Raw genomic sequence first — 448,220 nt, 5'->3', positions numbered from 1 at the left:
TGTGACTGGTCTACTCTGCTTTGATTGGTCAGACGGTTCAGTCTGTTGTGATTGGTCTACTCTGCTCTGATTGGTCAGATAGTTCAGTCTGTTGTGACTGGTCTACTCTGCTCTGACTGGTCAGACGGTTCAGTCTGTTGTGATTGGTCTACTCTGCTCTGATTGGTCAGATAGTTCAGTCTGTTGTGACTGGTCTACTCTGCTCTGATTGGTCAGACTGCTCAGTCTGTTGTGATTGATCTACTCTGCTCTGATTGGTCAGATGGATCAGTCTGTTGTGATTGGTCTACTCTGCTCTGATTGGTCAGATGGATCAGTCTGTTGTGATTGGTCTACTCTGCTCTGATTGGTCAGACTGCTCAGTCTGTTGTGATTGATCTACTCTGCTCTGATTGGTCAGATAGTTCAGTCTGTTGTGACTGGTCTACTCTGCTCTGACTGGTCAGACGGTTCAGTCTGTTGTGATTGGTCTACTCTGCTCTGATTGGTCAGATAGTTCAGTCTGTTGTGACTGGTCTACTCTGCTCTGATTGGTCAGACTGCTCAGTCTGTTGTGATTGATCTACTCTGCTCTGATTGGTCAGATGGATCAGTCTGTTGTGACTGGTCTACTCTGCTCTGATTGGTCAGATGGATCAGTCTGTTGTGATTGGTCTACTCTGCTCTGATTGGTCAGATGGATCAGTCTGTTGTGATTGGTCTACTCTGCTCTGCTTGGTCAGATGGTTCGGTTCAGTCTGTTGTGATTGGTCTACTCTGCTCTGATTGGTCAGACGGCTCTGTCTGTTGTGACCTGTCTACTCTGCTTAGGGCTGCAAGATTAATCGAAATTAAATCAGTAGTAAATGCTGCTCCATCTGAAAGTCAGAGGGCGCTCTCGAAGCAGAAACTCCAAATATTCCCCGCAGAAGTATGATAACGCACGTAGTTCCAGGAAATCCCTATGGGCATCATACTATCGCTGTAGCTGAATAAACAGAAGACTGAAAGGCTTTGCTTGATTAAACATGACTAATAAACATATGACAATATATGGTTTATCTGAGTTCTTCAAGCCTTTTTGGGTATTTTCATGATAATAAAGTATATTTATACTTCAATGCTAATCTTCATAGCCTTTATCACTGTATAGAATACTATGAAATAATATGCTATGTGCCTTATTCTGTGTAAGAACCACATCATCTCACAGAAGGATGTTTTTAAGCACTCAACTGACATTATGAAGTGAGTTAAATGTAGTCTTTTTGTAGTTTTTTGGACAAGAGGTTCATAAATGCTTCTCAAGTTTTGAAAGATGTTTGACACGTGTTACTTTTTCAAATGCACATCATAAGCGACTCAAACTCGCAGTGCTTTCAGATGGAGCAGCGTTTACTACTGATAACAGAGCCGTACATCACTGACAAGCTGCGCATATAAAATAATCGAAGCCTTTGTGATTTCATAAATTATGTCAAAATCACTAATATATCACATTTTCATGTGAACAGAATGTTTGCATTGAGCATAATTTCCAGTCATGCGGTCAAAGTTCAACAAAGCTGTAATTTCGTCAAATTATTTAAAAATCGTGGAAATATTTCACAAATCAAAGGAAATAAATAAATTACTTTCGTCACCTTTACAGAATTGTACTATAGCACTTCAAACATACTAGTTCGTAACTATTTTACATTTTTGCGCATCGGTGACAAATCATATAATATCGTACAATCTTATTTGTGTGTTTATCTGCTGACACCCCATGGTTAAGTTTAGGGGGTTGAGCTTCATGCTTATGTTTTTCTTTCTAAACATTGTATATGAAATTGGCACCTCATAAAATAGTAACATTTTCTTGTGAGATTGGGTTGGCACTTCACATAGGCTACTGTAGGTATTTTGTTTCTTAACTGTTAAAAATGATTATTTACTATTAAATTAGGGATTTTCTTTGCCAAGTCAGAAAATCATTAGATGGATTTATTTCCATATTAAGAAAGAATGTCAGTTCAGCATCTGTTATTATTATCATTTTTATAGCTTGGCTTCCAGGAATCCACATAAACTCTGACATATAAGTTGCTCTCGGAGCCACTTGAATTAATATATTAACATAAAGAATAAAGCTGCAAGTTAATGGCTGCCGGTGGGAGGGCAGTTTTATGATAAGTCATTCTGTCATATCCAGATGTTGCCCCATTTGTCCAACATCTGCATGACAGCAAATCAATATCCCCCTTTATACAAAGCGAGTAACAGATACACCCTAAATATGCCATTCATGTAATTTTTCACTGTAGTCTGGCTCTTAATGTCATATGCGGTATGACAGTAACTCCTTCCTTTGCTTTACTGAAAATTTATTACAAATCTATAAAAGGCCTCATAAACTTTGCAGCTGCCAGCACACTATCTTTGACTCTTTGTAGATTAGTACAAAATGTCTTAGTGGCTAAGTTTAACTAAGTGTTTAATTAATGGTCATGTAATGTTCCTATAGGGAGCTGTCCATTATAATTAAGTTAACTGATCAATTTCTGTACAATAATCAATCGGTTCACTGCAAATGGGACATCTATTGAATTCTAGGATACTAGAAGTAGCCTATATAGCCTATAAGTCTAAGCTTTATGCTCTTAGCATCAATACCTTAGACCTAAGTTGTAACACCATCGTTTTTTTAACCGATCAGAAATGAGATACAGAGAGTGAATCACTATCATATGAGCACCTAAGGTTCTTTATAGGTAGGTGAATATATATAGGCTATATATAGAGGATAAAATTGATGATTTGTAATAATGCTTAGGGATGTTAAATTACCTGCCAAAAAAGCTGAGTTACATAGCATTATATGAGTCCTATACCTGCTCATTATGTTTTGATGTGAGATATGGCTATGCATCTGATGATATTTTTATTGTTGCATTCCACTTTATTTTATTCTCAACCACAATAATTCGTGAAATATAACTGTTTTATTTTTTTTATTTTTTATATTACAGCAGGACTGAAATTATGTAAAATAACTTAACAATAGAACTATAATATGCCATTATGCTTTACATGGCACACCGTGAATGTGTATGACAGCAACTACAAATACTGGGAAATGTAGTTTTGTGGCGCTTTTGGACAGCGCGGCCGCGGCTGCTTAAAAACTACGCTTCCCACAATCCCCCACACAGTCAGCGTCTGCATCATCGACACGGAAGGTGAGTACATGTGTTCTGTGTGGACGCTGTGAGATGTCATTTCGGTGGTGTGATCACGGTCTCTTTAAATTCGTGCTTAATAACACGCATGTTGTGTTTATGTAAATGTATTGTGTTGATAGATGGTTTGTGTCACTCATTATGTCAGCACGTCTGGCGAATGTAAACATATTGCTCTTTATTTTGTGACAGCGTCATGCAAATCAGCCGCATGTGATGCTTGGAAAGTAGGCTATGTCCTGCTCAGCTCAATGCGAAGCAGCGGCTTTAATGAAAATCATCACATACATTCAGACATGTTAAGGCAAGAGTGAAAACCTGGGTCAAATGCTGAAATGTCATAATAAATGATGGCCTTGCTTATGTACTGTAGAAAAGCATAATGGTAGGCTATTAATAAAAACACCCCAGCAACTTATTTACTTTTTTTTGGGGTGTTTTGTTGGTCCCGTTATTCAAGCAATACCACAACAGCCTATTATGTTAATAATGTTAATACAGTATGCTCTGTATATTTTAATACAGTAACAAATAAATAACACTTTAGTTTATGGATATATTTTAAATATGTAGATTTAGCCTATATGTAGGCTAAATATTAGGACATGGTCCCGGAGGGATTTTGAAACATTTTTCCATTCAACTAAACAGATTTCAAGGTTATTGTGTTTAGTGTTTTCCCACACTTTTTAACCAGTGAATTTCCATGGTCCCCCTAGCCCCCCATCCAATTCTGGATATGGATGATTAAAATCATTCAAATTCAAACTAATCCACTAATGAATCATTTAGGGGCCGTTTACACAGCACCGTTTTTAACTAAAAACTGAAAATATTTTATGTGGTTTGGTCGTTCATTTACACCACAACAGCGTTTTGGGGGCCTGAAAATGCACATTTTTAAAAACGTGTTTCAAAGTGCAGGTTTTTGAAAACCATACTGATATTGTGAAAAGTACAAAAACGCAAATTTGTGAAAACGGTGACGTCATGCTCATCCGTATTACGTGTGAGTCTATAGACCTTATGTAGCTCCGCCCCTTTTCAGCGCTGCGCTCATTGTCTTTTGACCTCCGGTCTGTATTTTCACAGCGTTTTGCGTGTTTATTAATGAACGGCTCGTTTTAAAATCTTCCCGGTCGATTTACATTTGTTAAGTCATCTGCTTTAAACATTACAGTCCTCATGATAACTTTCGTTAACTTTACATTAAGTAAATCCACTTAAAAAGCTAATTACTCCTGGACAGAAATGCCATATAAATATACAGAGCGACCGCAAAACGGAAGTTAAAAGACAATTTTCCAAAGATGGCGGCGCCCTTGTTTCTCTGGTGCATAAGGTCTATAGGCTCGTAGTGTTTCTTTACAAAGTGACATCGCCACCTACTGGCCTGGCAGCAGAATACAGCGTTTTTAGTTGTTTTCGTGGAACCGTGCGAACGGGATCGTTTTGACAATGTTGTCATCAGTAGCTGAAAAAGGCGTTTTTTTGTTGTTGTTTTTTACATTGTTAACTTACCCTAAGACTGTTTGTGAGTCAAGCAAAGCAATCACCACAAATGCCTATTACGATAAACCTGTCGCACTCCTCCAGTCCTTCTGTGTCTGACTACAGTAATCAATTAAGAACACTTCAGTTTATATTCATGTTTTAAATATATAGGTTTATATATACTTGCCTTGATTTCCCCGATGAATCATTTAGCCTGATTTGTGAATAATTTTGACCAATTAATGTGCAAGAATAAAAACGTCTGACTCACCAATTAGAGACACTGTTGATTGTCAGCAAGTTTTACTCTGCATGAGGAAAAATTAGATGAGATTTATGAGAAAAACTGATTAATTGAGGACATTTCCATGAATTTTAAGCTTTTATTAATCATTCTCATTCAAATTGCAATAACTTTGCCAGGTTAAAAAAAAAAACATACTGTAATTCCTGGCTCATTAATATTATCAGGTTTTAAATCAGGTGATGTAGCATTCAGCTGCTAGTCTTTGAGTGTTGATGCGAACGGTTGGCAGATGTTTTGAATCATGATATATTGTGATGCGTGTTGTGTCATGGGGTAGTTAATGTTACCCAGTCCTACTTTATATGCAAAAAAAAAAAAAAAATCGCCTTATTTTGAGTGTAATTTTCTGGTAAATAGTGGCCAAAGTTGAGTGTATAAAGGTGTGAGAGTGGGAGCAGAAGGTGGAACCGGGTGTCCAGCTGCATTTTTCATTAGACTAACTTGATTAAATGTATTTTAATTACCTCTATCTCAGCGGTGCGGTTGAGAGACGTCACATGGCTCTTCCTTTTAATGTCTGCCATCTGTCTAGATGCCCTGAGAATATAAAGAGAAAAATGAGAAATCTCCCCAAAATCTCTCCCTCTCACCTCATCTAACACTCTCATGCCCATTCGAGTAGTTCCTCCAGAAACCGTTTTTCCAGTGTCAAGTTTTCTTGCCACAATATGAGCGGATCCAACTGATATCTTGACATCGATGGGAAAATCCAGCTATTTTCAATGCTGTGGTATCTGTGGCCTTCTTACTTAATGGCTAAACTGAAACCTTTAGAGATCCTTTTCAGCTGAAGATCAGTCTCCAAGTCTAGCTCATGCCAATGCAAATGAATAGATTAAGTGAATAATGTGGTGAAATGCGGCCTCAGTGCTCTTTGACTCCCTCTCGGAAGCTGTACGTGGAGATTTGCAGACAGATATGTATAATGCAGGAGAGCTGGCATCAATTATGCACCTTTCATTCATGCCACAGCAATACCTAATTGATTTGATTCTGTTTGCTTCATGTATAATTGAATAGGCACAGATCCTGTGTGTGGCTTTCAGCCATTGGATGTTCGTGATGGCAATGCCATGCGTTATGCAGCTTTGAGTTGGGACAGATCTCTTGTTCATCATGAATGTATTAGGTCTGTTTAACCCTGGCTGTAAAGTGGTCATTAATGAACACATTATAATATCGAGATCCAATATTTCAATCATGACAACTCTCAGAATATATTTAAACAGCATTTATTGATAAGAATGGAATGTACATAGGCTTAGACCTACGCTGCTACTGCATGAGTGAAGGCTACTGTCGAGACATGCACATAAATACAGCCAATAGAATGCGAGCTGCTGCTAGGAAAGTAGGGAGAAGCCCCTAGCAGATCTAGACAGGGTGGGGCATGAATCAAGCTCAAAACAAAACAAACATTGCTTTCAGAATGTCTGCTATATGTGTGGCACACCAAAAGCAAAGCGAATATTCACATCGCGTTACTCGCTCTCGCGGGATTACTTTTTGAGTGTCTCCACACACATCAACAAAAACAACAACAACATTTCTTCTTGCCATTTTTTTTCTGTGATCAACCATGTTGGAGAGAACTGCTATTGCTGTTGTGGCAAGGAACCAAATACGCCGTAAATTCAAACTTCCTCGCTTACTTTTCTCCAAGCTATCTCCTTTTTTCTCCGGTCTCTGTATGAATAAGAAGTTTCGGAGTGGCTAAAATAATGCTCTCCTCCATTTTCTGATACAACCGGACGTGTCAATAAGCTCTTCGCTGATTGGCTTGCGCGATAATGCGCCATGCAAATTTCAACTTGCGTGGAAGACAAGGCGATTGAGGCGAATATTGTGTGTTCGCAGCAATCGCGCTGCCCAATTCGCGTCATTTGCGTCGCTATTGCGTGTCTGTTCGCGTCTTTGCATTGACCTTGAATGTAATCTAGGCTACTCGCGCAAATAATTAAATTCGCTTTTGGTGTGCACACACCATTAGAGTTCGTCTGTAAAATTACAATATACTGTGTGAAAATGGTGTGATGAAGCCACATTTGAAAAATATATGAATTTCATTGCACTGTTATCTAATGTAAACAAATAATGTTAGAGATTTGCTCAGATCTTGCTTCACTTTTCTGTGCCATTATTTCCAATCTTTTTTAAATGGCACATTTATATTTCATAGTGTGTTGGGCTAAAAAAATCTGATACTCCCAGAAATGTAATGATATTTAAGAAGTAATGACATTTGTAATGAAACAACAACAACAACAACAAAAAAACTTTTTCAAATTTAAAAACTCTTGTATTCAAGGTATAAGGAAATATCATTACTTTTAATTTGGTTACACCACATGATATTTTGTTTAGTCGTTTTTTATATATATATTTAAAATGTTTTACAAAAACATTTGAAACCAACATGAATACAAACAATACATTTTCTAGGAACTTTCTTATTTGCCTTTGTAACTCCCCTAACTGGCTGTTTTTGACACTGACTGTTCACAGAAGTGCACCAAAACAGTTTCTTTCTTCTGTTTGCAGCGTTCCCTGAAGTCGCTGTCTTTCAGCCGCGTGTGCCCTTGATTTCATCTGATGGGGGTCTTCTATTCCATGACCTTTAAAGGTGAAAGGCCCTGCTCAGTCACTCTTTCCCTCTCGGTGGGAGATTCGAGTGCTTTGAGGAAAGCAAAAAGAAGAGTGTTTATTATCCGATGACAGAACATACACACACCCTTGAAGGTCTGATTCTGTCACCGTGTTCTCGTCAGGGTGGCTTGGGGGTCAAGAGCACTAGTCTGGATCAGAATGGCTAAGAGGTCAAAGGTCGGCCTTTCAGAGCAGCAGGGGAGGGCTGCCAGAACACATGCTGGAATATTAACTCCTCTGTGCTTCAAACTTTCCATAGATTTACATGAAGGCGCAGGACTTGGGGCCTATTTCTGCATTCCAGGTTCAGAGAGAGAGAGAGAGAGTGTGTGTGTGTGTGTGTGTGGGTTGGGGGGTAGAGGAGGGAGAGGAGGGAGAGGAGGGAGGGGATGGGGGGGAGATGGTAGAAGGAAAGATGGTGAATGCAGAACTTCATATTACTAATGAGTTTAGCCTCTTCTCCATAAAGTATCCAGTCATCTGGAACTGTTTTTTTATTCATTAGTTGTGTTTAGTATGGCACGAATCACTATTAATATTGCTCTTAATTAGGGTTCGGGATTTGGGTTAGACATTTGAAGTAGTAACATTACACACACACTATTCATGAAACCACATTTGGAGGTGGTCTGGGAGGGATTTTGACCACATTTAAAGAAAGAATGAATGCAAATGTGCTTTTGTTATCCACTTTCAACTATGTGTTTAATATTAAACAAGGTTCTGCTGCAAATAGTCATTTATGTCTCTTTGACGGTCATTAAAACATTGTGCAGCGAGTTGCTGCTTTGTCTTTTTCTTCTGCTCTCGCCATGTTAAAAAGACAATAGATGCCTGACTCTTGTGATCCGTTGATGTGATTTAATCAGCGATATTTGATTATTTAACATTCCACATATTTATTCATTCCACTGGATTCCACTTTTTCTCTTCATTTGTGCTTTAACTTTTTCTCCTCACTTATAATCTATTAACCCTGTTTGAGGGGTTTGTAACCAAATAAAACATGGTAACAATTTACAACAATGTTTTAGAACCAACAATAAAAAAAATATTTCTTAATCTTAGTTGATGTTTACCAACCTTTACTAATACATCATTAAAATCAAAAGTTGTATTTGTTAATGTTATTTAATGGACCTGAGACATAACTAACAATGAACAGTTAACAAAGATGAATAAATACTGAAATAAACGTGATGCTCGTTGTTAGTTCATGTTAGTGAATGCATTAACTAACGTTAACTAATGAGACCGCAAACAGTAGAAATGGAATAAAGCAATGTTGTAAAAAAATTGGTTAAAAGTCAGAAATGTTTCTTTTCGTTTAAAGGGGTCATCAGATGCAAAATTCACTTTTATATGGTGTTTGCATATAAATGTGTCTTTGCAGTGTGTGGACACAACCACCATACAATGAAAAAAATCCATTCACTCCTTTTTTTTTTTAATCCTCAAAAAGTCTAAACACTCTCAATAATCAATTTTGGATTTTCAGAGCAATATGATGTTGTATTGCTCATACTCCGCCCATGACCGCTGACGAACTGTCCCGTATTAGCATATTTCTGCCCTCAGCCATTTGTATGCTGTCCACCAAGGCAGGTTGCCAAAGCAGGACTCTGTGTGTCTTGTGTCGACACCCCCTATGGAAGAAAGGGGTGGGGTGAGCGGTTGCTCATTATCATTTAAAGAGACATGCCCCGAAATGGGTCGCTGTGAACAGAGCTGTTTTTGAGAGTTGTTTTACACAACCGTTGAGGAATTTTAACCGAAGTATGTTACAAACTTTACATGAAGACCCTAAAGAATCATACCAACTTGTGGAAAATGGGCATCCGATGACCCCTTTAATATGTAAATGGTATAGTAACAGGAATTTGGGAAAAAAGAGAATCACGATTTTTTTTTTTTGTTGGTCTCCCACGATTTTGAACAGACAACGAAACAAAATAACAATATACTAGAGGTTCTGACAAAATGTTTATTGCTGCAGTCTCTTTAACATTTTTTATTAATTAGAATTATTTTGAAATAAAAATCAGTTTGAATGAATGATTCAATGACTCGCTCAAAGACGCTACTTTACTGGAAGAATCAGCATTTTTTTAACGAATTTCTTGAATGAATGATTCATTCATTTTTTAGTAGTCACTTGTTGCCACCTACTGGTGTAACGTTGTAATTGATACAATTTTTATTTGACGTGTCAAGTTTATTTCAATAGGTGGCTTACTCTCTTACTCAATCTTCTAACAATTAATTGTGCAGCTCTAGTAAGTGGTGATTTGTAAATGTGACCAAAATGAGGACATTTGCTTATAATGGATAGAAAATGTTCAGATGCTGTTGTCTCAGGACACAAAAAGCATGTTATAGACCATAGACACTTGGGTTAGGGGTCTACGTTCTGGCAAGATGATGGCAAGTTGTACAGGGGCAAGCGCCACATTTTCCTTAGTAAAAAGCTTTTTATTTATTAGTGTTTCTTTTTCTTGAACTATTAACTACAAACTTAACAAATCCTCATTTAATAACCCCTTACAATAATAAACGGTGGAATATTATTAATAATCAGAAATTAATTGCATTTTTTTTCCTACCTGACAAAGCATTTGTCTTGTGCTAATTAGTTTCCTGAAGCAAAGGCTGAAATGTCAGTTATCAGAGTGATGCATTTTCGTTGCACCTTGAAATAAAATGAACTTTAACAAAAAAAAAACATTTCTTATTTTCATTTAGTTTAACTTGTACTAAAATAACTAAGACTGAATAAAAAAATAATAAATGCTAAATTGTAAGGGATCATCTAGATTTGTTTGATTAGGGTGGGTTTGTTACGTACGTATTTTAGTTGTGTCCTAGTTTTCAGTTCGTTTCTATGGTTTTTCATTGTTTGATTAATTTGCACACCTGTTATTAGTTTTATTGATTGGTTTGTTCTATTTAAGCTACATGCTTCTTTCAGTTCATGGTCTGTTCTCATCATTATTGTGTTTGGTGTTTCTGTTCCTGTTTTACTTGTGTTTTGGTTTGACTTTTATGAATAAATCTACGGTGGCCGAGAGAGCTCAACACGCTGAAGAAAACACCCGCAAATTAAGAAAACACCTTCATCAGTTTCACAACACATGTGTGGTCCAAATACTCACAACACAGCCAAATACAGAAACACGCTACAAATAAGACAGACCACCATGGAAATGTTGCCAGTGGACCCCAATAAGTGACGAACCCGGATGGGACGTGTTTTTTTTTTTTTTTTTTTTTTTATGTACGGTATAAAAATGTATATTAATTTTGAGATTTACTAAAGATTAACAGTGTTATTAATGACAGCAAAATCAATCTAAATGAAAAAAAATAGGCAGAAATAAGCATGCACAATTAAATATACAATTTATTAAAACATTTTTTTTTTTACAAGTAATCTTCAATGGTCGATATTGTATAACTTAGCCTATATGGTAGACATATTGTGCATTCCTAGATTATTTTTTATTTATTTATTAATAAAGTGCATTGACGTGTGCGTAAATACATCAGGAACATGTATGAAGTAAATAGGTCAGATCTGATTTCATGTTGTTTCCTTTAATGTACCATAGTGTGCTGATACTCACTATCTGTCAATAGCTCTTTGTGCTCATTGTTGTGATGCCAATCCCAGCATGAGGCTAAGTGGATGGCGGTGACAGTGGCAAAGCTACAAAGAACCAGCTCCATCTTTGTTGAAGTGTTCCTGTAGATCTCCTTTAATCCAGCTAAATACAAAGAGCTCCGTTTCCAAATCATGTCAACACATGGACAACTCCAGTTTCCTTAAGTCAATGGCAGATATATGTGTTCCTGGGCGTATGTTGAGAGAGAGAACAGCAGATGAATAGCATTGTCAATCTGATGGTCATGGTGAAAAGGATTACAGAGTCTTGAGGGACTAGTGGACTACTGGAAAATGATGGAAGTCCACAATCTTTGGTTGTCCTCCTGCCAGAGGACATGAAAGAATCAGCTAATCCTTTAAACCGGACACAACTCCAGTGTATTGTTATACAATGTCTGAAATATTGTTATCTCCAAATGTGAGACAACCGGGTTATATTTCTAGCGCTGTGACTTCCTGACCTCTTCCATTGTATCTCTTCATTGTATCATTTTTGTGTTGTCCCTTGAGTTGAGCCTGATCTTTGCGTTTCATCAGAATATTTCATTATTGTAGACATTTATATGACTCTGGGGGCTGGGCAGTTTTGTGCCACATTTATTCATTGGTTAGTCGGCATCCTCGCATAACTATTTTAGTCACTTGAAATGATTGCAGCAGATATGACCTTGGTTAGGGAACATAGATGAGATTTAGATTCTTAATGTTGATGAATTATGGGCTAATAGGAATCTTTACAAATAAAAATAAAAAAGTTGCAGGGAATGTATATAAACCCATGAATTTCTGCATGAGACTCAATGTAAAAAAAAAAAAAACAAGGGCCCATGATTAAGGTAGAAATCGATAACACTTTACAACCAGGTTGTTAGCATTTGTTAACTAGTTAACATGAACTAACAATTAAAAATAGTTTCTTATTTTCTGTTAATTTCATTATCCATCCATCTTCCTAGCATTATTCCTGCTAATTTTCAGGGTCCGCTTCACTCACACATTTGATTTGGCACAGGTTTTACACCGGATGCCCTTCCTGACACAACCTAGCACTGAGAGTGCTGGGACACATTCACACTCCTACGACAATTTGGCGTATCCAATCCACCTAACCTGGTCCCTGGTTCAAGTCCCGGTTCTGAGCCAGAAGTCTTTTCTGTGTGGAGTTTGCATGCCCTGTTCTCCCTGTGTCGGCTTGGGTTTTCCTCCGGGTGCTCCGGGTTCCCCCACAGTCCAAAGACATGCAGGTTAGGTGGATTGGATATGTCAAATTGGCCGTAGGAGTGTGTGTGAAAGTGAGTGCGTCAGCAAGGGCATCCGGGGTAAAACCTGTGCCAAATCCAGTGTGTGTGTTCACTAACATATCAGTTAATTTTTAGTTAACATATCAGTTAATTATATATATATATGTGTGTGTGTGTGTGTGTGTATGTATGTGTGTGTATATATATATATATATATATATATATATATATATATATATATATATATATATATATATATAATGTATATGTATATGTGTGTTTCATTTGTAAAAAAAAAAGGTTTTTAATTAGGTATTTTTTTCTTCATTCTCGTAATAAATTAGATTAAATTTATTATATATATTATATAATATATTATATTATATAATATTTTAATAAAAGTGTAAGTTGCAAGTTGCTGCAATTTGGGGAAGATGCTGTGCTGTTTTTTTTTTCATACATCATAAATGTCTTGCGCCTCAAAGCATACAAAAAGCAATAAATGCTGTTACGTTATCTTGGGTTCGGATGGCTGGTGTTTGTGAACGCAACCATGTGAGACAGACCTGAGAAGTAATAATACCAAATAATTTTGATGACTGACTTTGGCTCAGGGATTTCAGAATTACTAAACCAACATTTTAGATGCTATACAATGAAATTGGTCAATGTTTAGTCCATTTATTCAATCACATCCACTGCTAAGACAAATTATTATTATTATTATTATTATTGTTATTTATTTATTTTTGCTCATCAAGCGATTTATTCTGTAAATTGTATTATCGGATAAAAATTTGTCCGCCTCAATGCATTGGTCAATGTTTGATCTGACCTTCAAACACAGTTTGCTTAAACAAATAACAAACAAACAACAATGCAGTAGCTGTTCTTGTTGAATACAATGTGTAAATCATTCATAGTGCAGGATGGAAAAAGTATGTGAAGTATTTCATTACTGGTTGACCCTCCTTTGGCAGCAATGACTTCCTCAAAGGTTTCCTGTAATAGAGGATCGGATCTGAACATCAGTCAGGAGGGGTTTTGCAGCACAAGTTCAGCAATATTTTAGGAATGTCTGGTGTGAACCACCGTCGTGAAATCATGCTAAAGTATCATGCTAAAGTGAGGTCAGAACTGGTCACTTCCAGAAGGTGTATTTTCTTCTGGTAAAGCCATTCTGTATGATGTTCTCCTGTGCTTTGGGTCACTGTTCACCCAACTAATGCTGAACTTCAGAGATAACCTACTCGGTTACTTATGTAACCTCCGTTCCCTGAGATATGGGAACGAATACTGCGACGCTAGACGCTGTTGTGGGGAAATCTACTTTTTCTCCGAATTCTGAAGCCTTTTTAATCGCGCAGTGAAACTGCACAGCCATTGGTTCGTACAGAGTAATACAACAAACCAATGGCGAGGCAGCGGAGCTGCACGAGCCTATGGCAGAGATGGGCGTGGCATCTGGCTATAAAAGCAGGTGATCTGGCATAGGATACTCTGATTAAATTCGACTGAAGCGTTGAACTGAGAGTCGTGCAGCAATATAGCACGGCCTGAAACGCAGTACTCGTTCCTGTATCTCAGGGAACCGAAGCTACGTAAGTAACCAAGTACGTTCACTTTCGATACTTTACTCTTACTGGGTTGCTAGACGCTGTTATGGGGAACCAATACAATCACGCTGTGGCTGCAGAACAACTATAATGATATACTTGGCCTTAAGCCCTAGCAGAGCCTAGAGGAACCAAGACATAATAGGGAATACTATTATGACATATGATTTATGTAAGATAATACTAGACATATGATTTATGTAAGATACCACTGTCATGCTGTCCAATCGGAGCAAGACGTGGTGTCCCTTCAGGTCTGGTAGGAAAGTCTGAAAGGCTCAACAGACTGCCAGCATTTCCAGGCAGTTGATGTGTACTCCACCTCCGACTGGGCCAAAACGAGCCAGTCGTCAAGATGGTTCAGAATGCGGATTCCCATCTGTCTCAGAGGGGAGAGGGCCGCATCCATGCACTTCGTGAAAGTGCGAGGAGCCACGGACAGAACGAACGGGAGGACCGTATACTGATATGCCACTCCCTTGAAGGCAAATCTCAAGAATCGCCTGTGATGGGGGGGCTATCTGGATGTGAAAGTATGCGTCTTTCAGGTCCAGAGAGAAGAACCAGTCCCCTGGGCATATTTGCGAGAGGATCTGCTTCAAAGTAATCATCCTGACCATCCATTTCATAAGGGCGCGATTCAGGCACCTGAGGTCTAAGATGGGTCTGAGACCGCCATCTTTCTTGGGGACGAGGAAGTAACGGCTGTAAAAGCCTTACTCGTTCAGTGCTGGCGGGACCGTTTTTACAGCTCCTTTCGCCCGTAAATTCATCACCTCGTTGCGGAGGACAAGAGCTTCGTTGCTCCTTACCGAGGTGGGAACCTCGGCGCTGAGACGCGGGGTTTTGCGAGCAAATTGTAGTCAAGTCAAGTCAAGTCATTTTCATTTATATAGCGCTTTTAACAATGTAGATTGTCTCAAAGCAGCTTTACAGAGATAAATGTATAATTTAACGTAAGATTGTTTTGGCTTTATAGCGGTTCTTTAATAAAGTTATTTTCCAGCTAAAGTTAGTTTTGATTGATTCGCTTCCGTCGCAACGATCATTTGTTTTTAAATTAGGGCCGCCAAGACGACACCATTCTCTCTACACAGACTTTAAACGCGAACCTGTGAGAAACGCTGATGGCGTTCAGATGCGCATTAAGAACGGGTTCTATAGTTATGTGCGTTTGAATATATGTGTGCAGGTTTGGAATTCCCTGCAAACCAAGCCTAAACAAATTACTGGTGTTTCCTTATAGTTTTGATTCAGAATTTTATTTTATTTTATCAATTCGGGGTAGATACGCAAATTGAGTTTTCCCGACGACGCGTTATCTGTAGAGTGGGAAAGGGATCCTCCATAGGGAGAGACTAGTTGGCACTTCAGCACTGCGTTGACATCGGGTCCAGGCGAAGGTCCTTCATCAGATCTGGAAACGGCCAGGATCCGGCAGGCTGCAAGAAAACCTTGGGATAAACAAAGACACTAAAATTAACGTAGATGCCATTCTTCTCATGATGTAACAAGTACATCAGGATTTATGGGAAGTGTTCCCGGTTCCAGCTGACCTAATCTATGCAGCCTAATATTGAATTGTAGAAGTCTATAATGTATTATGTGAACGCTATGTCAAAGAGATGTGTCTTTAATCTAGATTTGAACTGACAGAGTGTGTCTGCTTCCCGGACAACGGTAGGAAGGCTGTTCCAAAGTTTTGGTGCTAAATAGGAAAAGGATCTACCGCCAGCAGTCGATTTAGATATTCTAGGTATTATCAACTGGCCGGAATTTTGAGATCGCAATAGACGTGAAGGAGTATAATGCGTTAAGAGCTCGCTCAAGTACTGCGGAGCTAAACCATTTAGTGCTTTGTAAGTAATCAGCAATATTTTAAAATTGATGCGATGTTTAATAGGGAGCCAGTGCAGTTTTGACAGAACCGGGCTAATATGGTCATACTTCCTGGTTCTGGTAAGAACTCGAGCTGCTGCGTTTTGAACTAGCTGTAGTTTGTTTATTAAGCGTGCAGGGCAACCACCCAGTAGAGCATTACAATAATCTAGCCTTGAGGTCATGAACGCATGGACTAATTGTTCCGCATTTGTCAATGAGAGCATATGGCGTAATTTAGATATATTTTTAAGATGGAAAAATGCGGTTTTACAGATACTAGACACGTGACTTTCAAATGAAAGATTAGTATCAAAGAGCACACCCAGGTTCCTAACCGACGACGAAGACTTAACAGAGCAGCCATCAAGTGTTAGACAGTATTCTAGGTTATTACGTGAGGAAGTTTTTTGTCCAATAATTAGAATCTCTGTTTTTTCAGAATTTAGAAGTAGGAAATTACGAGTCATCCAATTTTTTATATCAGCTATGCATTCTGTTAATTTAGTGAATTGGTAAGTTTCGTTAGGTTTTGAAGAAATATAGAGCTGAGTATCGTCGGCATAACAGTGGAAGCTAATTCCATGTTTCCTAATGATATCTCCTAATGGTAGCATGTACAGAGTGAACAGCAGCGGTCCTAGTACTGAGCCCTGTGGTACGCCATACTGAACTTGTGATCGATAAGACATCTCTTCATTTACTGCTACAAACTGATAACGGTCAGATAAGTATGATTTAAACCATGCTAGTGCAATTCCACTAATGCCAACATAGTTTTCTAGTCTATTTAAAAGAATGTTGTGGTCAATGGTGTCAAACGCAGCACTAAGATCGAGTAACACTAATAGAGAGACACAACCACGATCGGATGATAAGAGCAAATCATTTGTTACTCTAACGAGAGCAGTCTCAGTACTATGGTATGGTCTAAATCCGGACTGAAAATCCTCGCAGATATCATTTCTTTCTAGAAAGGAACATAGTTGTGAAGATACTGCCTTTTCTAGTATCTTTGACAGAAAAGGTAGATTCGAGATCGGCCTGTAATTGACTAATTCTGAAGGATCAAGTTGCATTTTTTTAACAAGCGGTTTAATCATAGCCAGCTTAAAGTTTTTTGGTACGTATCCTAGAGACAGAGATGAATTAATGATATTAAGAAGAGGATCTATGACCTCTGGAAGCATCTCTTTCATTAGCTTAGTCGGTATAGGGTCTAACATACATGTTGTAGATTTAGATGATTTAACGAGTTTAGTAAATTCTTCCTCTCCTATAGCAATGAATGAATAAAATTTTTCCTCAGGGAGACTACAATGCACTGCCTGATGCGATAATGTAGTAGACGGTTGCATAGTTATAATTTTATCCCTGATATTATCAATCTTATAAGTGAAGAAGTTCATAAAGTCATTACTGCTGTGCTGCTTGGAACCTTCTGTGTTTGAAGCTTTCTTTTTCGTTAGTTTAGCCACTGTTTCAAATAAATACCTAGGATTATGTTTATTTTCTTCTAATAGGTTTGAAAAATAAGCAGATCTAGCAGCTTTTAAAGCCTCTCTGTAAGCAATCGAGCTCTCTTTCCATGAAATGCGAAATACCTCTAATTTTGTTTTCTTCCAGTTGCGCTCCATTTTTCTGGCTGCTCTCTTAAGGGCCTGAGTGTGCTCGTTGTACCACGGCGTTGGATTATTTTCTTTAATCTTCTTTAAGCGCAAAGGAGCAACAGTGTCTAAAGTGCTGGAAAAGAGAGAGTTAAAAGTTTCTGTTGCAATATCAAGTTTTTCTAAGCTATCCGGGATGCTAAAATGATGAAACTGATCAGGAAGATTATTAATAAAGCAATCTTTAGTAGCAGAAGTGATAGGTCTAACATATTTGTAACACGGAGTCGGCTTTGCATCCTTGGCTAAACGTAATTTACACGAGACTAGATAATGATCTGAGATGTCATCGCTCTGCTGCAGAATTTCAACGGCATCAACATCTATTCCATGTGATAATATTAGATCTAGAGTATGATTACGACGATGAGTAGGTCCTGACACGTGTTGTCTAACTCCAATTGAGTTTACAATGTCTTTAAATGCCAAACCCAATGCATCTTTTTCATTATCGATGTGTATATTAAAATCACCAACAATTAGTACTTTATCTGCAGCCAATACTAACTCTGATAGAAAGTCCGCAAATTCTTTGATAAAGTCTGTATGGTGCCCTGGTGGCCTGTATACAGTAGCCAGCACAAATCTCAAACGTGATTTATCATTTATACTATATATTTTTACATTAAGCACTAACACTTCAAAAGAATTATATTCGAAACTTGATTTCTTAGTGGTTTTGAAAATATTACTATAAATTACAGCAACACCACCCCCTTTGCGTTTAAGACGAGGTTCATGTTTCTAACAGTAGTCTTGCGGGGTGGACTCATTTAAAGTAATGTAATCGCTTGGTTTTAGCCAGGTTTCTGTCAAACACAGCACATCTAGGTTATTATCTGAAATCATATCATTAACAATGAGTGCTTTTGAAGTAAGCGATCGAATATTCAGCAACCCAAGCTTTAGCATTTGCTCATCTGTATTATAGCTGTTTTTTATTTGTTGAACATCAATTAAATTTTTAACCTTAGATAGGTTTAAACATTTTTTGGATTTCCAAAATCGGGGAACAGACACAGTCTCTATATGATGATAGCTAGGTGAAAGAGGCTCTATGTGATGGGATTTATCTGACCTGGGTGACGCGAGGCCGCTAGCAGACGGTTGGTTTAGCCAGTCTGTCTGCTTCCTGACCTGGTGCCCAATTTGTCATGTTTGAGCTCTAAGACTATGAGCCATATTACTAGATAGAAGAGCAGCACCATCCCAGGAGGGATGAATACCATCTCTTTTCAACAGGTCAGGTTTGCCCCAAAAACTTTTCCAATTGTCTATGAATTCTATATTATTACACGGACACCACTCAGACAGCCAGCGATTCAGTGAACACAATCTACTAACTATCTCATCACTCCTGCGAACAGGAAGGGGGCCAGAGCAGATTACAGTGCCTGACATCGTACTTGCAAGTTCACACACCTCTTTAATATTAATTTTGGTGATCTCCGACTGGCGGAGTCGAACATCATTAGTGCCGACATGAATAATGATCTTAGAGAATTTACGATTAGCATTAGCCAGCACTTTTAAATTTGCTTTGATGTCAGGCGCTCTGGCTCCCGGCAAACATGTGACTATGTTCGCTGGTGTCTCTATTTTCACGTTCCGTGTGATCGAATCACCAATTACTAGGGCACAATCAACAGAATTCTCAGTGGGTGTTTCACTGAGCGGGGCAAATCGATTTGTTGTGGTAATCGGAACGGAAGAGTGGTTTTTTGATCCGCGACTAGAGCGATCCCTCACTGTCACCCATTTGCCCGGCTGCACAGGCTCTACTTCAGCTGGAACCGAATCATGTAAAGAGTTCACTATGCTATGCGCATCCAAAATAGTATCTAAAGCTCTAGCACTCTTACTATCCTCAATTAAAGTTTGGATGCGTGTCTCTAATTCTGAAATCTTCTCTGTCAGCCTAACTGTCTCCTTACATTTATCACATATAAATCCTACATTGCCAACAGAGAAGTCTATGCTAAACATGTGACATGAAGTGCAGGTGACAATAACAGGACAAGACATTACTCACCGTGTTTGTTGACTGATTATTACTTACCTGAGCTTTTATTAACTCAAAGGCGCGAGAGAAAAATAAATAAATAAAACAGCTGAGCGCACGGGTGGCGCGTTAACAGGCTAGCAGTAGCGAATTAGCGTGTTGTGCTAGTAGTAATGGAAGCTAGCGATGTCAATCTGAGATGTTGGGTAAGCTGTATTTAGTATAAACAACTACAAATTGTAGTAAATGATGGTTCAAAACAAATTGTAGAGAGTAACCTCGATTTATTATCCCCAAAACCCATTCTGACACTGGTTCTATTAGTTCGAGTGACAGACAGCTGTCTAGGGGTCTGGGGCTCATGGTAAGTGAAAGAGGAAAAGAGCTCTCTTTTTTGAGTATGTTTGTGTTTTATTTTGTTCGCTATAACAGTGTTTATTTGCATGGGAAAGTGAAACTGAATGGGCCCAGAGGCTGCAACAAACACACTGCCTCCTGCACCGAGAACTGAACTGGGTGCTAGGGGGCATAAATGAGGCTTTTTGGAGGGTGACATAGCCTCCTCCTCTTCCTTCCTGGCAGATCAGGATGACTTCTGAGGGCTGGGTCCAGCGTTATCTTAGGCCGGGGTCCCTGGCGCTTTGGGAAGGGCTGGCGTTTTGCAGAACATGAGCGCTGCCGAGGCTCAGGCTGTGGTGCAGGCTGAGCAGTCGAGGCTGCAGGCTTTACAGCATGCTGAGTCGGCGCAGTCCTGGGGCGACTCGGAGCATTATGGGAACTTGAACGCTTGGGGAGGAAGTGTCGCATAGCCTGGGACGACTTCTGTGTTCGGCTGGATCCGCTGCTTTGCTGGTCAACAGCGAGAAGGCTTGAATCGTGCAGCTCCGCTGCCTCGCCATTGGTTCATTTTATTACTCTGCACGAACCAATGGCCGTGCAGTTTCACTGCATGATTAAAAAGGTTTCAGAATTCTGATAAAAAGGAGTCTAGCGACGCAGTACGAGTAAAGTATCGAAAGGGAACCTTACATTCTCCTTTAAAATGTCCCGATACACTTGGGAATAAATTTTTGTATCGATGATACCTAATTTTCCAGCCCTTAAACCAAACACTGGAAAATCCAGGTGCTGACAGATATGTAAGCATGTTCTAGAGTTTTTAGTTGAGACTCCAGGATTCTTCTGTTCATTGAGCATTTCTGCTAAACTTTTATAATTTGTCTTTTTGTCAATTAATGAAGACTTTGTCTTTGAGATACTTTCGTTACCATTCCAACATTATGAAAGTCATTAATTCTTAGATGTCTAGAGACTTTTTATCGCGGCGTTGTTCATATTAGGCAATGCTTGTAGGCTATTGGAATTAAAATTGAAATGTATTATTATAATAATTATTTTACACACTGTATATTAAATAATGCTTGGTTAAAAATATCACATTTTAATTCAATGTTAAAATCTATATTTTCTAGATCAGTGCATGCTGTTTCTGAACTCACTGAAATGTCTTGAGTTTTCTTCGGGGAACGAACAAGTCACAATATTCCTCATTTCAATATTTCCTGCCCAAGGCATACGCAAAACAAAGGGCAAAGGCCTGGTTGAGTTGCGTTAGTACTGTGTAGAGTATCGCGGTAATGGTAAGGGGTGTGACCTTTCTGAAACCTGCTCGAAGAGATTGACCAATCACAACACACTGGTCCAGCTGACCAATCAGAGCACATCATGCTTTATGGAGGGAGGGGCTTCATAGAGACAGGAACTAAACAGGGGTCTGTTTCTACGAAACAATGATGTAACTCGCTGCTTAACTACCATAGTACGATGCATCATTGAAGAAATCAATTAGCTAGTCATGACTGTTTCCTGAAACTGTATTGTCGGAAATTTGTCGTTCAACCAAGTTGGTAATGATGTCACACAGGTGGTAGAGTAATAACTTATTTTAATGAATCTGTTTGAGATTGAGTTAATGCTAGATGTTTTGCTATAAATTACGGACATGGCATCTGAGAACTATTTCTCATTTGCCTCAGTTATTTTGTATTATTTTCAGATTCAATCATAGGCTCATTCTTAATAGAGCTCGTACGCACATGTGCACTCTTCAAAAACAGTGCTTTAAATCTCTTGACAAACTAAAAGATATAAATTACATTTGTATATATTCGAAATAAAATATATAGATTGTACTAAATGTCAGCTTGCTTATTTTGCTCAAGATAAGGATTTATTAAGCCCACATGTCATGTAAACAAGAAACTATGCTTCTAACCACAGGTCGAGAGCTGTCGTTCCAACCACAAAACTTTGTAATGCTGTTTGCGAATGTTCGTTGGAACGATGGTTTCGGGAAACACAGACTTGTTGAACTATGCTGATAACAACAGAACTTGCGACCATAGTTGGCTAACGATGCCTTCGGGTAACGCACCCTTAAGTGTTACTGGCAGACTGGGAAGAGAGGTGCTGCAACAAAAATAATGTTTTTTGAACATTCAAGCATGAAAACCTATTCTAGTAGACCCCAAACAAACAAAATCAAGACTTTGTACAAAAGCATAATATGGACTTTTAATATAGACTTTTACAGTTGCGTGTCTATTGACATTGAAATAAGAACTTGGAACGCTATTCCTCCAATCAGAATTTAGATTTGAAACTGCTATATATTTTTTTTGGAACACTTTAGTTTAGGGTCCAGTTATCACTATTAACTAGTTGCTCATTAGCATGCATATTACTAAACAGATATTGGCTATTTATTAGTACATATTAATTCCATATTAAACTGCTAAATATTAATAAGCAGTAATTAGGAGTTTGAGGCAAGTCGTAGTTATTAGTGAGAATTGGACCCTAATCTAAAGTGTGATCAATATTTTTTTTTTTTGTACTTAAGCTTTCCATTTCTCTATACAGTTCGTCCATATACAGTACAGAATAGTAGCAGACTGCTGCATTGTCATATTTGTGCATTATTCCTTGCAGCTGGTTCCAGTTTCATGCCACACTGAGCAATGACAGGAAGTACTGTATCAGCCCCAGTAAATGCCACTTTACTTTATCACATCAAGACTGCGAAACCGCAGGCAATAAATGCAGTGCTTCCGTAATTACATTTCCTTAACGTGAATTCATCACTTAATAATGGAAAAACATACTAATTATATTGATGATATATTAATTGAAATGTAATGCAAATATGATCTGACCAAATTAGGACATGCGGTTGAGTAAATACGGTTGCTCTTAGCTTTCTGCCTGAGCGATTGAATAACTCTTTTGGAGGGAACGTGGGCAGGGATTATGTTGTGCTGAGTGTTGATGCTGATGGGACGGGACTGCTCTCTCCATTAGAAGACCAGTATTCCCCCCGCCCCCAGAGGTGGACAAAGTACACAACTTCCTTACTTGTGTGAAAGTACAGATACTACTGGTCAAATATTACTCTGTTACAAGTAAAAGTTGTAAAGACCGATTTTTACTTAAGTAAAAGTACAGAAGTACTTATTTTTAAAAGTACTTGAGTATCAAAAGTAAAAAGTAAATGTCAATGCATTGTTTTATTATTGTTGCATTGTTGTATGTAATACTTACAGTACCTTATGCCTCTGAATCTTGCCTGCCTACCGACCCTAATATCAATATCAAATTTATTTCCAGAACACAGTTCCAGTAGTGGGATTGAATGTGAGACTGAATAAAAGCACTCAATAACGTCCACAATGGTTTCGGACACCCAAATGGCTGTTCCCACAAATAGTTCCCTATTTAAAGTTGTTTGGCTTTTAGTATGAATATGATAGCCTTACTGTTATCTATAAGCTAGTGTGCTACAAAACAACGACAAAATTTGCATTAAGAAGACCAAACCTTTCTACTCAAGGACCTTGACAGACTTATAGTGGAGTAAAAAAATTATGATATTTGTCTTTCAAATGTAGTGAAGTTCAAGTAAAAAGTTTCCAGAAAAAAAGAATACTCAAGTAAAGTACAGATACTCAAAAAGTGTACTTAAGTACAGTACTCAAGTAAATGTACTTTGTTTCTGTCCACCTCTGCCCCCATGTGCAGCTCCTGTCAGCTGCTAATATGTGTAGCTGTTTTGAAGTTTAGACAAGTTTGTGGTGCGTTTTTATTATTTGACCACACTGTAAAAGATTTTTTATGAAGTTGTAAGTAACAATTTTTTCAGTTTAGAGTGTGATTTAGATATGCAGACCTAGGATCTGGAAACCAATGTAAAATCTCATGGTACATAGTCTTTAGGTAGTAAACGTGTAAAAAATTAAGATGATGGATTTGGATAATTGGGATAGTTCGATAATACTTTTATGTCCGATCCTGATGATAACAATACTGCAATCTTGTGTATCTGCCAATGTCATTGTCAATCCGATACAGTACAGTTTTTTTCTTGATAATTTCAGAATATCTATACTTCACTAACTACACATTACCCAAGTCCCTTTAAGACAAGTCATTTCACTCGGCGGCCATCTTTGAAACGCCTCCTGGGCATGCAAGTGCAGCTCCTATCTCTTTGAATGGGGAAACATCAAATTCTCCTCAACTGTTCGCCAAGCTTACAATTAAATTTCACATTTGAAATCACCAATGAAATCTGACAACTCAGATTTGTCGAGATCTAAATTTTGTTTCTAAATGCTCGAATCGTGACAGAAAACAACATTTTTCAGGCTTATCTTATCCCGCCATATTTAGTGCTGAACTTTTCCCAATTCAAAACAATACGAGTGACTCATCTTGTGTTATTCTATAGTCTTTGACATTACTTCATTTACTCAGAAACACACACACACACACACACGTAGATCCGTGGCCAAAATTATTGGCAGTGAGATACATTTTGTTTGTGAGAGTATTGCATCTGTCCAACAATTCACTGAGCAATTTACAGAGTTTTAAATTGTAGTTACTGTGTGAATGATGAGTTTTATTTAGTTCTCTACTCCAGTGATCTCATTCAATAGCGACAACAAAACCATTCAGAATCACCAATAAACTCCAGCAAAATACAGCCATTATAAACAAAACCCAGACCATTATGTTCAGACTAATAGGAACATTGGAACATCACTGAGCAACGGTTTTACCGTGCTGACTGTCGTAACTGAACGCAACACGCGGTTTGAAAATGAAGAATGATATCTGACATTTTTTAATTTAACAACTTCATATACTGTCTGTTCCTCAAATAAAGCAATTTAATGGCTTCAGATTCCTTGAAATATAATGCACAAAACCTCCAGTGGTGCTTTTTTGTCCTTTTTTTGAGCTAACAACCATGGCCATGGGTAATGCACAGTATTCGGTTTAGACCGACTGATACCCGATCCGACAAAAAGGTTTGTATCGGACCAATACCGGTATGGAGTATCGGATCAGCGCATCCCTATTGGATAATAGTGTAGAACCTATTATATATTTGGTTTCAGTCTATATGGATATTGTCATCTGTTTGATATTTGAAACTGAATTGAGGCACGGTTGTTTTAATAATTAACTTTGCACACATTTTAAGACTCCCTTTAGAGCTGCCGTTTTATATCTAGATGGTATTTGGATATATTTTACTTGGATTGCATTTACGGTTCCACTTTATTTCGATAGTCCACTTTAGACATTCTACGAACTATAAGTAACTTTGCAAGTACATGTCAACTTATTCTACTAGCCCCAACACTAACCCTTACAGTCTAATAATCTAATGAGAGTTAGTTGACATGTAGCTGCAAAGTTACTTCTAGTTCGTAGAATGTCTAAAGTGGACAATCAAAATAAAATGTCACCACATTTACTCTTTTATTCCAGTGCTTCTCAGTCTATCAGATGTTTCTCTTAACTGTGCAAAATGTGTATTTCCATTTATGTATTACATAAGAGGTTGCATTTTAAAAATACTGACAAATAATTCAACATGCTTTCCAACATTTCTTGTCTCCTTTCTTTATAAACCCCTCAATAAATGATGTTAATAAGGTTTAGAAATGAATAAAATGATTATTTCAATTGTAATCCACTGGAAAAATAAATAAATAGATGGATAAATAATGGATTTTTTTTATAAATTGGGCAAACAAATCACAAGAACGCTGTGTCTGTTTCTTTTTCACGTTGTGAGATCAAGACTCCACAACACAATGAATGAAAGACTCAGTCCGTCAAAGCAGATTAAAGTATATAATTGTTAGTTGTTTGCGTAACCTCATTACGTTATGCAGATTATGTGAAACACGTTTACGTCAGAATCTGTCTCAGATCACCAGAACAATTCCAGGCTAATTTTGCCAATTACAATTCATTCTCATCTTTGAATGTAGCTATGGTCTTGAATGTTTTTTGGCTCCTGCTATTTTGTGCTCTTCCTCTTCCTCTGTTTGCTACTTTGGGTATTAGGAAGATTCTAACCAGACTTCTCGTAAACAGAGTTTTAAAATGACATGAGAGAGATTTAATGACATCCTGGCATCATGGGAAACCTTGTGGAGGAGTTTCCTCGATGTAATGTGATTAATGTTTATTAATTATTTGATATGAATTATTTATCTACACATGCCATTCTGAGGGTGCTGCGGTTTCCTCTTTATGGCTATCCATTCTTTGAGGAAAAAAAAAACGTTCATGGTTTATTTGGCCATATTTGGTTCTGTTTGTAGAATTTACTGTATAATACAGTACATTACTACCAGTCTGAAAAGTGTAATTTTGACATAATCGAGTGCAGAATCTTTGACCAGGAATCTAGCCCCAGTATATGGGCCAAGAAATAATTTGTAAAAAATCTGTTAATGTATTTTTAATAATAATAATAATAATCATTTTTAATAATAAAATATTTTAACAAAAGTGCTTCCTTCACTGCATATTTGTAATATATACACTGTGTTAATAAAAACACAACAATAAAATGGGCCCTTTCATCATTTATAATCTACCGTGAGCCAAAAACAAGCTTATGAAAAATACAATTACCTTTTCATAATGTGTTGCATGGATGTAAGGCTTTTTCTTTTTTAAATCTGACCAAGGTTTTATTGTCCAATGCTCGAAAGATGGCATGTAAAGAAACACAATTGCAATGCTACCATTTGATTAGCAGATTATAAAAGATCAAACGGATACATTTCATTTGTTTTGTAGCATGCCATGCACTTCGATCTCTGTTAAATCACGTTGAAAGTCTTTTCTTAAGGGGAATTCTGTTGTTCTAAACTGGGAATTTAGACTTTCTGATTTAAATGAAATGAAGGCATTACGGAATAGTTCACTTTAGTGTCGGGCCAAAGGGATTTCATTTAAATGCATTTCACTGTGCTGATTAGGTTTTAAGAATAGTTCAATACTTAACCCATAGTTTTACTAAGAATAATGTTCAAAATTCTTTATCTGTCAGATACTCTATCGTCTTTAATAACCGTAGCGGAGGCAGACTGTGTGGTAGCCAAAATCTCCACACTTCTTTAAGCTCAGAGTTATTCATGAAACCTTTTCTGTCATCCACTAAGTCCTCTCAATAGAACACAACTCATCTTATTCTGGCTGAAGTCTGATCAAGGTCAGTCGTCATCTTGTCGGAATGTTTTTGTTCTAATCCTTTCTTTTTAAGTTAGCCTCAACTGCACTGCTTTTTCACAAGCTTCTGATATGTGTGGTTGTGCCATTTATGAGGTCATCACTTTCTCTGTTCAATTTTATCTCAGTCTCTTATTCTCTGCTCAAATAAGCGACAGCTCTTAGTACATCCGGAAGCTTACAGTAGATAATGTATCTTGAAGCAGTGAAAGTATCAAATCTGAATTATGATTTAACCAACCAGTGGCCTGTGAGATTGCTGTCTTGAGTAAGCTCTTACTTTTTGTGGATATTACATTTTTTTAATAATTTAAAGGGGACTAAGTTTTTATTTTATTTTTCCTTACCTTTCCTTTAGTGCGTATTAGCTTATGGCTTTTCATGCATGCTATAAACAATCTGCAAAGTTACAGTGCACAAAGTCCATGTCAAAGGAATATGATCTCCCCAACAGAAAACACCTGCCTTAAATGCCTCATTTGTAGTCCTGCCATTGTTTCAGTAACACATTTGCGTAATGCCTCAAACAAAGGTAGTTCTAAAGCCTGGAAGAGTTTATCACTATGTCTAGAAAAAGCTGTGTTTTTTTTTACTCCGAGGGCAAAGCATCATTACATGGTCTTCCAAAGGAAGATTGAAGAATCAATGGCTCAAATTTATATTTAACACTATTCCTCGGCAAGACATATTGTTGCGTTCTCACCTTTTTTTTATTTTTTTTCTCAAATGACTTCTTTCTAAACTGTGGAGAACAGAACAGGTCAGTGTGCTAACTGAGAAACGACACAGTTGACATCACATCTGAAATGTTAAGGTATAAATTATACAACTGTGAAACGTGCTTGTGAAGGTGGTTCGGGTCGATCTGCTTGTTCTTATTGACTGTGTCTTGACTTGCCAGTTACGGTAAGGGGCATTACATTTCAGACACACGCTTTAAGCGGTTGACCAATCACAATAGACTGGGCCGGCTGACCAATAAGAGTAGATTGGGCTTTTTAGAAGGCTGTTTTTTTAAAACAAACAAATTTGTATTTGAACAGTAAGGGCCAGATTTACTTACAGCTTGCGCTGGGTGTATGATAGGGTGTTCCCAGACAAAAAAAATCTCGTTACGCTATTTTATCACTAAATATTGGATTCTATCTTTTTGTATACTTGGTTTCTTTCAGGTAAGACGGGTTTTGTATTTATTTTTGAAACTGATTGTTCGTAGGCCTTATTGATCTGAGCCTCAACGATTGAGAATAAAGTTAATTTCTGTGAAAAAGAAAGCCTGTAATACTCAGAATAGTTTGTTTGTTTGTGCACTTGAATGTGTGTGTATGTGCGCAGATGCACAAGTATGCATGTTTCCACACATGTGCAGGTCCGAAGCCTTTATTTTTGCAAGCCCACATGTTCATACGTGAACATGAACATGATGAACACACTCCTGAACACTAATTGTTTCTCTGATTTTCGACTGCCCCTTTAATTTTCAATGGACAGTCATTTTTGACCAATATAAGCTCAGATCAATGAGGCCTATGATCAATCAAGTTTAAAAAATAAATACAAAACCTGTCCTAATTTAAAGAAAACAAGTTGACAAAAAGATTGAATCCAATATTCGGTGATAAAATAACAGGACAGGACTATTTTTTTGTAGGCTGGTCATTTTTGAGTGATGAAAAATGATTCCCCCCCATATTTTATGGAAAATGTACAAAATTATCCACAAATAATGCTTTTTTTCACACACATAAAAGAGGTATGCAAGCTTAGATAAATAAGGCCTACGATCGATCAATTCCCAAAAGAAATATTAAACCTATCCTAACTGAAACAAAACAAGTTGATTAAAAGATTGAATCCAATATCTGGTGATGATGTAGCATTATAATGATAGAATTTTAAGCAATTTTTTGTAGGCCGGCCATTTTTGACCACATTTACAATGTGGGGACAATTTTTTATTTTTATTTTTAAATAAAAAGTATCAGCTTATTTGGGGAAGTTGTTAAACTCTGGGTGAGTAAAGTCAGTCAATTTTAGTCCAATGCAATTATACCAAATATATGCAAAAATAACATTAACTAGCATTTTCGGGTACGGGAAAATCCTCTCCGGGTCAAAATGACCCGAACACAACATAAGGGCTGTAACCGAATTATAAATTCAAGGATGTTTCAAAATTATTTTAAGTCAAAACTTACTTGAACTCAACTTCTATCAAGTCAAGGGAAGATGCTTTCCTCACAGTGTCACATCATATATTGATGATACTTGATGCCATTTTCCTTGCATCCCCAATTAGGCATGTTTTTTTTTTTTTACTTTGTGTTTAATGTATGTACATTTTAAAGCTCTTGGTTTTGGGAACTTTTTGATGGTTGCAGTTCAGTGTCCTCAAGCTAAATCAGGGCTAAATTAAAACCTTGTCAGCAAAGGAAAGAAATCAGAGCTGGGTTGTTTTTAGTTTAGTTTCTCTGGCACAGGAGCGGAGGTTACATGCATTTATTTTTTGAAGTTTAATAGCCTGTAGGCTTGGACTCCAAGATTACAAATACTCACAGCAGAATCAATAGTCCTCTACTATAGGGTGTTTGAAATTCTTACACAATAACATGTGTTCTTTTTTAAGAAGTAACCTTCTAAGAGCTCTTCAGCTGTTAGTGAAATCTGAGCACCTTATATTTTTCAAGTTCTTTTAAAGTTCTTTGCTCTTAAAGGAATTGTTTACCTAAAAAAATCTGAGGATTTTTCTTGTGTTCACAAGACATTTTTTTGAAGAATGTCTAATCTGCTCTTTTCTTTTACAATGAAAGTGAATGGTCACCAGGGGCTGTCAAGCTTCAAAAACTGACAAATCATTATTAAAATGGACCAAATGACTTGTTTGTTACTTGTTTGTCTTCTGAAGTCATACAAGAACATTATACGATAATCTGTCATTTTTGGATGACCATTCATTTCTGGTCACCATTCACTTGCATTATACGGAAAGAGCAGAGTGAACATCATGCCTTCAGTGAAAGTTTTCTAGTCTATGACATTAGTTTTTTAGAAAGTGAAAACGGTGTCTCGTCATTTCCACTAATGTGACAGTTTTCTTTTCCCGCTTCTTCAGAGAGTGAGTTATATATTGAGATTTCCACCACTGCTGTCTCTCCTGAACCTTGTTTTCCTCTCTGCGTGTCCTCTTTCCGTCAGTTTAATCAACGCTTTTAATTACTGACACTTTCAGTCGCCTTGTTCGTTCGGTTGTCACCTTCGGGAGATCCTGCCATGGAGGAAAAAAAGGAGACCAAAAAAAGGACCGTTTCTTCCCGCGGGTGTTGGAACAGGCTTGGTAATAACCAGCCACTGCCAGTCAGTCAGCTCTGTTTGCCAGCTTACGTCTCCGCATGGACCGCTGGGTTTTCCCAACATTGTCTTGATAAATGGATTTTTGCCTTGACTCGAATGTGTCCTCTTAAGATGGGTGGGACGAGGACGCTTGGGCTTACATTCCATCAAGCCTTAGTCACATCATCAGGGTCACACGAACATGTAGCCTAGTTTCTCTCAGATTTTCTAGCATTGCTATTGTAAGAGGTCTTTATCTGTAATTATTTTCACAATGAAGTAAACAAAAAAATTATATTTCAAGATATTTTTGGCCGTTGTTGTTTATGTGAGTGGTCTGAGCTGAATTGATTTCTAAACAGCCTCATCCATCCATCCATCCATCCATCCATCCATCCATCCATCCATCCATCCATCCATCCATCCATCCATCCATCCATCCATCCATCCATCCATCCATCCATCCATCCATCCATCCATCCATCCATCCATCCATCCATCCATCCATCCATCCATCCATCCATCCATCCATCCATCCATCCATCCATCCATCCATCCATCCATCCATCCATCCATCCATCCATCCATCCATCCATCCATCCATCCATCCATCCATCCATCCATCCCTCCCTCCCTCCCTCCCTCCCAGGGGGGTTTCTAGGTCCCTGGTACTTTACTATTATACTTTATTCTTTATATTTTTAACACCTAAAACAACTGGGAAATACATGTAGCATGATGTGCAAACAGCATTTTAGAGTACGATGCAGGGTTGATGACAAAAAGGTTGTGGAGATCTTTTGGGTTATATTCAACTACAGTCATTTATTCTGCACTTTTTTCATTTATTTCTTTTATTTATTGCTTGATTGATTGATTCGGAATTTTCAGAAACTTCTAAAGATGCACATGATGATGAATATTTAAATGATCAGGCTGAAAAAGTGCCCAAGCACACAATGCCTGTTTAAAGTGTTCATTTTTAAAACATAATGAATATTACATCCAGAAATGCATAGATTTTCTGAGAACCTACAAACCTCAAAGAATGTAAGAATTATTTTCAGGTAAATTACTTGCTGAATGGGACAAGGGCCTTTAAAAAAAACTGCAGTAGATGGTAAATATCAGTTGTACTCACTTTAACCTTCAGAAATGTATGCTGCTGAGTGCTACAGCTGTCAATGTTTTGCTCCTCATTTGTTTCATAGTGTTCTCCAAGTTGCCTGTGTAATAATACAAGACTCATTATAAGGCACAAGACACGTTTTACTGCCGTCTCTCTATTTGGATTTTTTTTTTCTCTGCACAAGGTCGACATTTCTCAGTCCTGTCATGTTGCATTTGGATGGCTCTCATGTTGCTTAGAGCGGAGAAAACATTAAGGTAGTCAACTCGTAAATATTTGATTTACCCAGCGCTGGAGATGGATTCAAATTTAATTGTTTAAGAAGCGGTGTTCTGCCCACATTCAAAAATTATAACGTTTAAAAATAACCAATGTTAATGGTCTGGGATGCGTAATTCATGATGATGCTTGAATGGACAATGGGTGTAATTATTGTGCATGGAAAACAAAACAGCTTTAATTTACCAGAATAATCAGACATGCAAAGCTATGAGAAAGTAGCTGCCAAGCATAAAAAGTGTGATGTTTCAGTATTTGTTAAAGTGTAAACACTGCATGTTTACTTGAATCTCTTTTAGAGTTCTACAGTATGTAGAGGTCATAGCCTGTTTCATCTTAAACTGAATATTTTGGATCAGCCATGTACAGAATGACCGATTGGTTTCATTAATAAGCTGTCATGGAGAACTATCTTTAAAAAATGAAGGTGGTGGAGGCTAGTGGTTGAAAAAAACTGAATTGGTAACTACATGGTAGATTTGAGCCCTGCAAAGTGAACTATAAGGTGCAAGATACCAGAATGTTTTGGGGGAACTGTCCGGGTAATAATTGTTCTTTAGATCCTATAAAAACACAAGGGCTGTCTTGTTTCTGAATGAATCAAAGTTGGGTCAATCTGTTGGGTCAATAATGCAATAACTCACACAATCACTTTTTGCCACCCATTGCCTTCACCATGTAACCTTGCAGAAAGAATTACTCTAGCACTAATGTACATAACGTGGGGATTGATTGGTTCCCTCATTCTATTTTAGTTAAATTGTTCCTACAACTGGGTAATATCTTCCCTTGTTTTAGGTAAATCGTGGACATGTTGTAGTAATTTGTTCCCTCATGTTAATTGAGAGAACAAAATAGTACAATGTGGCCATGATTTACCTAAAACGATACACAATAATAATAAATTCAGTAACAAGAATAATTAATTCTTAATTCATGGCCAGAGTATTTTAAAATATTTATCTTTTTTTTTTTTTTATTTTTTTTTTTGTGTGCATACTAATGGGTCATACTAATGCACAGTTTGGAATGTGAATAACAAAGCTTAAATCGTGTGATCAAAACAAAGAAAAATTCCAAGCTTTTGGACTAATTATCTGAACTCTATGTTGCTCAACCAATCAAATTTGAGGACTGGAACTAACAAATAAACAAATGCTGTTCAAAAGTTTGTCCACTACAATGCTGTCTAGAATGAGAATATCCTGATTCCTGCCGCTAACTAGCAATAACAAGTACAATTTGTTTTCTGTTTCTTGGATGAAAGTCATGTGACAAAAAAGGCTTTTAAAAAAAGGAAAAGTTAAACCCTTCAATTTCAATAGCGTCTTAACATAGTGTGTTTAAGCTAACTGACAAATTAGTAATTAGCAATTACTGGTAGTTAGCATTTTCTAGCTGGTTAACTAATTAATAGGCCTAACTCTCTTATTCCACAGCAGGACCCATTTGACTTTAGCTGTGCATAAAATATATTTCAAACTCTCTTTTATCCAGACACATTTCAAGTAAAGCAACATAACCACCCATCTGAATCTCCCTGTTGTCTCAATTAGCATCGGCTAACCTGAAGCACGCTGGGTTTTTTTAGGTTTCTAATGATGCCTTAATAATAAACACAGTTGTCCAGGTTTACCAGTAATGACACAGTGTTGTTTCATGTCTGTGTGTGTGTGTGTTTGTTTCAGGCTCTCTTCTCTCATTAATTACATGAGCTGGCGCTGAGGGAAAGTTCACACACTGAAGGTAAGTGTATTTATTGCATCGCTTTGACAATGAAATCAGCCAGGTTCATTGATTTTTCGTCTCTCTCGCACCGTTTTTTTTTATTTTATTTGGTGGACTTGTAAACAAGTTGATTACAGATAAAACAAGTAGGAGAACTGCTAGCGCACTTTAAATGAGCCCAGCAGATGTTGCTGGTTGTTGGCAGTGGTTGTAGCGCGCTCTGCTCATTGAGACTATGCTCATGCTATGCAGAAACGTATCAGCTCTTCAGAGAGCAGCACATGTGACACCAATCCCAGAAGACTCCAGAGATGAGGTAAAATGATAATGTGCTGCTTCCTTCTGTTGTTCTTTTGGGGTATACAAACACTGGCTGCATTCCATTTTTCTGTCCTTTTTTCTGAGTATGGTAGGCTCCCTTAAATAAAAGTATGGTAAAATGGGGCTGCATGTAAAAGTAAAAGGCCCTCTTGATTTAGATTTTTCCCAAATCTCTACATGCTCAGGTTTACTGCCAGTTCTAGTTTTCTAAAACTCTCCACTATGATGCTAATATGTGGTTGCTAAAGTGTTTTGAAAACATATTAGCAAATTAGTCAAAAGACCCCATCCCAAAGTCTCTTTTATATTCTGATATGGCTTATATAGGCTAATACTATACAAAAGTTTGGAGTCGTTTAGATGTTTAATGAATTTGAAAGAGGTCTCCTATGCTCACTAAGGCTCACCAAAGCAACTTTTGTTCATATTTTATTTTGTTCCCTCATTGTTTCTCTTGTTTTAATTGAGAAAACGAATTAGTACAACGTGGACACAATTTAGCCTACCTATTTTATTTGCTTTTGATCGAATGAATGCATCCTTAGAGAATACGCACACCCGCAAATCATTGCAGAATACGCACACCCATACATTTTCAGGACTCACAACTGCATTCTCGGAAAACTTGCGCTGTGTGAACGGAATCGGACTGGGGTGCGTTTTGCAAAAATCATCATTACCCAGATACTGTATGGTCGCAAGTTCCGTTGAATTGTGTTGGTAACAAATGAACTTGCGACCATAGTTGGCTTTGGGAAATGCAGCCCTGGACAGCTAATAAAAGTGTGCCATAAAGTGGAAGAGAGCCGGTATGCGCTGCACAAACTAGTGGCTACCGCATGTAGCAGGTTTTCATGTGTGGTTTCACTTTTGGTAACATCAGAGATATGAGCTGTGTGTCATCTGAAGGTTTTACATCCAGTCACTGTTCTCCGCCTTCAGTTTTGTGTTCTACGCGCGACTCAAATGCCCCGCTCTCCACCCAGATATAAAAGCTGCTGTCGGTAAATGAGGATTTGACAGAAGAACTCACGACTCGATTGGACTGTTGTCACGGTTACAGTGGTAAGAGAATAGTGTCTAGTGACTAGGGACTGTTACTTGACTCCCGTTGCATGTTCACATAGACATTTTTTGAGACGCTGCTGTAAGTTGCTGTTGGAACGGGACATTTTGAAACTCACACCTGTAAGTAAATGCGCTTGTCAAAACTGACAGAGTGAACGTAGCCTAAAAGTATAAATTTCTTTCAAAAAAAGAAATAAAATAAAGTTCTTACCCCAAACTTTTGAACAGTATATTTTGTTGCCCGCTAAGCGAAACGCAGAGGTGTGGTCGCTTGGCACGCTACACACATTTTTGCTCCGACTCTTGCCATGTTTTAGCCTGGTTAAAACCAGACCATTCTCAGTAGTAACTGAGTTATGGTCTGGCAAAGCTTCATTAATAACTCATTTCCAAAGGGGCGTCACCAACGGACGTCGCTCAAATGCCTCTGGGCGCAATTGGATAGACCTAAAACCAATCAGAGCGATCGTCATCGTGTAAAGCCATATGCTGCGTCCCAATTCGCCTAAGTTACACTACGCCATAAAAGTATGTACTCTTTTTGTGAGGAAAAGGTATTTACTTTTGAATGTGTAGCAAAAAAGTAGGCAAGCTTTGGGACATACTACTTCGTCATCTTTATCGGACGGATCTGTCACGTAAACTGCCCTGTCAATCATCTTGTCACAGTTAAAATCCTCTATTAAATCTAATTTAATTTCCTACCGTTTCGGAGAGAAATGTAGTAGCACGTTCATCTGCCAGTGGGTCTTTCATGGAGACTGTCCTCATGTGTTTGCAATTTGAATATAATAATGCATTTAAAAGTTGGTGCGCTTCACCAACGGACGTCGCTCAAATGCCTCTGGGCGCAATTGGATAGACCTAAAACCAATCAGAGCGATCGTCATCGTGTAAAGCCCGCCCCAACGTTTCTGATTGGTGCCGCGATTTCGACGGATTAGAAATGGGCTTGAATGAGCTCTTTGCCAGACTACTTGCAGAGCAAATCTAAATTTGCCGGAAGTTGTCTGGATTTCCCAGGCTAGCCATGTTTTCCAGGCAAGGCAAATTGACACTAGTTGCTGCTAGTCAGAGCTAGTCCAGATTTTCTGCATTCAAAGCTGACATATATTTCATTGAAAATTGTGTAGTGTGTAGTAGACTGATTTTTAAATAAATTCTTAGATCTTAATTCTATCTAGCCGAAGGATATCAGTAGTGCTGGGTGGATTACTGTGGCAAGCACTGCTGGGTCGAGAGCCGTGGGAGCTGATAATGTTCATAGTTCAGGGAAAGAGGAGGCAGGGACCGGCAAACAATAAACATTTAATGACCAAATAAACAAACAACAAAACGAAAGTAAGGCGGCAGCCCCTCATGGATGACTGCCACATTTAACATAATAAAACACAACATAAATGTCCCATGCCTGTGTCCTTCACTGTCGTGACTCCTCCTTTTATCCTTCTGGAGCTCCTCCGTGGGACTTGAAGTTGATTTTGAGTATTTTACAATGTAATATAATCTAATTACAAGTATTTAATTATATATGATAATTATATGATTTATGTTTAATATTTTGAGCCTACTTTAGAAGAACTCTCAAAGTGTATGATGCTCCACTGCTGAACGCCTTCGATTATTGCTTTAGAAAGTGCCATTTTCTCAGCGTATTTTCTAAAACACGCTTAACGTGGCTTAATGTACTAAAGCATTCGGGGACAACCAAATTTCTCTCACATTTCTCTTGTCATAAACGGTATCTATCTACTTCCTGGCTCTGTGATCCAACTGGAAAGACAATTTTATGTTAAGCATACTTTGCTGACCTTTCCGTTTGTCTCTCTCGTTCTCTCACGCACCTTTAGTGAAACTACATAGACACACGATATATACCGTATTGTAAATAGTTAACAGTACTTATGTAAAAAGTTAATAGTTATGATGCACAAACAGTGTGGGATGACTTAAATACTTGAAACCCTAAAATAGTCATGGGGTTGTTCAAATCCCAACCCCTTAAGTACATACAGTACTAATAATAGTAATACTTATTAAACTCCACATTCTCTTTCTATTCAACTTGACTTTGTGGCATTTGAAATGAGGTGTTTAGTAGAGCTGTAAACGCATGTCATAACAAATCCACAAATAAAAAACTCCCACTGCTAGTGCTGTACCAGTCTGACCACCCCACTGCTTATACTTTTCTTAGTTATGACAAGTTAATTTTCTCCCAGTGGGAATACGTATCCCAGGCAACAAGAACCGCCCCTGTGCTTTTCAGTTTGTTTGAATTACTTTAATTTGCTCCTTTTCACAGTGGCCTTGGTCTTGGTATCTACATTTGATTCTAGAGACTGCAGAATCAGGGTTAAATAGAAACGCATTCACAAAAAGCAAGACTAGTGCATGAGATTGCAAAATGTGCTGACTAATTTTGAATGACTAAAATGTGTAAACCCATTAAATTAATAACAAGTATATGGCATGTTAGGACAAGCAAACAGTAGGCGCGTTTCCATTACAGATTTGCGCAAAACGTTGCAAACAAATCTATTTTTTCTAAATGTCGACAAAAAACTATTGCGAAATGACGGCGTTTCCATTAACCGATGTTATGCGACTAAAACTTCTTCTCGCGATAAGTAAATCCAAAAACCATGGCAACGGACGTTGGTAGGTTTATGTACTATATCCCGGCCACTGCACTAGCCATTATTATTAATCAAAGGAGACGTATGTGTGTTTTCCAAGCATTAATGGAAGGAACGACCCTTTTTATACTTGTGAGTGGCACATATGAGGTGTTTCTGGGTGTTTCTCCCTCATATCTGCTTCCAGGTCTTGATTGTGGCATTTATTTGAGGTTTAGAATCCATTATTCCTGTAATTCTTTTGTCTTATATGAATTTAATAAAGAACTCTGTCTTGTATTCTGTCCAAACATACCGCGTCATCTACAACAGGTGACCTGTTACCATTGCAGTTTTACGAAATATTTCTTTTTCGAATTGCTTGAAAAACCACCTCATGCGAGCGTAAAAACTTTTTTGCGATAAATGTGAGTTTTTGCGAAATTGACGTGTTTCCATTGGGCGTATTTTCAATTTTCAATTTTCAATTTCAATTTGCGCAATTTTAAGGGTAATGGAAACGCGGCTATTTTCAACTTTGTGATCTGATATCAAGTTTTGATGTTCTGTTGTTCCATCTATTAATAGCCTGCTGACTCTGGAGGTTTAGACGAAAAAATTTAACTTGGAAGACAATAAAACTGGTGAAAAAAATGATCTCTTAGACTTACAATGAAGGAGGGACCTGAGCCATTTCTAGAGAGTTTGGGCGTAATATAAACTAATCACAATATATATAAACAATTATAATTACAATATTTTAACGTGTATTTCTATGTTTAGTTTCATTGTGTTTTGGTTCTGTTTTCCCTGTTCTGGTTTGTCTGTGTTTCCCTACTTAGTTTCCTTACTTGTTAATTAGTTCTACGCACCTGTTTTTGTTCAGTTGATCTCTCCTTGTATTTAAGCCCTCAGTTTCCTTTGTTTCAGGGTCCGGTATTGTTTATTTTTAGCGTGGTTATTTCCTGCGATTCTCCTACGTGTTCCTAGTGTAATTTACTATTAAAGACTCCTTTAGTTATCCATTGTGATCGTGTGCTTACTACAGCCTACACAGCACCTGACTATATATGAAGACTTCAGATGCAAAAGCCTGTAATGGTGTGTTCACACCAAACGCAAAGGTTATATTCGCATCGTGTTACTCGCTCTAGATTACTCGCGGGATGTTTCTTGTTTTTTGCATCACTCGCGCGTATAAAAACATTGTGCGAAATGTGTCTTCACGCACATCATCAACAACAACAACATTTCTAAGTGTCATGTGAATTTTCCGCTCCTGTTGAAATTGCGGAAGACGCGATTGAGGCGAATATCGAGCGTTCGCGGCAAACGCGTCGCCCAATTCTCATCATTCGCAGCGCTCGGTGCAAATTCTCGTCTATCCGCGTCTTTGCATTGACTTTGTACGTAATCTACTCGTGCAAATAATTAAATTCGCGTTTGGTGTGAACACGCCATAAGTCCGTCTAAAGTTTTTGTTTAATTTTAACATTTTTATCAGGCTCCTATGTATATGTTTCTACCCAAGTACCGGCATTTCTGAATGGGCTGAGGCAGGGATTTAGTGAGTTTTTTAATGTGAAAGTATTTGCTGAACGTATAGCATGTGCGGAGAGCATTCACTCAATAGTATTATCTCATTTTTGACATAGGTGGCTTTTAGAGGCTTTTGCATCGGGGGTCTTAATATACATATACTTAATATACAGTGTATACTTCATACATACATACATACATACATACATACATACATACATACATATATATATATATATATATATATATATATATATAATATATATATATATATATATATATATATATATATATATACATACACATATATATATATATATATATATATATATATATATATATATATAGCTTTAACGTTAACTTACATTGAGCATTCATTTGTTACAGCATTTATTCATCTTTGTTGACGTTATTTAATAAAAATAAAACTTTTCATAGTTGATTCACTCATCTTAGGTCCATTAAATAATATTAATAGCTATCCATTTATCCATTTATCAACAGTTATCCATAAATTTCTACGCACTGATTTGCAATGGGAAAAGGGAGAAGAATGAGGGCACGTTTACACAACAATGATGTATTAAAAACAGAAAAGTTTTCCCTTTATGTTTTTCGCAGACAGACGACAACGTTGCCAAATGTTTCCCATTTTTAGTTGAAAACTGTGTTCGAAAATAAGCGGATTCAAACTCGGGTCATTCGCGTCAAAAGTAATTTTGTGTGGCTTAATCAGACAATTGGTGGGGGGAGTTAGTGTAAATAGCATCTGGCAACAAGGCGGGCTGTTTGCACTTGGTTTTTATCTAGCATTTCCTTTGCATTTAAGGTTGTCAGTAATATCAGTAATTTCACAATTTAAGTTTCACAAACCTTTTTTGGTTTGCATTTTGAAACAGACATCTCTGCAAGTAATGAGAACTTATTGATGTTGATTCAGTATCTGCTTTGTCAGGTCAAAACTGTGTTTTGATTTTTGTTTTGAAGGTCATTATTTCAGTCCATTTTAGCATGCACTGATAATTCAGTTTTGAAAAATACTGTAGCATACTATACTATACTGTACTATACAGTGCTGAATGCCACTTTGAAATACCATATGCCAAAATCAAGTGTCAAATAAAATCTACTGTCTAAAAAACAGGCTTCATGAATCTGAATTTGATTTGACCCAAAAAAACAAAAACATATATAAAAGTAAGCCTGATAACCAAATGCTCAAATGCAATTGGCCACTGTGTGGTTATAAACATCTTGAAGCGACAGGAAGCAGAGTGGTTTGTTTGACCAGAACTGACTGTAGAATGGGGTTATGCAGGGTAATGATTGATATGATATGTCATACAGAAAGGACAGACAATAAGAAATGTACCGTTTAATTTATGTCCAACATTATGTTTAATTAGTTATGTATCATTGGTTTGAACTTACTAAGAATTTTCCCCCCAACATCAATGTGCAGGCCTGTGGAAGGTTTAGGGTTAGGTGTTAGGGTTGGTGTTAGAGTATTAAAGGGATAGTTCACTCAAAAGGGAAAATTCTGTCATGAATTACTCACCCTTACGTCGTTGCAAACCCATAAGACTTTCATTCATCTTCAAAACACAAATGAAGATCTTTTTGATTAAATCTGAGAGATTTCTGTTCCTCCATTGACAGCAACTACCACTTTGATGCTTCAAAAAGTTCATAAAAATATTGTTAAACTAATCCATATGAATTTGGTTTAGTCCAAATATTCTGAAGAGACTATCATTTTATATGATGAACAGATTTAATTTAGGCTTTTAATCACATATAAACATTGATCAGCAAACATAAACAGAAGCTCAACCGCTTGACGTCCGAGAACAAACCTCTTGCTGAAGCTCAAATGTGCTGCATGACAAACGAGTGAACCTCATTGGTTCTCATGCTTCAGCTTCAGTTTGCTACAACTGATGTGTGCGTTGATGAATGTTTATTATACGTGAATAAAAGCCTAAATTCAATCTGTTCATCTTATGAAGCGATCATCCCTCTTTAGAAAATTTTGGACTAAACCGCTCAATTCATATGGATTAGTTTTATGATCTCTTTATGAACTTTTTGAAGTGTCAACGTGGTAGTTGCATAGCTGTATATGGATGGACAGAAAGCTCTCAGCTTTTCATTTTTGGGTGAACTATCCCCTTAACATTCATCTTCGTTTACCTGAGCACTGCACCTGATCGCACAACATAGACATGCAAGCGAGATCCAAACTGAACCAATCTGTCAACCCACATTAGGGTCTTCTCTTAAAGTTAAATAACATTATAAAAGTCATGAACATTTCTATAGACAATAGCCTGTTCTTTGATGGCAGCGGCCTACAATATGGTTCATGGGGTGTCAGACAAGGTACTTCCTTGAAGAAGATCATATCTCTCAATGTATTTATGTCTTATTGGAGACATTTGGACATAATTACAGGAAAACTGGAAAATCCATGAACATTTATTTGAAATATAATGCGGTTACACTTTATTTTGATGGTTCAATTTAGAAATTCTACTAACTGTAAGTAACTTTGCAACTACATGTCAGCTAACTCTCATTAGAGTATTAGTAAACTGTTAGGGTTGGGGTTAGTAGAATAAGTTGACATGTACTTGCAAAGTTACTTCTAGTCAGTAGAATGTCTGTTGGGAGCATCAAAATAATGTGTTAGCAGATATTAAGCAGACAGTCTACTAATACTCTAATGAAAGTTGGTTAATACTGTATGTAGTTGCAAAGTTACTTATAGTAAGTGGAATGTCTAAAGTGGACCATCGAAATAGTGTCACCAAAATTTCTTCAAAATGTCACATTTAATTCAATGTGTTATGTTTTTCTTTGCCATTTCTGCATGTATTAATTGGTCCATGCTGCAGTCAAATTCAGATATTCAACACCCACTTTTCACAATCCAATCAACAACTGATGCATAAAATCAAGTTTCACACTAAAATGCGTCTGAAAATGTCACAATATAGCAGCAAATTTAGTTTCATGGCATCTTTAAGATTTTTGCTTTGTGACATAATGGTTTTGAAGTCATGAAAATATCCATGACACATTCTTTCTTGAGACGTGAGATTCACCCAAATACCAAGTGTAAATGGTGATGTGTCTCAGTCGACCATGTGATTGTATCACTCAAGACGGAAGTTAAAACTAGGTGTAAATAGATTGTCCTTCAACCTGCAATTCAAATGTGCAGCAGCCTCAATCAGGTCAATTCACAAATACAAGAAGACATCAGGAGTCCCTGCTAGAACACAATATCGACTCCATTTCAGCTCCATGAAGCGAAAAAGCTTCCTGCACAAAACGGATTAAAACAGCCCTGGGCTATTTAGCAGACAATTTTACATAATGCCACATACTTTTTCTTTTATTGTTCTCTCTTTGTTGGCCGATTTCCTTCTTTAATTTCCCATCTAATGGAAAAGTTCTGGCTGATTTTAAAGGCATTTTTCTCTTTTCATGGGCCAAGCATTACGTTTTAAAACCTTGACAGTTTTATGGAAAGTAATTTAACTCCCACTTGTGATTATTTAAGAAAGATCTACACTTCTTTTATCTTTCATTATTCATCCCTGATTCTTAAAAAACGTAGGCCTGTTCATAGAAAGAGGAGTCATTATGTCAAACTGGTGCATAGCGCTAGATAGGATATTAAAATTTCACTCTTTCGTGCAAGGAGATTATTTTCCATTTTCCTCTCTCGTTTTTAACAATAAAGTTAAACTGTGGATGATGTATTTTACCTACAGTTGCGGATGTAGTCGATAGCGCACCTTAATTTCTTACAGAAAAATCGTTCTTCAGGCTTGGTAAAATACTTTTTGCCCCTTGGAATAATTTAGCAGCTCAACTACAGGGTAAATGAGGTCAAATATAGACTTAAACCCATTTGGTATTTCTGACAGGAACGCATGCTTGGAATAAACATCGCTAATGGGCAAGAAGTAATTGATCTCCGACCCATTCTGAAGATAACAGCGCGACTGTCGGTGAATAGTTCACACAATTATGAGCGAAGATGAACTGCGTGTCCCTAATTACTCTCAGGTAGATGGCCTTCTTGATCTATGAATTTTCTGTCAGCACGTACAGAGGCTTTAACTATGATAGTGATGAAAGCATCACTGGCCATTGTTTGTCTGTTTTCGCTTTCTAAAAACTTTCTACCAACGTTTCTGTGGTAAATAATTGTATTGAGAATGTGAGTCTGCTGGTTTTATCTCCTTCTTTTGTCCATACTCCAGGTGGAGACCGTGTGTGTGTGTGTTTTGAAAGGAAAACCTTGAAGCAACGAGAGCACTGGGGCCCATCAGATTAATATGTTATTGGTCCTGTAAGTACTCTTAGCTTGCACATATGAATATTCATAGGCAGGGCTTGAAATTCACTTTTTTGCTCGACATGGGCTTGACATTCACATGTTATAGCTACTCAGCATTTTTTGGCATCGATACAATGGAGAAAAACGGCCATATAGATATTTTTTTAATATGATCTCAGAATTTGGCAGCAGGTTTATTAGGCTGCTGTCACTTTAAGACCTGACACACTGATCCATTATACTGTTACACATGCGTTTTCTTTCTCAACTGTTTACATTCACTTAAAACATAACTGACTGTGTTTACGTGAATACTCATCAAGACATTATTTTGTGTGTAGTTGAATGTTTAATCACTATGAGTAGCAAAAAAAAAAAAAAAAAACTCAATTTAGAGAGGCGGCTTTATGTGCGTGCACTTTGGTTGTGAACACAAAATCTGCGGTAATGTATCTGTTCTGTGGAAAATGAGCATTAGAAGCGTTTCAGACATATGGAAGCTTGTTTCCGCCACGGAGTAAAACAACTTAAAAGATAATTGCGAGTTTATATCTCGCAATTCTTACTTTTTAAATCAGAATTGTGATATAAACTCACAATTGCAAGTTCTAAAGTCCAATTGTGAGAAAAAAAAAGACTTTTTAACAAGTAATTCTGACTTTATAACTCACAATAAAAGATAAAAGTCAGAATTGACAACACTACATTGCTTTTAGTTTATTATTTCAGATGCCTTTTTAAAAGACTACAATTTAAAAATGCATATATTATATAAAATTCATTCCACTAAAGTGGGTAGTACTAGTGACTGCGTTCATGTCACTGCTGAAATCCACTCGTATTTGGCGGGTGTTAATGTGAAAGCCATGTTTTCAGTTATCTCTTTAAATCAAATTTGTTATTCAGGTAGCTAGTTATAAAATATGTAATTATTCATTTATCTGATCATTTTTGGAAATGTGTTTAGGAATGTCAGATCAGATTTAAAGTAGTTTCATCATTAATGCACAAACTGAATGTAATTTTAGTAATTTTGTTGTTTTTGTCACTTAAAAAAGTCTATATTGTTTTTTTTTTATTCATTTTTATTTCATTTTTAGTTATTAAAGTGCATCAGGTTAAACTAAATTAAAATGACAATGTTGCCTTAGCAACAAGCTGAAATGATAAATTATACATAAAAAAAAAAAATATATATATATATACATTTCAGTTAATGTCTTTTTTTTTTTTTTACTAAATTTTTGTTTAATTTTTAGGTTGTTAACTATAATAACTGTGGTTTACACTAATGTTCACTGTATCGTGCCCCTAATAGCAGGTACTTGCATTGTGCACTGAATTACATGCAAACACATTTCCAATGTAAAATCAAACAGCTGCATTCTCGTTTGTTTCAGAGCCTCCGGAGTGGTTAATTAGGGAGGGGCCAAATATTGCTTATTATCATCTCATTTGCATACCGCATATGTAAAATAATTCAGGACGGAATCCATTAATGCTATTTGAAGCTTTCGTCTCGTAGTATTGGGAGAGAGTTGGGAATATGTGCCCACATTCTCATCAAAAGCTGCGCTGCTGTTATAAATAGTCAAGAACCTCTTGAGCTTCTTAATATATGTCCCTGGAAGAAAGAAAAAATAATAAAATAATTGTTTCAACAGGACAAAAGCTGGGGGAAAAAAAAGTCAAGGTGCCCCTGTGCTTCGCCTAAACGCCTTCGTATGTTGACACACTTTCTACGGCTGTCCGATACTCCTATTCTTGGCGGTAAAAGGCTTCGCTTGTTCTCCAGGTTTGGAGATTGCTGCCATCAGTTAAGCAGTCCCTCCTGCCCTCTGCTCAGATCATTATCGCTGGGGCGCGGGCTGGCGAAACGCTTCTGTTACAGTGATCACGGAGGGTAATGGTCATGATCGTTGCGTTGAAGACACGGGCCTGTTCCGACATGGCTCAGTTTGAAGAAGTCCTCCCGAGTGCAATGCCTCGAAGAGGAAAAGACACTTAGACATCTCAAAGTGTCTTACATTAAGTACTTTTTCTTGTAGACACGTTCATCCTTCACAGAGAGGCAGAGAGCAAGGGAGCACATCACTGAAAACACACATGCTCAAAAATACATTTGTATTTCGCTTCAAGGAAGAAGAAAAACACCATTCGTATTCCTTACATGCATGGTGCATGCATTTTTGATGCTCGCCGGTGTCACGTTAAAATCCTCCCTCGTTACTCATAATCCATAATTGAAGATTACCTGTATAATTCCCTGTGATCTCGGCTTTTGAACCTTTTAATGATGGTTTGAATTCTGCGTTTCGAAAGAAATGAAGGTGGAGGAAATTTTTCTGATGTTTTTTTCTAACAATTTTGGACATTGAGCGGCGAAACCCCCGGCATTGGCGTTGTGGTAGAATGTCGGCTTGGAAATCTCAGCCGGCAAGGCAAAGATTGCAGCTTTGATCCCGAAACTGCCCAAAATAGGAAAGAGCCTATTTCCTATACTACAGGGCTATCACAACTGTGCCTTCAAGCATAACACTTAAAGGTGTTATAACGGTTGTGTAAAGCATTGCAAATGATGTATTGCCTACACTGAGGCTGTACGATATAGGTCTTAAAGTGACAGCAGCCTAATAAACCTAAATTGCCTAAATTGTGTCATTAATGTTAATCATACAACATAAGACAAAGAGAAAATCACTTTTGTAACTTTAATAAATATGAATTATTTATACAGCGAAGACTATGCAGTGTTATTTTACATTTGGTTATTCGATTTCTGTATCTGAATATTGTTAGACTTACCTGAAAAACATAAAGCACTGTTCAGTTTCATTTGTATCTTACCAAAAAACTCATAATAAGGAGATATGATAAACAAAACGTCCAAAATACATCTTAGGATTTGATGTTGTTTTGATATAATATTAAATGCTTATAACAGCACAAACCACAAATATGTTCTGTTTTACATGTGTGTGTAATTGTAGCCGGCCTTGATACTTCTATTAAATATTGGCTGGATTTGTGTTTATTAGTCCAGTCATTCTGAATGTTGGCTGAATTTGAAAATAACCATTCATTTAATATATTTTTGAAGCCCAAGCAAGAACATTAGTTCAACTTAGATATTTTTGCTTTTCCAACATTTCATTGGTTGGAATTTTTACAGTGATATTTTCTGAAAAACTACTAAAGCAATAAGATCCAAGATTACTGTTTTTACTGTATAATTGCAGCCTTGGTAAGCATAGAAACTTTTCAAAAACATATATTTTTTAGTGTTTCCAAACTTTTGACAGTTACTGCACTGATATGTATAAGTCATATACATATATTTATAAAACATCTGCTTCTGTTATGCAGATTTTAGAAATTTGCAATTTTGGAGTGTAAAATCTTAGTCTTAAAAGTGAAACCAGTTGAAAATCGATTTAAAAAAAAGGGTACATTTGTAGATCTTTTACTAATGTGATCATGCTTTCTGATGCTGATAAGAGTGTCATACCACATTATCACATTAAATATTGCCAATATTTACCATTTCCTTCAAGCATAACCCATAATCCCAGGTTGCTTACAGTCTCTGCAATTAGTGCGCTGCACTGAAAACGCATCTGCTAAATGACATCAGGTAACACATCCATGCATATTCGAATGCTTAGTTTTGACATCCTCCTCATCTGCCTGCAGTCTGTAAATCTCACATTATTGCTTATATTGTGACACGTCATTAATGCTACGTTAGAGAGATAATGTGAAGTCTCATCACCCGTCTTTTGTGACATGATTTAAATTAGATTTTGGTCTCACTACATTTCCTCTCCAATTCTCAAACGGCCTGTAAAATTTGCCCCTCTATTATCTCTTCCCAACCTGGTTGATTGTGAATGTCATGCTTCAGGTAGAAATACTGGATTTTAAAGGAGAAGTTCACCACAAACATAATTTACTCACCCTCATGCCGTTACAATTATTATTAATATATATATATATTTTTTTTGTGTAACACAAAAGAAGATATTTGAAGAATGATCCAGCTGTTTTTTTTTTTTTTTTTTTTTTAATTAAAAAAGTCACTGGTGTACAATGGGGGCATGAAAATGTGTATATAATAACTGAATTTTTATTTTCGTCTGAACTATTCCTTTAAGAGTGAAGGTAGAGTGGTGAATCATCTCATGCTGGGTTTATGCAATAGTTTTGTTCATGATAATCAAAAGTGATTCGTTCCAGACATCAAACGGTGAAATATACTGTCATTTTCCTCCTCTCTTGTCCTTAAGTGTCTTCTAAAACCGAATACTCATCCTCGTGAGCGTATTGTTTCTACTTTCCTTTTTTCCTGATATATTTTCCAAGCTCATTTCCTCTCTTTTTTCATCCCTCGTGCCTCAGTTGCTTTTTGCGATAATTTTTCTCTTTCTCTTTGTCCTTTTTCCTCTCTCTTTAATTCTCTCATCTCTGTACGACTGAAAACACTGATGCACAGCCGTCTTGGCTGAGAAACAGAAGCAAGTATCCCCTCTTGACTGTGGTTTAAGTTAAATCACTGCCCGCCTTTCATGAGCGGCCATATTGTTTCTTTCTTTGATGTGGGTCTGCTTTTGTGGCAGTGTTTTGCTCCCTACCTGGAAAGGCATCCAGATGGAGGGAAAGGAGAGAGGGGTAAGCTTGTGTCCGCTTGCCATCTGTCCTCTATTGGGCAAGATATTCTTCTCATGTAAGAACACACAAACACACACACACACTCTCTCTATTGCACCGTTGAGCAGCTCAGGGGCAAAGCAATGTTTATTGCGTGGTGTTTTGAGCCCGTTTCATGAACTCTAGTATGGCTGGATTTTGTCGCACTTGGTAAACGTATGGAGTTATTGGAATTTGTTGTTTACTAAAATACTTGAAGCCACAACTTCAGTGTCATCGATCACTCTGGATCTTCATACTGTAAAGAAAAAAAAAAAAGTGTGAAATTAACGGTAAATAAACAGTAGTGGTTGCCAGATTTAACTTAACACTTTCATGCTTAGAGGTCACAACAGTGGACAGCCATTCAAAAAGCATTTTATTGAGTATGCATGTGTTTTTATGGCATAGCTGTACATCAACCTCTACAGTGGACTCTAGTGCATAATCCTATACATTGCTACCAAGTGGCAAGCCGCTGTATGTGGATTATTTTTATTCTCCAAACCAAGATGCCCGACGGCCAGTCAGAAATGCCAAGTTGCTCTGGAATATCAATCATTGTATCCTAGGAGACTCTTCCAGGTAAAAAAGAAGAAAGTCTCTGGTAGGCAATTCTGTTTAATCATCTGTCCACTAAATTGGACATCATGCATCGGATATATTTCAGCCATGCATACTATTACTGTGGGTGTTGTTCTTGAAAATACTTCATCTGCAGTAACTTTTTTGGCTGTAAATAAATGCATTTGTGTTATTACAATGTAATTTGCAGTTACATAAAAAAAAAATCATGTGGTTACATAATCCACTCTGACGGGTTGAATTTTATATATAATATACACAATTCTCAATTGTAGTCTTTTATAAAGGCATCTGAAATGATAAACTAAGTGCAATAGTGTTGTCAAAAATATTGATTTTCTTTATATCAATACTGAAATATCTGAAACGCTTCAAATACTCATTTTCCGCAGAGTAGATACACGATCCCAGCTGCGCTTACACACAAACCCGACTCTCCTCACTCACTCATTTAATTTGCTCCGGATGAATATTGTTGCTGTTACAGGGCTTGAATTTCGGTGTGGGATTGCGTGTATTGCACATTATTTTACTCATTCCTGCAGATTTTGTGCTCACACGCACATAAAACTGCCTCAGTACTAACTGCTTTCACTGCTTATTGAGCTTAAACAGTCAAATCCACACAATATAATGTCAAAATGCCGGACTTGGCGAGTATTCATGTAAACACAGTCAGTTATGTTTTAAGTGAATGTAAAAGATGAGAAAGAAAACGCATGTGTAACAGTATAATGGATATGTGCGTCAGGTCTTAAAGTGACAGCAGCCTAATAAACCTGCTGCCAAATTATGAGATAATATTACAAATATTTAAATGGCAGTTTTTCCCCATGATATCAAGGTCAAAATTGTGGTCAGTGAAAATGCTGAGTGGCTAGTAACTTTGGAAAACCACTAGCAACAGTGGCTGCTGAGCAAAAAAGTTTATGTCAAGCCCTGCTTGTAATGCGTTTATTTGGCAAGATTTTGAAATGTTTTTGACAAAATCTCTAACCAAGGCTGCATTTATTTGATTCAAATATAGTAAAAATAATCAGCATTATTTAAAATTGAAAATAATTTTTTTGCACTTTTGTTCAATTGAATGTGTCCTTGCTGAATAAAAGTATTAATGTCTTAAAAAACAAAAAACAAAAAAAAACTCTTAGGGAATATTATTTAGGAAACCTGATTGGAACGCCATTAAAAAAGCATTCAGCATTTTGTCCAAGACTCCGCTTTGTCTGGGCTCTTGAAAATTATGAGATATCTGCTGACTAGCAGCGTAACACATGCCTTCATCCTCTTCCCCCTCTCATATTTCCGACACAATTCTGCTAATCCCTACTTTTTCCTGTTCCGGCGCCAAATTGAGCTAAAACTTGTTTTAACCGCTCTAATATTGATTCTCTGCTTTGTTCGGCATATTTTCTATCTGTTGCCTCAATTAGAGAGAAAAGGTAATTATACAGAGCGTAAAGAGAGTGTCCTTCTATTTCGGATGACGAACGCCCGTCCGCTTTAATCAATAACCTTTGTCTGACGATAATGTGTGTATTTAGTAACTTGACTCAGGAAATGGATTAAAAGCTCAGAGGGAACAGGCCAATGAACCACAGTCAATATAATGGGGAGGAAGTCGTAGCTTGATATCTGTAATGGATGTACTTGGAGGGATTCATAACTATGAAATTGTGGGTTTTTTCACGGCCGTGAGTGTCTAAAGGCTTTAGAAGAACTGGGTGATAAAATACAGATTTGATTATACATGATCAATTTATCTCAGAGTATATTCATTACAGTATCTGAGAATATAAAACACCTTGGATGAGAGAAAAGAAGAAAAAAACAACATAACATTCCAATGCATTTTCTTGAAAAAAAAAATCTCTACAGAAAATGTGTTTCCACCATAATGAAAATGAACTGACTGGAATGAAAGGCAAATTCAGTTAAAACATTTAATTAGGACCTCTGAACACAGAAACATTAATTCCTGAATAAATCCGTGTTCAATGACACTCTGTCGTGCATTTCCAGTTACATTTCTGACTCGGCTAAGAAAAGCCCCCCCCTTTAAAAAAAAAAATCTACAGCTTCTAATGAGGAATTCAATACCAAGGCTTTTATTTATTTCCCGTAAGTGACACTGAATATACCCTCTTAACACTTAATTAGTGAGCAGTCTTTCTTCAAGTAACTTATTAGACTTTGACAGGCTTAAAAAAGACAGCATTTTGTTTTGACCACCAATAGATTATCTCTGATAGTTACGCACCGCAGTGTCACTTCCACCATTAGCCGCGTTTCCACTGTCGGGCCAGGGCCGGGCCAGGGCTTTAAACGGGCCGTGCCGGGCTAATAGCCTCGGGCCAATAGCACCGGGCATGCGTTTCCACTGTCAGGCCAGAAGCTCCCCAGCGCTTCACTAAAACACGCCCGTAACACGCCTCTCTGGGACAACGTCACAGTAACCCATCATTTCACCAACAAATGGAAGTTTTATCAGAAAACTAATCAGAAATCACTGGAAACAGCGTTGAAAACAAACACGATAAAAGCGGCCGTTTGCTAGCTTTTTTTTTTGTTTGTTTGTTTAGCAGCTAACGTTACTTGAATATTTAAAACCCAAGCATCGATGTTTTACCACAGGTTTACAATAAAAAGTGATACATTGATCATAATGAATTAATTTATGTAAAAATTATGTAAAAATTGCACATTAGTCACGCATAAATAAATTACCGTTAGGTCTATTTCACAAAAGAAAGAGGACACACTTACTTTTTCAGTCGCGTCTGTTTCTTTATCTGGTAACTTAGTTACAGGACATATTTACATCACATTTAGAAAAAAATATAATTTCTACAAATATATGCCATACGACCTGAGGAGCTTTAGCACTCTCTCGACTCCCATACAGATATTTTCAGTCAGAGAAACAGCTAGGAAGCTCCCGAAAAAAAAAGTTACTTTATTTTTTGATAGTCCGGTTTAAAGAGACGAGACGTAGGCTATGACAGATAAAATAAAAACATGACTGTGATAGCCTTTAAGATTGGTCTGATTTCTTCAAGCGTTCGCTAAGTTGTTTTTTTTTACTATGCGTATCTTCAAGCGTTTACTATGTTTACTATGGTAACGGCTAGCGCGCATAGTCTTTTGCATCACAAACAGAAGGCATTCAAACATGAACGCGATTTAAATTATTTAATTTTTAAGTCTTTAATGCTGACAGAATCATCCGGCGCTGCCGTCTCCCAACGGTAAACTCCTCCTCTGTTGGTAACCACTCCTCTAGCCCGAGCTGGCCCGCTTTGGCCCAAGGTATTCGACGGGCCAGAAATCCTGGCCGTTGGCCCCGAGTAAGCCCCGATCAAGCCCCGGAAGTGACAGTGGAAACGCGACTGGCCCTGGCACGCACTAGCACTGCCCGGCCCTGGCCCGACAGTGGAAACGCGGCTAATGATTCTTTGAACGTTTCTGGAATAAAATGCCTGCTCTTCTCTTAAGGTTCATTTCATAACTAACATTTCATGAATCCTAAATTCCCACAGTTAAAAACTAGATTTCTCTTTACTTTTTGTCTATTTACAGGGCTTTTAGCTAAAAAATGTGCAGATTTGGAGAAATATTGAGATATTCTCGTAGGTTTACATCAGATTTCTATAGACAGGAATAATATTTATTGAATTTATACCCAAATGCGTCGATGTAATAATTACGAGCGCTGGATACTGATGTACTGTGTTTTCAATCCATACCAACAGCCTGAGGGCGATAATCATGTGACATTCCAGGAAGCCCCGAACACACACACAGCTAACAGAGATCGCTGTAACATGCAGATAAAGACGTTTTGAAGACAATAAACATGATTGCAATGATATTTGATTTGCCTGTGTTCTTCGAGCCATGTCAGGTATTTTCATAATAATAGATTAGATTTATAATGTAATGCTAATCTATATAGACTTTATCATCGTGCAGAATACTATAAAATGATATATTTTCTGTCTGATTGTTTTTTATCTGAAGCCAAATCAGATCACAGAAGATTATTTAAAACACTCGACTTGCGTTATAAACTAAGTTTGGAGCACAAACATGGTTTTAATCTCATAAATGGCCGTGTATTGATGGTGTGCTAAGCTAACATGCTAGCTCTGGGTGCACCTGCCACCTAGCAGTTATTCTTTTATGATTTTTTTCTCAATAGGAATGCTTACTGAAATGTTTCTTTATTCAAGAAGGGCATTTGATACAGTTTCAAATGTGAAGTGAGAACTTTGATAAAAGAAATTAGGGATTGAAACCCTATGAATAGCCTGTGAATAGCCAGTCGTTAGTAACTATAATGCAGACAAAAGAAATGCATATTTAGAGCCATAACCAGGTTGGAGAGGTGTGAATGTGTGCAGGGGGAGACTGAGACTGAATGGGGCTCGTTTGCACCACAAAACAATAGAGACAAAAGACTGAATGGATGACTTAGAAGATGACTAAACATCAGTAGCATTTTAGAGTCTAATCAAAATAAAGTCATATGACATGATCGTGAAAAACATTTAACTAAATACAGAGTTTTAGACTTACCATCTTCAGATTTTAAATATAACATGGTCAGACATGTGGCTTTAGCTGCAGTGCATTTCTAGATTGCAAGATGTTTCATAAAAATACATTTCTAATAACTTTACAATACTTTGAAGCTATTTATAAAAAAAAAATTCATGTCATTTGGGTATGTCATGTCATTTGGGTATGTCAATTTGGGTATGTCATTTCTGGGGATTTTTCAAAAGTGGGGTTGCAGCTTAACAGGTTAAGCTCTTCGCTGACACTGCTGTCTCATTGTGTAATGTTGGACAATTTGTATAAAAATGAATAGAAATCATTTTCACGTATTTAGTATTGATATAGTTTATGATCATTTAGATCGTCATAGCTTTTAAAATGTATAATTATTGAGATAATGAATGGCTATGTCTGGGACATGGACCAACGTAATCTCTACATACAAGCCAGTTTTTAAAGTAGGAAAATATATATAAATAGGCTAAATATGTGGTGTAAAAGGTTTTAATAGGAATTAATGACTGACTGAAAGAATGAATGAATGAATGAATAAATGTATAAATTAAAACGAAGAAATTAAAAATAAATAAATTTACCCGATTGTTTAAAAACAGCCAATGATTCCCCCGAGAAACTTTGCGTTCCCTTGCAAAACTTTTCCGTTCTCTCTCAAAGATATATGCGTTCCCTCGCAAAACTTGTTGTGAGGACGGACAAACTCTTCCAGTTTAATGTCCCGCTGGCAGTGTTTCAGATAGCTCTGTACGTTAACAATGGAGAAGTTCATAGTGTTTGAATATATTCACAGATTTGAATTCCCCGGATCAATAACTCGTGAGCTAAACGTTGTTAAAACACAAATGACACCTATTTATTATCATAGTAACAATGAGCTACAACCCAATATTCCTCAAAACAAGCTTTATAAATTGATCTCTATGAGCAGGCAGCTGAGAGACAAGTCCGAAGGGACCGCCCATCACAGGAAAATAAATACTTTAAAAAAATATATTTTCAAAAAGAAAACCGCTATTTTTAATTGTAAAAACATTTCATAATATTACTGCATTTTTAATCAAATAAAGATTCAAAAACAACAACAACAACACCCTTACTGACCCCAAACTTTTGAACAGTAGTGTAGGCTATATTATAGATTTTTAAATTATTATATATTTTGGTATATATTATTATTTCTATAACTATTTTTGGTCATTGAATGCCACACAACATTTGAATGAACAGTTTGAATATCATTATCATTAGCTTCCCAAAGAGCAAAACAAAACAACAACATGTGAATAGAAAATATGAGTGTTGAATAAACACTTTAGAAATTTGGCATTGAAACTTAACGTAGATTATCACTAACTGCAGCGAATCCGCAAACAAGAAGCGTTCATATACATTTTTTAAACGGAAAACAAGAGCAAGAAAAACAGAAAGCTAACAGAAAAACTGAAGTAAACAGTCATTGCTATGGAAATTGATACACGGTCGATTCTAGTCGCATTGGTATAAACTGGCAGGTTACACTGTCTACTACACGTCGCGCCAAAAGCTATCTATCTATCTATCTATCTATCTATCTATCTATCTATCTATCTATCTATCTATCTATCTATCTATCTATCTATCTATCTATCTATCTATCTATCTATCTATCTATCTATCTATCTATCTATCTATCTATCTATCTATCTATCTATCTATCTATCTATCTATCTATCTCTATCTATCTATCTGACATGCGCCATATCGCAGATAGTGAACGAATGCTACGTTCTATTTCTGACGCACTGGAGCCGCGCGCTTGCTCTACTGACAACAACACAAAAGCATTTGGAATGTTCGCTTCGTTGTATCGAAGGCCGCGCCGGTGTAGACAATGTTAGAATGTTGCAGACCAATGTTCTCCAAAGCCGCCATGACGCCAAACCCCCTCATGGAAAAAGAAAGCCGTTGTGTTTAAAACTGTGACTGTGCTTCTCAGAATCTACTTCACTCTGGATTTTCAAAAGTATGCCGGTCTGTTTCTGGACATCAACGAAGTGTGATCGGCTGCTTTACATGTCGGTCGGACGACCTCCTGGACGGCCCTCGGCACAGTGAAAGCCGCGCTGGAGTCCAGACATTCTTCCATCAGTTTGAAGGTCTGGCTACTCGAAATCCAATTGCATCATGGGATCAGAGATCCCTGTATCCATCAGTGAGCAACTCAGAAAGGGTGATTATTCTTCCAGCTTTAGCACTGTACTTTGTGTTGTTGTTTTTGAAGATGAAGCACTTTACTTTAAGAGAAACACTGAAAGCGCTGAACCAGCTCCCAGGTTGAGCTCATTCATAAGTGCCTAATGACAGAGACTACAGGTGAAATTCTGGGCAAATGTGTGTAGATGCTATAAAACAGTGAGTGAAGCGGTCTCAAAGATTGCCCGACTTACGGAAGATGTCTTTCCTCCGGTTTGTGCGCTCATACTTTCCGACAGTGGATTATTTATGGCCTTTACTGCCGTTGTGGTGAAAATAGGTTGGCTGCATTAAAGGGCCTAGTGTGTGTGTGTGTGTGTGTGGTTGAAGGGTCTAATCAGCCCAGGCAGGTGTCATTTTGGGCTCTCACTCTCTCCCAGAAGACATCCTGTATTATCACATAAATCACACTCTTAATGTGATGTGAGGAACCAGAATGTTCAAAAAGACACATCACACATGTTTGAATTATTATATTTTTTTACCCTCCCTTTGTCTCTCGGAGCATAAAATGTAATATCACACTTTGGAGATACTGTTAGGCTTGCGTTACCTTGAAAATGTACAATTAGCCTTGGCTGTATGAAATGATTCCACCTTTATAATCATTTCATCACTTGTGTAGTCTGCTGTGGTGTCGAACGTTTACAAATGAGCTGCAGCGATGCAGGAAGGATTTCATATTTTTGTCCTGATAGTTGTAGTGGCTTCTTTTAAATATTTTGAGTATGTTTTACGTATAAGCTGTTATCTGCTACCCACGCTAATTGTTTTGTCGTTTGGTCCAGATAAGTTGTTTTCAAGCTCATTTGCTCTGCCCATGAACACGGCTAATTGCGATGTTTTGGTTGCTGTGCACTTGACTTAATTATACAATTTAGCAAATGTCTATGCTTTGTTAGCTGTACAAAAAAAAAAAATATATATATGATTAGTGTTTTTCTTTGTAATTTATGTATTTATGTATTTATTTATTTATTCTTTTTTTTTTTTTAACAGCATTGTAACTTTTGAAACAATTAGGCATATGTGCTGGTGTCACGTAGTTCAGATGTGAACCGGTTAATTGTCTCCACTTCATAAGCTCAGATCCGTTCTGTCTTTAAGCGTCAGCAGAACTCCACTATACCATATGCTTCACAGGACGTATTGATGCTTGCGATGTTATACTGTATTATCTATCCACTAAACGTTTTTTTTTATGTCAGCCCTAAAAGTTCCAGCACAACAAGGAAGAGAGCAAGAACAATGCTAGTTGGTGTTATTTATGGTAGTTTTCACTTTAGAGCTTTTGGCAGGGATTCTGGTTCATTCAGTTGGCGTAAAAGCTGTTTCGTTAGAATGACGCATATGCATCTGTCTGAAACAGTGGTCTGTTGTATTAAGAAATTAGCTTTATTATTCACAGTATATTCACTATGATTTAATACAACATCTTTTCATTTAAAGAATGAAAACCATGAGTAGTTTGGTATATTTTATTATTCCTTAGAGGAATTTTTTAACAAAATCCCTTATTTATATATATATATATATATAAAATGTATATTATCAAAAATCATGTGGTGCAACTAACCCATAAAGCAGAACCTCAAGACATAAGTCCCCAAGAATTATTGTAATTCAGATACATATATATAATATTTTTTTTTTACTTTTTAACTATAAAACATAAATAACACCCAAACACCCAAAATAACATATATGTAAACACACACACACACACACACACATATATATATTACAGTTTACATGTATATATGATATATAAAATATATGTATGTATGTATTCTTTCGATCGTTCATTCATTCGACTGTTGTTTAAAAGTTTGGGGTTAGTAAGATTATTATTTTAATTTTTAAAAAATTGTTTTAGAAAGTAATATTTCTAATCAGCAAGGATATGTTAAATTAAGGACACGTTTTAAAAAAAGTGAAGACTTTAACATTGTTAGAAAAAATATATTTTTCAAACAAATACTGTTATTTGAAACTTTCTATTCGTTAGAATCCTGAGAAAATGTATAATTTATTTTATTAAATGAAATGAAATGTTTTCCACAATATTATTAAGCAACACAAATGTTTTCTTTCTTGATAATAATCATAAATGTTTCTTGAGCAGAAAATCATATTAGAATGATTTCTGAAGGATCATGTGACACTGAAGACTGGAGTAATGATGCTGAAAATTCAGCTTTGCATCACAGGAATAATTTACATTATATATAAATTATAATAATTCTTATTTTGCTGTATTTTTGATCAAATAAATGCAGCCTTGGTGAGCAGAAGATACTTTTTACCGACCCCAATCTTTTTCAGTAGTGAAGATTTTTAATTTGTTGTGAACATTGTGATTGACCCCAAACTAATTTTTGCATTGTGTGTACATGCCACCAATTTCGATCTAAAAATAGAAATGCTCTTTATACACTGACTTTAGTGAAGAGCAATCCTCTTGTCAAATGCAGCGTTCTGCGGTGCAGTTGAGATTTATTTCTGTGCTCTCTTTTAGCCCAGCGACCTTAGTCGACTCCATCAGTGGCCCTGCTGAGGTTTGAAATAGACCCAGATCGGTGACAGCGGGAGAATGACATATTGTCTCTTTCCACCTCTGTTTTTACGATCCTGTTACAGTTTGTTTGACTTTTTTTTATCATGACTGTTGGCGAGGCGTCCCACTGCGCCGTCCATTTAGAGGTTTTTACACATTTTTACACATTGTGCTTGTTTCAAAATGATGTCAGAACTGGTCACTTAGTTGTCAGGACATGTTTGTCACTTTTATTCTTGTCTGTTAACCGCTTTGTGTTGTTTATGGGTTTTACGGTGGAGCAAAGTTGTTGTCGCATTTGAATCAGCTCATCTTGATGGTGTGTTATTGCTCTGACTATCAACGAACTGCAGCAAGGTCACCGTCCCACATAAAGTAAGATTACAGCATGACTACAATCTGCGCGAATGTGGTGTGGAGCGAGTGGGTTAGCGACCTGTTTAACTACCCAATACTGAGATCCATAAAAACAGCACAGTCACCCCATCCCAATGAAATTTACCTCTGATCTGAGGTGACTTTCCGTGTTGTCACTAAAAGAAGGGACATTCTGCTACAAGGTTTATGGTGTTTCTCTTCGCAAATCATTATTTCATTGAATCGGCACGAGAGAATGATTTTAAAATGGTGGAATGCAAAAATATTAACCATATTTTTAAGTAGTTTTAATCAAATTCCAAGCAAATTGTGTTGGGGATTGAGAAAATAAAAATAAAATAGTGTTATTTTTTTGATCATTTTCACAATAATGGTGCTATTTAAATCCTGTTTAGCTGCTTTTCCTTCTAGTGAAAAACATTGTGGATCGTCGGGTCTCTCGCAGCATCATATAGAAATGAAAGAGTCATTTTCCTGATGAAACGGCACCTGTTATGAAAAATGCTTTATCAATAATCAAACCTGTTATGATTTTGTTGCTTGTATTTCTGGTTTGCTGGTATAATGTGAGAAATATCTCACATATGACGTTCTGAAAAAGAAATGAACCCCCCCCCCCCCCGATAAAGTTCTGAATATTTTCAACTGAGGTTGTTAGAACACGACAGATACTTTTTTTTTTTTTTTGGCAGATTTCTTGTTTTTATTTATTTATTGTACTGCAATTAGAACTGACTTTAAATAGCTTGATTTTTTTTTTTTTTTTTTTTGCTATCCTGAACCATACAATTCTAAAACAATAATCTAAAGAAGTAAAGTAAAGTAAAGTAAACAAACTTTTAACTTTCAAAACTTTTCAATATTTTTTGAAAATAATTATTTATTTATTTACCGCTCCCCCCTTTTGTTTTTTGTTTTGTTTTGTTTAGAAGTTATGACTGTTCCACAGTTTAATTTTTTTTTTTTTTTTTTTTTTTTTATAAGTGAATTTCTATCTGATTACAATAGTGTCAATGAAGAGCTTCATTGTGACGAGTGAAGAAAAGTACTATTTATATAGTATTATAATATGTATTAATATTTATAATAAGCTTTTATATTTTCTGTTTTAATTTTAATTTAAGTTAAGTTTAATTTTTGTTATGTGCTTCTTTATTTTTTCATAATATATATATAGATTTTTTATTTTATTTCAGCTTCATGTCAGTTAACAAAAATTGTTGTCATAGTTTTTGTTTTAGTTAACAATACCAAAACTGGTCACTTGTGAGAATATCTTGGCCAAATGTGCCCATGGTTGAAGAAAAACTCTTTTAATGATCTGAAACGCAAGTATCAAGCGTGAAACGCAAGTAACTTTGTGGGCGGATCTCGGGCACTGTTGCTATTATACTGGCGGGATAAATGACTCTTGCACCCGACGCAAATCTAAAATGGGTTGGTCTGAAGTAGCTTCATTACTCATAGGTGTGGTTTGGGCGTAACGTGAAATAAACCAATCAGAGCGACATCTCACATTACCTTTAAGAGCAGGCGTGCTTGTTCCATGGCGGATTGCTATTATAACGCCGGATTTGCCAGGCGCACGCCAGGAGCGGTTCACAGCCGAGGAGACCGACGTTCTCGTCAGGGCCGTAAAACACAGAGAAGTGACATTGTATGGGGATGGGAGAAACCCACCCAAATTAGCTTCGGTTAAACAGGCGTATAATAATTTGGGTAGATGTGTAAGCTAGATTTATGCCTATTTTTTCACATCTTCATGGACACCACAATGATTTCCCTCATGTGTTAATATTTTTTCCTTGTAATAATGTATGGTTTTCTAAAAATGATAACTGCTGCGTCAGTGTGTAGATGAGAATCAAAGTGTATGCGCGTTGTGCACACGCTACATTGGTTATGGCCAAGCATGTGCCCTTAAAATAGCATCTGAATAACATGCGCAACACGCCACGACTAGGTTTTTCCTGGTCAGTGGCCGAATTGTTTTCTAAACCTACAAAATAGCATCAGGGAACGTTTGCGCCGGAACACGCCTCCTCTTTGCGCTGAACCGCCCCCGGTAGCGCAAATGTATTTCCTAGTTTACCGACGTGCGTCTGTGGAGGGAAAAGTCCGCTGTGCACGGGTGCAAAATAGGAATGATACATGCGTCGGTGTACAAAGTCAATTGCGCTGGGTGCAAGATAGGGCCCATATACAGTTTCTCATTTTAGGATGGAGTGATTTTAGAGCAGAGTTGTGATTGTGGATGCCGTACCCTCAAGTTGTCGTACTGATGTTCTTGCTAATGTTTTAGCTGCTCTGCTTCATTTAATGTATTTGTTTTTCTTGTCGACTCAAATAAAAACTATCTGATGTAATCTAATGATTGTACAAACAACTTAATTGTCATTCTGTCCACCTAACCTTTATCTAAGAGTATTAAAGAGGACAGAAATGTCTTTACGTTTCTCTCAGATGAAAATGAAGCAGTCGTCTGTTGTTTTGCTGGTTGACTCACTGCAGTGAATGACAAAATGAGTAAATGTATGGAGGAAACAGAGATGATGAAAAGCCAGAAACAAAATGTGACAGTGAAGTGCATTGTGTGTGTGAAAGTTGAGAGAGATGTGTTTAGTGGATGGTGCTGTACGCTTAAGCAGGCGTGGAAAATCTAGACATCACTAATGAGAGAGAGAGTTGGAAAGAGACACTGTTCTGTTTTTTCTGGTCTTGGCTTCTCATCCCTATTTTTAAAAATATATATTTTATTTATTTATGTATTTGTAGCATATACCTGTGCTTAAATTTCTAGAGAGTAAATGTGTCTCTGTTTGAGGCCTTCAATGTTTTGCTCTCTCAGAATACCTCAGAAAACAGTCAAAATAAGTCCAGAAGTCCAGAACGTCCCAACACCCCCCTGTTCTGAAGGTCAGACATTCAACAGAAGCAGTGCACACACACACACACACACACACACACACACACACACACACACACACACACACACACACACACACACACACACACACACACACACACACACACACACACACACACACACACACACACACACACACACACACACACACACACTGCTCTCATACCGTTCAGGTCCAGCAGAGGGGGGAAGCTGATCTGGGTCAGGATATATCGCCAGACTCGCAGAGAGTTTGGGGTCTGAAACTGTTTGGGTTTTTCTATTGTAATACAACATTTTATATTGCATATCTATCTATCTATCTATCCCTCTATCCATCATCTATATATCCATCTGTCTGTCTGCCTGTCTAATAATTATCTATCAATCTATGTCTGTCTAATAATCTATCCTCTTTTGCCTGTCTACCTGTGTAAAAAATGTTTTATTTCTAGGTTTAAAAATATCCCGTTTTTTTTTTCTTTTTAGCCTCTACTGTACACTTGATATAATTTCAGTTAGATAACATGTTTTCTCTCCCACAGTTTAATTGCAGTCTTTGCTATAATCCGCAGAATTAGAATCAAATGCTTCATCTGAATTATTCCACCTGTATAATGATGCTTGTTAACCAAGTCATACGAGTTCATGTCTCACATTAAAATGATTTGTCAAAACTTAATTGATCTTGCAATCAAAACACATTTAACATACAGAAAAAAAATCACAGATGTGGTCAAATTAGAAAGCACATGCTGTCTATTTGTTCCATCCATCAAATACCATCCAGTTTCAGTTTGTTGTTTTTAGATATGTGAGTTACTTAAAAAATATATTTTCACTCAAGATCACATATGCAAAAAAGACAAAGTGCCCTATCTTGCACCCAGCACAATTGACTTTGTACACCGACGCATGTATCATTCCTGTTTTGCACCCGACGCACAGCGAACTTTTCTCTCCACAGACGCACGTCGGTAAATTAGGGAATGAACTTGCGCTCCCGGGGGCAGTTCAGCGAAAAGAGGAGGCGTGCAAACATTCCCTGGTGCTATTTTGCAGTTTCAGAAAACAATTCCGCCACAGACCAGGAAAAACCTAGTTTAAAGTCAGTGGTGCGTTATTCATATGCTATTTTAAGGGCGCATGCTTGGCCATAATGTAGCGTATACACAACATACACTTTGCTTCTCTCATCTACACAGACGCAGCAGTTCCCATTTTTACAAACCATACATAATTACAAGGAAAACTATTACCACATGAGGGAAATCATTGTGGTGTCCATGAAGATGTGAACAAATAGGCATAAATATAGCTTACACGTTTACCCAAATTATTATACGCCTGTTTAACCGAAGCTAATTTTGGTGGGTTTCTCCCATCCCCATACAATGTCACTTCTCTGTGTTTTACGGCCCTGACGAGAACGTCGGTCTCCTCGGCTGTGAACCGCTCCTGGCGTGCGCCTGGCAAATCCGGCGTTATAATAGCAATCTGCCATGGAACAAGCGCACCTGCTTTTAAAGGGAATGTGAGATGACGCTCTGATTGGTTTATTTCATGTTACGCCCAAACCACACCTATGAGTAATGAAGCTACTTCAGACCAACCCATTTTAGATTTGCGTCGAGATCCGCCCACAAAGTTACTTGCGTTTCGCATTTGATACTTGTGTTTCAGATTGTTAAAATAGGGCCCATTAGGTGTGTCCCAACTCGCATTCTTATTCACTATTCTATGCCATTTTGTAGTGTGTTCACACTGAAAATTCTAAAAAGAAAAAGTGCACTTTAAATACCCGGATGATGCACTTAATTAACAGAAAAAACAAAGTGTGAAATGTTGGACACTTCATGCACTCAACTGTCACAGCTTTATTTATTTATGAGCACCTAAACTCATAAAAAAAAAATTAAAAAAAAATTAAAAAAATTAAATTAAAACCTTTCCCTTAAAATCCCACTTATCATGCTTATGCTACTCTGAATAATGCATGAACTTCGTATTCTGAACACTTCTTGCGTTGTTGTTGTCTTTTGCCTCTTCATGATGACTCGCTTAATTTAGTCCTGATTTGTAAGTCGCTTTGGATAAAAGCGTCTGCTAAATGACTAAATGTAAAAAATTTACATAGCGGAGAGGGAGGAGCTATTAGACTCCGATGCTGAATGACAAAATAACCCTACACTACTGATCCATCTTTCATGAGCAAGTGCTTTGCGAATCCCACATTGAACTGTGAGATTTGAGAAGCAGTCGTCAATAAAATGACGTTTGAGGGCTGGTCAAGTTGTTCGCGGGCAGACAATGTACAACAATGGAGGGAATTATGCAAATGTAAATTCAAATTATACAAACGACTTGTTTAGGCAGCTTAGAGGCGATTATTTCTTTTGAGAGACAATAAATGTATTTATCGTTCACTTTCGACATTGCAACTTTGCAGAACTTTTACATTCACAAACAGTTTTATTACACACTGTATGAAAGGGAATATTCGAAAAACCATAATGAGGCACTTTAAATGTACAACTAAACAATGCTACCCGTAAAATAGCACTGGTGTTTGTTTTTTAATGAAAAGATAATGATACCTAAGGCCCTGTTTACACCTGGAATTAAGATGCATTTTGGTTGATTGGATCACAACACTAAATACACTAATAAACGGGGTCTAAAACGTTTTGAGCTTGTTCACTTTTGACTACTTCCAGAGGTAGTCGAAAATTCATTCAACCGGATTGCTTTCGTAGTGTAAACGCTCATGTGGTCGAATGTGGTCAAACAGCCACAAAAGACCGTCTACTCTTCTGACCTAATGCCTAAACATTATGGGAAGCGCGCTAGCTATACGGGACTTAAACTTGCGGCTGTGAGAGCAGAAAATGTGTTCATATGTAAATTGCGCAAGCTTAAATTGTCCATTTGATCGAAAGATCTAACAAACACTTACCTGCCCATAGACCCTCCCCTCAAATCAGGACAGAAGAGACTGATTAAACATGTGAACGGAAATGTGATCCGATCGACCAAAACACATCTTAATACCAGGTGTAAACAGGGCCTGAGTTTCCATGTTGTGAAATTTTCTTTAGTGGCTTCATTGTATCTGAGAGCTGTATGTGGTGCAGCACCCCCTGCTGCCCTGGAGAACGTCCATTGGCAAAAGCACTATATTTCTTTTGTTATACTTAAAATTGTAATCCTGTTAGTAATCCTAATTTATTCCAAATTCATCTGTAATCTGTTTCAGGTATTGTTGACATAAAACACTATTGGGGAAATGTGTTTGAAATGGTAAAATCCATCCAAAACGATTTAAACACCATTTTCCACTTATGTATTCAGCTTTTATGACATCATATTATGTGAGAGACCACGTGGAATATTAGTACTTAATTTGTCCCACAGAGACATTAAAATGAACTAGTGAAGTCACAAAAGTGATTAAAAGTTAAAAAAAAGTTTAAAAAAAGTTAAAAATCGATGACCTGCTAATCCACTTTTTGTGTAATTTTGAGTAATTTGAACCCGAACTACGCCCCAAGCCGCTTGTCTTATATTGTTTTGTTTATTAGCTTAGAAAACAATGGAAGCCAGACTGACAGTGAAGCTGGTAAGTCTGCAGCAGAAAGAAGTAGGCGTGCGGGCGAGGGTTTGAATATCAGCAGCTCTTTGTTTTACGAGCGTTTACGAGGCAGATACTGCGGCGACTTTAGCAGCCCTTGATGAGCCATTTAGCATGCTAATCATCTGACATCCTGCTCGTTAAAGAGGGAGAGAGAACGAGAAGAGGTAGAAAGAGTGGGTGAAAGCCAAGAAGAGTCTCTCTCGCTCCCTGTACGTCTGCTTTCCTTTGGGGAGGTTTGATAAAATGAATGCATTATTGCCTTTTCTCAGCCGCCCATAAATTAAAAGATAACAACAACATGTATACGGCATGAAGATTAGTTTTGTCGAAGTGTTTCTAATTATTTTCCACCCAACAAGCTGCGCCAGGCGCTCCAGTGTTGATGAATAACTTTACGACGGCCTTCAACAAGCCGAGGTTGTTTTGGGAAAGGGGGGGGGGTATGCGGTTATGTGCAGACATGTTCTCTCTAGAGCGGTATTAGTTGCTTGGTTTGGGTGCGAAGCAGAAAAAAAGTTTAATTAGCAAAGCAATAAAGTCAGAAAAAGACCAATGCACTGCCTCGTGAAGAAATTACATCTCCATTCCAATAGATCACCCATAGCTGCACTGCTGCTGGTGTCATTGTCCTCCTCAAATTCAATCCGGACACATTTTTAATTGCTGTAAACTCATGTATATTTATATCAAGTTTTTTTTTGTTAATTTATTTTTTTTTTGTTACGGAAGCCAGGTTGTAGCTCACTTCATTATCAGAACAGTGTGTGCGTGTCGAGCTCATTTCGGCAAACACACACACTTCATTCCCTCAAGTGCGTCAGCCTCATCTGTTCTAAATTCATATCAATAAATAATATCGCAGCATGTGCCCTCTCAAAATCACCCCGCCAAGCTGATAACACAGATCCACGATCCCTCGCAGGATTCTGCGGAATGTTCTGGAATCCTCCGTCACGTAGTGGCTCTCAGCTGTTTATCTTTTAAAATGTATTAAAATAGAAAAAGATTTGAAATTATAATAATATTTCAAAATATTACACTTTTTTACAGCTTTTTATTATCAAATAAATGTAGCCTTGGTGAAAAGCATTGGGGAAAGTTTATTTCAAAAGTAATGCATTTCAATATTGCGTATTGTGTTATTTAGTTACTTTTTTACGGAAAGTAATGTTACATTAGTCTTTTTTTTTTTCTTTTTTTTTTTTTTTCTTGGGTTGGGCTTGCCTGTTTTTTAATGGCAAAAAATAAAATAAAAAGAATAATAATAAAAAGAATATATATATATATATATATATATATATATATATATACAGTGCAATGCATAAGTGAATACACCCATGCTAAAGTTGACTAAAAAGAGGAATAAAAAATCATATTTTGGAAATTGAACTTAATGCCTTAATTTAAAAAATTAGGACAAATCCAACCTTTAAGGACACCAATTTTCTTTGTGAATGAATAATGTATCGTAAATAAATAATTGTTCTTCCTTAAAATACATGGTGCATAAGTGAGTACACCCCTATGTTAAATTCCCATAGAGGCAGGCAGATTTTTATTTTTAAGTATTTATTTTTTATTTTTTTTAGGATACTATGCATCCTGATAAAGTTCCCTTGGCCTTTGGAATTAAAATAGCCCCACATCATCACATAGCCTTCACCATACCTAGAGATTGGCATGATTTTATTTCAGTTAGCCTAAAAGCTAGTTTGATTTGCATTGAGAGATGATCTTATGGAAAGTACCCCATGCCAATCTCTAGGTATGGTGAAGGCTATGTGATGATGTGGGGCTATTTTAATTTCAAAGGCCAAGGGGACTTTATCAGGATGCATAGTATCCTAATTTTTTTTTTTTTTAAATACTTAAAAATAAAAATCTGCCTGCCTCTATGGGAATTTGTAAAGGTCCTTTCACACAAAGTGAAATTAATAAGCGTCAGGCTGAAGGAAATGCAAAATCACACCTGTACAGTAGAGGGTGGAGCTCAAACAAACCTTTCAGCTGTGCTGCCATTCTGAATAATGGAAGATTAGGATGCAGTCACACAGGAAAATAAACTCTTTCTTCAGCAAGACACAAATGTGATGTTTAACTAGTCATTTTTGCTGATTAGTATGGTTGAATTGGATCATCGAAGGTCAGCTGCAAAGACATTGTTTAATAGAGTGAGATTAAATACATAAAGTGTATTTGTGCAATTTATCATATTTAATTGTTGCAGGTTTGCATTTCACTGTTTTTATCCATTTTGAGGAATACTGTTATGCCAGTGAGATGAGTAAATGCATGCTCACATTTCTAAAATGAAAATGACCATGTTTACACAGCGCACACAACACCTTTACACATTACTTCTAATTTCTGTCAACAGCCAATAAATGGGAAAACAAAGTAACTTGCGTTACTTATTTAAATAAGAAACTCAGATATTTTGTTGTAAATTTAAAAGTAATGTACTACTTTACTAGTTACCTAAAAAAAGTAATCTGATTATGTATAATCCGTTACCCCCACAATCTGGCCAAACCCACAATTTTGAACAGTACACTCTCTTTGAAATAAAGGCTCTTTAATAGCATCTATGGTTCCACAAAGAACCTTTAAAATCCATGGAACCTGTTTTCCACGAAAGTTTCTTTACAGTGGAAAAAAGGTTTTTAAAATGTTCCATATGCTAAGCCTTTTAAGAGTGTACTGTATATTACCTTTAAACGTACCAATAAACATGTTAAACATTTAACAATAAATGCTTTTTTTTAGCATCTGTCCACATTTGCGTTCACTGTATAGAAAAGAGCAGAATTAATATTTGCTCAAGTTCCACAAAGTTCCACGAAAGAACTTGTTCAATTACAGAAGTTACACAAATTACACAACTGAACTTGTTCACAAAGATCTATGCCTCGCTTTTTCTATCCGCTTTACTTATTCCGATCTATGATTTTCCTATTCTATATACAGTATGATTCCTCTTTTTGTATTGCATCTTGAATCCATGTAACAGAAACGCATAAGCTAGCATCCGTGCTAAATCCGTATCAACATCGCAACATGTGCCTTCTCAAAGTCCCCCTACCAAGCTAATAACACAGATCCACGATCCTCACGGTATTCCGCGGAATGTTCTGGAATCCTCCGTCACGCGGCGGCTCTCAGCTGTTCATTTCGATGTAACCTTTAACGTGAGCCTTTCAAAATCCTTCCCAGATGGCCGACAGAACGGCTTCCGTTTCAAACGTGCTGACGGTATTCATTTTTGCCCTTGCAGACGCCCTTCAGTCACGACGACCTGCGCTCTCGCGGCTCCATTTGGCTTTTTTTACCTTTTATTACTGCTCACCCTCGCCTTGACATTTCATCAAACGGGCCACCGTCACTGATCTCGGGGTTTGTGTCAGAACAGGCCGCGCACACACCCGTACACATGCTACCTGACAGGCAAACAATCACACGGCTTGTTTACACAGGCTCAGGCTTGAACCCTTTATATAAAGAAAGTCACACGTGCTTGTCTACACACATGGCCAGCCTGACCCCCTCTCCATTTCTACTGGTAATAAACTTAAAAGCTCATCTGTGTTTCTGGTGTTTGTATTGATGGAATGGGTTTAAGTGCCCCTCGAGATGGTATTAAAGGCTTAGTTTAATGCCTCACTCGCCCTCATTTTTACCTAATTTCTGTTGTGGAGTAGAACGTGTAATTTGCACTTTTGCATACTCAGACTTTAACATTAAACCAGAGGGAAACCAATGATAAAATATCTTACATCATATCCTGGCACACCATATTTTAATATACAGTGTACATAACCATGAGTTAAGTTTGAGCACCACAGCGGAGACAGTGTTAACAATACAATATTTGTCTATTTGTCTTATGTTTTACTCTGACTGAGATTACATATATATTTTTTTTATTAATACTTAAATTCAGCAATGATGCATTCAACTGATCACAAGTTAGATCAGTCAATTTGAATTAAATGTTCTTTTGAAGTTTCTAGTAATTAAAGGTGCTGTATGTAAGTTTTTGACTGTACTAAAGCATAATACCGCTACATGTTTGCAGATATTAAGAGTTCACATACTTGTTTCTCTGAAAAACAATGCTACAGCCAGTTATTTTACTTTGAAATGTGTGTTCCATGTTGGAATCTCTCTTTTTGTTTTGGTCTGTGTGATACCGCACGTTGCCAATTTACCCAATAATATTTCGCCACCACAGGTTGTTAGTTGGCGGAAAACCCAGCAAATTGCAGCCATGGAAGCCAAAGAACAAACTGGGTCAGTTATCGCAGATTCTACCCAACCTAAAAAGCCTCCTCACCGATCTAAAAATCTCTATGAACGGGAGCATATTAAAACGCGATAATCAATTCATCATAAATCAACTCATCAACTAACAGTGTGTATTTCTCCTCGCCTTCCATTGTCACTTGTGCTCGTTCCTGTCGCGTGTCCTCAGTTTGGCAACTCCAGTGAGCTTCGAGTCTGAGGAGGACGGGGCGGGGGAAACAACTCTCTCCAATATTTAGAATTTGGTCTGCAGTACCCATTACAACCACTAGCTGTCAATCTCACATACTGCACCTATAAAGAATCCTGCAAAAAAAAATAAAAAATTGACAAAGATATTAAGCAGCACGAATACAAAGTTCTGTCATGAAACTCTAGATGACGCATGCTGATAGGTCCTTAACTCAACCTGCTTGCAATCACATCATTCTCTATAGGGTACAGCTGATTGGTTCCTGCTGTATCAGTAGCCAGTGAGAAATGTTTTCAACATTCAAAATAACAAGAAATGTTTTTTGAGCAGCAAATTAGAAGGATTTCTGAAAGATCATGTGACACTCATTTTTGAGTTTCAACAGCATCTGTCTTCATTTGCATTCACTGTATAGAAAAGATGTGAACATTTGCAAAATATCTCCTTACGAGTTCCACAGAAGAAAGAAAAGTTAATGATGAGAGTAGAGTATATAATTTTCCTTCAACTGTAATGTTTACGTGTACCATTACACAAGACACAACAGTATATGCTTTTCTTTTTGCCCGTTCAGTTCTTATTTTCATTGCATCTCGAGTCCAAGCAATAGAAACAGATAAGCTAGCATATTGTTTAGCAATTAAAAAAGGCATTTTCAACACCCAACATGTATTTGTCTGTCGCACAATGCCATAAATGTGTTCATTTTGAATAGGTTGACTTATCGTGTGCCGAGAAAATATTTCGGTTCATCAAGGTTGTGTTTGTCGTGATGGAAAAGGAGCTTCCTTTGTGTCCCTGAGATTAGCCGTGTGTTGGGCCGTATTGTGGAAATGTGGCCTGTGCCCGTTAATTGCCTAAGAGACGCCCAGTCACACACGCTTTGTGCATGAAAACACCTGTCACCGTCATTGTCTCCGATCCCTGAACCTGTTCCAGGCTGCTTGGGAAGAGTGTGTGTGTGTGTGTGTGTGGGTGAGAGAGAGAGGTTCGAGGGCTGGAAGCATAGCAGGCTACGGAAACAGGGTTTGCCAACAGACAATTACAGAGGAAAGAGAGTGTGGTTGAGAGTTGTAACTACTCTCACACTGGGAAAATATGACGCTGAGCCAAACATCCAACCAGGCTTCCCAGCAGCCCCTTTCCCACTCACTCATCTTAATGCCCAAATCAAACGCTGTGAAAATTTACAACAACACTTTAATTATTAATGCTTGTTCGCCTACATTAGATGCTTTGTGTTTACATGATTTGGATCCACAGTTGGCCACTCAATGTGTCCACAGTCAATAAACGAACATGAATATGAGGTTCGAACCTTTGAAATGGATACATTATCTTTGCGATTGTCCTTCGGTGGGGGGGGCAGGGTTTCATTAATATTGCGATGAAATCTGTGAAGTGTGATATATTTCAATTTAGATGCAGAATTAAAGAGATTGAACAATATTAAACTGCATTTTGCTGCCATGAAAATCATTTTATGGATATTTGCGATTTTCTTTTTTTCCTTCTCCCAAGGTGTTTGCCACTCTTTTTTTCGTCATCATCATATTGCTGTTTGTAATGAATCTAATTTGATTTAGTCAAGGTTGTTTGCTGTCTCAGTTTACAACAGTTTAATTAAACGGTAAAAGAAAGTCGGAATGCGTGTGTAATTGAAAGCTAAATTAAATTAATGTATTTGCTCAGTCGAGTTGCCTTGTGGGTATGTGGCGGTTTTCATTTTGCACAGGAGACGGATGCTCTGCGTGATGACAACCTGCTGGTGCCCAACCTACAGACGCAAGCACACAAACAATATTAAAAACAATATTAATTTAATAAACTATAACGCAATATGAACATCCTCCAGGCGGAGCGCCGCAACATTTTAGTTATTAATTTGAGAGATTGTAATAACTCGACGTGTTGTCTTCACCTGCAAATACATTATTCAAAATTAAATGATTAAAAATGGAACTCAATACTCCCTGTGATGCATTAAACAGCGTTGCTTTAAACTCTTGAGTCCCACTGCCTTTTTGCACCAGTTTTTACCCTGAAGAGAGAATTTTGTTAAACTGAGGTAACAGGTGAAGACAGTAAGCGAACATGACCAAAGGAGTCTTCTACACTAGCAACAGAAGCCCAGTTTCATGTGTTATTGTGTTCTGAAATGTGTACAAATGCCTTCCCGACTGAAACGATCTACCAGTGCTGGTCTGGTGGAAGCTGTTTGACCAGCATGGTCTTTATAGTTATGCAGGTTGACCAAGGAAGTCAATGACTAATATTTGATTCATATTTGAATAAATGTTAATGTATTCAAACATGCAATTATTTCATTTACAGGTCTTGGTTAAATTTGTACATTTTTAATAAAAAAAGGATTTTTTTTTTTTTTTTTTTTTTTTGTGAGTGGGGGCGGGGCATATCTGCATATTCATAAAACCGCTTATACACCCTTGCCTCATTTAGTAGAGTTACATTCAAGCTATTTTAAGGCATGACAAAATTATCAAGGACAAAACATTTAAATATGTAAATTTGTTGTTGAAAGGTGAGTTTTAAGGGATAAAATGATTGACTACAGGGGGACTTTACATTTTTTGCAATGTTTTTTCATCATTTCTTATAAAGAGTTCAAAGAGTTTTACTTTATTTGTTATATAAAAAGTAATGGTATAATAGCATTATAGAGATTACCTTTTTATGACAAGGCAAGATTAGCTTAATTGGAAATAATGATTAAAATGTGTACATGCACATGCCTCTAAACCTGATCTGATGTTACAAGGTGGTGATTTCAAATGAATTCATACAATGTGAATCGTAGGGGTGTGCAGCGGACCCAATATCTCTGTCTGTAAAAGTCCCTAAATTATTTGTACCCAGGCCATACAATTAACACTTGCCATGTGCCAATATATGAGTAAAATCTGTGTAGGGTGAATATATGAAAGTCCATCGCCAGTTGGCCGCTAACATTTTTATGAATTGTAACAATACAATATTGTGAGAACAAGAACATGAACAGACATGAACAACGCTCAGGTCAGTTGTCTCAGACAGCACACAAAAACTAAATTGAGCTCTCTTTCACGTCGTCTTGTGCTTGAAAATGACGATTTTGGCGAGTATCTTTGTAAACATAGTCAGTTATGTTTTAAATGAACTTAAACAGTTAAAAAGAAAATGCACGTGTACAGAATGTATCAGTATAATGGATCTGTGCATTCAGTCTTAAAGTAACAGCAGCCTAATATACACATGTGTTTTTAAAGGGGTGGTATAATTTCCTTTTCACAAGATGTAAAATAAGTCTCTGATGTCCCCAGAGTGTGTATGTGAAGTTTTAGCTCAAAATACCCCACAGATATTTGTATATAGCATGTTAAAATTGTCACTTTTTGAGGGTGAGCAAAAACACACCGTTTTTGTGTCTGTCCCTTTAAATGCAAATGAGCTGCTGCTCCTGGCACAGGGGGCGGTGCTTCAACAGCTTGTGTCCTTTTACCTCACACAGACATGCACTGAACATTTCAAAAACGATTAGCCTTTTATGTTCAAACCGAAGTCAGACAAAGATGGAGAGACTAGAGATGCGCGGTTGGCGGTTACAGCCGCGGACTCCGCGGATAAACCGCGGAGTTTTCAGCATTGTAATTTTGCAGATGTTGTGCACATCTTTGTGCACAATTTTGCAGATGTTGTGCAGATGTTTGAACTTTCAGCATTGTAATTTTGCAGATGTTGTTTATGTTCAAACAGCAACATTTATTACTAACTGTTTGCTTGTCTTTAGTAACATATTAAATGTATATTAGTTAAGCTAGTAGTTTTAGCTGTGGTATTGAAAGCGGAAAACAGTTTCATGGTTGGTAAAACATATTTATGGTGTGTACATTTTCTTAAGTCACCATCCATTGACAGATGTGGGAGAAAGTTAGCTTTAGGCCCTGTTTGTATTCAGATAAATCCAGAAGTGGGCGGGGCTTTAACTGGAAGTTCGTGAAATGAGAAGCCTGTTCCCTTCAGTTTTCATTTAACAAGTATGCCTATAACAAATTATATAACGAAATAATTATTTTTTATTATTTTTTTTTTTTTCCCAGAGGAACTTTTTGTCTAGAGTTACAGTGTCAGGACAATTATCCGCAACCTCAAATAAATGGACTCTGCATAAAATAGCTGATAAGAGAACATGACATTTGAAAGAAATATATTCAGTGGTTGAAAATTGCCAAAACAACATTTATGCATAGTACAAATGCAATCTGAACAAATTATAAAGAAGACATAAATGCTTGCCGTCTCTGGGAGAGAGTGAGACATGGAAACATAACTTATCGTACAAGGTTTGAAACATTAAATAAACACATCAAGCAGGCCTAGTAGAAAATGTGTATTATGTAGTATATTTTAGTTGATATCACTCTTGTCAAAGCTCTGATTTCTGTGAGACTCACAACGACAACTTGGCAGTTTGATTTGTGATCACGCTGTGCTCATTTCATTCATAAAGTTTACTTATCACTGGGGCGTAAGCAAATCATACGAAAATGTACAAATTCACACGAATTAGCCACCATTTTGTCAAAACGTAAAGTAGTTACAAATTGTCATGAGATTGTGTTGCTGTATAAGGAAAATACCATTACTTTTTGCTTGATGGTTACACCACATGACATTTTTAGTTTTTTTCTCAGCACACTGTCATAGTGTTTCATAACTATTTTACATTTTGGTGGATTGGTGGCTAATTCAAATGAATTCATACAATGTCATTTGTACATTTTGTTACGATCTGCTTCACCCTACTAATTGTTAGGTTTAGGGGTGAGCCTTCATGCTATTTTTTACTTTCTTTCTTTTTTTAATAAGAATACCATATTCATACAAAATCACCTCCTTGTAAAATAGTTATGTTTTCTCATAAAATCGGGTAGATTATTGTCATCGTGGAACAACAGATTTAGAGTCTTGCTGTGTTAGTTCCGTATTCACCTTCACTTATTCATCATGTCATTCCAAACCTGTATGAATTTTTTTTCTTCTGTTGAGCACAAAAGAATATATTTCGAAAAAAAGTTCCCGTAAAATGAAAGGCTTGTTTCCCCCTGCTTTCCCTGACCTCTTCACCTGGTGTTCTAGCCTCGTGGAATCTTTCATTTTAGCCACTCCACGAATTCCCTCAGCACTCTTCCAGTGGCTGTAGTCATTATTGTGTTCACCATTTAAGACCCCTCAAATCCCCTTACACTCTGAAGATAGATTCCTCTTTTTTTTTTCCTTCTTTACAATGACAGGGTTTCTGAAATGGGTGGAAAAGTAATCTCAAGAATCTCTGTGGCCCCTGGGGGCCCTCACCTGAAAGCACCGAAAGTACGTTTTGTCCCAAGGTCTGAAAACATACAATTAGCAAAGCTCGCTCTGCAGTGAATTACGAGTTTAAAACACCTGATTAGTCCCTGAACCATGGAGCCATTTCCACTGTGTTTGGATTGTATTTAAGAGTCCTGAATCAGGCTGTGGTTTTCTGGACTGAATCTTTGAGTTCGCTTTAGGGTTATTGGATAATTGGCACCACTGAAAGACTGCAGCAAGAGCTGGAGCACAATTCTTTTCTCAAAATCAAGTGATATGGTGTTTGCGCAGAGTAAGGCAACGTTCTCAAGCACCAAGGTCACACAGCTCACTTAGTTTCCAGCCTAAATTACTACTTCAGTGTTTTAGTGGAGTGTGTTTTCCTCATAATAGCGTTGCTGAGGCTGTTGTGAATTTATGTTTTCCTAGACCTCATTTTCATTGCGTTTTCCCATAACCCTTACACATTCTCTTGATTAAGGTAATTGCTGCTGAAAAATCGGACCCAAAACAAGTTGTGCTGGTGAAGTTCCTCAAGGGCAACATTGATCCCAACACAAGTTGCGTAACAAAAGGTCTGCTGCGTCTGCAGATACACGGATCAGCAGCTTCTGGAAGGTCGAGGAAAGGTCGGCTTTACGTTTAAGCAGTTTGCTTGCTTTGAGGTTGCCTTTTCGTCCACATGCCCATCGAACATCACCTACGCAGGTCACGATACAATAGAGAATATTAAAAGTGGAAAAAGAGAAAGAACAATTCAAGATGAACATCGTTTCTCAACACTTACCCACCCTTATTTAAACCTACTAACACTTAGATACAAATTGGCATAGTCACACAGTAGTATAGATTATCATTATTTATAATAAAGAAACATGCTTCATTAAAATAATGACATTCTTAAAAAGAGAGCTTTTTATGTTAATTTCCAACCTGCTTTAGCTCACCTTCATGTGATTTCCAAATGATCCCTAAGAGCTTAATTAGCTGGTTCAGGTGTGTTTGATTGGGGTTGGAGCTTTAGAACAGTGGCTGCTTCCGAAAGCTTAAAAAGGCTGAAGTCTGTCCAAATTTTTTTTTTTTGTGAGGTACCTTTGTGCACAAACGCTGCCTGCGAAGTCGTTGACTGATAGGGAAGCGAAGCAACAAATCAGCTGCCTAATGGAGAGTTCATTCACAATGGAAATGCTGTCACCATCATCATCATTAACAGAATATATTTTAAAGAATGTTGGTGATCAAAACAATAGATGGGTCCCATTACTTCCATAGTAGTTTTTTTTTTTATATATATACTATGGAAGTCAATGGGGCCTATCAACTGTTTGGTTACCCATATTCTTCTAAATATTTTCTTTTGTGTTTAGCAGAACAAAGTAATTCATACAGGTTTGGAACACCTTGAGGTTGAATAAATGATGACAGAATTTTCATTTTTTGGGTGAACTATCCCTTAAGCTTTCAGGCACAGCCAGTGTGCCCCCAGGAGCAGGGCTGAAGACCTCTGATGTAGAGCATTCAGAAACATGCAGAAAAAATTCTGAGTTCACGCCATGTTGTAATTACGTGAATAAAGCTCTGTATGCTTTCGAATCCCTATCACGGTACTTTGATGTCATACACCGATCGGTCTGCACAGCTTCAAACACACCTTAAATCTACAGTGGTTAGGTGGTACAGTGGCCATGTGATACAAGTCTTAGCTCTTAGTTGTAATTACAAGTTCTACAAGCACGTGAAGGCTTTTTAAAGTTCAGAATTGTTACGGCAATTACAACACGGCGTGAAAGCACCTATAAAACAGAACAGTAGCCGGTTGCTTAAACTGCTTTGATTAATCAAATAAGTTAGTCATCTTTTTCTTTTTTCTTTTAGTCAGTTGTATAGATAGATTGTATAGGTAGATTGGAGTAATTTGACTCCGGAAAGTAAGACTGATTATCCTTTGGTTAACTACTAGTTGATCAAACTAGTTCAAAATCTCTTTCCCCGCTATTTGCGGAAATTTCTGGCTTTCTGTGTTTTCACTGTTATACGGTAGGGGGCGCTATGACACATCATCTGAAAGAGTACAGAATCTCCAGATCAAAACACAGGGGAAGAAGCAGAAACAAGCGATAGCATATGTAAGCAGATGCATATGTAAAATAATGCGACCATCAACATTAAACAGCATATAAATCAAAACTGCCTAATGTTACCGAATGAAACTTCGACCCAGGACGAGCTTTAGGACTGTGAAGCTTTGGGAGTGTTGATGGACTCGATCTACTCCATCTGTGTTTTGATGATCATTCTGAATCCGATCCAGATGTAGTCTTTGACAAAAACACGATTTTATCAGCTTTTTGCTCAAAATGTAGCTTTTTTTAATGAAACTTACCCACATTAAAGTGTTAAAGGTATAATGGAGGATTTTTTACTTCCGGGTGGATCACCTATACTATTGGTCCTCCTAATTGTCAATCATTCTGGTGAATCAATCAAACTTATTCAAAAAGTGGAGAGGGCGGGTCTTATCTAAAATTCGGAAAGATCCTCCACTATACCTTTAATAATAAAATAATGCATTAAGCTAGAATAAAACTAGAACTAAACAACTCTGTTCTTTCTTTTAACATATTGCATATTCAGATATTCATACAACAAAATATTCTGGGGGCCATGAAGATTTTGTGAAAATGATAAAAGATGCTGGCGGTGGCTAGCAAAAAAAAAAAAAAAAAAACGTTGGCAGGGAAAGAGTTAACGTAGTGGCTTTGTTTGCTACTGGCCCCAGAATATCAAAGAGAAGACCTCTTCAAGCCTTCATAACTGTGTCGAGGACGAGGTCATGGTTTTTAGGGTAAGACAATAAGTAACCATCTGAATGACAAACACTCTGGCATCGTGTCAGTGACTTCTGCACTTTTTAGTCTCTTGCAGGAGCTTTATTGTATAGACTATTGTTTTGTTTGATTAATTCCAGTGTTACTTTGTTGTTTTGCTCATTTTCTGCACCCTTTTCTATATTCTCAAAGCCAGACTGAAAAAAAGGGATCATCTACAAGGACACAGTGTACGGTTAAAACAGCCTTTTGGCCTTGATCTTTATCAGTGTCACAGACATCATGGGAAAGAGCTCTAATGATGATAGAACTGCTAATTTGAAGGCAGTTATTGCTGACACAAACAGTGCTTATACTGATTAGAGATGCAATTTAGAAAGTTCCACCTTCAAGGCAGGATCACGAAAATCATTAATTACTCTCCGAGGAGTTTTCTCTTCCTTCCGAACCAATTTTCGCATTTTCTGCGAGTTGCAATCATCCTTGTAGAACAAGAAAGGTTGGTTTGACCTCACATCGGATGGTTAATTAGTAGAAAACCTCACTTTTTCATCTTTGTGCTATTCTGTGTTTAAATCGTTTTTATTAATTTTTTTTCTTTTTTTTTCCTTAATTTGCAAAGCACGTTCCTTTTTCCACTTTGAAATTAATTTAGCTAAATTGTTTGATAGGAAATAATTGCACACAGCTAATCTCAATTAAATCAGAATGTGTGTGGTATGAGAATCTTTTTCTGTCAAATATGATCCTCCATCTGCTAAGACAGCATTGAAGTTCACTTCATTCTGTATTAGTTGCTCACTTGCTCTCATTTAAGTATGGAAATTAACATTCAGGGTCTGAACAGCATTAATCCAGATGTGGGTCTCCTCAGAGCGGAGAGGATTGAGAACGTTGGGTCAGGCGTTCGGCCCGTGTGAACATCGGCTTGATGGGAAAGTGAGGACTCGCGTGTTCTCATTTCTGATGAGACAAAGACCTGCATGTTGATGAAGTGGTGGGCTGTGTTTGGTGTAGGAAGGATGAACATGTGCGAACAAGTCTCCAGCACATTATTTCTTCTGTCCTTTGAGAGATTCAAACACTGTAAGCTACACGACACCAATGTGGAGGAGGATACAGCACTCCAATTAGACATGGAACGCTGTTCTGTTCTTTTTTTATTTCTTTGCACACTTTTACACTTACAATTGTATTATATAATTATATTTATGTCATGAGAAGGGCTGGGAGAAAAAATGGATTCACCTAACTATCGTGATTTATTTGGTTATGATTTTCAAATAAAAAATTGAATTCCTGAATCTTTATTAATACGAATTAAATTGCTTATAGACGAGGTTGACAGAAGTTAGCCACTTTTGTTCCGACAGAAGATGAAATGTGGTTATCTATGAGTGTTTATTGATGTAATATCCCAAGTGGACGGGTGGAAGCGACGTGAGACTGAATGCACTGAAAAGCCCTCACACTACTCGTATGCTGAGAGAGAGATAAGACAATAAAGCTGCACGATTCATCTTTAAAAGACTGTGATCTCGATTCAAACTCCCACGCGATCTATTTCCAATTCGTCTGTCTATTAAACCTTTGACAAATTCATATGGCAACATTCAAATCTGTATTGGCGTTACCGCTGATCCATAGAATAGTAGTCATGAAACAGCTTCACAAACAGTCTTTTCAACCTCATAGTATCAATATTTCTGTGATACAATAGTTAAAATTATCATAGAAGTACTGGGATGAAAGTTTAAAGTTCAAATATACACACTGATGTCTACGGTAACAATCAAAATAGAGTAAATCAGCTTTTGATAGAAACTTGGCGCTTAAAATAACGCATTTATGATTACATTGTTTTGCCACTAGGTGGCTACAAGTGACTGTTAAAAAATGTAGTTGTTATTGAATCGTCAAGAGAATGTAGAACTGTATTATGATTAGAGATGCACCGATTAAAAGTTTCTAGGCCGATTCCGATTTCCGATTTTTCATTGAGATTGACCTGCCGATACCGATTTTACCCGATTCCGATAAAAAAAAAAAAAATTCTAACCACTTTACAGCACACACAAATATTTATTTTCGATCCTTTCTTTAACCCTTTCACGCGTAAGTTTAAAATATTCTAACCGACACCCCCACCCCCAGAGTGAGTTTTTTCAAGGCGAACGTTCCCTTTAATGTTTCCATGGCGACGCATCAAGCCTTGTTTATCCTTTCACCTGGCACCGCAGCGCGAGTCTCCGCAGACTGCGCGCGCACCTCCGCAAATGGACGAGGCGTTTATACTTGACGCACTGGCCGTTGTACTATTCTTTAAAACGATAGGGGGCGACTCGAGTAATTGTCCTCTAAACCATCAGGAATCAGCGGTTAGAAGAAGAAGCTATACACACGTGACAATGTTTATTTTAGTACACCAATACCACACTACAAAAAGAATCGTGTAAAACCCAGTAAACCCTGAGATTATTACTAGTGACAATAAAACAAAATATATGGATATGAGAATGTGTACACAATATAATATATACAATATAACTATAAATTAACAATCTCTTACATATTTTCTAATTTCACTAAACATTTCATTAAGTTTGGTGAACATTTTTATTAAACATGGACCTTTATGTTCATTAAAAATACTTTGTATGCTCATTTTTTAAATGTAAGCAACTAATTTAGACGTGCAAACTGGGTGCCGGTGTGGTGAGAAGTTCGAGCTCGGCCAGATTCGGCTCGAAGTCGTTCATCTTCGGATGCGGAGCCGCGCGCGCTGTTACAAAAAAAAGCCGCGCACACTGCCAAGCGAAATGGGGTCTTGCGCACCCAACGCGCACGACCGCCCACACCGCAATGACGGAATTTTTGCCGCACGCACCTTCGCTTCACGCGATACACCGCAGCTGCAATAATACTGTATGACAGATGTGTCGCTTTTATTTCGCTTTTCCTTTTTTGTTCAAAATATTCACAAACTTGCTTACCATGTCAACTAGCCTATCTGATATTCCGATTCTCAAATACGTGTGAGTGAGTGTGTTTGGTCGTTTAAAAACCTTTATAAATACTCTTGATCTATATAACATGAGATCACCAGCCGATCATTCGGTGCATCTCTAATTATGATGCTTCTGAAATAAAACTGCACAAATAGCATATATCAATTACACATAGCAGATCTATACAGGTGGAGCTGGGGAAGGTGGAGGGTTATAGAGGAACTCTGAAAGTGCGGTGCAAACTGCTATAGTGAATGGTAACCAGCCATTTAAATGTTGAGCAGCAAGCTCATTGGCTGCAGATGTGACATGAACTTTTGCCAAGTAGTTAACATTGTAAATATCATCAGTTTGCATTGAGGACCCATTTAGAGTTTCATGACAGATCTTGACACTTAATTTTTTTTTACAATTATATTTTATTATTGTAAACAACTAAATTTTAAGTTTTAGCAAAGTGTGTCCAAAATTGTGTCCAAACTAACAATATGAGATAATGAGAAACAGGACATTTTGTTGATTAACTTTGTCTTTCTTTGTCTGCAGCTGAGATATTTTATTATATAAAATATCTATAAATATTTGTATTACTAGTTTGAAATAGCTTTTATTTTTATATTTTCAGGTTTATTTTAATTTGTTTAATTGTATGTGCTTTTGAACATTTTCAAAATTTGTCATTTAAATATTACTAGTTATGTACTATGTTATTTATTTATTTCAAGTTAGTAATTTAAGTGCTTCAAAATTTCAAAGTTTATTTCGTTCATATAATCATTTAGTTTGTTTAAGCTTTTTCAATTATCAAAAGTATTTTTTAAATAATTTTAGTTATTAATAAAAACCCTTTTTTTGGCACATATATATATATATATGGTAATAGTTATATGAATGTATATGCATGCATACATATATACATATACCAGTGAACCAGGATACACACACACACACACACATTACACTGAACCTAAATATACAAAACAAACAAAAAAAAGCTTTTATGACAAAACTTACGAAATACAGTATACAAAACAATGCTGTGCACTTGGGTAACTGTGCTTGTTGTGTGTGTGTGTGTGTGTGTGTGTGTGTGTACAAATGATGTTATTTTTACCAGCTGAGAACTCATGACGAGCTCATAAAACGTGTAAAGGAGTCAAAACAGCGCCAGAAGTTCCTGAATGACATTTTAATACTAACACGATAAGGAACAACATGCCAGTCTATGTGTGCAGTTGTGTGCAAATGGTGAGTTTATTCTAAGTCATTTTATATGTGTGGATAAAGCTCTCCCATCAAAAGTCATTGAATTAAGCTCAGAGGACATGATGACATGAAAATGGCCTCTATTCTTATGCATTCCTGCAGCTGCAATCATTGTTTCTCAGATCATCAATAAATATTCCGTTTACACATGTCATCAGAAAGAGCTTATGGGTGATCTCCTGCGGGCTCTCGCTTGTTTACTTCACTTCATATAAAAGCCATCATGGCAGTCTGCTGTATTTGTCAGATGACGGTCTGCTGCTGTGGATGCACAGCTTCCCTGCGGTCCAGAATGTTCTCCTATCACGCGAGGAGATTATGTGTCCTGCATCGGATGCGTGGTGGCATCTATCCAACGCGTGGCTGCGAGGCGATTGTTTAGAGGCCTCTGGGGGAAAATGCACTGAAATATAGTCGTTTTTTATAAGAAACATCAGAAGAAGAGGACGGGAAAAAAGCAACATTCAAATTGGATGCAGAAAGCCTGGAGAATTTAATCTTTTTATGCCGCGTTACGTTTTGCGTCCTACATTGATTAGACGTGTGTTATCCGTTTGTTTGTGCGCGGATTGGAACAGGGCTAATTCTATGTAGAGCAGCGTGTTGCTCGGGCGTCGGGTGTGGAAGGGCAGTAATAATGTTGGGCCGTTGAGCGTTCACCCTCTGGGCGGACTGTGCTTCAGTTTTAATCACATGCCATCAAATAAACATCTACTCATGGACCCAAACCTGCTTGGTTTACTTTGTTATTCTCACGCAGATTAGGAAATCTAGGCAGGGGGTCTCAACCTTTTTTGGTCCATGACCCAATTTTTAGGTTCCAGAATTCTGACCCCCGACCCCAAAAATTTGGTCTTGATGCAAATGAAACCACTGTGCCAACACTTTTAGCATGTTTAGTGACACTTCCATTTTTGTGCCCAGGTACATTTCACATAATAAAACAGCTGTACTGCGTAATATTTTTCAGTATTCTTTGATATATAGGTATGACTGTGTTGTACGTCAGCACGTAGGCTCACTATTGGCCGACGCTAGGTTTGTGTGTGATGCGTGTGACGTACAACCCAGAAGCGTTGCACTGTTACTCACTCAGAGGCCCACACAGAAGAAATTTTTTTTTTTTTTTGCACACAAAATGTATTATCGTCGCTTGATAAACTTATGGTTGAGCCACTATAGTCACTTGGACTATTTTAAACATTGTCTTTACTAACTATTCTGGGCCAGCAAGTTTCAATTACATAGAAGCCTATGGAGGAGTGAGACAGCTCTCAGATTTAATCAAAAATATCTAAATTTGTGTTCCGAAGATGAACGAAAGTCTTGCGGGGTTGGAACAACATGAGGGCGAGTAATTACTGACAGAATTTACATTTTTGGGTGAACTAACCCTTTAATAGCAGATCTATGCATTTATTCACGACACGTGAAGAATCTTGGGACTAACAATAAATTGTATTATAGTAAATAAAACTATCACATTAAAGTGATGTTTATGACCCCCCGCACACCTGCCCCACACTTAGAGCAGATTGTATTCACAAACACATTATCACTTGTATTTTGTTTACTCTTTGTGTGTGTGTGTGTGTGTGTGTGTTTAGCTTTGCTACAGTATCTACAGACTGCTCATAAAAAGAAGAGCTGCACATAAATACGTACAATATATAGTGATAAATAAAGAAGACAAGGTCAAATTAAATATCAGCAGTTACATCCCCTAAGATGCTGTTTATTTTGAACGTTTTGCATGACAGTTACGTTTTGCTGATAAGTGCGTGGACAGGATAGTGTATCTCCACTGAAGCAAAGATAACACTGCTCACCTCGTGACCCGTCATATATTGTAAAAAGACAACTGGTCATATCCGGTGTCAACTGTCCATTATTCAAAAGGCGAACATGCGTTGCTTCAAATGCACATCTGTTGTTAGTATCTCACCCTTGTCTGCATAATCAGAGGCCAGAGGTCATTGGAGATAGTATTTGTGTAGGATGCCCTTGAGGATTGGCCCCGATGTTTACACCAACAAGGTGAATCAGGGCACGCCTGAGGTGTACGCTGAATATTTACGACGAAAAACATTGTCTGCTCTTGTCTAAAAATAATTTAGGCTTTTTAATTCAACCATAAATCTAACATCAAAGTTTGCAGGGGTTTTAAAAGGCCCCATAATTCACATCTAAAAGCTGAGCTGGCGAATATTACCTCCAAAGCATCGTGCGCTGTAATAACAAGGGTAATTTGCTGCAATGTTGTGCTGTAAATGTTTACCGAGGCTGCAAGCAACAACTGGCATTATGTTGACATCCAAGAGGCAGTAAACAATTTACAAACAGTTAAGGTTAACGCAGAGAAAAGACGACGGGACACGGACAACAGGTCACTGGAGTTTTTATGAGACCCTTTTTGACTGGCGTTCTCAGAATTCAAATGCATCCCATTCCGAAAGAAAGACCTTGACAAAGGAGAGTTGTAGGCGCTCTCTAGTCTCTGCGGTTTGTGAACTTATGCTTAACCTGCATGAAATTTGCTTTTCATTGTCCCATTTTCTTCTACCTTTCTACTTGAAAATAGTTTAATTTGTCTGAGAATTGGACAAAACTGTACAAACAAACACATAAACAGACACATCCATGCGTCCTTGACATGACGGATAATCAGAACTCTTTACTTGAAGACGGATTGATTTGCAGCCTAATTCCTGTACTTCCAAAGAAAGACAGATGGGAATATGTGGACAAATGGGAACTGCCTTTGAAGTGAGTTTTAACTGACACGGTACACCGGATCTATACTAGCAGCACCTCTTCCCCTCTTGCCATCAACTCTCTCATTAGGGACGGCAGAACTTTCGGAGGATAAACCGTTGAATGCACCCACTTTTTTTCTCAGACAAAGGGTGATGCTTCCATAGTCTTCCTCACTGTGAGTTTGTTCTTCTGAAACTTGCACTGAAACGTACCATCTGTTCATCATAGCGTGACGCTCTGACAACCTCTCGCCCATCACTCAAAATAACCTGCCATGCTTGAAGATTCGGAACGGTGTTTTGTTACCTTTACCGGTTTGAAGTCGACTGTTATGGAAATGCGAGCATCTGTGTTTGAGAACACAACTATCATTTCCTTTTGATTCGATAAACTCCCACGGTTTGCATTTACATGAGTAATTGCTTGACTTCTTGTTGCCTTCTACTTCACATTTTGGCACATTTGCATACTATTGTTATTTTTGTATGGTACACCGGTCTTGCCTTATCTTTGAGTTCCCTTGTGGAGACATTGTTTAAATCCAAAGGATCCGTAAGATCCATTCTTAAAGGATTAGTTCACCCAAAAATGACAATTCTGTCATAATTTACTCACCCTCATTTTGTTCCTTTCTTTCTTCCATGGAGAAATTTGCTGGAAGACTTTGCAGGTTCCTCATTTCAATGTAATTACAATGGGGACCGGAGCTTTCAAGCTTCAAAAAGGATGCAAAAGCTCTTTAAAAGTGTTCTAAAAGGACTCATGGGCAGTATTCCAAGCCTTCTGAAGTCTTATTATAGTTTTATGTGACTTCCCAGCTCACTATTTTAGATTCTTACTGTTATACTTAACTTGGTCCTATCATCACGTAAAGTTGTCATATGACTATGGCACCTTTCTTGAAGATTGAAAGCTCCAGTCTCCATTCTTTGATAGAACATGTAAAATAGCGATAGACAACGCCTTGGTCTTGGACACAAGATTAAAAGTGAATAAATGTGAACATTTATATGAATAAATGATAACGGAATTGAAGTCTTACAGCTCATACAGTATTTATATCCAGGTATAATGACACAATTGAATACTTGTTTCTTGGGATATTTGGCTGCAATAGTCTTTCGAGTGATTTTTCTTTATAATTAATTGATTTTTTTAATATAAATTTTTCGATTTTTATATATATATATAGGGGAGGGGGGTTTGAAAATTAAGTTCTACCTTATAGACCTGCAAGGTATCATTATGTTTAGTTATACATGTTTTATACATGCCCTTTACCTCATGCTTTAGTGCAACAAATTGAAAACATTTTAATAATAAAGGAAAAACATGTCAATATTACCTGTATTCTGTCCATTACAAGTATTTAAAAAGACCGCAAGGTTATTCCGTTTTTATTCACAAGGCTGTATTCATTAAACTAATGCTTGCTGCTATTCCCCCAGAGATGGCCAATCTCTGTTTAAGGTATGTTTGTGTTTTCTCATCGTAAAATGTTTTGTTTGTGTTGAATATAAATGCAAATTAATCATATCTCTACAGGTCATGTTTACTTTATTGTACAAAATTAGAACAATACAGTTTACTTTCCACATATAATGTCGGCAACAGCAATATGTGCACAGTTTATGATTAAAAACTCCCGAAAGTTGTTTTGATGTAATTGAGCTTATATTTGCATTTCAAAAGAGCTATATGGTGTAGTGATTTTTTTTCTGAGACCTATTAATGAAAACAAAGATGCTCTTCAGATGCTTGTTACGACCCCTATTTCTTTTAGCTCTCTACGCAGAAGCAATCAAAACTCAGATTGTAGTCTAGAGGCAAGACCTCTGTATGGAAATGTACATTGTCCTTGAATTATTGTAATTATTTAGAGGACTCCTTACTGAATATGCTTTTGGTTACATAAGAAACGCACACACAAATAGCCTTTCGATCTTTTGACTTCATATTTTTAAAATCTAAATTGACAGGAGTTGAATGCGCATTCAGAAATCTAGCCTTCTAGCTTTAGTGAAACAGGCATGTGGCCTGTTGGGATGAATATGAAAAGATAAATCCCCAGAGTCTTCTGCCTTTGTGTAGTATTTCTCTACTCTCAGGACATACTATAAAGTCCCCTCTCATCTCTTCACCATGGTAACTGCTGTTTTCTCGTTGTGATTTATGCACCAATGTATTCAGGGGTCGGAATAACTACATATCACCATGAGGCTGTTGATTAAATGGACAGTTGCTCTCTACACTTCCAGCTCGCTAATGTGTCATTCTCAAAAAAAAAAAAAATCCTCCACACCCTTGTCCACAATTAAATGCCATTATATAGATAATTCCGTGCAGCTGTGCCATTTTTATACGGCTTTTACAGATCAATCAGTGTGCCTTAGGGACTAAATTACGCTTCCATCATTTTTCCAGACGCGGCTTTGGAATCTGACTGTATGTACGGTATATTTATGTGTTTTTACCTTGTGGGAGATGGATTTGAAATGTTGGAGTTGTTGTTAATGGTGGCCTTGTGTTAATGGTTTGTATCATTTACCATCTGTAACTTCAGACCAACTGTCAGTTTTTAACGAGTTTGACGAGCTCCCGGCTGATTTTTTTTAATTCAAAGCTCATATGAGTCCACTGCAAAGCTTAGCCCATTGTGTATGTGTCGAGCGTTTTCACCAGTTTGTTCTACAACATCTATATTCAATGAGAATTTTGTCATTTGACAGACAGAGATGTTGAGATCAAGAGTGATTAGTTTGTATTTGAAAAATAGTGGAGAGTGGCAGATAGAAGCTTGGTGTCAACTCGTAGAAAGGTTGTTCCATTATCAAGACTTGTACTAAATGATTAGCACTTCTCTGAGGAAAATTCTTGATTACCCTCCCAACCTATTGAAGAATGACTAAACCCTTGTAATTTGTTGATGCAATTATCTAAACCACTCAGATGTTAACATTTATGACATGATGGTACTTGGTACTGTGGCTTGCTGAATGTTTGTTGTTGGGGATCGGTTCATAAGTTAAACAATTAAAGGTTAAATGAATACTCAAGGACTGTTATGCCCCAGGATTTTATGTATTTTTTGTTATAGGATCATTTTACAAACTGAAAACTTGGTATCTTTTTTACATACCTTCAGCATTATTTATTTATTTATTTAATCATCCATTGCTATTCTACTTCTTTTTCTATGGTTAAATGTGTAGGCCTAGGTTTTGGCTCCAGTTTGGGGGTCAGGAAGTCAACCCTGTGACCTGTTTAACACCTTTGAGCAGAGTTTGTATCTATTTCTAGGAGTTGGAGGAAGAACTGCTTAACAGCGAATTATTTCTCATCTCTTCCCATCTCAGTAACCAGACTCATTACTGGGCACATTTCCACCCCAGACACCATCTACCCCCCAACCCCCAATCCAAGTGATTCCTGTTTCCATCATAATTACTTACTTGGTTTCACCTTGAGTTCACAGTGTGTGCACCACACTTTTTTTCATTTTTTATTTATCCCCTGGTCATTCTTATTCCAGACCCCTAATTATCTGCAGCGGCGGTCCCGTCTGTCACCTCAGGGTCTCACCCCTGCTGTCACACAGACCTTTGGTGAGAATAAACTCCTTAAAATCATAATATGCACTTTCTATGTAACCTTTTAAAGGGAAACTCAGCTTGACTTTGTGTTCACAAACAACAGGCCCAGACAGTTCACAATTAATGTAAATGCACGGTCTTACAATGTCATTGCTTTATAACTGCTCTTTCAAATCCTGTAGGAAAATTAACAGTCTTCATAAAGGTCAGTGATATTCTGACAGCTAGTAATCCTCGAACCGGCTTCTGCACTGTGTACAATTTAAAGGGATACTCCACTTTAAAATGAAAATTCTGTCATCATATATTCACCCTCATGTTGTTTCAATCCTGTATGAATTTCTTCTGCTGAACAGAAAGGAAGATATTTAGAAGAATATCAGTAACCAGACAGTTTCTGGTCTCATTGACTTCCATAGTAGGAAAAAAAGTCAATGAGACCAGAAACTGTCTGGTTACTGATATTCTTCTAAATATCTTCCTTTCTGTTCAGCAGAAGAAAGAAATTCATAAAGGATTGAAACAACATGAGGGTGAGTATATGATGACAGCAGTTTCATTTTAAAGTGGAGTATCCCTTTAAAAATTTGCCAACTGCATATAAGTGAATCAGATGAAATCTGTATGAAACACATAAACAAATGACACAAAATGTGCATAAATTCTATATGACTTTAATTTGACTAGCATATGATTCAATATAAGAACTTTAAATGATTTATATATGAATTTTATATGAGTTTTATATATTTCTACTAATACCATACACATTTGCATACTTTTGTCATGTAAAACTCATATAAGTCTTTTAACAGTATTCATATATAACGCAAAAATCCCCTACAAGTTGTATGTGTGCTATTTAGTATGAAAGTGGCCATAATCGGTCTGATTTTGTATAGGACATATATTGGCCTTATATGAAACACAGAAGGTAATTCTGGCCGATTTAAGTAAGGAAGATATATGGTTGCTGTATATGAACCATGCAGGTTTTTTTCATATGGGAATGCAGATTTATTTTTATTTTTATTTTTTTTTACAGCTATCTTTGATCATATTTACCAAGGGGGCAAATAATTCTGACCAGCACTGTAATTAATCGTAAACTTTGTAACTTTGGCACACAGTTTTCTGAAATTGCTTTTAGAAAACACTCTTTATTCTGTATAAAGTTCAATTATAGTTGTGATTTCTTGGGCAGCAGTAATTACATATTTTGGCTTTACATCTTTAAAAAAACATCAAATTATTTGGAACAGTGCCTAACTGCATTATTTCTTAGTCAAGTATCATTATTCTCATGAAAATCAATGCTTCATATTCAAGAAACATATATTGCATGATAAATGCGCTTACTACAGTTGTCTTTTTCTCTTAGCCATTGATGCTCTTTTCAAGTCTTTCCCAAAAGAATAAGCTTTTCTCTAATGTATTTTTTTATAAGTGGTCTTAATTTATCCTTCCCATGTTGTGCTCTGGGTAAAACCGTTAGAGGTTTGATACAAGCTTATTATCTGGTATGTTAAGACATTGAATACGCTTGTTTTCCCCAACTCCACTCACAAGGATCTTAAGGCACAATGTGGTTTTATTCAGTCTTCTGTTGTCATTTGGCTTAAGGGACGCTCCAGACTGACAGTTTAGACAGATAGCTTTCTGCATGTACCTCTCGAAGAGCTCATGGGTTGAATTATGTGGCTCACTGCTCCACAGACGGGCAGCACTGGATGCTTGCGGACTGACAGACCGGTCTATCCAGTGCCCCCGTGGACTAGTTGAGTCTACTGCTGTAAAACCAACTCTGGGATAAACAGCTCCATTTACAAAGATACTCTTTGACAGCATTGCAGATCCGCTTGGTTAAAATGACCTGGCAACATTCCCAAAAGTTTGTTAAATGTATGTTGGTGTTTCTTCAGCTGTGAGAACTTTTGTGTACTTTAAAAAAAATTCAATGCCGTAACACAGTTTTCACACATGGACTAGTTTGTCTAAAAGTAGATATCAAAGGAATTTTGTGAACATAGGATTTAAAAAATGAATGCACTTTGTTTAGATGATCATAGTTTAATAATTTTAGGATCTACAGTATAGAGTGCTGCCAGGGATGACACATTTTTGTTGGCCAAAACCCGGAAACAAGTTTGCATTTTAGCACTTCCGGTTCTGTCATGCCAAATTCAATGTGTGTGTGTTTTTTAATGGAATTTTGGTTAAAAGCCTGATATAAGGTCTGTGTTGAACACAAGCTCAAGATATTTTCAAGTTTTATTCCATGACATAAAACACAGAGATAAAACTCTACTTGTGACTTTTTTGAAAACCTTTTAAATGTCTTGAAAAGGCGGTTGCTAGCAAGTGGCTAAATGAGAATACAGAGGTTGTCGGGGATATTAAATGTCGTCACTGGCTGCCAACAGATAAACTCATCTACTCACTAGTCCGCTTTCACAGCCTCATTGTGTTTATAATCATGCTCTTGCAAACTATTCAAATTCACAATTTCAGGGATTATTTTTTTTTTAATAAAGACTTAAGGAGTTGTCGGAAGATTAGTGATGGTGACGTTCAAGTCGAGCGACCATGGTGTAGTTCGTTTATAGCCTAAGGTTATAGTTTTATTTCTGACGATTGGATTTAGACTTATTTGTGGAAATTATCTTGATGGACAAAACGTGCAAGTATCATAAACATATGTTGATCACAGAGCTTATTTTTAGCGATAATTGAAAAGCCTGTGGAAAAATCCTCTTGGGTTTTTGTTGGCCTACAAAAATACATAATCTCTGCACCACTCTATTTTCAATATTCACAGTGTATAGCAAATAAATATATAGATAAAACAATTGTAAATACAAAACAGTGTTAATGAATCTTCATATAACAAAGAGAAAATAGTTGAAATCTGTTCGTTTTAATAGAAAATCAACCACGGGGTCATAAAAGTGCCTGTAGCTACAGTAGCACCAAAACATGAATTTATAGTATGTCCATAACTTAGCATAGCCTTCGTGCCCTGTATTAGGTATTTGTAGAATTTATTAAACCTGCCAGAGTGTTAAGATACATTGGTGTTAATGGTACATTGATGGGTTGACAGACATACTTTATTGGTCCCCAAGGGGAGATTCAGACCAAAAGTTTCAAAGCAATAGACCACATTATTCATAAGACCAAGAATCTAAAGAATAAAGATAATCCATCAAAAAACATCTGTCCATGTTCTGTCAGAAATAAAAAGATTATCTTTAATAACCCTCATTATGATTTTAATCTTATTGCAAATGACTTGTTCTGTTCTAGTCCTTCGCTGTGCCACAGTTTCCACAGTTATAGCTTTCTCCTATAAGCTCTTTCCTTTTTTTTTTTTTCTGGCCAGACAATTCAAAGCTTGGATGTAGACACCGTGGAACACTTTTCATTTACTGACTCGACGTCTCTCAATAGTTAAAACAAAAACAAAAACTTGTTAAAAATGTTATTCACTCAAATTCTTCACATTTGCAAGGATGTGGTGGATTAGCCAAATGGATTTTGTCCACTAATGAAAAGCACACATTTCACACATTCCTTGTGAATCTTAACATTTACACTTCTTTATGTTGTCGGCGTAGGTCACTCTCGTCAGCTTGTTCTCATTTCACAGGCGTTCTTGTGTGTATGAAAGGTTAGCGCAAATGAATTTGAAGATTTTAGATTGTGGAGTGAGATCAAGACTATTTCATAAATGTATGTAATATAATTATGCAATTTAGTCACTTTTTTTTTTCACCTTTTTTGACAAAATGAATTGATTAAAAAAACAATAATAATAATAATAATAAAAATGTGTGTGTGTATTTTTAAACTAAATGTAGTCAAATTTAAACAATGAATAAATTATAATACATTTTGGAATAATTAAGAATTTTACTGATTTATTTGCTGCTTAATATTTTTTAAATGAAAACCATGATATTACTATAGGTCAAATATGAATAATATATACATTTTTTGAGCTAATAGTTTGTAGTCACTATTGTTAATAAAAAGGGACACGTATTGGTTTATTTATTTATAATATGGGTTACCTACTACTACCTATTTTAACTGTCATGTGACACAAAAGTTTATATATATATATATATATATATATATATATATATATATATATATATATATATATATATATATATATATATATATATATATATATATATATATATCTCAATTAGCCAATCATGTACAGTACATCTGATATATTGGGTGGTAAAATATTTATTTTTTATTTCCAATACATCTTGAGACAACTAGGTATAGTTACCCCCACAAACAGGACACAACGTCTTCTCACGGTGTGACATGTTGGATCCCTTCAGTATAGCAGTTATTCTACACCTCACAAAACTTTATGTTCAGTTTTAATGTAACCTCAAATTGTGCCATTTAGTTTGTATAATTTAAGGTCTTAGGGATGGTTGTTGGCCTTGTAGGCTTTGCTTTATGAATGCAATGCTAATCGTGCAATTCAAATCCATAGACGCTGGGAAAATCCAGTGAGAAACGATTCATTTCTCCTGTACACATTTCTCAAAGGGTGGTAATATATAACGGTCCAACTTTGAATGTGTTAGTGGATTTATGATCGGAGGCTTAAGCACTCAATACACCAAATCTTTCCAGTGTGCAGATTCTCATAAATTTGTATAATTCATGTATATTGGAATGATAATATTTACTTATAAAGTGTACAGTGTCTCCCCCTCTGTGTTTGTTTTATGAAGGACAGTCACGGAGCCAGGCCACGGGTTCATAAAACATGTCTGATTAAAAGGATTTTTTGTCCTCAGGCTCATTTTTCAATTTGGTTTTTCTAAACTAGAGCAAAACCTAGGATGGAAGGAGGCAGCGTTGCATGGCACAGGTGTTTTGCGCTAGTTTTTACATTAGGGTGGCTTTTCCAGGGCACTTTTTTTTTGTCTTTTCTATGATATGTTGGCTCTTTGAAAATTTTAATGCATACAATATTTTGCTGACAGCTAAAGCAGTTTTAGGTATTTGAGATGTATGAGGAGGATGGGCCGATGTGGGTTTGGGTAGAGGATGATGAATTTGTCTTTGAGAGCTCTCTGACATTAAAGGGATAGTTCGGCCAAAAATGATATTAAACCCATGATTTACTCACCCTCAAGCCGTTCGAGATGCATATGTCAATCATTTTTCAGAAGAACACATTTTCAGTTAGATCTTTCAGTGGTTATAATGTGAAGTTATGGGGTCCACCTCCTTCAAGTCCCAAAAATGTGCATGCATCCTTCACAAAAGTAATCCATCCGGCTCCAGGGGGATAAACGAAGGCCTTCTGAGGGTAATCCGTGCGGTTTTGTCGTAAAAATATACATATTTAAAACGGCGACGGTCGACGCGCGTTCACGGGAGATGGATGCCGGCGTAGGACGTAGCGTTTGATTTAGCTATACTTCGTTCTACGTCACGACGCTTCCTACGCTACGTCCTACGTCATACGCCGGCATCCATCTCCCGTGAACGCGCGTCGACCGTTGCCGGAAGCCAGTTATTTTCATTTATAAAGGTTTAAATATTTATATTTTTACGACAAAACCGCACGGATTACCCTCAGAAGGCCTTCGTTTATCCCCCTGGAGCCGGATGGATTACTTTTGTGAAGGATGCATGCACATTTTTGAGGGTGAGTAAATCATGGGTTTAATATCATTTTTGGACGAACTATCCCTTTAAGCGAATGCAGAGATGGTCAGGTAAATTCAGTAGATATGATGATTTTTGAAGTGTTGGAATCGGCTGCAAAAACGATGCAAAAACAATGTTAAGAGTTGGTAACTTTCTTTGTGCAAATCTGCTCTTTTCAGTGAATTTGATTCAAAATCTCTAATTCAACAATTTGTTTGCATTAGATCTTAATATATGCATATCACTGTGTGTATATACACTGCCATTCACAAGTTTGGGGTCGCAATTTTTTTTAATGTTTTTAAAATAGTCTCTTCTGCTCACCAAAGCTGTGTTTATTTGATTAAAAATACAGTAAAAATGGTGAAATATTATTCCAGTGTAAATCAGCTGTTTTCTATGTGAATATACAGTAAAGTGTCATTTATTCCTGTGATCAAAGCTGAATTTTCAGCATCATTACTCTAGTCTTCAGTGTCACATGATCCTTCAGAAATCATTCTAATAAGAGGATTTGATGATCAAGAAACATTTATGATTATTATCAGTGTTGAAAAAGTTCAGATTTCTGTGGAAACCGTCATTCGTTTTATTTCTCAGGATTCTTTGATGAATAGAAAGTTCAAAAGAACGACATTTATTTGAAATAGAATCTTTTGTAACATTATAAATGTCTTTACTGTCACTTTTGATCAATTTAATGTGTCCTTGATGAATAAAACTGTTAATTTCTTTAACTTCTTTCCAAAAAAATAAAAAAATAAAAATTCTTACTGACCCCAAACTTGTGAACGGTAGTGTGTATATATATATATATATATATATATATATATATATATATATATATATATATATATATATATATAGTATGTTGATAGATATAGATTTTGTTAAAGCTATAGAAATTAAATATTAAAAGTGAAAATGTTGCCAGAAATATGAGATGGTAATAAAAATAATATTTCAATACTTTTATGTTCGCAAAACTTGTAACGTAAAGCTTCTTGGGGAGCTCAAAGCTGTTGTGAGAATTTTGTGAATGTAAAATATCTCAGAGAACACAAACATATTGAGAGAACATGAAAAAAAAAAAATCTTATATTTTTACATCATCATGTCCCATTATGGATGTACACAACTTGGAAAATTGATATAGAAGATAATGTTTTCTAGTAATGCTCAGCTCTTCCATATTTCCTTATTGCTTGATATTGCTGTTTGTGAGTGTAATGCTCTTACTGATTGTCTCTCTCTCTGTCTTCGTCCAGTGATCATAGTGCAGAAAATGTTATATAAAGTCATGAGAATACATCGTTCAAAAGTTGTTGGAGGGTAGACTTTTGCAGCCACAATCAATTATCAAATGAGGTTACAGTACAGAAGCGCCTTGAATCTTAGAGGCTGCAGGATTTGATTTGGTTTATTGCGGTGAACTGAAAACCGAGACCATTCAGCTATGAATTGGATCCTCATTCAATATTTGCCGAAGTTCAATGATTATGACCTATGAGATTGCAGCGCACTGGTGGGGAAATCATAATCAATTCCCACGTCCCTGATGAAGAATCGCATTCCCCTTAAATCAATTATCCCATGTGTCTGGGACATATGCTACATCTCAAGTGTCGCCTTCCAAACACACACACAGGAGTCTGAAGTCTGCTGTTAATTCATTTGTTTGATGAAGGACTCTGTATCCCTGTTGTCATGGATCTGTTGGCTTTGAATTATGGTCTTCGGGTCACATGTAAGCACTGGATTTTTCACAGTCTTCTGGCTGGGTGTTAGTGCTGCCATTGAAATGTGTGTAGGATCCTACAAACTCTCCATCATATGAAAGGTCAAAGTGACAAAGTCATCAATAGGCCATTGGGGCCTCCTCTGGGAGCCTTGTAGGCTTGAAAACAGCAGCCCTGCCATTGGTTTAATCCTTTCTGCGCATCTCCTTTAGATGGCCTTTATCCATCTCTGCTTGTTCACCTAATCTCATTTTGGCAACTAATGCCCTGCCCCTGAAAAGTTTGCTGACAGATCACTTGGAGATAATGACTTACATGCACCAACAAATTGGATCTCTTGAGTTCTTTAACCCCGAGGGAAAGACTCATACTGTTATTTACTAGTCTGCGCTTAGAATATAGTAACAATTATATTTTGAGTCTGAGTAAGATGTATTAGGCCTGGTGTTTTGGATTCATGAACTGGCTGGCCTTTTGTTACAGGTGCATCTGAGTACTTCCACGTTTCGTTTTTTTGAAATGGTGTTTGTAACCCAATATACATTTTAATATGACATTTCAAAGTGTACTTTTTTCAACGTGAAAAAAAGTATGGCAGAGAGGATCTTTAGCTATCGGAAATTGAACATTCTGCCTAAAATATGTTAGAAAATGTATGTATTTATAAATAATAGTGCTGTTAAATCGATTAATTGCATCTAGTATAAAAGTTTTCATGTAAAAAATGTGTTTGTGCATATTATGTGTGTGTGTGTGTGTGTGTGTATATATATATACATATATGCATGTTTATATGTATTTGTGTGTGTGCATATACAGTGTGTGTGTATATATATATATATATATATATATATATATATATATATATATATATATACAGTGCAATGCATAAGTGAATACACCCATGCTAAAGTTGACTAAAAAGAGGAATAAAAAGTCATATTTTGGAAATTGAACTTAATGCCTTAATTTAAAAAATTAGGAAAAATCCAACCTTTAAGGACACCAATTTTCTTTGTGAATGAATAATGTATCGTAAATAAATAAATGTTCTTCCTTAAAATACATGGTGCATAAGTGAGTACACCCCTATGTTAAATTCCCATAGAGGCAGGCAGATGTTTATTTTTAAGTATTAAAAAAAAAAACTATGCATCCTGATAAAGTTCCCTTGGCCTTTGGAATTAAAATAGCCCCACATCATCACATAGCCTTCACCATACCTAGAGATTGGCATGGGGTACTTTCCATAAGATCATCTCTCAATGCAAATCAAACTAGCTATTAGGCTAACTGAAATAAAATCATGCCAATCTCTAGGTATGGTGAAGGCTATGTGATGATGTGGGGCTATTTTAATTCCAAAGGCCAAGGGAACTTTATCAGGATGCATAGTATCCTAAAAAAAAATACTTAAAAATAAAAATCTGCCTGCCTCTATGGGAATTTAACATAGGGGTGTACTCACTTATGCACCATGTATTTTAAGGAAGAACATTTATTTATGTACGATACATTATTCATTCACAAAGAAAATTGGTGTCCTTAAAGGTTGGATTTTTCCTAATTTTTTAAATTAAGGCATTAAGTTCAATTTCCAAAATATGATTTTTTATTCCTCTTTTTAGTCAACTTTAGCATGGGTGTATTCACTTATGCATTGCACTGTATATATATATATATATATATATATATATATATATATATATATATATATATATATATATATATATATATATATATATATATATATATATATATATATATATATATATATATATATATATATATATATATATATATATATATATATTAATATACAGTGTTGCATTACAAGTAATCAGATGTAATCAGATTTTGTTATGTAATCAGATTACTTTTTTTCAAGTAACTAGTTAAGTAATGCAATGAAACACTGGGATAAGAAAGAAAATAAATTAATATTTTTGTTTAGCATGGACGCACTAAATTGTTCTAAAGTGACCGTAAACAAATGTAAAATGTTAATTACAAGAAATTAAGTTAAAATTACTTAAAGAATCCTGAAAAAATATATCAGTTTCCACAAAAATATTTAAGCAGCCCAACTGTTTTAAACATTATTATTATTAATATTATTATTAACCATTATGAATAATTGCACAACAATAATAATTAATGATAATTGCACACCAAATTTCCAAAGGATCATGTGACACTGAAGATGGCTGCTGAAAATGTAGAAAAATATATTACATTTAAAATATATTAAAATTAACATCAACATCAATTGTAATGATATTTCACATTATTACTGTTTTTACTGTATTTTGAACTTTGACTTTTATTTTGACTTTTGACTTTGAAATGCAGCTTTGATAAGCATTATGAGACTTATTTCAAAAACTTAAAATATTCTTAAGAATTCCAAACCATTGAACGCGAGAGTTCAGAGTTTTTTTCAGGAGTTCAGGTGAGGTCAGTTGAAATATCTTCCTCATGGTCAGTGGTTTCATGGTTTTCTCATCCGTACTCATTGCAGCTTGACATTGAGGGCAGTTAAACATAAATCCACTGCCTTAATTTTTTGAAGCAATTTCTTTGCTGTTGTGAAATACTGTAGCTTAAAAAAATTGGGTCATTAAAAAAAATCCATGGTTGTTCATGGGTTTTGCTTTCATTTGTTAATGGTGAGGTGCATTTTGACATTTTGCCGGGTACAATATCCTGCTTACTCTTTCAGATGTCTACATATCCTTTGATAATGTGTGTGATTGACAGGGGGGTGCACCTGAGACCTAGGCATGTTCAACTTCACATTAGCAGATGAGTTGCCGTGAAAACGACTGACATCTCTATCTTTTCATACAGATTATATAAACAGAGAATATTTGTTTTCGTTTTGAATTAGCTAATTTAATAGCAGAGACTTTTTAAATGTTTATAAAGATATATTGCTTATGCCTGTGTGACTAGTATTCGCTGAGTTTTTGTTTAAGTTTAGAGACGTGCTCCAGAAAAAAGGTTCACCGAGAGGCAGAAAGCACACCCTGTTTATTTTTATTTTATTCTACAAAAGCACAATGTTTTGTTTCGATTGTAAGTGGACACATAAAAAAGTAGACATTTTACAGTTTATTTTTTCATATTTCTTAAGTCTGTATGACCATAAATGACTATTTATTTTAAGTCTATTTTACTGCTATGTGAAAAAAATCCTGCAAAATGCGCCGGCGCGTTTGTCGAACCCAGAGGGTTAACTTTAGCCAAATAGGAAGGAACATAAATTGTGATTATATATTTATATGCTCACTCACATCAAGACGTCACTGTAGTGGTGGAGTCCATGCAGGAGGAGCAGCGTTTGGCACTGCGTCTCGCTTTACAGCGCGAGCAGTTTGGAGAAGCCCATTTCCACCTCCATTGCGTTGGAGAAGCAATCCCGCGTAAATTGCAGGTTGCACACTCCAGCTCCAGGCCGGAACTCACGGTCTTCCAGGCCAAGTGTATGCAACCACTGGCGCCTAATTTCCAAGTGTGCTGGAAAGCTATGCAGTCCAGCTGTGCTGTTGCAACCAGCAACACTACACCTACGTCCCATCCTAACCACTGTACTAAACACAGATAAAGCTAATGCTAAAAATCTACGCTAACTTGAAGCTATCCTAACTGATGCAATACTATGCTACTAACTAACTAACTATGCTTCTAGCAATACTACACTAACAACAATGCTAATTAACTACCTACGCTACACGAAATAATCTAAATAACTATATAAATGCTATGCTAACTAGATGCTAATATACACTATCCTTTCAATACTCGCAATTCTAACACCTGACTCGCTACAGGGGTTTTGACGGAATACCAGGGGCTGAGCCTATGCCAAAGGGCGTGGTGAGCTGGTGCCTGCTTACGTCACGCAGGGAAACAACTTCCAATAGGAAAATTCAACTGCAGTAGCCACCATTCAACCTGAAGAGGGCAGCACTCATTTTTACACCGTATAGTGTAGAATTAAAACACTTATACCCAAATGTCAAAAAATGTACTCGAATCAATGAACAGCACTAATAAAGCCCCAGTCTTACAGATCATTAACTAAAAAAAGTTGTTTTAGGGTTTAGTTACCCTAAAGGAGATGGACAGTAGGACACGATTACACAAAGTGTCCTTCTAGATTTGTGTGAAGTGCTTTCGCTTTTAAGTTATTTTCAGCAAAATGCCTCATCAAGATTTTTTTTTTTTTTTTTTACTATTCCTTGGGTGAATCTCAAACAAAAAGAAAAAGAAAAAACTGTCAACAAAATGCCTGGGTAATTTTTCACCCCAAAATCAAAAGACCAAAATGGGAAAATATATTCAGTTTATTTTAGTACCTTTGTTGTATTGTATCCATTGAGACAATCTTTTTCTGACCGTATTTAACATTAGAGTAAATAAATACAGTTGTGGTCATAAATTTGCATACAGTACACCTTGCAGAATCTGCAAAATGTTAGTTTTTTTTTTTTTTTTTTTTGTATGTATGTAGGGATTCTATTTTTTTATTTAGTACTGTCCTGAATAAGATATTTCACATGTTTACATATAGTCCACAAGACAAAATTTATGAAAAATTACCCCGTTCAAAAGTTTACATACCCTTGATTCTCAATCTGCGTCGTTGCCCAGTTGTTGAGTCCCTTGTTTGTCCTGAGTAGTTAAACTGCCCAATGTTCTTCAGAAAAAAATCCTCCAGGTCCTGCACATTGATTGGTTTTCCAGCATTTTCTGCATATTTAAACTCTTTCCAACATATGATTTTGTGATCCACCATTTCACAGTGAGTACAATTGAGGGATTTAAAATCGAAAATCGAACATTGTTACAAATAAGTAACTTTTTACATTTTTCTATTGCTTAGTTTTTTCTGCAAGCTGCATAATTTTTGATTGATATAGCATGTATGAAAAGACATGGCCTTTATAAGGTTAAATGTCTTATTTGTTTGCACATAAGCTAGCAGCTAGTGTTAAAGATGCAATACATTATGACACTGGTGTCATGGGTTAACCTTTAGTATTGGCTAGAGGTCAAAGGTCAGCCCCATTCGCAGCCATTCCATATACAGCTGTGACTGATTCATGATGTGTTACCTCTTTCTAGTTCGTGAACATTAATGCTTTTGGCCTTTAAGTCAGCAGCCTGGCGCTCCTTCATAGAATCCAAGATCAAAATCACCACATGCCACAGATCAGCTGTAAGCGTTATCTTTCAACATGCTACAGGCAAAAAAATGTCAAATTCAAATGTGCCGTGTTGAACGCTACAGACACGCAGACCAAGTCATCTCAGTGCCGCATTGATTTTGTCGTAAATGCTCCACGAATTTCCACAAAGGCAACACTATTGTTCATTATCTGCCTAGCTACTCACCAGGAGAAGCTACTGGAAATAAGAATAACAAATAAGATGAGCTTGTGGGGGCGTTCAGAGGCCACAAGACCCAAGGCTGTTGATGCCCTGCGCACAAATCCAAGTACATTTCAATCAAAACCATTATGTTCCATTGCTCTTATTAAAATCAGTGCTGTAGACTTAAAGCGCATCCTCCACTGTAGGCCTGCACTTTATAAAAGACGACTATATCTACGTTCCGTCCTTTGATATTTTTCCACGTGATGATTCTTAGGACTGCGGATGAGATGATGGTGTGATAACTTTAGAGCATCCTGACAGTTTTACTGGTAAGCCACTGCTGATCAGAAAATTGGATCTAAATAAGATTTCTATACAGACACTCAGTGCGGTGGTGTTCAAACACAGGTGATATAGGCTACATTGTAAGAGTTTTTCAATTAAAACCGCTTAAATGCGATGTCTCCTTCGTCCAGCAGCATCTGTTAATCAGACGTTTCCTTTTGTTGAGGCAGATTGGATGAGCCGCGTTTTAATAACAGAGGTGGATCTGCCGAGGGAATATGGGAACCAAATTGAAAATGTTTGTTTAGAATATTAGAAAAATGTTCCCTGCACATCTGGGACTTACCTATATTGCAACATAGATGGTAGTGTTTTGGTTATAATAAAAGATGAGCATAAGTCAAAAATTTTAATTTTGTAGTACATATATTGTTTATTTAAAGGTGTAGAAAGCATCCACTTCAAAATACATCTTAAGAAATCAATAGTATTTTTGATAGATATGTTGAAGAAGTGTCATTTCAGGGCCAATTAAAAAGTGGTCAATTTAGAGCCGGTTTGTCCAAATAAGCACTCCTTATACCTTTATAAAGTGCGCATATTGAGGGGAAAGCAATTTTATAATGATGTATGAAATCATAGTGGACATTCTTGAGGGCACTCATTCAGTCTCATAATGCACCACGATAACGAGTGTCCAACCAATGAGCATGCAACGGTTGGTTAATACCCGTCATGCACTGTCAGGCTCACACATCTCGCTAGAAGATGCCGTCCAAAACAGAATCTTAAGGCATTGTCATATTGACCATTGTTCTGTACATTTTTGAGGGTGAAATCCAGTGATTTCAATATGAATCCATGCAATCAGGGATTTCACAAAAGCTTGAAAGATTTTGCCATGTAGATTTCTAATTGGGTTTATTTGGTCATGTGAATTTAGGGGATATCAAATATCTTTATTATTACTATTATTATTATTATTATTATTATTATTCATTAAATAAGTTTGACATAACTATGGTGGTCCTTTGTCACGGTGGCCGTCATGTTGAGATCACACGACCGGCTAAATTATTGCACTTTTAGTTGGGGAATAAGTTAATCATAGTTATTAAACAACTCCCAGATATTGCTATAATTTCCACAGTCTATGCCTTTACATAATCAAAATGTGTAGGCCTACTTGTAGTACTGTAAAGGGTTTAGGGTGGCGTTTTGGACAGGACCTCAGTGCACCTTTGTCTAAAAATAACCCATACGGCTTTTCAAATTTAGCAGAGGCTCAAGGAATGTGTGGATTTCTTGCTTGTATTTAAAATGGTAAAAACCTTTTGGCAAAGCCTCCGAAAGACCTTAACATGAAACTCTACATGGCGATATGCTGCCAAACCACCTGTAAGTGTGGAGCTTTATTCAACCATCTGTGCAAGAGCATTCGGCTGATTTTGAGAAAGGTTGCAAGGTCATTTGCTCATTTTTAAAAAGCACATTCAAGCATTAATTTGTTTTTTATGTAAGTATAAATAATTATCAATACTACAATTAACAAAGCAGCATGTTACATCCAGATGCCTTGCCTTTTCCTTTGTGTATCGCACAGGTTATTGGTGTGAACACATTTAATTAGTCATTATTATAATAACACATAAACGCAAACGTGCCCACATGCGCACGCACGCACACACGCCTGTCTGACTCCATTGCTGTCAGTGCACCCGGGAGAGATCGGCAGTCAGCATTAAACCGGTGATGAAATCTTTCATTACTGCCTTACTGATGTAGCTGTACTTGTGGGATCTTATTTGCTACCAAACCTCTCCTGCAAACAAACTTAATGAGACGACGTTTCAACACTTGCTTTTCTTCTGATAGCATTTCAAAACACGAGAACTCCCTCTAGCCCTCCGTCTGGATGCATCTGCTACCTGAATAAACTCTAGTTATCGGCAAGCTAAATTGACAGCTGAAGCCCACTGCTTGCTGTGTATGTTTGGGAGCTGTTTTTCCTCTCGTTCCAGGTAGATGAAACGCAGTGTGCCAAAGGCCATGTTTGGATGGAAAATGGAATCAAACGTGTATGTTTTTCACCTTGAGGTGCTTTCTGTGTGGCAAATCATTGGTTATTCATCATGATTAATTTTATGCTGTGCCACACTCCATCAGCAGTCTGCTAGAAGTTCATTCATCACTGCCATAGTCTTGCAATGCAACCAGCCGTGTTATTACAATGCTATTACATTGTAATAAGACGTTAATAAGCTTTGTTTCTTTGCGAATGCTCTTGTCCTTAACAGAGAGAGTTATAAACAAGCTAAATGTGAAAGAGAAGCTGTGATTATGTCTCAAAAAGTGATGTCTTGAATGGGCAGTTGTCTCGGCAATGTTACAGACTTGGACATAATTAAACAAATTATTTAAAGCACTATTTCATCCAAATAAAGTGTAGCTGTGATACTGACACAGAAGTCACTTTCAAACCAAGCTGTTGGTCAATGCGACAAATCTTTTGAACCCATTGTGAAATCTGTGTGAGGAAATATTTCACTCTCACTCAAGAAGTGTTGAATATGACCACACTTTCGTAATGGACTATATAAAATGCCACAGATGAACATTGCACACTAGAATTTGAGACCCAGCCAGAACATACTAGCTGAGCTACTACACTATGTGCTCGATACACTTACTGATAAAGGAGAGAGATTGCTCCGTTTGTACACTGAGCCATACAAGATTAATCTTTTGTATCACTAACATCACCCAAGGATATGAATGCAAAATGCCAAAATAAATCTCAGAAAGCCTTTGATTGTTGGGCCTCGATGAGACATTCTTTTCATCTCCAATGAGAAGTATTCAACAGAGTTTATTCAATTAGGGCTCAATGCTTGGTGGACTGAATCCGATAGTTGTTTATAGTCTGGTAAAAAGAGGGGACAGCTAAGCCTTGGGCGGCATATCGTTGCGTTTGTGATAGCTCGCATAGATATAGCCTAAGGTCTGCTTTTGATATATGCTTGATGTCATCACGCTAAACTCATCTCCTTGAGCTCTGGAAAGATGGGAACATGCTCTTTTGAATTTTATGTATCATACTGTACATATGTCACTTTTCCATTTTCCATTATTGTTATCAACTGTATAGCCTAATTAAGTTTGTAATTGAAGTCCTGTACATTTCAGTACAAATAAAAGGTAGCTGTAGAGAAAACACCCAGTGCTTGAACAGCATTCACATTCGTTTTGTGCTTATCAGGCCATAGTGGATTGAAACATATGCATTATAGACCTTGACTCTGTGTTTTGTATTCCGATGGAGGATATAATGTTTCCTGTATGTTTCTCATACTGTCACAGGGATTTCAGTGGCTTTGCAGTTATGAACACCTGAGCTCAATTCCACAGGGGGGAAGTGGTCGATATGTCTTTACAGGCCACTGTGTAAAACAAGGAGGTGTTGAGATGCAGTCAACCTTTTGTTTTAAGGGGTCATGACATGTTGGGGCTGCAAGCAGTGCTCTGACATATAAAATGCTTTAGGATATTTACAGACAGAAGAAAGGCTGAATTTGTAAGTGATATGTGTACCTATATATTTTGATCGAGATTATAAATGAATTGAAATAATGAATGCGATATGATTGTGATGTGTTTAACACACAGTCTCTATTGATGCACTTTATTTAGTGGAGAATCGTGAAAAATTCAATATATGGAGAAAACAAAATTACATTAAATAGCCTATTGCCATTTGTTCTCAAAAGTGCTTATCATACCTACATATATCAAAAAATAAATGTTTGAGCTGAATTTCATTGGGTGAACCTTACATTGTTGGCTGTGTGTGTGTGTGTGTGTGTTTGAATTAGTTTAGGGATTATTGTGTCTGATGTATCAGTAGCGGCGAGCGGGCTTCTGGATTTCACCGATTACACGCTGGAGCAGCAATCTGTGCAGTCAAGGTTACAGATAAGGATTAAACACGTAACCGGCGCAATAACGCTGCATGGAATGCAGGCCGAGCGCACGCCCAGCGAATCATGCGTGACCGCCACTGCTGCGAGCAGAGTCACAAGCACGTTTGACGGAAATGTTGATATCAGATCACAGCGGAAGAGCCGCTTCTTGCAGACTTCAATCCACGCACATGTGCTTTGCCATACCTGACGTGGAACAAAATGGCAAATGCGTGTTGTTAAGCACACGGGAGATGCACAATAATTAGGTCATTGCTAACTGCGGCACGCTAATTGCAGCATTGTGATTCTTAATTGCGGAATTGTTGGAATCTGTTTAGGAGGCTAATGCCCGAGACAGCTGGTATGCACACATTTTCCTGTTTTTTTCTTCTTCATTTTCATCCTTTTTTTGGATTTCGTCCTCTGGGATAGCGTCCAAACGCACAGTATGAGTCCTTTTCTCCATGTTTTCCTTAATTATATGTGTTATGTGTGTGTGTGTGTTTAGAGAGAAAGAATATTCGATTTTCTGTGTACGCCTGTGAATAATTCTGTACGCATGCATGTGCATGTATGTGTGTGGGGTCATTTTGAGTGCACCTCTGCGTGTGTGTATCTGTGAGGTTATTTTAACCCCATTTTAATAATTCATGCACACACAAAAACCCAACTCCCTGTGCTTATTACATATAATTACATTTATAAGGAAAATCATGGCAATGAATTATTTTGTTCCATTTTTTCCTCCTTATGTTACAGTAAATGCAGAACTGATTTGACATTTGTTTCCCTTGGTAAAAAAAGGAGACAAATTAGGTGTTTACAAGCAGTTAAAAGCAATAGTTCACCTAAAAATGACAATTCTGTCATCATCCATAGAAGAAAGAAAATTGAATGCGTTTCGAGTGACATGAGGGTGAGTAAATGATTACAGAATTGTCTTCTTTTTTTCAGTTGAACTGTTCTTTTATTTCTACCTGGGATGGTTAATGCGACTGCACGAATATATTTTTAGCTGATCAATGCGAACTGAAATTCCCTGGAGAAGTTGCCTAAATTTAGCTAGAGGCCGCTGATCTTGGTCGATACTTGTTTGTAATGGTGGGCGTTAAAAAGCCCTCCCAGTGCGACAAGATGCCTCTTTTTTTTTTCTTTTTTATAGATTGTTCTTTGTTTGAACTCTCGCTGTTTCAGATATTCGTTTTATCATTGACATCTCCCATTGAGACTGTTTTAAAATAGCTCGCCATCAATTTGTTTACTTCAAGTCTTGCTATATGAGATGCCTTTCATCTAGAATGAAATGAGAGAAAAAATGTCATAGAATTTCTAATTAATGCAGAATGTTGTCTCAAACAATTGAAAGAGTAGACAAAAACTTTATTTAACTTGATGTAGGATCATCATATTAGTGTTCTAGGGTAACCTTAACTATTGGGCTAATGACATTGTCTGAACCTATAAAATCATTAAAAATAATAATACACACAAAAAAAAGTAATTTATTCAATGACTTGAGATGTTAGGGTGCGCTGTAAAATGAAGTATGTTTTTATCGACATGAATATATATATATATATCCATTTAGAGTACTTTTTACAAGAGAATACTTATTTTCTCTGACTTCTAAATGTCATGTTTAATTCACTGTGTTAATTGGAGTTTCTTTGTAATTATTTGTGAAATTTACCAGCAAATTGTTTCAAAGTTAATCCCACATCAGATTGTTTTTCAGTGTGATACAAAAATAACGAAAAAGGCCTTCAGTTAAACAATGTAAAGAAAAATTCATCATTATTATTATTATTATTATTATTATTTATATTTTGTATTAATTTAATGAATGTATATTTATCTGTTATTATATATTACTGTTATTTTATCTAAACTGCTTCTTCACTACTTATTTGGACAATCTTTTAACGCCAAATCAAAGTCATGTGGTGCGACCAACAACTCAGAAAAAACAACATACAACAGGAAATGATATCGAGGATTCCTGCAGACCCTCAAGACTATGTCAAGGTCTTCAATAAAATATCAGATCATTTGACGTTTTTATGACATTTTCAGGTTGTAAAATGGCATTTGGTGCAACCCAAAAACTTAATGATTTGAAGTGAAATATTACTATATAGGCCTACTTTTAACTGGAACTTTTCTTGAAAATGATGTAAAGTTTTTCAAACTCTTATGAAATCAACAGAGTACATTTAAAGAGCCTGCCAAATGTGTTTTAAAATAAATGTTTAAAAATGTTTTCCCTTTTCTTCGTTGTGGACACTTTTGTTTGTCATTGACTGTGTGAAACTCTGTCTTACAGAAATTGCTGATCCGCTATGGCTACGTTACGCTTTGGGCAGCACATCATAAAGTCCTCTGCTGTGTTTTTGAAGACGGAGTTGTCCTTCGCACTTGTCAACCGAAAGCCGGTCGTGCCTGGCCGTATCCTTTTTTGGGTTTACCATAGTGACTGGGGGATTTCACTGAGGTGAAGCAAGGTAGGATTTTCTGTCTATCTTTCCCCTGTCATCTCTGTTTACTGTGGTATATAGTGTACTCAGAAGAACAGTTCTGTCTGGTCTGGCCTTCGTATTAGGCCATATCAGCAGATGTTTGTGATACAACCTTTCAGAACAGGTCATCTTTGGGAAGAAAGCTTTTGGATTGGCTAAAAGTTTTTCAATTTACTGGTACATTTTGAACTTTAATGAACTTATTTTGAACTGTAATGAACTTTGGGTCTTTCGCAGTGGGTAGTTCTAAGAACTTAGTTCTAGAAACTAGCCACTAGGGTGCTTCCCAGAGACCTAATGGTTCCCTTAGGAACATTTTCCTGGTTGCATTCGCACCGCTAGTTGGAACTCTGAAGTGACGTAAGCCGCGCTGGTTGTTGTGACTTTTATTTCGCTTTTTATTTTTTATTTATGCGCTCGCATTCTCCATGTTCATTAGTTTACGATCTGTCTAACAGTCCTGTCTAATACGTTAATAGATAGAACTGTTATACATAGAAAGTAGAGAGTAATGAAACGTTATTAGCGTTTGCCGTGTGGTTGATGTCCAGTTTTACTGAGCAGAAATATATATATATATATGTTGCGTTGGATTTTCTCCTTAGCGTAAAGGTTAAGAGTGCCGTCTATCACTGTTTTCCATGTTCGTAGAGTTAGTTTGTGGAGTAAATATATAGGCTATAATCTGTGTGTTTACACAGCGTTTTTAAAAATGGCGGATGCTTGTGTTTCGCGTGCGTTCGGTCAATCAGCGTACACTAACGTCACTGGTAGTTCCTATAGTGCTGGTTTAGACCCTACTCTGAAGTAGGAGCTAAATTAGATCCTCCAAAAGGAGTAACCTAGAACTAAAATCGTTCCTAGTTCCTGCGGTGCGAACACACTAAAATCCGGGTACTTCTGCCAATAGTTCTAGGAACTATGAAAAGTTTCCTCCGGTGCGAAAGCCCCTTAAGATGAAGCTTAATGCCTGCAGTTTCCAGCACAGGCTCATTGGAAAAACAACGGCAAACGCAAAATACGCACCAATACTTACATATCACTGCAGTTTCTAACAGAAACACTAGAGGCAGCAAAACAGCAAGCACTTTTAATCGTTTTCACACACAATTACACACAGCTCCATATGTTTGACTTTTCTAGCTCAGCTGGTACAGAATTGTACTTGTGATGCGGAGAGCCTCGGGTATGAATCCCGTGAAAGACGAGTCACGATAAAAGAGTTCGAAGACAAGAGTTCACAAACAAGCTAAAATGCTGTGGTTACAATTGCGTTTTTATGTCACATTTACTTTTGTTAACACTATCGGGTAGGTTTAGGGTATAGTGTAGGTGTACGTTATTTTAAAACGTAAAGGAACATTAAAGGAGAACTCCGGTCAATTTTAAAATGATGTTAATTCAGCCAGCGCACATACCTGTATTTACTTCCTGTTTTCGGTCGAAGTCCACACGTCGATTGTCGAGTTCACATTGACAGCTGACAGTCTGAGATCACGCGCGTGAACTCGACAATCGACTACTGTGGACTTCGACCGAAAACAGGAAGTAAATACAGGTATGTGCGCTGGCTGAATTAACATCACTTTTATTCATATCTTTCACATCTACTGCAGTCAGATTCACCGTGTTCACTCTGAAGGAATCACTCACATGACCTGTGCACTTGTAATGACACATCAAGGATGTTAAGAGCCTAAAAGCAGGTTTAAAACTTGCCCCATTGAAGTCAACAGGGTGCAAATTTTAAAAAGAGTATAACACGGTGTAGGCAACACCGATTTTTGTCGTTGTTCTCTGTACTGACAGCACTCCAAATTTACAAAAAAATGAGCTCCATGTTAAAATTGACCGGAGTTCTCCTTTAAGCTTTTAGCGGCACATCGGACATTTAAATTCAGAACTGCGGTGATGCGTACAAACTCCAGCATAATAAAATGATGCCATATTCACGTTCATCTGTACCATAAAAAACGAATAGCGCTTTTAGCGTATGTATTAATTGACAGCTCAAATATATTTTTACACACACACACACACACACAGTTATGTAAGATAAAAAAATCCAATTAATCATGCCCCCGATAATGTATTTGTATATATACTTTCATGTATTTGCATAAAACAAAATTAAGAATATACTGACTTCTAAAGCCACTTTTTTCAGTATCCATTCAATTATTTACTTTGCCGCAATAATGTAATGTCTTTGAATTACTACGTTTGGCAGATATTTCTATATGCAACTAATTGCAGTAAATTAATTGGCATATTATGTAATTCATTTGATGATTTCTTTTTATTCAGTTGAAAGCCTAAATTTATCATTTTGATATTCCAGTTTTGTGCGCCTCTTTAAATCTTGCGGACACAAGTTGTACTCTCTTCAGAAGCTGACTCCGATGCATGCAACATGAAAAGCAAAATGCCTTGAATCATCATCAAATGCTCCTTAATACATTCTCCTCTTTTTTGCTTTGCAAAAAAAAAAAAAAAAAGGCGGATACTTTTTTTTGTCTATTAATCTTAGTGCTCAACGTGCAAATGCAAACCTTGCATACATTTGCATGATTTCCATTGCTGATTTGTTTGAATAATGTCCTTATTCTCTTTTCGAATAGCAATAAGTCTTTGGCTTTGCGGAAAAAGATCTTCAAGTGCTGCTCTGTCTTACATAAGCCGCTATGTTTAGATTAACTTTTGATGGAAAGCAATTTTTCACAGCATTATAGGCCACTGCAGCACAAACCCAAAACCCAACAAGAAGCAGCAGTGTTTGGAGGGCATAAGCAATGCATTAGCATTATTTAATTGTTACTCTCACAGTCCAAGCGGCGTGAAACATTATGGCACAGGAAGTAACATTCACATGAGAGCTAAAGGGAAAAGCTGCTATTGTGTAGAAAAGAGGCATATAGAGGGAAGTTCCCCTAATGTTTAATCAGAATTGCAACAATGGTATGTTTATCACTGGAATTTGTAATGTAGTGCTTCATTATTAATATTCCTGTGTACCCAAATTTAGTGCTACTCTTAATATTTTGTATGTAATGAAGTGACAAGCGTGTTCCAGGCATTTCACTCAATCAACAGCATTTGTGGCATAATGATGATTACCACAAAAATTACGTAAATGTTAATGCATGAAATTTCAGCTTATCCCTCATTAATATAAAATGAATGAATAAATAAATACAAATGGTAAGGCGGTTGCAGTGGATGTAAATGGGGACAATTTTAAGTTAAATCAGATAAAAAAAAATTATTTCCAAAGCTACTTTTTTTGTAATAGGCTATCTATTTGATGCTTTTTTCATTTAACACAATAATTACTTTTAATGATCTTGTGGGGGTAATTTCTCAGCCAAAGTTGATGTGTGATTAATCTGCACATCATGTAATTAATTAGATTAAATCGCTCGACAGCCCTGTATATTATTTTATAATTTTGAGCAAGAATCGAGGGTTCATTGATCTTTTTATGTGTTTTGGACAGTTGCTCTGAAATACAGTGGTGGCCAAAGTTATTAGAACACTTGGCATATTAAAGAGGTTTCAGTTGCTATTTTCCAAGAGGACAATGACCCTAAAACATTCTTCTATTGGCGGAACTACCTGCGACAAAAGGAATCTGCTGGAACATTGAAAATGATGGAGTGGCCCTGTCAAAGCCCAGACTTCAAACCCATCGAGAAGATTTGGGGCGAGAAAATAAACTGGACAGATCTATTGTACATTCAAAGGAAAGCCTTTGGCTTCAGTTGTAGAAGGCATGGGAGACCATTAGTGTTCTCAGGAAAAAATATATAGACACTATGGCAGAGAGATGTGCTGCTGTAATGCTGCAAAAGGTGGACATTCCAAATATTAAAGTTAAAAGTGAATAAAAACCGTATGACTCACTTCATCTGTTGTGCTCAGAGCAACCATCTGCATGTTTCATGAGCATTATATCATGTATTGGAGGCTCAGGTATGTTCATCCGACCAAATTTCAAACAGGCATTTCACTTCGTCTTTGCTCCAGGTTAATCCTTGATTGATTTTGAGAGGCATTAGCAGAACAAACACTGCTGCTTTCCATGCAACACACGTAATTACTCATCATAGATTGTGATACAGCCTGCTTTCCAACCACAAGCCATCCGCTCCAGAGTTCGTTTTCAAGCGGGCTGAGACCAGCGTTGTTCGGCGATCTCAAACGTATCTTTTTGGTGCGGATCCGAGTGCAATCGTCATGTTCATAGTCCTTATGCACAAGAGAAACAAACGCGCAGTCATCTTTAGAATTTTCTCTTTGAACTTCTGTTTTTGCGTTAGCTCTGTTTATTTCTATGGCATCACTGCCAAACAATTATTATTTGGTGAGGTGGATTTACTTATTGTAGGGTTATCATGATCATTGTAATGTTTAAAGCGGATGTCATGACAAATGTCAGTAGCCCGGGAAGATTTTTAAAATGAGTGGTGTGTTCATAAATCCGTAAGATCTTACCTTCATGCTGTGGGAATACAAACTGGAAGACAGATGTTTCATCACAACACTATGAGGCTACATAAAGTCAATATGCCTAAACAAATCGAACTAAGGGAGAAAACACTGCAGGTTCCAGAACAAACGCTCCAAACGAGCCTAAGTGTCATGTCAGTTTTTAAGAGTAAAACTAGCAAACAATGATATCTGTGCTGTCCCCATTCTTAAACATCAGCAGCTGACATTGATTTTATCTGTGAAAAGCGCTCTATAAATAAACTTTACTTACTTACTGATGCTGATATGATAATTTGCTACACTGTACCATAGGCATCCGTTCATGTTCATTTAGCTGATTTTGAGCCCTTGCTAAGATATTATTATCAATATATATTTATATTATTATAATATATTTGATGTATTTATTGATTTGTTTGTTTTGGTTATTGTTGAACCCTTTGATTCTCTGTTCATTTGTAGATTGATATGATCATTCTTGAGTTATGGTGAATGTGTTGCAGAAGAGAGTCTGTGCTGTTTTCTTGGCTCTTGGCTCTCTACACCTTTTGGTGGGCTTAGCAGGTTTTGTCTCGTATCAAAGCTGTTCACTTTGTACATGTATCAGTTCAGAAGAGCTTGGAAAGGTAGACAGCGCTTGGCAAAGATCTTAAAGCTCCCCGGCAGCTCTTGAACATCAGTATGACACCTGAAACACAGAGTTGTGTGTGTGGAGCGGGTGCCTGGGGCTACGCTGGAAAATCCCGGAGGCTTTAGCTGGTGTGATTTAAGTTAGTCCACATCCCAACACATAACCACATGAAAGGTATAAGCTAGTCTGTCTGGCTCTCCTCCTCCACACACACTTATCTTCTGTTTCAAAACTTTTTTTCAACAATATTTCTGTCTTGTTTTACCACAAGTAGTGTTTGATATGGCGGCGGGGGCATATGATGTTCTTTCTGTAGTCCATTGACAATTTCCACATAGCATATCGTTGACCAAACACAGAAAATCATTATTGCTCTCAGACGTATCTGCTCGTGAAGTCGGCTACAGCAAATAGAACCGTGATTGAACTACTGGTCACTTTACATGTCAATCAGAATTCTTGGCCAGAATATGTCTGGTTGTGCGAGACCACAGCAATGGTTGAGCCAGGGGTTAAAGTCTGACATTTAAAAAAAAAAAAAAAATTAATTAAAATTATTATTATTATTATTATTTTTTTTTTTTTATGTCAGACTTCAACACCTGGCTCAACCAATCTTCCATTAGCTTTGTAATAGTGTTTATTTAAGCTGTTGGCAGATGATGGAACCTCTGGGTACATTAACATGATAAATAGACACTTATTGTCAATGGAATCAAACTTGACTACAATTTAGATGCTCCGTTCACGAGCACCAGCATGAATTATGTGTGGAAGGAGGGGTTTAGGGAGACTGAAATTGTTTTCAGACTGTTTGAGAAATGAGGTGATGCGCAATGTATAATTATAGTGTTTTTGACCTTGGATGCATGTAAATCTATTGTAGGAGACTCCAATACAAAATGAGGAACCTTTAAAATAGCATAATAGGGTCACTTTAAGACTTTGACATCTGCTGGCATTATGGGCTATTCTGATTGTCGTGGATTTTACTGATTTGTTTGTTGTCAAGGTTTAGATCTCACATTGAGTTCTTAGTAGCCTGGTTAAGACCAGACCATTCTCAGTAGTAACTGAGTTATGGTCTGGCAAAGCTTCATTAATAACTCATTTCCAAAGGGGCGTCACCAACGGACGTCGCTCAAATGCCTCTGGGCGCAATTGGATAGACCTAAAACCAATCAGAGCGATCGTCATCGTGTAAAGCCATATGCTGCGTCCCAATTCGCCTAAGTTACACTACGCCATAAAAGTATGTACTCTTTTTGTGAAGAAAAGGTATTTACTTTTGAACGTGTAGCAAAAAAGTAGGCAAGCTTTGGGACATACTACTTCGTCATCTTTATCGGACGGATCTGTCACGTAAACTGCCCTGTCAATCATCTTGTCACAGTTAAAATCCTCTATTAAATCTAATTTAATTTCCTACCGTTTCGGAGAGAAATGTAGTAGCACGTTCATCTGCCAGTGGGTCTTTCATGGAGACTGTCCTCATGTGTTTGCAATTTGAATATAATAATGCATTTAAAAGTTGGTGCGCTTCACCAACGGACGTCGCTCAAATGCCTCTGGGTGCAATTGGATAGACCTAAAACCAATCAGAGCGATCGTCATCGTGTAATGCCCGCCCCAACGTTTCTGATTGGTGCCGCGATTTCGACGGATTAGAAATGGGCTTGAATGAGCTTTTTGCCAGACTACTTGCAGGGCAAATCTAAATTTGCCGGAAGTTGTCTGGGTTTTCCCAGTCTAAGTTCTTACAGTACACACAGGCAAATCTAGAACTGCACTGATTGAGGCTGGGTGGTAAATCGAATACTAACAATGATAATGCTGACTATATTAAATTAGGTATTCTTCTACTGTGAGATAGGAGACTTTTTGAGTTTCCTACAAAACATGTCATTAGACAAACGTACATTTCACACATGATCTGTTTGCAGTACTATGCATTTCGGGTTTTTTTCTCCAGTTTTTTTAAGTCCGTTCACACTGCACACGTATGCGGTCTGGCAATGCATTGCAGAAAGCGGTGCAAATGCAGCAGTTCCGCAATCCTCTCTGCGCAGTCTGTTTTTCTGTGCTGCACACACTGAATTAAAGTGAAAGCGCATTGTTCGTGATCAAAATAAACATGGATTGACATGAAAATGTATTACTGCAAACGGGTCATGTGTGAAACGGGCGTAATTTTTCAATCCTTCATTGTTATGTGACTCACAACTTGACTGATTTTTTTTTTAAATATCACATCTGATTTAAATTCACCAGATGTGAATCAGATCAATGAATCATATTTTTGTTGATTATAAATATTTTCAAAAATATATATTTAGATAAATATTACTTTTTTTTTTTACTTTGTATTTATTTGAAAACACAGGAAATCTTACTCACCAAACCTGCATTTATTTGATCAAAAAACAGTAAAAACAGAAAAAGAAAAAACTGTAATGTTTTGAAATATTATTGCAATTTAAAGGTACCATCTCTGTTTTAATACTGTCTTTTAAAAAAAATGTAATTTAGGCAAAGTAGAATTTTTCAGCATTCAATTTTCTAGTCTAACCCCAGACTTTTGAGTGGCAGTGTATGAATACTGATTTTGATGCCTATCATTGTTTGATAGTGAGCGATAATTCCAACAAAAGCTTCATAATTTCATTTCAAACTTAAAATGATTGCGAAAGCGATTCTAAAACGAATAAACCACTAACAGTCATCAAATCAATTGCTTAATGAACTATAAGCCAGGCAAGTTGGACTTAATGGGCTTGCTGACACACTGGTGTATTTCACTTTTAATCAAAGGTAAAGATCACTCTCTTGGTAATTCGCTGATTGCAGTTTTGTTGATCTTATAAAGCTTTTATTTATTTATTTATTTTGACTCATTCCCTGTATTGTCACTCATTATGTTTATATTATGCTAATATTGCCTTGTCCCAGTTGATGTCTCACTGGAAAAGCAGTGCTCTATCCCTCATTATCCAGCACACTCAATCTCGTCACCTGCCAAATAATACTGCTTTATGTAAATATTTGCTGAACATGTGAACATAAACACCAACGCAAACTGGATTAGTATGATAATGACAATTTTGCCACCTCAGCTAAAATCCGTTGTCAGCTCTAAGCTGCATGACTGTGTGGGTTTATGGGGGTGATGATAGTGTAGGTGAGAATGGGGTAAGCTGTGTCACTCCCTTGATCTAGGCTTTTGTACATAATATTTGTCATGTGACACTATATTTAGAAAGGACACCTCATATATACAGGCACCTATGATTGTAGAAGGCATTTGTTTTACAAACTTTTTTTTTCTTCACACATTTTTTTTTTTCATATTGCAGGCAAATTGAATTTTACATTTTTTTGGAAACAATTTAAAAGCAGATTTATCTAGGTTGTTGTTATTATTATGTTGTAAATATTTATTTTTATACAAATATAAGAAGCATTTTTACAAAAGAAGCAGTTTAGCAAGAGTTTTTTTTTTTTTACTAAATACATTCATTCATTTTTTATTTAAAAAAAGCATTTAAATGCAAGTTAACTGCAAAATTTTTTGTTTTTGGTGTCACTTTTTTTTCCATATAATTTTGTAAACGCAGATTTACCTAGGATTATTGTTGTTGTTATTATTTAACAAAAAAAAAAAAAAAAAAAACTGCAAAACTTTTTGCAAAATAAAGCCTTTTTACAGGGGTTGCTGTGATACCCTAGCATGTATTTCCAGAGATTAGCACTGTTCTGCTGAGAAGTTAGAATGTGATTTACTATAAAACATGATATCTGTTTCAGTACATCTTACCTGTGCCTTTGTAGACCTTCTTGCCTATATCTATTTCATTTTCCTGGAACACATACCGATCCATTAGACAAACAGCAGCATCTCTTACAAAGAGCGTCTGTACATTGAAAGATGCTATCAGCGCTGATAAAGCGGCCCATCTTCTCAGAGCTGCTGTAAAATATTAATTATTCTAAACAAGAGTTTGCTCACTGGCAGATGTGAAGGTCGAACTCACATCTAATGGCGTTTCATATCATACATTTCACCGCAGGTTCGCAAACGACATTATTGGAATAAAATGAGCCGGGCTATGAATTCTGAGAAACTTTATGAAGCAGAACACTCACAAGTCACATCAGTTGATTAATCGTCTCTCTACTGAATGAATTAGGCTGCACAATACTCTCAAGATGATGAGATGATGCCAACAGATCCGCTAATCCTATTAAAATTCATAATTAGCAATATTCTTGCTAGATCCCAAGGTAGTAAATGAAAGAGATAATGAATAAAATAAATAGAAGATTTGAAAGTGATGCTAGAACAATACATGGCATTATCATCAAATCTGCAGTCCCAGCTTCAGACTCCTGCTGAGGGATTACGGCTTCATTGAATTGCTCCTTGGTCTACAGATGTAGCCTGTAGGGGTCTGGGGACCGTTCGAGTCAATCATGTGCTTTTGTTTCCTTTGTTTTTAGAAGAGATCAACCCCAAACGTGCACGCAGGGCATCAGAGACGAGCAATAACGTCGTCTTTCTCCCCTCTCGACGACAGTGTGCCGTTGACATGTGGTTAAGATCCTCGCAAAAGATTTGATTTCTTTTCTCACCTTCTTGTTCTATTGATGAATATTCCATCTGTTACACTTCCTGCCTGGCAGGACGCTTTCTTTCAGCTCGGTTACGCTTCTATCATGGCTTGTGTTATTTTGCATGTTTTCAACAGCCTTGAGTATTCAGTCAGTGGCGTTGTTTTGACCATCTTGACCATCTTCCACCGTCATACTTTGCTGATTGGTTGACACGTTTGTTATTGTTATTGTGTCGGACCGACTAACTTCCAAACAGCATATTTCAAAAACGACTGATCCCACTTTTAAAGGTACACTGTGTAGTTTTTTTTAAGTATTTTATTAGCTAAAATCAATGTTTATTCATAAATATGTCCTCATTGGTGTAAAATTACCGCTGCCAGTGATCTGACTTATCCTCGTAAGCGAAGAATTTCTTATCTTTATTTACATTGGACGGGAAAGTCTAAGGAGTCGTTCCACCATTTTGAAAAACTATAATAGCAGAGAGGGACAAAAAGCACTAGCCTACCTCAGCGCGTTTCCACAACGCGTTTTCGTTCAGAGCCTGCGTCACGTGACTGAAACCAGCTGACACGGACAAGGAGATCAGCGAGAGGCGCTCGGCATTGCCCCGGCAAATTTGAAAGGCTGCACTGCATGGTACTTCATAATGCAGGATCATACTTATGCCGAGCCACAGGATAAGGAATCCTCGTCACCAAAAAAGCAAAAAATTTAATTTAAAAGGAAACATGACTGGCGAATTAAAAAAACGAGGGTACTGTAAATATCGGGATAGCTTTTCCCAGGTGGAAAGAGCTAATGAAGGAGAAAGACTTTGAAAGGGACGCTAAAGTTGCCTGCTTTCTTCTCGACAGTTAAGTCAAAGTTACGGTCTAAATTACAAGCTCTTTTTCATTGCTTGGTTGTGTAATTCATCATATAGGCAGCATAACAGTAGAACATGTATAGTTAAACTCGATGAAGTGCTATTGGAAGACATGTTGTCATAGCTTCTTGGTACATAACGGCTACCGTAGTTGCAACACGCATTTGAAAAAGCGAGGCGCTAGAGAGCACTATTCGTTTGAATGCAAAATACAATTTCACCGCTAGATGGGAAAAAAAATCCTACAGTGTACCTTTAACAAAGATATCAAATATATATATATATATATAAAAAAATATATATAGCCTATATATATATATTATTATTATTAGTAGTAGTATTTTTTTTTGTATTATTATTATTAATTATTTTCCCCTTTAATAGTTATTGCATTAATGTTATTGTATAGGTTTCAAAAATGTACATTTTTCAAATTTTCTTTGTATAAGGTAACATACATTCAAAAAATCAAGTAAAACTAATAGTATTTCTTACACTGCTTCAGTGCTGTTGATCAAGTTCTCCTTTTTAAAGTAAGATTTGCTAGAGCATGGTGTGTGTGTGTGTGTGTGCGTATGTTAAACTAACTCCTATGTGTATGTGCACCACCTACATGTACCCCTCCTCCAATCACCTCTGATGGATCGCTCGACTTCTGCTCTGAATAACTCTCCTTTCTCACCCTCTTAAGCATCTGTGTGTTGGTGTTGTAGCTTTGCATGCCATACGGGCCCGTGATCAAACTCTCCAGCCGTCCGCTCTGATGATGGGCCGGTATAAGACAGACCCTCGGGCTGGATCCGCTCCACTCGTTTTGCTTCAACCAGATGCTTGTCTGCTGCATGGATCGCTGTGTTTCTGCTCCGGCAACCAGGGAGGGAAACCAGGTCATTGCGTATTCAGAGCCGAGGAATCGACCTTTTCATCTTTTAGTGTTTATGTCCAAGGAAGACTCCACAGCAAGTGGGAGGCCAGTGCTGGTATGAAACCCCGCCGGACCTCGGCACGACCCACTCACAGGATACCGTCGGGGGGGGGGAGGGCAGTCCCGCTGGAGGCCATTGCTGCCGGAGATGTAGAAAGCAAAGTGAAATGGAGATATTCCGAGCAGATCAGTCCCACAGTCTCAACGTTGCTTGTCCTTGCGTTTGATTTCATTCCATGCGTGTTATGTTAACCGTCTTTTTCTAACACTAAATACTAAGGCAAGTATTGCTCACACTTACTGCATGCTTGGTTTCCACACTTGTCCGACGTTTGTTCTACAAACACAAATGAATCCTCAAACCATGCGGTTCTTTGAGGACAGGTGTGCTACTACATTTCTAAGTGGTCAAACTTGTAGTTTTTGGACAATAAAAGTGTACCAAAAAGACTAAATAAAGAGAATAAAGGATGGACTCAAGGCACCCACATTTTTTTTACTTTGGCCAGAAAGCAACCACTTAGTTCAGACTGCAGGCAAATGTGGCCCAAATCTGATTGATTTGCTCACATGTGACTCGATCTGTTTTTCTCATGACGGTGTGAACAGCACAAACCACATGGAATTTGATCTTTTTGATTCTGATTTGGGCCACTTCCATATGTGGTACTAAATCAGATACGGGTCTCATGTTTTCCAGTGCGAACTTCAAGACAGTTGCGAAAGGTAGTCCGTGAAGGATAGTGATGTGTTAGAACTCATAAGTATTACAGTGAGAGCTCTATATACAAGCAAAACATGAGGGCTCTTATAAATGTTCAAAAACTCTGCTCTCTCTCTTTTTTTTTTTTTTTGCTGGCAGTGTGAACTTGGCCTTAGACCACCATAGCAACGCCCTAGTAACCACCTAGAACACCTTAGCACCCTCATAGCAAAGCCCTGGAAACCACCCAAAATACCACTAACATTTTCTTCCGAAAAAATATAGTATTATGTGATATAATATACACTACCAATCAGATGTTTGTGGTCATTTTTTGTATTAGTAATTAATACTTTTATTCAGCAAGGATGCAGTAAATGCTGTTTATTTAAACGTTCTATTCATCAAAGAATCCTTAATAAATGTATCCACAAAAATACTAAGCAGCACACGCGTTTTCAACATTGATAATAAGAACATACAATACAAAATACAAAAATATTTATTTCTTATTATTATATAGTATTAAATTTTTTCCTCACTTGTCTTTATGGCTTTTGCCAATAGATCATGAAACATAGTATAGTTGAGTGCATATATGTTTTATTATTTCTTATTTTCACTTAAATTAATGGATCACACCGTTTCAAAAGGACCTCAAAGCTTCAATAACGTCTAACATAGTGCCTGTGAAAACAAAGGCATTCTCAGCACTTAGAAATCAGTCTCTTTGAATCTAAGTGTGAGCACAAAAGCAGAATAATTTCTCTGATTTATATTCTTTTACTCAGTCTGATTTTTTAAGAAGCAGCACCACGTATCCAATTAAAAGTTTGCATTCATAGTGGTTTTCTTTGTGAGCTTCTTTGAAGATTTTTATATATATATACATGTCTGTGTGCGTGTGTGTGTGAAAATTTCCTCACTAAATAATTCTTTTTGCTGTATTTCCTTATCTTTCATGTGTTCTCTCTCAGTAAATGTTTTTGGTGTGTTTTCTTATCTCCTGTTAGGACCAGAAACTATAGACACAAGGTAGCATCTTCCAGCCTATAACCATCTTTCATCAAATACAACATACAATTTTGTGGTAATAATTCAATTTGTGATAACAATGGGGGCAGTTTTTTGTGCCATTTAAAGAAATATTACAGGTTCAGTACAGCAATGTTTACATATATTGCTATTAAACACACATATCTGCCTTTATACATTAAATTATTTACATAAAAAAGTGAATATTTGTTAATTTATATATTTTATTTTTTATTTTTTTATTTTGTCATTTATGCATAAGTCTAAATTAGATTCTGTGAGCAATCTTAACTCTGTTTGAACCTGAAAAAAATTCATCAGTATGGATTTCATTGAGAGGCCAAATCCTCTATTTTCTAGCTTAAAGTATTGGTTCTTGAATAATATCAAAGAAAGTAACATTTCTCCAAGCCTGAGCTAAGATGGAGGGTTTTGTTTCACAGGATTCTGACCTTGAACGTCTGCTTCAGTGAAGATAGCCACCCAATTTCCCTCTTTTAAGAAAACACCATTAATTGGTTTATTTATTTATTTTTTTCATATCTTGCAATCGAATGCCTTTTTATGCTTTTTTTTTTAGGTCTAATGTATTTGGGTAGAACTTACTCTGGTTTTTAGTTTGCATTTTCAGATCAAATATCACTTTTCTTAATTGCCATCGAGTTGAACTGAAGGATATTTGAAAGACAAGCGAAGCTTTTATAGAGGAGAAATAAAGGAGATCAGAACAACATTGTGTTTTTTTCCCCCTCCCTGCCTGTTTAGATTTTTCCAAAGGACAGTGTGTCTGGGAGGCAGCCAGCAGTCTACACTGACTATAAAATATATGTGTGTGTGTGCGTTGTTATTGTGTTTGCTTGCCCGCCTTTCTCTCTGGCCATGTTTGTCTTTGTTTACTGCTCTGTTGGACCTTGGAGAGAACAGAAAAACTACAATTCTCTTGTGATTCTAGTGCTGGCCTGGTTTTCTGAGTCAAGCCACTGTTTCATAATTGAAAGTTCTCCACTGTCTGTTCTGTCCAGATGTCCAGCGTGTCTGAGAACTTACCCACAATGCAACTGTAAGAAACCATACAACCTTTACACCTTAATTAGATCACACTTTTCTGACATTCAGAACCCAAGTGTTACAAATAATTACAATGCTAAACTCATCCAGTATACCTTCTGTTGTTTTTGTAGTTGTGACCCACACTTGCGTTTTTTTTTTGTTGCAAGATTGCTCCCTCTAGTAAACCTCTTGATCACATTGATTGTAGATGTCATGTAGTTCTGCGGATACATTTTTGACTATTGTTGATACTTCACTGTTTTTTCTGGATGAGATCCCCCCACTTCAGGAAGAGGCTGTGTTTTTTTTTAGGAGTGTGTAAATTGAATGGTACTATAAAATAGACTGGACTTGGTGAAAATAAAATAAAAATAAAAACGGATTTTATGTCAAAAGTAATGGGTGTTTTGGCCACTTTGATGCCCCAGGGTTTTTTTTTCTTCGTCCTAGCGTGCGTCCCGTGTTAGCGCAGCGTCCGCTTGTTCACACGCCTTTCGCCACTTGGCTCGATCCAGGGCATCATCAGGGGCGATATTAACTGCACGCATGTCCTCCGCCAGGACCACCACTTCTTCGGCCGGCCGCGTGGTCGTCTTCCAGGTGGTGATGGATCACTAGGGTTAGGTGTTGTTTGAAATTTAACGATTCTGCTTATCGATTCCGATTCTTATCGATTCCTAATTTCGATTCCAATAAGGTAAAAAAAAAACACTGTAGTTTAAAAATAGGCTTCCATAGAAAAACAACTAGCCTAACTAATATAAGTTGCAAGCGATTGAAATTAACAGTGTTTTAAGATTTTCAGCTTTTCATATCCAGAAACCGTAATCAGGGAGTCGCCGTCTGTCCGGATGAGCGAACCAAGATATTTGAATTTGGTGACTTTGTTCAGTGGCTGCCCACTAACTCTGATCGTCCGGTCTGTCTGGGGACCGCACTCCATATACTCAGTCTTTTTGATGTTGAGGCGCAATCCGTGCACGTCCAGCCACTCGTTCCAGTCTTGCACTTGACGCTCGTCAGCTTGGAAAATGTCGTCGGTGAATAGAAGTGATGCCCCAGGGTTTGATTTAATTAAAATGAGATTTCAGCTTCTATCTATTTATAATTCATTTTAAGGAAACATAAAGCTGTCTCCTAAGAAATGTTCACACAGAACACCATTTTCCATTTCACTATGTCCTATTGGAGCGTCTCGTGCGTAACACAGCATTTTAAAAACACTGCTGTCAAGTTAAAAGAAGTTCAACTTTTAAAAAACAGGTCTCTAGACCATGGGTGTCCAAGCCTACTCCTGGAGGGCCACTGTCCTGCAGAGCTTTTCTCCAACTTGCATTAAACCCCCTGCCTGGAAGTCTATATTATGTCTAATAAGACCTTGATTAGCTTGTTCGGGTGTGTTTAATTGGGGTTGGAACTAAACTCTGCAGGATAGTGCAGACGCCTTAAGGACAAAACCCTGACAGAAGACTTGAAATAAAAGTGAAAAATGACTTGGGGTGTGGGAACCATAGTATAAGAAGAATAATTGTTGAAGAATGTCTGTTGAATCTTTAGAAAAATAATGCTATGAAATTAGCCTTAGCAAGACAAAGAAGTTTACCATTTTATATATATATATATATATATATATATAAAAAAAGCCATTATGCTATTACACACAATCATTCTAGATCTAGTGGAAATTATGCTGTGGTGGAGATTGGCAAAATTTGCCATACTTGAAGATAGACTTAAATACTGATTATTTCACTTTTTTGGCTTTAAAAAAATACTGTCAGGATTTACTAAAGACACGCAGTGCAATGAAAAGGCGTGGACACAGTTATTTTTGCACAAAACGTATGTGAGGAGAGTAGTTGAATGAATCATGCAACCTGATTTACTAAGGTTTGCACTAGTCAATTTACTGGTATTTGCGCCATTATTTATCAGCCAAAAAAAAATTTTTTCACTTGACTGGCAAATTGCGAATCCAATGGTTTGCGAATCCATGTTATTCTTAATTTGCTGCTGTAAATTGGTAAATCACCGCAGAACTTTCCATTCGGTCACCAATGCGGTCTCACGTTAATTTGCCCTGGTTAGTAAATCTGGCTCTAAGTGTCCTAAACAAATGAATTATCTTTCAAAGATTTGTTGCCCCAAACCTTTCAATCCAGTGCTAACTGTCGTTCGTACTCAGAAGCGCTCATTGCAGCAGGCCAGTATCCCTGTAAACAGTTTATGATACAACCATTTGCGCCATCAATCCCGGAACCAGCCAGTCATTATGAAATGGACAATTTCCTTTTTGTGTACAATAGCTCTGGCCATGCCATCTGAGACTAGATGTCATTGACATTAAGAAGCCAACATTTCATAAGTCTGAAAGATGGCTGATGAAATTATAGACCTCTGAGCCTTTCAACATACAGTTGCACATTAAACAACCACTGTAACCGCAAACACCTTATTACAGGTCGCTCTAACGCTTTTTTTTCTTCTTCTTCAGTTTGAGCCGAGAAATTAACTTAGGTGCCTTTAAGCTGCTTACTTGCAAATATTTGACCTCCGCTGACAGTGAGTGATTACTGATAGCACAGGCATCGGCGGTGTACCAGCACACCATTAGCATGTCATTACGCATAATTACTCGCGTGGCAGAGGGGAAGTGAACTGAGTTGTGCATTTAAGCAGAAATGAGCTTGTGTAATGACACACAGTCCTGTCAGTTAGGAGAGCCTGGTGGTGCCCGTGTGTGGTTATGTACTGTAGGTTGCCTGTTGACTGTGGTCGTGGTATTAGTTTGGTTAGTCGTAGGAGTTGTCGTCTGTGTGTGTGTACTTGTACATCTATCTTTGGGAGGACCGGTTTGAGTTTTAGACCAGCGGAATGAGGACACCCACACACTTCAGCCGTGGATGTGGGCATGGGAGAGCAGTGCTCTACCACTTCCCCCGCCCACATTTTTCCTACTGGTCGGGGATTGAACCGGCAACCCTTCGGTTACAAGCCCGAAGCCCTAACCAGTAGGCCACGGATGCCCCTTTACTGACTTTATTGGCCTAAAATGACAATTTTATGTAAGAAATAACACACAGAATGCAGAGTTTTTCCCCCTTTTTTTACAGAATTGAATACAGTTATTTAATAGTGTGTGTATCCAGTGTTAGACACTGAGTTCTATCTATTGTTTAAGTGCACTTCACTGTTGGAGTGTCACTGTTATACTTGCATCATAAATAATGTGCATATCTTCAATATTTAAATGACTTCAGGAAAGATGTCAATAAAACAACAATAAATCTAATAATTGCACTTAGTGTTAGGTACGTGCCACCTAATATGGCCTAATAGTCCTAGGAAAGCAACTATCTGTCATTTTACATTTCAGTCATTTAAATGTAAGTACAGTATTTATTATAGCTGTGTGTCATAATACGGTAGTGAAATATGGTAGCCTACTGTTGTGTATAGGGGAAAAGGTAGAGGAATTACTATGATCAAAATACATTTTCGACCCTTCTTTAGCAAGCTAAACATTTTATGACCATGTATTTTGTCATATATTTTACATTACATGTTATAAATGTAAATATATTTCATACTTAAAGGAGCTGTATGTAAGAAATGTATTTCAATTAATCATAAAATGGCCCTGATATGTCACTAGACATTAAGAAATCATGTTCATTTCAAATACTTATATCACTGACAACAGTAGTCCGGCCAGGATATTGTCATTTAAAAAGTGAAGTTGCAGCCCTCAACTGATGTTGATGTTGTCATGTTGTGTTTTGGCCTGAAGCGCCACCCTCCACCTATCTACCAATCACGAAGTCAGTAGTGTTTCGGCATCGGGGTTGCCAGCTCTGCTCTAGTTACCACAGCTACGTAGCAGCCTACGTTCCTGCTGGATCCTGCAGCCTATCTGGCAACCTCGAGTCAGGGGGGAGGGGGAGGGGATACACCGCTCTACAGTAATTTGAAAGTGATTGCAGTACCAGTTTTGGCCACAATCTTACATACGGCTCCTTTAACATCATATATTTTTGTTATATTTCAGAATATATTTCAAAATGATAAATATAAGTGAACAACAATGCAAATTTATTTCAATGTATTTGGAATATATGCCACATATATTTTTGACACTTTAAAATATATTTAAATAACTTTTTTTTCTGTATGGGCAAAGAGAGTAAAATGAGGACTCATTTTCTGAGAGCCCTTTAAAGGCCTGTTTGAGGGTCAAAACTTAGTTTTAGGAATAAAGTTATAATTATGTTTTTGTATTATAAATTATGTTTTATTATTAATTAGACGGCTAAAACTCCAACGATATCTGCCTACTGAGTACCAGAAAGTAATAGGGTTTTTGTACACAGTGTATTTATGAGTCAAGCCTATTCATGTTGCTTATGTTACCATGGTGTCGATGAATGCGCTTCATATGCTTCACACAGCTTGTTGTGCCCGAAGACTGCTGTCACTATAGTTTCCATATGTGTTGGTCAATGCCTATAGATAGCTAGTTGTATTTTCAGGTCAGTGTGACTAATGCAGTTGTTTTCCACTATAATTGTTCAGCTTTTTCTTGGTTGCGTGACAGCTCGTAGCAGTGAGAGCTGTGTCAAAGCAAAGGGCTGTTTGATCCTGATCTGACAGCTACTTTTGTGACGCTCGGTTTCAAGGATTTTGTACCATCTGTTTTGGAAAGTCTTTGTTTTTTCATTATTATTATTGTTGGTACTATGACCTATTCTTATTGTTCTTATTGTGCATTTCGAGGTAATCATACGTTTACCATATACTGCAGGATAACTGGCAATTCCAACCTCCAATGTTGGAAAGTACAGTGCTATGCATAAGTTTAGGCAACCATGCTAAAGTTGACTAAAAAGAGGAATAAAAAATCATATTTTGCAAATTTAACTTAATGCCTTATTTTAAAAAATTAGGAAAAATCCAACCTTTAAGGACACCAATTTTCTTTGTGAATGAATAATGTATCGTAAATAAATAAATGTTCTTCCTTAAAAAACAGGGTGCATAAGTTTGGGCACCACTATGTTAAATTCCCATAGAGGCAGGCAGATTTTTATTTTTAAGTATTTTTTTTTTTTTTTTTTTAGGATACTATGCATCCTGATAAAGTTCCCTTGGCCTTTGGAATTAAAATAGCCCCACATCATCACATAGCCTTCACCATACCTAGAGATTGGCATGATTTTATTTCAGTTAGCCTAATAGCTAGTTTGATTTGCATTGAGAGATGATCTTATGGAAAGTACTCCATGCCAATCTCTAGGTATGGTGAAGGCTATGTGATGATGTGGGGCTATTTTAATTCCAAAGGCCAAGGGAACTTTATCAGGATGCATAGTATCCTAAAAAAAAAAAAAAAAAATACTTAAAAATAAAAATCTGCCTGCCTCTATGGGAATTTAACATAGTGGTGCCCAAACTTATGCACCCTGTTTTTTAAGGAAGAACATTTATTTATTTACGATACATTATTCATTCACAAAGAAAATTGGTGTCCTTAAAGGTTGGATTTTTCCTAATTTTTTAAAATAAGGCATTAAGTTAAATTTGCAAAATATGATTTTTTATTCCTCTTTTTAGTCAACTTTAGCATGGTTGCCTAAACTTATGCATAGCACTGTATAAGCTTTGTAGCAAATTATTGACAAAGTTGGCTTTTTTCCCATATTTCAGTCTATTTACTTGCAGTCATACAAAAACTACAAATATCTGTTTGTGTCATTGAGCAGGTGTAACTTGTGTTGATTAATGCATAAGTTGCCAGCATGCTTTGTTTGCACAGAGAGTTGAATAATGAGCCCTGTTTTGAAAATTATTACATTTTGGAGTGAAAGGACGACTTCACATAACAGAGAGACTATAATCTGCTGATGCCTTTCTCCCATTTCATGGATCATTTCATATTTTAGAATTTATTTAACTCCTCCAACAATATCCATTGTTAATTGGATATGCAAAGACAGTTCTGGTAATGTGCTCTGCCGTTAACTTGGAAACAATGTTAGAAAGCACATATGTGATTAGATTAGTTGGCACATCTAGAACTGCACCATAATGACTGCTCGTCTGAAATTCCTTGCCGCATACTGAGAGACCCAGTGTGCTTCAAATTATTACCCAATTCATCATCAAAATGCACTCTTCATATATTCAAATGTTTTAGTGTGTATGCACAATATATACCATGTACTATGTGTTACGCATAGCTTCAGTTGAACACATTTGCAGTCAGTGAGTGTATATATATATATATTGTATATTGTATATATAATGTATATATACATTTGATGTCATAATGTATATTTCCAGAAAGGCTGGGTGTGAGGGTTTCATGACATATGGAAATATGAGCAAATCTGTATTTCTATGGAAGACAGGAGGGTGGAAAGAACATCTTGCTATCTCTCATCGCCTCTCCTTCTCATGTTGAACATCTGGACTCGTCTGTCTTCATTTGAAGTTCTGTCGAAACGTGCCTTTCCATGCACACTGAGTGCTCCATATGTCAGATTTTTTGGGACTAATGTAAATATCAAGGTTGCTTTTATTTATTATTTGGTTTAGAATCAGCCTTATGCTGTTTACAAATTATGGAATCTTTACATATTATTATTTTATTAAAATTATTTTATTTAAAAAAATAGAGAAAATATTGAGCAAATTAAATTAAATGCTACAAGTATGCTATATTCTGTATTTTTTAATTTTTTTTTAATATACATTTCAGCACAAACATGCCTCCTTTCTATATACATTTTGCCTATCCCTTTTTCACAAAATCAGCGCTAATTACATACCATACCACAATTAACTTTGCATAGCCATCATTATCATCAAATGATGAATCAATGCTGTGAGGGATAGACTAACCGTCTTTACCATGGCATGTGCTATATACAGGTTGTGATGTTTTCAAAATTCAATAGTTTGTCTTTACTGAAAGCAGGCCTGGCTCCACAGGGGCCCAATCAGGAGCGAGGCCCACCCTGGCCTTACGCCAAATAACGACCGATTGCAAAGTTGGTGCGATGTTCAATTCTGCTCCAGATTTTGAGGGAGATCATGCTTTTTGCGCAATTTTATTCACGCTGCTAGGCAGCCTGGACACCATGGACCAGATTTTCCCCTCAAAAAGGGAACCAATCACAGAACGGGGAGGGAGCAGCAAGACGATGACGACGACAAAAATCGGCTTGTCATTTAGAAGTATTAGAACAAACAATTTTAATGCAAGAAGATGTGAAAGAAGCTCTCAATTCGGCACCCGCATGCTGTTTTGTTTGTGCACATACACGGCAAGCACGTACACACACAGCTGCGTCTCAGAACCGAAAACCGAACTAAATTCTCTTTCGCGTCTTATTGCGCTTAAATGGGCGAATACGTGCAAAATTACGTCAAAATGCCCATTTTGGCGAGTAGGTATCCTCATCTTAACTGTGTTAAAATAAAAAGTGTAAATGAATGTAAACAGTTGGGAGAAAATCTGATGTGTGTCAGATCCGTGCATTTGGTCTTAAAGTGACAGTGGCTTAACTCTTTCCTCACCATTGACGCACATTTCCGTCATTTATGAGACAATGCTTCTGATGACTGATGGTCATTTCAATGAAGCTTTCTGTGTTTACACTGTTATACGGTAGGGGGTGCTATTACGCATATTCTGAAAGAGTAAAAATAATGCGATCATCAACATTAAACTGCATATAAATCAAAACTGCCTAACGTAACCGACTGATATGTGGACTTAGGACGAGCTACAGGACTGTGAAGCTTTGGGGGTGTTCATGGACTTGATCTACTCCATCTATGTTTTGATCGTCGTTCTGACTCTGATCCAGATGTAATCTTTGACAAAAATGTGTTTTTCTCAGCTTTTTGCTCAAAATGTTGCTTCTTTATGAAACTTCCCCACATTAATAAAAAAGAATGCATGAAGCAAGAATAAAACATGTTTTTGTGTTTAAAAGCAGAGGGTCCCAAACATAACATTTATTTTATCCTTTACTCGCCCTCATATAGTTCCAAACCTTTATGACTTTCTCTTTTCACAAAAGTTGACAAATGAATATGACTGGATTAATAGATCTATGGGAATTGAATAATGGAACATATGAAACCAATCAAAGCTATCATTAGAAACGTTTACACATAAGCCTTTACATCAGATTAATTTTAAGATCATGAGAAAGATTAATTCAGTGTGTTCAAGCTTTTAACTGGTAGTGTAGATAAACATACACAGACTGAGCAATTAGTTTTTATGTGACACATAAACAGAGAACTAATCCAGAATTATAAAGGGATGTTAATTAACATGTTATGCAAATGAGTTGTTAACCACGCAACCAAACTGCAGTTCTTTCAGTTGGACCATGTGTACCTTGAGAAGTTTGGTTGTGTTTTGGCGAGTTTGTGTTTGGCACTGGGCTGATCTCACCACTCCTACACACCACATGCTAGCGCTTCCGTCAGAAACTCACACACAGCCCAGTGCGGCCCACTCTGAGCGCCAAAAACAGGCAACTCCTCGCTAGTTGGGTGGAGGGATGGATGGTTAGCAGTGTTGGGAAAGATACTTTCAAACAGTGTCTCATCATTTCAAGTGACTCTTTCATAATGTAATTAGCTACACTAAACTTTACCAAGTAGCTAACTACACTGTTTCAAATATTTTGAGGTTAGTAACTTTTTTTTTTTTTTTTTTTTTAAAGCTTTTATTCAACAGGGATGCAGTAAACTGATCAAAAGTGCCAGTAGTGACGTTACAAAAGATCCAAATAAATGCCTTTCTTTTGATTTCTCAACATTGATAATATACAGATTATATATGTATATACATAATAATGTAATAAGACATGTTTCTGGAGCAGAAAATCAGCATATTAGAATGATTTCTGAAGGATCATGTGACATTGAAAAGTGGATTAATAGAAGTTTAATATATATATATATATTATATATATACACAATATTGCTGTTTTTACTGTATTTTTAATGAAAGAAATAGTCTTGGTGACCATAAGATACATTATTATTTTATTTTTTAAGATGCTATGTGATTTAAATAGGTTTCATTTTTCATTATTTAATTGATGTTTTTGACCAAAACTGTCAGAGTGCAAAACTTTTGAGCGTAACCAGCAAGTCATTCGAGACTTTTTTCCTTCGGTCTAACTCAAATTGTATCAACTTGTATTTTTAGTTGAATTAGTTATATTTTTTTCCTTCATGCCGCAGGTTAGTTGTATCAAACCAAACAACTACTTTCATGAATTTTTGAGGCATTTAAGGCATTCAGTATTCATTACTTCAATGAGCTCATTGTTTCTGCATTCAATTATTACATTGTTTAACTTAATACATTTTTAGCTACTGTGATTTTGTATATGTACACTACTGAAATACATAACCTAGACAGTTACCTCTGATAACAGATCACTCTAAATTGTTATGTAGACTCATGCATTTTCTGTAAAGCTGCTTTGAAACGATGTGTATTGTGAAAAGCGCTATGCAAATAATTGTGAATTGAATTGAATTTATTGCAATCCTAAAAACTAGCATTGTTCACGTGTCTCTAATTTTTAAAGTCCAAGTGAAGTCTCAAGTCATTTGCTCACGAGTCAAGTATTAAGGCTTTTGACTTAAGTGTATGACAAGTAGGCATACTGAAAATGAATCTTAAAATTTGTTTTAGCAGAATGTCTAAAAAAGGACAATGTCTGACTGCATCAGAAGTGTAAATGAGTGTGGATGCTGTGCCAGGGAGAAAGAGACAAAGCAAGAAGACCGACAGTGATGGGGAGAGGTGTTGTGGTCCCGTGGCCTGTCTTTTAAAGAGGTTATGTCTGTGGTTAATCAGGAGAAGCTGGTGTAATGTGTGCCCGCTGTGCTGGCCGTCTGTGGGGGGTGAACTCTTCTGATTGCTCCTCTTTCATTAGCCTGTCAGAAAACACACCAGAGGATCACAAACACACGGCTCCACCTCTACCACAGAGGTCAAACGCTCTCACACACTCACGTATCCACACGTTCATTCATCTTAACGCACACGCGGGGTCCGACAGCTCCTCTCTCGGGCCGTCAATAGCTGTCCTCAGCTCAAGTTTATTTTGCGTTGAAACTCCCCAACCTGTTTCGAGTCCGTTTGTCCTTCTCAGTTGTTCTCGCAGTATCTGTTGAGACAAATTGATCACTCTTCTACCTCACGGTTGTCACTCAAACGGGCCTTGAGTGACTGTTTTCTAATGCAAGACACTTCTGAACTTCCGGAAAAAAAAAATCTCCATTAGGTGAAGACTAAAGACGTCAGTCCTCAGAAACTCAATGTCCTTTCATCAATAGTGTCAGGCTCGGAAAGAAGTATTATCTTTATTTAACTTACATGTTATCTGTTGTTCATATTATTTGTAGCAAACCAAATATCAGAGTTTGGATGTCAACTCAAAGCCAATGTGGATTGGCTTTGTTTGAACCCACGTAGGCAGAAATGTTGCCGTTGTCATGAAAATTGCATATATTAAAGCAGTTATTGTCAACAAATTGGCATTTTTGTGCAATGTACAGTTTCCTGGTTTCCTGTAGCTTTGCATACCATTCAAAATGGTTGTCTAGTTTACTAGAGTCTTACTTAGACTTTACTCCAGTCTTCAGTGTCACATGATCCTTCAGAAATCATTCTAATATGCTGATTTGCTGCTCCAGTAGAAAATCTATTTATTACCAATGCTGAAAATGAAGTTTGTTTTTATTTTATTCTTTTATTATTTGATGAATAGGAAGTTCAGAAGGACAGAACATTTGCATAAATAAAACCTGTAGCTGTAGTTTGCCTTTTCTTGTCAAATAATTTTGCATAAATACCTTAACCAAGTTCAGTGTTTTGTTCTTCCATAATATTTAAAATATTAAAACAAATATATAAAATACTTTCCTCATTTTGATGGCTTAATCAAACTTGAATTAGAAACAAATATCCTTGTCCTTGCTGAATAATGTATTTATTTTTTTCTTTAAAAAACAATACCCATCTGTACCTGAGAATGCTATTCTTTTGTTTCCTTGCAAGCACTTGAATTTCTTTCAGTTTCTGTCAGTCCATGAGTATTAAGTACTGGTTAGTTGGCAGATTTAAATTAGTTTGGTTTACTACTAAGTGCCTCAAACAAAACATTCTATGTACTTTATTTTTAAAGTAAACCAGTACCTAAACAGAACTTTGTTTCCAAAAACCTGGCTTTTGGGAATCAGAACAGTTTAACTTGCCAATTTTGTGTGCAATATGCTTGGGAGTTCTGATTAATGAACTCCGTTATCATCAGTAAATTAGCAATTTGTCATGGTGAGTTGAATATCCTGTTAAGTTTTTTTTTTTACCAGAACGATGGTCATGTCTGTATTTTACCCAAGGACACAGGGACAACTTAAAGGCACTATGGAAATTCACGGCGTAGTCATTTAAATGGCATTTTTAATGAGGCATAACTAACTCCCTAGTGTGATTGGCCCACCCAAATATATGCAGATAGCTTCTTGTTTGGTTTGGTTGTTTATTCTAGATTTCACTAATTGACCCAATGCACCATTTATCATGCAAGGATAATCAACAGGAAATTAAATCTGCAACAGGGAGGGGGTGAAACTGATAACTTTGCATAAACAACACAATGCATCGCTTCTGTTTACTTGATGTGAAGGTCTGAGGAAGAAATGTTGCACATTTCCACCCAAAACAACAGCGTGTGCCGCTTTTTTATACACAGGTCTCACCCTGGCCATTGGGATCATAAAGCGCTTTAGGATCATAAAGCGATCCATGGATCATTATGGCATTATGATTAGTTGCTATAATCAGTAAACTGGCACAGTGTTGGTTGTTTGAATCGGTGTTTGCTGGCAGGCTGGTTATGTAGTGTGTGCTCAGCCGGTGTGTCTCCGACGGCCTTCCAGAAACAGCTTGCTCAATAATTACTGGGTCATTATTGTTCACTTCATGGCTTTGTCTACTGTGCGCTTGATTGCAAACTCTGCTACGCCTGTCCACACTGATCTTCCCTGCAGTCCAGCTGACCTGGTGTTTAGTACATAACTGGCCCTGACACTATAACTGATTTTTAATTGTGTTGTTCTGGGAAGCATTTCACAATTCCTGTACTTGGTCCTGACCTCACACCTCGCTATATCTGTGGCCGTAAGCCCACAACTGAAAAATAACTAAATGTAAGTGCTTGTTATGGGTGTCACAGTTTGGTTGAAATAAATGAGGGGTGGAGGATCTAAATCCAGCGGTCGGAAGTTTATTTAACTCTTTCCCCACCGTTGACTGAATTTTCTCTCTCTTACTGGATGAGACAACATGCACTTCCCCGCCATTGACAGGATTTTATTTTAATTTATTTGAATTTTATATGGTAGGGGGGCGCTATGACACATCATCTGAAAGAGTACAGAATCTCCTGATCAAAAGACATATGTAAGCAGATGCATAACGCGATCATCAACGTTAAACAGCATATAAATCAAAACTGCTTAATGTTACAGAATGAAATGTTGACTTAGGACGAGCTGTAGGACTGTGAAGCTTTGGGAGTGTTGATGGACTCGATCTACTACATCTGTGTTTTGATGATCATTCTGAATCCGATCCAGACGTAATCTTAACAAAAATGCGATTCATGAAGCTAGATTTGATTTTATTTTTTAAAGCAGAGGGTCCGTTCTTTTTTTTTTTGTTTGTTATGTTTGATATTTATATATTTTGATATGTTGCATGTTTGGATTAAATACACTGGACAAACCAATTAACGAAATGAATAACAGGTAGGGATGCACCGATACCACTTTTTCCAGAACGAGTCCAATACCGACACTTTTATTTTTAGTAGGCCTACTTTAGTACCAAAACCTGCATTTTCATTGCATTTTTTTTAAATGCATTTTTTATATTGGGCAGAAAAACCAAAAGAATATGAATCAAATTAGTTGGCTTAGGGATGCACCGATCCACATTTTTTCACTTCCGATCCGATCCCGATACCTGAATTTGGATATCGGCCGATACCGATACTATTCCGATACCAGAGCTGTGTTTGCTTTAATATTATTATTATCATTTTTGTTTATTTTATATGATGCTGAAATAAAGTTCTCTCAACAGGCAAGTAATAATATGTTATGTAGGCCTACGTAGCCTATATATGCATGTATGTCCCAAAAGGCAACTTGAGGTAAGTAAGTTATAAGGTCAGAAAAGGAAGTCAGAAAAACAGGAAATCCTGTTAAGAGGAAAAATCCCATTCTGAAAACAAATATGCAACTGGGGTTTCAAATTGATTGTCATGTCAATATTTATTACATTCCCAAAATGTCAAATACTTGCGTCTTGAAATATAAGAAAAATGCAAGTGTAAACATCTCACACACACACTATCTGAAGGGTGATCCTCGCTCCGATGCAGTAAATGCTCGATCAACATCAGCATCGTGCAAACAAACAAGCGGATTTTGCCTCAGACGCGCGTCGATTTCGCTTCAAACTTTTGCTTTTTACGCACGTCAATTTTTCTCTGGACGCGCGAATGGATTCAAAATATTCAAGCGTCCAACTAGACGCGGTAGACGCGTTTGGTGTAAACGCACAGTAACGTGGTGCTTTTTTTAAATGTTTGATTGCGTTCGTTGTGTTGTACGACGCGAGGGAGCTTCAAAGGACTCAATGCATCATTGCAAACATTGCATTTTGCTGTCTTGCTCTGCGGTGTTTCCAGTGTGAAGTATTTCCACACAGCGGACGTTGTTGGCTAGCCGCAAACTGCGGAATGGATTTCCTGAGCGGGAGCGTGTCTCATAACTCTGTGTCTCATTGAGCCGCGCCTCCGTTCAGGAAATCCATTCCGCAGTTTGCAGTTTGCAGACAGCTAACAGACTAACAGCCGGCGGGAATCACTTTTGGAGTCATTTCAGCAGACGTTAAAGCGAGCGCAGACATGACTCATGGATATCGGATATCTCCGCAGGTTGGATCGGGAAAATCCGATACGTGAATTACGCTGGTATCGGGTCCGATACCGATACTGGATCGGATCGGCCCCATCCCTAAAATAGACATTTCCTTCAGTTATTTTCATGCCTAACTATGCCTGTTAACATGTATTGTAGGAACTACTGTTATTTTCACTGTTCATATTATTGCTCTGTCATATTCTATCTTTAATTTTAATAGCACAGTGAATATTCAGAGCTGCTCCAGCAGGGCTCAACCAGTTAAGAGCAGTGAGTGATTTTCTCTGTCTTTCGTTTAAAGGTGCTCTAAGCCAGTGATTCTCAACCGGTGGGCCGCGGCCCTCTGGTGGGCCTCGGAGCGTCATCTGGTGGGCCGTGTAGGCAGTGGTAGACTACCCCCAAATTAATTTTTATTTATTTTTTTATTTACAAATCTTGTTATTTTCTAATGATCTAATTGTTCTTATGAATTTATATGATCAAAAACACTCAAGTCAAGTCAAAATGCATTATCTAAAAGCAAATTTAGGTTTAAATATCACAACACCAATCATGTCAGATTGAACGTTTGTTCGATCAGACGCAGTAACATTACGTTACTGTAATATCGTTAATCGTTTTCTGAAAAGAAAAGCAGATGTGGGAGACAGACCTGTGCAGGGAAAAGCTTCAAAGTGTGTGTTGAGAAAATACGACGCTGAATACATTAAATTTGGGTCGCACACGGACGAGAAGCGCAGCGCCACGTCTACAACTCGAGGTATCGAACACTAGACGCGCACTTTCTCAGTTTATGGCCAGCAATATTGTTATGTTTAAGGACATTACGAAATTAAGAAAATGTCTCTACTATGTTATGATTGCAATTCAATTTTCAATTACAATTAAACACAATCGTTGCTGAGTCTGCAGTCTGAACACTTTACCTCAGGACGTACATCAACTGAATTAATTGAGAATCTCACCTGAAAATCCGGTCATTTTCATCCACGCAGCTGATTTCTGTAAATTTGAATATAAAACTAAATGTATCTTGCAGCACAGGGTGAAGTCAGTATAAAGGCTACTGTCCGCTTTGACGTGTTCGAATTTTAAAGACGTGCCGCTGCGCTTCTCGTCCGGTGTACAACCCCCTTAAGCCGAAGGCGCATGTGGAGAAATGTTGTTGAATGTGGATTCAGGTGTTGAATGTGGAGAAATGTTGTCATATGAGGCTCTAAAACCATCAAAGCTGCAGAGACATTTGAACAAAACTGGGCTGTTTAATATTGTTTTAAACAGTCAAGTTCATATCACTAACTGTATTTGATAAATTACATTTACAGTAGGCTATGTAAATTGGGGTGAATGAACTTTGTTGAACATTTCGCATCTATACCACGAATGTTATTTCTCGTGCCATTTATATGGCAAAAAAAATTTGGCGTGCATATGATACGCAGTTTTCGCGTGCATATGATACGCACTCCCCACCCCTAATCCTACGCATATGCACGCAAAAAAACATTTTTGGCGTATAAATGGCACGAGAAATAACATTCGTGGTATAGAGATCGTGTTGCAGCGAATAGAGAGAATCCCCTCTTGTGTGTCTGTAATAGCAAGATACCAGCATAAACAACGGCGGCGTCGTAAACAAATTTAGTCAAAGTTGTCAATAGCCTATAAATGAACATTCAAATTCATAACAAACAGTGGGTGAAAACAATCATTCACACAAATTGTCGCCCTATTGTGAATTTGCTTGATCATTTACAATATAGATTGATCGCTAACGTTAGCTGCTAGAAACATATAATGTTATGTTGTATTCACCAAAGTTAACGCTGACTGCATAGTTCTAGCTAATACATCCTTGTGTTGGTTTGGCGAACATGAACGTCTATTTAGGCAGAAAAATGGATTTACCCACCAGTTCTGCAAAAACAGAGCAACCTGAATGTCGGATTGGAATCCCTTCTGCCGGCGGAGTTCTCGTCACCTTTCGAAGGTTTTTCCTATGTAAATTCGGTACTTTGCGCGTTCCTTATCCTTGTCCCTCTTCTTTGCAATTTGTTCATCGGAACGTCGTCTCTTTGGTCGTGTGTCGGACATAATTCAAACTCCCCTCTTCATGCTTCTCTCTCCTCCACACCCCCTTCATGTGTACGCGCACTAACCCCTCCCAAACCCCACCCTCAAATACATCTTGCCAGTGATTGGCTGGAACACTGTTTGTTGTGTTTCGTGGTGCAGGTGAGCCCAGTTTGTTTTTGTTGCCGTTTGTGGAGCCTGTGGTGTCTACAGAGACCGCGTTTTTTACAGTGTGTTCAGGGGACAGGCAGCTAGCGAATAGTGAGGAGATGTTTGCTGTATGTGACAAAAAAATGTTTTGGCCTAAAAAACGCGTGGCATCACTTAGAGCACCTTTAACATTGAGGACAAAGACAGCAGCAGGTTTATTAGGCTGCTGTCACTTTAAGAGCTGCACACATCCAACATACTGTTACACACGCGTTTTCTTTCCAACTGTTACATTCACTTAAGACATAACCGACTACGTTTCACAAGTAACTTGCCTATACAGGCATTTTGACATAATTTTGTGTGAATTTGTCCATTCAAGCGCAAGACATAAAAGAGAACTCTATTTAATAGGCTTTTCTCTTGTTATACATAAATCATGTAGCAGTTCATGTGTTAACTTGCACATACGATTTGGTGCACTCTCTCTCTCTTTACCGTCAGTTAACATTAGTAATGTCCTCCTCATTTTACTTTTTTTTTTGCCATATCCGACTGAACTACAAACTTTCCAGCAATGTCTGTGGAAAAGGGATGTGCGCTCAACAAGCTCGCTCATCTGTGCCACTGTGTGCTCAGTCCACTGTGTGTATCGCTTATCAGCTCAACGCACATCAGCTATATAGGCACAAATATTTAATCTGTTTAACATTCAATTTACTCGATACATTTACTTCATGGACATCCTTTTCTGATATATCCATTCTGCTCTCTGTTTGCTCTGTTGTGAGTGTTTCTTTGTCACATGCACTGTACTGTACACGCTGCGTGGTATCGGAGCATTTTAAAGGTTGTATCAGTGATTTCAGGCCCCCAAAAAAATCTTTCCTAACGATCCGCTAGCTGCCCGCCCCATAAGCATGCCGTCAAAAAAACGCGTCTCTGTAGGCAGCCTAGGCTCTGAGATCTGCACACAAAAACAATTGGTTTCACCAACCACTCAAAACCAAAACAAATAGTGTTCCAACCAATCACCAATCAGGGTGTTGTGAGGTTTTGTGCTAGCGGATCGTTAGGATCGTTACCTTTAATGAGTACAAGTACACGAGTACAAGAGCGCAGTATTGGGCCAATATTGATATTGGTGTATCTCTAATAACAGGTGTAAACGATAATCAAACAACCGAGGAAATGAACTCAAACGCATGAAACTGAACTAAACTAGTAGAAAACCCAACCAAATCACCAAAGAATCTGAAAAAAAAATATTTCCGCCAAAACATTTAGTACAACCGTTTTAAATGTTGATATTAATAAGAAATGTTTCTTGAGTAGCAAATCAGGATATTAGAATGATCTCAGAAGGATCATGTGACACTGAAGACTGGAGTAATGATGCTGAAAATTCTGAAATAAAATATATTTTAAAATGTATCAAAATGGTGGTCAGAAGATTGTCTCAAAACGATCAATTGACATTATAACTTGAAATGATATAGTGATAAAACCAATCTGCTTTTAGTCAAGATGTGCTGTGAGATCATTTTGCTTGGAACACAAAAGACCTGTATCATTGCATTCACCTGATGGGTGGTTGGAAAGTCAGTTTGTAGAGATCTGAAGAGAAAAGATGAATCTATCTCCCATCTACCATTCCCGCTTTCTTTGGTTCAACAGATGAGGACGAGATGCATTAGATGTGCCATTGAATCATGCACAATATTTGATCAGAAATTGCAGGCATTGGATTTTACTTCTTGGCAGCAGTCTTTATGAGCCTGAATGATCCCTGAAGTAGCATGTGATCAAAGCTAGCGTAGCACGGGCTGAATGGCAGGCTTTTGTGCGGCAGAAGGACGTCGGTGGCGTCCGATAGAGGCCGCGCTGAATAACACTGAATCCCTTGATCAGGCTTCATTTCAGCCTCATCACCACGAGTGCTCTGCAATTCTCCGCTCTGAAACTCGTCTTCCAGTAATGACACCAAATCCACTGCATTTCTATTCAGGACTATGTGCAGGTGGGTGTCTTTCCGGAGTTGTACCTAGCGCTACACCTGAATTTAGATGATTCATCCGGCCACAGTGGAGAAGGGTTGTTTTTTTATTGATGACTGTAATTGATGTCAAAGTGTTGCTCTGGGTTCACAATGAACTTCCATTTGGTAGATGTTTGTCCTTGAGAGAAATGGATTGTTGACAAATCAATCCCTAGTGCAAATAAAAGTAAGAAATGAACAAAGCATGTATCTGAATTGGAATTAGGCTGAGAATTTATCAAAGCCTAAGTTACAAAGCCATGGCGGCTAGCGGCTAGCACATACTGTATGCTGCAGAAACATCGCACCTCTGTTCTCATGTAGGACACGTTTCAAAATCTATTATGCTTCTGTTTCCCTAGTTACTTCCTATGCCGCCTCTACTGTCAATAAAAAAGGAAATCACATGCTAGCTGTTAGCCAATTAGCTCGTCCCAAAACTGCATTCAGGACTATATGTATGCAGGGATGCAAACTTCAGGTGAAAATTGCTGAGTTTTTTTTTTTTTTTTTTTTTTTTTTAGATCAATGTTGACGCTATTTTCAGTAATAATAATAATAATAAAAAAAGAAACTCTGAGAAACAACAACAAAAAAATCTGATTTTACAACAGAAAACAAATTGTAGGGAATTTATTTTAAAAATGTAGGAGAAAATCATGTATTTGAATAACATTACAAAAAAAAAAAAAAAAAATTATATATATATATATATATATATATAAAACCTTCCCACATCTGTTTCATTATTTATACATATATACTAGAAATGGGCATACAGATTATCTCTATGGCATTCACTTTATGCCACATTAGTGGGCAACAAGTCCCATTTCTCATTAAGAGCTCATCTTAGAGTCATCAAGTCATGTAATGTCATGGATTTTATTGCATGTTCGAGTTCTCAGTTGGCTTTCATGGCCTCTAGCTCTGTTCTCACTTTATAGCACACATCAATGTAGCCATTGCCTTCTGTAATATACTTTATGGTATTCCAGAGCGAGAATATGATCCATTTATGATACCTCAGGACACTGAGGAAAAGCTGTTGGAAGAAGCGCAGTGTTTTTGGTTGTAAAGCAATGTGAGTGACAGAAATGCAGACAAAACCAGAGCTTGACACAGATAGAGGAGTTAGTCAAGCAAATGATTGGGGCTCATGTCACAGTTCCCTTGGATGATAACGGCCATCTCCTTCAGACGCCTTTCTCGTGCTAAAGTCTCTCTCTCCTATCTGCTCTTACCTGTTACATGTACGCCGCTAATTAATATGACCACTGCAGCGTGTAATTGGTGCTTTCTTGTGAAATCTTGCACTTAGTAGTGTTGCTCTGGCTCACCTTGAGGTGAAAGGTAAAGCTTTTGTTTATAAAATACTATTGCCACCTGTACTTCCACTTCCAATGGTTGAACATGTTACTCAGGACAGGAGTGCCTGATTCAATTGACTGTGACTCAACAATCCAAGTGATTCATGACCGCTTTACCAGTGATATTTACATCATTCTAAGTGCTTATTGAGAGAGCATGTCAATATTTGAGACATACAGTATCAGGCTTTATCTGGTTATCTTGAGAAGTTAGTTCCTGCTAGTAGATGCCATAACTACAAAACTATAGTGGGAAAAATCCCCCCCAAACCAGAATATATTTGTGTGAGAAACAGAGAAGCAAACCGAAATTTAAGGTTCAGCTCAATTAAAATGAATTCTGGTGCAATTGCTCCAAACCCTGGTGTGAACGACTGAAATATGAACCCAAACCGGACCAAAGACATCTAAATAAACCAAAAACAGGATGTGATGTCACAAGATGCGACCCTAAAAGCTCAAGCATGACTGGTTGTTCTTGTCGCAGGAGCGATGTTGCCCATTACAGTTCGGTAAAGAGGTTGGAACTGCGTCTCCTCGCAGCAGATATTCGTTTTTGTGTAAGAATTCTTAGTGCCGGTTTGACTCCTTTACACATTTTCTAATGTACGGTTTCTTTCTTTCGCACATACAAAAAGCACCTTTAGTCCAACACACAGAATTGGTTTGGATGTCCCATAAATTCCGTTGCAAAATGTATGTCCCAAAGTTTTTTTTTTTTTTTTTTATCTTTAGGTTTGGTCTTAAAAATGACAGTGTGAATGCCAAGCGAACCAGGACTAAATGTATCATTTTCTCTTTGGTCCAGACCAAAGGAACCAAGAGAACAGAACCACAAGTGTGAACACCCTAATAAGACTTATTCGCTTTTAGATGTTGACTCAAGAACCATTGCAACTGGATCATTGATTCAGTTAGTTGAACTCAAGAACCAAATTAGTGATCAAGCAATTCTTTTCATCCAGTTATTTTCCAGTTGATCTGGTTCACAAAGTATTCCTTAATAATAGATTTATTCAATGACTGAATTATATGGAAGCTTGTTTCCACCACAGAATAAAAAAGAAAAAAGGTAATTGCGACTTTTTATCTCACAATTCTGACTTTTTTTTCTTTTCTTTTTTTTCCCGGAATTGCTTGATATAAACTCGGAATTGCGAGAAAAAGAAGAGAATTGCGAGTTTATATATCACAATTCTGACTTTATTTCTCACAATTGCGAGTGTATATCTCGCAATTCTGACTATAACTCGTAATTTATATGTCAGAATTGTGAGATAAAAAGTTGCATTTATCTTTTAAATAGTTTTCTATTGCAGAAACAAGCTTCCATATGAAGAGTTCAGTTCACTAAATCAATGATCTATGGCAGGTTGCATAAACTGTAACTGTAATAAAATAGTTTTACAAATTAAAGCGTGGTTTATACTCAAGCAACGTGCGAACAATTTTGCATGGCGGTGAGCACGGCTCTGAAGATGCACGACTTCGATGCGATTCTGGCAAAGCCGGCATCTTACCGGCACCCAGTTTGCGCTTGTCTAAATTAATTTGCTTACATTTACAAAATGAGCCTACAACAGCCAAGTTAAGTCACCTTTATTTATATATAATTAATAAATAATTGATTTTATGCCGGCAGCATAAATCACCCTGTAGCCCAAGACTAGTTGCCCACTGAAGCTAAGCAGGGTTGAGCCTGCTCAGTACCTGGATAGGAGTCCTGGGGGAACCAGGTCACTGCTGGAGGAGGTGTTATTGAGGCCAGTAGGGGGCGCTGTTCACCCTGTGGTCTGTGTGGGTCCTAACTCCCCAGTATGATGGGGACACTATACTGTCAAAGAGCACCGTCCTTCGAATGAGACGTTAAACCAAGGTCCTGACTCTCTGTGGACATGACAAATCCCGTGATGTCCTTCAAAAAAGAGTAGGGGTCTAACCCCGTCATCCTGGCTAAAATTGTCCTCTGTCCATCATCATGGGCTCCGAATGATCCCCATATATACTGATTGGCTCCATCACTGTCTCCTCTCCACCAATAAACTGGTGTGTGTTGGGCGTTCTGGCTGGTGCATCATGCAGGTAGATGCTGCACATTGGTGGAGGTTGAATATATGTTGTATATTATTTTGTCTTTAGATGCACACCAGTAATGTTTTTTTTCTTTTCTTTCTAAGGAACATTTATAAAAGCTACTTAAATGCTCTAATTGCTTTACTTAAAAGGCCTAATCCTGACTTAATCTAAGCCCTAACCTTCTATCTTTCTATCTCTTGTGTTATGTATGCAGAGCTCCTGGAAACCATCACATTTTGTGTTTTTGTGCTCACTGTTTAGCGAGTAAAGTACTTAAAAAATTAAGTGTTTTGGACAATACAAGCCCCGAAAATGATCGCAGATGCACAATTCGAGTGTCATCCAGGCATTTCCATAAACTACTGGACACACTAATCTTACATACCATGTCGGACAGAAACTGGGATTCGGGGTCTGAATTCGACTTTGTGGCGACAGAGCAGTAACTTTAATGGCTATTAGGATTTGGGAATAAATGAGCAAAAAGACGAGGCACTTGTCCGGACATGGTGCGACCGTCGGAACTGCACACATGCTCAGAGTGAGAGAGAGCCAAATAAATCAAAATCAATCTGTGCATCTTTTTCGGATCCAGAAGGCCTGGCCTTTCCTTCCCTCTCCCGAGAGACATTGCCAATTCACTTTTGAGATACTTTACTTTCTCTTGCTGCTTTAATTTAATCTATTGCAAATGTATTCACCTTTTCTTCATGAAAGTGATGGAGGACCTTTTAGATGGATTACAGTTATTTGGCTCATTCCTGCACTTTTGTCAAAAAATATTTTTTATGATAATACTTCTGCCATTTAAAAATGTTATGTCAGTAATACACTACTTAATTCTGCACTGTTGTATACTGGATGCTACTAACAAAGCAATCTATATGAATTATATTCTTCAGGAAGAAAGCCTTTTTGGCTCAATGTACTTTACACTTGGCCTAAATCGAGTAATTGGATATAAAGGCACATAAGTCTCGTTTTATGGTGAATGGATGATGTTTTTTTAGTAATAATTCATTCAGATCTTCATTTAGTTGATTTTAAAACATCTTGAAAGTCCTTAATAAAGTATTATATTATGATTTTTCAAATTGCTTTTCTTGCTTTTTGTTTTGTTTTTGTTTTCAAGAAAGCCTCATGTTGGACATTCACCCATGATCAGAGTTTCTCAAATTGGGGTTTGCGAGTTGGTGAAAGCTACTGTAATAATTAATTTAAAGAGATTTAGTTTTTTATCTTTTTATTATATTATTATTTTGTTTTTCATCAACTCACAAACACCCAGGGGTTTGGAGATTGGAAAACCCTGGCCTGGGTGAAAATGAAAGATTCACTGAATAATGCAGTGCGCAAACACAAAAAGAGAAACAATTTGAAAAATACTGTATTAAAGGGCTAGTTCACATAAAAATGAAAAATCAACTCATGCTTATGTCAATCCAAACCCATAAGACTTTTGTTCATCTTCAAAACACAAATGATGATACAATGATAAAAATGATTCTGTGGTGAAGAATAACTACAGAAAAAACTAAATTTCTACCTTTATAAGTTAGTTCAGGACTTCAGGAAATTAAAGCATAAATATCAACGTTATAAAATTAAGTAAAACCTACTCAACTTTCTGATACTAGTGTTCCCAGTTGTGACACTTGGAGTTCATTTTATTCAAAATGACACATTCATACTCATTCAAACATATTCATAAAAAATATCCAACGAATGTTACCGTTATTGTGTATTGTGTTCAGGTGGGTACCATATTACTTCTATTATGTAGATATGTTGTCTACACAATATCTTCTGTATTACTTAGATGTTCTAAGTAAAGCATAGACTTTAAAAACAGGGATTAATTCAGTGTTATATTGTTTAAGTAAAATGTATTACAAAGTAAACTTCAACTTAGTAGAAATTACTCAGCAAACTTTAACTGGCCAAGTTAAATTGACTCATTTTTCTTTGTTAATTTTACTCAGTTTAGAATTTTTTTTTTTTTTTTTTATGAAAACTGAGAGGTTTGTGTTCCTCTACTGAAAGTCCTTTCCACCAAAACTTTCATGCATTGAAAAGTATAATTACATTGTAAAAGTAATCCATGTGACAAATTTAATCAATTAAACTAATTTAACTTAGGCTTTTATTCACATGTAAATTAAGCACATAGAGCTCAGATATGATAAATGGATCCTCAACCGTACTTGGTTGATGTGTGAAAACAAACGTATTTGTTTTTGCGGAAGCTCAAACCTGTTTGCGTGACACTCGAGGACAGACCTCATTGGTTCTCGTGCATCAAGCAAACATGTTTGAGCTTCTGTTTACTATATTTTTTACCATACCATACATGTGTGCAGATCGATGTTTAGTGAACAAACAACTAAACTATTTTCATCATATAAATTGATGATACCTCTTTGGAAGATTTGGAATAAACCTCTTTATTCATATGGATTACATTTCCAATGACTTCCTGAAACATCAACATTTTGTTGCAATGAAATTTCAATGGAGGGATGAAAAATATCATAGGTTTCATAAAAAAATATCTTCATTTGTGTTTCAAAGATGAACAAAAGTCCTTTGAAATGACATGAGGGTGAGTAATCAATGACAGAATATTGATGCGCTTCATCAAGGGCTTTTGCACCAGAGGAATGTTTTCATAGATCCTATAACTATTGACGGAAGTACTCGCTTTTTAGCACGTTAACACCACAGGAACTGGGAACGATTTTAGTTATAGGGAACACCTTTTATGGGGACTAAATTAGCTCCTATTTCAGAGTGGGATCTGTCTCAGCACAATAAGACCTACCAGTGATGAAAATGTACGTTGATTGGCATGCCATACGAAACACCGGCACCCGCCATTTTTAAAAAGCCATGCAAACACAAAGTTTACATATATTTATTCCACGAACTAACTCCACAAACATGGAAAACATAGATGGATGGACCGATGCTGAAGTCCAGGCACTTCTCAACCTTTACACTATGGAGTTGATTACATTGTTGAAAGCCGTTCTTAAATTAGGTCGCTGTCATCTGGCTTACATCACTTCAGAGTTCCTACTGGTGGTGCGAATGCAAGCTCAAGGTAGGGCTGTGCGATTAATCGTAATTGATTTTTTTTATTTCGATTTCGGCTTCCAATGATTATGAAAACAAGATAATCGAGGTAAAACGATTATTATGCCGCTGCCATATTCCGTCCAGCGCACCTTCTTTTCCTTCACAATTAAGCCAAACTTGACATCCAAATCAGCCGAAGAAGAGAGTATTGTAAAATGCAGTCTACTGTTGCTAAACTGCAGGACGTGCTTGATATTAAACAGTGTTATTAAAAGCGTATTAAGCTGAAAAAGAAATACTGTTCCCTATAGGCGGCTTTCTCAACGCGGACTCCGAGACTGGGCGGAGCGAGCATAAGCAAAGTACACTGGGGGCTTCAGATACGCGCCTAAATGGTCAAATAGCCTATACACACATGCCGCTTTAGTAAGTATCCTTGTAAACACAGTCGGATATGTCTGAAGTGAATGTAAACAGTTAAAGAAAACGCGTGTGTAACAGTATATTGGATCAGTGCATTAGCTCTTAAAGTGACAGCAGCCTAATAAGCCTGATGCAGACATTATTGTTAATTAAACAACAAAAAGACAAAGATAAAATCACTCACCGCTCTTGACTGAATAACTTGTGTAGTTTTAATAATGATTAGACTATTTAATGCATATAGCAGCGTTTTTTTATATTTGATTACTTAATTCAGTTTCTGTTGTTGGCTATTACTTCTCTGAATACCACTGTTAGTACATGTTCCTGTACAATAGTGATGTATGTCTCGAGACCACTTTTACATGGTCTCGGTCTTGTCACGGCCTTGACGGTCTTTGGTCTCGGTCTTGTCTTGGTCTCGGACCTCTCGGTCTTGTCTAGGTCTCACTGTCTCAGACCGACATAGTGGTCGGGGATTTAGCAATACAATAGGCTACTACAATATCCACGACGACACAACGTTCGATAATGCAACATTATTATCCGCAACGGAACGGATTGAAGCGCGCGTCCGAGTGAAGACAGTGCGGCGTGTGCGCCCAATATACGAGAAAACACTTTATCCGCGCCACTGATCGCAGCGGCAACGAGCACTTTGATCACTTGATTTAAAAAACACATATCAGTGACATGATGGGTTTTATCTTCATTCAGGAGATTTTGGGTAACTGCACAACTGACAGATGACTTTGAGCGCACCGCCAACGGTGTGTGTGTGTGTAACCATATAGCGACAAAACGGCCAACTTTCGGATCCTGCACTTAAGCCTATAATTTCGTTTTTAAACATTTTATTATGTATTTAAAAGTTGCAGAATGGATTAATTTGGAGACTCCGAAATCGGCAGAGATAGGCAGGCATTTCCTTAGATGAATTTGTGTCTTTGATATCTCTCTCTCTCTGTGTGTGTGTGCGTGTGTGTGTGTGTGTGTGTGTGTGTGTGTTGTTTGATTATGTATTGTATTTAAGATGGTGTTAGACTAAATAAATGGTCTTTTAAATATCATCTGCATATCTCCGTTGTGTTGACTAAACATTAGGCCTAATCCAAGTTTATAATTGTGTATCTTTAATTTGATGTTACGATTTCATCTACACATTCAGTATCATTTCAATTGGTTACATATTTCTCATTCTTTAGACAGTTGTTGGAGGAGCAAGATGGTGTTGGAGGTGTTTGATGTTTTGTCAGATGAACCAGTCAGTACCAGTCATGTCAGTCCTCAACAGTACACAAAAGTTAAGGGAGTCTCAATCCTCTAATAGTGCAGTAACAGCCGTCATGCAATTGCTACACATAGTTGATCTCACCCTGCAAAAACATTTACAGTGAGTTCACAGTCACACACATGACATGGTCTGTCTCTGTATTGTTCTGCCTGTGTAGTTGATCTAATATGTATTGAATGTAAACTGCGGCTGAACCCTAGTATGCTGCTGTTCTTGAATTCATATTGCTTAGCTTCAACACTAGTCTATTTTTTTTCCCTCTTGTCTCGACTTGGTCTCGGTCTTGGTCTCGACTTGGTCTGTCTTGGTCTTGGTCTTGGTCTTGTCTTGGTCTAGATACCCTCTGGTCTTGGTAGTGTCTTGGTCTCGGTTTAGGCGGTCTTGACTACAAGTCTACTGTACAACCTAAAACACTGTTTATTTAATTTGTATTTTTGTTCTGTTGTATTTTTTGTCGGTTTTGTTTGTTATTCAGTTTCTTTGTTCTTATTGTATTGCTGACTGTTTACTTGTCTTCTGTAACTGTTTTGAGGACTTTTACTTACAGTACATTAATTAACCTAGTATTCGTTTTTGCTGAAGTGTCAATAATTGTGAAATTTCACTGACATTTAAAATGAGTCATAATATCATGAAATAAGACTTTGATCATATCACCCACCAATCAATATGACCAAAATAATCGTGATTATGGTATATATATATATATATATTAACCAAAATAATGAACGTGGATGTGTTGTTAATTATTGACTAAAAATCTCAGGGGGTACTTCAAGTTATTATTTTAGGTAAAAGGATTTCGGCTGACAAAAAAGTTTGGGAATCCTTGAAGATCATGGGAAATTGGAAAAGAACAAAAACATATTTCGCATCCCTTTGAAATATCTTCCTGTGAGCTCGGCCTTTGAAAGTTGATGCAAGTTCCACTGCGAGACCTTTGGGGACGGATGGCGGTAAAGAATGGACCACATGTATGCGGGACCTGCGGGGTGACGTAGACGAGGTGGGTTATCTCACCCGTCTGGAGAACGAATATAAAGCATCCAGAAGGCAGCGGCAGGCAGTCGCAGAGGCGCCGACGCAGATTTCCGTCACACGGGGAGACGTAACGCTTCCGTCGTGCCGAATAAATTCCGGGAGTGTTAAGCCTCCGCTGTGTGTGTGTGCCTCTGATAAGCTGATCATAAATGGGGGGATTTATGATAGCGTATTAGGCAGCTGCAATTGTTCATTCAACTATTATTTAGGATATGAAGGGAGGGGTGGGCATAGAGCTAGGAAATCGGTTTGAGTTTTTTTCTAATGTAAAACTACAGCAGCAGGAGGTAGTGTTTAACAAGACAGGGAATAGAATCGCAATAGTTTATTTGAAGCTCTCTGTGTTTTACATTTAAAACGCTTGAAAGGTAGCAAAGTGGGGAGAGAAAAGGGAAGATCTCGATAGTTTGAGATCTTCCCTTTCCGTTTCTGATTTGTTAGCTGACAGACAAATGGCATAATGTAAATCAACATGTAACCCGCCGACTTATTACCACCTCAGGCTCACAGGAAGCATGCAGATTTTTCTTTATTGATTTATTGAGTGCTACGAGGAAGGCGAGACTGGGCTGCTGTAGGTTTTTGTTGTTTTGTGGCATTGACAGTACAGATTAGTGTTGGCCTGCCAGAATGTGAAAGGGGAATTGTGGGTTCTCGGAGTGGAAGCGGAGGTTGCTTTCTTTGCTGAATGCTAAAGTACCTGTTCATTTAAATGGTCAGAGAACATCTGTCCATCTGTACCATCTTATTCATAAAAAAAAAAAAAAAAACATTTACCAGTGGGGTAAAAAAAAATGCTTAATATAGCCAATATAAAGACAAATTTTCTAAAAACCAGTTTAGTTTTCCAAGTAGATTTATCTGTTTTTTAAGAAGGTTGTTTTTTTTTTTTTTTTTTTTTTTTGTGGTAGGCCTAATCTAGACTTTTTTTTTCTTTCACATTTAAAGTTTATGCATTTAAACAGCACACCATTTCAAAATGTCCTCTAACGTTGACAACTCTAGTGAAATGGCAATAAAATAGGAAAGAAAATGAAATTTCTAAGAAATGGATACTGTTATTTAGCTAAATTTTACATTAAACTGATCAAAAGAGACAGTAAAGACTTCTAAAAATCTTAACTTTCTATATATCAATCAAATATTGAAGACTGGAGTAATGATGCTGAAATCAGATTTGCATCACAGGAATAAATTAAATATTATTAATTAATATTAAAAATATTACAATAGAAAATAGTTATTTTAAATTTTAAAAAAATGAACTTGAACTTTATTATATATTTATCTATTATATAAAAGTATATTATATTATATTACATTATATTATATTATTAAGCACAGCATGTCTGATCACTATTCTAATCACTATTAGTCTCACAGAGATACTGTCTTAGCTGACTATTTTAACACATTTGTAAGCAAGTTCTAGGTTAGTCTGTTAGTGAGAACAGTGTGTGTTTCTGGATGGAGGTTGGAGGTACAGTGAAAAGGTTTTCAGCACCAAAAGTTCACTTTAACTTGGCCTATACACTTCTGCCAAATCGGCTAAAAGCTTTTAAACATGTATTGTCAAATGGGTTTTTCAGAAATCTGCTGTGTTCTTGTTATTACAATTCATCCTCCATCATCTCAGAAATATGGTTTCTTTTAACGTAAAAGCGTTGATTTTAACAGCTGGAGACAAAAGACCCAGACGTGATGAAAGGAGCAGTGAGTTACTTTCGTAAAACACTTTATGGCAGATGTGACAGTATGCGTGATTGTTATTGCTTCCTGTCTAAGAGTGTTAAAGTGAAAGGTATTAGTTTTTTTTTTTTTTTTTTTTTTTTTTTAAATGACAACATCTTTTACACTTGACAAATGAATACTTCAGATGTCCACATAGATTTCCCGCCTTTAATGAGATCTCATTAAGAGAATGTCCTAGAGCATTAACGTTTTAAAGAATGTGTCATATTGAAAAGACAAAAAAAAAAAAAAAAAAATTCACACTAACAATGATGTGCAGAACTCCATCGGCGAGAAGATAACTCTAAAGTCTCATTTTTACAAGAACGTGCTCTCATAACCAGACAGAAACACATTTGCATTAATGTAAATAAGTCAGATAGTCACAGAACTGTAAATAATGCTGAGATTCTTGTTTTCCTCTTCAGGAGGAATGATTGAATTTCTCAGTAATAGGCCTTTGTTATTGTTCAGATAGCACAGTATTGTATCCTGACATGTCCCCTTCAGCATTCTCGCCGGCTCTGACAAACGCACAATGCCAGAATTGATCCGCGTTTGCTCGGGTGGGAACCGTAATGAAGGGCCGCGAGTGTCAACACAAATACATCGACAGCGTCACTCTCACACAGCGTCCTATTCAGGCAGGATGCAAAAAGTATCCATGCAGCAACAAGCAATTTTTTAATTTCTGCGGGGAAAGTGAAAATGCTGAACATTGCAACAAAATCACAGCCAATCAGAACAGTGTGTAGACAAGTTATTTTGAGTGCTCTCTTGCACTTACAACATTCTACACACACATAAAAAACAACAACAACATGATGTTTAAATAAGCATCCTTTTTATGGTTTTGTGTTGTGGAACTTTGAGATTTGTCAAAATGTCGGCTGTTAGGGTTCAGGTTAGTAGAATTAGTTGACGTAGTTGCAAGTTACTTATGGTCTTATAAGTGTGGTTACTTACAAGTTAATTTTAAAAGATTGTCTTGCCTCCTATCAAAAGTCGGTCAGTGATGCAAAATCTCAATACTTTTCAAATTTGATTTCCATGAATGCAAACAGGCCAAAAGTTCTTTTTAAAACTATAAACTCAGTACTTAATCCAGCCTCTTGCTCAGCACCTGTTGGCAATCTCGAGACCTGCACAGAATTTATAGGTTTCTTTGTACAGAAGATACTAGATATCAGATCTCACCTCTCTCCTTCTGACATGGCTGTTTCTCCCCCGATCTCTCCTCCTAGCAATTTCACTAGTTTTAAACCAGTGACTCCAACTCAATTAAGTGCATTCATTTCTAAGATGAAATTTACTTACTGTCAATCTGATGTACTGCCTGGCCGTTTGCTCAGAGAGGTACTAGACACCATTAGCCCTGCGCTTTTGACTATTATAAACAGTTCTTTGAACATGCTTCTGTACAGCCCCTGCTAAAAAGATCTCACCTTGATCCATCTGTTCTTAGTAACTACCGGCCAATTTCTAAACTCCCATTTATTTCCAAGGTTTTAGAGAAAGCAGTGCTTTCACAGTTTACTTCTTACCTGGATGCCTTTAACATTTTGGATAAGTTCCAATCTGGTTTTAGAGCGCTTCACAGTACAGAGTCAGCCTTGCTTAAAGTTACGAATGATCTTTTGTTGTCAGTTACTGTTAGATCTGAGTGCAGCTTTCGACACTATTGACCATGACATCCTCTTGAATCGACTTCAATATGCAGTAGGGGTTCAAGGCACGGCATTACAATGGTTCACCTCTTATTTAAAGGGTAGGACGTTTTCAGTAAATATTGGGTCGTTTACCTCACCTACTGCACCCGTCCCTTATGGTGTTCCTCAGGGTTCTATTCTTGGCCCTTTATTGTTCTCACTCTACATGCTTCCCCTGGGCTCCATTCTCCAGAAATATAGTATAAACTATCACTGCTACGCCGATGACCTACAACTTTACCTTCCAATCAAACTTGAAAATGATGTCTTGACGAAGTGAAAATTTGGATGGCTAACAATTTCCTGCAACTAAACACTGACAAAACTGAGGTGCTTCTGCTAGGCCCCGCTGCACTCAATACCACTCTGACAAGTAGGTTAGGCTCCCTTAGTGATAGCGTACAACCCTATGTAAAAAATCTAGGGGTCCACTTTGATCCTTTATTACAATTCGAAAAGCAGGTAAACACGGTTGTAAAGAGTAGTTTCTTCCACCTCAGATCTGTTGCGAAGGTAAAACATTTTCTTTCTCAAAAGGATCTTGAAATTGTCATCCACGCACTAATCTCTTCAAGACTGTACTATTGTAATTCTCTGTATGTCGGCCTTTCTCAAAGCACTCTATCTCGGCTTCAGATGGTACAAAACGCGGCAGCCAGATTGCTGACAGGAACAAAAAAGCGGGAGCATATTAATCCTGTTCTTGCTTCATTGCACTGGCTCCCTATCAAATTCAGAGTTGATTTTAAGGTCCTTCTTTTTGTATATAAGGCACTGCAAAAATCAGCCCCGGATTATATCCGTGACCTTATCCAGCCATATACAACCTCTAGGTCATTAAGATCTTGTAACCAGCTTCTTTTATCTGTCCCTCGTTCACATTGCAAATCCAAAGGTGACAGAGCTTTCGCGGTTGCTTCCCCTAAACTTTGGAACAGCTTACCCTTTAATATCAGGGCATCTCCTTCACTCAACGTTTTTAAATCTAGCTTAAAGATTCATTTTTATACTCTTGCATTTATTTTTATATATTCTTTTATTATTATTATTATTATTACCTTTTCTCCATCAACCTTTTGACCGTCTGTAAAGCACTGTGGATCAACAAACGTTGTGTTTATGTTGTGCTCTATAAATAAATTGACTTGACTTGACTTGACTTATGGTCAGTAAATGTCTGTTGGGAGCTCCAAAATAAAGTGTTAGCAGATATTAAGCAGACAGTCTACTAATACTCTAATGTCTGTTAATTGCAAAGTTATGTAGAGTTAGTAGAATAAAGTGGACCATTAAAAAAAAAGTGTTACCTTTATAGATTACATATATTTACACACTGTATATGCAGTATACAGGTGTTTACCATACATGAGGTGGTGTGGAACACCACATACAAAGATGCTAACCTACAACCACCTACAATGATGCTAACAAGCTAACAAAAAAACAAAAAAAACACACAAAAAAACAGCAACATTAAGATTTCTGGACCGAATTCATTCAGAAGCCTGAACTTAATCATTCACATGTTCAAGCTTATTCACTCAGTAACTAGTTATATAGTAAATGCCACATATAATGCACTATACAGTATATAGGGAATAGAGAAAGAAACCGCTATTATGTAGGAAATGAAAAACATAAAAACCTCAATGCTATTTGGTTGTGAATAAAATCTCCTCATGATATGTAGAATCCGGTTTTGTGAATCAGATCTTCAGATTCTTTGGCTCAAATGAATGGTTCATTTACGAGACGCTTTCTCATGAAGAGGATGTCAAGGTTTTCGGTGCATAAAGACTCAAAGACTAATGCTTTTGAAGTATTAGTTGGTTCCAACTTAGTTGGAATATGGAGCATAATACAGTACTTTACAGTATGACTTTAAAACATATGAACAGAATTTTAAATGTTAGGCATCACACATTTGCTGATTTGTAAATGGTAACAGAGGAAAGACTGGACATCATAAACTAAACCTCTGGGATCACTCTCTAACAGACTTTTAGGTCATTCCAAACGCAACAAATTTACACAGAAACGTGCCATTTTGCTAGGAGATGCATGCCAAATGTAAACAATATATGTTTGCCTCGAAATATATCCTCTGACTGAATGGAATCATAGTCTGAAGCATAAAGTTGGACTTTGTGCCTATCATTTTCTGTAAAATCTGTCAACTCAAATCTGCCGACTGTTTTTCGGCAGTTTAGCGTTGAATCCTCCAGCCTGTAAATTGTAGCAAAAGTCATGTATAGTGTATTTCAGCCTTAAAGGGATAGTTCACACAAAAATGAAAATCATTTCATAATTTACTCACCCTCAAGTTGTTACAAACCTGTATGCGTTTCTTTCTTCTATTGAACACAAAATAAGATATTTAGAAGAATGTTGGTAACCAGACAGTTGACAGGATAGGTGAGAATCGATCCCGTACTGTCCCTATTTCTCATGGTGTACCTCAAGGTTCTGTACTTGGTCCTCTTCTATTTCTCATTTATTTGCTGCCACCAGGCCAGATCATCAGACGGCATGGTCTCAACTTTCATAGTTACGCTGATGATATTCAAATTTATTTCACGATTAACCCCAACTCAGCTTGTCCACTTGCTTCTGTTATCTCCTGCCTTCAGGAACTTAAAACATGGATGTCTGATAACTTCTTACAGCTTAATGCTGGGAAAACTGAAATCGTGTTAATTGGCCCCAAATCAAAGAGTTTACCCGGACATGACATTTTTATTGATATTGATGGTGTTCAGATTAGGCATTCAAAAACTGTGCGGAATCTGGGAGTTTCGTTTGACCCCACGTTATGCTTTCATTCACACATCGGTCAGACTGTTAAATCAGGCTTCTTTCACCTGCGGAATATTGTTCGTATCCGCCCCTCTCTTAACTTAGGAGATGCTGAAACTGTTATTCATGCTTTCATAACTTCCAGATTGGACTACTATAACTCCTTATACAGCGGCCTACCCACCAAAGCAATACATCGCCTTCAAATGGTACAAAACTCTGCTGCTCGAGCACTTACATGTAATAAAAAATCTGCACATATTACCCCTATCCTTCATCAACTTCACTGGCTTCCTGTGGTCAATCGCATCCAGTTTAAACTATTAGTTTTAGTTTATAAAGCCTGTCACGGTCCCGCACCTCAATACCTCGCTGAGTTGGTGCAACCCGGACTCTTAGATCTAGCAATGACAATTTGCTTGTCGTCCCCAGGTTTAAACTATCTACTGTGGGTGGTAGGGCTTTTAGTGTTGTAGGCCCTAAGCTATGGAATAAACTGCCCCCTAATCTTCGTGCCATCGACAACCTCCAGATCTTCAAATCAAAACTTAAAACTCATATATTTACCATGCTCAATAAATAATCTTCAATTCTATTTCTCTGTCTACCACTCTCTCACCTTTATTTTATTTTACATACTTTGCCGAAATGTATATGTTGCTAAAAAGGCTTATATGTTTGTTATCTTTGACTTATGTTCATTATTTGTAGTGTCTGCTTGTTTCCATCTGCTTTTCTGTTTGTTTGCTTGATATAGCCTAATAAGCTGATTGCTTGTTTCTTTTGTCTGTCTATTATTTGTATTATTTTGTGAAGCGACCTTGAGTTCTTGAAAGGCGCTATAAAAAATAAACATTATTATTATTATTATTATTACTGACTGTAGCCAATGACTTCCATATTTTTTTTTCCCTACTATGGAAGTCAATGGCTACCGTCAACTGTTTGATTACCAGCATTCTTTAAAATATCTTCTTTTGTGTTCAACAGAAGAAAGAAACTCATACAGAATTTCAACTTTGAACAACTTTGAACAAACTTTGACCAACTTCAAAGTTTTCATTTTTGGGTGAACCAACCCTTTAAGTAGCACTTTTCTGATATTTTTCGAATCATTTTTGAACCCAGAGAGCTTCATTCCCCATCCATTGTAGTTGCATTGAAAGGAGCGACCTGTAGATTCTTTGAAATATCTTCTTCTTTGTTCCACAGTCATACAGGTTTGAAACAGCATGAGGGTGAGTAAATGATGACACAATCTGTCACTTTCTAGCACGGCACCTGCTTAAGAAACAGTGTCATTCACAGTTTTTGGGACAGCATTGAAGATTTTACTCTCGCCGAGATACACTCATACCTCTCGGGTTTCGTAAAGCTCTTTATGTATCTTTCGTCGGTTAATATTTGATAATGAGAGCCGTGTGGCTTTGACCTGCGTAATTACCGGCCGAATATTCAAGTGTCCCGAATCTGAATTTCCATCAGTCGGGCCAATGGCGCTGACAGCTCTAGTTAGAAGTGTTTTATGGTGGTGGAGACGCACTGGCGCAGATGGCCACTAGGTCGAGGATGAGTCCCCCCGTGGGGAATGGGCACGGGGCAGAGGGCCGGTCATTAGGATGGTCAACAGCTGTTGCCGTCTTGGCATGCAGTCAGGTCGGGGCAACCTTTTGACCCCGGCTGTGCAGGGAGCATGCAAATGAGAGCGGTGGCTTCTCGCAGTCTTCCACATTCTGGGTTCTGCTCTCCTCGCCTTCCCTCTGTTTGGAGATGAGGTCAATGTGGCATAATCACTTACACGCGAGCGATAGGCACCCCAACAGTGAGCAACACAGGTCATGAAACACAGATGTTGACTCTTTTCTCATCGCCACCGCCTGATTGCCCCTTCACTGAAGGATATTGTGTGTGAATCAAGGAGTTCATTTCTGGGGCCTGGTAGGCCATTAATTCATATCTGCACTCTAATGAGTGAGTTTCAGTAATGGAGCAGCTCAGCGTGTTATGATGGCACACAACGCAATTATGTCATCATGGATTAGACCGGTGTTCAGCCAATCAATGCCCATGTGCTCGGCCATTTCGGGCTCCCGATAAACAAATAGTCTAGCGCCTGCCACTTCCAATGAACTACATTAATTCTGAGGCCAGGCCGCCCGTGTGCACGTGTAGAGAGTGTGTGTATCCATATGCTGCTGTATTTTTCAGACCAGGTGTTTTGTTTGTCATCTTTGGTCGAGTAAGGGGGGTAATTGGTATCTTTTTTTTTTCTTTTTTTTTAAGCTGTAAAACCTTCAAATAAAGAAAACAACAACAACAACAACAACAGCTAAATAAGATAGCACTGCTTAGAGCATTTGTGATTTGTAGAGTTGGAAGTTAATGTTTCTGTGAACCGGATCCGGCTCTGTTTCTAAGAACATGCTGTTTGTTCATTTGCCGCCCAATGCTTTTCAGAGAAATAAGGCTAATAATAAATGGCACGATACAGTTTAGTGGTCTGTTACTAATACTTGGGGTTAGGGGTTTGAACAAACAACTTTAATGTGTAACTCTTCCCACATGCAAGTTCATCAGGAGAGGTGTGGACAGTAAAAGAAAAATCCAAAAAACACCATAGACAATCATCGGAGGGACCTAGAAGGGAAGGGCATCTATAGACCAGAATATCATAGAGATATGAGGATGGACTCTCTTAAATGGGTCCATGAAGCACCTAGCAACACTCCAGAGCACCTTAGCAACCACACTGCAACGTGACAAATACCTTAAAGCAAAATCTTCCTTTTAGAAAAGTCCATTCGGAACTTTATTAGTCTTGCCTAGTTTAAGCTGGTCTAGCTCCAAGCCTAAGTTGACAATTGCCCCCAAAAAATCCTAAAAAACCAGCAGACCTGATCAGGAAGGGAGACCAGCTACATTTGCTCATTTGTAATTGAACGTTTGTGTAGGGTACATCTAAGCTATCAGACTTATCAGTAACCTAATGCTAATGGTGTGTTCAAATAATCCTGGGAAATTCGTATTTTCAAGAGGGGAATTCGTAATCTTGAAGTCAGGTGCGTTCAAGTCACCTTGGTTGGCTAAAGATGGCAATGTACCTTTTCTACAAAAAACACTTTTTAACCACTTCTACAAAATGATAAATAATGCGTATCAGGTGTGTTTTTGATTTATTAAAAACTTAAGGAGTACTTAAGCAGTACAATTTACAGCACGTAAACGGAATGGTTATATAGATAATATATCATAATTGTACAGTGCTATTGTATTTTGTACATGCAACTTGTCTAGTTGTATTGTACATAAAAAAAAATGACATTTTGTACATCTCAACAAATTTAGCCAAAACTACAGACAATGCATCATTGCGTCCACCATGTTTTCTCACTGAAACGGCCTCAACTTTGAAACTTACTCAACTCACAAATATAATGACTGAAATGCACCACAAGCTAGGAATAAGAAAAGTTTAGAATTTCAGAATCTATAGCTTTGTTTGAATACTATTACAGTATATATAAAACAGAATTTAAAAGACAAATGTTTATAAAACAATTCAGACAACATGCATTATAAAACGACTTTGAGTTCATGACACTGGTGAGTTTTGCACAGGCAATCACCACATTTTCTCCAGAAACGGGCTGCTCTGGCTTCAGATCTAAGAAATCGTTGTTTAGTTCAGTGAACCCCTTACTTTCAGAGAATCAAAGCTAGGGACAATTGCACTGTTCCGGTTCATTTTGCTTTGCAAAATGTCAAATTCTAGTTTGTGTTGCTTGTGTTACTAAAAAAAAAAATCCTTCACAGAGGGAAAGCAGCACAACACACGAAACACTGCTCTAATTTAGGGTGTGTGTGTGAGTTTGACGGCTAGAAGTTAATGATGGTAGTAGATCAGGTTCGCTTTCTAAGAAATCATTGTGTGTGTTCGTTGCAGCCTGTGAATTAAAAAAAAAAAACATGATGCTTTGTTCTGTGCTCAGAAGAGCACATCTGACTGTTTCAGAGAGTGTGTTTGTATGTGTGCATGTTATGTGAGCCAGGTGGTATTGTAGAGCCCCGTGGATAATTCGGCGAACACGACAGAGCAATCACAACACGAAAAACCAGGTGAGCGCATTAGCATACCGCGGCTAACAGTGTGTCGCGTGCGGGTGACAACAGCTTGCCACCGCTGACATGCAGTTCACTGTCACGGTGTTGAGAGGTGCGCTGATGTGCCGAAATCTCATCCACGTTCCTGGAAAAGCCAAGAATCATTCTCCATTACCGCACCAAAACTCTCAGTTCCCCTCTGCGGGTTTGTCAGGAAAGACGAGATTGTTCATTGTATAGTTTGTTTCAACCCAGGGTCACTGGAAATACATGCCTGTGGTGACATTATTTTCAGCAAAATTATATTATGTTGCATCTTGCACATTTTGTGACAGTTTCAAAGTGAAATGACCAGTAAGTGGCCCTAAAAGCAAGTTCAGTTGCTTGTTGTATGTATCACAGCAGTTCAGAGTGGCACCCCACACTAAACCAGACCCTAATCTTAACCGATAGTGCTAACCAAAGCAAACGTGAGCTAAAGACACATTTGCTGTTTCAACCATGCCATTTTAGCTTGCTTAGAAGTCTTTGAACTCTTTTATCGCAACTTGTGTTTCACGGGACTTATATCTGAGCGCTCCGCATCGGAAGTGCAGTGCTGTACCAGCTGAGCTTCATTTATTAAAATTTGTGTGAACAGGAATAATAGGTGTTTTACTGCCCTAGTGTTTATTTCAGCTGGAAACTGCAGTGAATTGTATGTATAGGTACGTTTTTGGAGTTTTGCAAAAATGTAGGTAGAGCCATGTTTTTCCCAAAAAGCTTGATTTGTTTTCATCACCATGTACTCTTAGTTTTAATCACATTAGAAAATGTTCACATTCAAATTTTTTGTTCACCCAAATTTTTTAATTTTGTCATAATTTACTCACCTTCAAGTTGTTCCAAACCTGTATGAGTTTCTTTCTTCTGTTGAACACAAAAGAACACATTTAGAAGAATGTTGGTAACCAGAGAGCTGACAGTGGCCATTGACTTCCATAGTATATATATTTTTAGCTACCGTCAACTGTCTGGCAACCAACATACGTCAAAATATCTTCTTTTGTGTTCAACAGAAGAAAGAAACTCACACAGGTTTGGAACAACTTGAAGGTCAGTAAATGATGACACAATTCACATTTTTGGGTGAACAATCCCTTTAAGTACGCTCTTGAAAAATCTTCAAACTTTTTTCTTTCTCCACTTTGCAGACGTTGTTTAGGCGCATATGTGAGTCATATCAAGAAGTAAACAGCGACAAATGAATTGCTTCAGTTCTCTTGCAGTGGATTGTGGAACTGAACTGTGCTGAGAACAAATCACAGCGCTTATCAGTTGTGTATTGTTTGTTTGTGAATGTTGCCGGGGATGATGCTCTGACTGGGGGCAAAGCTTCTTTTGTGTGTGTGTTTGAATAGAAATGTGCACCTTTTGTAATATGGCCCTGCCAGCCCACCTGTGTGTGTGTGTGTGTGTGTGTGTGTGTGTTTGAATGTGGCACAGTGTGTGATGTGATGTTTCTCATGCTAGTTTAGCCAGACGTGGCTTCAGGCCACAAGAACACTCACACACACACACACACACACACACACACACACACACACACACACACACACACACACACACACACACACACACACACACACACACGCGTACACTCACTCACGCAAGGTGGATGTGGGTAAATCTGCGGGAGCGGACTGGCAGGATGAAATTGGATTTTTAGCCAGAGCATCAGGCTGCCGAAGCCCCTTCAGCAAACGGCAGGGCTTGAAATCACACACTTGTTGTCTGGGGCCGGCTGCAGTGTGTTTGTGTGTACACGTTAGGGATGGCAATCATGAGGAATTTAATATCTGTTTCAGATTGTTATTCTACTTAATGGATACAGTTCCTTAACGGTTCCATTATTGACTCTTTTAGTACTTAAGGATTTTGGAATTAATGATGTACTTAACAAATAAACATGAAAATATATTTTCATTTCAAAGGAAACATATTTAAAAAATGTAAAATGTACTTGCCATGTTCTTATAAATGTACTCGTTGTATTGATATGTGTCTCTTATGGTTATTCTTTTTGCCAATTGAAAGAAAAAAACATAAAATACTCTTCTTTATTTTTGTCCTTCTTTTTTTTTTTCATTATGATATTAAGAATGTTTGAATTTAGATTTTATGCCCCAAGTTTAATTCAGTAATTAAAAACATGCAGATTATATTTAGGTCACTGCATGCATATATTAAATATATATTTTAATATATATATAAATAAATAAAAAATTGTCATGTCATATTTGTTTTCTCTTGTATCTCTCACTCACCTGGCCAAGATAGAGAGGAAGAGGCCATTTGATTAACGTACAGAGACCAGTCTACATATAAACTAGTCATATCAGTCAGCTATTGGCATTTTTGTATGCAATATGAATCAGACGGTCAGTGAACAGATTTTGGATTTAGATGTGTCATCTGAGACTAAGACTGTGACATGTGGTTTAGCTCTGACTGATTCAGTCAGTCAGTTAGTGAGTCATTAAGCTGATTCAGCATAATAACCCATACATTTGAAACCTAGTTTTTGATTATTTTTGAGTGATGCCAGGGCTCAACGGTTAGGACTTTTTCTACTGGCTTTCTACGGCCAGTAGTTCACATTTGTAGTTCGCCTGACAAAAAATTGTGTTTTTGACACAAATAAATTATGACACCAACATTTTAGATACCAGCGAAATATTCACAATTCTTATTTCCATGTTTGTAAACACAGCAAAAACTACTAGCCTAAGTAATCTAAAGTTTAAACATGATTTAAGACAAGTGATCAGTCAGTAATTAAACACATAAGCAAATTGCTAGCAATAGCACAAATAAACAACAGAACAAAGACACAAATGAAATAAACAGTGTTTTAAAAAAAAAAAAATCAGGAAAGTCTAACAGTTATTTTCAGGTACACAAAATGAATTAACAAATGTAAAATAACACAATATTGTAGCTGTATAAATGAAAAACATACTAACCCTTGTTAAAGCTACAAAAGTTATACAGTAAAGAGCAGTGAGTGAATTTATCTTTGTCTTTTGTTGTTTAATATTAAAGGGTTAGTTCACCCAAAAATGAAAATTCTGTCAGTAATTACTCACCCTCATGTTGTTCCAACCCCGTAAGACCTTCGTTCATCTTCGGAACACAAATTAAGATATTTTTGATTAAATCTGAGAGCTGGCTCACTCCTCCATAGGCTTCTAAGACACTATAACTTGCTGGCCCAGAAAATGTATTAAAGACATCGTTAATATAGTCCAAGTGACTCCAGTGGCTCAATCTTAAGTTTATAAAGCGACGAGAATACTTTTTGTGCGCAAAAACAAACAAAAATAATGACTTTATTCCACTTTTCATTTCCTTCTCTCTGGGCCTCGGGTCTTTTCGCGTAGTGTTTAAGCGTAGTGCGTCTGTGTTGCACGTCACCACGTATCACACACATGACCAGCGTCGCCCAATAGTGAGCCTACGTGTGACATACAACACAAACGCGCTACACTTAAACACTACGTGAAAAGACTCGAGGCCCAGAGAGAAGGAAATGAATAGTTGAATAAAGTCGTTATTTTTGTTTGTTTTTGCGCACAAAAAGTATTCTCGGCGCTTTATAAACTTAAGATTGAGCCACTGGAGTCACTTGGACTATATTAACGATGTCTTTAATGCATTTTCTGGGCCAGCAAGTTATAGTGTCTTAGAAGCCTATGGAGGAGTGAGCCAGCTCTCAGATTTAATCAAAAATATCTTAATTTGTGTTCCGAAGATGAACGAAGGTCTTACGGGGTTGGAACAACATGAGGGTGAGTAATTACTGACAGAATTTTCATTTTTGGGTGAACTAACCCTTTAATGACACAGACGGCAGAAGGTATATTAGGCTTCTGTCACTTTAAGAGCTAACGCACGGACCCAATATAATGGTACACATCCGATTTGTTTGTCAACTGTTTACGTTCACTTAAGACATAAACGAGTGTATTTACAAGGATCGCCAAACCGGATATTTGATCATTTTGTGTTTATTTGTTTGTTCAAGCGCAGGAAGACACGATTCACTTCACACAAACTCAATTCTCAAAGATGCACCGATACTAAATTTCTCCGCCAATACCGATAGCCGATTAGAATGATGTCTATCGATACCGATACCAAAATAAAATCTCTCCCAAATAATGCTGCAAACTATACAGGGAACCTTCCAACACTATCTCACGACCAATTCGTACGAATTCGTACGAATGATAAAAAGTTGGCTAATTCGTACGAATTCGTACGACCTCACTCGTACGAATTTGTACGATTTGTCTAAACCCACGTGATGGGTAGGTTTAGGGGCGGGGTCAGGGGTAGGTCATTCGTATGAATTCATACGAATTGGGCAATTCGTAAAATATGTACGAATTTGCAAAAATCGACTAATTCGTACGAGTGAGGTCGTATGAATTCGTACGAATTAGCCACCTCGTAGAATTTGTACGTTTTCCCGTGAGATCAGGTTGAACCTTCTCATGTGGTACTCTATAATATTAGAGGTTACTATTGTAATCGCGATGATAGTTTTTCGAGATATAACTTACAGTGATCTGTCACGTCACATTTAAGAGCATCAAAATGCCATTTATTGTTTGAATGTCGTGATAAAATGGACAAAATGTAAAAGCTGGGACTTTGTTTCTTATCAGAAGTAATAAAGCTCTTTGCGATTTATTGGATGGGAGTTGCGTTACAAATAATGTTTGGTGTAGAGAAAAACTGAGGACCTGGCAACCCTGGCTTGAACTGCGGGTGATTCATAGGGTCAAATACTAGAAACTTGCGCTCTGCAAGTGAACGTCGTCTCGTGGTGCAATCTCAAAGAGGCACAACATCTCTTTCTCTGACCTTTACCTGGTCTTTTCCCTGCTGGTGGAATGATCTGCCCAACTCAACTCGAGGTGCTGAGTCCGTAACCTTTTTCAAGAAACGGCTGAGGACGCATCTTTTTCGGCAACACTTGATCCATTAACACTTTCTCTTCTCTTCTCTTCTCTTCTCTTCTCTTCTCTTCTCTTCTCTTCTCTTCTCTTCTCTTCTCTTCTCTTCTCTTCTCTTCTCTTCTCTTCTCTTCTCTTCTCTTCTCTTCTCTTCTCTTCTCTTCTCTTCTCTTCTCTTCTCTTCTATATCCAATTTTGTTTTTTGTTTTTATGTACATATACCGCGTTAGACTAAACTGGGAAGGGTCATAGCACTTACATATTGTTGTCTTATTGTTAGCTTCTATTGTTCTCCTCATTTGTAAGTCGCTTTGGATAAAAGCGTCTGCTAAATGATTAAGTGTAAATGTAAAAAATGCATCTCTATAGTTAAAATCACTTGACAGTTTAAATTGGCAGACTTTTGTAACAATGCAGCAATTCCATCCAATGGGCAGTCCTTACTGTCGAGCCCTGGATGCATTGAAAATGGACTGATTTGTCTTTTGTTTGGGACCGTTCTAATTCATTTAGTTCATTATTTAATTCTCAACATGAAACTGGATCTGAATAAGAACCAGTTCTTGGGTTCACAACTCAAGTGCGTGTATGTTAACTAGACGTATAGAATGATTCGGCATTTCACAAACATACACACACAAAAAGAAAGAATGATGAAAAAAGTGAGGGGTGGAAGAAAATACGGGCGAGTGAGATGGGGATTGCAAGAGCAGGACAGCTTGACATGAATTAAATCAAGTGGACACAATGTTGATAGACAACATGTAAGGCAAGGGAAGGATAGACAGACAATTGCGAGTGAAAGAAGAGAAAGAGGCTGGAATCCAGTGAGGAAACGAAATAAGAGTAGAGGAAGAGAGACAGACGTTCGTCCTGAACTGATTTGTCTCTGTCTGTGACTGGACTACCTGTGGCACTGATCAGAGGTTATCTGACATAACTCACATTGATAAGTGAGTATGTGTGTGTCAGGGAGGCTGGAAGCGAGAGAAAGGAAGGGGGAAAAACTGACGGAAAAGGGAAGCAGCCAGTCCTCTGGCAATATAGGTGCAGCATTTAATGCATGAATAGTCAGATGGAGTCTGTCAGTCGCCCAAACTGACGGCAGTTGAATAGCCCCAGACAGGGGAAGCCCACGGACCATTCATATAGTGCATATTACACACAAACATAACTAGAACTTTCTGGAAAGGGAAGTTCCAATCTCATTGGCTGGTTTTGTGCAGTTTATGGAAGTCAGCGAGCACCAGGAAGGTCTAAAATAACTGTCTATTATATCTGATATCTGTTATGCTATAAAAACTGAATTTATTATTTCAGATTAGCAAAACAGTTTTACAATGTAACAATGTAGAAACAAACATTTTAATGATGTCAACTTTGACATGCACTACTGTTTAAATGCTTTTGAAAGACGTTTATTATGCTCACCAAGGCTGCATTTATTTGATACCATAAAAACAGTAATATTGTGAAATATTATTACACTTTAAAATAACTGTTTTTACAGTATGTCAATATAAAATGGAATGTATTCCTGTCATGGCAAAGCTGAATTTATTACTTTCTTGGTTCTTTAATGAATAGAAAGTTCAACAATACAGCATTTATTTGAAATGGAAGTATAAACATATTTTCTGTCATATTTTCTGTCACTTTTGATCAATTTAATGTGTTTTTACTGTTCAAAAGTGACAGAAAATATGTTTATATAAACACTGAAATCTTATTGACCCCAAACTTTCAAAACGTAGTGTATATTAAAGAGTTTTGTTTTCCGCTTATTAGCAACCTCGACCACAACTGTATATTCTGTTTTGTTCAGAGTTTTCTTGAAATCTGATTTATCCTTCATAAATGTCATGCAAAATGACAAACTGAAGTTATTCGCATTACATATTAGCCAGACAGTCTTATCCTGTGAAAGTGGGTGGTTCTTGGCCAAAATAATTTTGTCATTTGGCAAACGCCTGGCTGTATAAATAGCAGTTGACAGTTGTGTTTTTAGATTTGGGAACTGGGATCCATGTGTTTTTGTGAAGCTACAGCAGTTCTGCGAACCGGTTTCTGGCTCTGTTCAGCTGGCATAGATGAGCTGTGATCACGCCTGCACCTGTGTGTTTGAGCGCAGAGAATGAAACTTTGAGTTTTACCCACTCTCTTTTCCGGAGACTGATCATTGTGCAAGCCTGAGTGTGTGTGTGTGTGAGGCAGGGCTGAGAGTTCACCTCTCAGATGGGAATGATTTATGTGTCATCATTGTTCAGAACAGTGATCACACCTGCATGAGACCTGGAGAGACACAATACTGACGGAGGGGGGGGGGGGGGGGGGGGATTGAGTTAGAACATCTCTCTGCTTTTAGTCTTCAAAACTTCACATCGGGGGCCTAAACCCTAGTGGAGGGTTTTACACTAAGTGTAGTGCAAATCTATTAACATATTTACTGAAATATCGCTTGAAACTTACTGATATAAATATTATAATAAACTTTAGTTGGAGTTTTTTTTTTTTTTTTTTTTGCACAATGCATATTTCTTAATATTAAGCCTAAAATGTGTTTTAACATCACTAATAGTAAGGTTAGTATGATTACTATATAATATCAGTCATTAAATATAATATATTTAAAGTGTACCTAAAGTGTACTTGCAATAGTTAAATTTTAGCACAATCAAATATACTTAAGTATATCTTTAGTTGGACCTCAGCACTACTTCCAGATAACTAAAGTGCATTACGTGCAAAATTAGTTGTTCCAATTTAGCAGACTTTAAGTATAGCAATTTAGTATACCAACAATTGCAGGGTATTTATATTAAGTACATCAATGTGTAAATGTATTTGTAGTAAACTTATCACAAAATAAATGTTTTTCAATTACATTTTGGTATATTGTTCACAAGGTCTCTCTATTCACTGCGGAAATCACTTTCCTAATTATTTTGTCTTGTTTTCCATTTAAGATATCTGCATTTATAAAACAAGATTCATTTTCTTATGTACTAATATAAGCTATTAGGACTTTTATAAAAAAAAACACAATTCAATTTATATTTTCTGAAAACAAGTCTCATTATTTAAATACATTTAAAATTAACATGTGACAGTAATAGAATCACTTACTGATTCTTTTACAAAAAAAGGACAGGTTATGCTATTTCGATGATCCATTTTAGTCTCTACTAAGTACAAGTAACTTTGCAACTACATGTCAACTATCTCTCATTAGAGTAATAGTAGACAGTTAGTAAACTGTTAGGGTTGGGGTTAGTAGAGTAAGTTAACATATTTGCAGAGTTACTTCTAGTCAGTAGAATGTCTGTTGGGAGCATCAAAATAAAGTTTTAGCAGATATTAAGCAGACAGTCTACTAATACTCTAATGACTGCTAGTTGATATGTAGTTGCAAAGTTACTTATAGAATATCTAAATTGGAACATCGAAATAAAGTGTTACCAAATAAAATGTTGGGGGTGGTTGTCTGTGCATTTGCAGCTCATGTCAAGTGGTTCTTTGGCCTGTATCCTCAGATGCTTGGGAAAAGCTTAACCTTGGCCCACTCTCTCTTTTTTTTATTCTGATATTCCCTTCTAGTAACATTCTGTGAGCGTTTTTCCTGCTCTACAGTGTGAGCTCAGGTAATATAACACTTTCCCGCTGTAGAGAGAGAGTTTATTTCATTTAGTCTTCCTGAGCTGTAGCAATTCTAGGTGGAATGATCTCAGGGATGCTGATATTTTCAGCACAGTGATTTGAATATGTTCTTTGAACATTTAATAGACAAACCAATTAATGCAAATTTCTTGCGCAGCCAGCAGATCTGCCAAAGAGATCCTGAATTGCTGTGAGCTTATTGTTGTCCAACCCACAATGCACCTCTTCTGTTGTTACCAAAAACAGCAAGACAAAAAACAGGTACTGTAAACTGATTATGAGACATAAGTGTTGCATTTTTAAGTACATTTATAAGGGGATGTGTTGTAGAGAGAGTGAGGCAGAAATAAAGAGAGCAAAATAGATTGATTTAAAGGAGCACTGCCTTTAAAAAAAGCAGATTGCAGTAAATATTGTTTTTTAATCAATTTTAACACTTTTTTTTCTCTAAATCTGGTTAATAATCTGTCAAAGGACAGATCATGCAGTTTAAGAGAAACTAAGAGAGTTTGGTTAGAATGCAGTTTTGCCTGTAGAGCAAAGTAGTAGTTCACTCAAAAGTCTATTATTATTTACTAACCTTCATGTTGTTCCAAAAAATATGATTTTCTTTCTTTTGTAGAACAGTAAAGCAGAGTATTGATGCTGCTCTTTTCCAAGTAATGAAAGTAAAAAGAGACCATGCGTCATTGAACTCAAACATGATGCTTTAATTCTTTAATAGGGCCTTTTGTCATTTATTTTTGTCATATTTATCATTATTGAAAACAAAAACAAAAAACAGCATAAATGATGTAAAATAATTGAAACAATATTTGAATTTACTACATTAAAATGTTAATATTTTTTATCAAAGTCAAAGTAAATGAATTAGAAAAATCAAACTTGGAAGAAAAAAAAAGTACACTCTTTTTTTGTTTCACAGAAGAAAGTCATAATGCCCAATCATATATTGATCCATTGGTTAGACAGTATCCAGAATAGACGGTACATATTATAAAGAGATATTTTTGATTTTGACATTGATTTGCATCATGTCGCACACACGGTGTAAGCATTCACTTCAAAACCTATTCTTAAATGTAGCCTTTGGGCTTTAAGAACCATAAACAGTCCATTTCATTCCATTTTACATGTCTTGATTTTGTTTTTGGGGTCAACTACAATAGGTTTTCATGCTTGAAAGTTGAAAAATATTTTCACTTATTTTACATTGTTGCAGCCCCTCGCTTCCTAGTCTGCCAGTAACGCTCTGTTTATTTCCTGTCTCTATGAAGCCCCTCCTTCTGAAAGTGCAATGTGCTCTGATTGGTCAGCTGGACCACTCTGTTGTGATAGGCTTTGGGCTTGTTTTGGAAATGTCAGGTATTTTACCATTAGAACATCAGGACAATAGGAACAGAAAATATATTTCAAAATAAAAGTCATTGACCACAAAACACATTAAACATAGGGGAAATTGTGACAGCCATAACCAAGAGTCTCAACACTATTAACGCAACTCAACCAGGCCTCGCTTCCTTTATTTTTTGGGAATTATTTATAAGAGGAATACTGTGACATGTGCGTCCCGGAAGAAGACTCAAGAATACCATTGAGTTCATACTTTATACTACTGATTTTCGGAATAACTCCCTTTTTATTTGGACTTTGTGTTTTGGAACTTTGCAGACATTTTTCATGCTCAAACAGCAACATTACACACTAAAGAAAGTTGAAAATGTAATAATAATAATAACAATAGGATAATAGGTCCTCTTAAAAAAGTTCTCTGTCTTTTAAATAATCTTCTGAAGTTATACGATAGCTTTTTGTGGATAAAATTCAAAATAATCTATACTCATAAACTTTTCTTAACTTTTTCTTAAAGATTTTAATAAAATTGTCTTTGTTTCTCACGCATATGACTTCAGAAGACTTTGAACACTGTGCACAAGTTGTAGTAACGACTATTTTTACTATCTTTTTTTTTTTACAAATACTTTTTCTTGTAGAGATTGGCAGTCTCTGGTACAGGCATTATCTTGTTTTGTGTTCTTTACAAAGACTGTAGATATAGAAAGACGGTTCACTCCTATTACTCATGAATGGGAGAAACCGCAACGCACAAAATGGCGGAATACATCCCCCATTCTTCAAGTAAAAAGAAAAAGAAAAGTAATTGCATCACTGCAGCTGACGTTAAGCTCCGATTCCCATAGAATCCTGAGGCTATTTGTGCTATTTGAGCATAAGAAACAACATTTATGGGACAGTTCATGGCAGATTTTGTTGCTGAATTGAAATACGTTGCTTAATTGTGAGTTCGGCAAGCAGTTTTTGAGATTTCAGGATTCCATTCAAATAGATAGGATTTGGTCTTGGATGCTGAAATAGCTGCCCGGAGGCGTTGCGTTGAACAGGCTTTCCTTGAAAGGGACTTTGGTTCTGTAGAAGAAAGAAAATAATATAGGTCTGGAACAACACGAGGGTGAGTGGGTGAAATGGTAACATTTCCAAGCTATTCAACATTAATTGCTCTTATGAAACAGTGATACAACTCACTGCTCTTTACACTCCCTCACCGCTCCGTTCCTTCGTTGAAATTGTTCTTTTAGTTCTTTATCTCGACAACTGAACTCTTCTGTCGCTGAGCTCTCCTCGTGTGCCTTCAGACATGTTTGAAGCTGGTCACGGTCCTCGGCTGTGAGTCAGGCACCGGCTGCTGCCTCAGATGGTTCGAGTTGCTCCCTCTGGCGCTCCGCAACAATCCCAAGATGCCGAGCCTTGTTGTTAGCCGTGTCCTGGTGGTAGGCTGCAGGAGGGCTATGATTCATTCTCACAAACAATAATGCAGCTTTCAGCCTTGCCGATGAGTAAATCTGAGAGATGAGCATCTAGAGAGAGAGAGAGAGAGAAACTGTAGTTTGTGAGGGAAAAGGAGTGGGTGGTTGTGTATTGATTAAGTCTAATGTGGAGACAGCGCACAGGTCCACCTGACTGCCGAGAGAGAGAAATGCCTGACTAATTGACTGAGACAATGCAAATTATTTGTGGCTGTTTGGGAACATCAAGATTGATGGCTTCTTTGCTTGTGGATTTAATCGACTTGCTTTTACTGTTCTCTTCTGACATAATACAGAGAGAGAGAGAGAGAGAGAGAGAGAGAGAGAGACTCTTTATTCATAGAGGGAAGAAAGTGAAAAAAAAAGTGTAATGAATAAAGTGGTAATTAAAGACTAAATAAATAAAAAAATCCGTTCAGAGACAGACTTGTGTTCAATCAAGGTTAATGTAAATCAATGTAAAAACACTTTTAAAATCAAAGGCGTGGTAAATATAGGACAGAACACACATTGGGTTAATTCTACCCAGCAAATTGGGTTGTTTATTTAACCCAGCATAATGGGTTGGTTTAACTTAGCATACTGGGTTGATTCATTTTTACTTTTTTTTTTTTTTTTTTTTGCTTCATACATGAATTAATGTTTATGGACAAACTTAATTCCTCTAAACTTAAAAAACAAAAAAAACATCCCACACAACCACTGGTTTGCATGATAACTCTGTATAACTTTATTTTTGATCATATTTCACAGTATAGCATATTTTATATGGTTTTTAATACATATTGTATACATTTGAGCTCGTATACAAATATTAGTAGTACAAATGAAACATTTAGAAGTAATTCAAGTGTAATCGACCAGTCTCTGTTGTCCCGTTTCCACCGTAACGGCTCTGGATCTCGTGCCGACACTTATCATGTTTAGCAGGGGAACTTCTAACTTCAGACCGCCGCCCTGCGTTTCACTCGCAGCCGACTGACTCCATAACCTGTCCATAATCAATCAGTGTACAGTTCTGAGAACATTATTTTAACTTTCTAAGTATTTCTATTCTGTATCTTTTTTTAATAAAACCATAAAATTTTATGCACGGCATCAGGCATTTTAATCACGTGAAAAGGCACGACACTCATTCACTCATTTACTCATTTACTCATTTACCTACCACTTAGATTTTTTGGAGGGGATTTTTTTTATTTGTATTGTTTTGGTTACATAGCATTTTGATGCTTTAATACATTTATTTATGTTGTTGGTTTGTGAAAATGTTTCCTTAAAGAATCAATGAATTATTGAATTGATAAGGACCGTTAACCATTATATTCCTTTATGATTCCCACCCCGTTGAAGCACAAGTACCACAGAGCTGACAAAGCTGTTTTTTTTGTTTTGTTTTTTATTAAAAATAATTTAGATTCTCAGTTTTTAGGAGTTTGATCCTTTGCCATTAATATCATTGAGCATGCAGAATATTTTGATGTAAAATTTTATATACTCTACTCCGACATGACTTTATGTGTGACATTTTGTTTTAATCACATCACACAAGTGCAATATTTCCCTTCTGCTGCATTATACAGAAAGACAATAAAGAGTGCGATATTGTTGCATAATCATATTTCACTGGTGTAGATCGTAACCCCAGCGGAATAAGATTTACATTCATGAATATCGTCAGTGGAGGTCACAGCAGCGTTTGTTTACGAACAGGTCCAACATTTTTAAATATGAGGGAAAAAATACGTACAAATTGGCTCAATATCAATAATAACATGTCTAGTGCATGTGATGTTTCTGAGAGAATAGTGTTCTTTGATATGAGAAACAAATAAAAAAGCAAGAATAGTCATCTCTCTCCATCTCTCTGTTAGTTCTTATCAGTCTCTTTGTAGTGATAGTGATCTAGTCAGCCCCAAGACACTTTTTAATGTCACCCAGCTCTCTTTTAATCCTGCGTTCTTTCTGTTCCTCTGATCTGTGTGCAGTTTGGGGAGTTGTACTGTACGTGTGTGTTCTGAACTGTTCATATGCAGCTTTTGTGTATCTCCTCTCTGATTTTTTGTGTATCTCCTCACTGATCTTTGTGTATGTGCGCTGTGGCATGTGTGTGGTTTCTCAAAGCTCTTGACAGCCCATTTACAAACCCGAACTTCAGTCAGATAAGATCTTTAATACCAGGTGTCTTCTCTCTCCCATGACACCTCCCCACAGGCCACCGCAACGCAGCGTGCCTTTGAATTATTAATAACTAGGAGATGCCAGGCAGCCTTGATCAGCCCTCTAATAATGTTGATTTTCCAAAAAGTTTTACCACCAATGCGATTATTGAGATGATTAATGTGACAACCGCTTGGTGGGAGACGTCATATTAGTTAGAGGAGAACTAACACCGGGGTCTGTTTCTCCCGCTCTATCACCATCTGATCTGAGAGAAGAGTTTGAAGGAAGCTATAATTCCAAAGGATCGAAGACATGACGTTTCTGGTAAATTAGCCGTGAGATCCAACACACACAAACACGTTTCGGTGGACTGACCTTGAACATCTCATTATTGGCACTATGGGTACCAATGGTGTGAGCGTTTGAAAGCAGGCATCTATCAGTGGATCCCTAAAATATCCAAGGATAGACGGATCCGCTGATAGACGCCTGCTTTCAAACGCTCCCGTGTGTATCTGTGTAAGAGCTCAGTGAAGACAACATGTTTTTAAAACGTTGATCATTGTAGCCAATCACAGACATATAGTTGACGGTGTGAACACATTGGCTAATCAGAGACATGCACGTTGAGCACGTAAACTCAATGGCCAACCAGAGGTGTTTAAGAGTCCGTTCATCAGCGCTCAAAATGCTAGCGGGAAATGCTGGTAGCGTCACATTTTTTTCAATTTCAGAACCGACTTGGTAACGAAGTTACTACATTTGACAACACTAATAGGTCTATATACAGTATATAACTTACAATGCAGTTAGAGCGGGAATCAAGGCTTCGTCGGGACAGCATTCTTGCAATGCATGGATAAGAGCAATTACACAGATGAAGAGGCGCTCTTTGGTTTTCAACCACAAAACGAACAAAATCAGACACTGCTGCTTTTTGTATAACACATTTCCCATTATGAATTATGATACTGCTTGATTTGTTGGTCCGTTGGGTCAATCAGGGGTGCGTTTCCTGAAAGCATCGTTAGCCAACCATGTTCAACAAGTCGGTGTTTCCCAAAACCATAGTTTCAATGAACATTTCCAAACAGCATCGCAAAGTTGTGTGGTTGGAACGACAGCTCTGTGGTTAGAAGTTTCATAGTTTCTTGTTTGCATGACATGTAGACTCAATAATTCCTTATCTTGAGCAAAATAAGCAAGCTGACATTTAGTACAATCTATATCTTTTATTTAGAATACATACAAATGTCATTTACATCTTTTAGATTGTCAAGAGATTTAAAGCACCTTTTTTGAAGAGTGTTCATGTGCGTTCGAGCTCTAGTACGTAAGAATGAGCCTATGATTGAATCTGGAAATAAAGCAAAATAACTGAGGAAAATGAGAAATAGTCCTCAGATGCCATGTACGTAATTTATAGCAAACCATCTAGCGTTAATCCGATCTCAAACAGATTAATTAAAAGAAATTATTACTCCACCACATGCATGACATCATTAACCAACAAGGTTAAATGACCAATTTGCGACAGTACGGTTTCGGGAAACAGTCGTGATTAGCTACTTGATTTCTTCCACGATGCATCGTACTATGGTAGTGAAGCAGCGAGTTACGTTGTTGTACGGGAAACGCACCCGAGAGCCGAGACTGCCTTTAACCGAACTAAGGGTTTTATCCAAAGCGACTTGCATTTCAAGGTACACATTTACATTCTTATCAGTTCTTTGGTGTTGCAAGCGCCAACGCTCTACTGTTTGAGCTACAGGAAGGCTATTTCTGTAGAACTGTAGATCTATTTAGATCATTTATATCTTCACTTTGAACATCGGGGTCGGTGGCTTGGTAATGAACATCATTTCCATTCATCTTTGTGGTCTGTTCTGTGTAAGTCAGGGATGATTATAAATGGTCTGGTGGGTGTGGAGAGGAGCCGTGGAAGCACCCCAAGAGTGAACCGCAAATTTATCGTAATTATCTGTAAAATTTGGGAGCCGTGTTTCTGGAGACACAACATCTGAGCAGATGGCTGAGGGGGCTCAGATAATGTATTACAGAGAGACAGGGGAGGCATGGGAAGGAGCCGAGAGAATCTGGGCTGATTTCATGGGAAGAAAAGAGTGAGTGAGAGAGATTTCAGTTGTAGAGGTAGTCTTGAGCAGGCAGTGCAACATCTGTACGGTGGCGTAGTGTGTGGTGATGACTCCTAACATATTTCATCTCCACACACGGCTCTACACGCTTTACAAATCTACTCTTCCTCGATCCCAGGAGACCAAACCCCGACAAGAAACATCTGTAGGTAAGAGCTCCAGCTATGTGCTAAGCTGTAATAGACTTACAGTTGTATTATAAATGTAAGAGTTGGTTGTGTGTCATGAATGAATGATTTCTACCTGCACACATCCAATAAATGCCTTTTAAGTGAATTCTCAGTGCTGCACTTTTGGTGAAAGTAAAATGCGAATGTGTTGGTACTTGTAAGAGTGCAATGCTACATAGCTAACTTTGCAAACAGCAGGTTCCCAGGTTTAAACTTAGGTCGAAAGAAAAAAAAAGGCATGATGTGGAATTGGAAAAGAGCTGTTCAGTTGTGTAGTCAGTTTATAGGCCAGCATAACCTGAATGGATAATTCAACTTCAGTTTTCTCAGAAATGTACAATGGGTTGGAAGCAAGTAAACGCACATATTTATGTTGGTTATAGCCTTTATGTAGCAAATTGCTAGCAATTTACTGTACAAAGCAACTTTAAAACTCATGTTGGAGACATAATTTATGTTTGTTTAATTTCACATAGATGTGTCATTTATGTTGTAGAACCTTTTGGAAATTCCTATGGCTTTAAAATGCTTTAAAACCGCACAGCTCTATTGGCGGGAAAACTGCACTGTCGCTAGCGCACATTAGCAATGTAGCACAGCGTGGCTACTTTTTATGAAGTTTGGAGTTGTTAAACACATTGTCTTGAAGCCAGAGCTATTCTGACAGCTTTATCAATATTCCCTCTCATCAGAGCATTCAGCTGGCAAACACCCACCGAAGGGCAACACTGAGATGCCTGACCGGCTCATTAAAAAGTTTGGAGGGTGCGGCCAACCAGTGAAGTCAGGGAAGGGAGGGTGGCCCGCTGCCGCTCCGGAGGAATCTGACCTCTAGGGATGTGAGAGATCAGCTCACTATGAAAAAAAAAAAAAAAACATGAACCTGACAGTGGCCTCACGTATTCACAGCCTGTCAGAGAGCTGATGAGGGGAAGGATGGGGGTTTATCATCCTCATCACAATAAAGGGGAACGATAACAATTAAATGAGGGCAAATAAGGAGAATTCTAATGAAAGAGAGGGAACACATGTAGAATGTAGTTAGCAGTATTGGTTGGGAGTAACTTATTAATAGCAGCAACGCTAACCACGTTGTTCAGTTGCATGTAAATGGTTCAGCTGTTTCAAAATATTGTAACTTTTCAACACATTTTTTTCAATACAAAATGTAGTTACAAAACATATATATACTTTGCTGTATTTAAGTTTAATCCCGTCACCAAGATTCTTATGGAGGGCCCATAAGGAAATAAATCATACTTTGGTCATAACAAGTCAAAATTATGACATGTAGGAGTTGCATGGTCATAATCATGAGATAAAAAGCCATAATTATGACAGAAAAAGTAGAAAATATGACATGCTAAGTCATAATCATGACAGAAAAAGTGCTATTGAGCTTGTAAGTCAGTAATTTTGTCTCATAATGATTTTTCAACTCTTTTTTTTTTGGACTAATCCTCTTATAATTATGACTCATAAGTCATAACTGACTTCAGTTTAGTTTTTATCTCATAATGTTGGCATACTATGTCTTTTATGTCATAATTATGATTTACCAAAGCATGATTTTTTTTTTTTGGGACAGAAATGGGCTTCAATAGTGTTACGTTGGGGTTGAATGATAGGAGGAAGCAGGATCCACGTGCAGCAGGCCCGTGGAGCGGCAGAGGGCCTGGAAACTGCGGCAGGACGGGAGGCCAGGGCGGATCAGGCTGTGCCGACGACCAGGGCAGAACAGGCTGTGCAGACGACCAGGGCGGCGCAGGCAGTGCAGGCGACCAGGGCGGAGAAGGCAGTGCAGGCGACCAGGGCGGAGAAGGCAGTGCAGGCGACCAGGGTGGAGACGACCCTTCAGGCGGCCAGGGTGGAGACGACCCTTCAGGTGACCAGGGAGGAGACGACCCTTCAGGAGGCCAGGGTGGAGCAGACAGTTCAGGGGGACCAGGCGGACCTGGCGGTTCAGGGTTACAGGGCAGACCAGACAGTTCAGGAGTTCACAGTGTTATACAGTTCAAATTTCCTTGCGGCTATGGGGTTATAGGCAGGAACAGACACCGGCTCAGGAGCAGACGTGGCGGCGGTCATCTCTGCTGAGGGCTCAAGCGACGTGGCGGCCATCTTTGCTGAGGGCTCAGGTTCAGGCATGGTGGCGGCCATCTCTGCTGAGGGCTCAGGCGACATAACGGCGGCCATCTTTGCTGAGGGCTCAGGTTCAGGCATGGTGGCGGCCATCTCTGCTGAGGGCTCAGGCGACGTGGCGTCAGCCATCTTGTCTGGAGACACTGGCTCGGCGGCGGCCATCTTGTCCGGAGACACTGGCTCAAAAGATGTGACGTGAACAGTCTCTGGATCGGCAGACGTGATGTGAACAGTCTCTGGATCGGCAGACGTGACGTGAACAGGCTCTGGATCGGCAGACATGACGTGAACAGTCTCTGGCTCGGCAGACGTGACATGAAGCTCAGGCTCAGCAGGACTGACGTGAAGAAACTCAGGCTGAGGGGATATTGTGGGCTTGTGGAGCTCCTCCTTCGTAAAGCCCACAGTCAAGGACGAACCGATCAATAAAAGGGCCATGTCAATATATTGAATTAGCGTCCATTGAGGGGTGTCAGGCATGAGGTAGTCAAGATTGTCCTTAAGCCCATAGTGAAACATGTCTTTCAAAACCTCATCATTGAAATCCACCCCATGACAAAGCCCACAAAACTTCTCTACATAATCTTCGATCAGACGGTCACCCTGGCTGAGGCGAAAAAGACAAATTGCTGGATCCATGTTGTGGTGAGTTCTTCTGTTACGTTGGGGTTGAATGATAGGAGGAAGCAGGATCCACGTGCAGCAAACTTTATTAAATAAACCCAAAACTAGACAAACTCAGACTAGGGAAACAGGACACAGGAACCAAACAGCCAACATACAAGAACAAGAACTCCCAAAGACAGAGACTAGACACAGGGCTTAAATACACAGGCATAGAAGCTAAACAAGATAACAAGGGGGCGTGGTTAATCAGAAACACCTGGGGAGACTAATCAACATAACGGGGAACTGCTAATACTGCTCTGATCATCAATTTATATGCTTTAGCAATAGTAACAGCAACTATCCGCACACTAAAACCATCTGTAATATCGCAACATTCATCAACAATAAGTTTACTGTTAGACTCCAAAATAAAACACTTTGTACCATTGCATTACGTTGTTTAGAGACAGTTTAGTTTTCTTTCTTTTGTACAAAGAACTGTTACATCCTGTAGCATGCAGCTTTTTTTAATTGCAAGAATGTGTCGTATAAACACCCCGTGGAAACGTTTCTGATTATGAATCATCGTAATTTTACAGGGCTACAGACCATTGACTAATTGACTTTCAAAATATGTCAATTAGTATTTTGCATATCCGTAGTCTGGCTGAGAGTTTGTTGTTGTGTAGGTATTACTGAGGCCTGTGTATTGAGGGTAAAATTGTGGGGGTTGAGTGGGCGGTAAGAGAGGGTGGAGGGCAGTGCCTGTTTGCTGAGCGCTCCTAATGCAAAACAATAAAGCAAAAGCAAACAAGATAAAGAAAATTGAATTTTATAGCGGCTGTGAGGGGAAAATGTGTGTGTGTGTGTGGGGGGAGCCCTTAGACTCGGCACCGCAGCTCTGAGGTGCATTACCGAACAAGCCGCAATCATGATGCAGATCTATGTGGCTATTATTCTGTTTTCATAGCCTGAAAGGCTAACGGGGGTTATGTGGCGTCTCCAGTTCCAGCCCTTCAGGAATATCTAGGATCTCTATAGCACAGAACATTTCAGCGAGCTTTGTGAGTTAATGGCAAGCTCTCTGTATCTCTCTTTCTTCCTCCAGCTCCCGTTTTCAGGATAAATGTTAAACAGATGGGCAATGACAGGACATGTTTAATGATGCTTTAACACCGCGGAAAGAAACTTGCTCCACCAGGAGAAGAAACACACACAGGGAGACGTTCCTCATCGTTCAGAACGTCAGAAGACAGCATCATCTATCAGGCATACAGCAGGCGTTATCACTCACGGCTCACCCGTTCTCACCTGAGTCACTTTGAGAAGTCAGGAGGACAAGTAAACAACTTGTTACTGTTCTAAGTACCAAACCTCGAAAGACTGACACATTTCTGTTCCAGTACATCTGCTATGACATAGTCGTGCACAGAATAAGTCTTAAAAGATGAAGTGTGTCGTTTCTGCACCTTTAACGGCATAATGCTGTTGTTGAAAGTACGTATTGGCAAAAACCCATGTATTAAACTTATCAAAAAGTGACAGTAAAAACGTTGGATTGTTACAAAAGAGTTGCATTTCAAATAATAATCGTTTGTAAAAAATTTTTTTTATTTTTTATTTGCCAAATAACATGAAAACGCCTATAACTACTTCACCGTTAGTCCGTGTGTCTTTGTCCGAGCTGCCATGATTGTCTGTGCGTATATTGACATAGTAAAATATCTTTTTACGCATGTGCTTAAAGGCCTTAAACCGCTTGAACCTTGATAATTGCTGCTCACAGCTATATATATAATTGAAATTATTTAAACAGAGGCATATTGGTTAAAAAAGCACAGTTTAATAATAAATAAAAAAAGTTGAAAGAAGCAATTTTGTGTTTAGTTTACTCCCCCCTGCTGTACAAAACCCATGCCAAACCGTCATGGTTGTGTGCCGTTAGTTACACCCCTACTTATTACCATATTTAAATCCATTCCATAGTCTGGAGAATGTCTCCCGTGATCAATGCAGAAATTGATGTGTGGGCGTATATGTCACCAATCTGCAATAAGCTGCATTAATACTCAGTGTGCATAATAAAGCGATGACGGTTCGAGTAAATAGAATGAGACACAATTGTCATCTGCTACCAAGATGCCTCACATCTGGCATGTGATGGTCAGAATCATGTCTCTTGTTTATGGTGTGAGCTTTGTTTGGACAGATTTTCCCAGAATATGTCAAATGAAAAGCTGTTTTCCTGATTCTGTTTTCTCAATGCTGTTTTTCATCCATGTTTCAAATTAATGAGCGCCCTGCATTAGAGCCTGTGTCGGTGACATAGATAATTATAGTGTGTTTCTGAAGCGACAATAAGGCCCAGTTGTCATGCTAGGTTAAATAGAGTTCACAAGGGGGATTGGAAACAATGACAGGGTCATTTGTGGACTTTTTGTTTATTTATTAACTGTATGTCAATATTTTCTTATTTACTCGTTCATTGAGTTCTTGCAAAACATCTTAAAGGGATAGTTCACCCAAAAATGAAAATTCTGTCATAATTTTCTCACCCTCAAGTTCTTCTAAACCTGTATGACTTTCTTAGATCTGTTGAACAAAAAAGAAAATATTTTGACAAAATGTGGCTAACCAAACAGTTGCTGGTCCCCATTGACTTCCATAGTATTTGGAAAAAAAGTCAATGGGGACCAGAAACTGTTTTGGTTACCAACATTTTTCAGAATATCTTATTTTCTGTTCAACAGAACTAAGAGAACTAATATTTCAAAATTGTCCTATAATAAATAACCCAACTCTCAGTTTTGGTCTCTGGATATGGCTCAAGTTCCTTCCACAATGGATTTTGTTTTTTGGCCCGATTTATCACTCGCCAGGAAAGAAAAATAATAGCTCACCTTCCCTCAACAAGTTGCACAATTTGAGATTCTATCATTCATGTCTCTAGCACAAATGGTGTAGGTGTACGAATTACTCACCAAAGCTTAAAACTTATACTCTAAATTAGTGGTTTGTTAAGATCCTTTATTTTTGACCAATAACAATAGTGATGCTTGCCTTAGCAAAGACCTCTATATACACAATTTATCAGCAACATTTATCTAGATTATTAAATCCACACTTTCTCTACTGACATTACTGACAATAATGAAGCTTCAGAATGGTTTTACCACTTCTACCACGTCGGCTCACACCTGTCCTTTTCTACACCGTACACAATCCACATGTCCCTCCTGAGATGAAGAGCGCAAGAGGCAATAATCTTCCCAACTCATTAACTCCCAAATTAATTGATAAGTAAGCGGGGCTGGTAGGCATGTAGGTGTCTTATTAAAGTTCTTCAAAGCCTGAGAGATGTGCTTAGGCACTAACTTTGATCAGTAATTGCAGAGTACTTTGGCACAATTAATTGATTACTCTTGGGAGTGCAGGTTTCCCAAGTTCTCCGTAGTTTGAGTTCTTCTATTTTCCTTTCAGCTAGGGAACCTTACATTGGAACTTAACAGCATAACAATCGTGACTGCCTGTTCTTCTTTGTGTCCTTTTTCTTAGTTAAAATCTGGACTTGGCTTCCTCATTTGCACTCAACCGTTATGGAAATGATGAATTAATGTTGGATTGGCAATGAATAAAATCAGAGCGCATCAGGAATTGGTTGCTTTGCCAAAGGGCCTCTGGTTCCTAACAAAGAATAAGTAAAAACCAAAAGTCGACCTCAATTTCTATAATTTACTGTCAAATCCAATGAGAAACCTAAATGGTTCACCTAAAATGAATTTACTCAGTCATTTATTCCAAACCTGCATGGCTTTTATTTTTGGTGAAACACAGAAGATATTTAGCAGAAGGTTTATGCTGCTTATTTTGAAATAGACAGTAAAAAATAGACAGGGACCATGCAGGGACTCTCAGGTTCCAAATATCAACATAAAAATAGTTCATATGACTTCTGAAACCATAAATAACTGTGTGAGAAACAAATTGAACCTTAAATGGTTATTCATTGAAAATCTTCTAGTCAAGTTAAGTCAAGACATCTTTATTTATATAGCGCTTTATACAATACGGATTGTTTCAAAGCAGCTTTAAAGTGATAGGAAAATTATGCATTTTGGCTGTTGATCAGCTAAAGTCAGTTCAGTGTTGATTCAGTTCAGTTTTAAAGCTCATCAATTATTACATTTGTTTATTTCACCTGTAAAGCAGTTCTGCAAAAACATTGCAGACATTGTCCAGCTCAGTTCAGGTCTCATACAACAGCGTCAGTACAGTCAGATCAATACTATTGTTGAATATCAGGTGTCCCCAACTAAGCAAGCCAGAGGCGACAGTGGCAAGGAACCCAAACTCCATCAGGTGACAGAATGGAGACACCAGGTTCAGTCTGTGGGACAGTTCTCCTCTGGCCAACATGGTGTGATTATGATTCAGGCTGCATCACAAGTCAGAATTCATATTGGGATCGTTAGCATTCAAATATTCACCCAGTTCCTTTAACTTGAAGATCAGATTCATCACTCCAGTATGGAGACGAAGCTTGACATATAGGGTGGAGGACCTGTCTGGTTCTCGTGGTCTTTGCTGAGGATCTGTGCCGATGGCTGTCGTGTTGATAAGGCCTTTACAGAGGATTGTCTAGAAGACACGGTCTCTGCCGACATTCAACTGTGTTGTGGTCGTGTTTAGGTGCAGGTCCACCAACTGATCTGGAAACGGACCAGATCCAGCTGACTACGGTGACCTCAGGATAAGGATGAGACAGACTAATATTAGTGTAGATGCCATTCTTCTTACGACGTAACAAGCACATTATTGGAAGTGTTGCCGGTTCCAGTTGACCTAATTTATGCAGCCTAACAATCATTTAACTTATTTGAAAAATAGAAATTGAAAGAAAGACTGTTCCAGAGATTGGGAGCTAAATAGGAAAAAGATATACCACCTGCAGCTGATTTTGATATTCTGGGCATTATCAACTGGCCAGCATGATCGCAATATGGTCATACTTCTTGGTTCTAGTTAGAACTCTAGAGCTGCTGCATTTTGGACCAGCTGGAGTTTGTTTATTAAGCGTGCAGGAAAACCAATTACAATAATCTAGCCTTTAGGTCATGAACGCATGAACTAACTTTTTTGCATTTTTCATTGAAGACATATGTCAGATGTTTAAATATATTTTTAAGATGGACAAAATGGGGTTTTACAGATGCCAGAAATGTGGCTTTCAAATGAAAGATTATATCAAAAAGAAAATTATATCTAACGGACAACAAAGACTTGACAGAGGAGCCATCAAGTAATAGATAGTATTCTAGGTTATTATGTGTGGAGGTTTTTGGTCGAGTAATTATTATTATTATTATTATTATTTTCAGGTTTTAGTAGGAAATTACTAGTCATCCAATTTTTTATATCAACTATGCATTACATAAATTTTGTGAATTGGTATGTTTTGTCAGGGCATGAAAAAATATAGAGCTGAGTAACATCAGCATAATAGTGAAAACTAATGTCATGCTTCCTAATGACATCTCTCAAAGGTAGCATGTACTGAGTGAAAAGTAACGGTCCTAGTACTGAGCCTTGCTGTACTCCATACTGAACTTGTGATCGATATGATACAGTACATCTACAATTACTGCTACAAATTGGTAACAGTCAGATAAGTATGATTTGAACCATGCCAATGTAATTCCACTAATGCCAACATAATGTTGTGTTCTACTGTAACTTTTAAATCTCATTCTTGATGGCTAGCTAAAAGAAGCCTACAAACCAATAACTTTAAAATGTATGTCAAACGTAATTCAATACTTTTTAAATATGTACATAATGGGGTTTTACAAATGCCAGAAATGTGGCTTTCAAATGAAAGATTATATCAAAAAGAAAAATATATCTAACGGACAACAAAGACTTGACAGAGGAGCCATCAAGTAATAGATAGTATTCTAGGTTATTATGTGTGGAGGTTTTTGGTCGAGTAATTATTATTATTATTTTTTTTTCAGGTTTTAGTAGGAAATTACTAGTCATCCAATTTGTTATATCAACTATGCATTACATTAATTTTGTGAATTGGTATGTTTTTGTCAGGGCATGAAAAAATATAGAGCTGAGTAACATCAGCATAATAGTGAAAACTAATGTCATGCTTCCTAATGACATCTCTCAAAGGTAGCATGTACTGAGTGAAAAGTAACGGTCCTAGTACTGAGCCTTGCTGTACTCCATACTGAACTTGTGATCGATATGATACAGTACATCTACAATTACTGCTACAAATTGGTAACAGTCAGATAAGTATGATTTGAACCATGCCAATGTAATTCCACTAATGCCAACATAATGTTGTGTTCTACTGTAACTTTTAAATCTCATTCTTGATGGTTAGCTAAAAGAAGCCTACAAACCAATAACTTTAAAATGTATGTCAAACGTAATTCAATACTTTTTAAATATGTACATGTGCAAGTATCATGTGAGATGTATGTTTCTGTAAACATTTTTACAGGAACTCATATATTTATATACTTAAAGGTACACTATGAAACTTTTGGCCGTTGAAAAAAACAAAACTGCTTTTGGCTAATATGGTTATCCTACTGCTCATAACACATTCACTACTAGGCTTAAGAGATATGAGATATAACCAGTTAGATTCAAACTGACTAGCTGAAGACGTTACTGTAGCTATACCCCATTAATAGACTCTGTACTTAACTGAAAATAAACTCCAATGCAGCGCTACAACGACCCGTAATGAAATGAGCAAAAAAGTCTTGGCTTTCAAATTATTCAAATTTATTGCACAAAATTTATTTACATTACATTTATGCATTTGGTAGACGCTTTTATCCAAAGCGACATATATTGCATTTCAAGATACACATTTTAAATTCTTATCAGTTCTTGCATTCCCTGGGAATCGAACCCATGATCTTGGCTACAGGAAATGCATACAACAAATGCCAATGGATGGTTTTTATATTTATTTATTTAGGAAAGTGCCTTACAAATGAGGAATGTGATACTGTAATGTGTTCTGACAGGAAAGTCATTCAATATCCATAGCTCATTAGCTAGATACAAAAGAAGGAGGAAAACATTTTTTTTTTTTAGAGAAGAGTATATACTGTAGCTAAAATTATAAATATAATATGCATTGTGTTATAAATACATTATATTTTTATTTAACCTGAAACGGTAATTATACCATTAAACTAAGCTGAGACTTTCGGTTTCTTGCAATAAAAAAAAAAAAAAAAAAAAAAATCAAAATGATGGAGCACTTTCTCTGAGTAAATGATGAAAAGAATGTTTATTTTGGGGTGAGCTATGCCTTTAAGTGTTGATAAAACTAAAGATGTCCTTATCACTTTATCTTGTCCTCAGTCATTTCCCTCTAAATGAAAGTTTTTAAGGTCACATGAAAGGCTCATTTACTATCATCACAACTGTTTTGGATGCTGAACTTATGTCCTTTAATGATAACCCAGACATATCACCTTTTAATGAACTTCCAGACCTCCCTGATTGTGTTCATCATGTTGTGGTGGAGGTAACTAATGGCCCTCATACATTAAGGAAATGAGTTTTTCTCAACTAGTGGAATTACAATGGCTGAGGTCTAATGAGTTCACATGTGTTTCCTGGGATTTGTGCAGCACAGAGGGAAGTTAATGTGTCATACCTTAATCACTTCAACTATAAACCCTCTAATGTGATTGCTTTATAAGCTACAGGTCATGATACAATAACAACTATTCCTTATTCATTTAAAAACAGTTTGAGACCCCATGGAGACGCTTAGCACCTTGTGATCTTAATGGTTTGATCTAAAATTAATGCAGCTTAAATGCTTTATTACATCATTTAAACGCTTAAAAATATTCCTGTACACATTTAAATTGTCTGTATGGATTATTAATTAAATTAAATTATTTTTCAATATTTTTTTGCATAATACTAATAATAATTCATGTTATTATTATTGTTATTATTAATAAAATGGAGGAGACCTTAAAAATATTAAAACATAATAACAAAGAATAGATGTATCCAAACTTGTGATGAGTATCATATATATTTTAGAATATTTTAATATATTTTATTTATCATCGAAGGTTTTGAGCTGAAATATTTTGATGGAAGCTGTCCTTTTCAATGTGTCTCACAAAGCTTTCAGAATACCATACTCACTCTCTCTCTCTCTTTCTCTTGTTGTTTGCTCTTTCTATTGTTTGACTGCCAAGAGTCCATCTGTAGGATGAGTATGTGGCCCATTTAGTGTGGAATGAGCTTTGGTCAGAGGACAGAGGGAATGTTTCTTTTTCCTCATGCGAAATGATGTACTGCAGCTGTCACTCAAACTTTGTCAGGTCACTGTCAAACACAAAAAGTCTTGTCTCATTTGACATTTCAGAGCCTAAAAATCCAAGTTCTGAAAAAAAAGAAAACAAAGCATAGTTTTGTTGTTACCAAAGCTGTTAGCAGTTTGATAATAAAGAGCACAAGTATAGTGTGTCTCAAACTATTTTTTATTTTTTTATACAAATATGTCACATCTATGGAGCCCGAAAATTCACCTGTAGAGTAAAAAAGAAGAAGAAAAAAACAAGACCCACAAGTCCGTGGTCACAGTTTTGCAATTCGTCCCCTCAGTTTATTAACCGTACTCACAGATTCTTGAATTGTTCCCTCGGTTTAACAAATCGTGCCCACAAATAAAATAAAAAACGTACCCAAGAGTTTCCAATCTGTGCACTCAGATGTGTAAACCGTACCTACGGTTTTTCAATCCGCACCCACAGAATCATACACCATGCCCACTCTTTTGGAATCAGTTCCCACAGTTTTGCAAACTGTACACAAGGATTTGTAGCCAGTCCCTCATTTTAGAAATGTGTGCCAATTGATTTAACTATAGCTCACCGAAACAAGTTACATACCTACATAACAATGTAACAAATTTGCATAATGCCAGCTTATGGTCTTCATTGGCTGCCCGTGAACAACATCTACTTTGACCCCCCTCACACACTGTAGTTGTAGCTGAGACTGGAAAAGTTTCGTGTCAAGAGGGCGCTGTGGCCATCTGACCAATCAGAGCAGAGTCGACCAATCACAACAGACTAGGCCATCTGACCAATCAGAGCAGAGTCAACCAATCACATTCACAACAGGCCATCTGACCAATCAGAGCAGAGTAGACCAATCACAACAGACTAGGCCATCTGACCAATCAGAGCAGAGTAGACCAATCACAACAGGCTAGGCCATCTGACCAATCAGAGCAGGCTCATGGAATGAGGGGTTTAGAGTGGCTGAATGTTCAAACATACCGTTTTCAGACTCATTGAGAAACTAAGTGATGTGCAATGTATATAATGAGAAAATTATTTTTATTAATTATTTTTTACATTTGATGCATGTAAATGTATTGTACTGTAGTAGACTCCAAAACAAAATGAGGAACCTTAAAAATAACATAATGGGGCACTTTCAGAATCACTGAAATATGTTATACCGGAGTTATATGTATTATTATATGTATTATTATTATTATTATTATTATTATTATTATTACATAAAAAAAAAAAAGTCACCCTTCAAAAATATCTCGATTCTTCAATTTAGGATACATTTGACTAGATGTATCACATACATACACACACACACACACACACACACACACACACACACACACACACACACACACACACACACACACACACACACACACACACACACACACACACACACACACAATTTAAATTAATTACATATTTGTTTAAGTGTAGACAAATGTGTGTGTGTGTATATATATACAGTGAGGAAAATAAGTATTTGAACACCCTGCTATTTTGCAAGTTCTCCCACTTAGAAATCATGGAGGGGTCTGAAATTGTCATCGTAGGTGCATGTCCACTGTGAGAGACATAATCTAAAAAAAAAAATCCAGAAATAACAATGTATGATTTTTTAACTATTTATTTGTATGATACAGCTGCAAATAAGTATTTGAACACCTGAGAAAATCAATGTTAATATTTGGTACAGTAGCCTTTGTTTGCAATTACAGAGGTCAAACGTTTCCTGTAGTTTTTCACCAGGTTTGCACACACTGCAGGAGGGATTTTGGCCCACTCCTCCACACAGATCTTCTCTAGATCAGTCAGGTTTCTGGGCTGTCGCTGAGAAACACGGAGTTTGAGCTCCCTCCAAAGATTTTCTATTGGGTTTAGGTCTGGAGACTGGCTAGGCCACGCCAGAACCTTGATATGCTTCTTACAGAGCCACTCCTTGGTTATCCTGGCTGTGTGCTTCGGGTCATTGTCATGTTGGAAGACCCAGCCTCGACCCATCTTCAATGCTCTAACTGAGGGAAGGAGGTTGTTCCCCAAAATCTTGCAATACATGGCCCCGGTCATCCTCTCCTTAATACAGTGCAGTCGCCCTGTCCCATGTGCAGAAAAACACCCCCAAAGCATGATGCTACCACCCCCATACTTCACAGTAGGGATGGTGTTCTTGGGATGGTACTCATCATTCTTCTTCCTCCAAACATGTTTAATGGAATTATGACCAAAAAGTTCTATTTTGGTCTCATCTGACCACATGACTTTCTCCCATGACTCCTCTGGATCATCCAAATGGTCATTGGCAAACTTAAGACGGGCCTTGACATGTGCTGGTTTAAGCAGGGGAACCTTCCGTGCCATGCATGATTTCAAACCATGACGTCTTAGTGTATTACCAACAGTAACCTTGTGGTCCCAGCTCTTTTCAGGTCATTGACCAGCTCCTCCCGTGTAGTTCTGGGCTGATTTCTCACCTTTCTTAGGATCATTGAGACCCCACGAGGTGAGATCTTGCATGGAGCCCCAGTCCGAGGGAGATTGACAGTCATGTTTAGCTTCTTCCATTTTCTAATGATTGCTCCAACAGTGGACCTTTTTTCACCAAGCTGCTTGGCAATTTCCCCGTAGCCCTTTCCAGCCTTGTGGAGGTGTACAATTTTGTCTCTAGTGTCTTTGGACAGCTCTTTGGTCTTGGCCATGTTAGTAGTTGGATTCTTACTGATTGTATGGGGTGGACAGGTGTCTTTATGCAGCTAACGACCTCAAACAGGTGCATCTAATTTAGGATAATAAATGGAGTGGAGGTGGACATTTTAAAGGCAGATTAACAGGTCTTTGAGGGTCAGAATTCTAGCTGATAGACAGGTGTTCAAATACTTATTTGCAGCTGTATCATACAAATAAATAGTTAAAAAATCATATATTGTGATTTCTGTATTTCTTTTTTTAGATTATGTCTCTCACAGTGGACATGCACCTACGATGACAATTTCAGACCCCTCCATGATTTCCAAGTGGGAGAACTTGCAAAATAGCAGGGTGTTCAAATACTTATTTTCCTCACTGTATACTGTATGTATGTATAGTGCTATCTATATACTGTATATCAAGTGCTATATATATCAAAGTTTACTTCAAGTTTAAAAAAACAAAAACAAAAAAAACACTGTTTACACGGAGCGAACTCAACCCACAGACACTGTCATATCACCTAACCTGATTTACATTCACCTAGACAATTATTCCCACCTTAAACATTATGATTTACACTTTACAGATCAAATCATAAACCGAGCTCTACAGAAACATTCACGTTCTTTAACAAAAATACAAGCATCACATTTCAGCTTTAAAACCCTCTGGAAGTGAGTTACTTTATTTATTTTACTGTATATTTTTTTTTAACAGGGACAAATCACATTATGTTAATCGACTTTATGCCACAAAATCTGTCGATAGAGTTTAGCTTGTACTGAACCCAGAAGTTTCCCTTAAGAATAACTTTATAATGGTTTATATATAAAGTGGATTATCTATATAAAGTTGTCAAGAAAGTGTTACCTATGCTTTTCCTGAGCTTTCTCCATATCTGACAGAGGGCAGGATGGGATGTAGAGAATTCTCCAGGTGTAGTCACTGCTGATGAAGTAGAGCTCAGGGAATGTGGGAAAATGAGCAAATGAGCAGATTGGATGAGATTGAAGCATGTGGGTTGTGTCCATAGAGATGTTTTGTGAGCCACAATCTTGTATCGTGCATGTTTGTGCGTACAGAACAGGGACACACACAAAAGTTCCCTCCCCCTCTTCATCCACCCCCTCACCGGTGGAGCTCTCTGATGGAAATTTCCGCCCGCTTTATGTTCATGTCAGATGTACTTTTGGTTCTAACTGTAGCAGATGCTTCTCACATAACATTTAAATAATCATATGAGCAGATCTGACCCAGCGCTGCCAGATCCGTTCAGATTCCGCAAGATACTTTAAAAGCCAATACGCAGGAAATCAACAGGAAACCTTTTTATTGGAAACAGTTTAGAATACATGTTCCATCATTAATGAATAACTACACAGGAACAAACATCCATCCATCCATCCATCCATCCATCATTGTATTAAGATTGTTTTTTATGTTTTTAAAACAAGTACGAACAATTAATTAATTTACATTTACATTCAGAAATAAAAAATCCTCTTCACAGCCAACATTTCATCAGGAGCATGGCATTCAGTCTGTAATTCTTAGCGTACACATCTGCGCTTTCCATTAGCCCATTTTCTTATATATATATTAACCTATTACACATTTACTTGAGATCTCAACAAGGATGAGCTTAATGCAGAAACAGCTTTGTGGTGTTCAAAGCAGATTAAACATAATCAAGCTTGTTTGAAGATGTATTCTGGGCTAATCCTGGTCTCTGTGTGGATTGTCTATATCATTGTATCTGCTTCCACTTGCTGTTGACATTTCAACATCTGTTTTCTTAAACACTACAGCTGCTGTCAGAATGTGCTGAAGTCTTTCTTTTTAAAGTCTCTGGGTTTATTCCCCTCTAGCAAGCAGACGGATAAAGTGACGGGTGTGACAGTGTAGTTTAGAGGTGCTGTAATGATTTTGAAAGTATCTGCAATGTTGAACCTTCATTTCAACTCTCGGACTTGTCAGGTTCTCAACATGGTTTGATTTTAGTTGATGTCGGGAAGCCCTGGGGATTATACAACTTTTTGTGTGTTTCTCTAAGTGTGAGCAAGACCTGCAAGAAGAGAGTTTGCCCTGATTCCAGAATTTAGTATAGAATCATTTTCTTCCTGCAATGTAAGGAAGGAAGGCAAAAGCTCTGGGTTGTCAGACTATACCTTATAACTGAAAGCCATATTAATGCAAATTCAATTACCTAAACCTTTTCCAAGAGGCAGGTGAACAAATTTAATTTAATTTAATACTAAAGCAAATCACAAAACCATAATACATAGAAAAGTAAGTCAAACACATACAGTCGCAGGGGCTGTTTACATGACACCATTTATGTCTAAAAATGTAAAACTTTTCATGCTTTTTGGTCGTTCATTTACACAACAGCGCCGTTTTGGTAGCCTGACTACGTCAGACTTCGTACTTCCGCTCAATTTCAGTTCGCTTCTGTACTCAGTCTGAGATAGCGACCTATCTGCCAGTTTTCCTCCGGCCTCAAAACAGCCGGCCAATCAACGAACAGAGGGCGGGCTGAGAGCCGTGACGTAGACGCTGATTGTACCGTGGATGCATAGATTTACTTCACATAATCTGCAAAAGTCGTTCACAGCCATGTTCACTCCGGTATTTCGCTCGATGGTTTTGTTTTCGCATCATACATGTGTTTACAGTGGAAGTCAGATGCGGCTGAGCATGCCCATAACACACGCCATAACCAAATGTTATGTGATTGGCTTACGGGTAACCAATGATTTTAAACTTCAGACAAGCCGCTTTTCAATTATGCCATGCCAGACTCTGTCTACGAAGCAAAGCGAAGTAGCAGAGTTTGGTATTACCAGGCTACCGTTTTGGGGGCCTGGAAACGCAAACTTTTGAAAACAGGTTTCAAAGTGCAAGTTTTAGAAAACGATACCGTTATCATGTAACCTACAAAAACGTGAATTTATGAAAATGGTGACGTCATGCGCATGAGTGTTATGTGTTCAGTCTATAGGAGCACAGGCCTGGCATGAATAATACAGCGTTTTTAGTCTTTTTCAAGGATCCGTGTGAACGGAGATTGTTTTGACAATGGCGTCGTCTGTACAAAAAAAAGGTTTTAAATAAAACTTAAGTTACTTAAATAAAGCCTTTGACTTCTGGCCCTGTGATTTCTGTGATGCAGAAAACATGGATGGAATCATGGAATCCAGTCATAAAAATGGAGTTTACTGTATGACCTGGAATGTCACATAATTGGGCATATTATTGGATGAATAAATCAAAAGTAGGGCTTTACACTTCATTAAATTTTGATCGGACTAGGGTCTGTGAATATTAAAGCTAAAAAAGAAAAACTGCTATTGAAATATAAAAATAAAAGGACTTCTTTTTTTCCTTTTTTTACATTTTTAAAAGATTATATATTTGTAAACATTTTATTTGACAATAAATTTGTATTACATCATAAATCCATCTAAATTATTTTCTTTTCTGAGAAGATAAAACTTTTCATAGTGCTCTTTTTTTGTAAAAAGATTTAATATATTAGTAAATTGCTGAAGTTTTATGAATTCGACAAATTCGTTTTTATTTATTATTATTATTATTAATACTGTATTGAATGAAACAATTAATATGAAATCCAGGAAAATTAAAACAGAAAACATGGAATTTGGGAGAAGAAAATAAATAGAATTTATGAGAAAAAAGAAAATGTATTTCATTGGGCCCTTAAAAAACAATTTTTGTTAAAAATTGTGTACTTTTGTTAAATGTTTTAATTTAAGTTGATACATTTTCATGATTTCGATTAATTAGACATGCTCCTTGATTACTGACATTTAATTTATTGGAGTCCAGAGAAATTAAAGCAATTGGGTGAAAAGGGACGTAATTTGGATACATTTGGATAAATTTGGATGATTTTATAGGGCCCTAATGAAGTCCAGTCGACTTTACAGCTTACTGTAATCAAAAACCGCCCACTCAGAAAGGAAGAGACCCTCAGAGATTCTATCATTTCATTCGCTTCCTATCCCCTGCTTATAAGCTCCGTTATATGTGTCCGTCCATTCAGCCGTATACAGGTGACAAAAAGTGATGTAGAGTGTGATAAAATAACAGGGAACTGCTTTTGAAATGCATGGTGAAAACACGGTTGACCACCTGTGTTTGGATCGCAGAAAGCAAAAATGAATAGTATTCTTTTTGGCTGTAAAGTCAGTCAGCTTTGGAACAAGGGTGAGTAAATGATGAAAAAATAGTTTTGGGGTGAACTATGCCTTTAAGCAGGGAAAGTTTAGGGAAGGGGTAAATGTGAAATCAATGATGCAACAATAATTAATTAGTTCACTTGCTTTTAATTGCCTCTGAATGTCTTTCAAAGATTTGAAGCCACAAACCTCTCAAACTTTAAAGAGTTGAATGGAATTACACTTCATAAGTAGTAGTTTACTTCAAGATGTTTAACTTCGGCTGAAACTACCCTGACGGATGTCCTTGACTGGAGTCATTGTGAATGTAAATGATTGACTGTTTAAAGTCTGCATGGGTTGTGGTCCACTTAACTGCGCTCGCATTGCAGAATTAGAAGGACATACATTTTAATTTGCAGTTTCGCTGTCACTGTTACTGTATGTAGCTTTTGATTAATGGTGTTCTAAGCTCGTTTCAGTAATTCATGAATAATTCGTCGTGAATAAGTTCCGAAATCTCATTCTGCTATATTATACATGTATAATGTATATATGAACTTGAGAAAAGAAAAAGGCAGCAAGCTATTGCTTCATCCCATTTTCTGTACAGAAGGCTTTGGTTGTGTTAAAGTCACCATGAAACCACTTTTTTTTTTTTTTATGGAATATTGCAGTATTTATTATAAATGTTTTATCCATGCACATCTTTTTTTAATTTATTTATTAATTAATATGCCATTGTAATCTTTAATCAAAATAACTTCCCCTCCCTCTTGCAGCGACATTTTACTGGCACAAGGGTGGGACAACCTGTCACTCAAACAACCATCGTCCAATCAATTCCCAATGGACAAAATAAAGCCCCGCCCTATAGTCTTTCTTGTTCAAGAAGCCGTTTCACACAGATGTACGTCACAATAGGAAAGAAAACACTATCACAGCTCTTTTTTTTTCATGCTAACATTAAACTGGAATAGTATCATGGAATACTGATTGGTTAGATAAAACACTGATTGATAGACAAAAATGGCATGCCGATAGATGAAAATGCACAGTGTCTGAGTTGGGAAATGTAGGCTTAGCTTTGACAGACAAGAAGCAGGTCAGACGGTGAGAGAGATTGACAGCTAGAGCTTGTTTACGATGACATGGCCTTGACTGTGGGATCCCTTGATACGGGGCCACCAGGGAAGGGTCCGACTGTGGCTCTCTGGACCCTGTTGCCTTCTCATCCAGCTGTACAGAGTCTGACCCAGAGGGTACAGGTTGTCTGAGCGACTACGTTCACCCGTCTCTCATTCTGGAAACTTCTACAGCCAGAAACAGGAGGACATGCGGGTGGAAGAGTCACTTAGCAGATGGATGAATAAAATATTTAGTGATGCTTCACTAAAATCAGCCGTCTTTCAAGCAGTGAAACGTGGGAGTGGAATGAATCAGTTTCATTGACATCTAAGAGAACACAATAACAAGAAGTGGGATGACGGTTGACAAGGCATTTTAGTGCAATACAGTTGAATGAAGCATTGTGCTCAATAAATATGTATTGAAATATCACCATTGTTATCGAAAGAACAGAATATAGAAGGTCGCGTCATTGTGCAATAACAATAGTTTGAGTTTGTATCATTTAATCAAAACAGCCATACAGCATTACTGTTGTGTTTATAGAGTGAAAAAAACCATAATTAAATGGAAATATTTTGGCATGCATTGTCCTGGCACTAATGCTGAGTTTGTCTTCATTTGCACATTTTCAGTGTCAAAGTGAAGTGATAATTGTTGTTTAAACTATGCTCTGATTCAAATATTTACCTTTGTTTGAATATTTGGCTACTGTGGACAAAGCAAACGAGGTGCAACCACTTAAATGATAATGACTGAATCTAATCCAGACACTGTGATCAGGTATTCAACCAGGACAAATTATATTTAGATATTTTTAATTCTTGGTTTGCATTCATATTGAGACATAAAAAGTTTAGCAGTAGCATGATGTCTTTCTAATTGTATGTGTCCCATGCCATGAACGGCATCTTTTTAAGACATAATGTCAAAATGAAAACAGTTAAACCTTAGAAAAAAATATTTTTAATTCAGGTAATGATGCACTGATATAAAAAAAACCTGGATATTCATATATACATATTGTGGCCAGAGTGGCCCTTTGGCATTTCGGAGGCCTATTTCAAACAAATGGAGCCCCCATCTAAAAAAAAAAAACTATGTATGCTATGCAACTGCAATTACTTTATTATCTATTTTATATTTAACATTTTTAACTCTTATTTCACTCTTAATAGTCTATTTATAAATCAACATTTAATTTTCATCTCTCTCTCAGCCCCTCAGCGAGGACCTTGGACAGCGTAATGACCAGGCCATGAGAGCAATACAAATTGGAGAACATGGATTAGATGAGTGATTTAATAAAATATGTATATGGATAGGCTACATCAAGAGGAAACGGCTACCATGATTTTGATGTTGAGAACTTGGCTTACCAATAACAGAGTGCTGCAAAAGCTCTGACAATTTATCCTTATCCAGCAAACTCATAACGTTTGGGCAAGTGCGGACAGTCTTTCTTGCAGAATGGTGGACAGCGGGTATGATTTCATCAGCCACCGGCGCGAGATATAAATGTAGAAAATGAAACGATGGGAAAAAAATGTAGTGAAAATAAAACTGCCCGTAGGTGACATCACCAACCCTAAAATTTACATAAACCCCGCCCCTGGAACACGATTTATAGATTATCAAGACAGAATATGCTAATCAATGACTAGAAGATAACTACACATAAGCTACATAAATTCATCAACTAACCGTTCAGAAACGTCCTGTTGCATTCTACATGTTGTCACCTACTTGAGTTTCTCCATCTTTGTCTGAATCCGGTTTGAACATTTAAAGGCTAAACGTTTTTGAAATTTTCAGTGCATGTCTGTGTGAGTGCAAGCTGTTGAAGCTCCGCCCTCTGTGCCGGGAGCAGCAGCTCATTTACATTTAAAGGAACAGACACAAAACGGTGCGTTTTTGCTCACCCTCAAAAATTGACAATTTTAACATGCTACATATCTGTGGGGTATTTTGAGCTAAAACTTCACATACACACTCTGGGGACATCAGAGACTTATTTTACATCTTGTGAAAAGGGCATTATACCACCCCTTTGATGAGTGAGTGAGTCATTCAATCATTCGATTCCTTCAAACGCGGACTCGGAGATGCGCCGTGGCTCCACTGTGGATTTGTTGCGAAATAGAGCAAAAACAGACAAGGTTCTAAGTCTAAAATGAAAGTCACCTTACATTAACAACTTGTTTATTGAACTGTTGTATAAAATTAATAGACTATCGCATTTGCATTTGTGCTAATATTCGGGAAAACAGCATATCCTATAATAAATATTAAAAAGGAGAACTCATACAGGGAAATTTTTTGCCCCATATATCTTGATTTTAGGGTTAATCTCTGTGATGGCGAGGGGCGGGGCTCTTTTCCCAGTAAATGGCCATGATTTACTAAAACGACGGGAACAAATTAATAAGTCGTGTGAACAAATTCTTAGCCTAATTCATGGCCACGATTTAACTAAAACAAGAGAAAGAATTCTTAATTTGTGGGAACACATTCTTAATTCATGGCTACGATATATATTTTATGTCCGCATGTCATGTGTGGGGCTTCGTAATTGGAAGCTATTTCCAATATCGAAAGATAATATCGGTCAATAACCAATATGGTACCAATATTCATGTGTCCCTAAATTTGGAATTTGAGACCCTAATGCTTTTGGACTTTGTTCATTTGTATTGTCATCTTTACATTTTTCAAAATATTTTTTTTAAGCAACATTTTGGCTGTCTTAAGCACTTTACATCACAGAAAACAGCAAAGCCTAATGGCTTATGTAATTGAATGTGGATTTGCTCTTGGCACATTTCCATAGTCTCCATTTTTCCTTCCTCAAGGACAAAACAGACAGGCCAGTAGTTTTTTTTTAGTTTTTTTATGCGTGAAGTGCACCTGAATGCAACATCGCAAGCCATATGACACGGGACGTCCCGTCGGCATCCTATATACAATTATAGCTGCAGTAAACCAGATCTAAAATCCATCAAATGCTATATTCTAGTCACACAACACCACCCAAAGGGCTAAAAAAAAAACAATATTTGCAAATGTTTGATCAATGCTTTTTTGTGTGTGAGGGGTAGATTAGACCATATGGTTTGCTCAGTAATAAGCCTCCCATGGTAAATCACAGAAAGGCATGGAGTGTGTTTTAATGCAGCAGCAGATATTGCAGCGTTACACACAGGAATTGGAACCATCTTTGCTTCTGGGTGGCAGGTGGCCATCAGTTGTTGTGTACCACTTTTGGGACTGAAAACACAAAAACTTTAAACCCGGAGAGAGCGAGATTTGTGAAATGTTCATGCTTTGAATGCTTACTTGCTTTGTCTGCTTTCTGTATTACAAAAATAGACACATTTAATACAACACTTTCAGAAAGATTTGTGCATGATTCTTTTCTTCAATTTACTGTCCGGCACTTTATCTTGAAGTTGCTGTCTGAATTTGTTCGCTACCGCATATTGGAATTTAATGACAAAAGCTCTAGTAATTAACTTCTTGGTAAATACTGGTTCAGAAAAGATAATTCACTCGTTCGCCATTACTTTCGAGTAACGAGGGAGTTTGATGACTTTTTGTCGTCCTCTGTGGAGACAGTGATATAGGCATTGTTTCTTTATCTGAAAATTATGCGCGACCATTAACTGGCTTCCTTCATTATCCTTACTCAGACTGTCAAGCGGATTGTCTTTAACTAATAATGACTTGCTCTCTTTTTCTTGATGGATCTCTTTTGGTTTTCATGAGGTAAACAAACAGCTGCTAAGGAGTTTTCAAACACCATGCACGAATGGAAGTAAGGCTTCCATTCGGCTTCCAGAGGAGAAACATCCCAAACTCATCCAACCAATCAACCTTAAAGCTACAATATGCAAGAATTTTTTGCCGCTAGAGGGCGCTACATTCCAAACAACAACAACGGCGTAGCTTGATGACGATGTGAAGGAGCGTGGAATGATGGGAACTGTCGTTTCAAACTCCACCGTAGATGTAAATCAGTCAGACGGGAATCGAAAAATCATGTTCATGGATGAGGCTAAGTTCTTTTTTTATAATGACATGCTGTTTGTGGCGAGGGGGGCGTGGTTCAGCGCGGTCTGTAATGGGAGAGAGAAGAGACGAGCAAGTAGGTCAAGTGCAAATGACGAACACCTGTGTTTTATTGCTGTGATCCGCGTGGAGAGACCGTTTTTAAGCCGCGCGCTGGAACGAGTGAGAGACTGGAGAGAATATTGGACGCAGAGAAAGAAAACCGGTGGATCCGAGCTCTCATTTTTGAACTGTTTTGTGCCGTCGCGGTTGCCACTTTTGTTTGTTTTGCTTTATTTTAATAAAGTACGAGTCCCAGTCACGCCGACCCGTCTTCTTCCTTCCTGACTCTTGAACCTCATCACACTTTTATTTCATTAAAATGAATTAACCGCAAGAAAAGTAAGGTTTAATACTAAATTGGTTATCATAGATGTTACTGTATGTCGAATTCATTGTTGTGATAACGCTGCGCAGTTTTACGTGTTCAAACAAATGTTGTAAAAGTACATTCGAACATACCCACATCATTTGCCAAAATACTGATTAATCTTTATGTATAACACATGCTATATTTATTTACATGGCCATAAACACCAGACGTGATAAACAATGTCAATAAACTAAACACAAATCTAAAGCAATAATACTTCCCTTACATAAACATAACTATTACCGAATGTTACATTTGGAAAATATAAAATTAAGCATGCTTTGTCGACAGAACCAGCTGCAATCGGTAAAGAATAATTGTGTTCCATAACGACTGCAAGAAACAACGTTTGTTGCTTGATAGACTCTACAACTACAACTTCTGCATTTGTCAAGGACTCCACGCAGTACGAGCGGAAAACGAGGATAACGCGGATATGACGCAATTGACTGGCGACTCCCAGCTCACCCCTGCTCTAACGCCCCGTTTCCTTGGTTAAAATCGCAATTTCCTCACGATTTAAAAATAGTTGGAAACATTTGGGATATTGTAAGTAATCAACTTAACAAAATATATAACACTGGCCTTGAGATTATGGGATATTTTAATGCACAATTCTTGCATATTGTACCTTTAAGAACCAGCACTCAATTTAGTGTTTTGTTGTGCTTAAAAACATATTTTTCTGTGGTAAGTTTGGTTCTTCTCTTCATTGCGATGTCAAGAACCTCCCGGAAGACAGCTGCCTTTCCTATTACACTCTCAAAATAGACAAGGCTGTAAACAAACCTCTGAGACACGCAGAAACTATTTCAGTTGTTCAATGCAATGCCAATTTGTGGAATGGAAAAAATGGCATCTCTGGGTGAGCGTATCTGGCTTCGTAACATTAGCGCTTCTCAGAAACAGTCGTATCTCTGGAGTATTGCCTATATGGGTATCGTGACCTCTACATTTGGTAATTGAAGCCAGAAATATTCAATCTGTACTGTACCGTTCCCTCCATTTGACCAAATTGAATAAAGGTACTGAGGGAAATCAAGCCAATCAAAGTGAATCTTCTGAGATGTGTGAAAAAAGAGATGCAAGCTCTCTGATGCGTGATTGGACTCACATATACGATTTGTTGAATGTTACAGGTCTGTTTAATAAGCTCAGAGAAAGGCGTTCAGGATGTTCAGACCTTTACATTTAGAGGTGAGAAATTTGGCCTACCGTAGATTGTAGGGATGAGGATGGACCATTTGTAGTCCAGCAAATAATTAATGATTTAATGAGGTCTAATAGTACGTTTGTCTACATTTTAACTTTAATAGTTTCTGGTAAAAGTGTTTGAGTAGCCCATCAGAGGGTTGCTAACAGTACTTTTCCACTGTTACAACATTAAAACCCTCTCTGAGAAGTTGCAAATTCTGTAAATGTATCCCCTTTAATGACGCACTGCTACAACCAAGTGAAATTATATAGAGGTTGTTTAAGATTGATTCAACTAGTCATTTTAGACAACCTACTGACTAGTCGTGTGTTACCAAACATTTACTACATGGCATAAAGTCTGTTTCAAATTGCAGCATATTTTGGCTAAGAATGGCCTAGTTCTTGGTACAAAACTAGGGATCTAATTCTTTCAATGATTTAAGGCCAGATTTACTAAACAGGGCAAATTAGCGTGAGAGCGCAATTCTAAAAAAGCACCAATGGGAGTGGAAAGTTCTGCGCTTGATCTACTGACGACGTGCAAATTAAAGAACACAGACACAGCTGGATCATTTACATAATGACTAACGCAATCTACCAAGAGCAGCGCAAATTAATGTCTGGTTTAAGACATGCTTTTTTTGGTTGGTAAATAATAGTGCAAACACCAGTCAATTGACTAGCGCAAACTTTAGTAAACCACCTTGCATGGTTCGTTTAAATACTCTCCTCCCATAAATTTTGCATCTGAAAGGGAAACTCCTATGCATATGCAATAAGGTAATCCGCAAAAATAACCCTGTCCTCGCCTTTTCAACGTTAATTTTTCACTGTGTGTCTTTAGTAAATCCTGACAGTAGTTTTTTAACGCCAAAAGAGGGTTCTGTTAGTAAATATCTCCCCAAATCTAAAAAACCTGGCAAATTTTGGCAAATGTAATATATATATATATATATATATATATATATATATATATATACACACTCACCTAAAGGATTATTAGGAACACCATACTAATACTTTGTTTGACCCCCTTTCGCCTTCAGAACTGCCTTAATTCTGCGTGGCATTGATTCAACAAGGTGCTGAAAGCATTCTTTAGAAATGTTGGCCCATATTGATAGGATAGCATCTTGCAGTTGATGGAGATTTGTGGGATGCACATCCAGGGCACGAAGCTCCCGTTCCACCACATCCCAAAGATGCTCTATTGGGTTGAGATCTGGTGACTGTGGGGGCCATTTTAGTACAGTGAACTCATTGTCATGTTCAAGAAACCAATTTGAAATGATTCGAGCTTTGTGACATGGTGCATTATCCTGCTGGAAGTAGCCATCAGAGGATGGGTACATGGTGGTCATAAAGGGATGGACATGGTCAGAAACAATGCTCAGGTAGGCCGTGGCATTTAAACGATGCCCAATTGGCACTAAGGGGCCTAAAGTGTGCCAAGAAAACATCCCCCACACCATTACACCACCAACACCAGCCTGCACAGTGGTAACAAGGCATGATGGATCCATGTTCTCATTCTGTTTACGCCAAATTCTGACTCTACCCTCTGAATGTCTCAACAGAAATCGAGACTCATCAGACCAGGCAACATTTTTCCAGTCTTCAACTGTCCAATTTTGGTGAGCTCGTGCAAATTGTAGCCTCTTTTTCCTATTTGTAGTGGAGATGAGTGGTACCCGGTGGGGTCTTCTGCTGTTGTAGCCCATCCGCCTCAAGGTTGTGCGTGTTCACAAATGCTTTGCTGCATACCTCGGTTGTAACGAGTGGTTATTTCAGTCAAAGTTGCTCTTCTATCAGCTTGAATCAGTCGGCCCATTCTACTCTGACCTCTAGCATCAACAAGGCATTTTCGCCCACAGGACTGCCGCATACTGGATGTTTTTCCCTTTTCACACCATTCTTTGTAAACCCTAGAAATGGTTGTGCGTGAAAATCCCAGTAACTGAGCAGATTGTGAAATACTCAGACCGGCCCGTCTGGCACCAACAACCATGCCACGCTCAAAATTGCTTAAATCACCTTTCTTTCCCATTCTGACATTCAGTTTTGAGTTCAGGAGATTGTCTTGACCAGGACCACACCCCTAAATGCATTGAAGCAACTGCCATGTGATTGGTTGATTAGATAATTGCATTAATGAGAAATTGAACAGGTGTTCCTAACAATCCTTTAGGTGAGTGTATATATATATATATATATATATATATATATATATATATATATACAGTGCTATGCATAAGTGAATACACCCATGCTAAAGTTGACTAAAAAGAGGAATAAAAAATCATATTTTGGAAATTAAACTTAATGCCTTAATTTAAAAAATTAGGAAAAATACAACCTTTAAGGACACCAATTTTCTTTGTGAATGAATAATGTATCGTAAATAAATAAATGTTCTTCCTTAAAATACATGGTGCATAAGTGTGTACACCCCTATGTTAAATTCCCATAGAGGCAGGCAGATTTTTATTTTTAAGTTTTTATTTTATTTATTTTTTAGGATACTATGCATCCTGATAAAGTTCCCTTGGCCTTTGGAATTAAAATAGCCCCACATCATCACATAGCCTTCACCATACCTAGAGATTGGCATGGTTTTATTTCAGTTAGCCTAATAGCTAGTTTGATTTGCATTGAGAGATGATCTTATGGAAAGTACCCCATGCCAATCTCTAGGTATGGTGAATGCTATGTGATGATGTGGGGCTATTTTAATTCCAAAGGCCAAGGGAACTTTATCAGGATGCATAGTATCCTAAAAAATCATTTTTTTTTTAATACTTAAAAATAAAAATCTGCCTGCCTCTATGGGAATTTAACATAGGGGTGTACTCACTTATGCACCATGTATTTTAAGGAAGAACATTTATTTATTTACGATACATTATTCATTCACAAAGAAAATTGGTGTCCTTAAAGGTTGGATTTTTCCTAATTTTTTAAATTAAGGCATTAAGTTCAATTTCCAAAATATGATTTTTTATTCCTCTTTTTAGTCAACTTTAGCATGGGTGTATTCACTTATGCATAGCACTGTGTATATATATATATTGTAACGGTCACCAGCTGGAGTGCCCTTGAGAGCCACCAGAGGGCACTCCACATAAGACTATTATCACTCACAAACTACATTTCCCATAACTCACTGCCCGGACTCATCATCACTTATCACTGATCACATTCACCTGTACCTCATTCACTGATTGCATTCACCTGTGTCTCATCCTGTTAGTCTCAGTCTATTTATACCCTGTTCATTCATTCACTCACCGCGAAGTCTTGTTGTACTGTTAGTCTGCAATTCCGAGCATTTTCCCTGGTTACATGTCTCTTGGTTTTTGGATTTCTTGCCTGTTCCCTGGATTTCTCTTTTGCCTCTGACCCCTGCCTGTTTTGATTGTTTGTTTATTTGTTTGTTTGGACTGCTTACCTGTGTTTCGAACATTGCCTGTTTATTGGATTTCGTCTTTGGATTCCCCCTCATTAAAGCTGCATTTGGATCCTCTATTCTTGTGTCTTGGAGCAGTTTCATAACATATATATTATATTATATTATATTATATTATATTATATTATATTATATTATATTATATTTATATATAATTTTTTATTTATTTCTTATTATTTCTTAGAAAAGGAAAATAAAGTCATGTGGTGCAATCAACATGATGGTGGGAACAACATTAAAAGAAAGTTATATCATAGAGAGCTCAGTAAATATTTTAAAATATGATAAAATATGATAAAAAGGCAAGGCTTGTCTTAAAAAGCCATGTGGTGTCGTGTGGTGAGATTCCTAAAAACGTTATTTATGAATTAGTTCATGGGGAACTGTATTCATGAGGAAATGTGTATTTTCTTTTACTTGATGGTTATACCACATGACATTTTTTTAAGGATTAAGTTTTTCCAACAATATGAGGCCAAGAGTACATTTCGAAGAGCTTGGCACTTGTTTTCCCTTTTCTTTATTATCATGGACACTCTTAAATGTCATTGAGAACGCAGTACTAGATAGCCAAACAAAGTCATACACACTGTCTTTCTTGAAGGATTTGAGTCCTCCAAGTTATTAGTCAAACATGGTCAAAACCAAGTGGCCCTATGCATAAAAATGAGCCCCAACTTCTGCGCAAACCATAATCATTTGATGATAATAACACAGCCGATATCAGTGAGCTGTGCACTTGGCTGCTTCCTTTTATGTGCTACTGGACTGAATGATGATGTGAATTAAGGGACTCAGCATCTGTTGCAGCAGGTTGTGTTTTGAGGAGTGCTTTTAACGATCGTTTCGCTATCGATCAAGGCCCAGCTCTGTTTAATCTATCAGAGTTCTAGCCTGGTGAAAGCCATGGGAGACGCAAGGCCTGGTTCATTTGATTACCTCTGATCAAGAGCAAATGCGTATCTTGGTTGTAAACCCCCTTTGGTTACTTGTGTTGGTAAGGGCCTTGATCAAATGCATGATGGGATTACACACAGAGATCAAGAATGCAAGGAATGAAGGAAGAATACTTTACACCTAATGTTGCACTGTTCTCCAAAGCAACAGGTGGCAGTGTGAACAAAACATCCGCAAGATGTAAGTGTTACCAGAAGTGTTTTACTAAGATGAAGGTCTTATACACGAGGTGGACTTTGTGTTTGGTGGACAAACTTATCAAATATACACTATCAAAGTCTGAGATTTTCTGTCACAACTTAAAAAATTACAGTGGAAAACTCAATTGTTTTCTAAGAAATCTAATCCTGTCTGGATAGGTGTGATTAAAGATATTAAAAATAGATTTTTTTCACAATGCTTCTTCACATTTATTTTGACCTTCGTTGAATACCATAGGCCTACCTAAAACTAACTTTAATCTTGATGTACAAGACAAGTATTCTGGCTACAGACTATTACAGACTATAGAGATTCGATCTCATCCACATCAGTGCATGAAATAGCAGTATTTTGTTAAAATAGTGCTTTCTGTCAAAAATTTTTTTTTTTTTAAGTCAGCATGAAATGAAAATTCACCCTATCTACTTCCTAAATATCTTATCTTGAACAATTCAACAATGCATTTTTTTTTTTTTTTCTCGTAATGTTTAAAGTTGACATGAACCGGAAGTTGCGATAGTCTTTTCTTCGCTATATCTGAATGAAACAGCTTCTCGAATTAGAAAAATGTAGGGTGGGATTTGATTTTGTGCATGTGAAATTGATTGGGTGGTTGTGGTTTGCCATTGGTGGATCTCATGTAGGTGACAGGTTGCCCCGCCCTCACACGAAAAATGCGTCATCAGAGAAGAGATATTGCTGCAAGAAAGAAGGGAAGTTGTTTTGATTAAAGAACACACACACATATTAATAAAAAAAAATAAAAAAAGAGGTGCATGGATAAATCATTTATAATAAATCCTGCAATACTCCATACATTTTTTTAAGAAGAATGGTCTATTTTGATTTCATGGTGATTTTGAATCAAAACGGCATAACTGCATCTTCTGGGTGAAAACGTCTGAAACGAATGCAAGACTTCTGCAATCATTTAGTCTGCCTAAACTCCGCCCCCATCTAATGATCCAATCAACATCTGAGGCTTAGAACCAAGTCCTCACCCTACATTTGTTTGTTTTTTCGTAGTAATCTGTTTGGTAACACTTTATTTTAGTGTCCTTGTTACACAATGCATGTAGTAATAAATATACATTACTAACCCTAAGGCTAAACCAAACCCTAAACCTATAGTAAGTACATGTAGTTAATTAAAATACTCAGCACTGTACTTCACAACAGAGCCTTCAACTTTAAAAATAATTTTATGCAATCCAGTTGCATTTAAACACACATTTAGACCATAGGTGTTTTTATGCTGTTTAATTTAAATCAGAGCTGTTCATGAACCTGCATATTTGAACAAAATCACTAAACTCAAGCGAATTGTTTGTACATTTTTACTTTAACGTACAAAAGGCAGCAGAACTACTCATTTACATAAATACCCTTTCTACATAAGAATGAGAGGTGAGTGTAACAGGCAATTTCACAGTCTAGTCAAAAACATGGTGCTTTTAAACTTATATGCAGTAGTTCTTCTGGCTCTAAAATAACCTGGTATACAACTTTTCCTCAGATTTGTCTAATAGGATTGAAATTCCGCACATAAAATTGTGCATGCTTACAAAAATTTGAATGTGTACAACCCAAAGGGTCAAGGTTTGGTTGATTAGCATTAGCAGTTAGCCTCTGTTGGTAGAGATGTCTATTCCGTTCTGCAGACAAACAGCCTGTTTTTCTGTTGACAGATTTTCAAAAGTAGCAGTTTATTTTGTGACAGACGAGCACCTGCCATTGAGATGAATGAGAATGCTAACGGATAGCATTAGCCAGGTGTTATCAACCACCTTGGCATGACAAAACAGAGCAGGAGCAGCACGAGTGTCGTATTTGGTGCGTGATCCCTCGTGTTTAGAAATGCTAAGATAGATAGATAGATAGATAGATAGAATTAAATATATATTATTTATGTATTTGTATTGTATTATTCTATTTATTTAACATTTTTTAAACATATTTAAAAGTATTTCATTTTATTGTTATTTTTTTATATAAAAAAATATATATATTTAGTTTTGCGCTTTAGAGAGCTGAAATATGGATTCCAAAAATGTGATCCGTCACTCTCTTTCTCTGGACATTGTGATGCATGATAAGAATGATGACCAGTGACCTTTGACCGTTTGGAAAGGAGCTTGACTGCTGTCGGAGCCCAAACATGTATACTGTTTTAAGGGTGGATGGTTAGGAGCAAACCTCTCCTAGGTTCACTGGTGCGCAGGTAGAGGTCATCATCATGCGACAAGAGAGAAAGAGGTAAGAAGCCAATAGCAAACCGAACCCACAGGGAAGAGGCTGACAGACACTATTATAAGTGCGCACCCAGTGTTTTAACATCTGTAGCTTTGCTTATGTAAATGAAGAGTAAAGCTTAGTGAATTGGAGATGAACACAGCCTGTTAGGCAGCATGTTTCCTGCGCTCCTCCTCAAAACTGCGGGTGTGTGCGCGCCAACCGTACACCGCACAATACGAACACAATTAAAACCTTCTGCGTGCTGTCTGGAATCAACTCTGTTAGCTGCAGATGCCAAAATGCATCACACTGACTGGCAGAAATGAGCACGAGGGCATTGCGTCGTTATGAGTGATTTTAATGAAGTCTTGCAGAAAGGGAATGATTGAAACGCTAATGAAGCGGTATAGACGGAAGACGAGGCTAGCGAAAAACTATAGCGGGGGAGAATCTGTAAATCTTCTCTTGGGATTGGTGGGCGGCCCAGTCTCCCTGAGGAAGTCTCGCTGTGTGACAAATTCAGCCCACAGTTGTTTTCTTTTGAATTATGCATGCCATTTACAGGTCCGAACTTGCGTGTGGATCATATTTAATGTATTTTTTTATTTTTATATAAGCACCCCCTATGGATTTTGAATGCTGTTGAAGCTGAGCCTGCTGAAGAAATACCACAAAAATACTGTATCTTTGTGTGTTTTGGATCAGGCCATGAGGCCTACCTGCCTTTGACTTGCTTCCTGCTACTGTATTTTCTTCAGTTTCTGAGTCTGAAATGCAGTCATGTGCTTATTTGGGCCTGTTTCTTGTTAATACAGTCAGTGTCTGAACCATCACGGGCACCTTGACACCACTGACTCTGTTCAGAGGAAGGTGATAATGAACATCCTGCTGAATTAATGAAGCAATTTTTTTGCAATATGGAAAAAGCTGCTTTGTGATGTTTGGTGTTTTAGTGTTCTGAGCTTACAACTGCCCCATTGAAATCCCTCATACTGTATATGGTATTTACTGTATGTGATAGACTGGCCCTCTGTATATGTTATGAGATGCTCCAATATTAAATATATATTGCCGATACCAATGGTCGTTTGTTCAGAAAGATATCAGTACTATATATTAACTATATATTAAACTGCTATTTATTTTCAGATATAATAATTATGTTTGTATACAACTCAGTTTCACATAAGGTAGTGTTCATAAACACTTGTCTTCATGACACATTTATTCAAACATAAATATACAATTAACAGTAAATAAGCTCTCTAGTTTTTATTATTATTATTATTATTATTATATTAATAATATTGTTATTGCTAACCAACAAACTGTGAACATTGGATAACTTTCCTAAGGTAAATGCAACTTTAAAGATGCAGTATGTAAGATTGACAACTAGTGGTCGAAATAGGTACTGCAGTCGAATTCAACATATCGGAGATCGTCGTTTCTCCCGCCCCCTGCTACTCAGTCTGGACGGCGCTCACTCGGGTTGCCAGTTTGAGCACACGCAACAGGAACGGGCGCAATGGACAATGAAAATTGGCAACGTGCAGTATCACAGCCCATAACAAAAACAAACATTCCAGTCTGGAAACACACATTTCAAAGTAAAATAACTGGCTGTTGAAGTGTTTTTCAGAACTTAGCATGTTTCCTAAATATCGACAAACATATTATGGTATTTTTATGCTTTAGTAGAGTGAAAAGTTACATACAGTACCTTTAAGTGGCATTGTTTACAAGCTGTCCTCAAATTAAATATTCATAATTTACATTTTAATAACCAGTGATGAACATAATTTTTATATATACTGTAAATATGATAGGGAAATCAAATGATTTTTAACTACGGATTAAATTACAATAGATGTAAATACAAATACTATTTGTTTTTTACTCTATATAGTCTGCTTTTACTGCTAGTTGGGTTCCATTTTCTCTTTCTAATCTATTTTCTCTTGAATTAGATTCTTATCTGGGACAAGAGTTTGGATCAAGTGAAAAGTTTCCTGATAGCTTAGCACAGTCGTGGTAACAGCTGTGAGCGTTTGGTTAGATGTTCATCTAACGTTCTTCGCCCCATCTGGAGCTGAGGCACTGAGGGTACATTCAGCATTTCACAGACTCATTACCCACCGTATCCGTGGCATCTCTCTGGGTATGAGAGCTTCATTTAAGACGGTTAAGATTTACGACACATTGTTTTGCTCAAACACACTCACTCGCCCAGTTTTACTCTCATGGAGGCCCGTTAGCTTGTTGCACATGGTGTGTAAACACAGCAATAAAGGATATAACATTTAGGAAGAGTGGCTGTGAATTTATATGCATTTAATCTGTTTTCCCATTAGCTCTAAAGTCTAACCCAGGGGATTTTACAACACTGTTGAGTGAATTCAAGTAAATGGGGCCACTTCTGCCATTAACATTACTGTAAAAAAAAAATATATATATATATATATATATGTATGTATGTACTGTATGTATATATATATATATATATATATATATATATATATATATATATATATATAATTATTTTATTTTGGCATTGATATGGCTGCAAAAAGAGGGCCGGTTTACCTGAATTCATCATCTAACTAATGTTTGTTGTAGTGGACTGTTTATGAATCTTAGAATAAATATAAGTCTTTTTGACTCTTGTATGGTGCATGGTGAGGTCACTCTGTTTTATCAAAGGAAAGTGTGGACTTGAAACCCAATGAGATGAGCTAATTCAGTGCATGCTAATCCAGGTAATGAGTAAGGGGAGAGAGTGAGAAAGAGATGAGATCAGGTCTGGCAGACACACTCATGGCTAATGATTGATCCTCTACTGACCTTGACGGAGCAGGATAGATATATCTTTTGCTAGATCTGAAAGACCAATATTACAATATGCTGAAAGTAGCCAAAATCTCTTGTTTGCCTTCAGCTTTCCCATCATCCACTACAGATAACGGCATTCACACCCATATCTTCCTTATATGCTTCTCTCTGATTGGTTGATGGTATCGTGAATTTAGCCGCAGTCTTATCTTATGGCACTGCACTGTAGACTGTGTTTCTACTGACGACAAGTAAATCAAATCTGGGGCCAGCGATTTTAGAAAATGTAAATTAAAACTGTGTGTATATATATATATATATACACTCACCTAAAGGATTATTAGGAACACCATACTAATACTGTGTTTGACCCCCTTTCGCCTTCAGAACTGCCTTAATTCTATGTGGCATTGATTCAACAAGGTGCTGAAAGCATTCTTTAGAAATGTTGGCCCATATTGATAGGATAGCATCTTGCAGTTGATGGAGATTTGTGGGATGCACATCCAGGGCACGAAGCTCCCGTTCCACCACATCCCAAAGATGCTCTATTGGGTTGAGATCTGGTGACTGTGGGGGCCATTTTAGTACAGTGAACTCATTGTCATGTTCAAGAAACCAATTTGAAATGATTCGAGCTTTGTGACATGGTGCATTATCCTGCTGGAAGTAGCCATCAGATGATGGGTACATGGTGGTCATAAAGGGATGGACATGGTCAGAAACAATGCTCAGGTAGGCCGTGGCATTTAAACGATGCCCAATTGGCACTAAGGGGCCTAAAGTGTGCCAAGAAAACATCCCCCACACCATTACACCACCACCACCAGCCTGCACAGTGGTAACAAGGCATGATGGATCCATGTTCTCATTCTGTTTACGCCAAATTCTGACTCTACCATCTGAATGTCTCAACAGAAATCGAGACTCATCAGACCAGGCAACATTTTTCCAGTCTTCAACTGTCCAATTTTGGTGAGCTCGTGCAAATTGTTGCCTCTTTTTCCCATTTGTAGTGGAGGTGAGTGGTACCCGGTGGGGTCTTCTGCTGTTGTAGCCCATCCGCCTCAAGGTTGTGCGTGTTGTGGCTTCACAAATGCTTTGCTGCATACCTCGGTTGTAACGAGTGGTTATTTCAGTCAAAGTTGCTCTTCTATCAGCTTGAATCAGTCGGCCCATTCTCCTCTGACCTCTAGCATCAACAAGGCATTTTCGCCCACAGGACTGCCGCATACTGGATGTTTTTCCCTTTTCACACCATTCTTTGTAAACCCTAGAAATGGTTGTGCGTGAAAATCCCAGTAACTGAGCAGATTGTGAAATACTCAGACCGGCCCGTCTGGCAACAACAACCATGCCACGCTCAAAATTGCTTAAATCACCTTTCTTTCCCATTCTGACATTCAGTTTGGAGTTCAGGAGATTGTCTTGACCAGGACCACACCCCTAAATGCATTGAAGCAACTGCCATGTGATTGGTTGATTAGATAATTGCATTAATGAGAAATTGAACAGGTATTCCTAATAATCCTTTAGGCGAGTGTATATATATATATATATATATATATATATATATATATATACATACATATACGCGTGTGTATGTATGTATGTGTGTGTATGTATATATGTATGTATATATGTACATATGTATATATATATTTGTATTCATTTGTTTGCAAATTAAATCATTCTAATTGTCACTCCTACCAGCCGGATTGCTGGTAGCCACCAGACGCACTCCTCCCTAGTCCTTTGCCATTCCATCATGAACTACTTTTCCCATAAACCTTTGCCTCGACTCATTGCCGTGTGATTACATCCACTTAGCTTATAGCTTGTCATTGGCTTGTTAATGTCAGTGTATATAAGCCCTGTGTTTTCTCTCAATCTTTGCGAAGTCTTTTATGCGTTACATCGCATTTCTGAGCGTTATCTTGGTTTCTCGTGTCTTGGTTGTTGATCTTCTGCCTGTTTCCCTGGATTTCTAACCCCATCTCGTAGATATTTTACGAGGTGGCTAATTCGTACAAATTCATATGACCTCATCTCGTATGAATTTGTCAATTTTTTCTAAATCATGAATATTTTACAAGTTGCTAATTATTAGTGGTGTACTACTAATTATTTTTGTGGATCGATAATACAATTCTTTTTAGAATTAGTTGATAAATAGACCGTTCGAAAGAACACAATCCAGTCAGTTCCTGGTATAAGAAAATCAAGTTCTCCCCTGCTCTTTTCCCCCCTCTATTTAAATATAGTGTTTCCCTCAGAAATGCATCACATTATGGTAATAAAATGAGTTGTGAATGGTATTTCAAATTGGTTTCAATGTGAGAAAAAGCTAAATCCGTCAGTGCAAATAAAAGAAAGCCCTGTCCACGCTCTGAAGTTGTGGGCCTATTCCTGGGTAGGGCAGCCTCATAATAAAATATAAAATCATATCTGATTCCAAATGCGCTGCACTGCATTCAAGCACGGAAGGACACATCAGTTAACCTTCAGCTTAATAGAATATTTTAGAGGACTTGTAGGAACTATTCATACTTTAAGCAATGAATTGTAGAGCACTACCTGTCAGGCCTGTTTTAGGTCAGCAATTGAGTCTAAGGCTCCATTCACTTTCAACAATATTCTTTTCTATTTAAAAAAGAAGCAGCAAGTATTCTGATATGTAGATTGTAAATTACTCCTCGGCTGTAGCTGGCAGTGAATTTATGAGTTTCTGTCTCCTTTCAGGTCCCTTTAAGATATTGCAGGGTCACAATGTTTTTGAGAGTGTCCCAATCGATGCAGGAGAACGCCATGAGTGATTTGGGTATTTGTCTAGTTCGCCTCCACACATTAATGAGCTGTCTAATTGATTTAATGAAGTTCCTCACTTTCACTCTTCCCCAAATAGGAAGAAAAAAAACAAACAGGATATGAAATTTTGAAACAAAAGCTGACCCAAAAATCTTAGTGACTAAATAGTGAGAAAACAGATCACTGTGAACTGAACAGATACGGGTTTGGAACTGGGATGGATTATGATATGGTCATGCCCTGGGGGTGGGATAAACTGTTTGTTCATTTTCAAAACTAAATCAACAAACATTTTTGTTAATCTTGATTTCTTGTGTGCTTTTTCTGGGTGAGACGGTGTGAAATGAGGTGCTTATCGAGTCTTATGAAGGCGCAATTCGCAAAGACCAACGGCCAAGGTCAGGTTTTTCGTAAAAATAGAATATTACATTTCATACCGTATACTTCCAGAACACGTGGGATGTACAACGCGTCGCGTGAGATCATTTTGTGATACTTTTGCATCTTTTTTAAAAAGCTTGACGCTGGCCGCTATTCATGGCTATTATATGGACTAGGGCGTGTGGGACATTTCTTAAAAATTCTCCTTTTGTGTTCCATAAAAGAAAGAAGGTCATAAGGTATTAGAACAACACCAAGGTGAATAAATGATGACTTCATTTTTATTTTAGGGTGATCCATCCCTTTAAAACATGGTACTCGTGGAAAATCAAGAAAACAAGCGATTCAAACAATAATTTGTAAATAAAATACAATTTGAAATAAATATTATACACCTTTTGAAACTTAACTCATATTTATGAATACTTTTTTTGTTATTTGTAAAAAAATATATATATAACAAACTTTACCTTTGAAAAAGATAAGACACATAATATATAAAGAGAAATGTTAAAAATGACTTTGGTTATTGCCATTTAATTTAAACATTAGCTGAAAACGGTTTAAAAGAGTTTCAAACCCACATGAAACAATCATGAATACCAGGCATGATCCTGACATAACATTTCTAAAAGAAACTGGCACATGCATTTTAAACTCTTCAAAGATTTTCCCTTTTCTTTCTTCCTGGACTAATTGTCACAGATCAGCCAGGCTCTCTCACTTCTCTGTCACCAGACTACTAATCACCACCAGCATCTGTCATCAGTTACACCCTTATCAGCACTACATAAGCACACACCTCAGCCTCAGTCAAATGTCTTAAACGAGGAAAGACTCCTTTACCTGCTCTTTGCATTTCTCCAGAGTGTGTTCCAGTTTCTCCACGTCTGTTCCTGAGGAACTCTGAGGTGCGTCTCTGTTCTCCACCTGCATAGTGAGAAAGGATTAAGACTGTCATTCTTCATGTCTCTTCCCATCTCCATTTCATTGCCATATTACTCACCTGCCTTTGCCCTGTGTTGCCAAGTAAAGTGTGTCCGGATCCTTAATACCTGTGTTCAGTGTATATATCCTGACACTAATATGATCTGTGTTGTTTTTTCAAAGAAGAGAACGTTCAATCTACTGCGAGTACAATCCTCAAAAGACCACACATAAAATTAGCAGATATTTGCTAACTTCCTCCTCTGCAGTTGACCTCATCAAAACACTAATTTATGAAGTCTGACCAGAGGGGTTTGATACACCCCACTGCAGAATGCTGGAGGTTTCTTCATTAATGGGTAAATTAATTAGACATTCTTTTATCAACATGTTAATGTGCCGTAACAGGAAGTGGTCATTATTGTTTTTTTGGTTCAGCTTAGCCGTCAGTCTCCTCCTCTCTCACCTGAGGTCTCGTCTCCTTCAGAGACAGAGAATAGACTGAAGTGATGAAATGTCGGCTAAATGATTTGAATGTTTAGTGGCACCGTGCTGCGAGAGTTATTCTAATTGAACTATATTCATGAGAAGGTTTTTAATTTTTATTAAAAGGGCGCTATTTAGGGACTGCTACGTCTGGATTTTGTGGTGATATGGTCCAGCAAAGGGTCTCTGAGCCTAACAGATGTCTCTGTTAAGTATTTGAAGAAAACTGTTTTTAAGAAAGAACTTGCTTGACTTCCGCAAGGTATAGTAAGCAGCAACAGATTCCAGTGGCAGCTTGTGGATTTTAAAATAGAGAAGATACTGTGTCATGTAGCAGTCTTGGGATCTGCTCCAGAATATTCTTTATTTTTTATTTTTTTAACTGCTTTAAAATGGCTTTTTTGATCACTTTTAGGCCCTGTTTACACCTGGTATTAAGATGCGTTTTGGTCGACCGGATCACAAGTAGACGAGGGAGACTCATTCACGTTCACACCTGGTGTTTTAATCCGTCTCTTTTGTCCACTTTCAACCACTTCTGTCCTGATTTCTTCGAGGGGAGCGTCTATGGGCGGGTAAATGTATGTTTTTTTTCAGATCTTTCGATCTAATGGACAAAAGAAGCTTGTGCAATTTACATGTGAACATGCCCGGAGACAATGGAAAAACATACGGAGACCATCAGCTTTTGTTTCTGCTCTGAGCCGCAAGATCACGGCAAACGCTGTGAGTGTGTTAGAAATCAGGAATGGTGAGAGAACATTGTGCTTGGTACATTTTCATCCTCAAACCAAACTTGGGTCTTCAGCCGACAAAGTTTAAATCCTGTCTGGCTAGCGCCTTTCCCATAGTGTTTAGGCATTAGATCAGTAGGCGGAGAGTAGACAGTCTTTTGTGGCCTTAGATGTGGCTATTCGAACACATTCGACCACATGAGCGGTTACTCTACGAAAGCAATCCGGTCAAATGCGTTTTCGACTACCTCTGAAAGTGGGCAAACTTAAAACGTTTTAGACCCCATTTACACCTGTATTTGCCATCGTCCACTTGTGATCCGATCAACCAAAACTCATCTTAATACCAGGTGTAAACAGGGCCTTAGACATAAAATATGAAAAAAGCATATACAGCAAGAACATATACATATTATTTCACTCACCTAGCCCTATCAGTTGAAAAAAAAAAAATCTTTTTTAATGTCCATGTTAAAAGAGCATTGCTGTAGCCTATGGGCCAGATTTACTAACAGCTTGCGCCAGCACAAACCCTCTTTTGGCGTTAAAAAAATACTAAAGTCACGCAGTGAAAAATATGCGGTGAAAAGGTGTAGATGGTTATTTTTGCGGCTGACCTTATTGCATATGCATTTGTAGGAGTTTCTCTTTCAGATGCACAGTTTATGCCGTTTAGTAAATCTGGCCCTATATGTCTAACTTTGGCGTGTTTTTTTTTTTTTTTTAAAGCTGCTGCTCGAATGGTATGTTAGTAAATGTGTCGGCTGTCAAATAATGAATATCTCTACTCTCCATAATTAAGGTTGCTAGATTATCGGCAGGAGCAGTTCAAACTAATATCACATAATTTTCGTGTCTGCGATGATTGGTTGATATACCAAGGGAGGCTGGCCTCCTCTGCAATGTAGTTATTCCTCAACACTCTGAAAGTGAAATACTCAATGGTGATTGGCTAAAAATTTTTACCAGTGAAGGCAAAAGTCTTCAGCTATGGATTTGCACCTTGGCTCACCTGACAATCTCTAACAGACTAACAGCATCCTTCTGTTTAAATGAAATACTGTATCAGAATTACCTTAAATTTTGGCTAAACCAATGGTGTGATTTTGAGGCAGGGCTATCTATTTGTTCGACCAATGGGAAATGGAGGAAGCGCAGCTGGCTAATTCTAATGTCATGGGTTTCCAGCAACACTCATACAGATAAAAATGAACCATTCCTTAAAAGCGTCTGCCAAAAGAATAAATGTTAAATGCATTTTCTGTAATGCTGCTTTGAAACGATATGTATTGTGAAAGGGCGCTTTAATTCAATTAAACTGAATTGAATTCAAATTCTTTCTGTTACACTTTATTTGGTTACACTTTATTTTAAGGTGTCATTGTTACAGTGTAATTATATATTTAAGTACTGTGTAATATTAAGCAACTACATGTACTTACTATAGGGTTAGGGTAGGATTAGGGTTTAGTTGAGAGTTAGTTGCATGTAATTATGCATAATTTACTGTTATTAATATGGTAAGTACATGTAACATATGTAACAAAGACACTAAAATAAAGTGTTACCCTTTATTATACAGTACGTTCACTTATGCGTACTTACAGTGTACTTACCTAAGAAAGTACTTATAAAGTAATATAAGGTAACTATGGGTTAAGGTTAGGTTTAGGGGTTGGCTCATATTACCCAGTTATTGTAATTACTACATTAAATACATAGTATGCATATGGGAAACAGGAGGGTAAAATAAAGTGCTACCCTTTTTTCAATAAATAGAATTATTAATAAATAATTTATGAATTTGATTCTTATTTTGAAAGCTGCAGAATCTTTTAAGAAAGAATCATAATGCATATGTGAATAAAACATTTTACCCACCATATAAATGACTAATTCAGAGTGGTTGGAAGGATTTTCATATGAACATGTATGTGCATGAAATGATCAGTGCCAGAAGAAAAATGTATGATCTTTATCACCTCCTGCTCATTCTTAGGAGGGTGACTGTGGGTTTGTGTGAAAATAGAATGAACATAGAGATGAAAGCAAGAGGAAAAGTGAAGTTCAAGCTCAAATATTGGGCCTTGACTGCCTGACCCTTCAGAGTCATTCACCCTTGTGGAAGCAAGAATCTCAATTACCGTCACACTTAACATGGAGTGGAGGTCCAGGTTTGAGAGACCGCCTGGCCCAACCATGAGGTTAATTTACAGTCCAGGGAGGACAGCCGTGCAGTATGAAGCATGGAATTCATGAGGCTCGGTGAGAAGGTCTCGACTCGGCGGGTCACTTTTTATGGCAAGGAGCGCAGTGCAGTGAACTCACTGCAAAACTAGTTTAACTCTTTAAGAGGAAGCTAATCTTGTGATTGGAGCAAACTGGATGAGCTAGTTACTGAACTAAGGTGTGAGTGGACATTAAAGTTGTGCTCACAAGTTTACCTACTCATTGCAGGTGCAAGCTCAGATTCAACACAAAAAAAATGATCTCTAATATTTTGAAGCAAATAGCGGCAGAAAAATGTATGACTCATTGGTCCATTTTTTACGACCATGTAAAACCATTGAGTAGAGCAATTTCAGGAAGTGAAAAATAATGTTTGTAAATGAAAAATCGAATGAATATTTTTTCCTCTGGTGATTCCACAGTGGCAGTCACTATTAACACAGCCAAGGACGACAGACGTTGAGGTGTCATCCTAGTCGGGTTGAAAAGGTGGGGAGAGAAAACTATTTCTGCTGACAGCAGGGAAAAACAGTGTATCGTTATTACTGCACAAATGTGTGAGATTACATTTGTACAACAAAGATCTAGGAAATGAAATGTAGAATATGTAGGACTTTAGAAAAGCCTGAAATTGAGGTTCATCCCATAGGGATGGGTTTCGCTCATCTAACTGGTTCCCTAAAGTGAGTTGAAGGCGATTTAGATTTCATTAGTTCGCTAAAATCGAGGTGAACTTCCCTTCCGGACTTCAAAGATATGCACATTTTTATATTATTATTTAGTAAATTTGTCATCAACTATTTTGATGGCAACTCTGGGGTAGTGTGTTGATTTGTGTAGCCTACATGTTTAGTTTATTCCCATGCATGTCTAAAGGCATTTGGGAAAGATTCTGGTTCTCAAGTATAATAGGTTTTTTGTCACACTTTTTTTTTTTTTTTGTATTATAAATGTTCCAATAACAGCCTAACTTTTAGATCTGTAGAATATTGCATGGCAGAAGAGACATTTGGCCCTGGGGGCTGAACTTTCCATTTTTAGATTTTTCATGAACCTTGGTTTTCCTTCTCTTAGTCGCTATGAAGACTGCTACTTTACCCTCCAGCTCATATATTTCCATAGAATGTAATGTATTATTGATCATTCCATCAATCCGCTTACAAGCTAAGGATATCATTCTAGCACATTTGGAAAAAAAAAGAAACAAAAGGAGTTAGTGTTGAAATTAGTTTGAGATCTTAAAGCATACATTTCAAGAAATGCTTGCATGCACATCATTTCCATCACCATTCAACAATCACATCCGAAATGCTTTTACAGTGCCACATTACACTGGGGGTCTTTCACAGCTGCTCCAGGCCTAAGGGATGAGGTTTGCTGGGTTTCATTAGCCCTCACTGTGAGTTAACAGTGCTGGCAATGTGTGATGAAGTCCACCGGAAGTTAGGGATGCCTTGATCCTGTACCAGTGACACGACCCACACTCCAGGAAAGTAAAAACATCGGGGACTGCTGGGCTAGGAAGCAGTGGTTGTCATGCCCATTATTCTTCACCAGCCCTTGAGGTGCTGAGCTGCTCAGAAGAAGCCTTATGGATCAGGAGGGAAGTGCGTGACTCTGTCCCTACCTTGACCACATCCCTTCTTTGCACCTTTTGCATCTTCAAGATTACCAATCATAGCAAGGACGTACATGGCAAGCATGTAATTTCTGTTACTGGATATACCCTTCTAAAAACGACATTGTATTAATTTCGGAGGCCTCTTAATAAAGACTTTGAAGAGGACTGCTTCCCTCCTTTGCACTCCATCTCGTATATTTCCATAGAACTCTAGGATGCTGGAGCCGTCATGCTCCTTGCTCGCTCTCCCTGAGGATACTGAGTCACTAAGAAGCAGCCACCATTCTTTGAGCCCTGGACCCACGAGGGAAGTGTGTGACTACTTGACCCTGCACTTACCCTGATCAAGACACTTTTATGCACTCCCTGAACTTTACATTGCTAAAACACAGCAAAAACATTACACCTCCATATCCCCAAGACAATTTTTGGGGGGCTCTTATTTATTTATTTTTTATTTTATTTATTTCTGACATCACAGTTCAGAATAGTGAGTTTAACCTGTTCGAGGACACCGACATACTGAATCATTCTTTGTTTAAATGAATTCAAAGTTACTGTTAGATTTAATGTTATTACCTTGACAAACCATACATCATAAAAAAAGATCTAAGACTCAAGCTTCAGTATTTGACCTCTATTTTATTCTGAGAAACTTATAGTGACAGTTATGTCTTAATTTGTGTCAGGAGTTATGAAGATGAAAAAAATGAGAATTATTTCTTTAATATGAATTATGAACGTCAGCAACATCCATTGAGGAAAAAACTACTGAACTGTCATCATGAAAATGCTTGTCAAAACTATATCCCTCAGGATTTTTAGCTCAAAATTGTGCAGATTTGGAGGAATATTGATAGATTGTTAGTTGTTTATGTCAGATTTCTATAGTGAGAATTTTTACCCAAAATGCACCGAAGTAATCATTATTAGCGCTGGATACTCTGATCCTGATTTTCAATTCATACTGGCAGCCTGAGGGCGCTCTATGCACATTTAGTCCATAAATGGAACTCGTGATGAACAGGCATATCATGTGACATTCCAGGATATCCCTTACATAAAGCTTTCAGAGGTCGCTATAACATGTAGATAGAGACTTTTTGCATACAATAAACTCATGATTGCAGCGATGTATGGTTTATCTGTGATCTTTGTATATGTATAATGCAATACTAATCGACATAGTCTTTATCAATGTGCAGAACATTATAAAATAATATATTGTCCGATATTTTGATCCAAGGCCACATCAGATAACAGAAGGTTGTTTAAAACACTTGACTTATGTAAAAAAGTAAGTTTGGAGCAAAAACATGGTTTTAATCTCATAAATTGTCGTGTATTGATGGTGTGCTAAGCTAACGAGCTAGCTAGCCCTAAGATGCTCCTGCCACCTAACTGAGCAAATATGTTATTTTTATGAATAATTCTGAATAGTAAATCTCACTGAAATAATTCTTTTTTTTTTTTTTTCAAGAAGGGCATTTGATACAGTTTATGAGGGATTAAAACAGTGTGAATAGAAAGTTGTCTGTAATTATAATGAAGACAAAAGAAAATAATAATTAGAGCCATGACCAGGCCAGAGAGGTGTGAATGCGACAATACACTGAATGGATGCTTAGAAGATGACAATAAACATCAGTTAGGATTTTATATAAATAAAATCACATGACATGAACTTGAAAAACATTTGATAAAACTTTTAGACTTACCATCTTCGGATTTGAATTAGAACATGGTCAGGAATGTGACTTTAGCTGCAGTGCATTTCTAGATTAAAACAATGCCAACATCAATTTTATTTTCATAAAGATATTTCATAAAAATAAATGTATAATAACTTTACAAAACTTTGAAGCTATTTATAAAAAAATTCATTATGACAATAATTATATTGTAACAATTATATTGTAATAATTATATATCATACTTGTGCTATTAGTGCAAAGGGTTCATGAACTGTATCTGGTTTAGTTTGGGTATGCCATTTTTTGGGAAAAGCGGGGGTGCTGGCTAACAGGTTAAGACTGCATGTTCTTGTTGGGTATCATCAGCAATCTCAGCATGTCATGAGGTAATTTTTTTACCCGACAAATATTTTTATATAGCATGTTAAAATTGTCCCTTTTTGAGGGTGAGCAAAACCACACCGTTTTTGTGTCTGTCCCTTTAAATGCAAAAGAGCTGCTGCTCCCGACACAGTGGGTGGAGCTTCAAGAGCTCTTGTTCTTTTACCTCACACAGACATGCACTGAAAATTTCAAACACTTTTAGCCTTTTATGTTCAAACCGAAGTCAGACAAAGATGGAGAGACTCAAGAAGAAGTGACAACATGCAGACAACATTTCTGAATGGTTAGCTGATGAATTTATGTTAGCTTGTGTGTGGTTATCTTCTAGTCATTGATTAGCATATTCTGTCATGATAATCTATAAATCGTGTTCCCGGGGGCGGGGTTTATGTAAATTTAGGGTTAGTGATGTCACTAACCCGGGAGGAATGTCGTGTAGTCCCAACCAGCCCTTTGCTGTAGTCCTTAAAAACGATTTCTTTAAAAGCAAATGTCTCCCTTTGCTTTGAACTTTGAGCGTTGTAACTTTGCAGATGTTTTTTATGCTCAAACAGCAACATCATAATCATAATCAACCACCCCTTTAAGAGTATAAAAGTCACTTTTATGCAGTCACTTTAGCAAAATTTCAACTAAATTTTGCAGGCCAAAAAAGGTCCATTGTCTGTTGTCAATAGTGTAGTGATGTACGAAGCACTGTTCACACATACTGTAAGTCACTTTCAAATAAGTAGCTTTCTGTTGGTCAGTGCGGTGAATTTGGGTGATCAACTTTTTAGCGAAATCTGCAAGGAAAAATATTTCACCCTCATGCGAAATTCTCAATCGCATGGATTCATTTTGAAATGACTGGATTTCGTCTGCAAAAAAATGGCAAAACAATGGTAAATGTGACTGTGCCTTAAGACAGCATCTTAGAGATCTTTGAAAACCGATCCACTGTAGAAAAAAAGGTGGAGATTCAAAAGACCTCCTAAGAAGCCAACCAACTCCTTCCTAATGATGTTGTACTGTTGTTTAATGAGGACCGCTGTGCAAGGCCACAGGCAAACCTTTAAGATGAATGCAAAATTAGATTGCCAACACTGTAATGTTCCCATCTAAGAAATGCAAATGAATCTGAAACCTCAAACTAAACTCTTCTGAGTGACCTTGTTATGTATACAAAAACTCAACGACTGGTGACAAGTTCAACATTTGAACAGTATATACCCATACAAACATACAACCTTTCTTCTGATATTAACCAAATCATGCTAAGTAGTGAGTAACATAGAAGAGGATTGACTAGCCCTCTGGCTAAACATGTCTTAATTTCCCCTTCTTAATGAACTTGGTAATTAAATCAAATTAAGGCCCATTAGTCGAGTGATTTTTCAAGCTGATAATGTGCATCCTCTTGCAAAAACTTGGTTTCCTGCAATTAGAGAAGCTTGAACAGGGACAAATTGGAACTATTAATTGTGTACTCATGTCTCGATACTGACAATAAACATTTTTAATGAGGGGGAGGAACCACAGGCCGTGGCTAAAGAAATTGAAAAATTGTGGTCTGCAGCTAAATGCTCTGAGACAAGTGTAAACACTGTCTTAAGGGGTTGTTTGGCCTCTTAATTGAATACAGTTGGAATACACTGAAGTGAGGGCATACATTTAACATGCTGAATATATACAGCAGTGGCTGTAAACTGGTTGTCAAAAAAAGGTCATAGGTCTGTAGGAAAAACAATGTTAATAAAATGTCACTAACCATTTAATCATCCAGATAGGAAACGCTCCCAATAACCTTTGTTGTTGATGTCAAATGTCCATGCAATATTTTTGACTCAATTTCATCAGTCACTTAGACACTACATGGACAGGTCTCACGACGTAATCCTCAAAAACTGTTATATTAACGAATGATAAATGTTTGGTTTTCAAACCATTTTTAGGTCCACAATATTGTCACAGTTCACCCTAGTCACCATCCTCTTCACTACACTTCCTAGCATCCATCCTGGTTCCCACCTGCACGTCATTCCTGATCACACTCACCTGCATCTCATCATCACCCTAATTGCCTCCTCTATAAAGGCACACTCCTCACCACAGTTCCTTGTCTGACCTTGTTTGTTCGGTTGATATCACTATTCAACATCAATTCTTCCTCTCCTGTGTCTCCATACCGTAACAGAAGGTCGGACCTAAACCGAAGAATGGATCCTGCTGTGCGTCTCCTTTGTATAGACCAGGACCAGCTATCTCTCGAGGGCCACACCGCGCGTTTCTCGATCTGAGATCTGGCGTGCCTTACCTCCTACCCAGACAAACATTGAGTGTTTTCAATACAGGCCTCAATGCTGAGATAAAGGCACGCCTGCCCGGTGTGGGGCTTCGAGAGTACCCGTTCACTATCGGCCATCCCAGTGATGGTGAACTCACCGCCATTCCAGAGTCTCGTCCTGCCGAGACCAACCTTCCACAGTCTCGTTCCGCCGGGACCATCCTTCCAGAGTCTCGTCCCGCCGGGACCATCCTTCCAGAGTCTCGTCCCGCCGAGACCACCCTTCCAGAGCCCTCTGCCAAAAAGGCCTGAGCCCTCATCCAAGATGGCTGCCGCGCCGGTATCTCCTGTCTCCGTCCTCAGTCCAGAAATGATTCCATATATCCTCAATGCCGGCTCCGTCCTGGTCCCCTGAGCAGCCGGCCCCGCCCTGGCCGCCTGAAGCGCCTGCTCCACTATGGCCGCCTGAAGGGTCTGCTCCGCCATGGCCGCCTGAACCAGCACCGCCCTGGAGGCTACCTGGTCCATCTGGGCCACACCCTCATCAGCCTCCAGGGTGCCCCTACCCTGCTACTCTGTTCCTCTGGCACATACTGTATTTAACACATGTTAACCACATTCAGCTTTCTGCATCTTATCCTTCATAAAATACCCAGATCATCTCCAGTAACAGATTACACCCCCCCACCCCCACCCCCACCCCCACCTTATTTTCCTTTTTTTCTCCTGAACTGATATTCATGTTTCACTTTCCCCTGGAATGAATTTCCACTTTCGGTTGCTAATTTTATGGATTTATACAAGATTGAAATGAATCGCACTCTGGCTGTAATACTGCTTTAGATAGACCCACAAGAAGGCAAATAAGAAACGAATATTCCTTAATGGTTTATTCATGAAGGTTTTAATTCAACTTTTTTTTTAAATACGTATGTTAATATAGAAAGCATCTCTTCAGTACTTTAGTTACGTTGACAACATCATGTTTATCTTGATTGAAAGTGCCGCCCACTGTGCCGATGTCAAGCCAATCTACAAAGTTGCATGAAGCCAATCTCAAAAAGTTTGCAGAGTTGTCAACGCAGGACGGCATTTATAATATCATCATCATCGCACAAACCACACTGCACAAACTTAGTCCTCTACAAATCATTTGACTTTTAAATTTAATCTAGCCCTGTGCTTCAATTTAACAGTGTACACGATTACACGGCAAATTAAAAATCCTGTCCGCATGGGGGTCGTCCTTCATAAATAGCCGAGACTGATTAAGCGGTTATCAGGGGTGGTCCAGCGCTGTGCCTGCGTTCCCCAGGTGAGGGATGTGGCAGATAAGTGTCAGAAGCGGATTTCATTTCCGCCCAACTCTGGGCTTTAGCAAGCCTGCTGAATGATCACACAAATGCACCCATTTCTCTGTTCATCTCCTACTTTACACACATGTAGCCTACAACTGTGTTATTTTATTTACTATTGAAGCTTTTGTTAATATTTTGAATTAGATTTTATTATAAAAAAATCCGTTTTTGCTTTAAAGGAATAGTTCTCCCAAAAATTTGTTTTTGTAAGAAAAATAGCCATATTTTAAACTCCATAAACTATAATTACTGGCTTCTGGCAACGGCGGTACGCTCGTTCACGAGAGAGTCGAGTTCAGGTGGAAGGTTGACCTCTGACCCGACGTACGACGTAGGCATAGCGTAAGCTTAGGTGAGAACTGACCAATGCGGAAGCTCAGAGAATAGAGCAAAACAAAACACGGGGAACGAATTAGAAGTCTAAAATGAGAAGTTTTAAAGAAAAATTACAGAGGATTTTGAAATAAGAGAAGAGGAGTTACACCCTCGTTACATCATACGTCGGGTCAGAGGTCACCCTTCCGCCAGAACTCGACTATCTCGTGAATGAGTGTACGGCCGTTGCCGGAAGCCAGTGATTATAGTTTATAAAGTTTTAAATATAGATATTTTTCTTACAAAAACCCATCGCTTCACTTCAGAAGGTATTTTTTTAACCCACTGGAGCCGTATGGATTACTTTTATGGTGGATGGATGTGCTTTGTGGAGCTTCAAAAACTTGAACACTATTCAGTGCTATTCCAAAGCTGGGAAGAGCCTGGATATTTTTAAATATAACTCATATTGTGTTTGGCTGAAAGAAGAAAGTCACCCAGGGTAAATTATGGGATAATTTTCATGTTTGGGTGAACTATTCTTTAATTTGATTTAAAGGTTTAGTAATTTTGTTGTGTTTTGTAAATTTTGTATTGTTTCTTTATAAAATGTCTACATAGTATTAATTTCTTAATGATCAATTTTAATTTTAGTTTTATTTATTTTAGTACTTTAAAATGAGAAATGTTGCATATTTCAAGTAACAAACTTTGTTGTCAATTTTTAGACATACTCATTTTATGAAATGCTTTATTCTATACTTATATATATATATATATAGTGTAATTAATATTTCATTATGGCATTTTAATTAACTTTATTCAATTTTACTCTGACTAAAAATCCTTTTTAGTCTGTTGAATATTGAATGATTTTATGAGCACATGGTGAATAAAGGTGGCGTTTTCCTTCCCTTTCGATGATGTTATTACTTCTTTAATAGAAATGATTATTCAAGGACCTACACGTTCCTAGTTATATTAAACAAATTTGCCAACATACAGAACAATCATTTTGTTCTTTTTCCCCCTTTCCATCTTTTTTTTCCCCATCCCTTTCAATTTACCAACTTGCGTAGATGAATAAATTTGTAGATGGAACTTGGGTTTGAATAATAGATGAGCTGAAGTGGTTTATTTGAATCAGAGGTTGAGATCCCTTGATGAGAAGAACATTTCTGTAGCAAACGTTAATGGATTTTTACCGTGCATACATATTTCACCCACTTACCCACAAAAAGACATTTATTTCATTCTAAAAGGGAGTCATGGCAACACTGCTGTCTGTTAATTTCACTGATATTCAAAATTTATCAAGCATACATTTAATTATACATCCCATCATGCCAGACTTCCATAAGCTTCGCTTTGGCCACACTAGGCAAGCATCAAATTTGTCTGAAGTTTATTATAAAAAATGTCATATAGTGATATTCACATAACTAAGATGAGCTTGTCTGGATATGAGATGAGTAATACACGTATTATATAGTCAGCAAGTAGTCTGATACAGTGATACAATGGTTCATTAACCAGTACAATGTGAAATAACTATGATAAAAGCCTATTAAGAAATTTAATCGAATTAATTACATGATAGACACATGACAATATTTCATTTAGGGCTGTGTGATTAATCGTAATTGATTTTTTCCATTTCGATTTAAGATAATCAAGTAAAACGATTATAATGCCGCTGCCACATTCCGTCCGGCGCACCTTTCCTTTCAGTAATTTAGCCAAAAAATGCTTGAAACAGTTGACCAATCACAAGACACTGATTCAGCTGACCAATCAAAGTACATTATGCTTTTCAGAAGGAGGGGCCTTCATAAAGACAAGAACTAAACAGAGCATATATATATATATATATATATATATATATATATACAGTGTTGGGCAAGCTACTTGGAAAATGTAGTGAGCTAAGCTAGCAATTACTATACTGTAGAATTGAAAATAATCCAAGATATTTTAAACGAACAAAGATATTTGCTTGACTGTTTTTCTACCCCCTCTTCCTACCACAATGACCATTTGGAGTTCCTAAAGGCACAGAGGTTTCTGATAGTGATCTAGCAAGATGTGTGTACTTTGGGGGTCGATGAATTGTCAAGTCAAGTCAAGTATATTTGTATAGCGCTTTTCACAATACAGATTGTATCAAAGCAGCTTCACAGTATTAAATTAAAATAATACAACAAGGTTTGTTTCTAGTGAAATTTATTGATTGATAAAATTAAATATCCCCAAAATATCCCCAACTGAGCAAGCCAAAGGCAACAGTGGCAAGGAACCGAAAAACTCCATCAAGTGACCTAATGGTGACCTAAAACTCCATCAGGTGACCTAATGGAGAAAAAAAAAAAACCCTTGGGAGAACCCAGGCTCAGTCGGGGGCCAGTTCTCCTCTGGCGTTTATGAACTAGAGACCGGATTTAACTGTAAGATTAAAAATATTATATGAATGCCTGGCTGAAGAGATGCGTCTTTAATCTAGTTTTAAACTGGGAGAGCGAGTCTGAGCAACGAACACTATCAGGAAGGCTATTCCAGAGTTTTGGAGCTAAATGTGAAAATGCTCTCCCTCCTTTGGTGGATCTGGATATCCTAGGTATGACCAAAAGCCTCGAATTTAGTGATCTTAAAGAGCGCGATGGATTATAGGGCGATAGAAGATCCGTTAAATAGACTGGAGCTAAGCCGTTTAGGGCTTTATAAGTCAGTAGCAATACCTTGTAATTTATACGGGACTTTATAGGTAACCAATGTAGTGATGTTAAAATCGGTGTTATATGATCATATTTTCTTGATCTAGTAAGAACTCTAGCGGCTGCATTTTGGACTAACTGTAGCTTGTTTATTGAGGATGCAGGACAACCAGCTAATAAGGCATTACAGTAATCTAGTCTCGAGGTCATGAATGCATGAACTAACTTTTCTGCATCAGAAACTGGTAGCATATTACGTAGCTTAGCAATGTTTCTAAGGTGGAAAAAGGCTGTTTTTGTAACATATGAAATATGATTTTCAAAAGACAGGTTGCAATCTAGTATAACACCCAGGTCTTTTACTGTAGAGGATAAAGTAACAGGACATCCTACTATGTTAAAGTTGTATTGTGAGAGGTTTTGTGGGTGGTTTTTTGAACCGATAAGTAGTACCTCTGTCTTGTCTGGATTTAATAAAAGAAAATTACGCGTCATACAATCTTTTATATCTTTAACACACTCTGTCAATTTGGATAATTTAGCGTTTTCATCCGTCCATGATGAAATATATATTTGAGTGTCATCAGCATAACAATGGAAACTAATTCCATGTTTCCTTATAATATTTCCAAGTGGCAGCATATATATTGAGAATAATAGAGGGCCTAACACAGATCCCTGCGGCACTCCATAGTTTACTGAAGTTATGATCGATTTTTCTCCATTTAAATAGACAAAATGGTAGCGGTCAGATAAGTATGATCTGAACCAGCTTAATGCTTGTCCTTGAACACCAGTATAATTTTGTAGTCGATCTAAGAGTATTGTGTGATCTAAAGTATCAAACGCAGCACTAAGATCAAGTAAAACTAGTATTGAGATACAGCCTTGGTCAGAAGCTAAAAGTAAATCATTTGTGATTTTAACAAGCGCAGTTCCTGTGCTATGGTGCGGCCTGAATCCTGACTGAAACTTTTCATAGATGTCATTTTTTTGCAAGAAAGAGCCCAGTTGAGCGGACACAACTTTTTCTAATATTTTAGACATAAATGGAAGATTTGAAATGGGTCTATAATTTGCTAGGTTATTATGATCTAATTGTGGTTTCTTAATGAGTGGTTTTATAACTGCCAGTTTAAATGTTCTTGGAACATGACCTAAAGATAAAGATGTGTTAATAATATTGAGGAAAGGCTCTTCCACTATAAGTAACACTTCTTTCAGTAGTTTAGTTGGTATAGGATCTAATAAACATGTTGTTGTTTTAGATGAAGTGATAAGTTTATTTAACTCTTTTTGTTCTATAGTTGTAAAGCACTATAATTGTTCTTGCGGGGTGATAATTGAGGCTGAATTATAAGGCGCGATTGAAGATTGAACGTTCACAATTGTGGTTCTGATGCTTTCTACTTTCTCAGTGAAGAAGTTCATGAAATCATTACTACTAAACTGTAACGGGATATTTTGTTCAGGTGACGCTTGTTTATTTGTTAGTCTAGCCACGGTGTTAAATAAAAACCTTGGATTGTTTCTATTATTTTCTATTAGTGCTCAGCCCTGGCTGCTTTTAGGCCTTTTTATAACGTGACATACTGTCTTTCCACGCGATTCTAAAGACCTCTAAATTAGTTTGTTTCCATTTACGCTCTAAATTATGGGTTTCTCTCTTTAGAACACGCGTAGTATTGTTGTACCATGGTGCTTTAATTTTCTCTCTGACCTTTTTTAATTTAATGGGTGCAACAATATCCAATGTTCTAGAGAGAATAGTGCTCATAGTGCTAGTTAGTTCTTCTAGTTCATCTGTTTGTTTGGGTTCAGGTAGCAGCTGAGACAGATCGGATAAGCAATTTGAGAAATTATCTATGGTGGATGGGAGGATTGTTCTGCCTGGTCGATAACGCGGCGCAGCATGACATATTACAGCAGTACGTAATATGCAAGTTACCATGTAATGGTCAGTAACATCATCACTTTGTGGAATGATATCTATATCGGTTGGATCGGTTCCATATGATATAATTAAATCGAGTGTATGATTAAGACGATGAGTTGGTCCAGTGACGTTTTGCTTGACCCCAAAGGAGTTTAATAAATCTGTAAACGCAGCCCCTAACGCATCATTTGAATCATCTACGTGTATGTTAAAATCTCCAACAATTAATGCTTTATCAACGTTGACCAATAGATCTGAGAGAAAATCTGCAAACTCTTTTAGGAAATCAGCGTAAGGCCCTGGCGGTCTATATACGGTAGCCAAGGCTAGAGATAATAGGGATTTTTTTCTTACATCTGAGAGCGTAACATTTAGTACAAGTACTTCAAACGAATTAAACTTGTCACCTGTTTTCTGGGTAACATTAATAATATCTCTATAGATTGTTGCAACACCGCCGCCACGACCAATCAGACGGGGCTCATGCTTATAACAGTATCCTGATGGAGTAGACTCATTAAGACCGAAATAATCATTTGGTTTAAGCCAGGTTTCAGTAAGGCAAAGTACATCTAAACTATTATCTGTGACCATTTCATTTACAATAACCGCCTTAGGTGTGAGCGATCTAATGTTTAGAAGACCTAGCTTTAGAAATTGTTTTTGTTCACTAATAGCAGTATTTTCTGTTTTAATAACAATTAGATTTTTCCTAGATCCTGCAGTAGATTTATTATTTGATCTCACTAAATGAGGAATAGACACAGTTTCTATGCAATGTTCTACACTAGTATTTATATCAATAAAGTTGGTGCAGCAGAGACTGTAATTTGGACTTTTGGTAACTAGTCAAACGGTATTTAACATCTTGGAGATGTTATCCAACAGAAGATCCGCTCCGATTCTACTTGGGTGTAAGCCATCAGCGCGGAAGAGCCTAGGACGCTCCCAAAACAGGTTCCAATTATTTACAAAGAGCAGTTTCTGCTCATTGTACCATGACATTAACCATTCATTTAGCGCAAATAATCTACTGAACTTTTCATGCCCTTGTCGGTACGTGGGAAGTGGTCCAGACACAATGATCGTTGTTTCAGGCGATGTGCTGCGTACCATCTCGATCAGGCTCCTGAAGTCTTTCTTCAGAACCTCCGTCTGCCGCAGCCTGATATCGTTCACTCCCGCGTGCAACACGACGGCTCCGACACGCTCGTCACTGTTCAAGATCTCGGGTACCCGCGCAGCGATATCGAAAACACGAGCACCAGGAAAGCAGTGACTGTGCACCTTACTTTTACCTAACGTAGCGTGGACGTGCCGGACGATGGAATCGCCGATGATCACAGCATCGCGTTCCGTTTCGCGAAGAGGGGAGAAGCGGTTCTGGGTGGAGATCTCGAAAACCGGGAGGGGCGAAGAGATTCTTGCTCTGGTCCTGGCCCGCGTCTTCCGCTGCGGAACCACCCAGGATTCGTGGTGGCGTGTCGGTGCCGGAGTGAACGACGTGAGACGTGCCCAAGACGTGAGAACTCATGCAGAGTTCGGGGGTATCGGCTTGTCAACAAATGCATGTGTATCCCCTGGTGTTACCATGACATATTTTACGACCGCAGTAGAAGACAATACTGTTTCCCAACTGTAGGGGGACCCCGAGAGCAAAAGTTGCTTGGTGTTGCTTTAATATGTTTAAGATTTTTTTTAATGAAAATGAAAAGAGGCAGAGTGGTGGTTTATAACATATTTTGTTTTATTGTAGCCTAAATATATATAAAGAGATAACCGGAGTAGCCAGAGCGAGTTGAGTGACGCTATCAAGTACGCCGCTGTTCCATTTGCAGAATTATCTGACTCGCATCCTCCCGTCCTCGGGAGTTCGTTCTCCTGAGTCAAACTTGTCAAGTCCGAACTACCAAGGACTCAAGTCCGAAGTTTGCGTACTTGGTATTGAGAAACGACCATGGTCTAGGAAAGGATAAAAGAACATTGAAACTGTTGCTCTGTCTTTTTGGATGCTCTGGCTCTCTTCTTCTCTGGGTCCCTTTCTTGGGGTTCTCTTCTTATTCTTGGGTCTCTCTCTCTCTCTCTCTCTCTCTCTCTCTCTCTCAGGTAACATTTTTCATATATGCTGGGTACAATTAATAATATAAGTTATCATCATCTCATACATCTGTTTTGTAACTATTTTAAGTGTAACCATAACCATATTTTGTCATTAAACCTTTTCAATTACAACTAATGTGCTAACTAGTTTTGATTTGGTATTGACTTTGAAGTGCTACATATTGCAATACAATTTCATCACTCTCTATTCACAACTTTCCAGAACTCTGACCTTTCCCATGATCGCTATGGCAACGTAGAACTTCCGGTTTACGATAGCCTGAAGATACTGCTATCAGAGAGCCTCAACAAGCCCAAACGACTTGCTTAGGTAATGACGAGTAGAGCTTAGATCGGGCCCAAAAATACAGCCCGACCCTACCTGAGCCCGTTGTGTCCGAGCCCGGCCCGGCCCGGCCCGGCCCTACACATTAACTGTACGTAATTATGAGCCCGAGCCCGATTTAGACCCAACCATTTTTAATACGTGGGCCGTTATAACCAGGGGCGGTGCCAGATAATTTTTTAACATGTGCTGAGGGGGTGCTATATATATATATATACTTTTAATAAATGAGCAAAAATTGGCCACTTAATATTTGATATTCAATTATTTGAATGATCACAATTAAAGTATTAATTTTATTAAATTGAACAAGCACAACATTCGGTATTCAATCAAATATTATTAAAGATTTATTATTATTATGTTATTTCAACACAATATCTCGTTATTTCGACATAATATGTGTGGCGAGTGTGCGTGCAACAAGCAAGATGTGCATTTGTAAATCCGGTGACACGCGTGCATTGATTTTTATTAAAGGTCCTCTAAGCGATCTCGGTTGGCGTAACCTCTTGTTGATGTTTGAATTATTATCAAACAAAACGGAGGCTAGCTAGACCCTCCCTCCTCCTCATCCGCGCACTAACCCCCGAACCCCACCCCCACATCATTCTTGTCGGTTATTGGCTGGAACAGTTTGTTATGTTTCGTGGTGCGGGTCGCTCTGTTTGTTGCTCAGTTTGTTTTTGCTGCAGTTTGTGGAGCGTGGGCTGTCTGCAGAGACCGTGTTTTTTTACAGTGTGTTCAGGGGACAGGCAGCTAGCGGATAGTGAGGAGATGTTTGCGGTATGTGAAAAAAAATGTTTTAGCCTAAAAAACGCGTGAGATCGCTTATAGCACCTTTAATAAACTAGTCTTTTCTGTCAGTGTCTGCTGCAAAGATGAAGTTGACGATCGCCATCTCCGTAGTGAACGCACCTATAGCCTAGAGAGAAATGCACATCTTGGATTACATAATCAGAGAGTAGCCTCTTTCTTTTCATTTTGAATTGTTTCGTTTAAAGCTTTCTTTAGATAGGCTATATTTCTCATGTCTGAGTTTCAGTTAATTTATGATGAGATGCGCTCCTGTTCACGTGCAATGCAAGTGACCGCGGCGCGCCGGCGCCTCCATGTCATTATTTATATTGTCTGCTATATTTGCTTCTTTATATTTGTTATATTTATTAAATCCAGGCAATTGGTTGATGAAAAATGTATTACAATTAAGATACAATTTAAACAAAACGAAATTCACTTTAAAGAAAGGCTTTCTACAAAACAAAACTTAGCCTAATGAAGAAAATTAAGTTTAATCATGTCTGACCCACTCTATTTCTCCCGATGCATCCTATCATGGTGTTCACTTTTCATAATCAACATAGATGGAAAAAATAACATTATAATATTTGAACAAATATGAAACTAAATGCTCTTATTTAATGGCTACAACAAATATAGTAGGCCTACATACTCTCTATTTGTACAAATTGCTGCACATTCAAGTTAATTCTCAAATTAATTTTCAAATTATTGAAAACAATAAACATACCACTTAAAATATATATATATACAGTTGTACTGCAGTTTTTTCTAAGTACAAGAAACACTCTTTACGCGTAGAGGGTCCGTTTATGTTGGAAACAGGTCCCATTCATAAAATCCTTCAGTTTTTGCGTGTTGTTTGTGCACCCGACAACGGTACACGTTGAGCCACAAGGAGCCATTGCTTAATCTGTCAGCATCTGTTTCACTCGTTTGTACCGCAACGCGAGTATCCCTTGTGTGCTAGCTTCATTAAGCGTTAGGCTAAAGCGGAACTGAGATACCGTCAACAGGAAGTATCGAGTGTCATGGCGACGCCCAATAAGACTCGCAGGAAAGTTGTGGATAGCAACGCTCTCCCACAAATATGAAGCTATTGTAACTGCGCTTATTTCCGTCATTGGTATAAGTGGCAGTGGGTGGAATAGACAAGAAATGTGACTGCATCATCATTGCACACGCCAGACGGAGTATCCTGAATAAAACAACAGCAAAAACAAAAACAAAACCATCCAAAAACAGCATAGGCCTACACTCGATTTCCTCCATTGTCTTATGTGTATGTGTCCAGAATACATGCCGGTCAAGGAAACGGAACAAACAACCCCATGAATCTCTTTAATAATAGCAATACAAATACGTGTTTTTTCCTGCGGGATGGGAGAAGACACAAAATCAATGCATCTCTATTATTGTGCGGGAATAAATTCTCCGAGTTTTGCGGGTGCGGGCGGGAGTGGACATACATATTGTGGGAGCGGGCGGGAGTGTAACACATACGTTGCGGGAGCGGGCGGTAATGGTCAGAAATTCGGCGGGCGCGGGCGGGAGCGGGATGAAGAAGTCCCGCGCAGGGCTCTATTGTGTAATTTTTTTAAGTTGATTCTTAGCAAAAAACACTTTGTTCTTTCAAAATTATATGTGCTCATTAATGTGTAATTACTTCTACCAACTAATCAAGTATTCTCGTAAGCGTAGAATCTGCCATTTAGAATACATACGAGTTAGGCGCTCGAATGGCGGAAGCCATGTTGCGTCTCCATCTTGAAAATACATTAGCCAAAGAGGGACATACCTGGAAATTCAAGCTTAGCCTTTCACGTTTTTACACTCAGTGACACTGTGACAAATGCGAGGGGGAAATTACTCGCGACTGCCGGCAGATTTGAAATAATACGGTCAACGCCCTCGGAATGGGAGGGGCTAGAAAGTAATATTCAGTTGGTAGTCATATAAAATTTCACCGCTGGATGGGAGAAAATCCTACACAGTGTAGCTTTAAATGTAGCTTCACTACACTGAAGCTACCACCCTGGGAAATGTAGCAAGCTAAGCTACAGCAATATGGCAAAAGTTTACTACATCTAAGCTATTTTTTCAAATACATTTTCTATATTGAACTAACTTTATTCCAGGTCAATATAAAGGAGCTTTAGAAATGCTTGGGAAAATGTAGCTAGCGTGGACACTACCACACTACTTGATAAAAAAAAAAGCTTCGCTACTGAAAAGCTATTTGATTCTGAAAACAGTGATGCTACCACCACGCTACTGAGAAATGTAGTTAAACTACTGCCCAACACTGTATATTCTCAAAACCTCCACAACTATCATTATATCAAGCTCAAGGGAGTTGTGCTTCACCTTTTTATCCAACTTTTGGCTTTCTGCTCTCTTTTGGTCTCTTTTACTCTTTATTATTACACTGTCTTGCTTCAGGATAAACAGGCTTCTATTTCCTGTGTCTACCCATGAGTTTGATGACTCCTGCTCTTAAAGGGAGGAACTTGAAGGGTCGGCTGGGCGTACGTGTGCTTGTGCTTTTGAAATCATTATCTGGTTGAAATATGGATCGCTTGAGGCTCACGAGACTTCACGTCGCATGCTCTTAGATGAGGAAGACAGTGATCCAGAGGGGAGGATGTGATGTTGCACCATTAACGCTGTTTTTTTCCACCTGGGACAACAGGCAGCAGAACATGGCCTGCACCACAGGGACCTTCAGCAGTTTTGATCGCTTGCTGAGCGCTTTGATCAGCACGTTTTCCCTAGTGGTTATGTCCTCTTCCTCGCGGCGAAAGAACCTTGTGCCAGGCAAAAAAAAAAAATTCTCAAAAGCAATTCCATTATTTTAGAGTCACTAATTAGGGAACAGTAGTTTCACACTGATGTCACTTCCTTTTAATTAAGGTAGCATAACAACTTACATTACACAGTTTGATGTATGGAATGTGTTGGAAGCATACTTTGACATTTGCAACCTAATTTGCTTCTGTAATCATAGGGTTTTCCAGTGAAACAGGGTATTCAAAGAGAAAGAAATGTAGGGCAAGGCTTTTATTTCACATCGGAAATTAATCGGATGGTGAAAAGAAGGCATTAAATACCAATAAAATTTGCTAAAACAATGCCAGTGATGTCAATGAAAGTCATTTCACAGGAAGAGCAAGTTGTATTATTGTATTTTGTTTAAAATTTACAAAGTAGTTACAAATTAAGTAAAAAGTAATAACAAAGTAAGTGTTAAAATAAATATCTTTGTATTTGATTGATTATACAGTGTATATATATTTATTTATTTCAACCTAGATTTTTATGTAGACAGAACTACATTTTTATTGATTGTCCAGAGAACAAGTAGCCTGGGAAAACCCTGACGAACTTCCGGCAAATTAGAGATTTGCTCTGCAAGTCCGTCTGGCCAAGAGCCCATTCAAGCCCATTTCCAATTTTTCCAAATCGAGGCACAAATCACAAATGTTGAGGCAGGCTTTACACGATGACGATCGCTCTGATTGGTTTTAGGTCTATCCAATTGCGCCCAGAGGCATTTGAGCGACGTCTATTGGTGACGCCCCTTTGGAAATGGGCTGTGAAGGAACCTTCCCCAGACCCACTCTCAGTTACAACTAAGAAGGGTCTGGTGTCAACCAGGTTAGGAAACAAGAAAATGTAAGTTTATATGTCCTTAACTAGGCTGAAAGTTGATATAGTATAAAGTTTATTTGTTGTTTCAACTCAAAAATGCAGGTTGAAGCAACTGCACTAGTTAATATTATTTTAATGTGGTATGTACAGTATACATTTTTACAGAGACAGAGTTACAGAGACATTAAAAATGTAAAGGTTATTTTAAAATAATCAGCAGAGATTCATTAAATTAAACCAAACATGTATTCTGCTTCAGTTCATTTGTTCAAATGAATCTGAGGACCGATTTAATCAATGATTTAAAAACTGATTTAATTAGTAATATCTCAGTCGGCACACATACATCTCCAATATATCTATTATAGACTGCTGGAAAGACTTACATTGTTATTATTCTATTCAAACGTCTAATAAACATCATAAAAACAGCTTCACACATAAATATAATCGTAAAATATCACATAAAACATTCACTTATAGGCTTAAGAGATAGAACCAGTTCAGATGGAAAGGATCTCAAGCTGACTAGCTGAAGACGTTACTGTAGCTTTACCCATTAATAGACACTGTACTTCCTTGAAAATAAATTCCAGCACAGCGCTACAACAACCATTATGAACTGCGCCTTCACAATAGATAATGCTTTACAATGAGCTCTGTAAGAGGGGTGGGCTTATCCCCTGTGGTAGATTTCAGCCCGATCTCACGGGAAAACGTACAAATTCTACGAGGTGGCTTATTCGTACGAATTCATACGACCTGACTCGTACGAATTAGTACGTTTTTTGCAAAATCGTACATATTTTACGAATTGGCCAATTCGTATGAATTCATAAGAATGACCTACCCCTGACCCCGCCCCTAAACCTACCCATCACGTGGGTTTAGACAAATCGTACAAATTCGTACGAGTGAGGTCGTACGAATTAGTACGAATTAGCCAACTTTTTATCATTCGTACGAATTCGTACGAATTGGTCGTGAGATAGCGTTGTAGATTTTTCTTATTTCGCACCTGACCTAAGTCTACCTGGGTCTCGTCTACAATCGACGTCCCCGAACGTCTACAGTCGACGTTAGTTTCCTAAAATATTTATATTCTAGCGCGTCTACACATCGACGTCGGCTGAGTACCCTAACTCTAACTTGCTGCGCATCAATAATAACCGACAGACTTTAGACAATGTCTTCGAATATGCTTTAATCACGGCCGGGAGAGTTCTCGAGCATTTCTCCGAGAATCTCACCCAAAAAGAAGAATACATCAGGTTTAATAGGATAAAGACAGACACAACAATAAGATCACCGTGACTAACTCATGACTTAACATGTCACCTTCTATCAATATGATTGGTTCAATTTGTAAAAGCAAGCAATTTATGTAGCTTATGTGTAGTTATCTTCAGTGTTTGGAATAACGCCGTTTAAAAGAACGGCGTTAGGTAACGACGTTATTTTTTCAGTAACGGGGTAATCTAACTAATTACTTTTCCCGTCGTTACAACGCCGTTAACATTACTGAACGTTAAATGCGGTGCGTTACTATGCAATTGATTGAATAAACGGTGTAATCCGAATGCACCCCTGGCTCGCACAGCGATTGAGGAGGTGGGTTAATAACAAGGTAAGCGATTATGATTGGCTAAGGCATTGTCATGTGTTTCATGGTAGCCAATCAGAGCCAGTGTTTTTACACACATGCCAGCACACGCGCCACACACACACACACACACACACACACACACACACCAGCTAAACAGATTCGATGAAGCAGCAGAGATGGCGAGTCAGGAGCAATCCGATGAAAAGTTGGCATTTTCAAGGTGGAGATATAAGCACTACTTCAAATTCATTGAGGTCAAAGGCAAGAACTAGGGGTGGAACGGTACATGTATTCGTATTGAACCGAGAGAGAGAGAGAGAGAGAGAGAGAGAGAGGCGCGGGCGCGATCGAAAAGTTGCAAAGTGTTTACATTTGTGTGTGTGTGTGTGTGAGAGAGAGAGAGAAAGAGAGGCGCGGGCGCGATCGAAAAGTCGCAAAGTGTTTACATTTGTGTGCGTGTGTGTGTGTGTGTGTGTGTGTGTGTGTGTGTGTGTGTGTGAGGCGTTCAAACATCAAAAAGTGTTTAAGTTACTGCTAATTAAAATTTTAAGGAAAACAAATATATTAATCTTATATAATGTGCACAGTCAGTGCACTACAAATAAACTGGTCCAATGCCTTTACTTTATTAATAAAACTTTTAATAAAAAGTTGAGAGAGGTTGATTTAATTAGCAGAGTTAAATGCACTTTATATGGTGTAACTGTTTACTTTTCTTACAAAGATAATGCTTGAAGTGCAGGATAAACCTCTTGCTGTCTGTCGACGTGCAATAAATATTGAAAGTTATGTACAAACACCTGTCTGTTCTACTCATTTCAACTGACTTAAAAACTGCTCAAAAAAATCCAAATTCTTTGACATATAGCAACTTTTTTTTTTTTTTTTTTTACAGTAACGCAAATAGTTACTTTCCCTGGTAACGAGTTACTTTTATTATAGAGTAATTCAGTTACTAACTCAGTTACTTTTTGGAACAAGTAGTGAGTAACTATAACTAATTACTTTTTTAAAGTAACGTTCCCAACACTGGTTATCTTTGATTAGCATATTCTGTCTTGATAATCTATAAATCGTGTTCAGGGGGCGGGGTTTATGTAAATTTTAGGGTTGGTGATGTCACTAACCCTGGAAGAATGTCGTGTAGTAGTCCCTACCAGCCGTTTGTTGTAGTCCTTAAAAAGCAATTTCTTTAAAAGCAAACATCTCCCTTTGCTTTGAACTTTGAGCTTTGCAACTTTGCAGATGTTGTTTATGCTCAAACAGCAATATTACACACTAACTAAAGTTAGAAAAGTGAAATCATAATCAACCACCCCTTTAAGAGTTCAGTTGATTACTCAATATGTCATGAGACAATGCAGACACTATTTTTGATATTGTCATGGTCAGCACTCAGAATTATCCATGGACACAATATTCAAAGAACAGAACGTTTTAGTACATTTTGTTAAAAGTGTTAGAATGTGAGGCCTAAAAAGGGAAGTAAGAATGAGATGTTAGAATCATGGTTAGTTTAAAAGATAGTTTACTATCTTGTCTATTAAAAATCCATCACACCCCTCAAATACATATTTGGTATTACATATTCAGACTCTTCAGTATCCATCGATTGCTGTCCTCTCTTTAATAGTCACAACTCTTTATATAGTTGACTGTTTTCGTTTACAAAACTCAACTGAATTGAAGATGTTCATCATTGTTTGTAGAAGGTCACATATTTGCTTCTCATAAAAATGTACAAATCTGTCTTTTATCCCTATGATTGTCAGAGCTTTTTCCCAAGCTGCATAGAGGTGGATCTCAAAGGGACTAAATAATAGTGCACCGCTATACACCTTTCCTTTGTGTCGAAACTGATTGTTGTTTGTCGAAAGCGTTTGTGAAGAATCCATTAAAGAAATGGCAGTTCAATAAAAACACACTGTTGTCATAGGGGATACAAACTCTATAAAAAGTTCTCAGAGAGTACACTCTGTGGCTTTTAAAATAGTGCTTTCAAGATATAGGTGAAATATAGCAGTTTGAAAACATTTCATTGCTGTGATATTCACACTTTGTTCTTGCAAAATGAGACAAATATGGATGCAAACAGATCGTCTTTACTTCTTAGGTTGCAGGTTCAAAGAGACGCTGAGATGATGAAATTGGAAATGAGATGTTGTTGCTTTTTGTATTACATGGAAACTGATAGTCCCAAATTTCTCTGCACGCAGGTGGCCAAAGACACAATACACAAAGAACAGTTTGTCATGCCTCTCAACTGTCATCAAAAACAAACACAAACATTGTCCCAGCAGGTTATTACCTTCTAACTTCAAACGGAAAATCGGCGGGGAATGTTTTTTTCCGTGAAGTCGGGGGGAGGCAGTGCCCTAATCTAACTGCACTGCTCTGCTTTTCTAACAAAGCTTTTAAGAACAAACAACTTCACTGGCGGTCTCATACCTGGAGGCTTGCCTTCAGGGACTTGCTAAACACAGCTCAAGGTCTCGCCTCACCTCGGCAGCCTAACAGTCTAATAATCTTATCGCCTCGTTCTTCTGTGGCTTTATGTGCACATCGCCCCAGTGCTTATAATTAGTATGGAAAACACAATAGCTCTGTTTCAATCACAGTGATCTCAGCGTCTGCGCCACAGGGGGGCCCCAGGGGCCCCGGCCACCTCGGCCAATGTGCCCTCTCACCTCTCGAATTAAATTCAATTGTAAATGATTATGTAAGCTAAGCATCATGTTTGTGATTGTTTTTATTTGTCATGAACGATATATTCTGACAATTAAAATAAATCAGGCTTGTGTGTTTATGACATCAATTACTGCTTTATTTGTTCAGAAACAGAAGTAACATAAAATGTTATTTGTGTATCGGTACTTTGCATATTTTTAGTATAGTACATCAAAACTACAGCACTTCCAGTAGGCTATTTTATGGAGCTGTCAACACTGGAAACTCTGATGACATGCAATCAGTTGACGAAAACCCCATTCATATATAAATCTACATGTAAATGTTTATATATATAATATATATATATATATATAATTCTTCTTCTTCTTTTTTTTTTTTTTTTAGTTTCATTTCAAGTTGTATCATGATGTGATAAAGCAGTGATATCTAAGGGGTTGAGTTGTTTACTTTTTAATTAGTCTTAAGCCCTATTTGCACTGGATTAGTATTACCTGGTGACCTCTAGTAATTTGAAATAATTGCGGAGGTTGTCTGTGATCTTAATCCCGTGTGAATCGGCCATATCTGTAATTTGTAAAGTAAAAATTCCACCGCAAATGACCTACCATATTTCGTCGAACACCGAGGGCCTGTGATAATATTAGTCCCGTGCTGAATCGGCATCTCTGTGATTTGGCAGCCTGGTCTGACGTCGACTAATGAAAATCGCCCAGCTCGATGGGCGGCACCAAGCATGTATTTGAAAATCTCCCTGCACTCAATAGGATAACACTACGACCAATCACAACAATAACCCCCCTTACACTTAGCTACCAGCGGAGCTAACTGGTAAATTATACTCTTACCGTATCCGGTCGGCAAAACAGCAAAAACGTCCTTCTTGCAAAGGAACAATTCGAGCGGCGTCTTCTGTTCCTGTTTTAGATAAAAAGCCAAGTCTAACTCATTCATTGTAGCGGTCAAAGCCGTTTCAAACAACTGGTGTTCATCCATAGCCATCTTGCAATGTTTACTAATGACTTCGAGGTCACAGCACTGTCGTCATCTGTTTAGCTCGCCTCTGGCCCGCCTGTATCAGATAACCCGATGTGATTGGTGCAGCTCAGATCGAGGGGCATATTTAATGAGCATCATTACTCGACACCAGAGTAACTCGCTGAGCAAATTCAACTTGTGCTCTTGTGAGAACTCTGGATTACCAGGGTAGTAATTTGGCGGGGTCGTTTATAATTTTTCCAAGGTTTTTTTTTCCAGTGCGCTTTTTTATCCATCTTTCGCGAAGAATGGAGGCTGCGTTGGAGTGTTTTGATAGTATGTTGGGTGCTTGGTCATATCGCTATACACCATGATTTCTAAATCACACGAGGTCCCCAGATAATACTAATCCAGTGCAAACAGGGCTTTAGATTAAAAAAACGTACATTTATTAATTCACACTGATATGCAGATGCGGAACATGCTCAAAAACGAGAGGTGGGATTTATAGCCTGAACCAATCATATTCAATCATAACCAATCGTTGCCTCCTCTCACGTGACTTTTCCCTGTTCATTCTCAAAACTCTTTCTGTAACTTTACCTGCTGGCGTCGCAGTTGGACAACATTATTTTAGAAAAATGTGTGATTTATACACTTTTAATGTTATACTTCATAATATTTGCTTTGTTTTATTTTTGTACAGTGGAAGTGTCAACAAGCTTGGCCCCCCTAAATTTGGAATCGAATCACACCATACAATTTTCAGAAACTGAGCGCAATGTGTGTGAAGTGTAGTAGTCATTTATTGTGCCATAACCTTTTCAAATTTGCAGAGAAGAAGTTACTCACTGACCAACGCAGAGAAGCGAAACCACATGAAGAGGCTGCAGCGCGCGAGTATGGCCGTTCATGAATGATTCGTCACTCTATCTGCGTTCGCTCAAATAGTTGTAAAACATGGATATAATTATTGCTATGACATTGATTATAAATAAGCTGTCTTTATACAAGTTGTGTTGTGTGTAACTTTATCCTTAAGCAGCAGTGACATGTCACATCATTGATTTAATGACTTTGAATTTCGTCCAGCAAAACGAAATAATCTTTAAGTCATTTCATTCATCGGAGTTAAAATGCAATTTTTAAATAGCTAATTTATCCAAACACGTCCACATACGCAATCTTTGATTATATCCCAAATTAGGAAGTCATTATAATGCAGCCAGAGATAAATTATGACCAACGCAATGAACTTAACCGTTCATGAGTGACCCATCACACAGACACAGAGATACCCGGGAAAAGATACAGGTAAAAGAAAATGTTTAATTTCAGTCATGTTCATGTATAGTGAGAAATAATAATAATCTATCCAATTGTCCACTGTCCACTGTTGCTTTTACAGTAGGCTATTAAATGTTTGATTTTAAACAACTTGAAACAATCAAGACTATGCAAACTTAGCAAAGAGTCTGCTATCAGAGAACAGATGTAGACTACAAAATAACATGTAAAATAAATGGTTTAGTTTTGCATATATAAATTGAGCATGCATGATGATATTACAGATAAATCAATTTTCCTAAATTAATTTGTGTTAGGCCCATCTGTAAGATTATACAGCAGAATTTCTGTTTTGTTATCAATTTGTTTTGTGTTATGTGTCAAGTATACAGATGCAGAAAAGTGCCTAGATATTAAAAGTGTGTTATGTCATCACTGCTCATTATCACACTACAATACAAGATTACTTGGCAAATAAATAAATGAACTTGAAATCATTTTAGTTCACGTGTAGAGTTTGCTAAGTGATGCATGTAAAAATGACTTCCAATAATCCTGAAAATAGGTTAAAGTGTTAAAGTAGTTCACCCTGTTGTTCCAAACCTGTATGAGTTTCTTTCGTCTGTTGAACATAAAAAAATATATTTTGAAGAACGTTGGTAACCAAACTGTTTTGGTGCCCTTTGACTTCAATTGAATGGATGAAGAAAAAAAAAGAGTCTTTTCAGAGAATATCCTCTTTTATGTTCAGAAGAAGAAAGTCATATTTGGAACTACATGAGGGTGAGTAAATTATATTTTAAGCCGGTCTGATATCTACTAGCTACCAATTGAAGAAATAGTACAAAGCATTTTATGGCATTTAATCAATTTAGTTTCTGTGTGTACATATTAACATATAGGGCAGCACCAGGAGCGACGCAAGTATTTTTTGCTAGTTTCAGTCCGACGCAGTTATCATTTTCACATCCTGCGCCACATTGTTTAAAAAGCAAATGCATTTGCGCCCATTTGTCAAGTCAAGTCAAGTCAAGTCAAGTATATTTGTATAGCGCTTTTCACAATACAGATTGTATCAAAACAGCTTCACAGTATTAAATTAAAATAATACAACAAGGTTTGTTTCTAGTGGAATTTATTGATTGATAAAATTAAATATCCCCAAAATATCCCCAACTGAACAAGCCAAAGGCAACAGTGGCAAGGAACCGAAAAACTCCATCAAGTGACCTAATGGTGACCTAAAACTCCATCAGGTGACCTAATGGAGAAAAAAAAAAAACCTTGGGAGAACCCAGGCTCGTCGGGGGCCAGTTCTCCTCTGGCGTTTATGAACTAGAGACCGGATTTAACTGTAAGATTAACAATATTATATGAATGCCTGGCTGAAGAGATGCGTCTTTAATCTAGTTTTAAACTGGGAGAGCGAGTCTGAGCAACGAACAGTATCAGGAAGGCTATTCCAGAGTTTTGGAGCTAAATGTGAAAATGCTATCCCTCCTTTGGTGGATCTGGATATCCTAGGTATGACCAAAAGCCTATGGGCCCATTTGTGCGCCCATGGCCTGCTGGTCTGAAAACAAGGTGTGTTCAGGCGCATTGTTGGCACGTTGCTATTTTGAGGCAACTGAAATAGACTGCACCATTGACCAACAAAAACACGGTCTAAAGTGAATGGTGCAATATATTTTTTTGGTTATTTAAAGAGTGCATTAGTATTATGAGCATATACACAACGCGCATACACTTTGCTTATTTAGTATGCTCTCGCGCGAGCAGAATGGGAGATGAGACTCTGAATGGTTTATTGCACGTTACGCCCAAAACACACCCATTACTCATTAGGAGAATAGGGACAACCCTTTTGGACCATGCGCCGGGAGCGCCGACCATTTTTCCTGTCGTTAAACTAGCAAAAGTGGATTCTGACACGCCCTAACTGCACTTGAGCTGTGCGCTTTAGATCATGCGCTTAGATCGTTAAAATAGGGCCCATAGGTTATACAATACCCATAATATTGCATTTGTGAAAAAGGGTTATGACGTAGCTATAAATGCTGAGAAGACAGCTTTCTAGATTTTTTTTAACAAAGCTAATATATGCTAGCCTGACGTCGTCATACTCAGATTCTAGTCAGAATATGAGTCTGTTACTGCTCCAGTCGGATGTGATTAAGGGCCGTGTTTCAACCGAACCAGGAAAGAAAATGCCTCCGCACTCAATTGGATAGACCTACAACCAATCAGAGCAACGGAGTAAGTGACGTATGTTTTTCATTAATGTTTCCGATCGACAAATGCCTTGATCACGGTTCTCTGTTCCTCTTTTAAAATTAATGCGCTGTCGATATCTTCTATAACAGACGCGATGGCGGAATCTACACATGATGTTTCATAAACAAAATTCGGGAGGAGCACGATCAAATAATCAATCCAATCAACTTCCACAGCCAGGAATACGGTGGGAGTACTTTGGGTTTGGGCCGAATACCGATCCCGGAGCCCTCTCCTCGGACAGCACGCCAAATATGCATTTATTCTATCTGACTTATTTGTAAGTGTGAACTTGTGAAATCTCAATTCTCCAGCGGCAGTCATCTTTGTTGTAAACGAATTCAACCCAAGCGCTCTTTGGTGACGTGGATGATTACGTTACTGTTGATCGTCTGTCCATCATCGTATAAAGCCAGCCCTGATAATTTGATTGGTACGAACAGCTCTGGTTCGAGCATAATTGCTCCACAACGGATCAAGTCCAGACCGAACTTCCCGACCTAAAAATGTTGTGGGCGGGGCTAAGTTCGGCTGGCATCCAGGCTAAATATATGCAGCAAAACCCAACAAAAGTAACAAAGACTGACAGTATTGTGTTTGTTCCTCTGGTTTGCTGCCCATTATGTGTCTGTAGAGCTCTGATGTTTGAAACATACTAAAATGTTCTGACTTACCCTTTCTGTGAGCAGTGGAGAAAGGCCATCTCAGAGCATTCGTATTAGAGATGTGACAGCCGAGTCTTAATGCTTTGACATCCCTCTGTCTCAATGATCCCTTCTTGTTCGTCCCCTTTTAACCCTGTGATCCATAAACGCTGCCAAGCTCCTCTTGTGGTGAGTGCTGCTATTCAGAGGAGAGCGAGTGAGAGTGCTCTGATTTCATCTCATGGCTACACTCCTTGGAAGCATTTACCGCATTTTATCGATTAAGGCACATGTCAACCCCCACCCCCTTCTTGTTTAATCATATCAGATTTTTAAGATGGTTCTAGATTGATGGTATTGATTGAGTCAGACAAAACTGTCAATTCCTGTCCGTGAGCTTGTTTTTTGAGGCAGAAATTTTTTTTAAATGGAGAGATTGTTGAGAATTTAAATGAACATGGCAAAATCAATGTGTTTTTGAGAGCTCAAGTGCTAAAGAATTGGTGAATCTTTAATCTGATCTCATGTCATTTCTCAGTTTACACCAGTCGAACATTGTTACTTTTGACCTTAAAGGGATGGTTCACCCTAAAATAAAAATGAAATCATTTGCTCACTGGTCCGTGTACCTTCAGATAATTTGTTTTCTTGTTTTTGTCTTCAAAGCGGAAAAACCAAGAAACCATTCATTTATCACATACTCAACCCTCCTCAATAACATAAAAAAACGAATCTAATTTTTTTTCATATTTTTATTTTCGTTTTCATCACACTTTGTTCTAATTCGCCAAATGGAAACACAATAAAACCAAAATGTGTATATATATATATATATATATGTATATACTAGAAATTACATTTCTCATAAGAAATTACCCCCTTCAATTTATTTCCAGGGATATTATTTCCTATGATGTCTATATGTCATCTTTAATGTAAGTTCTTAAATTTAGTCAAATTAGAATTATATGACACTACAGTACCAATTAAATTAGTAAATTAGTCAACCCATCTTTGCACGGAGGTGGCAAAGAAGCTGCTTCTGAAGTGGCACACACTTTAATGCTGCTAGAGGGCGGTCAAATTTACACAGCAATTGCATAAAATATCGCCAGTAGGTGGTGACAAGTTACTGTGTTAATGAACGAGTCATTTATCCAACCGATTCGCTTAAAATGCTGATTCAGTCAGGAATAAAATCGAGTGGCCGTCTATAGCTGAATTCTGAACCGCGTACTAACATACTGCACTGTAAATTATTTGACTGTACGTTACTGGCTACTAGTTGCATTACTTTCACAGTAAGTTACTGTATCATTTTTACATGTAAATAATTGTGAAATGACAGCTGTGTACTGTGACCTCACAGTTATCATTTCATCGTATTACTGTGATTTATCAGTATGTTCCTGTAGAATAACTGTATTTAACTTACAAAAGTCATTTATTTAAGTTACAGTCAATGTCATCAGATTACTGCAATTTAGCAGTATTTACAGTGTAAACTGTAATAGTAATGCAACTCAGTAGCCAGTAACGTGCTGTTAATTTACACTTAAAAACTATTGTAAAATACTGTACATTTGACCGTAAATTTTACGATCTGTTAACCCATCAATATAACATTGAAAAGACATGTTAAATTCAAATAAACACAAAAACATGATCAATTTTACACGTTTATTTGCAGTTTAATAAAAAGTCTGTCTAAACGTTCCAGCAAAGAGGTTCAGACGGCCATGCTTCTCTCCATTGAACCAAGAGACACTCTAGCTTAACACAGAACCAGTGTTTGGTTTGTCTGTTCTGGCATAGCAACACTGCTTACACACTAGATTGACATCCATTGAAAGTCGATAAGTTTTCTGATCAGTGTACAGACTTGCTGGTTGATATGTCCTCTCTGACTCTTTGACTGTCTCATGTGCCTGTCTCTGGATTGATGCCCAAGAAGCACCTATGAACAAAAAGGCAGAGAGGAAAGCTGTTAGTTTCATTCAAGTGGGATGAAAAAGGTATCGGTTCCCAGTCACCACCTTCAGTGGGTCACTGCTGTTAGAGTTAGCTCAGTTTGAACAAGGTGACATTACTGTGGTTCAAACACAACACATCCAAACATTCCTTGTATAACCCACCAAATAAAAAACAAGCTCTCAAGTACAATATTAATGTAGACATTACCTAAATTCCAGAGTGCAGGATTCAAAGAGAATTGATAAAGGTGGAGCTCAGAGAGTAGAGAATAGAGAATAGAGCAAAACAAAACACCAGTCATAAGTTAGAAGTCTAAAACAAGAAGTTTTAAAAACTAATGTCAGAGGATTTTGATATAAGAGAAAAAGAGCTACGTCCTACATCATACGCCGGGTCAGAGGTCACCCTTCCGCCAGATCTCGACGGTCTCTTGAACGCACATACGGCCATTGCCGGAAGCCATATTTTTTTTCTTTCATATTTGTAAAATGTGCTTATACAAATACTTTTATACATAGAAATAATTTGTAAAGATTTCTGTGATCCTAAAGCTGTGCATTCTTAAAGTTTCAAATGACGTCAATACGTCTGCATTGTACATTTCATATAGCCTATATCCAACTGTACAACAACATCATCCAAAATGACTTTCCTTTTCGTTCACTGTTTTCAGAATCCATTCAATTAACTGCCATCTTACTTTTTTTGTGTGTTTGTTGGAAATATGTCACGTTTTATGAAAGTAAAATGTAATTCAAATGTTTTCATGTATGGACACTATTGAAGTATGCTTTGTGGATTACATCCCACTACCCATTACCGATCTACCAGATGTCTTTGCCGTCTTTGATAAAGTGGATTGTATAAAAGCCTCAGATGTGCATCAAAACCAGTCTTATTGTGCTGACGTGTTTGTTGATAAGACGCAAACATTATTTCACATGACTCACAACTCTCATGACTTACTGCCCTGTTTCCTTTCAGAGAAGGAACTCTTTTATGGGATTATTAAAGCCCTTACATCCGTACTTTGTATCCTGGAAGCTTACGGTGATCCTTAGGAGAAAGGTTTTGTAAAAGAAAGGTTGTATTCACAATCCCAGCAGGTCTCAGGGCTTTAACTCAGCACCCGCATCCCTCCTCGTTTCAGACATGTAGTGTGAGGCCTTGGATTGGTTTGAATCTCTTCAGGGCTTCTGCTGCTGATCGCTCACGAAAGCTTATGAGGTCCTAATCCTACCTGACAGTTTAATGATAATTGCACGGGAGAAGTTCACCCAAGACACTCACTATCAAATGAACGAAGTGCCCATCATCGAACGGAACTAGAGGCAAACTCTTCATTTAGAGCGTGAGAAATAACCTTCACACTGAAAAAGAAAATCATTTTCTTAAAGTGTTTTTGTCTGGTTTCCCAATAAAAGCAATAAATAGCAACCTAACTATGACATTAATTTAATTCAGAAGCAAAAATGTATTTGATAAGAGTTGTTTTCAGAGAACATTATTGTGAATTAAGTTTTTTTTTTTTTGGTAACACTTTTCAATAACATTAGTAACATGAACTAAGAATAATACTTCAACATTTATTAATCTTAGTTAAGATTAATTTCAACATTAATACGTTATTAAAATCAATGATTGTTTTTGTTAACATTAGTTAATTTACTGTGAACTAACATGAACAAACAATGAACAGCTGTATTTTAACTAACATTTACAAAGATTAATACATTCTGTAACAAATGTATTGCTCATTTTTAGTTCATGTTAGTTAATACATTAATGTTAACTAATGAACCTTTTTGTGAAGTGTTACAATTTTTTTATTGATTTTTTTTTTAAATGGATTGTTTTCTCATCCAATTTTTTTTTGAGGAGGCACTGCCTCCCTTGCCTCCTCTGAGAAAACGCCCCTGATATATATATATATACAGTTGTGTTCAAAATTATTCAACCCCCACTGAAATTGATTGTTTTGGCCGGTTTGACATTGATTTTGATCATTCAGTCATGCTGCTTACAATTAAATCAAAGAGGCACGTGTAGGTCCGACAAATATAACATAACATTTATAATGAAATAACCACAAATGTCTTTTCTGTGCTCACATTATTATCAGTTTTATTCAACCCCCAAGTGACATTCAATCTTAGTACTTAGTACAACATCCTTTTACAGTTATAACAGCTTTTAAACGTGAAGCATAGCTTGACACAAGTGTCTTGCAGCGATCTACGGGTATCTTCGCCCATTCATCATGGGCAAAAGCCTCCAGTTCAGTCACATTCTTAGGCTTGCGCACTGCAACTGCTTTCTTTAAGTCCCACCAGAGGTTCTCAATCGGATTTAAGTCTGGTGACTGCGATGGCCACTTCAAAATGTTCCAGCCTTTAATCTGCAACCATGCTCTAGTGGACTTGGAGGTATGCTTGGGATCATTGTCCTGTTGAAAGGTCCAACGTCTCCCAAGCCTCAGGTTTGTGACGGACTGCATCACATTGTCATCCAATATCTCCTGGTACCGAAGAGAATTCATGGTACCTTGCACACGCTGAAGCTTCCCAGTACATGTAGAAGCAAAACAGCCCCAAAGCATGATTGACCCCCCGCCATGCTTCACAGTAGGCAAGGTGTTCTTTTCTTCATAGGCCTTGTTCTTCCTCCTCCAAACATAGCGTTGATCCATGGGCCCAAACAGTTCTAATTTTGTTTCATCAGTCCACAGAACACTATCCCAAAACTTCTGTGGTTTGTCCACATGACTTTTGGCATACTGCAGTCGACTCTTCTTATTCTTTGGAGACAGCAAGGCACCGCCTGGGAGTTCTGGCATGGAGGCCTTCATTACGCAGGGTGCGCCGTATTGTCTGAGCAGAAACTTCAGTACCTACATCTGACAAATCTTTTCTCAGTTCCTCAGCAGTCACACGGGGACTTTTCTCCACTCTACGCTTCAGGTAGCGCACAGCAGTCGAAGTCAGCATCTTCTTTCTGCCACGACCAGGTAGCGTTTCAACAGTGCCCTTTGCCTTGAATTTGCGAATGATGCTTCCTATGGTGTCTCTTGGTATGTTTAACATCTTTGCAATCTTCTTATAGCCATTGCCCTTCCTGTGAAGAGTAATCACCTCTTCTCTTGTCTTCCTGGACCATTCTCTTGACTTCACCATGATTGTAACCACACCAGTAAATGTCTAGAAGGAGCTGAGTATCACAGTCATTTTAAAGCTGCCTAATTGGCGCTTATTCGACTTTATTGCTGCTCCCTGACATCCACAGGTGTTTTCAATACCTGATTGAAAACACTTCAATGAACCTCTGTTCTTCAGAGTGGTAGTCTTTAAGGGGTTGAATAATTGTGTCAATGAAGAATTCACAAAAGAAACATTTACTACTGTATTACAAAACCAATTGATGTCATTTTAGTTGCATATGGTTCTTTAAGAAGTCCTTGTAGGATTTCATTCTGAATACAATTACAAATGTACACTAAATTCCCTAAAACCATTTACAGCATTGGGGGGGTTGAATAATTTTGAACACAACTGTATATATATATATATATATATATATATATATATATATATATAAAAAACAAATGGTGCTTTTGTGGGCCAAGTGGGTTTGAATTCCGCTTGTGACACATCCTTTCTCATTTGCCCCTTTCCTATGTCCTTTTAATCACAATCCTTATAAATAAAAGTAATAAAAAGGCCAAAACTACAAGTGCATTCAGCCAGGACTTCCAGTAAAATCTCAGAGGATAGGTTTACAGCGAAAACATCCAGGATGTGTAACTTGATGAAAGGCTCCTGAGCTGGTCGCTTCACTGGAACGCCAGCTGTAAATCTGAACCGTATTTAAAAAGCTCATGTCAGTTTTATGGCGCAAATATGAAGTCATGCACACATAATTTCAACCATTGGCCGTCTGTTTATTTATCCTTCAGGTGTGCGTTTGGGTGAGTGATATCCTTTGCAATATATCACGGCGTGGAAACATCTCTCTTGAATATTTCATCACAAGGCCCTCATTTTAGGCACCGTTATTGCGGGCTAGCCTTGATTGTTTCAGAAAGACAATAAATCACATCCTAATTGTCTGCTTGTTTTTTCACCTTGCATAGAAAATGTTGTGAGTATATGCTCTTTCCAAACACAAATGCAATCATAAGACAAATGCCACCTTGATGGATCATTCATTGTATAAAGCATTTATTTATTTCATTTTTTTAAGTGCTGGCAGAGGGAAATGAGAGCAGTCAGTCAAGAGAGCTGTTCTCTTGGAGAAATAAAAGGACATGGATCTGTGCCCTCGTGCAAAGACGCGCGTCCTCTTTTGAATCTTTCAAATGGAAAGCACATGTTTTTAAATGCCTTACAAACAACTGAATCTGTCAAAATGAGATGCGTGATTTTCCCTCTGCCTCGCCGTTCCTTCTGTACATCTCCAGATGATGTATGATCCAGGCTGGATGTTAAAATGGTTTCGACGTTTTGTTCCTGCCACACAGCCGGGATGCTGAAACATGGCTTTGTTCCTCTGAAAGGAGCGTGATGGGTTGCAGAGATCTGTTTTCTGCCCGTCTTCCACATTGTCTTGGTGTGACTGTCGGTATATCAGCGCTAACTGGCCCGCTGATGCCAGTCTTCATCACGCCAGCGCCCGCTGTTTCACTGCCACTAAGTGTGCTGATGGGAATTCAGGTTTAGAGCCCACTGTGAAGTCTAAACTGAAGATAGGGTGTTGACAGCAACAAACAAAAAAAAGCACATCACCGGCAAAAACAGCCTCATACACTTTCCTTTTTTTTTTTTTTTTAAGCTTTGGCACATCAATTGCATTATTAACATTAAGTCTAGCTTACTTTAGATGAGAACTTTCTAACAAAGTTTTTTAACAAAGCTATATTAGAAGCAGTGGCTTCAAGACCCTGATGATCAATTTAACCACATTTTGGCAAATTGTAAAGCAGAGTAGATTCAAAGGCACAGTATGTAAGATTCGCCACTAGAGGACGCTTGTTCAAAACACCTCCACAGTCGATGGAAAGCAATCCGACAAACTCGGGCAGAAATCGTGTTCATGGATGAGCTAATGTATTAAAGTTTTATTAGTGTTACTATAGCAGCGTTTCCACCGAAATTACCCGGAACAATTTGTCCTTATGAAGCAGGGCAGGGCCGAGAGCCCGAGACGGTTTTTATTAGGCTTAACGCTCTTTTCGTTTAGTTGTTTATGCATATTTTACGATTAAAGTTACATTTAAAATGCAAGTGCTGAATTAGTACTCATACAGGTCACTTTACTTGATGAATTAAAATTGTTTGTAAAATGTTTTACTTGCTCAAAATAATCATACTAAGTGTGTTGAAAGTTATGTTATAATGTTACTCTGTGCGTTCACTCGGTGGCTGCTATGAGACACTTGCACACTGCAGTAAGCTAGATCGATATTAAAATATCATATTAATAAACGCTTGATGACTTGTGTTGCTAAATGACATGCAATTCATTTTAAAACATTGTATGGTGGAGAAAATGCTGATTACCCTATGTTAGCTACTTGACAAAACATGTTACTCAAACAATAAGTCTGTAACGCTCAGTTCCCAAATGAAGACGAAGATGAATCAGATACAAATAAGAAGATGATTTATTCCAAACGTGATAAGCCAACATACGAAAATACCGGACACTACACTGAAGACTGAAGGCAGGAACTAAATACACAGAAGATGACGAGACAAAGACAGACAGGTGTGAAGATCATTGGTGTCCATGGTGATTGATAACGTGCAGGTGATAGGTAACCGAAGAGGATGATGGGACATGTAGTGAAGACGGTGATTAACTGTTGTCCGTGACAAAGACTAACCGTGTTGAACAATTTAACAATGATTAGTTTTCTGTCGATAAAAGTATCCAAACAGTTGCTCACCTGTCCAATAAAACACACAGGGTGTTCAATCAAGGATACGGCATAATTGACAGGCGTTGCAATGGCTCCGGACTTTACGCTGGTTGAAAAAGCTGATTTCTATGGATTTAAACATAGTTGGAAACATTTGGGATAATGTAAGTACACAAGTCAAGTAGTGGTTTTTGGATATTTTAATCCAAAAACCCTACATATTGTGCCTTTAATGAACATTTACACAGCAGTCTTTTTAAATACTTTAATAGTATGTATTAACATTTTGAATTAGCTTTTATTTTTATATTTTTAGTTTGCATTTTTAATTTAAGTTTTAGTAATTTTGTTTTCAGCTCTTGTCATTTATCTTTATTTATTTATTTATTTTCGTAATTGTATTACTTCTGCTTCAATTGAATGTACATAATCGTGTGTACATTTAACAACTCTTGGAGTGTGTAGCATGGTTATGGATATGAAAATGTTAATATGTTTGAGCAAGTAACCCCCAATTTCCACCGGCTGCGTTACGGCTCCGGCACGGCGGCGGAGTCAATAGGTTTCCATTAAAGTCAATGAGTGTATTTCCACTGAATGCGGTACAGCTGCGTTCCGACTCCGGCGATCCGCAGCCCTCCGGAGCAGATACGCAGAGCTTCTATTTTTGCCGGATGCCGGAGAGCTCCGCAGCAATTCAGCACTTATATCGCGCGATCATACGTGAATTTGCGAGATCTCGTGGGTCCTTGTGACTTCAGCTGTCAGTCATGACCGCAGCCGTTCCGCAACAAATCCGGACCTGGTGGGTATTGACGGACGACGGAACACGGAGCTGTCACGCAGCGGAGCCGTTCCGCAGCCGTTCCGCATCTGGTGGAAATTGGGGGTAAGACATGTTGCTGCTGTACAATAGCATACATGAATTACCCATAGAAGATCTGTGTAGGTGGAGCTGGGGAAGGAGGATGGTTTCTGAAAGCGCACTGCAAATTGCTATGCAGAAGCTGATCAAGTATTTGAAAGCTGAGCTGCCAGCTCATTGGCTACTGATATAGCAGGAACCAATCAGCTGTGCCTTATAGAGAATGGTGTGATTTCAGCCTGCGCCATCTAGAGTTTCATGACATGACTTTATATTTAGATGCCAAGACAATATTTCAAATTTTCAGTTTGTTTTATATCTAATATTTATGTTTTAATATATTTCAGGTACATAGTTACAATAGTTTTAGTATTAGTTAGCAATAACACTTTATTCAGTTTATTCAAGGCACAAATGCTATAAGAAACCTGACATATTAAACCATGCAAAACTTTTTCTTATAAATCAAGTATATAATGATTAAAGTATCATGAGTTCATAGAGATTTAATTATAAATATATATATATAAATGTATCAATCAGTTGCATGAAATTTCTAACTAAATAATATTAACTTCTCATCTGTCAATTGCGTCATTCCTTAATTGAAGTGACAAATTAGTTGAAATTATTGTTATTCATTAAATATGGCTATGCATTTAAAAATATCTTATGTTAGATGCAAAATGACAAGCCTAATGAAACTGAGGTTTACTTATTAAAAATAAAATAAAAAATGGTGTAAGAATAGCTTATGTTTGTGCTGTTACCATGAAGAGATAGAGATATTTTCATTTTCAAGTTAATGGACACAATGTAAATAGTAAATCACTAAATAAACAATATAACATATAACAGAATAAATAATATATTCACGTTAAAGTGAATCGGTTTTCATTACATAAGTATTTTGTTTGTGGTAACCTTGGGTAACATTTTGTTTCATGTCATTTCTCAAACACACTACAGCTCAAAAATTTGGGGTCTATAAGTAACTTTCCAACTACATGTCAACGACTGTCTAGCTTAATATCTGCTAATACTCTATTTTGATGCTCCTCCACCAGACATTCTACTGACTACCCAGCAAACACATTTACGTTGTGGCAACGTCTCTGGCACGTTGCATTTCTGCTATGGCAACGTCGCTGTCTACGTGCTCGCAACATTGTAACAACGTAGAATTGTAAGACGTGACAGGGCTGTAGCAACGTTGTTGCGCGACATTCAGCAACTGAGAGACGACGTTCTGACAATATTTTTATATGGTGTATTTTGTTAGATAATTATATACTTTTTATCGTTTATTGTTTATCTATATTATTTAATGGGGCTATCAACACCTGCAAGTGTAGCCTACACTTTAAAGAGTAAAAATGACAGAAGGTTTCGTTAATTCAACTTTATTAAAATTGCATATAATCAAATTGCACTTCCAAAAGTCATACATTTGTGAAAAAAATAAATAAAAAATAAACGAATACACATTTATTTTAAGTATAATAAATAAAACATGAAAAGCAAAGGCAGATCAGAACATTTAATGAACAAAACCGGGTCTGTATGGCAGACAGTAGCCGAGCAGGTGTCACCGGGGAAACATCCACAAATCCAGAGGAGCAAAGAAACGAATGAGACTAAATAGCGGAAAAATCAAACGAAAAACTAAACAGTGCGAGCGATGCTTCATTAATCACATTAGAAATTAAAGCTGTAGGTTGTGTTTGATAGCTGAAGTAGGCTAAACGCAATACTCACGTATCCTTGCTCGATGATGAATGAGAACACAATGAGCCCAACAACAGGTGCTTGGAATTTAAAAGGCTGATTTTCCCGCTTCAGGGCAGTGACGAGTACATTATGTAGTATAGTGGTTGTCCAGACACCCTAGGCACAACCTTAAGCAATGGCCCTGAAAGATGGTTTAATGTCAACATTGTGACAACGCTGTAACAACTTCACCACACAACGTAGTTATAGCAACCTTTTGGCCATGTTGTTAAAACGTTGTTAGAAGGTTGGCTACGTTGTGCCAACGTTCTGTGTTTGCTGGGTATCTCCTGACTAACTTTGCACGTACATGTTGACTTATTCTATCTACTAACCCTGAGGTCGCAAGTAGGGCTGTCGCGGTGAAAGAATTTCCCTTGCGGTAATATGTGGTATTATCACCATTTATTTAATTATATTTATTTTTTGCTGTATAAATAAGTGTTACGATGTGGTCAGCATGCACAAAAACGAGGACATTTTCAGTAACCAGTGTAACCGAAACTAAACAGCGTCTCTGCGCATTGAAAGGCTGTCCCTCAGCGCGCAGACATTGTTACGGCAACGGACTGTCTTTGAGTGAGTCATTAAACCGTTCATTCAACGAACACGTTCAAAAACGCTGATTCATTAAAAGATAGATGCAATGAAACAAGGTGTTAATTATTTTTAACTTTGAGCTTCACTTTTCAAGGCTCAGCTGATCAGCAATGCGTCGCATGAAGCTGATGCTGATGATCACTTAATAGAGACCAATGGCATTGATTCAATGCGTGACTCGCTGTTTTTTTTCTTCTTTTTTTCACGGCTTCCTTGCGCTGTGGAATGCTGACCACTGACGCAATTCATGGTAAATACCCTTAAAGGGATACTTCAGGATTTAGCATTAAGCTTTGTATCAGTAGAAAACCTGTAGTATTTTCGAATTACCATGCTTTCCTCCCTCATATCCCCCTGAGACGAGAGATTTATGTATTTTTTGTCTGAAAAAAATCCTTCGATTACACAAAAATCTTCATTTTGCGTGATCGGAGGATTTTTTTGGCCAGAGGCTAGAGACTACAGCCAGTAGTAGGGGCTGTCCCGCATGTTTTCAACCCGCCCATAGAGGCTTGGATCTCACTCACAGAATGTACAAACAGTGTCAGCCATCTTTTATTTGGAAGCTAAGCTAACGGGTTCTTATTCTGTGGAGAAAGCTGAGTAGTAGGGGTTACCATCCTCTTTTTCCCGTACATGTCCGGCCGTCGAGATCGTCCAAAATGTCCGGGATTCGGCTTTTGCTTTTCACGGTCGCCATTCATTATGACCGCCGCTAGCGTAGCTAGCGAAAGCGGTCATATAGGGATTGTCAAAGTTTTTTTTTTTTTTTTTTTTGTCACCTTACTGAATGTTTCGTCAACGATACCAGGGACCCCGAAGCACCGGGGAACATGAAATTTGGTGGGCATGTAGCCCCACTAGACTTCTAAGGAAAAATTTCGTTTGGTCCCCGGGGGCCACTCCCCCCCCGCGCTGGGCCCCCCCAAACCCCAAAAAATGCAGTTTTTCCTAAATAACTACCTGAACCGTGGCACCGAGGATGAAGAAATTTTTATGGTATGTTGGTCTACTAGACTTTTAAGGAAAAATTTCGTTTGGTCCCCGGGGGCCACTTCCCCCGCCGCGCTGGGGCCCCCTTAAATTTTTCGTCAACGATACCAGGGACACCGAAACACCGGGGAACATGAAATTTGGTGGGCATGTAGCCCCACTAGACTTCTAAGGAAAAATTTCGTTTGGTCCCCGGGGGCCACTCCCCCCCGGCGCTGGGCCCCCCCAAACCCCAAAAAATGCAGTTTTTCCTAAATAACTACCTGAACCGTGGCACCGAGGATGAAGAAATTTTTATGGTATGTTGGTCTACTAGACTTTTACGGAAAAATTTCGTTTGGTCCCCGGGGGCCACTTCCCCCCCCGCGCTGGGGCCCCCTTAAATTTTTCGTCAACGATACCAGGGACACCGAAACACCGGGGAACATGAAATTTGGTGGGCATGTAGCCCCACTAGACTTCTAAGGAAAAATTTCGTTTGGTCCCCGGGGGCCACTCCCCCCCGGCGCTGGGCCCCCCCAAACCCCAAAAAATGCAGTTTTTCCTAAATAACTACCTGAACCGTGGCACCGAGGATGAAGAAATTTTTATGGTATGTTGGTCTACTAGACTTTTACGGAAAAATTTCGTTTGGTCCCCGGGGGCCACTTCCCCCCCCGCGCTGGGGCCCCCTTAAATTTTTCGTCAACGATACCAGGGACACCGAAACACCGGGGAACATGAAATTTGGTGGGCATGTAGCCCCACTAGACTTCTAAGGAAAAATTTCGTTTGGTCCCCGGGGGCCACTCCCCCCCCGCGCTGGGCCCCCCCAAACCCCAAAAAATTCAGTTTTTCCTAAATAACTACCTGAACCGTGGCACCGAGGATGAAGAAATTTTTATGGTATGTTGGTCTACTAGACTTTTACGGAAAAATTCCGTTTGGTCCGCGGGGGCCACTCCCCCCCCCCCCCCCCCCCGCGCTGGGGCCCCCGTAAATTTTTCGTCAACGATACCAGGGACACCGAAACACCGGGGAACATGAAATTTGGTGGGCATGTAGCCCCACTAGACTTCTAAGGAAAAATTTCGTTTGGTCCCCGGGGGCCACTCCCCCCCGGCGCTGGGCCCCCCCAAACCCCAAAAAATGCAGTTTTTCCTAAATAACTACCTGAACCGTGGCACCGAGGATGAAGAAATTTTTATGGTATGTTGGTCTACTAGACTTTTACGGAAAAATTTCGTTTGGTCCCCGGGGGCCACTTCCCCCCCCCGCGCTGGGGCCCCCTTAAATTTTTCGTCAACGATACCAGGGACACCGAAACACCGGGGAACATGAAATTTGGTGGGCATGTAGCCCCACTAGACTTCTAAGGAAAAATTTCGTTTGGTCCCCGGGGGCCACTCCCCCCCCGCGCTGGGCCCCCCCAAACCCCAAAAAATTCAGTTTTTCCTAAATAACTACCTGAACCGTGGCACCGAGGATGAAGAAATTTTTATGGTATGTTGGTCTACTAGACTTTTACGGAAAAATTCCGTTTGGTCCGCGGGGGCCACTCCCCCCCCCCCCCCCCCCCGCGCTGGGGCCCCCGTAAATTTTTCGTCAACGATACCAGGGACACCGAAACACCGGGGAACATGAAATTTGGTGGGCATGTAGCCCCACTAGACTTCTACGGAAAAATTTCGTTTGGTCCCCGGGGGCCACTCCCCCCCCGCGCTGGGCCCCCCCAAAACAAAAAAATGCAGTTTTTCCTAAATAACTACCTGAACCGTGGCACCGAGGATGAAGAAATTTTTATGGTATGTTGGTCTACTAGACTTTTACGGAAAAATTTTGTTTGGTCCCCGGGGGCCACTTCCCCCCCCTGCGCTGGGGCCCCCGTAAATTTTTCGTCAACGATACCAGGGACACTGAAACACCGGGGAACATGAAATTTGGTGGGCATGTAGCCCCACTAGACTTCTACGGAAAAATTTCGTTTGGTCCCCGGGGGCCACTCCCCCCCCCCCGCGCTGGGCCCCCCCAAACCCAAAAAAATGCAGTTTTTCCTAAATAACTACCTGAACCGTGGCACCGAGGATGAAGAAATTTTTATGGTATGTTGGTCTACTAGACTTTTACGGAAAAATTTTTTTTGGTCCCCGGGGGCCACTTCCCCCCCCTGCGCTGGGGCCCCCGTAAATTTTTCGTCAACGATACCAGGGACACTGAAACACCGGGGAACATGAAATTTGGTGGGCATGTAGCCCCACTAGACTTCTACGGAAAAATTTCATTTGGTCCCCGGGGGCCACTCCCCCCCCGCGCTGGGCCCCCCCAAACCCAAAAAAATGCAGTTTTTCCTAAATAACTACCTGAACCGTGGCACCGAGGATGAAGAAATTTTTATGGTATGTTGCTCTTAAGGGCCCACATCAACCTAGCCCATAATCACTCATTTGTGATTTGCGCCCCTCCCATAAAAAATGAAAATGCAATATTATTCTGCTTTAATCGCCCCTATCTTCAGTGGAGATGTTCAGAACTGCACCATATTTCATGTGTATGATTAACTTGACATCCTCTGGGGGTATCCTCTGCTAAGTTTTGTAGAATTTCATCCATGGGGGGGTATAAAATAAATTCATTTATGTGCACATTTAGTAGCCTATCGGTAGCTCATCGGCCTGTAGATGGTGCTGTTGAGCGAAGGGTTGCTGGTTTAGGATGATACTGTCACACACACACATGCAGGAATACAAACAAACGCAAGCATGCACACACACTGACATCCACACGCACAGACACACACCCATACACACACATACAAATCCACATGCACAGACACACACACACAAACACACACGCGCACACATGTACGCACACATACATACACGCACAGACACACACACACACACACACACAGACACACACATACACAAACACACACACATACACACACACACACACACACACACACAGACAGACATGCACATACTATTACTTTTTTTAGGTATATACATAAACACGCAATACAGCCAAATTACTCCACGTCATTTATTTTTGTGGAAAGCCAGTGCAGGCCTGAGCGGCGGTCATATTTTGTACCGCGATGCGGTACATCTAGTTGTTTACATGCACACCTTTTGTTTCAGTCTAACTGAATTCATTCCGATTGGTGAATCTGAATGTAGTGTTTACATGAACGCTAAACAAGTGATCGGTTGATGTGCGTTTTACCATTGCTAAGAAAATTCCCGCTCCTCCGTGAGAGATACGAGACCGGTGCGTCTGCATCAGTAATCACGCCACCGGCCTCGCGCCGTTCTCCCGCGGCCCTCAGCCTCGTCCTGCTCGCCACAGTAAACAAGATGAATGGCGACTGTAGAACGCAAAAGCCGAATCCCGGACATTTTGTGCGATCTCAAAAACCCGAGCAGATTTGGCACGGAGACTCACTAGTAGGTTAGCTTTGTTGTTTAACTGCTCTCTAACCGGTAGGCGTGGCTTGGGAGTGGCCTCCTAGAGCAGCGAAGCAAGTGCATTCTGGGAGTTGTTGTCTTTCATCCACATAAGCCAAAAATACATTTTCTGGCTTTTCTCAGTCTAGAAGGCTCCAAATTCAAAAATAATTTCACATTTCTACAACATAAATGACCCAATTTAAATACACATTCATCTTTCCAGAGGTGAAATATCCCTTTAAACGTTAAAAGGATGATACAACAAATATTTCGCTTTCCTTGGACACGGTATATTTTCACGAATATACTGTAAATGACTGGTCTTGACCTCAAAGACAGACGCAGGTAATTTCACGCACTCAGTGGATCTCTCATTCACTAGCCGCGTTTCCATTACCCTTCCAATTGCGCAAATTGAAATTGAAAATTGAATATACGCCCAATGGAAACACGTCATTTTCGCAAAAACTCCCATTTATCGTAAAAAAGTTTTTACGCTCGCATGAGGTGGTTTTTCAGGCAATTCGAAAAAGGAATATTTCGCAAAACTGCAATGGAAACAGTTTTTGCACATTTACAGTCACCTGACTTAGAAGGCGCGGTGTGTTTGGACAGAATACGAGACAGAGTTCTTTATTAAATTCATAAAAGACAAAAGAATGACAGAAATACTGGATTCTAAACCTCAAAGAAATGCCACAATAAAGACCTCGGAGCTTCGGTTTCCCATTCACTGTTAATGCTACGACAGGCATGTTTAAAATGTCCCTTTTCTGTTTTAACTAATATATGTATATAGGAGTGTATATGTCTTGTATGCTTAGTATATGAAGACAGTTCAATGTAATATTGACCACCTTTGTTTATGAGGCCATTTTATCATGTAATGTGTGAAGACTGCATCTAAAACGTGATTTGTATTGACTGTGAATCATGATCAAACAAATATTCTTAATGGTGTGGTTGTGTTTACAGACCTGTACAGCTACACCTGAGTTGCTGGCTGCTGTTCTCCATATTGTGTGATTTGATTGTGGGGTGCTGCTATAGCATAGGTAGTTATTATTATTATTATTTATTTATTTTTTCTTTTCTTTTCTTTTGTTGTTGTTTGTTTTCCTCTAGCCTGTTGGCAATAGCTGTTATTGTGTGTGAGTGCATGAATTGTACGTCACAGGCTAGAGTGGGTGTATTTACTTATTTTCTTTTATTATTTTTTTCTATTTGTATTTCGTTTATTCCCAATTCCTTTGTTTGTCTTTTTCTTTTTTTGTAAATAGCCTATGTGTGGGCGGAGCCAGGGTAGTGCAAGAGACTTTACTGTAAAGTGGGTTTTGGTTCTTTTTTTTCTTTTTCTTTTCTCTTGCTCAAGACGTTTGCAGTGCCGTGTAGTGTGAACCTTAATGTCTTTTAACCATACTTATTAGAGTGCTGTGAGTTTGCAGTGTGTAGACGTTGAGCTCTAGTGTGTACTACTTAAAAGGCTCTGTGCCTCTGTTCACGGGTGGTAGTGAGAACTTAACCTTCTCTTAGTGCTAGGGATGGCGAAAACTAAACATTTTCTTGACCGACCACCGAGCCTCATTAGCCGGTTGAAACCGGTTAACCGATTAGTTTAAAATATGCTACGCTATTTGAAATAACAGCCATTTCGAGCCGCGCCTGCAATTTCACAACTCTGTCGCATCTCTTTGCCGCTCTGCCTCCCGCTCACACACACACACTGCCGCCCTTCCACTCACGTCACTTTTTTTAAATCCCCTACAGCGCGAAACATGAGTCCCGCAAACGCGGCGCCGAGGAGCTTGTATGTAATCAGAGGACAAATGGCTCCTTAGTTTCGAAATGGTTTGGGTACAAGGTGATCGCGTTGACAATAAAGGCGTTTGTCTAGCGTTAGAAGCTCATTTGAAACGTTGCCACGGCTCATTTAAGAAAACGACAGCTCCGAAGAGACGCCGCTTTAGTTTGAGGTAGTGCTAACAATAATAAAGAAAGCTGATGATCATCATCACCTTACATCATAGATGATGTGCTACTACTGTATTTAAGCACGGTATCACACAAGTTGCAACTTACATCTGTGTCATTCTTTTTGGTGAAATGGTCCCACACACTACTTTTCTTTGCACGCTTCATCCTGTCGTCTGCCCTGGCTCTAACTTTGAGTGTTTTAGCCCTGTAGCCTTTACTTTTCGCAAACCTTGTGAGCACGCGAACCCAAGCGCTGTGACCTCGCGCCAAATGTTTTTATTGGTTTATTAAGTACAAACAGGCGAGTTATGAAAAATTGTGAGTGTGAGGGATTTGTTCACTTCACACAAAAAGATCTTGGAATGAGATGGCTAACTATAGTAGCGTTTAGTCCACTGTCTATAATAGCCTAATTTAGAGATCACTTTTTTTTTTCTTTTTTTTTACCGACAACTTTGATCGGTTAACGTTGATACGTTAACCGATCAAACGGTCAACCATCGGTCAAACGGTCATCGGTTAACATCCCTACTTAGTGCTTTCTCAAACCGCTCTACTGGCTCCCATGCTGATGGCCTGGTGATTTGTAGTTTTATTTATTTGTTTGATTTATTCTTTGTTTTCTTTCAGGCCAACCAACACCTTCAACTATTTATTAATAAAGATTGTATTTTTATACTTTTCTACGAACCTGTGTTTGTACATTTTATTGGGGCAGAGTTCCCCTTGCTCTGACACTTGCACTAACCAGCTAAGCTCAAGGGGTGGCGTAGTCAGTTGTGCAATTAGGGGGCGCCACATTAACTTATTTAACATTCAATGCACACAGAAGAGTATAGGCTTATGAAAAAAGAAAACAATCGAATATCGCGGTTGCTGCGGTTACTTGCATTCCTCTACGGGTGGCTTATCAGTAGCGCGGTACTGCAAATATTGCGTTGACGCGACAGCCCTAGTCTCAAGAGGGGCGAAAGGCGGTGACGAAATTGCATTACATTTTAAAATGTATTCAAACAGAAAAGTTATTTTAAATTATAATAATATGCCCCAATATTACTGTGTTTTTAATCAAAAATGCATCCTGGTAAGCATTAGACTTCTTGGTAACACTATTTTTTTACAGTGTCCTTGTTACATGTTGTATATTTACATGCTTCAGTAATAACAGAAAAGTATGCCTAATTACAAGCAACTAACCCTAAACCAATGCCCACTCCTATCCCTAACCCTAAAGTAAGTACCTGTACATGTTGTTAATTAATAGTACGCACTTCTAAATTGTATATTTACACTGTAATAAGGACACCCTAAAATAAAGGGTTACACTTTATTTTAAGGTGTCTGTGTTACGGTGTAATTATGCATTTAAGTACTGTGTAAAAAGAATTAACTGCAACTGTACTTACTATAGGGTAAGGGTTAGGATTGAGGTTTGGTTTAGGGTTAGTTGCATGTTATTATACATAGCCTAATTTAAAGTTATTAGTACAGTCACTACATGTGATGTGTAACAGGTAGCCAAATAAAGTGTAAACGTCTTTCAAAAACATAAAAAAAGTTGTTTTTAATGAAACGTAACTTTGACAATTTGATTAGTATTTAAAGTATTTGATATCTACTGTTACCAATGTTACCAATTGCACTGAAGCGGCGGGTTTCATTATTGTCAGTTATATATTAATATATTCATTTCCCTGTCATTTGTGGCCATTCATTTGGGATCCAGCTGGTGTCATGAACATTTTTGTTTCACTAACCGGTTTGTAAGAATCCTACGTGGATACTGCTAACTATTCTCTTCAGCCTTCAGTAGCCTACTGTTGAGATTAGTCATTCTCTGTCATCACATTGATAACCTTTCCTAATTATTGCTTTCCCGTCATCCTGCGTGTCACAGGAAAACGGGTTGTGTTCATATTAAACTCTCCCTGGGGTTGGTGGCGTCCATTTGAAGGTGTCACATGTGAAGTCTTTCTCCCATGATACGCTCCCGTTCCTGCCTATTTGCCTTGCTAATCAAGTGTGAAGGATGATCCTGCAGGCCGCAGAGAGACCGTCTGTCACGGCGTAATAGGACAGAGACACGTGAATGAACCTGTGTGTGAATACTGCCATTAACCTGAAGGTGCAGCAAGGTGTGTAGAGCGATGATGAGCAAGTTCATGGATCAGAGCCTCAAAAAATCCACCTTGAATTTTCGGATGCTGTATTTTCAGGCAAGCGGTGATATCTAGCCCGCGGCATTACCTACTCTCTGATGACTGAACGCTAGTGAGCTTTTGTCACCTTTCCTAATAATCCTGATATATGCAGATGTGTCCCATGTGTGCTCTCACAAATTATAATGTTTTATTAGATAGTAAAAGTTTTCCGTCACCTTGCACGCCCCTGTTCCCTTGCGAAGTGGCGTATTGGGAGATAATTTATGACAGAGAATGATAGTTCCTTTTGGATTAGCTATCAGAATTTGTTTTGCGGATTAAGGCAATTTTGCTTATAGTTCCAAAAGCTAGAAGTTTGACTATTAACATAAAGCCTGGTGCATGTTGTAGCTTAAAAACCTTTGATGTTGTGTAGCTATATCATTTGGTGTGCTCAAATGCTATTGGCTAATATGCAATGATATCAAGTTTACTTTCTAATTTCTAAATTTAGGTCTGTGAACCTCAAAAATTTAGCAAATCTAGTGACTATGCTGATTTTTTATTTGTATTTTTAAAGAGAGAAACATCTTAAATCAGCCTGTCTGTCTGCTAGAATAATATACTAAAATAATATAGTGTTTTGCACAGCAGAAAGTAAGTCATGCAGGTGTCGCACAGTATGATTTCGACGGTCCCTTTCTTCTAACATAGTAAAACAATTTTTCCAATTAATGTCCATAAATAAGCAGAATTATGTAAAGTCAGACAGTCATTAATGTGAAATAAATCCTTTAGAGGATTTCTCGTCAGGGTCCCAACCTTGATATATTTTGTGATAATGACCTGGTGACGTAACATTTTCTTCTTTTTTTTAAACACACATACTCTCTCCAATACACAGGGAGTAGATAAACAATTTCCCCCCAATTTCAGGAAAATGTCAAATTGTCAATATTTTAATCAAAACTGTAAAACTAATTCCACCCCCCCAAGTTGAAATGCGATCTACGCTCCTGCCAGGACATAAACCGTCTCTCTCTTTTGCCTGGCATGCTGTTTAATTGCCCTGATTCCTTTTTTTTATAGGTTTAATTGCTGTTTGTGTGCTTGTGTTTGCATCTGTGCAGAGGGTAAACGCGACTGTATGATGCAAACGGCGCATAAAATATAATGACCACGCCAGGCTTTTGAATTAGTCAGAGCTTATATTAAAACGTTTAGACGATTGATGTCATAAAAGTTAGCATCTTGTGATTGCGGGGATTCGTACTGCAATTAAAAAGCCATTTGTCTGCAATGACTGTTTTTGCAATGAGGACAACACAAAATCATGAGGGGTTCAATTGGCATATTGAAGAGCCGGTTTGGAAGGTTGATAAATAGCAGAGTGACACTCTGTTCTATCTCGCTGTCTCTTTTTTTTCTTGGCATCTTTGAAATGCTGAAAAAGATGTTTTGCTAAAAAAAGCCCTTTGCCAGCAGTTCTGTCACTCTAGCGGGCGGCTGGCATGTTTTGGCCGGTTTAGGCGGCCTGTAATAATTCAGACAGGCTGGATTAGTAGCTGTGTGTGAGATCTCTTTGTTCTGACAGACTTGCAGTTAGGGTGTGAAGCGTATGAAGGCAGTTTGATTCATTTTCCCCCCGCTGAGTTCATCACAGGCTAAAAGACTGTCTGTATCGCTCAGTTCGTGTCCTGCTTTTGTGTGCGTCCAAAATGGCCCTATTAAGCATCAACTTGAGCTGGAGGGAAAATAGAAAGCAAAATGTATCTACCTCTTCGCACCTTTTATCTTTAAGCTTTATCTTTATTTTCAGGGGAAAAAAGCGATCGCACAAGCAAGCTAAAATTGTACACACTTTGCCGTCAGTGAGAGAAAAATACCACATGCAAAGTCCAAAGCCGCACAGTCCCTCTGTTAATCGACGGGTCACACTGCTCTGAAATTATGAGGTGGAGACTTCATGTGTTCCATCTTGGTCACATTTAGCACTGTATTGACTTCCTGACCCGCTCTTCACCACACATAACTGGATCCTTAGCTCACAGTCCACACTCTATCAGAGAGGTCACGTTCCCTGTGCTAAGCGCTAATTGTTGCATTAAATTTCACCCTGTTGCCTGCCATGGCTTCTGCCATTTTAATTTTCAGCTAACTGTATAGCTCCCAAATGTGATTCCAAGAGCTAATTGGGGATTTGCAATCCATTGGCGCTTTTAATGGCATCTCCGTTTTTCTACCTTATTTATTGACGTGCCTTCCTCTTTATTTGGTTATAGTCCAATCACATTACCCAGCTGCTCAGTTTGCCCACCACACGTCTACCGGGGTTAGCAGAGCTGCAGTTCTTTTGCAGATCTGTCAATGTTTCAGTAGAATAGTAAGGTTCAAGTGCAGATGTTTGAAAAGAGGCATCAGAAAAGGACTGTAAATGTGCAAAGAGAAAGAGATGAAAGCAATTTTTGTCCCCATCCCCAGTGACACGTGCGTGGAAGTCCATGTTGTGAAGAAAGACACCAGTTAATACAGTATCTGATTGCATTCCAGCAAGCATGGACATGAAAGCCAAAACGTATCTCTTGTGCCTCTTGCGGAGACTCCCGGGATGAATTCAGTTCTGATGTGACCATACTGATATGAGTGGCCTAATGTACTCATAGCCCTACAAACAGCAAGAGACAGTGTGATCTATTTCTGTCTGGCTGTAAGTTTTGTTTTTAGATATACTCTTTTTATGGTTATTTAACAGACACCACAGTGATACATGAATGTATGGAAAAATGTGTTTGAAGAAGTCCATTTACTGCAGTTTTTTCTTTTAAATTTGAACATGAATTTCAATGGCTTGCAGAGTTTATAAAATTTGGATTGTAAAAATGTCTGACTGTTTGTGGAAAGCTAAATGACTATTGATCTCATGACCAGAGAGAGAGACAGAGAGACGGAATTATTTTTAAAGCGTGGGTTCCCTGTAACCCCCTGGTTTCCTGCAATATGTATTGAGTTTGCTTACTTTTCCATGCTCTGCTTCAATAGTTTCTGCATTGTCAGACTTCTTTGAACAATGACCAATGACCAACAATGACCTTTCTGATTTTACAGATTTTGAGCTTTCAGGAATTCACAAAAGCTTAAAGTCACAATGAAATGGAAGTAGCAACAGATATTTTCTTACGTATAGTGGCATACATGCAAGTTAAACGTAGGGTGGGGACTTGATTCTATCCATCGGTTGTTGATTGGATGGAGGCAGATCTGAATGTGAGCTTGCAGTCGATTGTAAGAAAGGGGCAGAGTTTAACAGATTAAATGACTGGAGAAGTTCGTCACCAGAGAGAAGTCTGGAAAAAAATCCATTCAAGTTGACGATCGAGTTGCATGAAATGATGCAAAGTAAAATGTACTTTTTATTCAACACCAAAAAAGTATAAATAAAAGTTCAAACTAATTGAAAATGAACTTCTTTTTTAATCTGTGTGCCATGGATTTTATGCTTATAAAATTCACAATATAACTAAAGTAGCGACAGATCTTTTCTTCCGTGGCGTATTTAAGTGAAACGGATTATTGAAGAAATGTAGGACGGGGATTTGAGTCTGTCCTTTGGTTGTTGATTGGATGGAGGAAGATCTAAATGTGAGCTTGCAGTCGATTTTTAGTCTGTCGTTTCACCTGAAGGTCGAGTTATGACACTTTGATTAAAAATTGCGAGGTCAGAACAAATAATTTACATGGATGAACTGGTCATTATGGGATTTGCACTTTAAGCAAAAAGAAACTAGGAAGCAACTAACTAAAATGAATGCTACTAACTTATGAACACTTATCGGTAGCGTGATGGTAGTGGTGAAATGCAAACAATAGCTTTATTGATGTTAATATAACATTATAAAACAGTTCGTTTTGGTCCTTTAATCTGATTGGCGAAGAGTTTCAAGGGCAGATTCTTTGTATTCGCAATATTCAAAAGTCTTATTCTTTGATTGTGAGGTTATTACACATCAGTGATGCATTTGATTTGCTGTGATTTTTTTTTTTGCTTTGTTACAAAGGTTGAAGGACAGGAAGAATAGAAACGGAGCATTTGGGAGGAAGAAAACAACAATAAAAAAATTAGACGTTATTAATCTTCTTTAATTAAAGCTGTTCGGAGTCAAACAGGACAGTTGTGAAGGAGGACTCCTCTTTCTGAGCTTTCTCTTTTGAGTGTTGATGCCTATCAGAATCATTCATCCATTTCCAATTCAAATTGGGCCTATCTCTCCAACATCAGAACCATTGATATTCCAATAATTTGTCTGGCACGGAGGATCTGCTCTATTTTGCTTGTGTAGAAGGATGTGGGTTTGCGTGTGTGGGGTTTACATCAGTGTGTGTGTGTGTGCTGTAGATCTCACGTTATTAGTATTCAGGGCAGGGACAGCAAAATTCAGGGTCCACAGCTCCTTTCTTCATTTATATGTTCAGCCTGGCCCTGTTTTGTCTTCCTGTGTAGTTATTATAGAGTTTTCTATTCGTCTGGATTAAGTTAGGTGATACTTGCCACTCTGTAATGTCTGTCATTATTTCTTGTGCGTTTGTTCTTTTCGAATTCTGCAATACCTTTTCATTGTATTACTTTAGAAACCACTTTGTCAGTTAAAGGTGAATCTGTTACAAAGGCTAAAAGGAATGTTTTGCGTTACTGTAAGTACAACTTAACGGAATATTCCGGGTTCAATGCAAGTTCAAGCTCAATCAACAGCATTTGTGGCATAATGTTTATTACCACAAAAACAAAACAAAAAAATTAAGGGAATGGGGCCATTTTAAAAACTGAAATGTGAAACACAAAAAATGCTTTTCTTTTCTGTGTATTATTTGATCAAATTTCTCTTTTAATTTTTACAGCCAAATGTATGGTTTTAGGCATTACGGTGGCAACAAAGGTGCACATTTGGATATAACTTCACTCTCAGAAAAAAAGGTACAAAAGCTGTCACTGTGGCGGTACCTTTTCAAAAGGTACACCTTTATACCTAAAGAGTGCATATAAGTCCCTCAAAGGTACATATTGGTATACCAAACATGTACATATTAGTACCCAAATGGTACATATTAGAACCCTTTTGAAGGGTACTGTCCCAGTGACAGCTTTTGTACCTTTTTTTCTGAGAGTGTTCATACAGAGAAGTAGAAAGCAATAAAATCATGGTCTTGTGGCTATACTTTTGAAACTGTGAATATGCTAGTGTTTACGGATTGGCCCTATTCACTTCCATTGTAAGTGCTTCACGATAACCCAGATTTTTGCTTTTTTAAAGAAAAGAAACAAATTGTTGTGGTTATCAACACTATGCCACAAGTGTTTCTGATTGAGTTTAACTTGTATCAAACTCAGAATATTCCTTTAACAAATAAAAAACATATTTAAAGTAATACATTCTCAAGAGAAGTCAATTGGGCGACGCATTCTGCAGGATTAAAAGAAAGATTGAAGGTAGAATCAGAGATGTGAAGCTCATGTCACAGTTGTTTTCGATAGAACTTGAATTGAATGTAGCCCAGAATATTAATTTAAGTTATTCTCATATCTCATATTTTGGGGAGTTGATGTAGATAATGTGTATTTTTCTCGATTCAAATGTTTTTTCCCTTGACAAGCTCCTCTTACAGATGTTCTAGTGTGTCCTCTTCGCGTCGTTGAGCGGTTTCGGGATCTTCGTCCTGAAGAGGTGGCAGATCTATTCATGACCACACAGAGAGTAGCCGATGGAATCGAGAAACACTTCCAGGCATCCTCCCTAACCATCGCCATGCAGGTATGATGGAATTCATGGAGTCTTTCAAAATGTCAATATTTCATTGCATCAAATGCATATCAAACTAAATTGCACCTGCAAATTACCTTCACTTTATGAGACATTTACTAACTGTTGTCAATGTGTTTTTTTATGTCAGTTCTCCTCAATTTCACACAGGCGTCCTAGTAAAGTAACCACAGCTGTAGAGAATCACATTGAACATGTTCCACTAACATTGGACAACCTAAAAAGTGTCCAAATATTTTTAATTTCCTTAACCCTATAAGGCCTGCTATATCATATTTGATATGCACATTTCTAAGACCTCCAACATGAACAAAAATTTGCACAAAAAAAAAGACCCTACACAATCTACTATACATTCCTTCTGTGATCTAATAGATAGTAAAAGGCCTTTTAGGATAATTCTTAAAAGTCCACCTTCAGGTCGTGGCACACATGCTTGCTGTGAAGTCTTTTTTTTGTATATATATATATATATATATATATATATAAAAAGGGCCCAGAGAGATCAATTTAAACACATCGCAGTATGGGCACTCATGCAATGTAAGCAATGACGTACATCTGAGTGAATGAGACGGAGGGAAGATGGCGAGGGAAGGGCATAAAAAATTTTGACTTAAACGCAGCCTTGATTTGAGCTACTCCTTCTGGACAGTGGCCCTCCAGGACCCGAGTTTGACATGTGGGTTCATGCATAATGCAGTCGCATTCATACATGTTTAAGTGTTGCCTAAGAATACGAAACCTTTTGGGGTCGCCTTTTCTTATAGGTCTTCAAAAAAATATATATATATATAATCACTAAGTCCATGACTTATGAATAAAAAAATAAATAAAAAAACACACAAATGCAGTGTATTTCCTACTCACTGTGCGACTTTTTAACAGATATATTTTGAATGCTAATCCCAAACAGTTTCCTGTTTCAAGACACAAACCAACAAAAGAAAATCATTTTGATTATCAGACAAAAGATAATAATCAATGTCCTGTGCTGCGGGAGTTGACATGAGATTAGATTCTTGCTTTCATAAAATAGTAAAATGCTGTTCTACAGTTAAAGGATTAGTTCACCTCAAAATGAAAATTTCCTGATAATTTACTCACCCCAATGCCATCCAAGATGTTCATGTCTTTCTTTCTTCAGTGGAAAAGAAATTAAGTTTTTTTTTTTAGGAAAACATTTCAGGATTCTCCACACAAATAGCTTCAACGGCAACCAGAATGTTGAAGTTCAAATCAATGCCGTTTCAAAGGGCTCTGAAGTGCTTCAAAGGGTTCTGCACGATCCCAGCTGAGGAACAGGGTCTTATCTGGCGAAACGATCGGTCATTTAAAAAAAAAAAACTAACATTTATATACTTTTTAACCACAATTGTTCGTCTTGTGCTGGTCTGCGGCGCACCACATATTACGTCATCACGTTGGAAAGGTCACGAAAAAAGAAGAAAATAATAATAAATTAAAACAATGATGTCGGACGATTTTGAAATTTTCGCTCTTCCCTACCTTTTTGAACCAGAGTACACGTACAAATAACTTCGAAAGATGACGTGACGTGTGACCTTTCCAATGTGATGACGTTTTTCATATTTATGAAAAATAAATCATAATTTTTTTTTTCATATTTATTAGAGTTTTTTTTTTTTTTTTTTTTTTTACAACAGAAAATAATCAACACTGAACTTACTTAAGCTGGACAATGACACTATTTCCTTCTATATCCGCTATCCGAAAAACAACTTTGTTGCATTATTTTCTTGTTATCACTGTAAAGCTGCTTTGAAACAATCTGTATTGTAAAAAGGACTATAGAAATAAAGGTGACTTGACTTTAATTCTACAGTATACATTTATATATATAATGAAATAATTATTTAATTATTATTTAAACTAAATTATTCAAAACATATTTTAAGTTTCTCTTTGCTCCAAAGCATTAACAGACCCAAAGAAGTGGAGAAAAAAAGAAGAAAGAAGGAATGAGGCACTTTGACATTCACATGGTCACGTGAAAGTGCAGCGATCCATCTGAAATTAAAATGCTGCTGAATTATTGACAGAGGTATTCCTGAATTCCCAACTAATTATCTTCTTCTGTTCCCAATAGGACGGACCTGAGGCAGGACAGACGGTGAAGGTAGGGTCTTAATAAGCGCTCCCTCTAAATTTATCATGAGGCTTCTGTGACACTTATCTTGTATTAAATAATAATTGTATTTCATTTACAGTCCTAAACCCTTTGAGCATGTCAATTATGCATGTGTCTGGCTTAAAATGCTTTGTCCATATCTTGTGGGCATAGTGACACTGACTTGCTTTGAGACGGCTGACTGCAGATTCGGAAAGTTCTTTGTTACTCTGACTTTGCCTAAAGCTGTGCTAGCGGCCACAGGTGAAGTGAGGGGATCTCATCTGGATTTCCTTGCTCTTTGCTCTTTCTGGCTAATCCTAAGAAATAGCTGGCTACTGAAAAGAAAGTTGTAGTCATTTTGTTGTGTGTTTATTGCAACCAAGGCTCATTGAAAAAAATAAAATAAATTTGACTTTGGCAACATTTATGGAAAATGATCACGGCATTCTCAATTGAAATGTCCGGTGAGTGGCGCTAAAAGGTTAATGCTCTTGAGTTTGAAATAACGTACTGCCTATATATATATATATATATATATATATATATATATATATATATATATATATATATATATATTTAATATATTCAAATAGAACTTCAAATAAAATAAATATAAACATTCTACTTGCTACTTTCTCTCAAATTTTTACGTTTTATATTACATATATAAATTCCAACCTCAAATTGACTTTTACGTTCAATATAAAGTTGCAATAAATCAAGTCAATATGTCCTTCCATAATCTGAGTACAGTATTCAACAATAAAAAATGTAGGATGGGACGTTTCTTTTGTTGGGCTGAAAAGGATAGTGATTGCACTTTGATGATCAACGATATTACAAAGACAGATTTTTAAAATGAATAATACGCACTGATGAATCATAAGACCAGGGATGTTTATTAAGAACAAAACAAATGACAACAACCTTTATCTGTCCCCACACCCCCCGAGCAGCTCAGTCTGTGATTTTGAGCGATTTTTGTGGCCTTTCCACATTTGCCTGTACTACTTTGTGCATATTATCTAATTGAATACATCAGTTAAATTTTCTTTCATGTGTGAAGTCATATTTAATTGCATGTGGTAAGGCGTATTAATTATGCGTGTATAGCAGCTTCCATGAGAGCAGCTTGCCTGTGGCCTGAGGTGTGGAGCTGTATTAAAATGGCAGTAGTGTTAATTATGTTAATTGCGGTGGGATTGGTCTGAATTCCAATGCCTCCTGACAGAATTCCAATGCATATCGTTGGATTCTGGAACATGAGCAACCCGTTCTACTTTGTACAGTGGAGCATGCTACTTTTAGTCAATTAATTAGCTTAAAAATGACAATCAAAGAAAGAAACATCAAAGTCTCTCCACTGTTATAAACACCTCTTTCAATTTTTTTCTTTTTTTTTTCCTTTTTAAAAAATAAATAAATGTGTAGTCATTTTAATCACAACTAAAAATGGCTTTTCATTTGAGTGTTATTATAGAGGTTTGAAGAGGTCTTAAAATAAATAAGTGGCATGTTTTCCTCAGTCGCAGCGCCGGCTCTTCAGAAAATGAAAGAGCTGTTAGAATTTCGCCTACTTAACAAGCACATTTAAGTCAATATCATAGCGTTTCCCTGATAGGCATCCATTTAAAAGCGCAGGCTTGTATTTACGCTGATATTCATCAGTATTTGTTATGTCTGAGAGCTCAGTGATGAGAGGTCAAGTTTTGTGGAACGAGAATGTGACTGAAGGCCATTATCACAGCCTCTATAATCTGCTTTCATTACAGACTGAAAGTTAAAGATTTTATTTAAATGAGGACAGATATGCAACTGACCCCCAGAAAAGCCTCTTCAGATGCTGCCTGGTGTGGATTTCTTTTGAACTTTGAGAAGAGGGATCACACTGCTTGTGAGTCCTAGCAAATGACTGTAGCCGTAAAGGGGTGGTTGATTATGATTTCACTTTTCTAACTTTAGTTAGTGTGTAATGTTGCTGTTTGAGCATAAACATCATCTGCTCAAAGTTCAAAGCAAAATGAGATATTTGCTTTTAAAGAAATAGTTTTTTAAGGACTACAACAAACTGTTAGGAACTACATGACATTCCTCCCGGGTTAGTGACATCACTAACCCTAAAATTTACATAAACCCCGCCCCCGGAACATGTGTTATAGATTATCAAGACAGAATATGCTAATCAATGACTAGAAGATAACTACACATAAGCTGCATAAATTCATCAACTAACCATTCAGAAACGTCCTGTTGCATTCTACATGTTGTCACTTCTTCTTGAGTCTCGTCTCCATCATTGTCTGAATCCGGTTTGGACATAAAAGGCTAAAAGTTTTTGACATTTTCAGTGCATGTCTGTGTGAGTGCAAGCTGTTGAAGCTCCGCCCTCTGTGCTGGGAGCAGCAGCTCATTTGCATTTAAAGGAACAGACACAAAATGGTGCGTTTTTGCTCACCCTCAAAAATTGACACTTTTAACATGCTATATAAAAATATCTGTGGGACATTTTGAGCTATAACTTCACATACACACTCTGGGGACATCAAAGACTTGTGAAAAGGGCATTATACCACCCCTTTAATCATAGCCTCAAAAAGGTCCATTGTCTGTTGTCAGTAGTGTAACGATGTATGAAGCACATCTCACACAATATTTTGCTGATCAACGCGGCGTAATTGCATGACCAACTGAACCTGACGCGAAGTCTGTGTGGGAAGTATCTTGCCCTCACATGAAATTCCTGATTGTGTGGATTCCCTGTATTTCACTAGCAATTTTTTTTTTTTTACAATTGTAATTGTAATTTACCTCCAAGTCTTTCAAAACCTGTATGACTTTCTTTCTTCTATTAAAAATAAAAATATGTTTTCAGTGTCTGAACTGATAGTTCTCACATAGTGAACGTGGCTTATTATGACTCTTGGATAATAATACCTATTTTTTAAGCAGAAATTTAAGAAAATTGGTAACGCTTTACAATAAGTTTCCAAATAAACTAACAATTAAAAACACATTTTAATTGTTATTTTATTTAAACTTTCATGCATTTAATATTTAAGCATTTATTATTCTTAATGTTATTTTCATTTACTGATACATTATTAACATCAAAAGTTGTGTTTGTTAATGTCATTTAATGGACCTGGGCTAAAATGAACTAACAATGAACATTCGCAATGAACATTAACAAAGATGTTACTTGATGCATTAACTTATGTTAACTATTGTTAGCCTTATTGTAAAGTGTTACCATATCATCTATTCACTATTGCGTGAAGAAAAATAAACTTAATTTAAAATTGTTACTCAACCGAGTCTATGCATACAGTATATATATATTCTTTACAATTAATTGCAATTGGATTGTAAGTCATATCTTTTACTTACCCGCCTTGAAGATGTTTTTGGTGTTTCGGGCACAGCCTTAAACTAGTTTAAATCTTATTTTACTGACCATTGCCAGTTCATTTCTGTGGGTGGTCAGAGGTCTGAGATCAGTTCATACTCACTGGTGTTCCTCAGGGCTCAGTATTAGGCCCTTTTCTCTTTAATATCTTTTTATCACCACTTTGGCATCTTTTGTGATTGCTCGGCCTCCACTCACCCTAACCCTTCACAATCGAATATGTTTGCTGTTCCTCAAACCCGCTTAAGATCGATATGTGACAGATATTTTTCTTCCTGTGCTCCTATCCTTTGGAATTCTCTTCCTCCTGAGCTCAAATTAAGGCACATTATTTTAGATTAGCGTTTGCTTGTTGACTTTTGCTCTTTTATTTTATTGCTTGGGTTTTTATTGCCTTTTTTCATTTATGCATTGTTTATCTTGAATGCAGCTCTTTGAGAAGATGCTTTTCATGTCACTATATAAAATCAAATTTATTGTTATTATCATCTTAATTAGAGTGTCACGTCTTAGTCGATTTTGCTGTGTATTCTGTAAGGAACTAATTATTAATGAGTTATTTCAGGGAAAAACAAAAATGTTTACGGGAAAAGGAAACAGCAACAACCTGCTAATTACATTTCCTAGATCTCCTCACTCACCCATATTCATCTGTGGCAAATTGGCATGACTGAAGTCATTATATTAGTTTACTCAAGGTCACATGACTCATCAGGACGGGTTTGTGTAAATAGAATTAGCTACACACTGAGACCCTTGAGACTCAGTAAACATTCCCTCAGAATTAACAGGTTTGAATGAGCATGCAGTTGTCGGTAGTGACTATTAGAGTAAACTATATTTTGTATTTTATTTTATTTTATTGGTAACACTTTACAATAAGGTTCATTAATTAACATTAGTTAACTACATTAGTTAGCATGAACTAATAAACAACTGCACTTATACAGCATTTATTAATCTTTGTTAATGTTAATTTCAACATTTACTAATACTTTATTCAAATCTTGTTAACATTAGTTAATGCACTGTGAACTAACATGAACAAACAATGAACTGCTTTATTTTTTATTAACTAACATTAACAAATACAGTAACAAATGTATTGCTTATTGTTAGTTCATGTTAGTTAATACATTAACTAATGTTAACTAATGAGCCTTATTGTAAAGTGTTGCCATTTTATTTTATACATTTTAAAATCGATTTTCCATAGGAGTTTTGCAATACATTTCTGAATTCCATTGGTTTGGAAAGGCTGTATAAAAGAGCAAAAACAGGGGGGAAAAAAGATGTTGGGCAGCACTATAAATATTCACTAGTGCTTAATGGATGGGTTTGGAAGCTGTTGGTCGTACTGTCTATTTGTTGGTGTTGTTAATGTTGCTTTTTCCCCTACGTCTCATCTCCCTCATGCTCATTAGCCCCACACAGCACGCTGGGAACATCAATCCTCCCCAGCAGAGAAAAACAGCATCGCTGTCATTCGATTAATGGCAATGCTCGAGTTCCAGCCCGCTGCCAAAGACCCGTTCTAAATCACCACTTCTGCCCACGACGGCATTACAGAATGGAATTCAGGTTCACCCGTTTGGCCGAAGTTTCCAGAGCTCTTGCTTAGTTAAGATTACCTGTAACAGTCGATCTGGGATAAGGCGGTTAATTCAAAGCAGATAGTCAGGATTTTAATTCAGCGCAGAGGCCAGCTGCCATCTTGCCTGACCAGTTTCTAAATCATGTATAAAATAAGCACCATGAATTATTGATTGCCCCAAAGTCTCGCAGTCAGGACAGTTTACAGAGGGTGATTTGATGTGCTTTGAAAAATGCCCCCAAATAGAGCTTGTGTAAAAGGGCGAAAACGATTCCAAGTTGTCCCCATGGAGACTCTTTTAATCTTTATTTTTATTTGCCAATTTAATAGTTCAAGCAATTTTTCAGCCGGTATGTGCTCACAATAAGATTGTCAATACAGAAGTGGTAAACAATAAATGGATTTCATATTTTCCTTTTTCACACCCCTTCATATATTATAGAGTGCATACATCATTACAAATTATACTTTACAACATCAACAGTATAAAATTATTAATATTTTTCATGTTTTTGATTTAATCAAAATATATTTGATAAGAAATACAGTAAAAATAGTAATACTGTAAAATGTTACTACAATGAATAATGTAAATCATTCCAATAAGCTAATTTATTCTTAAATAATTATGACTGGTGATCAATTATTAATAATGGTTCTTATTATCCACAATGTTGACAGCAGTTTCTGCTTAAAAAAAATGTATATATATATATATATATATATATATATATATATATATATATATATATACACGTATACGCATATAATTGTCTTTATTAATTTAATATATATTTGCTGAATTAAAGCATCAATTAGTTGTTATTATTAATATTATTTTAATGTTACTTATCTCAAACATTTGAATAGTAAATCACAGTTTCCAAAATATTAAAGAGCAAAAACGGTTTTGAATATTGATAATAAGAAGAAATGTTTCCTGAGCAGCACATCAGCATCTTAGAATGATTTATGAAGGATCATGTGACACTGAAGACTGGAGTAATGATTATGAAAATTCAGCTTTGCATCACAGGAATAAATTCAAGTTTAAACATACTAAAATAGTACAAACGCTATTTTAAATTGTAATAATATTTCACAATATTACGATTACTGTTAAAAGTGAAAGATTAGCCTAGTCCCAGTGTAAATAAACACTGCAGGAATCAAGGAAACTGCATACTGTGTCCTATTTTTTTTTCTGGGATTGGATTATGGGCAATATATTGTTCAGTGAGTTGTACAACAGTTATTCACTATAAATCATCATGCATTATGGGTATAAAACAGTGAACCAGAGGCTATAGTGAATAAAATTGTTCTTTAAAATTCCGACACCCTATATAACAGACTATATTGGTAGTAGGAAGTCATTTCGGACACAGCTAAAGTCAGTCCTTATCAAAAACACACTGCATGTCTGCGGTCGCACAAAAGGGACAGAAACCCACAGTATGGCAAACAATGTTTTCAGTGTTCTTAAACCGACTAGTGCACTTTCCATGATTTATAAACTAATTTCAAACATGGAGTTACTCTAAATTAGAACCCTGCCTAGTTCTTTTATGAATACAGATTATCGCTTGCATATAGCACATCTGCTACGCTAAAGCATTGGGTCCATTTATCACTCACGCTATTGCAATCAGGTGCTCGGTGCCGGGAGTACAAGGAGGACAAAAAAATAGATCTATGATTGAATAAAGGAGCAGCACTCTATAGAAAAGAATACATTTTACTAACCTCTCTGCCTGGAGCTATATGAAGACAGAAGACAGATCTAAGTATTCATATGGTGAAATTGGGTTTCCGTATACTCCATCTAGCAGAAAACTGGGGAGTGACTTAGGAATTCAGTCATTTGTCTTGCTTTGGATGGTTATTTATCTCGCCCGCACTGCGTGATGGTTCGGAGTTAAAAACTCCTGAGCATATTCATCATTACCGGCATAACCGAGTTGTGTTTGGACTCTTCTGAACACCGGCTTTGCATTTGTGATGGATTTAGAACTTGTTCAATCATCATTTATAAGTGAGGACGTCCATGCTCTGAGGGTTTCAGGTCTAGAAGCTTTATTTGCTCTTCTCTTAGTATAGGTCCATTATGATGTTCCAGACAAACAGACAGTTCCGAGACTATTTTTGACCAACCGTGCTGGTTATGTGCTGAGAGATGATACACGTTGTGTTTCTGTTATCATCATTATCTTGTTGTTCTCCGTCCATGAGAAAACATGTCCACAACATGTATCCCACTGTATGATTGTGGCTCAGTGGTGAACACTCACCTAACCAGAGGTCTTGTTGTTATTGAATTTACACGATCAAATAGCCACTCTCCTACAGCCTTACCAAATGCACACCTTTTAGCAAATGGTTTCTGAGACATACTGTGTGCTGGCCAGCATGAAAAAAAAAGAGGAAAAATAAGAAAAAAAAACCTCTTAGGTTGCTCTTTGCATTCACAAAGAGTCTGTGAGTTTAAACAACTTGGATCAATTAAATCTATATTTTTATGATTATACTGATCAGATTAACTTTGCACGTTCATGTCAGCTTATTCTAACCCTATTCTACTAACCCTACCACTTGTACTCAACTAATACTCTGTGAGTTAGTTGGCATGCAGCTGCAACGTTAGTAAACAGAATGTCTATAGGGGACCATCAAAGTATTACCAAACGTTTCCACAAAAGTATTAATCATGAAAGCTATTTTCAACATTGATAATTATGAGAAATGTTTCTTGAGCACAAAGTCTGAAATAATGGCTGCTGAAAAATCAGCTTTGCAATCTCTGCCTGTAATCTGTCTATAAATTAATAATATTTCACAATTTTACACAATATTTTGTACTGTATGTTCAATCAGATAAATGCAACGTTGGTGAAAGTATATAAAGCAAGTATATTCGCTCACTCACTCACTCACTCACTCACTCACTCCTTTATTTATTTGGACTGAGCTCTTTGCAATGTTTTTCGGCCAAAAATGAGGTATATTAGAAGGCATCACAATTTTCATGACCTATCATTTTGAGGTGATATTTGTGTCAAAAGTAAATAAATAAAACATCCTTTTCCAGCAAGGCATTATAAGTTTTGAGCCAATGTAATGCCAGTGGATGACTCAGGGAAAGATGTCTGTTCCTCTAATAGGTAGTTTGGGCTGTGAGCCTCCAATGCTTTTGACCCCCTATGTCTTAATTGGAGGCCAGCTGTTGGTGACAAAATGCATTTGTCTACATGTCTGACTGAATTTAACCTAAACAATATAAATAGCAGTGCGGCCATTTTGCACATTTGTTCATCGTCAAAAGCTAATTAAAAGACATCTGTTTTAATTAGAAGAGCAGGCACTTTACAAACCTTTTACTGCAGTGGAAGTTGGTTGCAGCTTTAGATATTTTCTTTCTCTCTCATTGTGGAAATCAAGTTTGAAGAAAGGTATTCTAAGCATATGAGGTTGTTTGAAATCTAAATTCATTTTATAAGTTTAACAATTCAGAAACTGATACTACAGATTAAAAATATATGTTTTAGAACCAGTTTGAGTTTATTTGCTCAGCTTTCAACCATCATGATACTTTTACCCTGGGCTTCTTATGAATGAAGAATGTTTTTATTCCTCAGCCATGCAGAAGCAATGCAATTTGAGACCGTGCTATTGTGAACACGAACAGCTAAAGTGTGTTGTTAGCCATTTTCACAGTAGGCTATATATTGACACGTACAGAAAACGAAAACAGAATGTGTTCTCTGTGAGTGCTGTGGAGGGATATACACATTAGCTAGAAGTTAGCTGTTACTATATTATGCATTTTAGCACAGCTGGATTGCTATATGGACCAATCAGCATCTGAAACCATGCATTTTATAATATAGAATTTTATGGAATTTACAGTCCTGCTGCATTTAAAGGGCATTTTGTCTACTCAAACACATATCATTCCAAAACCAAGTTTTTAAGTAAACAATGACAGATTTTAAATTGTTGTCCTTTAATATGTCTGTTACTTTTATTGGAATGCTTAAACACTTGATAGAACTAGTCTAAAAAAAAAAATCATGTACAAGGTAATCCACATTCTTTATCATGTATTGAGTACCAATGAATGTCAGACTCTGACCCCAAACTCCCGTCCGTATTTCTCTGCACACTCTTAAAATCACCCATTTTATCCTTCCAATTTTCTGCACTATTCAGTTGGCGGCCTTTGCCACTCGCTCTGGTCTACTGAGCTTTCTTTCTCCATGCTAAGCGGCCTCTATAAAGTCTTCTTGATGAAATGGCTTTGTGTGTGTGCTGTGTTTCTCCATACTTTCCTCAAGGTAGATGAGTTTAATAATGCAGACATTATGCAAATGCACTCATTAAATAGAAAATGCATTGCAACAAAGCAGATGCCTCCAAACATGTTATCTTGTTTGTAACATTTATAAATACTTATTCGCCAAGCCTGAGCTGTTTATCACAACAGACTAATGAAAAATGAATTAAAAAGCACTGTAATTAGGTTATTACACCCTGGTAGAGTTCAGCACGGTGTGAAAAGCTCTAAAAAGTTGACGGTTTGGACGGCAGATGATAATATTGTTTATCTTTGGTTTTGATTTCTGTCAGGCTAAGTATAGGTTCTTGCTGATAAGACAAAACAATCAGAACAGGCTTTGTCGTAAAATCATGTTCGTTTAAACTTCACATGACTTATTTCAAGGAGACACCAATCACATCTGTACCTCATCGACTCTGTACCTGCTCTTTTACTTTTCCAGGTTTTTATGTATGCTGTCCACATTATACTGTCATGTCGCTTGTCTTCATGCAGAAAGCTCTGATACATTAATAGCGAATGATCACACATTACAAAACTACTGGGGGAGGATGGTGACAGGCCTCCATTTTACTGTCTTGATGTGTGACTTTGATTTTTTTATTTTTTTATATACATTTAAATATCTTTTACAGAGAATTTCAAAGAACAGTGACAGTTTTACATCTCTTTTTGTATCTCTTTTTTCCCCACCTTTTGTTAAGCTTTCAACTAGAAATTGCAAAGAAACTTGAACTGTTCCATTTTTGCTCATCAAATGTAAGGTTTAAAAACAGGTCAAACATATGGATAATTTATATCCATATTATTCGCTAGGGTGAAAGTGAAAGAGGTCAGAACATAGTATTTTTCAAGGAACCACACGTAAATATCTCTGTATTATTCAATTATTTGCAAAAGTATACAGTAGGTAGGGACACATTCTTCTAATGAACAAGCGGTTTAACTAAAATATATATATATATATATATTTCTTTTCTTACATCTACAATACACGCGAGTAAACAGATCTTCTTAATCCTTTATATATATATATATATATATATATATTATAAATGTAAATAGTTCATTAATATCACGGTTTTGGAGAGTTTCACCAAATCCTTAACTAACCTTATCTGATAATTTAACCCTTTCCTCACCAGCATTTCTTAAAAAAAAAAAAAGTTGCCAGTCACCGCAAGTGTTTTTGATCATTTTCACCAAAGTTTCATGGCACCCAGAATATTTTGGTGTATGAATATCTGAACATGCAATATATATATATATATATATATATATAAAGAACCAACCTGCTTTAAAAAATAAAATACAAAAATACAAATAATAATATATAGGCTATTCTAGCTTCTTGCATTCTTTGGTTTAACAACACTCAAATGTGGGTAAGTTTCATAAAAAGGCAACATTTTGCACAAAAAGCTGAGAAAATCCCATTTTTGTCAAAGACTACATCTGGATCAATTTCAGAATGATGATCAAAACACAGATGGAGTAGATCGAGTCCATAAACGCTCCCAAAGCTTCACAGACCTGTAGCTCGTCCTGGGTCGACATTTCATTCGGTAACATTAGGCAGTTTTGATTTATATGCTGTTTAATGTTGATGATCGCGTTATTTTAAATATGCAAATGCTTACATATGCTATCGCTAGTTTCTGCTTCTTCTTCACATGTCTTTTGATCCGGAGATTCTGTACTCTTTCAGATGATGTGTCATAGCGCCCCCTACCATATAACAGTGAAAACACAGAAAGCCGGAAAATTCCGTCAACGGCGGGGAAGCGTTTCCTCACAAATGATGAAATTTTTTGTCAATGGCAGGGCAAGAGTTAATAGACTTGTTGACCTTGACATACAAGATCTGCAGGGGTCCTTTCCTTTCTATAATTTCTTTCTATGATATAATGACTTGGCTTTGTTGGTCATACTAAATGTTGGCTTTGCTAAATAAATAAATAATAATAATAATAATGTGTCATGTCATTGCCCTAGATAATGCACCTAGCCCTCCAAACCAAAATGCTAATGTGCAAAAAAAAAAAAAAAAAAAAAAAAAAGGGATTGAAAAGACTGCAAATATGTTGGGTTGGCACTTTATACTAAATAGCTAATGCTTTTTTCATTAAAACAGAGCGTGTTCTACTGGGACTCAAATTACGTTGCTAATGTGCACCCAAGGAAAGCACAATTCTGCAAACTAACTGTGCAGATGGCCAAGTTTGTGACAGCATATTGCAGAAGGGAATTCACTGAGGACATCTGACAAAGTCAATTTAAGTTTTAAAATCCTAAAAGAAGTAGTCTTAGAGGTTTACGGATGCACGCTTGGTGGAATTTACAGTAGCTCTTGCATGATTTAAGAGAAGTTAACAGTGAAAAGCTGCCAGAAGACTGTGTTGTAATGAAGGAAGTGATATGGAGGGTGGTTGAGTGTACCTGTCCTTACTTTCTCTGACAGTGAACTCAGCTCTGCTGAACGAACGAGTTTTTCGATTAACCACCACTCGTTTCGTCTTGTAATTACAGCATGTCCATGTCCACGTGCTTCCGAGAAAGGCTGGAGACTTCGAGAGGAATGACAGCATCTACGATGAGGTGAGGTTTAACTGTCTTACATGTTCCAGTTCATGTATTACATATTGTCACATACATTCTGTCAGTACATGGAACTTCGTACTGTCATCATGCAAGTAAAATTTATATCTAATTTAGTTCACCACAAAATGAAAATGATGTAATTCCAAACCTGAATGCATTTCTTTCTTTCTTTTAACACAAAGTAAGTTGATGAATATTTAACATTTTTAACAATGGAAGTCAGTAGGTTTCCATCCAAAGTTGTGAATTTGACTTTGGTGCAAACATGGAATACCGCATAAAATGAAGTGCAGTTTCAATCGCCATGAACAAAGAGAGCAAAATCGTCAGTTTCTGGGAAACTGCCACAAAATATCTGTAATAAAACAATTTTTGCAATCGGGGAAGCCAGTGTGCTTCTTGTTCCTACATCATAAGTGTCTGATGGCTGGTGTTTGGGAACAGAATCGTGTGAGACAGTATTGGGAGGAAATTATACCACGTCATTTTGATTACAGACTTTGGCTCAGGCGTTTCAGAATGACCAAGTCAACATTTGAGATGCTGTGCATTTCCAAAGTCCAGTTATCCAATCACAATCTCTGTCAGGGAAAAGTCACTTGGGTTTTTTTTTTTTTTTTTTTTTTTTTTTCACACTGTGAGGGATTTAAATGCGTTTCCATCAGAGTTTGTGCACGTCTTGTTATCGGATAACTTTTTTTTTTTTTTATCCTCCATCATTAAGCGCATTTTTAAAACATGTATGCGCATCTTGGCCTTTCCATCCATCGTTTTTTTTTTTAAGCAACATCCCAAAATTTGCATATACAAATAGGTGAATGGAAACAGCTAAAAATAGGTGAATAGAAACAGCTAATAAAGTCCAAAAGAACATTGGACCCATTTCATTATATCGTCCGTCCGTCCGTCCGTCCATCCATCTTTGTCCTGGTGTTATTTGAAATTGTACATATGTGCATAATTCATGATTTGAATAGTGTGACTTAAATTAGGCTATATAAATATCTATCCATATTTTTAAAAGTATATTACAGTCATATATAGAATGCAATCAATTGTAATCCTTCTGAGTGTTGAAGTATGCTCTCACTAATGCTAGCCTGAATATCAGCAGGTTCATATGAATATTCCACTCAACCTATCTATAAGCCTTGTTTTTTTTTAATTCCCAAAAGCACTTGGAGAGAAATGAAGGGCCTCATCAACAGTGGTCGACCGGCGCATGATAAATTAGCTTGTTTTTAATTTGCATGTGGTCATGAGGGTTATTGTAGAGTTTTGCTGTTTATATTTTCGGTGTCCTGCACGGCAAATGAGAGAGCTGTTTTTGTCTTCCTATAAATAATGACTGAGGGCTGTCCCCCCTTACCTTATGCTGTTAAATGTTTTATAAGTTAAACTGGGCGCATTTACTCTCTCATAAAGCCAATTTAAGAGGCGACAGGGCTTTAGCGTCCCACTGCTACTGAAGATTACTGAAGAAATGTTTTTCAAGCAGGTACTTGCCATGTGCTTTATGCTGTAGTAATTGTACCTGGCAGGAGAGTGGGAGTAGTGTCACATATCAAGCCAAAGGTTTTTTTGTGGAAAATCTATATTTTGCACTGGTGTGTGAAAAAAAGTAAATACACGAGCTAATCATCTAGAGCATGACACTTTCTCTGGCCATTTATGGAGGAATCCAGTCAAGAACATGCCCTGGTCAGATCTCAGGACAAAATCAAAAGAATGAAGACAGTATACTTTTGTACTTTTGCTTTTTTGCATTTTTTTTTTGCATTGTGACATTGTTTTAAACAACAACAACTATGTATACATTGTAAAGTAATTTGTGCTATCATGGTAATGTTGATTTAGGTGCACAGCTTTTATGTCCTGCTGATTTAAATTTAAACACACACACACACACACACAGAGAGAGAGAGAGAGAGAGAGAGAGAGAGAGAGAGAGAGAGAGAGACAGAGACACACACACAGACAGACAGACAAACATCATTTTTTATTTTACTGAAATGGAGAAAATTGCTTAGAGTATTGATAATAATGGGAATTACAAAAAAGAAAATAAACAGTAAAACATCTGGACATTTCCTATAAGAGGGATTTTTTGCAGCTTTCATTATTTTTATGCTAAATATTAATTAATGAATTAGAGAAAAAGACCATGAGGGAAAGATATTAATCTATACATCAGTTACATTGTACACATTTTATCATGTTATGCTTAAATTTTCATAAAGAAAAGTCTCATAAGAAATGTTAGGTAATGCAGGGTCCAAAGTTTTAAAGTTGAGACACTCACACACAGATATATAACACATATTTTAAAAGCTTTTTTGTAAAAAAATAAGATATTTCTGTCGTAAGAACAGCTATTCAGCTGATGGATACCTTGCTGCGTTGTCATGGAAACATCCCAGGTGAAAATAACGAGGAAATTACGTTGTCTTTCGTTGCTCCCTTCATCAAGTGTGTTCCAAACGGCTACATAATGGCACACAAGTGCCCTGCTCACTCCAAAGTCCCACTTCAAGTTCTCTGCCGTCTGCCCTTCGAAGAGAGCAGGGCATAGGGGTGCTCACGAGCTATAAGCACGTCCCAGTCGGGTTCGTCACTGATTGGGGTCCCATGGCAACATTTCCGTTGTGGTCTGTGCCATTTGCAGCGCGTTTCTGTATTTGGCTGTGTTGTGAGTATTTGGAGCACACATGCGTTGTGAAACTAATGAAGATGTTTTCTTAATTTGCGGGTGTTCTTCTACTTGCATGTGTTTTCTTCAGCGCGTTGAGCTCTCTCGGCCACCGTATGAAACTTCTCAAACAAGAACAAATATAGGCCAGGACTTGATTTTGTCCATTTGGGAATTGATTGGATAGTTGGATGGTTGTGGTTTGCTATTGGTCGATCTCATTTGAGTGACAGGTTGTCCCGCCCTCACGCCAGTAAACACGTCAACAGAGGAGAAGAGATGTCGGTGCCAGAGAAAGTTATTCTCACTAAAGATTATGAGGGCACATGACTTTTTTTCCCCCTTTTTTTATAAGGATGTGCATTGATAAAAAGTAAATATGGACTAAATAATGCAATATATAAAAAAAAAGTGAAGAAAAAAGATGTGATGTAGATGGAATGCCGTCTTCTGCTATTTTCAACCAATATGCTGAAAAAAAAGTAGTCAATTTAGTTAACATGACTAAAGATAACAAATTTGTTTTAGCTTACTTTTATTACCATGTGCAACATAAAGGCATGCATTATCCAGCATAACAAAAACAAATTGGAGGTTTATAGTAACGTTTTAACAAAATATTACAGCTGTAGTAAAGAAAAGAGATTAAAAGATTTACAGACAGTCTCACACAGAATTTGTGAATCTGCAATTTTAAAGACATTATATCCTTCAGCGTAACAAAAAAAAGTTTTGAAAGTGAATACATAAATAAAACTAATTTGCCATAATATGTATTGAGAAAACAATATAAAAAAAAAAAAACAAGCAAAATAGTACAAATGAAATGAAACAAACTGAACAGGAAAACACAAAACCCTCATATCCGCAAATGGGATTTACCCCAATTGAACATTTGTTTATTTAGGGCATCAGTGTTCCTTCACTGTAAACAGAGTTTGCTACTATACATATTAATCATATAGTAGACAACAAAGTAGGACCAACATGACTAAATTTTGTCCACAAATGGCAACAGCTTCTGCATAAATATAAAGAGCATTAATCCTCATAATGGCTCATACTGCTGTATGTAATGATCTCTTAAAAATGAATTGCTTGTCTTGCAGCATTCCTCATTTTTTATAAGTCGCTTTAGGTTAACGTGTCTGCATAAGAAATCAGGGTTTCACTTTATTTTATAGTCCATTTAACATATTCTGTTGACTATAAGCAACATGTCTACTAACTCTCATTAGAGTATTAGTAGATATTAGTAGACTCGTAGGGTTAGTGTTAGAATACTCTAATGAGAGCTAGTTGACATGTAACAAATTTACTTATAGTCAGCAGAATGTTACCGAAATCAAACTAACCATAGTGCCACTAATCATTATTGGCAACACAGGCTTATTGGAAAAACATACCTGTGGCAACATTTTTGCAGGAACTTGAAGAAACCTTACTGCAAAGCTACCTGAACAATTATGTGCAAGTGTGCCTGGACAAAAGCTGTTTTAAACGCAAAGGGTGGTCACATCAAATATTGATTTGATTTAGTTAATATAAGTTAATTGACAATCTATTTATGACATTATTTTTGAAAGCATCCTCACTTTACAGCATTTTAACACTAAAATAGCCTAAAACTTTACACAGTACTGTAGCTTTGGAGGTAGGTGAGTCCATAATTATTGTGCAAGTCGATTCTCTGATCATATTTCTTTTTCAAGCACATTTTACCAATTCCAAACCATAAGTCTTCATAACTACTTTTTGTTTTGTTTGTTTTGTATGTAATCATTTAATCAGGTGATATATAATTGCAAACGAGGGCTGGAAGTGAATAATGCCTCATATTCATATGTGCATAATTATTACGGAATTTTCTTACAGGTAAAAAAGAGCCAAGAAAGAGATTTAACTCACACTGAAAGTCAAAAATGATTAAATGCCCTTGAGAAAGATGCAATTCTAATGCAATACTAGAAACTCCCTGTCTTACTTGAACTGGTGCTGGTATGTGGCCAGAGCAATAAACTGCAATGAACGTAATGTAAGAAGACGCCTTAAACAGTGCTACAGGGAGACAAAAGGACAGCTGATCCATGTGTGTAACCATGTGTCCCCCTAGATGCAGCATGTCCTTGGTGGAAAAGTGGAGTAACATCGTTTTATTCACTAATAAGAAGTGACTTGGAATCATTCGTTTGTGAATCAGACTAAAGTTGTTTTAGACTACAAGAACAACTCAATAGAAATACACTTCTTGCTAATATTCTGTGGAAAAAATCCAGTCGGGACTGCACAGGACTATATGTTTATCCAACCAATGGAAGACATGGAGATATTCTCGAAAAGAGCAATTATTTTTGCAATTCAGTTGAAATTGCATACTTTAACATCCATACTTTGAAGAAACTATACAAGTGCCAGTTGATGAAGATTTTAGTTCAGCCCTTTTATCATTCAAGTCCTTTTATCTTCCCTCTCCTTCAATTCTGAACAGGCCTCATCCAAAGCACAGGGCCCAGAACTCCAGGCATCACAGTTAGGGTGTTTATCCAGCACGGTTAACAATGGGACTCCAGCGTGGGCTTTTATTTGTCACTTTATTGAGACAATGTGACATGCTACAGTAGACTCCCGCAGCGTGGTCATAAAGAGCCTGACAGCTCCTGTGTGAAAGATTCAGTCTTCAGCACAGCTTTTGTGCTCCTGCTCTGTCTGATGTACCTGATGGCATTTCCACTTTCCTTTGCAGTGTCACCTTGCCAAAGAAAAGACTATCGCTGCTTATCATACTTGTGTTGTGGCGATTTTTCTTCCCTTCTATTCTTCCCTTTCTCGCTTTTATTTCTTTATCGTCGCCTTTATATTTTTTCTTTTTTAATTTTCTTGTCAGTCAATCGAATGGTGGTAGAAGGTAGTTTATTCTCCTTTATTTACCCCAAACTAAAAATTCTCTCAATATTTGCTCTCACTCACATTGTTCCAAACCTGTATGGCTTTCTTTCTTTGAAATTCTGAAGAGTTGTGCTGATCGCTCTTTTTCATGCAGTTATGATGAATGAGGACTGAAGCTTTCACATTTCCAAAAAGACACAACACCATTAAACTTTCATAAAAGTAAGTATGACTCATGCTCTATATTCAAAGTCTTCTGAAGTCATCAACTATCTCTACATGTGTGAGAAACAATTTAGGGCCAGATTTACTAAACAAATTAGCGTGAGAGAGCGCAATTCCAAAATGGCGCAGATGGGAGTGGAAAGTTCTGACGACGTGCAAATTAAAGAACACAGACGCAGCCGGATCATTTACATAATGACCAACGCAATCTACCAAGAGCAGCGCGAATTAGCGTCTGGTTTGAGATTTGGCCATTAAATAATGGCACAGATACCATTAAATTGTCGAGCGCAAACCATAGTAAATCACCTTGCATGATTCATTTAAATACTCTCCTCCCATAAATTTTGCGTCTGAAAGGGAAACAAATACAAATGCATTTGCAGTAAGGTCAGCCGCAAAAATAAAAAGAGGGTTTGCGCTGGCGCAAGCTGTTAGTAAATCTGGCCCTTATCTAAATTGGTATTCTCTAATAATCTTCCTTTCCATTGAGCCAGTCCAACTGAATTTGACTTCTTGAATGAGGCATCGCTGTGTGTCTGTGGATAACGACTCAAATTTTGGTAATATGGGTTAAGAATATGATACAAATCCTCTTTGAAACTTAAAAGCAGTTGCATGTGAAAGAGCGACCAATGCAGTTCTTCTTTCTGTTGTGTTCCACAGTGTAAATAATGACAGAATTTTCATTTTGTGGTAAACAAATCCTTTAATAATTCAAGATTCGAGTTTGACCAAAACCTGTCATCGCAGCAGAAGCTTTAAATGGGATGTTTTCTTTGGCGCTGGATGGGTTCCAAGAACCAGGACTTTATTTGTTTGCTGTCTCTCATTTCTCATCCCTAATGTATTAAATGGCCATTTGCTAAATGGTGTGTTGAAAGATGCCACCATGCTCGTGGAGAGAAGAAAAAAAAAAAAAACAGAAACACAACTATAGAGGTTCTTGGTTTCATGAAGTGCTTTCTAATCTCACCAACTCCATCCTCTCCGTAAAGGTCAGTGATTTTCAGAAATAAGTGTTGTGACCTTTTTTTTAATCATGAGAAGGAAAGCAAAAGCGTCGCAGTTTAACAGTTGTAAATTTGAAACAGGACCGTGATAGTTTAGCCCTAAAATCATGCAAAAGATGACAGAATGTTCATTTTTGACTGAACTATTCCTTGAAAAAAGATGTTCATTTCACAGTGCTTTGTGGTACTGTTCCTTGTAATATTACAATTGTAATCCAGTTTTGGAAGTAAGATCTAATCTGATCATTCATTAATCTTTCAAATTCATAACATAATATCCTGTCTGCACTGCAATGCCTCTGAAAAGAAAGCTGTTATAAATCCATACAGTAAAAAAACAGCTTTCTGCATCTAAAGTTCTATTATTATTATATTACTACTATTGCTACTATTATACATATAACTAACTTTTGCCACACCTGCCAATGGCCGGTAACTTCAGAAAATGTATCTGCCATTTTTTTTCTGGCCAAGAATAATGGCAATAACACCAAAATGTATACATTTAAACATTTAAGACAAGTAAACAGTCGGTAGTAAAAATAAATAATCAAATTACAAGCAAAATCACATATAAATACAATATAACAAAGATACAAATGAAATAGGTTTCAGGGTTTTCAGGTATAAACATTTAATAAAGAAAGCAAATGTAAAACAACACTGCATATCTTCAGTTTAATTTATTTATTTATTAATTTCAATTAATATACTAATCAATTAATATACTTATCAAATAGTATCTTATTAATAATCAATCCTTATTAAAGTTACAAAAGTTATTCAGTCAAGAGCGGTGAATTATTTTTTTTCTTTGTCATTTGTTTTTTGATTAACGTTAAAAACAGTTTAACACTTTAAGCTAATTAATTTATTTTAATGCTAATACGTATACTGATACTAATACTCATGTGTTTACTCTCTCAACTATTTACAGTACGTTCATTTAAGACATAATTAACTATGTTTACTAGGATACTCGCTATTTTTTTGACAGCGTTTTGTGTGAATGTGTCTGCTCAAGTGCAAGAAGACGTGAAAGAAAGCACGCTTAGCATTTGCACGCTGTCTGAGATGTGGATTTCCGGGTGCGCGCTTCAGATGTTTCGATTCTTCTTGAACATTGCCAAGGTTTAAACATTCGTGATAATGCAGCACTGGTAAACTGTCCAGAGCGTCATTCATGTTTGTTCATGTTTAGAATTCATAAAAATGTTACCGGCGAACTGACGAGTTTTATATACTCGCCAATGCTGATTTTTACTCTTATTTTGCTTTTGGTGGGTGTTCATTTTAGGCCCTGCCTAAACCTAACCTTAACCCATGTGGTTACATTATATTACCAGTCCTTTCTTGAGTAAGTACACTGTCAGTACACGTACTGTAAAATAAAGTGTAACTTTATTCTTTTGGCTCGGGATATTTAAAGGGAAGTTTACCCAAAAAAGGAAATTCTGTCATAATTTACTCACCATCATGTCGTTCCAAACCCCAACTTTCATTCATCTTCGGAACACAAATATTTTTTTTTATGAAACCTGAGAGATTTCTGTCCCTGCCACTTTGTCGCTTCACAAAGTTCATAAAGAGATCATAAAACTAATCCATATGAATTGAGCGCTTTAGTCCAAATATTCCGAAGAGACTCGATCACTTTATATGTTGAACAGACAAAATTTAGGCTTTATTCACATATAAACATTCATCAACTCACACATCAATTATGGCTCAAGCATGTTCGCTTGACATGCGAGAACCAATGAGGTTCATTCTCGTGTTATAGCTTCCACAGGAAGATATTAAAAATATCTTAATTTGTGTTTTGAAGATGAACGGAAGTCTTGCGGATTTGGAAAGACATGAGGGTGAGTAAAGGATGACAGAATTTTCATTTTTGGCTGTACTAACCCTTTAATGAGGAGATATTAAAAAGACAGAGTGAGGATTATTATCATACTCCTGCCAAACCTATCAGCAGGGAAACGTTAAAAATGGTTCTAGGTTGAGAGGACAGTCAGATTCTGCCCAGGGATCTAACTTTAGAAATCAACATTTAATCTTTTTTTTTCAAACTCTAGAAGGGGAAAAAGGAATCTAATTATGAAAAGCAAGATGAACAGAGGCCTGCCACATATGCCAAAATGTGAATTGTGTGTTATGCCCAATAACAACGAAATTGCAAAAAAATCATGTTTTCAAAAAGGTTTCCCATAGATGTATATGGCAAACAGCCAGTCCTATGCCAAAGGAAAGTAAATACGGTTCATATTGATATTAATATGAAAACTTCGCCTTTTAAAGATCTCTTGAGGTTTATTAAAACTAAAAGAAAATGCCACTGATCTGATGTTTGAATATAAATGCATAACAGTGTTGGGGAAGCTTTGAAACTTAGTGACAAACATGACCAACAGGAGCATACTGTAACTAATCATGATGTTGATTTGTAAAATCATTGTAATATATGTTATAATATATTATTATTTTTATTATAAATGGCTGTCTAATGGTTTGTGATGTTTGATCTCCTCGTCAGTGCTTTAAAAAACAATGTGCGGTGCGTTTTAGGTTCTAGAGAGCATTTGATTGGATAGAAAATCTGTTGAAAAGCAGAATGATGTCATCAAAATTCTTGATTTTATTAGTGGTTTGTATATTTTGAATGTACATATGCTAAATACGATTTTTTTTTTTCTAATAAAAATTCAACTTTAATTTCATGAGGACTAACATTTACTAAATTTTACATTACTTCCGTTGTATAAATCTTGTCGAAAATCATGAGATTATTTTTACTTTAAATTTACTTTAAAGAGATTAAATTTGCATATAGCTTTGTTAAAATTTGTTAATTATTTTTTTTCTTTTTTTTACTTTAATACACTGAAAATGCAAAAGTCAGTTATTTGCTGTATTTTACAAACCACGTCATTTTTATAACTCATTCCCTTTTTCCCATTTAGAACGAATAGGTATTTTTACATGAAATCATATAGCTCTCTTTATAGTTTAACCCTCTGGGGTCTGAGGTGTTTTTGGGGTCCTTGAGATGTTCTGACATGCCCTGACATTTGTGCTTTTTTCAGTTGCTTATAAACATAGTAATGGCAAAAAAAAATTACACACTATTTAGCACAAACAGGGCTACCATAATATGTGAGCAACAAGAATGTACATGTCTGCATTTTTGAGAGAATAATGTTTATGCGTGGTTATTGAAAAAACTAAAAACTAAAGTTTCTGAAATAAGACCACAAAACACACACTAAATATGTGCCAATAAGACTTTTGTCTAATGGATGTCATCGCCTAGTGTTTTTTCTTCAAAATTATGTGAAAATCACCCTGCCTAATCCTTCACATAACACAATACATTGATTTGAATTTTGCAAAGCACTTTCTGTTTGGAAAGGCCATATGCGGAGTGGGCGTCACAGATCATGCATATGTAGTGGTTCACACCTGAGGACCGCATACTTAATGAGCCATTCATTCAGGTGAGTCACTGAGCCACAAGAATGCAAGAGCAACAGTTGGAAGCATCTCAATTCTTTTTTATTTTTCCACATATTGTGCTTGCAATTTGGCCTATAATATCCAAGGAAAACATGTAATTGTGCCGTTAATTCTCATACTGTATTTTCAGTTTTGGAATATTTATCCTCTCCCCAAATTTGTCACTAATAAAACACAATAAAAATTATTTAAAGAAAAGGCTTATATTTACCTTTTAATAGTTTGTTTACATCTACCTTGTAAATATTTAAATAAACAACAATTCAAGTGTAATCTTTCTTTGTACAAACTAAAGTATACATTTTATCATACATATTTCAAAGTTAAGGATTTGATTGATTATTTGATTATTTTTGACAAAAAAATTGGCAAATAAAAGCTTATTTGAGGTGGCAGATATTTTACAGTAAAAATGTATAATCTATCCAAAACTAATCAACGAAATGTTGTCTTTCATATGTCTGTAACATAGGTCTTTCATTTTTATTATAAGGAATATAAATGCTAATTTGCAGTTTAATACGTTGCTTATACAAATATATATATGTGCATACACACACACACACATATACATGTGTATATATTTATACACAAAAATAAATTTTATTTATATTTTTTATATACATTTTTTTTTCCACAAATTGTGCTTGTAAATTGTATAATATCCAAGGTAAACATGTCTAGTAATTGTGCAGTAAATTCTCATACTGTATTTTCAGTTTTGGAATATTTATCCTCTCCCCAAATTTGTTACTAATAAAACACAATAAAAATTATTTAAAGAAAAAAAATTTATATTTACCTTTTAATAGTTTGTTTACATCTACCTTTTGAGGGACATTTTCCCTTATTATTATTATTCCTCACAGCGCTGCGAGACGGTGTAAACAAGTAATGATCTGAATAAACTTGTTTTCTTGAGCTGATATGGGGCTCGAGAAAACACAGCCCCTCACAGGTTTGCGCCGTGGATTCCCGCGAGTCAGACGCGGATACTGTGTTTGTTTTAGGCTCGCGCAGTCTTCACTCGGACGCGCGCTTCAATCCGTTGTGGAGACTCTCTTTTCGTTCCAGTGAAATTACAAAACAAAATACACACACACACATGTCTCTGCCTGATATACAACCACTGATAAACATAATCTGATTTGACAAAAAAAAAAAAAAAACTATGAGTGCAGATTCGAACTCAGAACCTCTGACACGCTAGGCAAATGTTCTACCACTAGACCACTTGAGTTCACGTATTTACTCACGTGAAAACTCGGTGTTTACTCGGCGTGATCAATTCACTCTTGAACATGCTGCCGTTCGTCTGAGTTACAATCTTCCTCATCATTCATGATGATCTCCAGTTCAAGCACCTTATGTTGTGATTGCTAGCCTATTTACTTTTTATGTATTAAATCCAGGAAATTTGTTAATGAAAATAATATTAAAATTAAGATACAATTAAAACAAAACGAAATTCGTTTTAAAGAATGGATTTGTGCTTTCTGTTTTGAAGTCTCTGTGAAAGTTTGAAAGTCTTTTAGTGCTGCTTCAGAGCGCTCGCGTCCATAATGGAGAACTGTCACGTAATATTGTTTTTTCCTCATAAATGCGAACATGTGTCAACTAATGCAAGTAAATTTAAAAAGACTTACCCGAAATATTATCCACGGCTGGATCAAGTCGCTCAACGTTCGTCGCTCAAAATACAAACGTTCGTCGTCAGAGTCCTGCTCTTCTTCTGAGCAAAATTTGAACTCGTGTCATCTTCCAACAGCACAGGAAAGTGAATAAATGAAACTTGCTGGTTTTAAGGCATTTCAGGGGGCGTTTACCTTATTTTGCATAGATCACCTCAGCTCATTATCTTATGAATAGCGCGCTCTGCGAGTGGGTGTGAACTCATTACCGATAATTAGGTGAGACGGGAGAAACTGTACTTCTCTTTAGTTTCTTACAGATTACATTGCAGGAGAATATTTGTTTTGAATGTGAATTGTTTTATTTAAAAGTAGAAATTTAAAGCTTTCTTTAGACGCATGTTTCATGGTTGTGTGATAAGTATTAGCTGAGTTTCAGTTCATTTTCCAGACTTGTTTCAAAAAGATTTTTGCGGAGACAGAGTGAGCTGAAAGCGCACCCTGTTTATTTTATTTATTTAAAAATAAAAACAAGGTTTTGATGTTAATGTGAGTGTACACAAAAAAAGAAGACCCTCTATAGTTTATAATCATGTATTTATTTTATTAATATGACCGTAAATGACGGACTTTTTTAAGTTTATGTTGCTTCTATGTGAAAAAAATCCAGCAAAACGCGGGGGCGCGTTTGCCGACCTCAGAGGGTTAAAAAGAGGGTCCTACGCAAAGGTGACATCTTATCTGGGGGTCCTTAGCATAAAAAAAAAAAATAATAATAAATTGTGAAATGTGTAGTCAAAAGTCTTCATTCAGAGATCATATCATTCCTTTATCCGGTCTACCACGCTCCTCCTCAAAATACTCCATTGAATAAGTCTCACTTATTTATAGCTCTGATTGTCTTTTATCTCACTGATTTTACCCTTCGTTTCATTATCTACACAATCAATACATCGTCCCCAGACTTCTCTCAATTTCAGAGAAATACACTGAGCCGCTTAGAGGCTTTGAAATCAAGTATCTCATACTTTCTTTCTCTTGTACCCTCTTCTTTTTTTCTGCCCTGATGTCGTTTGATAGCTTTGTTCATTAGATCGTTATCGATGGCTCCTTCTCACAAGCTATGGCGGAGCAGTGAGCGAGCGATCATATTTGGCGTAGCGGTTGGGGGCGGCAGCGTCTCGGCTGTTATTTGGGGCGTGATTTATCGTCAGGCCCTCCTTCCTCCGCGCCAGAGTTTCGGCGGAAAAACAAAGACGGGGGAGAGGGCAACGTAATGAGAAATATCAATGTATTCTCATGTTCCTGCTCTCCCTGACAGCACACAATCCATCTCTCTGACACTCACCTAGTTAACATTTTTATCAGAGGGCCAGGACTCGTCATTTTTTACCCCCTTCCTCTAGACGAGAGTATAAGTCTCCACTAATAGTTTAGATAAAGATGAAGAATCAGAAAAATAGCTGCACTCGTGAGAATGATAAACAATGGAGCCAGCAGTTGGTTTCTTATTTTTACCCCCTCATAGCTCTTTTTACAGCAATCGCTGTACTAACCTTAAGGTTTGTGTTACCAGCATGACCTGCGGTTGTGAGCCGTAGCACTCAGTGGGTGCGCCTCTCTCAGGGAAATGGAAGGAAATGGTAAAATTATTTGCAGGCTTTTCTGATGACCGGTTGTGCATGTTGAATGGTAAATGTGACCCTTCTATAATTGAGTGTGCGTGATGGCAGTGTCCACTGTGCAGTGAAGCCAATATCTTTATCTGGATCTGTTGCAATGGAAAAATGATTTGTATCCATTTATGTATTCAACCCGAGTGGCAGCCTTCCGGTCTCTCTCTTGAAGCCAACACGGAAGTGACTTAAACTGCAATTCATCGACTGGCCGCTAGAGACAGTCTCCAAAAGTGAGTCAATTCCATACAGTATATCCCCCATGTTAAAATGTCCAACTTTACAGCAGAAAATATAGCTAATTTTGCCCATAAACTCATCCGTTTAAATTATATTAAGCCTTAAAGTTCTGCAAAATTAAGGGCGTGGCCACTTGAGTGACAGGTGGATTGCCGCTGCTGTCACTACTAGCAGTTTGTCTTCAGGAAAAAAGGCACCTCAGCTCCACCCACGTCCCGCTTCTTTGCCCAATTTTTTTTTTATCCAGGAGTGCCACGCGTTGACGCCATAGACTAAAAAATATGGACAAAGCGTCTGTGACGTCACCCATAGACTTTCTGAAGAACGGTTTTGAAGCCGTTTATGGGGGGTATGGGCGGCGCCATCTTGGAAAATCTTGGGAAATCCTAACCCCGCCCACCTTCTGACGCAGCGCGCGTCACTCAGCTCGCTCTGCTACTCCGGTTATCTCTGTGTATATTTTAGGCAACGAAATATGTTATAAAACACCATACTAACTCTTTTCGTTTTCATTTAAAGAAATCTTAAACATTATAGCCACACAAATGTGGTTCAGGCAACGCGTATTGATTATATTCACTGCACATAACGTTTGCCTATTTATAAAAAAACAAAATATAAAACACGAACCTGCCTCTTTTCGTTTTAAATATAATATAAAAATATTAAACATTTTAATATGGTCCAGGCAATATGTGCATTTGTACTAAACAACAGATTTTGCAGTAAACAACATTACAGATCATCTTCGTTGTATTAAAATTTAAAATGACAAAACTCAACCCAGTCTCTTTTTGTTAAATTTCAGTTTTATCAATATTAGCCATTATAAAAGTATAAGTAAAAGGTACAAGAAGCTATACAAATAAAGCAAACAATTCAGTCAAACATACAAAGTCAGCGCTCTCTAACCATACACCGGTAAAGTTAAATAGCTTATAAAGTTATGAAACTTCCCCACAGCCAAAACGATTGCCCAGGGAACAAATTATAGATTCACGAGACCAAAAATCGCCCATTAGATATAGACAAGACGAATTATATCTCATGTTTAACCACTACAGAGACGCCAGAGTCCGCGGCAAACGTCAGAACGAGTAGCCGAGGAAAGACTGTTCCAGGCGGGGTACATGAGCGCCGAGCGCCCGGTGATCGTCTGGATCTCACAACTGGATAAAATAAATCTTTAAATAAACCACAGATTTGAGCTTTAAACAACTACATTCTCGCCTGAAAAACTCTTAAAACTACATTTCATGGTACAGAAACAGTAGTATTATATTTCAACTGTGTTCAAAAATGGCGCTTCTTATGTTGACATTCTCCTTGGCGCAGCCTAAGCTGTCAATCAAAGTTAACCACGCCCTTATTGTCATACATTTTATATCTAATACGATCTAAACTAACGAGTTAGAAAAAAATTCACCCCCCTCACAGTTGTCAGGCACTCGGAAGCTATCGAAAAATACAATAAAAGTCCATGGGACCAACCTGTAAAAACATGAATTTATGCTGTGAAAACGGACATTTTAACATGGGGTCTATGGACATTTGCTCCCTTTTGGGACCTCCCTCTAGCGGATTTTCGATGTATTGCAGTTTTTCGCACTTCCGGGTAGGCTTCATTTTTCAGATTAGAATGTTGCCGCTTGGTTGACGCCCTGCCAAGATGGCGACGGCCGGCTCCGCCCACTTTTAGGCTTCAAAAATGCTATTCAGAAACCTACAGGTGACGTCACAGACACTACGTCCATATTTTTTTTACAGTGTATGATTCAACCAAACCCGAATGTGGGAGGGGCTTAGACTGTACATTTGTCAAAACTATAAGAAAATCCCATTTTAAATGTACTATCATTTTGTTCCCTTCATAATTCATATATAGCAAAAATCCATTGTATAATTTTTGTATACAATTATTTTTTTCTTATTACTTTTTTTTTTTTTTTGTTAATCTCTTTTAAAGGTAGGGTAGGCAATTTTCAGAGCGGCTAGCAATAGCAAGTTAGCTTTGAAAGCATGACATCTCCCTTCAGACCGTCTCTAAAGCCACGCCTCCTTCAAAACACAAAACGTGTACAGCAGGGAGCGAACAAAAGCGTAATGAGAGATGCCGGTAAACTACCTCATGCCTCAAAGCACATACAATAATAATGAACAACAACTTAAAGAGTGACCTGTATCACCTGACTGCTGCAGATTCATTCACCATCGATAGTGTTGACATTGAAACGCATAAATTCGAGTCACAAACCGCTCCAAGTATCGTCACAGGTTTTCATCTCTTTCAGATTACAGTAGTAATGGCGTAAACGCAGCATAAGCCTGCTGTTTTGGTTCAGGAGAAACTGTAAATGGTGGCTGTTGTTTCTGTTGCGCTGCTCAGTGACTGACGTCTGTCTAACTCTGCATAGCATGAAACGCGCTGATGACGCGTAATGTCTGCGAGCAGGTGCGTGGAGGTTTAGAAATACATATGTTGACAGGCAGGTAGGACATCGTATTACTGCATTTGGACTGAATGCAATGATTGGACGAACATTTTATGGTCCTACCACAGACGAGATGTATACATATAAATACAATTAGACCATAAAGCTTAGTGATTGCCATCCGGATGTGAAAAGACTTTCAACCAGCATAACAAAAAATGTTTCTGGAACAAATCGCCTACCCTGCCTTTAATTAAAACAAAAATACGAAATGGTAAATAAAATGAAAAAGTTTTTTAGAGGAGGTTTAATTTGTGTGTGGGACGGCTGTGGAAGGTTCCCAACACTTTTTGTCAAATCCCAATTTTGCCGCCACCACTTTTTGACAGGAAATGTATCTGGTTACTGAGACAACTTCACACATTTGGTGTTGCACAACAGAAATGTCAACGCGGTTATTTGATCACACAGCACTTATTTTTATTCATAGAGGATACACTCAGTCACCAAACACTCACTTTTGCATTGTAACTTTAGTTTAATTGATCACCTGTTATCCAGCAAAAACAAGGAGTGACTGCATGGTATCAGGTAGTCTTGGGTTCGGTACCCCATGTGCGCACCCGAGTCCGCATGACAGCATTCACATTAGCGATTTTTCATGCAAACCGTGCCCCGTTCCGAACTAAACTGCGAGTGTGAAAGCACCCTAATGTCTAAAAATGAAATCAATGGAGAATGTCATGTGGTTCCATCAAATAAATTAAAAAAAAGTGTAAAAGTAACATTTTCGTTCTTTACACTTCTTAATCATTTTTTGGGGGAAAAATAACTAATAAAACTAAAATATATAATATAATATAATATAATATAATATAATATAATATAATATAATATAATATAATATAATATAATATAATATAATATAATATAATATATGATGAGTACTACCGGTTTGCAATTTCAAGCAGCAAAACAAGCTGTGTCATACAGCAAAAAAAAGGAAGCCTTGCACATTCAAGTTACAAATGGCCATGTCAGCTCTTACATTAAATATTAGGTTTATATACAGTATGAATTGCTTACTATCTATTCCATTGATCCTCAATCCCATACCCCGTCAGTTCCTCATCATTTACTGTCCTTCCTGTAATGTCTTTGTAAACATAAAAATGGCTTTATTTTTAAAACATACAAATTGCTGGTAGCTACTTGCTTTGGTAATTGGTACTATACTGAATATATTTACTTTCTTCTAAGTTGTATTTACAAGAGTCAGTCAGGGATGCTAAAATTATTTTAGAAAAATGTAATAATCCCTTACATACAAGTAAAGGAAACAGGCGTGAAAAAACATTATATCCAGAGGAAGCAATTCAGAGACTCCATTTCTTTTGAGCAGCAAACAGACATTTATAATGCAGGATGAGTTTTATTCATAAGTAATCACACAGATGGCGGCAGCCTTGTTTCCTTAGCGCTGTCTTTCCCAGTGCCAGGTGTTGATCTAAGAGAATAGAGAACTGTGTCTGGCAGAACAGAGGATATTAGTAACAAATATCAGTCCGTCAAATCTGACTTTCCTCTTGGTCGCTACTCCGCAAACTTTTACTTTTAAACCTTCCCACCTTGGAAAATGACCTCTTTGGTGTTTGCCCTGTCTTAGCCAGATAAATGAAACAAAGACACTGTCAATATCCATAATGGTTTACCTGCTGTAACACTTGACCTTTCGTGTTTTTTTGCACCCTTTCCGACAAAAGGAAGAAACAAACAAAAACAAACCATTCTCTAAAATGCTTCTGACCGAGTATCTGTCATTTTGAGCTGTCTAGCGTAAGAGCAAAGTTCTATATATTGATTTTAGCATTTGCGTTTTTTCTTTACCGCTCTCTGCCCTTTTGTCCCGGGTACTTTCCTCTTACTGTCTTTCTTCTTTGAGTCTTCCATCTGTCTCAGTCTGCAGAGGACACAGAGACATTGTGTCTTTTATAAGGGTTTGAGCATGTTTTGATGATGCAGTTAATTATGCCGGAAACTGCAGAATAGATTCAGCTACTGTAAAAGAGTACATGAAAGAACTTTAAGGCCTTAAAGTTGCTTTTCTTTTTCTTTTTATAAGTTGTAAATCAGGACGCAGTGTGGAAAACTAGTTAATTGGCCAGTGATAGGTTTTGCATATGCATATTTATGCATGACTACACGTGTTCACAGTTTTGCAAGTTAAGTGTGTGTGCATTAGCATGTGTTCATCATGTGACCCATGCACTCGCCAGTAGCATGTAACATACTAATTAGCTAAACACTGTTCATTTAAGCTAATTTGCATATTATTTTAATTCTGAATGTGCAGTGCTGTGCTGTAAATCAGTGTTAGTCTCAGCCTCAGACATCACACCTATGGCTGAACGTCTGATGCATAAGGCACACAAAATGGGAAACACTTCGGAAGTTTCGAAGTCGTCATCTGATTGGTTGAATTCTACAGGATGTCCTGAAGACGTGTGTTGCGTTCTTTAACGTTTCGGCTGGAAACAAGCCGTCATGACGCCGAACCCCCTCATGAAAAAAAAAAAAAAGCCGTCGTGTTTACAACTGTGACAATGAGTGCATATCCAGCCCGTTCTCATCCCAAGGCGTCATATACTGACGCTTTTGACATTTCGTCTACATCGAACGCACATGACACCCTTTAGCGTCAATATGAGACGCAGATAGAAATGGGCCAGAAGGCGCCTCCTAGCGGTCTAACCCTAACCCTACACCAGACCTAAACCTACCCATAACCGAACAAAGCTCTGTGCGTGTCATAGTGACGCTAAAGGGTGCCATGTGCGTTCGATGTGGACGAAATGTCAAAAGCGTCAGTATATGACGCCCTAGGATGAGAATGCGTTGGCATATCAGGATAAACTAAACGCTGGATTTTCAAAAGTATATTTGCGCCGCCATTGTTGCAGTACACTTGCACCACATTTGTAAATAAATCATTTATTAGATGCAAGCTGGTCTGTTGTAGGACACCAACTTTTGGCATGATGTGGAACAGAAATAATTGGTTGCTTGTCCTTGGCCAGTGAAACCTGGAGTCCAAACCTTCTGCTGTCAGCCTGAAAGTCTGGCTACATGAGATTAAATCGGTATTGACATGTTCAGTAGCGGCCCCTGGCCATAAATGTAAGTAAGGCAAATTTTGGGTCTTTGTGCTATTTTATTATAAACATTTTGTAAGCTTTATATTCTAATCGTTGAACACATAAGACACACTTTGTACTAAAGTGTGTACTAAAGTCTGTCAAGCGCCACCCTCAGGCAGAATTCTAATGTCCTTGCGTTATTCTGTCTGAGGGTGGCGCTTGACAGACTTTAGTACGCACGACAAACGCATAGAATGCCATCTTAAAAATGTCTTAATGTAGTATTTATTGCCTCTGCATGTTGTTTTAGAAAATTACAAGATGTGGAGGAATTCCAGTGAGAAAACCAGTCATGTCAATTCTTAGAACAAACATAAAACAAACACAACAGAACTACTGTATATGAAGTCTATTATGACAACACATTCTCACACCCAAGGCGTCACTTTTTGTCACTTTCAACCATGCTTCAATATCTGACGCTCAAAGCACCCTTTAGCGTCCATATGTGACGCTTCGGTTATGGGTAGGTTTAGGCGTCATGTAACTGACGCTTTCGGAAGCGTCAATATTCGACGCACAAAGCACCCCCTAGCGTCAATATGAGACGCTTCGGTTGGGTAGGTTTAGGTCTGTGGTAGGGTTATGCGTCTCATATGGACGCTAAAGGGTGCTTTGAGCGTCAGATATTGAAGCATGGTTGAAAGTGACAAAAAGTGACGCCTTGGGTATGAGAACGGGCTGATTATGAGCATGTTTAAACTAAAGGGTTTACACTTTCATTAATTTGATACGCTGCTCCACATAGGAAGAACAGACATGCCAACTAGTTACTCACCTGATACAGACTAATACACATAGCTGAAGCAGACTGATATTGTCTTGGTCTGGAGCGAGGTTTAAGTAACGTGAAAATAAGCGGGGCAGCCATAAATCTGCCCAATGACTCTCAATTAGAGCGAGCTGCAGTTCCATTTTTCACCACAGATTTACATTGGAAAAAGTAGTCAGTAATACAATAAGAACAAAATATCATATTACAAATAGCACAAATAAATACAATGGAACAAAGAAATAGCTAAATGAAATAAACAGCTGTTTTGCAGTTTTTCAGGTAGGTCTTACAGTAGTTTTCAGGTACATCATTTGAATAAAGTAATCAAATGTGAAATAATACTGCATATTCATCACTGTATAAATTAAATATAGATGAATCTTTGTAAAGTTACAAAAGTAATTCAGTCAATAGCAGAGAGTGATTACTTTGTCTTTTATAGTTTGATTAACAGTAAAAAAAAAAAAAAAAAACAGAGCGTCAGGTTTATTAGGCTGCTGTCCCTTTAAGTCCGAATGCACGGATCCAATATAGCCTGCCCTACTGTACGTGTTTTTTTTTTTTTTTTTTTTTTACGTTCATTAAGACATAACCGACCATGTTTACCAGGATACTCGCCAAGACTGACGTTTTACATAATTTTGTGTGAATTTGTCTGTTCAAGCACAAGATGTGAAAGAGAATTCCATCCAATTTGCTGAGGCAGCTTTCAGGGCACTCACTTAGGATGTTTGTGGTCATGAAACTTCTTGACTGGCCGACGTCCTGTAATAATGTTAAATTGTTCATTCTGAAATTGTGATGTAGAGTTCACTTTGGTTCACTGCAGTTTTAAGGAGAAAATAAGTGTTGACTTATGAATTTGCACATAGTTTGTCTTAAGCATATTAAAAACACTACATGGACATATAAACAACATTAAAATCTTGATTTTCTCCACAGGGGGGTTTGACTTTGAATTGTAGAGGGTGAAATAGTCTTGGACTGTATAAACTAACATTTAAAAAACAATTTAGATTGCCTGCTTTGATCTACCTCATTTTTTGTTGTTGCTTCTAGCACAGTCTCTCCAAAGCAGACAGAATATGTTCTGTCTTTATTTGCTGTGAATCGGGTTAGCTGGTGTATGGAGAGTGACAGGCGCCAGCAGAGACAGGCAGAGAGGATGATGGCAGCTAACCTTTAACAGAAATCATTTTTCATTTTGCTCAGCTGTGTCCACTGCCCGCAGATCTGCCTAAGAGAGGTGTGTGACGCACCCAGCAGCGGCTGTTCCCTGCGGTGTCGGCCAAGGAACTGTAATTTGATCCCAGAAAACTCTACAGCCCTGAGACACAAAGTCGCCTGGCTGTTTCTCTTCAAAATCTTTAGTGTTTTTTGGGGGGTTTTTTTATATGAGATGCTGTGACTTTTTGCATGAATGTATAATGAACTGAGCAGGTGGGTTTGTTTACGGAGTCCGATGGGAACTTCTATGGTCACATACAGCATGAGCATATCCACCTCTTAATTTCTACAGGGAATGGCTGAAATATATGTATATATTTTCCATGGATGCTTATGGCCCCTTTCATGTTTCACAAGTCTATGCAACACTTTGAGACAAAGATATGTATAGCATTAGAAAATGCAATGTGTCCCTACTGGCATGGAAAATAGTTTTGGGAATAGAAATCACAGAACATGTTAGAATTTTCACAAATATGTTATGTAGCATTTACATAGATCTGTAACTCAACACTGCTCTAGAAATCTATACTCATGTGGCTCAATTATTCAGAGAGCATGCAAATGAAACCTAGTGCCCCTCTTGAAATCAAATAACTCAAGTATCGGTAGGAGGGACTGGCTATATTTAAGCAAAAAGCTGATTGAAGAGCCTCTTGCATTCTGTTTTCTGGGTCTATAGGACATTTAGTTCCTGTCCTCAAATCTGATTGGTCACACAATTTTCCAAGAGAGCTGATGTGACAGTAAACAACACTTAGACTTTTCACTTTTTGTATCACTCAGCTTGTCTGTATTGCTGTGTTCCAGACAGAATTAGTGGTGAGCCTTTTCTGTAAGTTTCATGGTTACACCAGTAGGTGGAGACAAGTTTTTTTTTGTTTACTTTTTTACTTTTTTATGAGTGAGTCATTGAATATATATTTTTTCAAACAGTTAATTTAAAGAAGCCAATTCATTCAAGAACTAATCAAGTGACTGGCTACATCTGAATATGCGTACGTTCGTACTATATAGTAGATTCAAAACAGTACGTCAAATTGAGTATGTCCGAATTCGTTGTATTCATAAAGTAGCAGGCGAAAACTAGCCTTATTGCATATTACTTCCACCAAGTGTGCATCCACTTTACCGTCTTATGAGGGTTATTGTGAATGGCAGTGAAGCAACGAAACGAATAGGTTGGAATAGGAATAGGTCACATGACAAAACCAACATGTTGGATGTAGTACGTCCAGATTTCATTCATACTACACACATTTTAATATAGAACATACTGTTTTAACGGTCACAAAGTTAATTTTTCAAATCAAATGTAGTACCTACTTAGTATGTGATTTCTGACGTACAATCTGTCAATGGGCGAGTCATTGAATTATTCACTCAACCAATTCATAAAAATGCAAATTTTTTCACGAACTAAACTTTGTGAGTGAGTAATAGAATCATTCTCTCAAATGAGTAATTCAAAAACACTGATTCCTTTAGCAACACAACTGAGTTATCTTCTTTTTTTTACTGTTTTCATTGGTGGAGACAGAACAGACAATGTAACTAGCAGTTAATAACACAATAGTAACTTTTGTTACCTGAAATTTTGTATAAAAGCAATCATGCTAGTTCAAGAACACTGTGCTGAATGAAGTGGATCTTTACCTACAAACAATTGAAACAAACAGCTACTTTTTTTTAAAACCTAAGCTAGTGCTGTGTCGTGTGAATAAAGAGCCTGCTAAAATGTCCCAACCTTTTCTCACAAGAAAACTTAATTGCGTTGCAAGGCAATGATTTTGTATGAATTTGTACGATGTGAATCATACAAAAACGTATGATTATTAGAAAAAAGTAAGCATGAAGGTCTACCCCTAAAGATATAAAAACATATGAATGAGATTGTATGCATTAGCCACCAATTTGCAGAAACATAAACTAGTTACGAATTGCCATGATTTGTGTTGAATGTTCTCCTGGGCGAATATGCAGTACAGTTTTCTTGGTCAGCCAGTTTTCTGTTTATGAAATCCTGCTAGCACCCATGTTTGTGTTATATTGTTTAAATAACTTGATTCTATATTGTTTGGCTTGATGAAGAGATTCAGATATAATTCTCTCTCCCTCCTATTTTACTCCACCACCATTTAATCCCAATAGCTAATACTTAAAGGTACACTGTGTAGTTTTTTTAAGTATTTTATTAGCTAAAATCAATGTCTTTATTCATAAATATGTCCTCATTGGTGTAAAATTACCTCTGCCAGTGATCTGACTTATCCTCGTAAGCGAAGAATTTCTTATCTTTATTTACATTGGACGGAAAAGTCCAAGGAGGCTTTCATGTCGTTCCACCATTTTGAAAAACTAGAATAGCAGAGAGGGACAAAAAGCACTAGCCTACCTCAGCGCGTTTCCACAACGCGTTTTCATTCAGAGCCAGCGTCACGTGACTGAAACCAGCTGACACGGACAAGGAGATCAGCGAGAGGCGCTCGTCATTGCCCCGGCAAATTTAAAAGGCTGCACTGCATGGTACTTCATAATGCAGGATCATACTTATTAAAATTAAAACATTTATTTAAAAGGAAACGTGACCGGTAAATAAAAAAAAAACGAGGGTAAATATCGGAATAGCTTTTCCCAGGTGGAAAGAGCTAATGAAGGAGAAAGGCTTTGAAAGGGACGCTGAAGTTGCCTGCTATCTTCTATAGTCAGGTAAGTCAAAGTTACAATCTAAATTACAAGCTCTTTTTCATTGCTTGGTTGTGTAATTCATCATATAGGCAGCATAACAGTAGAACATGTATAGTTAAACTCGCTGAAGTGCTATTGGAAGACATGTTGTCATAGCTTATTGGTACATAACGGCTACCGTAGTTGCAACACGCATTTGAAAAAGCGAGGCGCTAGAGAGCACTATTCGTTTGAATGCAAAATACAATTTCACCGCTAAATGGGAGAAATTCTCACACTGTGTACCTTTAAGATTAATTGCACTATAAGGACCTTACCCGCAACATAATTGCCTGTTAAATTCATGAATATGTTAATGTGTAAATTCTGAATATGATAAAGGAGAGAGATCGTATGGATCCACTTTTAAACAGTCTTGGAGCTGATTTCGATTTATTTAAATGAGGCGGAGAATGCTTACAAAAACGAGCAGCATTATCCTCCCCCACAAAAGCACCTGCGGTGGACAGGAGGAAGTATTCTAATCACCTGACTTTTGACATCCCTTCTGCCAAGCGCAGCACTTCTCCGGCTTGGCTTTGTTCTGGGATGATGGCTCCGGCTCAGAGGCATTTATAAACCTGTGGGTCACTTGTGTAAGCGCACAGTAATAGCTTTGAAGATGTGAGACAGAATCCAGAGGAAAACTCTAGCCAAGCATTATTATCAATGAGCAAAAAATACACTTCCCCCCCCCCTCCCCTTTATACAAATAAGGAAAATAATGAATCTCCTAGCCTGGACTGTTAGATGTATTACTCCCATACTAATTTTCCTCCTGAAATGGTGTAATTAAAGACTATTAAGTGTTTAAACCTGCATGGCAGGAGAGCCGAAGGTCTGGCCGCTTAAGGAGAGTTTTAAGTGCTATGCGCAGAGAGGCATGAAGGTGCTGGAGCTGTTATCAGATCGGCTGCCTAATCGCACCGCTCACATGCAGCCAACCTGCAATTAGAGCTTCATAATGGAGAAGGTGTTATCTCTGCCAAAAGTGCTTCATTTAAGGGCACATTTAGATAAAAGTTTTGCAAAGAATGGAGGAGATTTTCGTCAAATCATTCTAGCAGCCTGCCTATTGTGCTGCTAAAGTATTGTGGTGGTACCATGGTACATTGGTGCTATCAGATGCCGTGGCACTTTGACATGTGGGTAACTGTCAGGAAACGGCTACTTTTCAGATATGTGTGTCTTAGTACCATATGAATATAATTGATTGGATACTAAATATAGTTAACAGGCAGTGCAAATGATCTTATTATTATTATTTATTTTTTATTAATTTTTTTATCAGAATATAAGGCAGTTTGCTTTTCCCCATTTATCAACATCAAACATTTTAATTGGTCACATATAGAAAAAAAAAAAAAAAAATGTCTGCCTAAATGTTGTTTGAAATGAAAATATGCTTTAACTACAGAAAATATGTAGCAGATCTTTCATGATAGGTATTTTTTATGTTTATACTGTCAAGCTCAGTTAAACTTAATTATGAACACAAGCAAACATTTTTGCAAAAACATTTTTTTTTAGCTGTTGTTAAACTTATTTTTGGCAAATAAGTTTGTCAGATAAATACCTTAACCAAGTGTTATGTTCTTCACTCATATTTAATATATATATATACAGTGAGGAAAATAAGTATTTGAACACCCTGCTATTTTGCAAGTTCTCCCACTTAGAAATCATGGAGGGGTCTGAAATTGTCATCGTAGGTGCATGTCCACTGTGAGAGACATAATCTAAAAAAAAAAATCTAGAAATCACAATGTATGATTTTTTAACTATTTATTTGTATGATACAGCTGCAAATAAGTATTTGAACACCTGAGAAAATCAATGTTAATATTTGGTACAGTAGCCTTTGTTTGCAATTACAGAGGTCAAACGTTTCCTGTAGTTTTTCACCAGGTTTGCACACACTGCAGGAGGGATTTTGGCCCACTCCTCCACACAGATCTTCTCTAGATCAGTCAGGTTTCTGGGCTGTCGCTGAGAAACACGGAGTTTGAGCTCCCTCCAAAGATTCTCTATTGGGTTTAGGTCTGGAGACTGGCTAGGCCACGCCAGAACCTTGATATGCTTCTTACAGAGCCACTCCTTGGTTATCCTGGCTGTGTGCTTCGGGTCATTGTCATGTCGGAAGACCCAGCCTCGACCCATCTTCAATGCTCTAACTGAGGGAAGGAGGTTGTTCCCCAAAATCTCGCAATACATGGCCCCGGTCATCCTCTCCTTAATACAGTGCAGTCGCCCTGTCCCATGTGCAGAAAAACACCCCCAAAGCATGATGCTACCACCCCCATGCTTCACAGTAGGGATGGTGTTCTTGGGATGGTACTCATCATTCTTCTTCCTCCAAACACGTTTAGTGGAATTATGACCAAAAAGTTCTATTTTGGTCTCATCTGACCACATGACTTTCTCCCATGACTCCTCTGGATCATCCAAATGGTCATTGGCAAACTTAAGACGGGCCTTGACATGTGCTGGTTTAAGCAGGGGAACCTTCCGTGCCATGCATGATTTCAAACCATGACGTCTTAGTGTATTACCAACAGTAACCTTGGAAACGGTGGTCCCAGCTCTTTTCAGGTCATTGACCAGCTCCTCCCGTGTAGTTCTGGGCTGATTTCTCACCTTTCTTAGGATCATTGAGACCCCACGAGGTGAGATCTTGCATGGAGCCCCACTTCGAGGGAGATTGACAGTCATGTTTAGCTTCTTCCATTTTCTAATGATTGCTCCAACAGTGGACCTTTTTTCACCAAGCTGCTTGGCAATTTCCCCGTAGCCCTTTCCAGCCTTGTGGAGGTGTACAATTTTGTCTCTAGTGTCTTCGGACAGCTCTTTGGTCTTGGCCATGTTAGTAGTTGGATTCTTACTGATTGTATGGGGTGGACAGGTGTCTTTATGCAGCTAACGACCTCAAACAGGTGCATCTAATTTAGGATAATAAATGGAGTGGAGGTGGACATTTTAAAGGCAGACTAACAGGTCTTTGAGGGTCAGAATTCTAGCTGATAGACAGGTGTTCAAATACTTATTTGCAGCTGTATCATACAAATAAATAGTTAAAAAATCATATATTGTGATTTCTGGATTTTTTTTTTTTAGATTATGTCTCTCACAGTGGACATGCACCTACGATGACAATTTCAGACCCCTCCATGATTTCCAAGTGGGAGAACTTGCAAAATAGCAGGGTGTTCAAATACTTATTTTCCTCACTGTATATATATATATATACATTTTTTTTTTAATTACATATTTTCCTCATACTTTGATGGTTTAATTGAACTTGTAGGGTCCTTAAAAATAAATATCAGTTATTTCTTGAATGTTCAGTTATACAGTGCAACAGTCGGGTTCCAGAAGTAAAATCACATTAAGTTTATCCGTAGGGCAAATGATTTTTAACGATTGATTTTAAAGAAGACAGACCTACCATGAGCTGCTCGGTTGTTAATCAATGCTATGTTTTTGTTGGAGACATCAACCTATATTATATCCCCCAATTTTTTTTTAAATGATCCCGTTTAACAGCAGAATTCCTAGTGAAAAACTACTTTACCCATGATTGTGTAATGAAACAGCCACAGATCAGAGAATCAAAACCGCAAATTGCGCCAAAAGAGTGCAAGTGAAGTGATACTCCCGTGAAGCACTGTGAATGAAATAATTACGCTATCAAACTACTTAAATATATTTGAATTGAATAATGTAAATATTTGCCTAAATATCTGATTGTCATGCACAATGCTACACAGGGTTGTAGTTCTTTCCCTCATTACACAGTCTTACCCTTGTCTTTTTGTCTTATTTTTTGTTTTGTTTTTAAAGACAAACACACACATACAATGGTTATACATTCATATACTGTACAATTTACATGATACTTCAGTGGTATTACCATAGTATGTGGTCCAGACTGACCCATAAAACAATTGATGATTCTATGATACTTTTTGTAACAATTTCATTTTAGATGTACCTGCACATTCAGTTTGATGTCAAGTTGGGCAGTCATGCATTGAGACAAATTATATAAAATGAAATGTTATATTTCGACGGGAGCACAGAGAACTTGTAATGGGTGCCGGCCACCGTGTCATTCCCCTCCGCCCCCCTTATAGTGTCCTCACCGAAGCTTGATCCCTGCTGAGTGATATCTCTCCCAGCCCTAACCGTTTCCGACACCTGCCCTGACATGCCTTTAGTGCCAGCGTGGTGCCTGTCAGCATCATCCTGCCCACCCTGGCCGCCACCCCAGAGCCAGGCATGTTAATCTGGGCATCGGCTGATGCCAATTAACTCCCCTACCGCCCCCTCTGGTTCTTCTTTAGCAGAAATAGCAGCATCTCTTCCTGTCCAAGGCCAGTCCGGCACAACCCTGGCTGATGATTTCACAGTGGGGATGCGGTGCAAAGCCCTGCCCTCGCCAAAGGCACCGCTGGCCTTTTATTTTGTTCATTCCCTGACTGAAGAGTTCTGCTTTGTTCTGGGCATTCATCCCATGTGTGTATTTCAACCCCGATTCTGTTTTTATTAATTTTCAACACCTCATTTTTTGCCAAAAAAATTAGTTTTGTGTGTGTGAGTTGCATATCTTTCTTTTTGTTGTTTTTTGTTTTGCCCTTTTCAGAGGATCAAAGATGAGCATCATCATTCAATTCACTCCCCAAGCTTTGCTATATGAATAAAAGAGGATTGTTGTTTTGCAGTGTACAGTATAAGATTCCAAGTGCTCAAATTAACTACATTATTTAACATGAACTAACAATTAATTTCAACATTTACAAAAAAAAAAAAAAAAAAAGTTAATATTGTTTCATGGACGAGCTAAAATGAATTAACAATGAACAACTAACAGTGAACAAATGTTAACAAAGGTAAATAAATATTTTAACAAATGCATTGCTCTTTGTTAGTTAAAGGTGCAGTTAGTGATTTGGTAGGTAGGTATATGGATGGATGGATAGATAGATGCTACCATTTTCACTTTTTTACTGTCCAGCGACTATTTGGAAAGTAAATGCGAATTGTTGTAGTAATGAATGCAACTTTAATTATGCAGAAGGGGCTGTTCACACAACACGTTTCCACTCCATAACGCTACTTTTCCATTGTTTTTCAACGACCATTATGCTTGAGTCTTGCATCCATAGTTTTGCAGCGTCTCGTGCATGCACCACGGCGCTCAAGTTAAAATGAGTTCAACTTTTTAAAAAAGCATCTCTTTGACAGTCCTTTTGACCGCAAACTGACTGACAGATAAACAGCGCATTGTTATTTCAGTGTTTTTAAGCTGACAGTTTGCCTTGTACAATCAGTTTAACAGCAATGACAGCAAGCCAAAGAGGACAAGGTTTCAACTGAACTATGCATATGCATTTTATACTCTTACAGTGTTCTTGCTCTGTCCATGCAATAAATGCATGTTCTTAAATGAGCAAGGTTTGCTCAGATTGTTTTTAATCAACGAATAAATAACAAAAGAAAACCAGATTAACACTATCTTTGGCTAAATTCTGATTGGGTGGGCAAGCCTGTGGCTGAGAGATATTACAAAAGAGAAAAGGTCAGAGGATTATCACCGGGGAAAGAAGGGTTATGATCAGGCAAGAGCTTTAGGAACTACATTAATATTAGAACTACTTTCCAGCGCTGGAGAGACCTACGCGGGAAGGCCTGAAAACAGACATTGTTATATTGGCAGCATTGTTTCTACTCCATACGCGAGTAAAATTGGTTTTGAGTGCGTAAGCTGCTGGTGACTAAAAACGATTACTTGCTTGTTGTTGATTACTCGTGTACTGTATGCTATATATTTTTTTTTTGCTCTTCCTTGCTGTTTGTTCATCATCTTCACTTTATTTTTCACAAAGCTTTAATTTGCTTCACTTCTGCAAAGACATCCACTCTTGCACTGCGTGTTTGTGTATTTTGGGGGCGGAGCAATGAAGGGAAGGGTGTGTTTGTTTGGGTTGATTTCAAATATCAACAGTGTTTAACAATGATTCTCAGAAATCGCCTACTGCTACTTTAATGTTAACTCATTTTCACTAATGAAACCTTATTGTAAAGTGTTACCTTTTATTTATTCACTTTTATTTATATCAGCTAAGACAGAGGTTGAATTGATTCAGCTGAGAGTGCGTCATTTGCATGCCATGTATGATTGAAAATGAATCTTAAAATATACTATTCAGTAGCTTAAAAACCCAAACAACAAAATGAAATGACTCTGCGCTGTGACGGACACATTGAATTGATTGGTGTGAAAACTGGCTGACAATGTGAGGAGAGGAGAAGTGGAGATGCTGAACTCTCGACTAGTGTGTCTCTCTGGCAGGTGTATTGAACAGGTGATAGCACCACAAACCAACTCAATCCTTTAGTCAATACAGTCCCATGAATTAGCATGCTAATTAGCTGCTATCAGATTGCATGTCGCTATCACAAACTGACAGAATAAATCAGCTATTACAAATTGAATCTAAGGGTGGAGGCAAGGGCGTAGTTTTGGTTTGAACATGGGGTGAAATGTGAACCATTTTAGTCAGGTTTTTCTAATATCAGTCATCATAAGAAGTAGAACAGAACACATTTTAGCCATGGGAAGCCTGATTTGTTGTCCAGACTTTAAAGCTCTTGATTCTATGTTATGCTTGCCCTTATGAAAAGTACCATAGTTGTCACAATAAGGCTATAATTACACATAAAACCAGTGATGGCTCCTCATTACCATGCTTATGAATATCTATATTTATTTTATTTATTATTTATTATTTTTATCTATAGCGTTTGTTATGGAAAATAGTAACCTACACATTTAGAAACAATAGCTACAACTTGCTAGCCTGGGTGCCAGCCCGAACCCCGCGCACAAAATTTTTTGGTCAGGAAGTTCGGTCTGGACTCGATCCGTTGAGGAGTAATTATGCCCGGCTCCCAAAAGGCAGAGCCAATCAAATTGCCAGGGCGGGCTTTAATCGATGATGGACAGATGATCTGCGGTTACGTAATCACCCACGTCACCAAAGAGCGCTTGATTTGAATTAGTTTACAACAAAGACGACTGCAGCTGGAGAATTGAGATTTCACGAGTTCACACTTACAAATAAGTCAGATAGAATAAATGCGTATATGAGATTTCACGAGTTCACACAAATAAGTCAGATATGCGTATATGACGTGCTGTGGGCTCGGTAGCCATACTCCCCCCGGTATTCCTGGTTGTGAGAGAACAAGACAAGAGTGAGGATTCGAGGTGGTGGAGGGATGCTGAAAAACTGTCAAGGAGTGTTAGGTAAGTTGACAGAGTGAATATGCTTCCTCATGCTGATATAGGGTAACGTTAGACATGGTATTGTTTGATGACAAGTTGATATTGGATTGATTATTTGTACATGCTCCTCCCGAACTTTGTTTATGAAACATCATGTGTAGATTCCGCCATCGCGTCTGTTATAGAAGATATCCACAGCGCATTCATTTTAAAAGAGGAACAGAGAGCCGCGACAATTTGTTGGTTGAAAATATGAATGAAGAACATGCGTCATTTACTCCGTTGCTCTGATTGGTTGTAGGTCTATCCAATTGAGTGCAGAGTTTGTTTGTTTTTTCTGGGTCGGTTGAGACGCCCCATAATTAAATCTCTATGGAGCAGTATCAGACTCACATTCTGACTAGAATATGAGTATGACGAAGTCAGGCTAACAACTTGCCACAGTTGTAATATAAATCTATAGTGAAAAACCTGTTCCCTTTCAGTTCGACGTTATGTCAGAACGACTGACGAATTGGGATATCACCTTCGAGTGTAAACTAAACGAGCCATTATATAAGGAAGAGCACATGCACATTCAAGCTTTCGCTTCGGAGCCGATTGGTTGTTGTTCTTTTCTGCAGTCATCAACGAGTGTGCTACGAGTTGAGAGAAGCTCTTAATTCGGTGTTGGTGTGATGGCGCTGCAGTACAAGTAAAAGTGCAGTCTCCTCTATCTCTGGGTCCCAAAAGGGCACGGGTGGCAGTGTGCGAAGCTATGCCTTGCCACTCTCATCCCCCTCTTCTACCGCCAACCGGCGGCCCGGTGCTGTTCGAGGAAGCAATGCCTTCAAACACATCCTCTGCCGAACCTTGGAGCCAGGCGAGTATTGCTCTGCGGACTCAGACCCGACTCCAGGATGCTATGCCTTCTGGGTCAGGTCCCTGTGCTCCACTTTGCTGCCCCACTGCGGATACGTCTGTGGTCCCTCTGACCCTGCTTGTACGGTCTCTGGAGTCCTGGCTAGCGCATCCCAGTCCGTCTCGCTGGCTCATTCGGACCATCAGATTCGGCTATGTGATTCAGTTCGCCCTGCGCCCTCCCAAGTTCAGGGACATTCTCTACTGTACTCTACTCTTCAGTACCTCTGTACTGGACCAGGATGCTCCTGTCCTGTGGGCAGAAATCACAGTCCTACTAGTCCTTACTAGAGTCGGTCCCTCCAACTGATATGAAGTCAGGATCCTACAGCTCCTACTTCATTGTACCCAAGAAAGGTGGTGGGTTACGACCAATCTTGGATCTGCGTGTTTTGAATTGGGCCCTTCACAAGCCACCGTTCAAAATACTAACACAAACGCATTTTCGAATGCATCCGCTCCTGAGATTGGTTTGCAGCAATGTACCTAAAGAATGCATACTTTGATGTCTCAATTCTCCCTCGACACAGACCGTTCCTACGCTTTGCGTTCAAGGGTTGAGCATATCAGTACAAAGTCCTCCCCTTCGTGCTGTCCCTGTCGCCTCGTGTCTTCACGAAAGTCATGGAGGCAGCCCTTTTCTCTCTGAGGGAGCATGGCATTCGCATTTTCAACTACCTCGAAGACTGGCTCATCCTAGCCCACTCGCAAAAGCAATTGAGCGAACACAGGGACATGGGGCTCAGGCACCTCAGCCATCTGGGGCTTTGGGTCAACTGTACAGCTTGCTCTGGGCTGCATCAAATTGCTGCTTCAGGGCAAGCTTGTACTGGTCTGAACATAATAATGTTAGACTGGGTGAGGTATTTATGTTTATCTGTGTGGATTTGATGCAGGTTTAACTGCTGTGGATGACCAACACATTTACATGCTATGTACGTTTTGCTGTTTTCGTAGATTTCTGCTTTGCTAGACTGTTAACTAAGCTGATAAATGGATGAGAATATGTGTTTTGGAGATATAATAACTTCTCACATAAGACCTTGAGATAAGATTGAGCACCATATCAAAGCCTTCATCTCAAGTGGAGATCCAGCAGAGATCCTGCAGCTCAGAGAGAGGCTGAGGTTGGAGGAACGTGATCCACAACCTCCCTCAAGGTTTATTGATACACCTCACTCTCTAAAAAAAAAAAGCAAAGAAAACTGCTGTGAGTGACAGAAAGCATATAGATTTTTGTGGTAGACGTTTTCTTTGTTGGTTGGTGGGTCATTATTAGTAAAGACTCTTGGTTCTCTACCACTTTCTAACCGAGAATAAATCTGGGAAAAAATGTGTATGTATTATAAACATTCCCATGGAGATATAACATTTTATTATTTGTTTGACTTTTCCAGCTCTACAGAGTGGGGAACCTGATTCAATAATAATATTAATATTAAAAATAAAAAAATCATATTTAAGTCAACTTGAGGCTCCCCTTGAAAGTTTTCCTTGAATCTGTAATTTTGTTTTAAAGGCAAACAAACATACATACATGCATTCATGCATACATACACACATAACTTTCTTTGTGTGGGTCATTAGAAATACTAAGAAATTCTCAAACATTATTTTATTTTTATACAGAGTTCAAAAGGTTCTGCATAACAGGAGTAACCTGTGTTCTGTGTAGAATATTCTTAAGGTTAAGCTTTAAATGCTCATTACTGCAGGTTAACTATCTTCTGTATTTGAATGACAATTCTGTTTGTGCGGACGATGTTCTGCAGATTGAAGATCGATGTCTGGTCGGTACATTCGTTCTGAAAAGTGACACGCATACAGAGAGCAAGGTCACAACAAATCCTTGAATGGAGATGGAGAGAGACAGAATAAATGAAGTGAATGTAATCCAAATAGCCTGCAGAGTGTGATTGTGACTAGAAAATCAATGACACTTAATGAGTAAACAACATCCCTTAAATGTAGTCATTGACATTCTGACAGCTCAAATTTGAGGCAAGGCCCTCTCTCACACCATCAGAGACGCTGGATTTGTTTGTGTGCTGAAAAGAGTTTTGCATTTGTGCCCGAACCTTGCTGCCCCGTCGGTCAATGACTTAATGGGCAGCTTATGAAGGTACCCGCTTCAAACTGTTTCCAAAATACCATAACACCATGTAGAACAAATTGTGTGTAGGCTTTATATATATATATATGTATGTATATATATGATTATGTTAATAATATATATACTTATACACTATCTGCATGTTATTTATTTATTCATTTATTTGGGCTGTCTGTTATGTACATGATATGCTTGCATCAGGAGGCATTTTAAAATGCATTTTTTGTTTGTTTATTTATTTTGATTGCATTTACTTTTTATTTACAGTTAATATAGCAATGCTGTAGCTGTTTGTGATCTCTGGACACTGGGACACTGTCATATGTTGTATTTTGTCATGTCTTGGCGAACAAACATTTCCCTACTTTTGTTCCCCACCATGAGTCAAAAAGTATGAAAACAGACCTTTATTTGTATGCCTCTCTGAACTTAAACAACAGAATAAGTGTGCATTATTCATGTTCTGCTCGGCACAGACGGCAAAGATTGAATGAGGAATATTAAAACCACCCCCAGAGAGAAATGAGCTTTGAGGACGTAAGTGGCTTATTGAGACTGACACCAACCAACCACCCACATGAGCAGAGAGATGTCACAACACACACACACACACACACACACACACACACACACACACACACACACACACACACACACACACACACACACACACACACACACACACACACACATACACACCTACACACATACACACACACACACACACACATACTGAAAAGCCTGCTGGGACAATTATTCACAATTAACAGTCACGGTAGTGCCCAGAGAGATTGGTCTTTGATTTTTACTGTCTTTTTAGGCTGTTTCAAGTCCGAGCGGATGATCTACAGCTCTCCAGACCTTCATTAATCAAATATTGATTCATTAATTCTGCCTATTAACTGAGAGTCGTTCAGAATTGCTAGAAGCATATCAGCTTTGAGGTTGTGTTCTGAAAGCGGCAGCTATTGCACATGATAAAATATGTTTGGTGAGAGTGTTCTCTGTTGTTTTGAAGATATTATGTGTGAAAAGAATAAATCAATCTTGCCCATGTATGAGTTTTGCTTATAACGCTGGCGCTGGTTTTAGTTTAAACAATAATGGGCCTGATTCATGAGCAGGATGAGTAAAACTAATTTAAGAGTAAATCATCCCTAAATCCATTTGTACATAAATTGTGCCACTAAATTGCATGTGGCGATTTCTGCGAGAATAGCTTCATGTACAATTTACACACAAAATTAGTTCTGTTCCCATTTCGTGAATGGGCCCAATGCATTTAAATGATTGCTACATACATTTTATATGTTCAAATATGGTAATTAAGTTAATAATAATAAAATTAATAATAGCAGCAGTAATAGTAATTTAATATTGATACATTTGGTTTTATATTCTGTTCATACTTCATGAATAAGGCCCAGTGGGTCTGTTAGATAAATAGGCCTATATTATATGTTCAAAGATGATAATAAATTATGATATGGATGGATGGATGGATGGATGGATGGATGGATGGATGGATGGATGGAAGGTATAGAAGATACAAGGTCTCATTAGTTAACATTAGATAATGTATTAACTAACATGAACTAACAATGAGCAATACAGGTTACACTTTATTTGGTAACACTTTATTTTAAGCGTCCTTGTTACATATGTTACATGTACTTACTCTAGTAATAACAGTAAATTATGCATAATGGCATGCAACTAACCCTCAACCAAATGTAACAATGACACCTTAAAATAAAGGGTTACACTTTATTTTAAGGTGTCATTGTTACAGTGTAATTATATACTTAAGTACTGAGTAATATTAATTAGCAACATGTACTTACTATAGGGTTAGGGTAGGATTAGGATTAGGATTTGGTTGAGGGTTAGTTGCATGTAATTATGCATGATTTACTGTTACTACTACACTTAACTACTATGTTACTACTATGTAACAAGGACACTGTAAAATAAAGTGTTACCGCAATACATTTGTTACTGTATTTATTAATCTTTGTTAATAAAAATACAGCTGTACATTGTTTGTTTGTGTTAGTTCACGGTGCATTAACTAATGCTAACAAATTCAACCTTTGATAATGTGTTAGTAAATGTTGAAATTAACTACGATTAATAAATGCTGTAAACGTATTGTTTATTCTTAGTTCATGTTAACTAAAGTAGTTAACTAATGCTAACCAAAGAAACCTTATTGTTTTCAATATTTCTAACAATAACACCATTTTTTTAAACAAATACATTTCTCTCTTTGTTTATTTGATCATTGTTTTGGTAGTTTATTATGATTTGATTATCATAATCATGGAATGATTTATCTTATTCTTTTGAGTGAATTATCATTTTCTTTTGAAGTCTGTAAAATCAGAGTTCATTGGATCCATAAGTCAATGTCTGTATTGTTTTATCTCCTCATTTCTTTTGAATTGTGTCATTAATTACTTGATTTGATTCATCTTTCTCTTTGTGTTTTGATGAATATGTTGCCCAGGATGAAAGCATTATTTTTTTTTATCTTTTTTTTTTTTTTTACTTGATATTTATCAAAGTCACAAAGTAAAATGTTCTTTTGTATTTCCTGAAACTAGTGATCTCAACAGTCACTCTCATTTGAATGATCAAAACAGAATAACTTCAAAAGTGAGAGAACACTACCAAAATCCTTGCAGCCCCCCTGCAATTTTTTAAAGGAAGAATTTCAGGTATCACTTTCGATAGTCCACTTTAGACATTCTACTAATATAACTATAGGCACATTATCAACTGCATATCATCTAGCAGTCATTAAAGTATTAGTAGACTGTCTGCTTAAAGGTGAACTAAGTAACTTTTTTTACCTTAACTGAACAGCTTCGGAGTCATTGGAATGGTTACATTACTTATTTCGGGTTGAATGGTGGTCGTTTCGCACCCCCCTGGTGCCCGTGAGCGGAAAATACGCACTTGCAACTTTGGGGCGGCGGGCCGCCGCGTCAGGAAGTATCGCGTGATATCAGGTCTCGCGATGTAAACAATTGCTTTACGGCCAAAAGAAATCTGCTAAAATGCTGTCATTATTGTGCTCCCTCACGCTGTTCGAACCCGAATGAAGAAGACGTTTTAAAGAATGTCCCATCTTCTTTGATGTCGTTGATCTACTAGCCTCTGGTGTCTGAGAATAGCCAACGAGTTTTTACAACAGTGTTGTCAAATATCTATTCCGAAGCTGTGGGGGGAGCTCTAGAGAGAAACCTGCGAGCAAAAAGCGAGAATACAGCGTAGAAATCCCGAAGCTACTGAATGCAGCTTTAATATCTGCTAACACTTTATTTTGATGCTCCCAACAGACATTTTACTGACTAGAAGTAACTTTGCAAGTATTCCACTAACCGTAACCCTAACCTAACAGTTTACTAATACTCTAATGAGAGTTAGTTGACATGTAGCTGCAAAGTTACTTACAGTTAGTAGAATGTCTAAAGTGGACTATTGAAATAAAGTGTAACTGAAATTTGGGTCACGCTCCTCTGTTCTAATCTCGCACACTTTTTAGTGCACTAAATTGGTGCGTGAAATCCAAGTCAAGTAATGAAAAGTTGTTCTAACAACTAAATTACTCAGGCAGCAGTGTTCAGACAGTCCCCAATACCGTGTGATTGCACTGTTGACAGATTTCCTCATGATGTTTAATTTAGAAATGTCAGTCTCCTTTATATTTATGAGCTGTAGCCAGTGAGAGCTGTGCAGGTACCGGCTGGTTTATTGCGAGCGCTGCCACATGACCTTTCTGACTCCATCACTCGACACAGCGTTACATGTTTACTGCTGCAAGGCACGATGGGAATCCTGAGTAAGCATTGCGAGCTTAGGGGGTAAGAGGTGCACGTGCATTGTGCATACATCATTTTAACTCTTTCTACCCCAGCGTTTTTTTTTTTTTTTTTTTTGAAGTTTCCTGATGCAAGTTTCCTGCTACAGTAGCTCATTTTTAGAAAACTGTTATGGCCCTCAGAATATTTTGTTGTATAATAGTTTCATAAAAAAAGCAACATTTTGAACAAAAAGCGGAGCAAATTGTGTATTTGTCAAATACTACGTCCTGATTGGATTCAGAACGATGATCAAACCATAGATGGAGTAGATCGAGTCCATCAACACCCCCAAAGCTTCACAGTCCGATACCTCGTCACTGGTTCGGCATTTCATTCAGTAAAATTAGGCAGTTTTGATTTATATGCTGTTTAATTTTTGATGATTGCGTTGGTTTACATGTGCGTAAGCAAAGCTTCTATTGCTTGTCTCAGCTTCTTCCTCACTTGTTTTGATCTGGAGGTTTTGTACTATTTCAGAAGATTCGTAATAGCGCCCCTACCAGTGAAAACATGGATTGTCGGAAAATTCTGTCAATGACAGGGAAGCGTTGTCATAAATGACAGAAAATTCCATCAATGGCGGAGAAAGAGTTAACTTTATCACCACATGGAAGATCTTTATGCAAACACATCTCCTGAATATCCATGCTGAACAAATATATTTCTGCTTTTTTTTTTTCTGTAATTATCAGCTCTTGCCAAACGACATCCATGGCCCGTAATAATCTATAATACTGCGCTTTTGCACTTCCCTTGCGTTCCGATACACGTCATGGGAGTCCGATATAATTTGATTTCTCACATGAGTGAGTGCTGAGGGTTTGTTTTCCATGATTTTCTCTCTTATCGACAGCTTTTGAGGCTCTTGAGTCTCTATTCCAGCACTGTGATTAAAGGCCTTCTGTTGCTACTCAAACCCCCCTTAAAGATCTGCTCTCCTCTCCTGTAGCATCAATTAAATCCAAAGTGTTTGTCTCTCTCTCTCTCTCTCTCTCTCTCTCTCTCTCTCTCTCTCTGTGTGTGTGTGTGTGTGTGTGTGTGTGTGGGAGAGCACTTCAATCCATGGATATTCTGTGATCCCTTCCCAAGGTTTCTCATCTGTCCGGACATCTGGTGTTTATCCTGAGGCGTCTATCATAACGGCTATTCAGGCATGTTATTAGAAAATTAACGCCCAACTCAAATGTCACTCCTAATAGTGCTGCTTAGTTTTCCTCATAATCATCGTAATTCATGCCAATCTTGGGATTTCGCTCGATTAGAAACAAATTCTCGGTAATTCAAGTGTAGCTGGCAAGGGCACGACTGTTTGGATTAGCGATGTGCGATGTGTGTGCCAATGGCGGGACTCGTATATGGTCTGTCATTGACGAAACTGTGTCGTCCGATGTCCTTTCGTGGCTTTTAAATGCCGCTGAAAAGGTTAATGGAAGCAGTTTGCTCCCTGACGACACTCCAGTGACGATGGCATAAGATACCTTCATCAACACTGCATTCATTTCATGTTGAAGATGTTGAGTAGAGAGCTTGTTCATTTGATAAATGATGCTCAGTACATAACTAATAGTACTGTTTGCAATTCAAATAGGCACTATATATATATATATATATATATATATATATATATATACTGTATATGAAAATAGTATTTAAGTTTGAGGGGCCTCATTTGCGATCACAAAAGTGAAATAGCAAATAAATAAGCATTGAAAATGTATTGTCAATTTATGTTTTATTGCAAAATTGTGTTGGACTAGGCAAATTAAATTCCTCTGTTGTGTACTAGAAAATCATGACTTTCTTTCATTCCAATTGCAAAATAATTCACACTCAGGAATTGTCGATTTATAACTACTAAATATTGCCCAGTCGTGTCATGCAGGCTAAAGAAATCAGCAGTGTTGAATTGACAGTAAAATTGAAGAGAAGAGACAAATGAAACCTGCTGTCATTAAACACTTTTTCCCTCCTTCTGTGAGTCTTTGTCCAGTGGAGGTGTTTGGTGTTTGGCGTTCTGGGAGAAAGGGAAGATGAGAGAAAGGCAGGAGACATGTTGTCATGCTGAGTAATTAGTCTCCGTTGGGCAAGAAAGCGTCTGGATGTTGTGACACACACCAGATTGTCCTCTAGTCCATTGAGATACCCTGTCATCAGCCTGTGGGCCTGTCCAGGGATGATACACACACACACACACACACTTTGTTTTCTTTAAACCTTAGAAGGCTTGGCTGCCATCCAGCGCACAGCAAACACCAAGGTGAAAATCCCTGATTTAAAAGTACAGTACACTTCACCCAGAAATGAAAAATCTGTTATCATTCAGTCATCCCCTTCTCATTATAATTAGATTTTTTTTTGTGTGTGTGTGTTTTTTTGTATTGCACAGAAGGAGAAGTTGGTAACACTTTATGTTGATGGTCACTTTTGACTATAAGTAACTTTGCAACTACATGTCAACTTATTGTAACCCTAACTCTACCAGTCCACTAATACTAATACTAATACTAATACTAATACCGTACTCTAATGAGAGTTAGTAGACATGTAGGTGCAGTGTTACTTATAGTCAACAGAGTGTGTTAAAGGGACCATCAAAATAAAGTGAAACCGAGAATTGTACTTAATGATATGTTCCATGGGGACTGTGGCTTTCAAGCTTCAAAATGCAACCTAAAAGTACCATACAAGTAATCTATATGACTTGTGCATATTCCAGTTTTTCTTAATAACTTAAAGGAATAGCTCACCCAAAAATGATTCCTGATAATTCCTGATTATTTACTTGTATACAACCTGTATTGACTTTCTTTCCTCAGTGAAGAGAAATTAAGGTTTTGGGCTTTTCTCCATCTAATACAAGTGAATGATGCCCTACGTAGACCATTTTTGATGGTCCAAAATCCATATTTAGGCAGCTTCAAAGAGCTCCACATGACCACAGCCGACAAATAAGGGTCTTCTCTAGTGAAACGATCAGTCGTTTTCAGAAAAATAAATTATACTTTTGAACTACAAATGCTTGCCTTTGTCCAGCTCTGTGAAGCACGTTGGCTATTGATGCTTTTGGGAAACACAGCCCTGAATGAACTCATAACTCGTGAATGAGTCATTCAAAGTTTTGTGAATTGGATCAACCCATTCATAAAAAGTCATCAGTATGACAACATTTAAAATTTTCAGTAAATCATTCAGTATTCATTAAAATACAGTCTGAGAAATGGCTACATTTCTTTAGCTGTCCATCAGCAGTTGTCAAGAAACACATTTTTAAAAGCTTTCGACTGTTTTGACAAGGAGGATTTCAACCCTTTAATTACAAATATTCTTTTAATTACCTGCTATCGGCAAACAACCAGTGATGCCGATAATGAGATGAGACGTGTTAAGTCTGAAAACCAACACTCGTGGTGAGAAGCAGCCCTGAGGGGCCAAATGAGGTACACTGTCTGTCAGTATAATCCAGTCCCTCTGATAGGTGGCTTTACTGTGAAGGGAAATAGCACTTTGAGACAGTGTTGTGAGAAGGAAATCGTTACTGTTACACAAGAAAAGAGGAAAAAGAAAATGAGGGCGAGAGAGAGAGAGAGCTTCTGAAGGCTAAAGGTTACTCAAGAGAGGAAGAAAGCTAATAAGAAATGAGAAATGGGATGCATGAAAAGGAAGGTCAGTTTTCTGATAAAGGTTCAGCCTCGTCACTTTGTCAGCGCCAAGCCTGTGGATTTCTAATCCAGAAGCTACCTTAATCCGAAACCTTGGCCGCACATGTCAAAGTCATCCTCGCACATTAAAACACCCTTGTTATTTCACGTTAACAGAACAGTTTGAGTATGGGGAAGAAAATCATCAAATTTTCCCTCATATTTGCTTATTCTCTAATGTGTTCTGAGTGGTTTCTCGGGTGTAATAGGTGATTGCTAAATTGTTTTGAGTGAACATCTTTCCCAGTATTTGCTAATCTGTTGCTAAGGTGTACTGAGCATTTACTTTGGCATTGCTAGGGTATCCTTGATGTTTGCTAGGGTACTGCTAAGCATTTGTTAAGGTGTTCTGAGGGGTTGCCAGGGTGTTACTAAGTGATATTCTTTGAGAACATATTTCCCAGTATTTGCTAATATATTGCCAAGAAGTGCCAAGTGGTTTCTGGTTGGCTGCTAGGATGTTGCTAAGCAGTTGCTGATGTGTTTGGGTGGTTGCTAGGGTGTTACCGGGTGATTGATGAATTGTTTTGAGTGAACATTTTTCCCAAGATTTGCTATTGTGTTCTGAGTTTTTACTTGGATGTTGCTATGCTGTTCTATATGGTTGCTAGTCAGTTGCTATGATGTTACTAAGATGTTTATTGGTGATTGATAGGTTGTTTTGAGTGAACATCTTTATTAACATATCTTTCTTGCTAAGGTAGTCTAAGTAGTTACTTTGGCATTGCTAGGGTATTCTGGGTGGTTGCTAGAGTGTTGCAAAGCAGTTCCTGAGGTGATCTGAGTGGTTTCTGGTGTATTACTATCCAAATGTAAAGTTTCTTGGATGTTAGGGTATTCTGGATAGTTGCTAGGCAGTTGCTAAGTAGTTACAAAGATGTTCTGAGCAGTGACTACAGTATTAATAGATGATTGTGAAGTACTTTAGTGGAGTAATTTTGGTGTTCTCATGGTGTTCTTGGTTGTTTCTCAGATGTTGCATTATGGGTGGTTGCTAGGTTGTTGCTAGCTGGCCCAAGTTTACTGTCCTGAGCCTTTATGATATTCTCTCTTGATATAACCCAGTTATTCTTTTAATATAAGAAAATTGTATCCCTTTTTTCCACCTGCTTAGCAGGTGAAAATGAAAAGCCCTGTTGCTTAGCAATGTGCATGTGCAACATCAACATTTAGTATGAGCAATTTTATTAGTGATGATTGCCTTAGCAAGTTTAATGGAAGGCAGCTAGTAAAAGCTGTGCATGTAAGCCTCACTATCCTGGCCTCAAGAGGCGCACTAGCGACTGATGCTAGAAGCTGCGGTTTTTAGCGTCCTTGTTAGCGCGCCCACCGCCCATGCCAGAGACGCCGGTTCAAATCCTGCTCGGAGCGGGTCGAGTAGGACCAGTTACATCTGGTGCCGTGACCCGGATGGGAGTGAGGTTTAGGGGGGTTAGTGTAATGAAAGAAAGCTGGTAAAAGCGCTGTGCATGTAAACCTCACTTCCCTGGCCTCAAGAGGCGCACTAGCGACTGATGCTAGAGACTCGGTCCTTACCGTCCTTGTTAGCGCCCGCCTCCCATGCCGGAGACGCTGGTTCGAATCCTGCTCGGAGTGGGTCGAGTAGGACCGGTTACACAAGCAGCAATAATTAATTAGTTCCTAGATTCTTTCCCCAAGAGATCTTAAAATGGGTTAAGAACAACATAATTACAATATGCAGCAGTTTTCTCCAGACCCCAAATAAATTATTACTCTTTAAAACAAGGGTGACTGGAGATGTGCAGAAAAGCCCTCCAACTCAATGCATTGATTTGCATGTGTGAGAATGTAATTAATCTTGATGGGGCCTTAAGGCTCAGCTCGCTTCAATTCAGGTCAATTACTGCACTGACATATAAGTATTGACTTTGACACACACTCAAATAAAGCCACACTCATGAAGCATGGATAGACCTTTATACATCACCACGCAACATTCACTTTGTCTGCATGTGGCCCTGCATGGCCCTGAATAATCATATTATTATATTTTGGCCCAAGATAGCGGAGTTTCTTTTAACCCACATTGTGCAGTTGCAAGAATATCACAGTGTCACCGCGAAATGGCTTACGTAACTGAAATGTTGATAATAGTCATATGTTACTCTGTGTCAAAGGGGCCACGCCAGTTCAGTTATTCATCCGGTATGGAAAGACGTTTTTAATTCATCTAGATTCTTCCTTTCATTAAAAAGGAGAATCCCGAAACGGATATGAATTGGTAAAGAAGATTTTTGAGATTCTGTTTGATGGCCCTTAATTAAGATTAAAAGTTCAACATATTTTCCCTCCTATAATCACATGATTTCCGTTACAATCATGGCTGGTATTTGAATGATCTCTTTTATTAAGACACATACACTACATAGTTATTGCTGTATAGATCGTATTAGATTAGGTTTTTTCATAAAATAGTCATCTCAACTTTTCAGACATGGACTCCCTGAGATGTGCTATCATAAATTCTCTTTTGTCAGAGATTATTGTCTGCGGCGCTGTCATCATTATTCAGTGTTTACCTTGGAATAACGAAGGAGAAATAATGAGAGAATAAAGGAACGAGGAAAAACAACTGTTGTGAAATGTTAATGATGCATCCTTGGCTGTGTTTGTTTTTTGTTGCCGGTGATGAGCTCTTTAGAGCCTGTTACATTCCCTCAGAACAGAGACTTCCACATACGTGACTCGTGTGTAATTGAAAGTGGCGCTGTCTGCATTTCAAACCTGCCTCGTCAAAGTTAATCTACCTCAAACAGAGGCATTCTCTCACAACTACATTAGAAAACGAATTTAACTCCTTGGTTTTTTTGAAGATTACTTTGTCTTTTCAAACTGAAGTGATAAGTCTCTTACAACTACATCAGAAATCAAAACGTCATCTGATTTTTGAAGGTTATTTCAAGGTTTTTTATCGATAGGCAGATTTTACAACTACTTTAGAAAATTAAATTGAAAGATTGCCGATTTGACGAATCACCCATTTCTTGAAGGTTACTTTGCTGATTACTTTTCTTACTGATATGATGTCCAAATATTTATTTTATGACTTTTCACACCAAAATGATAGGTAGCCTTCCACTCTTATGACAATTGTATGATATTTTACGACTTACAAAAAGATGCATCTTTTATAGATTAGTTCAATTATGGCTAGGGTTAGAGTAAAGAGTAGGAATTTATGGTAGCATTAGGTTTGAGTATGACCCATATTGTATGATTTTTTTTTTAATGAATTTTCCATTATGTATGAATTACGACTTGTCATGAGACTTTTGAATTGTCTGATTTCTGAAGATTACTTTGTGACTTTTAAGTTAAGTGACACTTAATTGATGGGCAGCTTCATACAGTTTTCATTAAAAATTGAAGCTTTATCATTGTAAACGTCTGATTTTTGAAGGTTACTTTGTGACTGTTCAAACTAAAGCAATAGACATCTTCTTACAACTAAATTAGAAAACAAAATTGCATTTAACTAATTGTAAGAGGGTTTTTTTTTTGTTATTTTTTTGTTTTGTTATTTTGTGTCCTTAAGTGATAAGCACTTTTAAACCTACTTTAGAAAAATTACTTTCAAAATTACAGATTTGAAGTATTGTCAGTTTCACAAAATGTATGTTTTGTCTTTTCTTACTCATATGACAATCATGCTCTTAGAACATTCAATTAGAGAAAAAAAAATATATAATAATTTTTTTTTATAGATTATGGAATTGAGTAATGGCCTAGACTTGTTTGTTTTTGTACAACCCAAATCATACAGGTTCTAATTAATTTGTTATCACATATGAATTGTTATGACTTGTAATGAGAGCAGGTTGGGCAGATTTTGCTGCTGCATTAGAATACAAAACTTCACAATCGTATATTTAAAGAATTGCTTGTTTTTTTGAAGGTTATTTGTGACTTTACACCAAATTCATTGTCAGAAAATAACGTATTGTATGGGCAAGTTACGCATTGAAGTAATCGTGTTCATGATGTAGACTAACTGAATACAGTGTTTTTCTAAGGGGCTATTCAATAAACCCCAAGAGATATGACTAATGCCTCCTTGTAAATGCATACCAGGCATGGTGTCAGAAGTGTAAGGACAAGAGAAGATCATGATTTCGAAATCGTCCAATGGAGTGGCCAATGTGGCGGCAGATGTTTGCTTGCTTTTCAAATCGTTCACCTTCACGGCTGAGGAAAGTACTGAGGATTATGAGACGGTGCTCATAAAATTCGATGAGTATTTTCTTGCCGAAAAAGAATGTGACACATGAGGGTGCAGAGACTCTGGAAAAAAATGTTTGGGTAAAACCTAACATATAAGAGACTAGTATTCGGGATAAAGAGTTGTCTAGGAGAATGCAGCTAATGTCAAAAAGAGAGCTTTTTTCCTGGGCGCAGTGAGTAATAAAAATGAGTCTGAAAAAGCTTAATGGACTGTATCGCTTAAGATAGGTGATACCCCCATTAGTTTTAAGATAGATATGGAGCTGATGGGGAGATAGGGAGCTGATGTAATTGTATTGAACACTGTGACATTAGCCCAGGTGGATCACTAAAATACATCGGACATTTTACTACAGAAGCGGCGCATAAATGTAGAGAGTACGCCCTTACCGTGTATGTGGTAGCGGGATGAACTGTCAGTAACCTTCAAAGCTGACGGACAGCTGCTGAGATGGTGCCAGTCAAAAGAATAGAGCAGATAAGCAGAGTTTTTGAAGGGAGTGGTACAATGAAAATGAAGGTGAAGAGCCATATGCGGTGGGTACCATTACCTCTAATGCCAAAAGTTAAAGCAGAACTGTGGAGAATGGAGGAACAAGGTAACATGGAAAGTGTCACACAACCTACAGATTGGTGTGCACCCATGGTACCTGTCAAGAAGTCTAATGGCATGGTCAGAACTGGTATAGAATTAAATAAACTGAATAAAATAAACAAGATTCTAGCTGAAGCATCCTTGCATCATTAGACACACATCAGGATTTTGGCAGATTCTGTTATGTGAGAACAACAGCTCGCTGAAGACATTCATCACTCCAGTAGGGCATTATTGTTTTAAAAAACTCCTGTTCGGAATCAACATATCCCCGGAAATCTTCCAAAGAAAACTGAATGAGCTTCTAGTGGACATGGAAGGAGTTGCTGTCTACAAGGATGAAGTAGTCGTGTAAAGAAAGGATGGGGCCAAGCATGACAATCACCTGAAAAGAGTGCTGGAAGGGATGGAAAGTGTGGGCCTCATATTAAATAAAAATAAGTGTGTATTCAGGAAAGCAGAGTTGAGTTTCCTGGGACATAGTGGATATGCAAGGTATCAGAGCAGACCCTGGAAAGGTACGTGTTATTGGTGATTTGCAAGAGCTGAACGATGTAAATGAGTTGAGGAGGGTATTAGGCCTCATAAACTAGATGAGTAAATACATTCCGGACTTGGCAATAAAAGGGGGTCCTTTGAATGAGCTCCTCAAGAAAGGAAAAGCATGGACATGGGATCAACCACAGAAAGCGCATTCAGCACACTTAAAAGCTCGCTCACTAAAACTCCACGCCTGGCCCACTATGATCCGGAAAAAGAAACAGTGGTATCTTCGGATTCTAGCAGCTACAGTATTGGTGGCGTTTTATTGCAAAACCATGATGACAGCTGTCCTGTCGCGTGCTGTTGTTGAAGACTGACAGATTCTGAACCGAGATATGCCCAGATATAGAAGAAATGCCTTGCAGGCGTATGGGCATGTGCAAGATTCCAGAAATACTTGGTGGGAATGGACACGTTTAAATTGATCACTTATCACAAGCCATTAATAGCACTGATCAAAAGTAGAAACTTGGACAGTGTGCCAGTGAGATGTCAGAGACATCACTGCTGTTTAATGCAAAAGTGGAGTATGCACCTGGCAAAAGCTAGGTTGTTACAGATACATTGTCGCATAGCCCACTGAGCACTCTGGAGAACTTCATGACAGCAGATGTGAGTTGTCACGTGAATACAATCATCGGATGTCTGCCGCTGTCACAGCATATGTTGAAATATGAATGGAGACACAAAAGCATGAGCAGCTACTAACAGTGGAGAGATTTCTAACGGGACGATGGCCAGAATATGCTAAAAGCCTTCCTAACAGTGTACAGAGTTTTACAGAAAGACTCTTTGTCAGTGAGTTATGGACTGATTATGCTGGGGAATCGCATAATAGTTCCAAAAGTGATGGGACATGAGATGCTTAGCATAATTCACAACGGACACCAAGGTTTGTCAAAATGCAGGACACAGGATCAAGAGACTCTGCGGTGGCCAGAAATTTCTGAGGATCATAGATGAAACATAGAAACATGTATTTTTTGCGTAGAAAATAAACATGCACAGCGCAAGGAAACCTCCATAATCAAAACAGTTCCCGGAAAGGCCATGGTACTGAATAGCCACATACTTGTTTCTGCATAAAGGGAAACAATGGATGAGGGGGCGGCGCAATTCTCCAGTGAAGCCTGGAGAAGCTTTTGTGGTGTGTACGATATTCAGCACATTACAACAAGTCCACACAATCCACAAGGTAACGAGCATGCAGAACGCCAAATCAGACTGCAAAGCGCAATCTGAAACAGAATGACCCGTTGATAGCACTCATGTGTTTTCGAGCTACCCCTACCACTTCTACCAGGGTCAGGCCAGCGGAATTGCTTATGGGAAGGAAAATCCGCACTACTCTACCCACATTATTAAAAACCTTAGACCAAAGTGGTCAAACTAATCAAGTGTAAAAGAGAAAGACAAAGCAGAAAAAGAAAAGCAAGCATACTACTTTAACAGATGACATGGTGTGAAGGACTTACCTGTTCTTAGACTGGGCAATTTAGTCTTGTTAAAGCTGGATGATGAATCAAAATGGAAAGGACCTTGCTACGTTGATTGTAGAGATCACTACTCAAAGGTGATATGAGGTTATCAATGAAAAGGAGGGAGAGAAAAGGAGAAATCACAGGCATCTTTAATTGCTGCCTGATGGAGTTCCAGGAATTACTTTAAAGACAGGGGCGAGTCCAGAACAGTCATCAAAGAAATCGTCTCGGTTACTGATGTAACCCTCGTTCCCTGAAGGAGGGAAGGGGAGACGTTACGTCAACGTGACAACGTAATTGAGATCACTTCAGGGTGCCCTATAAACTTCGAGTGTCTACAGAACGAGCCAATGACTGTTGGTGTGCGTGAAAATCGCATCACGCAGTGCGGGTATAAACAGGAAGTGGGCACACGCACACATTGTTTTTCGCTGAGGAGCCGAGATCGTGACGGCCGTATAGCGATGGTCAGCAACGGTGGCGACGGGACATATGTATCCCATTCCCTCCTTCAGGGAACGAGGGTTACATCAGTAACCGAGACGTTCCCTTTCAGTCGCTCATGTTCGACGTAACGTCGACGTGATAATGTAATTGGGATCCCATGGAAAACGCCATGGTTGCTGCCACATCCAGTGCCCTACTCAAGACCCCCAATTAGGTGGGGCGGAAGGAGTTCAACTGTTGTTCCGTATATCCCACACAGGAACTCTTGTATTACACTGGGAAAGCATGCCTTTCCAGGGGAGAGGGGCGCTGCGGAGCCACATCCTGCCCGAACGGAGGTAACATGTGGAGAATACACATATGGACTGGCAGGAGGGGCAGTGCAACATATGGAATGTCACTGGGGTGGCTCCAGCCTAAGAAGGGGGAGGCAACACCAGACAGTGACGGCAGAGCGGACTCTGCCAAGGGAAAGACACGGGCTCACCACAGGGAGCTGATCGTGGAAGAATACGCATATGGGATCGCCGCAGGGATCACCACATATGGAACCCAGCCTAGCACAAGTTACACAAGAATACAAGCCCTAGGCCTGGCGTCGAGCACGACGCTCCGCAACGTCCGACCGCCAAAAGGGTGTGGAGGAACTCACAGGCTTCGCCTGAGTGGGGAACTCGACTGGAGCAAAAAGCGCACATATCTGTTCCAGTGGAAGGGAAAGCTCGGGAAGAAGGGAAAGGCGCAGCAAGCCGACACTGGAGCAGGAACTTCGGTGTTACCAGCTGGTTGAAGCGAACACACAGGAAGAAACCGGCTCAACACGTAGGCTATAAAACCTAATGCATGTGTTAGGTGTCGCCCAGTCCGCAGCTCTACAGATGTCTGTCAGCGAGGCGCCGTGTGCCAGCGCCCAAGAAGAAGCTACACCCCTAGTGGAGTGGGCTTTCAACCCGGGTGGGCAGGGTTTTTACGAAGCCATCCTTGGGCCATCCTCTGCTTGGAGACAGCCTTTCCCTTCTGCTGGCCTCTGTAACAGATGGAGAGCTGATCTGAGGTCATAAGGCTTTGCGTTCTGTCCACGTACAGACGCAGAGCGCAAACGGGACAGAGAAAAGCCAGGGCTGGGTCTGCCTCCCCTGAAGGCAGTTATTGCAGGTTCACTACCTGGTCCCGAAAGGGAGTGGTAGGAACCTTGGATCATGTCTCAGGATCATGTGAAAGTTATCCGGGCTGAATTCTAGGCAGGATTTGTCGACCGAAAATGCATGCAGGTCCCCTACCTTCTTGATGGAGGCCAATGCAACCAGGAGAACTGTCTTACAGGACAGGATTTTCAACTCAGCTGATTGCAAGGGCTCAAAGGGTGGTCTCTGAAGTGCTGAAAGGACCAGAGACAAGTCCCAAGAGGGTATAGAGAGCGGGCGAGGCGGATTTAGTCCGCGAGGCAGAAGCAGGTCATGCTTTGCCAACGACTTAACTTCAACTGCATCGTGATGTGCAGCAATAGCGGAAACATACACTTTAAGGATGGAAGGAGACAGCCTTCGCTCCAACCCTTGCAGGAAGGAAAGCACAGCTCTGATCGAGCAAGTTCGGGGGTTCTCCTCGTGAGAAGAACACCAGTCAACGAATAGGTTCCACTTCAACGCATAGAGGCGCCTCGTAGAGGGGGCTCTAGCATAAGTGATGGTGTCAACTACCGCCTGGGGTAGGTCTCCTAGAACCTCCGCGTCCTGTCCAGGGACCAGACATGGAGTTTCCAGAGGTCCGGACGTGGGTGCCACAGGGTGCTCCGTCTCTGAGAGAGCAGGTCCCGGGGGCCAGTGGCGGAACAGAAATAAAAGGAAACAAAAGATTCTCTGCGTGGCCCTCCACCGAGGGAAGGAGTGGTGCCTTCGCCACTTCCTGAAGAGCAGTCTGATCCACCTCTGGGTCGCCGGTCACAGGGTCGTTTGCACCTGCGCTTGCCTCCTGGTTTGGCCAGAACCAGCACGGCCCGCCCCAAGAAACCAACCATCCAACCGAGAAGGTTCGGGACGTGGTGGAGGGTTCTACTCAAGCCCGACCTTCTCAGCGGCCCGGGAAAGCATAGCTGCCCATTCTGGATCGGACTCGGGCAACGCTACACTCCCCGAAGGGGGTAATGTAGCCGAATCTTCATCTCCAGAGGAGCGAAGCTCCCCCTCCGATGCTGCGATTGACATCTGGTCGTCAGGAGGAGCCCCAAAAGACACGACTGGTTGTTCATGAGAAGGACCAGCAGTTTCTTTTGGAAGCTCCAGCGGCGGCCACATTTGTGAGGCATGAGGATCCCACAGAGATTATCTTGGCGGGGAAGCCCTCACGGGGATCCTCAGATCACCCTGGCTAAGCACCGAAGTAGGCCTATTCTGCAGGGCAGAATAGACGTTTGATCGGGGCATAGGCGAGGGGACTGCACCTCCCTTAAGGTAAGCGCCCGCAATGGAAACATGAACTATTCACAAATCTGCCTCAGCATGCTTAATGCCCAAACATGTGAGGCAACTATTGTGGCCGTCTGCTGGTGCCAGGGAACGACCACACCCAGAAACACACAAGCGAAATTACATCCTGAAAAGGATGCAGGGTTTGCTTGTGTTGCTCTTTTGTGAAGAAAAAAATAATAAAATATATATATATACTCTTTCCAATAATCTCACAGTGCTGAGGCACCCAGGAAATAGCCGCAGTGTACAGCAGTGCTGCAAACACTATCAGGGAAACGCCCACCGATACCGACACAGAAATAAGCTTGCTGTGAAAACAGCAGTTGTGGGAGCTTAAGCTCGCGCCATCACACCAACACTGGAACAGAGAGTCTTCAATGCTATTAGAGTCTTCATAGAATTTTTTAAGTCAAACAGAAAGCTCGACTCCGAAGTGAAAGACAATGTGTGTGTGCGCCTGCTTCCTGTTTATACCCACGCTACGGGGCGGGGCGGGGTGCATGACGTGATTCACGCACGCCAGCAGTCATTGGCTCGTTCTGTAGACACTCGAAGTTGATAGGGCTCCCTGAAGTGATCTCAATTACGTCGTCACGTCGACGTTACGTCGAACGTAAATGACTGAAAGGGAACTCAACCTCGTATGGACTCTGATCTACCTGTAGAGACTATTGCAAGGAAAGAATTGTGAAGAATTGAGAAACTGTAACGTGACAGCAATTATTATTATTTTTTTTATAAATCCTGATATGCGAGTTCTAGAGTTAAATACATAGATGTTGTTAGGTAAGGTTACTGGTTTGGGGGAAAACATGTAAATTATGTTGTAATCGTATAACAGAAATGTAACCTGAAGTATTTGACTAAAAGGGGAAGGTGTCAAGGTATCATGTAATACCTGAGCATAAGTGTGTTCATGATGTAGACTAACTGAATACAATGTTGTTCTAAGGGGCTCTTCAATAAACTTCAAGCAATATGACTAATGCCTCCTTGTAAATGCCTACCAGAAAAGTTACTTTCTTTTAAGCTTTTTTGATGAACACTTGGCTGCTTATTATAATTTATTTTAGAAAATTAAACTTTATTATTGTAGATTTTAAGGAACCGTTAATATTTTTTTTTATGTGATATTTGAAAAGCTGCTTTAGCACCATTGATCTCCAGCTATCGAAGGGACTGTTCAGTTAGCTTTCAGCCTGAGATCAGTGCTAAACACAGGCATGTTCTCTACTTCAGGGGGTCATGATCTTTCAATGTGGTTTGACACAGAGTCACCAGAGAAGAAAATGGGGTTACATTGGGTTAATCATGTCCAATTTCTCTCATTGTAAGATATTCTTTCTCTGACCTGACATTAGAAAAGGACTTTCCAATAGATCCTATTTTAATAGTGGGCTGTTAAAATGTTTTTGTTTTAAAAACTGTATAAAATTTTATAAATTATAAAGCTGTTTTTGATTATAAATATGGGGACAGGTGAGCACAGTCATTTACGTCATTACATTAATGTCACTAACTGACTCTGACTTGCCAGATTTTTGTAGTACATACAGTATAGTGGATTTTGTGTGCAATGAGTTGTGAGTGCATTCTTGTTTCTCTTCCACAGCCTACAAAGTGAATCAGCACTCACGCTGATTCTGAATGAATGTTTACACAACAGATTCTGGTCGACGGTTTGATTACTTTGTCATTCACTAATCTTTAATGGAAGTATTCTGCATGTTGTTATATAAAGATAAATGTTGGCCACTTTATAGAAATGCATTCTTTTAGATATCCTCATCAAAGTGAGCAGTACTTCATGACAGTTAATAAGGCCTAATCACACCAAATGCCAATATTTCATAAAATTTTAATAGTTAATAATAATAAAATCCCCTCACAGCCTCATTTTAATTCACAAAAAAATTCAATATGACATCTACCCTAAAACCCACGAGTCATAAGAAACCCAATAGGCTATTCCTATCCCCCAAGCTACCCCAGTTACCACCCCCTGCCTTGAATTTATAAATGTATTATTGACTGATTGAATTAAGATATTGACTTAATGAAATGCAGTATTGTTGACTGATTGACTTAAGATATTGACTTAAAGAAATGCAGGATTGTTTAGTTGGACTCTGACTTAAGTTTGACTTGGCCCCTTTTGGACTCGTACTCGACTTGGACTCGACTAAGGTGGACTCAAACCCAACACTAGTGAATAAGCCAGTCAGTCTGCTCGATTTCCTTCTCTTATTTCTCTGGCTTTGTCGGTATTGCTGAGAAAACAGATATGCTTTGACAAGTTTTCAGCCAAGGGACATTTTCCTGACAATCTGGGGAATATAATTTCTGCCTGGTAATTACAACACCAGCTGTTGAAAAGTATTTACATGTCATTAAAATAGTTTCTATCGGAAGTCACACAGAATGTGTGGCAGAATTATGTATGCTGTCTCTTTCTTACTTCGTATCCCTGTGCGTCTGCTCTGCACAGTCAGAGGTGTCAGTGTGCAGTGACCATATGAGAAAGAGCTGGTGTCCAAGGGGCTGTGAAGAGCGTCCAATGTCGCACTCTCTCTGAAAAGAAAGAAGGCACATTTGTGAAGTACCTTCCTGCCTTTTGCTCACTACAACTGTCAATGCTGTCAGCTCTGTTAAGAAAGGTCTGGTAAAAATAGATGGTCTAACTTGGGCTATCTGTGTTTGCCTGTTATGAATTACACACCTGCCAGCTGAACATGTCTCTGCTGATTATAGATGGTGAAAAAATATTAACTATATATGCACTTTTCATGCCCTGCACTTTTCTGGTCTCTGAACGCTGATAATTATGACATTAAACATGTAACAAGTTCAGGGGTCCACAATTCAATTTCACGAATGACATGCAGATTGTGAAACACTTTTATATATTTTCAAAGAAAGATTGCATCAAAGGAGAAAACAGCTTCATATCACTTTCATTGAGCCCTTGTAACATGGTTGTCATCTTTTCATCTGGCAATGCCTTGAATAACTTTTTATTGAATAAATATTTTTTATTTTTTACATTTAATAACATTATTCGTTATCCAAAAACTGCAGCCAGCTGCACACAAACATAATCTTGAAAGTTCAAGAAATACTTTACCCCAAATTTAAATAAAAAAGTAGGGAATTATATTAAATAAAGAAAATATTATTTTTACAACCAATATGATTGATTGATTGATTGATTGATTGATTGATTGATTGAGAATTGCAGCATTATTTAAATTTGAACTAAGCACCCTCATTGCAAGTTTCCATTACCAACAAATTAAGCATAGTATGTATTATATTGATGCAATGTAAATAAAATGAACTTGAGCACATATCTGAAATTTTACAATGAATGAATGAATAGATACATACATACATGCATACATACAATATTTATTCCTAATACTAATATTTGTTTTATTACTCTTAATTAAAAATACACTGTACAAAATTAATGCATTTGCATGCTTTACGGTACTATTTTGGGAAAATATTTCTTAATTGTCATAAAATGTATGTCATAATGCAAAATAAATAAATAAAAATCTCAATGATCATAAAATTAGGCTTCATTTTCATAATTATTATTATTATTTCTTCTTTGAAGTTGGACTGAAATATGACCTGCAAATGATTTTTGACACCCTACTACATTTCTTTGTTCATTTTCTTGTCTCGGCATAATATGTTGATAACTTCCCGACTTGCCTAAAATTCCTCAAATGTGCTCAGATAAGCACATTTCGTGTAATCAATTATTTAATTTCTCCCTCTTCCTGAACAGAGAACAAAAGATTGTCCTCTGAATTTCTTTTTGTTCTGTTGTAATTATGCGATGACCTTCTGTGTCACGTTCATAAGCCGCTGAATGCGACTCAAGGTCCCAATGTCAAGAGGCAGCCAGATAGTCAAGATGTTCCCCATTTATTGCTACGCTGTGTTAAATGTCAAGAAGAGGCCGCAAAACCTATTATGTTCCCCATTCTGCATTAATTTGTGTCTTTTAATGAGCACATAAATTCATACATTAGCATGAGCCTAAGGGAAAGCCTCAACGTGTGCCATATGCTTCCTTCCACTAGGTGGCGAACCTCATGTTTTCGTAGAAAGGCTCCTCCTGCTCCTTAAGTGTAGTTGGATGTGGTCGTGGGGATTTGTCCCCCCGGCTGGAAGCTTTGTTGAGGAGCTTTGCATATGCCTTTAGGGTAAATTGAAAAGATGTTGTTTAGACATCTATACAGCTGTTGGTGTGAAGCCATGCGGATGTAGCTCGTCCCTGCCGAGAGCAAACCGCTATATTCACACGGGCAAGAACATGCTGGGTCTGCTGAAGAGCTGAAGGGTCTTACAGATTTGCCATATGGAGCCACTTATGAAAAACAATGTATGCTGGAGGTCTTAAAGAAACAGATGTACAGTATGTATACATAGAAGACAACAACAACAAAATAAAAGACACTTTATTTTGTGGTATGTTTCTTTTTTTAACATAATTCATATAATCATATTATATATTATAATTTTATGTAATTCATATACAAAATGTTCCAGCATATAATCAAATTCAAAGTGATATTTATTTTCTAATCCTTTTCATTCTTCGAATCTGTGATCAAAAGGTTTTTGAAAATTGGCTAATCTAAGATGAAAGGCATTTCTTATTTGCATGTTCTAGACTGCCATTTACCACATTACTTTCACTAAAAATATTAATATGAATGGCTTTAAAGGTGAAATATGGAATGTTTTCGATGTAAAATAAGACAGTATGATGCCATAAATCATGTCACATATTGAGAGTTGTGCTATTGCGTTTTAAGCGATTGGATTTCCATCTGGCGAGCAATAATAAGAGTAACTCACAGGAACTTGCACTGAAGGCCAGATCTAGGGAGCAGAATGCATAGAGACTTCAATGTGTTTGTATTTTTTATTTATTTTTATTTTTACTTGGGGCATTAACTAGGAAGGCCTTCGTAAATACCCAGAAAACCCATCAGAACACATTAGCAACTGCATTGAAACACCCTGGCAACCATCTACAGCACCTCAAAGTATTGAGTGAATGTAAACATTTTTGCATCTGTGTTTGGTGCCATAAGCAGTGCCACTTTTAGGGGGGTATTTTTAGGTGAAGCTGTTATGGTGCAATTTCTTATTCGACCATCCCCAGGCATTCGGTTCGACTCCAGCTCTGATTTCTAAGTATCTCCACGGAGCCCCCGCTTCAAGCTGCATGCCCGGTGAACATTCCTCTTTTGCTAGTCTGATGTAGTGGTGCATGTCATCGAACATTTGAGTGGATGCCTCCAGTGATGGCGGAGTTACAGAGCTGTGTCAGAAAGTAGAGAATCCAGACAGCGGGCCATCCACAGTGCTCATGTGACAAATTAAGATGGCAATCCTGGAATTTGCTGCCTTTTCAATGTCTGTCTCCCTGTGGAGATTGGACATGATGGAATAATTTTGTTCCGTGTTTCTGGATTTCAGCTGAGGGCTATTATGCCATATTTCAAGATCCCATGAAACGGCTCAAGAGGAAGCTGGAGCAGTCCAAATCATATCGTTTTGCACCGATTAGTGTAATGAATTCAATTGTAATGCTTTACAATAAGATTCAATTAGTTAACATTAGTTAATGCATTAGATACTATAAATTAACAACAAACATTTAATTCAATATTTATTAATCTAGGTTAATGTTAATATATTATTATACTTTTGTTTATTGTTAATGCATGTTGACTCTGAAACCCTCCACCTCCCCAGCTCCACCTGTCCGCTACAGGATTTACATGTCTGTTCATGCAGCAGCAGCAGCAGCAGCAGCATATCTTACATGCTCATAGCAGCATGTCTGTGTATCTAATGGCAGTTGCAAGTCCATACTTCTAGTCCTAGTCCACCAAGACCAAATACATTAACATTGTCATATTCATTAACATGCCAGAAACTACTTTGAGAGCTGTCATGATTGAAATACAGTCTATAACTGAAGCGCAAGATAGGACCAGCTGCGTCTGAGAGACAAGCACCTCAAGTACCCGTATGAGCGATCATTATACATAATGTCGCTGGTCATTATTTGGGGAACAACTGACCTCGGAATGTCGCAAGTGACTAATCAGAATCAAGCATTTCAGAGAGACATGTAATAAGTATAATTAACATATAACCGAGCTAATTAATATTACAATGTAAAGAATTTAATTTAATTTAATTTAATTTAATTTAATTTAATTTAATTTAATTTAATTTAATTTAATTTAATTTAATTTGTCAGCCTGGCTAAGCTGCCGTTTAGTTGGTCGACCAAAACCCCTCTGAAATTAGCATACGACATGTACTGTATATGCATAAGTATGTAAATTAGTTATATTCTAAGGCAGTGGTTTAAAATGTTGCAAAGTAATGCCATTTGCGAAATAAATGCACTTCTAAACAGACCCTAACATGTGTTTCATGATCTACTCTGAATTTCCTGCTCACAGCAGCTGTGCTCTTTTCCAGGAACGCTCTTCCCCTCTGTTCTCTGCTCTCGGCAAAAATGTGATACTGACGAGCATCTACTCTTGAAGTGTCGCTCCGAATCACTCAGATCTGAGGAACGGTTTTCCATTTAGTTCTACAAGCTCTGAAAACAAATAGGAAACTACATTCCACCCCCACCCAAAACACTTCTCCATCCCAAAGTTCATCTTATGGATGGATTGAGATGGCCTCAAGGGGAACCATGGTGCGCTATGATGCCGTCTGATAGAATGAAGGGGAAAAAAAAACAGCTTCTTAGCTCGCACTGTTTGTCTTTAAGATAGAGTACAAATGCAGACAAGCAGAGAGCATCCAGATGATAACTAACTCTGACACACTCAGCTGAAACACAGTTTTGTTTGTCTTTTCAAACAAGGCCTATGGCAGCTTAACCATATATTACAATGATGGTTTTTTTCCCCCACAAAACTGTGAGAATTGTAAAAAAAAAAACACAAAAAACTCAATGCAGCTTTTATTTCAATTGGCATCTAGTTCAAATGTTTTATTGCTGGATAGATTATTGGTAAATGTGATTTTTGTTTTAATACCAACATGCTGCAACCTTTAACAGTCAGTGCTGACATGTAATATAGTGTGACTATGTGACAGTCAAATTTAATCACTTATTTCTGTAGTTCTGTCACACCAGATATCTGTATGAATCCAGCAAGCCCTTTGTCTAAATCACTTATCACCGACATTTTTCACACGCATTTCCTTTAATGTGTGTGTGTGTGTATATAGGGGAGAGCGGGGCACAACCTCTAACGCAGGGTTAAAGGCAGGGTAGGCAAGTTTTTTCTAAAAAACTTTTTCCCAAATTTGTTTAAACTGTCTTTATATACCAATACATAATTAAAATGTAAGTTCTCTGAAAAGGAGAGTATACAAATCGAGTGTCTGTAGTCCTCTCAGGGCTGCAATAAACACAGCTACTTATTTCCATTCGGAACAGATGAAATGATTGGCTGGGCGACTGTCACTCTCCCTCGCTACCATGGCTACCACCCCTGCTGCTACAGGAGCTGCCCACATGCGCGCACCCGTTTGCCTCGAGGAGGGGAAGCTAGGAAGAATCACAATTATGGCAGAGAAAGAGCAGTCAAAATCCCCAGTACCTGCATATACAGTCAGCGAAGGCAAACAAGGCAAAAAAAAGGAAGACAGTATTCGAAAAGGCTATGACCAAAAAGTTTTTGGATAAAACAAGAAGTCAGACGAGAGTCAATATTGGTGTGACTTTCCAGCGGTGGCGACAACTGAGGGACCTCAAGGGTCATAATGATAAAGTTAGGTATTTTATTACATGTGATTCTGACATGATGTCACTACATGCACTGTGCTCCTCTCTGCTCGGCGCCGGCAAACGCGTCCTCCAGCTGAGCAGTCGGCATCGCGCGTTCATGTGTTTTGGGGGCGTGGCTTTAGAAGGAGCCCAGAGGGGAGGGGGTGGGAGTGAATGGAATAAGTAGCTGTGTTTATTGCAGCCCTATAGTTAGTCTGGGTCAAGCAGGTTGTGTTTCCTTTCTATTTCTCTTGCTGCCAGAAGACGGTCTCCAGCGGATTTGTGGAAAGGTTTGATAAGATTTCGAGAAGAGACTGGACAAAGAGTGTTTTGACACCATGCAAGTACATTTTTTTATCATACGTTTTTTTTCCGGTTTCTGAGTTGGGTGTGTACGTCACCAAATCTAACTTTATATTACCTTAATCACTGTCTTGTTGGCTAAAACATAGCACCATTTTGAAACATATCAGCAACTCCTAGCAACTGTTGGCTAGGCTTAAACAATTTTTTACACAGCGGGGTTAGTTGTAGCACAGTGTTACAACTAAGTTGCCAAGTGTACAATGATAATGAAATGAAAACAGGGTGTCACACAACTTTTCAGGTTTGAGTATTTATTTATATATTTATTTTGCCATATTTAACCATGGCCTCAGATTTGGAGGTGCTGATTCTCATCCCAGCCCCTTCACACTCGGCATGCTGAAGGTCCTGGTCTGATGGGGCAAACACGACAACATCATCCGCTAAAAGCAGAGACGAAATCGTGTGGTCCCCAAACCTGACACCCTCCGGCCCCTGGCTGCGCCTAGAAACAGAACCGGTGACAAAGGGTAGCCCTGCCGGAGTCTGACTCACTGGGGGGGGGGTCGTCACATTATGAAATAAATGCTTTTCTCCAAAACACGCTGGCCATAATTATTGGCTCCCTGTTATTAAATACCTTTTGCAATCTCCTTTTTCCAAGATAACAGCTCTGAGTTTTCTCCAATAATGCCTGATGAGTTTGGAGAACAACTGACAAGAGACCAGAGATCATTCCTCCATACAGAATCTGTTCAGATCCTTCAGATTCCCTGATCCATGTTGGGGCCTCTTCTCTTCAGTTCACCCCACCCATTTTTTATAGGGTTCAGTTTAGGGGACTGGGACGGTCATGGCAGAAGCTTAATTTTGTGCTCAGTTACCCATTTTTGTGTTGATTTTGATGTTTGTTTTGGACCGTTGTCGGTTGTCCTGATGGAAGATCCAACCACGGCCCATTATAAGATTTCTAGCAGAGGTAGTCAGGTTTTGATTTTTTTTTTTTATCTGTTGGTATTTGCTAGAATCCATAATACCATGTATCTGAACAAGATGTCCAGGACCTCCAGCAAAAAAATAACAACATATAAGATCCAGCAGTATATTTAACCGTAGGCATGGGGTACTCTTCATCCCTGTTTGCACCAAACACATCTGCTGGGCTTGCTGCCAAAAAGCCCTTTTTTTTGTTTCATCTGACCACAGAATCCGGTCATGTCTGACAACTGAATATGCTGGAGTTTAGTTTTGGAGGAGCGAGGAGGATTTTTCTTGAAACTCTCCCAAACAACATGTGGGGATGTAGGGGTTGTTTGATCTATTTTTTTAGGCATTCTGATCCCCAAGACTCAAGTAATCTCTGCAATTCTCCATCTGTGATCCTTGGAGAGTCTTTGGCCACTCAAACTTTCCTCCTCACCGTGTATTAAGACAATATAGACACATGTCTTGTTCCAGGCAGATTCATAACATCTTTAGTTGATTGGAACTTCTTAATTATTGCCCTGATGGTCAAAATGAGGATTTTCAAATATTTAGCTATTTTCTTACAGCCACTTTCTATTTTGTGATGCTCAACAATCTTTTGATGCACATCAGAACTATATTCTTTGGTTTTACTCATTGTGATGGATGATTAAGGGAATTTGGCTGTTGTGTTTTCTCATATTTAAACTCCTGTGAAACAAGAAGTCATAGTTCGACAATTTCATGTTCCTAGTCACTCTGGTGTGAAAAAAAAAAAAAAAAAGTAAATATTATTGGGAATATACTTCAGAAATATTTTACTCGTAAACAATTCTAGGGGTGGCAATAATTGTGGCCAACGTGTTTTGGAGAAAAACATGTATTTCATAATGTGATAATTTTAAGTGGCCCCTTAAAAGAATGAACAATACTTCTTCAGCATTTATTAATCTTAGTTAATATTAATTTCAGCATTTACTAATACATTATTCAAATCAAAGGTTGTATTTGTTAGCATTATTTAATGCACTGTGAACTAACATGAACAAACAAAGATTAATAAATACTGTAACAAATACATATTGCTCATTGTTAGTTCATGTTAGTTAATACATTAACTAATGTTAACTAATGAACCTTATTGTAAAGTGTTACCAAAATATTCTGGGGGCCATGAAACCTTTGTGAAAATGATCAAAAATGCTGGTGGCTGGTGGCTGGCAACTTTTTTCAAAATGATGGCAGGGAAAGAGTTAATAAATGTATATAGACTAAAGAGAGACAATAAAAATGATAGTATTTCAGTATGCAAATAGTATGATGACATATGACTGATGATTACTTGCATCAATGTACGTCAAAGGGAGATTTTCATATTTTAATCTTATTTAATTTAAAGAAAAAAAAGAAAAAAAACAAGGCTAAAATTATCTACAAAATACAATTTCAATGGAGATTTGAATATGTTAAACAGTTATAGCTGCATTGCAGAATGTTAAATACTTGAGGTCAGAAACACTAACCTGAATGATTGAGGAATATTAATACGCTGCTGCCTGACAAGAACTTTAATAGCTATGGGGGATTGAAATTTGGGGTTCTCACAGGAAGTGCTAATGTTTGGTTTTATATTTTCAGCTCCAAAAACATGACCGGGAAAGTGAGGATGTTCCTTCCAAATGGAGATCAGAAGAGGAGATGGCCAGAGAGGCGACAGAACTACACAGCCTCTTCAACTAGCTTTTTTGAGGTAATAATGTGTTATGAAGAGGACGACCAATATTGGATTTTGTAACTATTACCAAAGGTGGGAGGGGAAAAAAGACAATGTCTGGTTCTAGGTTGCAGTTTGTTGTGCAACCAAATATCTCAATAATAATACAATAAAATAAAAGATTCAGTGCATAACGTCAGAATTCGACTGTGAACAAGCCCTCGATACAAAAGGGGCAGACTTCTTTTTATTCTTTTTCTATTCACCAGATGGGTTTTTAAAAATAATTATTCACCAGATGTCAGATGAAGTTGAATATGCGTTGTATATGGTGGTCTGATGTGGCATGCTTCCATATACTCATCTTTTACTTGGCACGTGTTCACTTCAATTTAGGACACTTGATTGTCTCATAAAAATAGCATGATATGCATTAAATTCAGGATTAAATTAAAATGTATTGTGAGTGATGACACATTTAGACTCTAAAAACCTCCATTGCTGCCGATGGAAAAACATATATCATATTGCTTTTGTCAAAATCCAATAAAATGTCCTACCCCTTATTAGTCATTTTCTCTGTAACAAATCTCTCTAAGTTAAATATCTTTCATCACTTTTTTTGTTTGTTTTTTTCAACAGGAGAATTTCATCTTTTGTGACCCTTTATTCAAATTAAAATTTAAGTTCATTTTCTGAATAGTGTGTAATTATTTTTGAAAACATGTCTGAAAGCAATTTTGGTTAAAGTGTTCACTTAGTTGTCACAAATTTCTGCACAAAACAATGAACAAACTGTTGTGATATTTTTTGGTGTGTATCAAAAATCTTTTACTGAACATCAAGTACATTCATTATCAGCCATTATAAGCTGAAATAAGATTTTACACAAAGGTCAAGCTGCAATATAGGAATAAAACACTGTGTGCCATTATATTAAAGGAGAACTCCGGTCAATTTTAACATTAAGCTCATTTTTTTGTACATTTGGAGTGCTGTCAGTACAGAGAACAACGACAAAAATCGGTGTTGCCTACACCGTGTTATCCTCGTTTTAAAATTTGCACCCTGTTGACTTCAATGGGGCAAGTTTTAAACCTGATTTTAGCCTCTTAACATCCTTGATGTGTCATTACAAGTGCACAGGTCATGTGAGTGATTCCTTCGGAGTGAACGCGGGTGAATCTGACTGCAGTAGATGTGAAAGAAATATATAAAAAATGATGTTTATTCAGCCAGCGCACATACCTGTATTTACATCCTGTTTTCGGTCGCAGTCCACAGTAGTCGATTGTCGAGTTCACGCGCATAGGTTTAGTTACCTATGATCACGCGCGTGAACTCGACAATCGACTACTGTGGACTTCGACCGAAAACAGGATGTAAATACAGGTATGTGCGCTGGCTGAATAAACATCATTTTTATTCATATCTTTCACATCTACTGCAGTCAGATTCACCCGCGTTCACTCCGAAGGAATCACTCACATGACCTGTGCACTTGTAATGACACATCAAGGATGTTAAGAGGCTAAAAGCAGGTTTAAAACTTGCCCCATTGAAGTAAACAGGGTGCAAATTTTAAAAAGAGGATAACACGTGATAGGCAACACCGATTTTTGTCGTTGTTCTCTGTACTGACAGCATTCCAAATGTACAAAAAAAATGAGCTTAATGTTAAAATTGACCGGAGTTCTCCTTTAAGTCAATTTAAACCAGTTTGGTGGGTGTAAGGATAATGGTTTGGTAAACTAAAAGCGTTGACCTGCTCCACTTGCATGAGTTCCGTGCTTTTACTGATGCCTGAATTGCAGAAACTTGTTTTAATGAAATCTCTTCATGCACATATTGAAAAATGACACTGCAAGCTATAGTAGCCTTAATAGAGAATCTAGAATAATCACATACAATAAACAGAGATGTTGCGTTTGCGACAAATAAGCCTTTATTGTCAGAGTGTAGTTACCTTACCCGCGGTCCCAGTGCTGGAAAGTATTATGAGTTTTATCATTTTATCAATGTGGAAATAAAGTGGTCTTGACTGGCCCCTTACTCATCTGGAAAAAGGAAATACAATTCTGACAGGGTAATGTGTACCAACCCATAGCCCTTTCAGAGTAATCAAGTTGTAAAAAAGGCCCATGAATTTTAAACAATATCATTATCCACAAGGGAAGTATAACAGTTTGAACGGAGAAGGAATCTGTCACAACTTTCAAAACAGAAATAAAATTCACCTAGCTTGACTCCAATAGGACAGGCACACATTGTAGTTTGTTGTCGTTATTTCAGTGTAAAAGGCCCAATTTCCTTTTGAAAATGCAGGTTAAGCTGCTCATAACTGGTTTAAGTTGGTCTCTCAGCCTGGATAAGTTGATATTTGGTTGGCCAGCTGGTCTCCCGGCCTGACCTGTTGACAAGTGTCCAATCCCTTCAAAATCAAACCACCAGCTAAAACCTGAGCCTCCGAAACATCCCGAAATGTCTCTAAATGTACAGGAAACAAAGTTGCGGCAAACTATAAAGGTGTATAAAAGATAAGATTAAGATTAAGCTAGCTAATCTAGCTAATATATGAATTCTGGTAAATATGAAACATAACATTTTGTCCTTATTGGATTATACTAACAGTTTAAAAGGGCAGCATGGGCTTCAGATCAAAATTCCAATCTAGATTGCATATAGTAGCTTTCAATAGGTTGTTATTAACTCATTTGTCTTTTTAATTGAGTTAGTAGATCTAAATGTCCATGTGTCATACAACTGATTATGTCAGAATGTTATGACATTGTGAATCATGCAGAACCTGATTTCACTCCTGAATATCAACATGTTTGTTGATCCTGGAACAACATTTCAATCAACCATCAGATTTGAGGGACACATTTACAGTTTATGTCAAGTTTAGGCTTACAACCAGGGTTAGGTGCTTCTACATCAGTGTTATTTACAAATCATTTCCCTCTGATTTTAGGGATAACTTGTGGGTAGGGTTAAGATTACATTTTCAAACAGGAATGTTTTTCCAGGATCAGCAAAATAGGCTGACCCAGCAACACGTCTAACTCTGCAAAATTAGAATGTGCGTGAATCATAGTTTGTACCTCTTTAGAGTTTATGGATGCTGTATTGTCATACACAACAATTACATACTGACCATTTCCCAATATTATTTGTTATGATGCTATTAGTCGACTGTGCTTTATTAGTCGAGTGAAAATATACAGCAATTTTATTTCACTTGTGGTTCAGGTTAAAATTCAGTTGCTTTATTATGCCATTGATAATTAAAGGATGGAAGAATGTTACAGGAAGCTTTTCAGCTCAAGTCCTCAGACATGAAAGAGTCTTATCGCTTCTCTACAAGAGACTGCTCTGTGATCCTTTTTACAAGGTTTTGCAGGCCTTTACCCACAAACAGAATGAGAATGTTTTCTTCACCAGTTCCCTCCAAAATCTATCCCTTTTGAATCCCCTTCCCATCATCTCAATCGTCCAGCCTCTGAAAGTGTGAAAGAGGGACCTGGCTTGACATGGACAGAGGTTGGGTTTGAAGCTAAACGGAGGCACGGAGCAGAAGGCTCACCTTGCTAACCACTAAGCTTGTGAGAGACATGCTGGTTTCATTTCAGTCTGTGTCCGTCTATGATTTAAAGTCACTTTTCTTCTATACTTTCATTAAAGTGGTAAAAGATTCCAAAATAAACCAAAAAAGTAGGGCATTTACCAAGGATTTTAGCACTACATTACAGTTAGAAATGCATATCATACTAGCCGAAAGAGGTCTAGGTGGTCAACCAAATGTGTTTTGTAGCATGGTCAACAAAGTCAACCTAAAATAGCTGGTTGCTTCAACCAGTCTAAGATGGTATGTTGGTCTTATTTGGTTAGTTTTCAGCTAGTTTTCAGCTGGTCAGCAAGGAAGTTTAAACTGACCAGTCCAAAACTCCTCTAAAATCATTAAACCCACGTGACCAGCTATCTAAGACTAGCAAAACATTAGGCTAGTTTTTTTCTTTTCTTTTCTTTAGTAGTCTAATTCTAACCTATCTTAGACCCAGTAACTAGTAATCCAGTGGTTCAACCACCCAGAACAGATTCAGCCAGTTGGAACAGTGTCTGGAACTTGCAATACAGTACATTTGTGAAATATGTATTAAAGATATATATATTTTTTTACTCTGTTCAGTGAGGTGTTCTGTAAAACTTTCTATAATTAGCTAATTGCAGCTAATTAGCCTAGTTTAGTTTGGCAATTTGGTTATCTTAAAAAAAAAAAAAAGACTAAGCTAAAATGCGTTTTGAAAATTAGCTGTTTATTTTACATGTTAAATATATCGAGTCAAAAGACCTAAACAAGTGCACACTATTAAAAGGCACAGTTTATTGCACAATTAAACCCTGATTTTATTCAACACGCACAATGCAATCATGAAATAACCAAGTTAGCTACACTGTACTGTGTTATGCCTTTAATGAATAAAAGGCCAAGGATATGGCCTCTTTTTGATATGAAAGGGGGTTAAATTTTGCATGAGTATCACCTGTGATATATCAGCATCACCTAAGGTTCATTTGTGCAATGCTGCATTGAGATAATAAAGCTCATTTTGTGTGTGGTGCAGGAATATATTACCAACATCATTTGCTGCTAATGGACTCTCAGCAAAGCCACTCGCTGGTTTAGGTAAATGGATGGTGTGTGTCGTTATTTGTGCATTGGGAGGAGTGGAGAGGATCAGGGGGTGATGTTCCCTCCTCTGCGCCCCCTGTTTTAATCATTAGCGTCGTCATTTTGCAGATGGGAATGTAATGGGTTGGAGGTGGCGGGTTAGAGGAACACATACCCATTAATGCCCTTTTCGAACAAGTGGTCGTCTTAGCAAGCTAGTTAAAGTGCTTCATACCATCGGTGCGATAATAAAGAAGGTCTTAGGGCAGAGATGCTGTCATTTTACAATGGGAAAATTGTCTGGAAAGCACAGGTTGCTGAACGATCCTTAGTTTTCTTTTTGTCATCATTTAATTTGTTCTTTTTTCTTTGTCAGACATAAGAAGGGATGCTTGCAATGTCTTTTTTATTAACGTGGACTCAGTTTAGAGGGCATTTAAGGATTCTGTACTTGACTTTGGTGCTAGGGTAGTGTCATGTTTGTAATAATTAAATAGTATGCTTTAGTATTACTGTCTGTGATTTAGTGTGTTGTGTGGAAAAGAGTGTATTCACACATTTTGATTTCCAAATTCTGACTAGCACTTACACTACCAGCTTGTAGTTTGTTTTCGTTTTTAGAAAGAAAGAAAGAAAGAAAGAAAGAAAGAAAGAAAGAAAGAAAGAAAGAAAGAAAGAAAGAAAGAAAGAAAGAAAGAAAGAAAGAAAGAAAGAAAGAAAGAAAGAAAGAATTTTTATTCAGCAAGGCCACATTAAATTGAACAAAGGTGACAGTAAACATATTTATAATGTTACAAAAGATTTGTATTAAAAATACTTTCTATTCATCAAAGAATGCAAAAACACAATAATAATAAGCAGAAAAATTGTTGATTGATAATTGAACATTGATAATGATAATAAGAATAATGAACATATTAGAATGATTTCTGAAGGATTCTAAATGGTTCCTGACAATGCAAATGTCATTGTTACAGTGTAATTATACATTTAAGTACTGAGTATACTAATAATCAACTACATGTACTTACAATAGGGTCAGGGTAGGAGTAGGATTTGGTTGAGGGTTAGTTGCATGTAATTATATTGTTATTATTATGGTAAATACATGTAACATATGTAACAAGGACACTGTAAAATAAAGTGTTACCATTAACTACATGTACTTACAGGTAGTGATGTAGTACTCGAGTCCGGTCTCGGACTCGAGTCCGGTCTCGAGACCGATTTCTGCTTTCTCGGACTCGACTCGGACTTGTTCTTACAAAGACTCGGTCTTGACTCGGACTCGACCCTTCAAAGACTCGGTCTTGACTCGGACTCGGCATAGGCGGTCTCGTCCCATCACTAGTCCACTAGAATACATCGCAAAGACCCGCCCCCCTTAGTTACTGTCGCTATGTCCGACAAGCTACACCGTTCTCACGCCACACCATGTTCTCACGCAGTGAAAAATACATCGCGGAGCAGAGAGGAGACTGACAACACGCTGACAGACAGGACAGACCAGGTTACTTTTCGGTTACTTTTGATATTAAACATATTAAACAAAGTCTTGCCTTTCAAATTTGGTCATTTTTTAAAAGAAATTTAAACAATAAATACCGTTTTGTGGCTCTTAAATGTGCCGTGACAGATCGCTGTAGAGCATCAGTTAAAGCTGCTCGTGAACCGATCTTCCAATTAATTTATAGCCTCAAATAAACATGAACAAACATAAGCAATGTTGTTTTAACCACGGCGTCAGTACACTCCGTGTTTCAAGTTCAAATCCTCCCATGTTAACCAACGGACTCGGTCTCGACTCGGACTCGACCCTTCAAAGACTCGGTCTTGACTCGGACTCGACTGAATTTGAAAACCAACGGACTCGGTCTCGACTCGGACTCGACCCTTCAAAGACTCGGTCTTGACTCGGACTCGGCATAGGCGGTCTCGTCCCCATCACTACTTACAGGGTTATGTTGTGAAATATAACAAATTAATCATATATGTGAGTTTGTGTATATAAAAGCAGTATCACACGGTAGCCGTGCAATATCGTTCCATGTCAGCAAGACAGACCGAGTGTGTAAATCAATAAAAAAACAGCAACGGAGTGTCTTTTAATTAAAAAAATAAAATAATAATTTAAAACTACTTTCATCCGCCACGGATTCAAATCTCAGATTGAAAGTTTAACAGCTGAGCCCAAGCCTCCGTTAATATTTCTAAAATGTCACATTAGAACTAACAACGAATGAACGTTGAGTCGCCTCATTGAAGCTTATTGTATTATGTAGAGTAGTAGAGTATTATGAGAGAGAGAGATCGGCTAAGCTGTGTCCGCCGGCATTTTGACAGTCAAAAATAGTCGATCTTCGAATGCGAATGAAATGACTCTGAATTTTAGTATTGTTTCTTATATGAGCATCCTTTTTCAAATACAAGGTCAATATTGATTTTCACTAACGATTTTCACAACAAATTATCCATGGATTTATATGGAACTAAGCTTTAGGAGCTTTCCATCTTTACTCTGCTCCCTGTTACGTTGCATTTGGAGATCGACTATTTTTGACTGACAGAATGCCGGCGGACGAAAACACAGTGAGTTGTTCAAAATCTTTCTTTTTAGTAAACTCTGTGTACATAAACAATGTTCTCAATGCTGAAGTTCATGTTGTAGAGCCCCTGGTGATACTTCGAGTTGTGTCGAGCTTTCTTAGTGTTTTAAAAATAGTGATTTTTGATGCTATCATAGAAGTGCCCCAATCACTCCCATTCAAAAGGCAATTTGACCGAAAACGAAAATACGGTCAAACTTGAAAGTGGCGTTTCCATTCTAATTATGCTTTTAAACTAAAGTTTGCCTCGGGTAGATTAACAAAAAAGACCCTAGGTTGCATTTTGGAGAGAGTTACCCTTTAATCAGCAGTGTAAAATTACTTAGAAAATTGGGTAACACTTTACTTTTTTTTTTTCATCCATACAATAAATGTTACTGGGGTCCAATGTTTTGTTTTTGTTTTTTTTACCCCAATGACCTTCAAAATGAGCTTCAAGAAGATGTGAAGTAGAGATTTCCCTCCTTCTTTTCACTTTTTTGTTTTTTCTAGCAAGAATCCCGTGCACCTGTATGTTTTGTTCATTACACTTTCGAGTTCACTTTATGGCGCTTTCCCTGACTCTTGCATAAACATATCTCTGTGCTAAAACAGAATGTTACTACTTGAAGTGCCATTTCATACGATTGCACATAAGATAAAATTACACTCCCATTATATTTTGGATGTGAATGCATTGGATAACTATCAAGCTTACTCCTTCTCTCTCCCTTTGTGTTTATTCTGAACAATAAAAGTTGCAATTTGCAGGCGTCTTGGTGATTACAAATTACACTCTCCTGAGAAGCATGGTGCGGTTTGTTGATATCTATAATCTTAGGCTGGTTTAAAAGAATATTTCTGAATCCAATTAAAAGCACATTATGCTAACGGCGGTGGGGTGGGCCCAGAGAGGGTTTAGCATGGGCTTAGCTTGTGGCTAATGAAATGAAATGATTATACAAGGCGTCTCAGAGAAGCCCAGAGCATATAAACCTCCCTGAGTGGAGGCGCCCGTGAGAAATGATGTCAGTAACATGTCAACCTTTACGCCCGTGGCTTATACGCTAGGTTAGCATTGTTGAAATATGCAGGGAAAAGCTGTTCGTTTTAAAGTAGACCAGGTTCAGACTGCCGCACAGCAGAGAGAACTGGGGAAAACAGCTAATGCACATTCATGATGAAGACAAACACATGTGCAGTCGACTGGCATTTATTCCCTGTAGCAACTGAAAAATAATTAGCGTGTCATTAGCGTCTTTTTTCTCCTCGTTCAGTAAACAGTGCAACAGGAGCACATGAACACTCAGTGAGTTGCCTCTTTTCACTCAAGATTATGAAATGAATTTATAGTGATAGATGAAGATATGTTTCAGGAATAAACTGCAGACCAGAAGTAAATGATCTGAATACGTTTCGTGCCCTCACGCTCATTGATTCAAGACAACAAAAGGTCAAAACCAGGTAAGGTGAGGAGATCTGATTAAACCTTTAGAGGTAGATATTTAAAATGGTAATGTTTGTTAAAGGATTGCTTCACCCAGAAATTAAAAGTCTGTCAATTATTACCTTTATGTAATTACAACAACCTTCCCTACTATCAATGTCCAACAGTGTATGTATAAATCAAAAGTGAATCCTGTCATTCTGAAAGTCCACAAAAGTGTCAGTTTTTAATTAAAATGACATATATCTTTGTCTTGCTAAAGCTTATTTCACAGCTAGCTGAATACACATACACAGTTTCCCTCTTGCAGAATTTGAATAAATAAATAAAAATACGGCTTGGTTTGAAATGGCACACAGTAATATTCTTCACAAATTATATTTACCTTTTATTTATAATATTTTTCTTCACACATCACATTTCATATTTCTTCTCAAGCTCATTTAAAAAAAAAAGAAAAGAAAAAAAAAAACTTTTTGAAGCAGAAATGTTGGTTGTGGTAAAGAAACACACACACACACACACACACACACACACACACACACAGTTTAGATAATCGTAATGTTTAACCTGTAATAAGGGATTTTTATAGTTTGATATTATAGGTCTGAGACAAAGGTCAAACAGTAAAATCTCTATAGAAATTATATTTGAAAAATAGAAATAGGAAATAGTGCATGATGCATAACTTCTCCTTTTTTGTTTGACTGAGGAAAGTATGTCATACAGGTTTAAAACAACATGAGTAAATTGACACAATTTGCATTTTTGGGCGGACTATTCCTTTAATAGAGACCAGTTATAGTTTGAAACAAGTCTGTGATCAATTTTGCCACATATGAATTATTCTTAATTTGTTTTGGTTTCACAATCACTTTATTTTAAGGTGTCATTATTACAGTGTAATTATATATTTAAGCACTCAGTAATACTGATCAATGTTCAATCAACATAGGTTTTTCAGTGAACGATTTGTGAAATAAGATGTTTGGTCCCCACACAATCCTGATGTAGATGATTGATTTATTTATTTTGTGTGTGTATTTTTTCATGCATCTGTCAATTTTGAGATTTTGGGCTTTTCACAAAGTGTTTTTTCAGACTAGTGGACAGAAAACATCCAAAATACACTTTTAACTGTATATTTTAGAGCACTTTATCTATTTGCGCATGTAGATTTCAGTTACAGTATACATCTTTAAAGGTTGTTTTCTCTAAATGAGTTTTCCCTCCTACACTGAGCCAGAAATCTCCACTTCAGTAGCACTAAGTTCACCAAACTTTACAGTTTTATTCTTATCTATATTCTGAAGGGTTTTACCAAGGGGTTTGCTCATATATAATTTTCCTGATTTTATACAACATTTTTTTTCCTAAAATAATGGCGAAAATGTATTTATTTTTGGCTGTTGACAGTATTTTCTGATTTGCGGAGTGATAAATAGAGATATCCAAAATCCCTGCTGTATATATACATAGGCTATATAAATTAAACAAGAATTTTGAACCTGATTTTTAATTAGATTCAATTTAATCAGTTGCATATTTAAGCATAACATTTTGGAAACCGTGTAATACAATTTTTTGTTGCAATTATTAATGTAATCAATCAGCTGGTGAGGTATGGTGTGTTTGTTTTTTTGTTTTTTTTTACCCTATTCACCTGGGGTATCTCGCCAAGCAAATAAAAAAAATAAAAAAAATGAATAAAACATATCTTGGACAGGTTATCATCCATCCATCTGTTCATCCTGTCCTGAGTACCCACATGTTTGTCCAATAAGACCTTTCCTTTCGCTCCTGGTCTTTCTCCCTCCTTCTTTTTAGTCTATATCTGTGTCAATCTATCTATCTCACTGTCATTCTTCCTCGGTTGTGTGACATTTCCTTGCCAATGGCTGCCTGCGGGGCATTTCAAATGTTACTTTGATCTCTGCATTGACTACCTCTGGTGCAAATGAGAGGAAAAAGGAAAAAGAAATGAAAAAACATAGTATCACTTATGGATGTGCTGTAATGCACAAAGTCTCACAAACACTGTAAATGTGCCTCCTCAGCAGCATGTGGTTTTCATTGTGTGAGGAAGTGCACGGCTTCTCCTACAGGCAGCTTTAGCAGTCGCTTGTCTTCAGCTAATGTATTTTTCCGTGTGCTTCAAAATTTATTTTACATCAAATAATGTGACATTAAATATTTAACATTTTTAGCTTGCATATTCAAAGACGATGCTTTACTTACGTTCTTAGTACATTTATGTGGTGTTATTGTGTACGATTCATCACTGCACAAAACAAAATGTTAATCACAATGTAATGACTTTCTCCACCTCTGAAATTACTTTTCTGCTGATGTATTCAAGGCCACGTGGGCAGAATATTTTTTTTTTTCTTTTTAAGTCTGCCTCAGTCAATTTTCCTTCACTTAAAAGTTTTACACATGCAGAGATGAATATTACTTGTGCCAAAATGAAGTACACTCTGAAATGAGATAATGGCTCCAGTCATATAAGTCGTTTTTTGTAAGCTTTTTTTTTTTGTCAACCATCACCAAAATTGTTTGATTATCCAACATTTTTCAAAAATCATATTGTATGTTCTAGAGAAGAAATACATTTATTCAGCTTTGGAATAGCATGAGAGAGCATTATTTTATTTTTTTTGTGGGTAAACTATGCTAAATTGCGTCTCCATTTTTGCCTCATATCAAATAAAGTATTAACACTCTCCACAGCATATACTATGAGTTCAAACCTCTCACACTCAGACCTTCTACCACATGTGTTAGTTTGAAAATGAGTAAAGGTCACTTGTGAAATAAGCTTCACCTGTTTTCGAGCAGTAGTCCAGGAGAGAAAAAATTGAGGGATTACTCAATCAGGGTGTGACTCGACTAAAACGCGAGAAGGCCCGGGGCCTCAATGAAGTGGACAAGGCAGTCTGAAAATTGATTCCGCCGGTCGAGCACTGCAGAGCAGGACTCCTCCGCTGTAATTCCCCGCATGCATTCATTCATTTCAGCGGTTGCTGGGATGCGGAGTACGTCAGATGCTTCTCTGCATGAAGTATGAACTGGAGTTCTCGCCGTGGGCTCGGAGATCTCCTGCACCGCGGTGCCACGAGGGCTCAGGCAGTGGAATACACTTACAGTGAAATATCATCTGTGATTTGCCTCGGGAGGCTCTGGAGAAGTGTGTACGCAGACAGCGGGTAATTTCGTGCTTCTATGTATCCGAAGCATGTGGAGACTGAGAATGTGGTCCGGACCTGGCTTATACCACTGATTCATTTATCACTCGAGAGCCTTTGGGTTTCTGCACAGATGGCTGCGCGTTTCCGGTTTGTTCCACTTCGAGCGGCTCTCCATGTGGCTCCTTAAGAGGACTTTGTGAAAATACGTGAGATTTGGCTGGAGGACAGTGTCAAGCTCATTTATTTTCCATAAATAGGTGCCGGACACGCGTGCAGGCTGGTTAATATATGCCCCACCTGGCGCAGTCGACTCTGTCGCCGCTGAACCTTAAGCACATTTTTCATTAGTAGGCTTCGGCCAGCCAGCAATTGTGCGCTGAAGGGATAAATTCAGAATCTTTCAAAAACGTGAAAACTAAAGCAGGTCAGGGGAGAGTACCAGCCATACATCAAAGAGATTTATCCATCAGTAATGAGTATGGTTCTGGAATATTTTCTTGTGTAGTCATGGGACTGGCCTCTCTAATGCCAAACCACCATCATAATGGAACTACAATTGACTGTAAAGTCAGTCTATAGACGACTGATGTATAATGAATTTATTTATTGATTTATTTTTTCTTTGGGTAGTCTTTTACTTATCCAATGCATTATAATAAAAATGCAGTTAGTCTACGTATTCAAAAAATGCTCAATACGTGTAGTTTAAAAGAGGTTATAGGACTCTGCGGGATTAATTTCTCTGCATTGCTTATGTCATGTATTGATAAACGGAACAAGCTTTGCAAAGTGTAATTTTTGGGCCCTGAATAGAAATGATAGGGAGGCATAGATCATAGGAGTTCACGCGTGATATATGTTTATATCATGTTCTGTTTGTATTGGATGTGACAGAGATTAATTTATGCAGCGTGATCACTAATTAATGCAGTGAATCTCTATTGATTTGTGTTGTCACACATGGCTATTGAATGTCCATAAGTGAGTGAGTGTGTAATTTATTCATTCGTTCATTCGTTCATTCATTCATTCATTTATTGTTGTTGTTTTATCCTCACTTGAAACTATTTAAAATAATTTGATCCAAACGTCTGTGAGCAGTAGAGAAACATGCTTGTTTTCCTTTTTTTATTTTTATTAAATCTCTATTTTTCACATTACAAATGAAATCATCGTCATATACAAATCTGAGTTAAAAATGTAATTATAAGGTAAGGTAACACTTTATTTTAGAGTGTCCTTAGTAAATTATGCATAATTGCATGCAACTAACCCTAAACTAAACCCCAATCCTAACCCTAACCCTATAGTAAGTACATATAGTTAATAATTATTACACAATACTTAAATGCACACTGTAACACAGAAACCTTCAAATAAAGTGTAACCAAAAGTAATTTAAGCATTGCTTTAGTATTTGGTATGCTCCATTTTATCTATATGCACTTGAGCTGCATGCACACAAATTTGAGGATTTAAGAAGGATGTGAGAAGGTTTCAAAAACCACCTTGTACTTCAGTGGAGGCTGTAAATCCGACTATTTGCACAAAGGAGTTCACACTGTCAATGTCAAAAAATTTATATTTATTCAATTAGTGTCCCAGGAATAGTGAAATCATTTATTATTATTCCACATCCTGGAATTTGCATTCATCACACCTGCTGTGATTCGGAATTCAGAATTCCATTGTATGCAGGCAAAGAAAGACAGAAAAAAAAAGAAAAAAAAAGCTTTGGAGGAAAGCACTCAAATGAAAACACTAACATTCACATCTCCCTGAGGGCGCCTTTGCAATAAAAGGAGAGGGCTGATTTTCATTCAGATAGAAAGCTAGTGGGGAGCGTTTGCTGCTTGTGTGATGTGGGATGCGGGCTGATCTTCAGATGGTGGCCGGGATTCTGAGCCATTTCCTTCTTTAGTTTGAGACAACACCATGCATTGCATTATTGTGTTATTCTCTTGTTTGTGCTTCTGCGGCTGATTTGGTTTGAAATGAAAGATTGAAAGGGGATTTTCAGATATAGCTTACACACGCCCTACAGCAAAACTACTTCTGACTTTCCCGTTGAATATATGTGCTGAGCGTAACGCATTCAGACCTGTTGAATCTGGGATAGGGTTTTGGCCAAATGTCTATGTTTACCAAATATCACACTTGGTGCAAAGGATCATTTCTTAATGGGACATTGCTACAGTGGCTGGTCAAAGCAGCAAGATGTGATGCAAATTTCAAACTCAGCATATAAACAATAAGATTTGCACTTTAATAATTCTCCACGAGAAAGTGACTTATGGATTTGACCTGCCTTATAGATTTCATGCCTAAATCTAGATTTGCTTTCACTAGAGGTGTGAAGTCAGGAGAGATTCTCCAGCAGGAAAAGGTCAAGGACAACAGGCAGGGCATTGGCGAGCTTTAATCTGTTTCACGAGAGTGAAAATCTCAGTGATTTGCAGCAACAAAGTGACCTTTAGTCATTCATCTTCAATAAGAATTGGCAATTTAAGGCAGCATAAGCAACAGCAAATGGTGGCTATGTGACTATTGAGCAGTTTAATTTTACGCAAATTAGTGTGGCTACCGATGGGAGTTTAGACAGTGGAACTCAAATGATTTGACGGCTGATACAGTTAGATACTGCTAGGTATGCAGAAGTTTTTTAAGCACTATTCGGATGGGGGATAGATGTATTTTTACCACACAACGTCTGTAATAATAATGGCCAATTCGCAGGAGGGGTAACTTGATTTACGCACCGCCGTCACCCTCCTGTCGTCATGTGTGTAATACGTTGCTTACTGATATCATGTGCGCAAACACATATAACCTATATTTATATATATAAAACAGTTAGGTCCGGTCGAACGTTGTATTAATTCAATTCAGATTGGATTATGTTGGTAATAGGCACTTACCTAACGCTGAGAGAAGTTTTGTTCCTCTAGCAAGTGCTTTCAACCTTCTTTTTGATCTGAATGGTGTGTGGATCACATTTGGATCACTTGAGTTTTTCCACAGACCTGTCCCATCGTCTAGAACGCAAATTAATTCCTTTTGAAGCGCCTCCATACTTGAAAAACCCCGGAAAACTACTTTTAAACAAAAAAATTACGGAATATTTTTTAGGTTTTACTTTTTAAAGAAGGTAAAAGTCACTGTAATCTTTACTGACATTGTCCATAATGATTACTGAGATGGCACATTTGGATGGAACTAAAATCACTGAGAAGCTCTGGTAATAGTTACTTTACCCCACCTCTCCATGTTAAACCAATCCTGTCCGAACAGGGCTTTAGCAACTAACAGCAGGGCTCGAACTGGAAAAAAAAGTGTTGGTACTCCTGAGGGTTGAAATTGCATTATAATAAAATGCAACATAAATGTCTTGCACTGTCGTCACTGCTCCTTTTATCCTTCAGGAGCTCCTCCGTGGGACTCGAGACCGGTGTGGCGTGCAGGTGACACTCGCTCCGTTCCCACGGCTCTCAGCCCCGTCCTGCATGGGCATGTGTGGCTTCCCCCTCTATTGAAATCGCACTGTGAATCGCAAATTGCAACATGTGAGAAGTGCCAGTACGCAAGATAAAGTGAGGGTACGCTACAGATTAAAATATAGAAATGCCAGTACTGCGTACTTTCGAGCACTGGGTACAACACTTTCATCACGGAAAAAAAAAAATTTTGGTGTTTTTCCTGCTTAAAATTGGACACTATAACAATATCAATAAACATGCTCATTCATTTTTAATTTATTTAATTTTTAAAAGTTTGTTGCCTTAAGGCAACATTGTACCACAACAGACAAATTGAAACATTTGACATTTTCACGTAGAACAAATAAAGATATTTATTGAAAACATCAATTTCTTTAACCAGACATTTGAACAAACACATTTATCCAGTTTTTAATGTATTACAAATTTGAAGCTGTTGCTCTCAGGCAACATTGTACCATAGTGGAACACAAGTATTACCAAACCATCATATCATCGTTATAATATCCATCTTCATCCTCATCGCATCTTCGCTCTCACCCTCTCTCTCTCCCTGCAGGATTCACTATGACCTCATCTTCCTCATCACAGTATGACACCTCATCCTCACCCTCGTCAACTGACAGTTGTGTTTTATTCCTTTTTAGGTACTATAAAAAACGTGCAGATCATAAAATGTGCAGATATAGTATGAAAATTACTATTCTTATAAGTGCATTACAAAATCATGCAAAAATGGAAATATATTTATATAATTCTAACAATTTTCCTTACAAATATAATATATTTGTATCCAACCTAGTATGCCTGGTATGGCCTTATGCGATTCCATTGTGGTACAGTGTTGCCTTTAGGCAACACACAGTTTTTGTTATGTCCTCTAAACCATTTGATGATATATGATGTAAAGTTCTTGAAAATACTTCTTTACTTACCAGTGAAGGTGACTCATATTTTCTGTAGGTGATTAGCTGGATGCAAATGAATGAAAAAATGCACTTTTCATTGGGGAAAATATGGAGCCATGTGACCTGTCCACATGTGCTGAAACAAGACACAAAATGGACCCCTGTGGGTCATGTGACCACTTTTTTTGCACTTTCATTGATAAGTATTTGAGTTCTTCTCCCTTGAGATAGGTTTGACCAATAAATGGGTGTCTCATTTTATTAAAAATAAACTAAAATAGACTATGTTGCCTGGAGGTAAAACCATACCATGGAGGGTTAAGGGATAAACTTATTGACTACAGGGGGACTTGTAGTCTATCATTTTCATAAGCAATATTTTTACGTCAACAAACATTTTCATCAGTGAATTGGTAGTATTTTTTTTTCCACCTTTTTTTTTTTTTTTTTTTTTTTCTAAAGCTGGCAAATTGCTAGAGCTTATTTCTAAAAATTGTCCAGGTCACATTTAACCTGTAAATGGAAAAATGCCATTCACAGCTAAATTGCAAAAATGGAAACCTGTGAGTTTCTAGCCCTGAACCTTACCACCAGTATCACCAACCATTGCCATCACCCTTTATAACAAAACAAAATTACAAAACCAGGTATGTCCAATCCTGCTCCTGGTTGACCAAGACCCAGCAAAGTTTAGCTCCAACCTACTTGACTAGAAGTTTATAATACTCTTGAACACATTAATTAGCTGGTTTAGACATGGTTAAATAAGGTTGTATCTAAACTCTGACCTTGACCAAGGATACCCAGCCCTGCTCCTGAAGGGCTGACTTCCAGCTGAATTTAAAGCCAACCTGCCCCTAGTGGCTCTATCTGAAGGCTTAGGTAGCTGACTGCCTAGTTAAGTTGATGACTTAGTAGGCAGCGTTTGCACATGGTTCCTCCTAAAACTGATTTCAGACAGGCTTCTTAGGCAACACAAAAAGAGAGCGTTTAATTAGTGATGCAAATACAAAATACTAATTTCCTGCTAGAATTTAAATCAAAGTTGAAAAAGTTGCTCAAAAACATACATTTATACTGTACAACTTTCAGGGGGCAACTTATTTTTTTTTTAATGTAATGTAATGTAATGGAGTCGAATGCACGGTTCAGTGAGATACCATAGACAGTGAGGGATACATCTATGTTGTCTGTAAAAATCGATCAGATGGAAGTATCAGTAGACCGGATCCTAAGATGCAGGATTATTCAGCATTCAGATGCAGCCAGCGATTCTGAAGACCTTGGTTAGTTGTTAAACTCTGCAGGGCAGAGGCACTCCAGTAGACCTTGACTATCTATGAGCAGGATTGGACACCTGGGACTTAGACCAAGATGGACGTTTCCTCATGGTGGACATCTGCTAAACTTCCACTCTGGTGGGATTCTGGTTATCCCGTGGTCCAACGTTTAGAGGTCAGGGGGCAGTGATCATTTATCCTGCAAGGTTCATACTGTACTTTTAGGTCTATTTATTCTCGCAGGGCAGCTCATACTGTGATGATCAATTCGATGTCGCATAAAGGTCATTTGATCCTTTTTAAACAAACTGAAGACTCTGATTAATTCATGCATTGATTCCATCTGACCTTTCCATTGTAGACCAGGTCAATTATCTTATGGAGATGGAAAGTGTTCCGAAGGTTCTATTAACGTCCTAATAGTTGCATTTATCATGGTTACCGGCGTGGGGAGAGTGTAACAGTAGCTTGAGGCGAGTTGTGCTAATATTTTACTCTATGTTGACAGCTAACTGTTTACTCTGCCAGCAATGGCATGTAAGGAAGTGCTCAAGGGAGGGATAATTAAAACAGGGAGTCATGATCACCACCACTTTGCCTTTTTGTCCCCTGGCAATGACAAGACAGGAAGAGCTGTCGAGAAAGCCATCGGCCGGAACTGCAGTAGATGTTTTACAGCAGTCAAACGGGAAGGAGTTAGAAGGCCAATTTTAAGTTCACAAAAACAACTAGAGTGCACTGTGTGAGTGGATCTTATACTTCCTTTCCTTTCCTTTCCTTTCCTTTCCTTTCCTTTCCTTTCCTTTCCTTTCCTTTCCTTTCCTTTCCTTTCCTTTCCTTTCCTTTCCTTTCCTTTCCTTTCCTTTCCTTTCCTTTCCTTTCCTTTGTGTTTTCATTGTCCATCCTTCCTTGATTGTCTTTCCATCCTTCCTTTATAATGTCTTTCCTTCTTTTCTTAATAATGTCTTTCCTTTCTTTCAATATGCATCTCCCATCATTCCAGTGTCTTTCTATACATCCTTTATAATTTTGTTTCATTTCAACATCATTCCTTATATCATTCCTTCCTTTTCAGTATAGGTACTTACTTTCTTACATTCTGTCCTTACTTCCTATCAATCCCTTCCTCCCTTCCTCCCTTCCTCCCTTCCTTCCTTCCTTCCTTCCTTCCTTCCTTCCTTCCTATCTTTCAATGTCCTTTTTCCCATCCTTTCTTTTAATGTCCCTTTCTTTCTTTCTTTCTTTCTTTCTTTCTTTCTTTCTTTCTTTCTTTCTTTCTTTCTTTCTTTCTTTCTTTCTTTCTTTCTTTCTTTCTTTCTTTCTTTCTTTCTTTCTTTCTTTCTTTCCTTTAATGTTATTCCCATCTTCCAATGTCCCTTTTCCCATCCTTTCTTTTAATGTCCTTTTTCTTTTTCTTTCTTTCTTTCTTTCTTTCTTTCTTTCTTTCTTTCTTTCTTTCTTTCTTTCTTTCTTTCTTTCTTTCTTTCTTTCTTTCTTTCTTTCTTTCTAATTTCCCTCCTATCTTTCAGTGTCTTTTTCTCATCCTTTCTTTTAATGTCCTTTTTCATTCTTTCATTCCCTCTTTTCTTCCTTCCAATGTCCCTTTTTCTCATCATTTCTTTTAATGTCCTTGTTCCTTCCTTCCTTCCTTCCTTCCTTCCTTCCTTCCTTCCTTCCTTCCTTCCTTCCTTCCTTCCTTCCTTCCTTCCTTCTGTCTTTCTAATATACTTTCTTCGGTCCCTACGTTCAATGCCCTTTCTTCCTTTCCTACATTCTTCCTTTCATCATTTCTTTCAATGTCCTTCTTTCCTTCCATCTCTCCTTTCAATGTCCCTTCTTGCTTCCATCCTTTCACAATCTTTTTTTTATAATGTAATTTCTTCCCTCCTTCCGTTTATGCCCGTCCTTGCTTCCTTACTGTCCTGTCCTCCCTTCCATTCCTCCTTATTTCCTTCCTCCTTTCATTTCTTTCTGACAAGTTTTTTTTGCCCTAATTTGATCCGTTTGTCTCTCTGCAGTCTTCAGAATGATGGCTATAAAATGACTTCATTCTTTCATAATAGAGAGAGATTTTGTAGCACATTGGAGTGAACTCACAACATTACAACTCTATGTATAAATGGCTTCAGAGCTTTTTGAAAGAACTGGTGTAATAAGGGTGATAAAAGTGCTAACTGACTTTACATCATATAAAAATGTAAAAATGATGAAGCATTAAGTTTCACACATTTCCATCATCCGGACTAGAACGATTTCTAATATGCGTGCTTGACCTCAGAGCTGAGAGAGTATTGTCTTGCAGTATATTCTATAGAAAGATGCTGTCATAGACCATGCATAAACCCAACTTCACCTTCTGAGTATCTCATTGTATTCCCCTCGGCATGACAAGAGGTTTTAATTTGTATCAGATCAAACTGGACGAGACAGACAGATCCATATGATATCAGTTATTATGAAGCTAAATGCCCTGCATTACAATTTACCACAAAAACAGATATCATTGTTATGTGCTGAACAACAGAGAATAATCTAAAAGACCATCCTTTACTCTTGGTGGTATCAGAGTACAATCGTGGTATCATATGGTAAAACCATGGTTTCAAATGATCACCATACTAGTATGTCATGTTTTTTTACATGGTCGTCAGACTTTTTTTTGTGTGTGTGTGTGTGTGTGTGTGTGTGTGTGTGTGTGTGTGTGTGTGAACATTCTGCTTACATTTATTTTAGGTTGAAAATAACTAAAGTTTTTTTTTTACTTGATTATTTAATAATAGAATTAAAGAATTAATAAAAAAATATCAGGGATATTTTTGACTGATACGCAAAGGATATTATATTATAACACGATGAATAACTGTAGTATTTTCTTTCACATTAAATATCAATTAAAGTAATGTTTATATCAGTAAGTGAAACATAAAAACGGCAAAATACTATTTTCTATTCAATAAACACAAATCCACCAACACCATCTCAGGCTAAGTCAGTATTTAAGTGGCGATGTATCCATGCGCAAACACAACTGTACAATAGCGTTGCAGCTGTGATGTGACTGTGTGTTGAGTGGATTTATAAAATGTGTAAAACGCTTTGCAGACTGGAGCAGGTGGCATTTGAAATCAGTGTTTTTTAAATGAAGTCCTCACAGAATGTAAGTACCACTTATTAAATGCAAAAGAGTCATTTTGTTGTGTGCTTTCTTTTTCTCAGCCTATATATCCCACTTTGCTGAATGTTTTGAAACCCAAGTTTTGCGGTGATGCTAGAGTTACTGGTCAGGGCCCTGAAAGCCTCCATCACTGTGCATTGTCAGCAGTTGGAATCATTCAGCATTGCTTTTGCTGAGGAACATATCACATCATTTCCCCCTCAAAGGATGTAAGTAATACAGTTATGTGGACTGCTGATACAGGCCTGGCTGCATTTGTTTTTATGGGTTATACGATAAATGTCTTCTCACAGGTCAATGAAGAGAGAAAGTGGCAAAGAGAAAGAGAAAAATAAGCACAAAAATCACACTCTCTTTCTCTTTTTCAAACACTGCCAACCCCTCTCACTGCATTTTAATTTCTCCTTTCACAAAGAAACTTATGTGCTCCATCTACTGGTAAGGAGTAAACTTACAGTATTGTGAACAGAGGCATAGATGGATAGATCATGGATGAGTGTTACACATGTATGAATCATGTATGAATGAATGACTGTAATTGCTTCATTATTCTTCCTTTTGTATTCTACAGAAGAAAGAAAGGCATGGATGTTTTAAGGTGAGTAAATGATCAAATAATTGATTGTTTTTAGTGTGTGATGCTTTAAGCCTTCATCATAGTTAATCAGAAAACAACTACACAAAAAGTTGCATAAAAGAGACCTTATTAAAGTCAAACGCTGCCAGTGTTTCATCTTGTGTGTGATGAAATTTTAAAGATGAGCAGACATCACCAAAGCGTGCTTTACATCCCTGCGCAATTAATTTTTCGAGAGCATGATTTCTGAAAACGTCAGAGCTTGCGTGTGCTGGTGAGATAAGGAAGGTAGTTTTTTTAATTTATTTTTTTATGATAAATAAGTTTTTTTTTAAAAATGCTCATCTGTTTTCCTCTGTCGTTTTGCATTTATTTTTATATTGAAATACATTGAAATTAAAATATTTTGTGCAATTTATTTTAAGGTGTCCTTGTTACAGTGTAATTATACAATTAAGGACTGAATGATATAATTAACAACATGTACTTACTATTTCATTAGGGTTAGGGTTGTTAGTTGCATGTAACTATGCATTATTTACTGTTATTACGGTAACACTTTACAATAAGGTTCATTAGTTTACATTAGTTAACTACATTAGTTAGCATGAACTAACAATGAACTGCACTTATACAGCATTTATTAATCTTTGTTAATGTTAATTTCAACATTTACTAATACTTTATTAAAATCTTGTTCAAATTAGTTAATGCAATGTGAACTAACAATGAAGATGAACAAATACAGTAAAAAATGTGTTGCTCATGGTTAGTTCATGTCACTTAATACATTAACTAATGTTAACTAATGAACCTTATTATAAAGTGTAACAGTTATTACTATAGTAGCTACATGTGAAATGCGTAACGACATCGTTACCAAATATAAAATTGTTCTGCTGTAAGGCACTCAATTTGAATTCATCCAGGTTAAAGTTGATCAGTTTATTTTAAATTCGAATCACTCTGTTGACTTATACGCTTAGACAATCATCAACAGGCATTTGACACTGATCGAACTTTGCGGCTGCGATTCCAGGTATTTTTCGGCATGTTCATGGAGTGTAAACAGAAAGAGGAAGCACCACCCTCCCATCCCTGTGTGGAAAACAAATTGCCTTCTTTCCGGGGATTCAAGCAGAGTTTTGGAGCACTGAGCATGGATCAGAGCGCATAAAGGATGTGTAATGAGTTCCATGCTTGTGAAATCATAAACAGGATGGAGGCAGCCTGAAGCCCAGGAACGCTCTCAGCCGCTGAACGCCGTCTTTTAAAGCTCCACCATTCCCCAGACGGATTGCATGCACGCCACACTAACTCGCTGCTTCGCTTGCCAGAGGTGTTTGTTGTTCAGTCTCTCTAACCCCCTCAACCTTCCACCCTCTACATGCATACACCCTTCTCTTTTAACATATTGGAGCCAGATAAACATGTTTGATTTTCATCTCTGTCCTCACCTGAGCACAAAAAAAAACATGATGCATTGAGATTTTATACCTTGATATAATTATACATCGATATAATTGCATTTTTTATAAATATTTATGATCGTATTTCTTATTTCAGACAAAAATGAATATGAGAATATTTAAAAAAAAAAGGAAAAGAGCAGTGCACATTAGCTGTTCCAGATGATTAGGTAAGAAAGTTGAATGAATTTTTGATGGTTTTGGGAACAATGTTAAAGAAGCTAATCATTCACTCAATTTTAATTTGTTTTCTTTAAGAAATATTTTTTTGGGCTATTTTTGCATTATGGTACACAGTTTCCACATGACATTGGTTCTTTTTTTGTTTAAAAAAACCGGGCCCCGGACCTCCCATTAGCATCAAGGGGACCCCCCCCATAAGGCCCCAAAAAATGACCTTGTCCCCTGGTATTTCATTAAAACTAAAATACTAGAAACATAATATATGACGTAATATATATATATATATATATATATATATATATATATATATATATATATATATATATACAGGTGCTGGTCATAAAATTAGAATATCATCAAAAGTTGATTTATTTCAAGAATTCAACTTAACAGGTGAAACTAATATATTATATAGACTCATTACATGCAAAGTGAGATATTTCAAGCCTTTATTTGTTATAATTTTGATGATTATGGCTTACAGCTTATGAAACCCACGAAATCAAAATGGTTTTGGTTCTACACGGAAAGCACATTTCAAAGTAAAATAACTGGCTCTAGAAGTGTTTTTCAGAGAAACGAGTATGTTTCCTAAATATCTGGAAACATATTATGGTATTTTTATGCTTTAGTAGAGTGAAAAAGTTACATACAGCACCTTTAAGTAAAAGTTTAGTACTCTTTCCACCACTGCATACAACACAAAACAAACGGATGACAAAAGCAGCAACAACAGCATAAAATAACCCTAACCACATAACTACTTCATGCTGCAACTCATGCTGGGAGCTTGCGTCGCTTAATATGATACTGTTTTGACTCTGTTAGATGAGTTGGGACAACGTTTTGGGGATTTTGAAGTTTCTCATTTCTTACTCCCATCTGTTACTCAACAGCTCTACAGTATATGCTGTAGGACATTTAATTGTTGTTTTATAGCGCAGGTTGATCGCCATCTTAGTTGCTGCATGTCTTTGTGTGTAAGACCAAGGAAAAGAACAGTAAAGAACTCCAGTAGCACTTTTATTTTCATTTCTCCTTGTAGAAGAGGGAAAGAAAAATGAGAGCAACTCAAAAGCCGTGGGGAGACATAAAATAATGCAGGGCAATTTGTCATCCAGCAAAGCCAAGGCCAACCTCACTGTGGCTTGGAGAATGATATTAACACGGTAATTAGCAGCAACATGTGTGCAGTGTTTCCTAATAGAGTCTGCCTAATCTTGTTATTAGTCATTCAATTAATGACGAACCAATGATGCAGGTTTTCATGTAGGGGCCCCAGATGTGCTTCTCAGAGGCCTCCGAACGGTACGGTTATAATCACCTCTCTTTCGAGCCTGAGCCGGTAAACTCAAAGATCTTCTCAGCTAGATGCCACAAATAGAAACTTGTTTATGCAGGGAAGGAAAAATGAAATGAAAACACAACAACCATTCTAGTTGTTTCCCATTTGTACTTTGTTCAGTAAACGTTACTCGTTTCTGAACTGTTGATACCTTGTAAGAGCAAAAACTGAAATAATGCCCCATTAAGACTCTAAAATAAGAAAACCAGTCTCTATGAATTCCCCTCCTGGGATCAGTAGTGGTAAAGTGTCGTGAGTGTTTTACTTACAACAGTTTCCCATAAAAGATTTCCCGCTCATGTATTTAAATTCATATTTCTTGTATGTAAACATGTCTGATAAAGTGTTTCGGATTCATACATTTGTATTTTAAAATGCACGTGTGTATAGGCAGAAAGACAGCATAATATAGAGCTTTGTTTATCACTGATGATCACTAGCTAAGCCCATTATTACTAGTTGTCTTTGTGAGTAAAGTTAACATTAGGAGTTATATGCTGTCAATATAATTCTTGCAGTCATTATGTGAAATAAATGTAAATATTTATATATAAAAAAGATTATGCAGTGTCAAGTGTAACAATGTTTTTTAGCATGTGCCACTATTGCTTTGTCTGTTACAGATGGTTTAATGTACTCACTATACTTTCACTTCAGTGAAAATGATGAACAATGAATATATGACAGTGAGACAAACCGTGGCATTCATTAAAAATTCACAATCAAGACTATATAAAGCATATTATATGCATAAATGTTCACAGTTGGCAAATGTTTCAACTATGTAATGAGATAAACACATTTATATAGTGTCTTCATTTCAACACTATAATATATTGTAATACAATACAATACCTCAAACATACTGCACATAAGAAATAAAGGTAACACTTTACATTAGTTAACTACTTTAATTAAAATGAACTAAGAATAAACAATGTTTCTACAGCATTTATTAATCTTATGTTAATTTCAACATCGACTAATATTATGGAAATCAAAGGCTGTATTTGTTAACATTAGTTAATGCACTGTGAACTAACATGAACAAACAATGAACATCTGGATTTTTATTAACTAACATTAACATAGATAAATAAATACTGTTTATTGTTATTCAAATCTAATGTTATAAGGTGAGAATACATAAATATAAATACAGATGATTAATTACCACGACTGGATTATCCTTGGCATTTAAGGTGTAGGTTTGTTGTCTTTTCATTTGGGATCAGACTCTGACTCTTACATGCATGGCTGAGTTTCACTGGTTGCTATTTTTCAGCATTGGAAGTTTTCAAAACAATTATAAAACGTGTAATGCCGGGGATGTAGAAATTTATTTTAATATGAAAAACCGTTACCCAATCATAGCAGAGGTCATGATTCTCGATTAAAAATCAATCAAAATGTAGATTCAATATATGCATTTATTTAATTGCAGTTTACTGTTTTTTTTTTGTTTTTTTATTTTATATATGTTTCTTATTTGAATGTGGTAGACAGTTTAATAGGTCTAGAGGAAAAAAATCTCAATTAATTGTAAACCTTAAAGTTAAAAACCTAAAAGTTTTTTATTCCCATTTTAGTCAACCCCAATATTATAAAACAAATGTAATTTAAGCTGATTGCAATCATTACACACATGACTGACAGTCTTCTGTAATAAAGCAAGGCAGCCCTGAGACAAAGAGAAAAACTTTAATACATAAATACAATTCTTTCATACAAAAATAAATAACTGGCAAATATAAAACTGATCAAATAAATAAACAATTGGACAAATACAATAGAAACAAATATATACAGTACAAATTAAATAAACTAAGTTTGTCAGGTACAGTAGCCTGGTTTTAATTAACATGTCTTAAGAAATAGGAATAATCAAATGTAAAAATAAAACTGCACAGTCTTCACTGAAAAAGTGACACATACAAAAGTGATTCAGTCAAAGCAGTGAGTGATTTTCAGATTTGTTTTGTATTCTTAATTTGTGTATTAACATTAATGAAAAGGATGACAAATGTTTATCAGGCTGCTGTTCCTTTAAGAACAAATGCACAGATCTAATATACTGTTACTCATCCGATTTGCTCCCAACTGTTTACGTTCACAAAAGGATATAACATACTGTTCATGTGAGTTCTCTACATGATGTGCATTTTGAAATAATTGTGTGTGTATTTGACCATTCAAGCGCAATAAGCATGAAACAGAATTTAATTTGGGGATCGCATGCACCAGAATCTGTGCTCGCCTGTGAATTGATGCAAATTGGCAGAAGATAGAATAGCAATTCATAAGTCTTGAATGACCATTTGACTGTACATAATCATTCTTATTACACTTTAATATATACAAGAGAATATATTAAATCTAATTTAATATATATAAGAGAAAACCTATACGAGAAACAGTCGTACAGATTTGGAGTGACATGAGGGTGACAGAATTTTCATTTGTGGTTGAACTGTTCACCCAAAACAATGACACCTTTATTCACAGCTAGAGCGACAGCTGTCTTATTTCAGTGTTACCTGTCTGGTCCTGTTCTGACAAGAAGCAGACAAAAAGTGACTTTCTTTCTGTCTTTCTCTCTCTAGGGGACAGACCTCCAGGGAGAGATTTTTATTTTTATTTTTTTAACTTAATACTTTGATTCTTTCAGTTAAAACTGATTATTTTGAGGGCAATTAATCAAACTTCAGACAGAATGAAGACATGGGCCTAGAAAAAAACAAAACAATTTGCTGATTATATTTTAATCATGTTTTAATTATTTCTGTTTTGCCTTAATTGGTCTCATTTAAAGAATTACTCAATGTAAATTGAGTCATATTTATTCCCTCTTCTTATGAAACATTCATCAGTTGTCAGTTATGAAGTCCAATCCAGTGTGTTCGCATTAGACACCACTGTTGTGGCAGCACATTCTCACTCCTAACTCGTCACGTATGGACGCTTGGTCAGGGCCCCGTGCACTGGGGACCCCTTTAGCATAATTTTTCAATGTGAAGGGTAGTCCAATAGACTTATTTTTTTAGGGGTCAAAAACTGAAGCATTGTCAAGCACCTAGAACTTCACTCACTGTAAAACATAACTGAAATTAGTTCATCACTCAAACATTTAAGAAAGTTCATTGTAATCGATAGAACAAAAGTTACATGAACTCTGAATAACTGATAGTATTATGCTGAACCTAAACTGTCTAAGTTGCAACTGTAAAAGAGATTTGAGTAATGTGATGTTTATGCATTTAAGTTGGATGAGTTAGAGTCAATATTTGCAAAAGTTTAAACTTCTGCCAACTAAAAGCCCATACTGTCAGGGTTCTGTCAGTTCTGTCTAGTCTATTTCTTGGTTTTGTGACAGAGCCCTGACACTCCTGTTTTGTCTTATCTGTGTGCCTTGTTTCATGTGTGGGGCGTGGTGTTTGGATCCCGGCACGTCGGCCTAGTTTGGTTTCGGTTCTGTGTCGGGATTCGGACATTCATGCTCCGCGTGTTTGTATTCTGTTGTGAGCGCACAGGATGAGCTTACGCTCTGTCTTGTCGTGTAAGCGTGTGGTTTCGAGTTCGCTCGGGCTGTACGCTGTTCTGTCCGCATATGTTGTTGTGTAGTACACGGTTCGTGGTTACATCGGCCGTGTGCTTTCATATCATGTTTTGTCTTGTACTGTGTAGCATGCAGCTTGTTTTACACTAGCTGTGTGCTTTCATGTTGAATAAATATATTAAACAGTGAAAATTAATCTATACAAACACTGTTTATTTATGATATAAAGGATTTGAAAATATTTAATATTTCTATAGCTGTACAGTAAATCTACTTTGCATGCGCTTCCAAAGGATGAGGACTGTGGCTTGAACTGATAATATATATTTTATATATATAATGTTGTTTTCTTGGTAAGTCTCAAGTCATGCTTTTGCTTCAAGTTGTTTCATGGTTACGATTATTGTTTCACCCCTGCATTTAGAACAAATCTTTTCTATCAGAGACTTTGATCGTTACCACTGTTAGCCCTAAACAGATATTCCACACATCACTTCTTGTATGCAGCCCACAAAGCTTCAGGCCCCAAACTCATACAGTGCAAGCTGAGTTTTCACAGCCAGCCAAAAACACGCTCAAAAAACATCCTAGAACACACACAGTCACCCAGAGCAAGTTATAAAAGCTACTTTTCATCGGCATTTTTCTGCCTGTTGTGTTCTTCCAACATGATGTATATCCTATTACACACCCTGGCATTTACCACATTTCTTTCTGCGTTTTTTGAAAGAATATGTACTGTGCTCTGTGAATAGAAGACTTTGGGTAGTAGGGGGCTTTTTTTCAAGCTGACAATGAAATCGAAATAGTGGAAGTCAACTCAAAAGAAAATTTTCTGGCTTCAGGAAAACTGTCAGTGCTGCAGTGTTGCACTTTTACCTGCAGGCACCGTATTTTCCTGTCTGTTCCTCTCAAAGTGATTCATGGTCTAAAGATGGCACTTTAGAGGCTGTTGGGATTTTGGTGGTTTATAACGACCTCTGTAGGAAGTAGGAAATCAGCAGGACTCTGCGCTGTGTGCCTAAAGTCGCTTTAAAGCAGGTCCGCTCACTCTGTGGCCATCATGGTAATGCCTCCGGGCAGCTATTTTCTATGTAGGTAATACAGCTCCCATCTACTTGAATGGGGAAAGGCTCGACATTTTGCTTGTCGAGATCAGGGGTGATTCTTTAGGGGTTTTAGCCCACTACTTGAGCAAGAGTTGCTTTAAAGGGGTCATATAATGCCATTTTTGTACAAGCTAATATGATCCTTTAGGGTCTAAATAAAAAGTTTGTAATATACTTTAATTAAAAATTCTCATTAGTATTGTAAGAAAACACTCATTTTACCTGGTCAAAAACAGCTCTGTTTTCAGCACGCCGTTTAAGTGCATGTGTCTTTAAATGATAATGAGCTTTGCTCACCCCGCCCCTCTATTCTGTGCGTACACCGTTTGTAATAATAACACAATAACCATAATGCGTTGTTCGTTATAAACGTGGGTTTATGAATTATATTGAGAACGTCGTACATAGAAAACATGCCGTAATGTACCCTGAGTGTAAACCTTAGCCGCATTCATCGTGAAGCGTGCAGCAAGCGATTTGCAAAGATTAATATAAAGGTTAATAAAACGTTACACTCACTTCTTCTTCTGGAGGTGCAGCAGGAACACGAATAGTTGGTACCGATCCTCAGGAGCAGCTTCTTAGCAAAACCAGCTTTATACTGACCCTCCTTTGGAAAGAAATGATTCGCGCAAACATGAAAGCATTGCTGTTGATCGTGGGGAATATTCCCTTTGAAAACAAAACTCAGCCACTGCGTCTTCAGTTCGGATTTAGGAACATCAAAATGACTGCTGTGTTCCTTATTACACCCAAGAACAGAACACCACAGTTGCTTAGACGCCATTCTGCTCATAGACAGTGCTTCAGCGTATATCAACAATGACGCGCGGACTATGATGACAGACAGCTCGCTCATGAGGGAGGGCGGGTCTGTGTTGAAACGCTGCTGTCAATCAAAAAATGTGGGAGGGGCGTCCGACCGTGTGACGTCACTAGGTCGAACGGCTTGATTTTAGAGAGGGGAAAACATATAAGGAGATAAAAAAAAAAAAAAACACTGGATGGATTTTTATCATTTTATGATGGTTGTGTACAGGCACTGCCAACACACATTTCAGTACAATCAACTTGTAAAAGTGCATGTACCATTATATGACCCCTTTAAGTGCAATGGTTGCAAGTTTGAATCTTGTTTGAGTGACACTCACCAGGCACAATGCAGCACCAGGCGTCGCACAAGTGTTTTTTGCTATTTCAGCCCGACGCAGTTATCATTTTCACGTCCTGCACCACGTTGTTTAAATAGCAAATGCAAATGCTGGTCTGAAAAGGAGGTGTGTTCAGGTGCATTATTGGCGCGTTGCTATTTTGAGGCAACTGAAATAGACTTCGCCATTGACCAACTGAAACCGTGTCTAAAGTCAATGGCACAATATATTTTTTATTGTTATATAAAGGGCGCATTAGTATTATACGCCTATAGGCGGGTCCACACCGTGCGTACACTCTGCTTATTAGACACACAGGGATACGCAGCAGCACACAAACTAGCCTAATATTTAAAATAAAAGGATTACACTGTAAAAGATTATTATTGTGTACATAAAGATATGGTGCTTGTCCTGTAGATAGTCTGATCGCACAATTTAACCTCGAGCACGAGCAGATCTGTCTCCTTGCTAGAGAAACATTCAGTTTTTCCGCTTGCAAATTCCGTCATGTAAATAGCAAAAGTGGATTCGGACATGCCCTAAGTGCGCTTGCGCCGTGCGCTTTCGACCATGTGCTTAGATCGTTAAAATAGGGCCCTTAAAGGCACAATATGGAATTTTTCGCCACTAGGGGTCGCTAACCTATTTACAATAACAAAGGCGTAGTTTGATGACGCAACACATGCTAAGAATTATGGATGTTGTCGTCAACGTCAAGCCGGCCGATCTAATAATGTTTATGGATGACTGAATACATCGATGCTTTTATCATGACTGTGATATGAAGCAGTTCGGGATTGATAAGAGACAGCTATCAGCTCCAAACGCGATGCGAGTCCCACGGATATAAAAGGAATATGGACATTTCATTCTACCGAACTACACGCAGAATTACTACTCACAGGTCAGTTTACTAGACAAATTAAACTTGTGAGATAATGCAGCACTGTTTCACTTGGTCTAACATTACACTATCACTCTAAACTGCATTTGAATGTGTTGAAATGTATGTGTTAACGTTAGTTTGTCTGTATGAGACTAGCAGTAAGCTAGATCAACATTAGAATAACATACAGATCATATTCTAACATTTTATCATTGTTGAACTATATAATATTGATTAGTTTTATGTAAATGTGCTCACCTGTTTAATAAAGTACATGTAGGAGTTGTCGAAGTCTCGGACGTGGAGCTCTCGTTTATATACTGTCTATGGGAGCTCTCGGCATCTCGAAAACACCGCGCTGATATTGATTCTCGGTTTAGTTCTCCTTTTTTATCCAAAGTCTGCTTGCCATTGTCCATAATGTTTGAACGAAACAACAACAGCGTGCAGATAGACATTGCGAACTACACAGTTGTCCACGTCAGTTTGGTTACTATCAGAGGGCTCTGGGTCATAGCTCTGGTTGCCATGGCAGCACGAGCGGAAACCAGAGACAACACGGATATGACGGCATTGACGGCGACAAAACGGAAATAAAGACACGGTCCGTGTCTTCGAATTAAAATATTAATTTCTCTGGATTTAGAAGTTAATTGGAACTGTCGGGATAATGTAAATACACAACTTTAAAAAATATATAACATAGATATAGTGATTTTTTTATATTTTTAAAGCAAAAAAATACATATTGTGCCTTTAATGTATCAGACTTTAAGTTTTAACCATACTAGTAAGGGGAGGATACATAATAAGCTTAGATTAATGATGCAGCTGTTTTCAGCAAATGTGAAAACAAATAGGTGAGTGAATGAAGCTCATTGTTTTGTCTGATCTATATATCCATTCGAAAATACATAAAAAATACCATTTATTTTTTAATTAATTTTGATATACAGTATGTTGTAATATTGTTTGTATGGTATAATATGAATGAACTGTCCTGAAGAATTACCCATAATAATAATCAAAATAATAATCTTTACCACTTTACTAGTTATTTCTTCAAAAATATGTCTTCACCAACAAAGTCATGTGGTACAGGAAATAATAATGATAATCTTTTATCATTATTTCCTAAAATTATAATAATAATAATAATTTGATGCTTGTTAATTGTTTTTAAAAAAGTCATGTGGTGCGACCAAATATCATAGACAGGCCAATATGTCTCACTTAGTACTAATACTTTAATTTCACTTCAATACTAAAGTATTTGTAAAACTAGACAAAGGTATTTTGGGTTGTAAAATGTAATGTGGTGCAACTAACACCACAGTTGTGGTAATGCCTCTATGACTTTGTTGTTTCCGCCCTTCGGATGAGACATTAAACCGAGGTCCTGACTCTCTGTGGTCATTAAAAATTAAACTATAATAAACTGATTGGCTTCATCATCAGTCTCCTCTCCACCAATAAGCTGGTGTGTGGTGGGCGTTCTGGCGCAATATGGCTGCCGTCGCATCATCCAGGTGGATGCTGCACATTGGTGGTGGTTGAGGAGATTCCCCCTTCCATATGTATAGCATTTTGAGTGCCTAGAAAAGCACTATATAAATGTAGATAATTATTATTATTTATTATTTTTAAGTGAATTTTAATGCTTGCTTCCTCCTTATTAAGCATTACAATTTCTATTTAATTGTTCAATTCCATTTTTCTATGAGCTGTCAATCTCCTCCCCCTTTCTGTCTCTGATACAACATTCAGCTAAATATTTTTTTTCTGTATTTGTTAAAAAGAGGGATGAAATGTGTGGTCTAAATTAAACATTTCATGTGCTCGCTTCAGAGAGTTATCCGAATCTAAATCACAAATGCATGCAAGAAATTAAAGCAATTGGATTCTTTTGATGAAGTCCAATTTGTATTTCTTTAAATGCTGGTGGTCCGGATTGCACTGAATCAAAGGCTGAATGCGTTTAGCTCCTAGCAATGGAACGTCAGGGAAAACTTAATTTCCCTTGTAATTTTCTTAGCAGGGAATAGTTACACTGACATGCTCAAACAGTAGGTAGCTGGTGTTTTCCAACTGTCTGTGAAAGCAAGAGATTAAAAAAAAAGAAAACTTGCTACGGATCCCTCCACTCTGCATGTGGGTGTAGGGATGTAGTTCTTGAGACTCATTGCTTAACACTACCTGACAACTTGGTTGACATCTCAAAGAGTTCCTTAATATATTCTTAAACCTTTTGGCATCTCTTTCCTGCCCCAAATCTCATGAATAAAGCATGGAGCCCAGTCAGCAAGTGAGCAGTAGGAGAAGCAGCCAGCCTCCATCCATCACTGTCTCCCTGCCTGGCTGGCAAGCCGGCCACATCAGCTCCCCCAATAACCACCCCCTCCTTTTCCCTGTCAGTAAACAGGTAGGAGAACTGCAAGAGCAGGTGGAGGAAAGAGGGAGGTTGCAGGCATTTAGCAAGCCATGAATCTTCAGAAGTCAGTCCTGCCTGACCTGGCAAGGCTTGCTGTTGGTACTGTGTGTGTAAAGTAGCTCTTTACTTAAAAAATCTGAAAGCGCTACTGTAACTGTCTTTTGACAGCAATATCTGACGTTTTTACTTTACAGAGACATGCAAGGATTTATACTGCTGTTTTAACCAATTAATTTACTCTGGCCTGCAATATAGTTTATCTAGCCAAAACCCAACCAGTTAGAGAGGAAAAAGCCTTTTGATCATGATGTAAAATGACTGGTAAGTATTTAGTCAGTGATGCCATAATAATATACCAGTGTCCCAAATTATAACACAGAAATACCCCACACTGTCAGCGGCGGTTGCAACAATAAAGGAAAAGAATGGATATATTAGCAGCAGTTTACATTTTATATATATAATGCATTACAAACGTATTTTCCCTTATAATGCACCTTATAATGCATTTTATGGTCTCATGAATAATTGTAACCTCAATAATAATACATTATAATATATCTATTCATTGAACACACCTTTAGAAAGTACAATGCATTATGCAATGCAAATGCAATAATTTATGAAAAAGATATGATGCATTATAATGTGCATTATGAATACCTTTATAATGCATTATACATAAAGGCTTTAATTAAAGGCTTTAAGAAAAGCAATGTTTGTCAAAACAAACTTTGAATGTTGGATGGCCGTGTATGAAAGTCCAAAAAAAGCCTTAAAGTTTGAATGTGTGTTGAATTTATTTCAATTAAATCAGTAAATTCCACTTGTCATTCAAATTCCAATTCATCTTCCTGTGAGAAGTTCAATTCAAATTCACACTCATGAATTGAAAATGAGCCAATTCTTCAATTCTGAATTTTATACTAACCTGAATGTACGCTTGACCAGAGTCAAATACCGCCTTGCTTTATTAGGAAATTCTTCTTAGCAAAATTTTAGTCAAAATGGTGTTGACCTGTATTGTTCTCATATGCAAGAATTCAAAGTGTAATCATTTAGCGAGAGTGAGTTACTTTTGGTTTCCACTTTCCAGTGATGGATCCAGCGCATTTAATGAAGTGGCTAAAGGCTGCAAATAATTGTAAATATGGGGAGAACACAGCAACGGAAAGTCATAATTTCAAACTTTGTTAATTTGTATATACTACCGACACTGTAACAATATATACAAAGTGGGTTGAAAATTGGTGAAGTTACACTTTAATGTCCCCAGCAACCTCTGTAGTCCCTTGTTAGCAAGTGCCTTTGTCAAGACAAGTAAAGGATGAATTTATGTTGTGGAATAAAACATAAAAAAATGTTAGCCACAGACCTTATTTCAGGCATAAAAACCCATACAAAAACCCCAATTGATTTCACAACGATGAAACTGGAAGTGCTAATATGCTAAGTCGTTTCTATGATTTGGCCTACAAAAATGTGCATCCCTGCAGCACTCTAATTCTTTTTCTGTCTGCCATTTCTTCTGATTTCTTAGATTGTGATTCGAACTGTGAATGAAGAAAGAAATATCCATCCTGCTTATTATTTCAATAGGTTGATGGTTTCAAACCACATTAGCAAATAAATGTCTACATGAATTGCTTCATTAAGTTCTTGTTGCAATGCTACAACTTCATTCTAATCATTTTGCAGTGCAGGCCTGCAGATGTGGCACAGGCTCGAATGGCAGCAGCACATTACTGAGGGATCAGAGACCAATGCTCGGTGACTGAAGTAATACAGAGAGATGTCATGTCACATTTTCACCTTCTCACCTCCACGTCACCCAACAACCAAGGCTGTTTAATGGTAACATCAGGGGGCCAGTGCCTCTGGCTGGCAGAGAAACCGGCATTAGCCTCTAGCAATATCCGTGTCAGGGCTAAGATGCACAACCTCTTGCTCGGTTGAGACAGAGGGAGAGATGAGGGAAGAATGTCTCAGCAAGAGGTGAGACTTCAATACCGAAGATTCCATTAACCTGCTGCTAAAAGACGTGTGTGTGGGTGTGGGACACTAAAGAGCTGGATTTAGTGTTGTGGAGGTTTGTAGTTTGCTAGTCAATATGAAACACCAGAACCAACGGTTTTATTTTCGCAACTGATATGTTTCCAAGTGAAACGGGATATTCAACTTGGATTTTTTAATCAGGAAGAAATGTCTTTATATCACAGGTGGTTTTTAGGGAAAAGTTGCAAAATAAGAGGGCTTGGTGAAAAGAAAATTATTATATTTTGATGAAAGATTACAAATACAGAGTTTTTTTTTTTTGTATTTGGTTGCGTTGTGGCAGCACATGTGTTGTCAAACTGATGAAGATGTTTTCTGAATTTTCTTAGAGTTTTTTTCTATTTGCATGAAAAAAAAAAGTGTATTTGTTTGCATTGTGAGTATTTGCAGCGTGTTTCTGTATTTGGTTATGTTCTGAGTTTTTGCAAATTTCCAGCTTTCTGTGTTTTCTAAGCGATCTAGATGCATATGTCAAATAATGCCATCATCCACATTAAACAGCATATAAATAAAAACTTCCTAATGTTATCAAATGAAATGTTGACCCAGGAAAGAGTATAGAGCCCCTTTCACACAGAGATTCCGGAAAATACACGGATAAAGTGACTCGGGATTTGACCCGGGTTCGTTTGATTTTGGTTCATTCACACTGCCAGTGATTTTCCGGAATCAGAGAGTGCATTCACACACAACCCGTAAAAATCCCGTAAAGACACGTGACATCGATGTGACTTTGTAATGTCTCAGCAGCGTCTTAAGTTTGCTTATGAGCAAAACCACGTCTATGCATTTATTTCTCTGATTCGATCATAAACTTGCGCATTACGTACCATTTCACTAGCTGGCGAACGATCCCGGCTTCAGCGTCATCACTACGACATGGCATTATTACGGCTTTTGTTCACACAGCGCGCGTTCCGGGACTGAACACGGCAATGTTACTAGGTCCCCAACCCGGCATCGATGCCGGAATCAATCCCGGGTCGTGTTTGCGTTCACACAGAAGGCGTTCTGGCAATTTCCCGGGATCATCGCGCTGTGTGAAAGGGGCTTAGGACTGTGCAAGCATGTGGGGAGTTGATGGACTCGATCTACTCCATCTATGTTTTGACCATCATCGATCATCAAAATGTTGCTTTTTAAAAAATAAAATAAACGTACCTACATTCAAGTATTGATAAAAATAGCACTAAGCTAGAATAAATATAAAAAAAATTAAAATTCATGTTCTGATATTCCAATGCTATCTCACGACCAATTCGTACATATTTTACGAGGTGGCAAATTCGTACGACCTAACTCATACGAATTTGTACGGTTTGTCTAAACCCCAGTGACGGGTAGGTTTAGGGGCGGGGTCAGGGGTAGGTCCTTCGTACGAATTCATATGACTTGGGCAACTCGTAAAATATGTATGATTTAGCAAAAATCTTACGAATTTATTTATGAGGTCGTATAAATTAGCCATCTCTTAAAATACGTACGAATTGCTGTGAGATCAGGCTGGATATTATTACAACGAAATATTGTTGGGGCCACAAAAATGTTGGCGGTGGCTGGCAACGTCTAAAAAAAAATTCTATTGGGGAAAGAGTTAATTGCTTCAATTCACACTTGGAGACACTGAAAACACTGGATCATCTAAAATAGTACAGTGCTTCACTATAAAACGCAGTTAAACACACTAAGCCATATCGCGATTTTGGATTTATTTTGATCAATCATGCAGCATTAAATTTAGGTGACAAAAAAATAAAAATAATAAAAATAATAAGCAACTTAGCAATTACAGTCATTAGAGTATTAGTAGAATGTTAAATATCTGCTAACACTTTATTTTGATGCTCCCCAACAGAAATTGTTCTGACTATAAGAAAATTTGCAAGTACATGTCAACCTATACAGTCTACAATACTTTACTAATACTCTAATAGTAGTTGTAGTTGCAAATAACTTATAGTTAGTAGAATCGTGAGCTTAGAATTATAAGGTTCTATCTCCGTTTAGGGTAGTTCTGAGATATTGAGCATAAAAGTTATTACATCCCAGCTGGCAAAACTGTTATGTAGTATAATCTACTATTATAGCTCAACAAGACCATCACCCTACAGGTACTTTTGGGCGCCATCGCCGGCTTCAAATGTCCAGCCCTTAGCTCTGTGTCCAGCAGGGCCGTGCAGAGACCTCTGGAGGGGCAGGTGCTCAAAGTATAAAAGGGGGGCACAGGGAACAAGGCTTTAAATGGGGCTGTGTTTTTCCTGGCTTAAAATGATTGGTAAAAGGTAAAAATTGTAATTGGTAATGAGGTGGTAAAATCCTAATAATGTATTTTAATAATAAGATAATAAAATGTGTATTTTTTTGTAGATCATCATATAGCTTAATGTGTTTCCCACATCATTTTTGTGGGTGGAGCTTGGTATCTCTAGGGGGGTCCGGGGGCATGCCCCCCCGTAAGAAAATTTTGTACATTTTAAAGATAAATTCATTAATCTGGTGCACTTTGAGTAACCCGAATCTGCCCGAATCCACTGTTAAAAATAAATAATCCACCCGCAAACCGCCCATATTCTTTGATTTAGATATCTGCATCTGATCATCACATTACAATTATTCAAATTCTTAGTGTTAAGCATGATAATATGGTAACATATCACACTGAAGTAGGCTGATTTAAAATGAACATTTATATCCAATAAAAGTTCTTCTTTTGGCAAAATTACATTTCCTTAATAGCCTAAACAGAGGCTTTTCTCCCTTCAAACTTAAATTGTCAATGTTTCATTACATCACTGTTTGAAATCTCTCATTTTTTGTATCTTTTATAAAGGGCATCTTTCCCCTAATTTTATTAAATGTATGCTCCAACTTTCATTTCAAATTCTTAAATTTGATCAATATATTATAGTTATTATATTATAGTTACCAATCACATTAAATAATTTACATTGAAAAATTATAAATTAGATTATTTTAAATATTTTTGAATATACAAAAATGAGGAATGTTGAAAAGATGATACTTTATGAAACTAAACCGCCAGTAGGAGGCGGCAGGCGACATTTTAATGAGCGAGTCATTGAGTCATTCATTCAAACGATTCGTTCAATCGGCTGATTTATTCAGAATGAGGCAGTTTGTGAATGGGTAATTGAATCTTTGACTCAACCGATTCGTTCAAAATGCTGAATCATTCAGTAATGCAACAAGTGTTGCTGTGAGATGCGCGATGGTTCTGCGGTAATATTTGTTTGGAACTATTTTCGCTGCTGAAACAGAACAAAAACAGTCATTGCGTCTAAAATGTAAGTGACTTAATTTTAACTATTTGTTTATTGACCTGTTATGAAATCAGTCTCGGTTTCAATCTTGATGGCATTCAGGAAAACAGTTACTTCTACAGCCTACACACTGCAATATAAACAACATCTCTGCATGCTCTCTTCACGTCGTCCTTGTAAAATAATAATAATAAGTAAACAAACATCAAAATCACTTCGCTGAAAATGAAACGCCACTTACCAGCAGCCGCAGATTTTAAGATATCTTCTGGTAGTGCGCGTAGCCGCGCGATATTAAAGAATGTGCGTGCAGCGTGAGGAATCGTTCCGGATGAGTTCGTCAGGTGAAAGGTCATCATGTGGATCATTTCATTTACGGCTAAATTATTATTTATTAATTTTACTAATAGTTAGGTTGGGCAGGCATCCACAAAAGGGCCTTTAATTACAAAAAAAGGAGAGGAAATTTTGCCTTGACAAAAGGGCACTTTGGGCACCAAGGGGCAAAGGGGCAGGTGCTCGAGCACCCAACGCCCCCCCCTCTGCACGTGCCTGGTGTCCAGGCTACAGAGCTAAGAGGTGGGTTTTGATTGGTCCGTCCGTGTTCATTCAGGGTTTTGATTGGATATTGAATCTACTGGAGATAGAACCTTATAATCCCAACTCGGTTTATGTTTTGTGAGATGGAACCTTTTTATTTTATTAATAACGACAAACAAATTTTTTTTTTTTTTTTTTTTTTTTTTTTTTTTTTACAAAAATAACACCACACAGGCATTAATAAACACCCTAATGGATCAGATTATGTCAAAAACTCAATTTCGACCAAAAGTGGAGATAGAACTTTATAATTCTAAGCCCACGGAATGTCTAAATTGGACCATCAGAATAAAATTTAACCAATTTCAGTACTTATTGCAACAACATCAGCAAATTGAATATCCAATAAAATATCCATTCTAATCTAGGATGGTTTCATATTTGCCTCGGTTTGAAACGCTGATTAACCAGATGTCATTTAAATGTTGGATGAATTTAAATGCATCACAATGTCAGCATGCGAATTAAAACAACTCATTTAAAATCTGTACACAGAAGTTATACATGAATTTTACATGACCTGTTCTTTCTTGACTTTTTTATCCACTTCAAATGTTGACTACTGTGTGTGTGTGTGTGTGTGTGTGTGTGTGTGTATGTATATATATATATATAAAAAAGAAACAATCTAGATCTCATTAATCGACTAGTTGATTGATTGTTGAACAACTACTCATCTAGCTGTCTAATGTGATCAATCCTTATTCCATAAATAGTCTCTTTTGTACTAAATTCAGCATAGTCACTTCAAACCCACATTCAGATTACTGTCAAAAAGAGTACATGGGTGAAATCCTTTATCTTGATTTCAAGGCAAGACTGCAATTCATCATTCCTACCATTATAGAGTTGTCCAGGGGTGGTGTTCGGGCACCACTGTGCTCTGCTAGAAATGAGCCTCGCTGAAAATCACAGATGTCATTAGCTATCAGTGCTCTGTGTGGGAGGTTAATGTTGCTTAATGGATGTGTGAATATCTAGAGGATGCCCCCATAGAAAGTTTTTCATCAACAGGAATATTCTGAAAAGCATCAGCGCTATGCCTCTGGATCCACCTGAAATGTTGTGTCATGCCGCGTTTGAGACTCTCACCATTTCTTTTTTACACTTTCCATCTCTTTTTATTTTCTTTTTTTTCCCATCTCATCTGAACTGCCTCAGCCAAACATGGTCGGGAGTTTCTCAAGACATGAGTAATGATCAGAGGTTGCCTGTATGTGGCTGATTCATATTGAATGAGAAAACATTATGATCTGGCCTCAGGGCAGCGTCTAATGCTCGCCATTTACAAATCATCATGATAAAACACTCTAATGGAACGTATTCATACCCACAGACCTCCCATAGTTTGAGAGGTCTCTACATGCATATATGTAGGATATGCTGAAATGGTGGTTTGGGAGTTTACTATTGGTGTGAATATGTAATTCGGCCTAACTTGTGGAAGTGAACTGCTGTTGCTGAAATTAATTAGCTAATTATAAGATAATGCCTCTCTCATCTCTGCTTGTCTCAGCTGGAACTGCGATTGGTGAGCAGCACACGCTCTTCTCTTCTTCTGCAGCGCATCCGTGGCAGACAGACACCTGCTAATTATGTGCGTGTCAAGTTTTGGTTGTTAAACCAAAGGGAGGAAAACAGCGAATCTGACATCATCTCCTATTGCAGGGATTCAACTAAAGAAGGTTCCATCTGTAAGTTTCTTTCCCAGCAAAGAACATTCAAAGGTTCCAAAATAACCTGCACTTTATCAGGAGTTAGTATGTTATTCGGCTGTGAAATAAAACTGCATTGTAATGTTTTTTTTTTTTTTTTTTTTTTTTCATATTGGAAGCCATACTTTAAAAGTGAAAAATTATACATCCAACTTTTCTCAAATACAAATAATTCCATAGCAAAGTTTGGGGGGGGGCAAGCCAAAGGTGATTCATCTGTGAAAAAAAAAAATATATATATATATATATATATAAAATGTATGTATATATGATGTCTAGTCATGATAAAATTTCATATTGTATTAATATTATTTTAATACAGTGCCCTCTACTAATATTGGCACCCTTGGTAAATGTGAGCAAAGGCTGCTGTGAAAATAAATCTGCATTGTTTATCCTTTTGATCTTTCATAAAAAAAAAAAAAAAAATAGGAAAACTATTTAAAGTGGGGGAAACTCACACTATGAAATAAATATTGGCCACAATTATTGGTACTCCTAGAAATTTGCATGAAATTGTCCAGCCATGACTTCCTGTTCCACAGGAGTATAAATATGAGGAAGCACAAAGGCAAAATTCCCAATAGTAAAACCAAAGAATAGTTATGATTTGCATCAAACGTTTGTTGAGCTTCACAAAATAGAAAGCTAAAGCATTGAAAATCCCCATTTCCACCGTCAGGGCAATAATTAAGAAGTTCCAATCAACTAAAGATGTTATGAATCTGGCTGGAACAAGACATGTGTCGATAGCGTCCTAATGCATCGTGAGAAGGAAAGTTAGAGTGGCCAAAGACTCTCCAAGGATCACAGATGGAGAATTGCAGAGATTACTTGAGTCCTGGGGTCAGAAAGTAAAAAAATACAAATAAAAATAAAAACAAAAACCTACATCTCCACAAGTTGCTTGAGAGGGTTTCAAGAAAATTATCTTCGATCATCCAAAAACAAACTTCAGCATTTTCAGTTGTCAGACACGACTGGAACTTCAAAAGGGACCTGGTTCTGAGGTCAGATGAAACTAAAAAATAGCTTTTTGGGAGAAAACCCAGATGGGTTTGGTGCAAACAGGGATAAAAAGTACCCCATGCCAGGGTGGGAATTATGTAATTTTAGGGGCAAGGCCATTTGGCCTCCACCTTTTCTCTTTTTTTTTAGGGGCACCAAGGCCATATGACAGGGCACAAAGGCCATTGAGTACAATTCGATGGTTTTCCCATTCAGATTGATACTATAACATCCTAATTTGGAATAAGACATGGATTATGACTTTTTTAATAAAATAAAAAAATTTAATGAGAGAGAGAGAGCGCCATTACATCCAGAAGGTATACACCCTCACACAACAATAGAAACAACACAAATGCCAATAAAAGCATTCAAAATATTCATTCAGTCCTCTATATCATGTGAGTGTGAGAGAGAGAACCATTTCATCCAGAAGGTATACACCCTCACAATCATTATCGCTCAGCACTCAACGCAGTTTGCTTCGCGCTCCACTCAAATCACCCCCCGCTCGCTCCAAAAAAGGAAAAAAATCTACATGTATATCACTTGTAGCGGTCCCCAAGCTTTTTTGCGCCACAGATCGGTTTAATATCAGACAATATTTTCACGGACCGGCCTTCAAGGTGTGGCGGATAAATACAACAAAATAAAATGATACGAACTACGGAAGCGTATTGCATTCACTTGAGGAAAAAAAAATCTACTCTGTTTTTCTGAATTAATGACTTAATTATCTCAGAATTACGAGATAATTTTCATGAAAATTTTTTTTTTTGCTCTGTTTTTCTGAATTAATGACTTAATTATCTCAGAATTCTGAGATAATTTTTTCTTGAAATAAAAATATTTGCTCTGTTTTTCTGAATTAATGACTTAATTATCTCAGAATTCTGAGATAATTTTTCATAAAAAAATATTTTGTTCTGTTTTTCTGAATTAACGACTTAATTATCTCAGAATTATGAGATCATTTTTCATTTAAAAAAAATTGCTCTGTTTTTCTGAATTAATGACTTAATTATCTCAGAATTCTGAGATAATTAAGTCATTAATTCAGAAAAACAGAGCAAATATTTTTATTTCAAGAAAAAATTATCTCAGAATTCTGAGATAATTAAGTCATTAATTCAGAAAAACAGAGCAAAAAAATTTTTTTTCATGAAAATTATCTCGTAATTCTGAGATAATTAAGTCATTAATTCAGAAAAACAGAGTAGATTTTTTTTCCTCAGTGAATGCAATACGCTTCCGTAACGAACGGCATAAAAACTGGGGTATTTTTTTTTGCCTATAATAATAAACGTGAATCCAATGTGTGGGCCTACTAGCAACTTTATTAGCAGCGTCCTCTAACATTGCGCCTAAAAACAACTGAGAAAGTCTGAACACTAACAAAATGCCCCCAAAAGAAAAGAATCTCTATGTTTTCGGTGCTGATGTGATGTAAGGGTGGCGCTGCTGCCAATAAAGCACCTAAAAGCTGTCACAACGAACCGGCAAAATTAATGATTATGAATATGTAAAATATAGCAGGAGACATTTTAATTGTTTACTAATAAACCAGTTTTTTTTTTTTTTTTTTATGTCTGTGTCGGCTGGAAAGATGCTGACTCGCGATCTTCGCAGTAGTGAACGCGCCAGAGAGAAATGCACATTTCATACGGATTACATAAGAGAGAAGTCTGTTTTCTTTCGTTTTGAATTGTTCTGTTTAAAAGTAGACATTTCAAGCTTTATATATATGTCTCAGGTCTGTGAGGCAAGTAGCCTATAGGCTATACGCTGAGTTTCGTTTCATTTATGAGACAAGCTCCAGTTTCGCCGGCGCCTTCGTGTCGTGATTATCTATTTTCTAATATATTCACTTCTAATTTATTAAATCCAGACAATTGGTTGATGAAACATTGTTTAAAATTAAGATACAATTAATACAAAACGAAATTAAATTTAAAGACAGGCTTTGTGCTTTCTGCTTGAGTTTTACAAAGCAATCTTTTAGTGCCGCTTTCAGAGCGCTCACGTCCTAACGGAGAACTGTCCAGTCTGTAACATTTTTTTTTTTTTTTTTTTTTTTAAATAAATTTCTAAATAAATGCGACTTATAGTCCAGTGCGACTTAGGCCTATATGTGTTTTTTCTTCTTCATGGCGCATTTTTTGACTGTTGCGATTTATACTCCGGAGCGACTTATTAATAGTAGGCTACACCTGTATGACTTCTCATTTTCCTTTTTGAAGTACTTTTTGAACTCCATTATTGAGCTGAGTTTTGACTGAAAATAGTCTACTGCTGATGACTGTGCAAGACAGATGGATTCAGGGTCAAGCTTGACTGAGCATGCTTCAGACTCGTGGTGTGAGCGGAGCGAAACTGGAGCGGGAAATAGGGTGACGCTCCGTCCTTTTGAAATTGCCGCTCTGCGCTCTGTCCAAGATCCGCCCGCTCGCGCTCCCCGCTCGCTCCCGCTCCACTCCGCTCACATGCTCTGCTTTATACATGGAACTTGGACAGGGCCAGGGCACACAGGCCACTGTGGCCGTACGATGATTTTTTTTTCACGGGGCATGAAGGCCAAAGTGTAGGGCAACGGCGGCCATGGCCGCGTGGCCGCGGTATAATTCCCACCCTGCCCCATGCCTACGGTTAAATATACTGCTGGATCTTTAATGTTGTGGGCCCATTTTATTTTATTTTTTGCTGGAGGTCCTGGACATCTTGTTCAGATACATGGTATCATATAGCAAATGCCAACAGATGCCTCTGCAAGAAATCTTATAATAGTGGTTGGATCTTCCACCAGGACAATGATCCAAAACAAACATAAAAAATCACCACAAAAAAGTGTCACTGAGCACAAAATGAAGCTTCTGTCATGACCATCCCATGCAGTCATCTGACCTGAATCCTATTGAAAATGAGTGGGCTGAACTGAAGAGAAGAAGCACCAACATGGAGCTGGGAATCTGAAGGATCTGGAGAGATTCTGTATGAAGGAATTGTCTCTGGTCTCTTGTAGGGTGTTCTCCAAACACATCCGGCATTATAGTAGAAAACTCAGACCTAATTGTGGCCAACGTGAACTAGAGATAAACATGTATTTCACAATGTGAGCTTTTCCCCACTTTCAATTGTTTTATTTCAATAAAAGATTAGAATTGTGTGACTTTTTTTAATGAAAGAGTGCCACGGGTGCCAATAGGGCACTGTAATTCAATATCATAATTTGATGATAATAATTCATCGTCCAATACTTTTTACCCAACAATTCATATTAAAAAAAGCTCACAGTTTTTTTTTTTTTTTTTTTTTTTTTTTTTTGTCATGAGCTACTGAGGAGCCAAATTGGTGATCTATAGTAAGCTCATTGCTGTTAATAATTCAAGGAAAAGTTGGTTCCATGACCCGAACAACCACAATAGTTCATTTTGATTATATACATGTTCAGCTCACCCTGATTACGCACCTTGGGCCCTATCTTGCACCCAGCGCAATTGACTTTGTACACCGACGCATGTATCATTCCTATTTTGCACCCGACGCACAGCGGACTTTTCCTTCCACAGACGCACGTCAGTAAATTAGGGAAAGAACTTGCCCTCCCGGGGGCAGTTCAGCGAAAAGAGGAGGCGTGTTCCGGCGCAAACGTTCCCTGGTGCTATTTTGCAGTTTCAGAAAACAATTCCACCATAGACCAGGAAAAAGCTAGTCTAAAGTCAGTGGCACGTTATTCAGATGCTATTTTAAGGGCGCATGCTTGGCCATAATGTAGCGTATGCACAACGCGCATAAACTTTGCTTCTCTCATCTACACAGACGCAGCAGTTCCCATTTTTGCAAACCATACATAATTACAAGGAAAAATATTACCACACAAGGGAAATCATTGTGGTGTCCATGAAGATACACATTTACCCAAATTATTATTCGCCTGTTTAACTGAAGCTAATTTGGGTGGATTTCTCCCATCCCCATACAATGTCACTTCTCTGTCTTTTACGACCCTGACGAGAACATCGGTCTCCTCGGCTGTGAACCGCTCCTGGCGTGCGCCTGACAAATCGGTCGTTATAATAGCAATCTTCCATGGAACAAGCGCACCTGCTTTTAAAGGGAATGTGAGATGACGCTCTGATTGGTTTATTTCACGTTACGCCCAAACCACACCTATGAGTAATGAAGCTACTTCAGACCAACCCATTTTAGATTTGCGTCGGGCGCAAGAGTCATTTATCCCGCCGGTATAATAGCAACAGTGCCTGACATCCGCCCACAAAGTTACTTGCATTTCACGTTTGATACTTGCGTTTCAGATCGTTAAAATAGGGCCCCTTGTCTTATAAATAAAATATTGCTTTCAGATTTTTTTGTCATCATTTATTTATTGTTTGCTGGATGAGCTTGCAGTGTCAATCATAAATCAAACATCACTCTTGCTGCACTGCTGTTGGTTCAATTTTGCCACAATGGTAAAGTTACCGCATCAGTGTTATTTTTGTATGACTATCATACCATACCAAATCAAACTCAAATCCCCTTTTGTTGCTGAACGTCGTTGTTTGAGCATTCCGACCAATGGCATGAGTTTGGGGGTGGGACTACCTGTTTGTCAACCAATGCAGATGGAGAGAATGTTTTGAAGTTTGCAATGGCATACAAATTACACACTTTGCCTTTTAAGGTGACCACTGACAAGCACTAATGTAGAGGTAGTTATTCCTTCTTTTTTATGCAAATATATGCCTGGTCTCCAGAATATCTATCAACACCTCTCCCATCCTGTGACCCAACAAAAATGACTGTCAGTTCTCCCGACAGTTCTGTGTTATTGATTCCCCTCCTGTTTCCAAGACAACAAGGTGGCAGTTAAATTGACACATTTGTCTCTGGGCTGCATAATCCCTTCAAGAGGATTTACACTTGCTAATCAAACACCTTCTGAGATTGAGCGAAACAATTTCACTCAAGTCTAATTCAAGCCAAAAGTGAATCTTATAAATATAGTGCACTGTTTGCCATTTGATCGGCATTCAAATACGAATTGATGGAAAGGGGGTAAATCTTCAGCCATGCACAGAAAGAAGAAGAATGTTTGTTGTAGTTGGCTGAATTTTTTCGCTAGTTTCCTTGGCTTCTCCCATATGTAAATTGCATTTCTGTATTGTGTATAACCTTGCAGACCAAAAGCTATTTTTATTCAAATATCCCCTAACTTTTTTCCTAAAAAAATGACTAGAGGTATAATCCATAGCCACATGCTTAGTTAGCCAAACAAGAAGTGCAAGCCACGGGAAATAAGTAAAATTAATTTTGAGACCACGGATGTCTTCTTAATCCCACGGTTAATAACTTCAGCTGTAAGTACAGAATATCATTAACACCTTGAAAAGCAAAGCTGCCTTGGAGGCAGGCATTTTTTGTCATTATGTTTCAGCTCAGTGAAAATCCAAAGGCAGAAAGTGAAATTGAATGCCGTCTGTCTGTTTTCTTCCTCTGAGAGATTGCTTTCTGTACAGAAATGTAACGTGCATCGTAAATTTGGTTCAGAAAACACTTATTTTTGTTTGCATGATAGTAATTACAATGTAATGTTCCATTTCGTTGTCATCGGGAGATGATTCGGCTGTGGTGCCGCCCTCGGGTGTGTCAGCAATGCCCGAGTCAGATCCCGAGATGACGGCCATGCTTTCCCGGGAAGCCGTGAGCATCGGACTAGAGTTGAACCTTCCGCCCTGTCCTGAGCGCTCGCGGCTGGACGATTGGTTTTTTGGTGCGGCCGCTGATCCCTGTCAGCATCTGCCCCCAATACCATTCTTCCCGGAGGTGCATGAGGAGGTCACGATGTCATGGAAGGCACCCCTGTCTTCCAGCGATCGTTCGGCGACCTTCTCCGCCTTTCCTCCCCTCGACGGGGCCGCTGCCAAAGGGTACACTAGGGTTCCCCCGTTGGAATGCTCTGTTGCGATGCAGGTGTATCCGCTAAGCGCTTCCTCCCGTGGCGACCCTAAGCACCCCTCCAAAGCCTGTAGGTTTTCATCAACACTCGAAATCCTACAGAGCCGCGGGGCAGGCAGCCGCCTCTTTGCATGCCATGGCCATCTTGCAGGTCTACCAGGCCCATCTTGCAGGTCTACCAGGCCCAGATGCTCAGGGACATGCACGAGGGCAGGACTGATCCAGGGCTCTTTGATGAGCTGCGTGCCGCCACTGAACTTGCTCTCCGGGTGACAAAAGTGGCTCCCGCTTCCAGGGAGTCCGCTACACTATGGTCGGTGGCAATGCCCCTGTCATGAGAGCAGAGGTCACCACCCTACTGGCGAAGGGTGCGATCAAGACTATCCCTCCAGCCGAAATGAAGTCCGGCTTCTATAGCCCCTACTTCATTGTACCCAAGAAAACCGGTGGGTTACGGCCAATCCTGGACCTGTGCGTCTTTTACCTATCCCTTCACAGGCTTCCGTTCAAGATGCTCACGGCCAAACGCATTTTCAAATTGCTGCGGCCACAGGATTGGTTTGCAGTGATCGACCTGAAGGACGCCTACTTCCATGTCTCCATTCTTCCTCGACACAGACCGTTCCTACGGTTTGCTTTCGAGGGGCGGGTATATCAGTACGCGGTTCTCCCATTCGGGCTAGCCCTGTCTCCTCGTGTCTTCACAAAAGTCGTCGAGGCAGCCCTTGTGCCACTATGGCAACACAGGGTTTGCATCCTGAACTGGCTGATCCTAGCTCACTCTCGAGACCAGGTTTGCGAACACAGGGACCTTGTGCTCCGGCACCTAGCCCGTCTGGGCCTTCGGATCAACTGGGAGAAGAGCAAACTTTGCCCCGTGCAGAGGATCTCTTTTCTCGGTATGGAAATCGACTCGGTCGCCATGTGCGCGCAGCTTACGAGCAAGCGCGCGCAGTCACTGCTGACTTTCCTGAGACAGTTCGAGGGCAAGAGTGCGGTTCCACTGAAGTTATTTCAGAGGCACCTGGGGCATATGGCATCTGCAGCCGCAGCAACGCCGCTCGGATTGCTTCATATGAGACCTCTTCAGCTCTGGCTTCGCGATCGAGTCTTGAGGTGGGCATGGCAACAAGGCATGCTCCGAGTACCAGTTACTCCGACCTGCCATCAGACCTTCACCCCGTGGACGAACCTCAGCTTTCTACAGGCCGGAGTGCCCTTAAAACGAGTTTCCAGGCATGTTGTTGTCTCAACAGATGCCTCCACCATGGGCTGGGGTGCCATGTGCAATGGACATGCTGCCGCGGGCTCCTGGACAGGACCCCAGCACCTTTGACATGTCAATTGCCTCAAGTTGCTGGCGATACGTCTGGCTCTGCACCGCTTCCATGCGCTGCAGAGGAGAGACCTGGAGACCTGAACTGTGCAGCCGACGAGCTCTCACAGCTTCAGCCTCTTCCTAGAGAATGGAGACTCCATCCCCAGTAGGTTCAGCTGATTTGGGAACAGTTCGGGGACGCACAGATATACCTGTTTGCCTCTTCCCATTGCAGCCTGTTTTACTCCCTGACCGAGGGCACGCTCGGCATGGACGCACTGGTGCACAGCTGGCTGCGGGGCCTCCGCAAGTATGTATTTTCGGTTGACGAAGCGTGCCTGGAATTCGGGCCAGCCTACTCTCACATGATCCTGAGACCTCGGCCTGGATACGTGCCCAAGGTTTCCACCACTCCCTTTCGAGACCAGGTTGTGAACCTGCAAGCGCTGCCCTTGGAGGAGGCAGACCCAGCCTTGGCACTGCTCTGTCCAGTACGCACCCTCCATGCTTACGTAGACAGAACGCAGTGTTTCAGGACCTCAGACCAGCTCTTTGTCTGTTATGGTGGGAAGCTGAAGGGAAAGGCTCTCTCCAAGCAAAGGTTGTCTCACTGGATAGTGGATGCCATTGCTTTGGCATACCAGCAGCAAGGTCGACCATGCCCCCTTAGTGTTGAAGGCTCACTCCACCCGGAGTGTGGCTTCCTCTTGGGCTCTAGCGCATGGTGCCTCGCTAACAGACATCTGCAGAGCTGCAGGCTGGGCGACACCCAACACTTTCGCGAGATTTTACAATCTCCGAGTGGAGCCAGTGTACTCTCAATGTACTCGCTTCAACCAGCCAGTACTAAGATCTGCTCAGGTGTCTTCGCTTGCTCGCCATTCCACTCCACGGACTGGATACGTGCAATATTCTCCTCAGGTGAGCCTCCCAGAGAAGTCCTGAGTTTCCTCCAGCGCTGTTGACGTCAACGCCAGAGTTATGCCACCGGCAGCTTTCACGTTGGCCTGGTGCCTCCATGTGCATGGTTCCCCCTCTGGGCAACCCCCACATGTGTATTTCCTCTGTAAGCCTTTCTGAGCATGTGTCTTTCCCTTGGCAAGCCACCTTGCCACCCCTGTGGTTGAAACATTCCACCCTGCGGGCTGGACACCCCAGTGTTTTTCCATATGCAGCCCCCTTCCGGGTCATATGTGTATTCTGTAAGTCCCCCGGGGGGGCCCTTCGGGCAGGCAATAATTGCATGTTTCCACTGAGATATGCTTCCCAGTGTACCTTGGTATTCCTGTGTTAAGTAGGAGTCCTTCGTCCGTGCCATTATCACGACAGGGAGCTCAGACTTATGCAGGGTACTGGAAGACAGTCGAGGTGGCGTGATTAGACTGGGAACCCCATTCATCGTCACGATGTAACTCGTAGTGACCACGAAAGGGAACGTCTCGGTTACGTATGTAACCCTCGTTCCCTGAGTAGGGAACGGAGACGTTACGTCTCCCTGCCACTTCCGCTGTACCGCTGGAAAGCCTGAGTTCAGTCTCGGCTCCTCAGCGAAGAAACATATCTGCATGTTGCCAGCATACTTCCTTATATACCCACGAGGTGGGGCGGAGTTACGCTATCCAAATTCCGCAGACCCATGGTATTTGCTTGCCATTGGCTCGATTTTATTTCTCAAAGATGAGAGGCTTTCTAAGCGAAACCCCATTCGTCGTCACAACGTAACGTACGTTACATACGTAACCGAGACGTTTTCCAAATGTAAAAATGTAAATGTAAATTTTTAATTGCAGATGACTTGTAATAATCTTTGTGTCCTAGAATCCCCAATGATACATATATGTTCCTCTGGCATAATCATAATGCAGCACACAGATATCATTGGTGCTTCAGTCTTCTGTTAAATCACAAAATAGCTTTTATCTGATCATAAATGCTTGAGGTCAGTTTGACCTCGGTGAAAAAATAGACAAATAAAAGAATGTCAGCATGTAAAAATTCATTTATGATGTTGTCGTGACTTATGCAGGGTACTGGAAGACAGTCGAGGTGGCGTGATTAGACTGGGAACCCCATTCATCGTCACGATGTAACTCGTAGTGACCACGAAAGGGAACGTCTCGGTTACGTATGTAACCCTCGTTCCCTGAGTAGGGAACGGAGACGTTACGTCTCCCTGCCACTTCCGCTGTACCGCTGGAAAGCCTGAGTTCAGTCTCGGCTCCTCAGCGAAGAAACATATCTGCATGTTGCCAGCATACTTCCTTATATACCCACGAGGTGGGGCGGAGTTACGCTATCCAAATTCCGCAGACCCATGGTATTTGCTTGCCATTGGCTCGATTTTATTTCTCAAAGATGAGAGGCTTTCTAAGCGAAACCCCATTCGTCGTCACAACGTAACGTACGTTACATACGTAACCGAGACGTTTTCCAAATGTAAAAATGTAAATGTAAATTTTTAATTGCAGATGACTTGTAATAATCTTTGTGTCCTAGAATCCCCAATGATACATATATGTTCCTCTGGCATAATCATAATGCAGCACACAGATATCATTGGTGCTTCAGTCTTCTGTTAAATCACAAAATAGCTTTTATCTGATCATAAATGCTTGAGGTCAGTTTGACCTCGGTGAAAAAATAGACAAATAAAAGAATGTCAGCATGTAAAAATTCATTAATGTTCTACACCTGGTGTCTCAAAAGTAATGACACATTTTGCATAGTCAAAATAAGCTCTTACAAGATAAAAACAAATCATGAAATACCAACCTGTTTATTTTTTTTTATTTTTTTTTTCTATATTACAAAGACTTTTATAACAGAACATGAAGGTTAAACAGACAACAAAACAACTTGATCAATGAAAACATGTTCCCACACGATGAACAATGTCTTGGAACAATGCATTTGATGTTGAATCATTAAGGCCCTTCTTCTCTCTTCCGCCTGGCGTGTGTTTGTTTCCTCATGAGCGTATGCAAACAGCCATGCTCAGCAAAATGCAAGTTAAATGCAGTCTGATCAATACTAATGAAGTCTGATCAGTGAACACCCTGCGGCTAACACATCACAGACAAAGCCTCTAAATTGCTTATTTGTGTTTTCTAGTCTACGTTATATTCAATAACAAGATCCGTGTGTTGAAATAACATGATTGTGAATGCACTGCAATAATTATTCAAAGAGACGGTTTCCCTGCAGCTTCTACCAAGGTCAGAAATTAACCAAGGCTCAGGGATAAAAGGCCAGCAAAAAATTATACTGGCAGTTACAACGGCAACGACAATGGCAGTTATTTAAAAGGTTTTGGACAAAAATGTGACCAGACAAATCACATTCAAATTCAGTATTTGATGTTGATTATAAATTAAACCATCTAGGTGGAATTTTTGTGTTATCTTAACATCCGTAAATTATAGAAATCTGTTGAAACAAATTGGAAATTTGTGAAAACAAAAATAGTGGCCAATACAATTTGAAAATCACAATTCACAGTGGCAGTTGAGTAGCTGTCAATGGAAGGACAGAAAGCTTTCAGATTTCATCAAAAGATCTTCAGAACTAGGGGTTTAGAACGACATGAGGGTGAGTAATTAATGACAGAATTTTCATTTTTGGGTGAACTCACCCTCTAAAAAGTTCATAAGGTGCTTCTTATAGAACCTTTTAAGGGTTTCCATTATGGGATCTTTTTATGGATTTAGTTTTAATAAATTTTGTTTAAACTCATTTTTATTATTTTTATTAAATTGTATTTATTAAACAGCTGGTAAAAATCAGAAAAAAGATCCGCACACGAAAAAACTTTGGGACTAATGTTTGGCGCTACGCATTTCCATCCCCTTAAACAGCTGGTAAACACAATTGATCACTAGAAAAAAATTGTGTAACACTTTACAATAAAATTCATAGTGAACATTAGTTAACTAGTTAACAAACTAATAATGAACTGCACTTCTACGGCATTTATTAATCTTTGTTAATGTTAATTTCAGCAATAACTAATGCATTATTCAAATCAAAAGTTGTGTTATTTAACATTAGTTAATGCACTGTGAACTAACATGAACAAACAATGAACAGCTGTATATTTGAACTATCTGAACTAACATTAACAAAGATTACAGTAACAAATGTATTGGTCATGGTTAGTTTATGTTAATTAATACATTAACTAGTGCAAACTAATAAACCTTATTGTGAAGTGTTACCAAAAATTTCAATAACCCATTAAACATGAAAGTGTTATGGAATCATTTAAGACATTTATTCTTATATAAAACCTTTTTAGCATAAAGGGTTCATTAAAATGGATTCAATAACCCCCCAAAAAGTGCAATTTTGTGTGTTCAGTTGTTGAGGATGCAACAGAATCTGTCTAACTTTTTCTGGTAATGTGCATCACTGAGATCCAGACTTGTAATCTGCTTTTTAAAATGCTAAAGGTGTTATACATTTCCAGTTATAATGCTCTTCTCCTTTATTTGATGAAGTACTGCTGCCATGATCAGCAAAAAAAAACTGTTTTGGTTAAACTGGATTGCAGGTGCAGAATGGTCATGACCCCAACAAGCTTCTCTGTATTAAAGACAATTAAATATCTCAGTACTTCATTAGAACTGAACACAATTGTGCATGTTAGATCAATTATCTGGTAGACTTATCTGTTCTCTTCCCAGCCCCAGCATCATTTAGTTAAAATATCAATTCTACTGTACATTATATTATTTTTTTCTGCAGCCCATTAATTTCTGGTACAACATTGTTCACTGAGCAGGTTCAATACATCCATCTGTGCAATATGTAAAAGAACTTAAAGGGAAAGCCAAATGATGCAAATATAGGCTCTGTTTGTATATTTAATAACAAATACATAACCTTATCGATTGAGAAGGAAGAGAAGCACTGAGAGAGAAAATTGAATTCTGGAAGAAGAAAAAAAAAGAGATTACTTGTGATGGATCTTCTTTCTTGTGACGCTGAATGTGTGTGTTTTGAATCTACAGCGGCAGCAAGGATACAACCAGCAAGAGAGCACTTATCATACGGTACAATAGAGCTGCTATTTCCTTAAGATATCAGACGGAGACTGGGCAAAATTTAATTACTGTGAGACTGTTGCCGTTTCAAGGACTTTTTTTCCCCCCACAGCTGAAAATGAGATTAGAGCTAACGCCTCAGTCATATGAGAGAATGGTGATTAATTTCTCAAAGGAATTTGCCTCTAAATCAGTAAACTTTCTCTATTAGCAATTTAGATCAGACCTGCATTTTGTAGCAGTGAATATTCACCTGACAAGCATCATCACACTTTATTAACAGCTCAGTCAGTGCTGCATTTTGGGGCCCTCATTTCCAACTGACACACGCACGCATCGTAGACTGACAACTGTTATGAATCCATTGACAAATCCACAATGTGTTTTTTGCCACCGCATACAGTGCAAACAGGCAGACCACTCCTGTTTCACTCCACTGTAATACATAATAATGTCTTCCAATCTCTCCTCCACAGCTAAAAAATATGGAAGTATTTTTTACAGCTATGTTTTTCTTTCCTTAAAGGAATGGTTGATGCAAAAAAATAGAACTCTTTCATCGTTTAATTACTCTGATGTCATTTCAAACCTGTATGAATTTCTTTCTACCATCTTCCGCTGCTCTCTTCTATACAATGAAAGTCAATGGCGATCAGGAGTTTATTACTGTAGCTTCAAAAAGGCTTTGAAAAATAGTTTATATGACTTGTGTGTGCACTATATTAAAAGTCTTCTCAAGACACAAGATAGCTTGTGAGAAACAGATCAGTATTTTACTGTATATCCACAAAGAATTGTGACTTGAAAATCTGTTAACATTCACTTTCAATATATGTAAATATATGTAAAAGAGTATCTCTTTTTCCTCAAAATATAGACATGCGTGTTTGGAACAACATGCAAATTAATAAATGTTCTCCTTTTAATACATATGAATTTACATATCAATAGCTATTCAGTTTTCAGCAGGTTGGCCCACTCTGATGGACAATGATACATGCAAACCAGCTAATAATAACCGAGTTTATTTACATAAAATGCTTGCTTAATTGGGTCAGAGAGAGGACGAATATGCTTATGTAAAAATGAACAGCTCTGACTAACAAAAAAAAAAAAAAAAAAAAAGATAAACACCTAGGGAATACATTAGAATTTAATGCAAGACTCACGACAACATCAGCTTTAACCAACAATTGAAATTATTTACAATTCATCCCTATGTTCTTTTGTGATATTGCAATAAAAGTACTAATATGAATTCCATCTCAAACTCGATTTTTGCTGCATATTAGCTATGGTGAATACAAAGGCCCTGTGTATAAGTAGTGAAAACCTTATATAACACTTTTCTCGTCACATCAGAAATCTGCACTGTTGAATCAGCGTTTTGAGCCTCAGCTGCAACGGTGGCAGCACTCTACTTACGGGCCGTGAGGGGGAAGCGCCCAGGATGACAAAAGCTAAAATCTAGATTAATGACAGGAATCAAGCTGTGGTGTCATCCGCGAGAGGGCACATCAATCTCAAATCAGATTACTCAAGATTAATGACGGCAAAGAAAAACATCTTGATAATGAACTTTATAATGATGGATGGTGCCCCGAGTTAATGTTAGAAAGCCTGAAGTGCAGTTTCCTGGCCCAGGCACAGAGACAGGCTAATCAAAGTGGAAGAGATGTTCAGAAATTGCATCATAATCAAAGATCGTCATACTTCTAAGTCTGAAAGCAAGTGTGTGACTCACTGTCTCCAGGGACACTGATCAAAGCCATGAAAGTCAACTGATACACTGTAGTTCAGTTCAGAGGAGTAGGACTAGCTCTTATGATGCATAATCACTGACAGTCAGTCAGTTTTGCGCTCTGCATTGTCAGCATGGCGGTGTATTTGACATTCATGTGAAGTTTGAAAGTTTCAGCGAGGTGTGATCTTTGTTACAAGGCTTGAACATTAAAGGAGTAGTGCATCCACTTCATGTCGTTCCAAGCCCCAATTATTTACATGTGGAATGCTTCTGTGGAACATACAAAGTACACATTTTAAAGCATGTATTGGTCATACTTTTGCACCTTCAATGAATGTGGACTGGAGCTTTCAGGTTTCAAAAGGAGTGCAAGAACGACGTAAACTTATCAAAAGTCTATACATCTCTTGATATATCCAAAGTGATACAATTCTCCCTTTTTTTTTTACATAAGAACAGGCTCAGATATGTTTACATTGAATGTGCTAGGCTTTTGCTGTCAGTCACTTCCAGTTATTATTGCTGTGCAAAAGCAGTCCGTTATGCTGGTTCATATTGCAAACTAATTATTGTAATCATAAGCACTGGTTTGTAGTGAATAACTCTATAGTTTACTGTGCTTTGTTTTTCTTCTAGTTTGTATAGCAGCTAATGAATCGGAAGTCTCATACATTCACAAGAAATAGCTTGCTATTTACAAGAGTGACAATCACGTATTGTATAACCAAACTCACAGCCGTAAATTCAGCACTGACAACCGCATTTTCTGTGAATCCCTGCTGTGTAAATGGAATCGCACTTAAGGTGTGGTTACTTTAGCAAATAGGTCCATTGTTTGTTATCAGTAGTGTGCATGAAGCACTTCTCACGCAGAAGTCACTTTGTCAGAAGTCAGTTGCCAATCTTGGTTGCGCTGATTCCTGTTGAACCGCTGATTAGTGCTGGTAGTAACAAAGCTTTTTGAAGCTCTGAATCAGCTGAACCAATTGTTTCACAAAATTATTTTACTGGGAAATGACTGGAAAAAAGTGTCCCAATCAACCTGAATTCACCCCTATTTGACAAAAGAAGTGTGTCTGAATTCACAGTACTCATAAAAGAGAAGGCAAAAAGTACCCGGATGACCTATTTCTTTCGACGTGATTCTGAAGTGCGCATTTGATGGACACTTTACGTAACATATGTAAAGAGACTGTAAAATATATTACTATATATATATATATATATATATATATATATATATATATATATATATATATATACACTCACCTAAAGGATTATTAGGAACACCATACTAATACTGTGTTTGACCCCCTTTTGCCTTCATAACTGCCTTAATTCTGCGTGGCATTGATTCAACAAGGTGCTGAAAGCATTCTTTAGAAATGTTGGCCCATATTGATAGGATAGCATCTTGCAGTTGATGGAGATTTGTGGGATGCACATCCAGGGCACGAAGCTCCCGTTCCACCACATCCCAAAGATGCTCTATTGGGTTGAGATCTGGTGACTGTGGGGGCCATTTTAGTACAGTGAACTCATTGTCATGTTCAAGAAACCAATTTGAAATGATTCGAGCTTTGTGACATGGTGCATTATCCTGCTGGAAGTAGCCATCAGAGGATGGGTACATGGTGATCATAAAGGGATGGACATGGTCAGAAACAATGCTCAGGTAGGCCGTGGCATTTAAACAATGCCCAATTGGCACTAAGGGGCCTAAAGTGTGCCAAGAAAACATCCCCCACACCATTACACCACCACCACCAGCCTGCACAGTGGTAACAAGGCATGATGGATCCATGTTCTCATTCTGTTTACGCCAAATTCTGACTCTACCATCTGAATGTCTCAACAGAAATCGAGACTCATCAGACCAGGCAGCATTTTTCCAGTCTTCAACTGTCCAATTTTGGTGAGCTCGTGCAAATTGTAGCCTCTTTTTCCTATTTGTAGTGGAGATGAGTGGTACCCGGTGGGGTCTTCTGCTGTTGTAGCCCATCCGCCTCAAGGTTGTGCGTGTTGTGGCTTCACAAATGCTTTGCTGCATACCTCGGTTGTAACGAGTGGTTATTTCAGTCAAAGTTGCTCTTCTATCAGCTTGAATCAGTCGGCCCATTCTCCTCTGACCTCTAGCATCAACAAGGCATTTTCGCCCACAGGACTGCCGCATACTGGATGTTTTTCCCTTTTCACACCATTCTTTGTAAACCCTAGAAATGGTTGTGCGTGAAAATCCCAGTAACTGAGCAGATTGTGAAATACTCAGACCGGCCCGTCTGGCACCAACAACCATGCCACGCTCAAAATTGCTTAAATCACCTTTCTTTCCCATTCTGACATTCAGTTTGGAGTTCAGGAGATTGTCTTGACCAGGACCACACCCCTAAATGCATTGAAGCAACTGCCATGTGATTGGTTGATTAGATAATTGCATTAATGAGAAATTGAACAGGTGTTCCTAATAATCCTTTAGGTGAGTGTGTATATATATATATATATATATATATATATATATATATATATATATAAGCTATATATATATTGAGCATAAACTCACATTTTGAGCACAAGCCATTGTGTCAAACATAACAAGTCATTTTCTCAAGTAAAAATATCTTGATTTAAGAATGTTTAGATATTTGTATTGGAAAAAAATTACAAAAACACAAACTAAAAATGAAAACACTAAATTGTGCAGTGTTTTAACTCTAGAAGCTGTTTTAGACTTAAAATGTACTTGGGTAGTGCTCTTAAAGACAGTATTCAAGCCACTACTTTAAGCTGCTATGTGAACAGGACATTTCGAGACTCCAAGGTTGTGTTCACACTTGATGTGATGCGACCCTAAAAGTCTGAATGCTTAAGCATAGACCAGGTTTTTCTCATTATAGGAGATACTTTGCCCATTATAGTTCAGTACAGGCATTTTTAAACACTGTCTCCTTGCAGCAGATCTTCGTTTGTGTGCAACAGTGTGCAACATGGTGCTGTTTTGACTCCTTTACACATTTTATAAGCTCTTTATGAGTTCTCAGCTGGCAAAAATGCCATCATATGCATTCAAAGAGCGTATTTAGCCAAGCGGACAGGATTGTTTTGGATATTCGGTAGGTTCTTTCACAAAATATACATCATAAAAGCCCTTTTTTTGTATCTTTCGATTCTGTCTTTAAAATGACAATATGAATGCTAAGCGAACCATGATTCAATTTTGGATTAATCATTTTTGGTCTGTACAATTTGTAAAGACTTAAACTTTTTCTGAATTTGGAACTGCATACTAACATACTACTTTTACTTTTTCTGCCTTGTAAAAGTATAATAAAAGTAATATAAATAGAATTTAGAATTCAGTATTTATCAACTATTTTATTGACAAGATTTCACTCAAATGAATAATTCATTCACAAACATCTTTCATGAATGGACCAAGAAAAGCTAGGTTTCTCAGCACCATTATGAGTTATTCACTAATAATCTGTCACCATTCATTGTAACTAGAAATAGAGTGATTATTAGTTTCTGCAAAAATGGGTTAAGAGTGAGTAAATAAAAGAGAAAAAAATTAATTAATCAAGAGAACTTGAAAATAAATTGATAATAGTATGTCTATAGCATGTTTACTATTAATATTAATCATAATTGTGGAAACGTGAGTAAATTCAGCAATAAGCTGCTACAGAAAAATCATTTTCATTTTCATATTTTTTTTTTTCATCTCTCATATTTCAATTTTAGCACCTGCTGAGAGTAGTTGTAGTTATTCTTGGTATCAGAATCATAACCACTGGCTGTATTTCCCTGGTGACTGATAGTGCTAATGCAATATGGCAAAATGTATTTCATGTCTAGATGGAGAAAAGGTCAGATAAATGAAATTAGTACATCTTAAATTACATAAAGTGATCTTTTCTACCCGTTTAAACTGTATTTGCCTCTAGGGGTGTTTAAATGAAGAATAGCAGGCAGATGTTTCTTGAGTTTTTGTAATAGCAAGAGGTCCATCTCATTTAACGTCCCTGCATTCTGTTTCCATCAACCTTTTCCCAAAGCGGAATAAGGGTCAGAGATACATGTTAAATTCCACATTTAATTTATAAATAGGTATGAGAATAAATTGCTTTTTGATATTTTCAATTTCCAAGTCAGCCAAAGTTGTTATTTCCATTTACACTTTGCTATTGTCTCTGAAAAAAAAGAAAATAAATAATAATAATATATATATATATATATATATGTGCCCAAGTGCATTTGGCATCATGCATGAAAGTCTAGTTCCCTTTCAGTCGGTCACGTTCTACGTTACGTCGACGTCCCGGCGTAATTGGGATCGCCTTGATAGACCAAATTACTTTAAGAGTATTAAAACGATACAATGCACATTGGCATGCGATAATTGCATCAGGTGCTCTGATTGCAGCGCGAGCATATAATGAGCAGAATATTTGTGCGTGGCATATTTGTCTTTCGCTTCGGAGCTGAACGGTTCCTGTTCCTGGTGTTGGCGTTATAGCGCATACAGCGCTGGCCGCGATCTCACAGAGAGCCGGCAAAACAGCTGCTTTCACAGATCAGAATGTTGCGCCTTCAATGACAATTTGAGTGCTCACATCAGACTTGCACTCTATCGTCCTGTTTGTGTAGCCATGGCCATCCAACGCATTCTCATCCTAGGGCGTCATATACTGACGCTTTTGACATTTCGTCTACATCGAACGCACATGGCACCCTTTAGCATCAATATGAGATGCAGATAGCTTTGTCCGGTTATGGGTAGGTTTAGGTCTGGTGTAGGGTTAGGGTTAGACCGCTCGGAGGCGCCTTCTGGCCCATATCTATCTGCATCTCATATTGATGCTAAAGGGTGCCATGTGCGTTCGATGTAGACGAAATGTCAAAAGTGTCAGTATATGACGCCTTGGGATGAGAACGGCCTGGGCCATCCCTGGGTGCTTCAGCACTAGAGAGAGCAGTTTTTCCTGAAAGAGCATACACGGTTTGACACTGCATCTTTTTCAAGACATCATTCAAACTGTGTGTTTATGGATGCGGTTGTTTCCTATCCTCATATGACGGCCACGATCACTGTTTCACATGCCTGGGCTTAAGCGTGCTGAAACTGCGCTCGTGAGTGGTTTATGTTCTCTCTTGAGAGCATGGCCACGTCGGCACATTGTTCGTCTTGCCTTTCTCATTAAGATTTAAGCGATCTGTGTGCCGTGTGCCGTTGAGCTGCCGGCTGACAGCGCGGGTTGTCACGGCAACCCAGCGCGTGTCGTTCGGCGCTCTAGATGCACAGTCGCGACTCAAGTGCCTGAAAAACTTGGTGGATTCCACTCGCCTATGCCCTGATCTAGTTCTTCTTCTGGTGCTCCAGAAAAGGGCTACTTCTGCGTATAGCCAGGGTGACCGGAAAATTATAGTGAGGGCCTCCCCGCCCGGTAACCAATCCGTGTGGGCCCCTCACTCCTCTATCACATCGCAAACATGTTGAGACTGTATTTGTGCGTGGTTATATTCTCTTATGAGAACATGACCACATCAGCATGTTGTTTGTCTTGCCGTATGCTTGTCGAGTTGATGGCCACATTCACTGTCTCGCATGCCTGGCAGCTTCTAGATGGGATTGCTGGTCATTCTCATGATGGACCTAGCATTTCATTCGGGGCTCCAGGGGAGGATTAGATGTCGATCACTGCATCAAAGAGAGGGCTGTTACGCTCTGGAAATGAAGATGATGCTGTGCTCCCACTATATGGTGTGTGTGCTCATGCTGAATCAGATTCAGACTTGACAGTCATGCTTACCCAGCTTACGCTGGGGGTGCAGTGCAACGCATAATTGCCTGCCCCACCCCCGTGCCTTCCCGGATGTGTGTGTAGAACTTTTTACAGTATGGAAGCATTTTGGCGCCAATATGGCAAGCCATCCATACAAAAAGCTGCAGAATTTTTTTTTTCCTCTTTCACTACCCTCAATGGTGGGGCGGCAGTGCTACTGCAGACCGCCTCTTCCCTGCATATGACGGCCACGCTGCAAAAAAAAAAAAAAACTGTGGAAGGCCAAACAGTCATAATGCATGAGGGTAGTTCTGAGTCAGGGTTGAGCTGCGCGTGGTGACTGACCGTGTTTAAAGTCACAGCGCTGGCCCTCGGCTAAACCTTGCAGAGGTGCGAGACATCACCAAAGTTCGCTTTCTCAATGCTCCCATCTAACGAGGTGGCCTTTCGGCGACACTGTTGGAGACTGTGCACAGCGGTTCTTCGCAGTTCAGAAGCAGGCTGAGGTAACCAAAAGCTTGCCCCGATGTGCTCCCTGAGTCACTGGTGGGCTGCCCCTCAATCTGTTCGTCGCCAAGGGTGTCAGTCCACTGCGAAAAAAAACAAACTCTGCCACAGTCAGCTCTACTGTGACGTTGAGCTTTCGCAGGAAGATGGCACCATCTCAGACGGGCGACCCAGAGTTGATAGCTGATAACTTTAGTTGAATCATTCTGTTCCGCCAGCGGTACCAAATTCTCAGCAAAAGCAGCTTCTTTATCTCTGGGTCCCAAGAGAGTGAGGTTGGCAGTGTGCGACGCTATGCCTTGCCACCCTCAGTCCCCTTTTGCTTCGCCGCGTCTATGCCGCCTCACTCATCCCCTGCCGATTGGTGGAGTCAGGTTAGTGTTGCACCGCACACACAGACCCCACTTCGGGCCGTTATGCCGTCCAAGTCGGGTCCCTGCATTCCGACGTGCTGCCCCACTGCGGGTACGTCTGTGCGTTGGTCCCGCTTGCACGGTTCCTGGGAGCCTGGCTAGCACTTCCCAGCCCGTCTCGCTGGCTCATCCGTAACATCAGACTCGGCTATACGATTCACTACGCCCAGCGTCCCCCGGCCTTCAAAAAATGAATCCTCTGCTCCGGGCAGAGATCGAGCCGGTCCCTCCAGTCGATGTGAAGACCGGCTTCTACAGCCCATACTTCATTGTACCCAACTTAGGCGGTGGGTTACGGCCAATCTTGGACCTGCGTGTCTTGAGTCGGTCCCTTCACAGGCTGCCGTTCAAGATGTTAATGCAGAAACGCATTTTCAAGTGCATCCGTTCCCAAGATTGGTTTGCAGCGATTGACCTGAAGGACACGTACTTCATGTCTCGATTCTCCCTTGACACAGACCATTTCTGCACTTGCGTTCAAGGGACAGGCATATCAGTACAAGGTCTTACCCTTCGGGCTGGCCCTGTCGCCCCCCTGTTTTCACGAAAGTTGTGGAGGCGGCCATTGCTCCCATGAGCGACCGTGGTGTTCGTATCCTCAACTACGTCGACGACTGGCTCATCCTGGCCCAGTCGAGAGAGCAGTTGTGCGAACACAGGGACATGGTGCTCAGAACCTCAGCCGCTTAGGGCTTCGGGTCAACTGGGAAAAGAGCAAACTCACCCCCGGGCAGAGGATCTCTTTATCGGTATTCCTCTGAGGAAGGAGCTTTCTCAGAGATGGGGCACCCTATGGCACCCATGTCCAGATCTCTGGAAACTCCATGTATGGTCCCTGGACAGGACACAGAGGTTCTAGGTGACCTACCCCAAGTGGTGGTAGACACCATCACTTCCAATAGAGCCCCCTCTACGAGGTGCCTCTATGCGTTGAAGTGGAACCTGTTCATTTAGTGGTATTCTTCTCACCAGGAGAAACCCCGAACTTACTCGATCAGGGCAGTTCTTTCCTTCCTGCAAGCTGGGTTAGAGCGAAGGCCCCAGTCAGTTGGGGGGCTGATAGTCTTGCTTAGGGTGCTGGATGTGGCAGCAACCGTGGTGTTTTCCATAGGGATCCCAATTATGTCGACATAACGTAGAATGTGACAGACTGAAAGGGAACGTCTCGGTTACATATGTTACCCTCGTTCCCTGAAAGAGGGAAAGGGAGACGTTACGTCCCGTCGCCATTGGTTGCTGACCATCGCTGTACGGACGAACACGTCTCGTCTCCGAAGCGTAAAACAAATATGTGACGTACCTACTGCTCATTAAATGGTCGCGGTGCAAGCAGAGCAGCTGATGCAATTATTGCATGCAAATGTGAATTGGCTCGTCTTAATACTCTCGAAGTAGATTGGTCTCTCAAGGCGATCCCAATTACGTCAGCACGTCAACGTAACGTCTCCCGTTCCCTCCTTCAGGGAACGAGGGTTACATATGTAACCGAGACGTTTTGTGATCATTGTTAAAAACTGACGTGTATTTATTTTACTGCATTTGTATGCTATAGAATTGGCCTGTGGAGGGAATTAGTTTAATATGGTTTATGTCCCTGCTTAAAAACTGTATTCACGTGTGTATATACAGTATATATATATATATATCAATTAATTATGCGTGTGCAATTAAAGAGTGCATGCTACGAGCACAGTATAACGATGACAGGACATGAGATTTCGTTTTTCTTAGGTGAGAGACTTTATTTCGTTACAAGTCATGAAAATAATGATAGAATAATGACACGGACATATAGCCTGACAACATCATCAGACCGCAGATACTGAATCTGGACAACACGTTTTTTTTTATTTAAAACGTAACAACGTTGCTTGCTTGTAGTTTATTTTGTGCTTTATATATAGGCTAGTGAAATAATATAAGCCTGCGCCGCGCGCCGCCGCATTTGCGTGTGCAATTGAAGAGTGCGCGCTACTGCAGTATAGCGGCTGAGAGGACAGGAAAGTCCTTTTTTCTGAGGTGAGAGACTTTGCGCTGCTTGTTGTCTTTGCGCTGCTGCTGGCGCGTCACGCATGGCGATCACGTCACAGATAGGCAGACTGAATCGAGTAACGGTTAACGCCTTTATCATTAAAAGTGCTAAGAAAAAAACATCCTTATAAAGTCTGACGTGCTTAAATCCAATGCGTTATTTCATAGTATCGATACAATCGATTCATTACCTTTTAAAACGATGTTAGATCGATATATGTCTAGATCGATATAACTTGCCGAGCACAGATCGATGTAGTTGGATCATTAAGAATATAAATCGATACATCGATGTAGTTGATGAATTGTTACACCCCTAATGTGTATATATATGTAGTGGGTTGGTAGTGGGGATGTATATGTGTTTTTTCTTTTAGTTTGATTGACGTCATGGCAGAATGCGTTTAGCGTAATTTCCGCTTAAGGAAGTTAAGAGGCGTGGCACATTATTGTGGGAGACACACATGGTTGTTTGGCGTGGCATTGCTGTACGCGGGAAGAGCTTTTGAATCTGCATGCCGAAGGTATCGCCTGCTAGTTTATGTTGCCAGTAATCCCCGGGTAGGTCATGTGATTTATTATGTATGATAAAAGCGGAGTATTGTTTGTTCCTGAGTATCCGTGTTGCATGTGTTATAGTAACAAACCTGAAATCATGGTCATTCACGTGGAGTGCACGCCTCATACTAATCAGCTTTCCTGTCCAAGTTGCTGGTGACGAGGGAGGGGTAGGTTGTTTGATTTTATTACGTATAAGGGAAAATAGAGCATTGTTTTAAGCATGTGTTATATGTGTTATAGTAACAAACCTGAAATCCCGGTCGTTCACGTGGAGTTGTACGCCTCATATTAATCAGCTTTCCTGTCCATGTTGCTGGTGACGAGGGAGGGGTAGGTTGTTCGATTTTTACTAGAGTATTGTTTTGAGCATGTGTTGTATGTGTTATAGTAACAAACCTGAAACCACGGTCATGCACGTGGAGCTGTACGTCTCATATTAAGCAGCATCGTGTTCGTGATTTGTGACACATGGTGCAGGTAGTGAAATGTTTTATGTGGTTTTATATTTTGTATAGAGATATATAAATGAAAGGTATAGTCTAGATGTTATTTGTATATTCCAATGTTATACAAATGTAGGTGTGTTAAACATGTATTATGTGTTGACAGATTATCCGGCAGCCGATGGCACTAGACCACTGCTTTTTCCCAGTACTTAAACCTTGTTTTTAATTGAGTTTTTTTTTTTTTTTTTTTTTTTTTTTTTTTTTTTGTATTTGTTTTGGACCAGAAGTATTGTAAACTTCATTTTCTTTGGTTGATTGTTGTATTGTATATTGTGATTTATTATTTCTTTTTTTTTTTGTTTGCTTTATCTAACTTTGTTTAGAAGTATTGTAAACTTCGTTTTCTTTGGTTGATTGTTGTATGGTATATTGTGATTATTATTTCTTTTTTTTTCTTTTTTTTCCCTTTATTTAACTTTGTTTGGCCATTTTAGGGGGCTGGGTAGGCTACTGGAAGCGGCTATATTTTCCATCTTAGGAGGTGGTGTGATGCAGTGATAACCAGGCGCGCTGGAAGCTGTTTCATGGAGGGGGGGCTGGGGGCTGGGTTGGAAAATATGTGACATCATTATGTTGTGGCCAATGACAAGACATGAAATTTCTCTGTACTGTATATGTGTTGTAGCCATTAAAGAAAACATTTAGTTTTATATTTATGTTTAAATATTATAGGCTAATGTTATTTTTTAATTTAATCAATGTTGATTATGAAAGTGAGCATATGCAGCATGAGAAAGATAAAGATACATCATGAGATGCAATATGATTGGAGACATGGAGTGGGTAAGACATGATTTTTACCACTTCATTGAGTTTTGTTTTGTAGAAAGACTATTTTCGTTTTGTATAAATTGTATCTTAATTTTGATCAATGTTTTATCAACCAATTGCCTGTATTTAATAAATAAGACGCAAATATATAGCAGACAATGTAATAAGGCACCGGCATGATCACTTGCATTGCACGTGAACTGGAGGGCACCGAAACTCAGCTTGTGCATCACAGATTTTAGAAATATAGGCTATCTATTATAGAAAGCTTGAAAAGTCTACTTTTAAACGAAACTATTCAAAATGAAAAGAAATAGGCTCTCTGATTATATCCTTTGAAATGTGTATTTCACCTGCATTTCTCTCTGGCGTTCATGGCGAGTCCACATCGACAACAACTCCATCTTTGCAGCGACACAGAAAACACCATTTTATTAATAAACAATTAAATGTCTCCTTGCTATTTTGGACACATTCATAATTTTGCCGGTTCTTTGTGGCAATCTTAATGCGTGCGGCCGTGCGCTTGAGTGCGGCTACACGCTCATTATCCTGTATATAGCCTATTTAAGTAATACAATTAATATAAAGGGGCGATTTGTACACTGATGGCTTAAATGAACAACTACTAGTTGACTAGAAAAAAAATTTAGTCGGAGGCAGCCCTTATTCCACATATTTTTGAACCAGCAGGCCATTCTGGGTTGAGCGACCCTGAGCGGAATGAGCGAGCGAGCGGAATATTCATGCGCTCGATCTCCGCTCACGTGCTCTGAACGGAACAAAGCATGACAAATTCAAACTTTATTTCATTTTCTCCGTAGCTTGAACACTCACTTAATTAGGCATAAGAGAGTTAGTTAACGCTGTCCATTTATTTATTTTTATTTCACGTTTTTAAAGTACAATATTATATTAGTCCACAGCCCCCCACTTGGGGGTGCTGATGCTATGACAAGGGGGCTGCAGCCCCCGCAGCACCCCCCTTCCCGCGCTAATGGTGATAACACTATTTTTTTGGATTGCTGTGGTTGTATATTTCATTCAACACGTGTGTTACAATTTTCCCGGGTTGCACTTAAATAAGTGGAGATTGTTGCTTCCAGCCCAAGACTTGTATACCTTATTCAATCTGGTCGCCCTCCTTATTATGGCCATTTCATTTGTTTGTATTGGGTGTATGATTATGATGTTTAGTATTTGCTCCCAGTAAATGTTTTATATATAGGAAGAGTCATTGTAAAGAAATAAAGACCGTGTACCTCACTATTGCCTATATACTTTCATTCAATTGAACAACTTGAGCGAGTTTAATTCCCCACTAATTATAGACGGCGGAGGTCCGCCTTGTTACATACATATATATATATAGTGGTGAAAACTGACAAACAATTACATCTTTCTATCATGCTGGCTAATCAGCTAATGACAGGCACATTAACTGTGAGGATGGGTGGCTTGTTATTAACAGACAGCTCATGCTGAGCTATGGTTAATTGAAGAAGGCTAGTAAAAATAGGAAAAATGGACCTTCGCAATTATGATATACCATACTGCTGACACACTGAGCTCATGACAGCTGCTAATGGGGAATGATTCCTGCTGTTTTAATGCCAGGCCATTTCTAAGAAGATCTGTGACACCTCTTATAAATAAAGGTAAGTGTATGTTTGTGCAGTACCTTGCTCATGCAGTACCATCAACACCCTTTTTTCCTGTATTGGAGTTCTTGAATTGACTAGTTTTGAATTAAATATTTCTTCAGAGAAAATACTACTAATAATAATAATAATAATATTTTTTAATAAATAAAGATTTAAAAAAGTATTTTTTCTCAAGTCAGTGTACAGTATATCATGCTTCTTTGAAGAACCAGTATGCATAGGTTTTCTGAAAAAGCAGAGAATAAAAAAGTTGTTTACTTTTAAAAGATTATTATTTGACATAAGCCTGTAGGCCTATATATATAGTTCAGTCATTAAACTCTATAGAGGGTGCAGGCTGATATATCCATTACATGTCTTCATATTAAGTCTTCATAAAGTATGTTATTTAATATATTATCTCAAATAGTTGTTTGCAATGAGGTGACTCATTCCATGTAAATGTTTTTTGTTACTTACTGATATGACTGGAGACGTCATCTTTTCATGTGTATTTTTTCAATGATGAGAAAATTACTGTGTGTACCTTTTAACATAATTTTGGTTTTAAAATGCCAGCAAATATTTTAATAAAATGAGTTTTTTGTATTGAATAGCAGTCTTTGTTTAATAGTTCTTTTACCATTAAATTTATTCAGTGCCATTTATGCCCCCTCTTAAAACTGCATATGAACTTGGAACACAGAATGCTAACATCTCTCTCACCGCTGTGTTTATACAGACAAAAACAAAGGCCAAAACAGACATGAGTGCACTTTGTCGAGAAATGTTCTTGTGCTTTATAAAGAATGCTTGTTAAGAACCTACTCTGCCCTTTCGCGGTTTCACTCATGAATTTCCTCACGTTTCATGCATAGATTTTCTGTCGTAAAGAGCTATGGGAGCCAGAAAAGTTGTGTTTGAAATGGCGTTCCTCTCTGCCTTGCCTCTCCCTGGCAGAATCAATCACAACTCAGTCTGTGCATCAGTCATGTTTCATAGATTTGCCAATAGTTTTGCCAGCTCCTCAGGAGGAGTGAGGGAAAGTGCAGAAACCTGCCAGCTGTCTTTAAACTGTTAGCTGTCGTTTGCATTGGCGGCAGTACCACCAGGAGGCTGATCAATCTGATTCACTGGGCCACACAGGTGGCATTTATATTAATAAGAACAGGTCTTTTGAGATGTGTTTGGGAGATTCATTATCCATTATCTGAGGAGAAGGGTGTACACATGGGGATAAACAAGGTGTTGTACAGTGTTAATTATTTAACAACATCATTATCATAAAGGAGATGTTGTAGTACCTCTCATCCTGCAGCACCAAAATGTTGCTCTTATGAAATTCTCATCTCAGTTTGAAGGGTTCCTTCATTGTCTTTCATATTAACCCTAAACACTTATTTTAAAAATTGAGCAACTAACAATACACATTTTCCATATACGAGAGGCGAGTTAAGTCACCTTTATTTTTATAGCGCTTTATTCAATACATATAGTTTCAAAGCAGCTATGAACAGGAAAATAATGATTCAATGATGCACACATAGTTTAATTCAGCTGTAAAGCAGCTCTAAAAAGAAAAGAAAAAAAGTGTCATTGTGCAGTTGAAGTCAATTAAGTGTTGACTCAGATCCATTATAAAAATCATGAATTATTAAATATCAGCTAAAAAGCAACTCTGCAGAAAACAGTGATGTCATCGTCCAGCTCAGTTCAGTTTTCATCAAATAGTGTCAGCACAGTCAGATCAATAATATTGTTGAATTTTAAGTGTCCTCAACTAAGCAAGCCAGAGGCGACAGTGGCAAGGAACCCAAACTCCATCAGGTGACAGAATGGAGGAAAAAACTCTTGGGAGAAACCAGGCTCAGTCTGTGGACAGTTCTCCTCTGGCTAAAGAAAAAACCCGGTGTGATTATGATTCAGGCTGCATCAAAAGTCAGAAGTTGGATTGTGGATTGGTCTTTCTGCTTGAAGATCGATTCATCACACCGATATGGAGCCAAAGCTGGCGACCGGGTCTGTGTGGAGGACCTGTCTGGTTCTCGTGGTCTTTGCTGAGGATTTGTGCTGATGACTGTTGTGTCGATGAGGCCTTCACATGGGATTGTCTAGTAGACACGGTCTCTGCTGACATTCAACTGTGTTGTGGTCGTGTCTAGGTGCAGGTCCACCATAGACACGACCTGGATCTGGCTGACTACGGTAATCTTGGGATAAGGATGTGACAGAATGACCAATATTAGTGTAGATGTCATTCTTCTTACGATGTAACAAGTATATCGGATGTTGTGGGAAGTGTCCCTGGTTCATCAGTTATTGCTCTTCTTTTACACATTTTACTTTCTTCTACTGCTTTTTCCTTAATTCCTTTATTTATTTATTTATTTATTTATTTAACTTTACTATAGTGTTTGAGCACAGCTAATTTGTTTGGGGAATTATAGCTCTCGAACTATTGTTGAACGCAACACTCCTTTTCTTGATTTGTATGTCCTGTGAGTTTAATTAGCTGTTTTGCATGACAACACCAATTCAGACTATCACCTCGCATCAATGACAAATGATTTTTTTGTAATCGGAAACCGTTGCGGGATGCTAGCCAAGGGAGTAAAAAATGGCATAGAAACTCATTTCAAGTTGCAATGTGTCATTTTGTTAATGACAACGCCTCTCTTCCCAACTGAAACTATCATTACAGAGGGGAATTCATATTTCAGTCATCTGACAATTCAATTGACAGCTCATCTGGAGAGATTTGAAAGAAAACTCAGGCTTATTGCTTCCGTAGCATGTACCGGCACACTGGCATAGAGGAACATTTGGAGGTTTGTGAGCGATATGGACACGTTGAGCAAGCCTGGGACCATGGTGTGACGGATATATGAAGGCAGCGTAGAGGGCTGAGCGTGTTTAAGGTAGCGAGTGTGGAGGCTTAGCCAGCATGCAGGGCCAATGACACAGTTATCATGAAGATGAATGCTGGCCTGCACCTTAGTTCCAAGCTAGGCTTCTCCTTAGAGAAGCGTGAAAACTATAGATCTGGATGCAGCACGCAAGAGCACGCAGCATCATGCGCTTGCATACAAAGCAGATTCGCTGGATAATGCTCTCAAAATCAGTGAAAATGATCTTCTTCCTTTAGTTTTAGCTGGTTGTTATTTAGCTAAATTTCTACACTGTAAATGCCTGAATAAGCACACTAGAATAACATTATGTTCCTGATGAAGAGGTGCTACACAAAAGCACATATTGCCTGGTAATGGGAGGGAAGGTTAGCAGGTGTCTTGCTGCGCTGAGTGAAGCAAAAGTGATTTGTACAGGTTGCTGCTTTGTGCTGACCACCAACCAAGGTCCAGTCCCAAACAAACCCTCTACCAGCAGCATACTGGGCTCCTTATTGACTTGACTGAATGTCAGTCTCGCCAGGTAGGTCAACATTTAAATTAACGATAAGATACTTTTTTTGATTTGCTCATTTTCAGGCTATTTCAATCAAGTAAAATAATCTTCTGTCTGAAGGCACTAGGACTATTAGGTCTATGCTAGTATTAGAAAGAACAAAAGGTAACACTTTATTTTGATGGTCCCTTTTGAGCATACTGTTGACTATAAGTAACTTATCAACTACATGTCAACTAACTCTCATAAGAGTGTTAGTAGACTGTCTGCTTAATATCTGGCTAAATCATCATTGTGATGGTTCCCCAACAGACGGTGGTTCTACTGACTATAAGTAACTTTACAAATACATGTCAACTTATTCTAACCCTAACCCTACCAGTCGACTAATGCTCTACTAATACTCTAATAAGAGTTAGTAGACATGTAGGTGTAACGTTACTTATAGTCAACAGAATGTGTTAAAGGGACCATCAAAATAAAGTGAAACCGAAAAGGATAATAATTAATTAGTTAACATTAGCTAATGTATTAACTAACATGAACTAACCATGAGCAATCCATTTGTTACTGTATTTGTTCATCTTTGTTAACGTTAGTTAATATAAAAATACATGTTCATTGTTAGTTCATGTTAGTTCACAGTGTATTAAGACATAATTTCCTCATCTCTGCAGAAGAAGATCAATGCCTACTTCTTCATCACAACTTTGGCCCCATCCCACTGGTCGTTTTAGTGAGATGACGAGGACAGAAGAGAGATACGATCACCGGACTACAAATAACATTACCTTCCAAAGGATCCTAATGCTAGGAATGTGGTTATTTATTTTCAACAATGAGAATGTCTCAGTTGAGCATTTTATTTGTATTCAGTACATTTCACTATGGATTCTTTGGTAAAACAGTCGCAATTTCGGTGCAGGCTTTGCAAACAGACTTTTACGATATGGCCTTGACATTGATGCAACAACATGTAAGTAACTGTGTTCATTCTAATGCCTGATCTGAGATCAGTGATTTCTAATATATAATGATTCATGTACAGTCAGATGTTCTTTGTCTGTGTCAGTAAATCAGTAAATCAGTAAATCAAACCAGTGACTAAACAGTCAGCTTCGCATTGTTTTATCTTAGTAGGATGAAAATAATCAGTTTTTTACATGATTAGTTAACCTTGAGAGCTGTAATAGTAAAAACGTGTTTTAATTTATTTATTTTTTCGAGAGAAAGTTCCACATGTAATACTTAGCTATTTCATATGCAAAGATGTTAGCCAATCACAGCAGTGGGCGTTAACACTGAAGTCTCACAGCAGACATGCCCCTTCAAACAGAGCGTTCAAATCAGGACTAAAATCAGGGTAGGAAAAATGCCTTTTAATTCTAAATTATGAAAAAAAATATATATATATTATAGGTGCATTATATACTAACATTATAGGTGCACCTCAGGAAACATTATGAAACAATAAAACAATGCAGTTAAACTTTGAGTTAAAGAGATGGAATCATTTGAAATACAGCACCAGAAATCACAGAACAGAACTTGTAACTGGTACAAAGTGATCTTATATAGCCTATATGTATTTTTAAATGTGTTGATCTATGTGTGCTAAAACCACACTATGCGAGAATACATAGCCTACTAATGAGATCACGCTGGCAGGCCATGGCATCACCATTCACAAGTCAAAATAACTTTCATCTGTTTGAAGGCATTAAGTTCATAATGTAATGAGATGTTCAAGTTAATTGAAGAAGTCATTTCTTGGTATGATAATGCTGGGGAAAAAGCATTTTTAATTCTGATTTAAAAGTGAAGAAAACTGGAAAGTACCAAAGTGAAGGACTGGCAGCAAATTATCTACTATGTATAAATGTATTAATTGGTTACATATTGTGCACCAAGGCAGTTGAGAGCTGTAAAACACATGATTCATATTTTGAATTCAAGTGGTGAGAGGTCGTTAGCCAATTCCCCATGTCTATAAAAAAAACCTTAATTTAGAGTGTTATTCCAATTATAACCCTGTGGAATTCATAATTTAAAACGTGTTACAAATTAAACTTGATGGAAAGGAATGTGGAGTGTTGCTTTAATTTGATTTGATTTGATTAACATCACAGTAGGTACTATGTGCATATTTAGATGCTTTTCATGAGTGTACATTTATTGATTGGACTCAGATCGTCTTAGAAGTTTCCTCCCAGGCTCTCGGCGGGTGAACTTTCCTTTGAATTATTCATTTATTTATCTGTGTTTCCGCTAGTGTTCCACAGAACAAAGAACATGCATGAACACGTACCTCAGATTTGCCTCCGGTTTGTCATGCTTGTCCTTAGCCGCTCACCACCTCTCTGCAGCCAACGGGACATCGGTGGCAACCATCAAATAGGAGCATTGACAAAAAGATAACAGAGCTGAGAGGCCCAGCTAGCAGGTTGGGGATAAGACGGGTGATGATCTGTCTAAAATATTGTTCCAGCGAACATCGGACTATTCCACCAATGGTGCGTGTCAATAGCTTTTGGTCTCGCCGCTGTCAGATCGGCAACCGTGGCGACCTGTGTCTGATTCCTGCTCGCTGCAATCAGGAAAACAACAGGTGGCTTTGTCTCACAGGTGAACCCACAACCTGTCAGAGGAACAGATGGAAATTCATAAACAATACACCTGACTCAAAGCCATCCTGTGGGGAATTCTTCCTAAAGAAAATCTGCAATCCCTTGTTTCACCTATCACAAAAAAACGTATACAAATGCAAAGAGGTGTTTTCTGTAATCAGGGTCTTGAGAGACCCCAGAGGAAAAGTGTATTGCTAAGAGATTACTCTTTCTTTGCTCAGCATATTTTATGGATTTCTCATTTGTCAAGTTTGTCATTTCTGTGCGACTAGCATCACTGCAAAGAATAATTACTCATTTCACACAGGTTTTCAAATCAAAACACTCCCCCTGATATCCATTGGTCAGGACAAACAGGTAGTTTCACCTCGAGCTTGAAAAAGAGACAGATTTCAAATGGCTATTTGGAATATCAAAATATGGGGTCAGTTTTTGCCCCAGCACTGATGAAAGGCTAAAATTTAAATATATATAGCTTACACATAAGCTGAACTCATTTGAATAAAAGGCCACTATTCACTAGGGGTGTAACGATACTCTAACGCCAAGATTCGATACATATCACGATACCGAACTCACGATACAATATTACTCTAAGACATATGGTAAAAGGTTTACAAAAAATTCACTGGTGATTAAAATTTTACATTTAGTTGTTACATTCAAATTATTAGTGAATAGGTTTGGATTTGGCGCTGGTAACCCAATGCACAGGACAATGGTGACACCAGAATATAAAATATTCATGATTCTAAAGCTAAAAATACAGAATTATTTTAGACGAATATGCTTGCACTCCGTCACTGACTAGATATATTTAAAATAATGTAGGCCACTTTTTACTGGTAACATGAGACATTTGGCATTATCCTGACCCACAAATATTCCCCCATTGCATTATTATACATTATATTCAACATTATATATAGTAGTTTAATGTAGTACTGACAACTCTCAACTAGAATTTTTTCTCACAGTAATTTTCATTTTGGGTGAACTATGCACAATATAGATTTTCACTATCCACGATACATGTTGTGTATTTTTGCATTGTAATTGTGACACGATAATTGTTACACCCCTGCTATTCACTATATTTCATTATGTACCATGTATCAATGACCGAATACAACATACATTTGTATACAGACATCTACAAGAGCAATCCAAAACAGAGTAGAACAAATAGTAGCCTGTACATTTCTGTAAATTGTAATATATCTAAATCTCATAGGTAATATGCCTTGTCAGTTTTATTTTGTTTGAGCAAATAACTCTGACCATGAATGCAGCAAGGCATTCACGCAAATCATCCATGTGTTTACTGAGAGGTGAGTTAATTTGTTCTTTCTAAACATCACCTCATCTCGTGTGCTGTTTCCGCTCTCTAGGGTCTTCAGAATGGGAACATTTTCACCACGTTTTCCTGCTGTGTCGAGCGATGTACAAATGTAAGTACGGTTCGATGTAGAAACAGGGGTAAATCGTTTTTAATTGGCAAGTGCGAACAGTGTCTCTGGAGCTTGCCGAATGACAGATAAATCGTCTGTCTCTCACTTTTAGCTTAAAACGGTCCCTCTGCGATTAGACCATCTGCTTTAGGTTACGCTACAAGTCGCTTAAACACTCTTTGTAAAATGATTTAAAGACGCAGCTGAAACATTGAGCGGAAGGAACGAAACCACAGAAGAACTCCGCTTCTGAGCTATAATGAACAATGGCCAGCTGTTAAATGCGTTGATGTAGAGTCGCAATTGCCAAAGAGTGTTGGGGACAACATGACGATTCTGAAAATAATGATCATTCAGGCAAATGATTACAGCAGTAAACCACGAGGCTCACTGAACCTTTAAAGAAACAGTTCACCCACAAATAAAAACTGTCATTATTTACAGTACACACTCTCATGTTGTTCCAAAACCTGCTGTTATTTTCTCTGTGGAAGACCAAAGTAGATTTTTTTTTTTTTTACAATTGTTTGGCAGCTATTATAATATGACATGGTTAAAAAACAACTCAGTGACCACCACACTGACTAATGGATGTGAAGCTCCAAAAAGGATGAAAATAAATGTCTTAAGCCCTATTCGGACGGGTAAACAACTTTTCAGTTACAATTATTTTCATGATTTCATGTACCAATTTGGAAAGGTCTAATATAAATGTGTTTATTACAGAGATGGGAGTTTGTGTTTTCTAGATGTGGGTGTTACAGATCTGCTGTGCTTGCATGAATCATGTATGACATGTAGTTGTTTTTAATGAATTACTTATTGATATAAATCTAAGTTATTATTAAACCCCTATTTAAATAAACTTCACATGAGTTTATAGAAGTGGCTGTTTATAATAAACCCACATAAGTGAGCAGAAAAAGCTTGACAAATGTCTTGCTTGACACTGATATTAAAATGGCCAGTCTTCGCAATTTCTGTGATTTGGCTCTGTTTATTCATTTTATAATGCTATTTCTCTGTCGGATTCCAATGCGTATTGAAATGAAAGCATGTTTAAGATTGGTGACTAACCGGTAGCTCAGGTAGGTCAAAAAACACATGAGGAGAAGCTTTAGTAAAATACAACATCAGCAATCACAGACATTTGCATTCAGACGGGATTAGATTTCTTAGAGGACGGTTGAGTTTGCCGAAAAACAGTAGGTCATTTGCTCTGGAATTTTTACTGAGGTTGTGTGAGAAAATTGCAGACATGATTAAAGACTCAAATCACACACTGAATCAAACCATCAGAGAGAGAAAACAATTTAGGAATACGGGTCAATAGCTTTTATTCAGATCTTTGAATTTATTTAAAAAACGCAATTCATACATACACGATTGTACAAAGGGGTATATATATATATATATATATATATATATATATATATAAATTATGGTAAATTATCAATATAGAATATTCAGTTTTGAGTGACCTATCCCTTTAACGGTACTTAGCACTTGTTGTTTACAGTTCTCAATAGATAGACCTTGAAATTTTAAATGACAAACCATTCACCGTGGAATACTGTGCCCTATAGTGGTGTTCTTGTCTAAAAATATTCTTTGCCTGTGGTAGCACATAGCCCCGTCTCAAAAAAACACACACACAAAAAAAAACAGCAGTGGTTCCTGTCGCTGGGCTCCATGGCTGTCCATCTGGGAGGCAGCCTGCATACACTTCTAAATGAGAAAGTTGGGTCTGATCGTCCAGCCATGACAAAAATAGATTACTCTGGGGAAAAAGAGAGGGGAGAGACCAACAGAATGTGTGTGTGTGTGTGTGTGTGTGTGTGTGTGTGTGTGTGTGTGTGTGTGTGTGTGTGTGTGTGTGTGTGTGTGTGTTATTGGATCGATTGACATAAGGTAGACAGTCGACTTGTAGAATGCGAATGTGTCTTGTTTGAAGAGCTGCAAAAAAGGTAAAACAAACGTCAACATACAGTAAGTGTGCAGCTATAAAAATTCTCAACAAATCAGATTTTGAGCTGGGGGTTTGAGAAATATTTATCAAGAAATATCAAGCTCCTCACTAAAAAAAAATTTTTAAAATGTCAATTGTCCTACATCATTGGTATTAAATCAGAGAGCAAAAAAGTATTTTGGTTTCATAACTTTCCCCTCAAATACAAGTGATCTATACAATATAATAATAATAAAAAAAACTGTATTACCAGAGCAACCTCTGAGAAAAAGGATTTTTAATCTGACCAACTTTTCTGACCAGCATCTCTTTGAAGCCCCTTCTTTTTCTTGGGAGAGTTAAAGTGCACAAATAGAGATCAGGGCAAGCAGTAGAAAGAAATATACTTGTTTTTTCTCTTTTTCTTTTTTTACAGTGGAGTTTGCTGCATTAACTTTTAAAGCCATTAACTATTTTGGCCTCATGGCATTAAAATGGAAAGCAACAGAGAGTACAAGACCAAATGGTTGGTCAATAGCACTTAGGTTTGAAATCAGGTAAAGGTGTAAATATCAGAATCTTAAAAACACACTTCATGTTTTACTGATAAGTGCACAGCATTCGCCAGGAGCTTGTGTGATAACATTGATGTACGTCAGAGATGTGGCCAGCTAAAAAAACACAAGGTATACAGAATTCCATTTACAAGGACCAGCGACACAGTCTCGCATACATCTGAAAACATTGCTTTTAATAAATGTGCCAGGGTTACTATGGAAACAAAAGCTGTCCATTAAAGAAAGAGCCCATTGTGTCTGGGGGGAAAATATAGCTGTTTTTGCTGCTTGAACATCTAGGACACAAAACAGTTGAAAATAACCCGAGCATTATGCAATTTCCCTGGAAAACTTATGAAAGGCATCTGATTATATACTTTATGATATCAAAATACCGTGCAAAACCACATTTTTTTTAATTTCCTGACAACGAGTCTGTACTCCAATTGAGTAAGGTGTTGTGGATGACATCCATGGTGTTACTATGCCCTGGCCACAATGGCCGAAATCTTTGTATGATGTTCTGGCGTAGTGGTTTGGGTCCTTCCTTCAGTATAAAGGTGCAGTCATATTCATTGTTTGGCAAATTTTCACATTCAAAATGTCACTGCGTTGACCAGCAGAAAGCTGCATGGTTTGAAAGTGATTATATGAAATTTGGCTAATGTAACTGTTGGCTAACACCTGTTGTTTTTGTTGTACAGTGAAAATCTGAAGTCCAATCACTTAGAAAAGAAAAAGCTTATCTCCTCTCTAGGGATGTGTCCTATGTTGACCTTAATAGCAATAATGACTTAAACACAATATCAATGACAATACTAATTTGATTTCTGATATAATTTTTTTTTTTTTTTTTTTGTCATGAATGAAAATACACATGTTGTGATTTCAAGTTAAATCAGATGGTCACTTTGTAAGTATACAATGCATACTATGAAATGAATGATGCCTAGTACCAATTCAATTCATTTCATTTTGCATTTATTTGTAGTGCTTTTCACAATACATATCGTTTCAAAGAAGCTTTGCAGAAAATGCATGAGTCCACAATAAAATTTAGAGTGATCTGTTATGAGAGGTGTGTATTTCAGAAATGTACATAAAAAAAATCATGCAATGTAATAATTGAAACAATGTATTAATTTAAGACAGAAACAGTGAGGTCATTGAAGTAAAGAATACATATTGTTAGCAATATATATATATATAATCATTGGTGCATGCTGATTCAGAGTTTGCGTCATCTGAAGTCCTTGTAGTAGTTGACGCCGTCTCTTCACAGGTATTGGGGAATCTGAAGTCTTCATAATAGGCTGGATCCAAACTGGAGCTGACGTACTCTAGTTACCTCAGGATGGGCATCCAGAGATAAAACAGGAAAGCAAATGGAAAATAATTAGCATAGCTGCTGTTCATAACATTAAGCAAAGATAATAATGTGCATTTGATCTGATACTGTATAACTGTTGCATTATGTGAATACTTTGTCAAAGAGATGCGTCTTTCATCTAGATTTAAACTGGGAGAGTGAGTCTGAGCCCCGAACTTTGTCAGGAAGGCTATTCCAGAGTTTAGGAGCCAGATGTGAGAACGATCTTCCTTTTTTAGTGGACTTAGATATCCTAGGTACTACCAGAAGCCCAGAGTTTTGTGATCTTAAAGAGTGTGATGGATTGCAGGCCGATAGAAGATCGGTTAAATACCCAGGAGCTATACCGTTTAGGGCCTTATAGGTTCGTAGCAATACTTTAGAATTGATATGGAACTTAGGTAATCAGTTTAGGAATGATTAAATTTGTGTTATATGATCATATTTTCTTGACCTACAGTAGTAAGAACTCTAGCAGCTGCATTTTGGACTAACTATAGCTTGTTTATTGAGGATGCAGGACAGTCACCTATAATGCATTACAGTAATCTATTCTAAAGGTCATGAATGCATAAACTAACTTTTCTGCATCAGAAACAGATAGCGTGTTCCGGAGATTAGCGATGTTTCTGAGGTGGATAAAGCTGTTTTTGTAACATAAAATACACATATTAGTAGTAGCTGTCTAATATAACACCCAGGTCTTTAACTGTAGAGGATGAAGTTACAGTACATCCTTCTAAATGCAAATTGTATTCTAAGATATTCTGTGTACAGGTTTTTGGTCCAATAAGTAATACCTCAGTCTTATCTGAATTTAATAGAAGAAAATTACAGGTCATCCAATATTTAAAATCTTTAACACAATCTGTCAACTGAGATAATTTAGAGATTTCATCTGGTCGTGATGAAATATATAACTGAGAATTATCAGCATAACAGTGGAAACTAATTCCATGTTTTCTTATAATATGACCAGGTGCCAGCGTATATGTATATTGAAAATAGCAGAGGGCCTAACACAGATCCTTGCGGCACTCCATAATTTACTGACGTTATATTAGATTTTTTCCTATTTAAATAGACAAAATGATAATGGTCTGATACGATCTAAACCAACTTAATTGCTGTCCCTGTATACCAGTATAATTTTGTAGTCAATCTAAGAGTATTTTATGATCTATAGTGTCAAACGCAGCACTATGATAAAGTATAACTAGTATTGAGATACAGCCTTGGTCAAAAGTTAGAAGTAAGTCATTTGTAATTTTAAAGGGGTCATATAATGCCATTTTTGTACAAGTTAATATGATTCTTGAGGGTCTAAATGAAAAGTTTGTAATATACTTGAATTCAAAATTCTCATTAGTATTGTAAGAAAACACTAATTTTACCTGGTCAAAAACAGCTCTGTTTTCAGCACGCCGTTTCAGTGCATGTGTCTTTAAATGATAATGAGCTTTGCTCACCCCGCCCCTCTGTTCTGTGGGGCGTTTTGACAGCACACCTGGAGTGTTGCCTTGACAACAGTTGAGGGTATATTTTGGAGAAAGAATGGCAGCGGGAGTCTCTGAGGAGACATCTGTGCAACCAACCGTATCAATTTGAACCGGAGTCGGACCTGGAACAAGATGACGGCCCCGAAGAAGTTCGACAATTAAAGTAAGCTTAGTGTAGTGTTACCACGTTAACTTTAACACCTGCGTACACAGTTTGTAATAACACAATAACCATAACGCGTTGTTCATTATAAACGTGGGATTATGAATTATATTGAGAACGTCGTACGGCAAGAAAACATGCCGTAATGTACCCTGAGTGTAAACCTTAGCTGCATTCATCGTGAAGCGTGCAAGCGATTTGCAAAGATTAATATAAAGGTTAATAAAACGTTACACTCACTTCTTCTTCTGGAGGTGCAGCAGGAACACGAATAGTTGGTACCGATCCTTTTTTCAGGAGCAGCTTCTTAGCAAAACCAGCTTTATACTGACCCTCCTTTATAAAGCAGTCTGGTGTGTGAAATGATTTGCGCAAACATGAAAGCATTGCTGTTGATCGTGGGGAATATTCCCTTCGAAAATAAAACTCAGCCACTGCGTCTTCAGCGGTTCGGATTTAGGAACATCAGAATGACTGCTGTGTTCCTTATTACACCCAAGAACAGAACACCACAATCGCTTAGACGCCGTTCTGCTCCTGCATATCAACAACGGCGGACTATGATGACAGCTCGCTCAGGGCGGGTCTGTGTTGAAACGCTGCTGTCAATTAACAATCGTGGGAGGAGCGTCCGACCGGCTCGATTTGAGACAGGGGAAAATATATAAAAAAACACTGGATGGATTTTTATCATTATATGATGGCTGTGTACAGGCACTGCCAACACACATTTCAGTACAATCAACTTGTAAAAGTGCATGTACCATTATATGACCCCTTTAACAAGCACAGTTTCTGTGCTATGATGGGGCCTGAATCCAGACTGAAGGTTTTTTTAATAGAATTATTATAAAAAAAATGAGCAAGAAGGAGCACAAAGACCCACCCCCTTTAGTTAATGTTGCTATGTCCGACAAGCCGTCCCGCTCTCAGGCCACACCATGTTTTGGTTATTTTCGATGAGTTTCCGGAGATGCTCGGCCTTGGCTGCTTTTAGAGCCTTTTTATAATGGAGTGCTGTCTTTCCACGCGATTCTAAAGACCTTTAAGTAAGTTTGTCTCCATTTGCGCTCTAGATTACGGGTTGCTCTCTTGATAAAGTGAGTAATACCGTTGTACCACTAAATTAATGGGTTTAATAACTTTTTTCAAAGTGAAGCGAATTACTTGTAAAGTTTCACTTTCTTCCGCCTGTCTTTTACCAAACAAGTTATATATGCATATCTAACTAACTAGTTGATAAATCACACCTCTCAAAGAGTTTCAGAGGTTTTGCGTAGTGACGTGTTCATTACTCATCTTTAAATTGACTGCTTTGAGGCATTCAGTAATAAGGAAATATGATCGTTTCCTCCTTCCATTCCCTGAATATCATCTCTAATTACATTTCTGCTCCATGTCTGTGTTAAATGAATGCTCTCTGCCATTGCCTCTTCATTTCTGTTAGCATTCCAGAAAGTTCGAACACACGGGGAGAGAAGCTCAGATTACTGCTTTTAGGTGTATGTATAAACAACCACGAAGATTGGTATTCATTTCGCTTTGCCGGTGTTTGCAGAGGAAACAAGCTTTTCTTCCAAATGGCTGCTTTCGAGTACTCTAATGATCACCTCTGAAGATGACTGCTGCATGACAATGTCACAGATTCACAAAAAAATGAGACGAGGAGAGAAAATTAGACCATTTTGAGCAGTTAGTGTATTATATATATATATATATATATATATACATATTCGTGACGAAAATGCCGCTCTGCAATGTGGGTGAAATCATGTGAAGGACTCTGATTTTGGGTTTTGATAAACAAAAGTTGAATAGATTTCGTTGAGAAACAAATATGTAAATGTTGCCATGAATCAAAAGAGTTTATGAATTTTCAGTCGCTCCTATTGGCACCTGTCTTTTCATCGCAATTTCAGTTTGAGTCATAACAGAGATCAAAGAAAGGACGTAAATGAAGATCTGGGGAGGGATGCTGTTAGATTACCATCTTTGGTACCAACCTCCTTTGCACAGGTGAAATGCAGTTAATTAAAAATCAGTCTATCTTGGCTCCATTCACAGTGCTTCTGACATCTTCATCTTAAAAAAAAAAAAAAGAGGATGGAAATGTAACTGCTATACATAAACCCATCCTTGCATGTGCTTAAACCACAGAATATAAACAATAAATGCTATACAAAAAGTAAGAGAAAATTAAATATACTCTCTACAATGTACAATAAATAATTAACAGTTTACCAACTACCTGGCAGTATTTTCAGTTTACACTAATGCCTGCTATAGCGCACCTTTCGGCAATGCTGAGAATTCAACGTGCTTTCACTGTTTTATCATTTATTTATGGAAGGAAAACTCAGCAACATGAGAGAGCAGGATCCAAATGCAGATGTTTAATAAACTATACAATAACAAGAGTAACAGAAACATGGAAAACATGGAAAACAGAACCCTCAAGTAAGCTCACTTACAAAACATAAATAGACAAGACCTGACAAGGAACATGGGAAACACATGCGCTGCATCTGAATACTTGCATATTATATAGTATGCACAGTACGCCAAAAGAGTAGTGTGTCCAAATTCGTTTTATTCGGAAAAAAAGATAGATGGTCATGTATCCATGGAGAGGAGTTGTAAATGGCAATGATGCTCTGCAACTGATGCTGATGGGACACATGGCAGTGACAACATGACAGGTGTAGTACATCCGAATTTCATTCATACTACCCATATTCATTATATAAAAAACAATGCAATGTAAGTTTCAAACCAAAAAAAATTTAATTTAAAACTTTAAAAAACTTTTTACATTAGTTAAATACATTAGATAACATGAACTAACAATGAACAATACTTCTAGCATTATTAATATCAGTCAATGTTAATTCACTAATATATATTTTAAAAAACGTTGGATATTGCTTATTAATAATTCGTTACATTTATATAGCGCTTTTTCTGAGACCTCAAAGTGCTTTACATATGGAAGGGGGGAATCTCCTCAACCACCACCAGTGTGCAGCATCCACTTGGATGATGCGACGGCAGCCATATTGCGCCAGAACGCCCACCACACACCAGCTTACTGGTGGAGAGGAGACAGTGATGAAGCCAATCAGTATATAGGGATGATTAGGAGGCCATGATGGACAGAGGCCAAGGGGCAAATTTGGCCAGGATGCCGGGGTTACACCCCTACTCTTTTTCGAAGGACATCCTGGGATTTTTAATGACCACAGAGAGTCAGGACCTCGGTTTTACGTCTCATCCGAAGGACGGGTTATTGTTAGCAAATGCATTTATTAATGTTAACAAATAAAACCTTATTGTAAAAAGTGTTACCGAAATATCTAGTTCAGTCATGAAACTCTAGATCAGGTGTCAGCATCTATGACACGCTGAGGGATAATCACAGAAGTGCACACAGTGTGTGACTATGAGGAAAGATTTACTTAAATTGTATGCCCGTATGCAAGTTCGAGGGACTTTATTTAAGTTAAATACATATACCTCTTTAGCTATTGTCACGTGCCAGTTATTATCCCTCCATAGGTTGCCAACCGCTGGTCTAGGATGCAGGCTGATAGGTCCTTTACATGTAATCTGCTAGCAATCACATCATTTACATGGAACAAGCTGATTGGCCTCCTCTGAGATTGTTTCAGTGTCTGCTGTAAGCTGGTCCTTCCTCTTGCTTTCAGAGTTCCTCTGAAACCCTCCACCTCCCTCAGCTCCACCTGCCTAGATATTCAACGGGATTTATTATGTATAATCATACAGCATCAGCAAATCTTACATGCTCACATCAGTGACTTTGTGTATCTATTGGCAATAGCAAGTCTATACTTATAGTCCATACAAATAGGCTACATTAGCATTGTTACATGAGTTATTCCGAGAGTTGTCATGATTAAAATAAATTAGTTGATGTAAAAAATTACTAAAACTAAAATTATATATATATATTAAACATGTACTTACTATAATAATAAAGATAAAGTTAAATACAGTCCATATTAGGGTATTGACTGTTTATTACTACTTATAAAGCACATTACATGACTTATTATGCATGACCATATTCTACACTCCTTAATTCTACCCGATACCAAAACTTAACAATTACCTTACTAACTATTAATAAACAGTAATTAGGAGTTTATTGAGGCAAAGTTGTAGTTAATAGTTAATACAGAGAATTGGACCCTAATCTAAAGTGTGACCACAATAAATTATGCATAGTTAAATGCAACTAACCCTAAACCAAACCGTAAGCCTAATTACATAGTAAGTAAGTACATGTTAATTAATATTACTCACTATGTAATTGTATAATTACACTGTAACATAAAATAAAGTGTAACTAAAATAACTTATAAAAATGGCAGAAGCGCCAAACCCTAAACTAAAATTTTAATTATAAAAAAAAAAAAAAAAATGCTAATTCAAAAATATTAATAAATATTAAACATGTATATATAATACTAAAATAACACTGGTGTTCACACACAGTACCTGGTAGAATTTGTTTCTGTCCTTAAAAAATAAGTTCTTCAAAAAGAAGCCTTACACTCATTCTTTTATCCCTAAAATGAGTGAGTTAAAAGCTTAGAATAAGTGGCAGAAAGACAAATAAACAGAGGAATTGACAGCAGAATAGGTATTGATGAGCATAAATGAGATTTAGCGAGATTTTAGGCTAGTTACAGTTTTTTCCAATTGCCAACACACAATTTTGCAAAGTAGGCTGCATGGTTTTATCAAAATAATTAAGACAATTCACAAAACCACACACCCAAACTGCAAAATACCTAATATATCCTGCAAAATGAAGCACTGCAACCAAAACTACATATAGCATTATCAAAATCAAACTTTTGCACGAAATGGCACACACTTCATTCATATTATCCGATTTTTGACTAACCAACTACACACTGGGCATAATGAAAAGCACTCAAATTGTTCAATAAAAATAGTTCAAATTGCAGAAAAATCTTCAGATTGTTCTCATGCACAATCTCAAGTCAGTGCAACATATGCACAGCAGATACATTTACATTGGACTGAACAAAAATATGCTCACAAAAAAAACAGTAAACTGAAAAAGATTGAAGTGTTAACAATTAACCATTGATGTGTTTGGCCAGGTGGCACATGCATTGCCCAATTAGCTCATGTAGTGTCATTTTGAATGGTAGTGTTTTGAAATGGCAAACATATGACTTTATGTCAGAATATTGTGTCTTATGCAGAGAACTGTGTTCCGTGCATTTAAAAAGTGCCATTTTGAATTGCAAAATGTGTTTAAAGCAGAAAATGTGTTTAGACTTTTGGAGACTTGAGAAGAGGTTTTGCTCTCTGTGTGTCAGTTTAAATAATTGTGCTGTGCATAACATTTTAGTGTGCTAGCAATTGGGAAAAAAAACAGTAAAAAAACAAAATAAGGCTTTTGAAATTGTGTTACCTTAAAGTATAATTTCAAGGTCAAGATGTGTTCAATGAACTGTATCTTTTTTTCTTTTTCTTTTTTTTTTTACTGACAGTGGAAATGTTCAGTAGCTTCATCTAGCCACATTCTCTCTAATACTTATCTTGTCTCTCCTGCGCCAGGTTTGATTTTACAGTCAAAACATCTGTCAGGTGATCCACAACCACACTTCGCCACATGTCCACCCCCACTCTAAAGCAAATGCTCTGACAGGTCCTTCCTATGAACGCGACCCAGCATCCATTATACGACAGAATTCATCACAGCCCTCCCAAACAACATTGACACTGACACACAGAGTATGAAATGCAATAACAGCAGCCAGGTGTATCTCTCTCTGTGTGTGCGTGCGTGCGTGTGTGTGTGTGTGTGTGTGTGTGTGTGTTTATAGAGAAAAAGGAATGTGACATTCATCCAAAACCCTACTTAGAAACCCTACTTTACATATTCACTTTCCACATGCACATCATTTCCACAGCACTACGCATATATTCCACGCATCCTCTCTATAACAGACGCCAATATGTAATTTCGTAACCCCCCGTCTCTTTTAATTTTTTGACGGCTGTAAGTTGTACCACCAGCAGCTGTAGTAATATGTTAAGCAAATGCTTCTTTCTTCAAAATGGTGGTTTGTGGCAGACAGCTCCATTTGGCTGATAGTTTCTCCCAGCTTGGGTCCTGGTCCGCGTTTATCATTCATCCTCGCTCTCAGCGCGTAAACGACACCACGTCAGTTTTCGTTCCCTCATATCTTTTACACCCCACGCAATCAATATGAGTTAAATCTCTAATTTAATATTTCTGTACCCCCAACGTGATCTGTGTTGTTCTTTAAATAACGTCCCTTTTGTACGTGATCTGATGAGAGATGACAACCCTTCTCGGATTGTTTGTTGTTGACATTAAATTTGGTGTCAAACTCCATGATATTTTGACATAAAATTATGGCCTTTGTTAGATGCCTGTCAGTATAAGATTGTCCACATTAAAGAAAAAGAAAAGTATTTTAAAAATCTCTCTCACACACATGTTCAAAATCTTAAGATTTTTTGTTGTGTATAACTTTTTACTTGATGGTACACAGCATCTCACAAAAGTGAGTACACTTTTAATGGCTGTATGGCTGTATGTTGAGTTATTTTCAGAGGACAGTAAATATATACTGCTATACAAGCAGCACATTGACTACTCTAAAATATATCCAAGTTTAACTTCCATAGTATTGTCCCTTGAGAAGATATACTAAAATGTTTGCTGAAATGTGAGGGGTGTACTCACTTTTGTGAGATACTGTATATATTTCATACTTTTATTTAGATAATGAGGGATCCCCCAATAAAGAGTGTCTAAATATATGTTTCAAGGTGAGAAACATTTTACATATACCATGAATTATTAATTCATAGTTATCAATATGTTTTGGGAAGTTGCACCAGATGAGATTTGGGACGTCTTCCTTTACATCCACATGAACTTTAATGATATCCCATTCTTAATCTGTAGGGTTTAATATGGAGTTGGCCCACTCTTTGCAGCTATAACAGCTTCAACTCTTCTGGGAAGGCTATCCAAAAGGTTTAGGAGTGTGTTTATGGGAATTTTTTCACTATTCTTCTAGAAGCGCATTTGTGAGATCAGACACTGATGTTGGAAGAGAAGGCCTGGATCGCAGTCTCTGCTCTAATTCATCCCAAAGGTGTTCTATCGGGTTGAGGTCAGGACTCTGTGCAGGCCAATCAAGTTCCTCCACACCAAACTCGCTCATCCATGTCTTTTTGGCCCTTGCTTTGTGCACTCATGTTGGAACAGGAAGGGGCATCCCCAAACTGTTCCCACAAAGTTGGGAGCATGAAATTAGTCAAAATATCTTGGTATGCTGAAGCATTAAGAGTTCCTTTCACTGGAACTAAGGGCCAAGCCAAACCCCTGAAAAACAACATGTAATGCAGTTAGATGGTATGGGAAGAATCAGGCAGGAACCGGCAAACATTTAAAGACTTTAATATTAATATAAAACAAATACAAAACGAAAGTAAAGACAGCAGCCCCTCAAGGACAACTGCTGTCACATATAATAAAACACAACATCAAATAAAACAGTCCAGGCCTAGTTCTCTCTCAATATTATGCTTCCTTCCGTGAGAGATACAAGACCGGTGCCTCGCACAGGTGTCGCTCATTATCAATCACGCCACCGGCCTCGCACCGTTCTCCCACGGCCCTCGGCCTCGTCCTGCTCGCCACACAACCCCACACCGTAATCCCCCCTCCACCAAACTTTACACTTGGCACAATGCAGTCAGGCAAGTACCGTTCTCCTGGCACCCGCCAAACCCAGACTCGTCCATCAGATTGCCGGACAGAGAAGCATGATTCGTCACTCCAGAGAACACACTGCTCTAGAGTCCAGTGGCGGCGTGCTTTACACCCCTGCATCCGACGCTTTGCATTGCATTTGGAGATGTAAGGCTTGGATGCAGCTGCTTGGTCATGGAACCCCATTCCATGAAGCTCTCTACACACCGTTCTTGAGCTAATCTGAAGGCCACATGAAGTTTGGAGGTCTGTAGATATTGACTCTGCAGAAAATTGGCGACTTCTGCGCACTGTGAGCCTCAGCATGTGCTGACCACCCTTTGTGATTTTACGTGGCCTCCCACTTCTCACTTCACAACAACTGAGTTGCTGTTGTTCCCAATTGATTCCACTTTGTTATAATACCACTAACAGTTGACCGTGGAATATTTAGTAGTGGAGTATTTGGAAGGATGTCCCTTTTAAAATTAATAGGACAAAAAAACAAGAGTGTAATGCCATTAAGCCAGATGCCATCATAGTCAGGTTGTGTAACAGGACCTGACCCTCAAAAATCATGCACAAAAATAAGCAACTTAAAGACAATATGATGCATTATAATATTTCATCGTTCACCATATAAACAACACTGTGTGTCTTGTCAATCCTCATTCCCTCACATCTGTTCTCTACCACCCCATGCAATCAATACAACTTAAAGCTCGAATTTCCTAAGCCTAGTTTATGTTTTCTCACGGCCGACATGATCTGTTATCATAACACCAAATATACCGGACCCGCTGGAATTGATGCATTTGTGTTGGGGGGCGTATGGTAACCGTGCATAAGGACTCCTAGAGGACTGTGCATTGTCCGTGAAATGTATTCATTAAGGGCTGTTACAGAACTCCCCCACCCCTCGCCCACAGATCAGTCCTTTCTGGCCTGCAGCGAGCCACTAAGATTTAAAAATGACCTTTTGGGATTATAAACAGTGCATGTGGAATCACTTTATTTCTACACTCCACTAATGAGAACAAAGCGGTTGTCAGTGTTTGATTAATGAATTTTTTTTTTTTTTTTTTTTTTTTTTTCAGAACCTGGCAGAGTAGGAGATCATAAAGAAGTCATTTTCCAACTTCCTCTCTGCCTGTTCAACATTTGCGTGAATCCCATAAGATTAAAGGTCCATATCCCGGCAGCTAAAAACCACATGGCATAAGAATAGAAGGTCATTCTATTTTGTGGTGGAGAGAGCTAACATCCACCGTAACCTGTCATTAAGATACAGAAGTGAATTGTGTAGAGACTGTAGGCTGTGATGGAGCTCTAGGTTATTATTCTTTGGATGAATGAGGTCTCTCTCTGAGTGTGGAGTGGATGATGTAAGAATGAGCAGTGAGAAAAGGAACCGAAGGCAGTGGTCCCTTGAGTTTTGATGCATGGAGGAGATGGTACCGATGCCAGACAAAGAACAACAGAATCTGAAACATGAGTTAAGAATGAGCGCAAAATCACCAAACAATGACCTTGCAACACAACAATTTTAGCATATGGAGTTCTTACATTGACAATATCTGTTGGTAAGATTTATTTTTATGTTTTTGAGAGAAGTCTCTTATGCTCAGCAAAGCTGCATTTATTTTTATCAAAAATACAGTAATTTTGTAAAATATTTTTAAATAAATATTTAAAAAAGATATTTTCCCCAAACATTTGAACAATCTCTAATGCATTAAAACGTTAAATATAAATAAATGAAAGGTTTATATATATATATATATATATATATATATATTATGACGGAGTGTTCTTTAAAGAAAATGTGATTTGGAACTTTTAATCCCTTGAGGGTGAAGGCTGAAAAGGTTCAGCGCATGTTAATGTTTAATTAAACAGAGGTGGATCAGGGTGATGGGGACATGGAAATCTTTGCATATATTTTTCCCCCTTTTGTAATTGCATAATTTTTAAAATGCCATTGGAGTTAATAAAAACAACACAATTCATTCCTGAGGATCCAGGGAGCAGAGAAGATAAATTTTTACATCAGTCTTGACATAATATTCAAGTAAAACAGACCGAGCATGCTGAACAGTCATGCATGCAAAACTCCCTGGTTCGAAAAGACTGGTAAAAGATAAATCCTGTGAAATGATTATCGTTAGTGAGAGAGAGAGAGAGAGAGAGAGAGAGAAGTGACCGATGCAGCAGATGCAGAGCATAGTTATTTATTTCATTTTTAATGCATGTTCTATAAAGCCATAAATAATCTAAAAAGCCAGTAAATAAATGCAATTTATAAAAGTAATTTTTAACAGTAATAACCCAAAACAATATTTTATTAATTAGTTTTATTTCTGATTTTATTGTTTTTTCGTGGTGTGAATATTTTCAATATTTAAATAACTTCAAATGCAACATTAATTGTTATACGGAGGGTGCCAGTGTTGCTGTCGCATGAGCCTCAACAAATGGGTAGTTGCACCCCTGAGAGCGAGTAATGGTTGAACATTAGCATTCGAGATACATTTCACCCAGTTAGCTTCTGGATGGAAATGTTTTAATACTGAGCTGTGCATCATGATATTATTCATGGCTGTCAAACACTTTCCAGAGGCAACGCATCCCAAAATATGTTTATTCTCTTTGCTCCTGCACACACACAGCAAAAAGGACATCACTCTCAGAGAAAATGTTTCTGAAATCCATTACTGTGACAGGTTTTTCACTCACTGATTTGATGTCTCGTAAGAAACAGGACTTGAGCCTTAACTTCACAAGTTACGTGTCTGTCTTTACCCCAAGAGTTAAAGGGGAGCTAACAGAGGGGAGGGGGGGGGGGGGGGGGGAGTGCAAAATTAAGCACCAGGCAGAGGAAAAGATGGAAATGAAAATGCATGACTTGCGATAATTGCTGTGAAAGAAAGTGACAGCTGGACTCTCTCTTTTCAATTTGAGGATGTGACACGGTCAAACATTCTTCTTTTCTAATGGACTGCTTAGGTGGCAGCCACCATCATCCAACCCTGTGTAAAACAGATTACAGCCCCTCGCGATGTGTTTTTTTGATGGAACACTGAATAAATGTGTTGACATTATGAGACAGATAAATGATAATGACTTGCAGATATAAATGGCGTGTGCATAAGGAACCAGGCTGCTTGACGTCAGGGCGGAGAAAAACATTGCTCTTCCTCATCTGGGACAATCTTACCTCTCTGGGAGACAGAGTGAATTTGTCATGTTTTTGCTATCAGCACACGCAGTAGTGGATTGATGCTAACATTAGCAGCGCTAGTTGATGTTTTGCCTCTAGTTTGTTAATGCGGAAATAAAGGACCACCATATAAGTGGACTTACTTCATTAAAAATAAACTTTCAAACAGCCAAACTAAGTCTGAAAACTGCATATAAATGTGAATGGTACTAATGCTTACTTGATTTTTTCAAACCCCACCCCACGGCCGATTTCATTGGTCAAATACTGATCACGCAGTTGCCTGTCAAGAAAAGTTCAGACTTCATAAATTCAGTTTAGAGTTCAGAAATATCATCGATGGATACAGTCGCGACAAAATAAATGTACGGTTACATTAGCAAAATTCGAACATTATTGAATGCGCAAAAACAGGTCCATTGTCCATTAGTATAGATTAGTATATATAGAGTATATATAGTTACTTTCAAACCAAGCAGCTTTCTGCGAATTTGCGTGACCAAACTGAACACAAGCAAAATCTGCATGGGGAACTTTTCTGCCCTCACGTGAAACTCATTGATGTGACGTCATTTTAAAGCAATATATTAAATATAGTGCTACATAAGTAGCCGTAACAGGACTTGACTGGGTTGGAGAATTGCAGAGCAAGTGCAAACATTTCCACATCCTTATGATCAGATGCTTTCTAAATGGTTGTTTTCTCACTGATGTAATTTTTGTTGTGTGGTTATTTTGTTATTGATAGAAAAGCGCGCATATTCATCTTAAAGGAGAACTCCGGTCAATTTTAACATTGAGCTCATTTTTTTGTACATTTGGAGTGCTGTCAATACAGAGAACAACGACAAAAATCGGTGTTGCCTACACCGAGTTATTCTATTTTTAAAATTTGCACCCTATTGACTTCAATGGGGCAAGTAGTAAGCCTGCTTTTTAGCCTCTTAACATCCTTTAAGTGTCATTACAAGTGCACAGAAAATGTGAGTGATTCCTTCCGAGTGAACACGGGTGGACCTGACTGCAGTAGATGTTAGAGATATTAATAAAAATGAAGTTAATTCAGCCAGCGCACATACCTTTGTTTACATCCTGTTTTCGGTGGAAGGCCATAGTAATCGATTGTCGAGTTCACGCGCGTGATCATAGGTAACTAAAGCCGCGTTTCCACCGCAGGAACTTTCCCCAGGAACTAGGAACTTTGGGCTGGTACTCGATGTGTTTACACCGCAGGAACCAGGGTCTAAATGAAGTTCCGGGTAAATATTTCCCCCTCCGATAGTCCCTGCTCATGAGGTAGTACTTTTTCAAAGTTCAGGAACTTTCAGGGGTGGGACTTGTGCGCTGCACAAGCTGATTGGTTGTGTTCACGCCGCATTTTGGTTGGATGACTCCACGCAGCATTTTCTTTATTTTTAACCTCCCTTTTAAAAAGTGGCTTCATGCAGTAAAGTTGTCTGTCTGCAAATATGGAATTTAATAAAAAAAAACTGGGGGACTGGCGACGAGTTTCAGGCTTTATTATTTGGGTATTTGTGGAAGAGGAAACTTTCTGCGCGTTCGTCACAGCCATCTCACGGCCAATGTCCGCAATAGCTGATAACATACAATTTTATATCTAACGTTAGCATTACGAGCTCTGAACACGCTTTATCAGTGCTCGTCTCTTTTCTGCCACAGCTTTTAATATTAAGTCATTATGTTTACACATTGTCATCTATTGCAAGGCAAACCATGTTACAAATTTACTATAACAGGATTGAAATAGCGCTTTGAGGTTGGTAACAAACAACTATTTACAAGACTGCCACTATTTATGATTGATAGACGGGGTTCAGGCTTTTTTTAAGCGTATTTGCGCAAAAGGAAATTTCTGCGCGTTCGTCCCAGTCATCTCACAACATACCTTGTCTAATTTTATACGCATACGAGCTTTCTGAACACGCTTTAGTATCAGTGCTCGTCTATTTTGTTATGTTAATTACCTCGTTAGTAAACAAATAACTGCAGCACAGTTTGAATCTCCTCCATACTTATAAATGTGGCGCTCAAAACTGATTACTGTCCGTCGCAGACTGGGAGGAGCAGTTGCGCGCAGTTTACCTTCCCGGTACTTTAGACCGCGGTGTAAACGCAGAAAGCAACCGGTCTGGGGCAAAAAAGGTTCCTGGGAAAAAAGTTCCTGGGACAAATTGTTCCGGGTAATTTCGGTGGAAAAGCGGCTAAAGCAACAGTGGAGACTCAGACTGTCCGCCCAGCCGATGACGGTGCTGTGTGGTGTTCTGAGAATATCAGATCTGATGGATAGTTCATCCGAATCAGATGTTGAACACACAGAGGATTTTTTTGAACTCGACAATCGATTACTATGGCCTTCCACCGAAAACAAGATGTAAACAAAGGTATGAGCGCTGGCTGAATTAACTTCATTTTTATTAATATCTCTAACATCTACTGCAGTCAGATCCACCCGTGTTCACTCGGAAGGAATCACTCACATTTTCTGTGCACTTGTAATGACACTTAAAGGATGTTAAGAGGCTAAAAAGCAGGCTTACTACTTGCCCCATTGAAGTCAATAGGGTGCAAATTTTAAAAATAGAATAACTCGGTGTAGGCAACACCGATTTTTGTCGTTGTTCTCTGTATTGACAGCACTCCAAATGTACAAAAAAATGAGCTCAATGTTAAAATTGACCGGAGTTCTCCTTTAACGCCGCTCTCAGCAGCATGGGGGCGTCGGGATGTTCGCTAACAGTATACCACAGCAAAGGTTTCTAACTTCTTTTTACCTCCTCTAAGCAAAGAACGAAAAATAACTTCTGAGTATATTGGGCCCTTAACTGTTTTATGACCCTTAAAATGGAAGCGAACTGAGACCTGTATGGTATACATTTGCAGTAAATCTGATCTCTAAGTGTATCATGAAGTGTAAATGAGCCCTCACCTTTAATGACAGAAAGAAGAAACATCTGGCAAATTGCCTTCATTAAGGCAGCCAAAAAACTCACAGACCTGAAGGGGGTTTTCAAATTGAACTCCTCAAACGCTGCCAAAATAAAGTTTACTGTGGAGTCAAAGGGTTTTGTTGACAGCTCCTCCAGCGAATGACAAAGTGTGAAGACATATTGAGCTGTCACTTCAAAATTTGTTTGGAGTGTAGATAATCAGTTTGAAATTAGGATCTGAATGTGACGTTGAGCCCACATACTGTTCTCTATCACTGTAGATCAGCATTGGATGTAATGCATTACATATTAAATGTGTATAGCCAACTACTTTTTACAGTAAAATGTTACCTGCTACATTTACACCAGATTGTGTAGATACGGTGTGTTATTGATGTGTTCCTAATTTAAGGTTAAGAACACTCATGCAAAGTTCCTGTATCTCATTTCAAAGCATCCACTTGCCATCACAGGAGAGATACCTGTATATCTACTCTATATTCATTTTCTCCTTTTTGCATGTCCTTTCTATCCCATATAAGAGTCAGACCACTAACTTTCTTTTAAAGAATAGATTTGGGATCAGATCCTATCACTTTCTATTCTTTCATTTGCTCAAGTCTAATCTTCTCAAGACTATCTGTCACAAGTTGCGTTTGTTGCGCTTTAGACTGAAGTGGAATCCTTATGTTCGTTTGGCCGGAAGCTAGTTATTTTACTTTATAAAGTTTTAAATATGGATATTTTTCTTCACTTCATAAGGCCTTTATTAACCCCCCGATGCCGTGTGGAGTATTTGTATGATGGATAGATGCACTTTTATGGACTTCAAAACAGAAACAGCCATTCCCTGTCATTATAAAGCTTGGAAGAGCCAGGACATTTTTTAATATAACTCCGATAGTATTCGTCTGAAAGAAGAATGTCATATACACCTAGGATGACTTGGTGAGTAAATCATGGGCTAATTTTCATTTTTGGGTGAACTATAAATAGAATTTTGCTGAATAGCTTGGCATTTCCTTCGTCATGTGTGTCACTGAAGCTGTCTTCACTTAAAGTATCTAACTGCTGCCAGTGTAATGGATGCATCTCTCAATACAAGGGACAAGTGTCATATTATCAGTCATATCAGTGTCCATAACTGCTGAGATGTGTCTCATTGCATGTCAAAACCTACTAGTACCTTGTTGAGATAAAGCCAGTCGAGACAGATTTAGGTCAGGGTGTCAGATGGGCGACATTTCGGGGGTCACCAAAGCCTCACCCCACGACGCCAAGCAGCTGGGAAAAGAGGAGGAGCGCAGCTGCACCTTCCTCATCACGTTTGACACCTCTCCATCCATCTGCTGTCCCCTTCAGCTGTTTCCTCCATCCTCCGGTTGTCTCAGTCATTAGCGTTCCCTTCTCTTTTGATGTCTGTCTGCCGTTGATGGGAAGTGAGAGAGGGAAATCTGAGAGAAAGGGATGAGTGCAAATGATTGATGTCTTTAAATGATGCAAGAATGCAGAGACGAGGACAGAATTCACAGATATCTGTTTCAAACAATAATTTAGGAGCATCAAATCAAAACAGTGTGGAGAGTTTTAGGGAAAAGTTTGAACTTATTAGAAAAACCTGTATCTTATTTATTAACCACCAGTAATTCCATTTAACCAAGCACTAAATGAGCCGAAATAGTACTGCCATTTATTTCAATAAAGTCATCAGTGGCCATGTTTCCATCCACCAATTTTTATGCAAATTTCGAGATATCACTTTTTTTTTTTTTTTTTTTTTTTTTTAAGACATAAACTACGATAGAAACACAATTACCAAATAAATCCCTCAATGCGCAAACTCTTGTGAATTTTCCTCAACAGAGAATGCAATTAAATAACTGGACTAACCAACAGATCAGTTTCATCGCACAGCCTCTCAAATGTTGTTTTAGTTATTCTGAAATGCCTGAGACAAAGTCTGTCATTAAAATGATTTGGTATAATAACCTCTCAGAACTGTCTCACATGACTGTGTTCCCAAACACCAACCGTCCGATCGCATGACAGCGTTTATTGCGCTTCGTCAAAGGCACAAGTCATTTATGATATAGGAAAAAAGAACTACAGTGGCTTCCCCGATTGCAGCAACTTCCATTTTTATTACAGAAATTTTGTGCCAGTTTCCGTGGAAGTAACGTTGTAAGTGTTTTATGTGATATTCTAATTTTTCACGTTAAATTTGCAACTGTGGATGGAAACATAACTATTGAATTACAATTCAGTTAAATTCATCTTTCTTTCATTCCAATTCAATTTTCTGTGGATGTGACCAATTTGATTCAAATTCCAACACATGAACAATAGTCTGCTGTATCCTTTTTAACCTAGCATTCAGACTCGCCAGATTATTTTGTCATAGATTTTTGTGATCCCGAAAAAGATGCTAAAACAGGAACAAAACAGTGTGCGAAAATCAAGCTGTGGGGGATTAATTCTACATTTCAGATTCCTTGTTTATTTATTTGCTTGTGAACTCATTGCCACTATAATCAATTGAATTCAGCAAGTATGCTTTTCACAGATGCTTGAAAAAAATATGCCTCCATCTCAAAAATAAATAAATAAAGAGGGAATTTTTGAGGTTACAAGCCTCGATTGACTCCCCATCGGTGTGACTGACAGATCCAGCTGTTATGCCTGAGGCTAACATGGAGGCGAATCAGTGTGTCCCATTCATTACTGCCTAATAATGCAAAAACTCATTATCATGGTCATGGTCCTTCTGTCACCATGCAGAGCAAAAGGCCCCTGTTTTCTCAAATTCTCTAATTACTTTATCATACTAAAAAAAGGAGAGGTGACAGTCTGTTCTGGCTTACATTCAGAGGGGGCAATGTTTGGCTATTTAGCGTCAGCCACTTAGCCCCTGCTGGTAGATGTCGTAACTACGCCATTATAATGGCTAAAAACATAATTCACCATTGACGGCCTTTCAAAAGTAGCCTATATTGGGGGAACAACATGTAGCAAATGTTTCATTATTGTATTGCAGACACATTATCAGTGGCAAGTTTTTGGAGCATTAGCAAAATTTTATGAGCAAAAAACATCCATTGTCCACTTAGTATTTAGCGAAGCATGACGCACCATTCATACAGAAGGAAATAAGCAGATTTCTGTTAACATGACAAATCTGAGTGACCAACTTGAACACGAGCGAAATCTGCATCGACAAAAATCATCTTTTTCCGTTGACAGCCTTTTTCAAAAGTAGCCATACTGTACTTTTGGCAAACAACATATTGCAAATATTTCATTATTGTATTGTAGATGCTTTATCAGTGCTATTTTTGAACATTAGTGGAATTTCGGCAAAATTCCATCGACAAAAAAACCCCTCCATTGTCCATTAGTGTTGTGATGCATGATGCACCATTCACACAAAAGGCACTTTCAAACTAAGCAAGATTTCTGTTTGTCGATGCAATGAATCCGAGTGACCAACTTAAACACAAGCAAAATCTGTGTGGGGACCTTTTCACCCTCAATCGGCCAGATTCCTATTAAAATGACTGGATTTCAAACCTTCATAAATGTGA

At 37.9% G+C, this 448,220-nt stretch overlaps 1 protein-coding gene across 3 annotated transcripts; it reads left to right on the top strand.

The window, feature by feature from the left end:
• Positions 1–3,164: 3,164 nt before the first annotated feature.
• Positions 3,165–349,966, top strand: fhit (fragile histidine triad diadenosine triphosphatase). 3 transcript variants are annotated; one of them, XM_084395268.1, is made up of 8 exons: positions 3,165–3,200; positions 33,741–33,798; positions 107,917–108,038; positions 272,345–272,490; positions 274,610–274,639; positions 286,499–286,567; positions 349,193–349,304; positions 349,911–349,966. In XM_084395268.1, the coding sequence occupies exons 3-7, from the start codon at positions 107,933–107,935 to the stop codon at positions 349,292–349,294; spliced, it is 453 nt and encodes a 150-aa protein (XP_084251394.1). In that variant the 5' UTR covers positions 3,165–3,200; positions 33,741–33,798; positions 107,917–107,932; the 3' UTR covers positions 349,295–349,304; positions 349,911–349,966. The 3 variants fall into 3 exon arrangements, with proteins under 3 accessions (XP_084251394.1, XP_084251396.1, XP_084251395.1); XM_084395270.1 differs by lacking the exon at positions 286,499–286,567; XM_084395269.1 differs by lacking the exons at positions 3,165–3,200; positions 33,741–33,798 and adding an exon at positions 34,077–34,096.
• The last annotated feature ends 98,254 nt before the right edge of the window (positions 349,967–448,220 follow it).

The sequence above is a fragment of the Rutilus rutilus genome (genome assembly GCF_951802725.1).
Source record: "Rutilus rutilus genome assembly, chromosome: 22".
NCBI lineage: Eukaryota > Metazoa > Chordata > Actinopteri > Cypriniformes > Leuciscidae > Rutilus > Rutilus rutilus.
Note: the sequence above shows the minus strand (reverse complement) of the source record. Positions and strands in the feature narration are given on the sequence as shown.

Bases quoted from the DNA above. Each gene is read 5' to 3' on its own strand.
- fhit (XM_084395268.1), top strand. From the start codon at position 107,933: ATGGCTACGTTACGCTTTGGGCAGCACATCATAAAGTCCTCTGCTGTG. The intron at 108,039-272,344 runs GTATCCTTTTTT...CTCCTCTTACAG, and splicing joins AAAGCCGGTCGTGCCTGGCC to ATGTTCTAGTGTGTCCTCTT. The intron at 286,568-349,192 runs GTGAGGTTTAAC...TTATATTTTCAG, and splicing joins ATGACAGCATCTACGATGAG to CTCCAAAAACATGACCGGGA.